The following is a 576,716-nucleotide window of genomic DNA, read 5'->3' on the forward strand; positions in this document are numbered from 1 at the left end:
CAACCAAAGGAAAGTGAGACTGAAATTAAGATGCATGACACAAAAAGAGGTGTTTAGGGCAGCTACTTGGGTGGTGGAAGTTCCACCATTATTACAGACAAATAAAGACAAACTGCTAGTTCTTCATGATGAGCTCCACTTTTCCACGATTTAGTGCCGATTTATCATCTTTAAAATAATGCAGCACAAACAGAGAACAACACGATTACAAGGTCTAAAGAACTTATTTCAGCTTCTTTTGTTCAAATATATTTTTTTACATTTAGAGTCTTTATTTTTTTCTTCTTTTTTTATTACAACCTGTATATTCTAATTCCAGTTTAAGTGCACCAGCTGCTGAGTCAGAGCCTTTGATTTTATTTCTCATAACTTGAAACCACTGACTTTAGTAACAATAGCAGCTCAAAAACATTGTAAAAGATTTTAAGCAAACTTTATTGGGCTCTGGACTGTGAGAAAATTCATGTGTGTAAAGTCCCGACTCAATTTCGGGGCTGGGAAACTTTCATATTTGGCAAATACCTGTGATTAGAGATGATTCAGACATGTCAAGGGAAATCTGATCCTTATCATGCAATTTAGCCAAAATAGTACTACTTATTTCAAGGCTGCCAGGTAAGTAATCAAATATATCCACAGTCCACAATACCAATTATAGCTGATTGTATGCTATGAGACTATCAGCCGACTCCCTTTTTACCAGCCAGACTGTTTACCATCTCAGAGTGAACCAGGGTGCAAGTACCATTTAGCCAAATTACACAGCAACGCTCTGTAAAAACAATCAGCAGCCCCACACTCCCAGACAGATATTGATTTATGGAAAAGACAAAAGAGGAGAGGAGGACGGGTGGAGGATGAGGAGCGCTCAGAACCCACAGAAGCTCCGTTTATAGTAAGCAGAGAAAAATATAAGCCACACAATGTGCCTTTTATGAGCTATTTCGGGGTCTTCTCACAGATCCTTCAGTGTGTTTAGTCTACTTTTGCTCCTCCAATCGCTACGTTGCAAGCGCACATGAAAGAAAGGGAGTGTAGGGTATTCTGGTGTCAGGGTGTGTGTCAGGCTACGTGTCTTAGGTCAATATGGGCATAGAAGGAGCAACAGGAGGCCGCTGTTCAGACTCCCGGAGCCCCCGTGTGGGTACAGACCGTCTTAACTGGAGGTCAAACAGTTTGCCACTGTGAAGTGAGAAGTCTGGCAGCAGCATCACTGACACAAGAAGTTCTGCTTGCAGCATTATCCATTCATCTTTGATATGACAAGTGCAAGCTCTGGTGCAACGAGGAGCAGATCTACAGCTCCACAGAAGCCAGTCCCACACCTGCAGGCAAAGTAGAAACTCTGACTTGACGGGTTTTTTTGACAGGTTGATGCGTCGGATGAGATCTACTGTTCGGGGCGATGTTATGAGTGGAGCAATTACACTGATTGGTATTAATTCCTCAGGGGATCTGTATAGATAGAGAGATGGGGAGAATTTTTTTTTAGGGACATTAATAATATATATACATATATAATACAAGTGTACACTAGGGAAATATGCTGACAGGCAGAGGAATGTGATGAAATGTCCTGATGTTCCTTTCAGATAGGCAGCGACACCGGCCCAGACGTCAGATGATGTTACTGTCTGCAATGTTTGTTGAGGTCTGTCAACAAACTTCGCTGTGTTTACACGGGGTCGATTTCCTTTCCCTTTGCTACTTTCATCAGAGATAGTTTGTGATTCTTGGCACGGCGGTGAAATGGCCACCCAGCCTCACTATATCCACAACACATCACACAGGAGTCTGGTGTTTGTGGACAGTGGGCTGGTACTGTAAAGACCTAAATATATCACTGTCTGATAGTTTCAATAGTGTTTCCGCAAAAGCAGCTTTGAGAATAAATTAAAGCACCACGTACATCAGGAGGAGATCATGGGGATGCTGCGATTCGATTTTTTGCCGATGATATGATACTGATCGTCTGAGTGTCGGCCAATAAGCGTCATTTTTGGTATCATTTGGGGCATCCCTACAAGATAATGATACAATTTTATTTTTATATGTAAAGTTAAGCATCCAAAACTAAAAATATACTTTCAATTCACCCATCCCAGGGGCTGACATGCCAACATCCCTTGCTCCAACGATAGCATATAGAGACTTTTCTGTACCATTTAACTTAGGCTGTGTATGATGATTTCTGTCTTTCTTACAGTAGCAGAAAAAAACAAGGGAAGTGGTGCAACCTTTGTGTTAGCCAATCTGTGTTGGGTTTTCTAGAAAAAAAAAGATGAGTTCTTAAGGCTGAAAAAAAAAACCTTTGAGGTGGCAACAAAGTTGTTTGCTTTCAGCTGCCCGGATAACTATGGGAAGTCAATAACTGTCAGTACAGTCCTCTGACAGAGTCATATCAGCTGTAACAGAAGAGGAAGGAATCCAAGGAAACATTGCAGTGCTTCCTCAACATCAAACGCGCTCTCCGAATAATGAGAGGATCTCAACAACACATTGACAAACAGCACAGTAACAACAATTTCTCCGAAACCTGTGAATTCTGTGATGACAGACTGCGAGTCAAAGATCTCACTAAACTGAACGTGCCAGAGGGCGAATGCAAAGTTCATCCCATAGCACCGAATGCATCAACCACACTCTTTTCTTTTTCCCCTCTGGTGTCTAAGTCTATTTATGCTGCTTCTTAACTCAATTGTGGATGAGCAGTTGCAGCAGCAGCAGCATCAGCAGCAGCAGCAGCCCATGCTCCATTCACAGAGACAGAGAAAAGAAGCGAGGCTGGAGCAGTGTTCGTGACATGAGAACATTCCCACCATTACTCTTGTCCTTGTGCCACAGAAAGCTTTCTCCCACTGCTGCTCCATCCATTTGGTATGATATAATTGTATGTTCCTGTTGTGTGGCTCTTGTTGGATTTGTAGTTAGCACTTCTTCTTCTTCAAGTAGTATCAGATACCGCAGACGAAGAGAGCCCCGAGTACCGGCGTGTTTGTTTTGAGCCATCCACGTGAACCTGTTGCCCTCGGAGGAACCAGAAGCAACACAGCAGCAGACTGGCAATCTGGTGACCGCAGCACATCAAGACAAAACCAGTGGTGATCCACCCTAATCCTTCTAATTGGCTCTTTGGCTCCCACTTAAAAGACCAACCACAAGTGAGCTTTTTTTTTTTTTTCTTCCCCCCCTTGGATACCTCTGTTGCATGCACAGAGGAACTTTTCCACACTCAACGTTGTGGTGTGTAGCTGTGTTGTGGCATAATGCCTCCATCTGGGCACGTTGCCATAACCCTCTTTTTGTTTTGACTTTCACAAGTTTACATAGAGGGATAATTTACGATTGGGGTCACGCGTAACTAGCCGTGCAATTCTTTAATATTAGATTTTATGAGGGGGATTTTCCTGAGAGGGAACACGGCATACGCGCAGACAATTCAATCAATGCTTCCTCCTTTTTCACCCCAGGATCTAGAGGGAGATGCACATATCTAGTTTTCCCATAAGAGGAGAATCAATATTGATATCTCAATTCAAATACATTGAAATAGCAGGAGAGCATCAAGAACAACAATCCAGTCCAGTTTATCTGGATATTCTGCAAAGAAAACATGGAATCAAACTGGACCACAACTAAAATTTAGGGCTGCAACTAACGATTATTTTCATTATCGATTAATCTGTCGATTATTTAAACGATTAATTGATTAGTTGGTCAATAAAATGTAAAAAAAAATGTTGAAAAATGTCAGTGTTTCCCAAACCACAAGATGACGTCCTCAAATGTCCGAAGAGATACTCAGTTTACTATAAAGGAACAAAGAAACCAGAAATATTCACATTTAAGAAGCTGAAATCAGAGAATTTTGACTTTTTTCTTAAAAAAAACTACTCAAACCGATTATTTCTCAGTATAGTTGACGATTAATTGTTGCAGCTTTACTAGAATTAATCGTTTACCTTGTGCCATGACCTTCTGCAGTAAGGATGTCTGCCCTCTTGAAATGCTTTATCGGAAAGTGAACATTGTTGCGTAGCAGTGAAAAACTTAAGTGGAAATTTTATTAAAAAATATATTCTGTCCCTGGTCAGAAAATGATTTCATTTGTATGTGGTGGCAGAAGAGAAACCACTTTGCTTTTATATCCGTCAGGTGCCGCTCTGTGAAGTATTAAGGTCAGTTTGATGAAATTACAGAGTCCACCTGAACATAGCAGAGGGTCCTCTGGGTAAATTTAGCCTTTGAAGGTCGGGGGTTTGGTCGGGAAACAAGTGCGGTGCACAATGCCAAAGTCAAGTGGTGGTCATTATGGAGCACACAAGGGAGCTCCACCCCCACCCCCACCCCCACCTCCACCCCACTCTCACCCACATCCCTCTCTCCTCTTACCCCAACGCACACATAAACACAGAGAGGTTAGAAACCGAGGGGAGCTGTGAAAGCTTGAAATCACACGGCCCTCTCGAGCAACAACAACCTCCCAGGAATGCAAAACCCCGAGACTGGTTCGCAAGGTCAAATGTTCTCCCTTTCTCAGATCTCTCTCCCTCTGCGTTTCACTTCTTCCCTCTCCACCGCTGTCTCTCCATACCCTGCCTCTTCAGGACCGCTGATTAAAAAGGTTAGAAACAGCATGTTGTTTGATATTTGCAATTCTGTGGCTTGTGAGTAGCCAGTGAGCTCACTCATGTGGCGCACCGTTCCATAATATCTATGATTTATTACAGGAAACACGCGTACAGCAGGCGGACATATGTTTCCACTTTTTGCACATACATCTCTTGTGCTTTAAGCCTTGGACATCCAGTGCCTCCAGCCTCTGGTCATGCATACTGTAGCTTTCCTTTCAATGAGCTTTCCCTGTTACTGAGACTTTGCGAAACAATTGCTCGAATGCACCCTGCAACTTGGCAGCACTTGGCTTCACCTCTTTGTTCTGAGCCTCTTACAGACTGAAAACAGGCACAAGGTCTATGAGGCATAAAAAATTGAGCTCTTGTACAGACTGCATGTAAACCAGCTCGCCCACTTAAGGTTGAAGAAAATACACTATACTGAGCCGACTTTAATGACAGCGGTGCCACAGAGGACAGCACAACCAAATCTGGTACCATGCTTTTATATAATCTTAACTTTCATACATTTCTATCTGCTGCGGCTCTCCTCCCTATTACTGGATGTATCACATACCATTAAACGTATATGGAGTCTGTGGACAGTACAGCATCTCGTGATTCATTGCTTGTCTGGCTCACTTGTGAATACTCAAAACAGCTGGGAAGTCTTCTTCCCAGGCCGGGTCCGAACGGAGAGGTGAAAAACTGGAACATCCATCAACCCCTAAACTTAAAAAAAAAGAAAAAGAAAGAAAGAAAAAAAAGAAGGAGTGTACTGCTCTGTGTTTTTGTTCTGAGCTTTATAATTTTCTCATCTCATTTGTTCTATCTGTCATCACAAAACATCAATTTATGTGACGAAATGAACAAGGGAGAAGGACTTCTTTTTCAAGTGAGCATATAATTTATTTGTCTCATACTTCTTTGCTGTTTCAGTTGTGAACACTTCAACCACAAGGCTGCACAATTGAAAAAAAAGAATCTTAAAATGAAGCCATTTGTGTTCGACTACTGACAGATTTACGGTTTTGTTGCCGGGAATCTACACCTCAAAAAAAACATTCATGTACCGTATGTAGTATGTAACTCTCCAGCAAAACATTAGGTCACATATACAGTATATAAAGAAGAATGTGCTTTAGACAGGCAACAGTGCACATCTCCCACTCCTCTATGCATAACTCTTTCAAAGCACTCTCATTGGACTTCAGTCTGTAGGCTGAAATAACTGGGGTTAATCAGTGGTTGGCCTATGTTTGCCTACGTGCAGATTCACACACAATTTCATGTAATTTTCACTTGCACAGGAAGCCAGTTAAATGTACACATCTGGCCACCTAACCATGTATACTTATGTACTCTGCAGTGGGTGTGTTGATTGCCTCCTGTTCCACCCACAACGTGCAGATCCTGCTACTGACATCTCACAAACTCCCGCACTTTGAGGAATTTCTGTACCGCTATAGCTTCTCCATCTGTATTCCTTTATACATCTGGCCATATGTTCATCAATATACTTTGTATGCAATATGGCTTCACTCTTCATAGCTGTCGACTCACAATGCAAATATCCAGAGACTTTGCTGATAAATCGCATGTGCATTAGCAATAATGATGTGAAATGACTCTCAAGCGAGCCTTGACGTAATAATAAACATTCAGCTTGCAGGACCGCCGCCTGTTCCAAATTCAAAGTCATTAATCCTATACGCATTGCTCTACATTTGTGCCACACTAGCTGCTGCACACAAGGAATGCCTTGCAACAAATAAAAATGTACAGCTTGCTAACAAGGCACTAAAAAGATAATCTCTCATAAGATAAATGAGAAAAGAACTCCTGGACAAGCAAGATGAAAACCTTTACTTGTTTTTCATGGGCAAAAAAAAAAAAAAAGAAAGAAAAAAGGAACATGGAAATGGGTGTAGAGAGAGAAATGTAATAGTCCAGGTGTTTTTCCTCGTCGAGTTACTGTGGCACAGTAGCCAAGGCAGTTTGAAAGTGCCAGGGTTCCAAATGTAGGGCAATTTTAAAGCACAGCCTGAAACTAATGAGTCATGGTAGTCTGGGCAAGGGGTGACATCATTTCCTTTTCGCCTCAGTGGGTCAGGAATGTGACCTCCCCCTCCCTCCTCTCGCCTCCTCACCCACCCTCCGAGCTCTAACTGCTGCAATGTCTGACTCTGGATCGAGACAAAGCTGTGAAAATCATCCGAAACGGAGACAGTCCAGGCTCACCGACCAAAAACCCCCCCCCCCCTCAGAGTGAAAGTTGAATATGACACAAGTGGAGAAGCTCAAGGATAATGAGGCACCATGATGCTAATGCAACTCCACTCAAAGAAGCATTACAAAAAAATAACGAGAGCCCTACAATGACAGCATGATTTGGGTATTTTTTCCCCCTCGTTTGCTATTTACAGAGTTGTACTGTACAGTAATCCAGCCTCGTCAAATTGCAGGGTTGTGCCAAAAAAAATACACATTAAGTGAGTTTTCTTCTCCATTATATCCCAGCAATGGATGAACATAAAGCTAAATACCAAATCGAATGGTGTTATTATTACTGCCTCCTTATGATATGCTATGGAATTTAAATGGGAGTCTCACACGGAAACAGTGAGAGGATTGTGAGAGAGAGATTCCTGAGAATGACGTCTATTCCTGAGAGTTGCTTCCCCCGAACTGATACGGTGACTCAGGGCTGATAAAGATGAAGAAACTCTCTGGTGTTTTTGAGATGATTTGTGCGGCGGCGCAGCGCGATAACACTCATACATTATGGCTGGAAACACTCTATAAGCCTGTCTGCTGCGTGGGACAGACATCTGGTCAATGTAGAGTGGAAGTGGCACGCAGCCAATCACGCAACACTGTAAGACTAAACCTGCCGTCCCGGGAGGTTTGGCGGTCTCGGAGACGGAGGGGAAGATGCACACGGTGATTAAAATTTCACTCATGTTCCGTGTAACAGATACATTTTCATGTTGTATTGACAGTGGAGGATGAGCACCGCCTTTATCCCAGGACAAACTGGGTCTGTTCAGAATTTATGGAGTTATTTCATGGTGCTGATGTTGTTTTTAAAATATGGCAGGGAATCAGAGTGTAGAAACACAGGAGGACTTACTCACACTGACTGCAGCAGCTTGAAGGTATGTTGCAGTCTCTATACACACTACAAAGGTTGACTAGATGGTCCATCAACACCCGGTGTATCCTTGACAACCTCTGACTGAACAATACGACCCTAAATTATCCCAAAGTTTAATTTATCAGGGGTCTGTTCACACTGAGATCAGCCCCCCGACTCCTTTTAGAGCAGGATGTCAACACAGCTGTTCAAGCTGAGGGGGGGAAAGGACAACTGTTGCAGCGTGTGCATTGAAAACACTGTAAACTAACTTGGACACCTGGGAGTGCTGCCCTCTGTGTTTGTGTTTGTGGGGTCAACTGGAGTTCAACCCTGTGTCAAATTACACAGTAAACAAACACCACTCAATGCATAATGAGTCAAAGAGAACACAAAGCTTCATTCACATCTTCATATCAATTAAAATAATGTATTATTATCGTTAATATTATATTCTATTTTGTTTGTGTGTTCTTTGTTTTTTGCATATTTTCTTTAATGATGTATTTAACTTTGAAACTTAAACCTATGGACTTATGACATACATCAAGTAGATTTTAAAATATGTATATAATAAAATCAAGGTTTAAACTGTTGGTTTTGTTTTGACTAATTGCTTTCATTAGTTAATTATTTATCATGTCGTATCACTGGGTAATGCACAGAACCAACATGACAAAAAAGAGAGTTGTTGCTAATGTGTGGCATGATTGTACACAGAATTAATGAAATTAAGTGATGATATACATACAAATCATGCTTTTAGATGATTAAAAGAGAATACTCAATCTTCTGTGATGTGACAATCACATGACACTGAAATTTCATTCTTACTCTGTTTCACCATTCTTCATGAACTGTCTAAAATCAATCCAAAGTAAGGAGAGATCAGCTGATTATCAGTGTTGATGCTCTGCATGTGTCACGCAGCCTCCACAAGGTGTCACTGTGAGGATGACGCTGCTGCAGGTCTGAATTTCTACCATTCTTATGCAAGGTAATAACAAACACATTACAAGGAGAGATTTTTTGAAAAAAGAAAAAAGAAAAGATCAAAAAACTAATTAACATCTGCTCTTTTGCATTTGTCAAATGCTCAGCCGTCAGAATTATCAAACGTCGACTGAAGTTGTTGTCAACATCATTAACAACAAAGCAGAATTTGAAATGAAAAAGAAATATTTGATCACTGAGATGAGAAGCTCTGCGTTTTGCATCTGTTCCACTGTTCTTCCCCCTTGTGGCCGAGGACGGAACACAAAACTCGGTCCTAATGAAGGAGTCACAGTTGGATGTGTGAGCTCACATCTTAACATGTGTTTAGTCCCTTGCCTTTAAACACTGTGGCCAACTCCAGTGTTCTGAGGGAATGAAGAAAAGTAAAAAAAAAAAACAGCCGTTAATTTTTCACACATAACCTGCTGTTCAACTCGAATATCAAATATTTATTTTATAAAAACAATGAAAAAGTAATAAAAACAGTGAGTCACACTTTAATGAAATCCTACTAAGAGATGCTTTTTTCTTTCTTTCTTTTTTTTAAGGAGGTGGAATATGGATGTTTGTCTTGGTGCCACAAGGCAGCGCTAGTGAGCTGCAAATAGAATCTCCCAACTCCAGCCTGCATCCTAAACCCACCGCACCCCACTCACCCCACCCCACCCCCGCCTCAACACCCGCCACCCACCCACCCTCCACCCAGCACAACTCCTCAACTAACTGCTCACAGTGGCTATGAGCTCCTAATTGACGATGTGGGTTTTGAGTTCCTGCACCATTCATTGGGAGCAAACTGGGTCATAATTTACAAACATCATTTAATAATAATGCCAATTCATTAGCGCAAGACCCAAGCAATCTCTTTCATCAGCTGAATAGAAGAATGCCACTGGGGCTTGAAAGCGGGTCGGGGTGTGGGGGTGCATGTGTGTATGTGTGTGTGTGTGTATTTGGGGAGGGGGTGTAAACAGCAGCGTGCATTCGCCGGCTTAATGTGGCTGCCTGGTGGATTTCTGTGCCGTCAGTGAATTTGTGATCAGAAATGAGCTTCATCTGCAAAGTAAAAGTAAATGTTTTTTATGAGGCGCAGCGACAGTTGTGGGAATCGGCTGATGTCTTTGACAAATGCATGAAAAAATGATGCGCTTTTACTGCCTGCTCTCTTTTTCATAAACAAATCGAATGGCCCACATCTTTTGTAATAAACTTAAGTGCGAAACATATCCAACCCTCGCCCCTCCCGACTTGAAGATTGAAAAAAACGCACTGGTGCCAGGATTCTCTCTGAAGTAGATAGAGGGAGTAAGTTGAAAAGTGTTGTCGGAGATAATTGTTATTCAGTCCGTCCCTGCTTCACAGAAGATCAGAGGAGACTGCACAAGCAGAAGAAGAGGTGGACGGTCATGGAGGAGGTTTGGTTTATCCTCTCTGCGTTTGTGTCGGGGAGGGGGGGAGAGAGAGATGTGATGGATGTTTGTAGTAACCGTGACTCTAGGTGTTGGTCTGGACAGTAGAGGCATAATAGAATGTGAGGGATCTCTTCTCCAGGTGGGTCCCGTCTCGCCCCCCGAGGACAGGGACACTTATCTGACGAAATTGCGGTCCGCCGAGAGACAACATCAGGTGGCAGAGGAACAGAATTGGCTCTCGTCCGGCTCTTTGTGTCTGATAAATGACGCCACCACCAGCGCTTTTCGCTCTCGCATTATTGAACCAGCTTGCAAATCCCGAGGAGCGACTCACATCATAAGCACTGGGAATGGTAAAAGCAAACATGAGCCACAGGCATAACAACAGAATCATTATTGGGACTGATATGGTCCATCTATTGGATACTTTTTTTTCAATTTGTTCCCAGTTTGATAAAAAACATTATCTAAGCATTAAAAAAAAGAAAGAAAAAGGTAAATATTTGTCTGCCTCTTGATACTGAACATCGTTCCTAATCGAATATCTTTGAGTTTGGGCTGTTAGCTGGAGAAAACAAGTAATTTTCATAAGTCTATAGCTCCGAGAAACAATTATTTTCTTTCATCGATTAGCCTGCTGAAGAGTTTCTCCACTGATTGATTTACTCTTCTGTGTACAAAAATGTCATAAGTACAGATAACATGCTCAAAACAAGTTTCCAGAGCTGAAGATGACGTCTTTAAAATGTTCCCAAGGTCTTAACAACAAATCCAAACCCAGAGATTTTAGTTTTTAAAATCACGAAGGGCAAAAAAATTAATCATTTTTTCCCTGTTGCAGTTCAAGTTTAAGCTTCACTGACAAATCACTTCAGCTTTGTGGGAAATTGTTACCATCATTTTCCACGATTTTATAAACTAAAGTTTATGAGCTGTAACTGACAGATTAATTGAACATGAAAACAATGTTGATTACCATCGTTCTTGCATTGGAGTGATGCATATAGATATTGAATTCTTGAGTGTGTTGCAGAGTTTGCAGATGACTATGGAGCCGACAGTGAGCGAGGGTCAATTCAATTAAGGCCTTGTCTTTTAAGTCATCTGACAACACACTGTTCAATAGCATGTGAGCACGTTGCGCCAGAACCTCAATGTTGAAGCACATTGGATTCATCCCTGAGTCCCTCTCAAGAACCTTACAAGGGGACAATGCACAAGGAGAATTAATTCAGATGAGAATAAAACCCATTCAAGTCCAAAGACACCTTTCATTGTCCTGCATGGAGTCCCACATGTTGAAAAGATGGATGAATTATTAACAGTAGCTCCTACGTCCATACAGTACCCATTTGATTTCCCATCACCCAGTCAGGAAGATCAGGTCAATGTCACAGGCATGAGAATCCTAAAGGTTTTCATAACCTTATTTAAATTCAGTAGGTCGGGAGGTGCTGAGAGAGTCTCCTAATACCTTATGCGCTCTACTATAATATGTACTTTCTGCACTTAGAAGAATTACGGCTGCAATTACAACTCTTCCCTGGTTCTCTGCAGCAGCCAGGTTACTTGTGTGGGTGACAAAGGGATCAGCTGTGGCACGAGGTCAGCAGGAGGTATCTGCATGATGAATTTCATCTTTTTTTCTCTCTTTTTCTTTTTTTTAAGCAAAACGTAGGAGGTGCATCAAAAATTGAGACATCAGCGCTCCTTCACCCTGCAGGCAAAGGCTTGTAGTGTCCTATCTCCCACCTTCCCATTACAGTTCATGTTCCCTCTGTGCTTCTCCCTCTGGTGCAGAGTGGTAAATAAGCAGGACAGAGGGAGAGTAAAAAAAAAGAGAAAAGTAAGGGAGGCTGAGAACCTGAAATACAGGCATCCCATGTCTGCAGCCCTCCCTCCATAAACGCTGTTGTCAGTGCAGCGTGCAGGAGCAATTAATCTCAGCCAGAGGAGGCAAAAAAGAGAGATGCACAAGTACAAAAGCTATCAAGATGACATGACTTCGCAGCGCAATTTGCCAGGTTTCTACCGCTGTCGAGGAAATAAATGCTGTGATAAACTTGTTATTGTGTGGTGGGAGCGTATTGCTGATGTGAGGCCTGTGTTGATATTGTTGTAATTGATATTTTCAATTATATCCATTTTGCAGCTAATGAAGAGAATACAGTGTAACAGAAACAATGGGACGCATTTGTAAGATTAGTGGGCGTTATTAAAAAATAAACAAGGGGAGCATACAGACGTACTGTAGCTGCCCAAAGAGAGTCTTAAACATGAAAATCAGCCCCTGCCAATGATTCACTGATTCGAAAAGAGAAAAGAAAAAAAAGAATTAGTGCTTTGTGGTTGTTTGTCTCTGCTTACCAGTCAGGTTGCAGGAAATATCGTCACAATTTCCCCTTCAGTTGCTGAGTTAAAGCGATAATGTACGTTCTAGGGCTGTCCCGATTATCATATTTTGATAATCGAGGCTTCGCGGACATAAATTGATCAAAATCGAAGCTTCGATGGCCGAGGGCCGAGGGGTGTGTGTGTGTGTGTGTGGGGGGGGGCAAACAAACACTGCATATCTCCAAAATCAGGCATGTTTCCAATTGCCGATGAGAACCGGTGTCAAAAAGGAAAAAAGGAAAAAAAAGAAAAAGAAAAAATGTGATCACGGACTTCATGAACGATTACGATGGCAACGAACGAAGCTTTGATTTTTTTTTGGGTCAGCCCTAGTACGTTCACACCAAAAGCATCTTTTACGTCTGCAGATGCTCTGGTCGCTGGCATCTCGCGGCCTGCTCTAGCGGCCAAAGGGGCGGGACTTTCAAGCAGCGCTGCAGATGTGTCCACTCAGGTGCTCTCAATTTCTCCCGCTGTGAGAATCCCGGTCTGCAATTGGCTGCTGCTTCGGCGGCGACGACGCTCCTCATAACATAAAGTTGAGCTTCTCTCAGTGGTTTTGCAGAACATTGTGACATCACATCACAGTTACTTTGACCTTTGTGCCACATTTGAAGAACCCCCCCCCCAATTCCTGAGATACGTGCTCACGGGAAAGCTGACGGACAGACAGTCTGAAAACGCCCTGCCTCTGGAAACAGCCGTCGACGGCACAAAGCCATAAAAATGGACGTTAAACTCCTGCAAGTCGTCTTTTTGGCAATCATGAATTACGGAGACATCAATTCTGCAAGGCCATCTGAAGTGACAAGACAAACCGTAAGTTAGATGAGTTTTCAAGTGCTTGGCCTTCACTAGAAACATGCCATTATAATGACCAGAGGAGAAAGAGCTTTGTAGAGTAGCATCTTCATTTTACAACTAAAGCACTGCATTCACTAAAGCGACACCATAGGATGTGAATGCATCTGGAAGTAGTAAACCCTTTATTTTACTGTACAATGGATCGGCATTGACACAAATACTTATGTCACTATTCTAACTGCATAGCACTGTCATATGTCTTGCTATGCAACTGTATTATAAATGATCAATCTAAACAAGCTGGATCCACTGACATTACCTACAGAGCAAACATTTTAGATGCATCCCTTTATCCTGCAGAACTCAACAAAGTCTGAGTAAAATGCAGAATAATAAATCACCTGGACCAGATGGACTTCTGGCTGAATTCTATAGACACTTCTGGGATATTTTATCGCCACTATTACAGAGTAACTGCAAAATTAAAGCTACCTCCAGCATACTCATGCACATGAATATCGCTATCATGACACTTCTATTAAAACCCAATAAAGACCCAACCTACCCTTCCAGCTACCGTCCGCTCTGACTAATCAACACTGACTTCAAAATTATCACCAAAGCCCCAGTGACCAGAACAGACAGACACCCCTACACTAATCCACCCTGACCAGACAGGCTTCATCAAAAGCAGACATGCTTCAGATCACATCTCTGAGTTTAAAAAAAGGACTCAATCAATACATAACAAAAACAAAACCAGAACCGTATCAACGACCCCGGTCTACTTTCCATCATCGCAACAAAAAGGGGAATCACTCGTCTCCATTAACTCTTCAGAAACAACCGATTCATATCATTCAGTACACTGATCTGGGGGTGCAGGGTTGGCAAGGTAAAAAGGTTTCAAGTGGGACTATCTGGCACCAAAACCATTTTACAATGGATTCTGGGTAGTCACTGAGAAGCTCTCCATTATATTGAGCCGCAGAATCCCATTGTGACATCGCTCACAATCAGGCTGCCCTCGTAACTCAACACATAAACCCATTACTCGTTTCTCTGACTATTGCTGAGAACATTCTCTTTTAAAACTGGAAATCTGGAAAATCTTGTTATATCACTTACTGGATTTTACACATTGCAACTGAGAGAATCACAGCTGATAGAAAGAAAAACATATTGAGTCTTTATTGAAACCTAGAATACTGTACAGTAGATTCCTAACTACTTTAGAAAGACTATTTGCCCAAAGACCAAAGATGTGTAAACAACCACAAGTCCCATCTCTGATATACAGTATCACAATACATCCAACCACACATTAAGACATACACAAACACACACAGACAGAGACACACACAAGAGACCAGCACAATGTCTTCTTTCTTCCCCATCGCTGTCGACCACACTTCTTATGTAAGACCCTAATTACCATTATAGCTATTATTACATAACATCATCGTTGCCCTTCTTCCTATCCCTGAGAAGCCCACATTTTGCTTTGCGTTTTTGTTCATTTCATTTTATAAATATATGACGAGGAGGAGTGAGGGGAGGTGTTTCTATTTATTTATTCATCAGTTAGTCACTACAAATGTATTTAAAACAACAAAACAGCTCCCATCTCCCCAGTGTACGCCCCGCCCCGCCCCGTCCCACTAGTGGATGAAGCAGACTGCCACTTTTTATAGTATCGTATGTGATGTCACGTAACGTGCACCATAAATCACTAATTATGTGCTTGTCTTGCTTCCCAATAAAATCAACTTAGATAAGAAATGTAACAATGATAGATCGACACTGTGATTTTCAGGGTAACTTGCCTCTAGCTTGATTGTGTCTGTTTAAAAAGTAGTCCCTGTCAGATATCCGCACAGGACTTGGTGGGATTTTGGGATCTGCAGTGGAATCCATCACAACGCTCGGCGCAGTATTGGATATATAAGGTGGTTCTGTAACAGATGGTGCGAGTCCTGTCCCCGATATTTCAAAGTAAATACAAATCATGGACAGAAAAATCCTCGGCGTCGACGTCAGTTCTCATATTGCCGTGACAGCTGGGGTATGTTTTCTATAAAATCTAAGGAGTCGTTGATGACTTTGACACTGACTGATGAATTTCACAGGGCGTCAAACACTCAGGGCCTTGAGTTTGTTATGTAGAGAAGAAGCATAAACTAGAGCGAGTAAATGTTACTGTACGTGCAGCAAAACAGAGAACAAATTGGTAAATGTCGTTTACAAAGACAAATCCAACTTATAAAAGGACTCCTGCACTCTGCAGGGACGTGTAATTCAAAATGTGAACAGTTCAGATTATATGGTCTCACAGTTAACATTACAAAACTCTGCATTTAGAAGGAATCCACCAAAATATGTAGTAATATTGATTTCTATATTATATAATCACAATATTTTAGCTGGACTGTATCAAGATAATAGATTTTGGACATCTCCTCAGCCTTGGCGCTGCATTCCTCCATTAAAATCACTACACTAACAGTGATTGGTTCTTCTATGGATTAGTCTATCGACAGCAGCACAAAGTAATCACTAACATTTATGAAGTATCTAAACACCAGTCTGTAGCTTTCAACATCAGGGGAAAAAATGAGCTGGAGAGTTCAGTATTCATCTCACCTCTGTTCTTCCACAGATGTCTCGATCATTAAAAAATTCAATAGTGTTCAAAACAATGAAAAAAATCTCAGGGCAAAAAAGCCTCTCGCCATGATGAACGGCTACAACGTACAGGCCTACACCAGACTGTAAACAGAGGGGGGTGATGTATGTCGGAAAGCGTTAAATGCATTAAAGAATGGAGTGGCATAAAAAGGAAGTAGAATAATATCAACAAGATTAAGTAGGGTATATAATGGAAGGTCTTTCTATGTTATTTATTCACGGGGGGAAAAAAGAACAGGATTCTGACGGGCCTGTGAAACCACGAAACCACAAATCACAAACAAAGTGAGTAGACGGGAGGCAAACGAGGACGATGAGGAGAGTGTGGCAGGAAATATTAAGTGTATCAAGCTTACATTATAGGAGGGTAAACCCTCAACATGTAATTATACTGAGACAGGGATGTTACAGTTTGTAGATTTATAGTGTATAAGAATCAAAGATGTTCTGTCCATGGGCATATTGTAACTGACCAAAAATAAATAAAGAAAAAGAAACACATGAAAATACAGTTTATCCAGTGGAGTATCCTGAGCAGCACCACTGAATCAATCAAAACAAACCCAAAAATAGATACAAAATCAATGGAAAACAAATAAGTGCATGTGTGTGAGCATGTGGACGTGAATACAGAGCAAACTGTGTCATATTTAAAATATTGCTCTTCTGATAACAATATTTCACCTCTCATAGGGCACAGAGGGGGCGTCTGCATTTTAGATGAGCGCAGATACTCAAAGATGGAGACTGTGCACTTGTATTTAAAAGTTAATACTGTTTTGGGTGTGCAGATCCATATAAATATACATATATTTCATACTGAAGAGAAACTAATGTAATGTAATAGTTCAATAGTTCATGGTCAATATTTTTAAATAGCAAAAAGATTCGACTCGTGATTAGGAGTGTGAACACTGATAAGTGAACATACTGTGTCAGACATATAACACACATACAATACATACATACTGGTCTTCAATAATTAAAGTGCTGTTTAATGATACATGGAAACACTAACTGCATATATAACATTACAAATTGATGCACACATTTATTAGTCGACTTTTTTAATTATGAATCACGAAGGAAAATCAACAGTTTCTTACTGAATTATGAATCAGGGTTAAGGCTCGAGTCGACTGTCACTTCCACTTATGTACGGTTCACTTACATGTTTATAATGTTCTTCACCAGCTTCACGTCACATGCATATGATACTTGATTTCATCACTTTCTCATTAAGCTTTGTCAAGTCTCAGTGTTATTTATGCAGCAATTATCCACAGTGCCTAATCTGCCTCAGACTTGCTGCAGCAGTCGACAGCATTTGTTTCTATGAGGGAGAAGATTCATAGGTTATTCAACGAGGACACTATCAGCTGATCGAACTTTTCCCATAATTGGGTTTATTGAAGATGCAGTTTGTTTTTTATGCCGTCGAGATACTGAATGTCCCAGGGATGTGAGTAATAAGAGGAAAAGATGTTTACAGAAGCAGCGCGGTACCCTTCTCTCAGAGGTGCTCCAGCACTTTACATTACAAAAGACAGAAACGGCGACAGGGAAAGCTAATTATTCACCTGATATTTACCATTCAGGCAGACAATCTAACCTAGTGGCTCGTTTCCGTAATTTTTGTCTCTGTATTTGATAAGATACGGAACACAGAGCTGACTTTTAATAAGGCGCAGGCACCACCCCGCCTCTCTGCTCCCCAAGAATCAAAATTCCACCAGTGAGACGCAGAAAAAATGCATACCAAATAGGAAATCATTATTTCTTCCTTTCACAATGCGGAAAATGAGGGGCAGAGGGTTTTCTTCTTTGGTAGCTGAATAGATGGAAAACATTTAATTTAAAATTTTTCTTTCTTTCTTTTCAAACTTGGGAGCTCAGCTCTCACTTCAAGTCTCCGTGTGCTTTGGGCAGATGTATTAGACTGAGTGTTCACTGTGCTTTTTCACTTGTGCAGTGAATTTCAGAGGCAGACACTCACTATAAAGCAGAACTCTCATAAGGCCAATAACCTCAGGCACACACTTATTGATCTGTAAATAATAAACACTGATTTGTGTCTCCGCTACAGTTCCGTAAAGATAAAGAAAAGGGAAATAAATCCTAATTAATGGACTGAACCTAAAAGGTTTGGTCAGTTGTTGCATGAAAATGTGAATTTGTCCTGGTTTATCACCCTCAAGACAAATCAAGTGCTTTGAAACCGAGCTACCGAGCTGGTGCTTTAGAGCCCAACAGACAAACTACAGTGTCGATGCCAGTCGTTACATGATTCGTCCAAATGTAAAACTGGGGTCCAATTGAAAAAAACGGATGTCTTTTTAAATGTTTTGGCTCGGCCATTTTTTTTTTTCAGATGCTTTAATCCTGCCTTCTGAGACGGGTTTTTCTGTGCAGGCAGCTCGGCGGTCAGACGTGGTTAAGTTGTGGTTTCCACGGCGCTGGCACCACGCTGCCGTCCTGAAGACGTGGACAATCAGCGACTGTAATGAAATAGCTAATTAGCCTGATTGTGTTCAGCTGCAGCTCCTCGTCTGTAATCAATATCGGTGCAGCAGCTGACCCGACTTTGGTCTTTGGCTTCATTATTGTTCTTCATGTTCCAGCTTTTTTATGATTGCATCTAACTGCGGTACCGTAACTCCTCACATATACATTTACTCTCAACCATTAGCCAATTAACTCCGTGTGTCTCGTGTTCCTCGTGTGTTTACGTTTCTTTAATTTCTGCAGCGTACATTCAAACTATGTGACTACCAGTGCAAACGTAGCGTGTTGAACTATTCATGTCTCCGCTTCTTTCCCCAACTAAATTATTTTGCAAGCAGACTCGCTGATCACACCGCAACTCTGGGCTACAGTAAGGTCAAGGCTTTAATACCATCTGTTCCTATTCAGAGTCTTCAGATTCGTCTCTTCAATCTGCCAGATCTCATATCAGGTGTATTCTGCACATCTAAGTGCATTTTATATTTAAATGCTAAAGCACTGTGGTTCATTATGGATAGACTTCAAGGCCGGCTCCCGGTTTTTTCATGAAAAACACATCATCCTGCTATTTGTGAAAAATATTCTGCATGCACTTTTCATCATAGGACTTTCTCCACTAGTGGTGGTGGTGGCAGTAATGATAATAATGAATTATTAATTGTTGTTGGCCCCTGTTATTGTTCTCTGCCAGAGCCTAGAGAGGTCAACTATATAACATGGTTTTATTTATTTTTCTTCAGTGAGATTAAACACAATAATAATGTAAACAATCTACAGAAAGCTTTGGTGCCCTGAATTTAACTTTCATTACACATTACTTTCCGCATCTGGTTTAATTCGGATTCTGTTGAGAACCTCTTTGATTCATGAATGAACATATACATATTTCTTACTGGGGATTACGTGTGTAAACATAAAATAAAATAAAGATCTGTGTACAATACATACTAGCATGGTTGTTACTGCATAAATAGAACAACAAAAAAAGGAAGGCAGCCTATTTTTAGAAGGTTGGAGGCAGAGGGATTTACTGTTGGAGGTCTCGTCCACCAGCGACTCTGTGGCTTGCTAACAGATGGCCACTCTGTCAGACCTGCACCACAGGTCAACAGTATTTGCATATCAAATCACTCTCTGGGCAGGAGTCGCTCAGCTTGTACTCACCTGTTTCACTCATCCTCGAAAACAAGTTGTTGTGTCCATACTTGTAGGTATAAACTTGTTGTGTATGTGGAAATTATGTGTTTTTTCACAAATATTAATTGAAAAAAGAAAAAAAAAAAGGTTTCCCCTGTGTGAAATTGTGATTGCGTGGATGAAAACAGCTATTATAGCTCCCAGTAAGAAGGATATTGATCACACCCCAGTCTTTTGTATTGCTGACATGCTGACACCGGTTTCCAGTGGCATCAACAACACACTGCGAGCAGGTCACCTCGATCGTTGCCGAACCTCTAAACGTCCTCATTCTGCTCGGCTCAAAATCACATCAAAACACGCCGCTCTCCTCAGGCTCTGCAGGATTGATTTTGTCGCATACTGTATTTATTTTTTTAAACTTCACTGTGAAATGAGAAATGTAACTGACATGATAAATTTGCCGCAAATAAGTAAGAGGTCCAAAGAACGATCATCTGTTCTGACAAAATTGTTAAAGTCATAAATGTTTCCCTGGGAACTAGCATGAAAAGTTATGATGCTTCTGTCAGCGTTTCTGCAAAAAAATGCTTTCATTTCTATAAAGAAAAAAAAGAGAAAGGCCTTCAATTTTTCATAACTGTGGATAACAATGATGAAAGACATGCTCTTTCTAAGGTTTCAAGAGCAATACATCCTTTGATTTCGGACTAACTTTTCTTTCCTGTCACGGTTACGGACAATGAGCTTTGTAATGAACTTGCTCACTTTTTCCTGCTCGCAGGTTATTGAGAAAGATGCTGTGCCCCGATTTGGACTTTGCTTTCAGGTTTCCCTCGGCTGCTCCGCACCACTGGTGTGTTTGCTGGGATAGAATTTGCTCATATAACACCCGCTCACCTCCATAAATTAAAGCAGGGAAATGTGATTTATCTGCTCCCTCTTGTGGTTCCTTTCAGCTGACTCTCTGAAATAACAGCAAACATAAATAGGGGGTATAAAAAGGGGCTCTGAACGCTTGAGAGAGTGGATTACGCCATGAATCAGTTTATTAACGGTGGGCCGCGGAGCAGTGTCGGCGCGGGGGGAATTTATTCATTCATAAAGGAGTGTTTACAGCATTTATCTTCACCCGAGAGCAGGCCCCTAAAATGTAACAAAGCACCCTAAGACAAAGATATGGCATGATGGATCTAAGGGGTTGCTGTGTCAAGGCCGCCGGCAGACTCTGAGGTATTCCTCTGCTGCCGCGGGCTCGGCTAGCAATAATTTTCGGCACAATGGAGTGCGGTAGACAGTGTTGCTATTGTTTCCCGCGTGCTGATTGGGTCTAGTTTGCACAACATCATCCTCAGTCAGAAAAGATGATAATGAATGTCACTGCAACGTATACAGCATGGTGCCGAGGGGGCAAAATAAAGACAATGCTTCCTTGAGTGTAGGGACACACACACACACACACACAACAATGAAAAATATTCTAATCTTTAACTACGATTGAATGTTTTTTTCATGAGCTACATCTTAATCAGCTGGAGCCCTGGAGAGTATTCTACGGACAGAAGAAAACTAATAATAACTTTGAATCTGGATTCAAACTTCCATCCCCGTCCTCGTTGTCCCTCCCTTTACCTGAGGTCAACACATTTATTGGATGTAGTCTTTGAAGTTTGCTCGAGCTTGATAAGAGACTCTGGTTTGAGCTCCTTAGCAATGGGACACTCAAAAGACGAGATGCTGGATGATGTTAATGGCCGAGTCACAAAAGAATCAATCAGGCTCGCGGCTAAGGAAATATAAAGGCCATATTTGGGAGTGCACTTCTAATAAAAGAAGCAGAGCTTAGTACAAAGACTCTCCTCTTCAGCCTCGTTTTGTCAATGTGCATCCAAACCTCTCCAAGCAAACAGGTGACACAAAGAGGCACGGCTCAGCTCCAGTGCAGATTCTCATTCACTCAGCTTAAAGGCCTGATTATATTTTATTATATTGTCAACAAATCCAATTCAAAGACCAAAAACAGCAATTTATTGATGCTAAAAGTAACAACTGCCTGCATCTGCACAACCGTATACCTCTACATGTATGCCTCACACCTCTACTGCTGCTTGAAGGATAAAAAATAAAAACCCTATTAAAAGCACGCACTAACAAATTCCTCCTTTGGCATCAACAATAACTAGTCACAGAGCAACACAGTTTTTAAAGCAAATTACTAAAGCTGTTTTAAAATGAAGCACTTCTGACCTGTTTTCAAGGATTTACATCATCAGTAGGAGAAATTGGGTTCTGAGTATGAAGACCACGCACACCGATACACAGTTGGTTTAGTTGTTATGTAGGATGTGTAGATAATGGCACAATGTGACGCTCACTCCTTCAGTGAATAGGGTGAACATCTTCAGGTCAAAGCAAATGTCACAGAAATGCACCAACACGCCAAAGCCATCAAACTTTACAATCTAAACCACGGCGCCGACTCCTCAGAAAATTCTCCAAAGTGTGCACCAAGCATGCATAGATAGATGGTAAAGGCACTTTGAGATGAAATGTAGAGCAGATGGCAGCCGGTGGGTGGTACCGGCCATCTCTGATACGGGCAGTCACGCTGTGCGAGATGGAGACCATGGCTGATTGGTGTCTATCTGAACCACTGGTTGGTTGATTGCTAGCATCACACACCGCAGGATACAGTGTTTGGGGGCCCGGTGTTTGTGCGATGACAGCGCAGTGGATGACTCATTATTACAGTGGAGTGACTTCGGCCGCCATAGAGACGCATCGTTCTGTGGGATAGAATGACAAAGCTGCAATCTGCCTCACGTGACCGGCATCCAGGGAAAAAAGCCTGAAAGTGTTGCTCTGTGTGTCCACGTTTGTATATAGGTGAGGGGAGAATTATAAAAATCCTAAGCATGAAATTAGCTCAAAGGCTGTTTCAGGAACACATTTCACTACTTTTACAAACCACTTTGAAGGTGTGACGATTTTTATTACCATCAAAAGGTCCCTTCTCTTTGTTGCATCAGTAAATTCTATGTATTAAAGCATGCAAGCGATGTTTTTCTGTGTGATAGAGAGTAATGGAAGGCAAACATTATGCCTAACATGTCAAGAGTACAGTGACTGTGGGCAATTTGCTGGCGCTAACCTGTACAAGCACTGAAGTCAGCTTCTATTCTGGCCAAATTACTGTCTGCAAAATTGTTGCACAACACAAAATTGCCTTTTTTTCTTCCGAGCTCCTGTTTTCTGCTGCCAGCCACGGGTCAGCGGCTCTGGCTCGCTGCGAGTATAAATTTTAACACTGCAGATTAATCAATTACAACGGATTCAACTCCAAATGTTGACAATGGGCTTTCTTTGCAGTTTGGACAAGGACAGCTTTTATAGAGGGAGGATGCAGCAATTTCCGACTGATCAGAGGCTAAAGAAGGCAACGCAGTATCACAGTGTGTGTCTCTCATTTAAAATTCCTCTGCAGTTTCATATAATTAGTTGTGGCCTTCACACAAATTCACTATATGCTCTTTCAGTATGCATCTGACTGATGTGCTTATGTATGAAGGAGTTCTCACTAACTTGTTTTAGAGTTGAGTTTTATTCATCCCTGTGAGATGAGCTATGCTGCATTTGTCTGGCTGACAGTCTCCTACATTAGAAAATATGAGGTTCAACATTCACACTTGAAATAAGCAATAAAAATAATTAGTCAAGACACAACTGTGTTAAGTCTCTAGCTTGAAAATATATTGAATTATTGATGCAAGTGGTGGCATAGATGTAGCTATGCTGCTGACCCCCCAGTGTTTCCACGGACCCCTCTTGCCTGCAAGTCCTCAGCATGTCATAATTAGCTGCTAATGATTGATTTGTTTGTCCGGAATTGAATTAGTCACGACTAAAAGACGCAGTCAAGTTGATGACATTTTGATATGACCCTCATCCAACTGGGCAACGATCAACAACAGGCTAAATTATGGTTTTATATAAGCAGTGCATCAACCGGGGCGCCACGGCTCGATGCTCATTAAATGCAGCTCCACGCCGTCACTTCCAAGTTGCACATGTCTTTCAGATTGCTCAGTCACATCATGGCAGGTATTGAAAACCAAGTGTGCTTTCACTATTGACTCATTCTACACCAGTAATCAGCCAAATGAGCTTTTCAGTAATTGAAGCAAAAATAATTTTGCTCCTTTTTTTCTTCTTGGTTGTTTGTCGACAAAGACAAACAGCAGAGTTGTTGTCAGATTACTCAAGATTTGCACTTTATCTGATGAAACTGTCCTCCATCTTCTTTTTTCTGCAATAGAGAAAAAATATCATGGCTGGCCACATTACTTATCCTGGTCAAATGCTGCTCTGGCTGCTGTATGAAATGTCAATGTCAAACTACTTCTGCGAGGGGAACGCATGAAACATTGAACAGACAGAGGCTTCACCGCATCTGAATTTATCTTTTAATATTTCAACTAGAGAAATATATTTATGTTAAACAGATGATATATGCCTTAAAAACTTCTTTGGGATGTAGCAGTTTGTTGTTTTTTTAGCGCTCCTGTTGTTCCTGCTGTTTCTATAACACTAAGCAGCAAAGCACCACCCCCGCCCTCAGCTCCCTGGCAGCTCATTTTTCCTCCTTTGGTGCTGGCGCGTAGAATATTGATGCATGTCAGAATCTACTGCATTTTGTCAATATGAAACAGCAGAATGAGGAGGAAAAATAAATAAATAAATAAAAAATAAAATGAAATGCGAGCACACGGGGAAATACATCCTGATACCCTGGGAATAGCTGCTGTGGTGGACAAATCTGTCAATTATCAACACCATAAATAGCATGGCCTTCGTATCCCGGCCCACCACCGCCACACAAACACACGGGGCAGGCTCACTGACCGTGTGGGGGAGTTGAGTGAATGAAGGTTTTGGGTATGGATAGTTTAATAAGGACTGGCTTTTTTTTTTTTTGATCAATGTGAGGTTTGCTGCTGTCCATGTCCAGCAAACGCTTAAATGTGGCCAAAAGACGAGACCATCTTTTCTGTATGACGGCCAAGGGGGGAGTCGTGGGTTCTACAAGTGAAGACCACTTCCACGTTCAAAAAGCTGCAGTTCACGTCCGGCCTCTGGGGGCTGGTTCCAAAAGTGAGCAACTCTCCATTGACCGCCATGTTAAAATAGTCGACTTTACAGCTAAAAAAAACATATTTACAGCCTGGTACCGTTTATTTTTTTCGTCTCTACCGATAGTTTCCACCTCCGTGAACACTGTGGGGGGGGGGTGAATTTTTTTGTACCACAACCGTTTTAGTGTTGTTTACGCTTCATAAATGGGGGTTTGGTTTGAGTGACAGGTTCGCAGACAGTTACCAGCCGTTAATTGGTTGCTTCGAGTTCAGTGGGCGGGTTCTCGGCCGGCAAACCGCTGCACCTCTCCAAATATGGAAAGTACACTCCCAGTAACATCCAAGATGGTGCAGTTCAAACGCCCGTAGTAGGAGCACAAAACAGACTCCCCCAAACCAATGGGTGACGTCACGGGTGCTACGTCCATTCTTTTTACAGTCTATGATGACGGCTAATAAATGTTAAAGGGATAGTTCAGGGTTTTTTTTAAGTGGGGTTGAGGTACAAATGGCAGAGCCTGCCTGTGTGGAGGAATACTTAGTTGCAGATAAACTAACCTTTTCTGACCAGCTGATGCATTGTTAATTTTTACTTTATATCACTCTCAAACTCAAGAAGGGACTTCTCGTAAGCGGCGAAAATACGCTGATTAATTGTCCCTCAACAGTGTACTGCCTGTGTCTCAGTGCAGCACGATGCACCAGTGTTTCTCAATGGGGGGTAGCAGAGACCTTTCTACTGCAGATATTATACTTAGTGGCCATTTGTACCTCATAAAACCCGGAAGTATCCCTTTAACCTCCATCAGACATATGCAATATAGAAAATGATTGGCAGGGAGACTAGATTCCATGTGTGCATGTGCACTATTTATCTGTACTATACATGTATGTATCTGTATGTGACAGTGTCAGACACATGTCGGTGTATGCCAGTGATGTGTCTGTGATCCTGTTTTGCTTCTGTCTGGGTTTTTTTTTTCCTATAAAGCAGCTGGGGCCCCGGACAAGCTGTTGCTAGGAGGCGCGCGAGACAGCTGCATATGGCAGGGAAAGGCAAAAGCCAGCGGGCGGGCAGTGGACAGCCAGCAGACAGACACGGGGCCATTCTGACTCAGTCTGCCTACTGCATGTCACAGAGTTCAGTGGAGAACTGGGCATAGCCAAGACGTGTGCATGAAAAAAAACACACTGGATATAAATATATACTCATATAAAGCCACTGAGGAACTAGAGACTTGCGACATGCTTACTTAAGCATCAGAGCAATGCTGATCTTACGCTCCCTCGGAGCTTAAGTCAGTATTTACTTAGACTGATAAGCATTACAATCACATAGGCTTAATCTTTCAAGAATATATTGTTATATACTGTATCCTATAATGTGGTAGCCAGCACACAATGGCACTGTCCTGTTGTCCTAACTTGATTGTTATTTGCTCCTTAAGTGTTGACATTAGCCCGTCTTGGATGGTAAAGTGTATTGTAAATATTACAAATATGAAATTGACCAGTTTGCTTAGATGAGTGGATTTGTGTTTAAACCATGTGATAATAACTTCAAGATACAATTCAACAACAATCCTGATTAAAAAGTCTAATGTAAATTTAATTAATTTTGTTAGTTGAAGGTATAATCCTTAACAACGCCGTCTGGATTGATGTGAAATTTACAGATGTAATAATGCAAGTTACAGGGTTCTGTTTAAGTGAGTAGTTACAGGATGGAAACCTTGAATGGCTTTTTTGCTGTATAATAAATGCCAGCCATCAACGTTAATAAAACAGCCAATTAATACAATGAAAATTATACCTTTTCGTACGCACGGCTCGCTGTTCTATAACTCCTTTGTTCAAAGTACACAAAGAATACAATATACTGTAGCATCGGAAACTGTGAACCTCCAGGTTGTGTACGTTTTCTCAAAGCCTGGGCAGCTGTGAAGTACTTCACTAAAACAAATCGGCCCTGCAGTCGGAGATTGGCATTGTAAAAGATGGTGCGGGGCAGAGAAGGTGGACAAAGAAGCAGGGCAGGCTGCTTAAGTGTTGCCTCCTGTAGCGATGCTCTTGATTTGTCCGTGGCCTTAAGCACCGATGCAGAATAACACACTGTCCATGGTGCTGAATCCTGTCATTCCCGTGCAGACACACACTCGACAACCATCAGCTTCAGTATAGCGTCTAAGCTTGTCTGGAATATGGGCACGTTCTCGCCATTTGGTGAGCGTTGCAATTTAGTGTGATATTTTCTGTGATTTAGCCTCGGAGGGCACCGAGTCAAATTAACTGGAGGTTGTTTATATGTATTTGATCTGCTGCAGCTGAAAAAAGAGCATGATTTATTTCACTTGAAGGCTTTCCAGTGAGGAGGATACCAATCTGCATAAGGGACGAGTTTCTTTGTACCTAGCATTAAAGAAAGATGCCGCCATTATGCCCTTCTGCATCACCTTGTGCTAAGGGGAGGGTAAAGAGAAGGAGAAATTTATGGAGACATACATTAATTCGGAGTGCTTACCTAGAAATATAGCGTTAATTGTGTTTTGTTGTTTTATAGGCTACCGTTTGCATTAACTTGGGACTTCACATCAGGTTAATGTCTTACAGTCATTCAGTTTATGGTGATTATATTTATGCTTCTGCCAGAAACATAAAATGCATCACTTCCTGTGCACCAGAGGATTTACAACATCAAAGACTTTGCTTAAGGGTCTTGGCAAGCTAGGTGAACAATGTTCAACTGGATTTGAACGCAACCACCTCAAGGCGAGTACGTACCGGGCCCGAGATCCTGTAGAGTGTCCGCAGTCCGCACATTCTTCAGTCACTTCACAGACACTGACATTCTCTCAAAACTAATGTCCACATGTATCATATTGTGTTGGTTGTTCTCACTTGTACTCCAATATGTGAAGGTGAACCAGTAAACCAGTGAGTGTCTCACAGCTATTGTCTGGGGCCTTTGCCGCAGCCTCGAGTACACATTTCTAATGTAATGGTCTTTTTCAAGCTCAGGCTGAGCTCAGCTAAGGCTTCAGCAACAAGAAAGCGTCAGCACTGCTGAATGCACTTGCATACATTACTTGCTTAGTATTCATACATAAATCCCTAATCCTTTCTGAAAAGACATACAGTGTTCACAACCCCTTCTCCCCACAGTTATATTGTTGGCATGCTATAGTGCTACAACCTGATTTCAACCGAGGACCCTATTAGCTACTTGAGAAGGGTCTTATGCTGGAGGTCTTGCCTCTAGAGAGCTGATTAGGCTAATAAAGCATATCCACAGGCATGTACAGCCCGCTGATTTGGCCAGTTAGGAAGGTGACAAACCCTGGATGTATTTTCTATGCAGAATCTCATGTTACGATAATGACGCAGGGGAGGAATTTTTGAAACTGGACTTTGAAAAGGATGAGAAAAAACAGATTTTTTTCTTTTTACTACCCAGCACAAGTTCTCTTGACAGATGGGGGGGTGGGGGATCTGACACTTGTTTCAAACGCCGTCTGAGGTCATTCGACAGCAACAGATTGCAAAGGCTTTATTATGATTTAATCAAATGAGATTATAGCTGCGTGTTTGTACAGTTGCCTTATCTGAGATGAAGCCTGTCAGACCTAGAGCTCTTTAGTGGCATAAAGTTTGTATTTTGGGTGGATCAGCACCAACCAGACTCCTGCACAGGCTCCAGACATGGAGATAAAATGCCAATAGCCCCCGTTGCTATTTGACTGCAGGCACTGTTGCAAGTAAACTCTCCTAATGTGAACTACGAAATTAATGAATACCACAGGGCATAGCATGACTTAAAAAGGCCTCGGTGGCTTTAAGCAGCTGGGTAATCGGGGTCATTTTCTCTTACCAGAACAGAAAACATCATGCAAATGAACCTTGAATGGCTGATTCTGACTTGTTATTTCTCAATACAATACGCTATTTTTTAAAGATGCGGTATTACTAATGCATGTTATGAGATTCTACTGACTCTATTAGTTGTTTGGTGTGTTCTCTGCCCTCTAGTACAGAGCTGTTTTCCTACGACAGGGTCCCTGATTTGTTTATATCATGTAAAAGAACAATGACACACAGAAATTGGGCCAAATGAGGCAGAACAGCAGAAGCTGGTAAACTTAACAAATCAGCTTATAAGCAAACTCAACAGGTGGGGTTTAATCAGGTAAAATCTGACCTGATGAAGAATTGATTGGTCTAAAGACTTGAAATGCTCAAAGTGATCAACAGTGTGAGCTTCTCTGGTTTCTTCAAAACTCATTATACCCAAGAAAACAGCAACAGCTTTTATAATTAGGACCGGTAAATTGCAACTTAACTGTGGGTTTGATTATTATAGCAGAAATAATTGTTGCCCACTGTGTCCTACAGCCACAACTTCTCTTTTTTCTTTGTTGTTGTGACTTTAAAGCTGTAATTTCTTCTGGCTTTGCTGACTATGATAGAAAACAAAGTAAGTGACAACTGATCCCATAAACTAGCGTATGTGTTCCAAGCACGTAATATCGACCTGATTTGAAAGAAAGCCAGGATCATAAAGCTATAGAGGAGCACGCACAACACCACAACTGACACGATGTTTGCTCTTAAAGATAGAAGTAAAAGCTACATTATAATGAATTTTTGATCTAGCTCCGTCACTAGCCTTGGATACTGTGCTTTAAAGCAGATAAAAGATAACGTAGTGTTAGAAAAATAAATAAATAAAAAGTTCGGCACTATCACACAACTGTAACTTTCAGAGATGAAGCAGCACAACAACTTGGTGGGAAGTGTGTATGTGCATACAAGTATGTGTGTGTGTCTGTGTAAAATTTTTATTCATTGTGCCAGCTTTTTTTTTTTAACCTCGGTTGAAGGTGACATAAATCACTTTCTTAGTGAGAACTCACATTCCACCTTGAGAGCACCTAGTCCCATTTTTATCAGTATTAATGGTTGTCCCCTTACTTAGCCAAAGCTATTTCACACTTGGTTAAGTAAGGTATGAGAACGTCTCCTTGGCTGTATATTTAGCCGGGCCTTCCTAAATATTTTCGAGATCCCTAATCACTGAGCAAAACCTGCCATGTGCACTAACGCACTATGAAAGCTCACAAAATTAATTTATTTGCGCTTCCCCATATTGAGTATTTCTCAGCTGCCGCACCACGGGGCCTGTAGTGAGGTTTTCAGTGAATCCTAATTGGTAAATGTTCAATAATGTCGAGCTGCTCTGCTTCTCTCTTTCTCACACACATACACACACACACACACACACACCACCCCAGTGAAAACCAAACTCTGAAACATTCACAAACTATAAAGTGTAATATGGATATCAACTGAATTAGCTGTAAAAAATTTCATTACGCACTCACTCATCAACAATTCCCAGTTCCCCTACAACCAAAGCCAGTTCAGCCTTTACAAGTTAGCGCTCTTTAAAAACCATCGTCTTCCAGTGAAGATTAAAATGACGGAGTAACTTTAACAAAAAAAAAAAAAAAAAACGGGGGCACGGGACTCGCGGATCGCACTGCGAATACCCCTCCCCCCCCTCATTTCAGAGAGAGCTGGTTCACAGAGAAAGATGAACCAGATTTCACAGCGAGGCCTTAAAATGATACTTTCCAGGGCAGAAGCTTTGCTGCCTCGCTATTGTTAAACTTCCACAAAGCAAGTCTTCATCCCTCACCCCATGTGGCCTCAACACAAGCACTATCTCTGCCTGGCCCCCCCTCCTCCCCCCCTTTGTACTTCCATGCACTAGGGGAATGTGGGTCAATATCCACATTACTTTCCGTCTTCCTCTTTTAGCCCCCACAAACTCTTATCCTCTTCACACACCTAGCATACAGACAGAAACCAGTGAATATGTACATCCACACACACACACACACACACACACACACACACACACACACAAAGGCAGGCTCTGTGCCAGGTGGAAAGCATTTGCTATTCAATTCCCATTACTAAATGGAACATTCATTTTGCCGGCTGGGTCATATCCTTGGTTGAGTAAAACTAGCAGGGGCAGTATGTGCATATAGTGCTCTTATTATCTACAATAAGGCCGGGAACTCGCCCTGCTTCTGAGTTTCAGAGGTGAAAAGTACAGAAAGGGGTTTTATATTTTACATCAGGCAAGGTTATAATACATGCACTGTATGTAGGAACTTTTTTGATTGTATTAAATTCGGCATGGAGCAATAAAACCCCAGTTAAATGGAAAATAATAAATATAGAAGCTCTATAGAAAAACAGATCTGTTTTTATAGACTTTTTAATAGATCATCTTTAGTGACTTTCTTTAACTGTTATTGAACCAGTGTGTTGTCATGAGCCGACTCCGCCAGTTAACCACCATTATAAAACCCTACAGTATGTTTTGTGTTACACAGGCAAACCTAATACCCTTAAGACATATCTTCCTGGATGGCTTATAATACTCTTTAAATCTAACAGCGCATGAAATAGAGTTTGTTGGTCTTTTCATTGCTGTGAGATTTGCCCCAAAATTCTATTTGACTTTGACAAATTCGGGCTGTGTGTGTTCAGGATGGCTACGGCATGCGGCATTATTCCGGGGGAAAAAAGGGGAGATGGAGAACGGAGTGGCTGCAGATAATTACAAAAGCAAACACACTTGGTGGCCATTTAGGCCTAAAGTATTTCTAATTTCACAGATGTGATCAACCTTGCCGGGAGTCTTTCTCTCTCTCTCTCCTCTCTGTATGTGGTGAATTGCCTCACTCTTTCTGGATGTCTATGACAGTGATGATGAAGTGTTAAACAGGTTTCTGCTCCACACTTTGTCACTCTGCTGTCTAGATGATTGGGAGACTCTCCTGGGCGGCGGCGCAGAGCTTAAAGCACACCACTGGACCATGACAGTGCTGAGCCTGCCCTCGAAGCCGCCGCTGCTGTACCCTTGAGAGAAAACACTCTGGCTTAAGTAATTTTTAGGACATAAAATTTAACTTTATAAGGACAGAGGTGGACTTAATACAATGATAGCCGTGCATTACTTTGTCAGAAATAATGACGTACAGCTTTATAACAGGAATATTGAATGTTGTGGCTTCCGTGACCATTAAGCAGCACTACACTGACTATGTGGAACCCAACTGTTCATTTGCCGTGAAGGTCAATTGAAAACATTTAATGGAATTGTAAGGCCCTCCTCCTTCTCAGCTGAGGGCCTGCTAACATTACCTTTAAGTGTGACTGCAGGTGTAATCTGTCAAATGGGCCCTCCACACTAAGTCATTGGCTGAGCGCTCTGATTCAGCCCAGACCCCAGAAAAAGCCTGTGATTAAATGGGAAGTGTGACATAACTCTTGTTTAATGGTAGAAAAACAGCAGCCAGTGTGTTGGCATAAAGCCTGGACCCACGGAACATAAATTCTGTTTCCCCACAGATGCTGCTTGTAAAAGGTCAGCATGACTTTGAATCATTTTACTGTTAAAAATTAAAAGGCAGAGGAGGCTAATCCATTGTTTTCGCTTGTTTGCATAGCCCCCACGTGGAGCATTTATCAAGACAAGCCTGAGGTTGTCATCAGAGCTTAGGCAAAAAAAAAAAAAAAAAGTGGGGGGTGAGGGGGGGATTACAAATCAATAGAGATGATCTTAAGGGAAGCGTTATTCTTTATCTATGAGCAGCATTGCACAGCGGCTGTTCACATGCAAATCAGCTGGATGGAATGATCAATAGTTTGCATTAGGGAGCTGGCCTCTCATAAACTTGACCCAGGGGCAAAATAAATGTTTTTAACAGAAACATGAATTCTAAAATATTACAGCCAAGAGGGCGTAGTAAGTAATCATACGGAAGCAAGCCTGCACAGTGCACACACACACACACACACACACACACACCCAGAGTGTCTGGCTATCGATAAATCCCACGCTTCATTGTTACAGGATAATACAGAAAGGAATGGAAGGATGACTCGGAGGAAGGAGAGCTGCACTTACAGCGGGGCCGATGCTGATTTCAGGCCATGCCAGCACTTCCAACATGACAGTCTGCCTGTCTCACCTTGATAAATATGGCGAAGTGTCAGTGGTGTATATAATACCACCGAGTCAAAGTCACTTCACTGTCGGCCTGACAACCATGCCTTTAAGAAAAAGCAAAGCAAAGCATATGACATAAAATCGACATTGCCTAGGGTCCTACTCAGCACAACCGAGAAGGGACAACAACTCTGTGACTTATTGGGAATGATCGACTTTTCCCTTAGAGGATGCAATGAATAATTCTCTTTTACCAGGAGAGAAAAAAACCTCCCCCAGGGTATTGAACCAAATCGTCTTTTCTCTCTTCATTAGAAAAAAAAAAAGTCTACAAAGTCTTATCAGCATTCTGCATTCTCTGCCATTGGAGCTCAGATAATTGATTATGTTTAGGAGGTTCACTATTGGATATGCTGCGCCTCAGTAGTGGAAAGAGATATAGCAGTAAATTAAGTTTACCTTCCCAGGGCACAGTCAGACAGAGATTCACTGACCTCAAAGGACACAGTGAAACTGAAATTAGATTATAGAGGGGGGAAAAAAAGTTACATTCAAAAGTATTATCCCAGTTGGCGAGTCAGCATACTCATATGTCTTTATTTAAATGGCAGAATTGTAAAGTTTGCGTGTCATCTATGACGACAAGATACATTTTATTGGCTAAAAATGATTCTGCTTCACCGATGCTACCGTTGCTATCGTCCAAATAAAAGCTGGTGCACTTGCTCCCCTCCTCTGTGACACTTCCTGGATTTTTACTCAAGTGTTAAATTGTCCTTCCTTCCATCCAGTGCACATTCACAACAAGGAGCAATTTAACTTGTAAACCAGGCAGCAGAGGAAGTGCTCTCACAGTTCCAGCCATGTCAGATTGTGCAGCCATATGAATTAGCAGGTGGGTTTCATTCGGCTCCAATTGGTCTGCCAAATGTGCTGCTAGATTTATCTTGTGTGGTGTGTTTGCACTGAGCCTTCTATCGCCTTGTTCCCTCTCATTCCCCAGTTCCAAGTAAAGAATAGAAAAGTGTTGCTCTTGTGCAGGCGGTGCCCTTAAAAGAAGCTGAATTTTGGCTTTATGGCTGAAAAAATCATTAACTGACCTTCCTGTTGCCTCCTTGTGCTGGAGTACTTTGCTGCTCTCTGAAGAGTGTCAAGCGTTGTGTGCAGCATGAGAGATATGTTGACAGAGAATTTCCTCCAATTTTGACTTGAGCACCAACAGCGACACAAAAAAAGCTCTGTACTTCAAGCAAAGCTCCAGGTGGCAGGATGTTATTTCACTTTGGACCAAAACATAACTACATAGTGCAGCCAAACCATATTAACTCTCACACCGCTACTGTACGATTCTGTACAGCACAAACAAAAAGTGGTTGCATGGTTTTCGAGATTGCAGCTGTTGTTAAGTCAGATCATGGATTTGCACACAAAAATGGTGGGATGGAATTGTTCGTTAAAAAAATCCATACCATTCAGTTCTCTCGAGTGGATACAGGAATGTGTGTGCATTGTTTGGCTCAGGGCTACACAAAAAAGCCTTGCACCAGTAACTCTAAAAAGTTATCTTTTTTTGCAGGTGTGTGTAAATAAAAATAAATGAATATCAAAACACTACAGCTTTATATATTTTATATCTGATAGATATATCTATTAGGGCTGTGTATCAAAATACGATACATTGATTCAATGTTATTACAAAGTGTGTCATCATGATATGATTTACATTCAATTTGATTCAGGGATTAGTGATCACAATGAGCTCAGCTCTCATCTAAGGTAACCGTCATTCATCACGTTAAAACATGAAGAAACAAAATATTTCTGATGTCCAGCAGCATAAAGGACAACATTAAAAAGACCCTGTGATGATAATGATACAAATACAACAACACCAGATGACATTGAGTTCCTCTGCCAAAAAAATGTGTTAATAGCGTACAGTATGGAGTTTCTTGCTGATTCTGAAAAGCTTTTACCAGTCCTGTTTGTTTACTTCCCAGTGTCTATTTATTTCTGTGTCAGAACATCATGAAGCAACCAGTCAATGCAGCCGGTGAAATGCACTCGAGGGGAATCCTACATCATTACCTCAAACTGGAGAACCCCCTAATCTAGAGTAGCTCCGATGGCCCTCAAGTGCGAATCATCGGTTTTGGCTGTGGCTGTATTGCAAGGAGGAAGCCACATTTCACTTTCTCTGGTTTCTGCTCCTGCTTTCCATTCATGAGTTGATTATAAAACCTGAGCTTGCTCCTCATCCTTCATATCCACCTTGCCTTTTGCAGGAACCACATCCTATGTTCCTCCAGAGTACTGGAGGATTGGCACGTGCAAGGCTGGCTCTACCACAGTCCGGCAGTTGGCTGCCATACTGTTTGAAATGGTTGACGGCTGCACACAGTTCAACATGTTGAAGCTCTGCAGCGCCGGACTTAAGATCGGCAGCAAGCTGTCCAAAGCTAGGACAACACAGGAGTCAACAGGATAGTTACAGTGCAGCATGCATTAGTCGTCACAGGCGACCCCTGCAGCTTTTAGTCTGGTCTTCTCGTTGTTTTGCCAGGACTTCCTAAAGATGTGCCCGTTTATAAACCCAGACGCGCCACCCTAGGACAGCTGCAGCAACACCGCTGCATGGTTCAGATCACATTGAGTTCCTAATGTATTATTAGCTCAAGACCTTTTTGAGTCTTCCTGAGCTGAACAATACACACATGCCTGAACCAAGACAAATAAACCGAAACAACTGATTTTTTTGACAAACCCTATGGATATTCTTGATGATTTTGAAAAGGTTTCACCAGCGCTGTCTATTTACTTCACAGTGGGAATGAGTACTGGTTTGTAGGACTGCTTTACTTTTTTAAAGCTTTTATTTAATCAGGGAATCTAAGTGAGATCAAGAGTTCAGCGGAGGAACAGAAAACAAAAAGAAAATCAGGTGCAACACAGGGACAAAGACACACACAACAAACATGACCAGATAAGTACATAAAGAGCAGTACAAACAGCAAACAACAGATTTAAAAATCTCTCCTGAAACCACCTTTTCACACAATGAGACCATTTTGTTCAGTTTTATTTCCCAGAGCCGGTATCCTGTAGTACGGTGGCTGACAAGGACAAACAAGTTGCAACAGCCCAAACTACCTCCAATAGCTCAAATGTGCTGCAAATTGAGAAATTGCTCAGACTCAAAAAAGAAAATTATTCATCAAAAGTGACCTTTACACATTTCACTGAATTATGAAGTTCAATAGTAAGAAGATATTAAAAGTGCATGTAGCTATTTGTATGTTTTAAAAATGCTGCACAATCAGCATTAGCGTTAATAGCTGTTCTTTTTACCCCTATCCATATGTAGCAATACAAAAACAAATGCATATCTCCTTTTTACATTTTTTTTAATGAAATAAAGCATTGTTCCAATCTTTTTTTTTTCCAGAAATAGCCTAAAATATAAAATCTAGGGCAGAAAAAGTGATTTCAAATTGTAAGTGGAGGGGTCCGACCGTCCGCCATTCCCACACCGGATTCAAATTACCTTATCACACACAAGGGACAACTCATAAACAATGTGAGCACACGGTGGATGTTCGCCGTGTTATCTTATTGGCATCAGGCTCAATTTACTGTTCACTCTCCCAGAGCTGTATCAGACCTGTTATTGCTAATGCCAAATGAACACTTCCTGCTGCTGCCGCTTCCCAATAACAGCATCAAAACACCGGGTGGCTTTTATTGTGAAGCAGTTGCACAAAACAGCGCATTTGTCACCGAGGTTAGCTCCGACCGCGACCACTTATCAAACATGTGTCGACAAAAACGAGACGTGTCAATTTTTTGTTGTTGTTGTTGTTGTTTTATTTTGCAAGAGAATGGAACAAGAGGGAGCAGCCACAGCGAGCTGTTCTATGAGAAGCTGCAGGCAACAGGCTGCACACGTCCAACTTCTCAGCACGGTAACAAGCTATTACCAGTGTTGCGCTGCTCACCTTGTGTGCCATTATTATTGACTTACAAAAGCATGCACTCTCTTTGATTACGGCTCAGGATGGGCAAATATCTCAGGGCACCAAACTTACTATCTCCTGCGTCAGTGCTAGAAAATCTGTGTCCTTTTTTTACAGCCTCGCCACCAAAACTGAAACTTCTCCCAAAACAAAATTCACAGCACAAACATTCCCACAGCGGCTACTTTTCTTTACAGTTGGATGCATCCTCGGTTCATGAATGTTTCTTTTATCACAGTCCGCAGAGGAACTCGGGGAGATAAAGGGGCTATTAAGAAAATAAATAAGAGCCTGTACAGACACTTAGCTTGATCAAGACCAAGCATTAAATAATTACTGTAATTCACTTAGGTTTCTTTTAAGCTGTATAACGATTTTCCCTGTTTCCCTCCTGCATAAAATTGATCTGATGAGGAGGACTAAACAAACGACCTCTAAATTAATTGGAATTCTCTCTGGCCCAAAGTAGCGCATCTATCTGTGTAGGAATTGTAGAAAAGCTTTTTAAGAGGAACAGATAGGACAGAGCCAGTGAAAAAAAAAGAGGGGACTGTGAAAACGCTTCTACCAGCTTTGCATCAGGATCATTGAATCGAAGGTGACTGGTACATTGAGAGAGCCAGAGCCAACAAGTGAATTGGAATATAACCTTGTCCTTCTCGCTTTGAGGAGGACAGAAAGAGAAAAGGGAACTGATGTTCATGCGCACACATTTGTCTCCCGAGTATGTGTGTGTCTGCGCCAATGCTGGGGCCACTGAGCTGTAAAATAGACCACATGTGGAGGAGGGTGGAGGGGATGAAAGAAATAAAGAAAAGCTAGATACTAGAAGTTACAAAACCCAAGATGGACATCACAGGACATGACACAAAGTTAATCTCGACAGTAAGTTCAGGGGCCAAATCCTCTCGGAATCAGATCACATTATCTTTCTAACGTGGCTGACGATCACCATCCATCTTCCAGAGCTGGTGTCCAGAGGCACAGGCGAAGCCATGAAGTGCACAGTAATCACAGTGGTACTCTGTAGTGTTCTACCCGTCTCCTACTCCTGGTCGTGGATCAAAGAACCTGTGCTCCCTTTGAAGTGGAAGGGCCGTCCGCTCAGGGAGGAAGGTACAGTTCTTTCCATAGGCTAATGAATCAAATTCGTCTCCTAATTATCTCTCTGTATGAAGGGAAATTGCATAACATCATTGGTCCTCTGGCTTTCTTTTACCATTAGTGACGGCAAATGTGAGTGTAAAGATACGGCAGGTGTTTGACTTCTGTCCATAAAGAAGCCACAACACAATCTGCTGTGTTAATGTGCAGAGGAGGGAGGAAACCCACAGACGACATTAACCCTAAACCAGGAGCCAGGTTCGTGATTAACGCCGAGACAACACTGACATGTAATCATCATTAAAAACGGAAATGATACATTTGCATATAACTTTGAATAATAAAATAATTAAAAGCGAATTTCCGACGCAGTGCAGAGTCTTTCATTTCCAAGATAACTTCACATAATGATAGAAGTGGCTTTTGTGGGGGCTGATGCTACACATACTAATAGAGCAATTAGAGGGATAATTTCCAGGTGAGCTTGACTAATATAGTAAATATACAGTTATTAAACATGATTACAGCTTGGAAAGAGCAGGACTGCTGATCATCCTTCTCCCACGGGGTGAGACGGGTTCTTTTCATGAGTCGACTTATTATGCGTTCATGCTAGCAACAGAGCTATTGATTATTAACCAGGCGCACAACAGCAGGTTGCCAAACAGATGACAAGGTGCTAAAGTCAAACAAACTTCTGGCTTTCTTAATTCAACTTCCTATGAATCAATGAATAGCGTAAAGTAAGTGTTCTCGTCACTGGAGTCATGAATTTTTTTTTTATTATTGATTTTCAATGACTCATCTTAACAACCTTAACTCATCACCATACTGTAATGTAATAACATTAACAGCAGCATCAATACATGACAGTAGCCACCTCATTTTTCACCTCAAAACAACTCTGTCTGGTAACGTTCTGTTATTATCTCATAACGTGGTGAATGTGCAGGTCACAACTTGTCCACCAGAGCGTTTTGGAGTTGTTGGATTGTGTATTTGATGAGTTTGATGAGGGAAACCAAGAAATCCCATTAGCCTCCATAGCGTAGCTCTGAGCAGCTCGCGGCTCTGCTCCGCCGTTCTAAAAAAAAGCTTGCACCGACAATTAAAGGTAACGAACCCACTCCTAAAACTATAGGGATTATGGCAATGGGACAATTTGCCAAAATGTTGAACTATCCCTTTAAGCAGAACACAGTGGATTCGACATCAGCTCCTCTCCTGACTGCTTACATTTCCTGTGCTTTTTTCACAGCCTTTACATTATATCCCAATCATCATTATCCTCTTCAGTACTTCCGTTTATAATGCATATTTAAATGTTATGGAAATTTGATGGAAATTACCACTGACATTGCACCGACCTCTTAAAATACATGGCAGCCTTTCCCACTATGTACACTTAACTGAAGCTGATGTCCTTGCAAAGTCGGTGGTGAAAATGTGTTTCTGTCTTTGTACAATGCAAATTATCGCAACTTCACACATCTCATGTTTCACCTGAGGCTTTTGCTCATTAGATTTTTTAAAAAATTATTATTAATAATGGGTTTATCTACCATGTATCATATGTGTCAGGAGTTGCTCCAAGTAACAAACTAACACATATTGAAGAGTTCATTTGCAAAAGCAGATAAGTGCCATTTTGAAAAAAAATGAGCTGAGGCTTTGTAATTATTCTTTGCTAATTATTCTTTTCAATAAAACTTTTTTTTTTTTTTTAGATATGTCTGTTTTGTTACATCTCAAAGTCACTCAACTTTGGTTTGACTGATAGCACCTTATGTAAATTAAAAATTAAAAATGAAGATTCTGGAATTTTTTAAAAACGGAGTTATCTGCTTTTGCAAATGAACTCTTCAAATGTATTTCAGTTCAGTTCCCTTGTCGTCAGTCACCTCACTGTTTTGGTTTTATCACCTGAACTGTTGTGGTTCAGCCTCCCATCATAATTTCCAGGAGCAGCAGCAGCAGCAGCAAGCAGCTGTTCACAGAAAATATTTGATAAATATTTCAGTAATATTGTCAGATTTCACCTGCACAGCCCAAACAGAAAGACAAACTTGGCAAATACTGGATTTATATTGAGAGGTGGACAAATACAGCACTCCACATGAGTGCTAATGTAGCTCCATGTTTGCCATATGTGTACATAGACTCGTGTTTGCAAACGGGTTAGTTCTATTGACTTCAATAGGAAATAATGTGCCAGTGTTGTGTTTACAGTCTGTTCTGTTGCTTTCAAATGGACTAAAATCCAATAGCTCCAGCTTTAAGTCAGCTAATTTTATTTTTTCTTCCCATTTTCATTAAGTGTGCCAACCATGCACCAAAACTAATTCCTCTGTCTATTTAATTGGTGGATACATTTCTGATTCTGACACAAAGTCAGCATCCCGCAGAAACCTTGGAAGGTTCAGGAATGAACACATGGTTATCCCTAAATTGAATTAATTGTCACTTTGTGCCAAATATACAACATCAAAAAGCAATCTATAATTTTCAATATAAAAAAAACACATCTTTTCTATTCCATTGTGAAAGTGTTGTCCTAGACTTAGCCCATCATCAATCTAGAGTTTGCACATGTTGGCCTACATCCACTTAATGTCCTGTGGCCTCTAGAGGGTTGCCAGTCTGCCCTATCATTGTCAGTATAAATCAAATTTGTGCTTGTGAGGATAAAATTTGACCTCTACTATGTGTGATAGCTTGGCTGACTTACTTGATTCATGACCCAACTGCACAGGCCACAGGTGAGGGGAAACTGCTGCCAGATGCCCCCTTGACAGCCTGGCATTCATAAAATATGGCATCCTCTTTTCTCTTCTTCATACTTTGCTGCTCTTTTCGCCTTTCCATCCCAGATTCGGTGTCAAAAAATTCAGATCTATGTTTCCTGAGAGATGACCCTGTGCTGTGGGGGTCTGGAGGTGGCGTCTGTGGTTTGGAATCGGGGGATGACAAACAATAAGAGGAAAGTTATGGACAGAGACCTGCTCATTTACGACCGCAGTCCTCGACAGCAAATATATAGCATTCCCATGGAGACGACAGACCGGCTTGGCAGCTTTACAGAGGCCACAGCTATACAGGCTTCAGCTGTGATGTGTTTGGACAATAATGCAGTATTTGTGGCTTTAGATACGGCCTTACGAGAGGATATAGCAGACAGATTTAAAAAACTTTCCACTGTCTGGCGGGGGGAAATGTAACTGTAATTCATACAACTCTGCTGAGACTAGACAGCCTAGTGCAAAAACAGAACGCTGTGTAAACGCACAACAAGCTGTCATATTTCCTTGTCTGGTTCTAGCTCGGTCAAATTGCTCTTGCTTAACAGGTAACAAGATCAAGTAGATGTGTAATCATTTGAAAACTTGGCTCTTTTTATAGCATATTTTCGGAAATATTCACTATCTCGAAAAGTAGATCATGACGCCAACAAACTGAAGCACATTAAAAACAACACAGATACTGAGTGTACTGTGGGTTCTGTCTGTGCCACCGAAAACATTTATCCTTGTGGTTCAATCAGCTGTGTTGATGTGAGGGAATCTGTATCAGCTGTCTGTGTGGTTTGTGTTAGACCTGGGATTGTGTTGTACTTATCCTCATTTGATAGGATTAGCTTAAGCAGCAGAAGTTCCACAGCAAATTTTGTTACATCACACATGGCCCAGAACAGCATTTCATCCAGCTGGATTTCTACTGGTGATTTGTAATTAGGCTCTGTAATTTTAAGAAAAACTAAGATAAGGGGTCAAAGATGGAGTGTAAGAGGATTAGAAAGGTGCAGAAAATGGCTCCCATTTACTGATGCTCGGCAGAATCGCGGCAGAGCAAATAATGCCATCACACACAAAATGTGGCACACACTTTTTAAGCTAAGTAGATTTAGAAGAAAGCTAACTATCCCCCCCTCAGTTGTGCTTTCCAAAATAAACAGAGACTGAGCCTGCACAAATGGACAGAGTGTCATTCTGCATTAGCCTTTGGACTGCTGACTGGCAGCACGGTTCGCCGTGCACCTGCATCAACTCAATTGGCGCTCAGTGGCGGGTGGACAGAGAGGTGGTTAAGAAGACAGTTTCAATCTCATCCAGTGCAATGAAGTCAGACGTTTTCTATGGGGATTGGTCTTTTTTTTATTTGCCACCTATTCCAATCTTCTGCTTCCATCGTACAGTAACAAAACCATCATCTGCAGTAACAAGAAATGGGGGAATGGTTATGGTCATTTGTAAGATTTATGGCTGCTGAGTAATATTGTCAAAATCACATCCACAGTGTGTGGAAAGAAAAAGGAAAAAAAATGAGGCAACTGGATATTGATTGTTGTTCCAGTCATGTTGGAAGGATTCACCCTTGATATGTCTGCAGATTTTGCTGGTAGCGAAAGAATTTCTTTACGATTTCCTCCCATTTGCGGCTGGAACCGGGGACATATTTTCCTGAGACCCAGATTGCTTAACATCTGTGTTCTTGGCCTTGTGTTGTCTGTAAGTTGTTACTTTTGTCTGGGGGATAGAGCGGGTGATGAGGCGAAAAGAGGCACAGTCTGCAACTCTCCCTTTGGGCTCCCATTTCTCCAAGGTTGCTTCCTTGCAAATAAGGGCAGTGGTTGCCAAGGCTGAGAAAAAAAAAATCTACTGAGAAAAAAACAGAAAAGAGAAAAAAAAAGAATGACGATGGATTGACAGACTTTTTGGCATCACTTAAACGCAGTCTGTCTTCTCATCTTGATGGACCGGTGTCGCTTGAGGACTGAGCTGAAATGGAGAAATTCCCTTGTTGCCGACACTGTATCATTCATTGATTGAATTATTAAGATTGCACCATTTTCAAGTAGTAATGTATCTTATCTGAAGCAATGAATGTGAATATGCACTCTATTTCTTGCCTTTAGGTGAAAGTGCAACTATTTAAATTTAATGTTTGCACTGTATATTCTGTCCAGAACTGCCCAGTAAATATTTCAACATACTCTCAGTTGGCAGTTTACAAGGTAGCTTCACCTAGCTGAAACTAATGCAGAAATACAACATCCTGCTATAAACCGCATTATATACTGTAGAGATGCATTTCTGTTATTGAGCCTCCACTCATTAACGTAAAGGGGTGGAGAAATAATAGAATAACAGAGACATCTGCCTGTATAAACATCATGAAGGTGGGATTTATTGTAGCAAGGCTCTATAAGACTGCACTAGTGTAGGATAGGTGTTCCTGTTAAACTGCCAGCTGAGTGAATAAAATCACATTAATCGACTTTCTTCCTTATGTAATAAAAAGTAAACATGTTCCTGAGGTGCAATGATATCTCAATAAACGCTCAAAGCGCACATTGATTTGATTTGCTCGGGTGGAAATTATAATGTCAGAGGTGTCGCGTCAGAAATCAACATCTGCTGAGCATTTCCGCTTCATAAACAAAATAGATGGCTGGGCATAAAAACAAAAGTGCTGCCTCTTTTTAACGGAGGACCAGAGAGGGACACTGCAGTCTCACTGTGGGACATCAGATGTCTTTTGGCATTTGACTGCTGAGCAATAAGGCTCGACGCCAACAGGCATCATTAAGGCAGAACCTAGCCTGAGATTTCAGCTTTGGGCACATATACCATTGTAGCAGATTGCAATGATTCACCCCCTCGAATCCCTATCTCACCCCCTCCAGTCTTGTTTTTCACAACAACACGGCTGCCAAGGCATCAACCCACCCGAGCTGCTGCACCTTTCTTCTCCTCTGACATAAATTGGCTAAAAAAAAACCAAACTACTTCATGGATGTTTCTTCTGTGCCCTCACATACGCACAAAAACAGCCTCCGCCCCAAATTCGAACTCTAATCCTATTTGGCTGTGTCATTTTGGGGACCTGTGGCAGGGTAAGAGAAGCAGTAAGCTGCTCTTGTCTTAAGGGCAGCATGTGGAGAGTAAAACACATTAATCACAAGGGCACAAGGAAGGAGCAGGAGATAAAGGATTGGAGAGTGAGGTGGGTGTTTGAAAGGTTGGACTGCCAGAAATTACCATCAGTTTGCCACTGCTGTTGTCTCACACACTGGAGGCACCTGCAGACCGAGCTGGCCCCGCATTATCATTTGTCACCCGACATCTTCTTCAGGGTTAACTAATCACATCACGGAAGCTCTGTTAAATAAATACATGTAAATGACGAGCTGGTATATGCAAATATTCCCGCAAGATATATCCAATGTAGATGCAAAGCAAATGTTTTCTGCCTTTTCATTGTCTGGTGGATTGAGAGTCATGACTTCAGATGCCTGGAAATATGAATGTTGTATTGTATTTGTAATGCTGAGAAGCTCCTGGGAGACCGAGGCAATATTACAGTACATCAAGCATGTTAGGAGTACTCCCTGCTGACCCAGTAACAATGAGGATTATGACAAACAAGAATGTGTTTGGAAAACCATGAGGAGACAAACCACCAAGGGTTTAAATGTATATATAGACACATTGACGGACAAAGAGAGACATGTACTGCACCGTCCAGCACCATCAAGGGAAAACACATTTTCTTACCCACAAGGAAGGCCAGTCACATAATAACAAATCCACCATTTAATGCTTAAAATCAGAGATAATTGGCTGATCTGATATTTGCACAACGACCAGTTTTGGCCAGACCGAAGGAGCCGTGGAAATAATTCCACAGGCACTCGAAATATAATCCCTCTAACTCCTTTGATCCCTGCGGGGCGAGTGTCTTTGAGTAAAATGACCCTTCGCCCCCTCGCTATGTACAAGCCGGGCTGAAACAGGGAAAAGGGAAATAGAACTTGGATCCACTGAGATATGAAACCTCCTTGCGATAACCTGGAGGCTCCCTATTTTTAGATGACTCTCTTTGCTTTGTCTCCACAGCTCTGGGCAAGATGTTTAAGTAGGTCCAATTTAGTGAAGTTCTGCAGGAGCTTTGTGATGGGGTTACTGACAATGACAAATGCCAGAGGCCAACACCCTGTCCTTTTTAAATGTTTTCTCCCTCCCCTTCAAAAAAGAAAAATCTACAAACACAAAATGCATTCTGAGGGAAAACACTGAGTTCAAAACAGGTCACATTTACTTTTCTTGGCTTTAACTGAAACCACATATTCCCTTTAAAAGAGCACGCCCCCAATTTAACATTACACTGCTGCATAATGAGTCCCAGAATGTCAGACTGTTTACAAATACCATCTTTTTTTTTTTACTCTACAAAATCTTATTTTCTTCCCCCTAATCTGCCATCTTCATTACCCACAATGCCACCCAGCTGCCCACGTTTCAGTTGGTAATGCACCTATGTGATGCTAGGATTGACAATTGTATCCTTGAGCTGCTTGCCTTGTGCAGAGCGGGGGGGTTACAGAGGTCTGACTTCCTCAAACTCACTGGAGGCAATTCGTCCAACTTTAAAAAGCTCCCATGCGAGCCATAACAGACTTAAGATGTATTTCACATAAGCCAAAGACCTGAGATCATAAATACAGTATTTTTTTTATTTTTAAAAAGGTCATTTTGATTCTACTTGCCTTTTTTTTTCAGGTGACCTTCAAAGTGTCTTTAATGTGCTGCTGTCAGATGAAAACTACTTTAAACCTTTTTATTTTGTTTATGAAAAGAGGCTTTTAACATCCTGTCCAAAACGTCATGCACCTTCATTTTTGCCAAAATTCTGTCAAATACTATTCAAAATGCTGTGAGGAATCAGTTCAGATAAAACTGTGATTCCAGTTATTTTTTTTAGAGCTATTTAGCTGTCAAACACGGTAAATCTAAATGGACGTCCTACTTTTAAAAAGTTGTGGGAGAAAAATGGAGAATAGCAACGATTAGGCAAAAATTGAAGAAGAAAAAAAGAGAAAAAATCTGATGGGGACATTTTCCAGTGTCGATTCTCTGATTATCTATATGTGTTATAGCTTACAGCATGAAGAGACAACCCTAGCACACACACTCTCGTAGTTTGGTTGTAGCTGGAAGGTTTATAATAAAACCAAACGTTGAAGATGAAATTTCCTGTGCACTTTATTTTTCTTACCAAAAATTTGATGGCTGATTTTCCAGCATTTCATAACAGACTGGCAGAAATCATTGAATCTGGGGCTATTAAGTTTTCTATCTGGTAGTAATTACAATGTCTTCCAAGAGCGTAATATTTCATTAAGTTCTGCAAATTCCCCCTAAAAGGAAAGAAAACAAAAATAGAAAAAAGGCCCAGCGCTTCCACAGAGATCACAGCGACCTGTTGTGTGACCAGTACAGACGGTTCACTAATAGGCTCTCAATCACGCTCACCATGGCAACCTGGTTTCTCCTGCTGTGTGTGATGATGGTTGTGTGGTGGTGGTGCAGTTCTGGTTTGATGGACTTCCTGCATGGCTTTCAACTCTTCAAACATCAAAAAAAGAAAGCTCACCATGCTCTGTGGCCTGTTTCCATGACCAGAGGCAACGTTTCTGTCGAAAAAACCTTCACAGACGATGTAAATGGGTGAATCTAAACTGCTTTAAACAAGAATAACTCAGGATTACATATTATTGTGTCTGCTATAGAGCGGTAAAACAGGAGAATTGTCTATGAGAACTGGAAATGGAGCAAAGGGTTGAGATCACAGCCATTGCAGAAGTGGAGAGACACAAGCCTTAATGGAGGAGGAGGGGAACCTGCAAGATGGTCAAAAGGCTCGAGGCTCCATGAAACATTTAGTTTCCAACATTTCGTCTCCCCTCCACCTAAAACTACCCTCCCCAAACCCGTCTACTCCCTTTCAATCGCAGCCTCCCTGACATCCCCTGCCACGCGGTTGCCATGCAAAACTAGGCCCATCTGTGGCTCCAGTAATGATGATGGCAGGAAAGACCTAGCAGAGCTTTGAAAGCCATCTCTTTGACTTTGGTGGGCCAAGATTAGCATTCAGCATCCAGCTGCTGCTCCTGGAGAAAACGCACCGGCTTTGAAATTTCAAATGAGGAGCAAGCAGGAGGGTTGCCTGTAATCCTCTTATCTGTAATGCATCTGGTTTTCTGCAACTCTATCTCTCTGTCCGAATGATGACTTACAGCGGCCAGAAATCTGCAATCATAATATACAAGGGCATCCATGACCACTGACACCCCCACCCCCCAGATAGTATTCTGCGACAGGGCGAAACGGCCGCCCACATTGCTGCCACTTCTGTGTGGGTCTCCAGAGAAAATAAAAGGGGACAAGTGCTCTGACCCATGTCATTAAGCATCAGTGGATTTGGGACATGCAGATATCTTGATTTGTTTTAAATTAAATTTGGTTTGCTTTGATGTTTGTGGTAGCTCATGCTGACCAGCTGTTGGAGGAGGAAGTATCACGCTGCCTGTTTTGTGAAAGAAATATCGACCAATCAAACATTTGCTCAGCTCATGGAAATGTATTAATAATGAAAAGCTTTTATTTGTTATATTTCTGAGAAATGAGAACAGGAAATCATCCAGAACAACGCTTCGGGTTTTTGCTTTCTGATCACTGTGACTCACCTGGAGGCCTTGGACAGAGCAACAATCAACTGAAATAAAGCTGAATGGAAAATACTAATATTATAGTGATACAGTTTAGCTGTGTATGGTTTCTGCTTGATTTAAATCCTGACAGCCTACAGTACATGTGTACATGTGAATGCAGTTTTAAAGAGGAATGATAGCAGTTGTTCAAGTGTATTTAAATGACTTAAAATCATTTTAGATTTTTCAAAACAGCTGTCATGAAATATTTTTCTTCTTTTTTTTGCAAATTATAACGACAAATAAACCCATGATGTTTTTTTTTACATTTCAAAAGCAAAGAAACTGAATAATTCACCAAGGATCTGAATTTTGGACACAACAAATCTTTCATGTTCTAAAAAAAAAAAAAAAAGGTAAAATATTGATGACTTCCTTGGATCTACTCACAGTCACAGAAACACAGCAGAAAGAAGACATGAATCACCAGCAGTGCTTTTCTCTCCCTTTTATTCTCAGTTTTATTTTCCAGTGTAAGCAACTTAAAGAGACGCCGTTTTGTCAGTTCATCTGAATATGAATGTTTGAAAACGAAAGCTACAGGATGATCTATTGTGCAACTCCAAACTGCTTCTCTCTCATTGAGATTCATGCCACTTCTGGCGTCTTAGTTAAAACTTATATTTACGCCGCATCACAAAGCATCGCCAATAATGAATGGAGAAATGAGCAGCACACATTCAACGCCTTCTTTTATTCATGTAGACCTGCGACGCTTCCGCCGCTTTCTCAAAAGAGAAGTCTTGAAGTTTGTGCGCTGCGATGACAGCAAATAAACAGAGTGAGTGGGACGTGAGGTGGCTCCATGGAACAGAAAGGAGACGTGAAGATGCGAAAGGTTTAGTTCGGGTCACAGCACCTGCAAAGCCACGGCTGTGATCTGTGCATTATTAAAAAACACAAATGATCAACATCAGTGCCAGAGAGTGCTTACGAGAGATTACTGCATCAAAGGCCTTGCAGTGCCTGCAGAGAACACCAAAAACACACAAAAACATCTGCCACCCGACAATGTGACTTGCTCAAGGCCAAACAGAGGCTGCTGAACATCAGTAGTGTCCAAAACAGACTAAACTAAGGCATGGATTTATTGTAATGCAGCAGTGTGCGGTGGTGCTCTGCCAAATCATTGTGGTAAGTCTTTGATTTGAAAGGTGCGCGTGAAAAGTCGTTTGTAGATTTGCATTTTGTGCAGAATGCAAATTAAACTGACGGGTTTTTGTGGCAAAAAGAAAAACAATAGACGTCTTGCGCCCTGATCTGCTTCTCGGCTGAACATCTATGGCTTAGTATGTTCCAAATAATGATATTTTCTCTTAAATATGCTTAAATGGTGCTTCCGTCTCAATCCTCAATGCATTCTCACCTCTGCCTTTGACCGACCATGTAATAAGATCTGCCTTTTGTCCTTTATTGTTGTATTTACTGCACAGCTGAAGCCCACAGTGGGTGTTCATGGCAGTGCACAACAGATAGGATCTTTATGTTGCTTGTGTCAGGTTTTTTTCTTGTTAATAAAAAAGCAGCATTTCCAGTATATTTTTTTATGACACCTTCCCAACAGGAGACATGGAATTGGAGGAACTAATAGAAAACCGTGTTTAATGCTGCTGCGTTCCCTGGAGAACCGAAGGGACCAAAAAAACCCCCCACAGCACTAAATCATGTGCAACAATTTTCCTTCGGAGCGATGCACTGGATCAGAACAATTCGCTGACAAATCTGTCAGCGTCTGAAACGCAAAAATGAGATAAAATTTTGTCAAGAGGCTTTACTTTTTTCCCCCCTCCATAGTCTGATCTCCCAAAAACTGTGTCATTATAACAAGACCGAGTGCTGCTCCCTTCTCAAACACCTCTGAAGTAGCAACTCGCAGGTAGTCTAAGAAACCCCTTTAAGGAGCGATCTAGATATTTACTTTTAACTCCGGTACTGCAACTTACTAAAACCCTGTCAGCTGCTCTACCTCTGTGATGCATGTTAAACACACAGTGTAATAGACCATGGGTTGTTAGTTATGACGTCTAATTATGAGCGGAGTAGAATATGGATTACTGCTAACTGTGGCTCATGCGGCCCGTGAAAAAGAAAAAGCAATGATAACACATTCTCTGCCGGTTACAGCTAAAATCCTTTTCTATATCTAACAGGTTTTTCTCAGCGATGCGGCACATTATAACATCGTCAGCCCGTTCACAAATGGTACAATTTCTCCGCACATATGTTTCTACAAATAGAACTCGGGGTGTGCAATGTTCCATACAATGTGTAACTTTGTAAATCTGCTTTTTGTGCATGTATAGAATGTCAGAAAAAGAGACTGCAGGCAGGGAGAAAGACAAAAGAGCGAGGGAGAAAGAGCGATTATGCTCACGCAGACGGGTATGATTAATCTGACTCAGTGTATGTGGCACAGGTGCTGTGCCTCACAGAATGAAGATAAACCTGGGGTTTTTGCCCAATGGCCATTATAATTACTGATTCCCTAATCCAATTTGTCATACCTATAATCCCCACAAGAAAATGTGATTGAAAATTTTAGCTGCCTCCATTTGTTACATTTATACATGGTTCTATTTTTCCCTTCCACTTTGTTGAAAATATTTTTTTTCCTAAGTTCTTTCTCACCAGACAGTTTCCGTGTGATGGGAAAATAAGATATCTTAAAGCAGAGATGCATCTCAGGGGATTACGCCGTTACCGCACTTAATTAGCACATCTTGCCAGTACACAGGTATATGAGACGTTCCCTCTGGAGTGACGCATTAGAGCAATCACTCAAGAAGACGGCCAGTCAAGCCAAGGCAGGGAAGAAGAGCTTTCGACAACTTCACATAAATAAAGGCACATTTAGCAAGTTCTAATTCACACACACTGTATGGTGTACGTTGAGCCCTTGATGCATTAGAGCTATCGATGTTCTGTGCAGAATGATTAGGGTTTGCTTTCAGTCCCGGATGAAGGAGATCAAAGTATAATGGGGAAGTGACTCTTTAATTGACTGTTCTCACCACGATCCAAACACTGCAGGTTTGTGCAAACAAACACCAACAGAGAGAGAGAGTTTAAACGTATGTTGTTTTCACCTGCTTTAATTCCAAGTGTTATGTTAAAGACATTAAATACGTCATGCTTTTTTCTTCTTTTTTTTTTGAGGTCGGAAAAAGCTCCTCACTTAGGGGTTAGATCAGGATGAATGAAGCAAAATTGTGGTTTTGCATGAGATGAAATTTATGGATAGGAATTAATAATACTGTATTGATACCAATGCCTTTGTCAACTCTGCATAATGGTTCCATTCTTTATCAATTCCCTTAACGACTGCTGAAGATTTTCTGTGTGAAGGGAAAATAGACCAACACAGATTCACTACAGTCACACCTGACTCAGCTTTGGCCGTACAATGTGAACATTTGATTTGACTACAGAATATGTAAAGCTGCAGCTGCATCATTAATTCTATCAGCAGCATCAGGCCAGTTCACATTCAACCTCCCAGATTTCCTGTTACTAATGATCAAATATTATCTACGATTTTTATGGCTGACTACAGGATGGTTATTATGGACATCCATATTTCCCAGTATGGCAAGAAAATCAACATTTTAAATCAAATATTTAATCAATGGTCAGTGTCAATCTACCTGCATTACTTTGACTTTCATTCGGTGCACATGCAAACGGTACAGTATTTATAAAACATAATAAATAGGTGGATTTTTCCCTTGAACTGTCTTCAGGGACAAAGTCACAGAACGGCCCTGAAAGTGGCTGGTAAGCAAGACTCAGACAGACCAAGAGGTACACTGCCAGAGCAGCACATTAAAGTTAGCCAACTCTTATTTGCTGACATCAGACTTGGAGCAGAAATAATAAGTTTACTTGATCACTGCTCCTGCAATTCACTCTCATGGTGTTTTTTCTTTTATTTTTTCTTCACAATACTACCAATAGTTCAGACAATTTGGATGCTGCTCTTGATTCCCATCCCTAATCAAGACGAATTCTATCATATTTTTAAAGGACCACACAATTTGCTGATATCTCACACTGATTAAACAGCCACTATACATCAACTCCCACACCCAATTACTATTCTGTGGTTTCTAAGCTGTGTAGCAATACAGGTCATGATAGTCGAAAAATATTGTAATCTTGAGAGTATGTGTTGAAAGGATAAAAAGATCTGGTGAGATTCTATTTTTATCTGAAGGTCAAAAAATCTATTTATTCTTTTGTACTGAAATGTGGTGATGTATCCGAACAGATAACGGCAACAAATTTTTATCTTCCAAACGAAGTTATCTACATGAGATATTTCAAAATGCTGCTTCCTTTTATTAGAAATTTAAACAGTTATTTTCTTATCTGAGAAAAACTGTTGCTGCTTATCCAAATCGAGCTCCTACTCCCCCTAGTGTGCCGGAGCATTTCCAGTGGATCAAGTCTCCTTGTATCTGTTGGATGATGCAGTTGTTTGTTTTTTGTTGTTGTAGTTGTTGTTTTGTTTGGAGAAAGGAGGAACTTTTTCCTGTTTGTCGTTTCATTACAAAAAAAAACTGACTGTAATAGCTCGCAATGACAGTACAGCAATATGCCAAGAGTTGCTAATAGTTACGTAATACAACGCTGAGGCTGATGGGAATGTTATTAGCTTTGCAGGTGTTTAATGATGACAAATAAAAGTATATGTGCTACAAGTATAGGGTTGTTCGGTATACCGGTACTAGAGTGGTACCGGGGTACTGACGCATTTAAAACGGTACCATACTGCGCTTAGATGGGACCGGTACTTTCATTTTGTGCCGCCGGCAGCGTTGACGTCGCCGCGTGAAGTCGCCGCATTGTAATTTGAGCCGAGACGAACGAGTGAGCGAGCCACAAACGAAGCAAGGTGCTTTTTTTTTTTTTAATTACCGTTACAGCGCCACCTGTCCATGTGCCTGTGTTTATGTGTGTGTCTGTGTGTGTGCGCCAGCGTGCGCGAGAGAGACGGGCCACCACAGACAGACTTGTTAATTAATGCAAACACTGCTGGTTGATAAGTTTCGTTTTTACCGTGCACCACCACTGGCATGCTCTCTCTCTCTCTCTCTCTCTCTCTCTGTGAGTGAGTGAGCACAGCGAAGCAGCGCCACGCGGGGATGAATTAACGGAACGATATTGCGTTGATGATGGGGGGGGGGGGGGGGGGGGGGCAGAATCTATTTGGTCTACGTATGGGAAACAATAGGTGTGTGTTTGAGTAACATGAACGTTTGTATTTCATTTTATAAACTACTGATAACAATTTCTCCCAAAAATTACAACTGGTCAAAATAACAAAAAAAGATGCAGTGTTTTCAGACCTCAAATAATGCAAAGAAAACAAGTTGATATTCAGACCACTAATGTTTTAATTTAGGAAGAGTTCAGATTAATATAGATGGAAATTTAATCCTGCAGCAGCAGTAACTGTTTACTGATTTACTGATGCATAGGTTATAGTTCTAAGATTTTCTATTAAAATAAAGCCAATAATGACATTTTTTGTGCTCTCTTTTTATTTGGAAAAGTACCGAAAAGTATCGAAAAACATGTTGGTACCGATACCGGTACCAAAATGTTGGTATCGTGACAACACTATACAGGTATCTAGACCACAAGTGTGAATGTTACTAGAAGAAAAACAGTGAAGTCACAGAAGACACATACTGTAGATACACATTCTGCATCCTGACCATGTCTGTTCAAAGCCACTTCAGAAGCCGAGATATTTCAGCCTGGACTGATGTGGCTATCCACACGGCCGTGCCCCGAGCATAGCTGAAAGCTACAGGGTACGTTTTACAAGTCTCCTGCTTTTAAGTCAGAATTCAATCTCCTTTAATCAAGATGCATTGTCCGGTGTGTTTCCTGCCAGAGCCTCCAACTCTTGTGCATTTTCTTTTCTTGTAAACAAAGCTGTTACACAGTTGCCAGTTGTGCCACTGATGGATGCTGTTTTCTCAGTGTGGTTAGCACTCTTCAAATTGTTATGCAGGAGCAGCAATTAGTCACATACAGGTCTCAAGGTCAAAAGTAATGGGCTTCCTTTCTAAACAAGACGTCAACAGGCTATGCATTGAAATACAATGGTTTTAATAATTATTAAAGCAATGGCATAAGAGAGATATGATTTTTATTTTTTCATTTTGGCTTACTGTTGCAGGGATTTAATGGCACTGAGTTGAATACTAAAAACAGATACTTTTAGTACTGCATGCTGTGTTCAGTTTGGCGCTACATCTGACTCATACTCGAGTCCACAGAGTAATGAATGGTGCAGCATCATATTTTTAAACTTTTTTTTCATCCAATATGCCAATAACGACAGCATGATCTAATCTTAAAAGGCAAACAGCATCGCAGCTCCTTTTTAGATGATTCACTGGGAGCAGGCTTATTGTTTTTCTCTGCTTTTATCCACTCCTTGCCCTAACCGTGTGTCACTTCTGACCACATCTCACATTAATTCACAAGGATAAACATGAATAGACAAGCCTAGTCAGTCCGAAACTGAAAAAAAAAATATATATCTATGGTCAACCTCTTGAGTTTTTTTTTTCTCCTCTTGATTGAAAATTCATCAGCAAACGCAGCAGGAATGGGACCTGTCAGAATATCCATCACTGTTGTCAGAAAAATCACATCTGTATTCATCAATAGGCGCAGGGCAAAATGTGAACCTGCTTATCATCCCTCATGGGCTGCTTATAAGGGTCACTCTTGAAAAGTCAAAGACAGATTCTGAATGCTGAGATAGAACCACTATTGTGCCAAATTCATACGTTCAACACTTAGTAAATTCTGTCTTCCACCGTTATGATTTTTCTAAAGAAATAATGTTCTCTGGTGGAAGTAATCCGCTCCGACGATCTCGACATAAAGCCAGTGGAAATGGCAATTATTCCAGATCAAAATTATCTAATCAGCTGTGGTTATATGATTAGGGTCAGGCATTTTGAAGTTCATACATCTGAACTTTGTTTATTTCAGATGTCTCCCATTCGTTTTGATCTGGCGGGTCATTTTAGAAGATCGTCTCAAAGCCCAGAGGGTTATCTTTGTACTTCACAGCCATTTGTGTCCAAAGCACGACACAGACCGAGATCACCAGTCTGATTAAAGCTCGACTGAACCACCACATTGCCACTGCAGGAGCAAATCAGTAATTTTCTTCTTTACAAAAAAAGGGAGGGGGGAAATAAGACAAAGAAATGTTGAGCAAGATTTTTTAATCACTTCCCTTGCTCTGAAAGCACCCAGCGGGAAAAGGGGGACAAAAATGAATTAGAAGTAACCTCACAGGGAGGGGTCAGGTATCTCCTTTAATCTCCCCCCTATCAGTTTGCAAAAAGGGGCCACTTTGCATTCTGGGGCGCACGTCCCCTCCTGAGAAGAACATAAAGTCAAATAGCCACAAAATGATTTCCCTACCCTGACCTCTACTAAAATATCTACTTACCTCATGCAATTACAGTCTTATTGACTTGCAAAACAATGTTCAGGCAGCATCTATCCAGGGCTGAGCAAGTGAGAATCAGTATGATATATAAGACTGGATGTAGAGGGCACAGAGTTGCACTTGTGTTGTTGTTGTTGTTGTGCGCCGGGATTGTTTGACTTTGCAGGTAAAATGAGGCACTTAACGTCTCCCTTGTATAAAATCCCACCAAAGTTATACAACTCTTAACTCCTCTTGAATAAGAAATAGGATAAATGAATTAGCTGTTGCAAAATAGCAATGATTGTTTTTCAAGGTAATCGTGTCACAACAAATGAGAATCAACAAAAAGGAAAATGAGGAAAATCCAAGTATCCAATAGTAGGTTTTTTTGTTTGTTTTTGTTTTAATCTAACACCACTGCCTGTACTACTGTATGGGCATCAGGACTAATGAAGCATGAGAAGAAATAAATATGAAGTGTAAGTGCATAGTATCTCATCCATTGCCCAATCTGCTCTGCGTGTTCACCTTCGTCATCGTAAGATGCCTTTCTGATGTTTTTGCATACTTTATCCTATTTAGTTGAAAGAATCCGCTGCTGCATATCGCAAAGTGTGCATGCTCCAAAAACAGCTGTTGTTTTGTGGCATGGTCCAGGCACAGTGGAAACATCCAGCTTGATGTGACAGTCGCAACCAAGAGAGAATGTCAATATAGTTGAATGTTTTACGACTTTTTTTAAACTTCTTTTTTTCTACAGTATATGAAAATGGCACATAAGCTAAAAATAGGAAAGCACTGTGAGAGGAAGTGAGGAGAAATCAGATCTGCCCTGACCTTTGATGCTTGAAAAGAATTTAGTCTCTGTGATCACACACAGCCTCACAGCTGGGTGTGGCCAGGTGCGGTCTGTCTTTGAAACGTGTTACATCACTGCAGCAGAGGATGTAAAGCATGATGTGGCCACTAGCTGTCAGAGCAAGCTATATCAATAGACTTTAGTGAACTTTAGTGTTACTATTAGGATCAAGTCCTGGTTCAGGTAAGGTAACTGCAACACCCGGTTAAGGTTCAACACAGACTGTGGTGATGGTTTACTAAAAGGTGAACGTTACTTTAATAAGTCAAAAACAGGTTGCAAACTCTATTCTCCTGCATGAAACTGACCTCAGTACCAACACATAAACCTCTTTATGTATAGCACACACTTCTTCCTAATACTTATTCACAGACAAATTTTCCTCTTGGAAAAACAAACATTAATATAACTAAATCTTGGCTTCCTGTGTACAGTTTCTATCTCAATGGATCCACTAAGAAGAAAGGGACCCTTGGTTTATCCTCATTCCGTGTGCTGCCACATCCACAAAGATGCTAAGTGTAGATTAGAGTGGGCAGTTTGATTAGGTAAGGATTTTTCTGTCAGGAGGAAGGAAAGGTAAGGGTCTGTGTCGACGCTGGCACATCCCTCCTTTCGCTTATCCCTACCCTGATTAATGGCAGAGTCCCACAGTCCTCTGACAGATCGCTGAAGCCCAGGGAAACCTCCAGAGATGAGGCTCCCTGCCAATTACCTTCCTCAATAATGTCGGCTCAATGCCTGAATGACAGGGATCCGCCCCCGAGGATCTGAGTGGGCTGCTATTGAAGCTGAAAGTGGCAGTGCTGTACGAGCGGGGTGGCTCTGTATGGAAACATCTGTAGGTGGGGGAGAAATAAAACTAATGTTTCTGCCCATCCAGTTCAAGTTCTGTTCTGAAACAATGTAAAACTGTGAGAGTGTGGAGAGCAGCGTTTAGTCGCATCAGGATTTCAACAGCAACTTAATTTAAAGCAGTTTTTTTGACTGTGATTCTTTGAGACTTGGGCTTAAAACATCTGACAGGAATGACATGACAGCATGACAACAATCTATAAACCAACCAAGGTTAGGATCCAAATGACAAACCCTTAAAAAAAACATCATTAGTCAAAATATAATGAGCAAGGGCAATGAAGCTGTAAGAGATTCTAGTCGATATTTAAAGATGGGGGTACCTGAGGTTACTGATACTTGAGGTTTTTAGAATTGACTGAAATATCCCTGTTAGCACAAAACATAATATTACTGTAGGTCTATTCTTTTCTTACCTTTGCACTCCTAAACTTTCTGCACTGACATCAGTTCTCCATGCCCAACCCCTGTGAAGAGGCCACTGTTCAGTGGTCCAACCCTGAAAGAGAGGGTTTTATAAATTATAAATACAATCTCAACCTAAATTAAATTTAGACAGAACAAGATGAGTAAACTTGTTGCCTGATTGCGTGACAACACAAGTCCCTTTTAAAGAATCACTCCTTAACAGTTTGTAGTGTGATTAACACCACAAAGGGAGGGTGTATGTGTCTGTTTATTTATATTTGCAGCCTATTTATGACACTAGCTTAGCCCAGTCTCAGTGAAATGCCATTTGTTCTGATAATGGCACGTGGCCCACCATGTTACTAAAATAGCAGAGGGATGGCATGAGCGGAAGTGGAGCAAACTTTCTGATTACTCGTCTGGGGGAAAGAAGGTGTGAGCCGTCAAGGGCAGGGCATAAGGACTTCAAACTGCGTTACCTTTGGAGAACTTCCTTCTGAGATAGTGCAGATAAGTGGGGCTGAAAGGAGAGATTAGCAGCTTGCAGCAGAATCTGCTTCTCCCTGCTGATTTGGACATCCATTTTAATGGGACACTTAACACTTATTCGGAAGCTAGACCTGGAAATTCACAGGGTTCCTCGGAGCACAGTCACACTACTCCCTGAGCAAGGAAATGGTAAGCCATTGTGGGCATCAAAAATGCATTACCTATGCTTCTCTGTCTGCTCAGCATTCTCACCAGTGGCACAGCTTATTGTCAGCACAGTGCCTTACTGACAGCAGAGCAGTTTGTAGGCTAAAGAGAAACAGGGCAGTAAAAAAAAACAGAGCTACACCCGGGAGCAAATTGAAGAGAAAGTACATGCTTAAAAAGTGAAACGCTTTATGACAGCAGGGCTCTAATTTCGGAGAGTTCAGAGTTGTGAATGTGAGCAGCCCCATGCTAAAACTCAAAGGACTCCTATGAGGAAGTCAAAGTCGTGGATTGGTCCTCATTCTTGTGAAATACTGTATACGGGCAGAAAAACTGGACAAGGATTTCAGGGGTTCACAGAGTGAATCTACAAATTCAGTATCAGAGCAGCAAGGTTTTTTTTTAATGTCTAAGGACTTGATGTTTAGCTCCATTCTTCTTTTTCCAGCATACAGATCAATTCTGAGCCAAAATCTCATTAATTGCTTCACTATAGAGCTACTTGCCTCACTGAGCCTGGGACCATCAAATCCTACAGGGCTGAGGAGACACTCTGAAAATCGATCCTAGAGACACTGAAGGCATAACGTCCACCACACTGTGATAAGACACATCAGCAAAAAGGTGTAATTGAAAATTATAAAGACTTGCCTTCCTCAGTCCAAAGTTTCAGCTCTACCTCTAAACTGCTTTACCACTTTTCCTGGGCTGGCTGTGGCTGTCTGTCTGGATGCACTGATAGCAATACAAATACAAATAGCTACAGATGATAACAGGTGAATGAATCCACCATGAGTCACAAAGAAAAAAAAAAACATGGTTCACACAAGAGGCAAATACTGCTCTAGAAAAATATTTGATAACAGTATACTGCTTTTACCATCAGTGATGTTACATTTGAGAAATGTTAGTCCTAATGGTGGTCACATCATAGTTATTTTTTCCCGAACATCGCTCGGCTACAAATGACTTTAGTTTGTCTTTCTGTGACGGGATTTAAACGGGCAATACATCTCGAACTGTAAGGAGGGAAATCATTTCAGGCAATTACGCGCACAGAAATACACAGCCAATTATAATGAGTGAAGTGGGCTACTGGAACAACGGGCCCCTGTCAAATTATTTTTCTCATTTTCCCCTATTCTCCGCGACAAACAGCCTCTTCAAACTGTTACACGCTTGTAACACTGACGAATGCTGGTAACACCCATGTCATGTATCCTCTCCAATAATACAGAGCCATGCACGGGCAAGAGGAGTTACAGATCAACCAATTATCAACCTGGCTGATACGGCTGCAATATTCAACATTGTTGATTAATGATATCTTTATTATTGGTAAAAGAAATAGAACCATCCCATAGATTAGTTCAGTGTTTTTCAACCTTGGGGTCGGGACCCCACGTGGGGTCGCCTGGAATTCAAATGGGGTCGCCTGAAATGTCTAGTAATTGATAATAAAAAAAATGACTGATAAAAATATTTTTATTTTTATATTATTCTTTTAAAATTATGATTAAAAACACCACACACAATCTTAAACAACTGTATTCTATACTTTCACTTTCTCAAATATAAATCGAGGTCAAATAAAATGCAGGATATAAAAATATCTGAGCTGGTGCATCTTGATTGACGGCTGTGATGATCACGTGATCGTGGGGGTCGCCAGAAATTTGTGATGTCAAAATGGGGACACAAGCCAAAAAAGGTTGGAAACCACTGGATTAGTTTTTTCTGCCCATTCCAATTCCAATCATAGTTACAAACGGTCATGGCTTCATAAGGTTTCGACACTAAAATACTAGATCCTTTTTTCCCGTTTACACGTTCATGTTACAGATCCGATCTGCACCACTTGAGAGGAAAAAAATCGGAATTGGGCCACTTAAAGGGATAGTTCACCCTAGAATGATATTTCGCTCATTATCTACTCACCCTCATGTTGACTAAGGGCTGGAAGAATTATCAGAGTCCACCGTCCCTTCTCTTAGTTACAGGGGGTCTCGGCGTAGCAGTGAATTTCAATGCAACGGTTGCAAAGGGACACCGGAGCTCTTCGTAAAAAAACACACACAAAAAAACATCCAAATACCTCCATGATGCTCGTATGTAATGTCCGTCTTGTGCTGAAGCCCCAAATTGCGTAATTGTCCCGAAAAAAATTAAATAAGTCTATATTTTAAGCTTGTTTGTAGCGGAAGCTTCTCGTCTTCTTCTTCTTCTCCTCTTCCTGGTCCGTCCAAATATCGCGTGATTTGCGCCGGCGTCAGTGCGGTTACTGCGAATCACGCGATATTTGGACGGACCAGGAAGAGGAGAAGAAGAAGAAGACGAGAAGCTTCCGCTACAAACAAGCTTAAAATATAGACTTATTTAATTTTTTTCGGGACAATTACGCAATTTGGGGCTTCAGCACAAGACGGACATTACATACGAGCATCATGGAGGTATTTGGATGTTTTTTTGTGTGTGTTTTTTTACGAAGAGCTCCGGTGTCCCTTTGCAACCGTTGCATTGAAATTCACTGCTACGCCGAGACCCCCTGTAACTCAGAGAAGGGACGGTGGACTCTGATAATTCTTCCAGCCCTTAGTCAACATGAGGGTGAGTAGATAATGAGCGAAATATCATTCTAGGGTGAACTATCCCTTTAAGCCATGTAGCATTAAAAAAAAAAGCCTAAGAGAGAGAAGCTATCGCTAACCGCTATGATAAAGTTACTAGATGATCTCAACAGCATGTAAACAACTGCTTAATTAGTGAAAGCCACTAAAAGGTGTAGAGAGCTCTGAGTGCTGGAGCCGAGCTAGTGTAAGTTTAAACGTACAGCGAGTAGTTTGACACTGTGATGAATAAAGCAGCCACATTAACTGTATTCAGATAGAGCTACCAGAAACTCCAGAGACTGGGGATGAGACACAAAACTGGCTGCAGCGGGTCTATGGCCTCACTATTGCTCTGAAGACATTCTCTAGAAGTAAAATCACAGTGGAAAAATGTTCTGAGATAAAAGTACTAAGTGGGTCAGTTAAAATGTCGCTGAGTAAACGTGTTACTGCACTATTTTTAAAAAGGGGAAAGGGGGAACTAAAACATCTTATGGGATAATAATTATAATATATAAGCTATAAAATTAAAGAGCATCTTTAGGCTGCCAGGTGTTAATTCCAGACATTAACCAATTTATTCCAGTCTTGCACTTTACTGTCTGTATATATAACTGAAAATGACTAATGTGCACTCAGTTTATTAGGAACACGTAGCCCTCCTTAATGAAGGTTATAATGTTTTCAGAGGTGTTCCAGTTATGCTGCCTATATTAATTTAGATAAATGGGCTGGACAACATAATAGAACCACCAGGAAGTCACACAGATGGAGCAGTTATGTTGTTTTGACACATATCGGTTATCAGCCTCCTTACCAATCAGTATCAGCCCTGAAAATGTCACATCAGTCGATCCCTGGGAGAAATGATTGTCCTCTCCAGTTTACACCAGCCAAATACAGCTAGAAAAAAAAAAACGACAAGGTGGTAGTGACTCCTGTACCGTGAATACATACATAAGAGGCATTTCATTCCAAGCAACTGTTGCCTGTCTTTCCCGGGTAAAAACAGACTATGCAGGGGGAGTGTAGTACATTTTCATTAGCATACAGTAGAAAAAACACTTTGTGGGCAGAATATTAATGTGTTTTTCAGAGTAATATGACAAGCGTACATCTTGGCCTATGGGCCCAACTGAGCAGAAAAAGAAGAATGGCAAGGGAGAAAGTATTTAATAGTGTTTTGCTTCCAACGGCTGGAAGGTGAAAAGAAAATTAGTATTATCTATAATGTGGTAACAAGAAAAAGTGGATAGCTGAAATGCTGCACTGGCAGACTCAAAGTGGAGGAACTGAGGACTACTACAAATGATGCGAGCTAAACATGAAAAGCATCTTTTGTGCTTGACAGGTGCCGTTCCTTACATAACTGCTATTGTCTCACGTCCATTTGAGTAAAATTAAAGTGACATATTTCTGTTAATTACATCAGTGAAATGTAAAACCACTTGAAATGTCGAATATCAATTCCGTACATGTCAGCCTTTAAACGGTTCAAGCCTTACAGAAGTGGCAATTAGTTAGTGCATATTACTGCTTGCATTGAATCCCGGATCATGTATAAATCATTGCTTACTGACAGTATCTCTCCTGTATTTAACATCTCATCACAAATCCACAAAGGGAGCACCAACAGTGCCACAAGCAAGATGCGCGCTACGCAGGGTGTCAATTGATAGCTCTTTTCATCTTCCTGCAAGTCCAAACCTCTGCTATTTCCTCCCACTTTTTCAGTATAATTTTATTTCTTTTTTTTCCCTTTCCAATTCCCCATTGGCTCAAAGAGAACTATGATTATAATAAAGCGGAAAAGAGGATCAGCTTCTTTGGTTCACTCGCCAGTCAATTGAATTGTCTGCTTCATCTCAACTCAATCCATTGATCTTCTGTCTCCTGTCTGTGGGAGAACAGCGAAGGTGGCGTCTGAACTCACCCACCTCTGCAGCCGGCCGATCAAGCCGAGGAAGTCATCGACACCTTTATGTTCACACTCAATCACGCTGGCGAATAACAGATAAGTGTAACAACACTGCAAAAATACTCCGGAATAACACAACGAATACAGGTCACACTCCATCTGTCTTGAACTTAAAAAACTAAACTGTAGAAGACCAGTAACAAGCAAGTGTTCCTCCAAAAGATGTTGATGGATATATTCTTCCATGTGTTTCAAGGTCTCAGAATTGTTTTGCACGCTGATGAAAAAGGAGGAGTGGTACGCCACATTACATAGTTGCACCATCTCTGCCTTCACCTCTACTCTCTCTGGGCAGTCATCTCACTAAGGACATGGAGCTATTCTCAGCAGCCATTCCTTCAGTCAGTGCAAGGCCATGGTGTGGCGGTCAGGGTTCAGAAAATCATGGTTTAATAAACGAGGTTTATTAATACTCAGAGTTAATCAATACTTTCATATTACCACAGGGTCAAATGACAGAGTTGCATGAAAGGGGGTTGCTTAAAGTCTCCCTCAGCCTGGAATGAGTCTTTTAGCCTGTTTCGAATCCTGTTTTGGTTTTTACAGACAGTTGGTTAAGATGAGAAAGATGCCAGACGAACTGAGGTTGGTAAGTAAATAACGATTCCAGTGACATGCTGCATATCTAAGTGGAAAGGTGAGTGACAGAGAAAAATGCAGGGAGTAAAAGGACATTCAATTTTTTAATATAGATTTCTAGATTTCAAATTAAGATGCAAAAGACAGACATGAATAATCCTATAATGACTCTAAGGTTTAATTTGTTCAGTTAATTTGAAGCTATTCTGACTCATGAATATGGACGTTGCATTCTCATAGACACCAATATCCTTCTCCCCATCCTCATGAAAGCCAATAATGGAACACACTGCAGACAATTAATACTAAATTAAACATTCAACCTGGTGAAACAACGGAGGATTAGGCCGTTGGAGAGTTCGTTAAGTGCGAGCAGTTGCCCACCGCCGACCCCTAAAGTCACAGATACACATCTGTGATGGGCTTAATAGAAAATGGTACAAATCGCATTAAAGTGACAAACATCATTGACTGGTCTGAGTAATAGGGGCCAGTTGGTGTTAAATAGTTCAAGGAAGCTAATAGGCTCTGAGTTTTTTATTGATTGGCAATTGGGGAATAGTAAACAAAACATTTCCCAACAGGCTGTTGCTTCAACAGTTAACCCTTCTAAAGTTTATATGTGTGTATACTGTGTTTTCAAAATGACGCATACATTTGTTTAAACCATCTATAATCTACCTGCGCTGTACACCAGAGTTTACTGAAATTCAACCAAGCCCAACAAATATATTACAAGGAAGTCACGACATCACAATTTTTCTCATCTCTTCATCTGCACTGATATTCTGTTTTACTGCAGTGTCCACCAGGAAAAGCCAGCCAGACGAATGGTAATGAAATGCCTTATTTCACTTTGATATTGATACAATCCTCGCGCCCCTCCCCTGCAGTCTTTCCAGAGGTTAAAATTACCCTGAATGTTTGTGTTCAGTCCCTCTTCAGACCAAGATAAATATTGCCAATCTGGCTTCCGCTGGCTCCTGCTCAGCTCTTACTCTGTGGCCGAAAAGAAAAATGGTCTGCTTTCCCAAAGGGGCAGAGGCAATAGAGCTATGTGCGAGGCTATCAGCGCTGTGCAACTTACGGATGCTGTAGATATTAGATTGCACTTTCTCTCCAAAAGAATGCCATTTATCTCTTCAACCCGAGCCACCTGATTGGTGGAGATGGCTTTCTTTGTACAGATGTCAGGGGTGACATTTCGAGACATCCAGCTAAAATGGAATGTCTGGAGTCAGTCAGTGCTATATCTCAAATGTTGACAGCAGAGGATATGCTAAGCCCTAAGAGAGAACATCCCTCAAGTGAAACATTTTTGGAGATTGGATCCACCTTATGCCAGATGGAACAAGATTATGATGCACTGTCTACTCTGACAGCATCTGGCCTGGAGCTGGTTATCACAGAATGCCAAATTTGTTCACACGCTGATATTTACCTGTCTGTGAAACTGTCTGTTTATTCATATCAACATAAGGAGTTCATTATCCCCCTCTTTGGCAGCTAAGAAAATATATAATTCAGCACTAACATTCATAAAATCAAGCTTCAGAATGAATCTGGTTCGATGTGATAAAATATCCAGAGTAGAGGTTGACAGATCTGATGTGAATATTCAGTCATTCCTAACAAAAGAAAATTGTTTTTATTAGATCTCAGCTATCCAGTATTTGAGTGTGGACTCCTTCCTTCAGAGAGAAGTCAAGACTCGAGTATAGCAGTGAGATCCTACTTTCAATTGACAGCCTCACACTTCCACTATTGTAATTAGCCCCTTGGAGACATAAACAACATGCTGTGGAAGAAGATATCATTACTTTCTCATACTCCTGTCAGGAGTCACACAGTTAGTCCCAGCTGGTAAGGTAAAAAAAAAAAAAAAAACACACACACACACACACACACCACAACATACATCTACTTTCAAATGTAAAACACATCATTAAAAACATCTAAATGTCGCTTTGTTTTTTTGTCAGAGGTTTTTTTATCTGTGTTTTCTGAATCTAGAAAGACATTCTGAACATGAATAAGCAACTCCACTGTAGTATTGTGTTTTCAAAAGGGAATATAGATTCAACATAAAACCTATAAATACTCCATTGCTTTTTTGCTTCCTTTCTGATGGCTCGTGGCATGTAATTCCCCAGATTAGTTTTCTTTCTGGTGCCTAGGACCCACCTTGATTCAATAACATGAAACAAAGCCAGAAATAGATATAGAAGGAGAAAAAAAAACTGCAAATTAACACACTGAGAAATCATCAGATCTAGAGAATACAAATAGCACCATTAGAGCAGGCTTTTGTCGATTCTAAGACCATGAATATATTGCCTTGGCAAGGAATAAAATAGTCACTGTGTTCACAAACTCAGAAAAAGACAATGAATCCACTGTGGTGCATCTTAATTTATTCAAACAAAAATTAGCTAAAAGCATCTGGCAATAAGAAGATGTGTGATATGACAGGATCTGGAGGAAGGTGGAAAAGAAGCAGCTGTGTTAAAACAGGTTAAGCCTATCCGTTTGGAAAAACATCTGTCTGTCACGCAGCAAATCAAGATGTTTTGTGCACTGATTGTCTTCTTTGAATTTTAAGGAAATTCATGCTCAGGGATAGCAAATGTGTTCGCACCATGGTTGTTTTTGATTATAATTACAGGTGGAACAACAAGAAGAAAGTTTTTCATGTCTTTGTGTTAAGTGTTCGAAACCGGACTATGCAACAAGCTCGGCCTTCAACTGACTGAAAGCGAGACACACGGCTCTATGAGAACAGGAAATCTCAAGTATCATATTTCTGAGTTAATCTTTTAAATGGAACATTATACATAAAACCTATCCATGTATGAATATCTGCTCATGTTAACGGTGAGACCAGGTTATAAATACTCCAAATGCTACAAACAACATGGCAATTCATCTATTGCACATTGTGGGAGTCATATTTAGAAAATTCCAGTCTATTCTCTCCTATACTGACACAAGTTATTTGTTTTCTCTATATCAGATTGATTTCCTGTTGGGTACCACTCCAGATGCATGGCTGCTGTCTGCTGTGTCAGCTGTTACAGTAAAGCCTGACTTGTGCATTTGAGCTTGGCTGGCCAAACACACACACACACACACACACAAAAAAGGATCTGAAATACAGCAAACTTTAAGGGAATAAACAAATCGATAGCAAATGCTCGGTTCCCAGTGTGTCCCATTGTTGGAGCTACTGAATATATAATGCATCGATTTTCCTGATTGACACCTCGCTCTGCCTTTGCTGTTATGCTAAAGTATGCACTACACGAGCAGTGATTGCAATTAGGTGGTTTTTACGGTTCAGTCACAATATCAGACTGAAGCGCTGAAATCCTGAATCATTGGTTGAATTTATATGGGGAGCTCTAGGGAGTTAAAGGGCCTGTCTAGTCTTGCGCTGCAACCTCAAATAACCTCTGAACGGTTCAACCACAAATTAGACACAGCCCTTTTGCTTTGTTGTTAATGTCTCTTGTTTGCCTAGAACAAAACTCTGCTATTTTAGAAGCCATGATTAACATAATGCACCATTATGGACCCAAAAAAGCTAACTTAATGTCTGCTTTGGTAAAATGAACAAATACTACAGAAAAGCCATTTCTATATAAAGTCTATCTATCTCTAGGAACGCTCCTGTGTGAATGACAGCTGGTAGTTGAATCATCAAAAAGTACATGCTGATTAAAATGAGCAATAACAATGCCTTTGAGTGTTATATAAAGTAATGCAAAGACTAAATCCATTTAGCTGAGCCAGATGATAAAAACAAATGACCTGCCCTGTGTTGAGTCACAAACCATACATTAATATACTCCCTGAGGAGTCCGCATTTTGTTTCTTTCAACTAAACTGCAAATTGCAATTATCACAGCTGAAGGAACCAATAAATTCTGGACCCTCTGGAACTTCGGTGCAGACAATGAATTCAACACATTGCTTATGGGTGGTTAAGGATTTATGAGAAGACAGGAAGTGACTGCTCATAATGACATGTGCACACTTACAGTGGGGGAACTTTCCATGCGGGATCTTAAAGGCAGTGAAACTCTCATATTTAGAAATGATGTATTTCAATGTGAGCAGATTACAACCTGCACAGTCATGTTCATATTCGAGGATGGTATTGGTTTCCTCAAGGAGAAGTGTGTCCAACTTTATCTGGATGCATAAGAATCACATCTGTAACAGAAAGGCAGTCAAAAGACGGATAAAGTGCACGAGCTAACCAGGGGGAATTCCGCTAATGTAAACCATTTTCTCTGAGATGCTTGGTATGACAAGCAACTGAGCTGCACTCTCTGTTGGTTTCAGCACAGATTAAATGTCACCAGCTCAGCTCCAACACAGATACATCATAATAGAATGTATCTATTTTATGCACACAAACCATTAAATTCATGCTGAAGAAAAGCCAATTCATATAATTGCCACTATACATGTAGAATTGCTCGATAACGCTGCGGTAATATGAACAAGACATTTATAGTAATTGTCTTAAAAGTTCTTTTGTGTGTAATTACCATTGAACCAACGTGTTATCGTTTTATATATATTCTTATCTACCTTTGTGTTGATGTATTAACTAAAGTGACAATAATCAGCATCTGATTCATTTCTCTTCAACAAGTCTACTTCAGTGTCGACAAAATGAGATGCATTTTTTCATAAATGAACAAAAGATGCATTTCTCATTTATTCAAAGCACCTGAAATCTCACCTAGATAATATTATTCAGTGACAAACTTTGGGCCTAGTCTGCATCAGATATTCACAGCTCTGGGTTCTCTTATCTTTATTATTCCTGCTGTTTTGTGCTTCAGATTCCCTTTTTTCCCCCAATTTTACACCTAAGGCAACTGTTAAGTTAGATAAAAATCAAAGGTAAAAAGAAAAATCAATATGCAACGTAACCTCACTGGAATGAAAAGAGGTGTATCCAGTAAAACGCTGGACTTGTAAATGGGAAGCATGGGTAAAAGCTTTTGTGTCAAATCAAAACAATATTAGGTGTTCATCATTGCAAGATGCTTAGTGGCACTCATTCATCATAATGCGCGTCACCAAACACAACTCCCCCTTTGTCAGTGATCCCTGAATCCAATCTGACGACTATATGCAGCTGCTTAAAACAGAGGCTCCCTTTTGTTAATGTAGTGCACTTATCTAGGATATCCTGGGGCAATGTTGTCAATGCAGACAATAAATCATCCTGTAAAATCATGTGTGCCGGCCTAGAAACAAGTGCAAGCCTGTGAATGTTTCCATCAGAGAGCCCGCCTCAGCCTGCAGGTTATATTTTTCTTGGGGTTGTAGTGAATTTACGGGTAAAGGCTGGCTGCACAATAAGGTACATGAAAAAGAGGGAGACAAAGGGCCAATATCAAAGCAATCCAGCGCACGGCAAAAAAAAACAGGTGGGAGATTTTCTATCAATATGTTATGTCAGTTTGATTTACTAGTTGTCAAAGCACAGTATGTTCTCTCAGATGCACTCATTGTATTCTCATACCCAGCTTTTGTATTTCAATGCTGTCTCGGTTCATTCCATTAGTATTTTCACTCTCCTATACATGTGTTGGGATGTAATCCTGCACCTGTGCGAAACTTGACTGTTTATTTTCTGCACTGCTTTTTATTATGGAGCAAATCAACCGAAAGACCCAGACACAAACAGGCCAGTCTATTTTACCCTATCATATCCTAGTCCATGTCTTTGGATGATGAAATATTTAAAGGCCCTGGTGTGAAGACAGAATGAAGAAGGTTCACACAGTGTGTATTTATTAGCAACTCATTGCTCAAACCAGATGTTCAGAGGTTGTTGATGCATCTATCTCATTAATTTGGTTTCCACTCAAATTTAGCATATTTTGAGAAAATTGGCAAAAGTAGTCAGGAGTTGAACCAGAGAACATGATGAAGACATGACAATTATGTTTGCTTCTTGTATTAATGGGAGGAACATGACAGCCTCCCCATTGATCCGAACAGATGTGATACTTCCGTCTGCTGCTATCTCATGTCTCTTCAGTTGAGTGGAAGCTTCAACAGACATTTGGATTTTTGTTGTTGATGCTATTTCTGTTTGTTTGGCACCTTTTTTTCCCATCCTGCTTTTCTTCCTCCTACTTGTATTTGTCTACTTTGGCACGCTTTTTTTTTTTTTTTTTGGCAGCCAGCATTTGGTGCATTACATCCACCCTCTGGATAGGATTAGACCCTGTCTAGATTTGTACCCAGCACAGTTTGCAAAACCAGTAAATTAAGAGTAAATATAACCGCATGAATTCCACATATCTTGGTTTGACTATGCTATTTACTTCTCAGATTTACCTTACAGGTTGCGTCACTAATACTTGCTATATTTAGATATTTATCAAAAGTTCAGTCAATCATCCAGTGCCAGATGTACCAGTTCTTCACCTGAGCAGAACAAAAACCAGGCAAAGGCAAAGACAGTGCAGTCTGTCCGGTAGATATGAGAAGTGACTCCTGGCAGGGAAACATGAAGTACAACAAAGGAGGGCTGGAGATGGAGGAGCAGAATACTGCATTGTGGTCAAACCTTCTGAAAAACACATCTTCAGGTCAGGACTTTCAGAATAAAATACCTGTGTAAATTCAAGTGACAGGTTTAATGTCCAGACAACTATTTGCACAAGTCATGTGATCACTCAGCACTCTTCAATTAAATCTGCGAGGAGACCAACGTTTCGGATCATGGATCCTGACTCTCACCTAAAAAGATGTTGTATGATCTTTCGGCCAGATTGCTCAGACCATCTTTAACCTGCAGCTCCAGTCCATCACAGATATAGATCATGTTGCCTTCAACTTCAAAGTGAAATGTAAAGCAACAGAGGTCAGTTTTTTCTATTTAACTGACAACTGTAATTTGAAGCATTTGGCTGTGATCGCCTGAAGACTGTCCACAATCTCCTTGTGCTACAGTGAGCTCCCTCCCACTCTTTATGACAAAACGAAGTGCTGCTCCTAGTTCACACTTCATTACCCACAGTAATGCCTCAGCACAATGATGTATGGAACTCCTCTCACTCCCAGACTCGCTTCTGGCAGGAATGGCTCAACAAACTTGTAAAAGGGCTACAACAAAAGTGTTTCAAACAGCACACAACTACTTTCATTTCTTCTTCAGAGTTGGAAAAGGACAAGGTTGAGTTTGTGACAAAGCCTTCTTGAGTTAACACAAGACATGTCTATTCTCAGATTGAAAAGTCTGTCCATTTCATATGGTATGTCTCACTGTGAAGAGAGAAAAACACACCATAAATTAAAGCCCAGGTTCAAATAGACAAAGACACACCTTATTCAAGTTAAAAGTAGTAAACATGGATTCTTTGTGTTGACCAAAAACAAGATTTTCTTTAAAGCTGTGTGAATAGCTTCAGGTATGTGTAATGAATTACTTTGGATTTCCTGAACATTCAGGCCTATAAAGAAAGACACCTTGAAAAATAATTAAAATATAGTTCTGTCAACTTTTCTCTGTAATTTTGTTGCATTACAACTGCACATAAAAACCTCTGAGCATCTGGTATGTAGATGGGGTCCAAGACTAAGAATGTGTTGTCAACTATGGTGAACATATGCATGAAGCCTATAAGTATTCAATTGTAAATGATCCTACAACTATGACAAGTGGGATCCACTGTCCATTTTACAATATGCATTACACTGTACATTAAACTTCTAATAAAATATTATTTTTATTGATAATACTAAAATACTTTGATGAGAACATGACATTGTAGTTGCGCAGAAGGGTAACCTTTGTTGTTAATAAACAGTACATGCAGTGCTGCATGCTGACACCTGGGCTTTGCAGTGAATATGTGATTGTAAAGAAAAGGGGAAGGATTAGACGACTAAAGTGTGCTTTGGTCTAAACAACCCTAAAAATAACACCTAGTTTACAATCACCTACTTTCTGTCACCTTTCTTGTTCCCACATGGGCTTTCACTTACTTGCTCAGTCTCTGTCTCTCATTACTCATCAAATCCTTTCACACAGTCACCCAAAAGCGACAGCTCCTGGCGAAGGTAATTGGAAGTGTGAGGTAGGTCAAATAAAATGTAGATTGACAACACAATAATAAAGAGATGAGCTGGGTAAAAATACACTGCTGAAGAAGAACAACACACACTGTGCTAAGGAAGGAAGAATCCCATTTTATTCCCTATGAATACCTAAAAGAAGAGTAGGTACATAACAGTCCCAACCCTGATATCTTGTGTTAGAGGGCATGGCACAGCCTATTCATCTCCTAAAGCACCATCATTGTGCTAAAAGTGTGAACGTTGTTTAAGATAATGATATAAATATTCAAGCTAGATTTATATAACCATATCCCCCCTCTATGTTTTGCTCCCTATGAGGTCTTTTTTCATATATTTACAAATTCATACCCAAGCAACGCTGTAACCTCATTTTAATATCTAAGATGTTAAACTGATTGAATACAGGAAAACTCATAATAATTATTCCTGTTAAAACTTCGAGACACAGCAGACCTGAAAATGATTGCACGCGGGAGGAATACAGATGATTTTCAATGGTAAAATGCTGTATTTTTTCCTACCCCAGTTGCTAATTGTAATCACATCACCCACAGCCCTGCTATATTTCATTTTATTCATCTAATAGGGACTGATCCAGATCTAGCTGCTGCATGAATACAAACAACCTGATAGGAGAGAAAAAGCAGGAGAACTCTGAGTTTGGGGATACAGAGATTGCAGATAGGGACTACTTTTTAGGTAGCAGGTGACAAAATCAAACTATTGGACATTAGGCTATTATTTTAGCCTATGTTGCTTGGATATTCTGAGAGCAACTATGACACTACTTTCTGAGTAAGAGACAGGCTTCAATGCAAAAAAAAGTAGTGGAATTCTCCTTTAATAGTATTATTAATCATAGGCATCTGACCGTATTCCTGATTAAATTGGATAATTAAAACAGAATAAATTGGAATGTGGGGGAAAAAAACTTTAACAACTTAATTTGTAGAAAGAAGAGGAAGAAGAACCCTGTTTGACCAAAAAAGATTCTCACAAACATTTTCACATGAATATTTAACTTCCTCTGCAAAATAATGGGAGGCGCATGAGAATACATGTGGTGAAAACCTCATTAAAATGTTTTGCTGTGTTTGTCAATGGGTACATGGAAGATCATGATGGGTTCTTGCGAGATGGTGTACCGCACCAGGACTAAATGAAGTAGCAAGACTACACTCGGTGCAAGCTGCATAAATTTCCCTTTGTGAAGACAATGGAGAGCAATTACAGTACGTTGGATGTTCTTCAACCAGGAACTATGATGCTGAATTTCCATCTTTAACTCTTAGTGGTGCAAACCGTCATAATTGTTTTTCCTTTGCTTATAGAGTCTGGAATTTTTGACACCAAACATCATGAAGATAAAAAAAAAAGGTCTGCTCTAAAAAATAGAAAGTATTTGACAGAATAGTGAGAGACAGAAGTGACGACATAAAAAAGCACACCACAGAAGAATGTCAGGGTGAGCGATTCCTCTCTTCTGCAGTGCAGATGGAGGCTGCGTCGGATAACAGCCACTACACCTTCACCCTGTCCACTCTGCTTCTGTCTGCGCGTTAGCATGAATGGTTTGGTAGGAATGTAAAAGTTGAAGAGGGCTAAATTCTATGCCTGTAGAATTAGTGTAACTGTATTAGTCCCATGGGCACACATTGGAAAATGGTAGGAAAACTGCATGTATGAATTTGAGGTCGTTACTGCTGCATCATCAAATATTAATTTAATCATGAAAAAAACTCTCTTTTGATGGTGGGAATAATAGAATGTGTAATGAGAGTTTTTTTTTTTTAAAAGGGAAGACAAAAACACAACATGTTTGTCTCTTTATTAGTACTGTATGAATTGTCTTGTACTCAAAAACAGCAGCAAAGTCTTTGTTTCATGTTTCTCGCAACTCAAGTGCCAGATAGCGTGTTTTCTCAAACAAGCACCAAGTGTTTTACAAGACCATGTCACAGAATCACAGGCAGATTATCGAGGGTGTGACAGGGGTAGGTGGGCTATTTACGTCTGTCTTGCTTTTGTCAGATTAGAAACACACACACACACAACAGACGAGTTATTTCCTTGCAACGCAGACACAAAGCACATGTACATGTCAGCAGGCGGCTGGTTCACTTTGGTGTGTGTTAACATGCAACTTTTAAAGCAGCAGGCAAGGTGAGGCAAGGCAGAGTGTTTGATCAAGCAGCTTTTGTTGGTATAGGTCTTTGAAGCTGGTTTGGTATGACTCAGCCCTCAGAGAGAAATAAAAAATAAAGAAAATCTCACAGAAAAAAATAATAATTTCATTTAAGGCCATTAATTTTATACCCCAGACTGTTACATACAACGTTTGGTGAATCATTGTTATCCATCTGACCTTGTAATTTCTGAATACAAACTTGAATAATAGTCAGAAGGCTACAAATCCGACCTAAAAACACACCAGACAGCAGCAGAGGAAAGACTGGTCCGTCACTGGCTAATACCAGAGCTGCAATTCTGCTGAGATCAAATACTACCGATTATCCTTCCATTAACCTACAAAGGCCTCCAAACAACTGTCACATGACAGCATCAAAGTAAGTCTTATAATAGCTCTTTGTTGGCTGAAAGCTGGAGCGGGCAGAGAATAACAATTATTCTTAACAGTGGATGGAGCCAGTCGACAACCTAATTAGAGGGTCAGAATGTGAGTGGGCACTTAATTGCACAATGACACTAATCTAGTTTGAGTTATTAAAATTTTTGTTAAGATATTTTTTGCGCTTTTGAGAAATAATTAGTTAGTTTCATGCCACTGGGGATTTGCGTATCCCTAAAATCAGGAGGGGAAAATCCTGATGGAAGGCTTGGAATGGATAGCTGGCAGTGATTATTGAGGGTAAACCAAGTGATTATTAGGACATGCCCCCACTGTAATATCTGCAAATAAATATCAGTGCACGTCATGAACAAATCCTGCAATGTGAGGATTTCTCTCAATGGCAAACACAAGAGTACCATGAGTGAACTAAACCTTTGTAGAGAGGGGGTAGAGCCAAGAAAAGGGTGCTGCGCTAGAATATCCAAAGGACTGAAATCTGAGACAATAGACAGAGTCAGGATGACATGCTAGGTGCACCGCCTGCCCCTGAGGTGGGTGGCTTTGTTAAAATACCGGTGCAGTTGTCAGGATGACTGGAATGGTTTGATCCATTAAACAGCAAACCAGAAAGTAGAGAGGAAGGCAGTTGTTTGGTTTAGCTCCCAGTCTGGGCTGGAGATCCTTCCTGAAGGCTGGTGGAGATCTCACAATAACCAGAGATTACTACTGCAGCCTCTGTAGCGAGGGTGGTACCAAGCCAAGGGGGGGGATCAGATGATGTCACCCTCAGAAACTCAGGAGAGTACTGCTGCCAGTGGGCTGAAGAAGAACTAAGCTTAAGCTTCTTGTGTAATGTAAATAGCTGGCTTTCCAGTGGAGACTGGTCAAAACAAAGGGATGCTACAGTAACACTAACCTCAAGCTGCATCAGGAGTAGAAAAGCAGAATTCTCAGTTTACTTTGCTGTACGTAATTTATGTTGAAAAAAGGTTTGTCTACAACAACCAGCAAAACAGGTGATCTGCACCACTAACAAACAGCACTAAATGTTGAAGAAGAAAAAAACCAAGGATAGATGATGCAGAACTAATGCAACAATGGGACATTTCAAGTGCTCACTTCCAAGTCAAATCCAAAAGTAGGAGAACAGTACATCGACAATACTGAATACTGAAATGATTCCCTCCCTTACAGTATGTGTTTCTTCAAAAGCTTCCCCACCAAAGTTCAGGGATACTGTTCACCAAGGAACCACCACAATCCACTGTCTATATCAGGGCCCTATTAAATCCATTTTATTTTTTCCCAAATTCCATTTTTGTTTCTGTATAAATTTTTGGGAATTCTGTCTTTGTTTAGTTGTATACCTTTTACTCTTATTTTACTACCAAAAAGAGTGTGTTTTTAATGTTAATGACTCAAATGTTGGGCGGGGGGGCATACCGTAGGGCCTGGGTTTCAACCGGATCAACAATCTTTTTTTCTGCAACATAGGGTTCACGTCATGATAACCTCTGTATTTTGACTATTCAAACTTCCATAGTCCATCTTTGTTTGATATGTCAACAGACTTTTGGACTTTTGTAACCATGGACAGCTCCTACCCAGGATCGCTCTTCTGTGTCGTCATCGCCGCCGCCATCGCCGTGTTAACTGGCCGATTCCGCGATTCTGTCCACGATTCTGTGATCGTGGAAATCATAGAGTCCTACTATATGCCATGGAAGTGCATACCCCACTTTATAGCTTAGGTAAAACAAAACTTATAAAAAAAATGTCAAACACACACAGAATCCAAACACATCTGAGGTTGGCCGTTTCGATTGTTTTTATAAAACTACACAGACAACAGGTTTATAGAGAAGCCAGCAAAAAATGTGGCTTTATCTGGTACAGTATTTTGCAATAGAAATCCACTGTGCTTGCAAACCTGTGTGTTTAGGTCTTCATGACTATTAAACCCTTTGCACACAAACAAGAAGGCGGCAAACTGTGCTAACATGCAAAGCTAATATGCAGAATGAAGGAGAGTGTTTTCCTCAGCAAACACACTCTCAACTGCTCTGCTGTTACAGCTAACATGACAACAGCAATGTATCCTCGCAAACCAGAAAGGTGCCAGATTGACTGTCTCTCGCTCCCACTGCCCCCTCAACTTCATCTCCCCTCCTCTCTTCTTCTTCTGTCCCATATCCCGTTGCTGATTGGCTGGAATTGTGTTGTGTGTTTCAGTCTGAGCCACTTTGTTTATTTCCCCATTTACACAGCCAGGGCTGTGGAAGAACACCAGGTTTATTTTGAGCCCACACACAATCACACACACACAACACACAGAGCAGAGAGCTAGTGGACCATGAGGAGATATTCAACGAATTTGACAAAACGTGTCTTGAATTAAAATCGCTTACACCACCTTTAAGTAGTGAAATGAGGAAGCATGTGTTTTGGCATATGTGTCATTTACAATGTGCCACAGAATTAGACAGACACTCTTTTAATTATAGAACTCTCTCTGCTGGTGCATTTTACAGTCAAAATTAGTGAAGTGTCACACACTGCTGACTGAAGGATCAAAGGACCTGCTGTGTGTACCTAAATATAAAGAAAGCACTGGTCAATCAAAACTGAGCTGGCTTTTGAAAAGAAGGGGATGATGCTTAATCATGTTGCAGCTGATATTTGTGCATTTCTGTCAGGCTGTCTGACTGCCTTACCCACTGGATTAGGCACTTGACTGAAAACCAGCACTGGCCCATTTACCCTTGTACCCTAGCAGCCAATTGCATTTCATCTCATTGTAAATGGGTACAAGAGTATCTTGCTCTGCTGTATTATGCATTATACTTTAAGGCTTTAAGTCTGAGCACTGAAATGTGCACCTTGTAAACTTAACAAGCAGCCCCCTTTTCAAATGAGCTGGCTCTCTTTGTGGCTTTACATTACACTGGCAAATGATGTGTTGTTGTTTTGCTGTGCTCAGAGTGGAGAAAAGATGATGGGGGCTGACAACAGCGTCTTTTGATATTTGCATGTCGCCACATTTTTTGTCTTTGGTTCATTAGCGGTGTCGTTCATGTATGTCAAGATTCAGCCCTGGGTCTGCAATGAATTTGTGTATTTACCCAGACGAGCAAGCACATTTCATTTCCCACCGTTGGTTTGTCGCTGGCTTCATGAATCCGCCCCCCTGCCCCCACAGCAGACTCCAGATCAGCATTATCACTCAAGGACTCCCGAGCTGTCACGGTACTTTGACGGCCTCCTCTACCGTGTCTCTCAGAACTGACTGGATGTTCCCGCAACAAGTTTGTGCGACCGTATCAGCATTCAGTCCCTACCCAGAGCAGTTAGTCTCTATTGTTAGCACGTCACACATTAGCATCCGACTTATTATCATACCCAAAGGTGGTACCACAGATCAAAGGCAAGGATGTACTGTTTAATATTTCTGCCTCATTACAGTATAAGGGCTTTTGATTACTGGCCTTTGTGTGCCTCTGTCAATTTGAGGCAGTGATGTCCTTTGCTGTTCAGCAGGAAGTGCATTATTAATAGCAGCAGATTTTCGCTCCTGTATTAGGGAAGCACTCTGAGGTGCAACACACCCAGTTTCAGTCGGTACAGGCCCTGTAATTGGTCTTCATACATCACCTGCTTGGCTCTATGTCACATATTCTCCCTTTGGGAAAACTATTGTACCTATTAAACCTATTTCGCTGTCTATATTAATCTCAACTTCCCAGTGTTATGATCCGCTGTTTCACGTTTGACAAGTCTGAGTCACTGTAATGGCCATGTTGTCGATTCATCCCTTTGTTATTAATGGACCAATTGTCACCACATGTCATCGGCTTTCCTCGGCTTCAAATACTGTCTGACTCGTAGTTTTCACTTCAATTTTCACCTCTTTAAAAATAGTTGGCACTCGCACTTCTCAGTCACGCTGTATCTAAACTAAACAACAATTTTGGTAATTTCACACGGACTAGTAAAAGTGTTGCGTTAATAAAGCACAAAAAGCTGTGCTTAATATATTCAGACTGCCCTCCCCTTTGTGCCCTTTAAACAAGAAGCACCGACTAATTTCAAGTGAATCCAGGCCTCTACTTAACGGATCACAACATACCGTCAACGAGCAGGAGGGTACAATCTAACCGCCTTGTCAGTATTATGCATATGAGCCCATTATCAGCTCATTCACAGCTCTGTGAGGATGCATGTACTGTACCTGCTCAGGAGCATCCCTCCGCTCATCGGAGAGTGCCGGTGCCAGCACTCCAGGGGTGCCTGTATCTTGGTCCTATACGCATGAGTAATTAGAGGAAAGGGCCCGGGCTAGCATGAAGGTTGTTATTGTTTACCGCGGTTGAATAAATAGTGAGATGAGATGGGCTTGGCTGACTGATGGTGCAGGAACACCGGTGTCAATGCATCGATTCACTCACAAGCTCCAGCCGATGAAGCAGACAGCTCTGAGATCATTCTCCTCCTCCCATCCCCCGCGATACCTTGCTAATCAGGTACAAGATAGATGTAAATAATGCCTTTCTTCCCTTACTTACATCATGTGGTAAAATGATAAGACGTTGATGTGTTAATGTGATGTGCAGGAAAAAGAAAGAAAAAAAACAAAAACATCCACCTGTTCTATCATCCAGCAGTTATTACTGTATCGACTTTCAGGATTTCTCTTGAAGCCCAGAGTAATTATCTAATAGACTGCACTCAAGACACTGTGGCTTTAGAAGGAAAAAGGTCAAGGATGTATGGAAGACTGTCAACCAGCGAGATACAAAAGAGACCCCGCCACCCACTTCCTCACACATCTACAGTAGGCTTCAGTGGTCGGAAAATCCGGCAAATGAAATTGTTTTCACACTAGAGAAATCAATCTGACAGTTTTCAGCTAAATATCTACTGGCAGTGATTAATATGTCCACTTCCATCCAGTCCTTTTCTTCGGCTCTGCACTTTCAATTGTGTATTATGAATTATTGTTTCAATCAGATAAACAAATCAGTTTAAAAACAGTAATTGCCTTTTCTTTCTTTTTTTATTCGATAATTTTAAGATCAGCTATCAAAAGCACATATTGTTTCACCTGGTGAACTGAAACCTGAGGCTTGTTCTTTTCAAACAGCAAAAGAAAATACAGAGAATGGAATAACCTTGAGTAAAGCACAGTAGCAAGAGCTACATATAACTACAGCACAAATGACATGCCATACAGGCGAGCTCCACAAGCTATTATTAGCAGCAAATAATGAAATTGCAAGTACTGACGGACCTACCATAATTAGGGACATGACAAGAAGTAAAGTAGTGAGATGCCAATTAAGGTGCCAATTAAAATTTTGTGAGGTAATGGGTAATTAAATTTATATCTGATTCCAAAAGACACATTCATAGAGATGAAGCCTTAATGCAGCTAGAGCTGGTATTTGAGAACAACTTCAGGAACCTGTTAATCAGCCAAATTCAGGTCAATCAGGCCATCAGTCTTAAATTATGCTCTCACTTTATATTAAAAGCAAGACTGTGGAACTTTTGCTGCACCACTGAAAACTGAAAACAGTGGCCCCCGACAACCACAAGTGGTAACTAATTACAGAATGCCTGCTGATAGAATTCCATAGGGACCCTCGTATGAGCAGTTAAAGGTAGTGGAGGCATTGTGGTCCTAGAAGCTAACAGGTCAAGTACACGATACAGAGCTTAGGACTCACAGGCAGCAAACATGAAAACTTCATCTCAGTACAAACCAGTAAACATGCTGTCCACTCAAGCCAACTCAAGAAAATCCATACTTGGCATTGTGTTGTGTAGTGGCATACAGCGGGAGATCGTACCTGCTCAAACCAAGTTATATTATGTGCGAACAGATGTTTGTGTGTGTGTGTGTGTGTGTGTGTGTGTGTGTGTGTGTGTGTGTGTGTGTGTGTGTGTGTGTGTGTGTGTGTGTGTGTGTGTGTGTGTGTTCGCTCGCGTGCGTGCGTGCGTGCGGGGGGCAGCGTGGGAATGAAAGCGGCGGCGTTCTTCCTATTACAAGTCAGTGTACCATCAAAGTGATTCTGAAGCTGTTATTTTAAAGCAAACTAGTTGCATAATGCGCAATTTAACTGTCACTGGCTCGCCCAGAGTTAGGCATGTCTGTGTAACCTTGGTGTTTAATTTATGTGCAACTTTAAAAAGACAGATATTTTAGGCTAAAATGCACTGAGTAAAACACTTCTTTGCATATGAAATCTAGAATTTTTAACGCCTACCCACTGCTGTCTCACACCAGGTATTGAGTGATGCATGTGTTCATATTTGAGTTCCCAAGCAGGGCTATTAATCTACAGTGGTAAAACGTAACTCGATTGAGTCATCGACCAGAAGTTCACATTGTGAAGTCTGAGTAACTTTTGCCACATTTCCACTATGTGGTACCAGCTCAACTCAACTTGCCCTTTTTGCATTTCCCTTAGGTAAAAGTACCTGTAATCTGGTACCTGGTACTACTTTTCTGGTACCACCTCGGCTGAGGTTGCAAAACTGGTAAAGAGGTCCTAAAAGGTAACGCGCAAACAGTGCAGACCACTGATTGGTCGAGAATCGTCACTGCATCATCAATGCATGGCATGCACAAATATCCTGCAAGGCTAAACGCTGTTTTAATTACCGCTGTAGCACTGTTAATATGTCATTTTAGTAAGTTTTCATATTTATTCATGCATGAAAGTAACCATTTACCCATGTGGTCACTTTATCCACATGAGCGGAATAGGCTAGTTTAAACACAGGTGGGATGATTGGGGAAATGGGACCGGTGGGCGGGGGGAGGTTGGGTGAGTGGGAGAGGATGAAAAGTCAGAGGTCATCTTCTGGCCAGCTGAAGAATGACCAGTGAAGAAGAGCTCTGTGTCGGCACAAGGGCCCGACAGAGACCGGGGGACAGAGGGACCAACTGAGCAACATCAGAAGGGCTGGTGAGTTAATTTAAAATACTTGAGTGGTACAGTATATTATTAAAATTGGCTTATTGAACATTATCATTATTCCTTTCATTTTTATTCACTGGTGTATGTCATTTAAATCACGATTCAAATAATGCCTAATACCACTGGAAATACTTAAAAAGATGTAAATTATGGCCTGTCTTGGCCTATTACTTCATCATGTAAAATACAGTCCTTGAGCCCTCTCTGCCTTTTAATTCAAGCTACAGCAAATCACTAAAAGTATGTTAAGATTTTTTTTTTACCAGAGCATCTGTTAACAGAAGCTTTTAATGGCACCGCCAGCTTTGCATTAGGAGCCATTATTGTGTGCCGAAAAACTATTCAACACATGCCCTATTACTCTAATGGTGGAACGCAGGCATCAAATTGCACAAAATTAAAAACGGGATCAAACTAAGAGAAACGCACACACATGCTGTAATTCTCTTTCACACACATAACAAACAAAGCGCTGCACACCTCTTGTTTATACAGATGAGAAGCCCAACTTTCAGCAGTGTGTAGCATAAAATGAGGCGGATTCCCTCTGATGTTCTTATCACCTCATCCCGCTCCTCTCCAGGGTCCACTAATGCCTCCCCGTCCTCGCTGATGTTTGACAGAGCCAATGTAGTCTGGAATGAGATGAGCGCTTGGCCCAGATATGACAGAGAAACAGACAACACTGAGGTCCTCTGCCCAGTAGGGATGAGAATAATTACTGACAATATTATCTCCAGCTGTGAGCTGCCGTACTTTTTTTTTCTACTCTTTGCCTCCGAGCCTTAAGGTCTGCTGGGATTTCCCTCTGTTGTTCCTCCGTTAGCTTTTCAATTTATTGCACAGTTGCTCTCCTACAAATACTATGCATATTCCGCATGATACATTATACATACTTAGACTTAAAGGTGGAATGTGCAGAGTCATACTCTTTTTTACCCTGCTGGTAAAAATTCCCCTCGCCAGTCTGCTGTAATAAATGCATGTTGTCATGCTGAAAATAATTTTGACGACTCCAAATTGAATGCACGGGAATTCTGTTAATCATTGTCTGTTGCATTTTTAACCTCTGGGAAATTATTTCTCACCCACGTGAAAATGACTTGAGTTTTGTTTTCATTGTTAAAGAAATGTGAAGAGGCTCATCAATTATAAGCACTCGAGGTATTAAATGTTCCTCACCTTGTTAAAACAAAAAAACACCTGGCATAGAAAAGAGCGTCACATAATGAAAAACAATCCCAGTGCCACACTTCTTTTTTTATATATTTGAGGGCAGGTTTGAGAGAGCTAATGGTCCAGAAAGATGATGAATGTATTTTTATCCGAGCTCCTATCCGATTCCACTTTCACTGAGCTGTTTATGATGATGAGGCGCTCCCTGCAGAGCTAATGTCAGTCACACAGGTAAACAACAAAGTGTGATCAGCTCATTACGGTGACACAGTAGGCACTGTGGATAGCGACGCTGATAGCAGAGGCGCAGCTTCTTGCCTTCACCTATGCCTGTGCCATATCGTATTGCTGGCATATGCAACCCAAAAACGACACAGTGTGCCCATGGAGAAGTGCTTTGCATTTGCTGAATTCACAAGATCCTCTTTAATGTATGAGTGCAGTTGGGCTTTGAGGTCAAAACACAGGGAGCCGTGTACAAATTAGCTGTTGCAAAGTGTAAAATGAAGCAAATGCTTTATTGATTTTGCCCCTCGCTCAGACAGACATAACAGCATAAGAGACGATGTTAATAAAGACTGAAGCTTTAATGAGATGACACCTACACCGTTAAGCACTTGCTGGGTGATGCATTCAACTGTAGTTTCTACAGACTGTGTCCACTGTCACTTCAAATTAATGGTTATTTTAGTATAGAGAGATATGAAGTTGCTACAATTATGTAATGTGATATAAGTTATTGTGTTTTTTTTAACCTTTTCTAAGACTTCAACATGGACTAAAGCAGGTTAGAAAATACTGAGCTGCATCCCAAAGCCCAAACTGATCAGGGACTTAGAGAAGATTATCAAATGTATTTGAGTGAGAAAGAGGGAGACAGCATTGATTCTTGGGGCTGGTTACTTAGCTTTTTGCACTGAAATCTCATTAAGGATGAAGAGCTCTGCAACAGTTGGCTTTGAGCAGTGTTTACCATCTTCCACATGGACGTCTTTTTTAATTACGGGAGCCGCCTAGCTGCCAGAATCGATAGTTACCAATCTTAACACCAATGGGTGGGGAGAGGAAACCTACTTCAGTTTGGAAGTGGAAAAATGAAACAGATGGGCTTGAGCTGTTTGCACCGTAGCCCAAGTTCACAGCAGCGTCCTTCAAAGCTTCACTTTCGCCTCTCATGGCCTGGGAAAAAAAAAAATCAAAACATACTGACTGACTGAAAAAACAGACAGAAATGGCGATGAATGGCTATGATTTAGAAGGCTGGTCAGTTTTGCTTGTTATTTTTTCCCCCTCTCGGATAAAAGCATCATTAGCTCAAGGTCGGTCGACTTGCACGTCTTGTGTTTTCATTTTCTTCACACTGACTTGTCTATACGTGTGACCTGCCATGGACGTTGCAAACATGGTTAGATTATGACTTTACTCTGTCAAAACTCCATCAGCAATGTTAATGCAGACACAATGTCACATAACAGTGCACGATATCAGCAAGATAATGTTCATTGTGCAGTGACACTGTTCAATATTGTGATTATAAGCTATGACTCAATATAAATAAGCAAATATTTAGGTGTGCATTTTTTACAGTTGTCCTTCTGAAAACGACTCAATGTGTTTGTACATATGCCAGGCTTGTAGTGGCGCAACATTGTCACACAAATACACCAAAAACAGAGAAGAAGAGTGGACAGCTTGTGCGCTGTAGACAAACTCCAAACAATAAATGTCGACCAGACAAGTCGTACCAGTACAAATATGCCAATCGATGCCACATGGACACTTTTGGGCGCAGTATCTGAGGGACCCACCGCAATTGTTGTTATGTTACATTACATATAGTGGTGTAGCTCAGGTTACAGGTTTGATGTGTATGAGTGTGAAGTGAGTGTGAAGGCATGGCGCCTGTAAATAAAATGTATTCATCACATTTCAGGTAGTCTTTTGCAGTGTGTTTATCGTCCATGTTGATATCACGATGACGATGAAAATAAGATTAATCTGTAAGCCCTAGACCCAACCGACCACACTGTGTGTTCTTATAAAAAGTTTCTATACACCAATAAAATCAGCAACTCACTGTCGTTTGTAATAAAAAATGTACCTTTCTTAATCTCTTCTATTTTTAAGGTGGATATATCATTTTAAGGTGGAAATATCATTTTGGAACAGGAACACTCCATGTGTCTTCTGCTAAGTCCAATTTAATCAAAATGTAAAACAACATTAATGATTAATTAAAGATAGAATTCATCTCTCATAATTAACATCTCCCTTATGTTTGAGGACTGCAACCACACAGCGAACAGGAGCTGGCTGAGGAAAATCAGGATTTAATGAGAGCGATGCTGCTGCTGAAGAAAAGAGAGAGAGAGAGAGAGAGAGAGAGAGAGAGAGAGAGAGAGAGAGAGAGAGAGAGAGACCTGGTGAGAAAATATTAATATTTCATTGAATAGACTGTAGAGTTTATACAGCCTCTGAATTCTACTATGGGCAACAGGGCAGTAAAACAGTTCTGAGACCTATCAAAATATTTGACAGTGCTTGAAACATATTAAAACGATGAAATCAAAAAGGCATTAATGTTGGAGATGAGGTAACTGTATGCTCGAGTGTGTTTGTGATGCAGCCTCCGGTCTCCACAGGCTCATCGGAGCACTGCTGAGAAAATGTCAACATTGATCAGCGCGATTTTACAGGCAGGGCATTAGCGGCTCATTACATATATATTGATAAGGGTTATAAGAGCTAAATTCAATTAGCCAATTCCTTAAAATAACAAAGTTCCCTGTACCTTAACAGCACTTGCATCCATCACTCAAGTTGATGCCAATAAATAATGCATTTTAATTAGCATGACTAACACTGGTTATTGCTTTACGTGTCAACTTCAATGAGGATGAAAACTAAATTAAAGTCGGGCCCGACGCATGGTCTCTCTTTGCTGATATAGAAAATATTTTCAGATTCTGCGGGAGCGCAGATAGCAGCAAATGTTATTATTATCTCTGTAATGTTTTATAATGAGTTGCTTTTACTTAAATCATTTAGCCACAGAAAAGGTGAAGCCTCCCGCTCTAACCGCAACATGTCATTCATCCATCAACTCATCCATTGTCCGTTTAGTTCATTTTATAGGTAGTGAAACCCATCCAATATTGCTGAGCACTGCGTGAGAGTGTAAGGGAGAGGAACATAAACAGTATCGACACGCAGCGTACATGCTTTCTTGATGTCCTTGTCAAACTGTCCGCCTTAAAAGTCTGCCCTAATTATCTATGGATTCCCCTCTATATTGGCTTTTCCTCATTATGCAATGATGTCATTTGTCCAGCCACCAGCACTGAGTGTTTGAGCAGCTGCTCTGCACTCTGAAGTGAACCTCTACAGCATGGTTCGCAGAGGCATCAGTAAACATAGCTGGAATGGCTGTCACAGTTTATGTAGTTAAGGATTTTCCCCAGTGTCCACTTTAGGTTAATACCTTCAGTGACAGATTATTGCCAGAGGGACCACCAGTTTATCAAACTGGAATGAAATTACCTAACTGGGAGATTGGAAAAAAACTGGAATTTCTCACTACCTGCACTTAGACACTCCAGTCCTCATACAACAGTATACTCGTTCTTGATCTATGGAATTGAAACAAAACTGTTTCCTAAATGTCTGTTACTAAGTAAATTTAAAAAAAAATGGAGTTTACAGTAAGTGTTCAAATGAAACACACAGGGTAATGATGAGATGATCCTGCACAGTTAAAAGCACCTCTCCAGGGACGGACTGTTGTGTTGTTTCTGGCTCAATTTCATCATATTTGGCATTTTGTGTTGGCTTTCTCCAGCCAGCTTTGGTCATCTGCAGGAGCAGTTCATCCAGCCTCAGCTGCTTGCGCTCTCTGACTTTGAGGCATGTACTGGCAGGCTTTAGTGCATTGATGGAGCTGCTGCTGTTTAGACCATGTCTGCTTTGAAGTATCCCAGATTTATTCCCTTTGTCCCCATTTCAGTCATGTATGGTGTTATTGCTTTGTGCTGCAGTTACTTCTCCTTTGGTACAAATGAAACATGAACCCCTACATATTTTTTTATTTTTTTTTTTTGATTTCCATTACACCAACAAAAATAACCAGTCAGCATTGTTTATATTAGGCTGTTGCCACCTCAGAGTTTATAGTTTCATGTCAGAGAGTCCCATGGCTCGATGTAAGAATGCACTAGTCCGGTAGATTCAAAAAGCACCTGCGCAGACACCTGCAAAAGATCCCTTGTGTTGAGAAACGCATTTCACAGAAACCTAAATCAGCACACTTTGTGCTTGTTTCAGTAAACAAGATCTTCAGGGTATGCGTTTCCTCCTCTAACCTAGTGGCCTATGTCACCTACTGTTTCACACTAAGACTCCAAGCCTCAGATGCGCTCGGCTCTTCTCCCTCTGAAGAATCCTAATCAATCAGGAAGCCCCCCCGGCCACCTCCACATGAGCTCTCTCATTCCCAGCCAGGACAAAAAAAAAAAAAAAGACTTCAGTCAGTTGGGAATATAGATAGAGGAAATAGTGAAGCCTGTGGATAAAATGAGTCCCTGAAGTCAAATTTCAGTAGATGAAAGCCTGGGAACATTGGGGCAGCATCCAACCCTTTCCCAAAGAACCTATTCGCAGTCAGGACTGAAATCAAGCACTGAGAAATTAGACCCAAGTTTCACACCATTTTCACCCGACTGGAAGGGGAAAAAAAATAATAATGTAGATTTGATTAGCCAAATACACCAGGGATTCAACAAGCAGTATATGTGCTGCTTCGGTTTAATCTTTAAATGTTTCGTAGCAGAGAAATAAATCAGACAATTTAAATGCATTTTAAATAACAAAATTATGAGCGTCTCCCTGGTGATCATAGAATAGTTAATTATTACAAAAAACAAAAACAAACCAATTTTGCATTTGCTCTGAGCATGATGATGAATGAGAAGCTCTAAACTATGTACTTATGTACTACTATGTTCTTCACTGTCATTCATGTTCACCTTTCTGGCATTTCACACAGCGCAGCAGAAAAATGTGAACATCAACAACTCCTCCTCCTTCCAAAGGCCCGCCCACCTCTTCCTCCTGCCTTACCTCCACACGCTCCTCCTGCATGCGTTGGCAAGGAAACAGTAAACAGAAGAGGAAAGAGAGTGAAACAAGAAAGAGATTATTCTGATTCTGAGTCAACCAAGTAACTAACACAGTCAAACGCAACCCCAGAGTTTTAAAACGTAAACAGGGTCAGTTATGAGTGATGAGGTTATGTTTGATACTGATAATACAATTGAATACAATCTCATCTAACAATGGTCCAACCTACAGTAAAATTTAGGTGAGAGTAAAATGTACATTTAAAAAGGAAAACTTGGAAAAAATGGGAGAATTTTGCATGACTGGGACTCATAAATAAATTACACTGGTAGGAAAAGCAAGAGGCGTGCAAATCTGATTGGCCAGTGAGCCATGGATAACTTTTTTTAAGTTGTTAAAATGTGCTCCACACTGGCTGCATTTCCCTGGTTCTTCAGCTTTATAAGAAATTAAAGAACCCATGCTGGCATTAGCCAACTCACTCTGAGATAGCGACGAGGAGAGACACAGTAGAGCAAACTCAGGTGGACTTCAGCCTCAGGCCAGAGGGGGAATCTAATCACTCATGAGCTCTATATCTGTGGGCACAAATTCAGGACATTTCTGGGCTAATTTACCTTAATGTTACGGCTTTTAAACTGACCTCTTTAGAGAAGGACATGAGAATCAATCTGTAGAAGGGTTAGGGTCACTCTTTAAGAGTTGAAAAGTACATCTTGAGTTCCTGTAAACCTTTCAGAAGACATTTCACTTCACTATCCATTCAAATCAATTCATAATTGTTGATTCTAGATTATGATATTCAGACTGATTGTACCATGACATCATACAGTCTCCAATGAATGTCAAGATGAAGCAAATTGAATTTGTGTCACTTGTATTCTCAGAAGAGGTTTGACAACATTTGGCAGAAGCCAAGTGCTGCTCTGATATCTAATTCTTTGTTTACTGCCTCAGGCACGATCCTAATTTTCCCTATTAATTCTATAGAGCAAGGCAAAGGATAACAAATGTATGGGAATCATATGATATCTCTGCAAGCAGATGCGCTACTGTCTGTTGTTCAATTACATAGACACAGCAAGTCGGATTACTGCTACCTTTTAACTTGTCGGATTTAAATGTAGATTTCATTTTCTGCACATGAAGTAAATGGTCCGTGACACTGCTTATCATGGCCCTAAGTGCATATAGGGTTCCGCTGAGCGTGGTAACTGCATTCTTAGTCAAGCTAACTTACTCAGTCATTGACATTACATACCAATAGCAACACATGGCAGCGCATGAACGCAGACACACACACGAACACACACCATTTCCCCTGTGACTGCTTGCAATCTCTATCTCTGTCTGTTTCCACATATTCAAGCATAACCAATAAGCAGTATCTACAACTGTTTATTGGGGAGCATAAATGCGGTTTGGGTCTTATTTTTGTGGTTTGAGCCAGCTTTCTTATCAGTAATGACAATGTTTTACTGGCAAAGTAAATTATTGAAATTTGAAAATGTGTTTTTTAAGAAAATAAAGTCACATGGGGCAAGAGACACAGGCAGTCAGACAATATGAGTTCAATCAAACAGACCCCTGGGTGAGCCAGGTTCATCTGGAGGAAGATGAGGTGCAGCAAAAACTGTTGTTGTTTCTGCTCCTTGTATAGTTTTAACTCCAAATAAAGAAGTTTTAATAATCTGTGGGATTTAGCTAGGTCGCCACAATGTGAGGGTTTGTTTTGGAAAAGCCGGTGTTTACAGATAATAGCCCCCTCCAGTACTGCACAATATTTATATATTCTTCTTTCTTTTCTTTTTTTAAATAGTTTCTCATTTCATGACAATCATTTTGATATTCCATCCTATTGATTAAGTTTACGGTCAGTATGACTGAATAAACTTGACCTTATTATACCAAGTTTAATTAGAAATTGTGCAACAGAGCTTGGTTTAATTTTATACGCAATGAATTAATTTTAAATCTAGTTTTAGCGCACTGTGATCAGCTAATCTAAATTTGCATTTAACTTCACAAATGAGATGTTTGCTTTTGTGCCTACACAGGCATGAGTATTTCAGTTCTACCTAAAATACACACATTACAACCGCTACTTAAAGTAATGAACGCTTCACAGTCATACATGTCATAAGCACGCTGAGCACACCACTAAGTCAGTGCTGCAAAGTGCGGTCTGAGTGTGCTTGAGTGCACTATGCTCAGTTTCATTGTGTTCCTCTCTATAATAAATGTGATCATTACTGGAGGTGTTATTTTTCTGTTAGTGGCAGATGTGTCACGAGTTCCTCTCTATATGAATGTTTTCGGGCATTCTTTCTGTGGGAGAATATCATTGTTAGATGTAAGTTTGTATTAAATTGAGAACTGTAGACAGGAGAATGGTTAGAAGAGGTTCGCAGGAACATATATAGGCATGGGGGAGAGGACTGCCGACTATTGATTCTCCATGAAATCAGCAAAAAATAGCAAGCTTTTTACATTACAGGGAGTCATTTGATGTATTGTTAACATCAACAATTTCGCTTAATGTAGTTTTATGTAACAGAAAACCTGCCAGCGCCTCTATGGCTGCAAAGAGAAGGAGGCATAGATTCAAGTGGATGAATATGAAAGAGAAGGAGTGGAGAGCAGTTTAGGGCGTCAGCAGCCAGTTGTGGTGTAATTAAGTCGGCTTGGCATCTCTTTCTCGGTCCTAGAAAAAGTGGCGCTGAGTGCCAGGCCTCCACTGAGCCTGCTGAGCGGATGCTAATAGAGATGCCAGCGGGCTCTGTGATATTGGATATCAGTTTTTCATCGTCACATGTTGGTTTTGGGAACTAAGTTTGTAGTAACTTATTTTACATAATAATCACACCATGCTGAATTGATATAATACCGGCTGTGAAATTCTGTTTAGAATTGATATAACATTATCACAAATAACCCCCACCATTATAATTTCCATAATTGTTGTGTTTATCATCATTAGCTAAATCTGTCAATTACCCTGATGAAATATGTAAATGCTTTGTGGTTGAGAAACGTCAAAGGATCAAATCCGAATCGTGGCGGTTCACTCATTGATATTCATCTTGAACCCCCTGGTTTCAGAACAGTTTAACCCAGACCAGCCCTGTAAATGATTGATGTATCTTAAAGTCCAAACATTAATCTTTCACTGCAATATACCCCAACAGGACGGCTCCATGAGAAATCTTAATTTTCAATTCATAAATTTCCATAGGCATTAATTTGCTGCCATTGCAGAATAATGCTGCTGCCAAGATGCTTAGGATTATTAGTTGGATGACGTCAAAGAGTTGCAGAGTAAGATTAGTGTGTTTTTAAGATGTATGGAGGTAAACACCCTAATAAAACTATGAAATAGCATTTCACAGTATTGACCTGAATAAAAGACTTGCAGTGCTAAACAATGTTCAGGCACATTTTAGCCGGCGGTAATCAATTATTTTCAAAGCAGGAGCAGCGCATGTGAAACATCAATATCAAAAAAGTCTGAGAGAAAAATTGGTTATAGCCGTTTCGCCATTCGAAGCAAAGCCCCGCAAATCAAAGCCTGTTTACAATCACGAGCACCACCACTGAGGTCCATCCATGTAGCCACGGCTGCTGAAATGCTGAAGTCGGTATCACACATCAATAAATTCCCTACGCTACATCATTTGTCATCCCTGGTCCCCGGCCTGCATGTGCGCTCAGCGGCACCCTGGACACACTCGTCATATAAATGGCCCCATGGCATTATTCACCACGGAGAAAGAGAATTAGTTTAAGTACTGGGTGTGCATCAGAGATTCATGACAAGGCTATTTGTTAAAGAAAGACTTCATGGTTTTAATGGTACATAAAAGACTCGACATCATCACTGTGCGCTACATAAGCACAGTCTCCATTTAAACCTGTGTTTAAGTGAATGAAAGTCTTTGTCATGCCTTATGTTCTGTGTTGAGAAAATGTTTTATCTGGCTCAGAATCTTCCTCTGTGGTTGTGAAGCTGCCTGCAGTGTGGTCCGGCTGCTGTCATGTTTGAATATTAGCGAGTTCAGATGGCCAGAGTGACACACAACAGCAGTTGTGTCCACAAAGGATGAGAACAGTGACAGGAATTCACTTTAATTTCCCCCGTCCATCGTGACTGTCCGTTCTGTCAGCTCCTCCTGTCATCTTTGCTCTGTGGTTTTCCTTTGATCACAGTGTCAATATCTATTCTGAGCCAATTCCCTGAGTGACTTGCTGCCATTTACACTACAGAAATTCATTCAGAAAGTTATTAATGCTCGATCATAAGGGACTCGTGCCGCTAATGTCTATGTACATTTCCTGAATATTCCTCACATAGTCTCCAAATTTTAATTCTATTGGCTTATTGTCAGCGAGCGCGAGTGCCTGGACCGGGACACAATGCAAATTAAAATTCTCAGTCTCTGCTCCGGGTGAGAAACGGAACAGACTCGTGGATATTCGACACTGTGATTGAAATGACAGATGCTGAGAGGGAGCCATCCACCATGTAATTACTTGCATATTGTTATTCCCCATTTATTCTCCCAGAATATATGTTAAAGGCATATTAAACACTGACACGTATGCAATAAAATTACACACTCCGAGAGTCTGCTCGGCGGAGCTCAACCCTGCCGTAAAACAATGCAAATACAATATGCAGATGTACACAAAGCCACACAAGACATGTTGTGTCTTATTCAACCTCTATTCACCGGTGACACCACACAGTCTGCTCAGGTTACTTATTTATGATCAATCTGGCGCAGGCTCAAGATTCATACACATGGCACTGTCTCACACAAGCTAATTCCTCTTCTCTCTAAAAGTATAATCCATAAACAAGACCTGATCTAAACTTTGTGGAGTGTGAATTTGAAATGAAGTGGACTGACCACGAAACACACACTCTAATTGCTATTATTCTTAGTGTTGTCAGGAATTGTAATGCATTCTGGAGAATAAAACACTGAACAGTGCCTGTAATCATAAAAGATTAAGCTAAAGAGGGCTTCAACATCCAGGTTCCATGAGACAGGTAGACATGAATTGTTATTCTAGTGTTTGTAGAGGCACATGTGAAAAAAAAGAAAACAAACAAGAGAGAAAAACAAGTACCTCTCAAAAGCATTAAAGTGTTTTCACACCAGTGAAATAATGGCTGATCTCCTGGATATGATGGCAATTTTCAGATTTAATTATTCATGTAGACAGAGACATGAGTTGTGGCCTTTTTTTTCACAGCTAATAGCTAGGTTTACCCAATCATTAGTGACTTCAGAGAGAAACTATTTTCAGTCCTTTCTTCTTGTTTCAAGTGATGACCATCCATCCACTTTTTTTGCTCATCTGTCATACAGCTGGAGAATGAGAGAGAGAGGGATTGCGTGCGCCGGGGAAACGGCCAATATTTCTCCTCCTGACACTCTCCTTTTAAAGCGATTCCACTGAATCTCTTAATCAAAGCCCTCGGTGCAAGAGAGGATATTTAGGATGGATGTTTTGCACTTAAACTAAATGAATCGCATCTTTTGTCATTAGTGAGACCTCCTTTGTTCTCCTCCCCCTATCGACAGTGTTGATAGAGGAGCCTGTAGGAACGTGAGAGAAATGTCCTCTGTCATGTAAACCCATTCGAGTGGGAAGGACGTCGCGCCGGCCTTTAGTGAATGACATATTCCAGTGTCTCTAAGACAATGTCAGCTAATGATGAACAATCCTGTAACTGTCACACTGCGCTTGTATCCCGCGCTCTTTCCCCCGATTGCATTCGGGTTGGAGTGTTATTGTTGGCAATGAAAACAGCCTGGCATAATGGTAGCTAATGGGCCTTTAATGGAGAGTGTCATAGAATAATCAATCTGAGAGGGGGGAGCAGATGAACAGAAAAAAGCCATCTCTAATGAATTTCTGCAACAATAAGATAAAATATTGTTCTTACAGTAACTTGGGAGATTCATTGGCAATTTAAGTCAACACAGACAATAATGGAGGGCCATGGGGGTTTGGATTTAATCTGTAAAAAGCTGTTGCCGTTGTAATAAAAATAATGATTAAATAAATTGGAGTTGTGTTTGTTTTCTCCGCAGCAGCCTCAGATCTGGGTACAGTATGAAGCTAATAGACTTAGAGCAGAGAGCCGACATTACAGTACGCGTCCTCGCTCTGCTTCAGACTTAGTCACAGAACATTCATGCCTAATATTCTGATTCACTGAGCGAGCACAGACAGGCAGAGGAGAGGACGACGCTCACGGAGGCTGTGTGATGTTGTTGCGTTTGTGCCCGCACGTTCAGAGTGTTTTTCACCTCCTACTGCGACGGTCCATGTGTTCCTGCGATACAGGTCTGAGTCACTCGTAGATGTCATCCTATCTTGCTTCCTCACCAGCGGGCCCAGGAGGAGTGAAGGGATGGAGCGAGGAGGAAGTGGGAGGGGGGGAAGTGGGGGGGGGGATTTGGAGTCAGAGCCATACTTGATACGAAAAGACATTTCTGTTTATTTCCAAATACATTTTGTACCGTGCTGACAAACTCAAAGCGACATTGCTGCCACACCGCGGCTAACTCCAAATGCTACTACTCCCTCTGTCCAAATACTGTGATTCACACAGGAAGGGTTCCACATTGCGGCGTGGCGCCAACAGCTTGCAGACTTCAAGGTCCAACTTCCGTCTGATTTGATCGGACATTATTTTTTTTTACATCACATGCTGTGTTTTCTTTAACACACATCTTCCCCTCCCTATATATTAAATTATCTTGTTGTATCCGACTGTACCAAGAATAACTCTTGGACTATCTATTGGCAGATAATAAACAGGACCTCCACAGTGTGCGATGATGATTGATTCTGGTCTACCCGAAGGACCCTTCCATAAGCAGCCGTGATGAACACAGCAAAATTATTTAGAGTAGCCCAGATGAGCCCCTCGAAGATTTTCTATTTGTCGCAGTTTGGGCTCCCATGAGCACAGCGATCAATAGTGCTGTGTTGCAGATGTAGAGATGAAAGGACTGTGAGGCCACATTTGTGCTCAGGCTGCGCCGCCAGCTCTGACATCAACCGCAGGCTACAGAGATCCCTAGCTCTTTTTTTTCTCCCAGCGACGACTACGAACAATATTTTGGCTAAATGTTGAGGGAGGGTTTCGTTTGCTTCCTTCCACTCTTGTAAAGATAATGCTTCAAACGCATAAAAGCTGAAAAGGAATTGCATTGTGCATGAGAGACTTTACTGCCAGGATATGCAATTTTATAGAGAGCCTTTCAGGATTTGTATTCATCTGTGCTTTTGTTGAGCAAGATGTATTACCCTGGTGGGTTGAGGGATGGAGGAGATGTTTTGGGATCAGCTCATTTCACATTTGATGAGAAGGATATAAATAGGTCACAGTGTTGTATGATGCACGGTGGTTAAATAGGAAGAGACGTGGAAATATCCGTGGCCATATTCGGTTAGGTGGATCATCTGATTTCAGGCCGTATCTGTCGCCTCATCTAATTTACCTCCGACTCATGTCTGATCGGTGCTGTAACTGTAGAATTTACTCACTGAGACAGAGGTGACCGGGTGTTGTTTTTCACTGACAGGGCCCTGAACACACCAACACTAACAGCTACCAAAACAGGGAAACCTGATTCATGACCAGCTTTTAAATTACTAATGAGTCCTGAGGGTTTAAATGAGAAAGAGGGAGCATCGTGGCTTTTATTAGCTGTTACATGGTTATTTAAAAACATTTACCAATTACATTCTTTCTTCTAATTGGAAGCTTTTTTAATGTTTAATAATAACTTTTTAACAATAAAATAAAATCATCGCTCTCACTGATAATTGTCTCCCGGGTTATGATGTTCATTCTGATACTGTATGGGAGTGACATTTGAAATTCGAGAAGCTGAGAGATTAATGCTGAATGGAAATCATTTTGATATTTTGTTCATTTCTGTCTGCTGCAGTATAGCACCAGTTCAAGTTCCTTCTTCCATTTCCTCCAAATCACTGAATTGAGTATTTCTATCAGAGGGATGCTTTGGATGAGCAGTTACAAGCAGGTGCCAAGATAGAGGGGGGAAAAAGACTTTCCACCTCATATAATTTGCTAAATGTAAGTCACAGGGAATATTTTTTAATCAATATTCACTTGTATAACCCTCTTCTGCCTGCCCTCTCGGTTTTCAGACTATGGATCCGCCTCACTGTTATACACTATGTATTACATTCTGCATCGAATTCTTCCTCCACAACCACACCCTTCATCACCACCGAGCACTTCTGCAGAGCACAGATCAATTACAGGCCGGCCTGCCAAGCGATCAAGTCTATAATAACACAGTCTCTCCATCTTGTTCCGCTGCAGTAAATTACCTGGGCTGCAGGACAAGACTCATCTTTCCCTCCCTGAACCCTTGAGGGATCTTTATTAATGCCCGGGCTTTACATCAAATACAGTCAGGTGGCCTGGTAATGAGATCACAAGCCAAGCCTGTCCTGATTTAAATGCTAAATACAGGTCAAAGCCAACCAACGACCTAAACATACTCCACCGGCTGGGTCTAATGATAATTCAGGACCTGATGTAGCAGGGAGAGAAAAAAAAAAACTGTGGAGAGAGGAGCTGAGGCCTCTGTGTGTGTGGGAGTGTAGCTTTTGGCATGAGTGGGAAAGGGACAGGGGTGAGGGGACAACAGAGCAGAGACACAGAGATAGAGAAATTAAAAACCTCAACATAAATATATCTCCAGCTGTGTTTTTCTGAGGAGATGTCTGGTGGAAAACACTGCAGTCATAAAACGATTTGCTGCCCCCAAACCACCTCTACCCATCGTCTGTCTGGCAGACAGAAGCTGGGCTGATTCTCCCCCACCCCCCCACCCAAACACACCAATTACTCTGGCCCTGGGCTAAATGTGAGCTGTCTCAAAGTTGAAAAAGGGGAGGAAAAAAAAGTAACAGATGAATAAGAAAACAACAAACTTGTGGTAATTAAACATCAAGGCTGTGGAAAAAGGAAGTGCTAATCCTCCCAACTCAGCTGATTCCACCATTCCAAAAGCATTTACACTTTCATTAAAGTGTGTAGCCAAGCAGAACAAAATCATTTAGAAGGCCCTGCATAAACACCACAAGTGAACCTGTGGCTGTCTATGCGGCGTAGTTCAGAATACAATAATTAGGACTAGCTGAGGCCACGACAAGTTGTTCAGAGAGAGAAACTTCAGAGGGGGGGAAAAAAAAAAGCATTTGTACTTGGATAAAATGTTGTGGCATACGAGCAACTGTTTGCCCCCGTCTCCTCAATGAGGTGCCGGACGGTGAAAGAAATGCAGTCGCTCTGCTTGAGTTCTTCGCGATGCATAAAATGGAAGTATGATAAACACTGTGATGTGACAAAAGGGATTATTATTTTTCAGTGCAATTTCAGCCCACCAGATATGAAAGTCACTGGAGCCGAGAGTTACACGGGGGTTAACACTGAGCTGATTCCTGACTAGATTTGTTTTGTAAAGCAAATCTCCAAATGGGATGTTTATCTGGGCTCCCAGCAGCAAGCCGACTATTTCTCTATTAATGAAACTAAATTACTTAGTTAAACAAGTGACCTGTCGTCATTTTTCATATCAACCGAGTGCCTCAGGTGCGTGATAATCATGTTTACTTGTTACTTCCCACACCACTCCATCAAATAGGCACACAGTTAAAAAGGCTGATTCATATGTTAAGTGTTAACCTCTCGTGCTTTCAACTACTACTTTAATTTTAATACAGAATACAACAGCATGCCTACACCACCAAATTATATTGTTTTTTTTCACCCTTCAATTACATTTGGCAGCTGTTCGGTAACTTTGAGCCATATCACATGATCTTCATCATCACTTTTCTGCACTTGAAGGACCTCTCATCCACATTAGCTTAGGATCAGGTAATCTTCATCGAGATAAAGAAGGTTCTTTATCTCGATGAAGAGCATGTGGCTTGATGGAAAGCTCCAGGACAGCTACAGACAGCCAGACCTTGAAGGGAGATCATTTTGTCACCTGATGTTACGGAGCACGGGTATGAATTTTTAGAGCTCAACTTTTAAAGGCAAGACATATGACAAGCTGTTAAAGTGCTAAAAAAAATAATGGAAATTTCCACACCTCATTTTATATAACAACTGGCAAACTATCTGCTGGTGACGATCATGCAGTATGATCAAAAGCTCCAGAACAGCTACTAATCGAGCCTAGGGGTGAGATTGTCTTGACAAGACTCTTTTTTTCTATTCAGGTTGTACAGTGTTTTATGAAATAGTCTTGAGCCAAAACTGTGCAGTAAAGAGAAAAAGAACTATTTCACAAAGTAATACATGAATAATACATGCTGGCATTTCAGAGAGCACACTGTACTAACATTTCCAAATGTAAAAATGTAATGTAAAGCATTATAATAAGAGGGTTCAGAGGTTCTAGAGAGTAGTTGTAGTATAGTTAGTATAGTTTTAGTAATTATTGGTGTCAGAGCTTTTACTGTATCTCTATCATGACTGCAGTATTCTGTGAAGCCACCTTACCCATTAATGAAATCATAAAGCCTTCAATGAGGCATGGCAAACGAACGTATTAATGTCAGCCACAAAGGAAAAGCAGTCTACTAGATGAGGAGAATTTTTTTCTTTACAGTTCATTAGGTTTTAAAATAAGAAAATCGATGTGTGGAATCCATGAAGTCGGCAGTGGTTTGGAGTAAATGTTCAGTCAGTGGGCAGAAACATGAGTCAGTCTGAAGGCTCACACGGCTACCACTCCCACCTGCTTCAATGACATCAGCATTATGTATTTATTTTTTAATGATTGTGTTTTGAGGAGCTGAGTGGAGGAGCGCATAGGGAGTATATTGACAGAGGAGGTAAAGGAGAGAGAGAGAGAGAGAGAGAGACAACTGAATGCACCGACTCAGACTTCACAGGATTGAGTTCATAGCACGTGTTTCTGTTCTGCTGTGATTGGTGCCATCAAAGCCAACAGTATGTTGGTTGACTGGCATGATCTGTTTCTGTAAATTGCTGAGGCAAATTGACTTTCCTTTCAGTGCATATAGCGCTATCATTTTCAGCATTCCTGCCAATGCCGGGAAATAGCGGCAGTGTGTCATCCTGAGTGCAGCTACAGTATGTGGATTGATCGCTGTGAATTTACTTCTGACAGCAAACCTTTTGCACAAAGACACAGGTCATTGTGTATGTACTGTAGAGATCAGACCCCCCTCCGCGTCTGATCAGCCATCAAAAATGACCTAAGGCTTCAATATCCCTGCCTCTAACCAGTCAGTCAGTGAGAAACTCAGGGGTGATGGTGACAGGCTCAAGCAAAGATGTTGGACTTCAACACTGCAGGATAAAAATGGAGACACTGTATGTTAAATCTCCACAGTTTCCTTCTCAGGGTTCAGTTTACCTCTGAAACTGTCAGAGACAACACTGTCTCGCATGGTGCAGCAAACAGTAATGGTGAACTGACAGGCCTGCTGTCGGTCAAACCCTGATCCTGGAGATAACACCCTACATAAAACCAAAGCATGTGTCCAGCTGCAGTCAAATCTGCAGTCTATTGTTTTAACGCCAATTCGCTGAAGATGGATTACATTAAAACTGTTATAATCGGTGACAGACAGCCCATTATTCGAACTTCACTACTGCAGCCAGCCATTTGACTGACTTGTATTATGGCTGAATTTTATACATCACTGTCTTTCCGATCAAATGTTCTACAGGAGCTCTTAAAGGTTGTCTTTTCTTTCCTTGACAATAGAAACATTGAACTTCTTTTCTTCCAAAAGGTCTCTCAGTGGGTTACCAAGAGTGGAGGCAGCTTTAATGTGACGATAAGTAAATGTGAAGGTTTTAAACTGCAAGGCTGGGCGATGAATTGTATTTTTAAACATGTTTTCCTTGAATTCAAAATGTCCAAAGGCTTTTGAGGACAGTAAACACTATGAGCCTGAGGAGAGTGGAAATATATGAACGTTTGTCCAGACTGTCAGCGAGTAAAAAGGTATTGACGTTTGTCGTATATTTTTTACTGTTTACACAAAGTTTACCGAGATCAGTCTCCTTGGAATTTGAAGGCTCTGTCTCACTTTGTTGTTCAAGCAGAGTCATTCACATCAACCCAGTCTATGAATACCAATTAATGTCACTGTGGTGTTATTTTATGACAGAATGATTTTTGAGTGTGTAATCGCCATTTAACTTCCATGGACGTTGGAAACCTTTAAGCTCAATAACTCACAACTATCCTGAAGGCAGATAGAATCATATAATTCTAAGCTCATGAATAAACCCAGCATGACACCTCCATTAGTCCTCATACGGCTGACAGCTGCTGCAAATTGATCCAGTAAACATGAAAATTGGAAATGGCTTAACTTGACCATTTTTAGAGGTAATAAAAGAGTTTGGGTTCAGCTGATGTGTATTGATGTGTGCGCTCAGTGCACCTCCTCCTCTGTTCGATCATTATTTATAGCCAATATCAGCAGACGTGCAGGAGTCCACCTCATCCGGCGACGCAAGTGCTGCAGAAGAAGTGACAATATATGCCAATTCATTTTCTCCATGTTCAAATGTGGCCTTTGCTTCCAGCCACTAATTAATACAGAGTATCCTTGCAGTTGAATGGTCTCATCCTTATCCTCAGTGTGCAGGTACACAAACAATCAATGCTTGCCAAGTGCCTGTTCGCTTTTTAATTAGGCTTGCTTTCAAACGTATTACATCTGAAATACACTGTGTTCCTCTCCGTGTCCGACAACCAGCATGTGGCTAGATTACACCCAACACTTACAGTGCTGCACATCCATCCACAGCACAAAGCAGGGACTCGCAAGCCGATATCATCAGCGGGTGCGCGCTGCCTCCAACTGCACAGTGTCCACTCCTGTCCAGGAGGAGACAAATGACAGGTAAATACACCGAACGGGCTGTCACCGCGCTGATCCGCTGCCCATTTTTCATTTCATAATAACAATGCAGGGGGACAGTCCTTTTTGTTGGGCCTACTGGTGCGTGAATGACTTGGGGAGGAAATAGGCCCAGTAATTATTCTTTCCTCCACTTGTCCGTCCTGTCGCGTCCCACCATCGCTCACGCACGGGAGATTCAGGCTATTGAATCCTGATGAAATCCCACCAAAAACAATGGCTAGCATACCGGTCGTGCAGTCGTCTCCGTGCTCGGGGGATTGGGCTTCTGTTTGAACGCTGCGACTGACATTGAGGGATTGACAATTATTGGAATTTCAATCACACAGTCAATACAATATGTGGCAAGCCTTATGAATAGGCAGATATGTAAAAAAAAAAAAAAAAAAAAAAAAAACAAGTGGATTAAGCGCTGCTTTCATATGCGTTTTTGGCTGATGGAGGTGATAGGAGTCAATCAGGTATGCAAGGTATTGTGCCGTGAATCTTTCCCTATGCTGCCAGTGACACTTTATCAGACAGAGTAAGCATGTGGAAATCCAGAGCACTAAATTCAATGTCAAAACTCAACAAAGACAGGTCTGACCTTGGACTGAAAGCAAATGCCCTATAGCATATATGCGTGTCCAGATCTACTTAACACAAGTGAGTCACAGCACAGAGATGAGGGAATTATGAAAAGCAGCACTGACCTTTACTATGCTAATAGAAATGTGCAGCAATGTCCTACGAGAGACAGGGCTGGTTGTGTTTTATTTACAACGAGCTGTGTTTTCTTGGTCCAGCCGAAACTAAAATAAATGTCCGTTGACCTGTGAAAGGCCGCTGTCCTCACAGCCAACTATATAAATGAATCCACCGTCTGGTAGTTTCTTTGAGCACATGAAAAGAATATCAAACAGAATAAATATCCATTATTAATATGTACTGTCCTGTGCACTGACTTTATACTATCACATGTGGGGCTTTCATCTCTAGACAAAAACAAATGAGCCTGCCTTCCGGTTGTTTGAGTGTGCATCAGTGAAAACCTGCTGTCCGCTGTGGCTCGCAATGAGTGTTCACTGCACTGTGTGCACTCTAGTGCTCATACTTGTGTGTTAGAGCAAAAGAAAAAGAAACAAAAAGACAGTATCTGTGTGAACACACAAGAGAAAAAACAAAAAAGACAGTGGGAGGGAGAATGCTCCAGATGGCAATGCTGCTGTGCACGGGGATGTTGACAGTAGGCCATCGAAAGGCGAGCCAGCTGGGGGGAGGTCAGGATTTCTCTCCTCTGGGACTCCAGAGGCTCATGGGAAGCCAAGAGAAGACAGAAGAGAGACAGGCAGAGTACCGGTGCATGATAGGTACAAGGGCCAAGGGTACAGCTGCTTCATATCCATTTCTCTGGTTCACAATGCACCGGAGCATCTATGACAATCTGATGATTTTCATGAGGCATCTCAACATTTTAACATTGCTATTCTCGTTTCTCTCCGAGCTTTAACTCTAAATGGATAGATTTTCTCATCTCCACGACCTCCAACTGCAATCTACAATCAAGAATTGCCACCAGCGCCTGACACCCTCGTCCTTGCCACGTGCCCTCAGTTCCACATTGTGGTATGAGAGGGTATTAGGGTCAACCCCGGGCAGCAGAAAGAGCCGAGGGAAAGCCTGTCATGACCAGTGACTTGGAAGGACTTCCAGAGCTGAGCTGCGTCGGTGGAGGCATGCAGGCAGTATGGAAGCAACAAAACGAACGAGCAACGGCACATCACGTAAAGGCCAGAAGCATGCATTTGCAGGTGACCTGCCCTCCTTTGCAGGTCATCTGAGAGCTATGTTAGCAGCTGGCCTTTTTAATTCATGATACACAGGCTGATGAGAGTAGGATTAAGAGAACAGGACGGGAATGACAAAGAAGGGGAAGCAGTTGTTGGCAAGAGAATGCAGCATGTGTACCCACCCTTCAAACACCTTTACTGGTCAAGTTGTGCCCCGGGTCAGGTATGTAATCGGATGTCACAGCGTATTAGTACTCGGTGTGTCTTCCACCTTTGTTTGTAGTTTGCAGGTTCTGCCCACACATTCACTGGACATAAATTCACATCACAGCAGCAGCAGCCTTGGCCACACTCCGCAGCTCTGTTTTCCCCCCTTTCTGCTGCAACTTCACGCTTGTTTCAGTCAAGGTCCATTGACTTTGTATGCCCTTAGTCCTTGTCCAGACAACGTGTAACCTTGCATGTATTACATGGTCTGACACAGTCTGGCTGAAAGTGACAAAAAAAGAAGGCAGAGGGAGAAAGAAAGAGCTGTCAAAAGTCAGTAAGGTGCTAAAACATAGACTACTCTTAAATCATAATGTCACCATCTCGATTCCTTTTTCTTTTTTTCATGCAGGATAGAAGAAGAGGGCAAGAGATAAGGAAGGTGGTTTGAAGAAATCAGTATGCCACGTTCTCTCAATTTGTAAAAAAAAAAAAAAAAAAAAGGGGGGGGGGGCCTCTACAGCCACAATCTAAATTAAAAAGGTCACGCTTTTCCTTCAAAAGGAAACTAACTGACAAGATCCTTATTCATTATTTTTAGTCAACTGATTTTTTTTTTTTTTTTTTTTTTACAATCAGCTCTGGATTGTGAGTTGAAAAGCAATGAGGTAGTATTGCGGCTGCATTATTCATGGCTCCAATCAATGCAAAAAAAAACTGTCTAGAAATGCTATAAAGACAGAGTCATAATCATTGGCAGCCACCAAGGGTCTTTTCAGGTTGTTCTTGGTGCCATAAATCTGCAGTGATAAACATCTTTCCGATGAGAAGTGCTTGAAATCAGAGTGTGAAATTGAAGTTATTCCTGAACGTTTATAATGCATTTGTATGTGGTTTTCATTCTAGTGCATGCACAAATTGATTAGTTTTGGCAGTAATATAAAACATTGGCACCGTGCTTGTCTTTGTTTGCTGTACTAAACACTAATTTCGAACCGTTCAAGTGGCCACAAAGGAGGAAATTGGGGAAACATTTTCATCAGTAACAGTAGCAGTCAATCTGTCAGAAATCCTCACAATCATGAGTATTTTTTCTTCAGTGTTTTGATTATTTTGTTAACAAGTGTCATCTGCGTCATACAAGAACTGAATTCTGACTGAAAAGGTGAATATAGCCCAAGATCCAACTGAAATAGGCCTGCTACCACCAGGCTAAGCTTAAGCTCCAGTAGCAGCCAGCTTCCTCCAGGCCAAGCTCTAGCTGCACCCAGCTCAGCAGCAGCCAGCTTCCACCAGGCCAGGCTTAGGCCCAGGCTCCAGCAGCAGCAGCTTCCACCAGGCCAGGCTTAGGCCCAGGCTCCAGCAGCAGCAGCTTCCACCAGGCCAGGCTTAGGCCCAGGCTCCAGCGGCAGCAGCTTCCACCAGGCCAGGCTTAGGCCCAGGCTCCAGCGGCAGCAGCTTCCACCAGGCCAGGCTTAGGCCCAGGCTCCAGCGGCAGCAGCTTCCACCAGGCCAGGCTTAGGCCCAGGCTCCAGCGGCAGCAGCTTCCACCAGGCCAGGCTTAGGCCCAGGCTCCAGCGGCAGCAGCTTCCACCAGGCCAGGCTTAGGCCCAGGCTCCAGCGGCAGCAGCTTCCACCAGGCCAGGCTTAGGCCCAGGCTCCAGCAGCAGCAGCTTCCACCAGGCCAGGCTTAGGCCCAGGCTCCAGCAGCAGCAGCTTCCACCAGGCCAGGCTTAGGCCCAGGCTCCAGCGGCAGCAGCTTCCACCAGGCCAGGCTTAGGCCCAGGCTCCAGCAGCAGCAGCTTCCATCAGGCCAGGCCAGGCCCAGGCTCCAGCAGCAGAAGCTTCCACCAGGCCAGGCTTAGGCCCAGGCTCCAGCAGCAGAAGCTTCCACCAGGCCAGGCCCAGGCTCCAGCAGCAGCAGCTTCCACCAGGCCAGGCTTAGGCCCAGGCTCCAGCAGCAGCAGCTCCACCAGGCCAGGCTTAGGCCCAGGCTCCAGCAGCAGCAGCTCCACCAGGCCAGGCTTAGGCCCAGGCTCCAGCAGCAGCAGCTTCCACCAGGCCAGGCTTAGGCCCAGGCTCCAGCAGCAGCAGCTCCACCAGGCCAGGCTTAGGCCCAGGCTCCAGCAGCAGCAGCTTCCACCAGGCCAGGCTTAGGCCCAGGCTCCAGCAGCAGCAGCTTCCACCAGGCCAGGCTTAGGCCCAGGCTCCAGCAGCAGCAGCTTCCACCAGGCCAGGCTTAGGCCCAGGCTCCAGCAGCAGCAGCTTCCACCAGGCCAGGCTTAGGCCCAGGCTCCAGCAGCAGCAGCTTCCACCAGGCCAGGCTTAGGCCCAGGCTCCAGCAGCAGCAGCTTCCACCAAGGCCAGGCCAGGCCCAGGCTCCAGCAACAGCAGCTTCCACCAGGCCAGGCTTAGGCCCAGGCTCCAGCAGCAGCAGCTTCCACCAAGGCCAGGCCAGGCCCAGGCTCCAGCAACAGCCAGACCCCACCACACCAGGGTTAGTGCAGATTCCATCAGAAAATGGGACCAAAGCAGCAAAAAAACACTGTGGAGGAGGAGTATGTATCGCTCACGCAGGTAAATGACTTGCTGAATCAGCAGAAAGACATGTTCACTGCTCTATTAAATCAACAACAAGATATATTCAAAAGTTTTGTCAAAGTCATTATGGACTCAACAAACTCCAGAGTGGATGCAATAACTAAAGAAGTGCAGGATCTGAAATCTAGCATACAATACACACAAAAAGATGTTGATGAACTGAAAATCACTCAAGCTAAACAGTCTGATCACTGCAACACAATTCAAATGGACATCATGAGGTTATGTGAGAGTTTGCAGGTCATCCTGGACAAGCATGAGTACCTCGAGGGTCAATCAAGGCGGAATAACATCGTGATTGATGGAATACCTGAAACCCCAGGGGAATCCTGGGCGGACTCAGAGGAAAAAGTAAAGGACATGCTGAAGAAGAAGTTGCAGCTACAGAGGGAGATTGAGGTGGAGCGTGCACACCGCACAGGTAAACCTGAAGCGACCAGAGAAAGACCAAGATCTATAGTTGTTAAATTCCTGCGTTTTAAGGATAAGGCTGCAGTCTTGCAAAGGGCCAAGAACCTCAAGGGCACGAAGATATTCATCAATGAGGACTACACGGACGCTGTAAGACAAAAAAGGAAAGAACTGATGCCAAAGATGAAAGCAGCACGTGAAAGAGGAGAGATAGCCTATCTCAGACATGACAGGCTGATCATCCATCCTCGCACCAGCACCCCATGTTAAGTGGGGTATGAATGAAGGTATGCCTACATAAAATACACTTTTAACACTTTTAGGACTAACACAATCATGTCACAACACAAACAACCAAAGAGAGGCCTAAGTATTGCACATATTAACATAAACAGTCTTAGGAACAAAATAAATGAAGTCACTGAAATGTTATTTGAACATAAATTGCACATTCTTGCCATCTCGGAAACTCACCTGGACTCTTCCTTTGAAGATACGGAGCTAGAGATTAAAGGTTACAACATTTACAGAAATGATAGAAATAAATATGGTGGGGGAGTAGCTTTCTATGTTCGGGATCACGTGCCTGTGAAAATATGTACTGATATGATGCAATACAACATTGAAATATTATGGTTACAAGCATATTCACCTCATCGAAAGCCTATACTGTTAGGATGCTGCTACAGACCACCCAGTGCTAAGAGTGAATATCTTGATACAATCTGTGATATGTTAGATAATAATGCTGTTGTGGGTCAGGATATTTACTTCATGGGAGATTTTAACATTGACTGGTTTGCTAATGACTGCCCTTTGAAGAACAAGATGCAAACTGCCACAAATACATGTGGACTTACTCAAGTTATAAATAAACCTACGAGAATATGTGTAAAGCTGGATGGCACTAAAACATCAACGTGCATAGACCATATTTTTACAAATTGTCCAGACCTGTGTAATAATATATTGTCTGTTCCCATCGGCAGCAGTGATCACAACCTGGTCATAGTTGGAAGAAACATTAAAGTAAGTAATCCTGGACCCAAAATTATTTTTAAAAGGTCATATAAACGGTTCAATCAAGATGTATTTGTTAATGATGTGAAAGAAATCTGTTGGTCTGAAGTCTTAGCAGCCAATAATCCTGAAATTGCTCTATTGAAGTTTAACAATTTATTTTTGCCTCTAGTGGAGAAACATGCACCACTACAGAAGTCTACTGTCAGGAATGCCAAAACACCCTGGTTAGATAAAGAAATTAAAGATGCTATGAGAATGAGAGATCAAATGAAAAAAACTGCAAGTATAACGGGAAATATATGTGACTGGGACCTCTATAAGAAAATGAGAAACTCTGTTACTAAACTTAACAGAAAAAAAAAGAAAATTTACTTTGAAAAACGAGTTAACGAGGTAGGAAATGATAGTAAAAAACTATGGAACATTTTAAATGATCTGACAGGGAGAAAAAACAAAACGAATCCATCCTTTATGGAGGCAAATGGCAAGTTCATTACCAAGCCCAATGAAATTGCAAACTATTTAAATGATTATTTTATTAGCAAACTAGAAAAAATAAGAGGAAACATGTCTAATCTAAGTAATGATATATCTCACCTATTAATAAGAAATAAAATCATGAATGGAAAAAACTCCAAGTTTAAACTGGAGAATATAAGCACTAACAAGGTAAAGGATTTCCTAAAAAATTGCAAAGACAAACCATCGGGTGTTGATGGCCTTGACAGCAGGCTTCTCAAAATAGCTGTTGATCAGATAGCTCCTGCATTAACCCATATAATTAATTTAAGTTTTATGTGTGGTACATGTCCACAAGCATGGAAGCAGGCGAAAATAATCTCACTGCCAAAAAACAAGAGAATGCCCTTTTCCAGCTCAAATAGCCGTCCTATAAGTTTATTACCAGTATTAGGAAAAATAATGGAAACGATTGTATTTGAACAAATTAATAACTATTTATCTGCGAATAACATTATCTGTAACTCTCAACATGCTTACAGAAGGGCTCACTCCACGGCAACGGCGCTGACTAGCATGTCTGATGATTGGCTTAGAGCAATTGATAACAAAAATATGGTTGGTGTTGTATTTCTGGATTTCTCAGCTGCTTTTGATGTAATTGATCATCACTTACTACTAACAAAACTGTCCTGCTATGGCTTTGAGCAATCTGCACTTAATTGGTTTTATAGCTATCTATCAAACAGGACACAAACAGTATTTTTTAATGGCAGCTACTCAGAAACCAAAACCACGACATGTGGAGTACCTCAAGGGAGCTGCCTTGGTCCTTTATTATTCAGTATTTTCACAAATGATTTACCGTATGTATTAGAGAAAGCTAACACAGTTATGTATGCGGATGACGCAACCATATATACATCAGCATCTACTAATAATGTATTAGAAACTATTATGAATAAGGAACTAGAAAGTGTGGCTGAATGGGTTAAAGAAAACAAGCTTGTCCTGAACATATCTAAAACCAAGTGCATGATTGTAGGCTCAAATCATAATATTGATAGAAATCCTGTATTAAATGTTAAAATCAAAGATATCACTATAGACCAGGTACATGAGACCAAATTGCTGGGAGTGACAGTTGACAACAAATTATCATGGAAAAAACACATTAATAATATGATTGCTAAGATGGGTAGAGGTATATCAATTCTAAGAAGACATGCAACTTTTATAGATATAAACATCTTGAAAACAGCAATCCAATCGATAATATTATCACATCTCGACTATTGCCCAGCAGTTTGGTCAAATGCCACTGGAGACATGTTAAATAAACTACAATGTATACAGAATAGAGCTGCACGCACAATACTGAAGTGTGACTACAGGACAAGTATAATTTCTATGCACAAGAAACTTAACTGGTTACTGGTCAAAGACAGACTATTGTACTCACTGTTTGTTGTTATTAGAAATATATCTGTCCTAAAAACACCTGTTATCTTGTTTAAAAACCTCGCTTTTAGTGCAGAGAGTCATAAATATATCACCAGACATGCAGCTGTAGGAAACTTTACATTACCTAAAGCAAGATCTAACGCCATCAAGCGTACAGTTTTGTATAGAGGTATGAAAGAATGGAATTCACTGCCGAAAAATATCAAACTCACCACGAACACAAAGAAATTCAAAATATTAATAAAACAGCATTTATCAAAGTAAGACAACATGGTATATTTATATATGGAGTATATTTCGATGGATATATGTGTTATTATAATTTATAAAACGGACTGTAGAATGAATGTATATACAAGTATGATGTGTGATGTGTAATGATGTATACATATATGATATGTAGAAATGTGGGTAATAGGATTAGTATGTGAACAATTAATATAACGAAGAATGAATGAAGCACAGTTAAGAAATGTAAACACTTATTCTGTTTTTGTTTTGTTAGGTTAAGCTTATCGCTCACTTGTTTTTTTTGTTTTAAATTTTTATAATGTTTATGTTTTGTGTTTTCAACTGTATATTTGATACTGTTGGACCCCAGGAAGAATAGCTGTGGCTTTGCTGCAGCTAATGGGGATCTTAATAAACAAATAAACAAAAAGCAGTTTCCAATTATGCTTCATTACAGCCACCCATCCCTGAAAATGATCGGTGTGGATCATAAACCTCTATGAATGTGGGTTTAAGTCTTGCCCAGAGAAGAACCTAACAAATATGACCTTTGTGAGTATGCAAATCCTTAAATCAGTCCAGGCAGCCATTAAATTGTTAACAAGCACAGTCCTTCCATTTGCTCCCTATGCTGCCCAAGTCTGGTAGTAAACAGGCTATTAAAGGGTATGCCTCTGCCTCAAGCGGCCTCTGGCCTTGGGCTCACAGCACCGGCACTGCAGCTCTTAATGAAGCAGAAAATTAAAAGGTTCGGTTGGACATTGAAAGCTTGTTTCCTATGAAGGGTTTGTTTTTTTATTCATCTCGCTTTACTCGCCTCTCACCACCGCAGACCCTCCACCCTCATTTCACAATCACACTCAAATAATCAAAGGTCACAATCAAATTAATTCACAAAGTGGTTCACGTGTAACAGAAATATGGTCAAGTGGCTCAGCTCAGCGTTACCACACAGGAAAACAGGCTTCAAATAATTATAAAAATAAACCAAATTGAAATTACAAAAACATTATGAAGTAGAATGAAAGTAATATTGGCTTTGGAAATGCAGCGCCTTGATAATAATTATTTGCATACTTAAGTAGATTTTCAATAAAGTATTGTAGTAATGACATGCTCTACGTGTTTCTCCAGTTCCTTCGGGTCTGTCCCAGTGTTCAAACCAGCCAGAGCACTTATCAGGATATTATATCTAGGGGCTTCATAATACTTATTTGCATATTTTAAGCAGATGTTTATTAAAGTGTTCTCGTACAGTAGAAGTGGCAAGACACCCTGTTTGTGTTTCTAAAATTCCTTTGAGTGTGTTCAACCGCTCACAACAACCGGCACATGGAGATCTCATCAGATTTTAATGTGGCAGCTACTGCATGTATGTCATAAGTGAGTACATGTACCACATTACTCTGTCAATAGGTAACCTTACAGGGGAGAGGGCACCACTAAAGAAAGAACACAATAACATCCTCTTGACCTATTGCCGTGAAATATTTAAAACAAGTTCTTTCCTGTTCCCATGTTATAACCCAGGCTCCCATAGTGCGCTGTCAGACAGGAGAGTGCATCTCATGCTCAAATAACTAGCCCGATGCTGAAGGCCGTACCTGTGGCAAGACCCTTCGTCTTCTCCAAATGCCACTCTCCTGCTTTTTAATAACTGCAACCACAGATATATCATCAACATCCCACATGGCCGCTTGAAATCTAAGGGTCTGAAAACATGTTTGGTCTTTATGTCTTGCCATTTTCAAGAGGGGGTCTCGAGAATCTCAGTCCCTAAGGTTTCAGACGGACGTATAAAGCACAGGAAGTGGACTGACGTGTCAACATCTCAAGCTCGCTAGCTCTAATTAAATTCTATGGGCTCAACAGTGAATGAGTCTCAAATACCTCTGAGGGACGCAAAGGGGCTCTCGGGCTACTTTGACTGGTAGCCAAGGGAAGAAATGGTTTGCCAAAGGTAACAGGGACTTTGCTCTGTAAAATGGCTTGCTGACCTCTTGCATTGACCTCAATCACTCGGCTCGGCTGCGTCCCACAATCCCCTTCAACTTTTGGCAGTTTCCCCCCGTTACCACGGTGATGGCCTAATTTGGAAGAGGTTGTGGGAGTAGAAAGTGTAGTTGCTTATTGTAGGAAAGGACCTGGGACTTCAAACCAGGGATTTGGCCCTGTGACCTTCGCTTCCTGCTCTGTTTGTGTCGTCGCACTGGCTGAACATCTAAATTGGCTTGGCTTTTGTTTTGGCTTTGTATTCCCGGAAGTACTCAGGAAGAAGACTTTGTGTAGCTAAATGATGCTATCCATAGTCTTTGTTTGAAGCTTTTCTTTTTTAAGGATCAAGCTAAATTGCAAAAAATATCACATGTCTTCCACCTAAGTATGTAGCCGGAGAGGTTTTCCTCTCTGGCTGAAATTTAGAAATATACACTTTTGAGATTTAAGCTGCTAACCCAGCACAATGGGGGTGAAATAGAATTTTGTTTGTGGCATTCAAAGCATTAAAAATGACATTTGAAAGGCTCAACGGCGACATTGCTGAAGAATGAGGTCCTGGTTGCTCTAGATAATCCGCAGACTTTGCTGTGAATAGTTTTTATTGGAAAATGTTTTCTGAGGGCAGATATAGAAGAGGGGCTTGCCCAGGGTGCTTTGTTCCTGGAAGTACAGTTTGCTGTTGATTTTAAATGAACAGATCATTTTCTGCAGCACCAACAATAGTCCATCACTTTAATTGTATTTAGGTGGCAAGCAGATTTCTTCGGCACATAAGACCTCAACACGTATAACCAAAACCACAGGTGCAGCTACATGTCACTGGAGGAGATGAGATTTTTATTATCATCATTATAACAATTATCATCATATTTTTTCTGGTGTAGGTGAAGGAAACTACAGCTCGCTGAAAATATAGCAACAAGTTATTAAACAAGTAGAATATTCGTTTCATTTAGTCATTTATAATGTGGTATATTTTATTATTTGTCGCACACAAGCAAACTCTGAGGTATAAAGACAATATGAAATGCATGGTTTACACCTAACACTGCCTTGGGGGTCTCTGGAGGAGGTAATTTGACAAGGATATTTAACAGAGAACACTCCTTGCATATTCAGTAAAACAATTTTCACAAACCGCTGCTTTGTCCAACCACGGGGTACAATGATTTACCAAACAAAACAATGCAAGTGTAAAAACTAATTTACAACATTGCTGTCTCAAAGGCACACAAAGTACTTTAAATCTTCCTTTAATAGCAAAATTATGATGATTAAAGACCTTCATGCTTATTCTAATACTTTCCCTTATTGACTTGATACATCCATTGAGATTGTGGATCATTTCTAAGGCGAGCACACTGAATATGTTTATGACCCGTGTTATCTGTTGCCGTGTTTACAGCATACTTGGAATCTATTCCCCGGACACAGGAAGATGGGTCCAGCCTCCTCATTCTCGTTGCAATTTTGGTCCACCGGGGCCTGATGTCATTGGCGTTCCTGCTTGCATTGCACAAGATGTTCCTTTCCATAAGAGATTTCCCTGCTGATGTCGGCCTGTCATTTCCTTTCTCGCCCATGATATAATGTGACGACATTGTGTCCCACACAACGTGCTCCATCTGAGAAGCCTGACAATGTCCCATGTCTGCACCCGCCCACACAGCCAAACTGTAATGTTCTTCAACACGGAAAGCTGTTTTTACTGGTGACGAGAAGTATAAAGGGAGAAAAAAAGCCCTCTGTGCTCCTGAACAGGTGTTATTTGAATATTTTAGTCGCAAAGAGATTCTGTATCGAAACACATTTACTTGACTACAAAGACAAACCACAGAGCAGCATGAAAAACTAAACAAGGGCCAAGCAAAAACAGCTGGTTGGAAAGGTCACTGCTAACCATTTCAGAATAAAATTCCACTGCTATTTAAAGAAGATTAACTTGGCTCGACACTGAGTTGACAGTGTGGGCTTGTTAAACCAATCAACTTTCGTCGGAGCACTTGATCTGAAGAACAGACTTGTTACTTTAGTTACACTATGTGTTGAAAAGAGCAAAGGAGCCAACAACTAATTAAAACTGAAAACCAATTACCACCTTTGTGCCGGTAACAGAGTCACATTACATTAACCACACTTTTAACTGCTCTTTCAGTTACTTGATAATAACTACTCTTAAGATTACAAGCAACTATAACATTGAAGATCTAGAACTATGAATTGATCATAAAAAAAGATACATGATAATGTTGAGAAGCAGAAAGAGATCGACTACAAATGATTGAAATGTTTCTGGATCAATGCATCAGACAAGAACTTTGTGCAGAAAACTGTTTTCTCCCTCACAATGTTCATGTTGCCCTGATTGACAAAGTACACCGGTCCAAGTTTCAAAGTCGATGATCCAACAGCAAATTGTAGGATTTGCATTGTTTGCAAGAATCACAACAATTGAAGAAGAAATATTCAATTTAAATCCACTAACATCTATATGATAAAATAAGTATTATTTTGAAGCCACTGAATGTGACTTGGACCAATGCAACAAGTTCATTTGGACTGCATTGTTTTTACTTTGGCGTCAACAGTGACACAGCCCACCAGTGAGGAGCCAACACAGGTTTGAAAGTTTACTAACATAGTTCCTAGTGTCACAAACCCCCGATGTAATGTTAACACGATTTTAAGAAGTTAGAATAAAAGTTAAATCACTTGTTCCAAAGAAAATGTTCAAGTGCCTTTCTTTTCTTGTGGTTTTGTTTATTCCCCATCTAACATGCTGCTTAAAAAGACTTGACAAGGCTTTTGAAAACATTTGAATTCAATAAGCACATTCAGACCTGGATTGGATAAAATGCTTTCCAAACATCATCCTTTGAATACCTTAGTGAAATAGACCAGCACAGCAAACCTGACAATTGCAAAAGAAGCCCAGAGGCAAAAAAAAAAAAGAAGGTATTATGAGAGTTTCTTGTGGCATTTTAATTTGAAATCTGATATGCAGTCATGGCAGATAAATGTTGTCTAAATGTGTGACAGGACATTTGTTGAATTGTCATGTTTCCAGAGTGTTATCAAACATGTCAGCCACCTTTTGAGAAGACGTAGCCATGTGCCTCTGACTGAGTGACAGAAGTTATTGCACATGAGCTGCTCCGGCTGATGTGCCTCTGAAACTGTAAATACATCTACTGTGGTTGGCAGAGACTACTGTTCCAAACATCACTCGCTTTCTTTTCCACTCTTGATATTTGTGATGAAGCAGTGGGTGTGATAGAAAATCTCTCTCATCCTTTTCCCTCCAGTTAAAATGGAAACCAGACGGGGAGGAAAAAGAGTGGCGGGCCACAGCAGCTTCCATCACTTATCCACTACTCATGCATGATTGAAAGGCCTCTGCAAGCTTGGAGGACTGCATCATTTATACCAGACTCCTTCAAAAATCAAGAGCCAAGCAGCGGCTATAGTTAATATTGACAAAGCATCGACTTAAAGAAAAAAATAAATAAAGGCAGAGGCAGAGGGAAAAAAGTCTAAATAAAGAACAAGTTGATTCCCTCTTGGGTAAAGCTCAGACTTTTGTCTTTTCTTTCTCCTCTGCTCCTGTGCTAATCTTTTAGATGGATTCAGCTAAATTGTTATAGTCTCCCACCGAACATAAATGGAGAGCATCCAGGGATTTGGAGCTGCTATTAGGGAGACAAAATGATCCATCAAAGCAGCTGCTAGGGAAGGAACTGTGAAATAAGGATGATGTGAGAGAAAGAGCTATTTTTGTAGCGATGCCATGTGGTGGTGTGTTTTTTTTTCACTCTCTTTCCTTTCCTATTCCCTGGCTTCTTGGCTCGCCTGCACTGGCAACACCACTGTGCTGAGCTAATCTGTGTTATCTTGCTCCATGTGCGGTCCTCCATACACTTGGTTTTTCCCTCAAACTTGCGTCAGGTAGGAAAGTGTTAAGCTGAGCCCATCAGATCAGCGACACCGGCGCCACCTCAGCAGCGGCAGCAGCAGTGTCAGCCTCATCAGGCCTGCACTCTGAGCTCGCAGATGGATGATCACAGTCAGAAACTGTCTCTCTGTCTCTTCCTCTCCTCCTTCTTGTCCACAATATCAGCTTTAGGTTAAAGCAGAGGATTTCTGCTCATCAGTTAGAGCCCGAGGGTGTGTGATGTGTTGAATCTGCATTGGATTCTGGGCCGGTGCAGAGAGAACGAGTTGAGGGAGTGGTGGGAGGTGGAGGATGAGCGGGTCACCACACTGATTAATGACTGAAAGCAGCAGAGCACCACATTCTCCATTTCCTCCGCCTACATCGCCACTGGAAAAAGGAGAGATTTTTCCAACATATCACTGCTGCAGAATCCCAGGTTTCATCCAGCTGTGTTGCCGATATCGAATCCCAGCCTCCCCCCCCCCGCAAGCAGTGGGATTCAAATCACTCAACTCAGCTTTTGTTTTAGCAGCTTTTTCTTCCTCCTCCCTGGTCCCGGAGATGGAAAGCTTGCACCTGTCAGTCACAGCTGCGACTGGGTTTTGATGCCTTTAAAAAGTGTGACACCGTGCTGTGATAAGAGACAGGAGCCCAGGCTCAGGCTGTGGTTGTTCACCTGCTGGGTTTCCAATGGGAAACGGAAACTTACTGTTTAGTTTTTGCAGCATCACACTCAACAAATCTCCCACAGCTGAAAACAACCATAGCAAAAAAAGAAAGAAAGAAAAAGGAGGACGGGGCATCTGCACAATCTCCAGAGAACAAAAATCATGAATCAATTCCGATTTTTTTTTTCCTGTTTCAAGTCGAACACAATTTTGTGGAATCTGGCACAAGAAAGGCCACAAAAAGAAATGCAAGTGCCAAATTCAGATTGAGGTTCACAAGCTGAGAAAAAAGATTTGGAATAAAAGGGCAACAAGATAAAACTGTCATTTAATGACTTAAAAAATGGTATCCGTCCACAAAGCTGCATGCAAGTCATTGCACTGATCGACATCTTTTAGCAAAAGGACAGATAATGAAAAAGGAAACATGTCGTACGTACACAAGTAGTGTCACACATACACTAACACACACATCTCCTCTAAGATAAAATGTGGTTGGTGCTAAAACAATCCGAGACAAACTGTTCTCGCCCTCCCACATATGTTTAGCATGAGGCAGGCCCCAGCCTCCCTCAGGGTCCTGTCCTTCAGCGCTGTGCAATTCTGTGATAAGACTGGTGATAACATCTGGCCGCAAGATCAAGAATCAAAGCGAAGAATCCTGCCAGGTGGAGAGAAAGGAAACTGATAAAAATCAGACAGAATATTTAAGAAAAAACTACATCTGGGCTCCCCACAATTCTCTTATCAAATATGACTGCAATCCTGTGAGTTTAATTAATAACCGCCCTGGCTGGAAATATCTGACTTTATGAAATTTATTTAAGCTAAAGTATCTATTTCTATGATTAAATGTAATATTGAGTGTTTAAGGATGTCAATCAATGCTCATCTTTACAGAGTCTCCTGGACACAGGGGGAGGTTTTAGATCATAACTGTGGGGCTTTATTATAGGCTGGAAGCGAGGGGAAAAAATGGCATACATTATACATAAAACAAGCTAAGTGAGATGTGTCACTGTATAATTTACATCTCATTGTCATACATATAGCCAGACGACTTAATTACACTGTCAAACAATGGAAAAAGCCTCATAGGGAGTTGAAACAGCTCCGACAGCCTCTGTGCCTTGACCTGAGGTCGCTGCTCTAAGACACTCCATGGGTAGCAATTCAGAGGCAGGAGATCAGAGCTCAAAATAAATCTGTCTCAGAACTCGGTTGCAAAGTATTTTTTTCTTCATTTATATTTCTTCCACACAACCAAAAGTGGCTTATCATCTGAGCCTCACGCGGGAATTATCTGTGATTGATTGCTGCAGCCTAGATTTTCAAGGACTCGCCAGAAGGATGTGTGAGGGGGACAGGTACGCTCAGCTGACCTCCCCGGCCGTTGATTAATGCTGTGTGTACAGCTGATTTGTACCACTCTGCCAGAGACTGCTGAGAGAGGCTGTGGAACACATGGTCCTCGGTGCTTTTGATAAAAATAAAGAAGAAAGAGCAGCAGGAAACACACTCTTCCTCCTTCCTCTCAGAAGCAATGGAGGTGTGATTTAGACGGCAGAAACACTGCGAGCAATCCACCTCGGTGCTCTGACAATCTATACTGTTGCTACCACCGCTGCTTCCAATAAGTGGCCAGGACGCTGCCTGGAGGCTAGCTGGTGTAGAAACAGTGGATGAAACGGGGCTTGCTGACCGACATGAACCATAAAATAAGAAAAGCTGGGGAAACTTTTGTGTAAACACAACTGCATGTTTTTCATAGGCACCTCCAGGGCGGATTAGCTTCACATCTCTCTTAGGTTCCAGTGGATAAAGAGGCCCACGCTTAAAATCATATCCAGGCTCCCTAAGTAATATGCTACTGAATGAAAACAGCCTGGGAACATGTGGAGAGGACGAGGAAAGCAATCCATTTCATGTGTTTATACTCAAGGCCGGGGAGCAAGACAGGTCTGTGCTGTCTTTCCCCAGGCAAAGGGGTTTTGTTTGACACAGATCAGCTCAACTTTGTTTACCGTTTCCTTGATTTTCTATTTACTTTCCCTTCTGCAGAGCTGTGGGGCTAAACACGTGTTTGTATTGTGATGCTGGAGGTCCCTTGGTTCAGAGTTGAGGCTTCTCACTGATGGACAGGTTTCCCTCCGGCCATGGTATCCTGCCTCTCTGCCGACGAACATTCACTTGTGCAGCATCAGAAGAAAGCCTGGAAAAGCTCCACAGGAAAAGGCAAAAAATACTGAGGGATTTGCTTCTTTAGGAAGTCTTCCGGTCTTAATAGCCCAAACAGTCCATTCTGATAAATAACTACACAATTGTCTATCTGATAATAAAGCTCCTCTTGCTGTTATGTCTACCATAGTATGTCACTGTTTGCATGAAAGTGACACTTTACTCAGCAGTATTTTTTCCCTCATATGATGCAGCACCATTGAATGATCCAGCTTAAGTGTTACTGTAAGTGTACACTTTTTCCTCACTGTGGCAGAAAAAGCTGTTTTCACCTTTATGTTTAATTTTCACCTTTTTATGCACCTTTTAATTTCCGTGGGCAAAAACACATAGCTGAGAGCAAAATGAGCTTCAAAAGTGGCACTCTGTTATGAGGCGTTTTAAATGGCTAAAGCGGAGACAAATCGCTACAGGGGAGAGTGTGTCCCCTGGGCGCATGTAACGGGTGGGAGCCCAACTGGAGCCGCTAGCAGGGGTCAGAGAAGCACTTGTGTGGGCATATGCAAAGCCCCGCGCGGGCGTGTGTGTCTAAGGCGCATGCCGGCGGCAGCAGCGGAGTAACAAATGGCCTATGAGCATGACAGATTAGCAGAGCAGATAGGATGAAATGGCATAGAAGGTGCAGGAGGGGGATGAGGCGCCATCCATCCCGGCGCGCAGGCGATCCATCAGGATGTGCCGGGGTCCGGTAAAGGGCAACCCGGGAGATGTAGCAGGAGACAAAATCCTGTCTGCCAGATGTTGAACACTATTCCTGGGATGGATCATCTGGCAAGCAAAGTGTGCGTCCCTGTGTGGGCGCACCTGAAAGATATGGGAATATTAGAATGGTCGTGCATGTGAATTAGGCTGTGGGCGAGATGTGAGAGATCCAGCTGCGTGTTTGTCTGTGTGAGTGTATTTAAGCGAGAGGCACAGCATTACAATGGGAATTCAAGCATACTAAAAGGTTGAGTGAGAGCTTTGTGTGTGTGTGTGTGTGTGTGTGTGTGTGTGTGTGCGCCTACTGTATATCCTCTAGAGAGTGCCGGGGCTGGGTGAATGCATGAGCATAAGACTAAGGTGTCAGGATGCAAGAACAGAGGCTGTGTGTGTGTGTCCGAGAACATGCCAGTAATACAGAGGGAATAGTTGAATGTGTGTGTAAGACTTCAGCCGTGTGAATGCATCTGAGTGCGAGCCGCACATTCACTATTCAAACATGCTCAAGGTTACCGGCCTGCATTCAGAGCTCCGGTACAGTTACATCAACCGGCTCGGCACAAAGCCTCCGTGTCCTCGCACAGCGCCACACAAAGGGTTAAAACAATATCCTGTCTGATAACTCGGGGCTGAATGGGAGTGAGATTTGCTCCGGTGATTATGCAGTCAGACACAGCAGCCACTTTGATGCGTGATCATACTGTTGATGGCTTGAGAGTGCACGGATAAAATGACAGTTTTGTATTCACATATACGCCGCCCACCCACCGTCACTTCTAACGACACACACACACACACACCGATATACACACTAATCCCCAGACTGTTTGCCCTACATGCCGGAGTAAAAAAAGTGTGCTGAAAATTCCGATGTGGGTTTCAGCTTTGAAATAGACCTCCGTTGCTCCAGGTGCCCGAGGTCATGAAATCAGAATGAGATGCCTCCCGAGAAGAATGTTTGTCAAACATCATTTTACATCTCCGTCTTCTCCAGCTTTGGTGCGTTTGAATGAGAAAAGGATGAGGAGGAGGTAGAGAAGGGCGGGGAGGAGTTGAGGGGACCAGAGGTGCTGGAACAGACAGGCAGTCACATACAAAAACACACACTGATTTGAGGATGGTGCATTTCGGTTGCTGCTGAAGAACACTGAAGAAACACAACATCAAAATGCACGCTCACATCCAGCCTCTGGGCCTAAGCTTCGGGCTGGTCATGCAATATTTCTGAGTGCTTGGCTTCCACTTGCATTAAATGTGTCATCACAGAGCAGCAAAGGCACTGATTAGCCACTACAATAGCAGCAGTAAAGCTCTGCTTCTATGTTGTCCACAAACTGAAACTTTAAATGCAGCAAAAAGAAAAGTCATTCACTTTTAGTGGGCGACGGCGATGCAGCAAACTTATAGCTTTTTGACAGCATTAGAGGGCTACGCACTGGTTAATGGTGCCTCCAGATTGCGAAGGGCTGATTAATTGATTAGGCCCATTAGCAGAGGAGCATTAGAAGTGCTATTAATTTTGCAGCAGCAGCGCCCCTACGCGTGCTGCCGGGGAGCAGATGGCAATGAATGATGTATTTTGTTAGAACAGTAAATATTGACAGGTGCGTCTGGGTGCCTCCTCTCGCTCTCCACGGATGATGCAAAGGGAGAGCATTTTAATTGGCTGTCTCCAGTGGGGGGACCTCTGGAAAGCAGATGCCCTGACCCAGCCGGCCCCGAAAAAAGCAGATGAGGAACTGAGCAGCATCAAGCCGTGTTGAGCTTTACCCTGTATTGTTAATGTGCAAGGAGGGAGGAAGGGAGGGAGGGGGGTGGTGAGGGAGGGAGGGGAGTGAGAGAGGTAGGAGAGGAAGTTGATTCCGAATCTGCGCGGCTCTGGTTTGGATTGGGGAGCGCTCGATAATAGGTCCTCGCCTGGTTTCACTTTGCCTCCAGTCACAATGGCTGCACGTCATTTCAATCAGAAAGCCAAGAAAACTCATTTCTGAGCAGCCTTGACATCAATTGCACTCTCCCGCTCAGTGGCAATTTTAAATCGACTGCTTCACACGGATCCCCCTCCCACACTCTGTGAAAGTTCGCCCATTCCAGACACAACACAGACGCCGTAACGCGACGTGGAGGGAGCGTTGAAAAAGGGACAAAGTTCTATTAGTGGCGATGCGTTGATCTCTCACTCTGAGCGTCACATGGCTGATCGTCAGTGCATGTCTTGTGAGGAGGCACAATAAGAAACACTTTCTCAGTTCCTTCAGATGTGTTCAAGGACTCCGATCCACCTGACACGCGTTACCTTGCGCCGTGAGAAGAAACCGTAGTACAAACACACATGCAAACACAGCAGATGTCATCGAGGTATCGATCGTGGCTCCTTGTCACTGCGAGACAGAAGTGCTGCCATGTGAGAGAAGCAGCTGTTAAGAGGCGGGAAGGTGGCTCGTCTCCTGCCGAGGTTTTGATGTTTAGGTTGAACCGGGTCAGCGGCCCCGAGGTGGCAGGGTGCCCCCATTGCTGAAAGTGTCCCCAGCAGGGATGAAAAGTCAAAGACGGCGGCTGTGGAGACCATCAATGTTACAGGGCCCACTGTGGATACTTGATGGTGACAGATCAATGGATTAGATAGACAGACAGATGAACACTAAATTTGCTACTACTTCTAACGATTTATTCTATTTTAGATTAATTAGATTTTTTTTTCTCAATTATGTGGGTAACAGCTACAATATTTAGTCAGTTAACATCAATATAATGCCTGAAACACGTGGCTATTACAATTTCCTAGAGCCTGAGGCGACACCATCAACTTCAAACTACTTGTCAATTACTCACCTAATTGTTTCAGCGCTAAACAGACAGACAGATCGACACTTCAAGAGGAACTACCGTATGCAAGTCCGCTGTTTTGCTAACCTTCGTTCTGGCCATGTGCATGACACCGGGGTGGCGGCCCAGATCTTGCAAAGTTGTTTTTCAGCCAAGAGACGCAATAAGTGACACAATATCCACGCACCTGGAAGGCAGAGTCTCCATTGTCCCTCATAACAAGCCATTTATTAAACCATCACAATTACTCCAAAACTGTTTAATTAAGGTAAAAATGTAGCAAAGTTAAGATACAAATCCTGCATAGTTCCTCTTTAAGTATTTATGTAAGACAGTATCTTTGTAACTCAATTTACAACATGCTGGCATTGCTCCCCCAACACCAAAGAGATCCAGTACTTTCCCCTGTGTGACACGATACACTGCGCCTTTTAGTTACATGACAAAGATGCCTGGTGTGTGATAAGACTGTGGTTTTTCCAGGCAGCGGTTTTCCCTTCCAGAGAGATGTGTTGTTATTGTTGTTAGCCAACCAGTTAAAGGCCCCAGGGGAAAAAACCACAGATGATGCTCAGATGAAGTGTCTTTCCGGGAACTGTGGGAATAACAGCTCCCCTCGTTCTATCTCCACTCCTATGCCTCCTCTATCTCTCTCTGTATTTTTCGGTCTCCGAGAGCCAGCGGGCCACTGTACCTCCGATTCTACTCCTTCATCCATGAAGACACAGGAAATTGGATTATGCTCAGTCTGTGTGCATGTGTGGGTGTGTCTTTCTGTATGGTGGTGCTGGTTTTGGGAGGAGGTGGGGGTTATTTTTAGGCCAAAAAAAAAAAAAAAAAGAACAGAGAAAAAAAATCCAAAGAATAGACACATCATTTTCTCCTAAGCTGGAAGAAAAACCTCTGAGGCACCACATGATCAGACACTTTATCCTTTTTTTCATGTCAATAACATGTTCTTTTCTTACCTTATATACACTTTTAATCCCTTATAGTTTATTGGGTCTTGGTTGACCTCTCTGTCCTTTCTCTTCTCTCGATATAGCTTAAACATTACATGCTGTGTTATTGAACCCTAAAGTGCCTTTTACTGCTGCATGGTGCTGTGTGATTCTGTTGTACAGTCCCTGATAAAGCTGTTTTGAAAGTCGCTATACAAATAAAGTTATACTGCTACAGGTGAGCAAGAGAGAGACAGATAAAGGAGGAATGTATTGAAACCATGTGGCCCGCCCCACATACTCAATAATCTGGGCCACAATGGAGCTTTAAAAAAAAATCTGATGAAATATTGTGCCACTGCTTCACCCAAACTAGAAAAAGACTGATGGAGACGCTTCCTTGACTGTTTGACTGAACAGGGTACTCAGGATTGTGCCGAGAGTGTCCTGCGTTATTGTTCCTGCCTTGCTTCATGCAGAGCGGAGAGGAAGGAGAGAAAGAAGTAAAAGTTGAAACCTTCAACTGTCAACTTGCGTCATTCTACCATATAGGCAAATAGAACAACTTTTATATTTCCTCATTGAGTCATCAGTGTGTTTGTCAGTTTATCATAGCTTTTTGTATGTAACATATATAATTATGATACATTAGGTTTTAGAGGTCAACTGATGCCGATAGCCAAGATGCCACACATTTCATTCACAATATTCATAGCCTTGCCCTCTCCCATTGAAAAGACCATGACAATGCAGGCTCAGGTGTAGAAAGCACCTCTTCCCTTTTTTTTTAAATTTAGTTTAGCAGTGAAGCGTTAATGTTGAGCCCTGATTAAATATAAATCATCTCAGGTACAAATTAATGTGACCTTTCTATGTGGCATTGGGTGCATTAACATGATGTAACCTGACTGTGCGGCTTACAGCCATCAGCCACGATCAGAGCCCATACATCTGCTGAGGAAGATAGTTTATGAAATTCCTCTTTGGACGGGGTGGCAGCTTATGCTGCTAAGAATTTGCTTGAGCATTTCTCTTTGTCAGACCTCTGAACCAATACTGGTGTATGAGCGTGTCATCTAACCAGATGTTTAATTCTACTTCTTACTGAGAAACTTCCACCACACAACCAATCCCAGAAGAAGAGATACTCAGGCAGTCTCTATTTATTTCCTTACCCTGAAGACAATTACATTCTGGGCTTTTAGAAAAGATACCCTGTGGAGTTTTCGTGGAAACTATAACTGAGCTGTGTTCATATTTTGGGCTTCAGATCAGAACACAAACATTTGCAAAAATCCATTTTTTGATCATTGTGAATCTCCTATCATTAACATCCATGTTTGTAAAAGTAGCAGTCTTCTTTTTTGCCTTTCGCTGTTGTGTCACCTTAACTCTTAGCAGTTTGCTGCCACCAACTGTACCACTGAACAGTTTGAAAAGGACAACCACAGCAGGAGATGCACAGAAAATATGGGCCTGCTCATTGTAACCTTGCTCCACAGTGCTGCTAGTGGTCAACAACTCTGTGTGGTTCCTTTAAGCAGCCATGTGGTCCATTACATGACTGACAGGATTATGTCTGGGCTTCTGTGTATATGTAACCAAACATATCATGATGCCTTGGTTGCACTCCGGCCCACCTGCCTAAATGCAATCTGGGCTCTCCGCTGATGTACTACACCACACACTTTCATTATTTAGCTGCATAAATGCAAATCAAAGCGCCGGCGCTGTGAGGCAGAGTTTGTGGAGGACAAGGTAAATTGAGGTGAAGAGGAAGAGGTGAGCCATTCTTCCACTGTCCTCCTCTAAGCCTTATTACCCAGGAGGAAAATGAACACAACTGATACATTAAAGACAGGCTAAGAAAAAAAAATGCCTATCTCTAATACAGTCTTTTGCCTAACAAAGAGAATGAAATAAGGTCTTTGTCAGCAGTTAGGGCATCTGTCTTCTTTTCCCTCCTGCTCGCCTTGAGATAAAAGAATCAGCAAAGTCACATAATGATTGTTAATGGGATCTTTATTAACCGAATTATTGTCTCGCTGATAATTGCTTTCTCAATGTCATGTTACTGTGTTTTACACAGCTATTGAATTAATGTTGGGCATTAATGGAGCAGATTAGCCAACAACAGCGTTGCTCTCTATCGCCTCTTTGATTGTGATAATCGTATAGATTTTTGCTAGACTGAGTTATGCTTTTAACATCCCACGCAGACCTGAGACTGAGGGTAATTCTCCTGCATTGGGAGGTTTTGCACAGCAGCTCAACAGCAGTCTATCCACAGAGTGATCTAATGAGAATTCAATTTTGTATATGCATGTCTGTGTGCCTGCGAGTGTTTACTTGTGTGAGCCTCTGCATGTAAGAGAGAGTGTGTGTGTGTGTGTGTGTGTGTGTGTGTGTGTGTGTGTGTGTGTGTGTGTGTGTGTGTGTGTGTGTGTGTGTGTGTGTGTGTGTGTGTGTGTGTGTGTGTGTGTGTGTGTGTGTGCATGCGTGTGCGGGCATTAGCAAGCACAAGCATCAATCTAAAATACCATTGTGCTGCAAAGACAGAGATGAGCTTTGCTTCTTTTTAATTAGTGGCCCAGCAGACTTAACCCCACCTCGCCATTCTGCCTGAACTAAGGCCCTACGATTAATTGACTCCTCTGAGTTGTCATGGAACTTCATTTCCTCAGGACACTGTGAGTGTGCCTCTGAGTTCACAACACATTTTGCGTACACAAATATTGAGTCTTTAGTAATGACATATGGTAAAGTCCTACAGGGCTTTGATGTTCCATTTTTCCATCTTCCTCACCGCCGTGACACGCATTCATCTGTCTTCAGCTGAGCATGAGCTTAACAACTTATCATAAAAACGTGCTAGTCCCCCCTTATTTTATGCTTATTTCTTTTTCCCAACTCGTTACAGGTTTAATTGTTCTTTCAAACTGCCAGTGAGTTGCATGTTGCCCTCCGTTGGCAACTCTATTACTGTTTCCATATAACTGTCAAAAAAATCTGCATTGCACTTTTGAAATGTCAAAAAAAAAAAATGTAAATTAGATGCATTTTCATTAGCTGGGCTAGCTTGAAGGCTTGCAGAATAGAAAACTTTCTAAGACTGAAAATAGACCCAGAGGAAAAATGTAACCACTCTTAATGCTGCGTCGTTATATGAAAAATGTTGCTCTTAATCAATTACTTCTCTCCTGAAAGCAAACGCAAATGCACTCTGTGTCAAAACCCTCATCTCAGTCGGCCATTTGCATAAACCTGTTGGAATAATCGATCACAATGAATTTCAATATGTATAAAACTGAAAAACACAATCACGCTGGTGCTGATAATCTGAGTGTTTTTTTTTTATATATTTGCATCACAGGTGACATACATCATATCAGTCTCACACACTCAGCCAACATATTGTTTTGCTTTGCTGGCCTGTGACCTGCCTTCTGCTGGCACATTAAACAAGGTGGGAGGTGGGAGTACACGACAAAGCACACACTGCTGCTCTCAGTCCCAGAATGGAGCTTTAATCACCGATGATCAGTTTTAAGATGATCCGTGACTAGAAGCATTAATTCAAATCTCCTAATCACCTATTTTTCCTGAAAATCAGCAGATCCTGATCCACGGCCAGATAATACAAGCTTCCCAATGAAAAAGGGGGGAAAAAATGAACTTCTGCACTTATTTTGATCAGAAATGAAATCGACCTCACCAGAATACACAAAATAGTTTTGCATGCTATGATTAGAAATGCCAGAGATGATGTATGAGGGGCATCTGAGATGGTACCATGGGATGCAGAAAGCAAGCCGTGGCAAATAGGTATGCTCCTGCCTTGGGCTACAGTCACATACATAAATATATATATAACTTGAGTACTTACAATTCCCTAGCAAAGAGTAATGGTTCTCAGTCTGCCAAGGAATGTCGACCTCAAAACTCGTGAGGATTCTGAATGAAAGAAAGGAGCTGAAGAACAGAATAAGATTTCTTCCATGTGGGTATTGGTGGATGAACATTTTCATCTTGCGGCTATGGCAGATGAATACAAACTTCAGTGGAGCTTTCTGAAGTAAACTTTGCCCAATTAGCTCATCTCTTTTTGCTTTTTCTCTCTAAAAGCTTCTGGGCTCCCAGCTTTACTGTGACCTGGAGCAATGATCCAGATAACAGATTGTCAATACAAATGCATTTAAGAGTAAAAAAAAATGCAAAGCTGTTTGAATTTTGAAAACTTGAGAAAAGGTCATAAAACACAACCTAAAACTACTTGACAACCTTAAGGAATTAAGTTAATACTAATAAAGTTTTTCTCGCTGTGGACGAATTCCATTGGGAGAAAAAAAGTAGCTTATAAATGTATACTGTCACATTTAAAAAAAAAATGGATAGCCGCTTTTTTCAGCTGTGAATTTGGTTTGTTTTTCCAGGAGCAGAATGGCTGAATGGGAGCAGCCTAAAAATATATGTTACCAATGCAGGAGTGTGGCTTACTGATATGTTCCTAATACTTTCTGGACAAAAAAACTGAGGTCCATGTCTGTAGGAGGAGTAAGATTTATCAAGCTCTGGCTACATAGGCACCACTTGTTAGCAGGACCACTTCACTGTTGGTTATGGTGTTTTCATGGATTTCTTGACAATAATAAAAGTGTAGATTATCCCCAGACTTATTTCTTCCTATTGTTGTTTCCACCCATCAGTCTGCACACCAAAGCAGTCTGATGATTTACACTGTAGACCAATAATTGCCCAGGGCTTTAATTCCTGCTAAATGGTGACCAGAATACCTGCGATACATTTGTCTTTTAAGATATTGGCAGCTGCACCCTGTTATAAACGTCTCAGCAGAGTTGTAGGCCGAATGTAACAGTGGAATTACTTACCTCTATTTAAGGTCTGCCGGCTATGCTCCCCCATTAAGCTTACACCCACAGATTTATAGGGGAAAAGGATGTATGTATGGCTGTTGTGGCACAATCTCCATGCTGTAACGCTGAAACTGGAGCAGTGCCCTGTGAACTCAGCAGGAGTGCAGCATTTATACTGAACCTCATCAGTTACACCTGGCTGCACACACAACTGCTGCTCACCTACTGAGCGTCATCTCCCTGGGATGATAATCTTTCCCTATAAACTGACTGAAATGAGGATCTCTTTGTAGAACATTACCAGCAGACAGCCAGTACATCTGCAGCACCTGGGGTCTGATCTCACGACGCAGCGAAAAGACGATGCCGTCACCTTATTGACCTACGCGTTTATATAACAGGCATAATTTCGCAACGATCCGGGGGTAGGGCTTTTGCAGAGTAAGCTCTTGTTGTAATAGAAAAAGATATTAGTCATTTTAGTCTCTCCGCACTTCACTTAATAAGATTTCACACTTAGAAACATTACCGGTCAAGATCAGCACAAGTTGTTCCATAAACTCTGCCCCAATACTGACTCAATGTTGCCGTTACCCTCGAGGTCCTTTATTTATAAAGTGGACAGTTTCTGGTCTTGTACTGGGCCTTTTGACCACGCCGCCGGCGATTCATCAAAAGTATTTCGGGGAAGCTAAATGTCAAACTGTGCGACTGTTTATGTTTTTGGATTGTGGTGACAACTATTAAAGAATTTCCCCTTGATAAATCTTTCAGCGGTGGAACAGTGCTGTATACTCCAGAGAGATCGTTTTAAACAACTCAGCACAGTCAGGAATACGTTGTCATTGATTGATACTTGAGCCTCATCGCCAGTTGTGTTGTTCATACCAGATGCTAATATGACAAGACATCCCAGCTCCAAACCGCATGGAAAAACAGAGTAGTGTTTAGACTTCATTCTCTTGTATTGTTCCCCATATGGTGCGAGTTCCCCCTGGAGACATGAAAAGAAAGCCAATTCTGCTTCTCCTGGACGTCACCTCGAGCTGCACTTTTAAAGGGCTTTTAGTCTAATTCGTTTTCCCACCTCCACAACTACTACTTCTCAAATTAATGGGCCCCTAAACGTCTATCAGCTGAACACATTTAGAAGTGCTTTACTGTGCCTCAATCACTGCCAATGCTTTCAAGCATTATAATTTTGCTACTTTGCATCAGTTAGAAACATTCGCTCTGTGCATTAACTACATTACAGTTTTACCCAGGGCCCACAAGACTTGCAAAAGGAAAAAAAAGAGGCACTTACACAAACTTTATGATTATGTCCTATCCCATTTCACACTCTTGCATAGGAAGCTTAGAGTGGTGATGAGGAACTGATGTTAATCATCGCTGTTCGATACAGCCGGGTAATGTTTCAACTCATCACCAGATACAACCAAAGAAACGGAGAGATCATCAAGACTCCCCACCAGTGTCAAAAGTCTAGGTTCCCTGCAACTAAATAATCCTGTTTTTGAAAGCGCTGCCGCAGGTCCTTTGGATTCGCGACGCAAGAGAATCGGCTCGAGGCACAGTCTTGTTAACAACAACTGAAATAGGGCGACACAGCAGGCTAAGCTTCGTAGCTTTTAAAACAGGGTTTCAACGGATCGGCTGGTGCCGAAAGTCTAACTCCTTTTAGTCCATTTCATTCTTGCTCATTGGTCTCAAATGTGCAGTCGTCGCCGTCGTGCCACTTTCAAACCACAGCAATTTAGGAAGGTAAACAGCTGGGGGAGAACAAAGACTGAGAAAGTACAAAAGCTGTTTGAGTCCAGCTGGCTTTTCAAACGTTATCTTAAGGAGCCAGTGCTGTCACCCTCTAGATAAACGTGGACTCAACTTAGGTCGCACCAAACACGTTTTGAAAATAATTAAAGCAGTCGTGGAACTATAGGCGGTCTGGCTGCCTTGTGAGTAAATTGGATTCAGCCAGCACACTGGGTGAGGGTGTGACTGGTTGTCGTCGAGGCCGACGTGCGCTTTGTGTATCCTTTTGTTGAGCTGTCATGCGAGGATGTCGCACATCAGCCCCTGCTTGTTTATGGCAGCGTCAAGCTACGAGAGCCCTGACGGACGGTGCGGCGATACAGCTGGTCTGGGATCGCTGACACACATGCATACACAAATACAGCTGCTTCCCGAGCTTCTTCCTCTCAAACAAACATGCCTATTTACCATACGGGGAGAACACACCTGCAGTATTGCAAACTTAGCTCACAACAGGGATAGCAGATAACCATCTTTACAAACACAACCCATTTGACAGGCCAGAGAAGAGCTCAGCGGTCTCAGTGTCCCCAGATCAAGCTAGGCCAGGACCGTCCTCTCTGTGTCTCTGCCCTCGCTCTGTCCAGCTCTGGCTGGTGAGGTGGCTTTTGACTTAACAGGACAGAGAGCAAAGAGCCAGTGCCAGGCTGGGAAAGGATACAAAGCGGCAGCCTTGACAACCACAAAGCCCTTCATCCCCTTTCAAACCAGCTCCTATTCAGCCACAAGCTTGCCAAGATCCAGGACAGGAGCAGAGGGGGGGGGAGTAATTGACCTCCAATTAGATTGATTAAACCATATTGAATATGATTAACTGAAAACACTAGAATAAGACACACGAGAGAATAATTTATTCATGATGTCCACCTCTTCGTTGCTCCCTGGGTGAAGTTAGAAATGTGTCAAAGAGATGAAGAAGTCGGTGTTCATTTAGAGGAGGACCAATAAAACAGTCCTCATGGCTGCACTCATACTCAGCATTCAGCACATTTGACTTCTCACCGGCAGCTGCTCTGATATCTGCTCAAGGCTGCATCAAGAGCCGAGGCCAAACCTGAACTCAGTCTACACCGCATTTGCTACCAGACTGAACAGGTTCATATTTAAGTGCAAAAATAAATAAAAAATGAAGAAAAAAAATTACAAAATGTATTCATTCAGTCTTCTGCATTGAGAATCCTCAATAGATAAGACAGCAAAGTCCTCTTCAAAATCAAACTTTAAGCATCCATGTTACAGTCTGTGGAGCTCAACTCAAGCTGCAGCCAAGTGTAATTGTCTGGCTGCTTTTGTTTTGCGTTGTTAGCCATTTTATATGTAATTAGCTGTCAGGGATAGTGAAAAGGGGCTAATTCCCTTTCTATTTTTGCCTCCCTGAGTGGAGGCCATGCTCAAGTCTGACACTGACAATAATTAAAACTCTGCCTCAATGACTCTCATGTGCAGTGTTACATTTGTTTTCACCCGTGTAATGTGTAATACGGCCGGGCGTCACCCTCCACATTTCTGAGTAATTTGTTCCCCCTGAAGGGGTCTGAGCGCTTGACAATGCAGGGCCATGATACTTAACAATACTATCACTCACAAGTCTAGTTAAGGAGGATGTGAACTGGAGGGCTTTCGAAGTCAGCAGGACGCGAGCTCAGATGGTACAGTTAGTATCAGAGGAACTTCATTATTCATAGTGGCACAATTTTTTACTTTGGCAGCTCATGTTGTTAAGGGATTCAACGGTCCTCCAAAACATCTCATGTTTTTTATATCTTGTTTTTCCTCTAATTGCCAAATACCTGATTATTTTATGTGCTGGATTTTAACATTAAAAAGGTTTGCTTAATTTTGAAATTCACAGCAAGAGGCAGACAACAACTATCCATTAAAACTGAAACCCATCGTCACACAGTCTTTGGCCCTCTTCAGAACTGTTTGTGTAGTTTCCTTATACTCAGCCAGTCCATATTGCATGTCACCATACATACCATACACATGCTGAACAACTTGTGAAATTGCTTTTACACAGTACAATGTTTACTCCTAAGAACTAAATATTCAGTATTACAATTAGCATTCAAAAATATTGGCTGAGATCCCCTCTGAACCAATTAAAGTTATTTTTTCCTTAAAGTCATGGTTTAAAAATTATTCTAAAAAAAAAAAAAAAGTTCTCCCAACTTTAAATGCATAATATTAATATTATATACTGGACAGTTGACCTCAGCATCTTTCTCTTTGATGCACATTCATACAGCTGCATTTCTTTTTTTTCTTTTTTTTGGGGATTTTTAACACAAGTTCAACAAAACAGTAAACTAAACTCCCTCCCACCCCACACCTTAACCTTCCCTCAAATACCAGACATACAGTACAATTTACAGAGTTCACACTAGCCAGACATCCAAAAAAAAAAAGATAAACAACACTGGCATGAAAAGAAATGACAGAGGGCAGCAGCGGAGGTTAACATCACTATATTATCGGCCTACATACTGTATCTTCAACAAACATTAAGAAAGGCTGCCGCTGCCAGATATTATAAAATTTTCTAATAGACCCCCTGATTGTGTATCTGATCTTCTCCAACTTGATATGGTACATGACCTCCCTGATCCAGTGTCTGTATGTTGGATGCTGGGTCTTTCCATTTCAATAATATCAGTCTCCTAGAGAGTAGAAAGCCAACACAGTTCTTTCCCACATCTCAAGAGGGGAGCCCATCTGGGCTGCACCAAAAAGAGCAATGAATGGAGACAGCGCCACAACTTTTCCAAAAAAAAATCTTAAAGAAGGTCTCAAACATAGACTGCCAGAAAGTGCAAAGCTTTGGACATGCCCAAAACATGTGTAACAGTGTGGTTGGCTCCCGTCCACATCAATCACAAGTTGGGTCTCTGTTAGCTTTGGTTTGAGAAAGTCAAACTTCAGACCAGTACAGTGTATAATTTTGAACTAAATAACAGCATGTCTAAGACAAATGGAAGAAGAGATTCCCTGTTTAATTTGAGGAGGTGTAGAGGCATCAAGTTATGTTTAGAGTAGTATTTCATTTGTTGTGCTTATAGTCCTTTTTTTAAACTAGTTAACAATCAAAAATTGAGTCTAAAAGACATGTTGTTTGTTTCTGTGTTTGTTTCTACTGTGGATGAACACACAGCATTTAGCCTAACTGATCCCAGCTAATATAATGACTTAGTTAACAACACTCAGGCTATTGGTAGATTGATGTCAAGAACAGATCTAGATCTATAGATATACGTAGATGCCAAACACTTGTTGGTTTGGTTTTAATTTTGCATTTTGAGTTGTTTTTGTTCCATCAAAGATGACCTACTGACAGGAAACCACACTGCACATCCAACCTTGAATTACCATGGAACTTCAGCAGTGACACACTGACATGCTCAGACCTGTCATTAGCCCTTAAATGTAGGCCTCGATAATAAAAAGGAACAAACATGACTATCAGGTCTGAAATTAATTTCCTCTCCAGCCATGGCATGTATCTAATTTTAGCACTCAGAATTATGCATCTGGGAAACGACAGCTGTTATTGTAATCATTATCTTTTACCACCGTCATCAACACTTCATCATCATCATAATCATCATCACCATCATCACCATCATCATCATTGTGTGTACAGCAAGAAAAGGATTCAATGACCACATACTTCCACCTAAAGAAAGAGACTCTTTTAGAAAACCAGACCATCGCAACACCCAGTGTGATTCAATGATAGTCGCATAGCGAACTGCAATCACTTAATCCTATTAGAACCATACCGTAGTCATGGTAACTGTTAAAATAAAGTACACATTTGATCAAGATGTCCTGCATTTGCAAGGGAGGTGCACAGATGTTTGCACTCATAAAAGCGCTGTGACTAAAATTCAGCACTCGTATTGCTTTTCCCTCCATCTCGAAGCCTCAGCACATTATGTAAATTTCACCGTCACTGTTTGCATATGTGAGTGCATTTGTAATGCACATCATCAGAACATCACTTTGCGGTTAACAGTCGGGTAAAGAGTCAAACTAAATGCAAAACACAACAGAACTACTGCATATAGGTATCGGTCCGGTCTTTAAAGTGAAATGTGCTACTTTGGTCCATACCTTTCACTAAAGTTTTACTTCTTGATCCCTATGATAAGGCACATAGGCTAAATCCTGCTCAAGAAGACGGAGACACGTCGGCTGCATTTAGAGAAAATTAAGGTCCGATTCTGACAATTGAGCATGTCATAGTATTTCTTTTTTTTTTTTTAACTGCATTGTTTGGCAGCAATTCTCCCTGCAGGTGCAGCAGGCATCTCTTTTTAATTTGCTACATGCTCAGTATTCAGCTGCATGGATCAAAGGGACACTTAATTTTACTCCCCTCTCCCCATTATGTGCAGTGAAGAATGAGGCAGACCCTCATGGGAGCAGATTTGATTACGGTTTTTCATTACTGTCACTCTCCATGGTGACAGAGGGGCTGATCCCAGGCCGCCAAGACGCACCAAACAGATTAGTAAGAGGACCCTTATTTTCTGCTGTAATCTTATGCATCACTTGTACGCTCAAGTCTTGTTAGGTTTTAATTGTTAAGTGAATATAAGGCCTATTTCCCAGAAGCCACAGCTACATCTGACTCGACTTTTGTGTTTCATGAGAGGAAGAAAAAGACACTTTCAAAACATTTGCTTGAAATCTTAAAAAGCAAACAAAACATAAAAATGTATAACCAGCTGTAAAAACCAGCCTGTATGCCCGCTAACCAACAGCATTGTGGTCATATCCGATGTTGATGTATGCAGAATCAGATGGCGCCGCTGTTCAATGCATGGGCAAGCTGTGGGCCTAATTATCTCTGGAACAAGTTTGCTGTTGTGTCTCCCATCCCTCTCCCTCCCTCCAGTGCATCCTCACGTTTCACTCCTCTACAACTCCTGCACAATTGTGAATATTTCCTCACTACACCCTACAACAGTGTTTATTTCCAATTAGAGGCACCATACTTTCATCCCTCACGTGAAGCTGGTAATTTTTAGGTTTTTTTTAATCTGATTTGCTACCTTCTCCCAACTTTTTTTTCTTCCTCCCTTTCTCTCCTTGTGTGATATTTTCCTGTGTCTACATTAGCATAAGTGCAGCAGTGATCTGCTCCAGGTTGACGGTTTTTAATGGGGCGGCATTTCCATTTCACAGAGGACACATGTGGCGGTGGGATGTCGAGGGGGGCCGGGGGGAGGTTGTGTAGGGGTGGGGGTGGGGGGGGTTGGCGACGGGTAAGGGGAAGCAGTACAAAGAGAATGGTAGAGACACTCTGCAACGAGTCCTGTCACCTTTAATAATGCAGCAAGGATGGGGAAGGAGCAGTCATCTTCATTCCTAAACGGCAGGCGTAAGTTGTATGCCCCTGGATGCCGCAGAGCCTAATTATAAGAGAAAGCCACCTCTCCTGTCCACAGGCATGTGAGCACCGAATGCGAAGCCACGGGAGAGTCGACAAGGTTCCCGAGGTTCTCTCAGAGGCCTCTGGGGAGCACAGGTGACACATAGCGTAGGTATGTCACCGAGCCCGGGGGGACAATGGCGCAGCCCTCATGGCAGGAGCTTGTCATGGATGTCAGAAGGACTTGACCCACTTTCTGGATTGAGTGCTGGCAGCTGTCTCGTCAGCGGAGCATCTGTCAGTATTGGCTCGCTAACTCGCTAGGCAACCGAATGCATAGGAAAAAGGTGTAAAATTCCGGGGCAAAAGTTTCACTTTAACCTCAATTTCTCAGTTAACGTGCAAGCGTGTGCTGTGTGTGCTTGCACTTATTATGTGTGAAATTTAAAAAGGTTAGAGGCAGCGAGTGGATATAAGAGAAACGAATAACACTCAAAATGGCCTTAAAATACAGAGCAGTATCACATAACTCACCAGTGGGCTGTGTTTTTAAACCTCTGCCTTCAGTGAAATGCATCTGTGAAGAAACAATCTCACATAACATCAGACGCAACACTCTGCTTTTTCTTTTTTTACTAAAATCTTCTTACGCTCAAAAAGGCTTTTCACACTTTGAAAACACTTCCGCAACAAATCGATTTGGACCATCTTCAAGAGTTAAACAAAGGTCAACTTGTCAAGAGTAGACACTTCAGACGGCGGATGCTGAGCGGCACACTCCGATTAACTAATCAGGTCTGTTGTTCTATATAAGATTATGCAATTAATAAAGAATAAAAAAAGGAAAGGTCATATTATCGTGGAAAATGTATTTGAACTTATAAGTCTTCACATCTTAGCATATCTTATCTGCAGTTTTCCCATTAATACCATAATCCCCGGGGCACTCCTTGAAGAACGACAAAATGAGACTGCATCAACATGCTACACAGCACACGATACACAATATATATTAATGTAGTTTTATGAGCACCGAGGAACTCCTCTGTAAATCCTCATTTTGTCTATGAATAAACTCTGACTCTAAGTACAATATACAGCTGGTATTTTTACCCCTGTTATTTTCCACTGATTTCAGCTAGTAAGCAAATATGCAGTACAGTGTGAAGCTGATATTGTGTTTGGCAACACAACACATCTTCTGTTTGTTATAATGAAGCACACCACAAGTCCAAACATGAACAACATGAAAAACAACCCTGTGACTTCTCTCGGCTGTAAATATAAGAAACACACCAACAGCTGATCCATTAATGAGCTGTCACACCAAATAATCCGCAGGGAAACACCTTGATAACAATATTGTCCCTGACACAACAATACTGTCACGTTACCCGAACGTGTAGCTGCAACAGTCTTATTTGTTGTGTTAAAGCATGCACGCTGTTGTTAAAGTGTTTTGAACTGTGAAAATGTTTTTTTTTCCAGCACCCAGTCAGTTCAAGTTATTCACTGAAGTTTGGTAAAGCATCGTGTTTTGTGTTTTTGTTTTTTTTTTGGTCGAGAAACAGGGGAAAACCTAAGTTTGACTGATCAAACAGGACTGCAGTTAAAGATCCTTGTTGGCTGAGTCAAAGTCAAAAACAGATACAAAATACTAAATAAAACCACAGTTGACAGCCTAAGAGCCCCAGCTTCAAAGTGCATGCCCAAATATGATCTACATTTTTAGACTTGATGGTTTATGGTTTGAGATTTAGCTCCTCTTGATGCTAAATGTTTTCATCTTGTGCATCTCCTGTTCACAATGTGATGTTTATTTTACATCACCTTCAGATATTGTTTTTTTCTAAAATGCTAATGTATGACATAATGCAGGCTATTTGTAATTTTCCAGTGCCACCTTCACGGATGTTCAATAAACCATGTTCTTTAACAAAAGGGCTGTGGTTAATGTACCTACTATACCTCCAGCTAATGTCCTAATTAATCTACATGAATCCAAGGCCAGGCAGACTCAGACACTGCTTATACTATTCAGTGCTAAGGAGCATTTGAATACGAGCTGGGCTCTATGTATTTGCTTTATTTGTAGAGGGCATGCTTATTATATATCCAACACTAACTATTTAGAACTCAACATGAAGTGAAAAAACAAGTTATTCACAGCATGAGATCATATTTACAGCATGTCCTGAATCTTTTTCACATCTTTACCAAAGCCACATGACGCTTACATTGAGTGACGTTTCCACCCAAGTTGTGTTTTTTTTAACATTACTGTAAACCCATTTCCCTCTGATTCAACCTGACATATCTGGCGTCTTTGGAAATGTTTGTGTCATGACTAATATAAAATACACTTCTGTGGGTTTGTGCGATGGTCGTCCTCATCCATCCGCACCATGCATTTTAATGACAACCCCGCCGACAGGTCCTGCAGGGTTAAATCTAAAGGAAACCCTGTGTTAAAAAAAGAAGAAAGAATAAGAAACGAAATAAAGTCCAGTGGCAGCAAGATTCACATGCCAACGTACAACTTCTATTCATTTGGGCAAGAACATGTGAACGTGAATACTGAACATTTGCAATCTAGGCTGTGAGAGGGACATGTTAGAAGAGGAGCTATGTTGTCTATGCAAATGTAAGCAGTCTGAAAGAGCTGCTGACTAATGAACTGCAAGGTCTGTTTTTGATTGGCGTCTGCTCATAAAACATCACTGTCAGACTTCCACCTGCTTCACCTCTGGTCCAGGGTTTCACCATGGAGAGAGAATTTCTTTTTCTTTTCTTTTTTTGCTACATTCAGTTTTTTTATATAATCATAATGTACATCACTGCTTTTGAGGCACTGAGACAAATTAAGGCTGGTGAAGGACAGGAAGGATGATTCAACCCAAATCTAATTACAGAGAGTTGCTATCACTGAATGTGTGCTCTGTTACAATCTACATGCCCCAACAATATCTCACATTGAGTTTATTTTTGTTTATTTATCTATGTTGCACAAACATATCATTTAAAATATAAATAATTATTATAATTGGGATGTGCGAGGGAAAGGTATGAAACCCGAAAGGACCTAGCCTATATGAAAACTTCAAAAGTGAAATAACTAGTGACCATTATATGTAGGCCTGTCACAAATATTCCATTACCCCCTATTCCATTTATTTTGTATCTTCGTTAAGCGTTTCTATTCATCTGTATAAAAAACAGCTGGATGAAACTAACAGAAAGGTCTTATTTCGATCACTATTTCCTCATCATTTTCCACCGTTTAAGTTCTGACTGGTCCTGACTGGTTTAATGACACATGTGGAGAGGGAGAACTTATTATTTCGTGGCGCTTAATTTCTAATATTCAACAACCGCATCTCATCTACTGACATTAGCATCAAAGATTTAGTTGTAAAGCCAATGAATAGCTCTTCTTCATAAGGCGTATGGGTATTATTAAACTATGTTTAGGTTTATAATAATGGCAAAAAAGGTTTAGAAAAAGACTATTTAATTTGTTAATCACAATTATTTGTTTAGCAATTAATCCTCAAATAAAATTTCATGATTGTGACAGCCCTAATCATATGCCCATATAGACATTGCCTTTGTACACTACATACAGTATTATGTGCCTGAAACACCAATAATAGTGCTATCTGCTTTTTGCACCTCTCCAACAAGACAAAATAACGATCCCTTTGGACTCAGTGAATGCTTCCAGTGTCTCTTTTGTTCGGCCAAGCCTGGACACTTTGGCACCATCCACATTGTTTCAAAATATCAGGTGGCACTCAGCCTTGTGCCAGATTCCAGTTCTCCTCGTCATATTTAGCACAAGTGTGTAAATATGGGAGCCGTGCAAAAACCGAGAGTTTGCAGCACTGGTAAACTGAAAGGTGTTGTACTGTAATGCAGCATTTGCAAAAGCAGCTTTACATCACGGCGCGATACAGAGACAGCTCTTCTGGCGGAGACGAGCCACCCTCTGTATCTTCCCCTCGTTTCATCTTAGACACAGAAAATGCGAACATTAAAGGTGAACGAGTGCAGAGACCACACAGCTGCAGTGAGGTGAGGTCAAGGCACAGCCATTTACTAATAATAATTATGGTAATACAATCATTTTGGAAAATAATTAGTCACATCCTGTCTAACAAAATGTTTTGTCCTTACCAGTAACCCAAATTACTAATAAACATGTGTAGTATGTTCAACAAACATACTCTTAATCTGTCACAAAAGATGATACAATGTCTATGTGCCATACAGCGAGTGTAATAACAAGACCTGCTGTTCACAGCTCCACAGAGATACGAGTGGTTTCAATATAGGCCCAGTGATGGCACTGTGCAGTCAATACAAAACAAACAGAGCTACATCGCAGAAGCATGATGCAAAGAATGACTAGCATAGAGTGGAAGTCTATGCCAACTGATGTGATGTAACTATAGAAAAAAATATGAAACACACAGTTTCCTGCAGCAACCCCCAATCACATATACCTTCCATTGAGACCCATTCAAAAGCATTTAAATCTCACCGTCATACACATGCAAATGACAAACAAGAATCTGTACCAGGTTTACTGTAGCCCAGAGAATCCCATTCATGCCACCGCGCTCATTAACACACAATGCAACAGTATGAGAATGACACGGTGTATAGTGGGACAGATAATAGCAGGTTTTTGCAGGTTTGAGCTCCGACGCCACAAGCAAGGTCACAGCATCGGCGCTGTGATGGCACGGCGGCCAGTTCAACACAAACAGTACAACATTATTACAGGAGCAAAGCGAACAATGATTTGCAATGAATGCAACATAAAGCAAAGCAAATGACTCACAGTCACACTTGCAATGTGAATGTTAACTTGGGAGCAATGCAGAACACGCACCAGGCTCTTTCCTGCAGAAACGTCCATCACAGTGTTATTCAGGTGATCCATGATGTAGATATTTTCATCTGTTTACCAGCCAAAAACATCCTCACATTGGAGAAATGTTCCCCTGCCCTTTACTTTGATACGGCTCTACTTTGGTCCTCACTGTGCGCAAAATATCCTTATTCCTTTGAACTCTGAAAAACTTCAAGAGTTCTTTCCTTATGAAGCGACTACTTATGTTAGAAATAGGTGCTTCAGAGAAGGGCACCCACCAGTTCTTGCAATCTGCGCTAATAGAGATGCTTTTCCACCACAACACACTGGAAACACAAACCCATGAAAGGACAAATGAACTCCTCGGCCCCGCCTGAGGAAAGTTCACACCGAATGTCACATCCCAATTGACTGCACTGGAGTGCAGGTTAATTCCATTAAAGTCAATACAGCCAGTGTCACATCCAAGAGGGCGCATCCCTAAAATGACCCTTTAACACCACATGCAAACAAGCCGGCTGGAGTGAAATTACTAAAATACAATAAATCACATGTGATTCCGAGATCACCATCAGGCAAGTATATAAGCAGGGTTTAATTCAGAAATACACATGATCAACAGCAAAACCTAATGCATGTATGAATCTAGCTTATGCAAAGCTTCCTATAAAGACATCATCTCATTCATCCAACAGTTTACAGCTTCACAGGCAGAGTTGGGGCCAAGGCTGTGAACAGAGTGATGGCTCAAGTAAAAAAAAAAAAAAAAAAAACACACACACACAATTTCACAACATCACAATAGCAGCATTGGGAGAACAGTTCATCCGCTTACAGCGCCACATACAGTACACAAGTAAACGCACATAATGCATACAGTAGCATGGCACGGCGGCCCAAACAACACAAACCACATCAGCAAAATCCAAACAGCACACTTACTATGAGGTCATCTTCTTCTTGGAGGTCTACACGAAGCCTGTGGCGTTGCAGTTGTCTTCCTGTCTGGAGGATGGACGGTGTTCTCCTCTGCAGGACTCTCGGCAGACTTTTCTTCGTCCCTCTTGGCGTTAGCTTCGGGTGTGTCTTCAGCTAATTAGCAACAGGTGGAGGTTTCAATTGAAGCCAATGATGCAGCAGTTTTTTAGGCGTCACCTGCTTGTTCAGTTGTAGACAGTCAAGTGTTGAAAACAGGAAACGTTGACATGACAGGTGTGTGTCTCAGCTGCTGTTTGGCAGAGTTCATACAGCCTGGTGGCGCAGACTTTTCATGTCGGAGTTAGCTCAGGTGTGTTTATGCTAATTAGCATGGCGGAGGATTGTTGTTGTTGCAGCTCCTGAGTCGCTACCTGCTCGTAAAGCTGTTCAGAACAGGAAGTTATAGCATGACGGATATACATGTCTCAGCGACAACTCTGCACGATTATATTGTCCATTAGAAGGACAAACCATACATTTCAAGTGTTCAAATAGCGCGCCAATAAACCGTTGACGCACACACACAACACGCGTCACGAGCGCTGACGCAGATGACGCACGCACTTCTTCGGTCGTTTGTAGTGGAGCAGCTAAACTGTGCTGCGTGCTGCCCCCGCTGACTGGAAGCTGTATAGCATCTAAAATTATTATAAGCCTACAGTTTTTCACAGTTGTTAAAACACATTTTTTGAATCCTCCTGTCCTTTTCTCAGAATTGTAAACACAAAACTCTTTTCTCACACTACATTCACAAAACCTCTGGTTCTTTTTGCAAAACCATACCATCGCCTCAAAATATTTTCACCTGTGCTAAACACCAAACAGTGTTGTCAGATCTTGCACTAAGTGGTCAAAATAGAAACACTGCTGAGCAGTCATTATACACTACACCAAAAAATGGAAAACACAGTGTTCAGGGCATGAAGCCCATGGAGAAATGTTTGCTGATCACATTACATTAATAGCACATGCATTTTCTGTCTCCAAAACTAAAGGGGAAAAAAAGATTTCACAACTCTGTGGATTTAGCATTTACCTACTCTGCATTCATCAAACATAAACTATAGTAATAGGTACTGTGAAAAAAAAAAAATTTCATCATCATCCTGAAATTGATCAATACAGAAAGTCTACAGCCTATAATGCAATGGTGTATAAAAATCAAAAGACTGTACAATTGATCATGCAGTCATTGAGCAGTCTGGCAATTCTACAAAGTGAATGTGCAAAATATCTGTAATATAATGTAGGCTACAGTACAGTAAGTACAGACTGTAGCCTACCTGTTATCTTGTCTAAAATCTCCAGATTATGGACACAGAATCTGAAGTTTGGTTGGACCCTCTGGCCTCCCTCATTGTCATGCATGCACAAGGACATGGTCTATGACAGTAGACTGAATGTCATCAGAAACGATACTGGTTGTCACATCATGAGAAACAAGTGTGATAAATTTTGAGTCGTTGTGTTTGACGGATGATATGTGTGTTTTAATTGTGTTTATGTTTTTCCACTTGTTGTTACCATTATGCATCACAAGTGCATCACAGTGACAACCGTGTTTTTTGCATGAGGATTGTGTCTGCCGTTTTACTAGGTGAAGATAGTTTATGGTTTTCTCAAAAGGATGTTCAATTCAGTGAATGAGTTTAGACAACTGAGCAACTGATTCACACAACAGAAATTAGTGTTGTAGGAATTCAGAAAAACTGTAATAACGCCTGTTATTTCAAATTCTTAGTTTGTAATGATAATTAAAAATCGAAATTGTTTAACAAAAAAGTTTAAATGATACCAGATATTAATATTGAACATTACCACACACACACATTGTCACCCAGGAGGTAAATAAGATTCAGCACACTACATTATCTGTATGAAGCAACTGTGGCTCAGTGTGCTACTCTTTTCCTGTTTCCTATTTTCCCAACACATAATACTTAAAACCAGCCTTGCTGTGCCTTCGCAGTCTAATTTATTATTTATGAGAGGAATGATTATTAAGCACAAAGAGAGCCCCACTGTGTATGTGTGCACGTTCAATAAACAGGTTAACATTGTGGGGCACAGCTATTGTTAAAGTCTTAATGCAGAAAGTATCCACAAGGAGAAAACACACATTTATTTCTTCAGTCTGGATGCTGTTATTCCCAAGGTTGAGTTGACATAAATCTCTGCATTTTGCAACAGCCTATAAATTCACAAGATGATAACTCAGATCTAAGTAGACTGTTGGCAAAATTTTTGCCCCATCTCAGCTGCCACTAGTAGCCTGGCAGTGTCACGCAGATGGCGCTTTATGTATTCATAATTGTCCAAACATTGTAAGAACCTCTCAGTATTTGGATCCGGTGCACTCTAATTAGCTTTATGCACATAAATAAAGTACTCAACATTTACCACCCTGCAAAACCTGTGTGTCAGTGTGTGTACGTGTGTGTCAGTGCTCCTTTGACATAATGTATGGGCCCTGCTTGTAGGCGGCTGCTCGCATCAGTGTGGGTGAGCCACTGTCCATTACCCTACCAGTATTCAGCATTGTGTCATGAGGGTGCTCTCAGCTGTGCCAGAAAATCATCAAAATATTTACGACCTTTCCCAGCAGAGTTGTAAAACCTGCAAAACTTAATATGCTTGATGAAATAAAACTGTTCAAGATAGGATACATTTGTTATTCCTTGAAATGATTTGCAGGCAGCACAAGTGATACATCTGCAGAGGTGAATGTGATTTACTTTGTTTGTTTCAATGGTGTTTACTAGGAGCACTACCATACGAAAACAGACCATTCTGAGTAACCTCACAGACTGTAATATATACATTTTACATTTATTGTCAGTTTGTGGCATCTTATGAGACATACAATCTTTTGTTTCACGTCCAGCATGTAACAGTATGCTGTGGCTAATTAGCCTTTCCAAAATGCATAAAAATTCAATCAGTTAAAAAAAGGATAAGAACAAAAACAGAAAACAATACAGAGATTGTTTCATATATAACTGCAGCTAATGACGCATGCCAGCATTTTTTGGATTCCTCCTTGTATACAAGTAATTATACAAAAAATCTGTCACGCTTTCCTGCATAGCTTATACACTGTCTGATTTTCATAATGATGGCGAGAGAGAGAGACACCTATCAGGTCCCTTGGCAAGCACTGAGGATTGGCATTGAATAAATTAATAATTTTTGAATGACAATGACACCGGGTACCAGCTGCCTCGAGGTGCGTCTGAGAGAAAACAGATCAATCCCTCCAGCCTGACGCCTCAGAAGTGGACGATCCACCAGTGGGAAAAATAAACAAATACAGGATAATACTGATCGAATGAAATATCATGCAGTGAATGAATATCTAGAGACATTTCCAATCTGAATATTATTACACCTTGGTGGCTATTACTTTAATAGGAAGTGCTAGACTCTGACTAAGTGCTGGAATCGCTGTGTTAGATCTCACAGACGCAGAGCATCACTCTACAAACGCTCCACGTTGTGACGTTGGCAGTGTGCCGCAACAAACTCCTTACGTTTGGATGAAAGGCTCAGACAGATGTTTCAGTTCTGAATTGTATAGAAACTGTTCCCCCATCACACAACGGATGACATATTCTGCTACTATACACAACAATAGACTGTCTTGTGACGAGATAAGATAGTGAATAAGAGAATATTTTCAAAATAAGGTCCATTCACAAGTGTCTTCTCTGGTTTCCAGGCAACGTGGGGGTGTCAGTGAGGTCACTGTGCACAGCTGCTGTGCTAAAAAGAAATGGTTAAAGTACATAACATTTGTTTTTACAGTAACATCTTGACTGTGTTTTTTTCTGTATCCATGGACAGAGACAAATTCACTACCTCCTGTTTTCCATTCTGGGTTAGTAAAACTAACTGATCTCTGGCTCTAGCTTAATACACTCAAAAAAGTTTGACCATTGTCTACTTAAAAAAATTAAGGCAACAAAGTGACAATTAATATAATTGAATAGAATTTAATTACTTCAACTTTGATTAAAAACTATTGATTTAATTAAGTAAATTTAAACAAAACTATTGAATAAATATTTACTAGGTATCTGAAGAAAATTAAGTTAGATTTACCAAATATCTGTGATAAAGTGATTTAGATTTACTAATTAATTAGGTGGAATTGATTTAGATTTACTAAATATGTGGATGATAATGCTTTATATTCACTAATTTTATGTGTGAAATTGAGGCTATCTTTCTAAATATTTGGTTAAGAATGATTTGGATTAAATAAATGAAATAAGTTATATCAACTTATAATTGGTACCACATGACTTAAAATCTATTTAATGTTATTAATTGTCACTTTGTTGCCATAATTTATTTATGTTGAATCTACTCAATACCATGTCTTCTTGTTGCAAGAATTTACTGAAAGTCAGTTAACAAATTACCATGTAGGAAAACAGCAGGTAAACATTTATTTATGCAGCTTTGTTTACATACACATTTTAACATTTTTCAAAAAGATTTCTTTTTGGTAAAATGCAAAAATACAAAGACATAGAGAGGAAGGCAGTATAAAAAAACAGACATAATGTATACAATAAGGATATGTATGCTGACAATCTGTTTATTATGTATTTTGATCAAAGCTAATTCTCAAGTGGTCTCATGTTCACAAGGAAAGATCAGAGAGATCTATAAATGTAAATATAAAGTGCAGAATGACCTTTGACCTCTGCCCATAACTTGTTGCTGTTGCATGCACAGAAGGACTTTTGGGTGTGATTCACGGTAGGTTTTTTTAAACTGCAAAAGCCTTTAAAATGTTTGCTGAAATTATAAAAAAGGCAAATATGTTTTTTAACAATTAAAAGAAATCAAAACATCCCTGTGCTGACTGGCTCAAGTCTGGGATAAAGGTCAGGTACTTTTGCTTGGTTCTTCATTAACTAAAGTGGCACCCAAATCATTATGTCCAAACCAAATTCCTCCATTAAAACATGCAACATCCCATGCAACACAGCAGCAAGTTATGCCAATATTGAGTCCTTAAAATTATATCCCTCCCCTCAAATGACTATGACAAACTAGAACTGCAGCACTGAAACTCAGGCAAAGCATTGAAGTAAACCATTTGACAGTGACTTAACAATTCCGCAATCTTTGAAACATCAACAACTACATCAGATAAAACAGATGTATATGTATATTTCCAAATTTTCTGGAGCTATGAGGCCTGCAAGCAGAGTGATAAAATATTTCTGGAGAACAACAACCACTTGTGTGTCTGCCTATGTGAAAGTGGACTGTGTTTCTGAAAGGCTTCAGAAGTGTACCTGAGCTCCTTGGGATAGGCAAGATTCACTATGCGTCAAGCCAATGAGCATGGCACAAGCCTTTGGAAAGTTACCCAGAGCTGTTAGGACCTTTGTTCCGATGTCCTCAGGTCTTCTGACAGATTAGTTTGGATGCTGTTGATTTTCATCGCTTGCCACACTGTCTTCATCCTACGTATAATAACAAGAACATTTTGTATTTTAGACTGTACAGCAGAGAGACAGAGACAGACTTCTTTACATATTAAAATGTATTTTCAACTTACATCATACTCTTTAAGGAGCTGAATCCCCAGGGTACAACATCGGACAATAACAATGTCTCTGGTTATGTTGATGGTAGGAGCCTGAAATAACATACAAATGTCTGAAATTAAAAAGTTATGCATACAGTCACAGGCTAACATGTCCTCCTGTAGATTTAATATAAATATAAATTAAAAAAACATATGGTCAAAGTTACAATACCTTCAGTAGGATAGTCTGCCACCTCAGTCCCATGGTCCCGCCCTTTGAATGGTGGAGGTTCAGAAGAGAGTATTCATCCAGCTTGGACATGTGATTCTGTGAAACTCATCCTGAATATGAACGACAAATGATGTAGCCTGTAAACCACATTTGATCTTGAAAATACCCAAAAACATGATATATGAGATGACGATAACTTATTTTATATCAAATTGTTGACAAATCACAATTGCAATACATAGCCTACAGTGGTCTTGAATTGCTGATTATGCGTGCATCTAAGAAATGCATAGCTTTAAGTCATTTGGATAAATTGATATTTTAAGCACAAACTCAGAGGGGGTGATATGAAAATAAACTAAACGAGTAATAAAAGTTTAGACTTACTTTTCTATGTACAGTAAGGTCCATAATTATTTGGATGGCAATCATAACATATGTTTTCTGTTCCTCAGGCCCTGGAGGGGGATAAAAAACAACAACATGTTTGTTTTTATGTCTGCTTGTGATAGACTGCCACACGGTCATCACCTATTCACATGATAACAGGATAATAATATAATTTTGTGACCAGAATTTTTCGTGCCAATAAATTTTTTTATAAAATACATTTAAAAGGCGAGTCTTGGCGTGGCCATAGTAGGAAAAAACATTTTGTGACCAGGTAATTTGGTGCGGATGTAACACACAAGCCTCTATCAAAAAATACCAGAGCATGACGCCCTGTAAACATAATGCCAGACAATGATTAAATAGAAAGAAAGACTGAAAAAATGCTGCAGTGTTTACATGTGTCGCAGCTACCGATACCCTACCCCCCCACCCCAGTACAGTACAGTACAACCGACACAGGGTGCAATAAATAAACTCTTATTTACTCACTCCTCAAAAAAACGTGTGCCTTCTCGCTCGACCGTTAGCGTCTTTAGAGGGTAAAAGCGGTGAAGGGGTGAAGCTCTGATTTTGAATCGCGATATTAAACTTAATACAATGCTGTTAAACTTGTTAGATAACTTGCAGTAATGCAAAACAGTGTTCAACTGCTGGAGCAATGTTGTAATAAAGTGTCTTTATTGAAGCTTCTTACCTTGAGCAGATGACAGACAAGACGGTGTTGGCTGTGGCAGACATGTTGGTGTGGTGCCTCAGGCGGAAGTGTAGCTACGGCGATTAACACCAAAGAGTTCCCATTGAGTAGAATTTATTAATTTTTCGACTTTGTTGACTTTACTGATAAAATATAATTAAATCTTACTCAGTGATTTTGAGCTGATATTATTCAAACAAAAATGAGTAAAATGCAATTGATAAATAGTTCAAATTTGATTAAATCAACATAATAATATACCAAACTGCACAAAGTCATTTTTTTCATGTATAGGTTACTAGTTTTTATTTTGTAAATATTAATTTAGCCCAGTCACACTTTTTAGAGTGTAGGTCTACTATACTAACTCTCAGCAAGCACACAAATAAGCTTGTATCCCAAAATGTCAGACTGTTCATTAACATTAGGTAACCTGGGTTATTGTTATGGGGTCGGGCATCACAAATTGATGCTGTTCTAGGGAAATGTGAAATATGAAAAATTTGAATAAAAAATGTTTTTTTCAATGTCAGACTGACTGACTTATTGTACTCACCCCCTTCTAGTCTATTTGCATGTTAAACCTGTAATAACAGATATTCTGAAAACCTGGCCACAGTTAAATTAAGTTATATAACAAACTTGTTAGAAAGCAGTTGCTATCTATACTGTATATCCATTAGATTTGGACCACTCTTTACATTAACTATGAGTTTTCAAAGTTTTGTCTCCCTGATGAACATTAATTTAATTCCAATATTTACTCTCTTCTTGCTAAATTTTGGTTTCCACCAGCTCCTTAGGGAAATACCTGTTACTTAAGCAGTTAAATGCTCCACTATGTTAATCAGCTAACAGCTTACATTGTCTGTTTCAGTGGAGTTCAAAGAGCTGACGTGCTCCTTAGAGCTGAGAGAAGCTGCAGTCTGGGTTTCATTGCTACAAGCACCCGTTTCACACACAAGTTGTCATGTGATCCACTGTAAATATTAAAAAGATAATCATAACCACTGCAGTGCTCGATGTAAATTTAATAAGTACATGGCATCTACGGCCATGGGAGAGACTCATAATAACAGGCTTCAAAATCCACCATAATGTCAAACTTTTTATGCATTCTCTCAAGTAGCAGAGCATCCTAACTCATCAGCATCATCCACTTGTTTATGTAACACGGGGGCCACAGTAATTATGCGAGTACACCATTGTAATTTATGGGAAACGCGTCCTATTTTGATGTAGAAGGATTAAGAAGCCTCCAAGGCTTTTTGACACCAATTCACACAGGAAAGAATGCAAAACATTCTCCGCATGTCACCGACAGCCAGATCTGCATCAACAACATTGTGCTGGGGAAAAGATTACACTGATGATGAGCGCGTTCAATGAGTGTAGTCATCCAAACAGTTTGTTACTTTTTTTCTTGATGTAAAGCAGCGAGTTGTCTGGCCTCATTTCTACAAAACTGTTCCCATTCCATCTGCTGGATTTATTGAACAACACTATAAAAGTATTAATAAGTAATAATAATAACAAAAAAAACCTTGTTCCACCTGTAAATTCATACTATGTAATTCATAATTATTGGAGTAAAATCATATACAATCCAAGACAAGGGTTTTAACTGTACTGCACCTTGTAGCTACACTGTACCAAGATGAAATAGCTATTTCACAAGAAAGTCCTCATATCAAATAATTGCATAATAAAACGTAATGTCCAACATAAGAGTGACATAAAATATTCAGGGGTACAATTTGAACATTCTCTCTGTACAGCTTCTTTTAAAATAAAAAAAATAAAATAAAAACCCACCACTTCAAATTAATATAAAATGATGCCGGAGGGTGGGCAAGATTTATCTGAACTAAACAGACATTGCTCTTTGGGCAATGAGTCTTCACTGTCATCTTTTCACAGGAACAAAAAAAAAATCCCTCTGCTCCCACTTAAAACATCAGCAACTCTAACCATGTGGGCAGAGTAAATAAAACGCTTTGACAGAATGATACCGCTTCTCTAGCCTGACCCTCAACCCCAGTGTGCTTGTTTTCCTTCTCTGCAAACTTTTGCGTAGGTTTGGCTTGTCAGTTTCCTCTGTATGTGTGTGTGTCTGTCTGTCAGTGTGTGTGTGTGTGTGTGTGTGTGTGTGTGTGTGTGTGTGTGTGTGTGTGTGTGTGTGTGTGTGTGTGTGTGTGTGTGTGTGTGTGTGTGTGTGTGTGTGTGTGTGTGTGTGTGTGTTTGTGCGTGTTTTTTTTAATTAACATCAAACCAAAGCAAACAAATTTGTTTTTGTGATATCCCACTCAGCAGTGCACTGGGTCTCCTTTGGGAAACACAAAAAAACTCCTGATAGTTGGATTGACACAATAATTATATCAGAACTGTGGTTCTATTCACATTAGTTTTTCAATCCACTGGTGCAAATTATGACAGAAAAAATTGCATAAATGCGCAAGCACTCAAGTCACTGTTGAGTTCTTAAGTTACAAAACTGTAATATTACCACTTTGCAAAAAGTTGAGGAAAAAAAAGGAGTAAGAATCAGAGCACGATGCCGGTTGAGCTTTTGACCTGTTCTGCTCAGTTGGCCTGTGGATCAATAAATTGTGGGACATCAGTGTTGTTCAGGAGGCGGAGGAGCTGTGCATATAGATAAAGCTCAGACCATGTCACTGTGAAAAGATAGATATTTTTTCATCACATCATTCTTTCATTTATATGTGCGTTTTCATTGCCTTTTGTTGGCTTTCCTTTCCGAGGAGAAATTCTATAAATAAAAACTTGTGACCTGAAGTTAAAGCAACAACATAATTTATCTTGTAAGCATAACAGCCCTGGAGCGTGGTATTGAATTAAAAAATTAGTTCAGCATTTTGGTAAGTACGCCAATTCGCTCTCTTCGCCTACAGCTAGGAGAGAAGATGGATGCCGCTCTCGCGTCTTATGCTAAATATGAAGCTACGGCTAAGCTACGCTAACCGGCTTTTTGATGTTTCTTCATATTTACCTTAGAGACATGAGTATGAGGACAATCAACTCATCTAATTTATAGAAAGAGAGTGAATAAGTTCCCAAAATGTTGAACTAGTCCCTTAAAGAAGTGCATTATAACTGCATAGACCCTGTATACTGTCACATTCTTTACTCATATTGATGAGGCCTTTTTGGTTTATTATTCTGAAATTCAAAATGTACTTTTTGACACATTTTTTTTTCTTTTACTTTTATTAGTTGCTATAAAGGAAAAATATGGATATTGATTTCTTGTCACATGAGCACTGCAAAGAGATTTTTATATTTGCAACTGACAATCTGTGGTGTGGACCCATAATTGAAAGGCTTATTTAAAATGGATTTGGGCTGTAATGGAAAAACATAACACATTCTTTTAAGGTTCATAGCGCGGAGATAGACTCAATGAAAGTGTGTCACACAGCATAATCCCAGTGATTGTGTGCTCTGCCCAGGATGGTGCCATTGTTTCATGGATCTGTTGATGGCTGGTTTCCAGCACAATCTCCTTTGTCACATCTCCAGCTCATCATCCCATCTCTCTCTTTCTTTCCTGGAAGCAGCCCTCTTATCTGGCTTTGCCTCTTCTCTTTCTTCCATTGCTTTAATGCATCTTGTCAGATTGAGTGTCTCTGAGTCACAACTCTCTCATTTTTGGATTATAGACCCCTCGAGGGTTTTTTTTCTCCCCTGCATCGCCGCCTCTGCTCTTTTTCCTCTTCAGCTCCCTTTTTTTTTATCCCATCCTCCCCCTGTTTTTTCTTCTTCTCCTTAGATAGTAGGCCAGTATTCCCAATAAGCCTCTTATCCCAAACCCTCACCTCCATCTCTCTCTCTCTGTGGGCTTGATGATTGGAGCAAGACATTCATGATATTCAAGAAAAGTTCATATGTTACTCAACCTTTTTCTGTCTTTCTGCACAGGTTGGAAAGGGTGGGCAGGGGTCTTCATCTCCTCAGGGATTCATACGACTGCCGTGCACAGGGTTACCAGCCCTGCTTTGAGGGCAGTGGCCCTGTGGATAACCCTGTGTGTACGTGATGTAGTCACAGAGTGGTTATGGGATGTCTGTGTCTCCTGTGTGTTTCAGAATGAGAAGACACTGCATACACTTGCTGCTGCAGTAAAACTATAGGTAAACAGTACAGTGGCTCTGAAATCTGAATGCACTGCGACTTAAGGAAACATGCAAAGACACAAATGCACTGCAAAAACTTACAATAGGGGAAAATATACAATGCACTGCAAAAACTCAACACAACAGAAGTGTTTCTGGTGATACAAAAAAGTGATAAACCAGTGCACAACTTTGTTGGCTCCCTGAAACCACTGTCTGACTAATGAGACGGTTTTCAGAAATTTTCCTTGCATGTGTTTTTTTTTTTAGTTGCAGTACATTTAGCTCTCCGGGCCACCGTAAGTCAGTGCAACTTGTGGAGGTGACCTGAAGTTTGCAGGACTGAGAGCTAGTTAGCAGCTGACTCGTGGATCAGGCTAACTACAGGCTAAGTCAACTGCAATAAAAGATAACAACACCTACCAGTGCTTATACTCGGCCTTCAGCATTCAACTGTGCAATGTGAAAGAAAATCTGTATCATGGTACAGTTGATTAATTAAGAGACACAATAAAGTGACAAACCCGGCTAAAAACTAAGGCTAAGCTAACAATACATATTTGCAATAACATCTGAATCATCTAATATTGATGTTATAATAAACCAAACAAACTCACCACTAACAGGTAGCCTACCTGCCATCAGAAACTCTGAAGTCAAGAAGCATTGAACAAAAACACACCTGACAGTCCGTCACTTTTTTGTGTCCCCAGAAACACTGACGTTATGTTGTGAGTTTTTGCGGCGCCTTTGTCTCTTTGCATGTGTTTTGTGGGTTGAGCTATCAGGGCCACAGTGCGTCCCACTGAGACGAGCTGACGGCATTTGCAGTGGGACTGAAAACTAGTTAGCGGCTAACTTATAAACCAGGCCGACTGAACTCCCAGCTGTGATTTGGAGTCAACGGCATGAAAAGATAACAACACTTATCAGTGCTCACACTTGGCCTTCAGTGTTCAACTGTGCCAAGTGAAAGCAAATGCGTATCATCATCTCTCCCTCTGCTAAACCAACAGCTTCACCAGTACGTGTGAGTCCCGGGCACCAAAATAAAGCAACAACTCAGCAGGAGCGGCCTACTTTAGCCGGCAGTGCGATGTGCTTCCATTTGACTGATTTCACAACTCTGAAGTTCCAGGAAGACTTAGCTGAACGGTCTTGAGGGTCCAGACCTCAGAGAAAAAAGATCAACTCCACTTCTTTTTATCCTTAATGTCTTTGGTTTCACTTGTAACAATGCATTTAAAATATTCATAAAGGGACTGAGAGCTACAGAGGGCATTTGTGTTTCTGCATCACCAGACCCAAGGAATTTCCCCACTTTTGTTTTTCATCTAGAATAATGGGATTTATGTCATTAACGTAACTGGTTCAAACTACAATCACCATCAGCTTTTACTTGTAACGATGCTTCAAACGAAATCACACACATAAGTCACGGTGAGATGATTCTTTGTGGTTTCTTAGCGAGGTTCATTGAACCGCCGGCTTTTATTAGGATTTTTGTACTTCAACCGTTTTTTTTTTTCTTTCTTTTCGTCTCTGCAGGAGGTTGTGTTTGTTAATTTCTCACATCTCTGCACAGGATGGGGAATGCTGCCAGGACGTTCCTGTCTTGACCCTCCTTCCCCCCCGCCTGCCACACACTTGTCCCCCCCCTCCCTCACTCAAGCTCACTACCCTATGGTGCAGCGATGCTAAGCAGACGGCTGTCCAGACTCCCCAGATCATAACATGGGACTCACACTGGGAGAGGCGTGTGGGGAAGTGGCTGTGAGTCAGTGGGTGCCCCCTGTGTTTGCTGACATTCATCTCCATATGTCACGACCCCGGGCCAATCAGAAGCCGTGCATGTCGATTTGACTTTGGGGAGACAAACAAAATGCAGTTGCCCCGTGGCGGCTTGCATGTTGCACATTTATTATCTCACCAGATAAGATTGTATCACCCACAGACACACTTCATTTCCATTACCTATCAGATGAGTTTACATTTTTTTTGCCCATTTTGCACTATGCACACTGATCTAATACAGGCAGGGTAAAACACTGTTTAGACGACACAATTCACAGTGAAGGAATTTCAAACTGCAAACGAACCCCCTCAAATCTTAAATGAAAACGACCGGCTCTTGTACCGACTCCAATTACATTTTGGCATATCTGTATGAGAATACATACTCCAGAGCAAATTAAACCCCTTGCTTAACCAACCTCCCCCCTAGCAATTCAATTCTATGCAGTGCTGAAATCACTTCCCTGACTGCTCTGCCAATCTCTCCATATGAGGAGAGAGATTCACTCCAGTCTATTTCTGAAAGTCTAATAAGATGAACCCCTCACACTTGCCATGCTTAGATAAGGAGTCGCTTGAGTGTGTTGAAGTGTTTACCATGGCTCAGGCTTGCCTTCCATATACACAATACCTCCTCCAAATGTCTTAACCCTTTCCTGAATCTTGAGCAAATTCACCACTGAGCTGAATTTGAAATCCATAGCTTCTGTGCTCTTTCCTAGGGTAACAGCTCTCATTCTTTACATAACACGTCATATTTCATTCCAGTCACAGCCAGTGTTTAGGCTGTTCATTGACAGAAATGCTGGGTAACTATAGTAACACTTCAGGGATGACCTAAGGGGAGACTGGCCTGACATAAAGTGGGAGAACATAAAGATTTTGTTCAATTGGTGCTCTTCGGCCTTCCATATTATTATTAACCCTGTTATCAGCCTGGAGGCATACAGTTTCACTCTGTTTATCCAACCCTTCTATTACTCAGTGCCCATAGGCCATGCTGCCATTTTACTCATTTGGATGCCTCAACTTCTCGCGCTCTGCGACTCCCTCATGAGCGTGAAATTCCCCGCGCAATAGCTGGCATTTAAGCTGTTTTGAGGAGGCTGTGTTAAAAAGTGCACGAGCAAATTGGAGCATGTTAGTTGTTCATTAATGAAATTAGTTTTTTTCAACTGCGTAGGGAGAGGTTTGCAAACATGGCTCTGCCTGCGTGATCATTTCAAGCTCCAAAGTCTTTCTAAAATGTCTTCTATCCCTGATAAAGACTTCATCCTGTCTTCCTGGAGTTACTTCTCCTCACGATTTTTGAAGCTCAACGTCAACTCCCATCTTTTGATGATATGTGTGCATATTTTGAGAAATATTCCAGCAATTACTAGTGTCTATTTATAGCCATTGATTGCACAGGAGGCACAATCAGGCTGTTGCCGATGTAGCAGAACTGCATGGGTTGATTGTTCTCTTTGAGCTACTAGTTCTCTTTTATTATTGCTGGTGATTGCTACAGAGTGGGTTCAGTCATGGGCGCACCTTCACGCGCACACACACATGGCTCAACCTCGACGACTCCTTCAGTATGACCTCAAGTAATCAACGTAACCCCTTTTTGGAATGACTGTGTGTTTTGATTTGAGTCAAGCAGAGTAGAGTCGGCCACTATTTAATCTACTTGGCTTCTAGGTTGTAATCCTCTTTCTTCGACTCTGACCTCCAAGGCTTACGACACAAGACTGAACACACCGATCTTATTCAGATGAGATACAACAATAATAATAATCATCATCTCTCCTCCTTCTGTCCTGTGCCCCCTGTCTGCACCACACGCCACCATGGATCTTTGTAATTATCCCTGTGCTGCAGATGGCAACATTTGATTAAAATCCCCTCCAAAAAAAAGAGAAAGAAATCACGCTTTGTGCTCATTTCTGCGGACAACAGAATGTAATACTCCACCTGATCATTCAGAGTTACGGTAGCTGCGAGCGGGCCATTGTCAACGTGGTAAATCAAAGTAATTGGTGCTTCCCTTTTACTTTTTTTCCCCTCTTTTTTTTTGAGTTTTTACTTTGGCCCAGGGTGTAGAATGGAAAGTAACAGATGTCTGTCTGAAGGAGATGTAGGTCACTGAGATTCCTGCGCTCCCACTGATCCCATCAGATAAAGAGGAGGTTGTTTCCAAGGCTGCTTCCCGTTGTGACATCCTATCAGATCTTCAGCTCCATTTTACTTCCTGTGTTTGAGGAAAACCCTATGTCGATGTCTTCTGAGGCTGCTGGAGAGGCCATGTCAAAGTAATTACTGCACCATGATATCATCTACCCCCACTTATCCTCTGATGGCAATAAGAAGCCAAATCCCAGTACTGTTGGCTCCTTTGTATGTGTCCTCATTCTCATATTATCTCTGCATGTGACAGGCTTTTATTTTGAAAATTAGCATGATTTATTTTAAAATAAACAAGGTAATGAGAAACAAAACTGATGCAGGGTAGATTAAGCTGCCTTAAAATATGCTTATTATCATTTTCTAGCTAGCACTGGGCAATCCTTAACATGCATCCCTCTAAGCATCTCTTGTGATACTTAGGTCTGTTTCGTGCCACAGGGTTAACAAGGAGCTTAATGGTGTAATCCTCATCGTCTGCTGGTCTGTCAGACTGTCCTCTTAGTGACTTATTCCCTAAGCCGAGGGTCAAAGTGCGGGGCCCGGCCCGAGGACCTGCGCAACCCACCAGACAACTGCATGAAAAAAAACCTGAGTCACTCACGGTGTGCGATTTCTTTAGAAAAAAGAAAAGAAGTGCGACTTATAAGGGTGGTAAAACCCAACGCTTGATTGGTTTCCACAGATGTTTCCCTTTAAATGGCACACAACCTTGACCAACCTCTCTAGTGTGACCCCCCCCCCTCCCCCCATTGCCCCACCTCCCCTTTAACCCTCCCTACCCCCACTACCCGCTCCTGCCGGCACACGTCTGGCACAACCCTCACCATCCGTGGTGGATTATGGGAAGACCTCCGGGCGAGGCAGGCTGACTGGCTGGTTTCACTATCTGTTGTGTGTGTGACCCACATCCCTCTCTCTGGCTAATCCTTTGGTTCCTGTGATCTCTGAGTACCTAACCACATCTAATCCTTTGTGCTGCTTTATTTCAGCATTAGATTTCATCTCATCCGAGCGTCTTCCTGATGATACCCTTCACTCCCCTCATCAATTGGTTTTGGATGTGCACTGAATCTCTATTTACCATAGGTAGAATAAAAGGAACAGTGTATCTGTTATGCTTGAAATGTTCTGAGCTCATCGTATCGTTTCACCTATAGCAGACCACATTAGTGGCCAAGCAGTCATTACATTACATGTAACCCTGGTTTAACTCACAGTATATAATATATGGTGTTTATACCCTTCAACTTCACACAGTGAATTGATCTTCCTCTTCAAAGTCCTTGCTACATTCAATACATCATTAGTTCACATCTTCATGACTGTGGGTCTGCAGCAGCCATAACAACTTGTCTTTTCACATTTGAATTCCACAAAACTCCAGACAGTGTGTCAGAACAAATATGCCACGCTACAACCACCAGCATCAGCTGATCGATCAGTTCAATACGACAGTTAATACAGTGTGACACGTTGGTGTTGACATTTTTATTTCTCCTCATGAAAGGGCAAATCCTGGGATGGAATATGGATGTGTTTTTGGTTTTCTTGTTTAGCGTAACCTGACACTCATATTTCTAATGTGGCTTCAGGTTTAATGGGTTTTTTCCCCCCCCAATGATACTAAAAAGAGGATAGCCCACAGTCATTCCCCTCTTTTGTTCATGCAGATGTGCACACATACACGCTCATAAACACACGGAAACACTGACATGGAGAAGAATTAAATTGGTCACAGCCCCCTGAGCCATTTAGAAACCCTTAACAACTAACCCAGTATCTGCCTTAATAAATAAATAAAGCCTTCTACATTTATTATACATGAACATATAGTATATGGACATATGGAAGAAACAAAACCGCATATTAAACCAATGCTATACTGAAATTGCAAGGAACATTTATAGTGGTAAAGAAGCTGGTGTACAACCCATAGACTGAAACACTGATGCAGCAGCAAAACCAGAAGCAGATGTCATAAGAATAGCAATTAGACAATGTGCAGTATCATCTTGCTTATACAACTCTTTTGACTTGAACATTAAATATGTGGCAATAAAAGAAACCAATATGTGTCAAATTTAAATTGCAGTACACCCCATACAAGCCAAACCCTTCTAACCCTCTATTCAATCTATACAGTACTTTTCTCCTCTATCTTATCTCTTATCTGTGAGTAAAAATAGCCGCTCTCTTCCTCTTTCTCAACTCTTATTCTGCCTTTTATGACCTCTTAGGACCAGCTGAACAAAAGCTGCTTCCACAGACTGTAGCTCTCTTGATTGAACCTATATTAAATATACTGTATGAAGCACCTTTCTCACATGCCCCTTCACCTGTTAATGGTCGAGCAATTTCTTGTGTCAGGCGTCATGGCGTGTGGAAACAGAAAAGCTGGAGTCCATTTTCCACATGAGGCACAATTACCAACCCAGAGAGAATTCGGTAAACTAGGGTTGTGGTTTATATATAGGCTTCCTCAATCTAGTTCATCACAGCCAGGCAATGCCATCAACACTGGAGCACTGCAATGAAGGCAACAGAGAATCAACAGCTATGTATATTGCATATTCAGTCAAGAGTAACACCACTACAAGCCAGAATGGTAGTAATTTAACATTTTAATGTAGTCTCCTAATTTCTACCCTGTAACTATATAGCCTAGTTATGAAACAGCAACTCTCTTTTATTAGGTGTTATTAATTTTAGCTAGCAAGCTAATGCAGGTGACATTAGCTCTGTGTTGGTCCGTCTCATTTTAAAGAGGAAATATGCAAGATTTTTTACCTTGACTATGCATTTTTACCTGAATTTAACAGCTTCAGAGTAACTGTGATGGTTAAATAAATGACTTGTAACTTGTTACAGGGAGAATGGAGGCTCTCTGCCTTCCACATAGCACCTCTTGGCCGAAAACCAACCTTGCAAGATCAGCGCCTCCAACCCGGTGTCTCAGCTCTTGTCTCAGCAGCACCACGACACAAATGCACTCTAATCTAACCTGTAATCTCTTGTTTACGACAGATAAGGTTACACAAATATACACATCGTGACATGTATATGACAAATAATGTTATTCACCTTTGTTGAAAACAAATGCACAGGAGGAGGGTTGGCAAAACAGCGACTGGACTTGCATAGTTCCCCTTTAAAATGGGACTCATTACTCATTTTGTGACTCACTACAAATAATTTTTTACAAAAAAAAAAAAAAAAAAGTTTGCAAAGAAATAATTTTTTGAGTAAAGACTAACTTGAGCATACATTTTCCGTTTATCCACATAGTCGCACCACGATTGTGCTGGCCACTTGGTTTCAGCTAGTTGTTCTATCACAGATCTCTGCCAGTGCCAGCCAATCACAGACTTGGAGGAAGTAGTCCTGATTAGCTTTGGCATCACCAATCATAGAATCATTGCCCATATGCTACAACATCAGTAGCTAGGCGTGCTAATGTGTATAGCTACCTCAAAGTAATGCAGGTACCCTATTTATTTTAAAAATGTGTCAATCTTCACAGTTGCTATGCTACGATTGGACGATTGGAGTCGGTGGGGTTTTAAAATCCATCAGACTTCTCTGGTTTCCATATTTTCCAACTCTCAAATTGGATCTTCAGGTGAGCAGAAGGTCATTCAATCTGTCATGTCATATGAGGGAGATTCAACACACATTTCACCTGCATAATTACAGCCAGCACTGCCCTGGGGGTGCATGTTTAAAAGAACTCTAACATTTAGCATAAAGTGTAAAATGCAATTACAGAACACAATTATTAAGCATAAAAAGCCAGTGTGTGACTATCATTTATAATATCATCCTGGTACTAATTACCCAACTCAACAAAGTCTGCAGTTACTTTCATCACCTTTTTCTGCTGCTTTTCGTTGCTGCAGAGCCTCTGATTGGCCGGTCATGATCCAATTTATGCAGCCTATCGCTCTCAAGGTCACACTTTTTTCACCTATCTTTGCTCTCCTGTGCTACAAATCCAATTTTCCCTTAACTCACCGCCCTGCTGGTTTTCAACATCAACCCGCCAAACTTGAGAGAGCGATACGACGAGTTGATCACGTTGCACTCACAACTGACCACAGATAATCAGGTAACAACTATATTGAGCGGTAGCGCAGATCAATGATAAGGATGCACCGCCACTATTAAAACATCAGCACCTGCAGTAGAGTTGTAGATGAAAAGAGTTTTTCAAGTTTGCAGGAATGTTTCCAAAGCCTAAGGGGATCCATAAAAAAGGAAAATGTGAGGGGGCTTTGGCAGGTTAAGACAGAGGTCATGTTTTGTCCCGACATGTGGAGGCTTCCATTCACTCATTCTCTCCCTTTCACTCTCTCTCACACACACATATGCAAAGGACAAAACTTGGCAGTCAGACACCATAACTACTCAACAAATTGCTGTCCATTTTGCTGTAGGCCTGCGTGCATCATGTCTCAGCATTCAGACGACAGCTTTGAATTGCTTATTATGCAGTTTCTCTGGAGTGCTCCGCTTGCACATGCAAGCCACAATCTCTGTGCAGCAGCAGCTGACTAGGGAAACTGTGGAAATAATTGTCTGTCGTTCCTTGTTGGCTGCTTTGACGGCTGGTGAATCCCTTTGTGATGCTCTAACAGAGTTGTTTGAAGTCTCTGTCAGCGTGTTTGGAAGTGGCATGGCGCGGGCGTGCACTACATGCTAGTTCACATCTGTGGAGCCTTCCATGATGCGCCGAGTTGTCAGACTGGCTGGTGGGCAGATGAGAGGCCGGACGGAAGGGCAGGCCGGGCAGATGGACAACGCCAGCTTTTTGAATTCAGAATTTCGTTTTTCCTTCCAAATATTGTCTTGCACTTTCTTGCCCAGGCAGGCCAAACACTCAGACAATGGCAAAGCTGCGGAGCCAACCCAAGAGTTTCTTACAGTTCACAGAGCGAGAGCTTTTGTTGTTGTTGCTCGCAGAAAACATCAAGGTGAAAAGGCTCTGATATTCTAGACGACTGTGTTCTCTTCCTGCTCCGCCATTAGCTGTTTTCCACATTGGATTATTTGATTTAAAAAAAAATACCTGAGGCATTAATTAAGAAGTACAGGAATAAAAAAATCTTTTCAGAGCTCACTATAAACACTAACAATAGATTGGAGTGTCTGGTGTGTAGTCAAGTATTGTTTACTGCTGTTGTATTTCAGATCAATTGTGTCGAGAGCTGGGAATCTTTGAATAGCTGTAATCTACTTTTCATCAATTCTGCACTTGTCAGAAGGGAACTGTTGTTCATGAAACAAATGGACTTTGATAGGAAAACAAGGAAGGATGCATGTTCTCCCCTCGTCCCCGACCTGGCTTGCTCTATTGAAAACCCAGAACTTTGACTGACGGTAACTTTATGGCTCCGTCTGCTCCATTCTGCCTGTGCGCTGTTCATTCGTCTACGAGTGAGAGAATTCAGCGAGGAGGGGGGCGCGCGCCCAAATCCAGGGTGACACCCTCCATCATGCTATCGGCTTTATTCCAACGTCTTCCATCGTGAGGTGGACTGTCATCAGAGAAAATGTCCCATTTTGTCCACTCAAGTGTCACTTTAGTGATGGATGCCTTCAGAGCGAGGACCCGGGGCCGCGGCTCTCTTGCGGCTGCCTGCGGGGCAAATGTGAAAAGCGCCATGGATTTTAGCGCTGCTTTTCAGAAGCATTGGTGGAGATGCTATGTGAGGTCACAGAGGAGTAAATATAGCCCCAAGAGGGTGTTAAGGACATCAGTCTGGGTCCAGGCTCATGTCAGATGCATCGTCCTGTCCCTGAACCGGGGTAGCAGGGAAACTAAGCATATGATTAGGGTGCACCTACTAGGAGAGGGCAGGTGAAGGGCAAGCAGCTGCCCTCGTGTTATAGTAGAGTTATAGGATTTTCCATTGTTGCAATATAGAGATGTATGGTGTGTCTTATCTGGTGTGCTTCCATTTGCCAACATTCTGCAGCCTGTCTTTGAAGTGGAAGCACAAACAGTTACCACAATCAGTGCAAATGTCACCTACTATCATCTCCAAGTTGCTAAACGCTTATTACATCTTGTCTGAGTCACAGTGTGCCATATGGCAGGTGATAAGATTTAAAAAAAAAAAAAAAAAAAAAAGAAAGAAAAAGATGAAAATCTTATCTGAACTGAAAAAACACGTTGAAATAAAGCCTCAATTTTGAACAGATGTGCACATCAGAATTTGATTCATTGGGCGAAGACGTGCGATTGCCATCCTCTGCTATCTACGGTGGCGGCGGCGGCGGCGGAGGCGGAGGAGCTCGCACTGATGCGCGTGCACGACTGGGTGGATGATATTTTGTCTTTAGCTGGGATGAATACAAGCCTGGATAAGTGAGTCTGCTGAATAAATGATGTTTATAATCACAGCCCTGGGTGTCAGCTAATGTGCCTGGGGAGACGCAGGGGAGGGAAGTGTGTGTGTGTGGGGATGGGGATGGGGGTGGTGGGGAGATGAGGAGGGTCCAATCATCTGTCCAAGCAAGTCCCTCCAAGGCAGATAATAATGTGGGTCTAAACTGCTGCACGGGTGGGTAATGGGATTGTGAGCACGCTGGCCTCCTGGTGGATAAGCTCCCCTGATAGCGCCGCTGACCTCCCCCACACTGGCTGGGACGGGGAGTCGCAGCACCACTCTATTCAGTGTGTGTGTGTGTTTGTGTTTTCGTGTGAGGTGTCATGTACTAGACAAAAGGGCAAACAGTAGGTGTGATGGCGGTGGAGGTGAACAGGTAGGTGCACATTTTCCACACCCAGAAAGTATAGGTGGGGAGGAGGAACAAATAAAAACTGAAGGAAATACGGTGGGAATGCTGAAAGCTGGAAGCTGAATGAGCTGAATAAATTGTTGAAACAATGTGAAGAAATTGCTGAACCAATCTTGAAGAGATGAAACAATATGAAGAGTATGAAATGGTTGGAAATTATTTGAATTGTTGAAGATCAGTATGAAGAAATTGAAAGGCTAAAGTCTACTCAGATTTATTTAAAACTGACAGGTTGAACCATTACTAATATAGATGAAACAATATCTGAAGAGTTAAAGTAGAGTAATATAGAAGTTGTTACAATCCGTTAAAGGGAAGAATAAGTAAGAATAACTACACATCAAATCTGAAGGGTAAAAGTAGAAATGTTTTTTAAAAAAAATGTTTGAGGAAATAGAAATCCTGCATATTTATAGTTTGGGATTGTGAGCACGCTGGCTTCCTGGTGGATAAGCTCCCATGATACTGGCTGGGACAGGGAGTCACAGCACCACTCTATTCAGTGTGTGTGTGTGTGTGTGCGTTTGTGTTTTCGTGTGAGGTGTCATGTACTAGACAAAAGGGCAAACAGTAGGTGTGATGGCGGTGGAGGTGAACAGGTAGGTGTGCACATTTTCCACAGCCAGAAAGTATAGTGGGGGCAGGAGGAACAAATAAAAACAAGGGAGGACAGCTGAAGGAGTGAAGGCTCAGGAGGGGGTCACATTGGCTGTGATGAAAAGTGTGAGATTTCAGAACACTCACCGAGTCAGTCGGTAATCAAAGTGTATAAAAGGAGTTTTATTCTGGCACATACAGGACTTTTTTTTTTTTTTTTTTTTGAAGCAGCGAGATCATAGATTAAACACTGTTTTGACGGTGACTCATATTAGGTTGCATGCAAATCAGTTCCAGTCACTCTCCTGTATCCGTCTGTCATCTCTCTGTTGGTTGGTTTTCAACTTGCGACTCTTGTTCCTCTTTGTGAACGCAGCTCGCCTCAGTTGGCCTGTGTTATAACGATTTTCCAGACACTGCCTCCTCACATTTTGAGTAATATTGCTGTTTTTTTTTCCTTTCTAATCTGGACACAGATGATTTCTCCTTTTTTTTTTTTTTTTTTGGACCTTGGCTGGTTGCCTCATGCTTCTTTTGAAAGCATATCAGACTCCTTTGATTGCCGAGCCTCTTCAATAGCTGACATATGCCGTTAATTAGCATTCAACCGAATGTGACAAACCTGTGCAATTCAAAGTTAAAGTCGTTTTTTTTTTGCCTGAACTTGAAAGGTCATAAAGTGAACTGAAGGTTTCTTCGCACGACTGTCATCAAAATCCTGCCCAGAGCTTTGATGATAACTGGCTGACTCGCTTCAGTGGAGAAAGGTTGTCACCCCCATAATATAGATGTTCCTGAACTGCACTTTTAAAGGGAACTGTTTCAGAGCTGTGGCCCATCCTCAACGCCCTTGGCCTTTAGTGACAAGATTGTTTTTCAGTAAATTTCTTTCTTGGATGTGCTTTATGTTTTTGTCCACGAGCACCTTCAGGTGCCAGAGGGCGAAGAAACAGAAGATCAAACGAAAACCAGATTAAATTCCTAAAAATCTAAAAAACAGCCCCTGCTCCCTCCCCAACCCATGATGCCTTCTTTTGGTCCTTGTCACATAAGCTCTTACTGTATTTTCAAACAACAAATAACCTCAGCGATGGATTTATGTGTCGGGCTGACGTGTGCGATGGCTTCGAGGGGGAAAAACTCAGAGCACTATCTAAATGAGGCATAATAGATGTGAGGGTGACATAACCATGTTGAAGGGATGTAAGCAGCCTGACAGGAACATTGCTTCTAGCAACTCCTGTGTTGCATTAGTGATGATTTTCCAAGAGGCGCTTACAAAGAGTCTTCTTAGCTCTCTCTGCTGAGCCCTGGCCAAACCCGGAAAAGCCCCCACCAACCCCCCCAACCCCTTCTGCCCCTGCCTCATCCAAAACAAGAGGCCATGTGCACACAGGGGAACGCTCCCTGTCACAGCTTCATACATTGTTATTCACAGCCCACCCTTACACAGTGTCCAAATCTATTTCGACCCCCCCACTTCTAAAAAAAATAAAATATATATATATATATATATATATATATAGGTCATTCCGGTTCTAAAAATGGCCACCTCTCCCTGGGGCTTGCCAGAGCATGAAATAGACTTTACATCACGTTAGCCGAGCAACAGCAACCAAGAAACTTTCCTTTTTTTTTTTTTTTTTCATTGTTGTTGTTGCTCATTTTTCATCCTCTTTTGTTGCTGTAAGCTAACATATGGCACTTCTCTCTCTCTCAGTTTATGACCTGAATAAGATATCAGCAGTTTGCCAGGTTTTGGCATATGACAGGCGAGGCTGAAGTCGTGTAGAGATTTAGATAATGTGGTTTGCGGAACACTTTATACAATGCCTTTCCACCTCTGCCTTTCAAACCCCCCCACCCCCACCCATGCTGATAAGCAGGAACTCAGGAGGGGAAGAGGGAAGTGGTGGTGGTGGGGGGGGGGGGGGGGGGGGGGCTGCATTTGAAAATGCTTTGGATTTGTGCAAAGTGTTTGCTGATATGGCAAAGGGAGTCACATGACAGACAGCACAATTACTTCCTACCTGTTTGTAATGCTCCCCATCGTCTCAACCACTGGCAGATGAATTACAACAATATCTAGCCTTCCTTTGGGTGGTTGCTGCGAAAAGCTGAGAAACCCAATATGCAGAAATAAGCCGCTCTCGCCCACCATTGTGGCTCTGACAACTTCCACTGCAATTTACAGAGGCAAACTCTCTTCCAGCAAATTGGATAACGCGTCGAGGTTGTATTTGCTGTAGTTTAGAGTTTACACATTTCCAGATGCTCTCCCTCCTCCACTACATCGTCTCATTGTATTTATTTTTTTTTCACCATGTCCGCCTCCTTCCTGTTCAATGTACAGTAGTCCCTGGTGGCTGTGCCTTGAAATGGCCTCATGTTTATTTAAACTTCGAGGGTGGCTGCAGAGCGCCCGGTGCCTCATTCGTTTTTTTTTCTCCTGTGGTGTTTTCCTATAGCCAGCCAACCCCGGAGCCATTCATCAGCTGGGGCTAAGTGTAGCTACAGCGCACAGGGCTAAACAGCACTTCACCACAATGAGTGTGACATCAACTCTCCACACAAACCAGCGGGTGTGTCAAAGGGAAGCACAATTACAGAGGGAGCAAGAGAGGGGAAGAGGTGGGGAAACGACCACGGAGGGAGACAGAGAGGGGGGGGGGGGGGGGGGGGGGGGTGGAGGGGAAGGGGGGAGAAGGAAAGAGAGAAAGAAAGAAAGAGAGGCAGTGAGTGTCAGTCATGTAGCTTCTAATTTTGGTTCTGGCTGGAGCACTACTTTGTTCCACCACAGGCTTTTATGCTACAAGGATGAGCTGACTCAAGACAGAGAGAGAGAGAGAGGGAAAAAAGAGGGAGAAAGCAATTGAATTTAGAAAAGACTTCTCCACACACATTCACATACAGACACACACATACACAATAATGACAAGGAAGAGTTAAAGAATAAAACCCAACTGGCAATGACTATGTACATACCTATGCCAGAATGTAATATAGTTTGATTTATGTTTCAAGAATAAAAGCTCCTCTGAATGTTGATGTTTAAAAATAAAAGTACACGCAGCCACTGTAAACTATATCAAAAATGATCTCCAACAAATATGAATAAAAGAGAGAGGGACTGGCATCCCAGCTGAGTGGAGAGCACAACAAAGGAAACTCGCACTAGGATCCAAATTAGAGGAAAGATGAAGATATGAAAGATCAAAATCGAGGAGGAGGAAAGCAGAAAAAAGGAGAGGGAACTGGCAAACACTGATACCCAGCTGCGTCACACTAAATTAGGATTTAAAAAGGTAGTATGTAACTTAGATGGTCAATTATGAAAACAAGATGGAGACAGAATCAAGAAAGAGTCCACGCAGAGTGTAATTGTATATATCTATATATATATATATATATATCTTCATTTATTTTAATATTTAAACCCACTAAAAGTTGTCAATACAACTTTTGAATGAAAGGCACAGGAAAAATCAGACAATGCTGATATAATACTCAAAGAAAAAAGTACAGTACAAAAGTGAACAGTTAGTTATGCACGTACAAATCCCTCCAGGTTCCTCCAGACCGGGGAGAACAACAGAAGTAAATCTGACACAAACAGAAGGAGTGGGGGTGGGAGGGGCTCCAAAACCAAACTTGCCAAACTCGTCTTTATTGCTTTTCCACACCGACAGCGTTCACATCAGCTCTCCTCTTGTCTTGCAGGAGCCCAAAAGCAACGGCTCTGCCTTCTAGTTTCACCGAAGATGTGCCAGTGACTCATATTTACTAGATTATTGGACTGTCCGTTGACCGTGCTACACGACGCTCCAGCCGGACTTTAAAGGTCTGAGTCACGACTTCAAGACGGATGACATACTGGGGGCAAGAGAGGGGATGTTTTTATTTATTTATTTATTCATTTTACCATTAAGGAGGATCTCTGATAGCCTGTATTTGTGATTATGCTTTAATTAGCTGGTCCACTGAGTGTAAAATCAACCTAACCTCTAAGTGGTGCCGAGTCTTTAAATATTCAACTGAAATTTTCGGGGGCCTGCAAAATTTAAAGGTACAGGTCAGAATCCAGCTCTGGGGCGAGGGGGAAAAACTAACTTGGGATCTCTTCATTCCCTTTATTATGCCATTTGGCTTGATAGAGCCGATGGCTCCCGACGCCTGCGGGAGAATCATCGACAAACAGGATTCGTTTGTCGATAACGGACATTTAAGAGGAGGATCTGGCTCTGGAGGCCATTACTGTGCAGTTTCTGTGGTGTTGTTCCAGTCCTTGTTAAGAATCACTTCATTTTTCCTATGTTTTTCCTAGTCGCGCCTTTTCAACCCTGTTGCAGAGAAATGTGTCTCGGCTCAACTCGTCATCATTTATCAATCCTACAGGGACATTAACAAAGCGGAGCGGCTCGTGTGGCAGGAAGTGCTGCCAACCCTCTGCCTTGGTACCGAGGGAGAAACTCAGTATGCAGGCCCGACGGCTCATACCAGATTGTGTGCACGTTCAAGTTCCTTTGGACAGCTCTAGTGGGGGACAACTGGAGGGAAAGGTGCTGTCACTGTACTGCTCTGTGGGGTTTTAATATTACATACAGCCTCTTTGGTATAGGCACATCTGCATCGAGGGCCACCGCCGTATAATTACCCCTTTCCTTTTCCTATGTACTTCTGTCTCACTCTCTCTGGTTCCTATTAAAAAAGGGGGAAAAATAAAACACTCAGAAAAAAAAAAGATGATTGCCACAATCCTGGAACCTGGAAATCGAGTGATTGATTGAAGTAGCAGGAAATTGGACTTACATCGCCGTCGAGGGTTTTCTGTTTCTTCGGCGTGAAAACCCTACACCTTACCAACCCCCCCTCCCCTCCCCTCCCTCGCTGCTTCTCTCTGCTCTCGTCGCAGCAGCTCGGCCTTCCCTGCTGCCTGACAGTGGGAGATTCATGCTACCTCCACCTTCCCTGCAGCCATGCTACAGAGAAAAAGAAAAAGCCATGGCACAGCAAAAAAATGTAAACGCACCAATCTACTTAAAAAAAATCAGCCCTGGAAAAATAAAATAAGATAAAAAAACAACAACAACATCAACATCAACAACAAGAGATCCTGGGGGGGCGAAATGAAACAGGCGTTAGGGTTCAATGTTTTCAAACACAACAGTTCTGATGGATTGAGGGGTGAACGGCAGGATGGATGTGGTCAGGGCTGACTGATGGTGTTGCTGCTGTAGTTGCCTGGACGCTCTGGTTTTTTTTCTTCTTTTTTTTTTTGCGTAAGCCCGGGTCCAAGCGAACGGTGCGTTTACCAGAGCCCTTTCTTCTCCCCTCCCTCTCCGCCTTCTCCCCCCCGAGAGAGAGAGAGACGGCAGGACCACCGTGGTAGAGGGAGAAGTTACCTCTATCCCTTTCTCTATCCTGATTCTCTGCAGATTCTCTTAGCGCCACACTCGTCTCTCGCACAAGAGCAAAAGTCAGGTAAAAGCTCGAGCTTTAACAAATCTGCTTTGAAGTTCTGATTCCTACACTTCCTGATGCAAGACCTCTAACACCTTCCTGCTCCGGTGCACAAAAGGGAGCGAATGACATCATGTACAAGAACCAGGATCTTAAGAGTCCGGAGATAAAGAGTACAGGATCCAGTCTCTCAGTGCTTAAGGCTAACGCCGGCTCCATTCATTACCTGGCCGTGGCGGAGGAGGAGGCGGCGGCTAGCTGTGTGAGGTATTCACGCAGTTCCTTGGCCGCCTGGAAGCGGCCGTAGCGCTTTTTGGGTCTGGTGCACTCGTCCAGCAGGGCCTCCAGCTGTCCGTCTTTGGCTATGTGGGCGGGGGGGTCGTGGAGGAGGCCTCCGGTGGTGCCCCGCCACGTAGCGTACCGCGACAGCAGGTTCTGGCAGACGGCGTAGTAGTTGTGGTCCACGGTGACCCGGGAGCAGAGGGAGTCCTTGGAGAAGGACAGGCAGGCCTCCCTGTCGCACTCCTCGAAGCGGCTCTCGTACCACACGTCGTAGCTCTCCGGCTTGTCTGCGGGGAGACGGAGGGGAGGGGGGGGGTTAACACGCAGCCATAAAAATATACTGATCGTAAAAAATAGTCAATGATGTTGATGGAGTCGTGGATGCATCACATTCATTTCAAATATATAAAAGCATTTACTGGATCATAAGCCTGTTTCTTAGAGCTTTCACCAGATGAAGACAGACAGATCTGCATTTATACTTTTTTTTTTTTGTGTATATCTAGATGACTTTTTTTTTTTGCGTCATGAGAATTTTTCCTTTTCACCAACATCACTGACAACAACCGTTCGACTGCATCCGACTTCTCGGAATAATAGTTTTTCCTCTGTTCTGTGCAAATTATCAAAGAAATACACAAATAAATTTAACCCAACCAAGAGCTGATGGACCAAGGTGCCACTTCTGACAATCCCGAGGGCGCTAACAGGAAATTTGTTTTTCAAAGCACACGGCCAAACAACTCATCTACTGTTTTCATTCGACAGAAACGAACCACTTTCCAGATTTATTGAGCAAATAAAAGTCTTTCTCCAGCTCATTTCACGTTGCTTTTTCTCTTTAGAGGATTGTGGAAGTGAAGGGTGGAGGAGGAGGAAGGTGTGCGTGTGTGGGGGAGGGGTGGGGGGGAGAAAATAACCTGGAATGATGAGAGAGAGCTATTGGTTTGTGCATTAAAAAGCAGATCAATAACATTGTAGAGAGGAGGGGGAGGAGGGAGCAGACCCAGAGGATGCAAACACATAATCAGTGTATCAGCGCTGTAATGCACTTCTCCTCTGGCTCATCAGAACAACTCAATCAAACATCCAGCGCTGCCCTGTTAGCGAGGGGGCCCATGTGGCCCCCCGAGGAGGAGGGGCACATCAACCTCAATCAGGGAAGGTGATGAAGATGGATCTGCCTGCGTAAGCATGCCACGAGCGTGCACGCACACGCACACACACACCTACGGAGGGATACGCGCATAAGCAGCAAGGTGAGGTGAAAGCAATTAATGTTTCAGAGCTGGCCATGCATCACACCTCTGTGCTGATTGACAGATGGCATCAGGAGACTGTCCTATTCTTGTTCAAACACACACACACACACACACACACACACACACACACACACACACACACACACACACACACACACACACACACACACACACACACACACACACACACACACACACACACACACACACACACACACACACACACACACACACACACACACACACACACTAACTCTTACAGCACGCAAACAGAGTGCCTACAAAGGAACAGAAGGAGCAGAAGGTTCACGCTCAAGGATGAAGATGAGCACAGCAAAAAAAAAGAGAAAAGAAAAGAAAAAAAAAACAGTTTGAGTCTCAACTAAAAGCAAAAAACAAGTATGCGGTGTATTTACTTGCACCTCAATCCCCCTCAGTTCCAGTCTTGCTGCAGGACGGAGCGTAACAAAGCTACAACATTTCCAAAGCAAAACAAAAATCATTTCCAATTCAAATGAAGGAGGAGAGGAGGAGAGGAGGGAGGAGGACAGGGCAGACACGTCCAGCCTCTCGCGTCTCCTGTGTTATCTGGAATCTTCCATGTTAAAGAGCTCGGGTCGGACTTGTATACATTCACCTCACTCCTCTGCCTCCTCGGGGCTGAGGTGAGAGGGGACGGCGGGCCTGCGCTGCTTGTTAGTGTGGCCTTACTGGTGACATTCAAGAGTACGAGCCGGTTTTCACAATGCGTGCCCCCGCGTTAGAGTGCATTATTGAATGTGAAGAGAAAAGGGAGGGAGAGAGTCCATGTGTGTTTGTGGAAGTCAGACCTCGATGGTGTAGGAGAAGAGAGAGAGAGAGTGTGAAGTGTTACATTATACAGCGTGTGTTTCCAGAAACCATCCTCAAACGCCATAAACTTAATGATGGGGAATGGGCTCCTTTCGCACCACTGGACTGTGGCAAACACACCAGCGCACCATGACGCGACTTCAACACGCCGTGCATTTCATCTCGCCGCAAAAAAACCCAGTCGCATCAATATGGATTCCCCCCTAACGAGAGGGTCGGAACGGCGAGTAGCTTTTCTGCGCGTTTGATTTGCAAATCAATTGGCCTCGGTTTAGACTGATGAGATTCGCGCTGCGCACTTGAACTGGCTTTCAAACTTGGGCTCTAATTGTAGGGATTCAATCTCTCTGCTTGTGGAGCCGGTGGTGGGAGGAGGAGGAGGAGGAGGAGGAGGTTACTGCGCCTATTTCCTCCCGCTGTCCGACACATGGCCTTGACCCCGTAATGCTCATTACGGCCGTCAACCCCTTCTTCGTCCCTGCTTCGCGCCGGCGGCTTGGCACACACACAAACAACACAGGGCCCACAAAACACGCAAAGGAGCACATAAACATTCTTGAGGCTTAAACTCTGAATGGTCAGGGGTAAGCAGCTTGAGTTGTCAAGCTCTAAATGTGTTGGCCAGACAAAAGGGAGTCTCAACCTGGATTGTGCCTTGGGACTCGCGGAGGGCGAGTGGCCAGTGTGACGGGCTGGAAAATTGCGGCTGTCGCTAAAAAAACCCAACAAAGCAACATAATCGCACAGGAAATCAAGAACAAACTGAAGAGGGGAGGGGAGGAGGGGGGCTACAGGGCATGTTGGTGGACACGACATGTTGTATGTCTATTTGTGGTTTGCTGGTTTCAGATCTTATAATTTGGCAAAAACAATTTATCTTAGGATCAATTCATCACAAAACATCCCCTCCAACTTGAAAAAAAAGTACACACACATACAAACATAGGATCTGTTGCACACACACACACACACCCCCAGACAATAGTTCATATCTGTCACAGGGCACAATGGCGGAACCTCAACACCTAGCGACACAACAGTTTATCACTTTAATAGGATTTCCGCAGGAAGGGACAAATCTGGGAGCCTGACTGGGTGGTCGTACCTCTCTCTCTGAAGTAACACCAGCAAGGAGAGGTGGGGGAGGGGGAGGAGGAGGGAGGGGTTGGATGAGGTGGAGGATACTGCCACACTGAGTTTGTGATGTATGGCTCTCTCTGTCCTTGTTATGAGGTTTATTCTGAGAGGAAAAAAAAAAGAAACTAGGGCAGCGGAGATGGCTTGTTATCCGAACTATCTCTGCTTTGAAGGGGACGAGCGAGTGGAAGGCAGAAGGGGGCTGCTGGAGGCATGTATTCTTAGAAGAGAGGAGGCTTGAAGCATGTGCAGATTTGCCCACAGCCGTCTGTCCCTGGAGGCCTCTCCGCGAACCTTCGTCACTGCCTCATAAGCTACAGTTGGCAGCGACAGTCCTCCGCATTAAGTGCAGACTTTTCTCCAGAATCAGCGTTTGAATCACACTCCGGCTTTTGGAAAGTGCAATGTGCGATTAGACAGCGGAAAGGAGGAATAACTGCTGCATGATTAGTCTTATTATGTATAAAATGAATGGTTAATTATCACTTTTTTTCTCATTTAAGAAAAGCTCTAAACTAACACAAGTATTAAAGCACTGATGACAGCTCTATAATTTGTATGTGAAGCAGTCTTACGTCTTAAATGTAAATAATAGGCTGTATAAATGAGCAGTATTTATCTTATGCCGCTCCAGAGCTTTTAATGTTAATGTAAAGACCTGAGACACAAGACGAACTGTCACAAACATATGAACGCACACCCACACACACAGCACACGTTTGCTCAGGTAATGATGGACGCCGCCACTCACTCTGCTTGATCAGCCTTTTGTCCGCCACCAGAACGTTCTCGGCGTCGACGACGATGACCTTCCCGTCGCGTGGGCCGACGGCGAAGTTGTCGAAGCTGACGTCGAGCAGGTAGAGGGCGAACTCAAAGTCGTTGTTGGTGAGCTGCTCGGCGATGTCCATCAGCTGCCGCGCCAGGTCCACCCTCTTCTCCCAGGGCGCGTTGTAGAAGCTCCACAGCTCCTCGCCCACGTAGTTGACAGCTACCACACGCCCACACGCTCCCAGGTACTTGGCGAACGGCCACCCCTCGTCTGAAGGAAAGCTCTGGGAAAGGGGCAAGACAAATGAGGAGAGAAAATTGTTGATTTAAAAAAAAAACACAGATAAAAGAAGTCAAGCTGCGTAGCGCTGAGTTGGCTGAGAGAAATACCCCATTGGCTTTGAAACACAGAGGCTAAAACATGAATGAGGAAACCTTCAGATTGTCAGAAAATATTTGTTTATCTTGCACAGAAATCAGTTTCGCAGCACAGAGGCAAAAAAATAAAATAAATAAATCCCAGACACACAGTTGCCATGTGCAGCCTTGGGTTGTTGTTGATGCACAATTTTCTAAGCACAATAGTTGAAACTTTGCCAAAGCTCACGTGAAACAAAGCCAACGCTGGGTATAACAGATTAAATGTAATAAAGGAAAAGGGCCGGTTTGTGTTAAAGCCCTACAGCTATGAGCTGATGTACGCCGCTGTACTCAGTGCTTCCCGAGAAGTGATAGGAGGTGATTTGTGGTAAGCAGCCGTTAGCAGGGAAGCCTGATGTGTTGTGATGCGGCAGCGGGGCGATTTAAACTGCTGCATGATGTTGGCTAACCGAGTTAATGTAGTTTGGGCATGCTGACAAGAAATGGCCGTGTATTACGGGTTTAAAATTGATTGATAATAACAAGGTAACGCCGCTAGCAGGAAGTGGCATCGCTGCCGCCGTAGCAGTACCCCAATCTGTCTCAGATTTACTCGCCTTTATTGAGGTCAAACGAAAAACAGGCACGCACGCACCCATCATCTGCAATCGCTCAAGGTCAAGTGGTGGCGTCTGCGCGGGCAAACACACACACACTCGCGCAGACGAGCACAAACACAAACACCCAGACGACTTAAATGAGTTGGGCATGAAAAGCAGCTGCGTTTGGCAAAACTTTCCCCGGCTGCTCAGGGACCGGGTTTTTGTAGGTCTCGTTATTGCTTCCATCTCTCTCCATGAGCTCTGGTGTCTCACACTTTCCCTACATTTCTGTGGCTCCACCTCATCCGCTTCATTGCCCACAGGCTTTTTGTAATAGGTGGACAAATTAATGGAAAATAATACAATGAAATCCTCCCTTCGTTTTTTTTTTTTGGGCGTTTTTGCTACAAGTGATAAGCTCCCATCTTTTACAATAAACCCTCCTGCCATAGGCCTCTATCTTTTACAATAAACACCCAGTCATATGCTAGCTTAATGATAGCCCACAATTCCTATGTAACAAATCTCTCTTAGGCTGCTGTTTCTGGCAGGCAGCCACCGCGCAGACACAGACAGAGAACCGGGAGCGCTCATGTTTCACGGCAGCCTCGGCAGCCCTCCCTCTCTGAAACCCAATCGCATCAGAGATATGGCGGGGAACACACCGTGTTGCTGCAGGTGAGGTGTGAACTACTATGACTGTTGCGTCCTACTTTACACATGCGGTAATTCAACACCAGGCCGGCTTTCAATTTCTGGTCATGGGAGGGGAGGGGGTTAAATATGCATGGCTGCCCTAACTCTCTTGCAACTTTAATGAAATACAAATTATTTAAAAACATACATTTTTTAAGTCGGCTGCATCTCAAAGACAACAGCTGGACCTCTGCCACATGGAGGCTGTGGCACAGAAAGTTCATGTGACAAAGAAACCATGGTGACGATGCCGCAATTGGCAGGTTCATTAGTACACCGCTGGCTGGTGCTCAGACATTGTTATCTCTGACACGCCTCAAACTGTACTGCTCTTAAGCGCCTTTATTACACCCCTTGACAAGGCTGTAATTTGCCAAGCGTACTGAAGGACAAGGTATATGTATACTACCTGTGCTATAGAGGGTGATACAATAGGACACGCAAGAACGCTTGCTAGGGGTCCTTGACTGGACAAACGACCTTGGAATAATCTTAAGGATGAAAAATTGAGATCTTGATGCAAGAGAGGGAAAAACAGAGGAGGCACAATCTCGCAGTCTCACACGCTCCGTTTTAGTGGTGTAAATCTATACCTGAGGCCAATCTCGTGTTCCCATCAGTTTTAAGGGAGATCCACCACCAAAAAGGGGGAGGACAGTGATAAGTTGCATGCAGTGCAGTCTTGGTCGAGCCCATTTCCCCGAGGTGACCCAATCAATTGCGAGGCAGACGAAAGTCTGTCCAGGAAGCAGCACTGGCCTCCAGCAGCCTGTCTGTCTGTCTGTGCCCGTCGCCCCGTACACTTGGCAATGACTTACGAAACTTCCCCCCCAAAAAACTCTTCCTCTTTCTGGTGTTACAAACTCCTTGACAGGAAGAAGAATCAGGAAGTAGGCTTGTCTCCAAAAAACAAAAACAAAAAAAAGGAGTGAGAGGACACTGGCAGATACCGAGAAACAAAGAATAATGGTGGATCGACTCCCCTCCGAGCTCTGGCTGGAAAGGAGACAATCCCAGACTACTGAGATTCTGCGAGCTAACAAGCATTGCTAGAGAAGAGATTTCAGGATTAGAGGCTAAACAGGCTAAATATCTAAAATGGCTTTCTAATTTTTTGAGGTTGGTATAGAAAGATTAGATTGAAAGGGGATCAACTGATGGTACATCCCTATTAGGCCCCCGCTCCCCTCTGACCCAGATTCTCACCTCAGATCGCTTTATGTCGCAGCAAATCTAAGCGGCTCTTGGTCTTGTTGACAAAACCTGGCCTGTCCGATGTTGCGGCTACGACATGCCATGTAAAAACACTATCCTCCCTCTCTCAGGGGGGGGATGGATGGATGGATGTGGGGAAAGGGTGGCAGGGAGGGAGAGGACGAGAGGGGGGGGGGGGGGGGGGGGGGGCTGGCGGGTGGGAAAAGCAAGAAAAGGAGACGAGAGAATACGATGGAGACGGCAAACAGAAGACACAAACAGAGTGTCTTTCACTTCTCCGCTCCAGTGGACAGGAGGAATAAACCGGCAAAGACCTGCCTGCTAAACACATCTCTCTCTTTGTTGTCAGGTTGCAGCCTGAATGGGAGCAAAAGTAGAGCGGCGGCAGATGGGGGGGGAGGGAGGTGGGGGTGGCGGGTGCTGATGGGAGAGGGGAGAGAGGAGGAGGAGGAGGAGGATGAATGCCCTCCGGCTACTTTCAGACACTGTCAATGGCTGTTATGAGAACGGCTTCATGTCTGTGCGGCCGTCGTCCATGGTTCCTAAACATAGCTGTCGCTCAATCGCCCGCGCTGACAGGCTGGCTGCGTTGCGTCACTTACCGGGGGTCCTGACAACTCATGCCTCGGTGCCATTTTTATGAGCTTCCATCATTTAAAGTTTTATATGCAGGGGTCCAAAGGTGAGAACACTGCTGAAAAAACGGTGCGGGGCAGGCATGTGGAAGTGAAGTGGGTGCCTGAGCTCCTGGATTCAAACTCGCCCCAATGCAGGGGTTGATAAATACTCCACACGCTCCACCAATCATTCTCCCTTAGCAGCCTTTAAACGGTTACTCTGCAGAAGTCATTAACATCCGCAATGAGGCGTTGAGGAGGGGCGAGAAATAAATTGGAAAGCCCGGCCTAATATTACATCCACCGTGCTATCTCTGAGCCGGCTGGGGGAAGGTACTGATGTGTGTATGTGTGGGGACTGCGCAGGTAGTGAATTTTACCAGGTGTCTCCCAGTGATGTTATGCTGACGGAAATTGCTGAGGTTGCAAAAGTGCCAATGACACATCCCAGCAACTTTTACTGCTTTACAAAGGTCTCATCAGCTCTTGTCCCCTTCATTGGACAAAAACCTTTTATCTTCTGCTTAGTAAAACCTTTAACTTTTAGACCTGGTGCCAAATGCTCTTATTCCTTTTTTGTAACATTATGGAAAGAATGAGCCGGGCTCAGGAGACAATGAAAGCAAGAGTGGAACAGACCCAAACAGATTTGGTAACCCTTTATAATAAGTAGACACTATTAAGCATTAGTTAACCATTAATAAATACTGAATTCTTCATGTATAGCGTATGAATACTCATCAGTATGTAGTTTATAAACACAGTTAAAAATGTTTTACTCATCATTGATAAGCATTAACTGTATCTATAAACTACATACTAATGAGTATTCATGTGTTATAAATGAAGAATTCTGTATTTATTAATGCTTAACTAATGCTTTATAGTGTGTATTTATTATAAAGTGTTACCACAGATTCTTCTCATTTAGGACGACCCCACAGTGATTTCTACAGTAGGCCCAAGTCTGACTAATCAAATCTTAAAAGGTTGTGCTGTTGCACTAGAGTAGCCTAGCATTGACTGGGGGTGTTTGTGCTTTCCACTCCCCCTCTCCCTGTAATACAACAGACACAGCATCCTCTTGGGGGGGGGGAGTAGGGGGGGTGGGGGGTTGGATTGGAGTGGGCTGAAATGAAACAGGGCCACAGACAAATGGGCAGCCTCTGGAGAAGAGGATGAAACGAATGGAGCGAGAGGCACAGGAACACACACCTGCGTCCTGACATCTGCTGACAAAGGCGTGCCCTTCCACTGGGCCACTCGGGGGAGGGCGTGGGCGTGGGTTTGTGTGCGTTGGTGTGCATGCGTGCGCGAGTGTGAGTCCGTGAGAGAGAGTGAGTTCGAAAGAGGCTCTTTGTGCGTGTGTGTCTATGTGAAACTGGATCCGAGTGCATGTGAATGAGAACATGCAACGTGACCAGGGCTGATAACAACCTCTATTCAGGGGCCGAGTAAACATGAGCAGCTCCCAAGATATTGCCTTGGCCGGCCTACAAAGGACACTGGTTCTATCAAACAAGCATATACATACACAGATGCACACATACACACATACACACATACACACATACACACATACACACACACTCGTGCAAATATGGTGGACTGGACACACACACAGCTCCGGTTATAAATGCAAGATTTAAAAAGGAACAAGTCGCCTTCATCCTGCAACCACAACTACTCAGAGCAAGAAGGAAATTAGTAGCTTGCCACAGAGGTGTTTCATGTGTACGGCTCGTGAAAGCTGTGGGCAGGGTGTGGTGTAAATTCTCCACATTTTCTGTCCTCAACAAAAAAAAAAAGCCCCACCGTCTCCCAGCAAACAAGTTGGGACAGGTCTCGTTGAGAGTGTGGGGATCAAACGCTAGAGGTTTGGGAAGCGTGGCGGACAGGCACGTTCAGTCAGACAAAACAACAGCAACGACGGCAACAAGAAAACCCCTTTTCAGCCCCCGATGTTGCAAAATGAACATAATTCAACCCTGTTCATCAAAAAGAAGGGCTTAGCTTTGAGAAGGAGACACATCTGCTCTGCGAGGCTGGATCTGCCAAGATGGACTAGAAAAAAAAACATGTTGCTTTTTTCTGTAAAGCGCTCATGTTGACCTTGTGTGTCTGGGAGATCTGTGGCGAGCGAGCCCCGTCTGGCACTTTGCTGGCCATTTAAGTTTAAAAATCCAGTTGGTTAGTCCGCGGCGAGAGCTCGGGCCCCACGGGGGGGAGAGCCGGCGCTAACTCCTCATCCTGGCACACATGGCGCTGCCTCTTTCTTCTCCTTTTCTCCTGTCTCCTGCTGCTGCGGCTGCTTCTCCCGCTAACACTGGCCCCCCCTCGTGTCACTTTGTTCCATCCCCCCCTAAAAACCCTGCAACACAGGGGCAGTGATGCTGTCTCTTCCAGACAGGGAGGCCAGGAAACGCCAAGTCAGAGCGCCAAGCTGAGGAGAATATATGTGTGTCTGTGTGTGAGAGAATGAAGAGCAGCGAGACACAGAGACTGTAAAGTGTATGTATCTGAATTTAGAATAGGGCCCCGCTTTTTTCCCTCTACCAGACATGCAGTTCAAAGAGTGCAAAGTCACAGTGTGTAGAGCTGGCAGCAGTCTTGGGAAAGAGGAAAATCGTTGAATGAAGAAGACTGAAACTATAAAGAGCTGCTTGGTGCATGTGCGTCTGTGTGTGTCGGTGTGTGTGGAGAAGTCAGAGCCAATGAGAAAGTAAGAGGTCAAAAAACACTGAGCTCAGATGAGAAAGCAAAAAAAAAAACAACACAAAGTCAGGTGGAGAGTCTGAGTAAGACCACATACAGTTGGCTTGAACCGGCGGAAAGGAAGGGGGAAAGAGTGCGTATGTGATTAGGTGAGCTCCGCCAAACAAGTGATAGAAATGGGTTAGCTGGGTCTTTGGAGTTCTGCGGGCCTCTGCTCCGCAGAGAGCGAATGAGAGCAGGATGAGGAATGAGAGCACAGGACAGCGCGGCTCTGGGTTGCTCTGTACACACTCTAGCTGCTAGCTGATAGATGAAACCCTTTGCCGACCTGAACCTGAGCCACTGCGCACAGAGCCACCTCATAAATCCCCCTCCGCTGGAAGACGAGGAATGTATTAAGTCATAGGCAGGCGGTGTTGACTCAGTCTAGGTGGTATTGCTGCCCACATGGCTGGAGAGAGAGGAACCCAAGTGAAATTTGGCCTCAGACCTGAGGGCTGCGGGTTTGAGGCCTACATCAAGGGGTTGTGTGTTTCAGAGCAGGCGCCAATTATCTCGGGGGCAGTCGGATGTTGTAGCGAGTAGGGAGACTGCTGTCGCTGACCCTGCACTCTGACCCCTCTACTGACACAGACACAGTTTACCCACAAGGAGCAATTAAGTATCACAAGCGAAAAGAAAAGACATCAAATCTAAGAGGTGTCAGCCTCTGGCCAGGTCTTTTGACATCGACACTAGCGGTGAGGAAAGCGATTAAATGAAGTTATTCTACCAATTGTAAAAGATCCAAACGCTAAAGACGGTGATGCGACAGTATCTCCTTGACCTCTCGTATTTTTCCGGCGAGAACTAGGTGCCTGACGCTTTAATGCACTGGGCGATTTTATTACTGCAGGAAAAGCTGATGTACTGAAAAGCATATTTTGCTCTAACATTGAGCTCTCCAGGGCGCGCGGCACGGTAAAGAGCCACTCGTTACGGATCCATATTGGCCATCTTAAGGGGCCCATGGAGAGTTGTGAATGGGGGTTAGATTCTTTTGCACTGCAGAGCTGCATCTCCAGGAGCTGGGTGTAAGGTAGGCTGGGGTGGGGTGTGTGTGTCTGAGTGTGTGTGTGTGTGTGCAGGCTGTAACAGTAGGAAGCTGTGGGATTGGGGGGGGTGGGATCTAAAAAAGGAGCTGGTGGGTGGGATTGGGGAAGAGAGAGAGAGGGGTAGGGGGGTAGGGGGTGCAGCCACAGGCATTTACCTAACCAAACACAGCTGCCATGCGTGTGTGTATGTGTGTGTGTGTGTGTGCGTGTTTGGAGAGAGGCAGAATGAGAGAAAGGATTATGGTAACACAAGCAGTCTGGCTCATTCAAATGGGGGGAAAACACCACAAGGCTCTGGCTTGTACAACACACACTCACTCACACAAACCCCTCCGCTCCTCTCCTCCTCCTCCTCCTCCTCCTCCTTCTCCTTTGCTTCTCCCTTTTCCACCAGGGCCTCCATCCAGCGAGGGCAGCCAAAAGAGGGGAGTCGGGCCCAGATAACTCCCTGTCTTATCCTAACAGGATTCAGTCTGTACACAAAGGCCTATAAGAATAATGAAAGGGGGTTTGGGAGCACTTGAAGCAGGGTTAAGCGGCGTACACATCCTCCTCTCTTATGTCCTAAGAGCGTCACAATCCCCCAGACCCAAAAACAAAAGGTGCTAATCACAGACTAGCAACTTAAATACTATTTACCGGTGGACCTCAGCCACTGAGCCGGCCTTAGAGACAGAAGGCTCTTACTTAAGCCGGGATGGCATGCAGTGTGTGTGATTAAATGAAAAGAAATAAATAAAACTAACAAAAAACAAAACAGCTTTGATCCTCTTTGTTAAAAGAGGCATGACCCAGAAAGCCTGACCGTAAGATTGCACAGTCTTTTTGTTTTTGTTTTTTACCCTGCACAGACAAAATACAAAAAAATAAAAAATAATAAAAAGGCACAAATTCTGGCCATCATTTCGCCAGAGCAATAAAGAGAGGTTGTTTTTCTGTCTGTGACCACATCTAGCTTAGTGCAAAAAGTATCGTGTCCCACTTCTTTTTCTAATGTCTGACTGCTGCAGACACAATAACTCTTGGTAGAAAAAACAAATGCAATCTATCACTATCACAAACTACCTGTGTGGCCTCGGAGACAGTCCCAGGGAAGAAGAGGAAACTAACTATTAACAATTAACCTTTGCAAACAAAAGCAGTGCTGCTTAATGGATTGAATTAGAATGTAAAGGTGTCCCTGTCTGATGCTTTTGAGTTACAGCCGGTAATTTGATATGTAAAAAAAGGAGTGTGTCTATTCTAACCTCTTCATTGTATAATCTAAAACACGTTTTAATGCCTAATCAATAAGTCGTCTTTTTTCTGTTTCTGTAGATAAAAAGCTTCTCTGACTCACAGCGGTTGTGCATCTACTTTTGACCTGATGCATTTGAATTTATCTTCCTACTAAAAAAATACATCAAAGTTCAGTAGGTCACACTTGAGGCCCCACCTTTGCTTCACTTTGTGCCAAACCCCCCCACTGAATTTATCACCTTTATTTTGGCCTAGCTTCCCAGAGTGAACGAGCATCGTAATAGATTATGCAGAGGCCTCATTAAATCAGCAGCATACCAGAGAGGCATCCACCCTCATTTAAAAAAAAAAGAAGAAGATTCAAACAAGCTGCTCATGTGTTCCCTGAAAGCGTTGTGAATGTTTACTTTAGCATTTGCGTTAAAATGTTGCTGTCGAAAATCTTAGGAGATAAGGTCATCTTTCTAATCTCCGTCTTCCGTCTCTCTTCTCTGATTTCGTATCAGTGTCAGACGTGTTCTGGGAAAAAGAAAAAAAAAAACAAAAAAAAAAACAGACGGCGCTGGGAGAGAGGATCCTGCCGTCTGTGGAGTACGTCTCAGTGTCAGGTGAGGCCGGGGTGTTGAATGAGGGGGTGGATCAGTGTAAGGTGGGGAGAGATGGTAATAAAAAAAGAGGGCGAGGGGTGTCTGGGAGAGCAGAGATTTTAGTCTGGAGGAGATGAGAGCACCGCTGACTGAGTTAACCCCACAGGCCTGTCACATCCTATTCTCAGCTCCAGTGAGCAAGACAGGGCTGAGGACCAAAAAGGGTGCGAGTGCAGTCACATGCTCCTGGCTAACTCACCAAGCTTAATGATTTGGAAGGGAAGACTAGGCTAAATCGAACTAATTTAAGGCCGGGCCAGATGTACTCCATCAAACACAACCATCACCTGATGAATCAGTGAGTCATCTAGCCGCAGGAGAGAAGCCAAGGATGGCAAATAAGATCCAAAGCCGGGGAAATGAGCGGAATGAATTACTCACTTTTCATGCAAACCAACTTATTGTCGAATAAGAGGTCAAATGAAAGTCTATCATGTAATTTCTCCAGCTGGCAAAGACCCTTCGCACGGGTTGAGTGATGGCAGTAACAGAGACCCGTCTGGGGCCGACTCATCTCAGCAACCTTAAGACAAACAGCGATGCTTAAGAGGTAACAAGAGAGAAAACAGATGAAGTTGCATAAGGTGCTTCGCGTTGCACAAGGATTTTCTTGTTTGGCTGTCGTCGTTTTGTCTTCCAAAAATATTTATTCCCCAAAGCCAAATTGTCTTCCACGTGACAAGAGGAGTGGGGGTGTTGTGTGTGTGCGGATGCCTGTGTACCGCAAAAGCACACAGAAAACGCATTGTTGGCCAGACCCGAAACAACACAGCAGATTGTTTCCCACTGACAAAGAAGGTCTGGTTTCTCATAGTGAAACAGGACCGATTTACTGCCTGTGGCTTCAAAAGACTGGAAACAGAAGCCATTCGAAGAGAGAGGGAGAGAGGGAGAGAGTGTGCAGCTTACTGAGCAGACAGCAGAAATGTTATTCACATTATACAACTGTACAAAACCAGAGGAGACGGGCAGGAAAAAAAAACATAAACATGGCACTGGTGACTAATGACAGCAGGAAAGCACTTACACTTAAAATGTAGCAGTATTTAATTATACACTGAGTGATACTGGCCTCTCCAACTTAGTGAAGAGGTGTTTAACCACAAGCAGGCAAAGTAAAGCATGGCCCGAGGCCTGACAAGGAGGTTAGAGGATGACTAGCTGAAATACGGATCGGGTTACATTAAATAAATGGACACAAAAATCCTGCCCACGTTCTTCCATCTTTAGTTAAAACCTGTCCCTGCACAGGAGCACTAACCTCTGGCAAAAAAAAGGAGACCAAGGTGTTGTAGTACAGCATGTATCCTGTTCTATCTCTATAGACACCATTAATTCTTTATGGTCTAGTGCTGCCCAACCTTGTGCATAGGGTCTCTCAGCCTCTCAGCAAATTTTCTCCTCGTCTTTTTGAGTTCACTGATGCTGCCCAACAGTCAAGGCCCTCCAGATCTGTGATTTCTCTGAGATGTCTGGCACATTTCTTGTGTGTGCATTATCCATCTGCACAAAACTATGTTCACCATCTGTTACCCCTGGCCCTCTGCACACACACACACACACACGCCCAGACCCCACGGTTCTTCTTTTTCGCAGGCCCACAGGTCACAAGTTCAGGATGCAATCAACAATTCATGAGTCCCGACCGTAAACATGGAAGGGATACATGGAGGAAGGAGCGAAGAGTGCTGTGTGGACAATGTGTGTGCATGATGATGCGTTTGGTGTGTGATGTGTGCCGAGATAAGAACGGAGGGTGATTCACCGAGCCTCTCAACTGGGGCATAATGGCATTAAAAACACTGATGGAATTATCTGGCTGGAGTTTGTGGAGCGTACACAAAGACAAAAAAAAAAAAGAGGGGTGGTGGTGTGGGGGGCATGGTCAGGAGAAAGCTGTAATGAGAAAGAAAAGAGGAGAGAGGGAGGAAAAGGGAGGCCACACAAGTCTAATCAGATTTTATAGATCAACTGACCTAAAAGGCTGATTTTGCCTTTTGTCCTCCAAAACGCCTGGAGGTGGAAGCCCTGTATGTAAGTCACGGGGGGTGGGGGGTGGGTGCTAGAGGTCAGAGTAAGTTATTGAATGTCTACACGGGCCATGACCACTGTTGTTCCGTCCCCTCACGAGACCCAGTCAATGCCAGACTGAAATTGAAATTGATTGGCTCCTTGTAAATCAGTGTGGGAGAAGGACCTGGATAGCGCTTATATGACATATAGTATGGTTGTGTTGACATGCTGGATGACAGAATGGAGATGGGTTGAGGTATAAATGTTCCATCAGTCAAACTCCCGTCAAAACTTAACGCTTAATCCTCAAAGGGCACAGCTTTTTACAACTTGCGTTTTAGGTCTTTCAAGATGTAATTTTCAGCCGAATCCTTTTTTATATTGCAGTTCTGAAATAAAAAGGCAGTTATGCAGGTCACCAACTTTGAATAAAAAAAGTATTATTTGGCAAGATCAAGCGAAGGATCAAGAATATTGATGCTGACATCACTTAGTAGCCCTGTAGGGAGATCCGTGCACTTACTTGACTCCCACAAATGACGAGAATCCAGTGGACATAGACGTATATTAAAATTAAAAACAACTTGGACCATTTACAGATGCATCTTTGAATAATTCAAAACTGCCCTACATATAGTGTTAAATATGCAGTATTGCTGCCAGCCAAAATCTCTCATCTTTTGGGAGGCCACAGCTCTAAAACCCCTCTCTATTCTAAGCAGAGGAATATTCGTGCTCCAGATAGCGGGCACATGTAGTCTGGATGTAGCCTGGAGTTTAGGGAGGGTGTAATGGCTCGCCTCAGATCTATAGAAGAGGAAGGAAAAGGAGGGTTCCCACCCTGTAATTTACTGGGGGCTTTGTGGGCCAGCACCCTGGCTTGCTTTGAGAAGATGCTCTCCTCTGCTTTGTAGCAAAGTCCAGGAGCCTTATCAACTCCGCTGAAAACACCTGGTGCCACAGATCAGCTGACAGACGCCTCTTTATCGAGATGCAATATTCCCTTCAAAGACTGCGATAGTCAAACATCACTCGACAGAAAATGAAAAAAAGCGACCTTAAAAAGCCACACACATAAAGATTTATACTGAAAACATGCAACACTGACAGACGGTTCAAATGAGACACGGTACCTGTAGTACAAGTGGTTCTGGGTTGAATGCCAAGGTCATGAGCAGCTGCATTCTCTCAGTGTCCTTGAGGTTCTTGAGCAGGAAGCTGCCTGAGTCTTTGGTCTCGGCGTACCTGCGGACCACGCGGTCCAGCAGCCTCTGAGAGGGGCAGTGCACCAGGTCCGACCACCCTTCTACCACCTCGGGGGTGAGCAGGCGGACGTCGCCGTTGATCCGGGCGAATTCAGTCTTGTACATGGCCTGGATGAGGTCGCAGCGCGGCCTGCCCGTGGCCCTCTTGCAGATTTTCTGGTCTATCTCGGCCAGCTCCTGGTTGGAGCCCAGCCGCTTGAGCACCACGCGGCGGGTGCCCTCCCTGGGCTCGCCGTACTGGGCGAAGTAAACGTTCTTGACGTTGAACACGTCCAGGAATCGCAGGCGGCCCCACGTCTCGAAGGAAACCTGGCCGTTCATGAACTTGCGACACCAGCTGGTGCCAAAGCAGGCGGGACACTTGTTGAGGTTGATGAAGCGTCTGTCAGTGAGCTCATTCTTCTGGAAGGAGGCGAACAGGTTGTGGGTGTTCATCAATAAGATGACAAACAATCCCACCACCAAGAGGAGCTTCAGACAGCGGTACAGGCGGCCAAGTTTGAGAGGCAGGAAGCGCAGCATGATGGGGACGGGAGCAGGGGTGGGGGGTTGGGGGGTGGGGGGGAAGGGGTCTTGAGGGATAGGGAGGAGGAGAGGTGTCGAGACGATCGCCGGGGAGGTAACCTCAACGCCTCTCTGTCATGGTTAACCAGGGTATCTTCTAAAGTGGCACGCAGGGGCAAGGTTGGCACAACTGCCCCGTGCCAGTCTCTGGCAGGGGCAAGCGAGTCATGTTCTCCCTTCTTGGTGTTTGTGTGCAACCTGGAGCCAGCGGGCCTGGAATCAAGCAGAGAAAGAGAGACGGGGACTCATTACATCAGGGCAAATGAAAGGAGCTACATTTTATAAACAGCAAAATTGGCCTTTTGGTTATGGATAACAAGTGAAAAAGGGGTTTATTTAATTTTTCTTCTGCTGGGCCTGCAACTTGAAAATCCAGAGTCATAACATGGAATACTGCCTATAAAACAAAGAAGCACTTTCTCTGGCATATGAAATTGTCTCACAAATTTGAATTGCTTGGGTCATTTGAGAGATTTCATTACTTTTTGAGCAGAAATGAGATGGCCCACAGCCAATGCAATAAACCTGCCGGTGCCTGTTTGAGCTCCTTCTCTTTGGGAAATAATTTCTTGTATACTCCCCCCAACATAAGAAAGATAAATAAAAGTATGGGAAAAAAGGGAAAATAAAGTGTCAGTGATCAAATTAAGAGGAAATGTACAACATCCTCTCCTCGTATAAATAAAATGTGCTGCACTGCGAGGATGATTCCTCAGAGGACCTCCCTGTGCAGCTACAGAAGTATCCATCACTTTTCCTCCCATGCACAGCAGAATTACACACCGTCTGCATACCTCAACAGTTACACTCAGCTCAGAAGTCTTGCCTCTCTCCTTTTTTTTTTTTTTTGCTTCAAATGAAGAATCTTATTTTGCATTGTGAAGAGAGTCACGCTGTGTGTAGTTTAACCTTTGATCAGAGTTGCCCTGCTTCGTTTTAATCATGCTTTGAAGTTGTTTCTTTGAAAAATGGTTGGTGTCACTAAAATAACGTTTGTGGCCCGGGGAGGAAAAGAAATCTGTGAATGCCTCCGAGAAGCGTTTTTGACGTCAGCAAAGAAGGGAACGGTAAGTTACTAAAGCAGGGAAGAAAGACACAACAATTTGGCATCATAGGACTTTTAACAATGCCCCCGAAAAGTCTCCCCACCCACGGTCGGTCTAGCCTTGATGAAGCCATGTTGGACCCCCCAATCAGCTTTTTTGCAGTGAATCTTATAAGTCTTGTAAGTCGCTTTAAGAAAGACAATGAGTCAGGCCATGCAAATTAGCCATCCTCAATTAGAGCTCATTAGGACATGCCTATTAGGACAGCTGACTTGAGAGGGCATGGCTAACGAGCAGGCACACTAGTGTGATTAGTGCGCGTGTCGATGGGTTCCTTGCATTATGCTTTCAGATCGAAGTGGCCGAGATCTGGAAGGACACGGGGGGCTGGAGGCAGACGAGAGAGCAGCGGCTGAGAGAGACGTGCGGCTGCCGAGTGTCAGATAAGACGCTGAACGCGCTGGTTCTTACCTCAGACCTCCGTCTGAAAATACCTCAAGCAGATCAGGCCAACATCAGTAATGTAAAAATAGACCATATCCAAATAGGGGAGCTACAGAAAGCTGCACTCCGTATTTTTGTAAGAAAAGAAAAACATGATTCATGCATTTTTCTGTTCTCTGCCACAAGTCTGTAGCTCGAGTCATGTGACCCAACTCATAAGTGAGCATATGATTTTCTTCTAAGTTCTTACCATAATACAATAAGGAGAGTTCCTTTCACATCTTTTTAAATATCATTTAAAACTCACTATTTAACCGTCTACTGTAAATCTTCACAGTGATATGTCACTTATTTCCAAGATATGGGACAATATTTATTTATATATTTTGATGCTGGAATGAAGCACTGATAGTAATTTTAGGCTAGAGTAATGAGTCATGTGAGGACATGTTTTGAATATATTACTTGGTGCCCACGTTGACCCGAGAGATCTAAAGTACAAAAAGATAATTTGTCATGCATTTAGTGGAGCGAGGCAAATAAAGAAACTGTAGGTCTACGTCAGGCTGACTTTGACAGAATGCCTGCAGTGTGATAAATGAACCCCAGCTTCATTCAGAATGAGCTAAAAAGAAGGCCAACAGAGTAATTTAACAGTGCCGAGGAAAAAAAAAAACTCATTCGAGTTCTACAAGATATTCATATTAAATTGGAAAAGGAAGATATAATGGGAGATGGGAAATGAGGGAATGGAGCCCACCCCCCACCTCCCCAAAAAAACAGCAACCTCAGTGGGAATCAAAATGATGTGTGCTGCCTTGTGCCTCCTGCTACATGGAGCAAGAGGAAGCTGGCTGCTTGAAGTGGTGGAGAAAGAAAAAAACCCTGAATATCCTGCTGCTGTACGATTTCAATTCAAGTCCCATTTAGCATCTGACACAGGCGGTCAGGGCGCAGACATGGCTGCGAGATCTTTGGAAGCAGATAAGAGATTTACTTAAGGTTGACAGAGGGCTTATAGAGGGGGCGACACGTAACCTCAGCCCAGAGCCAGAACAAGACGTTCACATCTTCATACAGGAGCAACAGAGAGCTGGAGCGAGTCCCTGACCACGACCTGGAGGAGGGGAGGAGGGGGGGTAATGAGATGCACAAGCTGGCGGCTAACACAGGGGAGGGAGGACACATGGATCCCCGCGATGGGCCTCGATTACCTATGAAGCGTTACCTGGATTATGTCAATGACCGTACTAATTGCTTAAGTGAAAGGATAAACTACACCTGGCACTTCCATGTTGTTAATGAAAGACAAGTCAGGTGTTAAAATGCTTGGGATGCTAACAGCGAAAGGCACGACTCTTAACAATGACGCCTTCTCTTCAAATCTACACTTTTATCTAGCGAGGAGCAGTGAGAGGAGAAGAATCGCAATGCTGCTGCTGCTGCTGGATTCGTGTTTATAGCCTGCCTCTCTGCTGCTACACACTATTGGAAGGATGGCATGGTAATTTAGGACGGGGATATTTTTCCCTGGTAATTACCCCACTAGACCGCTTCTTGTGAATTGTGCACCTGCAAAGCCATTTATTTATCTGTCTCACTCTCTATTGCTGGATGCTATACCCGACGGCTGCAGGGAGGAAGACGGAGTGTGTGGGTCTCTGTGGCGAGGTTGCCTACTCAGGTTTTTTGACAAGGGTAAAGTTCACTTGAAGCTCCAAAATTAAAGCCAGATGCTTTGTATTCCAACGCAGATGTTACCCACCGGAATAGAGGGGCAGTGAAATTTAAAGCAGTGTTTTCTTTTGGATGCCCACAGAAAAACTTGTGTTTTAAATTAGCCCCGACCCCCCCCTCCACCTCCTTCACCTCCTCCATCCCTCCCCCTTCTGCTTCCTCCGCACTCTGTGAGAAGGAGGGACGCACAATAGCGAGAGGAGAACCCTATTTAGAATAAGCACCAAATTACCTCTCATCACATATACAGCCGCTGCCAAAAAAGTGGGGTAAGAAAGTTTTTCAGCGCTCTCAGTCTACAAAGTACGGTGGTGAGAGGCAAAGAAAAGAGGGCAAATCAAAGGATGCCTGACTCTTCATGCATGGGAGATGAGTCTTGCATTCAAAATGTTCCAAGTTTGGCAGATGTTAAGAGCCGCAAAATGGCTCATTACTGGGACAGAAAAGGCGCAAGATGAAGCAATGGGCCCCATGTTGGCTTAAAACAGAATGACAAAGGTCGCAGCGGATGAAGATAACATCGTAATATCCTAATATTTCAACTTTTATTAAACTTAGATTTTCGACAGAATGCCGCAGATAAAAAAACATGAGATGGGGTTGAAAAAGAAATTTCCCTTCCTTGAATAATCTTTCGCAGAGCTCATTGTGTAAAAGCCGGCTTCAAGATAATGGTGTTGGAGGGTGAGGATACTCTCAGGGTAATGCATTCTCTTCGCTGCACCTGAGGCTAAACTTCATCGTGATATAATGAAGTCGAGCCACACATGAACATGCTTGAATAATTCCACTGGAAATGCAAAAAGAAGAGTCCAAAGACGAAGTGGTGTTGAAAGCGACTGGAACACAGTGTAGGTGTAAGTACAATAGACGGGAGCAAGCAAAAGAGATACAAGCAATGTATAGCTAATGGACAGCAAGGTGAGAGAAACTGAGTTATTGCTCTTGTGATGGAAATGAATGGAAAGAGATCACTTGAATACAGAGTAGCAGTTCTACCATCTCTGAATGGACACACACACACACACAAATCTACAGATGAACGTGTCTACCCCCGGAGACCGCTGGCATTACCACGAAGCCCTACTCAAAGCTCGGAAAAAGCCTCCTCTCACCCCTCACCCCCCCTCCCTCCCTCCTCCTCCTCTTCCATTGCGATGTGCGGCTGCTGGAGCTGGAGAGAGGAACTACTGTTGCCAAGGTTATCGACTGAGGGAGTCAATAATGTTTGATCACAAAAACATTCAGCCACAGCCGGATTGCCTCGGTACAGCAAAAGACGCGGACAGTGATGGATTGATACGAATGACAGCAACACTCGCACGCCTAATGGAACATTGAGTCCTCAAAATATAATCACCAATTAGCAGCATCCCCACACGAACATTAGTCCATTCATCTCCGGCCCAAACCAAACGCTGGTGGTTTTTAATGAGAATATCAATGGTATCTGTTTTGCACCAAACTGACGCAGCTGTTTCGGGAGGACTCGCTCGAACTGAGAAGACTGGCTCTCTGGATTCTTCAACGGCGTGCTGCAGATTTGTTTTGTTTAATTTAAGCAGGTGCACTTCATCCAAGAGCCAGACTCACTATTGCCAGAGTTTGGAAAAGTTGTCATACATTTACAGCTCATGTTAAAAACAAAATGTGTCATCTCAGTGAAGTTACGACTTGGAGTGATTAAAAGGGGCTGCCAAAAACAAGCTTCACTATAAACAAATGTGAAATGTGTTTGGAGTGGTTGTGGTAGTGATGATGGCAGGGGGAGAAGAAAATTCATTACCAGGGAGACATGTTTTATTTCATTAAAGGTCTCCCCTAATGTGGCTCCATCTGTTGTAAAACTTGCCTTATTCATTTGATTTGGTAAGTTTGGTGTCAATAACGAAAAAACACAGCTCCCGTAGGAGCTTTTAGGGGTACAGTTACAAAACGTTCCCCTGCTGAGTGCCCAGAAACATTCAAATCAAGCACCAGCAGTACGTCTTAAGTGCATCTGACTGTTTTCATAGTTCCCTTGTCGACTAACCTTGCAGAAAGGCTGCACAATTAGTCTCCTGTTATGGAAAATTTTATTCTAAGCAGCCCATTGTTTTCATTAGACTATAAAGAGAAATTCCTTAGGACTTATTATAAGCTTTATCTGGACTAAATACTAGGACTGTTGTGGCAATCTGTTTTTCCCTTGAAGAAATCAAGGGCAGGGAGTTTGCAAAGAGCGTACAGTAATTACTATTCCACAGAAATCTCATGGTCAAGTCAATTTTGTTATTATTTTGAATTATGCTTTCAATTTTAGTGCCCCAGCCTTTCTGTCTGATGGGCGAATGGCTCAACCTCCTGCTCACTCATGCCAACAAGCAAGGCAAATACAAAGCAAATCAATCCAAATCAAGTTGGCCAAGTGGAAACCTGTTGAGGTACAGAGAATTTGAGTAGGCAAAAAAAAAAAAAAAAACCCTACAGCGCCAAATAATCGGGCAGACATTCAAGAACATGTTTTGTTGAGGAAATACTTCCAATGAGGAAGTCTAAGTGAACGACCCCTCCAGCAATTAAACAGTCTCCCAACACCAGTGTCGTTGCTATAATTTATCATCTTCAGCATTCAAGTAACCACAGGAATTCAGAGGGGTAAATGACAGCACATTTCTGTCCATCACATGATCCACATCTGGTTGTACAGTAGATTGTTTTACGATGACATTTCATTGCATTTTGCTGCTTTGAATAATTTTAATTGCCGACGTTGTGCTTAGGTACGTGGCATGAACATGACTAATGTTTCCTTGGGCAGTTAACATGGAGCTACAAGATAATAGAATAATTACATCGCAGGTAACCTGCCAATGGCAATTTAAACATGCCGAGGTTAGATATGCTGCAACTTAAAACACCACCAGCAGCTATAATAGAAATTATAAACTTCCTGTTATCGTTCAGGGGATGTGGGCATCTGATAAGATTTTGTTTATAGAAACAACACAGTCGTGCTGCTGCCGCTGCCGCTCAAAGTGTCAAACGCACTGAAAGCCTGAGCGAGAGTTTTGCTTTGTCTTTTCTTTACATGGTCGGCTTGAGGCTGCAGAAAATGAAGGGATAAGCGATTCCTGAAACCCGCCGTGCGCCTGGTCACGGTGTTTTAAAACGCTGAGTTGGGTTACAACGCGGGGTGCAAAGAGAAGAAACAACTATGAAACAAACCTGTATGACTTTTTTTCTTCTCCGGGTCCGTAGTAGTAAATTGCTTTAACGCTCACTTGATATCATTCTTCAAAGTTGAGGCTACTCGCGAGGCGAGCGACGGATACTTCACACCGCCGCGGCCAACGTCCAAAAACAACAGCTTCTTCAAAGGTCGACGGAGATCTTTATCAGGCAAACTCACACGGTCTTCCCATTTCTAGCTCCTAGGTATCTAGCCAGCTAGCCTGCTAGCTGCTGGAATAAACAGTTGGGATGTCGAGTCTTAACTCTTCATATACCGGATCTTTCCGACTGGACGACGCGGTCCTCCTCACAAAGGACAGCAGCGTCGGTGTTGTGCCGTAACGTCCATTGCAGTCCGTGCACCATGAGTCCCTTTGTGGTCACGGAATTGCCTCTTTTCTTCTTCTCTCGGGCAGCGGTTCACTCCTCTCCAACACCACAATGGGTTCTGTTTCGACTCTTTTCAACACCAGCCTCTTTACCCTTTACGACGTCCGCCGTCTGTTTACGGCCGCGGTTGCTAAGCGAATATTCTAATATTGTCTTGTCTAGAACACCGCCCCCAATGCAAAGTTTGCTCAAATGTCTATTTTTTCTCAGTCCCTCGTCAGCCCCAAAGCAGCATTAGCCAAGAAAATTGTGACGTGATAAGAACTAAACAAGAAATTGAAAATAAATAAATAAATACAAGCAGGAAGTGTTAATTAAAATAAACACATTAGATTAAAAAAAAAGACACTTCATCAATTGTTGTGAAGACAGTCTAGTTATGTTATGTTGCTCTAAGCACTGTTTTGGAAATATTGCCATATCTGGGCCAAAAACAAACAGCCTCTTGTTTACTGTATCGGACACTATTATCATTTCAAAATTACAACCAATTCACTTTACTATTTAGGCTACTATTTACATTTTTACCCTGGAAAGTCATGCTGATTGACATCGAGCCTTTATCTTCGCATTTAAAAAAGATTTTACATCTTCATTTCATTATTATAATGTTAATTGCATTTACCATACTTTATACAACAATATAACTCAGAGAACGATCAAGAGAAGTAATTCTAACCAAACCTAAACGACTAATTAATTAATTAACCACTAATTGAGGGCCATGACTGATTGACTTAGAGCTAAGGGACAGGGAGAATGGAAATTCAATGTCCCGGCCTCTGACAGTATGCTCATAAAAGCTTTGCGTGTATTCATTTGTAGTTACCGCCATCTGCTGGAAAATAAAGGAACGACACCCCATCTTCGGTGCGTTTAATTGCTTTCGTAAATGCCAAATGTTTAAAATCAAAGCGAGGCAAAGGCATAGGCTAGGCCTACGTCATAAGCTGTGTCATTCAATATGAAGTGTCATAACTGTCTTGTACTTATTTGTACTTAGTTCCATAACAAATGGACCGGAGACCAAGACGTGCAGTTGATTCTTTACTGAGGCAAATTCCCACAATTCCACACTTGCGCATGCGCGCTCATTACATATCAAAACCTGCTCATTACAATAACCTATGTATTGTTTTTTTCCCCCACCTACCTTACAAACTATAGTTTGTGCTTAGGTCTAGCGCCTCTTGGTATGTTTTTGTTAGGCAACTGCTCGTGCACTTTACAAGTAATTTTCACTTCCTCTTCACACTGTTTAGGTACAGGACGAAAAAAAAGTCTTTGAATCACAAAACAAAACCATGTTCTTGGAAACATCTGCATTTATTAATTAAAAAAAGAGAGATAAAAAAATCCCACCACAACGGGAGCAACTTTAGATTTCCAAGCAGCAGTGAAGGCAGCACAGCAGGGGCTGCTGATGCGGATGTTGCTGCTGCTGAATTGAATCACAACTTGTTTCCGAAAAGTTTGACCTGAGCCTTGAAGATGTCGGGCACTATGAGCCACAGGCAGGACAATGTGACAGTGCTGGTCCTGGCTGCGGTTAGCTTGGGACTTATAACCATTCTCAGTGTGTGGAAGCTAAAACAGTTCAAATATTGGCTCATTCATGAAACTGGAGGTGCTATGTTTTATGGTAAGCAGCCTTAGCTTGAAGCCTATTTAGAATATAACGTTAGACTACGGAAGCAGTCATTCAACCAAACTTCCGGAGTTCTCAGAGTTTTAAGTTATATATGAAAATATTTTTAAAAAAACAGACAAATAATTCATCTTGTTTGGGGTTTTAGTAGGGATTTAGTGAGAGGGGGGGCTTTATCTATTTTTTATTTTTATTTTTATTTTTTTTTGCTTATCCTCCATTTTACCTGCAGTGCATAATTTATCTCTATCTAGACTTCTCATTTATCTTCATATGGGACATTTATAATTAACACAAGGGCCACTTCCAAGTTAGCTCAGATAATTTATGCTCAAAGGCAAAAGCTACTTCAGGGTGTTATTTTAAAGGTGTGGTTGTAGGTTACAAACAAGTGTGTCTATGTGGGTGTATTTTTAGTTTCCTGGTGATAATTCAAGCTTTTGATTTAGGTTAGCATAACACAAGGGCTCACTAACCAGCAGTGCTTCATTCATGCAAAACTCAAAAGTTTCTCGTCTTTCCAATAATTTGTCACTGTAACACAATATATAAATAGTGATACGTTTATGCAAATATTGTGGGCCATTTGTTAGATAAGGTATATTTTTGTATTTCTTGTATCTAAAGTATATATTTTTCTCCTTTTTCCATTTTGAAATCCTCTGCAGGTATGCTGCTCGGGCTCACAGTGAGATGGTTGTCATCTGACCAAGGAGTGCACGAGGAGAGTGTGTGCAATTGTGGTGCTTTGAACAGCACTCCTCACTTCTTGATGGTCAACATCTCATCACATGGGCACTATTACAAGCACATTGGAGAACTAAACCAAAGAAACTCACCAATTCTAAACCCTCATAAGGTAACTAATGGCACTTAGATCTGACCTTCATTTCATATACATAACAAAACAACAAAAATGAGAGTCTTTGTGCTGTACATTTTTATACAACAAAGCTACTATTGAAAAATGAAGCAGCCAGCCCTGATAAAACATTTGCTTTAAAACAAACTGCACCACAAAGGATGCTTGATTTTCCTCTGATGTATTTGGATTGCTTTTTCTTTTCTCCATTATTTCCCATTGATCACACCTGTATTTCATCCCTTGTCTATCTTGGGTATTTACATCAACACAACAGTTTCTTTTAATGGTTCCCGTTATTGCTTTTCCTCTAAATCACCCACATGGTCTGTTGTTATTAGGGAAACAAGAAAGTGGTGGAGCGGAGAGAAAGAAGGCAAGAGAGCACTTTAACCGATATTAGGTTTTATAAAGGAACAGATAGGAGAGATTACATTTTCAGGTGTGCTCTGTTGACTAGGGGAAATTAGAAGACAACTAAACACAGAGACCAATAAACAGACTGGGTACATAGAGTCTTGTAGTACGATCAATGAACAAAAAAAAAGGATTTACACCAACATTTTGTACACACACCCCTGCCAACAACCGCAAACATAAACTATGTGAATACAATTAGAAAACCCAATTTCGTTTTTCTTGTAGTTTGTGTTCCTCTCAAGACGTTATCCTAGTTCTATGTTTACATGCAGGATTTCCATAATGAGATACTCTCGTAAGTGATATTGGTGGCGGATTTTCTCTGCACTGCAGGAAAGATGTGAGATAGTTAGTTAATCTCAACAGGCACTGCAGCATTTTACCCCCAGACAGAGATGGCCATCTCAACCTGTGACACAGAGCTTAGACACAGATGTGCGCATACCCACCATCTGTTATATGCTGGAGGCGATTATATATTGTAAGCAATATTCCAAACCAGAAGATGCTGTCTACATATCAATGATGTTTTTATTTTGTGTAGTAGGCAGCAGCCTTGCTCTTGATGCAGCAGAGAGTTAAATAACCACTAACCCATTATTTTTTTTACAAGGACTGCTGACTCAGAGAGGTTTTAATAGTTATTCAGTAAGTTTATACTTGAGATCATTATGTTTCTACACAAATAATCAAACTTTTTACTCTTATACATATTGTTTTGGGCTTTTTGCCTTGAGTATAGTCAAGAGAGACAGGAAATGCTGCAGCGAGGACTATAGCCTCTGCATATGGGGCACCTGCTCAACCCACTGAGCTAAATGGCACCCCAAACATTAAATTTTTCCTTATATATTTCTAAAAAGATAAGCATCAGGTATATAAGCTTTTGGTGAAGGAGTTTTGTAACGTTTTGTCCTTTCATTGGGAGCATTTCGAAATGTTCCATATTGCATTTGAACTTTACATGCAAGGATTCTTCAAAGTACAGTATATTTGTATTATTTTTTTGTCACTGATATTCAAAAGGAATAATGCTATATCTACAGCTGGAAGCTTAAACCAGAGTGCTGCAAACTACTTGTAGCAATTATTTGTTAAAAAGGAATTAGTCACTGCCTCTAATATTGCTGCTTAGTAGAAGAGCTTAAGCCTTTAGATGGGCCTCTTCTTGTCATTACTATTATTACTGTTTGCTGGCTTGCTTTCATATTTTCATGGTGGTATCACAGTGGTGTGTCATATTAAAAAAAACTAACCATTGAGCTGGGGATTCAGCTGATACGAGAGCCAACAAGCATGACAGGATGTGGAATGAGTGTCTTTGAAAATGTATTTATTAATCTCAGAGAGATATTTCAACCCAAGAGAATAGGAGTAAGTGAACCATGAACCTTGCAAATCATCCAGGCCAAGTGTAACTCTTCACTAATGGCTTAGACTCTTTGGCCCCGTGGAATGCTGGGGTCTCATTAGCACACCAGCAGAGGCTACCACATAGGCCATTACATCGGTCAGACCATTCTGTGTAGCCTTCATGCCATTAAGCCTGATATATATGGGGACCTAGCTGGGAGAGATAAGGATTTTGTTGCATTACCGAGTCCATTATGTGCCACTGGGGAGTAGAGGCATTAAAGTTTGTGGTCTGATTAAATTTAGTGTTGCTCAGCTGAGGAGGCAATTAGTGTATACAACACACCTCCATCCTAGGCTCTTTGGTGCAGGTGGCACTTAGAATAAAACCACAAGCATATGCATAATTTATTGATTACAGTGTCTGCATGTCAGTGTCTCTCTTATGCTCTTTTCCATTTGTCATGTACAGGCTGTGCAGTATAAAACACACATATATACACACGTACATAGATGTGTGTGTGTGTATATATATACACATTGAGGTAGGTTATAGCAGCAGAAATATAGGAGCATAAAATAAATGCAATCTCCCACATTACATACACATGGATAATGTTCTCCAAATTCAATGTGTCCTGGAAATAGGATATTCTACAGAGACAGACTTGGGTTCATTCATCTAGATATTCATGCTATTCAGGCTGCTTTTAAAAAAAGGCAAATCTAGGCCATTCTCAAAGGTCTATGACCACAGCCCTATTTTTCAGCAAGCATCATCATCATCATATCTCGCCTTTAAGGCTGAAATTTAATTGAATCGGAATTAAATTCTTTGGCATTCACTGTATTCTTTGCTCGGCTCAGGTAAAAGTAGCATTATTTTGATCTGAATTGAATATCACTGCAGTTCGATCCTCAGAATGTATCCACAAAAGACATAAAAAGGATTCAAGGATGAAGGACATGAAAGGCTACCTTTCTTGGTACGTTGCGTTGCATCATAGTGGCAAGGATGAGAAACAGACGGAGATCGTGCACAGTATGTACAAAAATACACCGTGCTTTGGTTAGTGGTCTGTGTTCAGAGTAATCTAGCTTGTAGTGATTAGCAGCTTGGATTTTGTTTGATTTTATTCCGTCTGTTATCTGAACACATGCAGCTATACTAATGGTACTTGCTTATTCCCATTCTAATGAATGTTGGGAGTCTCTACGGTGCAGACTGACACAGCCAGTTAGACTTCTCACTCTGTATTATGCTTTGCTTTAATCAGCTGTGTAAGTCTGAGTCAGGGCACTTGGACTGAATGCTAATACAGTACACAGTAATCATATTTTGGAAACTCGGGGCTCCAAAATAAAGTAATGCACCATTAAGTGACAATGCTATAGTGTGTTATTTGTTATGTACTTGATTTTGTGTGGGTACATAGAATCTTAATTTTTGTCAGCTAACTAAATCTGAACTCTGGTACATGTTTGAATTGTCACATTTTCTCATTTTCTATGGTATTTTTTTTTTTTTTTTCCATAAAGAGGGGATAGATAAGGTTGTCGTAGTGCCTGGAGTCTATTGTGACATTGGGACTCAAAGAGAAAAGGAACTAGCGCCTGTCTGCCATACCACAGCTGCTGAAGTGAATGATGTGTGTGTAATATCTGACTGTCAGTCAGTCACATTCAGTAAAAGGAGTCCTCTTGCTCCCCACGGAGCCCTGTCAGTCACCAACACAACAGCTCTGTCTTTTACAGGAGATCTTTGATCTTAAGGTCCTTTTCAATCTGTTCCTGCCACCTATCATCTTCCATGGAGCGTACACACTTAATCAGGTAAGACTGCTGTTCTGACATGTCTCCTAAAATGGGGAAAAATACATGATCAAATAACTGTTCTTAGTTGGGCATCAATTTGAAGACACATTTATATTATTACATTCAATTTAAGTGAATATCCATAGTGATATATACAGTATTAAGATAAATTAAGTAAATGATCACTTACTTACTTTAACTGATGTTCCTTTCCATTATTATTCTAGAGACGATTCATCAAGAATATGGGATCTGTTCTGACCTTGGCCTTTTTGGGTACTGTAATCAGCTGTATGATCATAGGGTAAGTCTTTGTTTATTCACACAAATTAGCACAAGAAAAGCACAGTAAATCACTCAAAGGTCAAGCTGTAGAAGTAGAGAATAGCTGAGATACTGGATGACTGGAAATTAGATGATGTACTGAAAAAAAGAGACTTTTTACACAGCTCTAAAGGTCATTATCTGAGACAATTTACTGACAATAGTAAAAGCATTTTTGGTAGGACAGCATTCTTCTTCTTTAAAAAAAGAAAAGAAGGGGCGGTGTGTGGCGCAGTGGTTAAGGCGGCCACCCCATCGCAGGCGTCCCCGGTTCGAATCCTGCGTCGGGCAGACATTTCCTGCATGTCATTCCCCCTCTCTCTGCCTCCCCCTTTCCTGTCTATCTCACTGTGCTATCAAATAAAGGCAAAAACGCCAAAAAATATACTTAAAACTTTGTTCTTTCTTGTCACATGTTCATATTTTGGTGAAGTGAAGTAGAAGCCATCATTCTCAGTTTATATGTACCTAAATTTAATGTGTTTTTTTTTTCTACAGTTTTTTAATTTTACATTTTCTAAATCAATTCTATGAATTTTGTTCTCAGGGCATGATGTTTCTGCACATAGTGCACAAACTTCTAAATCAAATGGTACCCTTTGTTATTAACTATTTTGATCCCGCAAGAAAGGATGTAAAATCTTCGCCACTAGAAAGATGCAACACTTCTGTTTTGTTTATAAGGATCTTTCTTGAGCTGTTTCATCATGTCTGCAATTAACTCCAATTATTTGCAGCTGTGTGTAGCCTCTCCTGTTGATTGGTGCAGAGCAGCAGAACAATGGGCTTTTTGTAGTAGCAGGAAAAGCACAGGTGTGGCTAATAACATTAATTACTACTCTGTTTTTAAGTGTCCTAGTACGCGGTTCCAGTGCAACAGTATGCACAACAGAAAGACCCTGGAACTGAGTGAAATGAACTTGAGCCAACACTAGTGTTATTAATAACAAAAAAGCAGATTTTTTGGGGGTGCCCATGTGGCTCACCTGCGTAATATAAAGACTTGGTCCTTGGCTATAATAAAAGCAAAAACTCTGAAAAAAATTGAAGTAAAAGAGAAAAAGACTTAATTCTGGTTTAATTTTGCATGACAATTAGGACACAACCATCACCACAGCCACAGTCCTCATGTGTGTAAGTGCTAGTCTGGGTTCCTACAGCTAGATGGTGCTATCTGACTATGGAGGAAATTCAGGTCTGTGGAAGCCACTTCTTACTGATGCACTAATTTTACTGCACATAGAGGCACATAGTGTAAAAACCTCATAACTCCAGCTTTGTTGTTTTGCCTGTTATCAAAGGACCTGTGTGATCAGAGCTAATAGAACAGTCCTTTATGATTTTATGAAAACATTTCACAGAGCTTCTTTTTCCCCCAGAGTAATATGCACATTTTCACTTAATATGAAATATAATATCGATATGTATTTGATATTCTGAGACTTTTTTTTAATATCTGCTAGATTATATTTGTCATGTTGTCTGGGATTTTATCGATGGCCAAAATTCATAACCTTTAGAAAATATAATTGGAATGAATATCCCTGTCCAACCTGTTAAAACCCAGAGTTACAGTAAGGATGTTTCCTTTCCTCGTCTCCCTTCCTTTTTTTTTTTTTTTCTTCGTCCTGCCCCAGGATTGCTTCCCCAATGCTCCTGGGAGGCAGGGCAGGGTTTGACATGTTGGGTCACGTGTGCATTCTTTGATGCTAGGCACCAGACCTGACCAGTCCTGTTGCTTGTTAGTGAGTCTGCTATATCCTACAGGGGAAAGGGGATGTCATGGGGGTAAGGAATCCTCCCTGACTCCGCTGATGAAGTACATTCACTCTCTGTCTGTGTCTGTTTGTCTCTGTCTCCCTCACACAAACACACACACAAGCACACACACACCCTGCATGTCATTACCATAACTTCAAATCTCCCTTTAAGATACATGAATAACACAGCTTAGCAGCTCGACCTGAGGGCAATACTCTAAATCCGTGCCCTGGGGATAGGTCGTGTGCTGTCACCATAGTAACAGACTCCTGCCAACGGACAGAGAGGTTCCCTGGAGGACAAACTGCAATACTGCTTATTATGGGATGCTTCACAGTAACAGGATTAACACTTAACACACATCAGTTACCAGTCAGGAGCTGGACTGCAGTGTTAAAAGCTGAATAGACATTGTAAAGTTTTTGCTCATCGGGTACAATGTTTTCATAACAGGGAGCAGTGCATTCTGGGACAGATATATTCCTAGATTTGCTTTTCTGCCAGGCCCCAGAGCTGATAAAACATGCTGCCTCTATTTTATTTCTGTCACAATGCCCTTCACAGTCTCTCTTCATAGTTGTTTGGGTGATTCTGTGCACGCACAAACACACAGCCATATTAATATGCCAAAGTACCTATAATACTGTCAAAAAAGAACGCTGTCTAGGAAGAGTGCACACACACATGTTGAACTTGTGGAATTTAATGCCAGTCAGCGGTTTTTGTGTAATACACCTGTGCTAAGCGGGCCGCTGTCTGGAAACGGGTCAACTCACCTGCTGCTAGTTCCTGGCCCCATTACCCAGACTACGCTGGGGGAAGCCCTGCTGTGGTTAGAGGGATGACTGATAGGGCTAACTCTGGCTGGCACTCCCCTGATGACCTCACTGTGTGTCCCTCTGTCTGTTTGTCCTCAATCCCAGGGCCTGCGTCTACGGCTTCACCAGGCTGATGGTGCTGTTGGGCCGAGCGGCAGATGGAGACTTTTCCCTCGCTGACTGCCTGCTGTTTGGTGCCATTATGTCAGCCACTGACCCAGGTATTTGGCCTTGTGACAGAACTCTTACAGTAACTCTCATCCTATCTAGTTGCGGCACTGATCAGTTTATACACATATAAAGTTATGGTTCCTACATCGGATTTCTACTCTTTTGCAAAACTCACACTTTTTTTTTTGCTTTATAACACCAGAAAAAAAAGCCAAAAACATTCTCTGTCCAAAAAAATCACAAAGCCAGACACTCTTAAAGTGACTGCATATTTCTTCTTTCTGCTGTTTTAGGTTTTTCATTTTGCACTTTGCACTTTGCAGTTTCTGTGTATTATCAGATTACACGGTCAGTTTACATATCAGATAACATGTTGAGAAAGGTCGCACCAGCTTCTTCACACCCCTCTCTATCTCCTGTTGCTGTTACACACAAGTAAACATCCTAGTCTTCCTTTGTATTCTATATCCCCTGTCCTTCCCTTTGTGTTTGGACAGCAGTGATGGATAAAAGAGATTGATAGCCAAGCCTATATACGGGGACAAAGTCACGATGGCCTCGTAACTGCTTTGAATTCGCTGCACCTTTTTCCTAAGTGGAGGCGCAATATAATCTGTGTTCTTCAAGAGCAGTCAAGTGGGAAGTCGTAAGGCATCCTGCGACACGGCGACAGTGGCAATGTTAATGTCCTCATTTGGTAATGAATTATTTATACCAATGAGTGGTTGATCTGGGCGAGTGTCAAAGAGGAGCTGTAGATTATGGTGCCGCCGTCACTCTGACTGACGTTATTTTCCCATGCCATGCTGCGCTCATCCCTGGTGACCCGAGCGCCCTCGTCACTTTGATTAGAATCACACTGCAATGCATCGATGGCCCAAACCCCATGACCCCTAGGCTGTCTCCAACTTGTGCGGTCCAAATATAGCAGCAGCTCTTGATTTTCTGAAAGGGAGCCATTAAAATTTCACTCTCTGTTTCTCTTCCTTGTACATTTACATTTGTGGGGGTCAAAGCACCCAAACAGCACACACACACATACACACTTCTAGGACACTTAAGTGCTGAGGAATAAGGTTCTTTATCCTTGTCATGAGCCGTGTGTGACGGCTCTGTGGTTGTGTTGCTGACTCACTGTGTTAAGTGCAACTATGTCATGTACTGAAATGACAGAGATCTTGAGAACCCAGTCAAAGTCATAACAGGCTGCTAGCCAGGCTTTGAGTGAAATGGAAGACCAATTTATTTGCCATTTTGCTTGTACTGGTCTCTGTAATGTAACAGATATTTGATCGCCCAAGGTCTCGTTGCAGCTTTTAATGACTTGTGCAAGGTTCCTCTGAGAGCAGCAGATAGTAACAACAGCATAGGGATATTCCTCTTGCTGCTGTAGTAATGTGTATTTTTTTTTATTAATTTGGATGCTGATGCAGGGCTGCAGCTATACCACTGAAGATGCTAATTTAATCTTTGTATTTTTCATGTGAACAAAGATTTTAATGGCCTGAGGAGAAGTTCAGGATCTGCAATTACAAATAAATTACAGTGTGGATAAATCTGATATTCCTTAGAGCCTTACTTTTTACATGTGACTGTTTAAGCAAATCTTTAAAAGTTAACCTTAATTTTTTCCCCCTGAAATGGTATCCCTGAAAGTTTGGAGGGTTTCTTTTAAATCAGTATTTGCAGAATATTTGAATAAACATATATAAATGAGATACAATACAGTCAAATGGATGAACATATTAGTGTATTCACAAAGATTTCTTTGACAGGTGGCTTTGAGCTTGGATTTTGGTTCATTAATTTAGGATTTTGGGAATCCTGGCTACAGTCCTGCGCTGATTAGCACAGTTACTTCACAGAGAGAAGGTCTTTGGGTTTTGTCTCTTGACATTTCTCTGTGGATTTTGTAAGTTCACCCTTTGTCTGTTTTTCTTTAAGTCTGGTTTCCCCTCATATCCCAGAGACATGATGCGGGTCTGCTGGTATGTAGAAATAAATGTCAGTGCCAGTATGTTGCCCCAATATGGGCAGAAGCCTCTGTTGGCGATTAATCGGATTAAGCAGGTGTGAATAGTGCAGAAAACTGTGCTTGAAGATCCGCTGATAGTTAAACATCTTTATGTTTAGACTTAGAATATTTTACACTGGTCAGAATGTTTTTTTAAATTATAAAGTAAATAATAATGTATTAATAATTAATAATCTGTTTATAGTAGAGACAGCCAATGTACGAGTAACAGTCTGACAGCCTTAAAAATCCTCTTTTCATATTCATGTAAAAAAAAAGTGCTTTGGTCAAGTTGGTTTTTATTTGTATAGTGCCAATTCACAACAGAAGTTATTTGAAGGCACTTTTAAAATCGATTTTCAAATTGTGACTTTCATGTTTGGCCCTAAAACTCTGTAGCCATGATACCTGTTCTTTTCAGAACAAGGTATAAAGTTCAGGTCACAAAGTGGAGCGCCTGCTGTGCTGCATCCTCCAGCCTCAGGGATGGTAACAAAGGTCGGTGAAACCCTCACTTAACTTCTGAAGGACTTTTGTTTGTTTGTTTTTCTGCAGTTTTTCCTTTCACCTTTTGCTTTTGTATTCTTTTTTTTTTTTCTGCGACTCTCCTGACTGCGAATAGCCTACATATTTCTTGTAGTATGTCAGAGCAGGGGAATGATGCCAGAGACATATTTATGTCCGTAGTCCAGATACCAGCATTAACTACAGAGACTTAAAGTGAACATTGAAAATACAGTTAAGTAGTCATAGAGCAGTGGATTGATTTTGCAGCAGAGCATCAACAGCATTTTGGCACAGATGACAACAAACAGACCACAGTTCGTATTCACATAACCCATGCCCCTTAATTAGCTATAATAATTAATTGATGATTGTAAGTAAAGTAGCTTGATATGATGTTATGAAGTTGGTAACATTTTAAAAGAGAAAGGAAGTGCAATCTACTGTTGGGATGCTTATTTTACAATCTGTCTGTTTCTGTGACTTGACTGTATTTTACTTATGCAGCTACTGCAGTTGTTTTTACCATGGCTTCACTCTGTTTATTTAATAGGTTCAACTCAGAAAGTAGCTCCGTTTCCAGAAATGTACAGGTCTGTGTGTTTTGCACCTCAGATGTCAGTATTTGATCAACTTCTGAGGATATTTTACATAATTAATTCTTCAGTGTGATGGGTCGTAGATGTCAGTGCGATACTGGCATCATTAAATAATGAAATAACAGCATGCAGAGTAGAAAGTTCTTTCATATCCTTGACTCCCATAAACCTTTAATTAAGAAATGTGGATCAAGTTTTGTTTTCTTTTTCTGTAGTTGCTTTTAGAAGGTAATTAGAATCAACGGAAATTTTTGATAAGAACTTGTCCTGACATGTCAGCAAGCTACTGAGAGTAAATAAAAACAACCTGGAAATCTACTAGTCATAAAGCATTGGTTTACTTCACACTGCTGCAGGCTCTCCCTGCTGCGGTCCTGTTACAGCTGTTTGTGCACACGTCAATACCTAAAAAATTGAGCTCTTTTTACGCAGAGCTGGGGAGATTACAGTAATTCCCTGTTGGCTGTTATCTCTTTCCTAATGCATCACTTTCAGGATTATATCTGCCTAATTTGGTCAAATCAGTGAGCAAATCCCATGCTCTCTGGCTCAGATGGCCATGAGCTTTGCCTCTGCTAAACCCCTGCAGTTGGGTAATTTGACCTAATAAGGCTTCCATTCGACCCTTTCAACTGTATTATGTCTGAAATAATTGTCTCTCAACCTTATGGTGTTGCTGTGGAAACTGATGAACACTTGACAGCTGTAGGATGGGGTTGCCATGACAACACAGCCAACCCGCACCCTAGTGTATGTGTGTGTATGTGTGTGTGCGGTGGACGTTTTTTTTTCTCCCCCTTCTTCTTCCTGTTATGCAGTGTGAGTGGTGCACGACATACTGTCATCAGCCAGGCATTATGGGAGCAGGGAGATGGAACGATCCTGACTCCGGGGGCCTACCTCAACCTCTCCAGATAAAGGATTTTCCCCCCCAACCAGGAAGAGCTTTAAACCTGTCAAAGACCAAAGAGCCAGATCTGTCAAAACAAGTCCCGAGGCTGCTCTCTCACCACTGCTCTTATTACCAGTCTGGTCGTATCCTGACTGTGATGCCCTCACTGCCCTGGTATTCACTGAAGGGCCAAATAGTGCAATCAGACCTGACTCATTATTCATATCACAAATTTTCCTGAAACTAATTTATAGGATTCTGTTTGCATCTTGGTCTCGACTGGTGGAGTATTATTCTACTGGGAGCTCTTGTTGTTTTGAATATGATATTGGTTTGCCGTCAGAATGGCATCAGTCTGAGTTTCTGTTTTCCTGCCCATGCCTATAACATTGGTGTGTGTGTGTGTGTTTGTGTGTGTAACTGTGTTGTTTTTGTTATATGATAATTTGGTTGTGCTTGTTAGGAAACCCAGCCTGGTCTCTCTTGTGGCAGTTATGGATGTTTACCTGTATTTTTTTTTTTGTCTATCCAAGCACATCTATCTATATTAATCTGTCTACCAATGTTTGCCTCCATTTATTTACCTCATGTCATCTAACCTGATCTACAGTATCAACAAACATTGCACTAACAATGCTACAACCGGAAGGGGATACTTGAGGTGCCACAAAGTGCAGAGCTGACAGGCGCTTCACCGTCTCGTCACCGTCAATATTCTTACTGTCACTCAGTGTCAACACTGGTGGTGTCCTGCAGTGCCAAACATCGCACATGTGCACACACACGCTCATTCATATTCTTGGCATCTTCCACTTGATGTTTGTCATTGGTGAGGTCCCCGTGGAGTTTTGCTTGTATTCTTCTCAGCAGTCACAGAGCGTTGAGAGATTCAGCTGTATAAATAAGTGAGTAATAAACCTGTTTGTATTTGCCACCGCAGATCTGAATCTTATCATAATCTCTGTATCTCTCTAGATAGATGATTCACACTTACATCAATAAGAGCAGAGTCCTTTCCTGTACAGAGTTTACAGTAAACGCCGGGGACTGAAACAATCACGACAAGTCAAATTTGGACAATCTCTGAAAGCTTTGAAAACTTTAGGGAACTTTCCCAAGCCAAGTTGATCCTGTGATATAAAATTGCCCAGCTTGAATTCAGGCTGTACCTTTGTTTTGTTTTTTGCATTTGTAACTATATGTCTACACCCTATTGTAGTTTGGCATTCATGCAGAAAATGCCAGTGTTATGCTCACTTTAGACTTTTTTTTTCATTGAGTGTTATTATTTGTGAAACAGCTTTCCAGCAGGACAAGGGAGTCCCTTTAGATTGAGGACTCCACTTTGACTCTTGAGCTTTAACCCTTGTGCTCTCTTCGTTGGTCTTGGTGGGTCACATTGACCCAATTTTGTTTGACTGATATAAAGCATGTAACGTTAAGTTATCACCAAATTCTGTGTTTCACCGTGTGTGTCAACTTCACTTCAACGTATTATTATTACACTTATTTTTGAATCATAATGACGTCACAGACCTCAATTGCATGGGTCGGTTGATTGTGCTGTAAAGCCCAATATTGTTGTCTCTATTTAGTCTCTATGGAGTTTTTCCTCAGTCGATGTGAGGGTCAAAGGGCAGAGGATGTTGTTATGATGCCATGTAAAGCCCTTTGAGACAAACTGTTAAAAACGGGCTATACGAATAAAATTGCCTTGCCTTGCCATTTATCCTACAGTGCCAGCTATAGTGCTCATGTTGGGTACACGTGGCCAGGGTGAAGGGGGGCATGGGGGGTTGGGTTGGTCAGTTGGTGGGTCGAGGAGTAAGAGCATGGGCTTGGATACTGGTGAAACATGGAAGTGTAGCTGTCGTTACAGGTGGCAGGCCAATGTGTGTGAGGATCATGAATGAAAAGGCAATGTGAATATTTGCCTTGTAAGTCGTGTGCACCCCTACATTTTCTGGTTGTGCTCCTAAAATTTTCTCAATAAATTGAAGAAAACCATATTTTTGTGGTGTTCCCTAGAGGCCTGAATACCAGGACTTTTCAGTATTTGTGTCTTTGTTTTGACAAAACAGTGAGAGATAGACAAGGAAACATCTTGTATGCGCTCTACTAGACCCCACCTTCTCCTTAAGGTGGACAGGTGATAACCATGGTTATTATTAACTATGTTTACAGTGCTTCAGACTAATTTTTGTGTCTTAAAATTGTAGCAGGAAGCAGGAAATGATCCGTTTTTTCGGGTAATAATTCAACGTTTTTGACTGTGCCTTTGCTCTCTTATACATCCTCCAAACAGAGAACAGTATGTAGTTTCACTGTGCACTGCACTCCACATGTCCAAATACACACACACCATCACAACTCCCTTGTCTGTGTAAACTTCTGTGTCCACTCCAAGTCATTATGCAAGAGGCACCTGAGTGAGAAGCTGAAATATGTATGGGGGAATTGTTTGCCTTGCTGAGCAGCAGTGAGTAAATGTTACATTATTTAAAGCATGGAGCTGTCTGCCTGTTGTATCCCCCCTCTTCTCCAATAGACTGTAATTGGCTCTGTTTTAATCAGCTGCAGTATCTTAGCTCTAATCTCCTCCTGTTTTTCCACCGTCGTTCTCTCGACATTCCCCAAATCCTGGTTGCTGTTTCTCTCCGTAGTAGGAAAGCCCCGAGCTAATAAACACTCCCACATACATTCATGCTTGGTGAACATGAACATGATATGAAGCAGGAACACCTGCGGCACTAACAATAAGGAAAATTGCAACAGCCGGAAACTATCAGCATCCAGATGTGTACAAATCACATCAAACAATCCATTCATTTACTTCTTTGCTCAGATGGTTTTCAGTATCTGCCCTTGTTGCCGCTGCCAGCAAATCACAGATTGACATGTAATTACAACAGTAGGTGTGAGCGTGATTTTCAGACACAGGAAATGTACTGTGTAAAATACACACTCCCACACTTAGACCACTATTTAATGTCAAATATTACAAGTCTTTGTCAGTATATTAAATAAGCATATCCCTCTGTGAGTGTATACGATGACTGTACAGTTCAGTCATGCAATCAATACCGAACACGGTGCAGCAAAGCAATCTGTTCTGTTTCCTGTTTAAAGATAAATATTGTCTTTTCCCAAGCAACATGTATTGTCTTTAGCTGGGGCCCAAACAAGTCTTTGCTTGGTTTAGTAACTCTGGCGGTTCCACATGTCACAATCCCCGTTCCACCCCTGTCAGTGTGCTGACATTTTCTGTCAGCTCTCATTGTTACAGTGTAACATTAAATCCCCTGCTTTCTCCTGTTAGTAGCAGCAGAGGTTCTTTTTTTTTCCCACACCAGCTTTCAGTGTGATTAGCACAGAGGTTGTTGTTCTGTCGGAAACCTCAAACAGTAGTAGGCTAACTTGTGTGTTTTTTTGTGTATAGTTTCAGTGCTCGGCCTGCTGTCCAATCTGCATGTGGCCCCAGATCTCCACACCCTGCTGTTTGGCGAGAGCGTCCTGAACGACGCCGTGGCCATCGTCCTGACACAGTGAGTATTTCCCCCTTCAGGATTTCGCCTCTGCCGCCCCCCCTCTGAATGTAATACACTTCTAGGTGCAATTTGTGTGGGAGCTCACTCTTTTTCCAGTTGACATTATGGAGGTGGATGTGTGGGGGAGGGAAGGCTGGATGGAAGCTGCCAGCTTTAAGGAAAGGGTGTGAATGGCAAAACAGCATGAGTGCCTCAGATGCTATGCAGTGGACTGCGTAAGAGAGTTGCCCCTGGCGCTGTCAGCATCTCATTAAGGTACTCAGTTGCCAGAGTGGAGGCACACACACTCCCAGCAAACACAGCTACTCTCAAATTTGGACAAAATGCGGCATAAAATCATTGAAAGCTCAATGATGCGTGCCCTGTCCGTGTATTTCACTCGCTTCTTTCTTTTCTCTTCACTTTTTCCACTTTCTCTAGCTAGCGTTTGTCCTGCTCACACACACACACACTGCAGTCACTGTCTGCTCTATTTACACAATGCTAGCGAACAAAGCCAGTGAAGTAGACATTGCCAACAGATGGCAAGATGGGGAGCAGAGAGAGGGATGGAGATGGAGAGAGTAGAAGACTCACGTAGGTTTGCATCCGTGTGCAGGGAGGCTGACGGATGCATGAATGAATGAATGAATGAATGAATGAATGAATGAATGAATGAATGAATGAATGAATGAAGGAAGGTGGAAAGGAGATGACAGGGATCAGGTTTGTGTCCATATTTGTGCTTTCGATTCACACTGACTGACACATCACATGTACAGTACCTGCACACTCTGACATCTCCTTCTCCAATTGCACAAATGGGCCCAGACAGGCAGGCAGATGGAGAGAAGAGGGGAAGGGCGGGTGCGTGGAGAAGGCTGTGTGTTCACACCGTGGCTGCTATCTCTGTGTACATTGAAGCACAGAGGGAGGGGAGGGAAGGAGGGGAAGGAGCAGGAGCGTCTTCCCAGACAAACAGTCAGATAGTGCTGTGTTTGTTCCTGGAGTGGCGTGACCGGCCTTCGTGCCATCGCCCGTCACTTGACTGGCTCACTGGCCCTGCCGGTCGCCCTGGCCCCGCACACAAAGCCGGCCCTTATTAGCGAGCCACGCGGGGTCCTGGCACTGGAATTTTAACAAGCTCTCGGAGCAGCTCAACCTTACGCTGATGTGCCCTCTCACAGGCTCTAACCTTCCTGCTCCAGCAGCCCCGAAACCCAGCCACCATTCAACCAGGTCCCTGCGTTGACATCTTGAGAATTCAGACTGGGGGGGGATCAGCACCAGCAAGACGACGTGGACGTGAAGATACAGTTTCCATCCAGAGTGTCACACAGAACAAAGTGACTAGTGGCCAAATGTAATGTGCTAACACAACTGGAGTCTTTATTTTCGTGGAGGGGATAATAGATTTTCCCTTTTTTTTTTCAGCACGCTGAGCTCATTAGCAACAGCGTGATTGATTCTTCCCCTTTTGCTGTGGAGATTAAAGCATGTTGCGGCGCGTTGCTAGCTCATTTCAACCTGACAGCATGAAAAGCGGAGATGCATTATGGGTTCATTTGTCAACGGTTTGGTGGACTTGTTTTATGACACTGTGGGGATCTCCTGCACGTTAGCTGGATTATAACGACCTTCTGCGTTAAACCGGCTACAGGAAGCTGTGCCGGTTCACACGGTGGAAGCGTAAAAAACGGCACCAGACGCCCTCCGTCACATTTTTACTGACTTGAGGGTCTGACTTTAATTTAAAGCAGCCAAAGTCCCAAAGCGAGTACATGGGAGGGTCTGTGGTGGGGTTGAGAAATACTGTCATTCCACAAAGGCAGCCAGCTCCATCAGCCACTCGCATGGCTGCCTGCCTCTGCTTGCTTCACCTCGGGCCCTCTTTCTCTCTCTCTCTCCTTCCCAATTTCTCTCTCCCTCTCCTCATTGCGAGGCCTCTTTTTGCACTCATTGACTGCCATGTGGAAGTCCCCCTTCCCCCCACAAAGTAAATATTTATAGCACTGTGAAAAGCACAATGCTGCTGTCTTTGTGAACATCAGTATCATTTCCCCTGTTTCCCTCTTAACTACCCGGAGACGTCTCAGAGGCGAATAACTCAGGATGGATTGTTTTTCAGGAAAGGATTTAACTTCTGAAGAAGGCCATGTATTCTTAGGAATGACTCCAATAAATTGCACTTAAAGGCTTTGCTCAGCATAATAAGCATGTGAATTTATGCTCACCGCTTCAGACTGGTTTACACCAAGGAGCTAGTGGGCCGTATTTCTGATGACAGCATTTCTCTCAGAGCCATAAACAATGTTGTGTCTTTAATGTTTCAGTGTCAGTAACACTCATATTCACTGCTGTTGTAATTGTCCTATTGGCTGCTGCTGCTTCTTCTTTTTTCTTTTTTTTAACATTGAAATTTGTCCCTCTTTCACTTCAGTGTGTGGTGTTATATTTTTTTTTTCCTCTAGTGCCATCAACACCTACGTTCAGACCGGGGCGGGACACGCCTTCAACCCCCCTGCCTTTCTCCATTCTGTTGGTTATTTTCTGGGAGTGCTTGCCGGCTCCCTCCTCTTGGGTTTCATATTCACAGTCATAACAGCCCTCATATCCTTTCATCCCCTCCCATCTCTGCCGCTGCACCCCAAAGTCAATTATCACCTCACCATCCGCTGCAATCTATCCACTTCCTCAACTTGGTAATTGCCTCTCTAACAAATCCCCACTGTACCACCTTTATCAACAAAAGCAATGCGGCTGAGTCTCAAATGCTCCTGCGACATTAATGGTCGCAGAGAGCTCGTCAATCAAGCCAATGGGCTCTGATGAAGTTTCGACTCGCGCTGTTGTCCAGCATTTCTCTCTGATCTTGCAGTAATTAGACTTTAGGATGAAAAATGAGGATGTGTCATGAGAGGTTTGGGGCAGAGCTCAGCTCTTATTTACAGTGACTAATCTCCGGGCGCGGGCAAAACACAAAGTGAGCATTTATTAGATTTAACTGATGCCAACTATAGCAACATCCAGATCTTGGGTGCTGTCTTCCTCAAACAGCAGTTTTGTGAAGAGATTCAGTTTGACACGCAGTTGCTCAGTTATCTTTTAATTACTTACCATACCTGTCCTCGCTGATTACAGAGGGAAAGGATCGGATTTAGAAATGCGTCTTCATTCTTGCGAGCAGAGTGTTTAGGTGGGTTGGGAATACAGAGCAGAAGACATCATATTTACAATATCTATAGCTGATCATCTTCACTATCACAAATGAAGGGCACCTAGTCCTGTGTTGTTTTTATTATATAGATAGGAGGAGAAGAGAACTTACAGAGAGGATGTCATTAAGACCCAGTGGGTTACTCTGCCTACTCTGCAGTTGCTTTCGGTTCGCCGTACTGCAGTGCATCTCTGTCTGCAGGCGAGCACACGTTAGACTGATGCAAAGTGTTTAAAAAAAGACTGTATGATTATCTTCTTGTGTATCTTTAACTCTCTTCCCACCTCACCAAATTCACTCGGCTGCACGAGAGCCCGCTGATAGAAACATCTGTCGTCTTCCTGCTGTCCTGGAGCAGTTTTCTCTCAGCTGAGGCCAGCGGACTTTCAGGTGAGTGCTATTGCTTATATGTAATTCGTGTGTGTGTGTGTGTGGGTCTGTGTGTGTTTGTGGGTGGCCATGCTGGTGCTCTAGCTGGCTGGGAGGTCAGACAGAATACAAATCCTGTTAGTTGAACCGCTGCCCTTTCCCCCCCTCAGGCGTTCCTTCTGAACTGCGTGAACTGACTCGCTTGCTGCTCCTCAACATCAGCGACACAAGCAGCTGTTTGATTGGCAAGCTCTCTGCTGCTTTCAAGGCATCTGTGACCACTTGCATTCTCAGTTATCCAGACATGACCGGCTCTTAAAGAAGAGAAAATATTCTCACACTACATACCTTACCCTCTGAGAGTCCTTCCTTGCCAATATAGCAAGTCAATAATGTATAGATAAGAAAATATTAGGCCAATCTCTTCAATACTGGAAACTGCAGGTACCAATTCCATTCTGGCCCCAACCACCATAACTCATTTTAAAATGGTGTCTGCCCTCCCGTGTCTGAGCATGTTTGCACCTTTAGTTTGGAGATGGCACCACAGATAGCAGCAACCTATAATAGTATTTTTTTGCCCCTAGATGTTTGCTCAGCTCTCCTGGAAAGTCAAGAAGTGCTCAGGTCTCATGTGAAAATGGATACAGCCTGATCTGCTTCACCATCCCTGCCATTGATTTCTTTATCTATCGCCAAGGGCGGGTTTTATTTCTTATAAATACTTATTGTCTTTTTTTCCCCCACTAAATTGATTTGCAATGTTTGAATAACAAGCGGTTCGTGTTGGGAAGAAAACCACGCTCACTTCTCGGAGTAATCCATTCGTTCATCAATCAGACGTAACCTCTGAAATATGCATGTAGTCTACATATGCACAGTTAAGTGTTGTTGTTCCTCCTGCCCCGATTGTGTCAGAGGGATTCCACTCATTCAGCTGATGTTGTCGAGCTTGCTCTTACTTGGCAGCGCTCCCTGTGGCCTGTGGAGGAGGAGAAGACGGTTTTAATGAAATAACTTGACCTTTGTCTATTGGACCCAGATGCCCCGTCTATAAAGTACACCACAGCTGAATGCTGCCCAGTGTGGGAGGCAAACAGCAGCAAAACCTCGGGCAGCGACTCTCGACACAATCTGAAGCAGAGCATCGGGTATTTTTAGCAGAGGTGCAACTTTTCTGTGCCCGTGTTACCGCGGCGGCTTATAGTGGAATACTTCATTTTGACTTAAAACCGCCACTGTTATAAAACCCAATTTTGATGCTGATGTTTGGTCACAGTAATCCAAAGAAAAAAAAAGATTCCTATTGCAATTTTCTACATTCTTAGTCCAAAATTGAACCTGACAAAACTAATCTGTGAAATGCTTTTCTTTTCAAAGACCTATTATGGTCCATGTGGGCTGCAGCAGAGACCCAGAGAGGCCTCCCTGGTATCCTTTGGTAATCGAGGCTCTCTCTGTCTCAGCTAATTGCTGGAGTTTAGTGAGGGCGTGTCTAATGACCCTAAACCTCACAGGGAGCCCTGTTGTCATTAATCTTATGCCCCTCACAACTCCTCATTACGGGATGTATCTCAGCTGTGTTGCCAAATGCCCTGTGTGGAAGAGCCTTTGTGTGGATGGTGGATGATGTGTTACCTCTGTCTGTGTTATGTAAACCAAGGAGGAGGATGTTGCCCTAAACCAAATGGAACCAAAATGAGATCTGCCATACTGGCATGCTCCATTAGACTTTGCTGAACAGTGCTGGAAAGGACATTGTGAGCAGGGATTACTGGAGCTAGCATAATGCAGGTACAGGTCAGCATCCAGGCGGATGGTGAATAGAGAGTAATGGACTGGTTTCACTTAGCAGGCAGAATCACAGGTGCTATATTTTCCTCCGCTGCCATATTTATCACTGCCAGCTCCGTCCCCATCAGTAGTTTCACTTTTTGCCATCATCTGTGATTCTCTCTCAAAGCGAAGAGAAAAAAGAAGTGAAATTGAATTTCTGCAACAAAGCAAGCATGTCCTGTGAGGCTGCGACCCACCTTTCATGCTGTGTGTTTTAGATTCCAGCACTCTGGTCCAGCCAACCTCCTCTGTACAAGCAGGGCCCCTAATCAATCCCTCCACCCTGTTTCCTGTCTCCGTGGAGCTGCCTTTCTTTGCATTTCTTCCCCTGCTGTATTTTGCTTGTCATTTGTTTTTCCTTCGGTTAATTTCTGCTCCTCCGCATCTGGCACAATCTATCACGATGATGTCATTGTTTAGCATTTATTATTTCCAGAAATCCATGTCCCTGGAGTCGAAATGGAAGTTAAGATTTTTGGCCAGAAACACGAAGATGCTTAAGTTGGGTTGGACAGCTCATTTTCATTACGTTGTTTATACAGATGGAATTCACTGGATCCGGGACAATGGGTGGATACGGGGCCGGACTGGTGCGATCATCACACACTTTACGGTCACATACTTTATGGTCAAATGCAGACATAGCTGCGCACAGGAGGATTCAATCGGACCCCTGTGCTTTTTGGAAAATGTTCACATGCATAGTTCTGTGAGACTTCATCTCATATCATTTTCAAACTTTATCTAAAACACGTTTTGTTTGCAGTTGCTCTGATTTTGAAATTCTCCTGCAGCAGTCTGGCATATTCCCTTTTCACAAATAATTTTCCAATGATGGAAAAACCTCCTACAGCTCATTCCCATCATTACAGACCCCCAAGGCTCTGTGTGTTAAGCAGCACACAAATATACATACTCGCATCCTGATTACATAATATGTGCATGTATAAGCGATTTTGCATATTTTGTTCTAATCAGATACAGCACATTGTTTTACTCCCTGCTGTCTATGAAAGTCTCAGCTTTGAATGAGTCTTATCCACAACATACCGATGCTCACATTTACAACTAACATATGTTGTGAATGCTCAACACTTTATTTGCCTTTTGGCTCGTTTCCCTACTGATTTATGTAAATTGAGGTGCATGTTTTTCTTGTCCTTTTTCAGGTATTGTGGCTGTGCTGTTTTGCGGCTTGAGCCAGGCAAGATACACGATTCACAATTTATCCTCAGAGGGCAGGACCAGGACCAAGCAGGTGGGTTTACGGAGGATGATTGCGCCCTATTTCACTGATGTATGTTGTCTGTTTTGAGCAGCATTTTCCAGTCGGCTCACTTTGTGCACATTGCCTTTTGATGCCAATGTTTGTGTCCTGCGTGCTTGTGCAAGCAATCATTAATTGCCATTAGTGGTCTGGTTGTCCAGTGGGTGTCTGTGTGGGAGGTTTGGTCTCCAGCTATCTGCTTAAAAGGCTGAGCACAGATGGAGGCCACTAGGCCAGCCCACTGTCATACTGTACCGGCGAGCTTCACAGAGGAGCAAATAAATCAGAAGTACACACATATACTCATCTACACATTTATTATTCATTATCTGTGCCACAGTGCAGCTAACTGTTTATCACAGAAAAGCCTTTTAAAGGGCGATGCATGCAGCACAGTCGAAGCCTTTCCCTACAAAGTGAATTGGCTATGTAGTAGCCATCGAATGTGTATGGCGCAGTATGTTTACTTGGCAGAATGCCTTTATCTACATTTTTATGATTTATACATGCAGCTGCAGCTCAAAGGGAAAGACAAAGTGATTTAGCGTATGCAGACACTAGTTGAATAGCTAGCAGGAGGAATATTTCTGTCTGTGGCATCTCTTGTCCTTGTGATGTGTGGCTCTTGAGGGAAAAGGTACACTTATTCAATTAGACCAAGGCAAAGCCGGTCCAAGTGATAGAAACAGAAACTAATAAATTATTAACTGAATCATAACATCTTCTCTAATGCTTCCAGATATGACATAAGGGCCTTAATTAATACTTGATACCTTATGTAGAAATACATCCGTTAAGTGTTTCAGATTCTATTTGTATCTGCAGGAAATGACACTCAAGGTCTATAATATGTTCTGTATCATTAGAGGAAGTGTAAGCAGATGAGTTGTATCATTCCTCTACAAAGAAATAGTGTGAGAAAGGAGCAAGCTTTGAGATGACTCCAGTCATTCTTTACAAGCGTATCCAGCAGCATGTTTGAACCAAACATTTTTAGAAATATGATGACAGAGACGTGTCTGCTGCTAAATGCAGCCACATTACGTCCTCCAGCTGTAGACGTTTGCAGTTGCTTGCTACCTCAAAGGATCAGGGAATAACATCAAAACTGGATATGTCGTGTTTGTACAAATCTAAGCCTGTTTACCCATTTCCGATAGGATCTGAGTCCCTCATTTTCACCCCCCCTGCATGCTGACTGACACACACACACACCCCTACACCCTGAACTCCTCCTAATCTTGGATGACCTTCTCTCTCATGATCCTCTCAATCCCTTTTTATAATTTGCAGCTCTTTGAAGTCTTCAACTTCCTCGGGGAGATTTTCATCTTCAGCTACATGGGATATGTATTGTTGATGTTTCCTCACCATGTCTTCAAAGCCCTCTTCATTTCTGGGGCATTTGTATCCTTTTTTGTTACATGATGGAGCATCTTCACTCCCTGCTGTGCAGCCTCAACAACACACTCTGACCACACAAATGGTGCCCTGTTCTGATTTGCTCCGTCTCCTCTACCTTCGGTCATAATTCTTATCTGCCCGGTCATCAGCACTTATTTGACCAGAGTGTTTTCTGCCTCAGCGTTGCTGCAGTGCAGTGATTTCCTCCGTCCCTCTCTTAAATTGTAAAGGTTTGATCTGGAGAGCTCTGCAAATGCCACTCAGCCAGTCTCCAATGATCACCATCTCTGCAGATTAAGATGCTGCAGTGCAGCGTTTGTTCTAAGGAATGCCTATGAAACAGAAATTTAAATAGGCCTTTAATTATTGTTACAGCTGCTTGTTTTCAGTTCTCCAGCAAAGCTCTGTGGAGTAAAGATGTTTGCCTGTTTGAAGTAAGCTTACAGTACTTTAATTTGTAGTGGATTAAGCACTGTATCCCTGTTGAGGTTGAAGATTAAATCTTATTAGCTCTAGAAACTCAATTGAAAGAGGCCCATGTTATTGGTTAGATGGTATTCCCACATTGTTAAAGGGAATTTCTGCTCTAAAATGCTTTTAACATAGGTTAAATGGTTGTCGGTGATGCATTTACTTAGAAAATGTAGTGATTTTTTTTTTCATTTTCCCAGTAACTGACCAGAGAATAGGTATACGAGTTGCTTAATCAATTAGCCAATCGAAAAATTTCTGACAGTGATATTGAAAATCAATTAACAATTTAAGCCTTTATCAATAACAAAGGCAGAGTCATTCTTTTTTTTCCAGCTTCTCAAATGTGATGACTTGCTGCTTTTCTCTGTTTTTATGTGATTTTTAATTCTAAATATTTGAGTTTTGGCTTGTTGGTCAAAGCAAGCAATATGAAAACGTCAGCTCAGGCTCTGAGAGATTGTGCTGAGCATTTTTCCTGTAATTCCTAAAGACAGGTCAATCAATAATACAAAAAACAATTAGTTGAAGCCCTACTTCCAGGGCATCTACAGAGGAGTCTGACATGAGAAATATGCACAGCTATCTAAAGCATCAAAAGTAACTGTCAAGTTTTTTCAAGAGCAAAAGCTTTTCTACAATTTGGACCTATAAAAATCACTGAGGATTCACTGGTTTCTCTTCAGACAGCAGCCTCTCTAGACCAGAATGCAATGCAGTTACAGTACAGTACATGATATGAAAGAGCTTAATGATGCTACTAATAATACTCATTATATGTTCAAGTTACATTATCATAACAGCTGTGTGAGATTCGCAGCTGCTGCTGTGTCTGTCAGCTTTTGCTTTCCGAGGGGAGCGGAGGGCCAGTAATGGACTGCTGCCTACCCACGCTACAATCGTCCTTGCCTGAGAGCTGACATGACCACGGCGTACGCCTGAGGAGAGGCTGTAGTGGCCGCACTCCAAGGAGATGTTCCTTCACAGTCCAGTGCCCAGATGGCCGGCAATTATTATTACAATCCATCTTCCATCATCGGGTCAAAAGAGCCAGGGAAAAAGACTCGGCTGAGCAGATTTGCTCTCCGATGTTCCTTCAGTGGGAAGGTCTGCCAGTGAGACATTTCTGACTTGAGCACTTAGCCTGTTTAGCTTTGTCCTTAATTGTATTTCAATAACAAAAACTAAGACTGGAAAAAAAGAAAGGTTAAGCACATCTACTGGAAGCTGACCCAGATGTACAAACAGGAATAAATGGAGGTCAGAGTCCTCTTGTACAGTGCTAAAAGTGTCTATAAAAATGAAATAACCACAGTAATTCGACCCTGTTAATCGCTCTTTGGTTACGCAGTAGATTTTAATCACTGTAGCTTGCAGCCTTTGCCAGTGACAATGGAGACGGGGCTTTATTGGAAATGAGGCTAAGATGAAAGTGCTTAATTACCTCCATTCAAATAGCCCAGAGGCCTCTGATAAAGAGAAATGACTGCTTTTGGGAGCAGGATATTGCTTTTGAAAATCCATAGGGTGCATGAGATCTAATATTGACTGCAGGGTGTGAGAGAGCTCTGTTTTAGTAATAGCCCTGTCAGAGTAAGGTCCCATGCCTAAGATATTGGTCCCTTTATTATTCCAGGCATCATATTTAGACTTATTGTTTAATAGCTAAAATCCTCTCTCTCCATGAAGCTAAAGCAGGGGTACTTGTCTGAATAGATTATTTTTGTGCACTAAAATTGAAAGAGAGTTTACAAAATGTGTGTGTGTTTTCTTTAAAGGGATAGTTCAACATTTTGGCAAATTGGCCCATTGCCATACTCCCTATAGCAGTAGGTTCGTTACCTTTATTTGTTGGTGTAAGCTACAGTATTTTTAGAACGGCGGAGCAGAGCGGCGAGCTGCTCAGAGCTACGCTAGGCTAGTGGAATTTCTTGGTTTCCCTCATCAAACTCATCAAATACACAATTGAACAACTCCAAAACGCTCTGGTGAACAAGTTGTGACCTGCACATTCACCACGCTATGAGATAATAACAGAACGTTACCAGACAGAGTTGTTTTAGAGGTAAATTCATGCAAAACCTCTGATGTGCGTTGCCTTCAGGGACAGTTTTTCAGCAAGCAGACTCTGTATTTACCTCTAAAACAACTCTGTCTGGTAACGTTCTGTTATTATCTCATAGCGTGGTGAATGTGCAGGTCACAACTTGTCCACCAGAGCGTTTTGGAGTTGTTGGATTGTGTATTTGATGAGTTTGATGAGGGAAACCAAGAAATTCCATGAACCTCCGTAGCATAGCTCTGAGCAGCTCACGGCTCTGCTCCCCCATTCTAAAAATAGTTTACACCGACAAGTAAAGGTAACGAACCTCCTGCTATGACTATAGGGATTATGGCAATGGGCCAATTTGCCAAAATGTTGAACTATCCCTTTAAAGAATAAAAAGCTAGCCTGATCCCCTCCAGCCCTGCTTCATCTGGTCTACGGCCTTCAATTAGGCACCAATAACCAAAACCTACCTCCAGTCTGAGGCTGCTGTCCAGCTCATGTGAGGTTTGCAGAGTTCATACAGAACTACAGTAACTTCTTCTAAAAGTACGACAAAAGGTGCTAAGTGTATCCAGAAGGGCAACTATGTCCCTGATAATTGTACAGATATCCTCTCCCTAACTGCTGCCCAGGACACTTAGCATTCAGTCCCATCCTATGTGAAACATCAAAGTGTGTGTGGAGGGCAGAGACAGCTGGCACAGACTGATTGGCTCTGTGCCTCGGCATGGTGCCACACTGTGTTTGCATCCTAAACAGAAAATATTCCCAGATTTTTTTCCCCCTTCTCCACGTGTGTTCGTGCGTGTGCATTTAAGCGAGTGTATAGTAATATTCATGGCTGCGCTTTTGCTGCCTGATCTCACAAAGAATTTAGACTTTTTTATTTACCCTGGGATTGACCGCCATGTATGAAAAGGATTGAGCTCTCTGGAGTCAGCCAGGGGGGTCTTTTTTTAGAATAAATAAGAACAAAGATCTTACTTTATTAGAACATATTAATCATTTACTTCAACCTTGACCAGTATAGCTAAAGACTTAATCCCAAACTGTTGAAACCAAAACCAAGAATTGGTGGTTTTCATTAAAAAAGGTCTAATTTCCAACAGAACATGCTGACAGATGAATGTACTTGAACCTGTGAATGTCTCTCAGTCAAAAGTATTCTCCTTAATCTGTATTCAATTCTTATAGCTCTCCATCTTTATTTCAAGAGCATGCAACATCTACCCTTTATGTTTCCTGCTCAACCTGGTCCGCAGAAACAAGATCCCCACAGCCTTCCAGCACTTCATGATGTTCGCAGGTACTGTTTTTTTCACACTCATTACACCTTTTTTCTTTTAAAACATTCATTCATTATGATGTATTTTTCACTTGTAGTGCCATTTTGCACGTCTGAGCACATCTCTGGCTGCCACCGTGATAAATGAAGGCATGGTGATGATGTTATTTCTGCAAGACCCTCAAAAAAATGCAAACTTTTACCCTGATTTATCCTGTGAAAGCTCTTTAATTATTCCATTTTCCTCACTGCCTGCAGCTAATGGCATTAGTGAGGATGCTGAGAGAATATGTCCCCTGTGGACAAGCACGAGTCGTGTATGTGTGTGTGTGCGTATTGTCAGTCAGGCAGACACAAAGACCAGCGTCGTCCCCGGGCTTTGTAATAATTCACTTCTCTCATTAGAAGAAGACACTAATCTATATCATCCCAGTGTAAAAAAATTTAAACACTCCACTCTCTGCCTTTTTTTTCTTCTTCTGTATCTGTCTTGGGAGAGGATGATCAGCATCTTCAGCCCATGAGACTAAAGGTTGAGGCTGTGGATGGTTTGATGATGCGGTAGAGAGGAACGCTTGATGTGGAGTGATGTGGGGTTGTGCAGCAGCAGCATGTTTTGCTGCCTGCCTGACCCACTTTACCTCTTATGTAAGGTTTCTTTGTAAAAAGCCCTTGTCTTGCTATTTTTCCAAACTCCCCTACCACCGCCATCATCGCCACCACCACCTCCTCCTCCTCCTCCTCCATCTGTTTCTCATGGCAGCGAAGGATTTGCTATGGGAATTGTTTTGGCTTTAAGTATTATGTCACCACTGTACAGCAACGTACAAGTATGTTCTGTGGCTCTTGCAACTGCTCAATGACAGTGATGGTCGTAATCTGTTACCCACGGACAGGCTTATTAACCGGATTGCTCTCCACTGCTTCTTTCAAATAACTGGTTGCAAGATGGTGGTCCTGTGGTTTTGATGGATGGCGGCGATCCAGCTGTTTGCTCAGAGATGTCTTCCTATGCCCTCAGGTCTGAGGGGAGCCGTGGCGCTGAGCTTGGCCGTGAAAGACACGTCCACGGAAGTGGGGCGCACCATCCTGACCACCACCCTGCTGCTGGTCTGCTTCACCATCTGGGTGCTGGGGACGGCCGCCGATCCCATGCTGCGCTGTCTGGACATCAGGTTTGTGCTGCTGACAGCTCGCTGGGATACACGGTCGGGAGCGCCGGCGAGTCAGAGCTGTCACTCTGTCTCTCCATCTGTCAATCTCCGTCTTCCATCGTCTGTCTGTCTGTCATAACCGCAACGACAGACATGACTTAATTACCCTCTGACATTAAGCATTCAGCTCACTTTATATGCAACAGCTTTGTGTAAAGCTTCCTTCTGCCTGTTTGAATCCTGCCTCTCCCTCCTCGCTGTGCTGCTCAGCTCCACACAGGCTCTTAGCTGTGTGTGTGTGTGTGTGTGTGTGTGTGTGTGTGTGTGCTCCAGCTCTGCCCTCCATTAGTGACTTGCACATCTGGTAACCAGGGCAAAGCAGGTCTACGATAAATGTAAGCTTGCCTCAGTGTACACATAAACGCATGTATAGGGGATTAAAAGAAAAAAAAAACAGAGCAGTAACTTCCTAATGAGAACACATAGTGAGAACTATTTTCTTCATTTAAAATGCTGCGTGCTATCTGTGATTCAAGGCCAGTGGGCGATAATGATTAAGGAGTGCAGAAGAGGCGTGAAGGATGCAAGGCAGTAATTAGATACTAATATTATTATAAGTGTAATCTATGGCCCAGATCACTGTGGTATAATTGACTCCCACAGTCTTTCGAGGCAGTGCTTACGAATCTCCAGTGGTTGTCAGTGATGTGTGTGTGTGTTTGTGTGTGTACATTCCTGTCAATGAAGCATGATGGAATTGAGGGGAAAACATCTTGAGAGTGTAGCAACATCTCTCAATGTTTAAAGTAACATAATAAAAAGTAAAAATAAAGTTTAACAAAAATGTAAAAAAAAAAAAAGAAAGAAAGAAAATGAAATTATGAAATCTATAAACTGCATAAAATCTGAAAAAAAAGGATAGAATTTGTCCCAAATTGCCTTTGGTGGTCCTTTTTTATTTTTTATAAACATTACAACGCCCTCTCCCAAAGCAACACAACACCGGCAGTGAAGCAATTTGTGATGTGAAACAAAACCTGGCGCTACTCTGTTGTTAATGAATTGCAGATTGGCTTTGGTAATTCAATCCGCCAAGTTGTTTGTTTGAGCTTTTATAGCCAAATAAGCTTCATTTCACTGTAATGCTAACGTTTATGAACCAGACACGAAACCAGTATCTCTGAAAGACATTGACAGCCCCTTCCCCCAGCACTGGAGCTGTGTCCACAAACTTCCGTGTCGGTCGAGCGGCTTTAAGGAGTTTGTGCTGTGTTGTTTTTTAGATGCTATCCTCACTGAGACGGAACTGTGTTAGAGGTCAGAGACTGAGATTAAACCCAGCGACTTCCAAGTGCCGGAGAAAATGTGTTTTTGTTAGATAAATCTCCAAAGGCAACCCAGTATCCACTGACAGTAAAACAATTGAAAAGAATAGGAAAATGTTTGATAGACTTAGTTTACTTCTCAATCTCTTTGACCACATTATCAGTTTATCTGAGTTCACGACCCTTTGTTACTTGAGTGTCTTTCTCATGAACATTTTAAATCTTTTCATTGTGTTTTTATATAAACAAAATACTAGAACGATCTAGATGAGGACAACAAAAAAACAGTACATGAACCAAACCAGTCCCGTTGCTTTACAATGAGGCGGGAAGTATCTTTAATCCATGTAAACTACAGTGTTTATAGATGTTTAGCCCAATACTTCCTTGATATACACAAAACAGTGCACAGATGGCAAAGAAATGTGTCAGTGTCAGAGCCGTAGAACAATAACTGAGACCATCACAGGTTTCTCAATCACACTAAATATGTGCAACTAATAACATACAGACATGTACATGTGCAGTGCTTGAAAAATAACGTGTACCTTAAAAGGTCTTTGCCACAAAGAAAAACATCCTTCCCCCGAACATTTTTCTGTGTTTCGACATCACGTGTATCCAAAAACTACACTGTATCTACTCGGCTCAAACTGAAATTCAAGGTGAACGCAGCGGTACGTCCCCCCTTTAGGAAATCGATGTGAAAACAGCCTTCTGCACGTACATCATTCTCTGCAGTGAAGGTTAGACATCCAGGTATAAGCGCAAACAATAGGCAAAAAAACGTGTCTGTTAAATCCAGAACGGTGGGTTGAAATTTGTGAGATCAGTTTTTCTGCAGCAGAGATCAACCCATATACAATCGATTAGAAAGGCATGAGGAAAAAACAAATACAAACATTTCTCAAGTGAAAAAGCAGCTTTGTGACATTCGTGAGCTTCCAGGGCCTTCAACACAGTGCAGTTTTTTTTTTACTCGTAATAAATATATTGGTTTGCCTGCCCTCAGTTTGCAGTGTGAGACAAAATCTTCACTTTGGGAGGCTTCACCTTTTGGTACAATAGTATTAGTTGAGTTATATTTCCATCCCACCTCCAACCCACCCTGCTTGCTTACTGTATGTGTCTCCTTAAATATATATATATATATATACACACACACGTGCACTTGTCCTCAATAATGCACCTATCTATTTCTATCCCCAAGACACTGCTGTCTTTGTAAGTAGTCATTCCCTCTCTGGAGCACCTCACAGAACAGTGCGTGGAGCCTTCAGGGCTGTCATGTTTCAGAGAATAGCTCTGTTTTCCTCGCTTGCCATCCCAAACTCCCACCTCTACTTCCCTTCTCATCTCCCTCCGCTCATCCAATTGTATGAAGTGAAGGGACAACTTTGAAAGACTTCATTTTGGTGAATTATACATTACATCTCTTCACCTGGAGCAAATTTAACTTCTATTCCATCTCTGAAATGGTTTTGCGGAGGAGTCTTTGAAAGTTGTACTCTGTGTGAAATTACTCCAGTAGTTTTATATTACTTTTTCTTTTTTTCTTTTTTTTTACCCCTATAGCTACCTTAAAAGACCGACTACTGCAGGCGTCAAATAAAAGAAAAGGAGAAAGTAAAAATGTCTCTTGTTTCCACTTTGTTAAATTTGTTCAAGGAAGCTGGTATCACAGGTAATTCAATGCTGGGTCCATGTGTGTGGGCCCTGTGAATCCAGCTTTTTTCACTCTGTAGAAAACCATAAGGATGATCTGTTTTTCAGTCTGACGCATCCATTTTGCCAGTGATTTTCCAATGTATGAACTGTTAAAGGGATGTTGTTGCTCCCATTCATCAGGTGTTTACAGACCAGCCTTGCAGACAGATGTATTGAAAACCGCCTGACCTATTGAAATTCTCCATTTATTGGAGCTGCTTGTATCCCTGCCCAGAGTTAGAGAAAGAAAGTTGGCAACCACAGAGCGGACACGTGAGGAAAAACAGAGCGCAGAGAGACAAATTCATACAAACCTACACTCAGAAATGCACATCGTAACGAGGCTGAGCCGAGCTGAGCGCGGTGAGCTGTCTGTCAGAATGTAAAATGTGAAATTGATGTGCCGAGAATCATATAGCGAAAAAAAAGCTACCTCACTTGACAGTCGGTGGGATTTCACAACACCGGACAGAATGTGCTTTTTAAGTCTAGACGCTCTGCCTCTGCTCCTCCTCCTCCTCCTCCTCTCACCACTTCTTCCCTTCTCCTCCATTTCAGTCTCAATTTCAAGGCACATTATTCCCCACACATCATGCTCCCACAAAATAAAGCAATTATTTACACTAAACTGCTTACAGTAATGGATAATACTACTTCCCGTATTGTGCAATTGATATTAATTATTGATATATCTGGACACAAGTTACCATGAAACTGCCTTACGGTCATTTTTTTATTTTTCCTCTGTTGCTTGTTGTCTCCTCTGCATTGTCATGCTCGTTGCTCAAGACCAAGCTCACCCTCCAGAGATGTTTTCATTCCAACCCACAACTACACACACACACACAAACACACACACACACGTCAGTTAATGGTAGTGTTGCTCGGCAGGAGGGCAAAAACAGGCTCGGTAGTAGATTATAACCATCCAAGAGAAATGTCCATGATAGAAAGAAGAAAAAAAAGATCACCAAACTACCAATTTAAAAACAAACACAAACGGGTCAATTACTAGTCAAGTGGAAATGCAAGCTTGACCAAACTTTGTAGAAATGTTGGGATTCATAGATGAAAGCTCAACCTTGGTGCAGTGCAGCATGGTGTGGTGAAGCGCAGGGTGAATATATTGTTAGTACGAGCAGTATTTTATCAGCAGGGGAGATTTGAGCGGATTTCAGTCATAGCCAACTGGTTTTATCGCTTTCTTTGATCCGTTGAAGATGAAGTGCAAATCTGAAATGTTGGAAAGTTGTTATGGCACTAAGTCAGGTGGACTTAATTGCTGTACAGAAGTGTTATATGCATAAACAAGCTGTTGAAGTTTATTGTAGGGATTTGTTGCTTTTTGCTTTCTGTGATTAATGTTTTTTGCCAAACACTCCTACTCTGGGAAAAAGGTGTTGGGTGCACTGTCATATCACTATCTTACAATGTGGAAGAGACTTGTTGAATTATCCAGGTTGGCTGGTTGATATGATCTCTCCAATCTCTTCCTTCCTTCCTTCCTTCCTTCCTTCCTTCCTTCCTTCCTTCCTTCCTTCCTTCCTTCCTTCCTTCCTTCCTTCCTTCCTTCCTTCCTTCCTTCCTTTAAACAGAACTGTAGCCTATTCTTCATTTAAAACCATCTCGTCTAGCTCTTAATCCAACAAACCATTAATCAGTCAGGTGACTAAAATGTAAATTTGCTAATCCATATCCCAAAGTGTCACATCTTTCAGACCGTGGCTTTTATCAGACAGAACCATTCTTCTTGTTAAATAATTACACCGTGTCACAGTGTTTAAAATCCATTCTTCTGCGTCCTGTTTGTTTGTTGTTGTCTTTTCTTTTGCTTGTGTAGCTTTGTGCCCGAGCAGTATAGCGAAGCACTCTGGCGCACACACAATGTCACACTGCCGTTCCTCACTTTGGGTCTGTCTCTTTGCTTTGATGAGGGCTGGAGGTGGCAGGGCACCTCTGGGGAGATCTGAGACCCAGTCACACTGAGCAGTCTGCGGCCCCAAGGCTTTGAACGTTGGCCAGTCATGTCCTCTTCAAGCCCTTTCAGTTTGAATATCATTATTCTCCCACAGCCCTGCTCAGACTATTAGTTCTACTTTGCTTTTAGCATTTGTACTTGTCTATTATTAGTTGGAGCTGTGGCTGCTCCGTACATGTACAGTAGCGATAACAATGTTTATGGATGTCCAGTCTTTTCAGACTCACTTACTGTCATGAAAATGGCAAATAGTATTCTCTGTTGAGATCTTTAGCCGCACTAGTGATGTGATGTGACTCTGGCGGTTGGTCAGTCCAGCACTTTGATCCAGACTGAAATTTACATTTGACAGATTGCCGGGATATTTTTATGGATATTCATGGTCCCCAGAGGATGAATTCTATTTCACACTGAAACAGCTTACAATTATTGGATGAACTATAGTGCAAGACATGTCCCTAGAGATGTGTAGGCCTAATATGAGTCTGAGGTAGATTTTTCAGACCAGTTCAATTAGCCCAATTATTGCCTTTCTTATGACATTATCATCCACCAAAGCCCCGCACTCAGTGCTAATTAGAAAGTGTTAAAATCAGGCTAAATTAAGATGGTGGATATAGTCGACATTACAGTAGGCTGCCCACTAAACATCAGGATTTTAGCAGTGAGGACATTAGCATACTGATGGTGCAGTTTAGCTCAAAGCATGACTATGCTGAAATGCAGCTTTGCAGAGCTGCTAGCATGGGTGCTAGGCGAGCCATGGGTAATATAACCAATCATAATAGCCCATATTGTGTTCAAAAACATAATGAAAAGAGTGAATGACTTTGCATTCTACCTCACACTACTGCCTTTCCCCCCCAAAGAATCCTTATATGGGCAGAGATCTTAACCCCCAATGTTTAACCCAGGGCGATAGATATAACAATCGCTCTGGTTTAATCCAAAGTTATGCCCTTGGTGCTAGCATCTCTCTTAGCTCTCATAGTTCTACCCCTTTCTTACATTCACCTTAGGGGCAGGGCTACTCAGGACCACACTGCAAATGAAGCTGTATGACAAATTTCCCAGAATTCACTGGCTGAACAAACAACCAAGGAGAGAGATTTTAATAATTGTATTTTCGCCATTAATTAGAATTCTAAAATGATGTCAGCCATTTTATGTGAAATTTTGTGTCCATGCCACCCCATCCTTCATAGAAAGGTTTCCAAAAAATTGCTTGTAGGTATGTTCGCTAACGTAACATTGTTATTGGTGATTTTCACATATTTTCATGTCTAATACAGTGTAGCCTATGATATCCAGAACTGATCTAAAATCCAGCAGGAGTGAAAACTTTTTGGTGCTGGCCTAATATCATGGTTCATTAGTGGTTTCAATTTCGTATGGGAATATCTCCCTACCCCCTTGTCACTCTGTTGCAAGAAGGGTAGGGGCACGTGAAGGGGTGTGAATGAAATGGGACTGGGCCTTTGTCCTACTAATATCCATAATCCACTGAGTGACATCAATGAGATGAGAGAGTGATGTCATTTTGAATTATGTCACGTGAGGGTGTGAGTGTGTGTCTTTGCTGATCACTGCAGTGTGTTTTGATAGGTATAAATGAGCAGTATTTACAATTTGGAGACTAAGACATAACAGCTGGAGCCTGGCTAATGACTGGCCTGTTTGTTTTGAGTGGACAGATGGATGGGTGGAAAACTATGTCTCTGATGTCACTCACTCTCCTTCATGCCCCACTGACCTCTTATCAGTCTCTCTCTCTCTCTCTCTCTCTGTTCCTCTGTGTAATTGACATTCATGTGAAGGCAGTATAATACTAGAATAAGACAAGAAAAAGGTCAGACACACACACGCACACGCACACATGCTCCTAATATATAGGCCTAAGGGATTGAAGGAGAGACTAAAGTCACCTAGATATCCCGATGTTCACAGACAAATACACATTCCCCATGATAAAAAGATGTCAACCTGACTGGATGCAAGATGCTTCAAAGGCTTCTAAGATAAATGGCTCCTGTTATAGGTGCAACTCTTCTGATAAGGAATGGAGACAATGAGGAGGCGAGGTAGAGAAGCTTAAATCATGGCGTCTCTTTCACTGGTATATTCTTTATTCTGTCCAGTCAACGCGATTGCTTTGCAACAAAAGACAAATGAGAAAGTATAGGAGAAGTGTGAATTAGAAAACCAATCTGCAACAAGGGGATGACTTTGGAACAAATGACAGGGAACAAATTCTTCTCTTTCTTGCTTTTGAAAAAAAATTAACATAACATAATGTAATGGGATTTCCGAAGTGATCTTTGATGCACAATAGCTTTTTTTAATGTGGAAACTTGAATCTTTTCTTTTGTCCTTTAAGGAGTGGATCGAGGAGTGGGGTGGGGCGCGCGGAGGAGGCGTACGGAGGTCAAGTGACTGTCTCTGTGTTGGTGTGATTTGTCTAGCAAAAAAGCCTCTATCTGATTTGTACTCTGGACTTTTTGTGTCTACCTATTTATTTATTTACCATTTATTATTAATGTAGACTGATGATCCGGTGATGGATTTGAGCTATAATGCTGTTCCCAGAACACTTTGTGGACGTTATTTATCAAAACAATCTGTAGTTCTTTCTCTCTCTCTCTCTCTCTCTCTCTCTCTCTCTCTCTCTCTCTCTCTCTCTCTCTCTCTCTCTCTCTCTTTTTTTTTTCTCTCCCTTGTTCCTCCTTTGGTGATTTTCCATCCCTCACCGTACTGAAAGTTAAATCTCATTTCTCATTACGTTGAGCTCAGCTCCAGTTAGCGGCAGGGTTTAGATGCGCACAGTGGAGCCCTGCGAGTTCAGCCAGCCGCACTGACCATTGATTATGTCTCTCCGAGTGTTGCAGAGAGCGGGCTTCATTTTAACATTTCAGACTGCTCTTTTCCCACTCAGGGGAAAAAAAAAAAAAACACTCTTGCCATCAAAATTCTGCCGGTCCTCAACCAGAACCAGCTCTTGGCTGCAAATCGACACGACCCGAGCCGTCATTTTCCATTTCTGTCCACACCAGGCAGCACAGCATTGTCAACACTCGAGTCTGGCTTACTCTGTTTTACCAAGGCTGAAGTTGCCTTTGTACTTCACACTCATTCTATATTCATGAGGGGAAGAAGAGTCGTTCAGGGCAACATGTTGGGTTGTAAGGTGTTGTTAACACTTTAGTGCTGCTATATTCGGTGCATGGCTATAGATAGGGAATATAGCACTCGCAGGATAACTAGGGCCCTGATTAAGGTCGTTGCTGTTGGGAAGATAATGAGAGAGATTGAGGCTGGAAGAGGCCAGTGAATTATGATTCTGACGCTGATCAGACATGAAACGTTATCTCTTCACATTAGCCCGCCAGGGTTATTCTCTGTGGCACCAGATACAGGCAGCCCTTCCTCAGCTCAACTATCAACACACATAGGGGTGTGTTGATAGTTGAGCTGTATGTGTGTGTGTGTGCGCACGTGGGCTTAGGCAATAACCAGGTGCGAGCTTGAGCGAATGCGTCTGCTAATGTTAACAACCCGTTCTCCCCTATGACACACAGTTCAGCGGGTTCCCTCTCACGGCGGATTGATAGTCGCGGCGGCGCACGGAGAGACCGAACAGATTGCCGTGGTTACCGCGTCTGTCAGATCAGTCAATATGGCGAGTTTATCAAGTGGAGATTGACTCTGGATGGGGGTCTTGTACATTGGAGCCCTGCGCTCCAGCCTCCACTAAAAAGGCCCAGAGGCACGGCCTAATGGATGTGACGTCAGCATGGAGAGGCAGGAGAAGGGCCATTAAAAAGAGCATCAGGGCAATAAAAGAGCCCACTTGTGTGTGTGTGTGTGTGTGTGCTTGCTTATGTGGGTGTGTGAAAGCAGATAGATAGCTAGGAAATTTAGCACAAATGTATGCAAATGCGGCACACGCATGTACAAAATGGTGTCTTCAAGAGTTCATTGGTTAAAGAAAGAAGGAAAGAAGGAAAGGAGACAGGTGAGACAGAAAATACAGTGAAAACATCGGTATGTGCTGGGTGTATCTCTGGCAGGTGTCTGTGGGCTGAAAGAGGATCCACACATGAGTATGAATTATAAAACAGACACAGGGTGCCTCTACCGTGCGCTCACTCGCACATGCACAAATGCAAACGCGCACACATTTTTCCACTCGGCCGGTGGATGAACAATGCTTTAAGAAGGTGGTCAGCATGGAGTCCAGCGGTAATGAGGGTTGATGGATGGTACCAAATTTGCAACGCTGCAAAGAGCCGTGGAGGTAGAAGTATGAAGTGTGTTCAAAACACTTTGGATCCCAGTGCTGAATCAGAGTGTGTGTGTGTGTTTTAGGAAACAGTGTCGTGTGTTTGTGTGGTAGGGTTATGAGGGCTACTATTTGAAAGCACAGAGCACTAATGAATCCAACTTACCCAGCATCCCCAGCTGCCTAGCGACCTCAACTCTCAATCACTCTCAATGGGCACCTCTTATTTTTAGAGCCATTATTTTTAGCCCTCTATAATTTCAGTCCTGTGCCTCTTGAAGAATTAACGGAAAGAACATTGAAGGGAGAGATGGAGACTCAGAACTGCAGAGAGTGATGGCCTGAAAAGATGAAGAGATGCAGGATGGGTGTTATTTTTTGTCTTTTTTGTCAAGAAACTATTTCCAAGTCTTGCTATTGCTGTATAACCAACAATAGCATGAACAGCTGTTTAAGTTGTGCATTTACAACAGCTGGAAAGCAACACCACAAAAATGTGTGATAATTAAACCCCGCTGGGCTTTGTTCCCAACGTAGGAAAGAAAAGACATTAAAAAAAAAACTCAGTTTGGAAGGAAGCAGTTGTCTCTTTAGACATTGATCTATTGTTTCCTGAGTGGGGACTCCCTGTTCCTGTAAGGGGTCATGCAAGCTGAAGTTCCCATAAAGGTAACAGTGTGTTATCCTTGCAATCTTCTTAGCTTCCCCACAGCAGCCCTACGAACAGAATGTTACGGACTGGCCATTGAAGTTCATTTATCGCCATTTAACAGCCAAATGTAGCATGACTGGGTGTTGGTGTTGGAGTTCCCCAATTGGTGATTGATGGTGAGCCATTTCTAACTCAGCGCTTTCGTTTCAACATTAGCCAACTCTTTAGACTCCTTTGGTATTTATAGATTTTTGGACAAACTTTAGCTACTTCCTTAAGGAGAAAGTTGACAGTATTATATTGGATTACTTTCCCACACTTTCCAAGTTTCTGTCAGAGTGGTCATTTTACATGTAGATTTACTTGAAATCACAGCACAGACTCTATCTTTACCTTGTGTGTGTGGTGTTTTTGTTAGTTGATGTCAGGATTATAAGATAAGGATTTTAACAGTGCATACAGAGATGCTTGAAAATGTCTGACTGCTACTTAACAAGTACTCTTAATGTGACATATTTCAGTGACTCATTCACACTTGATCTGTTGTCTGACTGTAAATGAGATCTGTTTTATTGGGAGTTGGGGTATATTTAAATAAAAACTATACATGGGAGCACAGAGAGGAGGAGGAGAGAGGCAAACAGAGAGAGGGCTGAAAGCAGCTGACACAAGGCAGAATGCAAATAGCCGACGACGCGGTCCAGCCATGTCAAGGTTTTGACCTGGTGTTGTTGTGATTTGTCCGTCTCGTAAATGACGATGCACTCTGCCCAGAATCTCTCAGGTTCAACACAAGGTTGAAATCTGTCCATTTTGTTTTTTGATCGCTGCTGTGAAATCCAAGCTCCCTCCTGAGATGCTTCTTGTTTGGTACCTACCACTTGTTTAGATATCACCGGCCAGAGAGAGAGAGAGAGAAACAACACTGTTTGCCAAACATGGACTCCCAATACGCAGATGAGGGAAGAGAAGCAGCAGACTTAATGGCTCAGCAAGAATGTGTAGAGAGGAGGGAGGTGGGAGAGGTGCGGGGGGAGGGAAGGGGGGGAGGAGGGGGTGCAGAGAGAAAAATGGATGGAGACTAACTCACGATGAGACAATCAAGTGAAACGGGAGAGTGAGTGCTGGAAGATGGTCATTTATTTGGTCTTGAAAGCCTCCGAGCATTGGCACTGCACAAATCAAGTCCATGAAATCAAATCTTTATCGAAGGCAACTGTGCGAAACTGTTATGTAACTGGTGCATAGCTATGGGTGAGACTTCGCCCACAGAAATGTAGTATTCTCTGTGTGTGTATGTGTGTGCTCGACATCTGTGCGTAAGGCCTACTGTCTGTTTTCTAACCCCTCTGACTGAGACTGTAGACCCCTGCCTCCAGGCAGAACCAGGGGAAAAGAAGAATAGACTTGGCAGTGCACTGAGTTGGCCATCTGCTCCTGTGGAAGTGGTCAGTCTGAATTAGGCCCTTCTGTCTGTCTCTGACGCACACACACACACAGATAGACACACACAAACCCGTGCTCTTTCTGCTGGCTTTCTCGTGTACTGTATTTCATCGAGCCTCTTACGCGCACAGGCACGGTGCATCTGGCTGTCCAGTTTGCCGTGTCCCGTGGCCATGTGTCTGGACTTCTGTTCAGAGGGGCTGCGGTTTCAGGGAAGGAAGAAAAAAAAAAAAAAAAAGACGAGGGGGAAGGTGGGGGTTGTGGGGAGAGCTCATATCGATTCATACCCGCTAGCAACGTGCCAAGAAGCTGCTTTCATAATCCTCCCTCTTAAATAATTCACCACTCGCCCTCAGAATTTCATCAGCACCTACATATAGAGAACAATCTCCCCCTCAGCAGCAGCAGCAGCAGCAGCAGCAGCAGCATTGTGAAGAAGGTGTGTGTACAAAAAGTGGAGGGGATGATGAGGCAGCAGATGAGTGAGCAGGTGGAGGAGAGTGAGGGTGATGATGATACCCTTGTCCGAACCCAAAAAATCGACTATTACAAACCACTTACGCACCTGCAGCACACGCATCTGTGCCTCTAGTGCAGCAGCTCCAGTCAGTGCCTGCAGGGGCAGGGGGGGCAGTGGTGCTGGTGCTGGTGGTGCTGGTGGTGGTGGTGGTGGGGTGAAACAGAGGTTTGACACTTCATCTGATTTGTCAGACAGATTAGACTAATGGCCGTCTAGAGCAGCCGGCTGCTATGGCGGCAGACGAACAGTAATACAGTTTTCCCCCTCTCATTTCTTGGCAACCTTACTTTGTGTCTTGTGTTTCATAGTGGTCACAGTGTCCTTCATCAGGTCTCCTTCCAGTAACCGTGGGGTGGTGGTTTAATTTAGTAGCCAGGGCACTTCCCGTGAAAAGGAGAAGGAAATCCCTCCAGTCAGCGAGAAGCATTGAGCAAATTAGCCTGATATATCACACACAATTGGCTGCTGTTGTTGGTGGGTGTCATGTTAATCCACACTCTTGATACCGGTAAGTTCCGTCTTTGAGGTTCCCTAGCCAGTGCCAGACAGACATCACCTTTTGATCCTGCACAATAAAGAGATGGCACTGTCCAGATATGACAACCAAACAGAGCATCAGGACATCCCATACAACAAAGGAGCCAGACACAAAAGAGTTTTCACCAGCACTAGCAGGAGGAGGCATTTGATCTCATATCCTTGAGGCAGTTTTATGGCAAGAGTGAGAGAAAGGAAGAAGGAAGGAAGAAGATATAAAGCCATGTAACCGGCTCTGTTCTGTCCCACAACTGTGAATGTTCTGGCACTGGCAGCAAAAATAAACTTACAGGCTAAACTGTATTCCACTTACTGAAAGCTTCATCAACAACGTTGTGATTGAAATTGGTTGCATTTCACTGACCACAACTCTTTTCATTATGAATTCCCAGTGCAACAGACTACTGTGGTATTTTTAGTTGAACGCTTTGCTGGTCATTAACAATCAGCTTGAGGTTTCAGCAAAGACCAGAGAGGGACCGGTGGACTTAGCATGTTCATATAATCATTAGTAGTTCTTGCCGGCGGCAAAGTCGAGATGACTGAAGACAAACACAACATGGATTTGCTTCAATTTTCCTACTGTTGTCCGTTGTTGTTGTAGATTACGAGCTAACCACAATGTATGCAGAGGACATTTGGATGTTCTCTGATACATTTACATTGCATATTGTTTCATTAAGACAGCAAATGAGCATGACCTCAAACAAAACTGTTGCTTCTAGATGTTGAATTTTATTATTTTGGCCAATGACTGTTATCCAGACGATTCTCGCTATGCGCCATATCCCGCAAATTCCACTAGACTAAATTTAGGCCGTTTCCCTTTGTCACGCTGAGACGTCCAGGTGAACCTTGTGAGAGGGGAAATGAATTCTATGTGATAATAATATCTTTGGCTCCCACAGCCTTCTCTGCTCCCAACTGTCCGCCGCTATCCACAGGGGATCCAGCTGGCTCAAACGCTAAAAGATCTCCTCACCGCTAAACTGACACCGTTTGAAACCCCGATGCCTGTCAGCTTCCGCGGCAGAGGGATGTCTTTCTCTTCAACAGTTGACACAGTGAGAAAGTAAGAAAAGAAACTGAGACAGGGGATAAAGTATTATTGTATGTTTTTTTTCTCCTTCTACACTGCAGTAAGGGCGATTCTGATACAATGGTGGCCCTCAATGTCGTGCAACTTAAGAAAACATATGCAAATGCACACGAACATGCTGCAAATTTAAACGTCTTAAGCAACAACAGGCGCAGATAATCAAATGCGTTTGCAAAAACCAGTCCTGGACACAAATTTGGGTTGGGAGATGGTTGCACCACACAAGTGTAAACCAAGTCCATCTTTAAAATCCTCCCCTGTCTCTCTCTCACTCACGTAATCGTAAAAGAATATTCATTATGATATGCTAATGACTAAAATGATAATGATGTGAGTGTCGACAAAGATTAATTCATAAAAACGGTTGTGTAGTCGAACGGCAGAGATTCCCCGGGTGATTGCAGCCCAGATGTCCTCTATCTTGTTATCATCTTTGTAAATTAGGTTTGTTTTATCAAGTACAGGTTGCTATTTTGAACCTGACTCATGGTTTCCCCTAATTTCATCTACCAGATCTTCCAGATTAAACATATCTGTCAGCTCCGTGGCTGTTCTGAAGCTATCAGATCAGATGGTGGTGTTTGGAACATTAACCCACTAACGTGATGAAAGTGGTTCCAAAAATATAATTTGCTACTATTGTTGTGATGATGTGTACTCTACCATCCACTGGATTAGAGTGATTTTCAAAACAATATTTAGTTCTCTCTCTCTCGCTCTCTCTCACTTTAGCTTTTCAAGTTTAACTTTGAATTCAGGATCATTACTTTTAATGAAATGCCTTTGTGCTGCCGTATTATCATTCTTATGTAACAGAAGGAGTTATCATATTTCATGACATAATAGGCTAATAATAAGTTGTATATTGTAGTTAACAGTGAAAATGGGATAACTTTTACTGAGTTTGTGAGTAGCTGGCCTCAAGTCAAGTCTGGCTGCAACATCCAAGTTGGCATTTTATATGCATAGTTATTTCTAGCCATTATTATCCTGTGACTCAGTTGAAAAAACAGAAACGATAGCATGGTATTTGGACATCTGTTGAGTGGGTGATTGTTCATCAGTGTGCAATAGAGCAGAACATTTAAAAAGTTTTTTTTTTTCTGGTTAGATGAGATATGTACCAAAGAACTTGCTCCCCTGGACAATGAACCGTGTAGTTATGTAAACAATGTGCACAGCCGCCCGCTGCGAACACGCACAGATGAACGCATGGCTAATAGGTACGCATGCATCTAACAGACACCCGTGCGCCAATACACACACAGATAACGCACGGTGCTCTGCCAATTTTATTTTTAACACCAGCTCAAGTGATGTGAAATTTGGGTTAAAGCTGCAGAGAAAAGTGGGATTCTCACTCTAGGTTTCAGTAGACTGACCTAAATACTGCCGTCACAGACTTGGCCATATATGGATTGTTCTTTCATAACACTGCAGTAATGGGAATGGAAGCTGATGCTGTATTGTTCTTTGTTTTATCTCCTCATCCACTGCAGACTCATAACACTGAGAGATGTAGGGCTCAGAGCACCTCATGCATGACAATCCATATGCAGTAATGTGTTATGACCTCAAATTTACATCCAGTGTAAATATGGAGACTGGAGTCGTAACAATATATAGCAGTATTTAATTTCCCCTCCTTTAATTTGAAAGGATAGTGATTTAGATGCACGATACTAGGACTGTAATTAGTATTTGCCTGTTGTTAAAGATATTAACAGTTACTTATGTGCAAGTGGTCAAGGATGTTACTGTTTTGTGTGTGTATGTGTGCGCGCACGTGTGAGTGTGTGAGTGTTGTTTGTGCTGCTTTCTCATGACATTTGCAGGGCAACTTTTGTTTGGAGTGTGTTACTACTGTACACAACACGAGCTGGATGTTATCTTTGGTCTGGAACCTGCTGCGACTCCCACGTTGATCGACGGGCGGCTCTTTTAATCCACAGTCTAAGTCTGCACAGTAGTTTTGAATCTTTCCTGGTGCTGTCAGGCTTTTTTCTCATCAGTCATTGTCATAACAAAAACAGTCGAAGCAGGCGAATAGTTTCATTTTTGATGGAATACTTATTTTCCTCATTAAGACAGTTCAGTTAAATATTGAATTATGTTTTTATTAATTGGAAAATAACATGATGTTCATTTCGGGTCATCTGTCTGGACATTGAATAGCAGCTTGTGTCACTGCAACAGTCACTGCAGAATTGCAGTCATTGTTCTGGCCAGACAGTCTCTCACACATTCTGAGTTTAACCGACCACATCCTCATTTGCCAGACTACACACTTGCTCTTAAAATGACATGACAGTTTAGGATCACCGCATGGCAGAAAATGTCATAGTGTCCACCTCTCTATGCCTGCCGTACCATTTATACTTTGTCCCCCATTTGTTATATGCGTCTGTGTGTGATGTGTTTACATCAATGCCCCAGTGTGAGATCTCTGTTGTGCGGAGTGTGCGCTGTTGTCTATGGAACCCATGGGTCCCTGGTGAGACGGAACAACCAAATGGGATTTGCAAACAGGAAACTGGAAAGATGACTTACAGCTTTCTTCTTGTCCAAACTCAGAGTACAGAGCAAACACAGTCCCTGTGAGACACTGACTCTCTTTGTCTCCGTGTCTCTGTGCTCCTCCTTACATTTCGCTCTCATCCCCTCTCTCCTCTCTATGTCAGAACATCAAGAGAAGGAAATAGCACAGAGTGAGCCCAGCAGAGGGGAGGGAGGGAGGGAGGGAGGGGTGGTGTAACTTAATTTACCCTCCCTGTTGAGTATATGCTACTTGAGTGCTTGAACTCAAGAAGAAACTCATCCTCGTGTTTATTAACCGGCGCTGTTAATCACTTCCAGTGGATATTCTCTCCTCCCAGGGAAATGATTGCAAGGGAAATGTTTTGCCTGAATGTAAACGTAATTAACTACTCGGAGACGTCCTCCGAGGAAAGAATATATATTGTGTATGCGCAAAGTAGTTGACGTTCTGTGATGTTGCGACGTCTTCCATCCCGAGGACCCATGTTCGGTGCGAGCCTGCAGCTCAGCAAGCACGGCTTTATCAGCCCGCTGCTGTCAGCCCTACTGATAACAAAACTACACAGACACAGGCACACACACATATATATGTACGCACACACACGCTGCATCACTGCTCAAGGCCGAAAGATTGTGCTCTCCATATTTTCTGAGGCACAGTGGAGCTACTAGCTTGTAAGGAGGTGTGCTCAGGATCGGTTCAGTGTTTTATGTGGGCGTGTGTTGTGGTTGTACTTAAAAAAAAAAAAACGACATAACCTTACAATGTGTTTGTATTAATAACAACGTTTTCCAAAAGGCCGGGGATGAGTCGTCGGCGAAGGCCCCCTGTGCGAAGCGCTATGTCATCCTGGAATGCGTCCAGGGATATTTTAGTCACAGCAGAGCTCAGCAGCACAAGACAGTGGAGATTGTATCAGCGCACAAAGAGCCCACTAACAGAAGGGGGAAGCTTGGTTTTAGTGGCTGCGGATGACTGGTAGCACAGCAGCCACAACTCAGACCCACAATCGTGCCAGATTGCAGATTGAGTTACTCCCATTGTGTATTCTGTTTTTTTTTCTATTGCATGGGATGTGATTTCCTTGTAGAATATAGGGAACTCCAGCTCATTCCGAGAGGTAACTGGGCCATGGGAGGATCACATCTTCCTGTGGAGACTCATTACAGAAGTATCCGTGACTCAGCTATATTGTCTCGCCCCTGTGTTTTCTTTCAGTACGTACAAACACGCGCAGAGATTAGCCCCGTCCTCGCTCCGCTGCTCTCTCCTATCCTCCTGTGTGTCGTGCACCCTCCTAACCGTCCACTTTCACTCTCATTTGCAGATTCTCTCATGTGAACTCGCCGGTCACGCAGCAGTTCATTTAGTTTGGACCTGATTTGTGTTTGTCGAGCATCATCGTGTGGAATGCTGCCTTGGCATGGGGGGGTTGTATCAATTTAAGAATGTAAGATTCTGAGAACAGGGCTGGCTGACGGCGAAATATTTTTTTCCCCTAAGAAATGAAGCAGGCCCACTCATAAATACCCCCCCTCCCTGCCTCGTTATCTCTTTGTTCCTCTCATCACATCAGCACTGAGAGAGACTGCCACTCTCTCTTCTATTCTCTTTAATGTCTTTTCCTCTGTCTGTCTCTGGCTGTCTTGTCTTGTCTCCTAGTCAATCTCTCACTCATACGCTCGCAAACTCGCCATCTCTCCCTCGCACACACTTTCACCAACTCATTCTGTCACTCTCGTGTCACCACAGACTTCCCTCCATCACGCGCAGGTAACTGGAACTCACTTTTTTTTTTTTGCTCTCCTGGTTCTATTCTTTTTGCTCTCCCCTCAGCTTGTGCTCCCTTTTCTTGCTCGTTCCTTCACACCTTATCTGCCCTTTCCTCCTCCTATCAGCTTAGCTCAGTGACAGAACCCGTCACCCTGGAATGTATCCCGCCAGCTGAAGGATGATGTGTCATGTGCAGTGCAGGCCGTTTGTGCCTGTCACAGCCTGCCCCATCCAAGAGGTTTTTTTATTTTCCCATAACACTTTGTGCTACACCAAAAACCAACTTGCTCCAGAAAAAAAAACAATCTCTCCTATTAAACACAGATCTCAAGCATCCCTGTGCGATTTCCAAACCTCAGTGCCTCTTTCTACTGTTCTGGCAAGAAGAATAGATCCATGTGGTGGGCAGCAAATAAAGAGAGAATCTGCTGAGATGGTGGTAGGAGGAAACAAAGGACTCGAATTAAGAGGAGGTGGGAGGTGATGAAGACAGGAAGATCTGTGAGGGTAACAATGATGTTCAGAAGATAAAAAAAAAAAAAAACAGAATGAAAGAGATGAAAATAAAGAGAGTTGGATTAAGTGGAAGGATAAAGGACCAGGGCCCTGAAAAACAGGAACAAGGAAATATATAAATAGAAAAAGAAAGAGACAAAGATGGATGGGGTTAAGATGGATGTGGCTGTGTGGGCAGCTCGAAGGGGGAGAAAACAGGATATAACAGAGTAAATAGAGGAAAGAGATAGGGCCAGATAGTGAAAGCAAACTCGGAGAAATGGCTCAGAAGGACGGGTTTGGGTTTAAATCAAATTGTACAATCATACACAAGATATTTTCTTCTGGTCTGTTTCACAGGACAGGGCCTGCTTTTAGCCAATTTTCATACTGTGTAAAAAAAAATAGAAAAGCTTAACAAACAGAGCTGAACAGAAGTGTGAGAGGCAGTAACAACAGCAGCGGTGATGATCAGAGGCTGTAAAGATAAACACCAGTGTTGAGAGTGTGAGAGCCATTGTGGAGGGAAGGCGGCCAAGACAAAACTCTGCACAGCCCTGAGTAGTCGCAGCGGCGCTCTAATGCTCCGATGAGAATCTCCACTCTGTTGTGTGTTATTGCAGAGGCCTCTCACATGAAAGGGGCTTTGGCATCAGTACATACAAAAAGCCAAGTGAACACACAGACAGACACGGTGGTTGTGCAGCAGTAATGCAAGGCTATTAGAGTTACCAGCTGACCTGCAGCAGCCAGCATCAACAGACATCTCACTTTAATCTCTGTGTGACATCTTGTACCCAACAGTGTCCTGAATGGAGGCTCTGTGGCTCTAAGTTATAGATTTATGGTGATGTGATTGGCTGATATACGGGAAATGACCAGAGGAAATCCTCTTTTTGTTAAATTTCAGATTCAGGGTTAGAAATGATGGATCGGTGCTGCAGCTTTAGAGTTGTGCACCACGTGTATGTGTGTGTAAAGATGCAGGGGATACACGCACGCACGCTCAGATAACGCCCTCGTTTCTCGATGAGCAGCTCACTGGGCTGTCACCGGCCAACGCTGAGTCACTCCGTTTCAATCCAGAGCGAGCCGGTCGGCCTCTGCTGCTCCTCTCTGGCTCCCTGACTGCTGCCGGAGCACGCCTTGTTGCAGTAAAAAAAGAAAAGAAACGGGGTCCGCACCTCGACAGGGTAATAATTGCCCCCACGCAGAACATCAAGCATAATTGCGGCGCTGTTTTGTCATTCATCAGAAATGTTTCCCACAGCTGACATTTTCTCGGCGTGATGTGAAAGACGAGGCTGATTTTGATGAAACTGTTTGGAAAGGTCACGTCCAGGCTGAGTCGAGTTTCACGCTCCCTATCACTGCTAAGTCACATGCGGCACCAGACTGCCTGTGTGTGTGTACACAGATCCAGTTTCACATGTAGTGGGGAATCATACTCTTGAGATTTGTCTTTGTCTCTTTGTCGTTTCTTTGTATTGAATCAGGGTTTTTTTCTTCTTCTCCCATTCTCTACAGAGTGGAGGTGGATACAGATGAATATCCTGAGGAGGACCTTTCTTTTGAGGTAAAACACTTATTGCGTCTACCCAGTAATCCATATTTCATCTGTTCTATTTATTCCTACAGTCTTTGTCCCTTTTGGCACTGAAATGTATTTTAATCTTAACTGTGTGTTGCCACGGTGTCGACGCCATCAGCTGCCACCTGCAGGGATGCATACAAAATATCTTCTCCGTCTGACAATGCGAAAGAAAAAAAGTGAAATCAAAAAAATATATATTTTATGCAACATTTTGTGTACATAGGCAGCTTAACGCCCAAATATATAACATGATTTACTTTGCTGCTTCTGTTTACTGTGTTGCCATAGTTCCTATGCAGGTATTTCTCATCAGTCCCATTTATATATATGAAGCATTAGTCTTACTGTATTGATGTATGATGTATTGAGTGAGTAGTTGTTTTTAATACAATCAAGTAGTCATAATGATCTATTTGGAGATGTACATGATTTGGCTCAGGTATACAGGGGATCAATCTTCCTGAAAGTCCATTGCCAGTAAACATTAAACTTTAACAATGTGGAGTTCATTTAAAAACGATGTGTAGAGAGAAATGACATGTGCTAATAGAAAATATTTCACTTAAGGTAGAACTTATGTCACAATTACTAAGGCATTTTTCACATTACACATTTTGTTTTTTACAGTTTTATAGGCGGTGGTGGAGATGGTGGAATCCCATCCTCTTTACTGACTCACAATAAGCTCGACAAGCTGCACATTCAGACTCTCATTCTGACTCATATTTAGTTTTTGCTCACACTGTACATTACAGGATTTACAGTATATCCTGCCAACCTGGCCCATTGGCACATAATACGCTTCCCCCCTTTAATCTGGGCTCTGTTGTTTATTTAAACACCATGTGACATCAAAGTGAAGAAGATGCTCAAGAGGAAGAGATGGACATTTTTGCTTCCTGCTAAATGACAGTCCGTAGCAGCACAGCGGCCTTCTCAGAGTGCCTTTTTGTTGTGCAGGCACGTCCACCCACACCTCCCACCCCAGCAGCACTATTCTCCAGCAGAGCTCCATCTCCTCTCTTTCATCTTCTTATATGGCCTTATTCTTATCTGCACACTGTGAATGGGACAAGGTCTGGCCAGCTCCCTGGCGTTATGGGGCCAGAGGGGCAGACAGAATAGACGGCACTGCCAGAAAGGCTGAAGGAAGATCCCAGCGGAGAGGCGAGGCCGAGCTCCAGGGCTCTTTCCTATGGAAATGGATAAATGTAACCTTGCCCAGTGTGTGAGTCCCCGCAGGGAGAGCCGGGGGCGTGTTCTTACTGTAGTGGAGCGGATCAGGGCACTCTGTCGTTTTTTAGAACAGGATTCTCCTATATGATCACAGCGCCCGAGGTCTCACATGTTAAAGCGGAGGTCATTGGATACGACCCCACTGACCATCTAGGGGTGCAGGTTTTCAGCATTACCATCAGGCAGTGTGTACGGCCACCTCAGAGGGTCTTTGTGTGTCAGTGTGTAACAGTGGTTCTCTCATGGTCTCCAGGTTGCTGCAGGAGGGCCAGACACAACACCGGGTCTGTGGCACCATCTGGACTACAAGTATCCTTTCACTGCTTTCTTCTCCAAAGCGCTCTCACGTCTTGTCTGCACTCACAATGGTTAATGCACCGGCCTGTGAAGTAGCATTATACATAAGAGTACGAGAAGAAACAGCTGAGTGCTTCATTTCAGGGAGCGTGAAGAAAAGATCTTTATGTACTGAGATGGTAGAATAAACAGGACTTTTATGAAGCGCTTTTGGTGGGTGGTCGACCAGCTCCCACACACTATATACACCTATGTGTGTGTGCAATTATATCCAAACAATATGTATAGTTTTAAGTTTACACATGTTCTTATATGAATTATTAGAGCATGAAATGTACATTAAGGTACTGTACACTTAATCTGCACGTCAAAGGTACAGTGAGACCTTTTTGGCAAATATGTACATATCTGCTTTCTCGTCGAGAGTCTGATGAGATTGATACAGTGTGATTAAAGGGATAGTTCACCCAAAATTCAAATTTCACTCATTATCTACTCACCCTCATGTCGACTAAGGGCTGGGAGAAGTTTCAGAGTCCTCCGTGCCTTCTCTGAGTTACAGGGGGGCAATACAAGAGGGACATTACAGACGAGCACTATGGAGGTATTTGGATGTTTTTTTGGTGTGTCTTTTTGGACGAAGAAAAGTGAGCTCCATTCGCAACCATCATATGGTAGTGCAATGCTGCGCCGAGCCCCCCTGTAACTCCGAGAAGGCACGGAGGACTCTGAAACTTCTCCCAGCCCTCAGTCGACATGAGGGTGAGTAGATAATGAGTGAAATTTGAATTTTGGGTGAACTATCCCTTTAATGATTCATGTCCTTGCTGTTGACTGCGGAGTGAACAGGATTCCCGTTAGCAGAGAACGCAGTTATGTCATTTGGCAGTAAGTAAACAGTCGTGTCCTCCGCGGTGGAATTTCATGAGGACTGCATTAGATTTAAGCTAATCTGATTTTATCACTTAATGGCCTCATGACCTGGCCCGGTGCTTTTGAAGGAGCACATACTTCTACTTTATGGACTCAAATCTCCACTGCAAAACAATGAGATGCCGGCCTCATAGCGCATTCATGTAGAGGGTTCATTAAATGCATGAGTGTGTTAATGTTGATATTAGGTTCTTTTCTCTCTTTTTTTCCAAAAGAGTGCATTTAAAGTGAATTATAGGTAGGGGAAATTGGAGTGTTGGTAAATCAGTAACCAGTCACTGTGGATGGGAAAAGACAAAAAAAAAAAAAAAAAAAGTAGGTTTAATATCAGATCAGGCAAAACTGAACTCTGTTAATTCCTTGAGTAACAATTTTTAGAATTTTTTTAAAAGTAATTTTTAGCTATAGCTACAACTCCCCAATGTTTCAAAACCTTTTAGATAGTTAATCTTTTAGACTTGTAGATTTTTTCAACAGGCCGTCTACTAGTATGAGAAACATGCCCCATATATACACTGGTCTGTCAAATCACGTTGTGGCTCAGTTCTCTCTGACATAACAGCAGCATCACGCTCTATTCTGACGAAGCAGGAAGGATGAGTTTATGAGGTCATGGCATTTGCATCTACAGTGTCACAACAAAAATAGTCAACAACCTTGATTCTGTTGCACTTTGTGTTCTTGCAGTGTGACTAAAAATAATGAATGCGCGCACAAAATATAATAAAATGACCCTCTGTAAATCTTCCAAGGATGAAAACTAAGCTGTCAACTTAAGTAATTATTTTCTTGGGACACCCTTGGCAGTGTTTCAGACTTGGCTTTTATCTGGATGTGTCTGTGTATGCACGGCCCCTTTAGATTTGGGGATTATCTTTCACATTGTTCTTTGTGTTATTGCATTATGCCATCTTAAACTTAATTAAGTTGAATAGGGAATAGCTGAACAACATCACGTATATTTAAGACATTCAAGGGGATATTTTTCATATACTGTAATCATGTGACATTGAATTTTACAAACCCTCTGGTGATACGGATTGGGCAGCAATCCAGACAATTTTAAAAACAAAACAAAAAAAAGCCAGACAGCGATGGAGTTAATAAATGACACGCATACATAGTACAAACATTAAAGATAAGACATTTGTTCTCATTGAGCCATTTCAATGAAATCTGTGTAACCATAGTAACTGTACAGAATATACTAAAGCCTGTGGCTACAAGTTAAAGTAGCCTACATAGTGGGTCAATTTGGATATTTGACAGACTATGTGTGTGTGTGATGTTTTTTCTCTATGTGTATATGTAGGTAAGAGAGAGAGAGAGAGAGAGAGAGGGTGAGAGAAGCTGTGTGCAGGATGAAAGGCACAGTCATGGCCATGTGTTTTTTTTTTCCCTCACTGATGGAAGAAAGAAAAAACTATTATGGAGATGCTTTGATGTGGACCAGGTGAGAGGAGTCTAAGCCTGGGTCCCGCTGCCAGATAATTGAGCCTCAGCTTGTCTTGCTGCTGTCTCATCCTGAAGGCACACTGCTGCTTCCTTAACTGCTTCCCTGTTTTCTTAAGCGCAAATTTTGACAGATGACAAAATGACAGGCATCTCAATCCGTTTGATCTTTTACTGCCGAAGTGCTTTGCAGATTGTGGTTTTGGAGGGCTGGCAAGCAGTGTTTTTGTTTTGACTCTGGAATCCCAGAGGCCACCCATGTTCAAGAGACCCGGGGTGGCTGCATTATGCGGTTGACTGGGTCTTGGGAGTCCATGGCACGACTTTAGTTAACTCAAATTGTTGCCTAGATTCAGGGTATTATGTAATATGGCACAATAGCAAGGCACGAACCGTAGTAAACAAAAAGTAACAGTGAGAAGGAGGTGACACTAATTAAAATTATGTGCTGACATTCTCAAGTATCCACCACTCACTCAGTACTGCTTCTGTCTCTGTGTTCTGCATGATGTTGCTGAACATTTTAGGGTTTAGGGTTTCACTTGTCAGTGAAGCCCATGTTCCTGCTGGGTAGTTTAATTATATCACCTTTATCATAAGTTTTGCTTGTAAAATCTGAATTAAAAAGTAGCAAAGAGTGGAAATATTGTTTTGTCTGTTTTGCCAAGAGTAAGGTGAGAATATGAAGTTATCGTTGCTCAAAAGTGGAAGCATGGGGGAGGAAAGCTAGTGTGGCTCTGTTCAAAGGTAAAAATATTGTTGTACCTGGACCTTCAAAGCTTATTGACTGTCTGTGTGACCGATGTTGTTCTGGTCTTGCCCTGAGTGGGCGTCGAACCTAACCGTTTCGCCAAGAGGTTGACAACAGCTTGGCAGTTGGGTTAGCACCATAGACTGTAAAAAGAATGGACGTAGCGTCCGTGACGTCACCCATTGGTTTTGGGGAGTCGTTTTTGTGACTCAAATATGGCGGCCTGGACAGCGCCATGTTGGATTGGCCGGCCGAGAACCCGCCCACTGGCCTCGAAGCAGCCTGTCTCCGGAGCTGCTCGGACCTGTCACTCAGCGTTTCCGCGCCCTAATTGGCCAGAGTTTTAACCTAATAACAGTAAAACGTCAGAGTTAAAAAAAAATTCACCCCCCTCAGAGTGTGTGCGGGGGTAGAAACTATCGATTGAGAAAAAAAAACGTTCTGACACCAGGCTTTTAACATGTTTATTGAGGATGTAAAATCGGCGATTTTAACATGGGGGTCTATGGGGAATGCTCCCTTCTGACACCAGCCCCCAGAGGAATCCGGGGGGATTGCAGTTTTTTGAACGCGGAAGTGAGCTTCACTTCTCAGACCCACAACTGCCCCCTTGGTTAGCACGTGTTTTAGAGCCACACCCTGCCACTTCTCCTTACTGGTACCTCGTGACTGTGCCACACCCACGGACCTCCGTTACATCTGTTTCAATCCATACAAAAAAAGGAAGTGTGAAAACATCACGTAGTGGTTTTATGCCAGATTATTTCCTGCAGTCTGTGTTGGTTTTCTGGCAAACCCACAGTGATGACAAGACTTCAGGATATCACTGTGTACTGCCAAGAAATGGAGACAGTCTGTGATCCTTTTTGTTCTTGATTTTAATCTTCAGTCAAGTATATAGTACATGGTTAATTCCTACTTCCCACATTTCTTACTTCCACTTCATGCCCTCCCCTCAGTGGCGTGTTCAGGGAGTGGCCTTGGGTGGCACAGGCCACCCCTGAAATCTGATTGGCCACCCCAGGTGCCACCCCAAAATATGATGGGGTATATGCCTGACTGGCTTTTGTCAAGTTAGTATTTTTTTCAAGAATAACATTGAGGTTTTCTATCACAATTACATTGCCACTCCTGCATTTTGACTAGTCGGTCTAGTTTTTCTTGCGGTTTTAGTAAGAGATGGGTTTTGCAGACAAAAGTGTGCATGGCCAAAACCTGTGTGGGTGTGTGTTTGCGTGTGCACGTGCATACATGAGTACGTAATGTGTGAGCGCAGGCACTCATGCTCAGGCTTCACGCCACCCCACCATAAGTCAGTGCCCCACTTGGGCCACCCCTATCAAATGTCTGGACACGCCCCTGCCTCCCCTCTTTCTCTCTCTCCCTCTCTCACCCTATATATATATATATATATATATATATATATATATATATATATATATATATATACAGTATATGTGTGTGTGTGTATGTATATATATATATATATATATATATATATATATACAGTATATGTGTGTGTGTGTATGTATATATATATATATCCATGAGGATGTGCCCAAGTACAAATACCACAGGACTCTGCTGAAGTGCAGCAGTTAAGTAAATGTACTGATGAGAGGTCAGGAGAAGGTGATGTATCGGACATGAAGGGAGGATATTATGCTTGCTGCAATGGTGGCTGAAGCAGCAGTTGGGCCTCTACCCCCACACTACTACTCAGCACCTTTTCCAACACAGAGGCAAGTCAACACACACACACACAGGCGCACACGCACACACACTCTGCACCATTGTGACCAGAAAGCAGCTCTTGCAGTTAATAAGCACCATCCTTGTTCAGTGTTATTTCCGCATGGGACTAGAGGACGCTGTGCAAATACACCTGTAGGTCCCAAGGCAGTCATTATTCCCCCGTTTTCTACCTCCTCACCCCCTGCTTTCTTTTTCTATTTCTTCCACGCTCCATCCCTCATTTGAAAGATTTATAAATAAATCCTGTTAGTTGGCAGAATGGTGGCCATAATTTCTACCTCTTGCATACTGCTGATAACAGCACCAAAAATTTAAGAATTGCTGCCAAATAGCACTTTAGATCATTTTCTTCTTTCCTTGTGTTGTACTTGCAGCTCGGAGGATTGTGTACTTGCATGCTACCTCCGAGTCCCACATTATTCATTAAAGGCTCTGAGGTACAAAGGTTGCTTTTGTCTTGAAATGATAGTGTTGATGAAGTATTGTTTAGTCTTTCTCCAAGGCAAAAGCAAAGTATGGAGTTTTTTTTTGCAAGGGGAATTATTAATCAGAATATATTTTTTACAGTCAGTTTTTATGGGTCTGTAATAGAGAGGATACAGAATCGAGTGTATTACAAAAGCAGCTGTCAGAAAGCCGTTGTATGTTGAAATCTGGCCCAGAACAAGGTGGTTGTGGGTGTATAATATGTCATTGTTATTATCAAGTGAGTACATTGCATCATGGGTGTTTGTTGATTTGAGCCCACAACACCTCCAGAGGATTTGAACTGAAACGTCTGGCATCCAAAGACACCCCCTTCTACTCCTCCTCTCAACACTGAGCAAAAATATCCCTGCCTGTACCATTTTACTTCATCATTTAAACACATTTATAAACCATTTCTGACCTTGCCTCTGGTTTCAATCAAGTGGAAGACTGACCCAGCTTGCCTGAAACAAGATAACACCCCATTTGATACCTTTTTTCCCTTTTGAGTACATTATTTTTATCTCTATCTGGTCCTCCGCCAGTCTGCTCGTGTGCCGCGCTCCCTGAAAAGTCTTTTTTCTGCCTCATGGGACCTTTTATGACGCCAAGAACCGGTAGATGTATATTAAAAATACTAACAGCTTCGTAATCTGGAACAAAAATAGCACATGCACCTAAAGCTTGAATGACTAATATCCAGCCCTCTGCAGTCTGTTGAAAATGGAAAGGCATTGCCATTCAGTGGCAGCGAGATGGCTATGGCCTGAGAAGGAGAATAGTGTCCTTAATATAACTGCATAGATGGTTATGCATGTGGATTCATTGCAGTGATGTCGGTGATATCAGCGAATGAAAGGCTGCGTCATTGTTCTCTTATTCTGCCTTTTGGAAGCGAGTTCATCTTCACTGTGTTTTTATCTTTTGCCTGCACTTTAAAGAAACTGGAAGTCTACTTGAGTGACATGTTGAATAATACGTATTAGCATGGTATGGGATAATGACTGGGATTTTAAGACAGTCAGCTCGAACAGCCATTAAAAGTACACCCAAGGAAATGGCTAATGTGTGGTTCTCATGTCTAATATATCAGTTCTGTATTAAATATTATGCAATTATGGATCGGTATTACCTACTGCTCCTAAAAGAGTAAATCACTTTAACCACTTCTTTTTGACATAATCAATGGTCTCCCACCTCTCACGATGAATATTAAATCTTTCCAAATCCAACTCAAAATTAACATACTCAGCTAAAGAAATACAGTTAGGATGCTACGTCTTCATTTAAACCTGTGTGAGATGAGCTTTGCTGCTGCTAAAAACCCATTTTCCACTCTTGTGTATAATGTCACTGACAATTGATACCTGCACAGCTTTTCCCTTAGCAAGGTCAAAAGATACCTAAAACCGCTGCTGACACATTGTGGCCCCCCACTGACCGACTCACTGCCACAGTGGTGTGGACTATTTGCCAGACTCTTTGGAAGCCCTCGTTCCCAAGAGGTAAGATCTCTGTTCTGCTTGAACGTGTCTCCGAAGGATTTGAAAGAAATTCAAGTAATCAGTTCTGATCTTGTTCTCGCCGTTCAGGTTGAGGAGCAGCTCTGTGAGATTGAACCAGATGACTCCACCGTCCATTTGGAGAAAATGGAGAAGCAGTTTGTCACAATAGGAGGGGAATCTGGATCTGAGCACCAGGAAGACCTAGTGGAGGGAGACCTGGGCCTTGGCACCGCTCCAGCTCTCACCAGGGAGGCCTCAAGCTCCTAGAAACCACCTCTAACCCCTGCTTATCAGCTCCTGCTGCCCCGAGGCTAAGGCCCTGCTTCCCGTAGTGAACGGTGTCACTGGGCCGGGCATCTAAGAGGAGGATGTGGTTACAATGGCTCCTGAAAGGTCATGCGACAACCTTCTCGTGCTGACGTGCATGCAAACGCCCACCCACGGGGTGAAAACAATTACATACAACGTTGCCTTAGCTCTGGCCAATCAAAGCTCAGACATTTGTGCCAGATTCAATCCCCAGTGGAAAGAAAGACATTGAACATTGTAGCTGCTTGCTGGCATTTAATACCAAATCTACTGCATAAAAACTGAGTTTCACTGACAATTTCAACCTTGTGATATTTAGAAAGGGTCAGCAGAATTTGGTGATAAAGATAATTCTTTTCTACACAGTAATGCTACTGCAAAGTCATTCCCGAGCCCCCTCCCTTCCCCTCCCCTCCCCTCCGTACTCACCTTTTAGAGACCTGAAACAAACCAAGGATGCAGATTAAAGGGATTGATGAGATGTTGCAATATGGCACCAAAACATCCTGCTTATCCAAACAAAGCAAGTACAGTGTCTCCCTGCAGTCAGCACTGCAGCCCTGTAATGCTGACTGCAGCGAGACACTGTCCTCAGCTCACCATCGGTTCCTCTATCCAAACTGAACGGTTTCTTTTTTCATAAGCCTAAACTAAACCTAACCACAGGCTCCATTTCTCTAAACCAAACCATTTCCTCTCTATATAGGTCTCTCACTGAATACCCACAATTTCTTAAGCATATTCTGTCTGTTTGTATTCCTTTATGTGTTTTTCATCTCTCTATCAGTTTATCAAATTCTTTTAGTTTGTTTTTATCAATTAGGGACAAGAACATTGAATATTGAAGCTGTCAACCCCAAAACACAAGAATTAAACATCTTAATGACAATTTAATCAGTTGCTAATGCTTTAATATCATTGAATGTAAGTTACTTACCCCCCTTAAACCTTTAAGTGCACAAAACTTAACATATCAGATATCTGGCTGATAAGTCACTAGAAAATAGTTATTTTATTATCAGAAGAAACCTTGATGTTATGGTTTCAACTGGAACTGAAATGAGTGAAGCCACTTTATTCAATACCACCAATAACATAACAATTCTGATGACTTAATTTGCTAAACTATTATCTGCTCAGTTTAATGAATCCAACACTTCAGTCAGTGATTTCAATATTCATATCAATAATCCCAGCAGTGCTGCAGAGCTTTTGTACATCCAGTCTGATTTAGGATTTTCCCAGCGTGGAACAGATTTATTTTGTAACATTACGAGCTTGTGATGACTGATGGTGCCCTTTCTGATCATTATTTTGTTTTCATCATTGGAAATATCAATGTACATTATTCAACCAGGACTTTCACACACCAGCTCTACCCTAAGACCTTGTGAATGAGTTTGTGAACAGTTAATGTAATAGCTGTTACTGATGCCATTGTTCATGTGAGGATCAAGGTTAGGAGAAAGCACAATAGGGGAATACCCAGACCAAAAAAGTTGAGAAACGAAACTCGGCTTCCATATCATGGAGCTACAAAAGACAACGCAGTCCTTGTTCTGAGAGATTAATAATGAAAATAACAATAACAGATACGATTCTGAGGCTATTTCGACCAATTCTGTAACTCCATCTTGGGCAGAATGGGAAAGTGTCACCTGTGCCTCTGCATTAGACCACGACAGGCACTTCGGCACATTGTCATCCTCTATATTAAGCACCTTTGACAGACATTGTTCAGCAGATTAGGCCTGGTACCTGCTGCCTTGACACTCTACTCTGGATGTTTTTTTTAACTGCAGAGCTCCAGTTGGATTACAGATAGTCAATAATTCTCTTCACTCAGGCCTTTTTCCAAGGGCCCTGAAGACCACATTTACTGTATTAAACCTCTAAAAAGGTCCAATCTGGATTCCTCAATATCAACCCTTCCCCCCCCCCCTTCTTTAGGATAGATTATTGACAGGATTCTCTTTAGCTTTCTTGGTGCAAAGCTATTTCTTTACTGCTTTTCAGTCTGGATTTCGACCACATCGCAACACAGAGACTGCACTTCATGTTCTAAATGCCATTCATCTGACTAGGTTTTTGTGTTGCTGGATCTCAGTGCTGCATTTGTCATGGTTAACCAAAGCGCTGCTCAACAAACAAGTGGGTGGATCTTTGTAGCACTGTGGTGAATTTGTTTCTATCATATTTACAAGATAGGGACTACTTTGTGTCATTTTATGAATCTGAGCCAACCAAAGTCACATTGAGTTCCCCAAGGGAGTCTCCAGAGACCAAACCAATGACCGGATGTGCCAAAAATTTCCTACAACTAAAGACAGAAATAGTTTTTGGTCTCACAAACAAAAATCTACAAATAAGTCAGAAATCTTGAACCTTAGTTTCAACAGCCACATAAAAATGAAAACACAGCAAGAATCTAAGGATCTAAGGATCTCTGTCAAAACGAGAGACAAGGAACTTGTTCATGCTTTTATTTTCAGCAAACTACACTGTTGTGATGGTGTCTTCACAAGTTATAGTAAAAAAAAAAAAAAAACACCAAACAGCTGCAGCTCATCCAGAACTCTGCTGCCAGACTCCTCATTAACACCAAGAAAGTGAAGAACATCACACCTGTCCTTAAATCACTGCAATAACGGCTTCTTGTGTATCAGAGGATAGATTTTTAAACCCTACCACTCGCCTATGGTCTCTGGTTTAAATACATCACTGATTTACAAGCGCGCTATGAAGTATCTTTACCCCTCAGGTCTTCTGGAACAGCTTCACTCATTGTTTCCAGACTCAAAACCAACCAAGCAAGCTGAAGCAGATTTTATTGTCTTTGCTCATCCCCACCTGAGGAGCAGGCTACCACACAGTACCTGAGGTCTGCTCAGACTTGTCGGCTCATTTAAATCAGGGCTTGAAACGTTATTGTTTTTTGAGGTTTACCAATGAATTGTTACCCCTTTTAATCTTTTCAATCATTTTTATTGCCTGTTAAGTACAGTTTTAAAGTTTTATTGATGTCTTGTTTTGATTTTTGGGGGGTAATTATACAAATTGCTTTGCCCTTTACTTTTTCAAATGCAATTTTTTATATCTTGTTTTTAATGTATTTCCATATATTTGTAAAGACCTTTCGGTTGACTTGTGTGTGAATGCTACTATGTGAATAAACTTGCCCTGCCTTATTATTCTACTACTGATTTGATTTGCTTGTTTTGCTCTAGTTTGGGGGAATTAATAGCAGAAATAGAAATGTTAAGCTTGTATAATTTACGAGCCCTGTTTCCAAACGCAACCAGCGGGGAGCACAATTTGGCCTATGTGTGCGCGCCGTGCACTTTCCACACAGCACGCACAATTATAATGCAAGAGTTCTGGTGAAACTGCAACATGTGAAGTCACACATTAATTATGGGCAGAGCGGCTTCATGCCAATCGGTTACATAACGTCTTTGTGTGAAGCTTCGGGGGGAAATTGCTCATGAACATCCACTATCATTGAACACTTCTATATTTCCCTTAATCAGCTGAAATGGTATTTCTGTGCCAGTTTTTCTTTGCTCTTCCCGAACTCCTTATTAAACTTTTATTGCACTGTTTTCTGCTACAATCCTTTTAACTGATTCAAATGTATTCCACTGAATTTATTACCCCTCCCTCTTTCATCTCCCTCCACGTCTTGCTTATCATCCTGCGCCGCACTAGAATACTTCCATATGCTTAGGTATATTAACAGCATTTGGGAAAGAGAGTATTAGCATGTAAGGTTTTCTCTGACTTCTTTAATTATAGATTGCACTTTGCTGCTCTCTTGGCGCATCATTATAAATCTCATGGCCCCTTTTCCCTTGAGAGAAGGGGGTGTTGTGTACTTCAGTAATCCAATCTGTGAAGGTCAGGCTTTGTGACTGTGTCCCTCTTGTTGATAAAGCCATTGTCCTTGAAATGAGGGCTTCCCATTTTATATTGTGAACTCATGTGTGCATCTTTGGAATGCTGCTCTGTTTTAACACTGCTGCTGCACAAAAAAACACACACACAATGTGACGTCCTCTGCCTCTGCCGATGAATGTCTGAATACAGTTTTGTTCTGAGCTAAAGAGAGTGATTGATAGCGACACCCTTTCATTACGAGTCCTCGGTTAGAGATGCGACGTGTTTTCCTCTAATTCACGACGCAGTTGTGCCAGTTTTTGACGTGATTTGCCGAGACGTGGAGCTGTAATATAGATCAACCCACACATTGTGACACCCGTTAGAGTATTCGTCTATCTGTGATGCTCAACATTTAAAATTTTTGACATTTGAAAACTAAACCCCAATGTCTCTTTTCACTCATGACAGTTACTTCTGATAAAACACAACCCTTCTTTCCAGTGTTTTCTTTGAGATCTCACTCATTCATGTACACCCACCTGCTACAGGAGCTACGGCTGTTCAGGAGGGAGAAACTACTCACTATGACATCTCACAACTTGTCTGAGTAACCTTACTGAGGAAAGACTTACTGTCTGTTAAGCTTTTTTTGAGCATAAACTAGGTGTTATTTGCCTCTATTTTTCTAAAGTGAGATAAACTCTGCAAAGTATCTGAACTGTTGTGATGGTTTCCATAGTGTTTCTTTACATTTTATTATTTCTTACCATATTTCCCTTTCAGCCCTTTCTCCAAGAGATGACTATGTACCCTGTGGAGTTTTTTTGACTTGCCACTTTCGTTGTCTCGCATGCAAACGGTGAGACATACATGTCTAACAATGGATTCTACTATTTCACAGGCCGTGGTAAACAGCCAGGCAGCACATCAGTGTATCATCAAAAGCTGTGGTGAAGGGGACTACTGGGAGATAATCATGCCTGCTGTGCCTTTGCAGTTAGTTGTTTGACCTCAAAGACACACACAGTGTATTTGGGTGAGTACCACTGAATGTAAACATAATGTTTGTTTGCCAGAAAACTCCACGGGGCACCTTGAAGTTCGAAAACCAAATAGCAAATTTATGAGATAATTCCAGCACAATGGTTCTCAAATGATACAGTGGTGCATAGACTTTGTAATTAAAACAGAAATCAGTGGCATAAAGCTCTGTGTTATTGCAATATCGATCAAATCCAGTGACTCACCTCATTTTAATTTCTTTTTTTTTTAAGGCCTTGTGCACCAGACTTTGAGAACCACTGCTGTTGCTGTTATGTATATTTTGTTCATGATTTTCACATGTATAGCGGGTGCAGGTTGTTCAACACAGATGCAGCGACTGTCTTGTTAAGTGTGAACTTTACTCAATGCAATATTCCCAGTCAGATCATGTATTTCTTTTTTCTTTTTATAAGAGCAAGCAATTGTAAACATTTGAAATGGTAGAACAGACTGCTTACACTGACACTGTGAGAGACAGCTCCAGAGCCATACCACCATCCACAGTGCATGATAGTATCCTACAAGGATTTGGTGACAAAAAATCAAAACATACCTGTTTTTTTTTTCTATTTAGAAATAGCACTAACGCTGTTCTGATGTAGCCTATTCATCACACCTCTACCTATGGCACGTCAACAAACCAATTTATTGATTGTCTCTGACTTCAAACCAGATCTTACAAATAAACATTAGCATTGATTTTTTTTTTAAACCAGTTGTTCTTTGTTATTTTTTTGTGTTTTTTGTTGTTTTTCTTTCATCCACTATTTTCACTTTTACAGACAGTATGGAGACTGGAAAAACATATTTTTTGTAAGATTTTGAACATTCAAAAATAACCCCAAAACATCCACTTTGAAGTGTCATCATAACAAGATACATGAATTATACAGTTGTTTTTTGTTTTTTTTCATGGTTGCAGCTTCACTATTCACTGTTTGTAGGCCTTGCATTGTCAAACACACCCAGTATTCCAGTATAAAAGAAGTGGTCCCTTCAAATACCACTTGAATCAACTGAGAGAAACATGATACATTCCAAATGTGGCCAGTGGAGCTCCTCGAACACTGATTCAAAGTAAAGCTTTAATTCCACAACAAGAGGAAACGGCACTCGATGCAAAATTAACATTAAATTAAAAGGTCTTTGGTGGTGCGGACGCGTTCACAGTTTGGAGTGTGTCAGTAGTGATTTGCTCAAGTCCTTAGCCTCCCCGGCTGTTCTGACTCGTTCATACCCTAGAACAGACATGGCATGGTGACAGTAGTCCTCTACTTGTTTGATCTGTTGGATGCTCAGCACTGTTCTCCATGCACTAGCAGCTTGTGTGGCATTCCTGGATGAGACTATGAATGGCTTAGAGGAGGAGCTGGAGCCACTGGTCATGTTCAGCGCAAACGACTCAATGTCCTGGTTGGTGGTCAGGTTGGCGAAGCGGTAGATGTTCCGCAAGGTCTTCACCGGGTTCTCCACCAAGTCCTCGTACCGCACGGCCATGTACTTCCCCTTCAGCCAGCTGGGCGGGTTTAAGGCAGTCCTCAACGTCCTGGAGGTGCGGTCACAGATCACCTCCATGGCTCCTATCGAGTGGTAGTCTGAGCCGTCCTTCTTGTTGGCCTTGTGACCGGGATCAACAAAAGGTATCCGGCGGAGTTTAGGGTCCCTGCTGCGCACCACCTGTAAATTCTCCCTTATCAGGCCGTGTCTGGATTTGATCCTGGAGTTGGCCACTGCCCGTGGGTCTCTTACCAGGTGTATCACCTTTAAGTCCAAGGACGGATCCTCCATGAGTGGGGCCAACACGTTAACGTCCAATATGCGTACCCCTTTAATGACTATGGTGCTATATTTGAGGCACTCCTCCTCCAACAGTCTAAGGCTTTGAGGGGGGCACTTTTTACACACCTTGTCATCTACCATCCCCACCACCTCTTTCCTGTAGGCTGAGCAGAGGGGATAGGAACACACTACTTTATTGAGGGTGGCCCCAAATAGTCCAAGGGAGGTGAAATTCTTGCCCCCGGGGCTGTTGTAAAGTTGGAAAACGGACAGATCGCAGCGGTACAAGGAGCTGAGCATGTCCCTGGCAGCCCCTTGTAAAGACACCGCATCACCCGGGTACAGTTTCTGCCAGATGTGCCACATCGGCTCATACAAGAAGAACACTTCAGGATTTTGGTTAAAAAGCTCCCCAAAGAAGGACGAGCCCGACCTCCAGGTGGTCAGAACATAGATAAGCTGTCTCTTTTTGGCCAGAGAGGGCCTGTAGAGGAAGCGAATGTCAGATCTGCTCTGGTAAGTGGTGCTCCTCATCTGATGATTACACTGCTGTGGCTCTTTAGTCCATTTATAATTAGCCAAGTTAAGCATAGTGAGGACCAGCAGTAAGAAATAGGCCATAAACAAGACAATCCTCTTCCTGCGGAGGACTTTCATCACGATACCAGGCTGTGCTATTATCTTGGTATGATTCCTGTAGGTTTTAAGCTTCCTCCCAAAGCCAGCATCCTTCTCCCAAGGCGCTGTCAACTTCAGGGGCTGATGATATTGTTTGCCTCTCATCTGTACCCACGGAGACTGGCTCTCACCACAGCACAAAGTTCCTTACATTGACAGTGTACCAACACAGTCTGCAGGATGTATACAGCATATATACCAAGGAGAAGAAGGGGAGAGGTTGATGTTGATCGCGATTGGACTGACAGCTGATTAGGTAATATATTCACCACCGATTCGACATCCACAACACGATATCCCCGTTTTCACTGCACTGCGCAGTGGTTTTCATAGGAACGACGGATGAGAGGTGCGTTTAAGTTGTCCACAGCGGCGCAGTGATTCTTGAGGGGTGGCCCGCGTTCAAAACAAAAACGAAGAAGCTTTCATCGTTGCAACAGACGCCCTGTTTGCCCATGCTCAGCGGAGGCATCCCTGCGCAGTTATCATCTGATGCATCCTTAGAGGGGGGAAAATGCAGCCCCCGGTGAGGCTCCGCGCTCCGCAGACAATGAAACCGTCACGACTCGGCGCGGCGGAGCTGGAGCTCTAAATCACTCCGCGTCTGCCATAAACGCAGCAGCAGCAGCAGCAGCAGCAGCAGCGAGCGGCACAGCTACCGTTTGGTTGATAGAGGATCTCGACCCCCCTCCTTCCTCTGTTCTTCCTGCTCCTCTGCTCGCTCAAGTAATACAAACGGGGACCGATTCAATCCGAATACAGAAAGAAAACACCCGCCCACCGAGGGGGTCCTCATTGGCCCGAGCTGGCGCGTCATCCGTCATTGCGCTGCGCCCATTGGACCCGCGGCGCGTCCGTCTCCGTGCAGCCTCGACTCTGGCTCCCACGGATCGCGGCGATGGTAGGCGATAGGAAATGATGCTGTTGTTGTTATGTTTCGGAGAGGTCTACCTCACTATCTGCAGCCCTGCAACCACGCTCCACCCTTATGTTTTTAGACACACAGCCTGACATCTAACCAGATGCAGGTGCATCAAGGGATTTTGTGATGGCTGTTTCTTAAAAACACCCCCTCACCCATCCCCGTTGTCTTTAACAATGCTCTTTGTTCCAACTCAGCTGTTTTCAACTTGTTTACTAAAAATAGTTACATCTTCACTTTCCTGTAATGCAACCTATAGGCTATGTTTTGCTGATAGTACATGGCTGCAGCAGAGAATCAATATTTCAAATTAAAAGAAGTTGTTCTTTCCCCCCCACCGCCTCAAGAGGGTAGCCCAGATCTATAGGTAAAACCAGCCCCATGTAGCCTAAAGGAAAACCCTGTTATTAATTAAAAGGCTAGCTAGGCTATAATAGTAGCTACATGCATTTTAGCTACAAAAAAAAAAGTCCTGTGAGCACCATGGGAACATTTATTGTGAAAAAGGATTCAAATGAATCATTAAAGAGAAGGTGTCACTTCAGATCTGTTGGAAAGGGCCTGATGCAGTGATGCCTTTTTGTATGGGATGTGCTGGAAACAGTCAGCAACAATGACTGGCACTCCCCTCAAGTGGAATCAGCGGAAATCTGACGTTTGACAGCTGTTCCCCAGGAACTGACAAGTCCTGGGAAGCTGTGGGGGCCATGTGTTTGAACAGAGGAAAGCACATGCTCTGCAGATTGAAGATCATCTTTCTCCTGAGTCTTGCCAGTTTGGGATTACAGCTCCACACAGCTGAACCGCAGTGGAAAGGAGGCTCTGCCCTTTGACCTCTGATGAGAAGATGAGAAAATCCCAGTCTTGTAACATCCACATTGAGATTTAGTGATTTCATGCTCATTTTAATGTCACTTTATTGTATTTTTTATTCTGTGTATCATGAACCATACATGTATTTCTATAATATCAATATAGCCATTTCAGTATAGCCAATTTAAAACAGTAAAGCCTTGTTGTTTTTCATCTGCACACCAAAAGCTGTGCGTGTCAGTGCTTTTGAAAAGACCTCACACTATATAGCCTATGTTGGATTATTGGACTGTACAGTGAATAATTACTCTTCACGCTCTGTAAGCTGTGTTGTGGTTGCTGGTCTTTCTATCCCATAGAAGTCTATTTTGTAGTAGTCATCCAATGCAGATATTTGCAGTACAAAAGCTTTGTGCATGCTGCCCCCTGCTGGATGCAACAGTCCCAGTCAAGACAAAGACACTGGCTCTTCCACCCTTTTTGTTTTATGTAAACTCGTGACAATAACACAAAGCATTTATATACACAGGTTATATGTGGCTTGTCTATTTATCATTAATAAAGTGAATTTAGTCCTAAATGAAAGGAAATAAAACGGTAATTTCTTGGTAGTGGGATGTAATAAAAAACAAAGCATTTATATTGAATAGACACTTCTTGTCTTTTCCCAAGCTTATGGAAATTACTGGCAATATTTCAAGTCAAGGGATCTGTTTTAATCTTCCATCTGTTAAAGATGTTCATTATTAAAGAGCGAGATTTGAGGGCCGCATTTTAGACAGAGCTGGTGTAGAATTGTTTACATCTCCTTTCCAAAACTTTTTTTTTTTTTTTTTTTTTTTTGCAGTTTGGTATCATTTACAGAATCTGTCAACCTACAACTATGGCATTTCTACAGGCTATCAACCACAAAAAAGAAAGAAAAAATAAAAATTCAGCCTGTATGTATTCTCCATTCATAGCGTTTTTTTTAAATTGTATTTCCTCATAATCTGTTTCATTAACTGACGGCTGTTCTGGGATGCTGCATTGTTAGATAATGAAGTGCAGCTACAGGCTGCTTTTCTTCAGGTATAATTGTGTGGAATTGGAGTGAGTGGCTTGGGAAAAGCTTCTTCTTCTTTAAAAAAAAAAAAAATGCCCATAAAAGTTAACAGCTCATCTAGGAGCCACTATTTTGAGCTTTCCTCTGAATTATGAGAGCAAACCTCTAAAGTCTTGTGTGGGAGCTTTTTCAGAAAAGTCGTGAATCGTACGAGGACACATCATTACCAGTGAGAACAGGGTGAGTAATTAATTCAAATATTAACCTATACAGAGCATGGTAATTAATTACTTTATCACAGTACAGAAAAGTACTTGTCCTTTAGTAGAAGACTTGTAATTCTCTGCGTCTTGGATGTTTATAGATTTTAAGGATTTATCTGTTCTTTATGCTATTTTAAAACATTTTAGACTACCGTATTTTGTCACATTGACCACTTCTGTAAGCATATCTATTTTAAATTTGTCAGTTGCATGAACCACATTGATTCCACTAAAAAGGTTTGACACATGACAGGAAAAACACAGATCTGAATAACATAAGTCAAAAAGCCTGCTGTAGTAAAGGTCTAATACATACAGCTGATCATCTTACTTTTTGCCTTTCAATTATGATTATATTGCTTTTCTCTTATTTGTGCATTATGCAGTGTTAAGGCTTGACACCCTTTACCATATTAACATTTTATTTTTGTTCATTTTTAACAGTCACACACAGCTGGCGCTTGCTTTCCTTCCTTCCTCATTTTCTCTATCTTTCTCTTTCATGGTTTACATGAACTGGCCTGTGAGAAGTGTTACATACTGACTGAGGATGACTGATATGCCCTCATTTGAATATCATAGCCAGGGGGACAGCTTGGTGTAGCTGCCATATGTGTTCCCTTGCAGCCTGCCACATTCAGACTCAGCCATCTCTCTCCCCTCTCATATGAGATGAATTTCACCCATCAGGAAAATAGCCTGTCCAGTGATATGGACACACAAATCCTCCTTTTCTCTTTTTTCCCTCCTGTGATATGGTCTTACACATGCAGACCATATACAGTCTGTAAATCGCACTTTTTCAGTAGGAGGATTGCTAGACTGTAAATATATATAGCTATATATACACACAGAGACTGTCTGCTATAGCCTACAGAGCTGCTCTTGACTGAATAACCCTGTTATATAATCATGAAGCAGCGCGGTTTTGCGCCTTTTGCGCCTGCGAAATGAACGAGCAGGTGGAGGAGGATGGGCGCATGCGCAGTAGAAGCCCCGTCGGCAGCATCAGGACCAGAAAAGCTCCTCAGGATCCTGCGATGCGAGAAGATGGTGCATGTAAACACACAGGGGGGAAATGACCGCGTCGCCTGGTCATCCCGCAATCACTGTGTATTTCTGCTGAATCCGAGTCTCTGAATTCTCCCTAGAGCCGCAGGAGGAGGCTGGAGGAGGTGTTTTGTTCTCCACGGAGGAAGCAGAGGCAGCGGCGGAGATGCGACGGCAATAACAACATTTTTGATGACATTGGTTTTGGTCTCATGACGACGCTTTAAGCCCCTCTGCTGCGCTGCGACGGACTCGCTGGAAAAGATTCCTCTCATGTCATCCCATCTGACGGGGCTTTCTACTGTAATGGTCGCCGGTTTCTAGTGGGATGCACATCAGTGTTTGGCCGTACTCGCTCTCCGTCGTAATGGCAGCTCTGTACCAGGGCACCGACGCTTCCTCTCCGGATAAATTTCTGGCCTTGAAAGACGTGAGAGAGGTGAAGGAGGAAACGACGCTGGATGAGAAGCTTTTCCTGCTGGCATGCGAGAAAGGTTTGTCATTGATATCTTTTATTGAACCCATTCCAATGTTTATACGCTCAGTGTGATGCCTTTAAGAGCACTGAAAAGGATCCTGTCATTTTCTTCTTTAGAATTTAAAAAAAAAACTGCATTGTTATATCTGATATCAGCAGGCCTATATATGCACTTTTGATAGCCTTCACTATGACTAACAGCTTGGCAGAGCTCCAGTGGGGTCACTGCAGCGAGCAAACTATCAAGATCTCTCCAGTGAATACCTTTCACAGCTGCCTACATGTTGGCTGCTGTAGAAATTTGCCCATGGACATTAAGATATAGGCTATATTTAGATGAATGTCTGCTCTTGTTGAAGTTTTTCCTCCCAGGGTCTGCTGACTTTTCACAAAGTTTCTAACTCAAACAGACTGAAGTGAAACTACACAAGAAGGAGACGGTACAAGAGTAAAACAGCAAGGAGGCATGGGCATTCTCAACTCATCAGATGGGAGGGGGAATGTTTCATTGATAAGTTAAGAACATTGCACAGGCCGGTGCTGTTGTAAGGTGTGCAGGCCAGTAACTGCCAGTGTGACCATATAAAGTCTTTCTAAACATGGCTCTGCAACAGAAATTGTCCTTTGAGGGAGATGTTATTGTTATACCCCACCGAGGTTAAGAGGACTGCTGGAGCTGAGCCTGCTCTGCGAGTGTTTGCCTCGCGGCCGAAGCTGTGTGTGTGTGTGTCTTCTTGGCGTCCCCCACAGATGATACCGCACCAGCTTTTATACATCTGACATAGTGAGGATTTGGTAAAGTGGATTCCATGGCATGACGAACCGCTTTGTTCTTTGGCGTGCTCCTCAGGCGACTACTACATGGTGAAGAAGCTCCTCGAGGAGAACCGACACGGCGAGCTCAACATCAACTGCGTGGACGTGCTGGGCCGAGACGCCGTGACCATCACCATCGAGAACGAGAACCTGGACATCCTGCAGCTTCTTCTGGAGCATGGTTGCCAGGTAGTAAAAAAAACCACACACACGCACAACATAATATGTGCACAACAAGTGTCTTTTTCAGTGTTTTTATGGTGCAAGTTTCCTGCTTACATCTGATAGCTTGTCAAATGATTGTTTCTATAGGCAACAGATGCCTTACTGGTTGCCATAGATTCAGAGGTGGTGGGAGCTGTGGACATCCTCCTCAACCACAGGCCCAGACGATCTTCAAAGCCCTCCATCGCTGTTAGTCTCCTCACATTAGAACAATCTAGTAAAAATATATGTTTTTTAAAACTTCTGCACAGTGTTTTACATTTTTATCTTTTTTTTTTTAAGAAACTGATGCAGCGAATCCAGAACCCAGAGTACTCCACCACCATGGACGTGGCTCCGGTCATCCTGGCAGCCCACAGGAACAACTATGAGATCCTGACTATGCTGCTGAAACAGGACATCTCACTTCCCCGGCCCCACGCCGTGGGCTGCGAGTGCACGCTCTGCAACGCTAAAAACAAGAAGGATAGCTTACGCCACTCCAGGTACAGGCCTCCTCTGTCATCTAGAATTGAGAAAGCGTTACAGCAGGAATGGCGTTGACTTTTCCCAGATGGCTGCATTAAGCTCCCATTGATCTAAACCAGAGGACCAGAGTTGCTGTGAATTATTGTTCCTTGGAGCGGTCAACATCACTTTTGTCCTGCAGATGATGCCTGCGTTATTTTTATGTGACGCCTCTTTGGGTCCGTGTTCTGGTATGTTGCAGTTAAAAAACAGCCATGAATCACTTTGGTCTGTCAAGTGAAGTGTTCACGCAAGCTTCTTGTGAAACATTGCGGCACCTTGTTTTGATGATAGCATCAGCTTGAAAATGTCATTTTTTTAAGCATCTGGAAAGAAACAAGTTAGTAAGTGAGTTATGTCTTGACTCTTGGGAAATGCTGTTACCCTGTTTTTGTGTTTATACTGTAGCACTCTTGACAGGATTCCTCCAGGATTCCAAAGCTCAACATTTAGAGAGCCAGTTGTGATGTATTCGCTTTTATACATAAGTGACCGTTTTAAACTGAAACATGAAATCACTTAAGATACTTATTTGAGGAAAAGCAGCAAAAAAGGGTTTGGACTTGCAGATGAGATTTTGCTCATCTCCTCTGTTAGACATGTTTATTCTTTCAGCAGGGCAGTGTATCCTCCCACACAGTACACCAAATGAATCAGTCTGCAGTTTGGCTGGCAAACAGCAGAGGGGTCAAAGCAGGTACAAATGAAACAGCAAGAGAACTGAATGTTTCTTCATCTTCCCTTTTCTTTATCTCTACACCTCTATCTCGTCCATCCTTTCATCTTTTCCTTGCTGTGCTGATCTTCGTGGCTCAGATTCCGCCTGGACATCTACCGCTGCCTGGCCAGCCCCTCTCTGATCATGCTGACCGAGGAAGATCCCATACTCAGGGCCTTCGAGCTGAGCGCGGACCTCAGGGAGCTCAGTCTGGTGGAGGTGGAGTTCAGGTACGATCGCTATCAGCTGCTGCACGTCCGCCCGTTCATGTCACAGCAAGTTTATCTAACATCCTCCTCAGCCTCAGACATACATAAAGGAACCGGCTCAAATACATACTGTATATACATCCACATTCATAGCCACATTGTACCTCTTGCTTTGAAGTCTGGAACAGATAAGAATCACAATCTCTCATGTTGTCTACTGGTATCTGATTTCTGTTACTCCAGGAATGACTATGAAGAACTGGCGAAGCAGTGTAAGATGTTCGCCAAGGACCTGCTGGCTCAGGCTCGAAACTCTCGAGAGCTCGAAGTAATTCTCAATCACACGTCCAGCGAAGACCATGTGGACAAGAGAGGCTTACTGGAGGAGCGCATGAACCTCAGCCGACTGAAACTGGCCATCAAGTACAACCAAAAAGAGGTTGGACAGGCAAAGTCTGCAGCTGTCACATTACACAGTATCAAGCCAGCCTGCAACAATCTGCCCCATACTTTGATGATGTTATAGCTATTTGTTGTTAATGTTCTCATATTTAGTGTCTTTACATTGGACTAAATATCTGCTCCAGTACAGTGGTGCCTGTCTTTGGGAAATATGACTTTGGCAGGATTAAGTACTTCCCCCAGGCAATGGCATTTAAAGACAAACTAAAGCTTGAAGTTTGAGGCTGTGGGGCAATTTACAGCTGGGTTGGCTCAGAGTAAATGGTTTGACTCATGCATCACAGTGCAGATTATAACATACTCTTGGTAAAATAACACAGATTGAGTTCTTCTTAATGTTGCACATTAGAGAACCACTCACTTATTTCTTGGACAGTAGCATGCATGGTTGGATTCATATTGCAGAGAGAAGAAAGTTGAGTTGAGTCATTTAAAGCCAACAATCAATAGTAAATCTTAGTAATATTAATCAAACTAATAGACTTGTTTTTTACCCTAACAGATGTGAGTATATTGAACTTTTCAACTCTGAAGTGTATTTTCCAAAACATCTGACTATCCCTGCAACTGATTTGACTTGAAAATGAACAGAACTCTAAAATTTAACCTCTAATTTGTATCGCTATCGCCTTCCCCTGTTGATATATTCATTTCATTGTACCTTTTGGCCCCTCTGCAGTTCGTGGCGCAGTCCAACTGTCAGCAGTTCCTCAACACGGTCTGGTTCGGAGAGACGGCCAGCTACCGGCGCAAGCACACCTGTCTAAAGATCGCCACAGTGCTGAGCGTAGCCATGCTCTGGCCGCTGCTTTCTGTCTGCTACCTTCTGGTGCCGCGCTCCCGCGTGGGCCAGATCATCCACACGCCCTTCGTCAAGTTCATCATCCACAGCGCCTCCTACTTCACGTTCCTGCTGCTGCTGAACCTCTACTCTCTGGTCTATAACGAGGGCAAGAAAAACTACATGGGTCCTCCGCTGGAGATGATCGATTACCTGCTCATCGTCTGGATCATAGGTCAGTAAACCACACAGTCCTGTGTGTGTTTACCAATGTGCAGTGTGTCAAATCTTGTATGCAGTCATAATATTGTATTTTTCAGATCGGGTTTCTTATTGAGTAATTATTTGTCTCCTAATAGACACAGTGGAATTGACAACGGAATGAGAATTCAACCACAAAAATGAGAATTTAATTCAATTCGGTTAGATAGTGGAGTGAAAATGAGAGATTCCTGGTATGGTCTGGCTAAAATCCAGTATCCTGTATCCATAATCCCATCAGGCAGAACATGACAAACAGCTGTTTCTATAGTAGAGGACAGACAGCCTGGCCTGACTGGATTAAATCTGTCAGTTCTGCTACTAATTGAGCTCTATAGAAAGGAGCTGTGGCTTCTTCTTTCTCCCCTGTGGCCCAGATGAATGCTGCTACCTCCGGACTCAAAACACGCATACGTGCGAACATGCATTTGCACAAAGAACAAACATGGGCACCGGCTATCTTGTCAGATGAGGCTGGATAGTGACAGTCAGAAATTGACTGTGTTTCTCTGGGGGAAAGACCTCTCTACCTTCCCCCTCTGCCAAGAAACCATTAGCATGATCATTCAATCGCTTTAATGGCTCGGCCTCGGCAGGGATATTTGTCTCATGGCTGCAGCATCCTGCCCCTCTCTAGCAGACACAAAGCAACCTAACAGCAGTAACACTGGACTAGATTTCAGCGCTTCCATTGTCAGTTTGATAAATCACCCCCAACAACCCCACCTCACGGATTATAAAAGGATGCAGCAGCAACTGATTTCTATTTTTCAGTGTTATTGAGGCGGTTGTGGTGCAAATTATTCTGTTTATTGCAGGAGGAAGATCAGTAGTTGAGTCATTAGAGAGAAGTGTAATGGATTTTTTCCATGGGCTGTGATAACCCACCAAAGGCCTAAAGATTCCTAAGTACGGCAAAAGAGCAACATCAAAGATAAATTCTTACAAGTTCAGCAGTTTTTTCTTTTCTCCGAGGTTGTCTCATTGCAGCTTCACTGCACTGCAAGATGCGATGTTACTGTAGTGATGCAGGCAGGTTGTAGACTCGACTGCTCCCTGCAGCATCAACACAACATCCGACATGAGTGAAATAACAGGGTTGAGATTCCTAATGACTACCAGTGCTTGTGCAAATGTTATCAGGATGTGAACTGGAGCTATTACAATCCCTGCATGTGCTGGGTGTCTACTGACAGCACTCACAAGTCAAACAGCAGCTTTTTATTCAATCTACTTTGCATTGTTCTCTCTTTCTCCCACAATACCCCCCCTGCTCTCATCTTTCTCCTTTTCCCTCCATCCTACTATTCCCGTGAGCCAGATGTCTCGTATTAATGTGGCAATCAGATGCTTTGAGAAACTACGAGTGTGTCTATGTGCTGGTACATACAGTACATGTGTGTGTATGTGAGTGTCATAATGTGCCTCAGTGCATCCTTCTCCCTGTCTGTGAGTGAACACACTTTGATTGTTGCATTAGATCTCAAATTCAGTCTTTCCGTAGTAGATCCAACTAACCAGACAAAATGAATGGAAATTATTCACAGGCAGCAACAATTCATGTGTGAAACAATACCTAAAGGGATTTTTGAACCTAAGCTTGTTTGTCACTCCTCTGCTTACTTTCTGTTGTAACCATAGACACCAATAACACATCAGTCAGGTTCAAACCTGGACTGAAATCTTTTATGAAGTCAAAGATAGCGAATATGTCACTAATGTCTTAATTTTATTATCCCCGCATTTAGAAGTGATGAAATTCCATTAGGATACAAACACATACAGACACCCAACTTTATTAAATTCCACAAATTTCCCTAAATCCCACAGATGACACGTTTTCAGCACATTTACCTCCTATGGCTGCGTCTCATACATTCCTGTTTCCTCAGGGGTGCCTCTGTGAGATGAATTATGGCCGAATCTGGAGGCAGTTGTCTGTTAGATAGCCTTTAGTGGTGTCTGTGTGTGTGTGTGTATATGTGTGTTTATGGTGACGGCAAATTCCTGCTATCCCGTAGGGATGGTGTGGTCGGACGTGAAGCGTCTGTGGTACGAGGGACTGGAAGACTTTCTGGAGGAGTCACGGAACCAGCTGAGCTTTGTGATGAATTCCCTTTACCTCGCCACCTTTGCCCTGAAGATAGTCGCTCATAGCAAGGTACACACACACACACACACACACACACACACACACACACACACACACACACACACACACACACACACACGTTCCACACTTTTAGATGTAGGAGCTAGATACTGCAGGTCATCATTTTCCCCCCGTGCCTGCTTGAGAAGTTGAGTCCTGACACAAACATGCAGTAATACCATTAAAAGTGTTTAATTAATGTTATAACCAACAGAATCAACACTGTTGAAAATGTGCAGACCTATTAAATATGGAGCTGCAATCTGTTGCCGATTAGCCGTCTGGCAAAATAAAATCCATTTTCCAGCACCTAAAGCTCATTACTCAACACATTAGATCTCCTTTGTTTAATCCAAACAAAAACCTCAGTGTGAAAACAAGACAAGCTCTTCCTGTGACCGCTGTCAAGTGCACATGTTTCTGACCCTGTTTTCTCATTGTGCAGTTCAAGAATGTGGAGACGGAGAGGAAGAACTGGGATGCCTTCCATCCCATCCTAGTGGCTGAGGGCCTGTTCGCCTTTGCCAACGTTCTCAGTTACCTGCGACTCTTCTTTATGTACACCACCAGCTCCATACTGGGACCTCTGCAGGTAGGACAGCAGCAGGGATACACTCAACAACTCAAGTAGCTTTTTGCAATTTTGCAGCTCACTGTTAAAAGCACAACAGGTTTGATTCCTTGTGAAGCCAGACATGCAGAGAAATATATTTCATTGCAATCCCTGTAGGGGTTTAAATCATGTATCTGTAAAATGCTTTGGATGAGAAAAAAAAGAGCAAATCCTTATGTAATGATTATAAAACTGCTTCCCTTTCGATCCATCTCTCTCAACTTCGCCATGCACACACATACACCACCCACTGTCTTTCTCCGTCTCTGAAGTGTGAACATTAGATGAGATGAAGATGAGCCCACACTAAACATCACACCCAGCAATATCATAACCAGCGACATAAGTATGAAGCATAAGTATAGCAGTCTGAGGCAGTAGATTAATGATCTGCTATATATAACAGCAAATCTGATCTGTTGCCAACTCCATATCAAATGTGGCTGTGTGGCAATAAAGACAGGAAGAGGAAGCACCATCACGCGCTGTGCGGTCAGTTAAAGATGAAAACATTTAAATTCAGTCGCTGAAGGGTATTGCTTTTTTCAGTTCCTTTGCAAGTTGGGAAATACAGGTTTTCGGGCTGATCATTTATGAGTTTTGACATTTTAAATAAAAAACAGATAAACTATAATCATATCATTATTTTTTCATAAACAGATCTGTACCCTGGAAAATCTGTTTTGGATTGTCTTGATTCTTCACTTATTTGTTTGCAAAATGTTAAGGAAAAACAGGAGATTTTTTGTAATTCACTTTCTGATCTGCTTAAATGCCTCTTACATGGTACAAAATAATTTCAATTTCCAAAAACAAACACTTAATCATGCAAAAATGGGCATTTCTTTGACTTTGTGATTCTTAGTGACCTTGTGCCCACACTGTTTTTCACATCCTCATTCATAAACCAACATGTGTCTGCTGCCAACTTTTTTAATGTTTTCATAAGCAACTGTAAGACTCTGGCATTTCTTCAGCCTGGCTGTTATCACTTAATTAAGTCGCATTTTCTTTTTAATGAAAGACCAATATTTACCACCTACCTGTGCAAATAGTGTGGAAACGTGCCAGAGAAAGCTTAATGCTTCACATGTTTCAAAAAGTGATTCACTTCGCAAAGTTTGTGTTTATAGTTTCTTGTTATGTCACTGTTTTTCCAGCTTGCCAGTAAAGCCAAAAATCTGGTTTGCATATTTTCTTCTCAGGCTCCTCAATAATTTCAGTGCCATAGGTGTCCCTTTTTATCACATCACGATATTATACATCACCCGGCCAGCTGGCAGAGACAGTTTGTAAAGTCAGCCAATGTCTGACTTTGTACTGGCAGCCTTCAGGATTTCATTTTTCCCTCCTGTGTGACTTTATTACATAGAGCAGCATTCAGGTATGCAGCGAGTTTGTCTATTTGCAGCGTAACCTTCCTGCGATTAAGTCCAGGACGTGTTTGTGGTTGACTTATAAAACACTATGGGTGCCCTGTAGATTGTTAATGAGGACCTTTCAGCTATAATCTCCTCCATCTTTCTGCATCTCTCCCACCTCTTTCACTCACTCACTCACTTACTCTGTGACATCACTGTCTGGCTTGGCAACATGGAAAAATTATTAGCTTTTGGAAATAGATGTGGCTCTGTGTTTGTGGCTGTGCTGACACTCACATGGCAGACACACCTCTATCCTAATGTGCACGTGCCCACACATGCACAAACACACACACGCACACGGTAACACACACAGACAGTGAGTCAGTACTATGTGGGTTTCACTAATGCATATTTCTCTGATTCCATCCTTCCTGAAGAGGCCAGCTCACATTTCTGCTGGTTAGTGCCCCCTGCTGAGGTTGGAAAGAGTGACTGAGAGTGTGAGTGTGTGTATCTGTTATCACCGGTGTGCATGGACACAGTGAGCTCACTCATGGCCCAGACTTAACCTCACAGTATTAGGCAGCGATTATTTACCATAAGCAGCATGTATGAGCATGAGAAAAAAAGGGCCTAGTTCCCAGCTACATACTGACTCAGAGTAGTGTATTCACACTGTGAATCCGACTAAAATAAGTATTCTGAATTTAAAATATTGTCTCAGTGGATACGCGAAAAGTGAATGTCAGAGACTCTCACAGCTGGAAGAAATTTTAAACAAATGGGGAACAGTGTTGAGACGAGTCCAGGAACAAAAAATATAAAAAGAAAGTCTTTGGATAAACAATTTGCTTTTCACTTTGCTAAACTGAATTACGAGTCAAGTCATTGGATTTAGAATGTGCCTTTAAAAACAACAGATTCGGTATTTTACAGGGAAACTGCAGCAAAATGCATTTCAATAATGAAAATGAAAATAAATAGGAACGTTGAAAGAGTTCCTTGACATCCATCAGCACATTCTTTCTATTTCCATTAGAATAAAACGCTGAGGTAAATTATTTCTCTTATGAACAGAAAAAACAGTATTATTCCGGCAAATGAATATGTAGTGAGCTTTATGGACTTATTTAGTAGTGTTTGTTTGTGCGTAGGTAGATACAGTACATCTGCAGTACAGCTTGTGTTTCTCCAGTCAAGGTTAAGAGCTACTGACCTGCTACATTCCTGCTGTGTTTGTACAGTTACTAAGTTAGCCTACCTGTCAGGCCGGGCAAGCAGGGAACACCCTCAGCTCCTAAATCAGATGTACACAAAGTGGCAGTGGAATACACAGTGGGGTTTTAGACATGACAAGAGAATGAATCATCCTAATAGACCAGCAAATACTCCAGTCGCCATTCACCTTGAGGTGCAGCAAGGTGGTCATCCCTCACACAGGACACCATGTGTGTTTGTGTTTTGCAATGGGCAGCATATTCTGACCTTGTTTGAGCATCTCTAGCTCCTAGTAAACAGATAAGCCACTCAGGTCTATAAATAGTGGCTTGCCAATGGTCTGAGAAGACCCTCTCTGTCCCCGAGCTCTCCCTCTGGCTTCCTCCGTGTTTGTCTGTCGTCCCTCAGGTGGGGTGAGAGTGCTGCAGCTGCCAGAATCTGTTGCTTTTTCCTCCTCCTCGGGGAATCACTGTTAAACAAGAACATGGGGGAAAAAATAGCTACAAGTGGTGGTCATGAAGTTTGCTTACGCAAGATATGTGTTGAAGGAGTACCAAAATAATCACACTAAAACAGAAATATACTGTTCCTGTAAGGGGAAAAAACAATGGTGTGGCAGAAACCTTTGTTGTAATTAATTCTGTTGAAATTAACTAAAACTATATTAAAATTGAAATATGGTTTATTCTAAATATCCTAGAGATAAGAAAGAAAAAACCCTGTAAGATAATCTGATACACTATTAGCATTGAAACATGAAGGTTATTCTCGGTGCAATATCAAAAGGAGAAAAGACAATTATATGACCAACTATTTATGTTGTCCAAAACTGTCTTTTAAAATTAAGTCTGAGACAAACCTGAGCTGAAATAAAAATATCTACCCTGTTATTTAATCACAGCTAAACTACGCTGTCGTTTCCTTGGTCCTAGCTGTCTGAAAGGTTGACCTAGCTCGCAGAAACTGTGCTAACAGCTTAGAACTGCTGTTGGAGTTTGTTTTATTCTACTGAACAAGACATTATATAAATAATCAAATGTCTAATGTCAGTTAGTTTCCTCTTCAAGGTTACCTTAAAGCAGATGATAACTGGCTGCGAAGTGAACAGACCTTTTTCACCATGGATATTTTGATTCACCGTGGCAGAAAAAGTGCAGATGTAACTAATAACATTAATCACATTGGCTGCATTCCATTAAGGTGTTTCCTGCTGTTACACAAAAGTGACAGCTGGGATAGAATATTTCCACCACTTAATGCTATTAGTTTTTATCGAGTCTTTCCTGCTAAATGTCAAAATGCCAGCTGGGATACATGTTTCTTTGCCTAAGGCTAATTCTCAAAAGTTTGCAAAAGTTCTACGCAAAAGCGACTCGATGAGAGTAACAAGGAAATCTAGTTCATATAATCCAGTTTCATCAACCCTGCAGACCACATTACCCAGACATCCAAATGCATAACTCAAAGGAGAATTTGATTTGAATCCTAAAATTACAGAGGCAAACATACAGCTCTGTCTTCGCTATATTAACTTCAGAAATCAATTAAACCTTTGCGCAGATAGGAAACCCTTCCAGCTCTGACCTGTCCTCAGCTACCCCCTGTGATGGTTAATGAGGACTGCTGGAAAAGCTGGCAGAAAACCGACTGTGAAAAACAGAAAAAAAAAAAGAAACTCGTGTCTGCCTTATTAGATCAGATCGGATCAAGCAGCACATGTTTAACAGACAAATATTAATCTCCCACCAGATCTCCATGGGTCAGATGCTTCAGGAGTTTGGAAAGTTTTTGGGCTTCTTCCTGCTGGTGTTATTCTCCTTCACTATTGGACTCACCCAGCTTTATGGAAAAGACCGTAAAGACCCAGACAAGAATCCACCCAAGGACTGCGAGGGCATCTTCTGCCAGCAACAGAGCAATGATGCATTCCACACGTATGGGCCAACCAAAGTCTGTCATTTTAGACAGCGATGACGACCGTGATGAATGTTCATTATACTTGTTGAGAGGTGTTAGAGGTTATATATATGTGGCTTTGTAAACACAGCTGCTGCCGTAATGACTGGTTCTCTATTGCACGATTTAGATGTCATCAGAATATAATGCTATTTTAGGGTTAAACTATGCAATGCATCTGGCAGACATGTTTCCCAAATGCCCACTAAAATGCTAAAATGAACTGCTTCTTCCATTTCACAGGTTTATGGGGACGTGCTACGCTCTGTTTTGGTACATATTCTCCCTGGCACATGTTGCACTCTTCGTCACCCGCATCACCTACACAGAGGAGCTGCGCTCTTTCGTGGGTGCCATGATCATAGGCACCTACAACATCGTCGTGGTTATTGTCCTGACCAAGCTGCTGGTGGCGATGCTCCATAAAAGCTTCAGACAAATTGCTGTAAGTGTAAACAACCTTTGGCTGAGAAGTTTCCTCAACACTTTTTATGGATCCTGGGGTGATTCAGTTTTTACTCTCACTCATCCTGAAATGTGGAAATGTGTGTTCAATTGGTTTTTCTTCAGAACCCAGCTGCACTTTTTATGTTTCCCCTCAACCTGATTTTCATTGTACTTTATAAAACAACTCATTGTGGAAGAAAAAGTCTGTCCCCTCAAATATTTCCACAAAAACAATCAGTATCTTCAGGGGTTCCTTGAAGAACAGTGTGTGAAAGTTAATTGTCACATTGTGTGTTCTTCTTCCTCTTGATGTTCTTCTTGGCTTTTGGATCTCTGTAGAATCACGAGGATAAGGAGTGGAAGTTTGCCCGGGCCAAACTGTGGCTTAGCTACTTTGACGACAAGTGTACCCTACCGCCACCTTTCAACATCCTGCCCTCTCCAAAGACTGTGTGCTACTTGCTGACCGGCATGAGCAAGTGGATCTGTTCGCACACCTCGAAGGGGAAGGTGAAGAGACAGAACAGCCTGAAGGTAAGAGAAATAGTTCTTTAAAAGCTAAACTGGGGAAAGAAAGTGGCCACCAGAGAGTTTAAATCTGATTCTTTACCCCAGTGGTTTGTCCTACATCGTAAGTTTGAATCCTCTCTTTTCCATCCAGGAGTGGAAGAACCTGAAGCAGAAGCGTGATGAGAACTACCAGAAGATCATGTGCTGTCTGGTCCACCGTTACTTGACCTCTACGCGACAAAAGATGCAAAGCACAGACCAGGCCACGGTGGAAAATCTCAACGACCTACGCCAAGACCTCTCCAAGTTTCGCAACGAGATGAGGGACCTGCTCGGCTTCCGGACGTCCAAATACGCCATGTTTTACCCAAGGAGCTAAACAAAGACCAGATATATCTATCTCTCCCCCCTTGTTCCTCCCTCTCCTATTGACAAAACCTCTGCTTCTCGTCTATCTGGGATGCTGTGTGACCCGAGCATGTGCAACAAAAACTTTGCTCTTTGAAACAGAGGCAACTTTTAAACCTGGAACTTAACTAGAAAACTATATATTCTCCACCAAAGCCCCCAGACTCAGGCCCCCTCTGTGTATTATTCAGCTATTCAAGCTTTTTTTGTAAATAAGGAAAGCCATTGTTTTAAACAGACAGACAAATAAAGACTTATGGAAAAATTGGACCTGCTGGGGCTTTAATGGCTGAAACATTTTGCTGAATGTAAATGCTGCTTTTGAGATTTGTACTAGCTGCTGTTTTGTCTGAAAATTGTTCCCTAGCCACTCAGGTGTGAATGCCAGAATACAGTCTGGCTGCTCAGCCAACTGCCCAGCAGGTCAGTCCATGTGAGAGTCACATTACATACACCTGATCCATTCTCATGCTTAGCAGAGCATACTTGCCTTGACTGATCTCAGCTGACCAAGTCAAATATTATTTGTCATTCTTGAGTTTCCACCTGAAGGTTCTTGTACACAGACGGCAAATGAAAAGGAAAATGTTACAGGCGTTTTATTTGGGCAGATGACAACAATAAAATATAAATAATATTCACAGACTTTTTTTCATATGAAAATACTTTTTCATTTCATACCTCTTCCTTTTTCAAACAACGACAGTAAGTATATGCTGATCGCGGTGCTTTGCATCTGTAAACAAACTAAACAAAAGAGCTTTAGCTAGGAAGGTTCTCGTTTGTTTCACATAAAACCAGCATAAAAATATCTTTAAAAGAATCATGTATATATTAAATATTGCACTTAAATCACCACATTTAAAACTTACAAACCCTGCCAGGTAAAATTAAACACAAAAATGTATCGGCAGGTTGTTAACACCATCATTAAACCTCCAACAGCTGTAACAAATCCCCTTTGAATACCAGTGAGGCTTGAGATACTATAATGATTAGGTGATATTGTTGTTTAATGAAGACTAAATAATATGAAATCCAAGTCTTAACTTATATTGCACTCTACAGCCTCAAAGGAAAGTAAAAATTGACAGGCAAAATACGGAAATCTACTTTTATATTAGCGGTGCAATCATGGGATTTCAGAAAAAGATGTACAGACTGAAGATTTTAAAGAATCTGATTATTGTTTGTCTTATGAAACATCGGTCTGTGAAATGCTATACAACATATTCTGGGCTCCTGCTGCTGGCTACAGTATGATTCGCTGCTTGGGGCATGATAGGAATGTGATTACGGTACTAAGAGGACAGTGGACTGAGAATAGGGAAGGAAATTTCAACTAATTCTGTTGATGATTGTCTGAGGTTGCAAAAGAAACTAGGTAGTTTAATAGAGGACAGACTGGAAGGTCTTCACTTATTCTTGTTTGTTCTAAAACCATGCAAGCCTCAGCTAAAATTATAAATACACAAATCTTAATTCCCCCTAATGAAGATTTTGAGTTTTGTGCTGGCAGCCCTGCGTCCAGATTCAGTTTTTTTTTTTTTTTTTGAATGTCCTCTGTTTATGTTGTTGTTGAGTTTTGTCTAATTGTTTCCATCCACAGCTGAGCCTCAGGCGCACCAGTCCGCAGAGCTACTGGAACTCAGCATCGCTTGTTTTTCAGAACACTCAGTCCCTTCTGGTTCTTCGTCTTAAACGCCATGACGAAGTGTTGAGGGGCGATCTTCCCCCGGCCCTCCTCGTCCACCTGGCCCATGAAGATGTAGTTCAAGCCTGGTGAGGTCACACAAAAAAAACCTGAATGCAGTGGCGGAAACGGCAGAGACATTCAGGGAAGCCACAACATCAGAATCTCCACGCGGCACTCGTGTAGCATATGTTTATATGCAGAAAACATACATATAAACATATTGAATGCTTGACTGTTTGGACAGTGAGTTCTTCTGCTCACCTCACACTTTTTGGGCCGAGCGCTGTCAACTGAGTGTGACGGCACAGCAGAGGAAGCAACCTCAGAGCCATATGTTATTCAAAACAGTCAACCAGGAAACTGCACAGTGATTATTATCATTTAGATAATGACCAGTTTTCTGCAACAGTGATTTCATACATCAGAGAGTACATTCTGAAGAACAATGAACCAATTTAATTCCACTAGTGTGATGTACACTCACCTCTTCTGACAAATGGGCACTTCTTGCACAAGATAATGATCTTGGTGCTCATGGTCTTTCCTGCCTGTTGGATGGCCAGACTGCCTTCTTTATACACATTGATGATGGAGATGGTGGCGTACATACTTCCTCCTCTCATCGCCGCCGTAATGACAGTCCCTGTTATTACTGTTGCACACATACAAAAAAAAGGTGATGTAAAATTTAATTAAACATAACATATGTGCAGAAATACACCTGTAAATGTACAGGTTTGAATACATGTGTTTCAGTTTCACACACTTTCCCATAAACAAGAATCAAACTTGGAAGGACCAGGAGAAGTCAGTAATGCCTGCTAATACAACTGGAAGTCTAGGTTTCCTGTCAGGATGGGATTTGTAAAAGCCGGACTTACATGTGTAATCTTGAAAATTTAAAGCAAATGTTTCAGGATCAGAGAAAAGCCTGAAATTTACAGCGGGGACTTTTAGATAGAAACAAGCATTGTACAGTGAATCTGCTTTTTTATTTATAATCTGAGGCAAATGTGAACAATGTGTGCTTTTGATGTTTTTAATTATTGTGCTGTAAAAGATGTCATGATGAATTAACAACACAGGCACTCGACATTTCCTGTCAGGACTTTAACACTGGCCTTTTTATGGCTCCTCCATCCGCCTGTGAGTGAATAAAACCCAGAAAAACAACATCAAGGATACAGTGACTGTACATTTACACGATGAGCACTGCCAGCATATGGTTTATTAGAAAACCAAGTTAAATTTGACCCAAAGGCAGCTAAAATACTTCGCATGAGCAAACGTGACTCAAACTTATATGTTCTAAAATGAAATAAAAATATATATCCACAATTTTAGCTTTGTTTAAGTTAAAAAAAAAAACAGGAGATTACAAATCTGACACTATGAGAAATCATTTCACATGTCAATCGACCATCATTTATTAGCATACAGTTACGAAGTTGCTACCTACTCCATTTCCTGAGTCTTTTCTTTCTGCTGGTGCTAAAAATGTGACAAATGTACACAGTGAAGTTTGAGTTATTTCCTGTTTAGTCTAAGCAGGTCTCCAAAAGCCCAAGAAATACAGTTCTGTTGTTTGGACTGGACCTGATGTTTAGCGATGGCAGCAGAGTGATAGTGATGGAGCCAGTGGGGCAAGAGGTGAATCATGTCTCATACAGCATGGACAGGATTCTTTACACTGATGGCACCAATATGTCTGGACTCCAAATACTGTCTGTTTCATTTCCTGTCAGGGATGAGTCTATCCAGAGAGCTGCCTGTTCCACCGATGTTATTTTATCTGTTGCTACTGTAACACAGAGCAGAGAGCTCCTTTTGACAATTCAAAGTGCATCAAATGATGACTTTGAGTGTTTGTTAGCCAAACTAAGCTCAGTCGACTGTCTCTCTCATTCATTAAAATGTGAGGTAACATGTCTGATTCTGCACCCACATCACACAGGCAGCTTTTTCCACGTGCACCACCGCAACGCTCGCCTTTGCTCGGTTTCCCGACGCGAATCCAAGCGAGCTGCTTTGAAATGTCAGTCTAACGCATGTGGTAAACATCTCTGAGGGGAAAACATCACAGAGCGGGAGAGCAGCGAACGGTGGCCGAGCCCAAATCAACACGTTCATTTATCAACCACTTCCCCACAGTCAGAGGCTGAGCGTGTGTGTGTGTGTGTGTGTGTTTACACTGGAGGTAACTGTGTCCTACTGTATGCACTCCTTCACTTCCTGACAGCCTATCAAGGAAGTCTTTGAGAAAAAAAATCAGAGGAGCAGAGACAGTGACATGATCAGGACTAAAAAACTGCGTGTTAGAGGAGCTTTGGCTGCCGATGCTAGTGTGTGTTCTCCTGACGCAGATCTGAGGAGTCTCTGTACTGCTCAGATTCAGACTACGCAGGGAATATTATGTGTGTAACAGTAGATATGTTCAATAAGAGCTAGTTCTTACCAAAATTGCTGGAGCAGTAATTGCTCTCCAGTGTTCCTCGTCTTTTGCATTTCTGCTGGCACAGGGCGACAGAGTACTTCAGAGCTGAAAAGGCAGAGACACACACACACACACACACACACACATAAGAGAAAATTCAATCTCTGTAATTTTTGCCTGTCAATGATGCAAACGCATGTAAGTTATGGCTGCATCTGTTTCTACTGTGGTTTATTTCCAGACTATACTCTCAGCAGCACAAGAGCCTCTGCAAATGAATGGCTGTCGGCCTCAGAGACGATGTCCAGTGCGAAAACCGGCAAGATAATGTGACATGTGAACATCTGTTTTTTTGGAGTTAAGACATTGTTACTCGTCCATAAAGAAAAGAACCGCGACTTAAAGAAAATACAAGGTGGTTGTGTAAATATTCTTCCTACTGGAGAGGAGGAAAGTCAGGAACGATAAGCCAACCAGAGCATTGTCACAGTGTGACATCATGGCAGGGAAGCGCCAAAATATCCTGGCCTGACTAAGGGAAAAAACAACAGCGTGTGGGAATGAGAGTTTGAGTATGAAAATGAGCTGTGATTGCGGCTGCACACACACGCCCACGCCGTATAAGGACTTGTTTTGTGTACAGTTGACACAAGAGGAACGTGGGGAAAACATGTGCTGTCTTTGGCTGTGGAAACTGACGCATCACAACCGCACATTCATTAGTCGAGATCCACTCATTTGTTTGACTTTTTTCCTGTTGTTTGACCATTTTTATGTCAACAGAAGATTTGTATTTATGTTTCCTACGTCTTTATATGCAGTATAAATCAGCTCTGCTTCGCCGTCCACAACAACAAGCAGTCTGAAAAGAGCTCTGAAGAAATTAATTGTCTCCATATTTTATTATGTCTTCAGGATCACACTTGACTTCCTCCGTCTTTTGCCCAGATCTGCTATCTGAGGCAGATTCCAGATCTCCCCGTTGTGTTCAATACGAAAGATAAACCCCACATGTTAGCAAGAGAATCCAGTAGTACAAAGCCAATTTAGTCTCATAGCTACGTCAACAAATACAGATGTTAGAGGTCTTCCAGAGGTTTTTACTGGATAAAAGTTGCTACCTACGTATGGGCCTGGTGGTGACTGGCTGTGTGGTAGTGGTGGGTGGTATCGTGGTGGTGGGGAATTTCTTTGGTCTGAACTTGTAATGTCCAATGAAGCCGTCTGCGGTTAGACTGAGATCTGAGAGGAACTGGATTAGGAGCTGGTTCCCCTCGGAGAACACAGGCCTGCGGAGAGAGGCAGACAACCAGATGGAGGGTAAACCGAGATGAAGTCACATTTGCGGACGTTTTTTTGGGGGGGTAAATGAAAATCTTTCGGATGACAGAATCACCTACGCTGGGGGGCTGTCTCCACAGTATTTGCCGATCCTCTTGGCGTCATTGATTTCCGCGCCGTTGAAAATGGAGACGTGGTCGTAGCGGCAGTAGTTGTCTCTTTCCACGTCAAATTTCTCAAACTTGATCTCAATGATCTGCAGAGAAAAGGAAGCAAAGACATTTCTCAACTGTCACAAGCTTGTGATATCAGACTAGAGACTTCTCTGTCAGTTGTGGTTTGATGATGTCCACACCCATCACACTGAGTTGTGTGCATAGGCACTAGGTGACGTATTCCCTGTTAATGGCCAATACCCATTGACAGTACACCTCCATTTACTAATGAAAGCCTATTTCAGATATTCAGACCTGGTTCTTTGGTGCCACTATGTGCCAGGAGCAGGTGACTCCAGCTGGGTAGTCCTTCTCGGGCCAGTTGGGGGTTTTGAAACTCCCAGAGGGTTTGTCCAGTCTGCCTCCACAGTACTGATCCCCTGTGAAGAAAGGACTGACGTTAATCTTGGATCATCATCACAACTCTGATTGCACAATTCTCATTTGCACAGATCTGCAGAATGAAGGAAATTACTCATATTAGCCATCCTGTTGAAGGCGGGGATGGTGTGTAAATGATATGATCATGGAATTAACCATGTGTCCTCTTCAAAAGGCGCTCTCATTGCCTTCTTTGTTATTATGAGCAGCCTAAAAAGCAAGTCACTCATTAGTCCCGTGCAGCGTGCGGTTTTAAAGAGACGACGTACATCTGAAAGACATCAGTGTAATAACCTCAAAAGCTCTTCAGACTGTCAAAGGACCGAATCTCTTAAAGACATGTTTTCTTTTGTAACATACACTTAGATTGATGTGTTCTTTCCAACAAGTCTTTAAGAAGTACAATTTAGTACTGACACAAAAATAGATACTCAACAAACGGAGAACATGTCGTGCCTTACAGCTTTGACAACACAGAGACAGTATAGCAACAGTCTATCTGCTGCCATCCACTGTGTAAGAGCCAAGCTGGTTAATAGACATTGTCTATTACAGCTGACAGCTCCTTGGGCACAGAGAACCAGCCATTAAAATTCCACAAAAACAATAGAGGAGGCTTTTTTTTTGCAACCGTGCAGAGAGGAAACAGCTCATTCAACTCTAAGTGATACTTCTGACCTGTGCTTTCTGCTGAAGTGCTCTCAAAAAAAGAAAGAGGTTTCAGTGAGAAATTCCACATCGGGACGTGAGAGGTGTTGAGATGTTGCTCTCTTTTTGTCCACAAGCTGGAATCTTAAACAAACCGCCTTGTCTCTGACAAGTCCAAATCCACAAAGGTCACTGACTTTTACTGAGAAAGAAAGAAAAAACTACACTCGCTTTTGTTTTACAGTTACTGCTGAGCTCTGCTAAAGGAGGTAAATGTCTTCTTTCTCTGTCTGGGCAGCGTGGTACCCTGTGATGACCTCACTTGGGCAACTGGTCGTTAAACAGCCTTGTTAATTTGCTCCATAAAGATTGACCTTCTGCCCAAACAGACACACTCCCAAGCCAGTATCAGATTCCTTCATGGAAGCAGTGAAGTCATGACTGAGACAAAATCCCACGTGGCTCCGTAGGCTATTACATGCTTGGGTAGCGGCAAGATATTTTCTACACAGATGCTGCACAGGCAGACTTGGCACCTATATGAGTAAGTAAGACAGCAACTCTAGAGGACCATTCTCTCAGCTTCTTCTTCCATCCATGTTGGCTTTGACTTACCTCTCTCGTGGGGGTGGGCAGCAGAGAAAACAGCCAGGAAACCACTCCCAGCGGTGTTCGCATCGGATACCATCTGCAGGAGCATCTTGTTGCCCGTGGAAACCAGAGCTCCTGGCTTGAATGTCCCACAGAAGCGACCAAGTCTCTGCCCATTGGCGTGGCCGCTGTAAACATCCACATAGTCGTAGCGGCACAGGTTGTCACTCTCCAGGTCGATAAAGCGGAATGACAGGACCACCACCTTACCCTCAGGGACCTGGGTGGGAATTTACAGAGAGCATTAAACCTCACTTTCAAGTTACCGATAGTTTTACAACAATAATTTCCACATGATTTTTTACATTTTACCAAACCTGAGACATGTGTGTGTGTGTGTGTGATCAGGGTACAGTTGCAGCTGTTTCAGCTTCACTATTTCAAAGTACAGTCATATAGAGCAGCCTGTCAGCAGAAAAAAGCTGCTTTAAGCTGCTGTGGTTGAGTATTTTTAGAAGGAAATTAGGAGTTTGGGGTTAGTGAAAGAGCAGGCTATCAGATTCTGCAGCTGTTTGGTGTGTTTTTAACAGGTTCACAATCAGTTTGATCACTGCCATTTCCTGGGCAATGAAAGCAAAGCAAAACATGTGAATATGAATGTTGGGACTCACTGTGATTCTCCACACACATTTGGTGTTTGGAGGGTAAACTCCTGGGTACCCCTGGCTCCCGATTACTCCGGACTCCCCTGTGATGTTTCCTCCGCATGTGAAGATTTGTCTGGGGAAGGAGGGGTGGATGAGAATGGTTTGTAAATTTCAAACAGCAAAAGACAGTGATGTGTTGAAATTAATATGAGCATTATAACGACAGCCTGCGGTTGATTTAATACAGATTTAATTCTTCGCCAATGCGCCACATGTCCCGACTGGAGGCAGCGCAGACTGCAGAATATTCCTCTATAGGTAAACTCCAGCTCCTCCACAGACTGCATGGGATCCTTGACACCTTGCGCACAGATCAAGCTTCCAAATTCATAGGGAAAAAAATAAAATAAAAATGTAAATAAATAAAGATGTACCTCTGCTGAGTCTGCGCACAGACCTCTGCCAAAAACAGTAGACTCCATGCGCAAAAAATACTGCATGTTCTCCACATTGTTGGGTTAACAGAGCAGCAGCTACGCCTGTTTTCGCCCCGTGGCAGCATGAATGGCATTGTGTTCAGCAGCGCAAACGGTGGGGGGAAAAAGTACCCAGGAGTTCCTGCGGGGAGTTTCAGTAACTGCAAGCTGGAGCAGATGAATATAGCGTTTGTTCTGCGTGGTTGGAGGGAGGGAGCACAGGCGGCTGCTTTTTCCCAAAAAAAAAAAAAAAAAAAAAAAAAAACCATTAGGGTATGGACGCGTTGGGAGGGTGTGGGGTCCTGCATTAGTTTCATGCGCCACCTGGTCTGAAAAAACCTGGGAGGAGATGGCATGAAGAAACTTGACTCAAGTAGTCATAGATAAACTTTGTTATTACAGTGAATATGAACTGACAGAGACTTTATTAACAGCCTGCACATGTAGTGTCGATGCAGTACATTAACCAAATGTGAACTGATCGGATTTGAAGTGAGAGAAAACAACCAAGGCTTTGTCTTCTAGGAATGTGAAGTTTACACTTGCTGACACATCATTAAATATGATTACTGAAATCACCGTAGGCTGTACAGAATAATGCGCACAGGTATAATGTTGAGTTGAGTGATAGAGAGCGAGAGCGCCACCTGCTGGAGTTATGCTTTAATAACCATTGGCTGCTGCTACACATTTTTATTACAGCTCGAAATTACTGTGCAGAGTTTGTAGCCTACTGTGTGTAGACCATATTTATTTTGTAACCAACCACGACAGCGAAATGACAGGATGTCATGCAGTCTGTGCAGTTTTGTAGAGCCTGTCTGTTGTTAATGCGAAGCCGCGACTCTGAAGCTATTAAAAATTAAAGGAAGTGAGAAAATATGTTTTTATTTACTACTCAACCCATATTTTTTTTACAAGTCTCTTGATTTTTTTTCATGTTTATTTGAATATAAACGTGGGCAGGAAAGAGACTGGAGAAAATAAGTTGAACCACCGTTGATTCGGTGCTCGACTGTGCCTCCTGGGGCTTCACATTTGTCACTATCTTGTACTCGACGATCGATTTTATTTTAGTTCCACAAAAGATGGCGGACCGAACGCCTGGTGGCTCTCAAAAAGCTAGCGCTAAGGTGAATTTACCTTTTTTACTCGCATTAGCTAGGTCTCGTCTGTCGTAATGAAAATGTCAAAGACAGCATGCTTGTACAACTTTGGGGTATTTACTTGTTTGTAGCACGCAGGAGACGAGAGTTGCGAGTGGAGCGCAGCGTTGTGAGCTAACTACCAACACGCTAAAGCTAACCTTTGGCTATCCGGCACCGCGGCCACACTGGCTAATTCAGCTAAGCTAACGATTTGAGCAGGACTAGCCAGGGCAGTGGGCCCAGAAAGGAATGCTGTCGCACTACTAGCTGATAATATTTACATTGCTAGGACTCAAAACAGAGAAGCGTCTACACATAGTTCAATTACGACATAGAAAACGTCATATTTGGGAACACGGGCCTTCATCCTTTAGCTCGTTGTAGTAGCTAGTCACTGGCCGCTTCACGCATTCTGTCGGTGGCGGTGCAGCAGATACCAGCTTGTTAGGCCTCTGGCTAATTTTTACTTACTTGTTGTTACTTCCTGATGCCCGGCTGCAACTACATGGATAGTATGCAGGGGACGCTACATGCAGATTGACAATCAAATGTCTTGGAGCAAACTACGAACTCCTTTTCTGTGTAATTCGAGTGACGTGGTGTCAACGTAAAAAACCCGCTAAACTTCCCTGTCAACATGGGCACTGCCAGTTTTAAGGATCCACCTGTCAACAAAAACAATAACTACTGTAACTAGAGCAGTAGCCATGTATTTGATTGCGGCCCTAATGTGTAATGTGCATCAACCGAGATTTACATTAACATGATGATGTGAAATACCTGTTGAAAGTAATTTAATGTGCTTTGTTTACATGGGCAGGCGCTGCTTGAGAGCAAACTAAAGTCTTTTAGCATTGGCAAGATGGCAGTGGCAAAGAGGACACTAAGTAAAAAGGAACAAGATGAAATCAAGAAAAAAGTAAGTATGGAGTGCCTCGGGAGTCTGTAATGCTTCTCAGCAATTCAGTCAATGTGTTTATTGAATGATTTTTCTGTGTTCAGGAGGATGAGCGGGCAGCAGCGGAGATTTATGAGGAGTTCCTTGCTGCTTTTGAAGGTGGAGGGGAGGGCAAAGTCAAAGCCTTTGTTCGCGGTGGTGTTGCAAATGCTACCAAAGGTACAGGATTTACATAATCTTTTTCCTGCACAGATTGCTTGATATGTAAATGCACAAGAACAGTTGCTGAGTCCACATGTTCTGACATGGGCTAATGAATTGATAATACAGTAAGGCTGAAATTTAGAGCATGCCTTCTTTTTTTCTTCTTCTTTTTTTTTTTTTTTACAGAAGAAGCAGCTGCTGATGAAAAGAAAGGAAAGTTGTACAAACCCAAGTCACGATTTGAGTCCCAAACAACAAAAAGCTTCTTGCCTTTGGAAACCCCGCCTCAGTTTTTGGCATTAGACAAAAGACATGTGAGTACTTTCACAGTAGCCTCTCGGTATTGCTAGTAGAAGTAATGCTTTGTTTATGGAGCTAATAAGGTTTCCACATCTGTGTTTTAGCCTGTGAAGAAAAGCAATGAAAAGGAGAAAAAGAAGAGCAACCTGGAGCTCTTCAAAGAAGAACTTAAACAGTAAGCTTTTTTCAACTGAATTTAAAATTTCAATGGTGGAATAGTTATGTAAAAAGAACAGACGTTGAGACACGTTTAGCAAAATTTGTACCTAAGTTCACATTATGTTTTTTACCAACAGAATACAGGAGGAAAGGGATGAGAGACACAAGATGAAGGGACGTGTCAGTCGCTTCGAACCTCTCTCAGGATTGGACGGAAGACGCTCATGTAAGTGTCATGCTCCATGTTGGTCTTCCATGTCCTAACTTGGCCTGAAACGGCCCTGTTCTGCACACTTTGCTCCGCCCCCCACCCCTCCACCCCCACCCCCTTGTCCACTTTTGCCCTGAAACAAAATTTATACTGCTTTTCTGCTTCTTTTAGCGGATGGTTCTTCAAGAAGAAACCGTCCGTCCAGTGGTAATTGCGACTTAATCTAGTGGCTGTGAATACCTTCATCTTGCAAAAGAAACTATGTTGTCCTGTCAGACAGCCGTAGGAAATTCTTCTCTTTTTCTATGTCTCTGCAGTTTTGGATGATTGTGCACCAGGTTCCCATGATGTAGGAGACCCATCCACTACCAACTTGTATCTGGGAAACATCAATCCACAGGTGAATTTGTATAGAATAACACAATACTTCTATGCCTTATGTAGGTTATGTCCTTTTCTGAGGTAGTAATCGTCCCTGTGTGTATTTTATTAATTTTGTAGATGAATGAGGAGATGCTGTGTCAAGAGTTTGGCCGATATGGCCCGCTGGCCAGCGTGAAGATCATGTGGCCAAGGACGGACGAGGAGAGGGCTCGGGAGAGGAACTGTGGCTTTGTGGCTTTCATGAACAGGAGGGATGCAGAGCGAGCACTCAAGAACCTAAACGGTACAAAGCTGTGCTTCTTTATGAAATAAAGTCACGACAAACTTGTGTTCATTCCAGCCCTTGTAATATTTGTATATATGTAATGTATATATTTGCCCCTACAGGAAAGATGATAATGAACTTTGAGATGAAATTAGGATGGGGCAAAGGTGTGCCCATCCCACCCCACCCCATCTACATCCCTCCTTCCATGATGGAGCACACACTCCCACCACCTCCCTCTGGCCTTCCCTTCAACGCACAGCCGCGGGAGAGGCTAAAGAACCCCAATGCTCCCCTGCTTCCTCCACCCAAAAACAAGGAGGAGTTTGAGAAGGTAACTCAGCATGCCAGCCTAGGGTTTTCTCATGGGTTATGGCAGTGTTTTGTTTATTTTGCTGGTAAGATGTTAGCCTTTGTAGCCTCAGTCAGTGCAGGTAATGATCCTAGTTTCTGTAAGTGATAGATTTTGTCCAGTTCACTGAATTAGATTAGTTGCACTATATGCAGTATCAAAGTGAAATGTTAGTGTGTGTGGAAACTGCTCAGTGTTACAGACAAGTGTTTATGGTTAAGGAAGTGTCAGAGGTGTTTGGCCTTTTGTAAAACTGACAGCAGTAAAGGAAAGTTGTTGTCTTTTTTTGCACCTTTTAAATGCATTTTACATATTTTTCACCTGTTGCCTTTTTAACAATACTCACGTTCTATGTTTATTATCTGATGTGACTTCATATACAGACTCTGTCGCAAGCCATAGTCAAAGTGGTTATCCCAACAGAAAGGTACATGTTTTTCTTTTTTTAAATTGGTGTTCAAACTTAGAACAAAAAAAAAACATCCCATAATGAAGCTAAAAAAAAGTTTGATCGGTTGATCACTGCATGCTACAGGGGGCTGGTCAGTGTGGGTGAGCAATGGTTGAGGCAACTGTACGATGTCTTCATATTAGTACATAGAAAAATACTGACTTCTGAAGTTTGTCGTGTACCTCTCTCTTTCACATCCCACCATCATTCATATTTCTTCTTCAATATGTAGCAACACGTCATTATAGAGCTTATTTAATGTGCTGATCATGACTCTAGTCCATCACAGTTCCACTCCATACATCAACATTTTTTATTGTGTTGCTCAGCCCCTAGTGACATGATATTCTGCCACATACATACATAGCCTGCCGATTCTAGATCCGTAGTTGTGGAAACCTGCTCTCTGACCATTGCTCACACAGACCGTCTTCCCCCTTGGCCTCTGTCACCCTATCGGGAGCTCAGTAAATCTGGCCCCTGCCAACAAATCCAAACTTGCCAGCATTAGTCTCTCTATGACCTTTGACATTGGCCTTGGTGAGCAGCACAAGTTGAACTGTCTGCAGCAGCGAGGGACCTGAAAAGCATCATGGGATGGATTGGGAAAGTATACAGAATTTTACCCCGCCATTGGTACGATCGGCTCCAATACAAGTAAATGTGATCTGTGTTGTCAAATGAAAGACATCCTTTGTCTTGTTGGCCACTTTAGGCTTATTGTATGCAGCCTTCACCATGTATCGCCCCCCAAATTTGGCACAAAAGAACTCTTAGTGATCCCATTTGCACTGTCTTCAGTCATTCCCAACAGCACCAATAGATAACCTGTTTAGCTTATTTAGGCCAACAATCCTATACTGCTTTGGTTCTTCTTCACTTCACTTTAGTCAGGAGATGAGTGGGTATTGAAAGGCACTGTATTGACACAACGTTTCAGCTAATACAGTGCCTTGTCAATGTCTCGCTCCTACTTTCCCAACTTCGTCAGCTTCATTTGTTCCCCATTTTGCGAAATTTGGAAGAAGAAGAAGGGGTCAAGGCAGTGCAATGTAATCACAACCTGTTGCACTGTCGCCTCAAAGAACATGACGACAAACTTGAAACAGTATATAAACAATTAAAAAGAAATCAGCTGTTCCTTGATTTGTTAGTTAATTCTTTTGATTAGCGTCAATGTTTCACTGATATCAGTTGTGTTTTAATTAGACTTGGCAGCATTTATTCATTGATGTTCTAAATAGGCCCAGAGGCATAGTCACAGTTGCACTTAATTTATGCCTGGTCTCTGACACTGACAATTTTATCTGTATTAAGATATGCATCACCCTGTCCTTTTATTTGACTCTTATCAGTGGTAACTTATGAATACATGGATGTTGTTAATCTCCGGCTGAGCTGTTGAGGCGAAGCTCTCTGCCAGGTATTTAGCAAGTGTTACCACAGCTGTCCACCACATGCACTGTACCATCTGTATATGGTAGCAGTTACGCCCTGATGAAATTTCTCGTGTTACCCATGTGTCTTTGGTAAGGTTGTTTTAAGTGTCAGACCGCCAAGCATAAATTAACGTTTAAAAGGCAGGCTTTTTATAGTGCTCAAAAATCAGGCCAGTCTGAATCTGTTTGCTTTAACTGTGTTTTTCTTGTAGGAATTTGCTCTCTCTCATCCACCGAATGATCGAGTTTGTGGTGCGTGAAGGCCCAATGTTTGAAGCCATGATCATGAACAGAGAAATCAACAATCCCATGTACAGGTAGGGCCAACTGCACGTCACGGTCATGCTTCATGCATTAATTGCGATGAGTCCTGTTTTTTCCTGAGTTGTGATGGTTTTTACTTTTCCTCCCAGGTTTCTATTTGAGAACCAGAGCCCAGCACACGTGTACTACCGGTGGAAGCTCTACTCCATACTACAGGTTTGATTTCTGTGTTTAGAGACCGCGTGAGTTCAGCACAAAATGTCAACCCGTGCAGCCCACATGTAAGAAACACATTAGGATCATTGTCTAGATGCTCTACTCACTGTAAATTATTTCCTTCTCAGGGTGAGGCACCGGGCAAATGGCGAACAGACGACTTTAGGATGTTTAAAAATGGCTCCTTGTGGCGCCCGCCGCCTCTTAATCCATACCTCCATGGTCCTTACGATGATGGTGACGAAGAGGAGGAAGAGGAAGAATCCAGCAAGAAAGGCTGCTTGAAAGAAGAGTAATTCTCATACTAACTTAACTAGTAATAAATTGCAGCATAATCTATTAAATCGGCCTGCAGTTAAAGTGACCGCTGTTTGAGTTCTGCGTAACTGTCCTCCATCTCTGCAGAGAGCGGGACAAGCTGGAGGAGATGTTGCGCGGTCTGACTCCCAGGAGGGGAGACATTGCAGAAGCCATGCTGTTTTGTCTCAGCCACGCTGAAGCTGCTGAAGAAATTGTGGAGTGTGTAACGGAGTCACTCTCCATCCTCAAGACCCCTCTTCCCAAGAAGGCAAGTTAGAGCGCTGAGCCTCTGCTCCAAAAAGGAGCCAATAACCTGATGTCAGATTTAATGGTAAACAGTTACCAAAATGTTTTCTTGTTTACACTCATTCACATTTTTCTCTTTGACGGTCCAGATTGCCAGGTTGTATCTCGTTTCTGACGTGCTGTATAACTCTTCTGCCAAAGTAACCAACGCGTCTTACTATAGAAAATAGTAAGTTCTTTGATTTATTTACAGCACTATGACTATTACACAGTGCTGTCAATTTAACATTAACATACCAATGATTAACTGCCCTTTTTCATATGCAAATAATAACTCTTATTTTTCTCAACAGTTTTGAGACAAAGCTTTGCCAGATTTTCGCTGACCTCAATTCAACATACAAGTCGATACAGGGTCACCTGCAGAGTGAAAACTTTAAGGTACCAAATGTCAATCACTTCCTGTTTAGTGAACTGAACACATTATATAGTTGACATAGTTAGCGATCCTGGTCATTTAACCATCCTCCTTGTTTTCTTCTGTGTTGCAGCAACGTGTAATGTCATGTTTCCGGGCGTGGGAGGACTGGGCTGTATATCCTGACCCCTTCCTCATTAAGCTGCAGAACATCTTCCTGGGTCTGGTTAATCTCGCTGCAGAGAAGGAGCCTGTAATCGTCGTCCCCGAGGTAAATGATTAAACAAAACTTGTCCAGTGTAATGTTTTCTTAACCTATCCCATCGGTTAGTTAACTCCCAGCTTGATTGTTTTTGTACTTTGTCCCAGCCTGAGCCAGCAGAGGACATTGACGGGGCTCCAATAGGGGAGTATGTGGACGGTTGTCCACTGGAGGATGTAGATGGGGTGCCAATTGACGCTGGAACCATTGATGGCGCTCCTATTGATGGCGCGCCTCTCGATGACCTAGATGGTGTTCCCATCAAACCCATGGAAGAGGACATAGATGGAATACCTTGTGAGCATTACAGATACTTATGTTGGGTATGTGGTGGTAGTTAGTGATGTATGCAGCAGTAACCAAGTGTCTCATTTTCCTTGTTCCATAGTGGATCAGTCCAAGGAAGCAACCTTCAAGGTAGCACCCTCGAAATGGGAAGCAGTGGACGAGGCAGAGTTAGAATCTCAAGGTGAGTCCATCACTCTGAGTAGAATGATAATTGTGTGTGTAAAGTTGCTTTTATATTTACCATGGTGCCATTTCTTACTTTGCTCCTCAGCTGTCACAACATCAAAGTGGGAGATATTTGAGCAGCCAGAAGAAACAAAAGGGTGAGTTGTTTAGTGTTTCCCATCTTTTCACTCCATGCTCTGTTTTGTGACATTGCAAATACTTTGGTGCACTATAAACTTGATGAACTGTTTCCATCTCTGCAGAGATGATGACGACACTGACGATGATGACAGGAGCCCTCGCTCAGACGATAACCAGAGCTACTCCAACCCCATCAGAGACGACTCGGATGTTAAAGCCAAGATGTCTGAGATGAATGAGGAGAAGCGCTCAAAGCTTAGAGAGATCGAGGTAATTTATAAATACAACAAACCCCCTTTCAACATGGCCCGACATAATGTATGCAGTGTTTTGCTAACCATTTTGCTTTTCTTGCGTTGTTAACCAAGGTTAAGGTCATGAAGTTCCAGGATGAGTTGGAGTCAGGGAAAAGGCCAAAGAAGCCAGGCCAGAGTATCCAGGAGCAGGTGGAGCATTACAGGGACAGACTACTACAAAAGGTACTGAATGTGAAACCCTGCAAATTTCACCAAGACTGATATCAAATACAGAAATGAACATTGGGGTCATTTATTGTGTTAATTCATTGTAGGAAAAAGAAAAGGAGAAACTTGAACGGGAGAAAGAGAGGGAGAAGAAAGAGAAGGAGAAAGCTGAGGCACGGCTGAAAGACTTGAAGAAGGAAAAGGAGAAGGAGGACACGCCAACCAGGAAAGAGAGGTGAGATAACTGTTGGGCAGGTTACAATGCAGTGTCGGCACTGCCACTAAAGGTGGAGTGTTTCAGAATGAACTTCATACAACATCAGATTTGTTTAATTTCCCATCTGACAGATATTTGTCCCCTCGGGTTGACAGGAAGCGGCGCCACAGTGGGTCACCGAGCCCGACACGGAGTAGCACCAGACGAGGCCGGTCGTCTTCTCCCCGTTCAGAGCGGTCGGAAAGATCAGAACGCTCCGACCGATCGTACTCAAAAGACACATCCTCCCGCACCACCCATAAAGATTCCCCTCGATCCAGCAACAAAAAATCCTCAAAAAGGTAAGACAGTCTGTCAGCTGCAACTTCTACTGTATGCCTACATTTTACCACAGTCCTCACTTATGATTACTTGCAGTACAGTTGTCGATATTAAGAATCGTTCTTTTGTCCCTCTAGATCTCCCTCATCACCTCGCACACCCAAACGATCTCGGAGGTCGCGCTCCAGGACGCCCAAGAAGTCAGCTAAAAAGTCCCGTTCCAAATCAAGGTCTCCTCACAGGTCTCACAAAAAATCAAAGAAGAGCAAACACTGACACGTCATTTCCGTTAACCCCCACCCCTCCCTCATTCTCCCCTTCTCTACGCCGTGTTGTATAAAAGATTGACTGAGTGATTTCGGCAGCTGAAGATCTCTGCCCAAATGTTAATGTATAGACAATGAAGAGTGGCGGGTATTGCATGGGTTGCCATCTGGTGTATCAAATGGATGGGGCCATTGCTGTTTTATATTGTACAAAAAAAATGTGCTTGTGTGTCCTGATTCCCATCCACCTCCCAGTGGAAATTCATCCATGTGGTAGACCACACCCATACAGAGTGTGATGACAATAGTCTTATATTCATGCTGTCATTTTCTGTTTTTGTAGTTCACATTAAAAAGAATTCCTAATAAGCAAGTGTCATTTTTAATCAAGTATTGTATATGACATTTAAAAATTCTTCAATGTAATTTACAATTAGTGTATTTTGGTAGTGATTGAGTTATAACTTACGAAAGCAACACTATGTAGGATTCGTGGTACTGGTACTCGGGTTGAGAAGAGCAACTGTCTGCTACCATCGTTCCCAGAGAAGCACAGTATCGTATGTGAATTTGTTGCCGGGGCCGTGCAACACTCCAGAGAGCTCCGGAGGGGAGACTGGGCTTGAGCTCGGTCTCTGGAGCTCAACAGAGCTGCGGTATACTAGGACCATGGTGGCGCTGTGTTCCAACCCACACAGGAAAGTGAAATAGTGCAGTTGCAGCCGGCACGACCTTGCTCAGGCTGCAGCGGAGCACCATTCATCCTGTTAACCATTTTTTTTACCACTTTTACGAGTTTAGAAACATTATTTTAAGGTCGAAAAACTACATAGTGTTGCTTTAAAGAGACATCGTAGGAAGTAAAAAATAATTTTCTTCAGGCAACAATCTGACAGGAGTCTGAACAAGGCAGTGAAAATGTTTTTACAATTTCATGAAGCTTATGTGATTATTACTTTACAGTTTGGCCTGTTTCTTTAGCTGATCCCTGAGTTCTAGATGAGCAATGGAGGAGAGGTGCACCTCGTCTGGTCCATCAGCAATGCGCAGAGTGCGCACATATGCATACCTGAGGAAGAATGGATGTACTGTTATCAGAGAGGAGATCTATCTTCTGCTTAGTATTTGTCTGACAGAAAGAATACAGTACTTTATACTCACATCTGTGCCAGTGGGAAGTCTCCAGACACACCTGCACCTCCATAAACCTGTATGGCACAGTCCACCACCTTACAGGCCATCCTGGCTGCTGCCACCTTGATCATAGCAATCTAAGAAAACAGACAAGTAACAATAAGTGAGTGCAGATGGTGGTGGTGGTGGGAATGTTGAACTCTGGAAAAAGATTTTGAAGTTTTTATGTCTCATCGTTAACTTTAATTGGCAATGTCTCTGAAATGACTAACATCTGACAGAACCAGAACTGTTTTTGTGCAGACATAATTCATTTTTGTAAGACTTCTTGTCTCAAATGCAGTTCACTGTGAATATTTGCAAAACAGATGATCAGACTAAAAGTGTTACCTGTTTGCGAGCAGCTCGACTGCCCACCGTATCTAGTGCGTGAGCGGCATGTAGAGTGAGCAGACGGGTCTGTTCAATCAGGAGTCGGCACTCTGCAATCCAGTGAGCAACAACTTCCTGTTGGCACACAGATAATGCACACATTTCTTCAAGTTGCATCTAAAACTCTGTCCACTAGGTGTCGACAGCACAAAAGAACTCAACTCATGCTGCCACGGCCCTGAGATCAGAGTTGCTGTTAACTTACATGTTGGTACAGTTTTTTTCCAAATGTGCGCCTGGTAGCCGCCCGGTGGCAGAGCAGCTCCAGGGCCATCTCTGACAGGCCGACAGCTCTCATACAGTGGTGCAGCCTTCCCGGGCCCAGGCGACCTTGGGCAATCTCAAATCCCCTACCCTCTCCTAATGGGAAAGAATCCAGAGACATAACAGAAAGTAAGACCATGAACAATAACAGGACTGAAATTAGAAATAGACATTACAATGCTGTCCTAGTGACCTCAAAAACAATTCTTAAGCCAAGATCACTTTATTGTCCAAACACAACAGATAAGCCATCACAGCGTGTATTTTTATGGCTTTATAGGTATTATTATGAACTTCTTAGGAAGGAAACAAACACAGCAATAGACTCTTACCCAGAATAATGTTGGAAGCAGGAACACGTACATTCTCAAAGTGCACTTCAAGGTGGCCACCATGGATGGCATCTAAGCACGGAAGAAGGAAAAAAAAATGTTAAATTTGGCGGGGAAAGCACATGAATGAGTCATATTTGTGTGCAAGGAGTTAATTGATATACTGGAAAAACAGGAAAACATCAAGCACTTCCATGGAGTTGCGATGACAGGTGTTAATCATACCATCCTGTCCAAACACGGTGAGTGGTCTGACCAGCTTCACACCTGCCGTGTCCATGGGTACCAGGATCATGCTGTGTCTGCCGTGCCTGAGGAACAAAGTCAAAGCAGAGCTAATTTTCACTCTTTCTATGCAAACAGTCGGGTGTTTGTTTTGTTACAACGTTGTGGTTACAAAAGAATGAGAAAATGCATTACATATCTTGGGTGTGGCTGTCTCTTCGGTTGTGCATCGATAGACATTTGCCAACGATGATTTTTGGATTAAGATTAGTGCCAATTAAATGTCAGCCCCAAGATTTAACTGCCGACAAGCATCATTGAGATTCGTTTGATTAATTTTTCTGTGTTAAGCTTTAGGCAGAAACACTGGGCATTTATTAAAATGCAAGTGCATGCTGGGAAGTACACCCTGTTCCTACACAAAGTCCATTTCCATAATAATAGCAGCTCGGAGGAAGTTCAGTGGGAGAATGAGCTAAGCACAGAATCAATTAAATATAAAACACTGTGTATAAAATCTGAAGAGTACCATTCAATTAATTCAGCTGGAATACTGCCAACATAAATCCTGGGCAGCACTTTATTCAACCATCTACTTACAGAACTTTAAACACTACTTGAAGTATTTCAACATTTATTTATTGAGCTCATCCTAAGAATTACATGGAGGAGCAATTGTTTGTTTTGGTAAAGATGAGTCAAATGTTTGAAAAACTACGTAAAAGGGACTCTCCAGAAATTGTGACCCAATCCTAAAAAAAAATAAAAAATCCTTGTACATTTCCAACACCAGAGGAAGGAAACAAAGGTGCAAGTATTTTCCACCACCTGACTGCTCCACTGACCTGCTGCTAACATCCTGGGAACTGCTCCTGCACATCACAATGGCCACTTTGCATTGAGGATTGCCAGCACCTGTTGAGAACATTCAGAAAGGCCATGATTCATTTGTATTCGTGTCTGGCTGGGCGGAGGGGGCTCACTCTGTCCTTAACCTTTCCGTGACCAGAGTGTGGTTCGGAAACTGACTGGGAATCACCAAACAAGGAACAACTCATGACAGATTTATGGCAGAACGGCCAGCTCAAATATAATAGTCACAGGTTGATTTATAGTTTGGATTTAGGAGCTGGATTCTTTCACATACAATAAATTTCAAGGAGATGCTTTTTGTTGCAGGGAAGTGGAAAATTTACTTAAGTTATTTCTGGAAGAAAATTATTCTTTCAATGACATCCCACTAGAGGGCAACACCACCTATATAGATATCCTACAAAGCAGATACAGTGGACATTGACATTTCATATCATCAGTTTGATAACCAGATAACTACAGTGCACGTTGTAGTGCAATACTGAGCAAATGCAGAATACATTGGAATTTCCCTGGGAGGCAAGGCAGCCACACAAAGTCGTCCTTGTTGCCCTGAATCCCAGAGGCAGAGTCAGGGTGACCAATGGTCTGCCTTCCTGTTTATATTTCCGTCAAATCCACGAAATTGTCCCCTAAGGACAGGGCATGTGGACACCAGACATCTACAGACGAGACATTGAATAATGACTTTGTGAGAATCACAGCACGAGTGCAAACACGATCTGACAGATGTTTGGTCTCTGTTTGTTTGACTTCCTGTGATCGGAGACAGTCCAAATGATTACACTCGCACTGTAACAACGGAATCAAAACTTTGAACCCAACTCCACCCAAAAGCCACATATAGGAAAGCCTGTTTGGCTCAAGGGCAGGTTAGGTTTTCCTCTGAACCCTTACATAAGATGCTACAGGCTGAGTCCTGCTGTCAGACGCCAGTCATGCCCATACATGTCTTATCATCGCTGGAATGAAAATAAACCATCCCAGCCCAGTAATCCATCCCAAGTACATAACAACAAAATATTTCATGTTAAATTTTTGAAAATCTTTCACGTCAGTTTGATATACTTAAAAAAATCTGGTATTTTTTTCTTTGCCAAAAGTAAAAGAATTTTATGGAAGCGGGTTTCTATTTTTTTTTTTTGGTTCCATACCATCTTGCATGAAGAGGGAGGAATTTTATCATTTTATAATAGTTTACCATCTCTGAGGAAGTTGAAATAAGGAAACACATGAAAAAAAAGAATCCATGAAACCAAACTACTATCATTCAAGTGAATTTGAAATGGAAACTTTAGTCCACATGATTTTTGCTAAACTGCAATTAAGGTTGGTAAACAATGCACACACAGCATTCCAGCAAACCACACTCACGGCAGAGTGAGCTTTGCAAGTGGGACAAACGTGATCCTTATGGGATTTTTTTTCACTCCTTTTCTTGCGCAGGCATAAACAAAGGGCAGTTTCCAGGGCACTGCCGGCGTGACAAGGAGTAAGAGATTAAGTTCACCACTGATCTGAGATTAGAAAACAGCCTCTCATTGTACAGGTCTTTGCCCAGTACAGTCTATTAGGACAAGGACAAGTTGAAGATTTATCTCTCATCTTTTTATACATCCATGCTGCAAAACACATGCACATGCACAAGTGCACGCACGCACACACACAGTTGAATGGAGAGCTAGGAGAGCTACGTGGTTAAATGTCAGCAGTGAAGGGAGTGGGGCGGGCCAAGGCAACCAGATCAGTCACTTCGGTTGTGGAGTGCATACAACTTTTCAACTCAGGATACATCACAACTGCTTTTGTGTGATTTAAAAAAAAAAGGATTACAACTATTAACCAATCTCACCAAGGGAACAGACACAAGGTAAGAGGCTGAAGTTTTCAACTATAAAATAGGTCAAACTGTGAGAAGACTGTTAAAAAAACAAAACAAGTGTGGTGATAGACTTTTATATGATTTGCTGTTTGGACCTTACGTTTTTGCTATGCTATTTTATATGTTTGTATGGTTCATTTTACGTAAATAAACTAGTCATGTTCATTTCATATTTAAACTCATCAGGCGATATATAGAAAAGTGTTGTATCTTGTTGACTGTCTGAGGTCCACTAACTGACTTACAATCAAAGTCCAATTATTTTATGACATCATAACTGTAGAGGTATAAGCTTAACTTGCTGCAATACCATGACCAAAATAAACAACTGCCGCATGTAAGCATTGTGATTTTAAATCAGCTCTTAGAAGATGTGGCACTTTGTTTTACTTATCTTTCTATCCTCTTTTCATTAAATAAAATATAAAATCCTTCATCCAAATGTAAACAAAAAAGTAACTCGAATGACTGACAGGCCTTTCAATACATACAAACAGCTGAATCCATTACATTTTTCGATGCTTATTAAAATGTGTTAACATCTGGAAAAGGAATGGAACAAGGCTGTATTTCTAATTAACAGAAACAATCAACAAAAAATCATTTAAAAATCGCTATATTCAACTACTAAAATTATGTATGCAAATATGGTAATTAAAATAATTAGGACTTCTTTTCTATATTTATCACGTGGAGACTAAATAAACCCAACAATCAGTACTATATAAAACCATAAAAACATAAATGAACCTATTATACAGACGTTGGACATGAGGTGCAGCTGTTGACAGCAGTGGAATACTTTGCATACTTCAGTGTTGAGATGAACATCTGTTTCAGAAGTCCTGTTTCTCCCATTGGAGCAGTAATAACTCATCATTATATAACAGATCTGGAAATGTTTCCTAAAACAACAGTGTATTTGTTAGTAGCAAGTGTGGTTTGTCAAAACATTCCTAATATGCAAAATATGCCTTGCTTAATATCTTGGTCTCTTGGCCAGGAATCACACCCTGCCTTGTCATGCGTTTTTGCTAATAGATTTCAGTTTCCTAAATTCCACTTGTTAGTGAACCGAGAAGAACACAGAATCTGATACTCATATCTGCGTCAGCAAAGTGTAATTATTAATATCACCTGTGTTTTATCATAGTTCTCCATGGACTGTTAAGAGAGTCAACATGTAGAGGGACTCACACAGAGTTGTGTTTTTCCTAGTCCTCTATCTGGTGTGAGCAGCATAGGGAGGGGATGTTGACAACACAGGGAGTCAGGATGACATTCTCACTCCAGGGGAGCTCAACGGTAAAAACAACATCCCCGATTTGAATCACGAGACCTCGATTACACATGCTTTTATCATCCTCATCTCTTCCCTTGCTCAATTCCTCAGATTCTTGTCTTTTCACTCTCCTGTAGGCAAATATCATCAACTGTCACATAGACAGATAACAAACTTGGGAGGTGCAAATGGATCACACATGGTGTTCACAGTTTAAAAGCTGCCATTTCTAATGATTTAGTATCCAACAGAAAGCAAACAGACTTAATTCAAAGGGGTAATTAGCAGTTCTGTGACTCTCTTGTCTGAGTTTGGCCCCTGGAGTTGGGTTCAGTGCCATTCACACAGACAGGGCTTAAACCATTAGGGAAACCATGCAGGGCAGATTCCTCAGAAGCACAACACAGGAATAACTCTCTCTCCTGTGTCTAATGAAAAGAAGCTCAGGGTTTACATTGTTGTTGTTTTGTCAAACAAAAGTAGTAATAATCTTATGTAATGGATCGCCTATTTAGCCCATGGGATGGATAAAGATCAGAATAAACAGCAAAGTGTTTTTTCCCCATTTGAAGATGATGTCACCCTAAACTGTACTCTCTTTCCTGTTCCAGAAAAAAAATGGATGATTACTATTATCACGAGGACAGCTTTAATGACAGTTATGAATACCATTATGAACACAGCGTCTGTGACAAAGAGACAGTGCGCTCTTTTGCTGGTGTCTTCCTCCCCATCATCTATGCCCTGGCTCTGGTGGTTGGTCTGGCTGGGAATGCCCTGGTAGTGGTGGTTTACACATCAAGGTTGCGGCTACGAACCTTGACAGACGTGTGCATCCTTAACCTCGCCATTTCGGACCTGCTGCTTCTCTTCACCCTGCCCTTCTGGGCGGCCGATGCTGTCCACGGCTGGATGTTGGGCACGGCGGCCTGCAAGTTCACCTCCTTCCTCTACAGTACCAACTTCAGCTGCGGCATGCTGTTGCTGGCGTGTATCAGTGTGGATCGGTACCGCGCTGTTGCCCAAAACCCAACAGGCAGGACTGGCACAGGTGCCCGGGTTAGGAGACAATGGCTCCTGGTGTGCGTGGTGTTGTGGGCTGTGGCCAGCTTTCTGGGCCTTCCTGAACTTATCTTCTCCACCGTCAAACACTCGCATTCCAGGATGGCCTGCACTGCCGTCTACCCACACAGCATGGCACGACCTGCGAAGGCCGCCCTGGAGCTGCTGGAAGTCACCCTCAGGTTCTTGCTCCCTTTCCTGGTCATGGTCGTGTGCTACTCCCTGGTAGGGCGGGCGCTGAGCCGGGCAGTTGGGGTGCGGAGAGAACGGAAGTGGCGCACCCTGCGAGTCCTGCTGGCCGTGGTGGCCGTGTTCCTGCTCACCCAGCTGCCCTACAACGTGGTCAAGCTGTGCCGAGCCATGGACATCATCTACATCCTTGTGACCGACTGCGGCGTCAGCAAGAGCCTGGATCACGCTATTCAAGTGACAGAGAGCCTGGCGCTGACGCATGCCTGCATAAACCCACTCCTCTACGCCTTCATGGGATCCTCCTTCAGGGGACATGTCCTCAAGGCTGCCAAACGCCTCGGACAGCGACTACAGAGACACCCGAGACACGTCCCCGAGGAGCCGGCAGTGGAGATTTCACTCAACACATGCACACAAACGCAATCCCAGTCTGGTTCAGAGGACCAAGACACAAGCACCTTTACTATTTAAGCTTCCTAAATCTATGTCTTCTTTACTATTTAAGCTTTGTAAATCTATGTCTTCTAAGCACTTGGGACAAAATAGTATGTCCATGTATATATATTTACATCTTTATTATTACGCAAATTATAACCGTTATTAAGTCTTAGTTTAGCTAAAAAGGTAAAATGAGATTATATGCACTAACTAAGTAAAGTATTTTGTATAAATGATGTATTTTGTTAAATAAAACAAAGATTTTCAGTGATACATAACGACAAGCATCTGTTGCAATTAAAAGCAGCTGAAACTCAAGATGCTCGTCGTCCTGCTCTGTTTCCTCACGACAAGTCAAGTCTAATTAAGCATTACAGCCTGCGCTGCCTTCCATGAGATCATCTGCATCTAATTTTATTACACCCTGTGGCTTGGGTTAGGAAGAGGGGTGGCTTGATTGCACAGTGGGTGACCCATTCAGAAGAACAACATTTGGCAGACAAAGACGGAAGAGCAAACAGCAGGAAGGACGTCTTCTTTCAGCATGACATGACAGTGATTCTGGGAGGAGATATACACTGTATGTAGGAACTGTGTTTTTCAATCAGATCAAGCTTTTAGTTTTTAATTCAATATGAGCTTCAAAGAGCAAATGTTTAGCACTGAAGGGTAATCCATAGAGCTTTGTAATCACATAACCTTTAAACGGTATATAAGCGCTCTCTCTTTAGGGTGCTAAAACTGCTGACTTATCCCCTTTAAAATTACACAATGCCATCATATAACATCATGCTCAAGCTAACCCTGATATAAAATACAGGCTCTGAAAGAGTTGGCGGTGCAATATTCAGACTTATTTACGCTACAACAGCTGTTACAGAGAAGGTCCAGCTTAATATGGTCACTTCCTGACCATTTTACATAGACCTCTAGACAAAACACCGTTGTTTAGAGGAAAATGTCTCCAATTTGCAGTACCTGTTCATCGCCTATAATGTCTTACAGCTTGGACATGTGGGAGCTGCACTCTGTACACATTGGGTGTGTCTAACTGGAGACACAAAAGTTTAGGTTACACTTTCAACAGTCTCCAAGCAAAGGAATGACTGGTAACCTTGGCAATACAAGTATTAAGTTACAAGTAAACGAGGAAACTCTAAATCTTTTATGAACCCACTTAGTTTTCAAACAAGTATTTCATGTGGCTCACATATCTTTGACATCATATCATCATACCGCCCTGAACTTAACATCAAATTATGATTCTTTTATATGATGATCTTAAGTTGTCCTGAACGCCAAAAATATTAAGACTTATTAGAGGATTTCATTTCACAACAACTACTGATAATGTTATACATCTGTGCATGTGTGACTGAGTATGGAAATACAAATTCCCATGGCTTAAAAATAAAAGATTGTAGGTCTGGGAGTAATTTAGTACATTATAATGTCTTGACAGTCTTATATGTTCCATACCACAGGAAAACTAACAACATCTGTAAAGCCTCCCACTGCCCTGCACGGAGCTTGCTGCAAATAACTAGAAAAAATGGAAAGCTGGGAATAACTGCATAATTCGAATTACAGACAACATTTTTCGTCTAAATGGATTGACCAACATTTCCAGTAAGTTTAACTAACCGAGGGATATTCAATGACAAAGAGGCTGTCATTCCAAGGCAAGCTACCAAAATGTAACATGGAGCCCGTTGCATAATTACAATGAAATTCAGGACAAAAACCAAAGAATGAGTGTGTCTTCACTTTCTGTTTCTCTTTGGGGAAGCTTTATACACAGATTCTCCTTTTATGTGTGGGCTGCCAAACGTCAAACAGCCTGCAGGGAAACACCCGTACCATGTAAATGGAGATCTGGCTGTGGATGTAATATTTGATACTTGGAAAGAATGAGTTACCACGGCAAAACATTTCCTTTGACGTAATTTCAATTAAAACAACACATTGGCTTGTTTTCCTTTCTCTTTTGTTGTTGGTAAATCTGGATTCTCTGGATGTCACGGTGACTCTCAAAAGCAGCAACAGGTCACACTAAGCCTGAAACAGCCATCAAAACACCAGCATTCTTTCCTAACAGAAAGATATATTCATGCTGGCAGAGGCCATTCACATAACCCCAGAATTTTTCCACTGATCCAATTTCGCATAAAAAATAGAGAGAATTGTTCTGAAAAAATACTTGCAGAGTCACAGACACAAACCCTGTACTTCTTGAGGACAACCATTTGAAAGTTTAGTAAATAATAATGACAAAAAGAAGAAGAGAAACATGGAAAACAAGAGGCCACTTTTTTCCATTAAAGTGGGAGTTAGATGTAAAACCTCAGACCACATCCGTGTCACAGGAAACATCTGGAATATCTTTAGTAATGGGAGAGGTGCACAATAAACATGTAACACACAAAAAGGAGCTTTGGATATTTAAGCAACTGTTAATACCTAAATTTACTTTTAGAATGGTGGCTTAACTTGTTAGTGCTCCACATGGTTCTTTATAGAGCCAGTAAGTGGTCAAAGAGTAAACTGCACTATAAATCAGATGAATTCTGACTCATACATGACTCATAGTTAGTCTTGAGTCCAGGAAATAAACATATTAAATGGGCCTGTACAGTAAATTCAGGGAAGTATCAACAGCTAGATGATCTTAGGGGGATTTAGATTTACAGTTACATTAACATTTATTTTAAAGCCATTCAGCAGTCATATTGAATCTATTACAATGACGGATGAGATAAAATGTCAACTATATACAACCTTTAAGTGATTCATCCTGCTGACGAACCAAAGCTACTCTGTGTAATATTTTCCTAAATGAAATGAGGAACATTAAAAAGATATTTATGTTTTATAATGTTTTCTTCGTGAGTCATCGTTACTTTCCTGTTGGTCATATGTTAGCAGCCTGTAAGTATTTATCTCTATGGTGCTTTGTCACAGCAACATCATGTTTACATACAAAGACATCTCTTTCTGGGAAACCTCTGAAACATAATGGACATCAACCTTTTGAAGTTTACCACCTTATAAATATTCTAATGTTATAATTGTCCCTAAATGGGACATAAAAGTATGTTATGTATGCTTTTTCCTCATATACTTAATGAAAATAGACATACCACTACTCCACCATTTTTTGCCGTTTATGACGTAGTTGTCTCCATCCCTATGAAGAGTGCACTCCATGTTGGTCGCATCACTTGAGGCTACATCAGGCTCTGTGGAAGAGATCACAGAGCATTAAGTATAACAAGCAATGAGACTCAGATGAACAATATTCAGTCCCCTGCCTTTGTTTTATGTCCCATCTTTCCTAAAATCAAAACTCAGGCTTTTAGCTCAAACCACATGAAGTATGGAAATGGTGTGAGAGCTCTATTTATATTTCTCCCTCTGCAACTGTAAAGCAGATGACTCTTAAAGTCACACAGAAATGGTTTGTCAGTTCAAGATGGAGGTTTCTGCCCCTTGCCGTGCAGCATAATACAGCTACAGAAACACTACTAATCACCATCTGTGTTAGTGAAAACCATGGGGAGGTTCACACCCACTGTAATCACCTTTGGCATGCTGCTGTTTCCAGGCAGCGTGAAACCAAATGGGAGAAAAACAGGGAGAAATTACTCATAGTTAGCGGGTGTTTGCCATTTGACATTTCAAACAAGTCTTTTACAGAGTCGCAGCAGACGTGCTGTGTGTAACCTGGCTCATTTAAGAGCGCTACCATCACAGGAATATTTGAAAAAAGAGAGAAAACCACAACTGAACTTCAAAGGTTTCCAGTAATTAGATACACAACACTGATTCCAAAAGGTACAAAAAGTGTTGCTGAACTCAACCGCTGATTTATTATATAATTTAAACTACTCTTGACTTTAAGATTAGCTCATATCTCCACTGAATCCAGAAATAAGGGGGTTTTCTTTTGTATCCACAATAAACCTCTATCGGTAAAACAACTCCCCGGCCAACTGTACATCTCATAGTACATCTTGAAAGCATTCCAAGCACTAAATTTATTTTCTTCAGGATGAATTTAAATTCTGTCCTCCCCAACTGGGTCAGGAAACACTTGATCACTGCAATGTTTTACTTTTATTGGATGATCATCTGGAATTTGATCAGTATTCCTCAAACAATCTACTGAGGGACCTGAAATTGTCAAAGCTGATCACACTGTGGGGAATTTGAGCTGCTTTTAAAAGAGTGAAGATTGAGAAGAAAATTGTTTTACTTTGACATATCGACTGGATTTGTGTATAATGTTCAACAGTTGTCATCTATTTATTTTGACTGTTTAATCATATCCTAAAATGTTTTGGAGACTCACTTTGGTGAACTCCTGTGTTCTTCCATCTATTCTACAAAAATGTATTCTACATGACTTGTAAAGCCCAGGGACAGGGAGTATCTTTGAATGATGCAGGTGGACACTGTCAAGGAAATACCTGTCATACAGAAACAGGAGCGGATCTCTCCTTTGAGTAGAGGCTCCAACCATTTGCTTTTCTGTTCTTCATTGCCAAACATGTGCAGCACCTCCATATTTCCTGTGTCTGTAGAGAAATCACACAATAAACACATTCTGTCAGTAATTTATGAGTCTAAATTTGGAAAGTAATACATTATGCATGATTTTAACTGTGCTGTTTTAAGTCATCTGACAAATACCTTAAGACGGCAAATCATCAGTTATGTAGATCTTTATATTTTATCTCAGATAAGTAGAAACATGCATGGTTGTTGTGATAAAAACAAGGCTAAAAGAAAGACAGTTTACCTCACTACAGATGATGTTATCCAAAGTATGAGAGAATATAATATCTTGTATACACTGAGAGGTCATGGTGTAAGTAAAACTGTGGCCTCTAAATGACCTCAAAAATAAAATGTTTACCAGGAGCCTGGCAGTTGAAAACTTCAGGGGCAAAGAGGCAGCGTCCGGTTTCCTCTGCAATATAGGCATAGTCCAACTGACTGAGACCACTGACAGCAGGAAGGAAAAGGTTCCACAGCCCTGCCTCCCTGGCTTTCACCTGCACACACAGATACACATTTCTGTACATTAGCGTATCTGCATGCAAGCCCTTCATTCGAGGCAGATATCAGTAATGACGAGCAGATCTTAAGCAGTTGGAAGAGATCAAAACATTAAACTGTTGATGCTGATGATGATGGATCGTAGTGTGTGGTTGACTCAGATGGGAGGTGAAGTGTTTAGACAGGATTTAACCTGCTAGAATGATATTTGTTTTGCATTGCTCTCAAAACATTAAGTCATTCTGATAATATTTATATTAGGTCTCTGTGGATAACAGCTGATGTTTCCAAGTTAAAGATCAATAAATATATAACAATATCCTCACATACCTTTAGATCCTCTATTACTTGGGGGGTGTGCCACCTCTGTGGGGACTGAGTGTGTTTGGAGTAGTACTCTGCAACTTCCTGTAGAAAACAAATATTGCTCAGCGGACTGGTAAGACAGATCGTAAAAGATAGCAATATCAACCAATTTCATGTCAGCTCTGCTCACACAACTGAATGGCTTACATCAGTTGGAACCCTCAACAATAAAATAAGGAATCCTCATATGTGCTAATAAGATACTTCTTAAAATATATCTACGAGGGAACGTGTAGTTGAATTTGATAAATGATACATTCCCACTGTGCCATCTCTGCACTGCATTAACACTCTGATCCCCAGCCAAAGTTGATGATTCTGTGTGCAAGATAATTTTTATAATCAACAGAGTCATTGTTTTCTCGCTTAATTTGATTAGGTCTGATTGCATGACTGAACCTCTGTGCTCTGTCAAATCCTTTTTGTGTCCAAAGTTAAGTCTAACTGGGCAAATAAATCTCTTTTGTTCTTGGTTAGCACTTGGCACTGACCTCCTGAGCAGGAAGCACATATTGTCTCATGAAGTCTTTGACCTGTTGGAGAACCGCCTGCCCTTTAGCTGTCTGAAGGAACAGTCTGTCTTCTGTTGCACCTGTGTGAGACCTGGCAGGAAACACATGTCACATGATAAAGAGTAAACTGAGAGGAATCAGAGGCAGCAGTTGGATGCCAAATTCCAGCTGCCTGTTGCTGGCTTAGGTTTAATCAGCAGCTGAAAGCAATCCATTTTCTGGCAATAATACACAATAACACACAGAATTTACACAATATTTTGTTATTCCAAGGTGATTAGACCATCTCAATGCTCTACTTCAAAAATAATATCAATTCTGACATCAGTGCATACACATCAAGAAAATAGGAACTGCAACCAACCTCTGTGCAAGGTGCAAAGCAATCTCAGCCAAGGGCTCCACACACTGGCCAAACTGAGCGGCATTGGGTGCACTGGCATTACCCAGTAGATATCGAGCATAGATTCCCTGTTATATAAAAATGGTGAATTAAAAAAATGGTGTGAGCAATCCAACTAAGTTTCTACAGTATGTAGTTTTTAAGTATCCATACAATATGATATTACAATTACAACTTCAGAACTATATTTTCATATGCTTATCTATTGCTTCCATTGCAAACATGGGTAGAGTTGCAAGCTGTTCTTAGCACATTAAAAAAGAGGCAAACCTGAGCAATTCCTGCCATTTTAAAGACAGACAGAGCCAGGTAGAAATTCAACTGTGGCAAAGCAGATGGGATCCCTCGGCACCTGCAGTAAACGGAGATCAGATCACCCACGGTTGGAATACCTGCTCGTTGGTTGGAGAGACAAAAGATCGGAGAGACACAATGCCATTTTCGGTTAAGTCAAAGTCATTTTCGGTTCCTATACTGCTCAGGGTTGTTTTTTGCTAGTTGTTGTTACCTTCTATTCCTTTTAAGCTGCCCATTGTGCTGATAATGTTGAGGCCTCTGGGCCAGTAGTTAGGCATTAAGAAGTATGCCAAGTCTGCCAGAGGCTGCCCAGTGGTAGACAACTCCCAGTCCAACACCGCTATCACACGGGCCTAAAGACATCAAACATACTTATGACATTTTCAAATGTCAAATGCACAAAAGTGGCAAAAGCAACTGTCTGAGACATTCTACCTCTGTTGGATGGAATATCAGGTTATCCAATCGGAAGTCTCCATGGACAAGCGTAACTTCATTGTCATTGGCCGGCAAATTCTTCATTAACCAATCAGACAGTTCGTTCATGGCTGGAATCTCTCTGTGGGCTGCTGCAGTGTACTGCTTTGTCCAGGTGGACACCTTCAGAGAGAGAAAAAAGACATTTTAGAAAATTTTTAAAATGTAAGTAGTGCTCCAGATTAGATATCTTTGATTTACTGATTACAAGGTGTTTTCTCACCTGCCTCTTGCAGTAGCCTGGTCCTCTGCCATACCCTTCAAGGTTCAGTGATGCAAACTCCAGTGAGTGCAGCTTTGCCAACACTTCAACTGCAGCCACATATAGAGCTGTTCTCTCTGCTGGACAAATTCCAGGGAGACGAAGATCCCTGAATATACGCCCCTGGGCAACATAAATGATAAACAAATGCATTTTTAAACATGATATTTGTAGGCATGTGGAACAGTTGGGTATGTCAAGCTAGAATATGACAGAAAGCCAGCCCATGTGACTCCAAATTGCATCTTTTATCATTTAAGTGGTGGCTTCACAGTCTTGTGTTGTTTTGGCTCTTGGCAGTGGCGTAAATATCGACGGTGCAGCCGTCAGGGGCCCATGAAGGAAGAGAAAAAAAGAAAAAGAAAAAAACAGCTGTCCAGAATTGCCACAGGCCTCTGTTTTTGTGAATGGCATAGCTCGGGGTCGGTAAGGTAACGCTGAGTGGCTGGTATGGGAGGAGGAAATGATCATTTATCCAATCACCTTGATACCTGTCAGTCATGATGAGTCGCGGTTTGAGCCCAGGTCAGGGCAGGCTGTTAGATAAGTTGATATGGAGCCACTGTCCGTGGTGCTTAAACACTGGTTTGCAGTGTGAGTTTGTGGCCAGTCACCTGTAACTCGGGTTGCCAGGAGAACTGATACCTCGGCCTCTTGGTGTCACAAATTTACCTTCACATGCTCCATCACGTAGAACTCTGTTCCTATGACTTCAACATCAGTGCAGTGCAAAAGAGGATGAGGCACAGGGAAACCAGCTGAAAACAGGGCCTTCTGTACCCGATACTCTCTGTCCACCTGGAAACAAAGTCACAAACATCAACCATACCATGCTTTAACATCACCCATTTTGGAAGATATTATCATAATAATTTATTTTAAGATTTTCTCATGTAATTTCCTGTACAGGATATGCAATTGATGATTGCATACAGGTTTCTTAGAAAATAGTCATTTTATACTACAAAAACTGCATAAGCAATGCAGATAATATATTTAATGCAGTAATTCCATTTCATTTTTTTGTTCCACAATACACATATCTTCAGTCCATTTAACTAAAGTTTCTCCCCCTGCTGGGGAGACGAGACACAGTGCTGCAATCAAATGTATTTATTTCTTAATTCTTTTTCATTTAAGCACCGTAAATTAATGTGTCAAACCTTACCTTGTGAGCCCCTGGCAGCAGCTCACCTGGGGGCTTCTTTCTGAGTACATAGCTTTTTGAGGGGCTCTGGATGAGGAAAGTTGGGTTGGACTGGCCAGCACTGAAAAGACAATCAGCTGTTAGCGTGTAGGTTAGCTAATCGTGATTTGCACGATACGAGCTTTCTGTTGCTTTGTCCTTTAACTAAGCTAAAACACCGTGAAACAAACCATCGCTGTCTGACTGGCTTACCTGTATTGTTTGACAGACAATGTGTTGGTATCGAGTGAGTTGACGGACAAATATCTCTGAAGTCTGTCAACATTGAATTTGTGTTGCTCTCGGACAGGTGTTGTCAGCTCCTCCATGTCGCAGTCAGACTGGGTCAATCATTTCCAGGTGCGTCGTTAAGCCAATTTTGACATGTTGACAGTGGTCGGACCAAACCAAACCAAGCGACCAGGGTCGAGACGGACCATTTACGGGTGCACACCGACGTAACTTCCTAAAACATCGTTTTATAGATGTTTTCCAGTAATAGTTAAAAAAAATAAAATAAAATAGTTTATAAATAACAATTCTACATTAAGACCCTATAATTGAAAGGTTGTTAAAATAATCTAAAAAATGATGTAGGACCACTTGGACGTATATGTACTGGTTTCGGCACGGACCTTTTTAAGGTGACACACATCCTGACAGCTGATTTGAGTTGTGAAGACGTGTACTTTCCGTTCCGATTTAAACGTCTCCGTTGCTCGTTTTCGTTTACATTTTTGTCAACATACTGCTTTGACATTGCTGAGCGGTTTTTTTTTTTTTTTTAGCTTTCCTAATGGCGACAGTGGAGGAGCTGAAGCTGCGGGTCAGAGAGCTGGAGAATGAACTGATAAAGTGTAAGCAGAAGCAATGTGCCATGGAGGATGCACTTCATAGACCAAAAATTGACAAAATGAGCGCTGAGGTTGTGGACTCCAACCCATACAGGTGAGATTTTACATTTTTATTCCAGCCTTAGGGCATATTTTGTCTAGACTGGCCATAGCGCCGGGAGGGCTACGCCTCATGACTCACACATCCCATATGGTGGTTTTCATTGACAACAAGCTAATCTCAGCTGTGTTTTCATTACAGTCGTCTGATGGCTCTAAAGAGAATGGGCATCGTGGATGATTATGAGGTATGATATTTGAAGATGGCTCGTTTGTTGTGCCTTTTGATACAGGAATGATAATAGAAAATATTCTAATGCGGAAGTACAGTAACGGTAACTGGGGACTGATATTGTTTTTAAGCATAATGCTAACTCCCACTATGTTCCCAACAATCACTGCTCTTGTACATAATCAGGTAACTTAGGATAAATACTAATCTTCAAATTTTAATTTTTATAGAAAATCCGAACATACACAGTAGCCGTGGTTGGTGTTGGAGGAGTTGGCAGTGTGACAGCTGAAATGCTCACTAGATGTGGCATTGGTAAGGTAATACAAACGTTTTATTACCTAATCCATGTTACTTTTTGTTTCCACTAACTCTTATCTAATGTTCATCAGCTTGTGAACTTACAATTACATCCTCTGCCATCACAGCTGCTCCTCTTTGACTATGATAAAGTAGAGCTGGCCAATATGAACCGACTGTTCTTCCAGCCTCACCAGGCGGGCCTCAGTAAAGTGGAAGCTGCAGAACACACACTCAGGTATATTGCTGTAGGTGCAGTAAACCCAGTTTCCCCCAAAGCAGAGACATGTCATTTCTTATAGCTTACATGATGTCACTCAATTTTCCCAACAGAAATATCAATCCAGATGTGTCGTTTGAGACCCACAACTACAATATTACCACCATGGACAATTTTACACACTTGATGGAACGCATCAGGTGGGCATTACCTCGCTCCAAGTTCTAGTTTTCCTCCTCTGTCTCCACAGCAGAGCAGGACTAACATGGATAACATGCTATTCTGTGTCTTCTCAGTCATGGAGGGCTGGAAGAAGGGACGCCAGTGGATTTAGTCCTGAGCTGTGTGGACAACTTTGAGGCCAGAATGGCAATTAATACAGTAAGTGCATTATGGTCATTAAAAGAGTTACAGTACATTCAATGATTATGCTTTGTTTGTTTCTCTTGCACATTGAAAAAAAGTGTTATCCGTTTACCTCAGGCGTGTAATGAACTGGGTCAGATCTGGATGGAGTCTGGTGTCAGTGAGAACGCTGTATCAGGACACATCCAGCTCATCATTCCTGGAGAGACGGCCTGCTTTGCTGTATGTCCACATGACGCACAACACCTTCTTCTTTTTTCAATTCTTAACAATACATTATTGTCATACACATTGATAATACTTGCGCAATGAAGCTGCAACAAAGTTGTAATACAATTTTAAATGATGAAATCCTCTGTTAGTGTGCTCCTCCCCTGGTGGTGGCAGCTAACATCGATGAGAAGACCCTAAAGAGGGAGGGTGTGTGTGCTGCCAGCTTACCAACAACCATGGGTGTGGTCGCAGGCATCCTGGTCCAAAATGTCCTCAAGTAAGAAAATGTCACTTATAACCAACTGAGAAATTTAACAGCAATGAATTGAAAGTGTAAAGTTAATATGTTTGTTCTTATAGGTATCTGTTAAAGTTTGGTACGGTCAGTTATTATCTCGGCTACAACGCCATGCAGGACTTCTTTCCCACCATGACCATGAGAGCCAACCCCCAGTGTAATGACCGCTACTGCAGGAGACAACAGGAGGAGTACAAGGTGTGTGTGTGCGTATGTGTGCTTGAGGTTTCCTCTTTCAAGTTATATCAGATTGAGACTTAACTAAAGCCCAATTTGTTGTAATACATATTAAGAGGTGATGAAAGCAGGACTAAATGGTGACCACCTGTGTGACTTTTTCTCTTTAGAAGAAGGAAGCAGAGCGACCCAAGGTGGAAGTTGTAGTTGTAGAGGAGGAGGTTGTTCATGAAGACAATGATTGGGGTGAGTGAAAAAACAATGAATCCAGCTAATACTATTAGCTCTGGAACATACAGTATGTTTGCTGAGATTTTCAGTGTCAAACATGTTTTATCGAATCAACTGTGTATTAAAGCTAATTTTGCTGTGCAGGTATTGAACTAGTATCAGAGGTGACTGATGCTGAGTTACAGGCTGCATCCGGCACTGTGCCTGACCTCCCAGAAGGCATCACTGTGGCTTACACCATTCCAGCCAAGGTCAGTAATGCTAAAGACAACAGGGCATTACAAGATTACTGGTTGTAAATGTTTAACATGATAAAATTAAAATATGCAACTTATTTCTAACCTTTTTTCTCTTAAGTAACATCCACTGTTTCAGACTGCCAGATATACCTCTAGTGTCCAGTTTTATTTTATATTATACTGATGATTTTTTATTGATTTGTGATTGTTAAAATATGTCTGTTTTCTTTCTTCTTTTTTTTTAAACTTAGGAACCAGCAAGTGGAGATACAGTGGAGGAGACTGAGCAGAGCCTAGAAGACTTAATGGCTCAGATGAAAAAGTTATAGGCATCGATTTAACGACATTTCTGCTTCAGACAAACATGCCTTTTCTCACATGTATTTTCCATTGCTTTCTTTGATCATAAACAACCCAATGATGGCTGCGTGAGGACAAAAAAAGTCAAAGCCAAATAGTGAGAACCAAGAATTAATTTCTTCTAACAGCTGAAAAAAGGGGATTGCATGAAAAGCGCTGCTGCTGCTGCTGGCATTACTGTAGAGAACACACACAGAAAAAGCAAAACCGGTCCAGTGTCATTTGGTGATGCACTTTGAATGAGTGTGTAGCCTGGAGGAGTCTTATAGATAAAATGTCTCTAAACCCAGAATAATATCACTGTAAGTTAATTAACACGTCACTGTTTATTTTCTTACAGTTTTGATTAGTGAATGTCTGTGCTCTGTCATTCACTCATCCTCAAGAAAACATCAGCTACAACTGTACTAATGAATAATGTCATCAACAACTTTGTCTCAATAAAGTATTTATTAGATGGAATATAATCTATCAAATGATTGGATGGAATTTTGTTGTTCTGTGCAGCTTTTACAGATTTAAATTACATTACATGAATGCATAATGATAATACAAAACGTAAGACGTACTTTATGTGTTACACATAAGAATGAGATTGTTAGTTTTGGCACATGGTGTTGTTTTTGGCTTTATGCACATTCACTCAGACGATAAATGGTTAATTTTACCATACCTTCACATGGACAGTTATATGGCACCATCATGTTTTTGTTCAATTCCCTTCAAATACTTTTTGTACATGAATAAATATATGTACATTTCCTTTTTTTTTGCATAATCAAACCAGGAAATCAGACCTGGTCTAGGCTTATTCTGATCTTAGGATCTGTATTTTCCCTTTTTAGAATACATGTTGAATACTGGTAGGAAAATATTATATGTTACGTAAACATAAAAAATGAGTACCTTCATTTGATTTCAGAGGCAGTAGGCCTCAGATATTAAGAATGTCTGGAATGCAGACTTGGAAACAAAAGTGCATGAGGTTCGAGAGTGCTTCTCATTAGTATTTTCTGAATAATAAAAGTTAGTGTTAATTTCTCTGAAACCATGAATATTTTGTAAAAAATGAAAAAAATAAAAACTTTAAAGAGTGCATAGAGAAGTATCCACTGTAGAGTGGAAAACACCTAAAGTGTCTCATCACATCAATGATGTTACAGATTACAGGATGCTAAACCTGGCTGGAGTGATTGTAAAGCAAACGAGCAGAATAGAAAAGAAAATCCTCTGTGGGGCATGTAAACTGATGTAAATCTTCGTAAAAATTAGTGTAAACCTGAGCTCCCGGTCCTTAAAAGGACTGATTTAACACAAGTTCAATGCTTCTTACACATGATTATGTTAGAAATGTTAATAAATACTTTTGGTAAATTACACAGGTTTCACAGACTAATATGGCAGACTTTGTAATCCTGCTGGCAGGTACAGTATAAAGGAACAAACTCCAAATGACAGTGTGATGACCAGGACAGTTCCCTTTATGATGAAACCCTGGGTTTTCGTTTTGATGCTAGTTATAGCTGTTTGTTGTGGGATTAGCGGCTGAACACAGTCACCTTGGAGCATGTGGGAGGGGAGCAGGTCCCCTCAGACTAAATGTGTCCCCACTGGAGGAATGACGGGACGGGGCATTTCCGCACACCAGTGAAGGCTCTGCCTCTTTAATCTCCATTGCACGCTTATAAAGCTCCGCTGCCTTCTCAAAGTCACCTTCTTCGTAGCTGTTTATCAATCAGAAGAACACAAGAGAAAAAGATTAAAGGTACTTAATGTAAGAAAAATTATTTCTTTCACCTCATGGAAAGCAAATATCTACATAATTTAAACCACCGTACCTAAGCACAGCCAGGTTCTTCAGGGTCTCTCCGACTCGTGGATGCGAGCGCCCCAAACTGTCTTCATACACTTTCAGTGCTCGTTCATACAGAGGCAAGGCATCACTATGCTTCTTCTGCAACAGACAAATTAATTGACTTAGCTTTGCTCTATACAGCCTAAAAAACAGCTACATGTGGACATTAAACTTATGATGAACAGTCTCACCAGTTGGCAGTATATTACAGCCAGGTTGACCAGAGCTGTGGCCACACTGGGATGTTTGGGCCCAAAACTTTTTTCCCTGATTTCCAGAGACAGCTCATAGAGCGGTACGGCCTTCTCCAGCTTCCCCTGTGCAGAACACATATCTTTGCAAAATCATTCAACAAACAACTGAAGTTTTAGTTTTAACAGGCACACATGTCTCACCCTGCGTTTGTACAGCATGGCCAGATGTTTGAGTGTATAGGCCAGCGAGGGGTGGTCTGGGGACAAGGCTTTCTTGCGGATGTCCAGCGCCCTCTCGTACATGTCCTCGGCTGTCTCATACTCCCTCCTCTCAGTGTGCAGCGCGGCCAGGTTGTTGAGGGACTGAGCACAGTCTGGGTGATCTGGACCGAGGGCACGCTGACGCATTTCCAGAGAGCGGGTCAAGAAAATCTTTGCTGCGCTGGTGAGAGCAAAGAACCAGATATTAAAAGTTAAAACATGTTTGTTTATCAGCAAACAGGTGGAATGTGAATTGGCACGGGAACTGCATAGTTCATATCAATGATTAACTGTGTTAAATGTCTCTGTATGTATGTGTGTGCCAGCTGCAAGATGTGTGTCTTACTCCAGGTTGTTTTGGAGGTAGTACAGGACACCTAGTTCATTAAGTGTCTTGGCAGAGTCTGCGGAGTCTTTACCCAGGGTCAGCTCCTCCAGCTGTAAGGCTCTACGCCTCAACAAAGTGAAGCCATACTGAAAGGAAGGGAGGACAAAAGGAACATATGATTTATTAAGTGATAACGACTTAACATGTGTGTATCTGAAAAAACATGCTCACCATATGACCTTTCTGGCGAGCAGTTTTCTGACGTATCTTCACCGACCTCTTCCTCAGTTTCTCTGCTTGTTCATACCTGATTGTAAAAGAACCAGGTGTGAGCCAATAAACGTGTCAAACATGATGCTTGACTTGTCTTTCAGTGTTGAAGTTATTGCTCGACTTTTATTGAGGCCTTAAGATAATCCACATTTGTGGCTTGCTTCTTTGTAAACACATTTTTTTAACTGGAAAAACACAAAACTTTAAACACATGTGTGACAACATCAAGTGTATCACCAACAAGAAAGCCTTATTTACTTGTTCTGTTTCTGATAGAGCATGGCGAGTGACTCTAATTCTCGTGCCACGCTGGCGTGCTCTGCACCGTAGGCGTTCTCGCTTATCTCCAGGGCCTGCTTATACAGCTGCTCAGCATTGCCGTACTTCTTCCACTGCACGTAAACCCCGGCCAGCTGGTGCAGGGAGCGAGCTACACTGGGATGGTCAGGGTCCAGAGCTGTCTCCCTGATCTCAAGGGACCTTTGTAAAGGGGCTACGGCCTGGAGAAACAGACAGAACCAGATACATATGGAATCTTGAGCATGTGCACTCTCAAAGAAGGGAGTAACAACACACCACATATGTGAACAAATTAAAACAAAGAACATGTTGCAATACAGGACATTGCAGAAATCTGTGCTGTAAATGTTAAAGGGATAGTTCAACATTTTGGCAAATTGGCCAATTGCCATAATCCCTATAGTCATAGCAGTAGGTTTGTTACCTTTATTTGTTGGTGCAAGCTATTTTTAGAACGGCGGAGCAGAGCCGTGAGCTGCTCAGAGCTACGCTACGGAGGCTCATGGGATTTCTTGGTTTCCCTCATCAAACTCATCAAATACACAATCCAACAACTCCAAAACGCTCTCATGGATAAGTTGTGACCTGCACATTCACCACGCTATGAGATAATAACGTTACGGTAAAATAAAAAAAATAAAATCATATACTCTACCTGACTTGGAAGGCCCAGGTCCTTGAGGAAACGTCCCAAAGTCTCATAGAGGTTTGCCAGCTTGGTCATGCTGTCTTCACTCTCACAATTCTTCTCATAGTGTTTCAGGGAGTCGAAGTACTCACTGGCCATTGAGCTTTTGTCTTTGCCCACATACTGCCAGTAGGCCAAAAGCTCAGAGAAATGGCCCCTGGAGTGGAAATCGAAAAAACAACATGCACCAGTAAGACAAAAACCAAAAAGATAAGGCAGGCTATGTAGTAAGTTTGTCTAAATGTTTCGTACCTCTTGTAAAGGTTTTGTGAGACAAACAGGTTCAAGAGGCTGAGCTGCAGTTTAGTCCTGTCCTCTTGCTGTTGGAGCAGCCAGGGAAGCTCATCTGCAACACGCCATGTCACACAGTCCTGGCTACACACACACAAAGACACACACCCACCCACACATAATGACATGAGTTGTTCCGTGCTGTCATAAGAATGTGAGATTTGTTGTGTGAGGGGTGAACAGCCACTCTGAAGCACCTGAGTTGTTGGCTGAAGTAGTGGATGAGTTTCTCTCTATAAGTAGCAGAGCTGCTTCCACCGCTGAGGAACTCCAACCTCACAGCTTCCCAGGCCTGAGAGATAGTCACAAAGAGACAATTATATCTCATAAATATCACAATAATTGTATTCATTTTCTCTACATATTACTCTAAAGTTTTAGTGGTCGGAATGAATAATTACCTGCAGGTGTTGGAACCTGATGAGCCCACAACGGAGGGTTACAATGCAGAGTCTGTTCAGGCGGTACAGCATAGAGGACAGGACAGGTAACTCTAACTCTGGGAAAAGGTCTAGTACCTCTGATTCACTCACTCCATTATGGCTGGCACAAACAAGGCACAGTAACTGTAGAGAGACAAAAAAGACAAGCACATATTACTAAGATACGATTAATAAAAAAAATAAATAAATAAAATAAAAAGGAAAAACTAATGTGAGGTCAGTTAAAACCAGACCTGATATTTCTAAGTAGAATAAGAAATAAAAGAAATGGTTAAACATTTTAAAGGTAGTGTTGCAGCCTATGCTCATCATTTTACTGTTATTGTTATTTTGTCCAGAGATAGCTCACCTCTCTCATAATGTTTTGTTCTCTGTCAGTGTTGAGGGAGTTCAACATCATCTTGAGCGCCAGGCGATACAGTGACATGGTGTCCTGACACTGCAGACTCTGCTCCATGTTCTTCTCCCAGCATGATTTACTGCAACAAAACATGTAAAGTTAAAGTTAAATCAATATTTCCACATAAAAAAATAATACTCACGATACACAAAAAGAAAAGATTATAAACATTGCTGCCCTAAAAAGGGAAATAGAAGCAGCAGGCTGATGTATAAACAAGCAGGTCATTAAAAAAAATTGAGCAATCTTAAGATATCCAGAAAGAGAAGGTTTTATGTCTGGTAGTTCAGTTTGTGATATGACCACATTGCAAGGGAGGAGAAGAGAAATTGTCCGTGATGATTAATACATTAGAAAACCAATGTTGGCTAACCTGGTGATCATCCTGGCCAGTAGTGTGACGTACAATGCATTGCAGGTCGATGCAGAGCGACAGTGCCTTTCCAGCTTCTTCTCCTGGTAAAAAGACACAATCAAGTGTTGCTTGAATTCTCAAGACAGAAAACATCTGTCACTGTGTCCACAACCTCAAAGCCGGCAAAAACCTGAAATCTCTTCAGTGTTTAAAAAGGAAATGTGTAGGGTGATTACTGACCTGGTCCTTAGTAAGTTTGAGATCCATGCTCTGGCACTCTGCATTGACAGCACTCCTGACCTCTCTAGGACTCAGTGGGTCCAAGTGGAGTGTGGGCCACAACCTGAAATCACAGTGTGTGTTATAAATGGCAATACTCAAGATGTACAATCTATCATTGAACAGAAAATAATTAAACAGGAGCCAGTGTTAAAAATATAAACAACCTCCAAGCTTGAGGACACGTCTCAACATTGACAGACACCACCACTCGAACATTGACAGGTAGAGGGTCGATGAGCCACTTCATGTGTCTTTCTGCTTGCTAGAAAAGAAGAGAAACAACAGAGTTAGATGCCACATTGTGGAAAATTGATTTGACTGTCGAATCTTGGTAAAAGACGTGGGCCCGTACCTGTATTTGGTCAATGGAGTCAATGATGATGATGATGTTTCCTTGATGGCGTGCTGAGAGCCTTTCCAGCCAGCGGGGAAACTCCTCCAAGATCTTACTGGGCTCCATGGACAAGCCAGAAATAGACCAAAAGTGCTGCAGCAGCTATGTAACAACATAGAAACAGAGAACAGAAGATAGTCAACAGATTTTTTAGAAGACCTCAAACCGTGGCAAAGATGAACTCAAATCAGACAAGCACATGTTGGAGGGGATGTGGTGAGGACAGATATTTTGGCAATGTTGGAAATCAATTTATTTTTACCACTGTGAACAAAGTATTAGAAGTTGAACTGGTGAGTGACTCTCTGATAGCTATTCTTGGGATGAAAGCAGATGAAATTCTTAGCAGGAAAAGGATGTATATCTTATAAATACTATTAATAGCAGCAAAAAAACAATTACACTAAGATGGCTTAAACAGGATCCCGCCACCCATGCTAAATGGGTAACAATTCTAAGAAATATTTACACAATGTTGAAATTACACAGATAATTGTTTATGGAAAGATTGTTCCCATTAATGGAGGTTGTGGGGGGACAATTAGATTGATAACGGACAGACATTTCTTTTAAGATAGGAGCTGGATCACAAGTGATACTTGTGGTGCTTGATACAGATATGTATGTGCTGATATGTTGAATTGATTAAGTGTATTTACGCAAGGGAAACTACTAATCCATGATTAGTTTTATTTGATTGTATTTTGTTTGTTTGTTTAGTGTTTCTTCATTTTCTTTCTTTCTTTGTTTTCTCAAGTATTTTCATTATTTTAAATTGTTTTGATTTAGACACACACATATATAAACATACAGGATATATATATAATATGCTGCTGACTTCTGATTGGTTACTAAGATCACTTGTAAAATGAATTGTCCTTGTGGGTATTGAAATACTACTGATGTAAAAAAGGATCTGAGGATAAATAGTATAGAATAAGTTTTTTTTTTTTAAACAGACAATGGATCCCACATTTATTGATAAGACAGGATGAAATTCTGGAGGAGAGAGATTCCTTACTTTGACTGTGAGGCGTTTGATTATGAGAACGGGCTCTGAGCTCGTGGAAAGTGGGCGACCAACAAAATGATAAAGGAACAAGGTGTTTGGGGACTGCTTCTGCTGCAACTCAATCCTGCAGAAAAAATAAAAAATAAAAATAGCCAAGCTGTATCATTAAAGCACAATGCAAATTTTAAAAGACATCCAGGTGTTTGAATGAAAAATAATTCTCCATATTAGTCAAAACTGAATCAATCTGTCCTCACCATTTGGAGAGAAGCAGAGACTTTCCTGAACCTGGACCACCGGAAACCAGCAGAGGAGGGGTGGGAGGAGGAGCAGCTATCATGTCATTCAAACGATCTATATACTGAGTGAGGAAGGAAAAGAGATACAACGTAAACTCAGAGAAGTTAATTAAGAAATGATGAGACTGAAAGACGTGACTGAGGATGTGGAAAGATGATATCTGCCCTACCTTCTGGAAGCCTAACTGCGAGGTGGTGCTGCTGCAGGCCTGCTGATACGACTCAATCTGTTCTTGTTCATCATGCAAGTCCCACAACACATCGCCAGAGTCTTCCTCACGACCCTCATCTATCCCAGAGTCTTTAGAGTCAACATCTGCTGCTTCAAGACCAAGCAACTCCTGAAGGCACACAGTAGAAATGTATAAGGTTGTGAGAATAAGAAAAAAAAGATAGAAGATGAAGAGGTTGAGTAATGGATCATTTTCTGTACCTGTTTGATGACCTTCTCTAGCTGAGCAAATATTAGGTCAGCTCCATTTTCTGCAGAACCACTATGATCCACCACCTGTTCAAAATACATCAGCACAAGGCATCTAGCAACCAGTACAATACAGACTGTCAGCTTTGAAGGCACCAAGCCCACAGCCTTGGACCACAGTTTATTGAGTGGTTGTGCTGTGAAAATGCTGTGTTGCAGAAAACAATTTAAGAAATTATTCTGGATACGTATAGGCTATTTATATATATATATAAAAAAACATACATATACTTATCACTTTAGACATCATACTCTTTGCAGAATGCACATTTACATCATTTAGCAAGGCAGTTGTTATGATGAACACATGAAGTGTAAGCTTTTATCTAACTTTGGATACTTTGTGAAATATTGCCATAATATCACCACTGTAATCTTGTTAAGTAATTAATTAATATATATAACACTCATTTACCCTGATTTTGGCAGCCTTGTCTGCCGCATTGACCCTTTCCAACAGTTGCCTGGTGGATCCAGTCAAATTGTGACCTTCTTCTGTCCTGAGGTAGAGCACCAGGGGATGGCCATCTGGATTCTTCACAAAAGCTTCCTCAGAATCCTCCACCACAGAGCTGCATGTGTGCATTTTACATTAATAACAAAACAAAAATGTACATTTATGCATCAATAAACAACTGAATCAATGTACAGTTCCAATTAGACAAGGATATCTTGGTTAGGGTAACAGTGAGACTTCCTTATACCTAGTGACAGTAGATTTGAGAAGAAGCACACACACAGAGCTCCTTTCTATCTCCTGCTTGCGCTCCACAACATATGAGGCAGCACTTTCCTCTGGGAAGCAGATGTTCAGGTAGAAATGGCCCAGACCCTCACACATCTTCCGCAACACAGGAGAGTGTTTCTGAAATCAAAATATTGAGATCAAATTTCTCCAGATTTAACAGTAGGTCCTGACATGAGTCGCATTTCAAATCAGATTAATTTACTTTTTATATTCCAGTCTGTCATTTAGACTAGTCTAAAATTAACCAAAGGTTGATTAAAGGTAATCTAAGACTAAATAGAGGTGATTATATAAACTTATTTGCCATAATGCTACTGTACTGTATGAGCACAGAATATTTGCACCCCGTTGTACTGCAGTTTCAGTCAGACTAACCTTAATAAAGACATCCAGCTCAGCTTTAGTCTCCTGGGTAAAGATTAGGTAGCAGCGCACAGTGTTACTCCATAAGGCTTGGGGCACATGAGGGGACACCTGAAGCAGACTGGCTACTGCAGCATCCCAGTCATCTGACAAAAACAGACACGTATGTGAATGTGCACCAGTAAAACACATGAACAGACAAGTGCACATCTGCCTACAAGATTACTTACCTCTGCTCACATTTGCGAAGGGTCCCTCCACATCTATCAAACTGTGGGCAAACTCTGGTCCCCGGAAGGTCTGTTGCAACTGCATCATGCTGCCCATAGAGGGCTCACTTCCCAGCACACCACCAGTCCAATACTCGCACTGTGTCCCTGCAGCTACAATGGAGTAAATTAAACAAAGTCTTTAATATTTTGCCTATGCAAAGTGGCTGCAACTAACGATTATTGTCATTAGCGATTAATCTGTGATTATTTAAACGATTAATTGATTAGTTGTTTGGTCAATAAAAAATGTTGAAAAATGTCAATCAGTGTTTCTCAAACCACAAGATAACATCCTCAAATGTCTTGTTTTGTCGACAAACCAAATAGATATTCAGTTTATTGTCATAAAAGAATAAAGAAACCAGAAATATTCACATTTAAGAAGCTGAAATCAGAGAATTTAGACTCTCTTAAAAACTCAAACTGATTATCCAATTATCAAAATAGGTGACGATTAATTTAATAATTGATTATTGTTTGATTGATTGATTAATTGTTGCAGCTCTAATGCTAAGACCCTCAATATGTGGTATGGTTATAGATAATTAGTAATACTAATGAGATAAAAGACAACAAAACATGCAGACATAGGCACTCATCTCATCTGTGCTTGAAAAATAATGGATATACTAAACAGACTGATTAATATAAACGACCCAACACTGTCAATTTCTGGATCTTACCAGTGACCGTAGTCTGGTTGTCATCCGAGTCAGAATCATTTGGATCATAGACTTGGATGCCCTGAGCTTGCAACTGTTGAAGTTTGGCCTCCAAGTCTCTTTTAGCCCTCAGGAGATCCTGAATCTCCTTCTCCTTTGTCTCACGAAAAATCTGATGATAATTTTGACACTTGAGGTCAGGGTTGCAATCATGATTACTGGAAACAATGCTGTACAGTCGTATGTTGTGTGATTTTACCTTAAACTGCCGTTTTACTTTGTCCCTGTCATGTTCAAAAGTGGCAGCCCTCTCCATGGCTTGGTACTTTGCCTCAAGAGCACTTTCTTTTTCTCTAAGGATCTTCTGGTAGGTCTTCTGCAGAGCCTGTTGCAACATCAAGAATAAGTAACACCACAAAACAAACAAGAGACCTAATTCATATGAAGATGGTTTTACCTGTAGCTCAGCTCTCAGCCTCTTGTTCTCTTCATCCAGTTTGGCTTCCTTCTTTTGCATGGATGATATCTCGTTATTCTTGCTGACGCGGAAGATTTCATACTCTTTACGGAGTCTTTCATATTCGGCAGCATACTCTAAATCCACAGAGCCTGTGGATTTGAAACTGGCCCCAATCACCCGGGGTCCTCTGCGAAAGGAACTGCGCAGGAGTCGGGCTTTGGGTTTGACCTCCACCGGGATCTCGCAGGCTTCCCCGCCGTCACCCCCATATCCATCCTCGATCACCTCTCCTGGGCTGACCAGGGAGGATGCGGTGCCCATGGTGGCAGCTTAAACTTTTCAGATGTCCATTATATCCGATCCTGTGTGTGAGGACAGGCTGGTGAGGGATGCGCATAGACTAACTGTTGTCAAGCTTTCACCAACCTAGTCTGTAAAACTGATAGTTGCAGCTCAAAAACTAACTTGACTCCTACAAAAGCAACACCACACACCAGCGTTGGGAGCGTTTGCAGTTGCTGGGCAATTATCTCTAGTTGACCAACAACGACATTATGTACACAGCTGTAAGTTATCTGGCTAGCTAATGTTAGCGTAACGGTACAGAAATAACTGTTCAACCCGCTCGAACAAACATTTGCCGCTGTAAAGACTAAAGGAATAAAAGGAGTGAAAACAGCGTTAACTTCTGTGCATGTGGTATTTTCGACACTATGTTGACTAAAACCCCAAGTCGTGATAAAAACACATGAAGCTATATTGAAAAAAACAGACTACACTCACCGTCCGCTCCCTTCTCAGCTTCTTCCTGGCTGCCTTGGTAACAAGTCGAAAATACGGGTGCTTGCTCAGGTCAAACAGGACAAAAGTCAATACTGGGTAAAGGCCAGTGGATCCTCGATTTTTTTCTGCATATTTGATTGCACGATTTACACAGAATAATTGACATTTAGTGTTAAGCTTTTAAATGCAAACAAAACTGGTCTTTTTTTATCTTAATATTTTGGCTATATCATACTAGTCCTATTTTATTATTTTACAATAGGCTACCTCCATGTTCCAACATGCTGCATTTACATTTACAAAAGTGTCAAAACATTTGAGTGCTTTTGAGAGGTTACGTTTTGAAGAAGTATTGCTACAGTTATGCAATATGTTGTTGTGTTGTGGATTATTTTTGGTTTAGTTCTGTTTTGTTTTTGTTTTTTGACCAGGTGTGAGTTATAGCCTATATTTACTTTGGTCAGATAGAAAAGGAAAACAGAACATGTAAGAGGAAGTTTGCCCTAATTCAAGACTGTATATTCAAAAAATAGCTTGCTCAATGAGAACTAGTATGTTAGAGTTACTGAGGAGGGGTCTATAATTAGGCGACAGGGGCTTTCACATCCTCATTGGTTTAATGATGTAAAAGCATGAAAGACAGAAAACGATAACTGTTTCTCTGAGAACATCTGAAATACAAGGAAGCAGAGGTTCTGATGTAACAGCCATGAAAAGTCATAGACTCAAAAAAAAAGGCTGTTTGGCCCTTATTGGTGGTAGGTTCAAAGGTGTGCTGTAGACAACCAGGGGAGTGTCTTTGACCTACAAAGTTTCTCCAAGCAAGCACCAACCACAATCAGAATATAAAATGTAAGACACTGCCTGGCAGAAAGATGGAATAATTCAAATTTTACAAGTGTAGTATCTTTCATCACTTTGTAACCCTAATCTGCATTACAGAAACCATATCACTGTGTGAACCCACTGTTTGATACTTTCATGTTTGAACACCTCACTAAAAAATGATACAAAAAGAGGACAGCTTTTTAGGACAATCTTTATTGTGTAGCCTACATGATGATACATTGTTACATTTGTTTCTCATAGGTCATCTCCCCTTTCTTTGCAGAACAGCTGGAGCAATTTGTTCCTGTAGGCTTGGTTCAGGAAGAAATACATGACAGGGTCCAGTACACCACTGACACAGGTTAGTGCAGATGTGATCCGGTTTGCTCTTCCCAGCAACTCACGGCTTGTTGCAGTCATATTGCCATGACTGTGAAAAGTTATATAGATCACCCGGCACACATGGTACGGAACAAATGCGACGAGGAAGTTCAGCACAATAAGGATTATCATCTTTATGGCCTTGTCTTTCACCGGTCGTTCTACATGTTGCTTTACTGTCCTCAGTTTCAGTAAAATCAGTATGTAGCAGACCATTATGGTGGTGAGGGGAATAGCAAATGCAACAATAGTGGAAACTAAAGCAGTGGGTGATGTCTTTTCTAAATACAGCTTGTTGCAAATGCCAGTTGAGTTGTTGGTCGCATTCTTTCGAGAAAAAAGAGTAGGACTCATAGACAGAATCACTGTTCCCCAAAGAATGCCAACAGCAACATTTGCGTATTTGGCCTTCCTAACTGACTGTGATTTTAAAGGCATAACCACAGCCAGAAATCTGTCCAGGCTGATCAAACCCATCAAATAAAGGCTACAGTACATGTTCAGATAAAAGAGGAAGCCTGATAGTTGACAGATGACATGTCCAAGGGGCCAGTGGCAGTCAGAGAGGTGGTAAACTATACGCATTGGTAGAATGAGGATGTAAGAAATGTCTGCAATGGAAAGGTGCCTCAGGAAGACCTTTGATGGAGACGTGCTGTCCTTTTGAAAGAAGGCCCACAGCGCCAAACCATTCCCGGGAATAGCGACGATGAATATCAGGATGTAAAATACAGAAAAGGCTATGTTCTCATGGTGGGAGCCGGTGCCATAGAAGCCCCATCTCTCCTCCTCAGAGATATTCATGGTTGATGTGTTGCAGATCAGCCTGGTGCAGCACATGACAAACACAAACAACCTGTTATGACAACAGACAGGGATGACAGCCTGCAGTCAAATGATATTTGGGTGATCCACCTAGTCATACACTTATCTCCCTTATCTTATCATAAGGAAACCAAGAGTGCCAAGTATGCGTGACAAACAGATGTTGTGAGAATAAATTAGCCCACAATCAACACCATGTGCAGATGAGTTAAGCAGAAAAAGGAAGTGTCCTTCCAGGATGTCGCCAGACTCACTGTTCAATAAACTATAGAAATATCTCTCATTAAAAAAATTCTATCAGTTTCAGCAGTTATTCAGGAAGGAAAAAAATCTCATATGACATCACATTACCTATTAAATACATGTAAAATACTATAACACGTTTTTGATTTATGGGGATACCTTAGTGTTTGAATGGGATGTTTACAAAAAGATTTGTCACAACAAACAATAAGTAGCTGTAGCAAAACCCACCATCATGTCATGTATTGACACTATACCCAAACAGCACATCATTTCAATCTTTAAAATCTTCAAAGAGAGTTGACTTTCAAAAAATGGCTTGCCCTGTACAATACATTAGCGTTTTACGTAACAATAATGTATACATTCCTAAACATGATTTGTAGTTCAAGAACCATTAATTTTGTACTTTAACTCATGTAATCCAATACAAGATTGAAAGAGCAGATTGTGAGTGCAAAGTTTTGCTCTTAACACTACAGTACGTCAAATATAATTACTTGTATCCTTACCTGTAATCGTAGAGGAACAGAATGCAGAATTGCTCTTTATCAGTATCAGTGTGGTGGGGACAGGATTTAAGTGGAAGTGAGAACTGCACTTTGTAGGCTAGTAGTAGGAGTGGCGTCTATCAACTTTTGTACGCACATGCACACACACACAAACACAAAAAAACAAAAAATAGACTGATAATGTGACACAGGAAACCAGAGATAGGAAATTAAAACATTGAAGCTCAATGCCTTACAAGCATGCAAGTCTTTATTTTTGCTACTCCAACACAGTTTTATTTTTACCACATTGCTCCTCTATAGTATGATTTAAAGCTTTACAAAAAGGAGGAGAAAACCAAATATTTACAAAATCTATCTGTGCAAACACAATTCTTCTTGTACACCACTCTCCTAAAGTTTTTGAAAGGCATGCATACAAATAAACTTTGGTATGTTAACAAAACTACTCATTTTCTTAGTAGAAGCGTCTACTTTATGTACACATGGTAGAACTGATTCATTACTTTGTTTTTAGTACAGTTTACATTTAGACAACAATATATGTTAACTTAAAAAAAAAAACACAACCTGCAGTGAAGACACTGTGGTCAAAACCTCAGCCATTACACCAAGAGAGTGCATGTAAATTCCCACACTCCATGTAACTGGCTCAGGCTTGAAGTGAGTCATTGTAAAACACCTTTGGCAAAGAGGCACACTAAAATGAAAACTTGTATTATTCATGATACTAGTTTTACATCTCTGTAAAAGAAATTGGCAGTTCATGTGGGAGAGAAATGAGAAAATACTCTTGGAAAACAGAAGTTCAGAATGATTTCAACTTTAAAATGTCTGTATACATTATGTATACATTCATAAAAGGCATTTACAAGACTGCTGAATGTCTGGCAACACAAGAAATATAGAAGATTAAATATACTATGGTTATTCAATCTCTGGTTTGAAAAATAAAACACAATTTTTACATGGTACTTTGTGATTGTACATCAACTCTATATTCCCTATTCATAGCTACAGCAAGAAAAATAGATTTTCAACACCACGAAAGCCTTCCACTTCAACTACAAAGTGGTAACACTAAATAGTTTTTAGTTCCATTGTAAAATCTTTTAAGAGAGCATCTGTTACACCTTCAAGACAGAATCAAAATCCAAGTAAGCATGATCCAAATTTTTAAAATGCAACTCAATAAGAGATAAAAGCATTGATGTGAGAATGCCAGTGTCAAATAAAACATGAATTGGGCGAGTGCATCACATAATACTTTTACAAAAACTCTCAAATAGAGAGAAAGAAAAAAAAAAACAACAAACCAAAACTATATAAAAGAAAACATGACCAAGTCTACCTGCTGGGTAGTAAAGCCAGAGGGGCGACTGTGGGGCTAAGTAGAGTCCTTAGCTGCTGTGGCTGTTGGGATGCAGGATTTGCCGCTGCTGCCGTTGTGGGACCTGTAGCTGGTGAAGCTGGGGGTGTGTATGGTGCGGATGCTCTTTCCACCTGGGCCCAAAGGTGTGGGCGACAGAGGGGAGGGGGAGGAGGAGGAGGATGAGGAGGAGGAGGAGAATGAAGAGGAGGAGTGCACTCGACCATTCTGAGTCTGCGAGGAGAACGAGAGAGCTTTACCTGTGTGCTGTGAGGGTGTGGGGAGTTTGAGGGATCCGTTAGACAAAGAGGGGATGTGGGAGGAGGAGGGTAGGGAACCGGAACGAGGAGAATGAGAGGACAGCATGGAGGACTTTGTCAAAGAGGAAGAGGAGGAGGAGGAGGAGGAGGAGGAGGAGGAAGGGTTAATGGGATTAGTAGCATCTGAGTTTTGTGCAGACTGGGAGCTGCCTTTAGTAGAGCTAGGATAAAAAGCAGGGATTTTAGAGATGGGAATAGTAGGGGAAGTAGTTTTATGATCCCCTCCCACTCTTTTAGCACTTCCGTTAGCCTGCAAACAGAGATGCCAAAACAGATACTGGTTGTCAAAATAGAAATTTGGTCAAATAATACATATAAAAGCAAGACGGTGTTAAATAAAAACTACAAGTTATACACAGAGAAACACACTATGACTACACAAACATTAATATTACTATGACACAACTAAAAGACTCCAAAAAACAACATTTACAGAAGCTGTTTCCTCTATGTTACATGGAAAGGTGAGAGACACTGAACTGAGAGACATGTTACCAAGAGACAGAGCACTGCAAAGGTGAGAAACTGTGCATTAGCAGACAGGAAATGCATCTCTACAGACTGCGTGTGTGTTAGAGAGGAGTTGTTATGTTGTATGAAGGGGCTCTGTGGGAGAGTTCAGATGGCAAGGCTGCGTAGGAGGGCTGGAGAGAATCAGATAATAGGGTTAGGAGTTTGAAGGGTGAGAGTGGACAGGGGAAAACGGAAAACGCGGGGCAGTGTTCCAGTGAAACTGACGCTGCAAGATGGTGAGTTGTGCCGATGTCTTGAGGGTAAGGAAATATATCACCGTGAGGTTAAGAAGCTATGCAGTAATGTTGGGTTTGAGCAGAGGTGCATTGTGAGAAAGGAGGAGCATAGCCAATAAAGTCAGTTAGGGTTTGTATTTTAACATAGCCACAAGCATCCTGGGGGATTCACAACACTGTTAAGGAACTCAGCTGTGATGGCAATTGGAGATGTGATGACAACTCAGATGATGAGAGGATAGGATTCCACTTTTCTTTGCCACTTTTCCTTTTTTTTTTTTTTTTTGTCAAGTCACCAACACAGTGAAGACCATGAGCAGTGTGGACATGCAGAAGCATACAGTACAGTGATGTTATGGGGTAACAGTCAAAAGTCAAACATGCCATCTTGTCAGAGCAGACTCGAGAGAAACATTAACAGATCCATAGTTGCAACCAAGGCGACTTTTTTTTTTCTTAATTTTTTCTTTCAGAACACTTGAAATCTCACAGCTTTGGTAGTCTTTTTTCCCCCCTTATGATACATGCCTCATGTTTTCGATCCCTATATACTTGTTTCCTCTAGTCTCTGGTAAGGCCCTACAGTAAAACTACCTGTCGGAACTGCCTCTGAGCGTCCTGCAGTTTTTGCTGTTTTCCTGCTTTGTCAGTAGTACCCGGCGACTGCCTGGACTTCGCAGACAAAGGGACGGGCATCCGACTAGTGGGGGAAGCGACACTGGTGTTCTGCAAGGGGATCCAAACGAAAAACAAAACAAGAAATAAAACAAAAGAAAGGAAAAAAAACACACACACCATATAGGAAGTATGAAAAATCAAGGCACTAACAGGTGAAAACAACCTGTTCAATCAACACCTCAACGATCAACACCAGTGAAAGATCATGCACCCCGTGAGACCATAAACCTTCAAGTCAATACACATAGTACATGCAGTCAAGAATAAGAAAGATATCAGGGTTTAATCATCATGTGAGTGTCTTTGATGATGAGATTGCCACTTGCTGAAAACCTCAGAGTTTTAGCAATGAACTGAAGGAGAAAGATGGTAGCCAGGAACCCAACAAAATGCCACCCCCAATCATGTCACCATGATTTCACAGAGGGAGAAAGCTATGGGGGACATTTCCGACATTTCCCAGCACCTGTGGAGCGGATTAATGATTTTTGTAATTTCAGTGGTTAGGGTTGGAGTGAAGGTAGGTTGGAAAAAAGAAGGACCCAAAGCCTCCCGGAGCAACAAAAGCTAAAGAGAGACCTGTTGTACGGTGTTGGGGGCACTGGGGACAGTGGTTGTGGAGGTGGTGGTAGTAGGGACGACTACGGGACGAGGAAGGAGCTGTGGTTTAGTCTTCTTCTGAAGGGAGCTTTTGGTGGGTACCTTAGTGCCTGACCCTCTGGAGGTAGGGAGAGAGGAAGACCTCTTCAGCCCCACTCCTTCTGGGCTTTTCCCATTCCCTGCTTTTGCTTTTGCCTCCTCCGCTGGGACTGGCTCCTCGGGGGAGCACGGTCCCATCTCACTAATAGTGGTCTCCAGCTGCTTGATGGTCTGCTCTAGGCTGTCCAGCGTCTTGTACGTGTTCTTCCGGATCTCATCTGTCCTGCAGAGGGAATCCGAGTTCTGCCTCTTTAGCGAGCTTGTCGCCTTGGGGCTGTCCGCTGAGGATTTTGTACGCGTGATCTCGAATCTCTTCGCTTCTTTGTGCTGCCTGATGGTACCGTCAGATTCCTCCTCGTCTTCGTACACGACGACCTGTAGAGTCTTCTTGCCTGACTTGGATCCCGTGCGAATCGCCTGGGTCAGTGCCGCTAGCTGTTTCTTAGGGAACTTAAACTTGAACTTCTTCTTACTGTCCTGCTTGGAATCGCCATTGGACTCCAAGTTCGTTCCACTGTCCGTTAGCTCAGATGCTGAGGATGAAGACGAGGATGATAAACTGGCATGGTCAGCATTGGCCTGGGGAGATTTGACCTTTTTGCCATCAACTGTCACTTCCGCTTTTATCTGTCCACCGCTCCTCTCTGTATCGGACTCCTCGCTCTCCTCATCAATGCGCTCTTCCGCAAGCATCCGCTCCAGTTCCTCCTCACATTCAAATATGGTGGACAGGCGTTTGTAAGCTGAACGGATGTCCATGGGCTCATCAAAAATGATGATGACCGGCTTCTTGTTGCCATTATCCTGTCGCTGAGTGGGATTCCCTGTGGTGTTCCCTCGGTTTGCGGCACCACCAACAGTAACTGTCTGCACGCTTCCCTTCTTGGCATTGACCAATTCCTGGTACTCACCACACGACAGGGGTTGAACCTTGGTGTTTGTGATCATAAAGGCTATGTTGTCTGGGGGTGGAGGTGCCTCTTCCCCTGGTAGATCAGGACTAAGACCGGACCCCCCATCCTCGTCTTCACGGTTAGATTTTGGTGGATTACTGTCCTCAATAGGAGCGTTTTTAATTGGAGCAACAGAACTTTTAGGCACCTCGTTTACTGTGCTGATTGTTGTAGTTTCCGGAGACTCTGGTATTATATTCTTATTGGAAGGAACTTGCTCCCGGGTGGTTTTGCTTTTCTTTTCCGTGTTAATTTTGTTAAGCATTTTTCCCTTCTCCATTTCTGTCCTGGTCTTCAAGGATTCGGCGCGTTTAACTTGCTTCTTTGGCAGTTTAAATCCATTCAGTCCCACAGGCTTAGGTGATATAGGTGGGGGAGATTTGGGAGGTGGAGACTGTGGCGGCTGCTGTTCCTGTTCCTGTTCCTGGCTTGGAGAATTGTCGTTAACATTGACATTTGACACCTGTGTTGGAGGCTGTGCGGGCTCTTGGTGTTCGGGGGTTTCCTCCGTTCCTGACGGGGATGGATGGTCTTTGGGAATCTGTCCAGTCACATAGTATATTACCTGTAATTGTGAAATGAAATAAGATTATTAGAGTCATTGTGAAAAAAAAAAACACAACAAACTTTCAGACTCTTGAATATAAACTAAATATACATGAGCATAGTGTCAGTAATTAAAGGGCATACATACCCCTTGGCTCTGTCGCACAGTTGTATTCCCATTTTCATCTGTGTCTGGATCTTTATCCACTCGACTGGGCTCTGAGCTCTGCTAGGACAGTGCGTGAGGGAATAATATTACTGTGCAACAGGTGTTTCAGGTTGCGTTGGATTAACTGTGAATTCACATGTACATGTTTGCGGTAGCATCTATGATTGGGCAATTACCTTGTGCACGACAATATTAAAATATTTAAATTATCTCACAGCTTGTGAGATCACTTTTAGATGATGTTCTGATATAAATACTATATATCAATGTACATGCAGAGCACTGATTTAACTTTTGAAAAGCTAATACTATAAGCTTTTTTTTTTTAGGTCATCCATAGCTAAACCCTGCCTGTTCAGTCTTTAGTTTTTGCACATGCCAAAGCTGATTTTGTTTTTTCCTAGAAACTGTCTCTCTGATCTCTAGAGTGTTTCCTTTTTAACTTGAATATACCCAAATTTCTGTCTTGCCTGGCCTGTTTACACCACTAATATGCAAATCATTTCTCTGCACCACTTTCATCTCAGTGAAACAACGTGGGCTACAATCAGAACAAAAATACTGAGAGTGCCATCTTGAATGTTTTATCATTCACAGCAGCTACTGGCCTATCACCACACTGATTTGTTCTCTGAGAGAGCTGATACAAATACATGTTTTTTTTATTTTTTTTAAAGCTTGGCTGTGGAATTAGTTGCACTTGAACATAACTCTTTGTCACATAAAAAAAAAAAATCAGATTCCGTAATGTTAATAAATTAAAGGGTTGTGTTGGTTACATAGGTGTAAAGCTGGGAAAGCAAATTGAGGTAAAGATGTGCAAAGACAAAGAGAAACAGAGAAGTGATTCCCCAGAAAAGTATAAGTCAGGGAGAGGAGCATGCAAAGTGGCCAGACTGACCTCTAGTGAACCAAGTCTGCAAAAACAGGTTGTGTCCACAAAGTGAATTTTTAACTATGTTGTTTCTCTCAATTGTCAATCTTTTAGGAAATATCCGTTCTGTCGATTTTGTATGAAAACATGTCATTAAAGAAAGACACAAGACGATTTAATTGCCTGTAGAATACAGTGCCGAGATCTTTATTGATTCGGAGAAAAGGACAAATGATAATTAAATCAGTCGCAAAACACATCATTGTCTGGACCAGACACACAAAAGACACAGCTTCTTTTTAAGAGGCTTCATTTTATGCAGACTTAATCCTGGAAATTCAAGCTGTGATATCCGGCAGAATCAAAAGAGGGAAGGAAAGTGAAGCAGCGAGGAAAGGAGCTTTTTTCGGAGACAGCTGTTACAGGTTTCTCTCGAGCCAAAGCAAGGGTGCAAGAGTTGTAGAGGGGTTAAGATACAGCCATCGATTGTATCAGACAGTTGGCAGAGGCAGGCAGTTAGGTGGGCAGCTGCGCGGCGACGTATATTTTACCTTTTTCTCTTTGAGGGGCAACAAGGCCCCTGGTCTTAGTTCTCTGATTTGAGGTTCAATTCGAGTGGTGGGCTCTACCAAATTTTTCACCTCTACATCCTTAACTGTGCACTTCTGGAAAACCTGAAGAGTGGAAAAAAGTGAGGAAGGGGAGTGGGGGCGAGGATTTTGGGGGGAAGGGAGGAGTTTGAGAGTCTTCACCACGGCCACAACCATAATCCCCCCACCCAAAACCTGACAGGACAGGATTAGATTCAAATGGTAGCTGACCATCTTTTGCCACCACTGAGGAAGTCAGCAACCATGGAATGAAATGACAGGCAACCCACTCCCACAATGCAGAAAAATCAAGGACATCCGAACAGACCCATTGATTGTTTGTGCGTGTTTTGAGGGAGTGTTTGTGGAAGTGCTCGAGTGTAGAGGTGTGTCTAACCTGAAGCTCTGCCATGATCTTGTCCCCTTCATCCTCCTCTTCTCTGGTAGCAGGAGGGGAAACGGGGGGAGGGGTAGCAGGCTTTGGCTTGGTCTCTGGTGGAACCTTGGTGGACTTCGGCTGCAGAGCCGGAGGAGGAACCTCCTCTTCACCCTCCTGTAAGAAGTGATGCGACGGAAATTATTTAGTCAGTTCGATCAGAAGACTTTCTCACATCTGCATCACGACCACATTTCACACACATGACCTGACCGACCTGAGTGGAGACGGACTCCTTCCTGGTGTAGACCACCTCACCGGAGCGCGTGGTTGTCATGCCTGAGCTCGAGGTGGGGAAGGTCTTCCTCGGCGGAGGTGGTGGTGGGGACTTGCTGGACTTTTCCGACCCTTGCCTGGTAAGACCGTCGGTGTGTGCTGACTTGGTGGCAGTCTTGGAGTGTCTCTCCAGAGCAGGCTTGGCTGGTTTCTCCGGCAAAGGCTTTGGAAGCTTCTCAGGCCCCTTTTTGGCCAGTTTGTCAGAGCCAGGCTCAGACTGCGGCTCTTCTGTCACACAGATCAGTTACGTTTTATAAGAACAATAAACTTAAGTGCATTTATATGGAAAAAAGGTTTAATGTATATGTATTTGTACCTGAGAAGACCTCCACTTCATTGTGGATTTCTGCTTGTTCTCCACTGGCAGCAGGTGGCAGTGCCGAGTTCTCCTCTACCTCTAGACAGGGAATACCCTTCATCATGTTGGCCTGGGCTTCTTGGAGGATCTTCTCAAACTCTTTTCCGTCATAGTGACCCATGTTCTGCCTTTTCTCCTCCCACTCCTTCTCTGCTGCCTACAGGTTCCAGAGAAGAACAAAGTAAGATAGAAACACCCACATATGTGTTCTGCTTCTAAAGAAGAAGAGTGAGCAGCAAACAACAGCAACAAAAAAAGTATAAAACAAAACAATTTAGGATAAGTGAGTTGAGTAGTTTGACATATCACAACAGCTTTACAATGTCAGAAGAAATAAATCAAGACCCATGACCCTGGCCAGGTGTCTCCACATACCTCTATGGACATTGCTCTGCTTTTGCTCTTGTCCTGACTGCTCTGCAGCTCCTCTATGACAAGATCTTGTTTGCCATTATTCACAGGGTTCCCATGTGCCTTCTTGTGACGGGCGGGACTTGGTGGATCCGAGGAGGAACCCTTGGGAGATTCTCGGCCTTGACCCTTGCTCGCGTTGGGACAGGGGACCTGAGCGGGGTTGGGGGTGAGCGGCGGACTGGGCTGAGCAGTCAAGGCTGCAGACTGCTGGGACTGCTGCATGTGGACCGGGGAGCTCTGGACATGATGAATGACCACTGGGGAGGAAGGCATCACCCCTGATTTGACGGTGGAGTTCTGGAGCTCCGGAGGGGCTGCGGTGGAGGTAGGCTGAACTGATATTGGGGGAGCTTCAGTCTCTAATGCAGCTGCTGCAGGGCTGTTATCCACTGGGATATTAGCAGAGGGATCAGCCCCCCTCTGGGAACCCTCAGTGGCATGTCTGCAGAGAGGAGGCAAACACTACGGGTTACAAACAGCACAGAAAACACTGGTTTTTAGACATGGTTTCCCAAATGTGGTGGAGCCAGAGAGTGAGGGAGAAAAGTGGAGCGAGTGTGGTATCTGTGACATATTAAAATGGAAATGAGGTACTGCAGTGTCCACCAAATTAATTCACTTATCGGTTCAGTGAAGGCGATGGAAGTAAATCAAACTGGATGCCGCACTCCTCTGTCCACATGCACTGACCTCTTGATGGGTTTAGGGCTGGCTTGCCAGTATAATCAAACAGTACAATCTCCCACATCTCAGACCGTGGTGAGAGCGGCTCTGCAGACTGCTTTTTGTTTTCATCTCACTCTCAGCCACCACCATACCCTCTCTCCTCTCCCGATCCCTAATTTAACTCCTTTGACATTTTTTCCCCCCCTACCTTCTCAGACTGCTGAGTGTGTCAGTCAGGCTTTTGACCCTTTTCAGCATGCTGTCCAGTTTATGAGGCTCCTCCTTCAAAAACTTGACGGCTTCCACCTCCACCCTGAGTACGGCCCGCATCCTGGTTTGTAAGGCTGGGAACTCCCCTGGTGAGATACACAGAGATGTGCATAGATAAAAATCTCAGAACAAAATTTACATTGTCATGACACTACAGTTCATATTCATAAGAGTTACCGGCTCATTATGACGTGCAAAATCACATGCGGGTACATGCGATCACGTGTGATTTGCTGGCACATGGGAGACATGGTTTTGAAATATTTCCCTGGTGTAGTGCGGGAAGCCTACTGTATGTGTATTCCTATGTGAAACCTATAGGATTACATGTAAAACCTTTGGGATTATCACATGAAACCCATGTACATAGTCTGCTGTTGTTTGTTTGCTTTTACATTGCTACACTTGTTATGGTGAAACTGCAGCAGTTATATATGGTAACGTGCACCTTACATGTTATGAACAATGGTAACATTTTCCACATGTGCTCGACATGGTACCACATGTTGCAGCATGTGGCACATGATGAAATGTGGGAAACACATGGAAAAGATTGAAATTCATGTGGTTTTTCTACAAGTGATGAAAAACCTTTCCAATACTTCCCTAAAAATCTTATCATGGCGTTATGATCTTGCCACAACATTCTTCTACAAATCACCGTGTCCGAGTTAATAATTCGGAGCAAACAGAAACCGGTCAGAGTCATTTATGTCTCAACTATTAGATCTTGACTTTCCTAGTAGTGACTGTATACTTTGTGCTCTTACCTTTGAGCCCTGCCAGTGATTCTCCCACCTTCCTCAGAGTCACTGCTCCCTCTTCCACATCCTTCAGGGTCACCACTCTGTGTGTCGCTGCTGAGTCCTTCTGCAGAGAGCCGACATACTGTTCCAGCTCACTGCAGAAACATCAAAACACAGTGGGAAGGACAAAGATTTTAGAGGTTGAGTGAACCAAGTTTTTCTACAGCCGTTGCTTAATACAAATTGACTCTAGGCAATGGACTGAATATATCTGACTGACTTCTATTTCTATTAAATCAATTGGTACTAATTATATGAATATAATGAAACATTTGTATAACATTTAAGGTTCTGTTTTTGCCTGATTTGCTGACTGGGGGGAAAAGACAGGTAAAGAGACACTCTCTTTATTAGTCTATCTTATTTACTCTATACAAACACCAGGGGGCAGAACAAAATCATGTATCTTAAAGATCACACAGTGCCACTGCTTGGGCAAAGGTGAAAACAGACATTGGAATATTAACTGTAAAAATACAATGACAAAATTATAAATGGTAAAGTATGTACAAGAATTAAGACTATGATTACTTTCCCAAGGTGCCCTGCATTTCGCTGGCCCTAAACCAAAATCCTTACACTGGACTGGCCTGGATCTGTTCCCTAAACCACGAATGTTTACACACTGACTGAAAGCTTATTTGTGGCAGAGACACTTCTCAACAGAGAAAAGGTATCACACAGCTCCGCAGCCGTCCTCGTGCTGGAGAAACCTGGCCACTCCGAGGGGAAATGTGCCGCATGATAACATTGTGTGCACTGTGGGATTGCATGAGAGGGGCTAAAATGGTGTTTCATTGTGGCCAGGTACCCTTGAGAAACACTCTTTTGTAGAGGTCCCCTAAAGGGAGTGGGAAAGGCAAGATGGAGGCTGGGTGTTAAATGCCCTGCTGTGTTAAGGCCTGCTGGTTACAGGAATGATGATGATGGGAAATTCCAGCTGATGAAAAAAGAAACAGAAACTAATTTTTAATCAAACCTCCCACAGACGATAAAAGATACACTATTTCTCTATAATCTACATCTATGTGTGCCAGAGTCTAAAAGGGAGCGTTCAGAGATGCTCCAATGAAGTACTTACTGTAAGAAAACTGCTTGATGAATCATCATTCTCTTTTATATGAACTAAATGACCCATCCCAATGATGTGACTTAAAACGAGAACAACTTGAACTATTGTGGCTACTGGAATGAAAACTGACTTGAGACTAAGTTTGTGGCACATAACTTGAATAATTGCTCTGTATTTGTATTATGTGGAAGCTTTGTCACCATCATCAGTGTCCTCCACTGACAATGACAAACCACCCTATTTAATACACTGGAGACTCCTATTCTGTGTTCCTGTCCTTGGATTCCTAGCGAACTATTCCACACTGTACCAGCTGCACAATCTAAAGACGTGAGCCCCGCTGCTACAGAGTTACAAAATGTTTAAAAGTGCCATTATAGGTCATTTCTCTTGAGGGTGCAGTGCTTTTCACACCACATTCTCCTTAAAGCCAAGCAGCACTAATAACCTAAGACTTATTCAAAGTGCCAGCAGCCGTGTTTTGCCAACTTACAACTGCCTACGCCAGATACCAAGGGTAACTGAGAGTTTAATCCACCTACTTCCGCCTGTTCATTTCCCAGCCTCTATGATCTGCTATCATTGTGTTCATTGGAGCGTATGTTCACCACTGTCTCACAAGACAACACTGTTTGACCTTGCCTGTAAACATCCAAATAAAATGACTGCTCCCTGTTGGCAAAAAGCTGCAAGTGAATTAAAATAAGAGCAAGGCAGTGAGTAATTACTCCACAGTTGACTTCATTGTTCTGGGCTGCTGTCTCTGAGAGGCAGGCACTGCTTGCCTGTATAAACCTGTGGGCTGTAATTTGGAGGGTTGGGGCGTTGGCTTGTCAAAGAGTTTTAGGATTGAACGGCTCAGGTGAGCTGATAAAAAATGAAGCCTTTTGGGGATTTCCTATAAATGGAGGCACCTTGACTAGAACCACATGGGTGTGTATTGAATCGGCTTCAATTCTTGTCCAAGACTCTCATTAAGAGGAATTAAAACTACGAACAGTAAACATTCAGAAATACAATGCCTGTTAAGTCTTACCCGAGTTGTGTAAGGACACGCTCCTCCAGTCCCAAGTACTTGTGTCTGTCCTCTTCCACTAAAGTCCTCTGTCTCTGGACAGGGTCCTCGAGACGCCGCATGGCCTCTGCGAGTTTAACACTGATTTCCTGCTCTGCCCGCTTCAGCTGAACCCGTAATGCCTCCTGGTTCTGGAGCTGGGTGGAAAAACACACACATAGAAAAATGATATATTGCACCAGCAAAACAACACAGAGAGCTTTTGGAAATAACATTCGGGTGCACAATCCTTCATGCGCATGCACGCAGGTGGATATCTGAACAGACCACCGGATTTTTGAATCAATTTAAAGGACAGAGAGGTCTTGCCTGCAGCTGTCTCATCTGATGGAGTTGCATCCTGAGGTCAGAAACATTCTTCCTGAACTGCAGGAGGTTGACTTTGAGAGGAACTGAGCCCTTGTCTGACGGGGCTGCACTGCTTTTGGGAGCCAAGACTGGGGAACCACCTGGGCCAGGAAAAAAAACAACATAGATTAAGTTGGTTTCCTGGAGAGAGAAAAAATGACCCGTGTAAAACATAAAACACTAATATATCCATTTATATGCACCTGCTGAAACATTAAGAACACCTTGGAGACATCACAGTTCATAAGAGCTCAAACTGTTACAGTAAAGCAGGAATTATACCTGCAATTATTGCACAGGCATGTCAAAAAAGTAAAAAGATAATTCTCCCCTTAGAGGCAGTAGAGTGAGTCGTTCTTTTCCAAACCAAACTCCGTCATCCTGTCTGACTTTTCTGTACAAATGATTGGTTAGACCGCACACGTCTGCATGCATATTTTCCCTGGTAACACACCGGTCTTAGTTAATGTTCCTAGTTTAGTGAACTGAACTCCGTGTGGGGTCCTTTGCCCTGCACAGTAAAGTACAGACAGACTGACGCTCATATTGGCTGCACCCCTGATAATGTCTGTCAACTGATTCTAACATTTCAGTCATCACCAGAGACGGAGAAGAAAGGTTGAAACCATGGAAACCGAGGGATCTAATATTTGTGGTATGGATGTGAGTCCCCAAATGGCCAGTAACAATACATTTAATTCAGTCCACTTTCAGAAACGCCAGCTTGAGTTTTGACTAACATGACAAAACAGTCACCTACATTCATCCAATCCATTTTTCCTTCAATATTAAAGGGTTAGTTCAATCAAATTATATAAGAATATTCTGCCACATAGACCTAAATGACACTTTCACAGTTTTCTTGGGGATTGTTTTATTGGTTTAAAGGTCTGAAAAGAAGATGATAGTTTGAATTTTTTAAATGTCATTTTTTAAAGATATGAGTGCTATAAATGAAATTTCAATATCACCGTCACTGTGGTGGATTTGAGGCATAAATCTTCAAGATGGATTTCTCAAAACGTGGACGAATGAAACCAAAACTATCTGCATGGATGGATATCACGTGACGCAACTGAGAAACATTTGTTCTGTGGTGTGAGGGGAGCAGTTTTTAACCCTCAGAGACAAGAGGGTCATTAAAGAAGGTAGGGTCAGGAAATATTCGGAGTGTCATCAGAGCTGCTGGGTCAGTAAAAGAACAAACCTTTGTCTTCATAATCCCCAAACTCTATTTACTGTGTGTGTCTGACAGCTGCCTAGACCTGAAGTACTGGTTACAATGTACACTGCTGCTTGTGTTTTCGGCCTTAGGGACACAATGTCTGTCAAAAGAAGTGCACCATGTGTGGTAACAATGAGGAAGCATTTGAGTGATGGTTAAAAAAGATAAGAAAAGAAAAAAGAAAAATAAATAGTGCTACTAATTTCTCACGTTTGATCTGGAGGCAGTCAAACGAGATCAAAGAAGACACACTACTTTCTTCGACGTTTTGGGGATTCGCTCAAGCACAACATGACACGTAAATCCCTCTGAATGCTACACATGAGGTTGGTCATGAGACACGAGATTAACTCCTTAGACACAAAAATAGCGTTTTGTTTTCTCGCCGCCACGGGTCAGGTTGCAGATCTTTTTTATCAAACCCAGATCTAGGCGAGAGACCGCTGCAGAGCAGAGATTGAATCGTTGAATCATCTTGGCAGGCTCGAGAAGTAATAGCGTCTTGTTTTAAAGGAGTGCTTTGAGGGGTTTGTGTTAGCTCTGCTGGCTCTTGTCTCTGAACTCCTATTAAATGGAATGCGCAGGTGGGGGAAGTGGGGTTGTGAGGAAATATGAACCGATGACAAGCAAAGAAGCCTGATTTCGCCCCCCGCCCATTTTAACACCACTCATTGTGGACTGTTGATAGACACTGATGTGCAGACTTGTCAGCACAAGACATTATGCTGCTATGCTTAAATCATTATCCTAAAAAATCAGTGAAAAGTAATGAAATTGCAAAGAATAATAAACGCAGATACAAACCTGAGCTGTATGCGCTGTGGGCTGGAGATGATGTCTTTGGTGGTCTCTCACTGCAGTCAGAGAAAAATTCATAAGAGCAGGATTTTGATAGTTAAAAAAATTATATTTTGGGGCAATTTGTATTTACAGTTTAGTATTAGTAGGAACAAACACATTACAACAAAGTATGATGGGAAAGAGTGACAAACCAGAGAGGTTAAAATGATGTTAATGATGTTAACAGGCTTCATCACAGGAACGTACAAATTCACTGCAGCCACAGACCCTTTAACTGTCGAGCAAACATTAGCACAAGGTCTCCAGAGTGACGATCAAAATGCAAAGAGTTGAAATGCAGCCAGATAAACCGTACACATTGGCCTTTTATCTAAAGAGCAAATTATTTCAATATCAGATTCACAGCCAGACTTATTTCCTCTTCACCAGATGCCATTTAACCTGTTTGATATCGCCATTATAGAAGGGATACTTTATCTCTCCTACTCCGGCTGGACAGCCAGGGCATTTCATTTGAAATTTCCCCTGATGCCTCACTCTGTCCTATACTGTGATTGCTTACCTTTGAGGCTCCTTGGTGCCACTAGTGTTTGGCCCCTTTAAAAGTGCATGCTGAACAAGACCAGTCAAGCTGGCAATCTGTTGCTCCATAGCCTTCATTCGCTCTCTGCAGAAACATCAGAAAATTCTACTTTCAACACTGAGACCTAGTGGGAGTCACAGCTGCCACTCGAGCAAACATTCGCTCAAAATGGGAGGCGTGTGACAGAATAATCAATTGTTTTCGATTATCTGACCATCAATCTTTTTGTTATTCTAAGGGTGGATTACATAGCGGATATTTGTTTTGTATCTGATTAGCAATTAATGACTATTGCCTTTGGTTGAGCAAATGGTTTCTGAGTTCCAGCAGTGCAACAGCACTTGACTGAGTTCAACCCCTGAGGTTGACACTGTGGATGTTTGGATGGATAGTCTGGAGTTTTTGAAGTGGAGAAGTGAAGTAGTCGTGCATAGTCAGTATACGACTTGCAGTAGATTCTAATCACTGTGCTCCCCGTTAGGAGAGCTGGCAGGGAGCACAGGCAGACCAGAAGAAATATGTTACTGTGCACCAGGCCACCGGAAAAATGTGTTTAAGAAACTTTTAAAAATGACCACTGAAACAATCTAAACTCTGTTTCATGCAGATTATTTTCAGTGGTTTATCTTCAGTGGAAACAGCACTTTCATTTGGCACTACACTTTGTCACCTGCTGATCATCCATATTCCCTCACACAACTGATTCCACTGAGTTATACAGGTAACTCAATACAGTCTGCTTCACAATTTTTAAAGTGTCTTAAAGGGATAGTTCAACATTTTGACAAATTGGGATTTCTTGGTTTCCCTCATCAAACTCATCAAATACTAGGGCTGGGACGATACGCTTTTCTCCCGATTCGATTCTTCTACAATTTTTTGGATGGCGATTCGATTTAAATTGCGATTCTACGATATTGCCGATTCTCTCGATTTTTAGTCTTCAGCATTTTTAACATTTATCTGCACACAAATACTGTAAAAGTCTATAAATTAACATACTCCATTATGAAGTGAACTTAAACCCTTTTCAAAGCCTGTACTCCCTGTATGTAAAAGAGGCTAACAAATACACATTGCACAATATTTAAAAAAATTCAAAAAAAAAAAAAAAAAATTCAAAATTTTTTTTTTTTTTCAAAAAAAAAAAAAAATAGATTTTTGGAAAAAAAAAATCGATTTAAAAATCGTCAAAAATGATATCGCGATATCTATGTGAATCGATTTTTTCTCCCACCCCTATCAAATACACAATCCAACAACTCCTAAATGCTCTTGTGGACAAGTTGTGACCTGCACATTCACCACGCTATGAGATAATAACGGAACGTTACAAGATGGAGTTGTTTTCGAGGCAAATGCAGAGACTGCTTGCCAGAGAACTGCCCCCGACGGGAACGGGCATCAGCGGTTTTGCATGAATTTACCTTGAGAACAACTCCGTCTCATAACGTTCCGTTATTATCTCATAGCGTGGTGAATGTGCAGGTCACAACTTGTCCACGAAAAGTGGAAATCCCATTAGCCTCCGTAGCATAGTTCTGAGCAGCTCGTGGCTCTGCTCCACCGTTCTAAAAATAGCTTGCACCGACAATTAAAGGCAACGAACCTACTCCTAAAACTATATGGATTATGGCAATGGGCCAATTTGCCAAAATGTTGAACTATCCCTTTAAACGTGTTTTATCTGGTGGTCTCATACACAGCAACATGTAGCTCTGCTGGTCTTTCCTAACAGGGAGCGTGATCCTCACAATCTAATGAAGCCCCCCCCCCTCTCTTTAAAAAACCGCACCTATCCCTTTAAGTCATAATATTTTTCAGCGCATCATAACTGGGTTCTGCCAAGAAAAGTGTGAAAGGACAATTAAAAAGTAACACTGCTTTGAGAAAGCCAAACATCTGAGAGAGAAGGGGGTCTTACTGAGATTGCTTGGTAAGCCTAGAGGCTGGAAAAGAGAACAACTTTTGTTTTCAGATGTTTATCTTGAGAACACGGGTGGTGGTGGTGCAGGGGGGCTATGCTTTTAGCTGACAATAGGCAGACACAGGTCCTATGTGAACACAACAATGCCTAACCTTTGTGTCATACTGCATATCTCACATGAATACATTTCGACAGCGAGAGAGAGCACTGTATTTTTTATTTCGTAAGCACTTCTTTCTTTGGTAGACTCCCAGGGTCTCTCAGCATTTCTAATGGGGGGTTGGGGGGTAGGCTGCCCAGGTGGTCCAGCCTGATCTGTTTGACTGATTGGGCCATTTCAAATACTTATTCAGCCTGGTCAATATTTTCTTTGGTTTTCCTAGGTATGCCAATAACCCCTGTAACGTCCCTGTTGCTGAAACCACGTTTGCCTGGCTAAGTGGCAAGCACCCCTTCTTTCCCTCCTGTCTGTGTTTATGTGAGACAAACCTAAACCCTGCTACCAACATGAATGCTGGATTATCCACAGTGAATAGACTCTGCAGAGGGATTCTTGTCAGTAGAATAGTGACAGAGTAACAAAAACATTTACAATGGGCTAATGGGGTTTTCAGATGCTATCCTGTTTCAGTGTCTGGGCCTATGCACTCTATAATAATTAACACTGTGAGCTTCCAGAGGTTAAATAGAGACTGTGAAAACAATGGTCAGATATCAGAGTTGGTTGTTTAAACAAACCAAACTGATGCACAATCACGTGCATTAGACTGCTGTGCTTAATGTGCAGATCCTGACTCTTAAAACAGTGGGAGGGCGGGTTATATTCTTGTCTTCAGTCATGGATGATGAAACAGAGTCAGAACCAGGGACTGAAAATCAGCCGCTGGTGGTTAGGGTGAAACCGGGATGCAGAGTTAGTCCATGCTCCCATGCAAGGTCTTAATCCTAGTTTAAACAGTCCGACAAGCCTGTGTGATATCGTGTCCGGACCCCCGAGGCTTACCGTGTCTGATGTTCATTGGCAGGTGGAATGGGCCCCTGGAGATGACCCCCCGGGAGGTCTGCAACAACAGGTGACGCCATGTTGTTCCGGGGCTTGGTCCCTGTTGCTTCCTCCTTCCTAAAGGACTGGCGCACCGGTGAGCTTCTCTCCATGGGAACTCCATGAGGAGGAACTCCATGAGGTGGAACGCCATGAGGAGGAACGCCGTGAGGTGGACCGCCGTGAGGAGGACCGCCATGTGGAGGACCGCCATGAGGAGGACCGCCATGAGGAGGACCGCCATGTGGAGGACCGCCGTGAGGAGGACCACCGTGAGGAGGACCGCCGTGAGGAGGACCACCGTGAGGAGGACCACCGTGAGGAGGACCACCGTGAGGAGGACCGCCGTGAGGAGGACCACCGTGAGGAGGACCGCCGTGAGGAGGACCGCCGTGAGGAGGACCGCCGTGGATGTCAATCATCCGTACCTCAGCCATCCGGTGAGGGGATGGGGGAGGAGTCTTGGAGCCCAAAGTAGGCAGCTGGCTGTTTCTGGACTTCTGCCTGTATAGAGAGGGGTGATCCATAGTGTCTGTGGGGCTCGGCCCGCCGTAAGAGCCTGTGGAGCGGATGGAGGCGCGGTGAAATCCCCCCATGCTAAGTTCTGGGCCATCAAGCCCAGGGCTGGGGTGCGGTCCGTGGGCGGCAGCCATGTTCATCCGTCCCTCCTGCAGCAGGTACGGATCTGCATACAAGCCCTCGCTCCCTCTGGCTAGACTGTGGCTCTTCCCCCCCATGTCCTCGTCTGGCTTGACGTCCCGTCTCTCCAGGATGGCGCTGGGACAGGGCGAGATGGAGCGCGCCGGGGGGGTGGCATTAGACAGTCGGTCCCGGGGGATGGTGGCGCTGCCAGGTACGGAGGCCTGCCGCGGACCAAAGGGGATTCTGGAGGGGGACGGGGGCATGGAGTGGGGAGATGGAGGAGGGAGGGCCGCCTGCATTGGATGGTGCGCTGGGGGACCCATGGGGGGTTGTCGCAGAGGGTGCTGTCCATCACTGTGCATCTAGACAAGAACACACACACACACACATTGTTATACCTTTACAGACAGAACAGGACTTGTTACTCGCTACAAAAAACTGCAGACCAAACAAATAAAGAGAAAGTCCCTTAACTTAAGGATCAGTCAATAAACCAGACTGCATACTTCTGCCTGCTTCAGAGCTCTGGCAACTGTTTATTTTGTATATATCCTGTATTTCTGGACTGCAGTTGCCCTTGAAACAAAAACATCCATCTAACTCAGTTTACACTGTTGCTTCTCAAAGAAAATACACTGTCAGCAAATTTTCCAGAAGCAGAAAATAGTTACTCGCACAGCTACTATCCCTGGGTACACGCAGCATTTCACTCAAAGTCCTGGTTATTATACCCACAGGCTTCTCTAAAACAATATTACAATGTATCAACACAAGGTTCTTGTCTGTAGTTGTTTTTGTCAAGGCCTCTGTGAGATGAATCACTCTTTTTCTCTCTTTCTAAAAGTTTTTTTTTTTTTTTTTTTTTTTTTTTTTTCCTCTGGGGGCCAAAAGGTAGCTGGTTAATTTGCAACAAGATCTGTCTGCCATTGTCTAATTAAAAAGTCAGCTAATCCGCACCACTGTTCTTTTGCCCCACCTTGAACGAGTGCTCTGGCTGCGCATGATGAAACTACAATAAGGAGGTCAAAGCTTTAAGAAGTACACTGTAGAAGTCATGTAGCAGGAAATGAGGTTAAAGCAGCGTCTTTTATCTGTCTACAGCGAAATATGCTTCTGTTTTGTCACTTAACATGACTTCACATTTACTACCGTCACCTGTTATTTAGAAAAAAAAAGTTACACTGCCTTTCAGTTAGGAAGATTAAAAAAAAAAACTTGACTGCAACATAGTGAGTTCAGCTTGAGGTTATTCTCCACGGAAGTAAACATGTAGCTGAAACGTCGTGTGTAAACAACCTGTGGGTATTTGTAGTGATACCACTGCGCTGGAGGAGTGTCACATGCAGGGACAAATCCAATCCGCCTTGCTTCCTGTCTAACTCTCTATTCCTGTCAAACAAACAAACTATTGTTCCTCGGAGGTATGACTCATGAGTTACACCTACATGAGAAGACAAGTCAAAACATAATGCAAAGTTCTTTTTTAGAAACTTCTTGTGCAGCCTTTGACACCGTGCTTTTTTCTGCGTTGTCTTATTAATGCATTTTTTTCTCCTCTGGTGCTGACACAGATTAACACAATGTGGAGAACAATAAAGTGGGTGTGACACTTGCGTGTAAAAGTGAGGCGGTGTGTGTATGTGTACTGTATGTGCATGTGGGGGAAAAACAACAACTGCTCACACAGTGTACGGTAACAAAGGGCTCAGGCTTGGCTGTGATAACAAAGGGGGGGTGGTGATGGGGGTGGGGTGGATGCCTTGCTGGCAGTGAAAGCGCACACAGCCCATAATAAATACAGCAGCAACAAGTCTGACCAAGCAAGCAGCAACACATGTACTGGGAAATCTGAGAAGCACGCAGCCATCATCATCATCATCATCATCAGCAGACCATCAGCAAACCCTAACGACTTTCACTTTCCAAGGTGCTCACACACATAAAAGGAAAAAAGTCGCCCTATTGTGCGGCAATTTCTGCAGACAGAGCACTAAATAACATCTCTGAGTGCTTTGCCGATTCCTGCACAGCCTTATAAGAACACCTAAGGCCAAAAGGCATCGCTTGTCAATCCCAAACAGATGTTACACCTTCGGAGCGCCAGCTATTCTTAAAATATCCCTTAAACACACAGATTTTTGTCTGTACAACACTGATAAATCACTGCTTTGAGACAAAACAGAGGAGAAAAAGCTTCAAAATTAAACACACGAGCAACCATGTCAGGCAAATGAGAGGCTGTCTTGAGAACATTTGGTTTGAGTTTGAGTTTTTCTATTTTTTTTATACAAAAAGACTCTCTCTCTCTCTCTCTCTCTGTCTCTACTTCGAGTAATAAAGGCAGCATGTCTGGTAGGAGCGTAGAAAAGTTGCTTCGATCTCTCACCGTGTCAGAGATGGAGAGGGTTCCTAAACTGATTCTCAAACCCGAGAGCCTTGGAGGTAGCCAAGCTAAACAGATAAAGAGGATGTTCACGCCGAAGTGTGTCAGCGTCTTAAAGAGCTGGCTGCTGCTGTTTGCCTGCTTATACAGTCAATGAAAAGATTATCTTGCCTCTAATTATTATAATCTGAGTAAAACCAAGACTATTATTCAACTTTTCACCTTTGAAAAGTAAAAGAATTAAATCGATTGCCCATAGGAGACATGATCAGAGAGGTTACCCAATAACTGCACCTCTGTTTACAAAACATCTCCTCCAGCGTTGTGTACATAACATCACTTTGACAGCCGCTATTGACTATTCTATGAATACAAAGCACTGCTTTCGCCTCCATCTCTTACATAAGTACGGATTAATATTTCAAAATCCTTTTTTCATCACATGAAACGTGACAAAAGCGACGCTTCAAATGCAGGCAAACGCCGCTTTACTCTGACAGCCTGAAGCCTGTTCTTCTTATCAAGTTACTTATCAGTTATTGTGTGTACCTGTCCACATTTATATCCATTACTAACAGACAAGACAGTTGTTTTCATAAGCGGAGACAGTTCTATTTGGCCAGAAAGCTGCGATCAATACCAGAGCTAACAGTGGACTCTGCTTTAAATCTGATCTGGAGCCTGGTCTTCCTGCAGGACAAGAGGACACTCAATAGCTCAAGCAGATCTGAAATGTTCTCAGATAACCTCCCAGAGCCCCACCCCCACCTCCGACTCCACCTGAGGTTGTTTAAACAGGTGCACAGAACATTAGGTTGTAGTTTTTGCCCACGCTTTGAGTGCCAGGATTTCTATTCTATTATGAAAAGAGGTTGTCAAGAAAAAAACATAAACACTTGAAATATGGATGAACAAAACCAACAAAAAAATCTGTGGTCTTAAAACTCCACTAGTTGCCAAGTACAGGAGTCTTCAATGTATATGTGTATGTAGTATATGTGTAACAGCTTGTACGTAGATATGCCACGAGAACACAACATCTTTGGATTAATGCAACAAAACATCATAACCGCTTTGTTTCTGTCCCATCCTGTCCACATCAGCCATGTCCAGACTTTGTATCTGTGTCAACTTGCTTCCTGGTTAAACAGTGACAGAACTATTCATGACAACAATCTTCTCCAGCCGTTCTCCACTTCACGCTTAGATTTCACAATGTTTGCACAACAGCCTTTAAAAGGGTTGTCTAGTTTCTCTTTGCCAAATGCCCGTCAGTTCATCCAGTTAAAAGTTATATATTTTCAAAACTGCTGTTTCAGCAAATTCCAGAGTTATAAAAATAAAAATAAAAAGCTGAGCAACAAAGGTTAAAAAATCTCCTCTACACAATCCAAAGTATTCTGCTGATGCCAGTCTGGAACCTTTGCTGCTTTCAGACTGTTTGCACTTCATCAAATGCATCTTTTTCACTGTTTTTTTTTTTTTTCTTTTTTAAACTTTTTTTCTCAATTCTTCCCATCCCCTTGAAGGCCCTCATAAGAGAAGCAGCTCTCCTACCTGCACCAAAAACACATTTCTGCAGCAACTCAAAGGCATCATGCCATCTGAGCCAAGACCACCAGGTCACGTATGCCTCATCATCCCTTCAAACTTTATCACTTTCACTTCACACTTATATGACAAATACAGTATGTGGCAGTGGGAGATTATAGCTAAGGTTAATGTAATTTTTGCTGTATCACAATGGAGCTGCGGCGGCGCCTGGAAATCAGCAGCAGGCAGAGAGGAGCAGCGGGTTAGATAAAGGGTCAGGCGGATTAGAGCGGCGGATTTGAGGAGGAACATTCGAGGAAAGGGCTCTTTGGGGCTTTAGTTTTGTTACATCAGCAGGAAACAAACATGCTGGAATCAGAACAAGAGAAAGAGATTAGAGCTGATATTGGGGGAAGAATGAACGAGAGAAACTGTCCTGAGAATTGAGTTCAATTGTCCCTTAAGCAAGCTGCACCAGAGCGTACAAGCGAGGCCGAAACACGGGGCTCTGGGAGGACAATATGAGACCCCCCCGCCCCCCCCCTAAACAGATTAACAAGAGGCATGGAGACATTCCTTCCCTTAACTGCAAACAGGATGAGAGATCAAGAAGAACTGGAGGCTGGGCTTACTATCCTATCAGCAACATGTCTGGCCATCTCCCTGCAGCTGCGGTTGTTAAGGAGATAATAATATTCACCGCTGTGTTAGCGACTGTTTTCGGTTAAGTACTCACCCTGGCATCGCCGTTGGCAGGTCTGGGCCCATGACTGAATGCCTGTGCTGGGTCTTTGTGGTAGACCTTCAGGCAGGAGTGGTCTGTGATGTTCCTGTAGGAAGAAGAGGTGCGCGGTGGTAAGAAGACAGACCAGATATCACCGTCAGACAGCGGCCGATCCTGCCTCAGCCTGGATCTCTTTAGTTGCTCTGCCAAGGGCACATATCCCGACAAAGGCTCTGGCAGTTCTCTGTTCTGTGACATTTCCCTAAAAATCTCCAAAGACTATGAAAACATCCACTAATACCGTGTCTTCAAACGTGGCTCAACTGCAAAAACTGCTACTTTCTTGTCTCACTCAGCCACGCTCACTGTGGTGTTGCACCCTTGGACACCTGTACCAACCTTTAGGAATCATGAGACAATTTTTTACAGCCCTGATAAAGAATTAGTCACAAAGTACACAAACGCCGGCACTCTGGGAAGAAAAGGGGCAAAGTTGCTTGAGTCTTCAGGTTTTTTTTCCCCCTGAAAAACAACTAGAACAAATGGTTGCAGACTGTGTCTGTGCGTAGAATCTGCTGTATTATTGATACGACACGCAGGCGAATACCAAACCAGGAAGGTAGAAAGTACAGGGAAGAAGAAAAGGAGCAAGCTAGTACTGTATGTGCGCTTGTAAATGATACACACAAAATAGTACACAAGTCTTTGGAAACTATGCTGTGAAAAGCATAAAAGGGCCTCAAAAAAAAAGAAAAAAAAAAGTTTGCATTGCTCAAACTTTCCAGAGTCAAACTTTCACCATAGGGGGAGAAAGGACAACAGGCAGGGAAGTCATCAAAGCCCTCAAGAGGGCTCTTCAGTTTGCCTGGGTGCTGTGCTGCGGAGACATTTTCACTGTAGGGCTCCGTCTCCACACATAACTTTTTTTTTCCTATTAAGTTTCAACATGGAGGGAAAAGGAAGTGAAAAGATTTCCTGGCCAGTGACACTTCCTGTGTTGGGGATAGTTTAGAAAGGAAGTGCTCAGGGAGAGGAAGAGAGGAGAGGGCGTTTAAGGGGAAGAGTAAAACTGTGGAGAATTGTAAACCTTGGATGAACTTCAACTGGCAAAAACACAATAAATGCAGCCCACTACATATATCCATAATCTCTCATTGTTTATCACACAGAAACGTATTTCTTTACCTGACATCAGTGAGCTCGTAGTACATGTTCCTCATGTCGTCTTTGACGTAGACGGCGACGCTGGGCGACTCCAGCATCTTCATGGTGAGCTGCTGCGGGAAGGCACTAACAAACAGGGCTCGGACCGTGTCGATGCTAGTGATCTCATTAGGCATGCGGAACTGCTTGGTCTCGTCACCGTACTGCAGGTACAGCACACCTGCAAACAGGAAGCAAGACAGCTGTGTGATTTCCTTGCAACTTGAAGTAGTAGTGATGCACTGTTTTTGTTTCTCTACAGGTTGTAGACTCGCTGTTTTCTCATTTAATAAGCAAGTTTAATTGTCCTTGTAGCGCTAATCTGGCAATGCAAACACATCACTTCATACAGCTACTTAACAGTAACCCCCCCCCCCCCCCAAAAAAAAAAAGAAATATTCTAAGCTTCTGCACAAAGTATTGACTTAGGAACCACAGTTGGCGACTGATTCTGCTCAATAGAAGCTGGGCCAAAAGCTGGAAAGCTGGAGCTGGACCTTTTTCAATAATCTTTTGATCTTTGAAGATCAATGTAACTGCAGAAAACAGCAACAGCAAAACAGAGCAGGTCAAAGAAAAAGGTGTGGGTATTGCACTAATGCAGAGGTGATGAGCCTCAAACAATCTCCAATACATGAAGTGGACCAGTGTACCGGTGTACCATCAAACCCAATGTCAATGGCTGTCAACATTTGGGTCTTTGGAAATTGTTCTTATGACTTCTGAGTTGGGCTTCAGAGAGGATGCTTACCCTCACTTGCAGCACAAAGCAAAAAATCTTTTTTGAAATGATGGAAATATTTCTCTGAAATAGGATTTCCAGGTTGATTGCTGTTCTGAGTCACGTGCAATGCGAACACGACTGAGGTGGTTAGTTACTACCTGATGTTTTAAAATGTGAATAGCGGAGCAGGAGCACGGCTGTGTGCAAAGGGTGGAACAGCACAAAGTTGTGCATCAAAAAAGACCAAAGTCTGAACCTCTGAACCCTGGGTGTGGCTTCGGCGCTGTGCTTTAGAAAAACAGATGTCTCTCCCACAAACTTCATGGACACGCCCACACTGGACTTACATAAACAGTGCCAGTGAATAGGAAAAAAAGAAATCACATTTCTATTTCTAGTCTCTGATTCATTGTTTCAAAGAGCATGGCACTGATTTTTAATAAGGGTTATCTGTAGCAATCGTAGAAAAGAACAAAAGAGTTCTAACATTTCATTTAGTCTGAGCCTCTAATTATGTTGTATCATATTCAGTTAGAATTTTCTTGAATGTCTCATTTCATCAATGTCTGAGACAAAAAAAGTTGTTGTGATACATATAAATCAGTCATTTCAGACACATTTTTCACTGAAAATGCTGGTTTTAAAGAAAGGAGATATGGTTTTACTTGGTGTAACCCCATAAAAGGACCGAGGCAGTAAAAGCTACCAGATGTTGGTGTAATATTATACAAGATCCTACATGCTCCACGAGACAGAGCGAGGCAGAGAGAGGGCAAATGCAGGAAATAAAATTGCTGAGTCTATCCATTGCTCTGGTCTGTCTGGGTTTCTGGGTAGTAATAACTTAACAAAGTGCCCCATTTGCAGCCCAACCTCATCTTCCCCCCCTGAAGAAGATCCCCTGAGAGCTGTTATGTTAACAGTCGGCTCATTTTCATCCAGATGTTAGCAACTAGAGTGAATAAGTTTGATGACAAAGCGCCATTGATCGAGCATGTATTATGAAGATCTGAACCCTCTAACATCGGTTTTATTTGCTGCGACAAAACTCGGTTCGAACAAAGAGTCGTGTTACATTCCTCAGCGCCTGGTTTCGCTCAGGGTTGGAAGCAAATGGCCAGTGGGTTTCCTGACCAAATGGGCACAGCACAGCAGACTGTCTGAGTTTTTAAAACTGTTTTCCACATCTCTCCACTGAGGCACAAAAAGTTTAACGTCAGCACAAATATCAATCTGTGTCCATTAATATTAGAGCAAAGTTTGAAATGCAACAAAAAATACAGAAAACAGTAGGTAAGAACCACAGGGGAAGAAATGGGTGAAATACAATACACTTGATGCCACATTAGAGAATGAATCTGATACTCACATTAGGTTTTTTTTTTTTTTAAGATTTCCTGTTTTCTGCTGAGTTTTTTATGATGCTCTGGAAAAAGACCACGCGATACTAGACAAGATACTAAGCCCCAAGAACAAGCCCAAAATGTCCGTTGGGACCCAGCGAAGTGTGTGTCGGTATGTTTGTGTGTGTGTGCATGCATGTGTGTGTGTGAGACTGTGGGAGGGACACTTCGGTAAAGAGGTGCCCCTTTTTTCTCCTCCCCCTTCATCACACCATAACCCCCCACTGTCCCTAACGCTGTCCCGATGTTTTTGAGAGAGAGAGAGAGAGAGAGAGAGAGAAAGAGAGAGAGAGCAATGTGTGTGAGTGTTTACATGTGTGTGTGGTAAAGCAAACTTTTTGTGTCTTTTTCTTTCTGGGTTTTGTGTTTCTGCTTCTCAAGCAGAGGACGAGGTGCACACTAGTGGCACAAACGACACCCTATAGTTTCATTCATTTTCACTTTGGTTGAAAGGCGTGCCACTCCGACGCTTTGCTATTATCCAGCAGCAGATGTCTTGCTGAGCTGTGCGCTACCTTTGAAGACTATCCTCCTGAAATAATACAGCCCTCTACACTTTGTTTGGGGAGCTCTCAAACTCTTCCCTCGCCACGCTCACCCTAATGCAGCAACCTAATTCCGCACAACTTTTTAGACTTTCCGCATATGGATGCAAATGAAGCGCCACGTGCGTTGATAAGACGACCCATTTCTAATCCTGTCAATAACACGATGGCATATTGTGGATGGATTCCCTAATCTTTCACTACAGAGGAAATGAATTCTAATTAAAACAGAGCTGTGAGCTGAGGTGGAGAGAGGAGGCAAGGAGGAGAGGAAAAGATAGATGGGGTGTGAGGAAAAGGACTTGGACTGTCAAGGTGAAACAGTGAGATCATGGTGTGGTTAGGATTTATTTCGGGGGAGTTCTTAAGTTATGCCAAGATTATGCTAAAAGAGCTGGAAAATGTAAGGCTGTCGAACAGGATTCATGTCAAATCACTATCCTCAAAGTCAAGTTAAGATTTACGATACAACGTCTTAGGAGATGCATATAAGAATTTCCCTGAGGCAAAATATTACCAGCTTGGGGATTTTGAGAGAGGAATATATTGACAAGACACTCAATTGAAACATTTTGTGGTAAATAAGAAATAAGCAAGAAGAAAGCAAGAAATGTGTGTGGTACAGTAAAGCCTAAATCATTGCGTACCTAGTGAGCGGTCCTTTGTCTGGTTGGTTGATCGCACCACAGGCAGGCTGGCACGAACCCGGCTGCCGCGGGTGAAGGCTGAAGGTGCGTCGGCCTCTGACATGGCATCCAGTGACTCCAGTGAAGCCAGGGAGAGGTGGTCAACGTGGTCGCCGAGGCTGGGCTGGGGACTGGGGCCGTGCTTCGGGCTTCTGCTCTGAAGGGGGAGGCACATGGAAACATAATACGGTAAGGGTGAGACCATGGACATGGTGCGCACATGATGATGATACAGTACGAGCATGAGTTTTATATTCTGCAAATGACATCACAAAGGTTTCTAAAATTTCCAGAGTGTCAAACATACTTGTTTAGATACGATACGCTGGGTGAAGTTAGAAAAACAACAAAGTGTCTGCCACTACTGACAATGCCAAGTGTGTTATGAGTCACACACATTCTCTGGCAAGCTGAACGAAAGTGGCTTTGATGTTTGACTTTGAGCCTTGACTCCAGCACAACCACCGAATAAACCGAATGACTTCAGTCATGCAAATGTGCAACGGAGTGTTAATATAGCACACCACTGATGCACGCTCAAACTGCTAATATAGCACAATACTGTCCCACAAGGACCCCATAGCAAGTGAGTGCACGAGGGGGGGGGGGGGGGGGGGGGGGGGGGGGGGGAACAACACAGAAAGAAAGAAAGAAAGAAAGAAACAACACCAGTCCTATAGAGATAGAAAACCATTTAGACCCCTTATTAAGGATCAGGAATCGTGCCATCGTAATATGAAGATCAGTTGGCTACTCTGCAATCAGATCTGCGTGACGTGGCACCCCCAGGCCACAGATACAATAAGATGATGTGTGATATGACTACAGAGCCCATTCAGCTATTATGCTGTGCTGTAAGGTGATCTGCACCATGGGGACAAGGTGGGACTCCAGCTGAGGGGGTCAGTGAACACAGGGCTCTTTATAAAATGCTCCTCTTCCCTGGCAGAAGTGTGGTGGTGTGGAGCTAATGCAGCCGGAAACACAAGCCAGGCGGGCCCACCAGGTTACTGTACCTTAAACACACCTGCATGCACAGCACACTCTTCTCTGCTCTCACACTCACACACAAATTGACAAACCAGGAATTGAAGCATTTTAAATTAAGCGCAGTTGACATTTGTTTGGGATTTCATGGCCAGAGCTGGTTTAGCCTGCCTGGTGGCCAAGTGTGCTTGGCAGGCCCAGACAGGGCAGACGTTTAGAGACATCGGGGCGCAGGGGCTGGGAACAAAGTAACACGGCAGATGTTAGCGAGGATGCAAACATAACCACACACACACACACAATGGCATGATGCAGATAAGATAAAAGGCCGACTAACTCTGTGGGGCAATTGGATTCTCATCAAGTACCTCTGAATGTCAAGCTCAGTGTGAAGGGAGGAGAGCATACCCTGTAAAGACTGATGGGGGGGAAAAAGGAGCAGGAGAAGGAGAAAACAGAAAGCAAATGGCTGAGAAATGCCAGCGGGAGGGTGAGATGGAAAAAGAAATGGTCATCAAACAAAACACAGGAACCATGGAAACAAATCAATGTCAACAGCAGACCAAAGACAGGAAAAAGGCGGCTGAAAAGAGAACCAAGACACACAGGTACCTTCAAACCAATCTAACAGAGTATTTAAGTGACAGAGACATTTCAGACACTACTTACCATCTTTTATAAGCAAATTTGGCATTAATGAATTCTGACATGAAATCCTTGAAACCCAACCACTTAATAATTCATCATCAATGTAATGAGATATCTCTTTAAAAAACAGCATTTCTAATCATTATTCCTATGATATATTTGCTGAGTCATAGTTTTCTGTGATGCACCTTTACAGCAACCTGACACAGCAGGTAAAAAACTGTTGAGCCATCACTTGACTCCTGTAATTCCATTAAAATACGCCCGGGCTGCAGCCCCCTTGAATTTAAAATGTGCCCTTATTCTGTTAATACATGATGATAGTCACCTGTTAAAACAGAGGGGTCACATGCAGTTGACGTGTCACCTGAAACCAGACATGTGTTGGGAAATTCAATCTGAATACTGAATGATTTATGAGCATATTCGCCGGTGGTGTCTCTAAACAGCTCTCCCACACCGCTGCTCTATCTTCTCATATGCTACTGTGTCCCTCTTGGGAATGTTGAATCATACTGGATTCCTCCATCACCTGTAGGTAGTAATTATGTCAGAGTGGTCTGGCAGTGTAATCCAATAGCTCATGAAATACCAGAAGGAAGAAGGACTCACATTCAAACCTGCATATAAACATTTACTGAACTATCACATTTTATGAGTTTATTAACTTATTTGTGTGAAAACTGATACAAGTGAAGTAATTATACCATTGCTTTCAGATTGAGCTGGGGTGATATGGATGAAATCAATAAACTGATTAATACTGGCTGCAAGATCACTTTCTTTGCCCTACCACAGGTCAATGGAATTAGTATGTAAACGCTCAATATTAAAAATTAAACAAAAAAAAAAGTGGAAGCTATGAGGGACAAAAAAGGTGTATACAAAGAAGCCCAGGGATGCTGGGAGACAGGCTAGCTAGTTGCCGCTAGGTCAGGTTTTCATTGATAACTTCTTGTTTTACTTTTGTGATAAAACAATTGAAATGTGACACACTTAAAGAAAATAGTGTAACACCAAAACAATAGCAGAATTAGCAATAAGGTTAGCTTACTGGCTCAGTGATAAAGTTTGCTAATATTAGCTGACATAGCTGGTCATACTTGACCAAAATAAGACGGTAGAGGCACTGAGTGTATAAACTTAAAAAACGTTGAATTTTATTCTGTTATTTTAACTTTGAATTGAAAGAGGAAAATTGTGCTATTTCAGATTTTTCAGAGACAGTTTGGTACTTTTTACTTTCACAACAAACCAGTAGCCACAAAGCGACACCTGATGAAGAAGAGTTGCACAGGAGAGAAAGATAGTTACAGCGGAAGGAGTCACATATTTAAGAGGAGGAAATTGCAAATGAGACCTTCTGCCTCCCTACAGAGAGAGGTAATTAAGTTAAACCACTCCACACCGGTCCACATCTGACAAATGAGGCGTCCCCTCCAAAGGTCAACAGTTTAGTTCAGATTAAGTCCTCTGTCTCCCTCCCCTGCCTCTTTTGTCTCACATGCGGAGACCGTCACCCTGACAGCAGCTATGTATGAAAGTGCCGCAATGCCTTCCATCAGAAGCCACTTCCTGTCCCCGCTAACCACTTCCCGCTTTAAGGTCCAGATGTGAAAACCGCAGGCCAAACCGATGATTAGCACCATAAAACCTGCTTCAGCCTGCTCACACCTACAGTGCATTCCACACCAGCGATTTCCCCCTGCCTCGGTCAAAACCATACGGCCTGTGATTCTGCTTTTTCAGCAGCGGCTCCCTCTGTACACCACATCTGCTCTGACAGCTATGATGAATGTGAAACTGAGACACTGACATTAGCTTTTATACACAGGACTACGACAAGGTTTAGAGTCATCTAAAGAGCCCCATGGGAAGGAACGTGTCTTGAAAATATATTCAGAGTGTACGAAATTATCTCTTACAGCTTGTTGTTATAAGACGTGTCAAATACTCGCATGATTCCAGTATGTCAGAGCAGGTCTAGAAAAAACTGAAGGGATTTTGCCTCATCTAAATGCAAACTGCTCTGTTGCAGGCAAACTTTTCCTCAGGCCATCAGGCATTTACTCACAAACGCACTTCAGTATTACTGTATGTACCTTAGAATTTCTAACTGTCCTGCACGTAGCTTGCAGGAATGTTATATGAAATTTATGTCAAATTCAATATAATGTGGACGCGCGACGATTAGGCAAACAACTATGCTTGCAGGGAAAATATATACAAGATGAAAGAGGTTCACATGTGTGCTGTCTGTGTGTGGTGTGGTGTGTGTGTTTTAGAGGGGGAGAAAGAGGGATACAAAGAGAGACAGAGCGCCTGCATGAGTGAGTCAGGCCATTGTTCCAGAAAATCTGACCTGAACCCAGGACATCCTGAAAACATTTATGCAACAGTGGTCTGACAAACAGTATGCTGTCATCAGAAAGAAAAACTCAGGACTGTGTGTGTGTGTGTGTGTGTGTGTGTGTGTCTGCCTTCCTACAATGTAACATTAAAACTTTATAGGTCATTGCAAGTACATGTGATAATCACTATTCTTCACTGCCAGCTCATCGCCCCTTCGCTTTACCTGCACCTCACGAGCATGCACGGACAGCAAAGGTGCTTGTCTTTGTTACCTGTCCCCTGTCAGAGCCATATTCACACTGAGGTGGACTATGCTGCATAATTTCTCAAGGCAGAGCAGATTATTTTTTATTATATAGCCCCTCTCTTTGCTCTTGACAGACAGGTTGATATGTGGAGCCCAGCGATTAAAGTAAAGTACATGGCAGCTCCCATCAGGAGCCTGCTGTGTCACTCATGGAGATTTAAGTATAGACATACCCTCAAAAGCTGCCGGAGCGTCATGTACTACACTTGCTGCCTTCACAAAGCCCACTGATTGGTGCCTTATTTCTTACATAATCGACATAGCTAGAGTTATAATAGCTTTCTCATAACAGTGTCTGGCTTTCACCTTAAAAAAACTGCGTGAATCCACCTAATATCGCTGCAATCATGTTAATCTTTTTCACCTTTTGGCTGCACAATTTTGCAGATCAGATACGCTGCATGTATGCCACAAAACGCCTTTTACATAGATGTATTCATCGACAACAGCCGCCACTGGAGTCTGACTGCAATTGCACACATTTATGCATCATCTCTCATGTTCACACACACACACAGGTAACAGCTTGTGTGGTTTAAAACACAAACTTAAGCGTTGCAAGCACGACTTTCCACTTAAGATGCTAATGTAGCCCGGGCACTGGGGAGAGGAAATAGAGCTAACTGTAATTACCTGGTCTGATCTGTATGGCAAACACATAAACAGAAGACGCTGGCTCTGCACACTGTTAACCTCGGGCTTAACTTGTCTCATTCTGGCACATTATTCCACTTCGGGCTTTTGAGTCTGGCAGAGTTAATGTTGTGAGAGTGAGATGCTGTTACTGTAGTGTCCTTGTGCTGAACACTGAATCAGGACTGTCCTCGCTCCTTCACTGCAGATCTACATAGACGACAAGCGCCTAAAAGGTTCAAATGTGTCATTAAAGTGATAGCTACAAAGTAAGTCCACACATGAGTTCATTACGAAAAAAAAAAACACCTGTGTGAGTCTAAAACTCAGTGCCGCTGCAGTTCCACACAACTATAAAGCATTAAAGCCCCTGTCAATCAACGAGGCAGCGCTCTGTCCGTATGTTGTCTGTGGACAGACCATCATCCTTTGTCTCCCCTAGCCTTAATGACATTATACTAAAATCCCCTAGTCATCCATTCCCATTCATTGCTACCACATCCCTCTCCCGCTCCCTCCTCTGATGCATTCCTCCTCTAATCCCTTCATCCAAATCCCCAGATGACCTTTCAGAGATGGCCTCGCCTGTTAATTGACATGTTAAAAGGAGATGACTTTATAGTATCCACAGTCAACGCTGACGTTTGAGGTGAAGCTGTGCGCAGGAGTCGCGGGCACCTCCAGGTGGGTAAAGCAGTAAGCACCAGAACTGTTACCTGCTGCTCATTAATAAAATATCACATTGGCAAGTAAAATATAATCAAGCAGATCTCTCATTCAGAGTGCAAATGAAGTGCATAATCATGACAAGAGACAATACTGCGCCTGTTGACCCGCTGCACAATGGAAGTAAAATGACTATCTCTTCCGCCACTTGTGACATTTTGAATAACTGAACCACGCCGTCCAATTGATTTCACCCACTCACGCATACATGAGTTAGTCACAGTTATCACCAGCAGACATCACCCCGGCCCCACTCCAGTGAGCGAGCGAGGTTACAGACAGCCATCAGATACATATATCAGTTTATGAAGTAGAGAGGATTGTCTTGAGTAATTTTCTGCCACGCCAGGTTTAGAAGCTATTTAGGTTGCACAAAAGTACATTCATGTCACGTAAAATCAAAATTAAACACGTGTTTAGCAATAATCGAGTTCTAAATGATCTTGAAAAGCTTATTTACCATATTAGATCCGTGACAACCTCCTTCCAGCAGTGACTTCCATGTGAGACTGGAAACTCCCTGGTCTAAGGACAACACTGGCTCTTCCTCCTCTATTATTTCAGCCTTTGTAGCACTTGCTGTGTGCAGCTGCCCTGTCCTGCTCCCTTCCCTTCCCTTCCCTTCCTTTTTTTTTTTTTTTGCTCGATCTTACAGCGGATGTCCCCTCATCCACTGCACACACCGCCCCACATCCCTAACGATCCCACTGCACAATACACCGCAACGCACACAATCCACACCCGGCCGACCGCAGGGGAAAGTCATTGTGTGTACGTCTGGTCTGACTGTGTTTTGCACCATTGTGTGAAACAGAGATTGTGTTAGAGAGCGAGGGGCATCTGCACAAATCATGACGTTCAGATATTTCTTACTTGCAGCTTATTCTAGCGGCTTATGAGTCGAAAATCTGATCCCTGCAACAGCTGTAAAACTCCATGAAGTTTCCATTCAGCGCTGAAATAATACATTTTATCTTGAAATAGCAGCTTCAGCAACACTTCTTGTGTCCAATCTCAACTCCCATCTCTCTGCCTTGAGGCTGTGGCTGAAGACTGAGAGATGACACTTGTGTCCCAAGGAGATAAGAAACTGCTCTTCCCTCAGGGATCCTTAGACCTTATATAAGATATACTCAGCAGGCCCTCATCTTATAGAAAACACACACCCTGACACACCCAGCGAGAGGACACTTACATACACCTAATACCAATGCAAACAAATGCAGTACAGGGAGTTTCCAGATTATAACAGGCCTAAATTGGCTTATTTACAATAATGAATGTTGGAATCATTACAGGAAGCTTGGTTCATGTTGCTAAGTATATAGTTTTATTGACAAGGTGCTGTGTTGTGGGTCCAGCGATGCAGTGAGCTGAAGGTGTTACATAATACAACAGGTCCAGGCTCACACCAAGACTGGCAGATCATTGACTAGTCCTGCGTGCTATTATTTGGACACACCTATGAGTGCACACAAATAGAGGCTCTCTATCTCCCTCCCTCACTCGCTCACTGTCTCTCTTACCAAATAAATACACACAAGTATTTGCTGACGGGGCTGCAGAGCCACGATCTGTCCAGACTTGCTTTTTAATATCACTTCATCAACAGCAGCAAGACACTTTTTACAGCTCTGAACGCTTACAGCATCGTACAATCATGTCATTAATGTTTGATTACCTACACACACGCACAAGATCCTTCCATAGGGAAACGCAAAGAGCACACCCATCCATATTCACACAATGCACAGAGCCAGGCTCACATGTTGGATACTAGTCCATTTATTTGACATTCCCTTACATGAACCTGGTCTGTCTCTGGAGAGCGTCTCCCGGTGGTGAAATAAAAGACCATCCAGGTCTAATTTGAGCCTCCCTGGGTGTGTATCTGAGAATGTGTGTGTGTGGCTCTGTGCCTGTGGCCACGGAAACAAAAAGGTCTTTCTTCTCTCCAGAGGAATCAGAGTCCTCCATCCTCTACACATGATGTCACATACATATACTCACATAATCTAATGCGATTAAAAGGAGTGTAATTCTAGTAGTGCCAACATTGAACTGAATTTTTGCACCTTTTTTTCCCCTCCTCTCTTTGACAATGACCAGGAAATATTCACTGGCTTTAAATCACACTATTTTGTCAAGTGTCAAGTTTCTTTTTCATCCCATGAAACCAGGCCTGATAATGGCTTTGCTATTCATGCCTAATTAACAAGTCACAGAGGACCACATATGCTCTTCCTCTGAGCCTAAGATTGATTATAGCCACTCTCCCAGAGGAGAGTTTCTCTGTGTTGTGTGTGTGTGTAGAAAAACACTTAGAAAATCAGTGATGAACTGCTTTTTATTAAGCTTGACAAAACTGTATGATCCACTAGGTGCTACTGTCATGTAAACCTAGGGATGGGTGATCTAGTAAAAAGATAATAGGACAGTTGTTGTAATCTCATCTGTATTTTGTTTCTGTTCTGATTTTATTGTGAAAATCTTCACTGGAAAATGTGATTTGTATCTTTCTCCCACGTGAACACTGTTCTTGTTCTGCTTCACTGGAGAACATGTGTACATACATGGTCCGCCACGGGAAGCTAACCGAGGCTGCAGAGCAGAACTGACAGCCATGGCTAGCTGCAGTTAGCAGGCTAGCTCCTACTTGTTTACACATGCTTGTGTCTGGTTAGCAGCGATTTCAATTTTCCCAATTAAATATCTCAATACTGCAGCTTTTTATGACGCGATCTGTACGATTAATCTGAAAAGTAAAATGATATGCCTAAGTAAGATCGCCGACCCCTTGCTGAACCTGACACTTAATGATGTCTTATTTTGTGCCCTTGTGTTTCAAGATCTAATTTTATTCCTGTCCATTGTGTTTTTCCTCTCATTGACTGGTAGTAACATGAATTTCTGACCAAGGTGGCCTGTGTTTGACCTCTGACAAACACAATGAGAAACACTGCTCTCTCTCTCACACACATCCCGACCTTCTATGACTCTGCCGTAAGTGATAAGTCGTGAAACTCCAACTCTCACTGTCAATAAACAACGGCACTCGTTGATGGCGAAGGTGCTAAATCATCACGTTCTCACTGCACCGAGCTTCAGGCTCACGGCTCACTGACTTGTTTTTGTTAGATACTGCGTTAACACCAAGTGGAAAGCGTTGAAATTGAAAAACTAAACATCACAGAGCAAGAGCCGAGTTGCATGGATGTCACGTGGATACTTGTATATGTAAAAACACGAGCCGTAGTTGGGGTAGATTAAGCTGTCAAACTGAAGAGGAGGTGCTATGAAAAACGGCAGCACACGCTCCGCTGCTGTCAAATGGTGTAATTTATTGCCGATTCCATTAGTAGCTGATGCCTTAAATATATACTTTCCCACTGTACACTCACTCACATTTCCAGGTGTTCGCTATCATCTGTGTCGTCTTGTTTATGAAAAGAACAACTCGGGCTCTGCTGCTTGAAGATGTATTTCAAACATTTACAAAAGACATGGTGCTCACTTTTGTGCCATGCTCCCACGGTACCACACCCACACTCCAACCCTGTATCTCAACTTTAAACGACCAACTGGAAATAGAGCACGGAAGATCAAAATAAAGTTGGAACCAGATGCTTGGAGCTGGCCCTGTCAGTGGTGAAATCATCCCGGTGTGCCTCTGTCTCTGATTTGCCTTTTGAAGTTAGGGTTCATACCTTTATCCCAAGGTGGAGTCCAGATGTCTGGATGCATGCAAAGTTTCTCAAAGCACAGGTACACACAGGGCTGTCAACAGACTTGCTGGGGCCCAGGGACAAGACACCATCATAGGCCCCCCCCCCTATATATGTGAATGTAAAGTAAAATAAATTGGGGCCCCTATGGTCCTGAGGCCCGGGGACAGCATACCCGGTTGCCCCCCCCTGTCAACGGGCCTGGGTACACACAAAGAAAACAAGAGGAAACACCCCTTTTGCTTGCTCCCCATTTGGTTCTGGTGATAATAAACTTTAAATCTCTTGCTAGTATATATCAAAATAAATGCTAACAGCGGTGCCAGTAATGGTAATCCATCAAAATGAAAGATTTTAGAACTTGCGTCTGGCTGCCATGAGTCCAGCCTGAAGAGATCACCAACAACACAGACACATGGTGAAGATGCCAACATGTTGAATCCATTATACAAGCTATCAAACATGTAATTAAGTCTCTCAAACTAATTGAACAATGAGAAAAACATAATGTAGACAAACATAGATCACAAGTGCCAACAAGCCTTTTGATAACAATATGCCTGTAGGCTATAATAGTACATCCATCAACCAGACAAACTGAACTAACTGTCAACATGTTATTAGTTGACAGTCAATATAAATACACACTCTTGGCTGGAATATTAATGAATGAAAACATCATATGCACTTTTTTCACCACATTTGTGAAGAGCACCACCTACAACAACAACTAAATACTATTGCCACAACAGTGTCTGTCATGATTTCATGCCAAAACAAATCACATATTGTATGTAGAGTACAGCCTTAGCCTCTAATCTTTGAGCTGTTGTAACTAGAAAAGACAAAGCTGCCAGGGCATGACAAGACAACAATTGCAAATAGGGAATTAATTATCACAGTGCACCTTATATGATAGTTGACGACATAATTCTCCATTTAATTTCCCCCTGTTGGAAGCTTTGTTTACCTGTCCTCTTCTGTCTTTTCTGTATTGGTTAAGTTGATCGGTTGTTTCAAGAGACGGCAAACTGAAGTCAAGGAATGACGAAGCTCCTCAGGGTGCGACTGTTGTATTGACAAATGGTCTTAATTGTACCCAGAGGAATGTAAGGGCATGAGGTTAAAAAGGTCCCAGACATTTCACCTCCGTTCTCTGCAAATCTGTCAAGCAGATCTGAACTTTTTAAGATCCTCATAACGACTACCTGCCTGTTAAGCCAGAGGAGCAATAATAAAATGAGGTGCGTGCGACTCCTGTTGTTTACTTAAGACGCCTGCTTTGCTGCAAAACAGTGCACTGAAAAAAGAGCTCAGACCTGATTAGCTGGTCTGATTAACACACTGGCACTGTGTTTGAGACAGTGTGTAAAATTCTGTCTGGCTCAACTCATTATCAGCGGTGATCAGAGGCGGGTCCGTCAGGGCCTTCTGTTAGAGAGGCTTAACCCCACCCCCACCCACCCCATGACACTCTGGATTAGATGCAGCCCTGGCGCCACTCCATAGACCACTTGTCCTCTCAGTTGGGGTGCTGCACCCCTAAAAAAAAACAAAAAAAAAACCAAACCGCCACATAACCCCTGTTAACCAATAGGTCAGCGCATGCCCGCCATTAACCTTGTGGTTTTTGTTTGTGCTCCTGAACGCACTCTCAAAGTGTCGCTTCATGCAGAGGTGGCAGATGTGATTAAAAACACGCCCAGCTAGTGGCTACTGCTCCTGATGGTCAGCGGAGGGGGGTGGATGATTAAAAACAGATGTTTTGCTGCAGACCTGCTGCACACAGAACCTGATTGTGTGATTTCAGGCACAAGGTGCAATAGCAGGTACAACAAAGAGGGGCTCTGTGCAAATACGCTCTTGGGTTATGAATGTTTTAGTATGCAATATCTACATGCATGCCTGGTGGTTCATCTCTGCTCTTGTGATACCATAATCGCTGCAGGGATACTGTGCCAGCAGCGGAGGACAATGAATGATCCTTTTCTCTGTGCAGTTTAGGTAATAACAGGAACAGCACTCCCCCAGAACTCCCTCCCGATTCTTCTTTTCTCTGATCGCGGTCAGATTTCTTGCAGGGAGTTGATGCATGCTTGGAGCCAGTGTTATCTAGCTGACCTTGGTTCTGAGGAGCAAGAGTGTAGCAGAGCCAGGAGCCCACAGAGAGAAGGATGTGGGGGACAGGCCAAATGTTGAAATACCTCAAAAAGACTCAGAGGGAGAGTTTACAGTACATTTACTGTCCATAATGACAAATGTGTGCTATTTATGCTGCTTTGTTCAGCATGAATTGGCGGGAGGGTGCAAATAGCCCACTCCCTGGCATTTTATTGACGTTGATGTTGTTACTAAATGCAGAATTTTTCCACGCTTAATTTACATCACTGATCTTCTTCTGACATGCTGGCACAGCACAAGTCCTGAAAAGGGCTTTCTACTTGTGTGATCCTCTTCCAGGGCCAATTTGTGTTCCCATTAAAGGTTTTTCTCTTGCCCTCCTCTCGGGGGATATACTTACTAAGGCAGTCATATCTTTTTTTTTTTTTTTTAATAAAGCAGCTAATTAAATCTATTTCAGAAAAACATTAGAATATAAAAATGTTTATATGCACATTTCCCCTGTAGCTTTTTAAACTTCGTAATAAGCTCCGACTTGGCAAGAAAAAAAAACATGGCGGCAAAGTCGGGCTTTGTTGAATGAGGCAGAAAAGGTCATCACCACACATCTAGTAACATTTGGAGTTTTTTGATAACATCAGCTATAAACAGTCTTTTGCCTTTGCTTGCTATTAAATGTTGCTCCTGCACAACACAACACAACACAACACACTTGGATCTGTTTAACTCTGTGTCCGCAACCAAATTGGAAATGACTGGAAATGAGGAGTTACTGACTAAAAGAGGTGGAAATTATGGCTTAACTCTTTTTATAATGTGATCATGGCACATTCTCACCAATAAGTTGTAAGGGTGGTAATTATCTAGGATAAAATACCACATCTCCATCTGCAAATATATAACGCAAATATGCACCAGGATCATTTTAGTGAGCTTTCATCAGTTCTGATTGATACTGACATCTTCCTGGCAGCAGAAGCCAACAAACTGTCACCAGATTCTGATGTCTATATTGTTCAACTCTGATTGGTTCAGACAGAGATCTGACATAACCTTTTATACAACACACACTAAACCAAACACTGTGGGGGAATTACACTATGAGCACCCAAAATGGCACTTGCGACACAATTTAACCACCTTGACACACACACTATTTCCATAATCTGCTCTCTCATCAGCCGATGGATTATCACAGCTTGGAGGTGACAGGTCTGTCTGTCTCCTGTGTCTGGTGCCCACAGCTGCAGACAGCTGTCCTAACATGGTCGCTCAAGCCTGTAGAGAAACCCCTGGCCCGACCCGAGTCACAGCTCATCACGCACAGACACACTGACACACAGGGGCGGAAAGGGAAGGGAATTCGGCGAGTGTGTACGTGTGTTTGTGATCGGTCAAGCGGTTCAGTTTGTGCTTGTCTAAGCCCCTGGGCAGAGAGAGAGAGGGGGAGAGAGAGAGGGAGAGATAGAGGGGTGAGAGGATGGGTGGTGGTCAGGCCAATGGGATGTTATCTCATCTCCTTTGGGTGGGATCCAGGTCTTTGCAGGCCTGATGAGGAGAGGAGGAAATTAAACCACTCGCTTTTGTTGTGGGTTTAGGGATCACAGGGAGTGAGGGAGGGAATCAAGGGGCACCTTATATAAGAAGAAGTCAGCGAGTCTGTGCCTTGTGTGTGTGTGTGCGTTTGTGTGTGTGTGTATGAGTGTCTGTGTGGCTGTGCATGAGAGGAGAGGGGGGTCATCCACTTTTCAGACTAAAGCGATATCATCTTCCCAACCTCCGCTTGACCTTGACAAATCTCCGCCTTTGTAACTCAAACCTCCAAAGACGTGTTTTGTCTCACCTCTAAAGCATGCACTGTTGCCACTGATGTTGTATTTCCTGTATGGTCGGCAGTTTTGCGTCCATGTGAGAACGGTGGCAAGTTTTCCCTCTCACTCTCTCTCTCTCTCTCTCTCTATCTCTCACACACTATCTGCTGCTGAATTCACAGTGAGACGAGCAAAGGTTTCTGTCTGTTTTCTTCAAGGCAGAATATTTAAACCTCCCCAAGACACCAAAAATGACAAACGCTTCAATGAACTTGTTATTTTTTGTTTTGTTTCTGTTTTAATTTTCCTACTGTTTATATTGGCGGGGCGTGATTGCATCCCTCTTGACACTCTGAATTAGATTATGCCAAATGCAGTCTTCAATCATCTTTTCAGCGCCGCATTAATTTGCCACAAAGTCGTGCTCAGCCCGGTCTGCTTTGTGACAGTGTCTTGTATCTTCTTCCTTGACATGATAAATTCACGAGCCATCACAGCTCAAATCTCATCCCACGCATCTGTATAACATGTGAGGAGGTTTCACTCCAAAATCAATTTGACTGTCACATCTTATAAACTGACAATCGACATCGACGGATCACTGTATCTCCCTTGTCACATTCCAGTGTTTCAGCACTTGAGGGAAGAACTTCAAAGTGCTATTTGTAATGCCACAAACTTCATATTCTCTTTTTACAGTAGCTCCACCAATAAGAAAGCACTGCCAACAATGACGGTAACTTCCAAACTAAATCTGTGTGACACTACACACAAACAAAAAGACAATAACCCTCCTCCTGTAGCTTTTTGCAACACTTTAACAATATGTGTATAACCAGCAAGGAGATAGGTCTTGTCACTACACACAGAATATGATCAGCTTAGACACATTGTAGTCAATCAGACCCCAGAAAAAAGCCCACTTCTTAAGGCTACTGCAATGAATCCATAAAAATGTACACATTTGACCACATGCCAGGGAATCAAGGGTGCAAGTGCAACATAAAAATGACAAATCAATGCGAGGAGTGCCACTAAAGTTTCAGTTATAGCTATAGTAGTACAGTAAAAGTCATTCTAGCTCTATAATCAGTTAATTAGTCAGTTAACTCTGCTACTATGTCATTGTAAAACTTGCTATGACTACCTAACACTCAGTAATTATTACTGGCTCCGTCTCCTTTTTATCATCACCACCATCAAGATCCTGCAAGATACAACATGTTGTAATGATATAACACCGACCTCCTTTCAAAACAGATCAGTTGCTCTGCAATCATGGAGACATAATTGCCATCTCGTTAAGGTAAACGACAGGGAAACGTGCAGCAGGTGACTGTGGCGCACGGATGGTTCACAACTTGGCAACCTCGCAGCGTCCGACGCGCTTTCTGACGTCGTGGTCCGTTTTTCCCCCCTTTTCTTCTATCGGTGAGCAAAACTCCGGACGCCAAGTTCTGCATTCGCCTCGTGGAAGTTTTGCAGCACCTTGCGGGCTGGTGTGTAGCACCGAGTCGGCTATTTCACGTTGCTCAAGAGCACAGTAAGCCACGGCAATAAAAGTAGGTAGTCGCGCACTCCCCTTTCTGTTTTGAATGTGTGGGAGTGCGCTGACAGCACAACCGGACAATACATTTCCCGACAGATCTTACCTCTTATTGCCTCTGACCGGGCTTGAAACTGCCGATGAGGGGTTTTTATTCCTGTCCTTAAAGAAAAAAAAAACTTTATCTGTGTTCCCTCACGCACACAGAGCCGTGCATCCACACACTCTTCAGCTCCATTGCTTCTTCTTCTGCACAGCCGCGCTCCTGCACTCACTCAGCTCTCGAGTCAGTTCGCCTCAACAGGCACCTACACGAAAACTGAGCCCCTCCAGCGGTGACATCATGAGTCACTATGGCAACTCTGACTCCACCCCAGTCCGGAGCCGACCTTACCTGTCTGACTACCTAAATTCATAACAAACTCTTTTCCATCTTTGCTCTGTGTGTGCGCTGCACCATAAGAGCAGATGAATGTGGACTTTGCATGTGTATGAACTGCTGTTGTGGACCGTAATGCACGGACACACACGGGAGCGCATGTTGGCAAAAAGCACACATTCCAGCTGCAGCAACATAATATTATCACCCCTGATGACTGATATTACCTATGCAAATCCACAGCCTTCATGATCAGTGCAGTGAACTGAAAAAGCGCCTCATGGAAAGAGTTTGCTTTGCATGTGGGCAAGTCTGAAAAAACAGCACACAAAATCCCTCTTGCACAATGCTTCATACTATTGCCTGGAGCTCCCCTGTGGCTTGGTGCCAGTCTCACCATTACCTCAATTGTTTTGGCTACAAAGGCAGCTTGCCCCTCCTTTTTGTCTTCTCTGACCTGGAGCAAACAGGCACACAATGACCAGGTAAGTCAAATGTCCACCTCATGTTAATGACCTCTCTCTGTGCAGCCCTCCCCCCCACCATCAAGTCACCATGCTATGAAAAGCTGAGGCATGAGGAAACTTTACAAATCTCCCACAAACAACGCTGAGAAATGTATACTCTGTATGTCATGCTATAGCCTTGAATTCACAAACGTGTCAGAAAGCTAGAAGCAAGACCAGTTGTGGTGATCAAAACAGGTTTTATAGTGTATGGACACTTAAAACTGTTTGTGGTTCACATGGTTTCTTCTGCTTCACAAAAACACCACCCCACTGTTTCACAGTAGTTGTGGGAGGGAAATGTGACAGGCAAATTTATAGAACAAACTTCACTTTTAACCTGCAGCAAAAAGAATAGAGGGAGTAGTTCTGCAGTTCCACTGCTGCCTCAGTCTTCAGACAACAATAAAAATACCTGTAACTCCATGTAGACAAGAGCACTAAGAAATTCACCTGATACTGGCAACACAGAGTGATTATTTACCCGGTATGTCTTAACATGGTTGTTGGGTGGTATATATGTAAAATATAGTAGCAGAACTAAAAAAAAAGGAAAAGAATGATGATAAATTAAGTGGTTGAAACCAATATTAAAACTGCACGAATCAAGCTGAATACAAAATACAACAACCTTTTACCAGATTATACAGTTGTTAGGGTTAGCATCCATTTGGAGTTATTTCTGATCAACTATTAAATCAATTATTCACTCTACTCTTCTGTCTGTTTTGGTCTCAACTACTCTGTCAGCCATTTGTTTATAAAAACCAAAGCAAATCAATTTGTTGAAAGAAAGATGCTAAAACACTACATTGAACCAATGCAGATCGAGTCTATGTGGGTTTGTAACATATTGATAGGTGTAGCTTTACCAGTGGTGTGTACAGGAGGGGTCAATTCAACAATTGGGCCACGGGGGGCCCAATTGTTGAAAAACATGTGCTAAAGTGCCCTCTTAGGAGCCAAAACACATGTTAAAGTGCCTTCTTAGGAGCCAAAATGCGTTCTAAAGTGTCCTCTTAGGAGCCAAAATGCGTGCTAAAGTGCCCTCTTCAGAGGACGTGCTGTATGTGCCCTTTTTTTTCTTTTTGCCCCTGCCCTTCAAAAAGTCTGTGCACGCCACTGAGCTTTACATTTGTGTTTTATTTGAAATAAACAACCTAATACAGTAATAGATATATAACTAATATCATCTGAACAATGTGAGAGCTACCGGACAACAACATTCCATATAAGGGCCTCTTTAAACCCACTGACCTGCTCCCGCAGCCGCTCCTGGTGGCCCATGATCGCTGAGGCATGATGGGGGTACTTCTGCTTCAGATGCTCCAGGAAGGCCTCCCTCTTCTTGTCCATGTCTGGCGGCTGCATAGCCAGGATCTCTCGGGAGCTGCGGGCGCCCCCTAACGTGTGCCTCCGAGGGACAGTCCGACTGCCTTTGGGGTCCCCTCTTGAATGGGGCGTCCCATTTGGGGAGGCCTGTCTGCGGCTCACGTGCTCCGCGTCCTCCGGGGAGGTTACCTTCAGGTTGCTTTTGTTTTGTTCTGAGGGGACAGAGGTGACACAGAGGCAAGGGGTCAGAACACAGGCTGTGCTGATGTTTTGACATCAACAACAAGTGCGTGCACATATGTTCTGCTCCCATAGGTCATTAAAAGGGCATGTCAGAACAAATTCAAGCATATGAGACCTACAACTTCTTTAAAATGAACACTGACTCCACACTCACAAAAAGATAATAATATTTTCTACTCAAGCAACACTGAAATAAACATCTGATGTGCAGTTTGCCCAGTTCATTACATATACATGCTGTTTTACTTTTCAGCATAAATCCTCAATCTAATGTGACAGGCACAACAGTACTGATGAAAACGCTGAATTGAAACAGCTGTTCAGGCGTCTTTCCTTTTTAAAAAGCTATTGATATCCATTAATGTCGGGACACGCAAATGAGGGATAGACAGACTGACGATATCCAGAGCATCTGTGTAATGTGTATACATCCATAGCTGCACGAAATTTTGAGATTGCATAGAAACAACCAATTGCAACTGATAGAAATTAAAGAGAGATTAAAAGTATTTTTCTATTTTTGATAGTTATTGGCTCCCACTGATTCTGATGGACTTTTTGTTTTCTCATTGTTGCAAGGAGGTTCAAAGCTTTACAATAACAGTAGCACGTCTCACAAGGACACTGTGTTGTACCATCCTCACTCCTCAATCTGCAAATCTCCCCCTATTATCCCATGTGAGAACAACCGAAAAGTATTTAAGATAGATATTTGATTACAGAGCAGAATAGAGATAAAGCAAACACAGTCTCCGAGGGCATATGAGCATCTTTGCACTTTGTTATCTTGCCTTGAATCAATTAGGGCCTGGAGAATGCAATTACAATCCATCAATCTGAGAGATATCCTAAGAGAAGAGAAGAGAAGAGAAGAGAAGAGAAGAGAAGAGAAGAGAAGAGAAGAGAAGAGAAGAGAAGAGAAGAGAAGAGAAGAGAAGAGAAGAGAAGAGAAGGTGTGGACAGCAGCAAAGGAGCTGAGCTGCTCAAGTGTGAAAACAGAGGGGAAAGAGGCAATAAAGCATGCTGATCTGCTGCCTTGTTTTCAGGACAGCCAGGTAGAGCTCTAATGTGTACCTTTCAGAGGGTAATGGTGGAAACTAAAGGACCCCGTACGGAGTTCAGGTCCTCAACAGTAGAGGGAGGAAATGTCTAGTGATGTGCCACTATTTTGTGGGTGGTTTAATATGGCTTCTCTTCTTCCACTCTGAAAGCTTGAGTGCATGCTGTAAGCCACGGATGAAAAGGGAATTTCTTGTTAACCTTACAAAGACATGTTGGGACTCACAGAAGAGCTAACTTTGTAGGTTTTAACGAGGGCTAAGTTGCTGCACTGACGGGAACTCTATTCGTTCTCCTGTGTCATGAAATTTCCTCAGATTAAATTCCTCTTATGATTCACTTTTCATTGTCACCTCCAGATCCTTTGAGGGGAAACACAAAACTGCATTGATCCGTAAACAGCCGTAATTCTTGAGAAACGTCATGATCAAGCCCCGTCACCAGCACCCTCAGCCCATACCCCCACCCAACACAAGTTCAGAGCTGCAGCACGTCTCATGTACTTCCAATCCTATTTTTAACCTCCAAACACAGTTTCCCCACTGCCAGCCAAATTACACTCAGCAGACAGAACAGACTCAAACCTCCCAAGGATCTGAATTCATTTGCGGGTGGCATGTCAGAAAGCTCATTACCTTCCCCAAGTGAACAATCTTTGTCTTCATCTGCAATTTCTTCTTCCATTGCACTCTGGGATCAAAACACACACACACACACGCGCACAAACTGTGACGACGTAAGAGTCGGGCTGAGAGAACCAGCTAACTGCTTGCTTAGAGATTCCAGACGTAGCTCACGTGGAAAAGGGGGCTTGAGATAGACCCTGCCCCGCAGCCCCAGGATAGACTGGTGGGGATTTAGAAAGTCAACTGCATTCCAGGGCACAGAGCGAATAGCCCCTCACCCTTAGGCTAAAAGCTCCACTGCTGCTGTGGAGTGGTCGCAGACTGAATGTAAATGTGTGTCTTTGAGAGTATACAGAGCATTGTGAAAGAAGAGAGAGATGAGAAACACACTCTCTCCTCTTAAAATTGGACCTCAAGACTAACAGGTGTCAGTCAGACTGTTTGACGCACACACACCCACACAGGAACACACTAACACACACACACATATGAATATATGCACAGTCTGTTCTTCATCAGGATGATGTCTGCAAGCTGTCTCTTGTTTAACTCTGTCCCTGCTGTGGGGCCCACCAGACTCTAGCGTGCATCCAAATGTGTCATAACCTACTTCTGCAGCCACATCTAAACTGCTCTCAGCGTACGACAGCCAGCTAATATGTGATCGAGTTATCTGATCAACACGACAGAATAAGACAAGCAGTCAGTCCTGCGGGCAATGTTGTTTCCAATTAGGAAACCTCACGGGAGACACCACAGTCTTTCTGTTTGCTCCTGTTCCGGAGGGTTTATGAAAAGCAACACTGTCCTGTTTTGCCTGACAGTCAGCAAACACGCTCGTCGGCTTCATATATTGTGCAAACATGTCAGTGTATGCGTGTCTGTGGCCAATACGTGCATGCCTTCTTTTCAAAAGGCGGTTGGCGGGGGGAGGGAGGGAAGGGCTGCATATGTGCATGAGTTCATTTCTTTTCTTTTGCAGCTGCTGATGTAATGTGTCCCGATCTAAATGTGCAGGACGGCAGAAATTGACATACCTTAACAGGGAAATGCGAGGAGATCAATGGCCCAGTTTGTGGGCCATGTAATTGAAAGTGGTGGGGTGAGCGCATGAACAAACATAATGCAGCAGCTGACAGATAATGTCTAACATATGGAGACAAGTCAGACTTCCACCCACTCCCTGTCTGCCTTCATGCGCTCACATGTTCGGGGCACTTAGCCACGACAGGCAGACAGTTAACAGGCCGAAACACGGGGGTCAACTCATGCACTCATACTGTGGAACTGAGTTAGCTTCATGCTACGCTGGTAGCAGTTAACTATAATGTTCAATCAACCCCAGGCGTTAGATTGTAAAGAAAAGTCCCTCTCTTGTTCACAAACTTTATAAAGCTGCTTCATCTACTCCAGCATAAGTTAGTAATTTCCTGTGTTTCCCAGAAAATCCCCAGAGAACAGGCTTGAACATGTTGCATTCAGTAATAGCTATAAGAGCAGATGGTGATGGCAACAGCTATAGAATAGCAAATGTGGCATTTCGTCCTCCTCTGATAAGACTTTCTCCGGCATGATTAGTTAAAGCCGGCAGAATAGAGTCCAGAAACAGGAGCAGAGAACATTTATCTGTGTTTTCTATGCTATAAACAAGACTAAAGATTTTCTGAAAAACCTATAACATGTCATACTGATGGATACACAACAAGAAAATGTCAGATTTTTGTGTCGATTCATTTACCCTTAAATATTTCATACCATTGCGGTGGAAATAACATTTGACACGCGGCAAAGATGTGATTTGTTATCAGGGTTGCTTTTTTTTTCTTCAGCATGAAATACTTCACAGTATACAACCAACAGTTCAATCATTGCAAACTCTAATATGGTGTGAAATCTGAAACGCTGCTCGTTTCCACAGAAATGTCACGTCAATTCTTTTCCAGCCATAACAGTTAATGTCAGTGTTTCAGTGTCAAAAGTTTTCTGTCCTGACAATAACACATCATCCAGACCGACCGACCAACCAGCCCTTGTCCCTGCCAAGCCAAATTCATAATTAAAGCAGCGCCTCCAAAACCACCAATTACATCCTGTGGTCCCAACAACCTGCCTGGCTGCACTTTTACTGTCAGCGATCCAAGGCCAAAAAAATGACCTCCTTCTTTCACAGTCATAGGGATATCTATGAGTGAATTATGTCTCGCTCCGATAGCTCAAGAATGTCGCTCTCTCTTTCACAACTGCCGGTGTTGAGTAAATGATGGTCGTCTCGTTTGAAAGGCAACGTGAAACACTTGCCCGTGAACACCCAGGTCTTACGAGGAGCAGGGCCTCCTGCCGTTCACAGTTACTCTCTGGCTGTCACTTATTTATGGAGGAATGTATCCCTGTTCGGACTCCCACTCTCCCCTACTATTACTGTCCCGTAACTATGCAGTTAGATACAAAGCCCTGTTGTGTGCAGTAAAAGCAGGGCTCACAGAGCGATGCCCTGAGGACATGAATACTGATACCCAGCACTGGTCCACTGTTATCTGACATTATTTTTATCATGTAACAATTATCACAGTGGGGATATCAGATCATCTGTTCACATGGAACCAAGTTGATGTACAGACTATATTTAAATATGATTAGAATAAATTTGACTTCTAATTTGCAGCAATAATAGCGACTTTAACAAAGTATTTGGGTGAAATGATTGTGTTAGGAATGACTATTTTGGTCCATCTGTTGGTCCGCCACTTTGGTCCAGGCTGGAGTATCTCACTGACTCTTATGGATTTGCACAATATCTTCTCCAGGAAGTCATGTGTGCCATGTGACCTCGGTGATCCCCAACATTTTTCATAATATAGCACCACCAGCAGGTCAGAGTTTTCACTTCTTTGGTAAAATATCTCAACATCTACTCGGTCAATTGGCACAAAATATTTCTACACACTTTCCAAGACAGTGAATCCTGTGATCTCTTTGAATTTTCATCTAGCACCACCATGAAGCTGGCATTTCAGTTTAGAAAGGTCTTGATGGATGGACTGGTGAGTGTTGAAACAGTATGACTGTTGCTTACTGGTATCGCAATGTCATTTTCTGAGAAAAGCTATTTAAAGATTTTGGTGTACAGCGAGGTGAAATAATCGAGCCTTGTTTATTGTTAATAATCTCAGACATAAACTACAATGATGGCTTGTAAAGACAACTGTGGGCATGTTTTCTCACTCCCCTGCATCTCGCATTTAAAGAACCTTTGTTTCCCTGTCAGTTGTGCCTCCCACGTCAGACCGAGACCACCTGACTCCGTGCCCTTCACTAACTTTCTTCTGCCCACAGTCAGCACTGCACACTGGCCAAGCCTCAGTGGAGGACTAATGCTTGCATGTCTGCGGAGGTGAGCAGCTTAAAGCCCGCAGAAACGTATTTCTGCACCGACTTCTCACTGATTGCTGATCTGACAGCAGATAAACCTCTTTCTGTGGAGGTAAGTGACACCACAGTTTAAAAAAAAAAGGCCCAACAATGCAGCCTGGTCACATTTTTCACACCTTACAACACGTATGCACACAAACACAGACATCCTTGCTTCTGCAATCATATGCAGGAAATATCTGACTTCCTATCCGGGTGTCTGTTTCTCTCTGCGACTGTCATAAAAAGTGCAATTTTCAAGTCATGTCAACACTTTTAAGCTTTGCACACAATGTGAAAAACATGCTTTGTGTGAAAGTGAGAGAGGGATGTGTGGGGGTGTGAGGGCAATAGAAACCTCTCTTAAATGGAGGAATTTTACTTCTGGTTTACCCCAAGGCTGTCTGCCAAAGAAAATGGTCCACTTATGTGTCCACTAATCAGAGAGGCCTTTGTGAATAAGATGAACTTTACCCTCAGGTCCTTCCTCCAACAGGCTGTGGATGAGGGCAGCTTTGTTTTTATATGAGGTTTATTATGTGAGTTTCAGGTCAGGATGTCAGACTGTTATGATCTAGTTTTTTTTTGTTTTTTTTGTTTTTTACATTATGCTGTCTCGGAAAAAGAACCAGATTTAATGAATTCAATATGAGATGATTCAGAGATTGTTAGAGTTTCAGTATGCACCGTTGTTGTTTTCTGCTTTTCTAGCCCTACACTGCAATATCCCTCACCCTCCTTCTTCTGATCCAACCTCTCTCTTCTCCTCCGTCTATGTTTATGTGACCTACTAATTCAAGAGTGAAGTCCACGGTGACTGTGTGTGCGGTGAGAGCATTCACCCATAGCTGTGCTGTCCATCCGGCACATTGGCCCTGTCATAATGTACAACGCTACATGTTTCCTCTAATGTCTCCTCTCTGCTGCTGTCCTCACTGAATCACACAACTGTCCGTTACTACAGCGATAAAACAAACACAGCATATGAATTATACATATGAAGCTGACACATAATGTCTTGTTAGTGGCTTTGCTCCTGAGGTTTCCTTCTTCTACTTGTATTTTCTTTTCTTCTACACACACACCGACTGCAGTGTATCTTTCAATTAAGATGTGTGTGTGTGTGTATCCAGAAATCTGCACTAATATATACTGTATATGTGTGTGTGTGTGTGTGTGTGTAGTCAGAGACACAGGACCGACCAGACTCCCAGCTCTGGTGAAGCCTTATAAACACACAGAGCTGCCAACCTGACAGGCAGCTGGCCAAAAGATATGAGTTACAGACATGTGTGTGTGTGTGTGTGTGTCATCACTGGGAATAGTAGCAGTGTTGGATATAGTTGCTGTGATATCAGAACAGCAGTGGAACAGAGATTTGACAGCTTAACATTGCAAAAATAAAGGTTAAACAAAGGTTAAACACATATCCATCAAACGGGAGACTCCCAGCATAGTCAAAGCAAAGCTCCTTCCTGTAGCAGGACTCGATGAAGCATGGCAAAGTGATTTTACTGCTGCTTTACCTCCAAGTGGAATTGCTTATCCTGAGTGGGTGAGATTTGTAGATCTTTAACTCAAGTGCAGAGTTAATACCTTTCCTAATGAATGGATTACAACTTCAATTAAGTTTAACTCAGTCTCTGGAACAAGCAGTCTCTGGACAGCTACTGCCCACTTAAAAGTAGGCTAAATAATGCTGAAATCCTGGACAAAAGAAAAATCTATCTTCGTGTGTCATTTTGTTCTCTGACTTCTCAGTCTATATTATCGCTCCTTTTATGTCTTCGTCTTCCACGACTAACAATGCAAACAAGCGGAGCGGAGTCGAACAAGCGGTGCTGGCAGCCCGGGCCTGTTAGTTCTGATGCATCCCTCCCTCCAAGACAGCCAGAGGACAACTCAAACAAACAGCTTTGTTTATTGGCGAGCTCCACTCATCAGCACAACCGCCGCGCGTGTCTGCTGCCCACTCTCTGACACACATCAGCACCAGATCAATCCAAAGATAGGCTACTAACCAACTACTGCCTTCTCTTTACTCAAACATGTCGCTGCTACTTCTAAAGGTGCACTGCATTTTCCCCACACCAGGGGGTGCTGTTGAACATGCTCCAAGGATGTTGTGCAATGATCAAAAGGAAATTATACAGCTTGTGAATGTGCAACAGACAAAATAAAGAGAGTTTGTTTGTGTGTCTTCTCCATTTTTCACCATGAAACAGGCCCTAGAATATCGTCTTTGTCATTTATTAACTGAGACACTAAGTGCTGCTTAATGAACTGATGTGTTTGTTAGTGTGTCTGTGTTTGCAATTATGCATGTGTGTGTGTGTGTGTGTGTTTTCGCACACATATGCACATGTTTGCCGGCAAACCCCAGCAGTGTGCACACTTCATTAACTCGTGGCCAGAGTAGGTGTAAGTAACCTAGCCACCGGCTCAGATGTCTGCTGGTCTCCCGTGACAACCGTCTCTGGGCCAACAGTGAGGCCGGTGGCGTCCTGAGGGGGAGGGACGCAGAGATGCTGAGAACAGCTGCAGCTGGGAGCAAAGACATGCACCCAGGAGCCGGAGAGGAAGGAATCTTCTCCTCTGGCCCAGAGGACGTTTCTCTTTATAAAACTGACTCACGCTGCGTTGACCACTGCAACCTCCCGACAACCAGAATCACCCTGAAGAGATCCAATCTGAAATCTCTGGCTGGATGAAAGATAACAGCGCACTCACTGAGAAAGAAAAATATTTCATCTCAGTTAATTTAATCACACCAAATCCCCAATGTGAGTGACTCATTTGTTTAACGGCCTACCAAGTGTCGCTGGGGCTGGGTATGATCTGGAAATTTATAACACTGGTGCTGATTCAATATCTGAGCTTCAGAATTCAGAATTACACTTTGTGCCAGACAGTTATTACATCAGATTTAGTCCACCCTCGATGATAAAAGGGCTGGGAATTTATGTAAAGAAAAAAATGCTTCTCTATAACTCAGCACGACAAAAATCTATGCATGCTGTTGTGTTTGTGTAGCAGCTGACGCATGGGGTGCTCCATCACAATCCTACATTGTGAGTTTTATGTTGACAAGAGGATGCGTCATCTCTCTGCTCATGAGATGATTATTTCACTGTGGACATCAGATCTGCCTACAGCGGTTTCACTGCAGATCGTCCGTCAGCCTGTGTTGCCCGAGTATTGCAACAGGAGCTCGACAAAGTGAGAGCAAACTCTCAGGCCTCTCCCTAACTGCTTGTTTATAAGATATCTCTTATCTGTTCTGGCGAGTTTTCCCTCGTCAACAGATTCATAAACAGTTACACGGAGCAGATATGCTTTTGCGATATCAACATAAAAAAAAAACACAAACACACAAGCACGACTGAAGTAAATAAATGATATGGCTCGCTACGCACAGACAGGCCTAGACATTGAAGGAAGCACCTGCGCTCCTTATCTGCTTGTAATCAGATTGAGTAGGAGACATTTAAAGACAGCTGTGGATGAAGACACACTAAGGGGCGAGGCAAATTAAATCCACATCAGTCCCCTTTACTGCAGCAAGTTCACTGTGCAAGGCTGTACATGGCTTCTATTTAAATATGACTTGCAATATGCCTGCTCTCTCACAAGTTTATTAAAAAATGATTGCGCTGCAATTGACTCTCTTCATAGTGATAAGCTGCTTAGGGCCTAGACTTTTAGAGCCAGTCAATCATGTGTTCCTTCACTTTCCCTCTCTGCACTGCGTATCTCTTCTGCTCCCTCTTTTTCTCCGCATGCTAGCACGGCCTAACCAGCGTAGACCTAAAGCTCATTACAACCCAGCAGCTCCACTGAATGAGTGAAAAGTTTAAAATGAAATGCACCGCTAAATCAAATAATACCAAATCAGCATTTGTCATGCGGCAAATTAACTAGGTGATATGAGCCTTGAGGATAAAGATGCATTGTTTTAAAATGTACCACTCACACCGCTTGAAAGCTTAGATCACTTTATGTTCTTGTGTCTACATCTGTGTGTCTCTGCATCAGAGCTGATGAGGCTGACTGGGTCCATGAGGTCCTGCTTTGGATATGCGAGAGCTGCTGGAGCTGATAAGTGATGCAGGTGGTGGAAGGATGTGAAAAAAGGCTGCGGACAGGGAGCCACTCTGAGAATCCTGGGAAGACTTGGTGCTTCTGTCCCCGTCTTTATCTGTGAAACCTGCTGTGTGGTGGCGTCCATGTGTCTATGGCTGTGTGTCCTGTCCGGGTGAGTCAGTGGGTGGATTGCATCCAAGCTTAAGGCTCTGTGGAGCAGAAGTGGCTGAGACTGGAACGTTTGTGACTATGGACCAGCTTGGCCAGACACAGGAGAAAGTGCCATAATGCATAAAGAGTGCATAAACTAAAATGGTTTAGGCATAAATGCATTCCTTTCCCCCCCAAGGCTTTCTGTAAAAAAAATAGCAATCTTACAGCTCAGTCCACTTAGAATAGGCCAGGGTATGTAAATAAGTTGCAAGAGGAGATTTCTTAAAGGAATCACAAGAATGCAGGTGACCAACTTTGAGGGGAAGTAAGTGCAAAAACAACACGAGCTTTATTACAGTGTGGTTGCAGCAATGGAAATGTTGCAGCTTTCCCATGGGACAGGAGGAGAAAAAGTGAGCGCCTGCAAAGTTTAATAGCTGCACAACGGTGAGGTTATAATGTGCAGACAGACAGGGATCAGGTCACGGGGTGTATGGATGGGAGAGGAGCTTCCTTGTCTGCACATTGTGACTGATTTTACCACATGAAATACGATCCTCCTATGCTTTAATCAGTTTTTCTGCAACAGTTGTGATTTCTTTTCCTTTTTTTTTTATATTTTAAACCTAATTTAATATTATACTGAATGACTCAACTGTTCCCGTCTGTAGCACACCAAGGTAATTTAACAGTCTGTTAGAATAAAAATCTGTTTTGGGAAGGAACATGCAAGGTAGGGCATCGAGACTGGTAATTATTGCGGAGACAGCTAATGTCACAATGGCTCTGACTTCTATTTTAATACAAGAGATCCAATGACTATGTGTCGTGTGTTGCTTGTGCTGAAGAGCAAATAGAAAATTCTTACTTAGCCCAACAGTTCAGTGTGATTTTGCACTTTGTGTTTGGTTTTTATGACCACCAACTTTACTGTTTTGGAATCTCTTCACTCTCATTGCTTCTAGTTCCCAGACACAGCAAGGAGCTGTTTTCACTGGGAAAAAAAGGCTCTGATAAACCAACTGTAAGCTCCCAACTCTCAGCAGCAAACACAGGAAGCAAAGTTAACAGCTAGCTAGCGGACACAGTGGAGCATTTAGCAGCTAAAGAGACTTATATTCCCTTTAGCAGTTGGCGGAGACCGTTAAAAGTTAAGCCAAGTGTCCAAACTCATGACTCTAAATGCTAATTTGCCCTGCATTTGCTGAATGAGTAATTCAGCTACTTTTTATGGTTCGTAATACCAACTATATAATGAGATAATGTCAATATTATGCTTAAAACTGGTTGTGCAGGGACCTGCAAATAAAAAAAAAATTGTTAATGTAGGTTTAAATGTGAGTTGTATAGAAATGTAATGTATGTGATGACAATATTATGATGTTTTTATTTTTAGCACCAGACAAAATACAACAATTTAATAATAATGATAATGACCAATGAGATACACAATTACTGAACTCAAATGAATGTATTACTTATTCAGTGCTAATGTATTATTCACTTGAACACAGAAAAAAGTAAATATTATTTCCATTTGCTATCAGCACTCTTATTATGTATTTTTGAATGTCTCCAAAAAACTGAACTAAAAAAAAAAGAGAGAAATTTTGTCTCGAGTGTATTACCCATTATCATTAAGGTTAAACACTGTGCTTGTGATTTTATTCTGATAGATTGGCACAAAAAATATCTCATGAAGTGGTAATCCAAATGATCTCAAGAATGAAAACTAACACATGTACTGTCTGTATTAGTCCTTGTCCATCAATATACAGTACAGTATGTGTCTAACTGAAGTCCATTTACCTGCTCACTGTAAGGCTATCTATCTGTCTGTGTATAATTTCTTGGCTTAGCATGCAGGCAAGTATATTTTAAACAGTGTGTTATATGCATGTAAAACACTGATACTGAAATTGATGAGGAAACCGTTTCCATCCTTAAAGACAACAAAAATAAAAGTCCCACTGGTATGGCCTCCCTGGTTTGAAATGGATGCTGGACACTGCATGTCCTGTAACAAACATGGTAAACAGAAACTGGCCTATTCATGTGGACAGGCACAAAGCAGTTCCTTCATGTGCTATTAGGTTAGTTAAATGCTAATTCTCTTTGGGCTATATTTACATGGGCTCTGTCCTCCCAGGGAGAGTCAGCTCTGCTTACCCTTTGCTCTGCGGCCGCAGCATGAGCAGGTCGGAAATATACTTGCCATCAGTCTAAAAATAACCTCAGGAAAAAGCGCACATGACACAAGGCTTTGTGACTTCAGAGGAGGAAAAGACATTTTCAGGGATCCTACTATTTCAGCCTCAGGAGCTGGCCAGACCCTACCAGCCCCGAGCCCTCTGATTGGTTATTAATGACATCATCCCCAGGGCCAGCCCCCACCCTCCTCTCCTTCCCATCCCGACGATGTCATCAGTGCTGAAGCATCTCAGTGATGTAATGCAGGGAGGGCCATGACAAGCACTCAAGAAGCACCCCGTCTTTCTTCCCCTGCTTTTCTCCTCAAGTTTCTTTTTTCCCCATTCCTCTCTCCATCTCCAGCTTTTCATTACGCCCTTTGCTGCTCATCAGCTGTATCCAGATAAAAATCCCTTCCCACCTGTTTATTAGTGCTTAAACATAGGGCATAGAGATTTGCAGTTAAGCCCAGAGCTATTAAGAGCTCTTAAATGGCTTCTAAAAAGACTCAGAGAAATGACAGAAGGAGAGCATTTACATTTCCTAATCCTGTCTGTGTCCTGCAGCTGTAATTAAAATATGGATCAGAGATCATGCCCATTTTTTCCCACAGGGTATAAGCTAAGACATGAAAATACAGGTAGGCATTACGTCATTAAATTCTAGTTTTTTACTGCTCTGGATTAAGAGTCCAGCACTGTTCTGTACATACACAAACACAGACTGAGGGTTATGAGATAACTTTCACTACCAACAAGTCATCAAAAGAGGCACACAAGAACACGCAAATGTGTAGTCAAACATCTGTGCATTAAATCAGTTTGTTCACATTTGATTTATTCAGACCATTTCATCTTTTTTTGGCTAGGCCCTCACATCTGTTTTTTAATCACAGTTTGTAAGTGTGTGTGTGTACGTACACGTCCTGGGCAAACATCCAGAGCTCAAGCGGATTAGTGAGGGGACTCTACCCTGATCAAAGCAGAACAGAATCCAGCTTACTGGGACATACTGTGTAACACATAACCCCCCCCTTGGAAATGATACTGTACATGCTGCAAACCCTTAGACCACCAACTGCAATGCAGTATAGACTCTTAAAAGGCAAATGTTTGGATTTGTATGTCCTATCTGTCAAAAGGGGAAAAAAAGCTCCCTTAAAGCTGGAAATCAGGGAACAAACCATCAAACTACGTGTTGTTCTCCAGGGTGAAGTACACAGCTGCTCCACAGAAACCATTGTGTTTATTAGCCCAAGGAGAATTAGCTTGTTTCTGGATAAACATGTAGAGAACAAGTACTGATCTCCCCCTGATGATATGGGTAGATATTTTTTGGTTCAGAGTTTACAACAACAGAATAACAAAATTATTTCAAGGGCCAGTCAAATAGAAAATATAATGTATTGACCCCTTGCACGTGACGTCACGTTCCACTCGCGATAGCTCCGGACGCCATGATGGACGGCAAAAGAACAGTGAACGTCAATGTAATTGAATGGGCGCGTTATAGTTTTGTGACATACCGTGGTTGTAGGGTTTCCCCTCCTTTTCCACTGAGCTGGTTCCAGTGCTGGTTCGGAGCTCGAGCCTGACTAGCACCGGTTCTTTGCTTTTCCACCGCTTAAAAACCGGATATTGGTTCTTAAAACTGGTCTGAAGCACCAACTCCTTGCTGGGCTAGAGCTAAGAACCAGGGCTGGCCACTGGCAGCGGGGTTACATGAACAACAGGACCAGTGCGAAGATATACAGACACGTTATCGATGCCATTATAAGTTAGTTTATCTACAGTGTATAGTCGATGTAAACACAGTTGAAGCTAACTAGCTGAGCTACATGCTGTGGCTAACAACAGCTAACGCTCGTAGTAAACATAGCACCGTCACAACGTAGTTGCCGCCGTCGGATCGCGCCGATTACAACGAAGACGGCTTCCCGTTTTCTTTTATTTTTCAGCCGGCTTTAATCAGAGAATGATCACTAATTATACAGACGTCGGGTCAGGTCTTCAACACCCACGGGTCGGACCAGGTTTTACTTTCCAGGTCTGTTAACTGTAGTTAGCAGCAGCAAAGACAGCAGCAGCTGCTGTATGGGGAGTGTGGCACTGACTGACGTTAACTCCTTAGCAGTGGAAAAAGCACAGAAAACTGAGATATTCTACGGTGAATAACAAAAAAACAAACGGATTATTGCAACGGGTGTGTAGATATTCTATTTAAAATAAGTGATAATGCTGTAAGGTTGTAGTGTGAAGTGATCGAGCCACATTGTTGGACGGCACCCATACAGTCAGTCCATAGACAGTACATTATCACTGAGCACTTTCTGCCGTCCGTCATGGCGTCGCCTCTCGCGTAACGTTCTAATTGTGACGTAGCTGCAAGGGGTCAATATAACACAGTGGAATAGGCAGAATAAACACAACACAACTTTCCTTTCTATCCTGTCTGAAAAACAACCAGATTGGATGTCTGTGCTTCCCATCATTAAGTTTTGTTTTTAGGTGACCTCTGGTGTCTGTGGTAACTCTGCTGGGAGTAAGAGAGGAAGTCAGGAGTTGAATAGCCGAGAGAGTGACATGTAGTTTGCTTTAAGGTGGACTTTCCATGACTGTTCCACGATCTAAAACTTGTGTTCAGGAATATCCTGTACACTTCCCAATGGTGTACTCCGATTAGCTGTATTATGGTAACCATAATGCTGAAGGTCCGGTACGCCTGCTACTGGTACCTTTTTGTGGGTTGGATCTGAAGGTATTGTTAGGGGTAGGGGTTGTTCTATGAATGTTGGCTTTAAACAGGATGGAGACTCATTTTGAGATTAAACTTGATCTAATTAATATTCTCTGTGAACACTGGATAAAGTTACAATGAATAATGTGGAAGGAATTCCCTTAAATTCCATAGTAAAGAGTCGTTCAGCCAACTGTTTTGGTTTTACGACAAATACATTGACTTTTTATTTTAGTTTCACTGCTTTAATCCATCTAGTTTAACCAATGGTGAACCCACCATCCATCACCTGCCCAGGCCTCACTGGTTAGAAATCATCTGGTGAACATGGTGTGGATATTTCCCTCACGAGTTGGTGGACACCACACCAGCTAAATCGGAGTGAATATCGGCTTTGTATTTGATAAATGGCACAAAGATCTGATAGAAAATCAATGCTTATGTTGCTCTGTGTCTTCCCGATGTGTAAGTAAACAACTGTGAGCTAAAACAGTCACTATATCAACTTGTAGAAGTGACCTCAGTGTTGTGTTTACAGCTTGTTGTGCTGCCCCCAAGTGGCCTAACTAAACTTTGATTGGCATCATGTTTGGCATTATGATCCATACAAGTGAAAACAATGCGTAGATTATACACATACATGACTCACATGCGCATAAAGCCTTGGTGCACAACTGCAGAGAAGCTAAGCCTCAGAGTTCTGTCACAGTTATTGGTTGACCCTAATTGGGGCCCGTTGATACCAAGTAAGACATGCATTATGGATGCACTCCCAGTAAATTCAGATCGAGATAGTGACTGTAATTAAGTCATTCTCCAGCTCCACAGAGAATCCTCCATCAAACTGTCTGAGCTTGACTGAGAGAGCAAATGGGATGTGTCTGAGTCTAATAATAAAAAGCCTCCTCAGCCATGTCTGGGATCTGCCAGACTGAGAAGATACTGAACAGAGTTTGGCTAAATTAACAGCAAGCTTTAACCCAGGGTATGAATTAGTATCTTAATGTGTGAAAAAGGCTCATGTGTGGCTGATTCCTCTTTCGAATGGCTCATTCTGTGTGAACGGCAGCCCACAGGTTAGACAGACAGCACACCATACTTCAGTGCAGCTGCACTTGCACACACATGCAGATAGTTGACATGGTATTCGACTCCTTCCCTCAGCTTCATTACGTACGTAGTGAGATGGTTATATTGAAATGCCTCTGTGGCTGACCACTGTCATCCACTACCTAATGGCTTTAGCATGTGCCTAGCAGCCCATTGGCTCCAGCGGTCTCCGATCTTGGAAAGCTGAAATGAAGCGGGGCATTGTTGTGCCGCTGCCGGATGAGGATACGCACTCTTGTGAAAGGAGAACCTGAAGGGAAGGAAACTTCGAAACAAAGTGCTAAGAAAAGCTGATAAAGGGCACAAGGGACGGAAACGTGTGTGTTGGTATGTAGGTGAATGTGTGTGTTAAGGGGCAGTTTCCCCTCTTCCTGCCATTATGAAAACGAATGGAAATGCTCAGAAGTTCGTGGAATGTTCTGTGGCCTTGAATTTTAGGTAGGCGCAGAGTGGGATCTTGGGGGAATGGAAAATCCAAGCAAACCAATTACTAGCCGTAGTTTCCCCCTATTTTATGGGGAATGTAATGATAGACTGGTAAACCATATGACTGCTCCATAATGTCGATATTATCTGTAAAGATAAGCTTTAAAATATAGAGTTTCTCATCTCGTCTTATGAAGGGGCTTTTAAGCTAAAAACTCAAACCAGAACCGTGTCACTACTGGGCAAGCTAAAATGGAAAATACCTAAGACCTATTATATTTTCAGCCTTAAAGACTGTTTAAATATTACTAAACTATTTTCACACCAGGGACATTTTTAGCCTTTATTAACACTGGCAGTACCACAGAAACTCATTCAGGAGACTGAGGTGGAGTAGAAAAGTAAAAGACCTGCTCCAACATTGAAAATGTCAGGTTTTACAAGATGACTTTCATTACACTGGTTGGAGCAGAGGGCAGAATAGCTCAATGGAACTGGAGTGCAGTCAGGGCCAGAAGATCTAGAGATAAAAAGGCTAATATATATTTTAAAAAAAAAGCGAAATGGAAAAAATGCGTCAATCATTTATTTAGACCTGTAACTGAAAAGATTTGTATTTCAAGAGGCACATTTAAGGCATGTATTGCACCTTGTATTCTATATTATCAACAAATGTCATCGACATTTAAGACTTAAAACAAGAATACATTGATTGAAAACCAAAACAAAAGTTGCCTTTATAGCCAAAGTCGTGTTTAGTTGTTGGTATCATCAACAACTGTTGTCCAAAATCTACACACTGCTGCACTGCATGACATGTTACTCCATTCTGATGAACATCGGCTCTGTGGTTTATTTCAAGTCACTCCTTCATACACTGACCTGAGGCTGTAAATACTAGCAAGGACACAAAATCTATGACTGAACTTAGTCCCCAACAAATATACTCTTTACCCCTGTTACCCCTGAGTAATGTTTGCTCCAAAACTCCAGTGACACGTTCAGGGGGAATGAAGGAGCTTTGTGGCTGAGAGCTGAGAGGCATGCTGGGTAAGCAAGAAAGTATCAAGAAAATGTCTTTGGTTTCGGTCTTTTCCTGGGTCTCGTTAAGAAAAATATTCAACATTGCCAACAGTATCCTTTAATAACTAAGAGTCTGTTTGTGGAGCTGTAATGTGCATTACGAATCAAATCAAACTGGTAGATGAATCCACGTAATGAACAAATTGAAAGTTTGGTTTTGCAAGTTCATAAAGCTGTAAGCATCTGTGCCAGAGAGCATTATAATCCATCCAACAGTTATATTTATATTTCATTCCAATCCACAAATGTCAGCCTGATGGTGCCACTGCAGAAAATGTCATTAGGCTTCATCATTCGGGTGCTATGGGTATATGCACCGTATTTCAAGGCAATACTCTAAAGGTATTGGGCTCAAAACTAAACAACCTCACAGCGTCAAAAGAGGAACAAGATAGGGAATTATCAAAACCTGGACTCATAATATCTGGCACAAGATTTCCTGTGCAAAATTTCATGGCAATCCATTACAGAGCCGCTGAGATATTTCAGTCTCGATCAAAGTGACGCACCAATCGACTTTAGCCCCGAAACTTCACCGCCACCCAATGCTGAGTCGATCACATGTGACAAAATCTGTCCTCGACTGCAACGTGGATTTGAAGTTAAGAAGCGTCACACTCGTATAATCCTGCTACTACTTAAATAAAGTCCTCAGAGTGTACAGACATGATTCCGTGACTTCACCTATCCATATACAAATATAGTGCAAATATAGCAACTCTCTCTCTCTCCGTGTATCTGTCACTGCATTTAGCCTGAAATGGTTTTATTTGATACTCATTAAACTGCTCTGCTGGGCCTCTTTCCAGTGTTTACATGGTGCCGTCTATTTATCAGTCAGAGCAGGAAGGAGTTCTCCAAACAGACCATGCAGAGATAGAAGACAGGTTTCCTCAAAAACTTCCAACTCCGGGAGCTCAGGTAGCTGCTGCTGCTGCTCCTAGAATAGCCCCAGCTTAACCAAAACATCCTGTGTGTCACAGGATTTGCAGGAATATTTTCAGAGACGGGAATTGTGGCTAAACGAGAGTGTATTGAGTTTGTCAGGCAGAAGGGGACGGGTGGGTGGGGGAGGGTGGATTATTATGAAATCATGCCAAGATAATGAGTCATTAGCAGAGCGGTCAATTTGGTCGATAGAAAACATAAAAAAAGGCAACATCTGAGGAAAAAGGGCAGGACACAGCAGGATGTTAGGGACTCGGGACAGAAGTCTCATCCATATTTATTGGGATTAAGGCAGCTTTAATACTCAACTTTTTCTTAATTAACAGCATTTTATGAGGACAGAAAACCTTGAGTGCTTTATTAAGAAGAATGAATGACGTCAGCAGATAGAGTTTTACAGGCCTGACACATAAGGGCATTTTCTAGGGTGCTAATTGGAACCAAATTATAATTATCAGCGCTTTTTTTTCTTTCTTTCTTTTTTTTTTTTTACATCTAATCTTCCCTGTGACATAAATCTTGCTTAATTTTTCTGTCCTGATTAATTTACTTAGAGGGCAGGCTGACAAAAACAGTCATAGAAAACCACACAAGTCCCTTTTTATGTGGACACAAAGCTTGTCAGTCCCTGGACAAAAACAGCCCTGGTATGTTCTTGTGTGTTACGGGAGGAAGCACGTCAAACCAAAACGCCAGATGACAGGGAGAGGGAGGAGGGATGTTTACACTGGGGGGAAAAACAGAGCTCGGGGGGTTAATAGCGACTGAAGAGTGTCAGTGTCTGCTTGAGCCTCTCCCGCCTCCGTCTGAGTCTGTGGGTGGAGAACATTTGTCTTACCCCCACATTCTCATCATTGCCAAAGAAAGAGGAGATGGTCAAACAAATGACTTCACTGAAAAGGTGGAGTCACTAAAGAGGGAGGAGAACACAAACGTCAAGAGTGGAAGGATGGGACATTGGTTTTTAAACCTTTGTGTCAGCTGAATAAGGAAGTTTAACAAGACTGGGAAAACTTCTATTAAGATTTTATTCTGTATATAATTATGCCCAGTTACCAGATGTTTTATAGTTGTATAGTTGACTCTTAGACCACTGATTTCTTTTGATCTCTGCAGAGGGACCTACATAAAAATCTAATTTGGCGAATTTTACATCAACTGCACCAGCATCCGACATCACGACGGGAGGCAAGATTTCCCTCAGTGGATAATCCTTGTCACGGCAAAGCCTTCAGCAATGACTGCAATGAAACTCAAAGGTCTAACATAAGCCTCTGCCAACACAATACAACACAACAACATCAGGGAAACATCTGCAATATCGCTTTTTGTGCGACTCTGCAGGACAAATAGAAAACTCCTTTGTATCTGGCTGAATCCGTTCCTCTCTCTGCTTTCGATTTCTTCCAGCGGTGAGAAAGAAATCATTTCCTCTTGGTACAATTATGACTATCAAATAAAAAGGGCATGGAGAAAAAAAAACGGAGAAGTCTGACGCTAATGAATCGTTATTGGCTGAACTACAAATCTCTGCCCTATTAAATCATTTTCTGCTGGTCTGTCACATTTGTCTGTACGAGTCATTAAAACGTAGCTGTGATAGAAAGTCACTGCACTTACACTCAGTAGAGACTCTGAGAGTCTATTTGTAATAGAAATGCCTTATCCATTGGGCTTATATAAGGTGTTTAAATACTGTACACTTCTTACCTATATTAAAGAAATAAAAGCTTTTTAAAGAGCGTCTTTCTGCTCCTCTGAATATTCTTTGGCTCAAAATGAGGTTAACTTACATCGGGTAGAAGTCAATTAATGTGGTCGAGATTTGGGCAGATTATACCTTGCTATCATCCCGACCTCTATTAGACCCAAGTTGTTTTGGCCATATGGACAGCTTCTGGACTAAGCCACTGAAGCGATAGAAAATCTTCCTGGAGGACGAGATCAGCTGTTTGCAGCTAATTGAGAATATAATTTGCCACAAGCAGAATCTGGAAACGTATTATGTTAACATGATACCAGCAGTGGGCACTTCACTGTCCCTGACTCTGTGAAGGAAATCAAGATTCATTTAAACCTTAAAACAAAGATGCAGCCAGTGATGAACTAAGTATAAAGAAATGGTTTCATTCTAAAGGGTTAGTTCACTTAAACTGAAAATAACAAGGGTGAAAGTTAATTACTAAACAAAACAAAAAAAATCACTATTCCGGGGCTTTCAGTCATATTTCATGGCTTTCATGAACGTTAAAAGAAACAAATCAACAGCTTTAGCAACCATGAAAATTAGGCCTGTATCAGCTAATCTCTGCTATTTGAGTAAATCTTTGATAATGATACGTCAAAGGATAAATAAGCATCATTTGTGTCTATACAAACACACTGAGAAGCTTCATGAGGTGGGAATGTTTTATCATCTCAACCAGGAGCTGAAATGAAAGCCCTGTAATGAGGTTTGATCAAACCTTGAAGCTCAATGAGACGTGGCGCGGTTTTGGCGCGGGCCCAACGAGGAATGACAGTGCAGACGGCTCGCTGGAGGAACACCTGGCCAGACCTCCTCCCTCCCCCCCTCTGGCCTTGGCGCCGCTCGGCCACATGCCACCGGCCCAGGTGTGTTTCCACCGTGCTCAATGTCCCGTGGCAGCCATCAAACTCCACCGCTTCAGATTTGCATCGGCTAATACATATGGCACAGGTTAGCGCTTGATCTCCTGCGCGGATCCTGATACGATCTGTTATGTCTGGACACTGATGCAACAGAGTATTCCAGCCAGGTAATCTAGTGGTCAAGACGTAACCTTAGCGTCCTATAATGCTATCAGACAAATGGAGGCATATGGTCAGGAGCTACTGTGTGCCTTTGCTTGTAAAACAAAACTGCCAAAATCACTGCTCCTCATATGCTAGCACTTAGACAAATAGCTTGGCTGAATTAAACTGGCAGTCAAAACACTGCCTTTAATAACAGTTTCCTCTGGTCTTGTGAGAAACAGACAACTTGCAACATCAGCACAGCACAGAGAAAACTTGTGAGAGACAAGCCCTAACGCTGTCAAAAGACCGGAACGAGTGATGAAGGATGAGGTTCGGGGGCTCTGGAAGGGGCGCAAGGGTGCAGGCTCATTTGTCTTTCTGACGAGACGCTCCCTTCCGACCAGTTTACCTTCCCTCCCAGCAGGGGAAGTGAAGTTGATATACTCATCTCCGAAAAGACACAACAAATCACATCTATCACTGAACAACTCAGTAGTAAAAAAGAAATAGGGTTTTTATAAATTTATAGGATGAGAAATACTCCAGAATTAAATACGGAGCTCCAAAAGTGGCTTTAGTGTGTTGCCTGAGAATGCTACTTAGTTTATATCCAATGCAAAAAGACAATTTACAAGAAAAAACAGATTTTGTGTTGCTTTTAATTAATATTTGTTGGATTTATCTGGATTTCTAGCTTTTTGATGGTGATAAAAACACATTTAAACCAGGTTTTACACCAAGTGTGGCGCATATTATGCACTTACGTGTGAATAGCTGTGAAATTAACTTTAATTTTTTTCCATTTGCCTGCTGTGGCAGAGCAGCTTTCTCCAGATGCAAATCTACTCAACAGTGGAAAAAGTCAAAGCAATTCCGCCAGGTCTGGAAAGCTCCAGACAGGAAAATATACTTAAAGACAGTAAAATACTATTTTATTAGCAGTTTAGTGACAAGCAAGAGACATAGGAGGCACCAACAGGCAAAATGCTCGGATAAAAAGAGATCAAACTTTAGTCCAGTTTGCTGCTCAGGCTAGTTAAAGGATCTAAGTGAGGATCTACATCTTTGAAGTTCCACAGTGACACTGATGTTGACTTTCAGAGGGGTGCAGCATCTCCCCGGTGGGAAAATTTTGCAATGCATTTGATCCAGAGAGCAGACAGAACCTTACATGGCTAAAGCTAGAGTAAATCTGATCCACAATCAGCTATATTTCCATCCACAGATGTCATTCCTCTGTGTTCTCATCTGATTAAGAAGCAAGCAGCAAAAAGACTGACAAGAGTTTCTGTGCAGGGACTGAATCTGAGACAGTTACTCTAATGTAAGTTTGTCCAAGGACTCTGTGTTGTGAAAGTGACCGTGCTGTTTTCAAGTTCAGCCTCTCACGGTTTGACCCCTCACCACTCTCCTTCTTCTCCCCCATCAGCTTAATTAGACACAGCCACACACACATTAGATGGTCCCCTTTTTGCTTCACTTTCTGAATGGCTGGCTGCAGTTCAAGGCACCACAAAAAAGAAAAAAAAAAGAAAAAAACTGCTATGCAAAACAAGCAGCTTTCAGATCCGGGGGGAACCATCAGAAAACAGCACACACATTAAAAGCAGTATAGCGGATACCATTCAAATACCCTCTGGAATTCAATATGATGTTGCGTGCAGTAATAAAAACAAGCTTCCACCCAAGTCATACAAGGATATTTGTGTTAAAGCGATTCAATCTGAATCCTCAGAGGGAAGAGACTGAAGAAACTGGGTGTTGTTTGTGCTCACATGAGCATCTGCGCATTCTGAAGTCAACATCTGTATGAGAGAGAGAGAGAGAGACAGAGAGAGAGACAGAGAGGGTGTGTGTCCTTGCATGAGATGCAGCCACTCACCTTTATTTGCTGGCTCTCTGCGATACAGTACGTCCTGATGGGGCGGAGGGGGGGTGGGAAGAAGCCAAAGCAAAGTAAAGTCTTGGACGCAACCAGAGTGGCACAAACTAACTAACACACCGTCGCAGTCCCCAAACTTTTCGCTCTCTCCCAGCAAGATCTGCACACTTCCCCTGTTCCCCCTCCCTCCTTTCTCTCTCTGCCTCTCCCTCTCTCCCTCTCTCTTACTTCAGCACTTCCTGGGCTGCTGTTCATGCTCCAATCAGGCCATCCAAGAAACTACCGCTACCCCTCCGCCCCCACCTCTCTCTCAGCCAACAGCCATTGTTTGGCAGAGGCATGTCACATGTAGATGTCCCTGTGTGTGTGTGTGTGTGTGTGTTCCCTCTTGACTAAGGTTTTTTAACCTCTCGCCACCACTCGGAGAGTCTGGCTCGCCTCAATCTTCAGAAGAAGAACAAGGGAGAAGCAGACCACAAGCTGAAGGAGTGATGGTGGAGGGAGGATGGGTGCGAGGCTGGTATTGGGCTGAAGGAAAACACATGGAGGGGGCTTCCTGCTTGAATGTCCCTGAGACAGATACACTTTTTTTCAGGCATGGGGGGAAAAGAGGGGGTAGAAGCGTTGAGTAAAAAAGGGTCGGGGGTGTGTCTGGAACTTTCTCTCCAAATCCAACAGCTTGTTGTTACAAACCGCAATGAGGCTCAGCCCATCGTAGCCCCCAGAGAGCCTCAGAGCGCTCTCTCTCTCCAAAACAAGGCGCCTTTCCCATAGTCTGCCAAACGTTTTCACCATGATACCTCAGCCCCTTCTTCCCAAAGCCCCAACCTCTAATTCTATGAGTTTCGCTATAAGCTGGCCAAATGCAGCCGTGCCAGCTCTTTCCAGGCTTTTAGGGTGAAAAAAAAGAGGGGGAGGGGGCAGGGGTGGAGGTGTGATGTGTGTGTGTGAGGTTGGGGTTGCAGGATAGTGTGAGGTGAAAGGTGACATGTGGGAGGAGGCAGGTTTGACAGGAGAACACTGAGGCTTTTGTTGGTGTTGTTAACAGTTCCATCATCGCGTGATGGTAACACCTTGTGGGCTGTGGAAGAGTTTAGGCCAACTCCAGCACAGTGCTGCTAATACTTAAAACATGTGTCACTCCTTCAAAAGTTAAAGCTATCAGAACAAAAAAAAAATCCTGAATTCAGAATTTGAGCGGTGAATGGGTGTCCTCTGGATAAATTAAGATGAAGGGGAGTGTGGTAGGTCAGAGTTGAACCAGTGGATGCTTAAAAAATGACAGTAGCATTTGTTTTCTGCTCCAAATAAGTTCTGGGAATTTACCAACTCCTGTATATGAAGCACCTCTCCTCCGCCACGGAAGATATAAACACTTCACAGCCTGTGTCATGTCTTCATGATGACTAAACTGAAGTCGATGAGTAAAATCCTCTATAACTGTCTGACTGCTTCCATTTCTTGTCTGCATCTGACTTAGCGTCACTCCAAGAGCTCAGCTATGAAAATGAGACTCAATTTGTAATGAACTGGAATTATCCTTTTTGCTACTGTGTTGGAGTCCAGGCTTGAAATGAACAGACTGAGCCTCTCTCTCTCTCTCTCTCTTCTCGCCTTTTTCTTCCAGACGCTGTGCTCGGCTCTCCTCTCCTCTCCTCTAACCTCTCCTTTCTCCTCAGCTGAATGCGAGTCTTTCAGCCGGTCAGCCGAGCCACACGGGCAAGGCCGGGGGATGCCTGCGTGCCAGGTTGAACTCAGGAAACATTCATCTTGTTGTTTAGTCTGGGCACCATGTGTTAGAAGCGAGGAGGCCGCAGCCCCCCCTCTTCCATCCTCCCACTCTTCTTGTGCATGCAACCACAGAAAGCCCCCCCCACACACACATATACACACATACACACCGACAGACATGATCTGGACATTCATGACTGCGGTTCATTGTTTAAGGGCTCGGATGCACAAAACGAGTAAACTTCAAAGCAGCAGTTGGTACAAAGACGAAGAACGAAAAAAAAAAGCGTCCATGTGAAAAGAAAAAATGTGCTCCGTCACTCCCTTTGCAGCTCAGGTGTGCTGCCGGCAATAAAGCCTTTGTGCATCAGCATCTATTTCTTATGCTGCTTTAATCACATAATAAAGAATTCGAGAGATGTTGACTCAGAGTGTGGAGTCATTTATGGAGCTGATAACAGGATGCAGGTGCAGTGAGGTGTATAGAGTGCAGGATTTATGGATAACCGTATGTGAATGTGCTCACAAAATGTGTTCGGGACCTATGTTGCCATGTGAAGGTGGAAAAGCCGTGACACCACTTTCTTCCTGTGTGAACACTATAAACAGGGCCCACTTTGACTAATCCCTCACTGCTAAATCCCTCTGCAGCTGAAAAGAGAGCCAAACAAATGGAGAGGGGAGACAAAATAAATCAAAACATTTGGGATTTAACAGTGAGGGAGCAGGTGAGGATTACACCTGGAGCTATTCAGTTTGGTGCTTCAGCCTGTGCCAGCCTGCTATTGAGGAACCAATCCTGCACTCAACCCGGTGAATGAGCAACCTGTGCGCCTTGGAGGAGACGGAACTTGACAGAGCTTGAATAATATGACTTGAGTAAAGAGAGCGAAATGACAGGCAGGTTTGCTTTCAGTAGCGCAAATGCCAGCAGATTCAGGGGGGAAAAAAACTCAGTGGCTTCATGATCTCAGCTGTTTTTTCCTTTTTTTTTTACCCTCCCCTCAAATCCTTAACATTTTAAAAGACAGAGGGAATGATAATGCCAGACACAATGGCAGGATGTTCAGTAAAGATGAATCATATCACAGAAAACAAAAATCGGATGAGTCGTGACGACCCGTTATCCAACATGACAGTTTGTGACTTGACCTTTTGACTCTTTAATCTAGCTGTTGCATTGTTGCAGAATTTGCGGTGATACTGAAAATCCTGCTCTGAAATTCTTTTGCAAAAAAGAAAGTAGAAAGTCAAAACATAGTTATCAGTATAACGGGGGAATATCGCACTGTAAAACAATGTTACACAGTGCCCTCGTTTTTGTGGCAACACTCAATTGTAAACCACTTTTAATACCATTTTATGAGCAGCATAAACAATAAATATTTTAATAACGCACCATAATATAGCTGTTTTCACTTCAATACCCAGAACCTTACAGTCGTGCTGGCTCGCATTAGGTTTTGGTTTCCAGGGCATCTTTCTACCAAACTGATTCAGAGTGCAAAAAAAATTAAAAAAGAGACACCAAAGGCCTTGGCTGCCATCCACCCAGATCCCACTCTAGCCTGTGGACCAAGCTGCCTTTTACATATATTTAGCCTCAAATCATCCAAAGCCCTGGTGAGCTGCTGCTCTCTATTTTAAAGCCAGTTTCATAATCTTTCACAGGGAGGCTAGAGAGTTTAGCCGATGGCAACAATGGAGCCACTGGACTGGTATGAGCTCTGAGTCAGCGTCAAACACTCCCGAAAAGTGCATGAAGAGAAATCTCACCGAAGCCCTGAGTAAATGACTTGACTGGGTTGAGAACTGTCTGAAGATGATGACTGTGCTTACAGTATGCAAATAAAAGCTCAGCGTATTACAACCTGCATTTAACCCGTTGAGGAGAACATCTGATTTGGCAGAGGCGCCGTACAGCTCCCGCTCATAACCCGATGTAGCAGCTTGGTGAATCTGCCTGCCGTTATGGATTTCTGAGGAGGACGACTCATACAGATATTGATTAAATAAATTAATAACATCCTGAAGTAATGAGAATGTGAAGTGAGAGGTGTGACATCAGACCCGGGTTGGAGAAGTGAATGTGGCACTATGAGGCCAGTCCGATTGTCCTGTGGCCCGTTGCAAGAGTGACAGAAAGGAACAATGAGACATAACTCACCCAGAGAACACAGCACAGAGGGTCAGAGGGGTCCCATGACTGCGTCTCTGCCTGTCTGTTGGTCTCTCTGTCTCTGACTGATTCATACATGCATGAATAGAAGTGGCAGCGTCCGTGAAGATGGGGATAGGCAGATTATGTCCTCGTGAAAACGTGAGTGTGTCATTATTGTGGTGAGCGGTGGTCAGTGTTCATTAGTCTCCCGGTAAGATGAGAGAGTCAGAAATGGAAAGCAAACAACGTGACGACTGGGTCAGTGAAGGCATCGCAGGCTAACGAAGCAGCCTCCACGGGTAGGCTAGGCTGCAGGCATCTACAGGCTTGTAATCCAACGATTACAGGTCTCTGTCTGTGAGTGAGGAGAATTCATTAATGTAGTAAACAGATTCACAAAACTAAAAAAAAAAGAGCAAAGCATTTCCCTCTCTACTGTCAGGATGCCCTTGAGAAAAGCTGTAAATTGCTACGAGTTAAATTACAGGGGGAACAAAAGGAGACAAAACAAACAGATGTCTTCAGATTGCACCGCATTGCACAACTAACAGCGTTTTATTTTCTGCTTTAAACCAAATTTTGGGCAACATTCATAATACGGCATGAGAGGCTGAGTTTCGTGGTGGGATTTTATTTTTTCTGGCCGTATACTCTCTGTTTACTTCTACTGTTTAATCTTTAATAACGTGTTGTGGTGGTGAGTAATTTTGTGGAAATGTTTTTAACTCGTTTTCTCTCTACACGGACACTGAGTTATGTACATATTCGGGCAGAGTTATCAGTGAGACAGCCTGGGATATAATAAGAGCTTCTTAATCTTTGACACAAGCAAATATAATGTGAAAAAGTAGCCAGTATACTATCGATCCCACTGTGAATCAACAGACTTCCACTGCTATGTCTAAATTACTCAACCAGGGAAAAAGGTGAACAGCCAAGGTGAGCAGGAGTCGAACATCTACCAATCCCAAGATCCTGTTCTTCTTACTGCATGATTTTAATGTTCTCGATTCATGTCACATAATAACTGACAGTGCAGTGTTTGAGCAACTCTGCTGTCTTATGTATTTTTTATAACTTGCCTCCCAGAAAGAAGGTTCTGGGTTTGAGTCCTGGGCCTGAGGTTATCTCCAAGTTCTCCCACTTTCTCCCACAGTGCAAACACATGCTTGGCGAAGTGGCTATAGATGTGAATGTGAGTGTGTGTGTGCCTTCTTCATCGTTATATGGCAGCCTTGTGACCAGACCCGGGTGTATCCTGCCCTTGCCCTACAGTATGTCAGCTGGGACTGGGACGAATGGTTATTGGATCTAAAGTAAAACTAGTTATGTCAAAGTATTAATAGATGGATGCAAAACAATAACACAAACATTGCTTGTGAGCAAAATCACAAGAACACCGGTGCCTAAAATCTCAGCTGGGTTCAGATTTTGCTGTGAACCCAGTCATGTCCTCCGTGAACTCTGTTGTTCAAGTTTATTAATGCTTCAAACAACAACTCTGTTTGTGGACCAGAGTGTTTTGTAAGACAATTTCAACGGCCAATAACCCCTAACAGGAAAAAATAAAAAAAACAACAACAAAAAAACACTGGAATTTTGAAGCAGATCTAGGTTTATTTTCCATGTACGTATCCTAAACAGTGGGATGTTTCCGTAACTGCTATTGTTTCTGAATCCCAGGCAGTGCGTGACCTCGCGTGCAAAGTCTGAGTGTCAGCCAGCACAGATAGATGTTTTGGCTTCAACTGCAACATTTTGACTGTGTATTGCTTTCTGTTTCCGCATGAAGCAATGGTGGAGGGCGCTGCACTGTGAGTCAAGTCTTCTCAGATAGATACAGCTTTAATAAACAAAAGGCCAGAGTCATTGCCCTCTTGTTTTGCCTCGACATCCGCTTCTGATCAGACAGCATCACGAGAGAAGAGAAAAACAAGCTCGGAGATGATAAGAGCTGGGGAAGGGTAAACAAGAAAAGAGCAGGCAGGGAGAGTGTGTGAAATGATTGACAATAACGCCGAAGCCACCAGCTGGTTGAGGCGGTGAACCTGTCAGGTCAGGCGCTTTCCCTCTCCCCCCACCTAGTTCTACATCTGTCCATCACTTTATCACTATCTTTGCCTTTGCCTCGATTATGTAACACTTTCAAATTACTGCGAGTGCAGCCCGGCAAAACAATAACTGTAAATAGATGTTTTTGCTGTCACAGAAATGTGATTCCTAATCAGGTTTATAGAGTAATAAAAAAGCATTTAGCTTGATTGTGTTTGGCCCATAAGTGCACTTGAGTGTCTTCTGATGGAGCACAAGAATTATCGGTCTTAATAAAATGCATTTAGATCGGCCAAGACTGAGACTAAAATATTTATCCGACGTTTTATGTGATGTAAACAGAAAAATGAATGAATATGCATTCGCCATAAGCAAAGGCTTTATACAGCCAGTCGCAATTTTGCAACCGCTTTTCAAACTATGTATTATGCAAAACATGTCTGGAGAGAATTTGGCGATAAAGTGGCCGTACTGATACAAGCCATTTGCTTATCGATAAAAGCACTTTTTATTGCTACTCTGGAAAATGTTTCAACAATGAATAATTGATGATTACTGGTTGCATATCACATTAACTGCCAGCTGTCGCACAGTGAACCAGTGGGCCTCAATCACAAACTTAGCATACCCTTCTTGACTTCCTATTGATATGAAAGACGCTCCCCGGCTGCCTGTCAAAGGATTTCAGGGGATCACACAACAACAAACAAATGTGTTATGAAATATGCAGCGCTGAGAAACATTTGGTCCCGATCACAATTAATATTCTGTCTGCGAGAGCATAAAGAGAGCCAGAGAGGAGAGAGGGGAAAAGAAAATTAGTTTGGACTGCTTTCTTATCACATCTACCACATATCTGTGGCTCCATATGGTCACAGTGTGAAACCATCTATACATCCACAACACATCTGTGAATTCATTCAAACTCACAAAATAGGACTCACACTGCTTTTGGTATGATAATATTATTATATGATTTCACTTCCATCTGCGTAATTTAATTATCAGAATGCTTCATGACCAAATTACACTTGTTCTTCTGTCGCCATTTGTTTTTATATCTCTGCCAACAGTTAGATAAATCCACTTGCCTGATTCTGAAGTGCATTTGGAAATAAACAGGGAAGTGTCAATTAACGCCGCAATCACAGCGAGAAGAAAAGGAAAACAGTTTGTCAAGTGTCGCAAGCAAATGTAGACTCCATCATCTATCTTTTTAATTAACCATAATAAAAAATGATGATGTTTTTATTAGATGTTTCCTGTCCGCATTCTAGTAAGAGGCATGCAGAAGGACGTAGTTTGGACAGCAGAGTGCAAAAAGAAAAAGTTTCAGGGCTTGCACAGGTCAGTGCCGTCACCACAGCCCAGCAGCGCCACATCTGTGAATTCTCTGAGAACAACAAGCCTGCAGGGACAGACGCACATCCACACAGTGTAACCATCACCACCCGGAGACTCAACATGACTCATCCGTCCTGATACTAGGCACCTGTGCATGTGTTAATATAGTTTTTTTGAACCTGTGATGCTGCCAAGAGGAGAGACACCACTCTGGGGTACTACAATATTTTTTGCTCCCATGCAAAAAAAATACACTCTACCCTACTTCCAAAATGATCATGTTTGATCCTTGTTGTATAACACAGAGCTGGTCCGGCCTGTTCTGCCATACATTGTCTTTTTCTCCGGTCTCTCTGGTCATAAGAAATAAAATAAAATATTACGTAACAAGGGATGTTAGATAAGAGTTTCTGATGCCTATCACAACCCATCTACATTCTTCTTGGGGCGTCTTGCAAAAACTACGAGGCGGGACGGATCATGACAAATGGATATTTGGCTCAGTATAATTCAAGAAGACAATAGCAGCTGAGAAAGAGCTTCTACAAATAAGGGATGCAAACAATTGACTTTTGTACAGCAAAACTAATCTGATTTAAATGTATTTCCACTGTTTCTCCCAGAGCGGTATCAAAAGTATTGTAATAAAGGGATTAAATCTTTTTATCCTGTCACTCGGTTGAATGGTCTATTAAATTTGCTCCTATCCGGCTTCTACTGCTTCGAGACTGATAACGTATTCACCCTTTTTGATTTAATTCTCAAGATGAATTGGAATAAGTGTGGCAGGGTGGGAGATAAAAGAAAGAAACAAAAAAAGTAACAAAAAAAGATATAATAAAAAAAATTGGGTGAAATCGACTGTCACAAAATTCCTGCACACATACCAGTTTTCTGTAAAGTATTAAACCTCCAGCTGTTAACATCAGTTCAGCAGAAATCCCCCCATTCTGTCCCTGCAGCTCAGGATAAAGTGCTGTGTCAGTCTCATGATAGCTTTAGCTTGCCTAGCTGAAAAGCATGCATGTCTTACCAAAGGCTTCATCACATAGCCAAACCGTATTATTCCCCCTTTGAAAAATCCCCAGATTTAAGAGAAGGTGGGGAGGAGAACATTTGATCCCTGATTCAGTGTTTCAAGTGTTTAATACTGAAAGAATGTACCCAAGATGCTCAGAGGCACGACTGTCAAAACTATCTCACTGTTTCGTATTTAGGGAGGAAAAAAAAAACTTGGCAAAAAAGTAACATTTTTAGTCATAGTCTAATTGAACAAGCAGTGCTAGCAGCGGTGAAATGAATAAACGACAAGTCAAACACTTTTACAAAACCGCATGAGAGGCATAAACCTATAAGATGAGTGAAACTCCAGAGCGAGCACAATGACTCAAGTTCAACCTGGAATCCTATTAGCTGTACAGCTGGGGGCGCTACATGCCAGCAGCTATTGAACACTGAACTCTCAGGAAGAAGCTCTCTCTCACACACACACTTCCACGGATGTCAGAGACTGAAGTGTTTTTGAGGTGTAATTATGTGAAGTGGTAGGAAATCTGCTCACTATCAAAAGCTAAAGATGAGAGATTCCATATGTGGCTGTGAAGTCTGTTTTATTTCTAGTTGCAAGAAGCACAAAGAGCATAAAGTGCAGCAGGAATAAATCTTCCTCTGATTTTTTTTTTTGGGTAGTAAACAGCGCACATGCTCCATGTCTTATAGCTCTGCTATTCCACATATCACACAGGCATGTCCCCATTAACAACAGGGCGCAAAATATAGTTTAAATCTCAGGTGCTTATACAGTACATACATCATCAACGCCATGTAAAAATGTTGAAGAAAGTATCATTTAACAAACTGGGAGGTCCTAATACAGTTAATTGTTGAGTTACAAGGCAAAAATGAGGTTAAATGAGGATAAAATAATAGTGCCTGTGTTCTGAATTTACCTTTTTTATCTTCTTCCATTGACAGAACACATGGAACCAGGAATTTATAATTCAGCGCACAGGGGTCACGGTGATCTTAATGGACTCAGAGCAGGGAGAAGGTGTTCTCTGGCTCTGACAGTCATTGCGTTAACTACAACAGGCTGAGACCCTGCTGAGCACACTACGTTGACTGCACAACCTGCGCGTGTGCCTGCGAACAAGGTACACTTAAAATTGACTCAATTATTATTACACACACACATACACACACACGGTTAGCAACGGTTTGTTATCTGATATATCATTTCAGGTAATATTTCTTATTTCAGCAGCGTAGCCTTTAAGAACACGCACTCCGTGAACTTTGCTGCTTTGCTGTTGATTTAGATCGTCATGATGTACACCCCACCAACTCTCTCTAATTAACTTATAATGAATGTGATTACTTTGGCTTTTAGCCCGTGTTGTGGCTGAGATAAGCAAAGATCAGGCCTCACTGTAAACAAATGGTTCATCAAATCCAGCAGTTCTGGTGCCTTCCACATTACACGCTGGCAATCACAAGTGTTTTTGCAAGTTATGAACAATCTCCTCATTACACTCGCTATTGAGAGCCTGAGGCAGAACAGCTCATAAACATGAAGGGACTCCACCAAAAAGAAAAAAAAAACCCTCTGTCAACTCCTGGTATCCATTTCTAAAAGCAAAAAAACCCACATGCAGGCAGCTGAGTCTGTGGAGAAATGGGAACAGTTTTGCCTTTGCAAATAAACACGGTCTAGATTTTTTGGTGAGCAAACACTGACGGAGCTGACATAGTTCTCTACAAGAGGGGAATGCCTGAGTTATCAGATTTATATTTAGACAGACACTAAAGGAGGAGGGGAGCCTTCTCTCCCTCACAGCAACTGTTGCTCTCAGAGATGCAATTTATGCGTCTCATCTTTGCAAACCTGAAGCAGCGCCTCTTTTCCAGACGAGATGCGCACTGGTGCTATACTTGAGTCATTATTTATTATCCATGCATTGCAACAAATATAGTAACAACAATGTAGGGCAGATTCTTCCCGTGAAAAGGATCGAGTGAGAAACATTGATAAAATCTTCACAACCACCACACAGGTAACTACAACAGCAGGGAAACACACTTTTTTCTTCTCCATATCGCATTCCACATCTACTTTTATTAAATACTCGTTGATACATGCACCTGTCTGAAGTGGAGATCGCAAATCAACACGCACTAAACGAACCATGAGACCACTGTTGAAACCAGTAACAGAGAAAGAATAGTACAATAGAATAAGAAGTTATCTGGAAAAAGGGCAAAACTTTGAATCAGTTGTAACGTTTTTTTTTTTCCTTTGCTACTTTTTAAATTTCTCTTCATCCGTCTCCCCCCCTGTCTCTCACAGGATGGAGAGAGAAAAAGAGGCCTATACATCAGTGAGATTTAATGCTGCCTCATCCTGCTCAGCACTCGTATCACATGGTGTACATCATCAATAATCTTTACGAGCCAGAGCCTTGGCTAAAACACAAGGGGGAATGTGTTGCTCCTATTGGTAGCACACATTTCCAACCCAGGCATCTCGGGACTTCATTTTTAGTCGTTATTTTCTGCGTATAACTGCATCATAATGTTCAGAGAAAGAAAAAGAAGGAAAAAAAGCCAGTGAGAATATGATACAGCTCTCTGGCTGAAAAGTGATATTCAAACACAGGATGTTGGCTCACAGACAGAGATTAATCTACACGCAGTACTGGAAGAAATTAAAGTTTCCTTTAATCCTGGTGGTTTGCGGATGCTGTGTGACTGTCACACCAGATACTGTAGGTTCACAGCGTGTTGTCACTTCAGCTGCTGCAAACTGGGACAGACAAGGGCACTTTTCAGGCACTCGAAAGCTGCTGTTGTCATAAAGCAGCACAGAAGACGACAGGGTAGAAAGTCAAGAGGAAAATCCAAAAATGACCACAGTGCTCCAGATATGCATAATGTTTCCATTTTTGAATTCATAACCAGCATTTACTGAGCTGAGAGCAAAGATGTTCTGTTCCAGTTTGGATGTGACATTCGGTTATCTTGACTTGTCCATTTGCCTTCGCAGAGTTCAGGGGTCAAACGAGCAGTAAACACACTGAGCGCCCTCTCTGTCCTCAGCAATAATAGAGTACATGACTGTTGTCGCTTTGCCACCAGTTCCCTTTTTTCCTGACCAACTATACTTTCACTAAGTGTCCTTAAAAGCTCAATTTTATGCCCTGCTGGGGAATTCAAACTGTGCTTCTGCTGAGCATCTCCAAAGTTCTGATTTTGGGAAGAAGTGACCTTCAAAAAAAAAAAAAAAGGTGCATCTCATGGAGGTAAAAGTATGCTCTTTTCTTTCAACAGACTATACACAACGTACACAGGAAGAACCACAAAAAACATGCTGAACAACTGGATCAATGTGGTATGACTCAAATGTCTGGACTCTGTTTTTCTTTTTTTCTTCGGGGGAGGTATTGGTGATTCATTTCTCTTCTCAGTGTTATCTCAGATATGATTTATATGAGGACATTTAGCTTTAAAGTGTCAGCTAAAGGTCAGAAAGTCCTCAACCTTTATAACCCTGGATTTCACAGCTTCTCTGTCATGCCTGCCATGGCTTGAGGTAATGAAAACACTCCCCTGGGCTCTGAGAGTAGTGACAATACAAGGAAGGAAAATCTGTCAGATGGTTTGAGTATGACAAACGGTTTGGTTCTGGTTTAGAGCCAGAAACACAAACAAATCCAACAGTTCTTGGAAAGAAGTGATATGTGGTAATTTCAGTCATATGCCATGTATATAGTAATGACATGGAATTGAGAAAACGCTGAGAGTAATATTGGAGTATAACCCGCACTCTGTGTTTGTCTACATTGCATTCATGTCTTCAGGCACATCACATGTCCCAGTCATCTGACTGTACAGTAGGAGATTCCCCATGTGCTCCAAAATACTGGCACCATTACTCAGATACTGTGACCTCTGTTTGATATTTGGGGAAGTATTCTGTACACTTCTTTACTTTTTTACTGCCAAGTTTTATATGAAAAGATCAATATCATGGTTAGGTTTGTGCAGTAAGTATGAAGCTGGATCCAGAAGGCAATGGGCTCTATGCATAGCTCCACTACTTCCTGAATTTAGTGCTGCTCCTTTGTTTCCTGTCTTACATTATTGGACAAACTGATTAATCCAGGTGTGTCTGACTGTTGTGACTACTCAGACACACCTGGATTAATCAGTTTGTCCAATAATGTAAGACAGGAAACAAAGGAGCAGCATTAAGTTCAGGAAGTAGTGGAGCTGTGCATAGAGCCCATTAGTTTAGCTTAACATTAGCAGCCTGGAAGCAAGGGGAGCACAGCTAGCAAATTTCAAAACATAGGCTACTACAAAGACTTATAAATATCACATTGTTTTTTTGTAAGTTAAATACACATATATAGGCCTATGATACAATGAGTTACTGAGTTTTACAGTTCTGACAAGTGTGTCTGACTTAAATCATTGGTGAAAACCAGGCTAGCTGTTTCTCTCTGCTTCCAGTGTTTGTGCTAACCTAAACTAGGCTTATCATTTCCTGGTTGTCAGTTGTAAAGCCAACATAAAGAACGGCTGCATCACAAAGTACCAGAAAAAAACATGTTTTTTTGTTTTTGTTTTGTTGATTATCTTTATTTACTGTATTCTGCTAATTTATGTGTGCATTAAACAAATAAGATACAAGAGGTGTTAGTAGACAAATATTCCCCTTTGCTTCCAGTCTCAAGTTAATTGACTCAGCTCCAGCTAAATAATCAGCAATGACATGAGATTGGTATCGATCTTCTTGTCTAACTCCAGGCAAATAAGCAAATTGGCATATTTCAAAAAATGTTGACTAGGCTATATATTCAATTTCAACCTAACCGTGAACTCATTTCTGGTAGAACATCTCTCCTAATCCAAGTTCTACACGAACACAAAATTATTTTAATGACCAAATACTCTCAGCCACACACATGCATTCATATACCACATCATATTTGCCTGAAGGGCAAAAGCGTGTAGGAGAGAGGGGAGGAGATGTATTGATTTATCTGTCGACTCTTGGAGAGGAAACCCTGAGGGAGGCCTTGCATCCGCTTAGACGCCTCAGTTGGGTGAATTATCCACATTTATGCTTTAGGCTAGAACACGCACACAACACACGCATTACATTAAATTGAAAAAACAACGTGGTAGTGAGATGTCTGGTTTGAAGGAATTTCATGCCACATTTGCAGTATTAGCTTTGAAGACTTGCTGTGCAACCAAGCCGAACTAACAGAGCACAGGGGTAAATAAATATGGAATAGATATTAGTTTGAATGACTTTGATTAAGTGACTTTTCAATCTTATTGTAGAGCTTTTCTCAAATTTTATTTCACTTTTTAATAGTTTTTTGGTTTTATTGTCTTTTTTATTTTTTACCGATCACCTTTTATTGTCGACACTGCCTTTGGTGTATTTGCACTTAGAGACTTTCATTTTAATTCTGTTCATGATTGCTTATTCTAATTATGACCTGCATGTTTTATTTTGCTGACTTGAGTAAAGTACTTTGTAATAAAGATAATCAAAATGATCATTATTCAACAAGTGAAAACCTGTTGAACTAACAGAGACTATATTTTTAATTTTGTCTTTAATTTAAATTTCAGACTTCTCTTTGAGAGCAACAGGAACCAGGAGGAAACAACACTGCCCCAAGCTACACCCCAAAAGAAAAACACACACCAGACCTCAAAGAGGGATTTACAATACACACTCATGAGTAGTCACATAACCAAAGCTTATTCTTCTTGCTCAGTGGCCCGATTATTGTCTGTTTCTGTTTGAGGGATGAGTCACATCCACTCATTTTGTGAACACAGACCCCAGGTCCATGAACACACCATTAGCTCACCTACTCTCATCCCTCTAATGACTCATTGGACTTCTCTCCAGTCAGTAGGTACTTATTGACAAGCCAAGGACAAAGGTGAGTTGTCTCCCACAGCTGAGAAAACATCAAGGCATTGTCACTTCCTCCCAGGTTGCATTTAGAAGAAAAGTTCTTTCAAGACTTTTTTTTAAAAGTCTCCTAATTGACTTCGGTCAATAGAGGAACAAATCATTGCCAAGACCTTAACAGAAACAAATATTTTAGTGGGTTAGAGAAAATGAAATAAACAGATAATACACACTGTCGCCTTTGACTCACATTCAGAGACAGGTCTCTTTTTTCTGCAGCTGTTTTGTGTGTGTGTGGTCCTTTTTCCAGATACTATTTCATATACTCTGGAACAGGACTGAATACATTTTCAAAATCACATGCAAAGGAAGAAGGAAAGTATGAGAAAATGCGAAGGAAACCATATAAATCCATAAAGCGTAATTGTGTGATTGCTTGATTCAAGGCAAAAGTAGGGGTGTTTGCTTAAAATCAACCCCCTACTTACAGACTTCAAGTTGTGAGCTCAGTTATAAAAAAAAAAAGGGGGGGGGGGGGGGGGGGGGGGTCTGGATTGTGCAAAGGTAACAAGATCTCACTCTCTCAAATTCCTTTTTGGCAGAATAAAAAACGCTTTCATGACGCTACACAGCGTGTCAGAAACTTGTAAACGATCCAATTCAGAAACAGATATGTGCATAAAAAGGTCATTAAAACGGATTTCTGATGAATTTGAACAACGTATCCATTTTAGCGGGCCAGTTGATGTGGAGGCAGAGCGTTTTGTAATCTTAATAACACTTGCAGCCTGCCTGATAGTTGTCAAAGGAAAAAAAAAACAGAGAGACAACTGGGGGTTTAAAGAGTCACGAGAGGCTGCAATTAATGTAATCCCCGGTCTTGGCTTCGATGTCAAAAGAAAGTGGTGATCACATCCCAATCCTCAAACTCATTCCCATCACACTAAGCTATTTTTTCAACTCGTTTTTTCCATAAGGAAGCGAACTATCGTCTGTCATGGTTACAAACCATCCCTCGATTATTAACAGTCCTGAACGGTGAGCATGTAGAAGCACGAAACATGTTTTTTCACCCTTGATTCACGTCCATTATGCTGTTAACACTGTTGTACTGTCAGAGGTACACATGTACACTCAGATATTCGTGTGAAAAACTGCAATGTCCTCATAGCCCTTGAAAACAAGCTGAGGCAATGCTGCTCATAGCCTACTGTTGCACTAACAAATCTTACAAAACCATATCAGACATGAAACAACAAAAGTGGATGAGTAAAGAAAAGGCAGACAAAATCATGACCTCCACCCCCCCATCGCCCCTCCTAACACACCTCCCTCTCTGTTCCTTGTACTGACTCACCTTTTCAATCAACAGAAAGTGAGGTCATCAAAAAAAAAAAAACTCTGAGCCATGACTTTATCTCAAGAGCATCTCGAGAACAAATCCCTGCCTCATGGAGCAGGGGATCAAAGGACCCATATGGTCATACGAGGGGCGAAGTACTTTCAAGTTGATCTAGACACAGAAGACACGAACGGGGAGTCTGGGAGGTTTTGGAGATAGCAAAGATTGATATGAGAACGGCAGAAAGAGGTGAAGTCATTATCAGCTAAAGTCTTTCCAGACCTTCACCTCTCCAGATGTCGTCTTCGCCTGGTCAGCTTTGTCCAGTTAGTGTTGTACCGAGGAACCTCTCAGAGAAAGAATGAATGAAATACACAAACTCTGCTAGCTACCCACAGTCCACATGAAAAACCCAATCTAAAGAACAAACTTTTTATTCAGATTTCAGCGTGCGGTCTGCACAAAGCCCTGACCTCGTTTCTATACGACAACTTCAGCAAGAACTTTGCAAGACAGGTTTTATCACCCAGCATCAGCGCCTGACATCACTAATGCTGCTGTGTTTGAATGGAAGCAAATGCCTGCAGTGACATTCCACAGAGGAATACAATGTTTGGCCGTGTAAAGGCCATAACAAGGACCAAACCAGACAAAAAGATGTCCATCCAGGTTGAGAGATGCCCAGAGGAATGAGCCAAAGCGGAGGTGAATAGTGGTTTGATGTAACGTCATGCAGTATCAGAAGAAAGCTGAACTTGAACCTGCACTCGAGACTCTTTTCCTTACCCTCTGTGGACAGAAAATGTCAGACGGATTTCGCTTTCGGTGGAAGCTGCCACTTTAAGACTGAAATTGGGCCCTTTGGCGAGCAGCAGTCAGCTCGGAAGCTTTCACACAGTGGAAATGTCACCTGTCATGCACACTTATTGTCTGCCAGCGCTGTGTGCATCAGCTCTGCCTGACCCTTTGGGCCTGTGCTTTAGCTGCCGTCATGCCCTGTAACTGGCATTAGCTTGGGAGATGGAGACCTGGCATGGGCCTGAACGCCCCCCTTCCCTATATTAACCAGCCTTGTTTAAATACAAGTGGATGAGGAATATGATGAGTTGCCCATTAGCCCGCAGTGAAACGGTATTTAATTGTGCTGGCCTACTTAAAATCCAAATACTTAAAGGGATAGTTCACCCTAGAATGATATTTCGCTCATTATCTACTCACCCTCATGTTGACTAAGGGCTGGAAGAAGTTTCGGAGCCCACCGTCCCTTCTCTGAGTTACAGGGGGTCTTAGCGTAGCAGTGCATTTCAATGCCATGGTAGCAAAGGGACACCAGAGCTCTTCGTAAAAAAAACACACACAAAAAAACATCCAAATACCTCCATGATGCTCGTATGTAATGTCCGTCTTGTGCTGAAGCCCCAAATTGCGGAATTGTCCCGAAAAAAATTAAATAAGTCCACATTCCAAGCATGTTTGTAGCATTAGCTCCCAGTGTTGTTGTCCGGTCTTCCGCTGCCAGCGCGCATGCGCAAGAGCACATGAGAGCACTGAGACCGACTCGAGTCTCAGTGCGAACGTTGCGCATGCGCGCTGGCAGCGGAAGACCGGACAACAACACTGGGAGCTAATGCTACAAACATGCTTGGAATGTGGACTTATTTAATTTTTTTCGGGACAATTCCGCAATTTGGGGCTTCAGCACAAGACGGACATTACATACGAGCATCATGGAGGTATTTGGATGTTTTTTTGTGTGTGTTTTTTTTACGAAGAGCTCTGGTGTCCCTTTGCTACCATGGCATTGAAATGCACTGCTACGCTAAGACCCCCTGTAACTCAGAGAAGGGACGGTGGGCTCCGAAACTTCTTCCAGCCCTTAGTCAACATGAGGGTGAGTAGATAATGAGCGAAATATCATTCTAGGGTGAACTATCCCTTTAAGCAGCACATGGCATCATAGAGCAGACAAGCAGTTCCCCAAAGAGGAGACCTTGCATGGCATGTAAATATAAAGTGCTGCATATCAAAGGGTTGTGGTATCAGCCTACTGTATAGCTGGTTTCTGAAGAGACTGGACTATGAAAACCCTGCCTGTTCAGTGGAGAACTTCAAAGTTAGTGTCCATAACAAGAAATGCACAGTTCTTGCTGTCTACAAAGACAGACTTACACTTGAAAAAGCGCACGAGGACAGAAGCAAAACGCAGGGAATATACACACTCAGTTCATTTATTCTTTTTGATGGTCTTTTGTGGGTTTGTGCGTATGGGGTGTGTGGGGGAGGCAGTGGCATCTTTCAATAACTGAATCGGCTGCTGTCAAAACACAACAAGAGGAGAAAAGGCTGCGGAGAGAAACAAAAGTTGAGAGGGTGTCGGAGATGAGAAAGACAAAGAAACACAAGAAGGTGAGCAAAAAGGAGACGAAGCGAGGGAGGACACAAAGCATTGCTAGAAAAGAGATTTAAATATAGACCGCAAAAAGACAAGTTGGTCACACAAACGAAGACGTGTGTTTTATTAAGTTGTTTTCAAGAGAGTGTAGTAAAACTCTATCAGCGTTGTTTCAACCAGTATCCAGGACCAAATGACCTGAAGGCAAACTGACCCCAACCCTTGAGAAGTGAATCATCTCTGCAAAAAGACAATTTATTTGTGTAAAGAAGAGACTGGAAGCTGCACAGACAAGAACATCTGGTTTCCAGTACAAACCTGCCCCCTTCTAACCCATAACCTGTGTTTACTGCAGGGAGGGATTCAGGCGCAGACAAAGCTCCAGAACCTGTTGATTTCCCAGCATGCCTCGCTCACATTCCTGACCTCCTTCTGTCACTCTCTCACTTGACTTGCCCTGTTGTCTGTATCTATGTCACCTCCACATCTTAACCCCACACTTACAGTGATGTCTTTGTGAGCGAGCTGAGTGGTCAAGAGCGATTCCAGACTGACTGACAGGAAACATTTCAACGGAAGGGAGAAAAATCGCCGCCCTGTCAATCAGAGTCTCGACAGCTACTATTAGTACATGCGAAGAGAACACAAAGTCTGCCTCTTGCACAATTTTTGTCAACTTGCCTTTGAGAGTGTGTGACCCGACAAAACCATGAAAGCTTGCCCCCACCCCCCTGCTGAGCTGGGAATCTAGTGAGAAGGCCAAAAGGGAATGATAAGACCACTTTCCTCAACCTCCTCCCCCCCCCATTTCTTAATCTGCACCCCACAGGGACCGAGGCTGTGGGATAGTGACAGAGATCCCATGAGCAGCTATTCAGCTCTCCTTTACTGAGGCCATGTTCAGACAGACAATAGTGCAGCGTCAGGGAAAGACCAAGTGTCCTCATTCATTTCAGTGAGACCAGTGCACTGGTGCAGCAGGTTAACAGGAGCACAAGATAGATGTAGGATGACCCGGCAAAGAGCAGCTAAAAGATTTGATTTTTATACAGCATCATAAGGAACAATAGGACATTCCTGACAGAAAAAAAATGTAAATTGAACTGTCAATAACACAATTGTCGAGATTAAAGAAAAAAAAAAGCTGCAATAAAATTCCTTGACTTCCCGTTGACTTCCTCTCGGTATTTTGCACACAACACTTTAGGATGTGTTCTTCTAAGTGGACTTCCTGGGTTATATTTCATGTCCTCCCCATCACCTGTAGAGACATGTCCCCTTCAAATGAAGACCCTTGCGTTTTTTTTTTTCAAGCACACTGCTATTTTTGACGCCAACTAATGGTAAATGCTTGACGAGAACCTCCCATTCTTTTAGCCACAGGGGGGGAAGGAGATCTAATCAAGGAGCTGCTTTCAGTACACAACACAACACAGTGTCTCAGCGTAACAGGAGAACCACAAGCAGAAGAACCCCTAATCCCAACGCTTATCAACCAACAACTCTAAACAAAATTACATTCTGCATGAAGATGAATATCACCTGGAAAAAAAGAAAAAAAAAGAGAAAAAAATCCAGTACTCATCCCTAAAAAACAGTTCCTATAATAAAGTGCTTGGAACAGGAGCTCTGACATTATTGACAGCATCAGCATTTGCAAATGCACCCTTAGTATGATACAACACAGGGAAATTGGAGTATTTTGTGTGCACAGATAAGTAGAGCAAAATATCCTTACAGGCAAGCTGATGTTCAGATTTTGAGGTTTGTCTCATTACTTACTGTGTGTCTGGGTTGAGGCTTTAGGTGGGCTGATCCTGCTCTTGGGTGGGACCACGTCCATATTTTGGCCCTTCTCACCTGGCCCTTGGCCGGGGGCCGGCGGCCCAGTCTGGGCCTCGCTCTGTGCTTTGTCCAGTGGCACGGCGGCCGTTAAAGACTTCTGTCTGTTCAGGATGCCGTCGCTACCTGCCCTCATCAGCTTCTCCCCCACGCTCACTACCCGGGCTCTACCGGCCGCGGCCGCCGTGCCAGGGCATTCCTTCCTGGGGGAGGGCAGCTTGGAACCGGCCCCTGCCGACGGGGGCCGGGCCAGCCTGGAGGCTTTGGACATCCTGCAGGTCAGTGGGATGAGTAATGCTCCCTCAGTCTTCCTCAGCCAGCGTGACTTTCTGCTGCGTCCTGTGGGTAATCCAGGGTTTCTCAACTCACTGTGAGTGTGACTCGGTGACTCTCCGGCTCCAGCGTGTTGTGACTGGTACAGGTAGGCTGAGAGGGCCAGGGGGAGGGAGGGAGGGCACTTTTGGGAAGCCGGGTGGGAGGTGAGCAAAGGGTGTGGGGGGCTGGGTGAGGGAGGGGAGGGAAAGGGGGCGGGGGGTCAATAGCTCCTTGGAAGATGTTCTCTTCTTCTGGCGTGGCCTCCTGGGCTCATTCTCCAAAGCAAACAGTAGATGTGTGTAAGTGAGTGAATGTGTGTGTATGTGTGGATAAACCTGTGGAGTGGCAGGACGTGCTGTGCCAAATGCAAACAGAAACTCAGGTCTCCAGTGTCAGCGCATTCCGGCTTTTTAATCCCCTCTCTGCCTCTCTTTCTCTGTCTTTAACACTCTCTCCCTCTCCGTCCTCCTCTTTCTCCCTTAATTTCTCGTGCTCCCTCTCTTCTTCAACTTCTCCTCCTACCTCATGCCCAATAATTCTTCCCCATGTTCCTGTCCTCTCGCGCTTTCTCTCTCCTCTTCTCTCTCTTCTGCTCCGGTTCACTCGCTCTTCTTTGCTGATGCTCAGCGGGTAACCATTCCAGCGCTCCGCCAGGGAGAGAGACCAGTGAGGGAAAGATTTAGAGACTGCATCAGAAAAAAGAAAAAAAAGAAAGAACAGAAAAGAAAAGAAAAGAAAAGAAAAAGAGCACCGGGGAGAAAGAGAAAGTGCCGGCAGAGGCTTTGCGGAGGAGCCCTTCTCTTCAGGTGCAGCTGCTCAAGCTGTTCCAGATGTGTGTGCAGCGCTTTACGTCATCGCCGGCTGCTCCGAGCCACACTGGTACAATCACTGGTTTCACCTCTTCCTGCCTTCACTCTTTCCTCATCTTTTTCTCCGTCCGTTTCCAGTCCCTGCTGTAGTTCAGGCAGCCGGGACTGCTCACGTGTGCCGAGATGTTCAGGCTACCAGAGGCAGGAATGCGCACACAGACACACACACACATAAAATACAACACACTCACTGGTGGAATTTACAGAGAATTAAAGAGCTCAAAGGAGGGCAGAATTACAGCGTGTGTGTGTGTGTGTGTGTGTGTGTGTTTGTGTGTATGCAAAAGACACACAGTGGAGCTGTCCTGATCTGCTGCGCCGAACACATCAGCTGTGACAAGAAAAAAGAAAAAAAGGGAGCAGAAGTTGGCTGCGGGAGAAACGGCACAGAGGAAAAGATCAGAGCTTTCATACAGTTCTCTCCCTCTAACCCTCTATCCTGGAAAAAACAAAAAAAAGACCAAAAAAAAAAACACTTCTCATCCTCAGAAACAGTTCTTTTTGATAAAGTGCTTGGAACATTTGTCGGACCCACAGAAATTTCCTCCACAGTCTACAGTGATCATTTCCAGACTAGACAATAATCATAATAAAATCGGTGTTAGTAGGGCAGACACAGAAACAACAACTGTGAACCAGAAAATAAAGATTTTACGGCTGTTGAACGTGAAAAGACGGTCTCTGTGACTCTGCAAAGTAAAACCACAACTTGTCCAATTCATTAGCACAGAAGACAGGTCAGCCTATTTTGAGCTCTGAGCCTGTGACACTTGTGTAATATGCCGCAGCATGCAAAATGGACATGTGATATAACGCATGGGGACGCCATTGCGTGCTTACTGACTACAGCAGAAAATGGATTACAGTGAGCGAAAGGATCAAGCGTGTCCAGGCAACACGTTATAAAAGAGCAACAATCCTCATGGACTGGACCACTGGCTTAGTTTTTTACACAGGGACGATTTCTCTCTGTCTCTGAACTGGTGCTGTGCCACTTAGATAGCCCCCCCTACCCCACCCCTCTAGATTTGGTGTTTTACATGTGTCGCCATTTTTAATCTACTACTCTGTTTGGAAAAGTATGACTGATGATTGAACACTGACACGCATGTAACAAGTTTACATAGAGATTTAGAGGTATAGGAGATTCGATCAGTTCCCCCACACCAAGCCTCCCTCCCCTCCCTCCCCCCCTAAGATTGCCTTTTGGGCTGCTAAGCCTTCTGAACATGATGACAGCCATCACCGATTGTATAGATATGAAATATTAATCATATTGCCACATATCTGTATGGCTTTAGATAAAGAGCAAAGCAGATTGACCTACATACTTTCCCAATGAATAGTTCGCTGACAAAATCTGAGGGCTAAGAACCTCATGGGAACCGCTGCATGTCTGATGGATTTTAGAAAGAGAGGAAAAGAGAAGAAGATAGAGACATTACCATAAGATTAAATATTAGAATTGTGTCAGATTATACTTGTGCGTCACCAGTTTGGGTAACTGTGTTCATGTTTACAGTATCGTCGTACTAAGGATTACGTCGAAAAACCTAAAACTGGGTGACGTTGGAAAAAACACAGACTCCACATACGTAGGTTCCAGTGAGTGATTAAAATGGTAACTTTCTCATACTATGGTTGCATGGCTATTTGTGTGTGTACATGCTGGGAGTAAATGAAAGCCCTCTGTGTGGATCGCATGCCTCCCAGGCTCTCAGCCAGTTCAGACTCTACAGTAGACAAACGGCGGGAAGTTGGTTCAAAGGCTTTAAATAACATAGCATTTAGAGATATAGGGATATAATTTGAGCTTCCTAATTAAGCCTGTGATTTTGTGCGATGTGATGTATCATAAAGGACGTCTTTGTGTCATTTAACAATCTCTGATGTTGACAGACTATTCAGGCATGGCATCAATTTGCATTTCAAACTACAAGTGAAAAGCAGCCTACCGCAAGTATTTGAACATCAAAAGCAAAAACTTGTGAAAGATGATTATCTGATGAGTTGAAATTGGCTCTGACAATAAAGACCTGAATGACAAAACTGCCACACAGACGTTCAAGCTCACGCTAGAGAGCCAACAACTGTTTCGCTTTCAAGCAGGGAGGGTGCAGAGGGGGATTGAAAAGTTTGGGTTGTGGAAGGTTGGGATGGGCGGTTATGGAAAAAAAAGAAAAAAGGATGGTGTAGAAAATCCCGCAAGTTCTGGTATAGCTGCTTCTGACCCATACTGTATGTGTGTAGAGACGAAAAGTTGTTGAACATATTTAAGCAGGGCGGTGGACTCAGCAAGGGTTGTCTGAGTGCCTCTGTGGTATTTCTCTAATTAACTGGCTTTTCTTTCTGAGGGTTATTATTAAACTGGGGCCATAGGTTACAAACGACTCACCCCCCCGTGAGCTGAGCTGGGGCCAGGGTAGGCTAAGCTTCCACTTTCTGTGCCATCTGCCAACATTTTGCCAAGCAAATTAGACTTTTTGGAGATAATGAGTGAGAATTAAATTTGTTATGGTTAAGGTTGAAGCCGCTCCAACACAGGCACATTCAAGAGAAATGATGTGTGTGTTACAGTTTAAAGCTGCAATGGTCAATATTTTTCATATTATCACTATAGTGATAAACCCGCAGAGAATTATCACCAGACCCTGTAGTTTCCCTTTGGCCTTATAGCCTACAAAGTTTTAGTGCTTTTTAGCACATTCTTTTGGTTTATTCACAATGTGTCCACACTAGTACATAACAAAAATGATCTCTGTCTCATCACACCTGCAAATGCACACATGTATGAGCAATCACATACACTGGCCATGTGTGAGTCTGTAAACAGGAAGCAGATTGTCTTCTCTGCAATGGATTAGTTCCAAAAAACACTTCAATCAAAGAGAAGGAAAGGCAGCTGCAGCATTAAAATGCAGAATTTAACTACACAACTGACCACAAGGTCAGTAACACTTGTTTTTCATTATTCATTTTCACAACTTGAAATCCAGGCAGATGAAACAGGGAACAGCCATCAATGTCTACACCATTGTTTTTAAAGGTCTCTGTCTCTGCCTGTCAAAACTGCAACACAACCCTGGAGTTTTCAAACTAGAAAAACTGCAAAGTTTTCGAAAGTATCAGTTTGAGGTGCCCAAAAGTAAATGTAGAAAAAGTGATAACCAAAAAGAAAAGTGATAGTAATGTGGGTTTAGCCTTTTTTTTTATCCAGTACTCCCATTAAGATGGCCTGCCCTCCCTGCCTTTCTTCCCACCAGAAGCTGCCTTCATCTAGCCTGACAAGCCAGACTATATCATTAAAATGTATAGTCTGGCAACGACCGGCCGGTAGACCTCGGCTCAATCCAGGGGCGGGATGAAGGCTGTCTTTCAAACTGCCTCTGCACGCAATAGGGTAGCGCTACGACTAATCAGAACAAAGAGCAGGATGACGTTAGCCTGACAAGCCAATTAAAATGTATGTCGTCATCACGTTAAGCCCGCCCAACGACTCTATAAACAGATAGAGCGCTGTGATTGGTGAACACAAACGGTGTTTGAGACTCAAAAAGTTCCTATGGCTCGTTTCTAGACCCACCTACGGAGCAAATATATTTTCTGCCGCTAGGGTGCGTCTAGATTTCTAGGCTAGCCTTCATCAGCTTTTGTTAACATTTCTATGTTTTCCATATTCTGTGTTATAAACTGTTTTCTTGTCTGTAAACAACATCTATTGCACGTCTGCCCGTCCTGGGTGACGGATCCCTCCTCTGTTGCTCACCCTGAGGTTTCTCCAATTTTTCCCTGTTAAGGGTTTCCTGGGAGTTTTTCCTCAGTCGATGTGAGGGTCTAAGGACAGAGGATGTTGTTATGATGCGATGTAAAGCCCTTTATGACAAACTGGTTGTAGAAATGGGCTATACAAATAAAATTGCCTTGCCTTTAAAAAAAAAGAAGCAGCACCTATTTTTCCAAAAAGGCTTTAACAACCAACCATATGTTGCCTGCTCAGAACCAAAGAGCAGAGACACAAACTTGGCAACTAGCTTGTGAACACAAGCATGCATTCGATTAAAAAAAGAAAAATTAGTCAGGAGTTGGTGGGAACCAAAAACAAGGAAAAAGGAGAGAAACTACTTGGCCTGTCTTTTCCAGTGGACTCAGACACACACGTTCAAGTTGGAGTGTATCTGTGTTTGCTAACAAGTTCACCAGATAATTTTTTTCTGGTTTGTTTTTTAAATCAGTTGTGGCTGGATAGAGATTGAAGTTTGCCAGAAAAGGCAGCACACTGAGGCTGAAAACAACAGAGTTCTGACAGGAAACCAAAATGAAATCTGTGCATTCATCACCTCAAGCCTGATCCCTTTCACATTATACAATTGATCTATTGTTGATATAAAAAATATTGATTACTGGAGCCTTAACTTCCAAATGACTGCCTCTCTGTATCAAAAGCACAAAGGCCAAGTTTATACAGGGCTTGAGGTGGATTGTTGGGTGGTGTTGGTGGGGGTGGCGGGGGGGTTTGGGAGGCAATTGTGGGGGAGTGGTGTACCTCTCTGCTGAGGATTAAGGTTGAGTGTGTTTTCCAAGCCCTCGGGGTTCGGTTGTTTCTTTCCTACATTCCATCTCAGAGCTCCCTCCCAACCATATCATGAGTCATTACTGACTGTAACATTCACTCAATATCAGCTGCTGAATCAGTTACTGAGAGCAGGCTACAGAAGTGCACAGACACACAACAGTAACCTTGGGCATGAGGAAACCAGTACTGCAGCAGGTCAGGGTGCCTGTGCATGCACAACAGAGGTCTGAGACCACGGTTGCAACTGTTCCTTTCCTGGCTTTCATCTCATCCACCATGATGCATTACACATCGGGATAGAAATACCATAAAAAAAATCTTTTAATTCACAACTTACTGGAAATTGCTGCATCATCTAAAAAAAAGATTGAGTTGATCTTAGTGGGAAAAGCATATTACAGAGTGGCAAACTCCGTCAAAGCGGGCCTACAGTAAAACTGGAATGTTCTTCGGAATAACAATTTCTTACCCGAGCAAACAATCAATATTTCATCACAGACTTTTTAGTAGTTCGCGGACTCATGAAATGAACATCTGAATCTGAATCTCTATCTGGAACACACACTGTAGCTTAAATTGGCCGACAACATCAACAATGACAAACCATGCCTTTTCTTTCTAATGTGAATTCCTTTAGTTGTAGCTGGTGCCTTCTCTCGACTCGTGGGTGAAGGAAAGTGACTCAAAGGCAGAGGAGAAGTCCATGAGACGATGAGACTTGCTGACAGTCGGGGCCAATTAGTCTTAGCGCTCAGCTGCTCCCAGGGGAAAGCCGCCCAACATGTCACATTATCTGCTGCATTAAGTCACAGTAAATGCAGCACTGATCATGGCGGAGGGCGCCGAGCCACTCATTCAACAGGTTAGAGGAGATGGTGGCCCGGTCAGGAGAAGGTCTGTCTCTGTTTGTTTAAGAGACAGTTGATGATAATGGCAAAGATTGATGGAGGTGAGCTCAGGATATTGACAAACTGCCTGCGCTTTAATAAAACAGGACATATCCAGACTGATGCTGAACATTCACAACAACACTATGAATCTTTCTCGTAAAAGCATACCACAAGTGCAAAAGTTTGATTTCCTCCACGCATTCATTTTGTTTTACTGCGGAAAAGCTGCATGTTAAAACTTGAAGGATGGTGCATAGTCGAAGAATTGATAATCAGCTGCCAGAAAGCATTACACTGACAAACTATGTTGTTAAAATTCCCAATCCAGAAGCACTCAGTGAGTACATGTCCCTGCCAAAGCTGTAGGACTTTGCAAATTTGTTTTTGCAACAAAAGAAAATGTTTAGAAATGTTAAGTCTGAATCTGGATCTCCATTTCTGTGAGTTTGTCCATGATGATGGATAATAATAGGAGCAATTTTCATAGCTTTAGAGAGAAGGGTAAAACAAAGCTGATCTCACAATGTTAACAAATACTAGATATCCGGTGCCAAAATTAAACACGTTCCAAATTCTCCTCCAGATTTTACTGGACTGCATTTAGAAATTTTAAAGGTTATTACACCAGCAGGGAGATGTACAAAGACAAAGCTCCTTGACAGAGGCAACATGCTGAGATGGGTGTTTTTTTTGCTTTTCACTTCAAGTGACTCTTAGATCTTTCCAAGCTGTTCAAAAAGTGCAGATAAATAAATGGTGAATGGTGATGTTCATCTGTCTCACTCAGTGATGAATGGTTTAGGAACAAATGGCTGGAATCAACCTAAGCATGTACGTGTATAGATTTGGAAATAATTCACATAGACAGAACAGACTCAGTTTGTAGTTAACAGGCTATAAGCTGTTTACAAAATGATTTATGGACTCGGTTGTCTCTTCTTTTAAGTGGCTGTGATAGCAGAAAAGGAAAAGCTTTGGGGAACAAAGTCTTGTCATCTCATTCTGGTGAGTCCCTGTCCCTGGAAATAGTAGAACCCCCTTTATAACATGGGCCCATAAGAGGATTATTGAAACAGATGCTGAAAAAGGAAATGTTTACCTCAAATGTTCTCAGTGGGCTCGTATGATGAGAGGCAACAAAACAACGCAACAAACAGTGAGTCGATATTGAGTTGCGTTACAGCTTTCAGTGACAGGGGATTCTGTATGAAGTCCCTCAGTCTGTGTCATCATGAATTCTTCCTCCTTATGTCCTGTCTCTGGGGCCCCCCTGTGGCCTTATGAATCACTTCTGCTCTTTACTCTCAACATGCGAGTTATTCACATACTCAGAGAAAAAATAAAGATCCCAGCTCACAGTTTGGACATGTCTACCTCTAAACTCTTATTTTCAATCAGTTTCCCCCCAGAGGCAGCGGATACACATCAAGCTCACAATCTCGTCCCGTCCTTTACGCCTCAGCATTTTAGGAGAGTTTAGCTTCTTATCTGGACAGCCTGTCAAGTGTGTTATTGGAGACAAACTGAATGCCCCTGCCTTAAGTGTATAAAGAGGATATGGGAAGAGACAAACCACCTCTCCATTCAGACTGATGTAAATAAGAGGCTTCTTCATTCTCTTTATGGCTTATTGATTTTTAGTTCGATGGCTGGCTGCAAGACAGAGGAAGAAAAGAAAAAGAGGGAGGGAGAGATAGCCAGAGAGAGAGAGACGGAGAGGAGGAGTAGCAACTGAATTCTGATACAGCAGCATCTGTCTGGGAACAAAAGCAGTGCCACCTTAATGACACGTCTCACACCACAAAACAGCAGAAAAAATGTGTAAATAATTGTGAAAAAAACACACCTAAACAAATCTGGAAGACTGGAACAGAAGCTTTTTGAAACTGAGATAGTGTACGATAATCTTATTGTCAAGATTCTTATAATGATTAATGTTTTTTTTTGTCTTTTTTGGCATGACATCATATATGGTTTTTGTCTCAGCTCAAATATCAAAAACAGTGAAAGTAAGTATGAAAAAAAAGTGTTGAAGCCTCTCTTTCAGATGTGGTGGGAAACCACTCATACTCATGTCATGAGGAGAGTATTCTAATGTTACAGTGAAGGAATTAAGTAGATGAGGTTTCCAGAGTCAAAATCTGAGGTGTTTTTTGATTCTGCAGTCAAATGAGAAGGCCACTTTTGGCACTAATACGCAGCCAAAAACATAGGCAGCCAAAACCTTTCACATCAGCTCAGGAAACAGAAAAAGGTTAATATATTGAAATGAATGCTGATTTCTATGCATGGGAAGGAAATGGAGTATTTCTCCAAGAGGAGATGTATCTAAAACTTTCTGTAACTATCTGTTTCCTCCACCTGCTCTTCTTCACCAGAGCTAAATTTGACATGAATACACAAACACAAGCATGTGAGAACACGCTATTCATGCACACATGTAAGCAGATAGGCACATCCACACCATAAGGACCTGTTAGATCACGCTGTCAGCATCTTGTAAACAGCTTGAGGAGCTAAAGCAGCTTTGTGACTCATATATTTTCTGTGCTAGTTTTCTTCTGCCTTTGGATCTTTAAAAAAAAAAAGAAGGAAAAAGGGGGACATAAAAGCACCATAAAAGCCTTAAAATACTCAACAAGTCTTCAAGTCTAGATGCTTGTTAATCTGACAAAACATGACAGATATATAAGATGTCATTATGTTTGGAAATGAGCAAAAGTGGACTGTGATTTGAGCCTCTAGGGGGCAGCACTGTGCACACTGGAAATTTAAAACTTTGGGGAAAACTGAAAAAATACAAACACGCAGTCCAATATATGATGTATGAGACATGTCTTTACACATAACTCATGTCTAAAGTTATTTCAAGTCAAGAGGAAATTCCACCACATCTGATCAAACTATTGCCACATTCAATTTCTTTTCCTTGTCCATACTTGTTTCATTTCCAGTGGCTCAGCTTCAATGGAGGATAACAGTGCAAAAAGCAAATTAAGATGATTCAGTCTTCAATGGAGAATTCTTGTTAAATGTAAGGTTAGAAATAGTGGAAATTACCAACATCTATGAGCATACAAATACATGAATAATGGCCTACATGAGAGTAGACAGAAAAATGCTGATATGTCAATACAGAGCACAGGAGACCACTGTAAGGCAGCTCATTATCTGCCATTATTTTGTCAGTTATTCAGTTTTTCTTTTCCTTTCTTTATAAAATGTTTGAAACAAGGGGGGGATCCAATTATAATTTTAAACTCAAAGCTCAAACACACTTAATTTACTGTTGTTTATGAAAAGGAAAAGCATCAAATTATCATAATTAGCTAATTGTAACCACACAATTTGGGGTTTAGCTGTTTTGCTTGAAAACCAGTAAGGACAATTAGCTAGTGGTTTCCGAAAGTTGGATATTCAATAACTTTGCAAACATTTTTAAAAAAAAGTTTTCACTTTGTCATTATGCATACTTTCTGACGCCACTGTCATTATTGACATTTGTTAATCCACTAACAGTTTATTTACCTAACTGTTGCACCTCAAGGCAACTGAAATGTTTAATGTGTATGATCCATCCTGTTTTAAATATGCTGCACAAGAATCTGCTTCTTGAACGACACAAACCATAACCTGGTGAAGTAAAAATTCCTCTGCAGTTTCCCTGGAGGGTTTTCAACTTGAAGTAAGTCATGTTTTATGCTGATGACTCCCTCTCTACCACTGAAGCAGCAGTGCACCCAAATTTATGCTCACCGGGTCCATTTTATTTTTGACCTTTAACATGTGAAAATGCCATTTGTCTTAGTACTCTAGAAGGGGATTTTGAATAATCTGTGTGTCTGTGTCTATATCTGCATGTGTGCATGTCTGTGTGTGTACACATGCTTGCCAAGAAAGTAGCTTTTCATTGGAGGTTTTCATGGCTTGAGTCTCTAAATCAAGCTGACAGCTTTCAAATGACCGATTATCATCCCCATAAATTTGCATACTTTCACCAGTGAAAATCATTCCACTCAACATCACAAATACATCGGTCATTAAAATTATATAATATGTTGTAAATCACACTGAGCCAAACTGTGCGGGAATTTTACAGTCTACAATTCACAGGGTGGATGATCGTATAAAACCTTGTATAGGTTCTCTTAAAGCGTAACCTCGGCCCGAAGGCATTCAGTGTTGCCACTTAACAGCGTGTATTAAAACCAGAAATTAATTTCAAAGCTTAGTTTATCTCTATATCTTTATAACCTATGTCTGCACTGGCAAGATAGATTAGGCTAGCCAACCATGCAAACATCTCTACAGAACTTCATTAATGTGCATCTCTGCCCTCCCCTCACAGCGAGGCAGGAGACTTGGCCAAGTGCTTGGATGTGAGATGATGAATATAAATGCTTTTCCAAACTTTAAGTCATGATAACAGTTTAAAACGAGCTACAGTAACAAGCACTCTTGCATGGCTGAAAATGGCTTGAAGTGGGAGCGGTGCGATGGGGAGGGGGGGCGTCATCGTATGATCACAGACCGTCACAGAAGCAGAGAGAGGGAGGACTGGGAGGATCACAGTGGTTTGTTTATAAGTCTCATGCTGGTGCTAGCATGACTTTCACAACTTACATAATTCTATTTTAAAGAAGCTGTTACATTTCTCTTTTAAAAATGTAACGTGTCACTCAATAATCTGGCAATTCTGTAAAGTAGGGGGCAACAGTTAATTAAGCATATTCAAAATTGGTGAGGTGAAAGTTTTTTTGATAACCTGTATCACAAAATTCTGCAAAAACAATCACAATATGATTTTTTGATCAACAATTTCTTCTTTTCTTTTCTTATGGCGTAAAAGCAGTCCAAATCTATACAAAACACACATATAAGTGGAGGAAACAGAAAAGTGTTGAGAGATGCCTCGGGGTGAAAAGATGAGATAATTAATGTTTACGGTGCTGTGTGTGCAACATGTTAACTGCGGTGACACTAAACACTAGCATCCATATGAGAACGCAACAGGAAGCCCTCCAACTGTACTCATAAATACACACCAACAAGCACACACACACACACACACTAGCACAGCCACACAAATACACAAGGCTTCAGTCAGCAGCAGAGATCTGCTGAGCAAACAACATGGGCCAGGGCCTGGACAAACACAGGACAGATAAGTATCTGATGCAGAGGGACACAAAGTGATGAAGAAGACACAAAGAAGGGCGCATGAGGGCACTAAATGTGAAGCTTGAAATAGAGTTGGTGTAAGAAATGAATCAGGACTAAAAGATAAATGAATGATGGAGGGAAAGATGCAGGATTGAACGGATGAAGGACAGGTGAGGGAGTGCTTTATGAGTCTGGTCTGATGACCAAAAAAAAAGAGAGAGATTCTTAAGCTTCACTTCTCTTCATTATGCTTCCACAGGAATAATGAGGCCCAGTCTTTATGGGTTTCCTCTATGGCTGTAATCCGAATTAACAGTCCAGTTCCTCAGCTAGAAATAGCATTGACTTGAGGCTAATTGTAATAAATTGCACAAAGAATAGCTGTAGATGATTGTTGACAGCCCAGCCTATGGGAAACAGTAAAAGTGCGTCTAATTCTACTGTAGGACAAGCGTATTCTCATGCCACAGCATCTGGAATTTATCTACTCAAATCTCAGGCACACTTCGGGGGAAAAGATAGGAGGGTCCCTAAGTGTCATTTAGAGGTGAAATGTTTCACATCCACTGAGTGACAAGAGTACAAGGACTTGCTTGACAAAACTCAATCACATCCTCCAAGAGTCTACCGGGGATAGTAATGGCCCCACAGTGGCTCTTTGTTTCCCAGAGTTAATTCATCAAATGGTGTCTTTTCAAGAGGAAAGGCAACCTGACTGGAGCGCTGGCTCACACGTGTTTTTGATCGGCCTTCAATTTCAGAACGTGGGTCAGGGGTTAGTCAGGCCCACCCCTTCGTCTGACCTCTGCCCTGACCCTTTGCCTTGTCTCGGATTTGTGTACACACATGTTTCAGTGTTCGCGTTCGCTCGGGACTGAGTCGGACCCCCGTCGGTGTGTTTCCTGTGCCTGCGTCGCGCTATTGGTCTCCCGACCCGCACCTTCAGCTTCCCTAAGGTGGTGATGAAAAGACTTCAGAGGCCTGATTCATCTGGGCCAAGGCCTCCTTAATGAAGTGATGAACTCACTCCGAGATGCAGACATGCTCTGGGTGCCGGAGACGCTGATTAGAGAAAGAGCAGGAGGGAGGAGGAAGTAGAGGGGGAAGAGGAGGGAGAACAATCTTCCTCTCTTGAGGTAGAACTGGTCCTTCAATCTCTGCTGCCCCTCTGCTCCAAGTGGAAGAGGATGGAGGATGGGGGGTGGAGGCGGCTTTGGCCAAAAACCCAGGAGTCTGATCCTCATTAAGAAGCACAAAGAACATCAAAGACCAACCTCAAACCTCTATCAGTCAGGAGCACCCAATCCCCATGATATTAAAACTCCCAGGCGCCTTTCAGTGTCAAGTTCTGAGGCAGGCAGAGGGGCTCGGGTGACTCAGGGGTTGGAGGACTTTAAGGTCCTGAAGGTCAATGGAAAAGTTGAGCTAAGTTCTCCTCACATCAGTGATTGGCCACTGCTGAATAAGCTTTCTACTGAGAGGGGAAATAGCAGGAGATGATAACTAGCAGCTGTGGGTAAATGTTAACTAGCAGCTGTGAGTAAAAGGTAAAGTATTCAAACAAAAACAAAAACAACACAAATCTCCATGCTGTCTTAAAACCGAATAGTTTCCTCAGACCTCAGACACGGATCAAAGGTCTGCGTTGCTCTCCAGGTACATTTATTCTCTCACTCTGAAGTTGTATCAAGGTCAGTTCTTCTGCTGCCATATAATCCTTATGGCTCTTCCAATAAAGTTAAGAGCCTGTTCTGTACACTGCTGCTGCTAATATAAGGGTAGAGGGCCTCTCAGTGACTATTAAAATAAAAAGCACATACCTGTACATCATTTTTCAAGCGCATACTAATCAACACATTTCTATCACATAAAAAACCCTAACTCATTCTCAAGAAAGAAGGGAACAATTAGAAAATAGAAAAATGTTTCCCAATAAAAAAAACATGATTTGGGGGAGTTTAATTAAGACTTAAGTTAAAATGCAGGAGAATAAGCTGTAAACACAACACTGACATAATATTACACTATGAAGTTGCCATTAGGAGGATGGTGACCAGTAAAGTAGTGAACAGTAAAACCAAAACAATAAGCTGAAAGACAAACGCCCTGTAGAGCTGAAGGGAACTGCAAGGTCTGAAGATAACTGCCTGTGAGTTTGTTAATATGCAAATATTGACTGGTACAACTTTAAATAAAACTATTTTTCAGTAGTGGAGAGACACCTGGCAATGATATTACTATTCAAAATTATGTGGAAAAGTGTGACAAAGCCATTCTTTATGTGAAACCCACAGAGGGAGCAATAAGAAGAAAAAATAAACCCAAAGAAGAAAAAGAAAAATAAGTGAAGTAAATCACCTCACTTTTCTGCACTTCCACTATAGAAGTCGCCGCCCTGGAGCTGATTAGCTGAGCCTGTCAGCTCTTTATACAAATGGACCTGTAACCTTTTCTCTAGAGAGGTATGTAACAAACTATGAGAAAGGTGCACTGCTTGGTTACATTTCAAGGCGAAGATAAATATTGAGCACACATTCCACCCTGGTGGTCCGAAATGTACAGCTGGGCAGACTCAGGTCACAACAACACAGAACTGCTGAAGGGGCTGCTTCTAACACAGACACAACAGCCATCAAACACACACTGATAACTCCTGTTTCAGTGCTGGGACATGAACCCAAATGAAAAGGCATTAAGAGTTTGCACAGTGGGAAAACACACAATGGAGCACCGCAGCTCCTCCAACACACAAATAGGCTCAAACACAAACGCACCCACAGACACAGAATGCATCTGTGTATCATTATCTGAGTTAACACGCAGTTATGCCGTGGTTAGGAGTCACAAAGGTCTTAATAAAACACAATCTCCCACTGGTTTGTGAAAAGCAAATACAGTTGGTGATAGTTCAGACGGAGGACAGCAGACAAAACCCATGCTTTAATTCATCCCGCATGACAAACACAAACATCTAAAGTATCATCAAGCTGTTGTTTTATTCATTGTTCTTGGAAATATTTTCAGCAACATAAGCACTATGAATCAAGAGAGGAGATTATTAAAAGGCTTTTTGACAGCAACACTCTAAAAGTACAGCATCCGTAGGTTGGAGAGTTTTTTCTTTTCTTTTTTTGATTGACCGTGAGGAGCTGAGACTGAAGGACCTTGCTGACCTCGCCAAAAGGTCTGATGACTGCTGCCCCCTCTTTGGACCCAACCATTAAATCTCTTACACAACTGCTGGCCTTTGCAGTGGTCCCTGACAGCCAAGTCCGCATCCCTGTAACACGTAGCTCAACATACATAACAGAGCGGCAGCAGAACATATTTGATTGTTAAATATCACTGAGGTTCCCGTGACCACAGCAGCTGTGAGAGCTCAGATAAGCTAAAGCGAAAGGTACGTTATGCTGGGGAGGGCCCGGGAGTGGACACTGTGACAATATCACCACAGTAATCAATCATAACAAAGACTGGGAAGTCTATAGGGAACTACATTAAAATGATAATGTAACCTTGGAAGAGAAAATGTAACTCGACAATGGATAGACAGAATTTTCCATATGTGTGGCTAAATTGAGTGAAAATGAAAGTGCAATGATCAGATTTGCATTTTCCGTTGTGTGACCACACTACAATGAAAACGGACAGGGTTACGAAGTCAACGGGGGGGTGGGGGGGCTCTGTTTTTGTTTACTGCATTTGAATAGTGTTCACTGCACTGCAAGACTATGAAATGCCAAATGCCGTTTTCATTTACAAATTGTTATAAAAAGGCATTTTAATGTTCATTGTGACTTAAATATTGCTTAAATGGACAAATGGGTCACATTGTGTTTATTGTATTTTAATAGTGTCTACTTTCCAGTGAGGTAGGACTTTCAAAATGTGAAACATGATTTCTATTTATTTTCTCTTTAAATAGTAAAACTAACATAAAAATACTAATTGGATTATTTAATTGTCTTTTTTTCTACCATACATATATGTAGAAATTATGACATGAAAAGACAAAGAGGAATTACATTTTAACTTTTAAGTTTTCATTATCACTTAAACATAGTCCCCTATAGGCAGCCATACTGTATTGTGGGTTAAACATTTTAACTGGTTGCAATCCTGCAACAGAAACAGGACAAAAAACATTGTTTTTCACGAGTCGCCAAATTATTCCTCAAATCAAGAAACTTGACCGTAACTGGATTTATATGTGGTAGGTAGGTGAATAAATAGAAAAGGTTCTTAATTAAAAAAATAATCCTTTGTCTTCAGATTACAGTTTGGATCAAAGGATCAACAGCCATTTGCTGATGCCAGCGCTCCACACTTATTGGCAAGCTGGTATTTCATAGACTTTCCAGGGAGTAAAGTGGATTAGCCCAACTTGACCTGAAAATTCTCAGGAAGTGCCAAAGAATCTACTGCAGTGCACAAAGCAATGCGTATATTCATTTCCTCATTCCCACATAGGAAATGTTGCTGATAAAGTTTTTTCTATAAGAAGTTTGCTGATAATGCAATAGGTCGCTGCTTATTCTGCCACTCAATTTTCCCTCTAATCATCAAAACTGGAACTTGCGACCAGTTGGAGTGGATAATTGCAGTGTGACTGTGCTGAAGGTGTTTCTCATCAGCTGCGGAGGAAGAAGCAGCAGCTGAAATGTGTTGTAGGATCATCACTGAACTTCTCAGCACTTTCTGGATATATGCTTTCCTCCCACAGGCTCTCGCTGTGACCGCGCCCAATCAGTGGCGTCCTATCCACTTATAAACACCCAGTTGTATCGTTGCACTAAACCTCCCATTTATCACATTGACAGGAGTGGCTTGTGGGTTATTGACTGGGAGGGGATTTTTTTCCCATCCGCAAGCTCAGTTATCAAATTAGATACTAAAGCAAAATGTTTGGAATGTGAAATGAGTGGTGTCAGATGCCGTGTTTTTAGCCAAGTGAGCATGAATTGCTTCTAATCAGGAGGAGCTTATCAAATACACAGTATGTTGCCGAGAAAATAAGTCCAGACATGTGTCTCTTATAGGCTATCAGTTGTGTTGTAATCTGTTTTAGTATATTGCATATCAAAGCGATGCATAACTTCCCGCAAAGTAGTACTAGATTGCGTAACAACATATCAATCATAGCAAGACTCATACGTGAATGTTAAAGCACTATATTAGACAATATCCTCATTTGCTTTCTTGCTCAAAGTCTGGTGGTAACTGAGGTCACCAGGAACCCAGCGGAAACTTCAGGAAGTCTCTGCTCCCTGTCAAGAAGTTATCCAACACATACTGTAACCTCAAAGACAGTAAAGACCACAAATGGTTAGGTTTTTGTACGGACAAAAGACATACATTACCTGTTTACAGGTGGGTATACCTCCTTTTATGGTCTTTTACATTGGTAACAATTAGGATTGCAGACACAGGAGTTCTTTTGTGAAAGTGTGTGCGTGTGTGTGTGTGCGCGTGTTGTGTGCCTGTGTGTGTGTGTTTGTCTAGGCCGACCTCTGTGGCAGTGATCCAGATCTTTTGATTGATTTGCAAAGTCATTAAAATCACAGTTGGTGAATAAGAGACTTGATATCGTCAGCATGGAGTTTGAAGATAAGCCCAAGATAAACCTAATTACCAGGTACCCACACACACATACACACACACACACACACACTTAATATTAAGCGTCAGTGCACAACCTTACGTGCATAAACACTGCCTTCATTTTCTCCCACACGTACCTATTTGATATTTTCCTTTGAACATGACCTCGCCGCAACATCAAAGGAGAGGCTATTTGACTTCTCAGTCATCTGTGTCCAAATCAATTTTTTGTTCCTGTTGCTTCTTTTAAAAAAAGCAAGAAAAAAAAGCACAGTGTCATCGGAGCTGGCATCATGCATCATTAGTGCTTGGGGAGTGCATGCAGAGAAAGTTATTACACCCTGTATCACAGCAGCACAGGAATACAGCCACATCGCCTCTAATCATCAATAAAGAAGCGCCGAAATTTCAAGACCCGTTGCTCAGGACGGATGAATGACAACTGCGCCTGAGAGCTGTGGCACCCTCTGGGAGTCATCATTTTAACTGTGTATATTCCCTTCTGTGTATCCGATCCTCCCAGACTTAAGATGACAATAAACAAGACAGAAGTGTCTGTTTACTCCCCAGCCGATTCCACAGGCGACATAAGAGCAATGGTGGGGGGGTGACAACGCTGTGGTGTCTACAGGCGCCGAGCAGCGAGCGCCGACTCAGCTGCAGCAGCAACAAAGTGGCTTTAAGTGCCTGGTGCTGAGATGTGAATGTGTCACCTGTTGCTGCTAAACAGGTGAGCTTCATTATCTCCCTATTCTTCATATCTGAAGGTGGTGAAATTTTGCATCAACATCATGTGCTGTGCTGTGCTTTTTTTTTTGAGCGAGAACTATGGGATACTTCATCACGTCCTCTTCAGGAAGGAACTCGTGATGGAGATTCAATGAGGAAATAAGAAAGCTGGGGAAAAAATAAAAAAAATAAAAAAATAAAAACAGGAAAACATCTGGTTCCTCTCCACATAACACCGGCATCCCGCTGCTGGAGAGACAGAGAAGTCAGGAGAGGATGGATAATTCATTAGGCACGCAAACTTTTGTGATGCAAAGCCATTCAGCGAGACAGAGAATTACTCAAACAGGAGTAATTCTAGCCGTAGGACACCAATCTACCATCTACTGTACAAAACATATTGCAACCCTATTGTAAATCTCTGTGCTATATCATCTTTTTTCTTTTCTTTTTTGGTCTCAAAATACAGTCTCTCTTTGACCTAATTTCTCAGAGTGACCTTTATGTTAACTCGCCTTTCTCACAGACGCTTTAATGAGGGAACAAAATGTCACAAGTCAGAAGATATTCTGCAATGTTTTTTCAAGAATAGGCCAAAGAGAAGCAAAGTACTTTTACTTTCTGGGGTCTGTAACATTAGTGGCCAGAATGATGTTAAAGGTTCAGTGTGTAATAATTGGCAAGGTTTATTGGCAAAATCTGATATACTACCCATGAATATATGTGTATAAGTGTATAACTGCTATAAAATAAAATCAGTTTGGTTTTCGTAGCTTTATAATTCTTCTTTCATAGCAAGGGTATTGCTTTAGAGAGTGTCACCATCTTGCGCTGCCATGTTTGTATGGCAGCCCGAACGGAAAATTCGGCCAGAACAGAGAGCACGTTTCGTGTGCATAAATAAACCAACAAAGAAGCAGGTGGAAGGAAAGAAGAAGGAGTAGGAAACAGCAGACATATCGTAAAATGGTTAGGACCTTCACCTCATCGCTCCATGCTCCTGAAATACTCCCACTCGTCCCAGTCGTGGTAAACAAGTTTTTTTGTCCTCGGAGTGCTGCAAACTAGAATCTGAACGCTGAATATCACAGTTTTAGCCCCATATTACACACTGGACCTTTAAAAGGTCAAGCAAAAATGGAGCTTAAATACACTTAAATATTTTCAAAATATGGTCCCGCTGTATGTTAGGCTTCTACGAAATTCCTTTAAGTATTCTGATTTCTATTTTCACAAACATAAACAACCCTTTCAGCTGAATGATGTAAAAGAAAATGTAAAATAAATACGAATCTACACCAGTGAAATACAGGCATTATAAATTGCATTGAAAATATATTTTCAGCAAAACCTCATGCATGCAGACTGTGACTCAAAAGTACACTCAGTATGTGAGCAACAGAAAAACAAAGTGGTTATCAACTCAAGGTTGCCACCTTATATCACAGAGCAACATCCCCAGTTAAAGCTAGAAAAACAAGAGGACATTACTCCCGGGCAGAGAAAACCACAGCGTACCCTTAAATCTTTGTGTTTTACACTCTGAGAGGAACTTAAGAGCCCTTAGGGGACAGGCTTTTAATCCGCTGTGAAAACAGCTGTTTGGCATCGCAAGGGCCTGGCTATTTCCAGAATGATCATCTCAAGTGCCTATCCACTGTGATCAGCATCTTCAGCAGGACAGAAAGCCTACTAGACGTGGCATTTGACACCTTCTTTGAGAGGACAGCAGATCAGTAAAAGGTGACATTAATAGTAGTGAGTGAACTATCTATAGAAAATATGTCTAATGAAATTAAGGCCATGTTTTATCCTTACCTTCACGTCTATTTGATTTGCTTTCTCAGAGAATTAGACGCTGTGACGACAGGATGTGCCCCTGGTTTCTAAAGCTTGACACTGGGTGCAGACGCCATCTGCATTCCTGAGCTGGTACAGAAGCACATTCTGTGATTATCATTCCAGCACAGCATTTCACATTTCCCATCGGCAATCGCATAAGGACAAAGAGTGATAACATGGTGCTATGTTTATTATTTGTCCTGGACATCCTGACAAAGAAACATTGATAAGTGACTACAACGGTGTATTTTTACCTCCGGCAAAGTGGAAACTCATCCAAAGTGAGTGTTAATAAGCTAATGGAGTCAGCAGCACTGCATGGGCTCCTGTTAATGATGACAAATTGTTTTTACTGCTAAGCACTGGTGTAGTGTAAAACAAATTCTTAGACTAAGAAAAAAATGTATACCTTTTGTTAGAGAATCTCATTAAAGTAATGTCAGGCGAGGTATTACATTAGCATATGCAAATATCTTTCACTTTTTAAAACACCCAAGACACAGATACCACCCTGCTGTCTTCATTTGAATGTACAATCTGCAACTTTTCACACATTTGCAGTAAAAGTTTTTCACAAACAAGCTGTTTAATTATTGGTGTTATTGCTTCCTATTGTTGGTCCACGAGGACAATTTCACCGTCTGCAATATGCACACAAATATCTTATTAACTTTAACTGATGAATGGACAGCTGTGACAGACCACATTCAGTCAACAGCACTTCTCCACACTGCACAGTATGTTTGCAATGTCATACATACCTCAGAAAGGTGCAGGCTTTAGTCTTCAGACATAAGATATGCAAACATAAACTGTTTATAACAGCTTTTTAATATCATATTGCACGATAGCATCTCTACTTTTTTTTGTTTGGCTGCTGCTGTGTAGCCACCATTCTGGTTAAAAGTCACACTTCAAAGCTGGATTATAGTTTGTTTCATCCCCAATTCAATTCCATTATTACAATCATTTAATTTAAGGCTACAAGTATTTCAGTAACTGGGACATTCAGCCTAATGGTTGAGAGACATAATATAACCACAATGTCCATGGTTCAATTCCAGGTGATTATTTTTGCTGCATGTTATATCCGTCTATCGCTCTCCATTGGTCAACAAAACAAAACAGCAGTAGCACAAAAAGTGTGCTAAATAAGATTATCAACAAATTAATAGAGTAATTGTTTAACTGGAAAACAGTGACATGTGCATATGGCTACTTCATTAAATTGCTTGTTATGTCTGACCCAAAGTTCAAACCAGAGTGTATACAGTTAAGCATCTCATTAGGCAGAAGAAAGAGGAAAAATGTTACAAATAAGAACCTGGACTGTGGTAATATCTGGCATTATTGCTCAATAGATAATGATGAACAATTAATAGAATCAAAGTAGTTACCTGTTTGTTTTCTGTTTGACTGATTGACTAATAAATTCATCGCCTATTTGTATATGGCTATAGCTAAACTGGAATAATATCTAGGGCTGGTTGGTTTAATAAATAATATCATCTAAAATAAGTAATAGCAGTCTCATTATATATAGGAAATGTATGTACATTAAGGGCAAAGGGCATTTAATCGCACTGTGGACAGAGTAGAAGCAGATGGTTGTTGAAAGAAGGAGGAGGATTGCTGCAGATCAACAGAAAATTTGGACTCACAACAAGTCTATTTAATTATCTTGGCTTTGAGGACAAAGAGACATGACAGAGTGAAGTTTATGGAGAAAGACCATGGAATGAGCCACAGTAACAATCATCAGTTAAGAGCGTTTCTTGGCAGAGAGTGAACCAAGGAGCAATTTAAGCTGTTCCTTACGAAGATCAAGTTAGCTGATGTAGCTGGATGCTAAAGTGCTCCGCTCTCTCTCTCTTCATGAGAATCGCTGCCAGACTGATGGAAATAGAGAAGCCCATATCTCCATTCAGCCATCCAATCAAGACTTCATATCTGTCTCCAGACACTGTTGACATAATCTTCTAATGTTGTTGGAAACTTGAGATGAACGAACACTGAGGCTGAGAGAGCAGCTGCCATCGTCGCCGCTTTAGCCAGTGAATGTTCAGCTATCAGATGACAAAGTCAAAGCAAAGTACATATGTAGAAGGATGGTGATATGAGTGAGGACCAATATTATAGCTCCTGTCTAAGTCTAAAGTCTAAACGTCATGCCAAGTGATGACGGCAGTGCTTGTTAGTATTAAAGCAGAAGTAAGTGATATATTTGTGTTAATATAAGTCTTAAATAGTTATATCTTCCGACAGCAATCACTTACATAGAGTGTTTGGACCGAAACACGGGTCTGTCAGTCCCTCTGCTCTGCTCTGAGCCGAGGAGAAAACATTTATCGTATCCTACAGTTTTTATCCAATGAGGAGAGAGAACGTCATGCAGGGCTGTGTGTGCAGCCAAGGGACGCCGTGAATGCGGTGACATAGGGACGAGGACTGTTATGGTGCGTTCAAGGCAACTCGTAACTCGTGTTTTTCCGACCTGTGAAGTCATACCAGTTCGATCTGGTACGAGTTCACGGGTCAGAAGTTACGAGTGGCCGTTATAGTGACTTTCACCGGTAAAACAGGTCGGAAAAACACGAGTGGGTTGCCTGGAACGCTACAAAGTCGTAAGTTGTGACTTGAAGCTGTAATCTACGGTTTCAAAAGCCTGCCTGGAACGCAGCATTAGCCAAAACGACCGGATCGCTTACTTCTGCTTTAAACAAACTTGAAGATGTCTGGTATCAGAGGTGAGAACCAGGAAAGAGCTATTCTGGCTCTTTGCAATGAAAACATGTCACAAACTCCCAAGAAGTACTCACTGAAGTCAAAATGAAACAGTGGAAACATGCTTCAACATAATCATAAACAAGGGAGAAACATGCCTTCAGATGGATCTCCAAGATTGAACTGGTACATGTGGTATATAGTTTAATATCGTCCATGATGCAACCAAAATAAATATTTGTTAAACAACTTGACCTCGCCTTCAAAACCACATCCACACTAAACATGTTTTTTAATATTTCAGCCTTCAAGCCACATTAACCCAGAGTTTCTTGCTACCAAAAACAAATTACCCAAGGCAATCTCAGAAATGGATACGTCTGGCCTTTTTGAAAAGTATTCACACACAATTTTCAACCTCTCACAACCTTCATTTAGCAAATAACAGCCTTTTCCCACTGCATTATGAATGCTCAACTTGAGTAGACTTTCTTAAGTAAAGGTTTTGTATAGTGCAAGTACTTTTTTGGATGACCTTCACCAAGGTACCAAACAAGCCAGTAAGACAGCAAAGGCTGATGTGAAAACACTGGAGACTGCTGATTGATCAGAAAGAATCATCACTCCTATGTCATCACTGGCTGAGACATAGAACAAAGACAGCATTTTTAAAAAGCCAAGCCAATACCCACTGGTCACTCTAGCCCCTCACATTTCTGTTTCTGGCCGCCGAGGAGGTGCAGATGTTCCTCTGTGCAGAATCCCTTCCATATCCTTCATTGTACATGTTTGTCTAATGTTTAAGATGATGTCATGGTGGCTTTATGTGTGTTGTCGCCATAGTAATAATGCTGCATTGAGGGACTTTGGAAAAGTACCTAGAGGAGCCAAAAGGAGACCGAAGTGGAAAGGTTAAAGTAATAATCTGTCAACCTTTCATGTAATTCTCATCCATTTGCTGCTACGCAACTGGCACACACAGCACGGCAATGATTCGACATTATAGCCTGTTTATAAAGCCTTTGAATTTGCTTTACTGAGGCTGTCCTGGAAAACTTCTCTGGCACACAGAAATGAGTGTTTTTCATGCCGGGTGCAGCAGCAACAGTAAGGAAAAGATGATAGTTAATAGGCTTCCCTCTTTAATAAACTTCTCATATCTGCTGTGGTATTTCATCTGAGTGACGCCAAGATCATTAGCTGCTATAGGAGTAAGAAAATGATTGGAGTGATGGATGAGCTACTTTTCTTCTGCAATCTAGTTATTTGCATTTCACATGTCTAATATGAAGAGCGAATGAGTATTCAATCTTGGCTATCTATCTCTGAGAGATAAATGTTGAATGGGAAAGTGGTCCCAGACTTTTGGACCCCATTGTAAAGGCCAGTTCAATAAGTCCAGCAGCAAGGTCTTGAATGGGGAATGGTTGTGAGGTTGTGCATGTGGATGTAATATATGAGAGTCTGTCTGGGAGTGTATACATCAGAGAGAGAGAGAGAGAAGGAGAAGGGACTGAAACTTGACCCCACTGTCACTTGCCCCTGGACAGCAGAGAGAAACGGATGGGCTGAGTCAGAATGTGTGGTTTGCTGCTGAAGCTGCCGTTCTGTCTTTCCACGCACCGACCCAGCATGCCCTGCATCCGACCTGAGCTCAACCTCGCACACGATGTCAGCACTTCTGACCACATGCATGCCATTGATGGACTGTGACAAAACACGCAAAAACACAAACATCAAACTGCCAGAACAGCTGCCATCGTGGATAGAAATACATGGCAAAACACGCATATTGCGGCGTCATAAAAACCAGAGTGTACTGTGGATGCACCCCTCCGGAGGGCTTTGCAGCAAACTGGCAATTTTCCATTGCATCCTTACTCACGTGTCCCGTCACTCAACCTGTCACCATGGAGATGAGCTCAGCTTGTGTGCGTCTCATGCTGTAGTGCATACACTGCAGCACATAGCAGCAGAGGCAGGCACAGCTGACACAGTCACACCTCATAAGCTATCTGAAGCACATCTTTAAACTATCCACTCCAGCAATAAATGAAAAAAAAAAGAAAAAAGAAATACACTGCTTCCACTTAATAGCCTGGCTATTAGGTGCAGTGAAAAGGCATCCCAAGGTGAGCATCACCTTACTACGACAGAGCATGAGAAGTGTTACACTCACTGAGGAGACCTGAGGACAAAAAGTTAGCAGCGACACGTAAAGGGCAACTGCCACTTCAGGTAAGTGTATTAAGCGGGGACTGAATGGGATCACACCAGTGATGCCCATGCAAAGTGGATCTCAGGTTAAGGGTCAACGCAGCCTCTGCAAACCAGTCATGCAAGGGGAACGCTAGCACTGGGAGTATAACGAGCAACATACAGCCCATGAGAAGCAAAAAATATAAGGTCTGAAACTGTCATCACAGAGACAAGATGGCAAATATATTGTTTGATAAAGTGAAGGCACAATGGGAATATCTATTAAAAATCTATACTTTAGCAGCTGGGATTTTTCCTTGATTGTATGGTTAAGGAGAAATGATTTTTGGCATGTAATCATGCATTGTTAGGGTAATGGTGCACAGCTGTTTCCCATCACTAAAGACAGCTGATGTTTTAACTGTAATCACTTACAACATCTTGGCTATTACAACACCATACATGAGAGATCAGGGAAGAATTTTTCCAATGGGGATTCTTATGTGAAAGTAGATTGAACTCTTTCTTTCTCTTGTATGAACTATACTGAATATTATTAATATTAATCTTGACAATGACAAGCCTCATAAATCCTGCCCTGAAATCCCTTTTTCCCATGTATTTTTTTTTTCTTAAAGAGTTTCTAGTTAAACAGAGAAAATCAAGGTCAGAAACAGAAACAGAGATGAAAGATTCAAATTTCTTACTGTGAAATTTGGGACTTCCTTTGTGATCACTGGGAGGGAGGTCCGCGAACTGAACCCGGTGTCCCGACATGTCCGATACCACTTCTCGGGTCAAGCCACGCGACCGCCGACTTGGGTTCCTCGGTTCCTTTCGGGTTGTTTCAAAGTATCCGGTAACTTCCGAGCACCAGGGGCGGAACTGCGTCGAGCGGACCGCGACCCCCCTCTGTCTGTGTTGGCGCGTGGGAATCCTTCACAGCCAAAGCTTCACTTAACACTACGAGCACCGGTGGGGATCCGTCTGTCATTGACTTTCCCTTTGCCTCCACTGTGTGTATGTGTGTGTATGTGTGTGTGTGTGTGTGTGTGTGTGTGTGTGTGTGCTGACTGTGCGCCAGTACTGCGGTGAAGCAGCCCCGCTCAGTCCACTCTCACCTGCCCCCCTGCCTCATAGTTTGATCCGAGACACACTGGAGCAGGAAGCGGCACTTTCACCTCCTCCAGCATTAAAAAAAAAAAAACTTTCCCTTTTTCCTCCTAATGTCCACACGACTGCAGGGTTACGTCACCACTGTAAAGCTTTCACGGGAAATGATGCAAAAATTGCCCCATAATAAAGTTTAAGTAGGAAGCTGCACAAACATACAGATGTTACATGGATTTCGCCCATTGTAAAAAAAAAAAAAAAAAAAAACATGGGACAGAAATCATCCAGTCAAATCAGTCAGGAAACTGAATCAGTCAAACTGTCAACATTTAATCTGGGTCATAAAATCGAAGTTAAGGAAATGGACTGACCAATTATTCAAACTTAATAAAACACATTATTTGCAGCATCATCTGTTTGGCCTGAAGACATGTCACAGTTAATGTTTGTAGACGTCAGAGATCAATGCAACAAATTACCCCAGTGCTGTAGATCCAATACTCCACACGTTGTAGTCAGTTAAATAAAAAAATAAAAAATAGATTCCTAGATACAGTAACTTTGTGAAAGACTTTATGGGGGGTTACACTGCCACCTAATGGAGGAGAGTTGCAACTATATCTGTGTGCTGACATGGTGTCAGAAAAGGTGTGTTGACCCTGAATGGCCCACCTCAATAAAATGCAAATTAAAAAAAGAAAAAAACATTGATTGCTTATACATTTATTTTGAGTTATATATATAATTATAAGGAGGTTGAAATGTTTTACAACTGAGCAGTTCACAACTCACAAACTGTTATAAAGCATCTTTTTACAAATGGATCACATGAAAATGAGGTCACACCAGAGTTTAATCACATATACTAGTCTAAACCTCACCCTAGTACAGAGTACTCTGTGTCTACACAATGTTCGCACAATGTTCGCCCCTTAAAACTAACTTTAACGGCTGCCTAAATTCATCTCACTCTTTGCTGGCTGTTAAAAGAACATTAATTTGCTCCCTTGCCAAGTCCTCCATCATAATATTGATTAACTTTTGACCTACAATATTTTAACCACTATTATGCATATGATATTAGATACTGAAAAGATTAGCTCATATATTATCTAATCTAAGCTCAAGGCAGATGTCAAATATGACAAATTTAAATTGTGTCTCCTTTTTTCAATTTAAATGGCACAAAGGAGAACACTATAGTTAATGCAAGAAGAACTGTGTGAAACTGTAACCAATGAGCCAGATCTGGGAACCACAATTCACTCTTGATGCAGCTGTCTCACATTTAAGTATGAGTAAGCTCCCATTAACTTAATTAAGAGGCAGAAACAACAGAATGAATCTACAAACTCCAGTGACATTGTACTTTGGTGCACCGGCTTCAGCTTTCAGCTTCCACATAGCGCGGCTCCCTTGTGACCCGTGTCCTGAGACCACAGTCACTTAATACAGCCAGTTCTGCAGTCTGACCTGAATGGGAAGCTGCAGGCTCCAGGGTCGCTGCATGTAATAAATTCCAAACATCACTCTTCACTTTAGGTCGTCAGGGGGCGGGGGGATGAGTGCCACACACATTACCTCATCTGGCCTGCTTTGATGCAATTTAATAGATGGATCCCATTACAGTTATGTCCAAACTTGAGCCCCCGAGTAAGCATTGTGATTATCATTGTGATCCTCAATAACAATTGTGGGCAAGGGATGAAAAATCAAGCAATGAGCATGTCATCTAAATATGAAAACATGACAAATTCAGGTTTCTTCCAAACTTTATTTTGTCAAATTCCTTAAAAGAAACTGTAACAATAGAAAAACAAATCCTTTCAATTGGACACAGATCAAACTCTCAGAACTAGTCGGATAGGACTTTTGTGCAAAAGAGAGTAGCTATAGACAGATACTGAACAACGTAGCTGAGACAAAATGCAGACCAAGTCTGTTGGCGTTTGAAAAGATTTGGAGATTGCATAAAAAGCACAGGCATGATAGAAAAATAACTGGTCTGCCAATAAAAGGCAAATAAATACTATAGACTCAAAAGCACTTACATGTACAGTATCAAGATTAAAGTGTTTCACTCATGATAACATGACCCACATGATCAAGGAGAACAGGCTCGCACACTTTCAGACTCAACCATCACTCATTTTCCAACGTTGATATATATATACAAAATCCTAAGCACGTGCACTGCACTTCCTTTCTCTCACAATATAAATCTTATAAAAATCACTTAAAGTATGTAGAAACTAAGCAGAATCAAAAAGAAAGAACAGATCCGCACTCCAGGGCAACAGTGTGTGTCCTTTAACTTCCAACTTATTTCTTTCAGGCAGATCCATTTTGCTCAATGTACATTTTGGATAGTGAGGCTGCCATGGACTTTGCCAGTTCCTCGTCTCTTTTCCTCTGCATCTGCGAGTGCCTGCACCAGTCTTCGTACTCTGGGTTGGGGAGACATCTGTCCAACAGGACGTCGTAGTGACCGTTGCTGAGCCAACTCAGCCAGACAGCAGGTTTGGAAGCGTCCTCCTCCCCGAGATAGTGCACCATGGTGGACACGGTGGGGCTCTCCAGACTCCCCCCTGTTGTCAGGTGGATGTTGACATTCAGCATCTGGCTCATGGCGAGAAGCTCGGGGTAGCCGGCCCAGGCCCCGTCCTGCGCCGCGTTGATCAGGAACTCTCCTACATCCCCTTCGATGATGGGGTTGAATTCATCCAAATGGTCGGCGATGTGGTGCATGGTCTGCTCCCTGAGCTCCCCATGTCTCGCCTGGTCCCCATACGTGGCTTTGCACACAGCTCTGTACAGGCAGTTGCCATCTGGAATAATGTGGTACCTGAATTTATTCCTCTCCTGGAGGTACTTGTTTTGTTTCTCCACTTCAGCCAGGTACCGGGCGACTTTATCATTAATATCCCCTCTTTCTTGGCATCTCTGGGGAGGGCATTCCTGCAGGACGCTGAGCTCAAAGTCCTTTCTCTCATCTTTGCCACTGCTCATATCTCTAAAATCTTCCATCATGAGCTCTCCAGGCTGAGCTGCCCTGGAGCTGACTTGCTCCTGCTCGTGCACCGAGGCCCATCCGTTGCTTCTCGGGGTGGCATTAGTCACTGAAACCGCATCATCCTCACTTGAGTTTTCCACCATCCTCTTGTACCCTTCTATTCTGGGTCCACAAACATTGTTACGGGCGAAGAGCTGATCTCCAACCAGCTCTGGACAGTCAGGGAAAAGCTCATCTGTCCCATTCCTCAGCTGATCTATGAAGTCAACTATCAGATCAGAGTCACAGTCATTAGAGAGGATGCTTCCTCCATTATGGGAGTTAGGAGAGGCTGGTTTGGATTTGGACTCTCTCACGATATGGACCGGCACGGCCCTCTCCACTCCATCCGGTCGGCGGATTAATATCTCAGCGGTGGATGTGAAGTAAATTGGCCTCATAGATGAAGCTTCGTAACAAGAAAAGGCAGGCATGTTTGCGGAAGGAGGTGGCTCTCTCACCGGATCCCCGTTGGTCGTTGAAGTTGGGTCTGGTGGAGTGAATCTCGGTTTGTCGGGCTCTGGGGAACTTGAGGCTGTCCCGTTCAGTCGCTGGGATCCGGTCGATAAAGTTATTGTAACTTTGCGCGACGACCTCGGGTAGTGTGTCAGCACACTGTTGTACAGCTGCATTTTGAAAGAGTCCTTTATACTGAACGCCGCAGCCGGGCTGCTACGGGAAGATGACAACAACAGCTAAAAATACTCTGGATGTCATCAACAACAGCAAAGTTGTGGGGAAGGTCTCCATGGTCCTGAGTCCTGTTACCATTGACACAGAGACGAGTAGACTGTCCAGTTTAGCCTTCGTGCGTCATTTGCTGTTGGGGTGCCTCCCTAATTTTAGACTTGAAAGTGTAACAGGACTCTGCCTGTTTGAACAGGGTCAAGTAACATTGGATGAAGCCTAGTTTCCCTTAAAGAGCTTTCAAAATAAAATTCTGTTGAAGAACATTTACTAAAATTTCTGTTTTTTATCAATTCCATTTATATTAGTGAAAATAACAGTGGGATTTGGATTCATTCATCATATGTTTACCACATGTAAGTATATGCTGTTAAGCCCCACAGAACGTTGGTTAGTGTATTAGCCTACAACAAATAAGTAATATATGGCTTTGTTTCATTGATCAATAACAATACTTTCAATAAAAGTGTAAACCCAAAGCAGTTAAAAATATTATTTGAGATTTAAATTGGAGACTTTGAGGTTTCTTCTTTTTTTCAAAACCAGTTACAAAGCTGTTCTTAAAGATGTTGTTGTGTTTTCTTTTATGAATATATATATTATAACAAAAATCATCAAAGTAAGCAAATCAAGATTGGTAACTTACATGAAAAAATGCCAAGTTGTCACATTTTGTTTCTCTTCTATTCCAGTATGCTGTCCCAAGAGCAATAGCTATGGGGAATTAGGGGGCATTTTAAAAAAAAAAGAAAAAAAAATTCAAATATTTTTTTTTTTTTGCAATTGGACTTGAATAGCAGAACAAAATCAGAGCCATCAAGATATTTTGATTATATGTTCAGGTTTACAGAAATCTCTTGGATGAGAAAACAAAGGTGACAAATGGTGGGAGTGGCACGCACCTGTTCATTTTATTTTGAAAGCTAAATCTCCAGTTTCCCGGTAATGTTCTAACTATCTGTAGATGACTTGACGTATCTCTCCTTTTTTCACCTCCTGACTTTTGCGCAGTTTGCCCGCAAGTCATCAAAATATAAGGATATGATTTGTCATAGCCAAATCATATAAGTCATAACGTACCAAACGGTAAAACCTGAAAGAATATGTTTTAGGATTTTTTTTTTTTAACATTATAGATAAGCACGACCAAAGTTATTTCAATATGGAGATGAAAATTGAATTAAATAATCAAATGAAACCTCAAAGCAATTACAAAAGCGGACTTTATAACTTAACTTTATGAATGTGTGAATTTTAGGGTATTTCAAGATGCCTTCAATTACAAAATACACCTTTACAATTAGAACTAGAAATGGGCTTACTGATATTAAAATAAGCTACTTGTTATTGTTATAATAATAATAATAATAATAATAATAATAATAATAATAATAATAATAATAATAATAATAATAATAATAATAATAATGTTATTATTATTATTATGTAACACATAGTAAGCTACATAAAAATGGAAGTGACTGATATTAATTTAGCCGGCTGCTACTGTTGCATTCCTAACTTGTTACCATCTCTATTTTTAACACATTGTGTTACTGTTCCAGCTTGTCCCGTGTGAAACAGTCACAGCACTACTTGTCTTTGCTAAGAATTTGAGCGCTCAATATAGACATTACCACAGAGGAGCTGCAACTTAGGATGAGCTGCAACTTAGGATGAAAAGTCATGACATATGCTACTCAACACTGACTTTGTATGGTGGGCTGCCCATTTGAATTTATGATGGTTTTGTCACTCTTCTTAAGGACAATAATACAATAGTATAGCCTATGAGATGGATCACGTTTGTAAACAGTCTCTTCCTCTTCCTGGGATGATGTATCAATGCAATATGGATGTTAATATTATAGAGAAATAATTTTGTCGCTGTTTGTATTCTTTTCCTGTCCTGTCTTGTGTTTTTAACTGGACCCAGAGTCTGTACTAATAAATTATCTATCTATCTATCTATCTATCTATCTATCTATCTATCTATCTATCTATCTATCTATCTATCTATCTATCTATCTATCTATCTATCTATCTATCTATCTATCTATCTATCTATCTATCTATCTATCTATCTATCTATCTATCTATCTATCTATTTTATATCCTGAAAGGAGGTCAATGTTAGATCAGCATCAGATGAAAGGTTAAAACATTGAATGGTTACAAATTGTCGTTCCCTGGTCTGTCACATTGCAACATATCAACCACCAGGGGGAAACCCTCGCCCTCATGTTTATCCTCCACGTACAGTACCAAATGTGCACACACGGAGGCGACATTTAGCTACAGAGAGAGAAATAAACGCCTGTCTGGAACAAATGCATTCAAGAAAGAAAAAAAAGACGTTGCTACAGCAGCTGTCGCAAGGTTGTGCACGGCATACAAATGAAGGCATTGATCGCTTCCTTCATCCTACTGTTGTCTTCTTCAGTAACCTGAACTGGTGCACTAACCTCCAGCTGGTGCAAGATAGGCTCATAGTAATATTACCCTGTTGCACCAATGTGCATGCTGTATTTTTTTTTTAAACACATTTCCTCGTTCGAAAAAAAAGAGCATTAGTCCTTTAGATAGTGATGACACCGAAAAGGAAATGACACAAATAGCACAACAAAAACATGATTCAGACGAAGACAAGGCTACGACAGAATGAGCCGCCGATTTGACAACGTGGGAGGGGAAATGGTGCACTAATATAAACAGCTTTGCAGGTATCACCATAATATGGGTCCCTAATGTAAGACAATGCTGTGGTGATGCGATACGATTTTTTTTTTTAAAGAAAACACAATAGGATCAGGAAGAGGTTACCGTAAAAAAAAAAAAAATCATAACAAAGCACACATGTTGTTGGGGCATTATAAAATAGGGCAATTAAATGTCACACAATCAAACACGAAAGCCAAATAAAACCTTAAAAATCAATGAGCCAACTTATTTTTAAGTCCAAATCAACAATTACGTATAGTAGGCTGTGTAGTATTATGGTGATTTCTCATTGTGGTTATTTGTGGAGAATGTGTTACCACGAGGTCCGCAGTGCTCGCCACCAGCCTGTTGTTGTTGTTGTCATCCTGACTTGCCCGCCTAAAGCTACGCCTCTCTGCGGATCATTATTCAATATCGCTACAAAATATTAGCGTTTGTTTGGTTTTGTTATAAATGAAGGTGGAAAGGCGGCGGAGGAGAGGGGGGGGGGGGGGTCTGCAGCAGATAAAGCTTAGCGAGACTGGATCCATGTCAGTGGAACAAGCCATGCTGATGTCAGAGATTTTTCCTCTGCCCTCTGTGGTGGGAGGATCTCTGTGCGTTGAGTCACGCAGCTGTCAAAGATAGCTGTCACCCAGTTTCAGGATCAAACACACAGTCAATGAGAAAAGGGCTTTGAGTCGAAGGGACGCAGAGATCTCAGGTAAACCCCCCCCTCCCTCCCCAAGACTCTAAACAAGGACGAGGAAGGACGAGAAGGAAAGAAAAGGGAGAAAAGAAACGACTTTTGATGAATAAGGATTTTTTTTTTTTTTTTTTTTTTCGAATATTCGGATACACATTGGGGATATCTCTGGAGGAAAGAAGAAAAACACTGCACTTACACACCAGGCGATTTTCTTCTGCGCTTGACGAGGGAAAAGTGGGGCATTTTCGGACCGAGATGAAAATGAAAAAGGGTAGGTTGGATGCTTTTGACTTAAAATTGTGTCAAAATGAATTTGTCTAAGCAGAGACAACGTAGACAGCGATTATCGGAGCGATTTCCCTCATATGCAAACCATGCAGTCTATTGTTTCCTTTCCAGACATGACAGGGGGCTTTTTCTGCCATGTGCTGGCGCGTTGTCAAAAATCCATATAGCTAGTTTTGACTATCATTTGTTATTTTACTTCAATGGCGGGTTTTTTATTCAAGTTTTGCCACAGTAAACACAACCGTGTGGCCATGTGTGTTGTTTTTCTTGTCACGGTGTAATTAGGCTAACTTTAAACCTCACGTAAAACCTTTTAAAATCGATTCAAACGACATTTTCCTCTGGTGTTTGAAAATAAGCTACTGTAAGTGACGAATGCGACATTTGTGTCGAAGTTTGAGAAGGCTGTGAGACAAGTAAAAGTTGGCCGACTATTGTGAGTTGGGGAGTTTGAAGTGTTACATTTGTTACAACGTGCAGGGTTTAAAAAAAAATATCGACATGTTGCATCTTTTTTCGCCGTCTACCTCGAACAGAGACACCTTAAGCACCTTTAAAGAACATCTAAATCCGAATGTAGGCTAATGATCATCCTGACCTCATTGTGGGAAGTTGCTGTTGCCTTGTTACATTCAGGGACCTCGTGGTGCAGCGCGCACACACACAATAGAAAAGCCTTACAAGTTGTATAAACTTACAAAAAAACAGCGTCTTCGCGGGGCTTAAAACACTTTTTCTGGCCACTATGTTGAAGAGTGATATTTCGGAGGGACTGGAGTTAACGGCGAAGTCGCAGTTTGCTTGTAGAAACTTTTGAATTGCATACAAAGAACCACGCAGCCCTGGATTCTTTTGTTTAGTCTGGAGACGCTGATTTGCAACAGGTCTCCCCTCCCCCTTCTCCTCTACCCAGCCTACGTAATTACCTCATCCTGTTGGCCGCTCAGACTTGGGAACTTTCTTATTCCTTTCCCACTAGTTTGCCCCAGGGCAGACTTACATAGAGTTTGCATTGAATATACCCAGTCATTTTTTTTGTTGTTGTTGCTGCTGCTGCTGCTGCATTTTCTCAATGGCGCTTTACCCTGCTGGTATTCATGTGTGATGAAAATAAAAAAGTAACCTAACATCACATGAGCAACTTAAAAAAAAGAAAAGAAAAAAAAAAAGTCAGTTTCTCTATTCTCCAGAGGAAGATCAAATATCCATGTGTGGTGTCAGTTAAACCATACTGTCTATGACATTTAATATCATAATGAACTGAAAGCAGGACTGATGGCAGACAGAAATCTGATCAAAGTACAGTTTGTAAGCAAGGTTTATTTTTCCCAGAGCAACACTCTTGACACAAAGAGAAATTCAAAGGCCCAAATCCTGTTTGATCATGCTCAACATTGATTAGACTTGTTTTGAAGGCTAAATTTAAAAAAAAAAAAAAAGGAAAAGGAAAAAAAAGATAGCAACTCTGTAATCCTTGTAAACACTCTGCTTCTGTTCTTCAAAATAAAACCTCCCTTTATCCAGTGATTGTTCCTGTGGTCAGCCTAGTGTACTCTACTTATCCAAGCATGTAAGGTGTGCTCTCGGTCTGTGCAGCAGACCTGGCTTGTATTTGTCTAGGCAGGTTTTATAACTGACACAGCATCAGACCAGCCTTTGTGACGTCGCCCCCTCCATCCCTCCCTCTCTCCCTCCTCCTCCTCCTCCTTTTCTCCCCCTCCTTCCTCCTCACTCCTTATATGAATCACATGGCTGAACTTGACAGCTTGCTTCTGACACATCAGCTGCCTCCCAGACAGCTTGCATTTGGTAAACGGCTGCGGCAGAGTGCCTGAGTGACTGACAACAGGGTGGCTGACATAAGACGATAACATACTCCTCTTTGTCCTGTTCTCATACGCTTTTCTTTTTTTTTCTCCCCCTCTCTCGCTTGCGCTTGCTTGCACAGGTTTGATGATGCTGTCGGGGAGTGAGACAGATGATGAGGACAGCGTGGACGCCCCCCTGGATCTGTCATCCAGCACGGGGAGCAACGGGAAGAGGAAACGGCGGGGGAATCTGCCCAAGGAGTCAGTTCAGATCCTCAGGGACTGGTTGTACGAGCACCGCTACAACGCTTACCCCTCTGAACAGGAGAAAGCCCTCCTGTCCAAGCAGACTCAGCTCTCCACACTGCAGGTACGAACCCAGACGTGACAGAGATGATAAGATTACTTGAGCCTTCACGACCAGTAACTCCTTCGAGTGTAAATAGACCACTGTACAAAGTCAAGAGGAAGCAAGTGTCAGCCTGACTGAGTCATTTCCTGTCTAGATGGCAAACAAAACATGACACACAAACAGTGAATTGAAGGTCATCCAAACCAGCTTGATGTTGCAACATTAAAGTCTATGAGACAACGTGAGTAAACTCACTCCCTGTGCGCTGTGGGCTTGGCTGAGGCACTCGAACAGGAATTTCCCTCCCTCCAGCCCCTTTCCATCCCAGCTGTCTGGGAACAATGCAGAGTCATTTACATAGTTGAAGCTACAAGCCTTGCAGAGCCAGTTACGACTAGCCTGGAGGACTAAGGAAAAAAGAAGAAAGATGACCATGATTACTGCTATGACAAAAGAGATTAGTTTTTATTGAAAACTATTTTAAATACAGGATTAACTAGTCCCACCTAGGGTTTTGGATAGAAGTTAATGTTTAGCTTCTCATAGTTTGAGCTGAATGATTAGTACAAATAATGGCTCTGGGCTTTTTGTTCCTGCACTGCTGAAGTGATAAACAGGAAATGTTAATGGTGTGAAATACTGTATATGGTCTGTGGTGTGAAATCTCAGTGTGCCATGGGTGGTGTTTACCCTTTCATTGTGATTCCTCTATTGAAAACACAGGTGCAAACTGCACCTGGGGACAAGTGTACCAGCAGATTTTCCTTTAAATTGCAAGGCAGAACATAAGTGAGCCATGTGGTGCAGCTTTCTCACGACAAGGATTTTTCTTGTTGTCCTCTTTTTCCAGGTGTGCAACTGGTTCATTAATGCACGGCGGCGACTTCTTCCGGAGATGCTGAGGAAAGATGGCAAAGATCCCAACCAGTTTACCATATCCAGGAAAGGCAGCAAGGCCGGCGACAGCTTCTCCGACAGCTCCCAGTCCCCGAAACACAGCAGCCCCGCAGCCGGTACGGAAGAGAGCTACGACAAACGCGTCCTCCACCCCTCCAGCTTCGAACCTGCCATGCCCAGCGTCCTGAGGAAGGCGGCGTCCCCCTCCTTACCCTCTCCGACCTCCACGTCCCCCTCTCCGGGGCTCCTTCCCACCCGCCCCTCCGTCATCTGTCACACCACTGTCACCGCAGCAATGCAGGCCAGCCCGACAGCCTCCCACCCCTCGGTGCCAGGAATGAACTGCGACAGGGCAGCTGAGCTGTTGCAGTCTGCACAGGCGCTGCTCAGGTGCCAGGAAGAAGGGCCAGGCAGCCAGCCGCTCCCCACCACTACCACCATCCTCAGCAGCACCAGCATGGAGGGCAACCTGAGCCCCCGCAGCGGGCTGTTCAACACCCCTCCCCCCACCCCTCCGGACCTCACACAAGACTTCAGCGGCTTCCAGCTCCTGGTGGATGTGGCCCTCAAACGGGCCGCAGAGATGGAGCTGCAAGCCAAACAGCTGGTCTCCTAAAGGGAGTAAGTGACAGAAGACGAGGAGGCAATGGAGACTGACTTTGTGTCTCAACTATGGAGCTCCTCTGACTTCAGTGACTTGTCTGCACGCAACAGAGAACAAATCCACATGAAAGCCTGATCATTTCTATTTTTGGTATACCAATCAAATTGATGAGGATGTTTTTTTTATTGAAAAAAAAAACTGTATTGAGGTGCCTTGGCTGTAAGTTTATTCATTTCATATACATGCTTATGTATCTACATGTGTATCTTATTTGCACACAGGGACCAAAAATGTTATCAGAGAAATGCTGCCTGTCTTATGTCTTTCCATTATACTGTATATCATATTAGAGAGCGGAGCAAGAGCTAGAATCAGCCCTCCTTCACACAGACCAATCAGTCAGATGGGTCGCATTCACACACGTTTACTGTTTTACATTTCAGAGATCAGTTCAGTTTATTGGTCTGCCTCGTTTGTTTGCACACTAAAGGCAGAGGAAGGTCATCTCAGTGTCTTAAACATACTTTGCTCTTGGCATCTATGACAAACTTATTCACTACTGTAGTAAATGTTATGTGTTTTCATGAGTATGAGTATAGTTTTGATTTTGTAATTTACTTTTACTTTTAGGTATTTTAAAAAGAAAAAAACTTCTTTTTTTTTTACTCTTTCTCCCACCAAGGGATATTTCAGATGACCAATGTAGCAGGTTCTTAGTCTGAGCCTTCATCCCATCACTCAGCGAAAATGACGGCCAGTGGACTGGAAAATTAAACACTACAGATGTCTTTTTCTGCATATGCTGTTTTATGACCTGACAAAGACAGCATTTTTTGAAATCACCAAAAAACATTTTCATGTATAATAGGACCATGTGTATAGTTAATGTGACATGATGCCCAATGATGTGATTTCTTTTCATACTGTGCAATGTTTGTGGCAAATAGGGGTCACATGGGATTCAAATAAAGTTTTGTTTTTCTACATCTCGGAATCAATAGTGATCATTTTCCCTCGTGTGGAGCGCTCTGATGACTCACATCTCACGGGCATTATACAGTTTTTCTCACAAATCCTATCAAACTTTGTGGAGACGTGCTGATTTATCCCGTAAGGATCAGAAAAGTGTATTGAGTCAGAATGTTCAGTAAATAAAAGGAGCGAGGACAGAAATAGGCTGCCGTTCATGTCTTTCCACAGGCTACCGTTAGGCATTCAGAGACATTCCTGTGTGTGTGTGAGAGGTTTACAACAGCTCCTGCCAATTAGCATAATCCTGCATAAATTAACACGGGCAAACAGCAGACGTCAACAGTTTCTTGCCAACAGGGTTTTATGTGTGTCTGCGTCTCAATAGAGTCAATGTAAGGCAGCTTGCAAGTGAGTATGCTGCCTCGTTCAAGGCTAGGAGGACAGCTGTTCCCTTCTGGTCCTGCTACAATCCTAAAGCGTCTCTGCTCTTCTCAATGGGATTTGTTGGTTGTATTTGCTGAGGCAGTCACCTTTTCATTTATACCATGTTCTCTGTAGCTCAAAACAAACTATTTTTCTAACCTGTTTATTTGAATTTTAGAAATCACTTTAACAATATAAGTAGCCTACAATTGTGAGCCGAGGGGGAATGTTACTTGAGTAATTTTACTGAAGTATTTTCATTTCATGCCACTTGTAGGCCTACTCCTGCATGGATTTTTATTTTTTATGTATTTATTTATTTATTTTTTATTTTTTTGGGGGGGGGGGGGGTTACACTCATCCCTTTTTTCTTTTCTTTCTTTTTCTTTTTTTTTTTTTTTACTAATACCTTTAATTTTTCATTGAATGATATTTTAAAAGCAACTTTTTCTACTACTGAAGTATATTTACATTGTGGTATTGCTATAAAAGAGGTTAGGACAGTGGCTTACCTACAAGGTAATGTACAATGTCCCCAAAGGTTTGCCGCTGCTGGCCGTCAACAAATGGTTAGCATGCATTTTGAGTTTTCCACCTTTTGTTAGACGTTGCCCCATCAAAAGTGACAGCTCTTGTGGTGGAGGTTGGGTCCAATCAGGAGGATCATGTGATCACTAATAAGAGTTTAAACAGACCCACAGGCGCACAGTGGGCAGTTGTAGCCCACCAAGGTAGGTCGTGTGAAGGGTACATTGACCCAGGGCCAGGATTTACACAAAGCTGAAACCAACTTCTGCAACCCCCTCGTTCACCCCCACCCACCCCTGAACTCTGGCCAGTGAGGTCAGCATGCCTCCCCTCAGCACGACTGATGTGTGAATGACAAATCACCAGAAGCTGCACGTACAGGAGCGTCGAGGCCAAGCCAAGGCCAGAAATGCTGTCTAATTATGGGGACCCGCCCCTGCGGAAGGGAAATGCCCTAAAAACACACCATGCTGGCCTTGTAATCTGTTTAATTACATTCCAATTGAAAACACATGTGGAAACGAGAAAGAAATGAACACAACAAAATTATGGCAATGATCTTTTTTTTTTTTTTTTTAATGCTGATAGGAGCTCATACACGTGCCATAACATCAACAGTGTAATAACATTAATTACAAAATGTATATCTGCTTAATATGTTATTTGATCAGTTTTTTTAGCTTACATTTACATAGGGAAACATTCATTTATGTACAAATGTTTATTTGAATGTTTTCTCTTAATATAACTACATCACAAGCTTCAGAATTGCCAGGATTGCTGAAGTGTCTTTTAAGTTTAGCAGTTTACCACAATCCAACATTCTGGTTTCTAACTCCCTGCTATACCAGGAGTATTATATTGATATGTTAATATAATAAACATAAATAAGAAGTCAATCATTTGACAGACAATTTATTTCAAATACAAGTTTAAAAGTAAAAAAAACAACCAACAAAAAAAACTAAAATTTGCTTTTTCTACATAAAATGGCATTAAGTTTCAACTATTGTTACTTTTATGCACGCTCTCTAAAATTTATACCGACCAACAAAAGGAAATACAAATCATACTGTACGGTTTACTTCATCACTTGAGTTCCTTCACAAACAAATGCCTCTCAATAAAATCTCCAGGTAGCGTTCAATAGGGACAAATAGAAGGTATATAGCTTTATCTATTGTTGTCCAATGGCACAAAAGTGTCAGATCAATAGAAGAGAATTGGACTAACACACCCTTTTCTGTAATCAAAACAATAATGTGATGGTAAACCGGCTCAGGATTGTCTCCGTAGTCAAGCAGCTGACAGAAAAGTCTTGTTAAACTGAAGTAAGTAGGGTCATGATGTCTATCAGAAACATCATTCAAACTATGGCATGGACACTAGTTCCTTTATTTAAGAACATGGCCTATCTTGGTGACTTGGGTTATATACAGTAAGAGACAAAGCCATGGGTTACATACAGTCACATGAAGTCAGTCACACTCTCTAAGTTCCTCAGACACACACACACTCACACATGCGCACACTCACAAACACACACATGCGCACACACTTCTTCCCCTGAGACTGCTGTTGTGCTCAACTATCATATTAGAAATTAAGGCTGATCACTGAAACAGAAAAGACAAAAAAAAGGTGCCTGTCATGCTAAAGAACCAACATACGTAAAACATAAACACAGTATAAGGGCCTTGTTGTCAGTGCATAATAATAATCACAATGTCAATAAACAGTCATTGTTCTTCTAATCAATAAATTAAACATGAATACAAAATATTAGAAATTGGATTTTTTTTGTATGACCTTCAAATAATTGCTTCATTTGGAGGCAGAGATAGTGCACACACAGTGAAGAGAAAATAGTCCCTTTTCAGTCCATTAGTCTTAATACTGTCAATAAACCTCTCTTGTCTAAAAATGACATAATAAAATAGAGTACAACTACCAGTATTGTACCAAATATCAGTATTTAGCTTAGTCTGGAACAGAAGAGCTTCAATGCAACATGAGAACGAATTAAACCTGTTTTAAAAAAAAAGACAAAAAATATCGGTTACCTTGTGTCAGCATGCATGTCATGTTATTATATGTCCTTTATACAAATATGTTTTGCTGCTCAGTTTCAAATGAGAAAAGATGGGTGGCATGTTTACAGGTTGTTGATACTGCTACCTTAATAATCACTTATAACTAGGACTGTTCAGCCCCAGAAAAATAGGAAGCACTTTTTGAAATTAACATCTAAATCCAAACGCACACACACAAATGCACGCAGGCACGCACACACCCACACACACCCATTCTCTCTCTCACTCACACACACACACAGATTAGGTTTGTGGCATTTTAAAACAGCGATTCTTTTAGGGAAAGGTAGTCTCATAGTTTGCTCCTGGCTCAAAAGCCACTTTGCCTCACATGGAGGAGCAAAATCTGGCTTGATTCTTGACCTTTTCTACAGGTCGTGTCTCCTGCCACTGAAAAGACCCATTTTCAGACATATGGCAAAATGTGTCATGAACTGACACTACAATTTCCTTGACTTGATTTCCATTCTGCTCTAATATTCAACCTTATCTAGAATAAGATTGTGGGATTTTGGTAAAAAAAAAAGAAAGAAAAAAAAAGTAAAATCAACTTAATATATCAATTATGATTTAATACTTCTGATCCTCATTTGATTTGACACATCTGATCACTAATGGGTTTGTGTGTATTTGCATATTCATACAAACACACACCCCACATGCCCAAGCATGCTCCCTCCCAGTTATCCTGTAACACGTTAACATGACGCACTACTGCTGTGCTACACCTGGCTTACTTCTGTAAAATCAGGTCACTTAAAAAAAAAAGGGATTTATAAGATAAGATAACGTCTTTGGGAGTGAAGGGGCTGGTGGAGGCATGTAGGGAAAAAAGGGGGGGGGGTGCTACATCAAAGCTGGGAGAAGGAAATGAGGAAAAGGGGCAGATAAATAAATAAATAAATACTGTAAATGTACATTTCTTGTTCAAACAACCTCCATCGGGACTGACCCCACAGTGATCTGGGAAGTCTGCAAAACATAATGATTATGTAACGTTAGCACCCTGGCCTCTCCATTCAGTGCTATAGTGTGGGGGGTGGGGGGTGGGGGGACTGTGTAGTGGGCATGTGTGTAGGTACATGTGTCTGTGTGTCTCATAGTCTGGTCTGAGCCTCGGGGATATAGATCTCGATACTGTCTGCGCTCTCAGTAGCAGAGCTCTGCCGAACCGAAGCGGCACGTTTGGCAGCTAGCAGGCGTTTGCGAGCCTCCAGACGCTGGCGCTCAGAGCTCTCCAGCGAGCGGTCCCTAGCCAGGGGAGGGTGGCCCTTCAGGGGCTTCTTTGGCACAGGAGGAGGCATCCTTCTCTCCTGGACAGGAATGACAAATAGTCTTAATGACAGACCACCGAGTCCCCATGGCGAGCTGCAGCTAAACGCTAATAAGGAGCAACACAATTTGCAGCCATTTGCATTGGGGTTAGAAAGAGCACTGTAGCTGTGGCCGGCGTAATGTCAGAGCATGCAATTGTGAGTGAGGTTATGGTTCACAGTGGCAGCCATTTGTGTGGGGTAAGAGAGCACGGTGGTGGCCATTGCGTGAGGTAAAAGTGACCATTGGAGATGGACAGGCCCCAACGGTGCATGGCAGGTAGAGAAGCTTCTCAAAAGCAGCTCACTGTCGGCAACAAGACAGAACAAAACACACAAACACAAAGTGGTGATGTCAGGCAGGCAACATGACAGTACACAACACATATCTGCATGCTACAACAAAGCTTCACTGCGAATTCAAAGTAAACAGTAATGACAGCCGATAGCATGCAGGTTAGTGAGGCATTCCAAAACAAAAACTGAGGTTAGGCGAATTTCATTATTTAAAACAGCAGCTGATTCAATGTGATATTTGCCATGCGTGTGTCTGCACCTGAATTTCTGGGGGGGTCAGAGGTTTCCAGTTGTTGGCTTTGAGTTGGTGGAGTTCATCAAACTTCAGGCTAATGTTCTCTATTGACAGCTGGAGCATGTCCCAGAAACCTGCCAGGTCCTGGGAGATGGGCCGTGGGTGCGCATTTGGGTTCTGATGCATAAAAAATTGCACACACACGCAGGCACAGAGAGAGAGAGAAGGAGAGAAGGAGGGAGGGAGAGGGAGGGAGACATACAAAACATTGTTTATACTCATCACACATTTTTGGAAAGATGCTGTTGCTGTCTGATGACTCACAGCGTTGACTTTCAACAAAGTCAAATGCATATTGAGGCACCAATTATTTGGAATTCAAATGAGAGCTTTTCTTCTAATAAAGCAGGCACCATACTCTGCTTGTCTCTAGAATACAGCTTTGATTTCAGTCAATATGTCAGGTCCTGTTGTTATATAAGAGGTAAATTATGCAACATACTTGTAATATTGTGACATGCAAATAATAAAAAAAAATAAAGTTAAATATCTGCATGTGAAAACAGAGAAGATTTAGGCTGCCTCATCACCAAAAAATAATAAAATCCCTGTCTGCTCTAGCTCAAGCTTTCACACTGCAACATCAGGTTTTTGTATGTGAAAGACAGTAGGGGTGTGCAAAAGCACACTCCACACTAGATGCATAGTAAATGAGTGCTGGCCTGTCCTGTCAAGATGATTTGTGCAGGATGATGTCAGTGCTGGGGGGGGAGGGGTGCAGAGGATGAGGTGACACATACCAGATTCTCCTCACACAGCTCCCGGAACTGCTGGAACTTCTGGGACATCAGCAGCTGGGCACTCCCCACTGCACTGCGGATCTTCCCCATGACTGCAGAAAGACACAGACACATGTGCGTGCACACACACAGACGCACGCACACACACGCGCGCACACAGACACACAGAATTCACAATGCAATTACTCACAGAACCGCATACTGCAGGCATGTTGCACCGCTAACAGAGAGGGTGCATTAGTGATGCAACACATAAGGATGTGCTAGAGGCCTCGTGTACCTGCCTCTCAGGAACAGGAATCATGTAGGGAAGGGAAATAATTACTGAAGAGCACTGAAATTCTAGATCAAAAGATATACTTCCCTAAAACTAAAAAGTGAACACAATTTAAAAATCTACCTCTGCAATACAATTGTTGTCAAATCAAATATACATTCCTAAAACCTATTTAAAGAATGTAATATTCTTCCTCTCTCACAATGCCTGTTTGGCAGATTGAAGTGTTAGATAAACAAGGCTGTGCTGCATAACCCGACTCCACTGGCCAGTCTTATTGACTCAGACTCACATATCCCTATGGAGCGGAACTGTCACTGCATACATTACTTGACATGAAGAGAATGGGATTAGAAATTGAGAGGGGGGTAATGAATCTGCACTACAGACACAGCCCCTTCAGGATGCGTGTGTGTGCATGTGTGCGTGCGTGCGTGTGCACATGGTGGCGTGGGATCTGGGAAAACATAACCTTGAGACAGCCTCCCTGTTCTGCACATTCTGTGAGAGAATCTCTTGCCTGAAACCAAAACAACACACTCGCTGCATAAGCAATGACATTTTCTGTAAGACATGAAATCAGCTGCGCAGTAAGGACAGGTATAAATACAGTACCTTCAGCCCAAGGCTTGTTTGCTCCATGTGGTATGTGCATGTGAATAAAACATATGTACGTGCACATGCAGACATGTGCTGCTGCTGCTGTGTGTGTGTGTGTGTTACGACAAGATCAAATAGCTGCCTGGAAGGAGCACAGAAACTCCTTCACTGTGTTTGTGTGAAAGATCATTATACAGTGTATCTAGAGGACAGATGTGTGGCTGGGGCCAGCAGCAGCCTATTGATAAGTATGCACGGTATGTCTGTGGAGGCCAGAGGGCCTGAGACAGGAACAAGCAGCTATTGTGGTCCAATACCATGAATACCAGCACTCTACCAAATCAGAGGAGAGGAGAGGAGAGGAGAGGAGAGGAGAGGAGAGGAGAGGAGAGGAGAGGAGAGGAGAGGAGAGGAGAGGAGAGAAACAATATCTAATAATATTCTAGTATCGGTGTGCAACAGATTTCCTCATCCTCATGTCTTGGCATTTAAAACCTATGATTCAACTCACTCTCTTCAGGCAGCTCATTCTCCATCTCATCCTGCTCCATCTGTTTACACCATCCCTCCATACGCTCCGTCTCGGCCTGCAGCAACTTGAGGAACCAGCGGCCGTCGCGGGGGCACACGGACCGGCCGACGGCCCCCGGGCCCTCCCCCTCCGGCTCGGCCACGCTGTCCATCCACGGGTCCGGAGGGGGCAGGATGGACGGGTCGAAGCCCACCTCTCCGTAATCGTCCGCGGCGCACGCGTGGTAGTGGTTCCCCGAGCCCTGGATGCTGACGGTCGAGGTGGCGGCGTCCCTGGAGTGCTGGCGCGGCATGGTGGCACAGTGACGCGGTGGCAGCTCCGGTACGTCTGTGGGGTCGTCGAGGTCGGCCTGCACAGCCGTGGTTACGCTGTTGGAGCGGGTCATCCTGCGGTAACTGAGAGGACAAAGCAAAAAGTAGAGTTAGATGGTGAACAAACATGTATTGTTAACTTTTTTCCAGCAGGTAAAAGGCTGATTTTATGCAGTGATTGATTTCACATACTCATATTGTGTAGTAATAGCACACAGTGCCTTCCTTTTAGCAGCAATTATGATAATAATGTTTACACACAATTCTTGGAGGTGCTCCCAGTATGAAAAATTGAAATGATCACAGTGATATTGTCACTGATAATGATGAATAGCTTTTGTAGTGTGGAACATCTTTTGTGTGCGTCTCTCTGTGTTTTGTCACCTGCTTTATTCAGACGCAACAGAGTGTGCAATGGTCTGTGAAACCACTAGCTCTGCTTTGGAGCTGATGAACATACATAAACAGTGATAGCGCGCGCACACATACACACACACACCTGGGACCCTTTCCTACAGCTGGGTGTGCCATGTCGTTTTTGGCTCTGAGGCTTTGTGCCACTGTTGGGGCAGCTTTTGCCAAGTCCCTCCACACTGTGTGCTGCAGCAGCAGCACACACACACACACACATGTGCAAAGATTAAATCAACAAACAGACACACACACGCACACACAAAAACACACACTTGGCTACGTTCTATAGAGCAGCTCACCATCTTAGTAATGAATGGGACGCCAGAGGGATGCGGGTGTTTGGGGAGGGTGGGGGGGGACACGCCAGCCAGTTGCACAGCGATTGGACAAACCTGCAGTCTAATCACTGCCAGATTACAACTCAAAGCGGTACAACAATCCAAGCACATCATTTATTAACAACTACAAAAATGCACCGGGGCGCAGCTCACTGAGCCACTTGAAAAAAAAAACAATCTGATACACTTTGCTGTGTGCACAAGAGCTTGAACAAGCAGGAGCTCCAAAGATAAAGAGAAAATAAAAACAGGATATTAGCCATCCTGGTATACATTGCATCCTATCATCAGCCACTTCTGGATTGACAGATTTGTCAAAAGGCCACAAATTAATAAGAACAAACTAACTTTTCCAAACCAGAAGAGACACTGAATTGTTAGTCTACAAGCTGCACTCCTGTTCACAGATGCCGACAATCCTCTCGCACATGAACCTCAGCTTGACCTGCCTGTAGAATGACACACACAAATGATCACAGCTCCATCACCTCCGCTTCATCTCCGGACGCACACTCCTTCTCCTCTGTGCTTCCCATTCACCTCTACCTCCCCTTTTTTCTCATTCATCTCTCTTCTTCCGTGAACACGAAAAAAAAAGAGAGGGAGCAAGAACAAGGGAGTGGCTTGAGGGGAGATCAAACAGAGTGTGTATATGATTTACGTGTACGTACCGGCAGTCGAGTGTGTGTGTGTGTGTGCGAGTGTGTGTGAGGAGCAGTTAAAGAGTAACTCCTCCGAGCAGGTGTTCAGTCCTAATGACCTCAGCCTGCTTTCTATCAGCCCGCTAACAACTTCCTGCAGGGGCAGAGACGGGCAAGGCCAAACACAGCCCAGACAGAGAGACAGACATATCAATAGGCAGGAGGCAAAAGAACAAGGGAGGGCATTTCAAGAGGGAAGTCGATGTGAGGGAAGAAAAACTATGAAATATGAGGAAGGTATCCGGGAGGGGAAAAAGGAGCAAGTAAAAATGCAGGAAGTCTATGTTCTCATCACATTTGTGCGGTGAACATGACGGAAAGTTGTAAAAAAAAAAAAAAGAAGGAGAGTCTTTCATTTCATAAGCTACAGATTTTAGAAGGCCTCTTCACGTCGTCCAGGTTTTTTTTTATGACTTTTCCTCTCATCTGCAGAAAGCACGGCTCAAACCACAGCCATGAGGAAATATTGAGGCATCTATAAACAAAAGCAGCCTGATGTCTCATTTGGAGGTAGATGAAAGCTCAAAACAAGGTGAGGTATGTCGAATGACAGAACATGGCACTTGAGACACCGCAAACTGACATTTAAAAGCTACGCGTGCACATGAGCCTTCCTGTGTGTTTGCCAGCGATGACAAACCTTCAGTCGTTTGGCACAAAGACAAAAAAGACAGGGAGGTCTCGCTGTCCTTTAAGTTGATTTTTCAAGATGGTTGTGCATATGGTTTAGTCACTACAGGGCAATGAACAATGCCCCACTTCTGTGACTGCAAAGCCATCTGGTGACCACCAACCCCACCCCTAAACAGAATCTGTCAATCCAACCAAGTCACATTTTAAAATGTTTTTACTGTTCATTATTTGTTTTTATGCCTTTTGCAAGTTCATTATAACACGAAAAATACACAAAATCAATATGATTTCATAGAAATGTTTTCACAACCAACTATATATAGCTCTAGACATGGATCTGCACAGTCTTGCACAGAGAGAAGTCTGTGTACAGACAGGCATGTTTTTGTTGTGTTCTTCTCTTTCATTCCTTTTCACTTAATCCCAGTTCAAACAGCGAGGTGAGGTTATGACCCGGGACTGCTGCACTTAAACACACAGATTCTCTCACACACACACACACTCACACACTCACACAGACACAAATAAGGCAGTTTGAGCACTGAAGCAAGTCCGTAGGAGTTTGGCATTCTCACTTGTCTGGAAATCTAATGTAGGGCCAGCATGCCCAGACCTCCCAGGTACGCACACACACACACACACACGCATGGATCAACACACTCACACACACACATAAGTGCATGCCAACAGGTAAAGTAAAAGAAAAAAAATCAAACATGCACCAACAAAAATACCGTCCCACCTATTCCAAACATTAACCAGAGAAATGCAGAGGCTGCAGTGCTGCATAACATCCAAGCCTCAGCAGACTAGAGGGTGTCTGGATGAGTTAATATTTGGCTTGGCACCTACAGGGACTCGGGGCTTAGTCAGTCAGCTGAGACCTCCCCTTTCAGAGAGTCCATCACGTATCCTGACACTGCGTGAGTGTGTGTTTTTAAAGTGCTGGACTCAGCCCTCTCTGTGACCTTTTGATTAAAGGTGATGTCTCTTTGAATTCCTGAAGCATGCCTTGGCTACGGCGTGAAAACCAGAGCTGTGTCTAAATTTGTCAACTTCCTTCACCAAACAGAAGGTCATTGTTTTGACAGGGTGAACCAAAGCAGACAAAAGAAGCCATAAATGCCTGCGTGTCCCCGGCAGAGGCCTTGATAAGTCTGCTGCGATGTGAGCTAATGAAACGGCGCGCGCACACTGGGCGGCTTCTTCTCAGACCGGGCACATGTTGCAGAGTGAGAGGCTATAGCTGACAGCACAGCAGACTCTCAGTGCTCAGAGCTAAACAAACCCTGTAAAACTCCCTCCCCTCTTTCTCTCTCTCTCTCTATCCCGGTCTCTTGCTCTCTCTCTATGTCTCTCTCCCTCTCCCACCCACACATACGCAAACACCCAACCTCAAAGTAGCCTGAATCACAATGACTGGAGCAACAGATGGCTGTCAACTCACCCCCTCCACCTTCCCAGTTCCCCGTACCACATCCTCTGGCCCAGCTGTCACTTGGGGCCCCTGGCTGAGGGGGCTCTGACGCCAACCTCCCCTCAACTGGGGACAGCTGCTGCGGGAAGCCGGCGCAGGGGGGGCGAAAGCTTGCGCTGCACACTACAAACCTCTCTCTGTCTCCATAAGTCCTCTTCCTGTTCACACTATCTGTGTCTCATCCCTCCCATCAGACTTATCCAGTTTCACTTTTTTTTTTACAACCTCCCACTCGTTCCGTCTCTTTTCTCCCACTACTCACCATCGCTCATCCTCCACTTGAATTCCTATTGACTGGAATTTGGACTGCTCCTCTGTGGGCCCTCCTTCCTCTGGGTCTACCTAAGAGGGAGGGAAGAAACTGTCAAAAAGCATGTCAGGTTTTTTTTGTTTGTTTCAGGGGCTTTGACAGCGATGACGCGCACATCCACGAACCTGGATCCCTATGGAGAGGCACTTGCGGAGCGCTTCCCTCTGCGCCTTGGCGTCTGCGGAGACGTGTGCGACGGCGGAGGTGGTGGCGGTGGCAGTGATGGTGATGGTGCTGTTTGTGACGTGCTGGCTGGCCGGGCCGTGCACCTGAGCGTTAGCCGCCTCGATGGCCGCCGTCAGGGCCTTCATGCTGTCGATGCTCTCCGTGGAGTTGGACAGGCCCGGCTGGGAGCTGATGCCCGTCCGCTGGCCGGAGCCGCCGTCCATATAAGCATCCTGGGCAGACTCTGTGCTGCTCTGGGCTGTGATGGATATGAAGGGTTTGGATGGGGTGGTGCGTGGTGGGACTGGGGGAGGTGTCTTCTTGTAGGTGGTGATGCATGATGACACTGCAGAAGGAGAGGGAGAAAAAAACTTATTATTAGACCATAAGCCTGTGAATATTCTCATTTGTCCAGGTCATAGTTATCTCAAGGAAATTTAAATCGAATGCAACTGGACTTGGTTATTTGTCTAGGAAGACGTTTCACCTCTCATCCAAGAGGCTTCATCAGTTCATGTTCGCATCTGACCTAAGAGCAGTCTCAGCCAGTCCAGTTGCATTCGATTTAAATTTCCTTGAGATATTAGACCATATTGAAATTTTAAGGAAACATTTCAGCAATTTCACATCGGAATATACAAATAAGAAATATAAATATATAAGAATACGAGTTTTAATTCACACTTGTCAGAATTTCAGTTAGTATAATTTAGTAAAGTCAAATATATACACAACAGAGAAATTATAAAGTGAAATCATATTTGCTCACTGGGGTGAAATAAGTTCAAGAACATGAGAACCTGAGGGACAGGTTGTTAAGGTAACGGCAACAGGCAGGAATAACTTCCTGCTCAGAGGTGCATCGTGTGGGAACTTTGTCTTTGACTGAAAGTGCTCCTGTGCTTGACCAGCACTCTTTAATAATATCAGTGGAATGGGCATTGAAAGCAAGTCGGCAAAACGAAAGGTGCAACTGAGACGGGAAATGGAGGATGCAGTGTTTTAGCATAACTTAGGCCGAGTGTCAAGATACCTCGGCCTTGCACTGCTTTGATGGACCATTTAAATAAAAATCCATTTTTCCTGAGCTCCCCAGCTTCATGGAAGTGCAAACACTAGCTCTAAAACCTGTGTGTGATCCTTTCTAGCAATTTTGGTTGATGCATGCAGCTATAAATCATCATCACAATAAGATAAAGTAAGAGAAAGTAACATAAATAGGATGATAAGTAATGTAAAATAGCAATATCACAATCTGAACAGCAGATATGTTGTCCTTGCTATTTGTGAATGGACATAGAGAAAAACAGAATCTATTTCTATTCTCCAAAGCAACAATGACAAATATGCTGTCACTACGACGACTCTGGTGACAGTTAACACCCTGACAGTTTACACAGAGGTCTTAGGTCCCAGTGTTGGAGTCAAAATGGACAGTAGATTAGGGCCAACTTTAACAAATCAGAGCCTGGTCCAGTAATAGGATTAGTATGTCAGCCACTTGACCCACTGATCTACATGGTTAAGCCCTCTGCGTACTTACTGTACACATCGAGGGGAATTTGATGGTGCCAAATATAGCCCTCGCTGTTGTTTGCATGCATGGCTGCATCGTTGTTCAGTTGCATGGTTGCACAGTTGCAATTTAAGTGATATTTACAGTAAAGTGCAGTTGTTAAATGATATGGGAGGAGGCAGCTGGAACTCTCAGGACAGTCTCGAGTCTTTGTGTAAAATCCAAGCAAATAGATGATACTTTAAAAGCATCACAGTGCTGCTCAGTAACACTCTCCCTGTGTCTGTCTGTTCTCAGGTTACAGCTACAGGTTCTGCACAGACAATGGAGCCTCTCACACAAACTGAGTCTGCAAGTCTGTAACATACCAACATAGAAAAAAAAAAAAAAAAAAAAAAACACACACCAGAGCCCGTCTTAAAGAAAGACAACATCAGCCACCTCCTAACTACGTTATGCCTTGGAATCTCCTTCCTGGCCTGGCGCTATCATCAAAACTAGGTCGCCCTCACTGTGCTGTGCAGCAAAACTAGGACAGCGGGTTTCCTGGATCCCTTTAATCCCTTCAAAAGACAAACATCCTACCGTGGCGAGATCGCTGCTCAGTGTGCAGCAGACAACTGTTGCCAGCCACACCCAGCATGAGGAGCCATGGCTAAAACTATTAGAGCGGGATGTTGTTTGCTTTGTGTCTTGCCATCTCGCTGACAGCTACAGAGAGGCCCTAACATATTGGAGGTGAACAAGAGGGGCTGACTTCACCCTCTTGGTTTGTCAGAGTCATCATCATCATCGCCGCCTCTCTCTCTCTCTGCCCGTCCTCCCGCCTCGCACCGCAGTGATTGGATGATCCCCGTCGAGATTTCAGTCAGGTTTTGACAAGCTGGAAAGTGCTCAGACGGGATGAGTGCCGCAGTGAGATGAGATCACAGCTGCTAATATGAGCGTCTTTGATGGTGGCGTAACAAACCACAAGAAAGACAAAGAGAAGTGGCTTACTGTATTTCCCTCTGCAGCTAAATGTCACGACTTTTGAGAGATAGTGTGTGTGTGTGTGTGTGTGTGTGTGTGTGTGTGTGTGTGTGTGTGTGTGTGTGTGTGTGTGTGTGTTGGAATTACTGCCAGAGCCACATTATGGGGAATTATCGGCGCATGCCAAGATGTGCACTACTGTCTCGACTTTTACACAGATGTCTAGTGAATATGAGAGGCATCCAGGGCTAATCTTCACAAAAGGTCACTCAGTACAGACCCACAGGAGAACAAAAAAAAACCCAGTAAACACACACATGCACTCACACAGAGGGAGAGGGCGAGGTCTTGCCCCTATCATCCGTGGAGGTTCAAAGGATAGAATGTCAGCCCTGTTCAGAGCTTCTATCCCCTGAAGTCATCTAAAAGTCACACTTGTGTGTACGCCTATGTGTGTGTGTGTGTGTGTGTGTGTGTGTGTGTGTGTGTGTGTGGGCTTGTGGAATCCATATGTGTGTGCGCTCCTCTTCATCCATTCAATAAAAGTGCTGTATGAAATAGGACACACCGCGCCGTGTCCCACCTAGCTGTCACAGCCAGAGCCAGACGGGCCAGAGAATGACAGGGGTCTTGAATGCCGAGACGGGTTAAGTAAACACACTCAGGAGTCAGAACATGCCCACGCACACACATGCTTGTAGAGGCATAAAAATAACACTGACACAACCCCAGCTTAAGGTTTCAACCACTCCACATCAAGGGAGGCCAGACTTCCTGCCACTGATATAACTCTCCATCCGTGGGGAGCTGTTGTCAAAAATGACCTGACCCATACCCAGTAACTTCTATGCAAGGGTGCAAAGTGGCCTGTGTTAGAAATACTCCGAGAGAATCCTCTAATCCTCGCCTGTCTGACAACAGTGAAGCGAAGGCATCTGCCCGAAACAACTGTCCTGATAAGAAGAGGGCCGAGTTTCCAGTTTTCACACAAATGATAAGAAAATAGTTTTATCCTCCTGCAGCCATGAAAGTGTTAGACAATGCTGCTGCTGCTGCCCTGTACCACACACACACACACACATACACACAGTCAAGGACAGACTAAAGCAGGAATGTGATGCAGGATTCCTTCAGACCCAATGAAGGAATGTGGAAAACTCTCATCACCAGCCACAGATAAACACTGTACACCACAAAAAACAAAAGAAGAAAAAAGTTTGTCTGCTACTTTATAATATCAAGTTAATGCAACTTTGATCACAGAGTGGGAAACAACACACATATTCCCCTGTTTGGGAGTGGAGCTGTGGAATTTCATCTCCTTCCTTCACAGAGGTAGGTGTAGCCTGCTGAGAGTATTGTCATCCCAGAGAAGAGAGGAGTTTGTGAATGACAAAACTCCAGTGGGTCTCTGCCAAATCCCTCTTTTGACAAATGCTTCAAAAGTCCCTTGCCGACAAGTTGGTGTGAATAGCAGTTCTTCTTGGCAGAGCACTCCCCCTTGATAATATCAAAAAGCCCTCTTCCCTCCTCTGAGGCAAAGCAAAGTCTCATTCATTTCTTCAGCACTCAGAACAAAAACAGATTTGCTTAGCCATCTTTTTTCTTTCAAGGCTCTGCTGATCACTGTGTCTCATTTGTATGTCTGCATAGGTGTGTGCGCTTCCCTTTATTTGATCACTGTGTTCATGTTACTAGACAAATCGAAGGCAGGCGGCTGCCTTGTAATCTCCAATCTGTGTATCTGTGTGATAGGCCACTTCAAAGAGCAGACGGTTTGGTTTAAGAGGCTAGCTAACAGGAACGGGCTCCCCCGCGCGGGGGCCAAGGGCAAATCCACCGCCATCCAAACAAATACAAAGGGCAGGAAAGGGGGCGGTCGGTATGGGGGAACATTGACAGCTGAGCCCAGCTGCGCTGTGTTTGGGATGAGGGTCTGCCAGAGGGGAGAGGGCAGAGAATAGTGAACAGAGAAGAGGAGCAGAACGAGACCGAGGAGGAGGGTAAATCAGAGTTACTGCCTGGCCCCGTCTGCTCTCGCTCTGTCCATTTGTCCGTCCCTCTCCCTCTCTCTCTGTATCATACACACACACACACACACACACACAAGCACAGGGAACCAGCTGGAGTCCTTTGTGATTGCATCACCATGGCGACACATAGCAACATGAAGTTTGCTGGGAGGCTTGGCATTTTACCAGCGGCGGGCAGGGGGGGAGCTTCTGTTGGCCATTTGTTTACCTTGACAGGGTACACTGCAGCTGCACTGACACTCACCTAAACACCAGCCAACAAGAAAACACAGCAGGAATAATGGGTCACAGCTAGTATGAGGGGAGAAAAAAACAAAAAAACAAAACAAGTGAGTGGTGCTGTGTTGCAAATGAATATCTAATAATGTCTCTAGCCCTGGAGCAGCAGCTTTGTGTGGGTGAATGCAGAACTCTACCAACCAGTTTGTCTTGGATCCCTGTCAAAAGGCTTGTCACTGGGTTTCTAGGACAGAGTCATAAGATGACAATAACTTCAACGCTTCACACCGTGTGACACATGGTGTGCGCTGCTCTTGGGAACAATGCAACAATACAAGACACATCCGACAACAACTTAGCATGGCCTCCTGTAAGGGTCATTAAAGTTACTGTAGAAACAATATGAGGACGGATTACAAAGGACCTTGAGTTTCTAAATGTTTTTAAGTGTTAAACTGACCTAAGATAGCAGATTTGTTGCTTCTCACTTATCTCTGTTGATCAGCTAATGAGGCAGACACAACAAGCCTTGTGTACACCATGTACAAAAAGTCCTCTGACGGCCCCCTGAGTCACCTGAAAATCCCACAGAAACCCTCATGTCACTCTACGACTCTCAACCACCAGAGGTCAGAGGTCGCCAGAGAGGGTTTCTGCTCTCCAGATGCCTGAACTCTCTCAGACACAATAGCTCACTGTGTGCGCCTGCGTGTGTAAATGTGCAAAAGAGGGGAAGGTCTTTCAGAAGAGGTATATTTAGCATGTGTGAGTGCTTTTTTGGTGCGGGACTTTTCAGTGCAAATGGTGCCAGAGTTGTAAACATCCTGCACTAATTGTCGCATTTAAATTGATTTCTTGTCTTGAGTTAAACATACGCATGCATATCAGTACAAAACATTTGTTAAATATGTCCCCAGGCCAACAGTGCTATCAACAAAGCTGTGTGTTCAGCGTGGCCCTTTTGACAGAAACCCGTGTCAACAGTGGGTAACTGCTCTGGCAGGCCAGCGTCTCCTGAACCACTAGATAAGAGTGTGTTTACAACTGTCAGCCACCGCTAAATCTGGCAGGCAGCTGCTCCCTGTTAGGCAATAGATTCACTTCACTTAACCCACTTTCCTGTGTTCCAAGTTCAAATAGAGAGCCTGGTTACCTGCATTCCTGTTTTATGGCCCGACACTCTCGCAGACCTGTCAGTCAGTGACAGACAGGGAGAGACATGCTGAGAGCAATGAATGGGGTGGAGAAATGAAAAAAAATCGAAAGTTCATATTCAAAACAATCTTTCTGGTGCTCACATTAGGTTCAGTACTCTCTCTACCTTGGGCATCAAGCGTCCTGAGCTTTAACTACAGGGTTGAGGAGTGACATCACTTTTAAAATATGCAACTGATTGTTTTATATTTCACTGAAATATTAAAAATAACTACATTTATTTTAACAACTGTGTAATTACTATCATCAACAGTACAAATACCACTTAGATGAGACGTATTGCAGGTGTAATTATCCAGGATTTGGTATAACTATATAATCCCAAAGTTCCTCTGAGTACAGTACTGTAGCATGTGGGCTAATCTCCTGAAGACTTTTCTTACATGAAGGGGGTTTTCTCATTAGACCTGCCCTGTGACGGCTCCAGGCCGTTTCCATTGTTCTCCACTGCTCCTTGGCAAGGGCTTTACCCTGACTAGTCCGCAACCACATGAAGAGACAAATCAGTCTTTTGTTTCTGTCCAAAAGACCTGCCTGCAGGGGGTTGAAAGAGAGCATAGTCACTCAACATAAGAGGAGAGGGGATAGAGATAAAGTAAGCATAATGGAAAGAAAAGAGAGTAAAGGAGGAGAGAAAAGAGGAGATGGAGCAGGGGGATAAGTTTTCTGTGCCGTTTCCTTCAGTTTCTGTACATTCCATCTGCTTCGTGGGGCATAAACCTGAGTATTAGCCCTAACGCTAAAGCTAACACACCCACACATGTCACGCATGCTTTCACTGGACTCATTTCCCACAGTATTGCTCACCGACAGACTGAGACTTTAAGAGTAGACTGGCTCGCTGTGCAGAGTGACACATCGCATGTGCCGGCAATGACAGCACAGTGGACTGTAACAAGTCGTGGCATACCTAAAAACAGAATCATGTAGCTGGAGGAGATCAGTCAGTCATTAAATGAAACTGGATTTGTGATTGAAATCTCTGAACTATAAAACTTAAAGCCAAGAGTGAGAGTGTGAAAGGAGAAGAAAGGACAGGCTCTTCATGGTGGCATTTTGCGTTGCTAAGTGGATAATACAGGCCACTTAGTCCAGTGTCTGGTAAACTAAAAATACCCACAACAACACAGCAATGTTGCCAACACACTGTATCCAAGTGTTTAAACATGGCCCCCTGATAAAACATGACAGACTGTCCACAAGAACTGAAGGTCTGTGGAGTTACAGCCGGTACAGGAAAACATAACCACAAGCCTGGGGAGTAATGGACGCTGGGACAAAATAGCAAACACACAGTCAGACGGATGAAAAGACAAAAGACACACACACACGAGGACCATGCAGCCTTAACCGAGAGGGTTGAAACACAATGCCGATGTCATGTCATCGCGTGAAGGATCACTGCTTGCTGCAGCTGCTATTTACATATAAATGCAGCAGAATGTGGTCAAAAGTTCACTTCTTCTTTTCATTGCTACAAGCTCTCTGGGGATTAACTCCAAAAGTCATAACTTGATTCGCGAAATGAGTGGGCACAAAAAGTACCAGAGAAGCTGGATGGCAGATTTTTTTTTCTTTCTTTTTTTTTTAACAAGCGTTCTGAGTTTACTCTTCCAGGAATGCCGTGAAACATCAGCGGCGGGTGTTGTTACACAGCGCTGCATTCCTTCCCTCTTTCCCCCCTGTTTGACGTTCTTTGTCCTGACCACTTGCACATGGAGGGGGAAAGGAGACACTGGTGGTTTAATCCACCGCCAGAAGCATGCTAAAGCCATCTGGGCCCAAAACCAAACGTCAGGCCTTCTGCGTCTCCTATATAAGAGGAGGGACGGGGCAAGGCGGGGGAGGATGGATGGAGAGAGGGAGATGGAAAAGTTAAGAGAGAGGGAGAGAGAGAAAGAGGGGAAAAAGAGAGAAAAGAGGGGGGTGGGTGGACAGAAAGGTAGGAGGTACAACAGGGGGCTAAAGGGGGATTTGGAACAAGAACCAGGCTACACTGACGCCTACTGTCTTTTGTGGTTTCCAGTCCTGACCCTCTGACCCTATACATCCTGTTGAAGGAGAGGAGGGAGGGGTGGAGGGAAAGAAAGACGAGATGGCAGCTATAGGCACTGGCACTGTGTGTGTCCAAAGTTGTGGGCAGAGTGGATTAGGATAAATGTAAATATCTGGGAAGAGGTCCAGATCCTCTATCTGTCTCTCAGGTGTGATTTTTCACACCCCTCTTCCCTCTCTTCCTGTGTGTTTACATCCACTCCCTGCAGAATCTTGTGGGGGAGAAACAATGGTCTCTCCAACATTCCCACTCTCCTGCCGAGAGCACTCGTCTGTCTCCTGCATTCCTTTCCCCATTCATCTCTTTCTCTCTCTCCCCTTCTGGACACAAGAAAAAAAAAACTCCTGCTACTCTTAACACGGGGGAGGGGTCTGAGTGTGCCTCTTAAAAACCTCTGAGTGGAATCAGTCCCCTTGAACACTACCTCCCCCCTCCTCCCCTTTTCCTCCCCGTTTTACTTGGTTAGTGAAGCAGCAAAGCTCAAAGAAAGGGAGGAGAAAGAGGAGATGCATTCTTTCTCTCCCTCTCGCTGTCTCTCGGTGTGTACGGGGGGTGAGTTGTGGCTTATTTTTAATGACTAGTTAAAGAAAAAGAAAAAAAAAGCAAAGGAGGGCTGGGTCTTTTCCCCACTGGCCACTGGCACACAGGCTCAGTCACTCAGACACACACATACACACACATTACTGTAGCTGAGTCTGGGACTTTCACAGAGAAGTCTTTAATTTGCACTGGGGCCTGGCCTCCCACACTGCACAGCCCAAACCACCCACTTACAGCCATGCACCATTCCTCAGAGTTACTCCAATGTACTCCCTCCCCTCCAGATCAGTGAAAGCAAAATGAACTCTCAACCACACAATTTAGCTGTCAAGAAAGGTCTCAAAAGTTTCAATATTTTTGCAAAGAGAACACAGCAAAACACATGTTTTTCTTCCTGTGAAAAAAAAGAAGAAGAAACACTCCTCCAGGAGATTTAACTCTATATCCCAACCCCTCTTAGGTTTTCATTCCCCCAGGGCTTTTGAGTTTTCTGTCCCTGCCCAGCTTCAGCATGCAGGAGCCATGAGGATCATCCACAGTCAGCGCTGAGGAAATCCTTTCGGGGCTTTGCTTTTCCTTTGCTCTTTCTGATGCCAAAACACAGACAGGAAGAGCATGAAAAAAAGAAAAAGAAAAAAAAGGGGTGGTGGTGGGGAGAGGGGGCAGGCCCTACCTGACAGAGTAGACCCTGTCCACCTGATCTGACACACCAGATGAGCTCTGCTACATCTTGACATTTGGGAAGGTAATCCTCAAAGTAAACCACAGATTTCTTGATTTTCACAGGGAACTGTTGTATGTGCTCTCTGCAGAGTGAGGTGGGTGGGGTGTGTGTGTGTGTGTGGGGGGGGAGACGGCAGGAGTGCGCTGCCGCAGCCATTCTTTGTGTTTGCCGTAGCCCTGTCAGCTCCTCCCTGAGCCCCTCTCTCATTTTTTCCCCTCTCTCTCCTCCTTTTCTCAAACTGAGAACAAGAGGAGAAGAATGAATGACATTCTCTTGCTTGTGCTTCCTGTGTCAAAAGATATCCAAACGCCACTCTTCCTCCCTAAATGGCTATAATCAAAGCATTCCAGGCCATAACAAGCTGGGACCAATTAAGTCGTAAGTAAACATAAACACCTAGCAGCCGCTAACCAACGCTCTAAGTCTTGTAGATTTATCCTATTGACTTTAATTCCGCTTTAGAGAGCATGTACAGGCAGGAAATCGCTGTCTTTTCAGGTCATGGAAGTACACAGTAATTACACATGATTGATACTGTGATGCTAACAATATCAGATGCTAGCAATTTCTGCACAAATATTCAGCAAGTGCCTACAGGTGCAAGTCATCCTCATAGGTTGCTTGTGATCCGGTTGAATCGGAGCGTCATGTTACGCATTATTTGGGCCGTATTCAACACTCACAGGCCAGATCAGATCACACTAATGTTTTCTGGCAACAAAGCAGCTGAGGCTATGATGACATCTAGTGAAAGATTTGATATTGCAAGTCTCAGGATTTGCACTTTTCCTTGCTTTGACTCAGCTCAACAGAACCTGATTTGCTTTAAATTCAATTTTCAATCTAACACCAGACAGAGCAGAATAACAGCATTAAGCTTGGCATTGTGAAAGAAGCCCAAACACATCAAAACAAAATTGTGAAAGCTGTGAAAAAGAGGCAGTAAATCTACAGATGCATCATTTTTTAACTGAATTCAATTCCTCTGGATCTGCTTATCTGATGACTAACACTCTTAAGCTGACACTGAGCCGTATAAAAAGAGATGTTGAGGGTTTTTCCCCTTGTGTCAATGAAAGAGCGACAGTGCAAGTTCCCACTGGCTTGCATTCTCAGACAGTCGTGACAGGATGAAGTAATTACTGAGTGGCTGACACACCAGCATGGCTAGGATTTATCTCCTCCAGGAAGAGAGATAGCCAAATCACAGTTTACCCACATCCAGCTCCAGCTCCCAGTTCGGGCTTGATCCCGCAGCTGGAAAACAGTGAAGCCACACACAGACACTTTGACACCGTGCAGTCACATGCGTGCGCTCACACCCACATGCTCGGAAGCTCCATCGAGGTATACGGCTGCCAACCACAACTGAGAACAGCGTCTTTTCTCCTGCTTATTCCATATGTATGCCGTGCGTGTGCAAGTGTGTTGCCACATGCCTCGACCCAGCCCCTGTTTCCTGTCAAACACACCTTCTATAGCACCATCAAAGCAAGTGGGATGGCTGTATTATGCAGGTGTGTGTATGTGTGAAAGAAGGAGAGAGAAAGAGAGAGAGCAAGGGAGAGAATAGGAGAGACAGATGACACCAGAGTACTGTTTAATTTACATCCCCTCTTTGAATAATAATTCCACCTTAGAGGATGGAAGCTTTGATCCACTGACACACAGGTGTATTTCACATGCAGAGACATACGTTGCTAAGGCAGGGCTTTATCTGTCCCTGTAATTAACACCAGAGCAGGAAATAGAGAACTCTATGTGTGTGTTTGTGTGTGTGTGGAGGGGTGAGACTGAGGAGCAGAGATGGCAGGAGGGATTGATGCAGCTCAAAGAAGCATTCCAGTGCAACGCCGTCAGTGAACATTGTTTGATCTCTGTGTCTCAGCTACATGCACACATGAAGGATAGCAGGATGTCAGTCATGACTCAGGGCTACAGTGTCACTCATGTCTTCTCTCTCACTCACTGTTTTTATCCATCACGCACACTCACTCACACACAGAACAAAACAGAAAATGCACCTAACAGTTAACACTGATCTAGAACTTGTGAGTTACACTGGGGCTGACTTCTTTGGTGAAATATCTGGAGACAAGATTCATTCTAAAAGTAGTGAAGCGACTCCACCTTGTGGTGAAACATGAGTACTGGAAAAAAAACTGTTTAATTAAACTGATGGGTTCAACAATTCTCTGTATGGTCCATTGTTTTTTGTTGTTCCTATTAAATGCAGCAGTGACATATAGTAGCATTACATTCACTGAATTTCCCATGATTAAAGTCCAAATTTGTACAATTCTGAAGAAGAATATTTTTCATTTTTGTGTAATTTTTCTTTTGTGAAACTTCAGTTACTGCAACATGACTTTAACTTGGATTTATTCTGTTCCTCTTGGGAGGCAGAGTTATTATTCTAAAGGTAAAAACAAAACAGATTTTTTAAACAATGGACTGTGACAGCTTGAGTTTGCCTTCTTATTTGGAGAGATCCTTTTATCAGAGTGAACTTGAAACTCTTTTCCCCCCCTTCATTCTCTGATGGTACACAATTTAATTTCACATTTCCAGATAAATATATTAAAGGTATCTAGCAGTCTGTATAATGTTACAGTGAGATCTCTTGTTCCATTTTGATCTGTCTTTTTCAGCGCAGGATGAGGCACACTGACAGAAACTTAACATATACAGAGCTGTATGTGTAGCTTGACATGAAAGCTGACACATCCTGTACTGTATTGTCAGTTACAGCCTTCGTTTTACACAAATACTTCAGTATAATAATAAAGAAAGTCTAGTCTCTATATTAGCTTAGTTTAGAGCTTAATGGTTTTAATTAACCAGCATATTTTCACCTGACCTCTACATCTTTGTTCTTCTGCTCTGCTTTTTATATGGATTACTACAAATCGGGATTTAATTTTGCCCACAGCACAAAGGAATTAGGAGGCGGATGAAAGAGGGAAGTTGAAAGAGTAGAAAGTAGTTAAGAGAAAGTCAGAGAAAGAGAGAACATGCAAGGGAATTTAGTGGAAGATCTAAATACACTTTGGTCTTTTTTTTAAATTTAGCTATATTTTATTCCATTATTAATTTGTTTCCCTTCAGTATGAATTGTTGTGGCTTTTTAAGCCGCCTCATCTTTCACACCGTTCTGTTTTCAATGCCTCACAGCCACGGAGACCGTGTTTATGAGTTTCCTGTCATCACATCTCTACCCAGAGTTACTGTAAACGTGGACACTTCATACCTACACAAGAGGCCCGGGAAAGTGTGTAGGGTTTCCCTTGTCAGATTTTTCACCAGCCTAACTTTAACACGATAATTGCTTCTTAAAAGATGCCATGAGAGACAGAAAGGGGGCAGCTGAAGACTGAGCACCTGTGTGTGTTGCTGAGAGAGTATGACTGGATCATTTGACAGTACATGACCAAGAGACAGGGAGGAGGAGAGGCACTTAGGAAATGTGTAGGGCACTGTCTTCCCTCAACAGAGCCTCAACGGGCTGATCTCAGAGGACAGAAATAATAAGAGAAAGAGGGAGGGAGGGAGGTTGCAAGCTGTGGCTGACAGTGTTAGTCCCCAGAGTCAAAACAAACCTGAAACATCAGGATATACTTTACAATCAAAGATGGCTCCATACACATAAGAAACATCATCTCAGTTTATAACTTACTGCTTAAAGCGTTCATGGAAGTCCTGTGACTGTTTCAAAGACTACCCCACAGCCTTCTCTCATATTCAGTGAGCATTTACAAAGAGAATTAGCACTTATTATACTCAAGACTAGGTTATTTTCATTTCACTTGACTCGGTAGTACTGTCATTTATTTGTGCTGTGGATTTATAAACTGAATCCTTTGTAATGGGCTCATCTAGACAAAACCTAATGTGATGAAGCCCCTGCTGTTTCCCTGCAGGTATAACAATATATATCACAACATGTGATTTGATCACAGGTTTTCTTTTTTTTCTATCAGTGTAATAAAACAGACTGAATCTAGCAAATAACATTTCTACTCTTTAGAATGGTCTTACCTGTTGGGAACTGTCATCCCTGTAACAATTTACTGCACACTAAGTTTAAATTCTGATTTTTACAGCTGGCTCTATCAGTATACGAGTAAGAAACTGTGCCCCTGAGAAGAACACATTTTTCTGGATGGGTTTTGAGCCACTACTCATGAATAAAAACGATTTGTGAATGAAACTGAGGGAAACTAATGATCCCTCAGGGCAAAGTAGGTACAGCAGAAATTAATGGGACTCCACTGGAGGAAGAAATGACTTCACCGCACGAGCACAAAGACATATTAAGTAAGCAATTAAACATAAAATGCAAAATGATGAAATCAAGTGTAAACAGAGTGTTAACACATTTTAAGTAAGTTTTTGATTGAAAGTTTAAGCAGTTATAGATGTCCTTAAATATCATTCACTTATGGAAAAAAAAATGTATATATTATATTTATGTATTATGCACTAACACCCTCATAAACTTGCAGTTGCTTGATAATTACGTGTCCCTGTGACTAAGGCTTTCCTGGATGAATGTGTCAACAGCTGAGACTCCCTAACCCATACTCAGGATGCCTCTGTCATTTACATGACAGCCTATGAAAATAAACCCACTTGACCTAGATCACCACATGCATGTGTACTGTACATATGTTTGAGTCCATGGCATGTTGACCTCAGCAGTGACTTGTCTGAAAATAGAAAGCAGAAAGCCGGTAGGTGAGCAGGCACAAAACATAGCTGCTATCAGTGACGTGCATGAGCTGAAGTGTGTGCATGACTCACTCAAACACAGATGGTTGGTTATGGTCTGCAACACGGTAAGTGGCACAGATTAACTTTTTTCCCATAAGGCCTGGGGTGAGGGCTTAACAAGTTGTTCCTGTACCCTCTGGTTGCCCACTTTAACAAGCACAGACATGAACCCCCATGAACTCCAATTCCAGAGAGACTCTGAGTCTGACCTGAATAACTGGACCCTGCAGAGTTAGTGTGTTGCGATGCAGGCCACACCTGTCACCCCCCGCCCTCCATATCAGAGATATTATACTAAAATAGACCAAGAGCTGTAAGTTGTTCAACATTTCAAGGCTCACATGAGTGGAGAGTGAAAGAAAATAGCATGTGGGTTAATCTCAGCGCTCATGTTGTCCAGTTTGAGGGAAAGAGGGCAGAGCAGATGGCTCAAAGTTTTATTGAATAGCAGTGTCCACAGTTTGTAGTCCTTTGTAATTAAATAGAGAGGAATATTAAAAAAATTAATAAAATATAACTTAAAATATTTCAGCTTTATTCCAGAACCACATAGTTAGAATTGTATTTAAATATCCTGTTTGCTATTCTTATTTATTATTATTAATAATAATAAAAATATTTCTTATTTAACTGGCTCTGTCAGTGGAGCTGTACTTCGCAGTAAACATACAACTTGAGGAGGATTCCTCCATTTTCATGTGAACCATGAATAAGCAGAAAGCATGGGATGGGCACGGTAGACTTCACTGTAAAGCTCGTCGCATTTACAACACAACTTCCGTTCTGCACTTTCACAGTAAAGGTCCATGACGCACTGATAGCTCACTGGTGTAGCTTATTATTCTTGCTGGCTTAAAAGCACTGCGGTGGGCTTTTGAATATCTTTACCCGAATATAACAGAAGTCGCTCCGACGTCAACATTTTCCACAATGAGTCAGATACAATTTTATTTTGACGGCTCGCTAGTTGTTGCCCCTCCTCCCCGAGTAGCTACTTTCACTGTTTATTTTGAAGGCCATATTGCCTGACTTCCGGCCTCCGCCTGCCTTGACGCAGCCTCACCGTCGGTCATGACAAACAACAGAGGAACACAACAGCAGCTTCTACTCACAAAGGCGAATCCAGAAGTCACACATGCCGAGCAGCGCGCTGTACAAGCACTGGGGCAGCGTCATGGGAGCCGCGGATCTGCAACACTGAGCTGGGCTGAGATGACAGGACTCCTCTCTGCCTCTATTCCTCTTTCACTCTGACGATATTGGATCTTATGTCAGGATGTGGACGCGCCTTGATCGCACCCCCCGCCCCACAGAAACACTTAATAACTCATTCAGCACTGGGTGGGACAGTCCCGGTCAGTCATGAAGAAAACTTCACTGCTGTAATGCTTCATAACTTTTTGTTATGAGTTGTTAAGCTACAGGTTTGAACATAGGCTACTTTGAATTTATATTTAAATAGAGACAACGGTTTTTATTTGATATAATAAAATAAAAAGTAACAAAATTGTATCTTCTTAATTTAATCCTTCTGCCTAATTTAAGTAAAAGTCAAGCTATTTAACATTAAAACTGAATTTGCCTTTGAAATTCCTACTTCTACAATTGTTTGAAATAATATAGTGAGGACAGGAACACTAGCAATATAAATGGCTTAGATATGGAAAATGAAGTTAATCTAATAATTGTTTTTAAGAACTTTAATCATTATACTTTGTGCAGTTTTGCACTTGGGGTGAAGGTGCACTATAAAATAATTTCAAGTTTATATAAAACAATATTCAAAACTACTCTATAATATACTAATAAAATCTGTGTTTTTCACCCCACAGTGCATTAAATGCAGCTGAATTTTCCTTTACTTTAAAACCCACCCATATACAGATGTGCAGTCAAACAGACATAGGCTATATGATTCATTAACTCAGATCAGCTAATGACTGCCACCCTGTGGTTTAGTGGAGAGTGATGTACTGTCGCATGTTGCACTGAGCATTTTCACATCAAGAGGGGACAGAATTTAGTTTATCATCCCTTGTTATTGCATACAATGCTTATATATTTTAAAATATCTTAGATATTTGCTTTACAATGGGCACTGATAGGGTCATGATCACCTGTGTACTCACATTACATACAATTATATAATAAAACCAGCTTACATCTGTATCTCCTCTTATTTTGTGATGTAGAAATGAACCAATGACTTATTCACATACATTGTATGTTTACCATAAGTTCTGACGATGCCCTGAACACATCGCTCTCTGCCAACACAACAAGCAAGCAGATGGTCGAATCCGCAGAAACTGAGAGCAGCAGCATGGAACAAAGAAACACAGCTCAGCGTCGCCAAGACCAATAGTTCTGTCAGGCCTAATACTGCCAGAGGGGCCTTTCACCTGTAGTCCTCCTCAAATCCACCTTGAGAGGGGACCTTCTCAAAACAAATAAGCAAACACACCCTGTGCCCGGGAGCTGCGTTTTTCTTTGCTTTTACAACATATGAGTCAACCTGACATATGACAAACATATCTGAGCCTTGCTCCTGGAAATTTGCGTGGGCTGGTGGAGGTGTGAGGAGAGATCTGGTTGAATGCTCGCCTTGATCTTGATTCGACCAGACTTTAGTGGTCTGTATCCCTGCCACTTTAATTCAGCACTCTGGGAAATCCAAAGATATCTCTTAGAGGAGAACTCCTGGAAAAGTGCCAGTGATGGCAGTGATTGTTGTTAATTGGGTCAAGCTGTCTGGTAGTTTTTGTCCACCCACTCGCACGGTTACTGTAAAAAGAAGAGGGCAGAGGTACAGTGCTGTGTTACACTGAGCCCCTGGGGGCAGTGTTGTACAGGCTTTATTTCAGCATGTAGAACTATACCGTGAAGTGCTGGGAATACACAGGAGCCCCTTTTGATTTCACACCAGTAAGCCTGCAGACATTACAGTGCATGTGAAGGTTAGTTTTCCGGACTGAGAAGAGCATGCTGTGTTATATCTATCATATCTATCAGTACTGGATACAATATCTGCTAATGTTACATCAAAGTTTGACATTTTCCTGCCGAGGGTTGGATGAAAAATGTGATACCACACTCATGTCTGCTTGGAGAAGCTCTCACTAGAAGGCAGCTAACTCAGCTAGCTGCCAGTGTTTAGTCTTTGTGTTAAGCCTATAAACATGAGAATAGTGTAACATTTGGTTGTCTTCAAGAAAAACCTTAATTCTAAATAAAGTTTAATAATACTGTAAGTTACATGTTTGACTCAAATATTCATATAAAGGGATGCATACCAACTTCATCTGGGAATAAAACAATGCTCAGTTTTCCCGTATCTAAGTGGTTATGGAGTCCTCCTGCAGTGACAATATGAACCTGACCTCCTCACTGATTCCTGACACCTACATCTGCTTGTGCTTGCGACAATACCTGTGTCTGATTTTGAAGACATGTTACTATTTTATGTTTTAAATATTGATGGTTCCCTTGTTTTCTTTATTCTTTTTTTGTAAGGAAAACCCTGGTTTACCTCAGAAAATAAAAATTCCACAAATCAGAAATTACAGATGCTTTTTGAATCATTTCTCACTGAATCTCAGCTATAGAACTTGCAACAAGCAATTTGGACAAACCTTTCAATTGCAACCTTTGAAATCACATAAAAAATATCTTTAAGAGTGGACACAGTCTATTATTCTGTATTTTACATTCAAATTTTGTATAGTAAGATATAGAAAATTGTGTCCAGGGCTGCATCAGGAAATTAAATGAAGAGATGGTGAGCCACGGAGTGTTTGACAAGAGCCACAAGCATAATGCCTTGAAAACTTACTTATGGAGTGCTTTACTGAGCGCACTGTCTCTGTTCAGGGCCATAGGAAATTCACAGCCATTAAATTAAACATTGTCCTGTCTATTATGGAGATCTAGTGGAGGAGAGTCACTCTTTTCAGTCAATCCCACAGCACCTTTTAAAAAATAGATGCTGGTAAAATGAGGTTGGATGATTGACAGCAGGTCAGTGAGCCAGTGAAACTGAGGTTTAGAGGAAGACAAACACAAATTATGGCACATTTCCGAGACTTAAGATCTGAGTGAATACTCCCTCTAAGTGAAGGTTAATTCTTCTTCTTAGTGATACAACAGGTTGATTAACTCACACACCTACAGTAACTGCTGTTGTGCAAAGGCAGAGTATGTGGCTGTTGTGTAAGAGGCCAAGGAAGGAAAAGACAAAGCAGAGCGAAGAGGTGATGAATATGTTAACAAGAGACGACGCGGGGTGGAGGAGCCAGAGCTTAGAGGCAGGAAAATCCTCACATTAACCGATTGCTATGGATTTTCCCAGGCTTTAGAAAGAGGATCTGCTCCAGATTTTGTTAAACCGATCCAAAGAAGCCGGTGTCGAGGCCAACATGTCTGTCCGAGGCAACAGTGATACGTGTGTGTGAGTGACTGGCTGCGCTGGATACCGTGTGTGTGCATACATGCGAGTTTGAGTGGGCAGAGAGGCAGGCAATAGCAACCACAGCCACTTGATGTTCAAAGAGAAGAGATCAAAGGACAGCCCCTTACTTCGGTCTCCTTCCTCAGGATTAAAAAGATCATCAATAATAATGGGCTGGAGCAGCACAGTGTGCAAACTGGAGAGAAGCCTGAGCGGAAGCTGATAGGTCCCTCCTGTGTGTATGTGTGCGCGTGCGTGTGTGTGTGATATTTTGGCGGTTTGCCGCGGAGACGAGTGGGAACAGAAACCATAAGTGCGGGCTGTTTTTTCTCAAGCTTGTGCCTGAACCATCCTTCAGACACATCATGCAATATTCACCATAACAACGTCTTCACTTCTCACTTTTGGCTCCCAGTTGATTTCTGGTGAAATTTATGAATGTGTTTGTGTGCGGGGGGTGTGCGTTTGTGTGTCGAGCATCGAGCACAGCGAAGCGAGCATTACACAATGCCGATGTACAGTGATGTTACACAACATCTCCATTATGTGTACATGGTGCAGTACATCATGTTGGATGGGAGGTAATGACGGGAATCACTCCATGTTTATGACGTGATAAGGTTTCACATCATTTTGCAGCTAAAGACGGAGGCTGCCACCGACATCATCCTTTTGACTTGTACTGCACATCCTAGCTGTCTGTCTTACAATTCTTAAATGTGTATCAAAAGTAATGTTACAGGTAATGAATTACAACAAATCACCACTAATGGCTCTTAATAGTGAGTCTATTGAAGTGGTGTCAGTTAATATTGATGTTTCTCGACTGCTGCAGAGTTGCGACAGTTAAAACAGACTGTGCATGGTTAATATGGCCCAATATCAATTTCATTTAGTAAAAGCTTTAACTTACTATTCATTATTCATTAATCTGTAGAGTCCAAGGTCCCAGTGTCTTATTTTGTCAGACCAACAGTCCAAAACTAAAGGATATTCAATTGGCAAGGATGAAAGAGAGAACCAACTGTGAAAATCCTCATATCAGAGGAGTAGGAACAAGAACATTTAGGGAACTTTCTTAATTACCTTGAAGAACAACTGGCTGATGGACAGGATCAGCAATTCTTTTCCACTTTTTAGAAACCTGAATATGAATACCTGAATATTTAGCACCAGCATCAGCAGAAAACATCACAGGGAGTTGGCTTAGTGAAATAAGCACCGTCCGTATAGTCAAATAAAAACAGTTAATCTGCATAGTATATAGCTGTATGTATGAGGCTTTCAAGATGTGTTTACGGTTATTATGGATGCATTCATGTGGAAATAGCATGTTGCTGTTAGTCAAGCTTGAGACGATTTTTATTACTTATATTACACTTCTAGGTACTTTGATCTGTAATAATGTGTCATGTTATTAACTGGTCATGTTTCTTATGTGAAATCCCAATCAGTAAATGACTAACTTCTGTTTTTACCATAAAGCGATACAAACTGTAACTGTCAAGGATTTTTCATACTGATATAGTGGGAATTGAGTATTGAGTTAATAGCTAGTAACACAAAATGGGGATACTTCAAAAATCTACTTGACTAAATGTACTTAGTTAAACTCCAGCACTGTGAGCATGACGTACATTAGGTGCCTGTCTGTCATATTCCCTGTGCTGCTCTTTTTTTTAATCATTTCAAAATGCAAATAAACTTTGCACACACAGACATTCAACATTAGCTTTCTAATTAAACTGTAGTGGTGTTAATTAAAGAGTCCATAAAAAAACACACACCTGCAAACCCGGGATTTCACACTGAGTGAACAGTGTGTAAAAGTCAGAAAATGGCAATTACGGTAAGTCCCACATGACGTGACCGTGGCGGCATTGCACATGTTAAAACGGCAGAGAACGAGACGGGCAAAATGTAGTCAGACTTTTCCTGTTCCCAATCTCCCTCTCTTCCTCTCCTCTTCAATCACGGTCTTCCCCCAGGAGGAGAAAAAGGAGAGGGAACTAATTAATTACAGTGACTGACGACTCAGTGGTGAAGATCTAAGGAGGTGATGAATAGGGCTGTAGCGCATCTATGACAGTAATCTGAAGCAATCCCCTACCTTCACTACCAGCCACGGTGAACTGCTCTGCACACTGCCTCATAATGCATCACTACATCCCACTCTCCCTGTGCTGTTCGTTACAGCCGGGATACAATAAGGTTGGCTTCGAATGAAGGTCAAAGGTCAGAAGAAGCCGACGGCCAATCATATTGATTTATGTAAACCAGTGAGAAGACTGCCTTCAACAGGCAGCGGCAGCATAATGTTGGATCATCAGCAAACACAAAGTGGACTAATATCTCTTCTCTGGACTTCCACAACGTCCATTCATCATGTGACACACTCAGGTGTCATAAATGGATGTTCATTAAACTGCCAACAGCTGTGAAGCTCGTGCTGAAGACACGTATACTCCATAACACACACACACACACACACACACTCACACACACACACACACCTCTGGCAGGTGTTTTCTTTACATTATCAGCAAATGATTACACATTGAGAAAGCTGCAAAGAGTGTGACAGATGTGAGAAAGACTGAGTACCTGCATCGTGCACAGCAAAAGCACTAGAGAGCAGCTGTCGAGCTCGAAAACCAGAGTTTAGTCCCTACAACACTTCATCTGATAGATGGTTTTCATTATCTCTTCCTTCCTCAGGGGAAGGAGCTCCGAATGCCCCTCTCCTGATCGTATCAGTCTCCTTTTATAGATCAGTAACTACCACCACACAATAGAACAATCAGCCGAATTCTCCATTGCCTTTAATTGTATTGTTAGCTTGAACTGTCAATAAGATAGTAAAACAGTCGGGTGCAACTTCATATTTTGACTCATTTCATTAAGTAGAGAGAGAAATTATAGTCAGTTGGAAGCAAGTTTTAAACAGCATTAAATAAATGTTTGTTCAGAGTCAGTGGTCAGCCCTCTGAATTGACTCAATTCGTTTTGCCATTCTTCCAATTTGCAGTAAATGTGTTTAATTAGCTGACTGTAACCTTGTCGGCTGGGTATGTGGAAATTCTGTCTCTTAATTGCCATAATTAAAACGGAATGGAGGAGAAATCCATTGTGTGTCAGGCGACGATGACTCAACGTGCACGTTGGAAGGGAATGACGTCTGGATTTGCAGTGGGAAACACAGGAGCACCCAGTGCTGGATGCCAGCCCCACTCAGCATCAATACTGCATGCAGTAATGCTGGAAAGCCAAGCGCTCCAGACCATGAGGCACACAAGAGGGCTAAAATAAGACCCAGCAGCCACTAAGCTTTACAGCTCGAATAAGCTCTTATGTAGGAAAAAACTGCTCTGCATTCATCATATTGTATCTAAGAGGAAAACTGGGTCAGATGGATAATAACGCAGAGGGGTTTGTAAAGGGGAAACTACTTTGCGGTCAGCTAAACAAAGTAACTCTTTTTTAATAATTCAAAACAAAATATTTCAAAGCAAGACGTTTACAACATGGATTAGAAATGTGAGAATTTGATTTGATGGCACTACTGACAATCTCAATGCAAGGATAGATCTCCCTTTGCAGTAACTGCAGTTCTAATTTATTTATTTTTTGTCCTTTGTGACTATACACATGCTGCATAACTTAGACAGCACATCTATAATACATAGTTTCTGTGCACACGTATAAATTCATAATGGGCAATGGATTATGTATGTTCACACATGTTTATGAGCCTATGCATGAGTTAAGTGCATGTTCCCACCAACCTGTGCTGCTCTGGATGGTTCTGACAGTGGTGGTGGTGCGCGGGGGTGAGTTGCTCCTTCTGTTTCCCACGGTGACGCCCGCCTCCTCCTCCTCCTGCGAGCAGCCTTTCTCTATGGCACGCACGTAGCTGTGGCTCCGCATGCGGAAGCAGCCGGGCATGGGCAGGTCCAGGGCATCCACCGCCTGCGACTCCATCTCACTGAACACTGACTCACACACCGCCTCGATCTGCCCGTTCACCTCCACCTCGCTCACCTGCAGAGGGATGGAAGTGGGTGGGGGGGTGGTGGGGCAGACACACACGTACACATACAGAACACACCCAGAAAAACAAACAAACACACACATACGGAGCATACACATCCCGTCCATGCATGGGGGGAAAATAGAAATGAAAAATAAGAATGCACAGGTGCACACCAGCACAGTGCCACACAGGAGAATTGAACATATTAGAGAAGCCAGGGAAGCATCTCTCGGTGCTTCTCACCGCTACAGAGCTATTCCACTGATTAAAGCTTCACGCGGCAGGAGTTCTCTATACTAACACACTTAAATCACAAATTGGGCCCTGCAACAGAAGTCAGCTTTCCACTCTTTCCATAATTTGAGGCAGAAGGTTCAACATATTTGCCCAAAAAATATATTTTGTTGTTTGATATAAGCACTGCTCTGCACACGGAGGGGGAAAACTGAGCGTGAGAAACCTCTTACTCAAGTTCTTTTGACTTAAATCCAATAAGAAAAAGCAATGAAAATATGAATTTGCAGTAAAGCATCACAGAGTGGTTCAGCTGTTAAACATCACCACCCTGTGCTCAGTTTAAAACACATTTTCAGTGTGTGTTAGTTCAGATTGGTCAGCCGTTTACCTCCACAGTGTCTCGTGAAGCTTTAAGCCATATACAGGAATTTGCATGTATGGTACTTTTGAAAAGGAAATATACTTAAGAAGAATAAAGGAAACATCCAAGGAGTGCAGAGGGGGAGGAATCACTGTAGGATAAAACTTCAAAGGGCCGTACAACAGAGTGGAATACTACAAGTGTTGTTATTAAAGGTGAGTATTAGGAGGTGTCAAAGCTGGGACTACTGGGATTTGAGACGAGACTTGAGGAAATCTATCTACGCCAACACCAGCAGCTAGTGCGGATTGGGTCTCAAAACAGTGTCGAAAGTGGGAAAAAAAACTGTTTCTACACACTTGTGAGATGGGTGTGTGTTACAGATCGGAGTTTGTTAGGGCAGGGAAGTCTGAGCTCCATTCCATTCCTTCAAGTTGCCTCTGTTCGGCTTGTTCAATTTGAGAGGGGTTTGCTAAATGTCTGCACAGGGGGGGCAAAACAAAGGAATGGGATGTAGCAGAGGACTACAGCTGTTTGTCAGTGAAGATAAATGTAGGGTCAGACAGGTGTGAGTGTGTTACTGTAGAGCTTGGAGTCAGAAAGGTTTGTGGACCTCCATTCAACTTGTCGATGTTGAGCTTCTTTTTTCGTTGTGCGTCAGCTCACCCTCCATTCACAGACGTGTCAAATGTGAGAGTGAGAGACCGAGATAGAGACCTTGGTAGCACCTTTTTTATTCTGTGGCATTTTTGTGGATGCCAGGTCCAGTGTGTCATTCTCCTCTGGGCTCGCTCCATGCCAGGATTTCAAGGGATGTCTCGAGGGTCCATCATTCAGCTGGCGAGACAAAGTGTTGCCCCTGGGCTTTGGAGGGGAGCACATTATCTCTGTTACACCAGGCAAAACAGGTAAGCTGAGCTCCCGTGTCACTCCAAATAATGCAGAGTATGAAGCTGTGCCCAAAATCCAAAATGACTAACATCTTATTCTGTGGCAGCGATAACAATTACCAAACCTCCTATGGGTGAGGGTTTGTTTCCTGGCCAATTCCTCAATATGTTCAATAACCATCAAATCACAGCAAATGTCCATCATCATTTGGAACCGATTCCCATTTCAATTATTCATGAAATTCACATGGCTGCGTGTTAATTCTTGTTTTTCATCTCTTATGTGGCGGATACTGAATTTAGGAGAACATTTTTAGCTTGTCACTTTGCATCACAAAGTGTGCAGAGGCAGAAGGAGCATATTAGGGTGAAGGATGAGGGGGAGGGACGAGGGGGGGTTTCTGCATGCCCTCCTGTTTAATTAGCAAATCTGAATACGCCTGTAATCATATGAACTGCGGAAAACAGCACACAGACGTATACGCTAATTGGGAGATCGGGGTTTTTTTTTTTTGCACTGTTCATTCTTTGCCGGATGGTGACCTGATTGTTAACTCAGGCCTCGGGATGGCTACGGATGGGATTTCCTCCCCCCTGCACGACCTCATTGGACATAACAGTGGAGGTACAGGGGGTGTAAGGGCAAAAGGCAGAGAGTTGCGGGCCCCTGGGTGCCACTAACCTGGCTGATAGTGCTCATGGCTCTCATGTAGCTTTCGTTTCGCGAGCGGAATTTAGGCGAGGCCAGGAGCCCTGCTGGGTCCAAGCTGTCCAGACTCCTATTGATGGAAACCTCACTCACCGCCCGCAGATAGCTGTGACTCCGGATCTGCAGCTTGGGTGAGTGCTCTGTCGAAATCCTGTCGCAGGAGAAGGAGAGAGAGAGAAAAAAGGAGGGACAAAAAAGGAGAAAAAACAGAGGCAGAAGAGGAGCAGGGGAAAGAGAGGGAGAGATAAGGTGATGAAAAAAATAGAGCAAAAGAAGGTATTTGCAAAGTACTCAGCAGTGTGTATGAACCCAAAGATAGGGATCAATCCACAATTGCTTCAGGAGACACCCTTATCTAATCAACAAGCGCAGTACTATTGAGAAACACTCGCAGTGGCTTAGGTATCTGTCCTTGAAGCACCTTGTAAGCACTTTCTAAAACACTAAAACACTCGCTGAATTTCTTCCACATGGAAACGACCTACAGATTGACACAAAAAACACACACACATACACACACAGAACACATCCCGTCTCCCAGGAAGATGAATAGGTGTCTCATTAGCTCTCACCTGCCTCAAATGCGATCACTCAGCATGCTTCACGCCTTATGTGCATGTGTGCGTTTGTGCGATGTGTGCGTTTGTGCGATGTGTGTGTGTGCGCGCGTTTAGGTTACGCAGCAGTTGCAAGCTAAACAATTCATTAATCAGGGGGGATAAAAACCTAAAAAGCGGACTCGCTCTTCCCTTAATGAACATCGTGGCCTAGTAAACCAGCTTACAAAGAGAGGAGTGAATACAGATTAGAAAGTCGACAGCGAGAAGTAAAGGTCCAACAGTCCCAGTAGTTCACACTCTGACTCTCTCAAAAAAACAAATTTTACAAACAAAACACACACAGATAGACACCTACTGTACATATACACAACTCTTACTCTCTGCCTGCAGGTCAGGTCGGCTTTAATTATGCATTTCATCCTAAAAATAGAGTGTGGTTACCACAGCCAAGCAAACTAGATTACTCATTCTTGGATGGAGGAATGGAGAGGAGAAAGGAGCGGAGAGGAGACTGAGGGACTGAGGAGCTGCTGTGGTGAGACACAAGGGGGATGATTCTTGAAAAACAGTTAGTTTAGAGTTTACAGCTCAATGTTAAGTCCTCCATGTAAGATGAAAAGATGCAACTCTGGTCCATACACTCCGCAGAGACACAACACCATTATCAGTGCAAGGTTACAGTCACTCCAAATAATGCAGAGTATGAAGCTGTGCCCAAAATCCAAAATGACTATTATCAGTATGATGTTGTCATTTCAAAAAATTTCAAAAATTGTTCAGGTTTGGTATGAAAAATAATTGGTTGTCGTCAGAGAAAGATCGTGGTTTGGGATAAAATAACGTGTCTCGTTGTTGTCATGGTTACAGTAATAACCACTTCGTTATGGTTAGGGGGAAATTTTTGTTACCATTAAAAGAAGCCAACGCTGACTACAAACCCCCTGTGTTAAAGTCTCATGTACTGGATGTTGTTCCTGATGAACTGTCAAAAATCTTTGTTGCTTAAATATAAACCCGGCTTTGCTGAAATGACTGATGCTGTTGCCTTTAATGGAAGAACTGAAAAACATGATCAATTGTCAGTTACTTTCTCAAAGTAAATAGTAGTTGGGCAGCAATTTAAAAGTGCAGTGGAAAATGTGTTTTTCCATGAACATCCAATCTCCATCCATTCTCCTCTGCTGATACAGTATAACAGCTCATTTTTGAAATTCTAAGTTTTGTGCATGTTTATTCATTTTCCCATTTTCTATTTTCCCAAAATCATCTTTTGGGGCACCATGCTCAATTGATGATAAAGATGAAAAGGTACATCTTTAAAGCTAAGAAAAAAAATCATAAAGTACAGTATATCTCAGGCTTCAGAGAGTTGCATGAATCATCTATATCAACCAACTGGAGTCTGTGACTGCAGAATCTACCTACACCATTATCTCTATCCACATCTCCTCTTGATTTCCCTGTGGGGCTGATTATAAGCAGGACCAATGATGTCTATTGTGGCCACTTGAATGGCAGACCAAGCCTGTAATCAGGACCACCTAAAAGAGGGAGGTCAGCCTGTCCCAGGGTGACCCTCTATGGAACAAGTGACATTAATGAACACATGTTCCTCTGCAAGTAAGGAATAAAGTCTCCTGATTGCTACTGCATTTCTTATTGTAAAGTTTCTTCTCTATCATCTCCCTTTTCCTCCTGTTTGCGTCATCTCATATTTCCCCAACAGCCCTCTCCTCCTTCATCCCCTTGAGAAGTTTTCTCCATCTAACTGCCCTATCCTCTTTTACCTTCTCCTGTTTCTGATTCCTGTCACTGTCTTGTCATCTTAGTCACTCTCCAAATAAAAGTCCTTAGAGTGATGACAGTGGTTGAAGGGGGTGGAAGGACGGAAACACAGAGATGTGATTACGATGCAACCTATTATTCAGGACGTCTGTTCTCGGAGAGACGTACAGAAATAAACAATAAAATCTAGGGCAGGAATAAATGAATTTGCAGCAATTCGCTGTTGGTGAGCGAGGGAAGCGAGAGCGAATGTCATTTTCTTCCGAGCTTGTTTGCCTGTCAGGAATAATCCCCACTGCTTAAATGCATGTGCTATCTGTGCGCTATGTGTTTTAATAAGGAGGAAGGTTAGCTTCGGGTTCGAGTAAACAACTTCCACCAATTCTCAGAGGCAATTCCTCACTAGTCAAGGACACAAAGGTCAGAGAATGGGCTCCGAAACATAGGAAATAACAAAGCTGATTATTTAATCATTGTGGAGTGTAACACAGACTTGTGCCGTCTCCCAACTGCTCAGTGTGAAAACAAGATGCCAGCTCCTGACCGCCTCACTCTCTATCTCCAACGTGCAGCACTGCAGTTTGGTTCGTTCCACTGGGCTCCATCAGACGATCGTGGCGTTCCCAGCGCCGAATTTAAGTCTTTAGCGAGCCCCCGAGTTGCACCACTCGCGCTTACGTAAGGGTGTGCACGTGAGTGAGTGTGTGTGAGAGTGCGCCTGTGTTTGTGTAACCTGTAACAATGACTGAGCACCCACTGGTGTTCTTCTCATCACCGCGTATTACACAGCTAATCAGTCACAGCTAAGTACTGCAACACAAGACTGGAGCAACTCTTTCACTGTTTCATGGCTGAATGGTGGATAATATTCTCAGTGGGTACAAGTTCAATCAGTTAAAACAGTTAGGTCCTGAGCTGACATAGCCGGTAATGAAAAAAGTGGGGTGGCTATGTGTCATGATTATAAATTAAAGCAAATTTCAGCTTGTGTGTTTTCATAGTTTTACCGCTCCTTTCCATCAGCCCTACACTGTGTGTTCACTGCAACACAACAACATCATTACTATAAAGTCTGTGGAGCAAGAAAGACGAGCAGCTAAACAATGAGACAGGCTGTAAACAAGCTGATAGTTGCTGACAGCAGATGGAAGATATAAATAATAAACCACTTTATTTTGAAGCACACCTGAAATTTAATTACTAATCCCTCATTGAACAGAAAGAGAAAAATATGATGAATGTTTTCAAGAATGTTAGAATACTTGTACTGTTTGTCCTCGTCTCATTCATCATCCAACTGCTCATCCTTCTCGTCTTATTAATTATACTTCATAGAAATTGTGCCGCATTCCCAGATCAATGAAGCTCTGTGTGCAAAATGCTATTATTATTTCTAATAGTAATGACGACCAAAACCACAGAGATGTATGAAACCAAAATTTCCGATTTTAGTCTTCCCCCTCTTTTTGTTTGGAAATATAAGTCCTGTTTGTCACACAAGATGTTGAGTGGTAACAATTTCTTTGTGTCTTTTTAATGGAAAACACGGAATTACAAATTACGACAATGTTGTCAGCTAGATGTTTCTGTTTTTTAAGTGAACGATCCTCTTGATGGACTCTGGTACTCCTTAATACTTTATGAGCTCATGCTGTGACAGAGTATGCAGCTGAGCAGTGAATGACTAATGTAATAAGAAATAACCTCATGAAAATCTTGAAACAATAAACCTCAGCTTTTAAGATCTGTAACATAGAGAAAGAGAAAGAAAAAGAAATGTGAAAGGAAATATTTGATGATGCTCTCTTCCCATAATTCATTTCTGAAGAATCTAACATTCATTTTTGAACAGACTCCAGCGCATGAACAGGCATCATGTATTTTCAATTAAGGCTCAGTCCGTTCGATGAGTTCGTGCCATTGTAGAAATACAGACACCAGCTATGAAGACAGAGGTGTGTGTATGTGTGTGTGTGTGAGAGAGAGCTGTAAACACTGAACAGGTAATTAAGATGTGGCCACCGAGAGTCAGGGACTCACATAAGCTGCACTGCTGCTGGGAAGACGCATGAATAATGCTGACTGCCTCCATCTCCCTCCGTTTGTCGACTTTTCTCTTTTCCACCCGCTCCCTTCATCTCTCCCGTCTGTTTCATTCAAACTGCTCAGTTTAAACACAGGCTTTCAGCACAGTTGAACGCTATGTTCAGAAGCATGTGGCATATACAGTACATGCACAAAAATAATGTACTGCACAGGCTAGGCTGCACATGAATAATATAAATACTGAAATGCTGCTGTCAAGCAGGTAATTTGGTGGATGTCAGAAACATTTAAATAATTAAATCTGAGTAATCTGAAGACGTCACCTCAGCTCAGGGAGAATGTGATGCCAACTTTTCAATATATCCAACATTTCTTATTAATTGATTAATAACTGAAAAGACTCACTTGAGCGTGGTCATCTCTGTGAGGGACGGCTGGGTGGCCTTCAGGTAGCTGGCCCGTCGTGCCTGAACCTTGGGTGAGGGTTTGGGGCTGCAGTCCGAGTCGCCGCTGTCTTCTTCTGCCATGGCCTTGATGTAGCTGCCGCTGCGCATCCGCCGGCACGGGATCTCATCGTCCTTCCCCAGCGGTGAGAAACCACTCCAGTCATCTTGAGGCACCTGTCGACATGGAGTGGGTGGGTGAGAACACAGGTCGCCCTTCAGAGTTCAGAGCTCAGACGGATGCACTCACACTGCAACGTTTGCTACAACGGCCTGATATAAACACCTGCACCGCACAGTACATTTAATGCCTTAAAAGAAGTGACAATATCAATGCAGGATCTCCCCTGATCATACCATAAGCTTGTGAGTGCCGGAGGCCTTCTTTTGTCTGTCCTGTGATGCGTGCGGCATATCAAATGCAGGGAATTAAATGTTTTGACAAAATGTTGCAGTAGCCTGGCCTCTATCTGCTGCCCCTGACTTTTCACACAAACTAATGAAGGTAAAAATAAAAGGAGGCAAAGCTATCTCCCAGCCCTAATATAAAAAGAGAGAGAGAGAGTCAAAGACAGCAGACATGGAGAGAGGGGGGGGGGAAACAAAGGGGGTTTTGTTCAGCAGAACCACTGCAGTCCCAACGTGAGTGGCTGTTAGGGCACCGGCTCTGAAGTGAAAGAAATGAGATACAGAGCGAGAAAAAAGTGCACGGGAATCATTCAACAGACTGGGGTGTAGCTAGGAAACGGAGCTGACCTTGATGTCAGGGGTAACCACAGCCTGTGTTAACATCTTGGGAAAGACTGGCTCTGTGATTACGTCAGAGGAATTGAATTACCGTTACAGAGAAAAAGCGATAAAAAAAAATGAAGTCATGCTTTTTTTAATCCTATTACCTTTCAGGTAGCGTATGGTATATTTAAGATGTTCTGACGTGTGAAAGGGTCTGGCATTAGATTAAGTGCGTGCTTGTGATTACATATGTGTGAACAAATACTGGATTACAGGATCTCATCCCAATAAGTGAAGCACGTATCATGTTGATTCCACGTTATAAGGTTTCTGGAAATATCTGCAGATGAACTTATCAGGCTGCTCCCCTTTGAAAAGCCTATTTTTTCCCCCTTCCGGCTCTCTTTCTAGAAAAAAAAAAGGCGATGGATCTTTTGGGCGGGGAGAAATGTTGCCGTACTGCGGTGACAACATCCTTCCTTGATCTGCTCACTCCGTTTTCCAGGCTGTTAAAATGCGCGGCCACACAGAACTTTCTCTCTGTCTTTTATGCTCCCTCACTCCTGCCTTCTGACTTTTACCCCCCCCCCCTCTTTTGCCTTTCTTTACTTTCCTTTAGTCCTTTCCCTACAGCACACACAAACACACACACTAGCACACGCACACCCTTCCTTGTATTCTCTCTGCCCCGACTCCCTTCAGGCTTTTATTTGCAGCTCAACCCGATTAGAGGAAATATATGCAATCTGAAACACTTTTATCTTTTCCTAAACAAAAAAGAGAAGCAGGATTAGGTGGACTGATGTGTCTTCGTGCATGTGTGTGTCCCTGTGTGCTTGTATTAGTTTGTGTAATGCCTGGGCTTGGGGACTAGAGCACTTTGTCTCTCCTGTCTTTGTCTGCTCACCTCTGTCTCTCTCTGATCACATAGCACTTCCAATCTATGACTGTGAGTGAGATGTACACACATTCATGCACAACAACACCACTGCTATGAACATGACCAGACACCTGGCCATTTAGGATAGATTAAACAGGTATTACTTCTAGTCTGCTTGGTTTGTACACTGTAAAAAAAATGCATGCTGCAATTGGACAATGCACATAAAATCAGCTTACTGCAAGTGTAAATATGAAAGCATTAATGAATAAACATTCACATGCTCATGTATGACTATTTCCATGCATGTCGACACAAACACTTAGAAGCAAATGACATGTGTTGGTCTAGTTAACATGAGGCCAATGATCCTTTAAGACACAGGGAATGACAGGATGGGGTCTGAGCCAGTGCCTAGCTGTAGCTGATCAATCTCTTTAACTCACACAGACACACACACACACACACACACAAACAAACGTACGTAACCAAACAGATGCATGCAGAGAAACAGGAGCATGGAGGAGCAGCTGGTGCCAGGTGATGCATGAAGCATGACATGCAGGAGGTCGTGGTACCAGTCCTACCTGTAGGAAGTGGCAGGTGCGTCCCTGCTCGGCTTTCACTAGCGCTTTATCTAGGTTGACTGAGGCCTTCTGGTAGACCTCTCGTGCTCTGCTCACCGTCAGCGTCGAAGACCACGAGCTCTTCTTCAGCTGCACTTGGCCGTCCAGCGGGCCCACCAGCGGCAACCCTCCGCTGCTTCCCCCGGAGCACGTCGAGCACTTCACGTCGTTGTTGCTGCGCGACGTCTTGAGGGAATGGGCGCTGATGGTGTTGTAGGACTCCATGAAGTATTGCGACTGAGATTTGTCCGGGTGGCGACCCATGGTCATGACCCCGGAGGGCATGCCTCCGCCGCTGCCTCCGTGGTGATGGTGGTAGAGGCACATCTCCCGGTCCAGCGTGTCGTCTGAGCTCCAGTAGCCCGAGATGGCGGTGCGCATCTTGGGCTCCGACTTTGAGCGGTCTTTGCTCTTACTCCGTTTACTGTGCTTCAGGGTGCCGGAGGTCGAGGGAGGGTCGTCGGGACTGGATTTGCCGCCGTTCATCCTCCCGCTCCCTCCTCCTCCTCCGCCGGCCCCCGAGGGCCCCTCCAAGGAGTGGGACTTGGTGAAAAGCTTCTGGACAGAATGCACCAGGTGGCGGATGCGACCGGGGCTGTCGCTGCGTTGGTGCTCTACCGCGGTTCGCTTGTACTGCAGCGTGTGGTAGCCTTCGCGCCGCACCGGTGCCTGGCGCTCAAACTGCTCCAGCAGGTTGGAGGGGATGCGGTTGTTGTTTCCCCCACCTCCTCCACTTCCCTTACTGTTCCCTGTTGGCCCCGTGTAAGGCACCAAAGGGCCGCACTCATCCTTCAGCTCATGGTGGGAGCTGTAGTGTCTGCGAGGGAAGGTGCAGCTGGCCAGGTCGGGGTAGGCGTTGCACTCAGTCTGGAAGGAGTTGCGTTGGGTGTAGCAGGAGTGGTCAGCAGGATGAGATTCCCCAGGGTTGAGGAAGTAGGACCGACGATCCGAGTGCCCCAGGGTCATGGAGTCGTAAGAGGGGTCGCAGGTCACCGTGTGGTGGTGACTGCGGCTGCTGGACAGGCCTTTCATCGTCATCGTGGCCGGGTCGACGTGCACATCCAACTGCTGCCGCGGGAAGTCTGCACAGGCCCCAGAACTAGTGCTACAGAGAAACACACAGCCATGAGGAAGAACAGACAAACAAACAGAAAGAAAGAAAGCGACAGAGAGGAGAATTATAAATATCTCACATTTGCATATACCCAAAGAACAGTGTAATGTCTTCATCTGCTTTAATTTGAAGAAGATGCTTTCTGGCACTGCTTCACAGATGAGAGAACGTTGACAGGACTTGTGCCTATTCTTCTCTTTCAACCTTTTATTTTTGTCCTTCAAAACTTCAAAAAGGAGCATCTCTAAATATAGAAGCCACTTGGCATGTGATCCTTGACATCCAGATCTGTCCTCAAGCTTCCTCCTCCACTTCTCTGTTCGCTCGGCTAGATTTCAGTGAAAAATAGTGACAGGGGATTGAGGAAAGAGAGAGAAACAAAAGGAAGAGAAGGTATCAAGAAGAGTTCAAATGTATTTCCAGCTCCAGTGTGTGCTAAAATTGTTCAAGGGTACTGTTAGAAATGAAGCATCAGTGTAGCCGAACAAAAAAATAATGAGCAATTGGTGGTGGGAATGCAGAGGCATCCTCTGCAGAGTCTTAATCCCTCAGATGATTCCACTAAAACTGCCCACTGCTAAATTCAGTGCACTGCTTTCACAGAACAGCGGATGTAACAGATCTACTAATAGTCAAAAAGTGCATGTATTTTATCAGTGTGCTAGAATGCACACCCCTGACTCGCAGAGACAGCAAATGATCACAGCCTGATCCCGGACTTTCCCCTCTATACCTCCCGTTCTCCTCTAAGGGCAAACTAATTGGCCAGTAAAACCCAGCTGACAACATCTGGGCTGGCCGTGGCAACCGGCAATAAACGACCTTTCCCTTACATGGTGACATGAAAACAATGGCATCCATCAGCGCCCTTAAACTGCCTTCCTCACCCATCTGGGGCTGTGGCCGGCTCGCCGCTGAATGCACTGTTTCCGATGGACTGGAGGTGAAGCTAACAAGACAATAATAAGAGCCCACGCACCCTGGTGTAGCACAGTGACAGCAGTGTGGCCAAGGCTGCGCAGGGAATTCATTACTGCGATTTATAATGCACTTCCAAAGGCCACAGTGGTAAATATATATTTAAAGAAAAAAGATGGAGGAAGAGGGGGGGAGATGAAATGACGGGAGAAAAAATAAGAGAAAATCAGGGAGACAGAGCAGCAGAATGAAATATCATGTCAGTTCTTTACATAACTAGAGGACATTGTGTAGGACATACATGGATGTATTTATGTGCATGAATAGAGAGGGAATCCCATTTATTATTTCCATCGGTGTGGCTGTAAACTGGATGCTGCTTTAATTGAAAAATTGGGGAAATTATTGATGAAATTTGCTTGTCTGCACTAAACCAGGGGATGAAGTCACTGGGGGAGTGAATCAAGCCAGTATATTACTCCTCTATTGTTGGAGGGAAAATGAAGAAATACAGTGGTCCATCCTCCCTCCCCCATCTGCACTCTACTTCCAAGAGCAAACCCCTCACGAAGCATACACTTACATACAACACAAACACGCACAGTGTCCGCTTCTTGCAGGGCTCTTAAAAAGTGGGCTGTGTCCCACTAAAGGTATTCATTGCAGTTGACAGAGATCCCTTCTGTTGGCCGCTGAAGCACAGAATATGACCTAAATAAAAAGGCCCTCGCGGTGATCCACAGCAGCGTGTTTGTGGCACAGCTGTCTGCAGCGCTGCACTAAAGCTGAAAAGCTGAAGTTGGGTCATGCTGGCTTTCTGCCTGCTAGTCACACACACACACTAACACACACACATGCATACACACACTGACACAGAAATACGTAGTGTATCTGACAGGCTGCATGTCCATGCTGAATTTCGATGCTGATAGCTTGTAAAGTGCAGTTTATCAAGAAGAAGCAGGAGAAGAGGAGGATCTGCTGGTTCTGCCGTGTCCGTCAGGTGCAGCCAACAGTGACATGAGGAAAGCTCATAGACAGCTGTGGTTATGTATTATGCTGTATGTCCATTGTAGCTGACTGACCCAGTTGTGTCTCTACCTGTCTGATCACACCAACCTCAATATAGCATACCATCAACTGGACAGACCTTACAACTCAGAAACACTAGTCAAACATTTCAGTCATGGTACTGAAATGATTGTTTTGGGGTTTCAATTAGCCTTTCCTTCCTTGTTGCTAACCATTTCCGAAACCATGCTACCTATAGTTACTATTTTGATGTACGTATGTGCAGCTTTCTATTTTTACACAGCATATCCAGCTTACAAATACTTGATATATTTAAAATAAAATCCTTGGTCCTTGTTTTGATGCTGAAAAACAAATTGTTGTAGCTAGCTAGTTAACTAATCTAACATTAAGCACATTTGAAATCCCTTCTACAAGGAAGCAAAAGCTAAATGACATGGACATATCTCCAGAAACAGCACTGTTTCTGTTTCTGTTTCTGTATTTGCAGGTTAATACTACCAAGTCCTTGTACAAAAAGTTTTAAGATTTTTCTTTTAATTTTCTAGAAGCAGCTTAAAAAAAACAACCTACAACCTCATAAATGTTTGTTAAGTAGAAGTTTCTCTTCTGTTGCAACTCCAAATAGTCCTCCAATCCTCAAAGGTTTGGACTCAGTTGGACAAGTGCTCATGAACTTTTCAAGGGAGTGAAATGTCTGGCACGCCTTTCAAATTCTAGTATTGCTGGTACCACAGCCCCAGAAACAACACTTCCAACATGTACAGCAAACCAACGTTTGACAGGCCTGCCGAGCTATGACTGGACAACTGCTGTTTGTCAGATGGGTTTAGCTTACGGTCAATTGTTACCATGGGAATTCTTTGTCTGCGTAATATCTGAATAAGCCACACCAGCAGTAAGAACTATACTCCTTCAATTTAACAACAAACCATCAAGAAAACAAATTAAAAGGAAAAAAAAAAAAACTCGCTCCTTCTACTTTGTGTAAAGAGATTCTGGATAGGCTACCACAGACACTTGATTACATTTAGAGTGATAGTGTGCTGAACAGTAAAGTGTGTAAACAAAACACAGTAGATAAAACAAGTCAAGCTATGAATGTTAATGCCCATTGCACTGCATCAGCACAGCAGGTTAACCTCTATTTAGATGCTATGTTTCTTTGGGCTGAAATAGATTAAAAATAAAATAAAATAATAATAATAATGTATTTTTTCATTGTCTAACCCATTAGCTGATCCTGAGTGTGGCCTCCCAGTGATGAAATCAACTCTTAATTTGTCTTATCCCATCCTTAGCTTTGAGACCCACCAAAGGGAAAAAAAAAGGCAGTGGTAAGAAAATGCAAACTTATATTGACTCACTCACTGCATACCATCTTCGTAGGAAGTGGTGAAATCAATATGCCTGAGTGTGAGAAGACTGCTACAGCTTCTCTTGCTGGCAAAATAAAAGGCTGCTGTACAGATTGCAGTTGGTCTTTCTTCTTCAATCGACATCAAACGCTGGGTGCAAGACGGAGCTCAGGCAGGGCTTACTGAGCTTCTTTGAGGCCTTCACAGGCCACGAGGCAGCAAAAGGTCTCTTCTTCTTTCTCAAACCTGCCAATGATTTCTACAAAAGGTTGAACACATAACCAATCTCCTCTCCACGGGGGGATCAAATCACCTCAGTGGATGCGGCTCATCTCATGTGTGTGTTTGTGTTGTGTGGAACAGAAGAAAGAAAACAGCACTTTACCTCCGGTTTTCAGGTCAAATGAAGTTTTGACTTTGATCGTGCAAACATTTACAGTCCCGGGCTACTGCACGATATTACTACCCAGACTGGATAGCAGGTTGAAGATACGGTACACAGGAGGAATGTGTATGTATCTAAAAGAGTTTCTGCATGGTGTGAGATGGAAAGAGGGTGACTGGGATTGTCTCGCTGTGAAAATAAAATAATAAAAATGCTAATTTCTAGACCTGCTCTTTCAAACTTGACAGATTGGACAGCATTTCTTGCATACTTGATTGATGTGGCCTACTTTCCACATTTTCAGACATGCTGGACACAAACAGGTTATACTTTGCACTGTGGTCTAGAATGTTTTTCTTGTGATGTGTGCCCATACTTTTATTTTCTGTTTGAAATGTATGAATTTATGCACTTTTTCTCTTTACATGGGACAATATCTGTGCTCACATGACCTTGTATGTGGGTTCATTCCTGGTAGTATCTTGAAATGCAGACATAGTTTGAGCTTGGTTTTCACAGGTTTTTAGGTATCTGCCTTCGGAGCTGTATCCACACCAATACGTTTTAGTGTGAAAATGCCTCAATTCTGATACATTTTATGCCCTTAGAATCTAGAGTCTGCTCCATGATCTTCTCAGTCATAACTGCTAACAGTGAGTACAATCTGGGTAAAGATTTACAGGCATTACTGATTTAGTTGTCTTTGCTACCAGCTGTTGTGCAGTTAAATTATGTGTTTAAATGCTGCAGCTGCCTTTGCTGTTCCTTGTTTGTATTTTCCACAATTACGTAACAGCCAAGAAGAAGTCTCCTTTCCGTTAACAATACCACGTGCATGAATGCAAGTAGTATTGTGATATGCATTTTCAGGTGTGTTGGTATGGAGATACTTTATTTCTAATAGTTCAAGAGCTAGACTGGGCTGGAATTAATTACACAAATTACAATTCCATTTATTCCCAATATAATGGAAAAAGTTGATATTTGAATATCTTGTAAAAATACACTGAAAATAAGACCATGTTTTATTTGTGTTTTGTAATTTGCTTGAGTTGGCCCTTTAAAAAATAATTGAGCAGCATGTTCCTAAGTAAACGAAATAACAAGCATTAGCATGTTCCCTGTAAAACACTGAGTGACATAAAAAGCAGAAAATACTCCTCCCTGCTGCAGACCGACAAACACACGAGTTATAATCAGATATTCTGTGAAGCCACTTTAACAGACAAACTTACAGCTGCCTTAACAAAACTCACCCACAACTCTAAATATTTAATTACATGAATATTTGAAGCTTTAATATCTCAAGATGAAACACACACAGACACAGGAGAGCTGCAGCAGTTAACAGTGACATTGAGGGTTTTCTCATTGTGAATGTGTGAACAGTGCATTAGAAAAAGAAATCCCAAGAGAATGATGTCGTAGAACATTTTAAAGACAGCCAGGGGCCAGAAAGCCATTGAGGGAACTGGTAATTTCTTTGTGTTTCCGGATTATGTAGAAGTGGCTTTTAGGGATGTCAGGAGACACCGAGTACCACTAACTTTAATGTTTCGCTGTTAAAATGACTCTTAAATGATAGATGACACAGTCTCCACTGACTGTCCTGTCTGGCTGCAGCACGGCAACATTTTGAAAAAGATTGCTTTTGTTTTATATGATGTGCATCATAAAATATATGAATGTCTACAAATGTAATATCTTGACATGATAAAAGTCGTATAAAAATTGGAAATTGATACAAATAAAATGCTCTCATCTCATTCCACTCTAAGTGGTTTACACAATAATGGTTCAAAATTTACGGAAAGATAAGCGGCCAGGCAGTATATCTCTATCAATAAATGAGATGTCACTGCTGATGTCAGTGTAAAGCTTTCTTTGTAATTTGTATGCAGGCTTTACTCAAGCACTGACATGAAATATCTACTTGGCATCTTATCTGTACATGTTAAATAAACTGACAAATACATATTTACAGCACATCTTTAAAGCATTTCTTTTTTAACCAAACGGATCATTAGACTTTGTCATATAGCTGCAGTCTCACCCACTGCCTATTAGCCAAGTTGCTGCTTACGGTATTGGATGCATTATGAAAACATATGCTTTCATAGATGGATTGATGTTCCCGTTTTCCACAAGACAGCTCCTTTGTCACAACCAAACTAATTAGACTGACTGTCAGGGTCTCTGACAAATGGAGTGGCTGTGTTGAGTTATAGCTCAGGACCCGCCAAGCACATTGGAGAGACAAATTCCTGCAGTGATGAGGTCTATTTGATCAAGGTAAACAAATTAACGAAGGCATTAAGTCCGGAGAAAGCCTGGTGTTGTTTGTCTCTGGCAGAGCTGTCACTGAGGCTCATGCTGTTTGTTCAAAGAACTTGAACAACACAGAAGAAGTGTAGTGACTTTGTGAAAATGCAGCAATGGAGTCAACCAAACATGGGAACTGAAGGTCATTTTAAAATTACATCAGTGACTTTGGGTTTTGAGAGTGCATTTCTGTGTACAGCTCAGCAAAACCTTTCAAAATTTCAATTCTTTGATGTGTAATCTCTGGTATGCTTATTTATCTTTTATTTGATCTTGTTCTTTCTTTTCAATGACAGACCATGGATGGTCATATTTTAGCCACAGGAATTTTATTTATGTAGATTTCAAAGCAAAGTGACATGTCACATGATGGATTCATGCAGTAAAATAATAAATTAATAATAAAAAATAAATGTTCTGACTGTGAAATTGCTATGTTTAAAAGCCTTCTTTCCCTTTCTTCATATAAATGAATGTGCTCATTCGGGAATCCCTTGATCTTTTGAGGAAAAGACTGAACTGAGTGAATCTGACACTTGGCTCTGACTCCATAACAAAAGGCCATGACTCCACTGAGATTGCTATTGTATGGCTTAAGGTTGAATTCATGATGGGCCAAGAGTGTGAATCATGGATAAAAAAACAGCTCTTATGATCACATAGAGGAACTGGATCAATTTTGCGATACAAAAAGCAATATATCACTTTTCTTTAATATGTTTATTATTACTTTGATTATCTCATTTTATTATCAACATTCATATTTACAGCACATTAGATCAGATCAGTAAATATGATCTCCTTCAGAAATGTAAATCTCTAATTACATATTACATATTCTGTCGCTGGATAATAAAATAAGATAGGCTATTGTTTTCCTCTTCACTGAAGCAAAATGGAGAAAACTTGCAACACTAAACATATGAAACTAAAGGTATGTTGTCTTTTTGGCTTCAACACAACAGACCGAAAAGTAATGGATAAACTCAGGCTGTTAGATGTAGCATACGGCCGTATACTGAGATATAGGGGAGTCACGACAGTGTGACGTCAGAGAGACTTTTGCATATCAAGTTAAAAGTTATTTGTAGTTGCTTTAAACAAATTAGATGTTGGTTTAATGTTGGTCAAATCTCCAATAGCTGCAGTATATGTGGTGGACTGAGACTTAAAATTCAGTGATAGTCTTTGACTAGTCTCTGTCTGAATTATGGGCTACTTTTTTCAGCAGTTTATTTTCGCTTGCCATTAAGACAAACTAGATAACAACAAGGGCAAAAATACACATAATGGATTAGTGAATGTAGATTAGTTTATAACCCTGGAGCTAAACAAAAGTAAGTGTTTTAGAGGGTAATAATGCTTTGAGTGAAATATCATGTTGAGCCTTTCCAAATGATCTACCTCCGTACATCTAGATATTACAGAGCGTGAGAAATTACTAACTCTTCTCTCTCTACTCCTTTTTAATAAAGTTCAATAAAGCTATCCGTAAAAAGCAGCCAAGGAAATTGGACAAGGGAGGACAGCATCACCATGGAAACAAATGGATTTTCTGGTGGAAAACAATGTGTTTTCACCCCAGCTAATGAGAACTTGTATGTACCAATCACTCTGGGATCATATGTGTGGACAGCAACAGAAGTCACAGTTTCTAATGCTTTATATTTTCATATATCAGCAGGACACTCTTTAGTGCTTCTGCAAATGTAATGTAAGGGAAACAAAAAGAAGGGTAAATGAAAACAAAAGTCATATACAGCATTTATTAAAATGAGTGACAATTTAAAAACCTGAATAAATGAGTGTAAAAAAAATAATGATACATTAAATGTGATTGCTCTGTTTTGTTACGATAGGCAGTGGTTTTGGGGTTATTCTGAGTAATTACCTTTATCTTATGAGGACAAATTTCTGGCCTAATGGAAACTGTCTCTTCAGACTGACAATTCTCTGACCCATTAACGACAAAAGATCAAATAGTTTGATGAATAAGAAAATTATGAAAATCATATTCTATGGCATTTTACAGATCACTAGGTCTCTACCCAAATTAAAAAATAAGGGAGATATGCATTCTCCAACAAAAGAGTCAGGATTAAGGAAAGTAAGTCTTAGCTTAGTCTCTGCTAAGTTTTGTAACTTGAGAAACTTAGAATCTAGCATGCATGCTCATCAAAAACAAATGGATATCTTTTAGAAAAATGGTGTTGACTGCTTCAGAGGAATTTCAGAGACTTGAGGAATTGATGCCTCGTAGCACTAAAGGTGTTCTGGCAGCTACCTGCAGCCCACTGCCTTACTAACACACTTTGTAGGTTGTGCTTTTAAACTCTAAGCCAACTGTGCATGACTGGCGAGCACAGAGAGTGGACTCAGTATGTGAGGGATTTGTTTATTGCCTATGATTTTTGCTCTACAGTGGTAAAAAAAAAAATACACACACACACACACACACATATATATCTTAATCTGGAGTTTATATGGTATGAAAATGAAGTGCTTCAGTTCCTTTGCTTAGAATGTGTTTTTATCACAAATCCTTTCGTACTGGGACACAGTAACATTCAAAAAGCCACTCTGAGGCTGCCAACACACAAACTAATAAAACATAACGTAAACAAGCAACCACCTATGTTTGGATGCGCACGTTTCCATCACACAGAATAATAACCTTCATGTTTATATTCGCGTTTAAGAGCTGTGAAGTCTGGGAATGCATGGGAGCGGTGTAGGGCTGTGACGGTGATAGCTAAATCGAACCCGAGAGAGACAAGCTCTGTGTGTATGTGCGTCTCTGTGCATGTTCCACATTACACGATGCAGCCTCATCCATCAACTGCAGCCATGACCCACACATGAAAACGTTGCTAATGCTGCTGATGTCAGTGTAAAGCTGGCAGCTCTTTCCTCCTCGTGGCTGTTGTTGTTGTTTTCATATAGCTGATAAAAAGAGGTGCTGCTGCTGCTTCTTCACTACATCTGCTGAGTGCAGTCATGCACTTGCTTGGGAGCAGCACAAAAAACATTAAGCGTTACAAATCAAACAGTGTGTGCATTCACTACACACCACACCCTGTGTGTTTTACATGATGACCGTTTTTCTTAATGCCCGCCTTGCTCCCATGTTGTTTACCATTGTCTGTGCCCAGGGACAGCAGATGAAAAATAGTTTACAGCTAAATCTGGCACAATATATGTATTGAGCATTGTCCCATTGACCCACACTGCTGAAACAAGTAGTATGGCTCTGTACATGCATTTCAAAGTACAGTGTGTACATTATAGTCACTTGCCACCGTCAGGCAGCGTTAGTATCAAACTACAGCCAGTGGCATCCAGAGTGTCAGGTGATTTCAAGCAACTGATTCTGCACTTAATTACATGTCAGGAAACAGAGCTGACCACACAGCTAATGTGTTAATATGCTTTCAGCTAATGTGGTCTAAATACATACTTAATGTACTTCAAACAACTAATGAAACTTTTATTAAACAATATGTGCTAAATAAAGATGAAATAATACATTAAAGCACCAGTGAGACTGAATAGCCAAGAATTATTTTTGATTTGCATATAATGCTGTAATAAAATAACTCCTCATAGCTGAGAAAATAAACAAGCATGAAGGGAAAAGTGCAAAAGAAAACAGATTCTGCCCGTTTCTTTTGAGGAAATACTTAACATAATGGGGCGAAGACCAACTGAAGCCTTTTGATGAGATTAGCTTGACTCCATCTCTAAGACTAATGCGAGGCTATCTGCTTAACTTCCGAGGGCAGGGGTCACAGGGCTGGTTATGGAAGGTACAGTGGGTGAAACGCTGAGGAAAAAGCTGGATGATTTGTGCCTCTCCTTCACTGTGGGTGGCACGTCATGTCGAGGACACGTCAACAGACGCCTGACAGATCTGGGAGTGAGATCCAACTGAGCAAGAGGGGTGGGGTGGGGGGGTGGGGAGTCTCACCCGCTGTCTTCTCGCATGAGCGCTGGTGGACGCATATCCAGTGCGACGCACACATACACAAGGCAAGCAATCACAAACACATGGATACACACACACACTACACACACCACACACACACACACACACACACACACACACACACACACACACACACACACACACACACACACACACACACACACACACACACACACACACACACACACACACACACACACACACACACACACACACACACACACACACACACACACACAGGCTAGGAGGCATAATTCCAGCTCTCCCTGCACACTGTGGAGATTTGAGCCGCAACCAAACACGCTGCCTGTGCAGAGAGCAGGTGTCAGACCAGGTGAGTGCTGCGTGCTGACGGTTAGCAGCCAGCTCCCAGCTGACCTCGCATCAAAACTTAGTGACACGGAAAGGGCAGGAAAATTCTCAACTAAGTGGAATGATCGAGGCTTATGTCATCAAAAAGCACTCAATTATGTCTCCTGTCAAGCCGGGCTTAGCCGACGTCTATCAAAGACTCAAGACTGAGGTACTGTTGCTAAACTCAGATTACTGAGACCATTTCCCCTGGCAGAATTCAGCAGCTGTTCTCTGCTCCCAGGGCTACTCGCTGTGGTCAACATGTTATGTCGTTCAGGGCAGATATTCAGCTGCATCTATAATACATAACGGTGTATTAAAATGGAAGCGGAGATGACAGAGAGGGAGAGAGAGAGAGAGAGAGAGAGAGAGAGAGAGAGAGAGAGAAACAAAAAGGAAAAAAGGAAGACATCAAGTTGAGAGAGAGACATGATAGAGAAATTGACTTAGAACAGCATAGTGATATTTTTCAGATTGATTGATGTTCATGCCTTCCCCTAATTAACTCTTCTTTGTTATGATTCACTCGAGCTGGCCAGTATTATATATATATATATATGAGTCAATATCCTAAAAAAAAAAAAACCTCTCAGTTTAAGACTCACGTTATTTGTTATTTGTTATTTGTGCACGCAAGGCCAATTAAATCAGTATTTCTGTTTATAAAACTCACTCTCCTCGAGCTGGAAGCCAGAATTTACATTCACAAATCAGTGTTTTTCTTCATCTACTGTCTATTTTAACAGTAGCTCATTGAACAATGTTCAGTGTGTTCTGTTCTGTTCTTTTTAGATCAGACAGTGAGGGTGCATGTAAACAGAAAATTAAAAGCAACACTTTACAAGCCATTACGAGTGGTCCAATCACAGGCAGGTTTGGGTTTTCCATGCAGACTAAAGAGCACACAGGTCAAGTAAAAGTCCATATACTAGTAAGTAATTTACAAATCCTATTTTCTAATCTGAGGGGGAGGAAACAAAATTAATTAGTCAGGGATATTACACATTTTAATGGATACTACAACTGCAAAGTCACATTTTACAAGATCTTACTCATGTTAATATAAATTATGATGATTGAGTCTCAGGTTTTTTACAGAGTGCTAGAAGTGCTTCCTCTGCTGCTCTGGCACAGTTAGAAACAAGGTGTTAAAGGTGATTTGCTGTGAGTGTTTTATTAACTGTGAAATGTGCCGTTTATTGACAAAGTTAAATTAGCTTCCTATTTTGTAATTTGCTCAGGTTCATACAGATAACAACCTCCACTTCACTGTTACGCTGAGGTGACATGCACTACATAAAATATCATGAACTTTTTGGATATAAAATGTCAACATGGGCAATGCTCAGGATATGTCAGAGGCTCGTTTCTGCAGAAAAGAGACATTATCTTAAATTACTCTTTGAAAAGCAGAAAGAGGGATTGAATCAAAGTTTGCAAATGTGTCATTATGAATTTATGAAAAGGTTGTGCTGGAAGGTAAGAGAGTTCTAGCTGAATGTTTCACAGTGCTCTATATTAAAACATATTAAGACCTCATCAATATTTCAAAACCTTCTGAAATACCGAGCCATTTATGGAGTTGCAAAACGCCTGGATGTGTTCATAAATCTTAAATAACAATTCTTATCTTCACATACAATCATTTGCCCTCAACCTGAGCATGAAGATGTTTCTGACGGTGCCGTACGATCACATCAAACTGTTACACAACGCCGTGTTTTCTCGACAAACCTCTTTGTTCGCCTGCAGTGTAAGAAATGAGGAAATCAATCACAACACCTCCCTGCAAAGCTCCCTATGTGTTGCTTCAATAGATTAGCTCAATCAAGGCTGTTTGTTGTTAATCTGTGGACACTTTTCCACTCAGTATGTATATAATGTTCAGCTGGGAGTCGAGTCATTTACCATGGTTTGGTTGTTACCTCCATTTCACTCCTTCTTTCTCTCCTCCTTCTCCACCTTCACCTATGACCCCTCTCTATTCATTGATCATTCTTCTTCTCTATCTTTTCCCTCATCCCCTGGTGTCAGAACGATAATGTGGTGCAGTGATTAGCGCTGTTGCCTCACAGCAAGAAGGTTGTGGACTTGAAAATTAGATTAACTGGTGATTCTAAAGTGCCCATATGAATGTAACGTGGTTGTTTGTCTCGATACTTGAGCCATGGGTGTTGCTGCCTTCACCTAATGCCGGGATTGGCTCCAGCCCCCCCACTCCCCCCACAGCCATGTGACGATAAGCAGCATAGCTAATGGATGGATGGATCCCCGGGTGTCCATTCTGTTCTGTTGCGATTGCCAGTATCAGCAACCTTGGCTCTCCGACCACTGGCCAAGTCTGACCTCATATGATCGCCCCTAATTACGCTCTCATTCACTACCTAATCTCCATAAACACACACCGCACAAAACCACTTGATGTCGGAAGCCTGAAATGTTGTTTCCACCAGATAACATCTAGATTTCAGTATTCAAAAAGAGAGAAAAGTTAATAGTATGGCTGCGCAGCGGGAACTTTGTGATTCAGCCTCAGCTCTCAACCCGTTTATCCCACTGACTGCTGAATCTCTCCCTCCCTCTCTGAGCCTCTCTGGGATTCACAGCACACTGGCTTAGTGTGTTTGTAAACCACATAACTTCTTTTCAAGTAGCCTTCGATGACGAGCCGAGCCAGTGCAATGATACATTTTCAAGTGGTAAGCTGCGCTCGCTGTAAATCCAGCTTTTTGGCAGTGGCCCCCGGCCCTTAGGGTTCAGGGTTGGCTCGCCTGCCAGAGCTGAGCCCGAGATGGGATCCCATGCATGATTATATATCAACCACTCGTGGAAATGACGATGCACTATTTCTATTCTAATTCAACTGCAGCTGCTACAGTTATTACTATTGAAATAATTATTATGAACACACTGTTTTGTTCTGGGAAAAAGTAGAAATTTGTTGATATATTAATATCCATCACTAGTGTATTATACTGCATCCATTAGTAAAAGACAGATGATGACTATGATGTCAGATTCTAATGGCAGTGTAAGTGGTTGTATTTGTGTCCTATCTCAAAATCCCTTGACCTGCCTCCTGTTTGCCGTCTGCACAACATTGAGTGCTTTGACTTTTCCCTGACAGTCAACATGTTCAGCACTTTTACTTGCTCTTAAGCACTTTTACACACTTTTTAAACCGTTTCTCTCACCACCGCCATCTGCTCTGTCACCAGATATCATTACACAAGCGTGGAAAAAAACATTTTCATCCGAACAGGCTGTGCGAAACCTCCTTTTCATTTTGTCTGTTCGCCCCCCACCTCCCCCCATTTTCCCCTGCCATTCAACCCCACTGTCACTCTCTGCTCAGCCTTTGTGTCTCTTTCCATCTCATTTCTGCTGCCGTCGATGGTAGGCTGTCAACCCTGACTGATGTGTTTCCGCTAACGGTGTACTAAAAGGTTGCAGATGGTGCGTGGAAGGATGAGTTCAAGGTCAAAGGTGAATTGCAAGTGTGCAGGTGTGAAAACTGAGGCAGCATTTACAGAGTTGATATTATAGTATGTGTCAAGGTTTTCCTTTATGTAGTGCTTTATGTCAGTGAGACCCACTTTATAGTTAATCACTGACCTGTGCATCGATAAAAGTTGCATCCAAAGCTACTTATAACATCACTGTTGGCAGCATAATGAATAAGTGGAGGACAAGCACACAGAGAAGTGTAACTCACCTTGTTTATTGTCTCATCTTCGGCATCTTTTCTCTCCTGTGCTTAATTCCAGACTCCTCGCCCTCCGTCCATTTCTCCACCTTCAAGAGAATAAAGACAGAGGCCGAGGTTGAGAATTCATCACAACAAACCAAAAGGCTCCTGTGGTGTCCTGGTGGCTAATGTGCTGGTCCATGTGCCATGTGCTCCTGCTGCGCTGTTGCTCCCTGCTCTTTTTCCACACTCACTTCAGTGTCGTAATTACTGGTGAAATGCTGGGGGATGGTGGTGGTGAAAATTATTATTATTTTTTTTTTTTACAAAAAAAACCCCTTTGACCCCTGAAGAAAATGAAAAACTTTGATCTTTATTGACTAGAGTGTTGTATTAAAAGACATTAAAATGTCAGTCAAGCCCAGTTTTGTTTGGCTGTAAAAATCACAGCACTAATATGTTGCTTTTAATCCAGTACCCGGTCTTTTAGAAAGCAACTTGTCATGGAAACAGCATGGAAGGAGGGAAGGGACATATACGCAGAATCCATTGCTGGCAAGGAGAAATAATAAGTGGGGAAATTCATCTTAAGCCTATTTGCACTTCTTTAAATCTAGTGTATTATGTCCTTGAGACGTTTTGAGGGAGGGGGAAACCACTCTTTGTCTCAGGGCAAAGACTCACTCTGCTACACAATAAAGCACATCACAAACACTGTGCTCTGATTTCTTCAAGCATACAGGGGGGTCACCTAGTGTTGCTAAAGACATTTTCCTCATGAACATGTGTATTTAAGAAACACTCAACAACAGGACACATCATACAAATGTATGCCTTGTAATGTCCTGTCAAACTACATTCATTGATGTGCTTTGAGAAGAAACGCTGCCAATGAGTCAGTTCCCCGATATCACATGAAGGTGAGGAAGAGGAGGTGGCTGGTGGTTCAGTGTGGGGGCACAGAACAGATGGTGGTCTGTCCGACTCTCGCCAGGTGGGGCTTGGTTGAGACAGGCTGCACGCACACACACTCACAATAACACATGTGCAGACTCACACACAGGTCAGAGGAGGGGCACTAACACTCCAGTGGGGGCTTTTTCATATGACAAAGATGTAAGGATATCAATGAAGTACATGCATTAGCACATTATTGACCTCAGAGTTGTCTGGTTCATGTCTATTTTGATATTTGGTGTCTGATGCTAATGCTATGTTTTGACATGTTTTTTTTTGTTTGTTTGTTTGTGCGTACACATGGTACACAATGGTCCTGGTGTGGGGGATTTGAACATATGGACACCCCTTTCTATGTGGACCCATATCAATAAAAAAGTGTTTAGCATGAAAAAAAATTAATTACACTAATCACATTTCATATCATTATATAATGCCTCCAAGGCTGGGGTCAAATGAGGTGAACAGGAATTAGTGTACAGTCTTTAGTTTTGTTCCATACAATTAATGACAACAACAAAATTGTAAATGACAGTGTCAAGTTAAAGCAGATATCAGTGGAATGTTTTTGTTAATATAAGTCCTAAATAGTCCTATTTTCCGTCAGCAATCACTTACATGAAGTATTTCAGCCTAAACATGAGTCTCTCCGTCACTCTGCTCTGCTGTAACCCGAGGAGAAAATTTTCCTTGTGGGATACAAGTGTTATCCAATGAGGAGAGAGAACGGCATGAAGGGCTGTGTGTGCAGCCAAGGGATGCGCGTGAATGTGGTGACGTAGCACGAGGACCAATTGATGCCTGACAAGGGCGGGGGCTGCTAACTCATGGTGCGTTCAAAGAAACTCGTACTTTGTGTTTTTCCTTCCTGTGAAGTCATACCAGTTCGATCTGGTACGAGTTCACGGGTCGGAAGTTACGAGTGGCCGTTATAGGGAACTTTCACAGACAACAGGATGGTAAAAACACGAGCTACGGGTTACCTGGAACGCTACCAAGTCGTAGTTGTGACTTGAAGCTGTAACTTACGGTTTCAAAAGCCTGCCTTGAACGCAGCATTAGCCGAAACGGCCGTGAAGCTGATATCTGCTTTAATTTTAAATCCTATATTGCCTTGTTTGGGAAGTGTATTTTTTATCATTAACTATAATGTGTGAGAATATGAGTTAGATTAAAAATGTGAATTGTGCAGCTCTATTAGAATAAATCTTATCAGTAAAAACTCACAGATACTGTAAGCCTGTGCATATTCTCATTTGTCCAGGTCGTAGTAAAAGGTCAGATGTGAGCTTGAACTGATGAAGCCTCTTGGATGAGAGTCGAAATGTCTTCCTAGACAAACAACCAAGTCCAGTTGCTTTCGATTTAAAATTCCTTTATTCACAGATACTGTATTTGATTTGAAATTTTAGCTTATTTGCGTGTGGTATAACTTCAGGTTTCCAGCTGAGAGGTGTTATAAGTATGTTTACATAAGTTGTTGTAAGTATTATATTTGGACACTAACTCTGAGAGCTGATGTTTCATGAAGTCTTGGTAGCCTATTAGAGGGTTCTAATTGCAACTCACCACATCTAGAAAATCCAAATCTAGTCTACTTGAAGCCTTATTCGTTGTAGATTGCAGATAATTCCAAGGTCATGCACCGTCTGAAGGGAGTAGTTTGAAGGAAATGATCCTTGGATATCGCATAGCAGCTTTCACTCTTATGAATATTGTCACATTCGAAGCATGCGATATTGAGACAATATCAATAATCGCATCTTCAGGAGAACCACTTTATAGCTGCAAGTGAAAAATGACAACAACCTGAGTCAAAGATGAGATTTCACATGTTTTGTGTCCTCTCTTCTGTCAATCACATCACCTCTGCAGGGGAGAATTTCTATTTCACACTCGGCTGGGATGTGTAACGCACACGTCACTTAAACTCAGGTACAGGAACAGAGAGATTGGTTTGGAGGCCGAACAGCCGAAAAATGGATCTGCATGTGTATTCATGAATAAGTAAACGACCAAAAGATGAACACAAATGAATACATCAGACATGGCGGTGACTTGCTAATACAGTGTTTATGGGAACAATGTCACTGCTCATAGTGAAATGACACAGCTCAAGACAAGGACACCAGATGCTCATTTCCAAGATATGTGTACTTCCAGATTCACAAGTGAAATGATATGAGATTAAACCTTTATTGTAATCTTTAATTTCCTGAGTCTATCCAATCAGATTCAGCGATTAGGAAGGGTCAACATTATGCTATAGCAGCCAGCACTGACAAGTAGCCCTGTGTCGACATTTGCTTAAAAAAAAGTTGCTCCACAACTCTATTCCCTGTACAGTAAGCTTCCTCCAAGTCAACTGCACCTCTCAAATTCACTGTACTCACTATCTGCACTATCTGCAATATGAATAATTCATGAGTGCACAACAAAATACAGAAAAAAAGAAAGAAAGTGGTCGTTGAAGAGGAAATGACTGTGACCTTCTATGCAAAATAGGTGGAAGCTGAGAGTGCGATGTACAGTGAGAGATACGGGAATGAGGAAAAAAGCAGAAACACCGAAAAGAAAGAGAGGGAAATAAAATGAGAGCCGTCCAAACGAGAGAAAAATTTCCTCCCTTGTAAGAAATTTAAAAAAACATATGCCGGAGTGTGATACGGAAATAGGCCCCTCTGTATTCATGAATCTCTTAGAGCACAATCAATGGGGTAAGCGATACATAAAAGATGAGGCCGAGTTTGACCTGTGCACCGGGGGGGAGGGGATGTGTTCTGCAGAGCCTGGACCGGAGGAGATGGCGATTCAGACTCCGTCAGGGTATCCTTTGAAGTTTTGGCAGATGAGGATGGGCTATGGATCAGCCTGTGGCCCTGCTGCATTAACCCCCCCAAGCCCCAGCTATGCTTGCACTGAGTCAGCAGCAGCAGCAGCAGCAGCAGCAGCAGCAGCAGCAGCAGCAGCAGCAGCAGCAGCAGCAGCACTGAGCTGCCTGCCTGGCCAGCATGATGCATAATCTCTACACTGGTTTAGCACAGATCTATTATACAGAGCCACTATTTAAACTTCAGCAGTGATTATCTCTGTGCTTTACTACGTTTTCACTGCAGAATGACTTCACACCAGTCGACTGCAGATCTGATGTTGATGCCTATATTGGACAAAGATGGAATTTGTGGCGCACAGGCTCATAACTTCAACTCTGGAGTTATTGTGCAATTCCTTATCTGCCAGCAGACAGCATAAAGAAACAGGCACACGCAGCCAGGCAGGGACCTTTATCGAGTTGAAGATCAAGATCGGTACGGGTCGAAAGACCAACTCATGCACGTGCATGTACATACACACACACAAACGGACTCTTAGCACACTTCTGCTTGATTGTTTGAGGCATGCGGGCACTCTGGTGATAAATAGAGGTGAGTCACATCAGAAAGAGGATTACAGGGGCTGTGAAAAAGCAGAGAATTATTGACAGAAAAGAGGGGGATTTAGAGTTAGCTCTGCTGGCCCAGAGGAGCATCGAACCCCTCCCCTCCCCACCCCTCACACACACTTACACATCAACTAGTGATGACTCAGTTCACTTTGGACTGACATTTCTCTGGAAACTTTAAATCCAATCTGTTGCCTGCTCCGACCTGACTTTTTCTACCGGGGCCTTGTCGCCTCATTTTGAACCAACTCAGCTACACACATAAAGCAGCATCTCTGGAAAACCTGAGGACCAGAACAATGCTATACATAATGCATGAAGGAATGCATGGGCACAGAGACAGACGTGAAGTTGTGGAGTTTCATCTATCTACAGAAAAATGTAATCCCACTGAAAAACACACTCAAATCTCTGTGTGATTAAAAATAATTCCTGATTTGGAATAAATCATGGGTGATTAAACCAAACATCCACTTATCTGAGGCTATAAACACAGATTCTTTCTTTTTTTTGTTGAGGAGACTGGTCAAGAGGACAAGGGTGAGAGAGCAGCCCAGAGAGCACTTCAAGAAGGAGTCGGGGAGTGCAAAATCATCTCCAGGCCTGAGGGTTAGACAGGAAAACATGTTTTAAACAGTACTGTCCAATTAGGCCGAGGTAGGTTCAACTTTTTGCCCTGCTCAAAAAAACATTAGGTTGCGGCGATGTGTGGGTTTTTACAAGGGCACTGAGATGTGTACAGTATTTGCAATTGAAATGCAGGGCGTGATTCAGAGGCAGAGAGGTTTGACGGCACCCCACCTGGCTGCTAAGACCTCCAAAGGGCACACTTAATGAATTCACAGTGCTACAATGTGAGAAGTGAGAACCACACATTGATGACAGGAAGTTATTGATTATAAAGCAGGTGTTATATGTACAGTATGTGTATACTGTAAGAACTCATGGCACAAGAACATTTTTAGATCTTTCCTTTCAGACCTTTCATCTGAAACATGCTCTATCCCTATAAGAAATCTGTATTTTTTGTCTTTGTGTTTGCTTTCTGTGTTTGTTTCTCAATTTTAAGTTATCCACAAAAAGGCATCTGAAAGTTTGGATTGACAAAGTTTATGAGAAACTGCATTCGCTGGAAGGTAAACACACTGAAAAAATGACTTCTGTCATCCAAAGTCGGGACAGGAAAACAATGCTGTTTGTGCAGGTTCCTTTTTCCAGACATATTCCTCATCCCACTCGAGGGTTTAAGGGACAGAAGGTGCTCTATGTTACAGATGGCAAAGCTCGATAAGTGTACTCTATAAACCGAGTGGCTGATGTTTGAGATTTCCCACCAACCTATGAAAACCTCTCTCACACTCCTCTCAAAGTTGATCACCACCAATAAATTATCAACCTGTGCGGGAAACACTGAAAGAAATAATATACACCATCTAGTTGCTATGTTGCTATGGCCTTCAGTGACAGTAAGATGGTTAACCTATGTACAAGGGAAGAGAAGCATACTAAAAGGCACAGAAACAGACGTGATACCTTTTGTCATTGTCTCTCTATGTGCATTTGCCTGTCTGACATCATTGTCAGTTTATGTTAGTGAGGAATATGGGTTATATCCTAGAATACATATGAACAGCAGCCAAAACAATCAGATATGAGCAACAAATTTGGCACAGAGCACGGAGGCCTGTGGAGCAAATGTAGTGGAAGAGTAAAGGAGACATATGGCACACTGCGCCGCTCTGTGTGAATGTCACCGAGTCTGAAAGTGAAATGAATATAATATAATATATAGTATAATATATATACGCTATCTGTAGAATCATATTAAGAAGAACAACAATGATCAGCTCTGATTCAGTAGATGTTGATGGCTGAGCTCAGACCCACAGCTGTCTGACTATTACTTTCTGCTTGATCTCACTTTCCCTTCAGGTATCTGTTGCTATTTTCAACATTAACCAACAATGACATATAGTTGACCTAGCTAACAAATTATATTCCTATGACAACATTCCTCCCCATCAGCTCCTGTCAGCTTTCGCCTCCCTTTTAGAAGTCAGAAAGAATGACAAAATAAAAAAAACATTTTCTATATTCTAAATTATCACTGTGTTCAGTTTATTTCTGCTGTGTGAGACAGTTAGGACAATGTGAGATTACCCACGTAGAAATGCCCGTCTTTAGGGTGTCAGAGAGCCTATAATCAAATCCAATCATGTCAGTGACTGGAGGGCACATCCTGAATGCATGTACACACTTCCACACATATCATATCAACGCCTACCCATGCATTATGAGAGATGATGGGCTATGATTTAATCATAAAGTTCAATTCAGGCCATAGATTATTTGAAATATGGAGGCACCAAAGCGTTGCCACATATCAATTCCAAGGAAAAATATAATATAATATAATAAATAATATGCTATATATAAATCTAATTCAAAGGGGAAGCAGGCTTTCAAGGTCTGAGCTTTGAGAGGCAGAAACAGAGAGTGCACTCTTAATAGACAGTCTTGTCACAGCTCCAGTCCATCTTCACTCCAATGTCTCCCCCTCCATTCATAACTCCCTTATCTTCTCTCTGCTCTCTCTCCCTTTCCAAGCATATTGCTCCCACAACCTTATTTGTGATATTTTCCGCTCTCTTCCACTCTTTTTGTTCCCTTTCATGCATAATCTGTGTTCTTTCCTGTCCTCACTTTATTTCCCCAGGACACAATCTCTCTCCATCTCTCCCTGGCTCCTTCTCTCACTCCATCGCTCTCCACTGTTCAGTCAGAATAACAGCAGTGCTCTATCAGAACATTTTCTGTAACCAGAGGGCAATTTTCTGGACCTGCCAGAGCATCGGCCTTTTGCTATACTGTACCAAGACACTGCTGTAATAATAACACCAAGAAATCTGATTAACGCAGCAGAGTACGTGCGCTACAGTGGCGCGAGCGGCGATAGTAAAGCTTGCAACAGCCCGGGCCAGTGATTTCATGCAAATTCGCGAGGGTTGCCACGGGCTGTCAATGACTGACATAGGCTGAGGGGAAGGGTGCATGCAAATAGTGGTCAGTTCAAGAGAAGGGTGTGCTCAGTGATTAAGTGGAAACACAAACCAGGGACTCCAATCAGGCCAAATCAATGTGAACTAATCCTGTGCCAATTAAGAAACCGTGGTTCAACGCCCAGGACTTAATTCAATTTCTTTTCCGAGTTCTGGCTGTGAAAGGATTGATTGAAAGCCCTGGACGAATGCCAGACGAATGAAGGAATGCAGTTATGAGAGATTTTTTTTTCTTTTAATAGACACAGCTCTTGGCATTCAGGACTACATTGATTGTCGGTCAGACGTAAAGTGTCTCAACGTATCGGCCCCATAACTCAATGCTGTACAGTACTTTGAAGAGATGATGAATGGCATCCAGCTGGGAAGAGGAAATGGGAGAGCTGATGATGAGTGAGATGGCTGATGATACTTTTTCTTCACCCTGATTAGCCTCTCTTTGTCACCTTTTCCATATCTCTCCACCATAGCCTCCCTTTTAAGCCCGTTCTCATTTTCAGCGTTCAACTAGATACTGCATATTCAGAAATGTCTCCTGCTCTCCTCTGCTTCACACACACACAGACCGGCACATAAACAGTGGACATTACATTTCTGATGCAGCTCAGGGTGGATGTTTTGCCCAGAGGGAGAGACAGACAGCGGAGGGGAGCGACGAGGTGGGAAAGAGATGACAAGTGTGTGATAGTACAATTTTCCAAAATATGAACCCTTTCTTTTAGAATATATCTCTAACAATGGTGGGTGTTTGAAAGTGGCTCCTGGCAATGTGAGAACAGGCGCTGGATATCACAATAAGTGTTGGAGGAAATACTAGAGAGGTTGAACAGTTTGTTGCCAGCAGAAAATTTATGTTTTTACAGACTTTCACAGACTGCTAACATTTATGGCTGACAAGAATACGACTGCTGTTTTTCTATAGTATTGTGTATGTATCTCATGCAAAGACCATTATCAACCCTAACGCGTCGCTCTGCTCTAATAAAAAGATCCTCATCGTAACCCAATCCTGTGGAGGTTATGTTACCAATGTGGTTCTTTTCACAAGTTTACCATTATCAACATGTTAGTCTATATCTCAATAGTTTTCTCATTTCTGTATTTTTATTCGCTTTTGGACAACTCAAATCAATTTAATATACTGTAGATCCAACATATTCACCTCAGAAATACAATACAATACAATACTAAGTAATAAAAGCCAACCACAGAGGGTAATGCAACGTTCAGCCTTTCTAATGTGAAGATCTGTATAAGTTAGAGAGAACAGAGCATGATATATGGCCTCCCTCTGTTTTCGTTTCCAGATAATCAAAACACAAGATTTTGATGGATACATTTCTATGTAATCCCAGCTTTGAAAATAATCAGCATAACGGACCAGTGAGTGACGCATCCATCACTCAGATGTAGGAATCATTCATGCCGATGTCCAAGAGAAGGAGAAAACTGTCAATCACGCATCGTGCGGCCTCCTTGAAAAATGATTTGTGTCTGGAGCTAATGCAGCCGTGGCTCGAACAAAAGTGAAAATGAATTGCGCCGCTGCGTCTCTGCCAGGTCTGTCCATCCACAGGAGTAGCAGCAGCACACCGTCACATGACAAATTGTGCCTCATTGCCAAAGGCTGTTTATTTAAACGTGTCAAAGTGTTCTATTGTGTTTTTTTTCCTCTTTAAAGTCAAAGTCAAATTGAGACAGAGCAGTTTATTTGGCAAACATTAAATCCTTTGAATTCATAAAACTGCTTGCGTAACAGCAGCATCCTCTTGGGGAGCATAAGTCACTGATATTTTCTTGACTAGAAATGTTTTGAAGGTTATGTAACTCAAGGTTTCAGTGCTTTTGAATAAATTAAAAGAAAAGTGTGTAATAAAAGACATGTGAGTGACAGAGGGAGAAACAGAAAGACAGACAGATCTCATCTGAAGGACGCAGATATCCTGTTACTGAGAGTGCTGAGCTCTATCCAACCCTCACATGAAGTGGAGAGGGGGGAGACAACAACCCACATGTCATCCACAGGAAGTAAAGTGGGACTGAATGAGTGTCTCCAACACCACTTGGATGAGTTACAGCTGAGAGACAGATGCATCGTACAGCTCAGAGGACCAACAAAGGAACAAACAGATTAGGAATTCAAATAAAAGGGAAAGAGAGAGAGAGGATGTTGGAAGGAAAATGAGGATTGTGAGGAATCCACAGGAGAGATGTAGTCCAGATTTTTAGAGAGCCAGGCTGTCTGTAATCTTTAACAAAATTGAAAGACGACGAGACAAATGAGAGAGGATAAAAATGAGTGCTTTTCAAAATGCAAGGAAACACCGCTTCATATATGAAAGTCACGATACAAAGAGGTGGAAGTGGAGGAAGACCTGAAGCTTGTAAAGTATACCTACAATTTGATTGGCTCAAATAAGCTCAGTAGCACATAATCACATTTCTCTGAGACAGCTTTCCTGTCACTGGCTGGCTGAATTCAGCCTAATAAAGCAGAAAACGCTCCGGCGGTACACTCTTATTGTTTCTTGTGGCTTCCGGAGGCTGTGGAGTCTGTCTCCGGCTCATCGCACTGAATTAACCTTTACAACCCAAACATATTTGAATCCTCTTCCATAAGAACAAAATAACAGAGCCATACAGCTGACACAAGCGTTTACTTCACGCTCCTATCATATAAAGACATCAGCATTGCAAAACACACAGGCCTTAAGAGCTCACTCCAACAAGCATGTAGGCTTCTATTTGGCCAGTGGAGATAAAGTCTACAGTTACATTATTGACAACTTTTTACACCAACAACCAGCAAAAACAAATGACGGTTAATCCATCATTATTGATTTGCTACACATTGTAAATAACCTCTCTCACCTCTGACCTCTGCACTGCTTGCTGTGATAATATAGATGTGATCTATGGAGTAGATAGTATGTTTCTATCGTTTTCAATTAGCCATTTGGATAAGGTTAAGTGCCTGCTGTCATGGTTTAAATGTGAGCAATGCTGCAGTTGGGTATTAGCCCGGATTTTGTGCACCAATAATCAATGTTAGTAGCAATGTGTCCATCGATACGAATGTAATTTAAAACAGATACCAAATTAAAGGTAAATACAGAATTTAAATCTTAATCATAGAGGGAAAAAGGACTTTATGAATTCCTTTGTCATAAAAAAGTGTCTCCCACACTGATTTGTAAAGTGATTCAATTTCCTCTTAATAACAATTTGAATTTGAAGAGTAAGAACAGGACAGAACATTTTGCAGTCTCTGCAGCGCTACAACAAAGTGAAATCAGATTTTAAATGTGGTTTGTGGCCGTGTTGAAGCATCTCTGCTAAGCTGTTTGACAATATGAGAAGAATGTAGCAACGATGTGATGAAGCTATAGGAGGAGAGCTGGAGAGGTGCAGTGTGTTGTTGGTGACTGCCTGGATTAGAGGATACTGTATGTGAACATGACCAATGTTTGTGCCTGAGGGGGGAAAGAAAAAAGGTTTAAAAGTGCACAGTGCGCTCCTGTCAAGTAAGCAGATTAATAAAACATAAGTATCTGTTTTCTCACTGTGATAAACAGTCATTATTATGCAACATTGTTTGCATAATTTTGCAAACTCCTCTGAGCGCGTCCTCGTACAGTAGCTCATTTTGGCCTCAGGCACCGTGCTCATGCTCCTGCTCCACAAAACTCATTTAACTCACCTCTTGCATTCAACTCACTTGAACCTTAATGTTATTCTGCCCCAATGCACCACTGAATAATTGTCATCCCGGCTGCAACTGTACCGTGTACTGTACCCTACTTGCTTGAATACACACACACACACACACACAGTCAACACAAGGTGCACTTTCTTTTCTACTGCTTGTTATGTGGCAGTGACAAAGCATGCTGACATTCTGTTTATCAGAATGATCTTTGTTGTTTGCAGGTTCATTTAGTTACAGTTTAACATTGAGGAAAATATCGTTATTACTTCCTTTGCTGAGAGATGGATGAGGTGGTTAATACCTCTCACAAGTCTGCGGAATGACAGCCAGGAGGTGATTAGCTTAGCAGACTGGAGGCAAGCCAGAATAACTAGCCCGGGTCCCTCCACAAGGTAAATAATAATAATATTAAACGACTCCAAGCACCTGTAGAGCTCAGTAATAAACACATTATATCATATTTGTAGAATAGTAAGTTGTAAGTTCAGTTCAGCAGTTACACACAGACATGAAAGTGGCAGCCATCTTTTCAAATAAGCACTTCTTCAATTTCTTGGCATAAAAACCGAAAGAGTTAAGAAGCATGTTTCCAGAAAACTAATAATTTTGTTGCAGAATTTTCTTGATATGGTTGAACTGAATATTTGTTCATCTGAAACAGCGCAGTCCTCATAGAAACATTTCAGCTTTCACAAGAACAGACTGACTGTCTGTAACAGTTTCCTTTCATTTGGTTCTTCAGCTGCATGTCAACTTGCAGTGCCGCAGTGTTTGTGTTTGAACATGCCTCTGAACCAAATCCACTTAATGGTACATTTAATTCACACACTGCAAGGTTGTGATAATTCTACAGAGACTTCAGAAGACATGGGAAGTGCTTGTGTAATTCTGATGCTCGACTCTGGCAGAGCCTCATTAGCACCCCCTCCCTTCTTTGAAATTCACAGACGGCATCATGGTGTTGACAGATCCTGATCATTTGTTGCGTCCAACAATCCAGCCAGAGAAATAAAAGATGTCATCCTCACAAACATGGGCAGAGCAACTATATAAACATCCATTTGCGTGCAGAGACTGAAACACTCACCCCTCCATCTGGCTGACACTATGAGCTCTCTAAGGCGATCCCATAAGGAGCATATAAAGTCATTAAATCAGTGTGTACACAGGATATGCCATCTCCCATTAACTTGTTACCTAGTGTGTAATTGTTCACAACAGTCTGTGGGCTATACGATTAATGCAGCGTGGGATCGCACTTACATAAGAAGAGGTCCTAGTGAAAAAAAAACAAACATAACTCATGAGGAAGAATGAAGACTGAAGCTTGGACGTCATAAAGAGACAGGTTCCTGTTTATGAGGCCTATCTGACATTCATGCACTTCTATGAAGATTATATCTCTATGAGACAATAAATCTGTCCATTATATAATGTAGGTAATGGTATTATATGGAAGTGCTTGGATGCATGCATGAATGCTAAACAGATGCCTATGTCGAGAATCACAAGCACCAGTGTGGCAGCGAATACAAATGTGTATAGGATATAACTACAAAGAAGGATTATATATACACATCAAATTATACACCATATGCATTTTATTTTCTGCACAGATTCTGCATTGAGCTTATGAATTGTCCAAATCCATGTTATATTTCATGAAACTGCTTATTTATTTATTATTTTATATATATATACAGTATATATATATATATATATATATATATATATATATATATATATATATATATATATATATATATATATATATATATATATATATATATATATATATATATATATATATATATATATATATATATATCAAAAGCTGTGCGTCTCCCATGTGTTGTCATACATGCTGGTGAGGAGAGCACTCCTTGATCTCTACCTCAGCTAATCTGATGTGAAGGTAGTCGGGCTATCAGTGGGGAATTTAAGGGGATTACACATGCTGAACAAAATAAGGCTTAGACGGAAAACTACACAGCTCAGCGTGTGCACACATAAACTTGCTGGGTGTGCAGAAACGCACACACTTACATAGTGTATGACTGTAATAGTGTCCAAGGATGGTGGGGTTAATGTCTCCGTCACTCACAGGTGTCAATCATGTGAGTGACTGTCAAAATGACAACATTTTGAGAGATAATAGGGTAAGATGTTGCACCTTTAAAAAAAAAAAAAAAATCACTACAAAACAAACTGACAAAAAAACGTTCTCTTATAATTGATAATCATTTTTAAGTTAATAATCCAAACATTCAATGTTTTAAAGCTTCTCAGGGGTGAAATGTGCTGTTTCTTTTTTAACAGAAATTGGGTTGTTAGTGGCACAAAGCCAGGAAATCATTAATTAAATTAATTAAAAAGAAGTATTATTTTGTAATGTCCAAACACATAGCTACTGTAAGTATTTGGCCAGAAAAATTGGTCAGTCAGTGTCCAGGTCCTCTCTATACTGCCACTCTTCACATCCCCAGCTGTGTTACAAGAGAGTTTGGAGATACATACTGTGTTGATTAGAGGGAGTTGGCTGATTGCGGTTACATCATCAGCCAGGATCCACAATAAGTGGCATCACCTGAGGAGAATCTGATGCCAGCAGCGCCACACTGGCAGCCATGAGTTTTTCCTCCCCCCACCCTCCATGCCTGACCTGCATAATTGCATGTCAGTCTAAATCAGACACAAAACATGTTTCTGTTATGCCCACTCACGTGCTTCCAGCATCATAAAGACGAACCAACACAAAGCCACGTGAGCATCAGCATATGTGTACAGGATTACTATAAACACTGGCTTAATACAAATTCATGCAGAAACACAGAGCCACGCAAACATTCATGTGAATGATTAAACATGCACATTAACGTTGATGGAATGTACGTAGTCACTAAGCGAAACACGACCTTCAGCGATTCATACGTTTAAGTAAAGACAGGAGAGAAGACAAATACTGCACTGAACTGTTTGTTCAGTGAGTGGCTGCAGCCCACGCCAATGTAATCCTGTGAATAACTGTGAAGGGCACGCCGCTCCGGAAGATGCAGTGTAAATGGAAGACCTCCATTTCTGCAAATCAAACACGGGGATCAGCAGTTACAGCATTCAAGGCAATCTAGCAATGTACTGTGTCAAAATAAAAGTCACAGGACTGATCCATTATTATGAAGAAAATCAGATTAAACGTATTAATCTACACCGCAGCTTGATGACGTCACAGAGTGTGAGTGTTACCCTGAGAGGAAACTAGATGTAGAAACGACAAATCTTTTGTGGCCCAAACTGTAACACACCTTCTCACTTTTCTGAACTCATACACAGCAGTCAGTTAATCATTCTTATTGATGTTTGCTTTGGGGCAATCAGAGGATGTTGACGCATCACTACGGTGTGGTCTAGTTTGTATTGGGCCTGCGTATAAAATCAATAGACACACATTGATTTCCAGCTATCCTATTACTCTAGCTGTATTGCTGCAGGCAGAGTTTTCACAGGTCACTGTAAAAAACATTAGATATGGTTAATTTTCTGTTGAGTACAGTGAAGCAATTAGACAGACAGAAAAGTGTGTTAAATCATTTACAGGCATCAGTGTCATCATTTGCTGCACAAACATTTGACTACTTTATTAAATCTTTCCCTATCATGAGTATAACACTCATAATTAATGTTTGGCAGTGATCAAAAGCTTAATTACAAGTCTAAAGGCCTGGTGTAATTTTGTTCCAAGAATTTATTGTGTGGCTTGGGACCAAATGCAACATTTTTACATCAAGCTGTGCAGCGTTGATGCCTTAAAATTGCCTGGCATTTGAAAACACAAGAGATTCCAGGAGTGATGCTAATGTTTAAAGGACAAGTACAGTCAAAACTGTTGAATGAATGTATTTTCAGCCTGAAGAAAACCTGCCATTTATCATGGTCGGGTGTAAGTGACAAGTTAACTACTGCGTTTATCAAACTCAACTGCACGTGAACTTCAAAACTGTTGGAATAATAATGATTCCTTCCTTTTTCCTGTCTGTTCTCTCCTCACTTTACCTGTTCAGATGTGCAAAACATAAATGACTAATGGCTTAATGGTGCACACGGAGCAGAACCACTTTATTTTAATTTAAGTGACCGCATAAATTACAACAATACAGGGTATAATGACTCATGCATCAGTACATTTTGTTTGTTGCAGCCTGCACATAATGCAGAAAAAATGACACGGAATGAGCAACAGAGTTGCGTCTGTTAGGTGACACCACTCCCCGATACAAAAGCACACGCAAATGCACACGCTCCTCTTTTCCCCATACCTCCCCGCCTACACACCAAATCATTATGACAGTGACTGCTCATCCCGCCGGCTGCTGCCTCGTCAACGCTGGCCCAGATTTCATCAGATTATACAAATGACATCATCAAGTGTGTGTGTTTTTGTGCGTGTGCATGCATGGCTATATTTTCTCAGCACAGTATCTATTGCTTTGTGTGCCGTATGTGTGTATGCGCACATTTTAGAGCTTACAAAAACATATTATAAATCATTATCATACAACAAACAAAAAGTCTGCTGGACATGAACCTCCACTGTGGTTGAACGCCTGGTCGACTGGGTCTGACTCACACTAAACAAATGCGCAGTGGCACACGAGGCACGTCTCGCGTGTCAGTCAACACGGGAAGTACATCTGTTGTTCTGCAGGCCAATGAGCTTCAACAACAGATCTATTTTCTTCTATGCTTCTCCAGAAGAGGCACTTGAACATGCAAAGAATAATTCCATATTTTGCATTGAAATCACATTTCCTAACATTTAGCATCTTATTTATAACACATAGCCACATAGCTTATTAGCTTTCTAGCCTTCAAACTTACTTTGACAGCTCTTGAGGAAATTAAGTATGCTAAATTTTTGTCTCTACGGAGCTGCCCTTACAGTTCCGGAGTGCATATTTTCACGTAATAAATCACAGCTATCCCCCCCCGGCCATGTGCATTTGTTTTCAACAAAGCTAACAAGAAGGCAATTAGTGGATGTCTACCGAGGTGGGTAACGCTAACAAGAGATTGTGGATTACTGGACGTTTTTGTGTCGTAGCGCCGTAAAGCAGGCCATGTTTCTCGAGAGATGAGAACTGGACACCGGGTCGGAGGCGCTGATTTGCAAGGTTGGATTTCAGCCAAGAGAAGCTAGGTGGAAGAGCCTCCATTCTCCCTATAACAAGTCATTTAACCATCACAATTACTCTGAGGCTGTTTAATCAAGGTAAAAATCGAAGGTGCAGCACAACATTTGTATTTAGGCGTTAATGTGTGAAGAAAACACCTGCTAAAAAGCTGGCATGGACTGCAGTTCAGAGTCTGTCTCATTTTGTCTTATGTCACCAATTTATGCAGAAGAGGGCGCTGTGACGAAACCAAAAAAATATTTTTTAAAAAAGGGCATGAATTTCATCATTTTGTTTCCCGAATTGTTCTCAAAAGACAAAGTAGGTCCGTAAGCTTCAGCTAAAAAACACAAATCAACGTAATTTCACTTGGACTTGGCATTTCCTGCTGCGCCACTGCGAGCGTCTGTAGGCGTCATATACGACACTACAATATGCGCCACTCCATAAAATGTATGATAATTATGGCTGTTAAAGACCGTGAGAAAAGCGTCTGTTGGCAACATGACGTCAAGAAGATCCTTTCTCACTTAGCTTATTGGAGCCTGAGAAAATGCCCTGGCTTGTCACAGCTATCCAAAGCTATTGGCTAGTGATGACCCTGACTAAGCCATTTTCTGCTGCCTCTCCACCCGTCTCTCTCTGCCAGAACCGCCAAGGAGATTTGGGTGTCCTCGCAGATGCCAGTATTTCATGCTTTCGACACGCAAGCTTTCACTGTCTGTCTGCCTGGCAGCGTGGAAAGCAGAGGAGAGGAATAAAAACCCAGCATCCTCTTCTCGACAACTTGCTAATTACGCTACAAACGCTTGCTTGCCGTCCATAATGCATTGGATACAACTCGTTCCAAAAAGGGACAATGCCATTAATTGATTTACTTTCAGATCTCAAATTAGTGAGTAAATAGGTGCCTGTTTGTATTTTCCACTCGTTCTTTTTTTTGTGATGCGGCAAATACGCAAACAAGACAAGAATTTTGGAGATAGAGACCAGGACTTTTCAAAGTATAAAATCAGGCCAGAATAGTCTCATCCAGACAACAGAGCTCAATGAAATGCCTGTCTGATCAATAGAGTGACAGTGAACTGAAGTGAGATGGATATGAATATTCACATCGGAAGATGAGCTGCTAGATCCTCTCAACACTGTCAGGTGTGTGAGTGGCTTGATCATTTACATCTCATCAGTGTCAGGCAGCACCTACATAGGAGGTGTTGATGGTGAACATCACACAAACTTAACCAGGGATCATTATGAAACAAACATGCTGCAGTAACATTGCCAGCCAAGAAAAAATGCAGGTAAACAAGACAAACATCCTTTCATATTGGCTGAGGATGAACATTTCAAACATCAGATAATATATATATATATATATATATATATATATATATATATATATATATATATATATATATATATATACATACGTATATTCTATGTGCGAGTAATTAAAAACACCAAAAACAGTCTCTATTCTGGGATTTTGTTTTCTGCACAAATGCAACAACAAGAATCAAACAAAACTATTATTCAGAGTGTATGTGTCAGTGCTTTCTGCAAATGCCTTTCTGTAAATTAGTAAGGTGTCAAAGCTAGCTATGGAAATAAGCAGATGAAATAAAAAGTGATGCTAAATTAAGCTCAGTTCCTCTTCCATGCTGCAAACTTGTGTTTGGTGATCTTGTCACAGAAACTGGCTCCTCATATCTTTGCTGCACTGCCACGTTCATTAATCTATAAATGTACGTTCGCTTTTGAATCTGTGTGTATGTGTGAGCACACGTGTGTGTGTGAGAGAAAACAGATGGAGCAAAGCTATACAGATAAAAGAGCATTGTGATATGCATGAAGCCTGAGACGCTGTCCGTGGTGCTGAAGTCATTCTCCAAACTGCACTAGCTTGCTCTCAGTCAGGGACATTCATTCATCCTTCCCTCTTCCTCTCTGATGCGCAAAAACACACACACACACACACGCACGCGCGCGCGTGCGCACACACATGCACACACACTCATTTACAAACACCATCGCTTAGTTTCAGCCAAAAACATATTTTGATCTCCCTGCAAATCTGCTGTCCTGAATTCAATCCAAAACCACTTTTATTATGTATATCTAGATTATCTATACTAAAAATGGCATGTCCCTGAAAAGGCTCAGCGTGAATGCAGGCGTAACTGATGACCTGAAAAGTGTCGACCAATAAGAGGATGAGAAGCCGGCTAATTCCACGGCCAAACCCATCACTCAGCCCACGGGGCCAGACTGATGCCTGACCTCCAGCTGTCCGTCCATTTTGTGCTCAATTAGTAAAGAACTCTCTGCACTGCACATGTGCAAAGATCTGAGTGCTTATGACCTTTTTCTTCCCCGCTAATTAAATTACTAATAAATCTAGGCACTAAATTTTTCTGTCACAAAAGAGTGGGTGTGGAGGTCAAGACACAAGAAGAGGAAGAACGAAGGCGACATCAGTGGAGGGGTCTGCTGATTCACTTCCCTCCTGGACCCTCTGCAGGTGGAAGATTGAGAGCAGAGCAATATTCAGTCTCACTCAGCTGCCAGGACAATTTGAGCTTAAAAAGAGTCACAAGAGGAATAAAAAAAAAAAATCCTACTCTAGCTAAAGTGCAGGTTTCATTCTTTGACATTACAATTATTATGCCAGTAACTACAATCACATCTGTTACTCAGACAACATCTCTGTTATGTCATATACAATTTTAACTTAGTGTCACAGTGACATTGACCTTCGACCACCAAAATCTAATCAGTTCATCCTTGAGTCTATTTTTGAACAAATTCCCTCCCTTGCTGAGATACTGTGGTTGGACAGATTTGTAGCAATTTTCTAATTGGTTATTTGGTTTGTAGGCATCATCTGATTGGTTGTTTTGGAGCAGCGTAGTTGATTTCTAGGTGCCTTCTGTTGGTCCATTTGTAGTCGTGTTTTGGTTATGACCACAAATCAACCAATCAGGGTATCGCTACAAATGAATTGATCAAAAGGCCACCAGTCAACCACAATGAGGTTACAAACCAAACAATAAGAACGCAGCTACAACGAAACCAATTGCCATAAACCTATACTAACCAACCAATCAGAGCATGGATACATACATCCGCCAATAGAGCAGCAAACCATGGCTATGATCTCTACCTTCGACCCACGAAATCTAATCAATTTGGTCAGGTGAACATCTGTATCAAATTTGCTGAAATGTCCTCAGGGCATGGGATATCACATTCACCAGAAAGGGACAGATGGATGGACAACCCAAAATCATAATGCCTCTGGTCCTGGCTGTTGCCGGTGTGGAGCCACAAAAAAAAAGAAGAAAGCGCACAATGGAATCAAATTAACAATATTCAATCTATTTCTGTCTGGTTAACATCTCCCCTGATCATTTCCCCTTCACTGACTTTGAAGGTGCCCCAAAAAACAACGAAACAAAAAAAAATCTATGCAGCCAATTTTTTCTTCTCTCTGTAGGTGTCAGATAACACAATAACAATGAGCCAGTGTGCACAATGCATGTACACAGAAATTACCCTTACTTACTTACTTATTGGGATCTGTTATGTAGTTCCAGCTTTTACCCAACCTCCATGAAAGTTGTTTATCGTGATGTGCGAGAGTAATGGAGGAAAATTGCCTCTTGTGAAGGTAGAAAAAGAAGCCTTAATACATCAGACTGTGTATAAAAAGATACATAAAATAGAGGGGCAATCTGGCCACAAATAGGGCTCTGTCCATCCATGCTGCTTATTAGATTGAGAAGGTTTTTCCCTCATCATCATCATCATCATCATCATCTCTCTCTTCCACCTCCTCCATGCCTGCCACCTTGGCACTGCTCGTGTTTTGGCTAAGTACCACAGTTTTCGGCCCCTCCCTCCTCTGCCTCCACTCTGCCTCCCCCCCTTTTTTTTCTCTCCCTTGCAGCCAACACACAACATGATGATTTATGGCCGAACTTAAGCCACCACACATGGAGCTCCGTATATTTTACACCACTTCATTGACATGTTTTGCAGGGCTATTGGTTCTGGTCTTGTGTGAAATCATTGGATGCTCAGGCAATGCTGATAACAGTCAATTTGTTTCCTGGCCTCTGTAATCCGTATAGACTTAATCTGACAAATGATTGTCTCTGTAAACCACAAGATAATCCAGGAATTAATCAAAACGTGACATTTGGTTTTGTTCCATTTGAATTATTATTGATGAATTACTGACTGAGAATAAAAAGGTAAACAATATAAACATAACAGATTGTGGAACATAATGAATCCAAAATGTAAAGAATATTGAAACAAACCCTCCCCACAGTTGAAACTAGAAAGAAACAAAAAAAACAATATTTTCAAGGCCCCCTGCAACCTTCCATTAATGTCACCAAGTTGGACACCATGTTTGGTCTTTCCTTCACTTGTTTCTGTGCAAAAACAACCCTGAGAACTAGCACCAAGCATTCACTCATTCACACACTGACACAAACACACACACACACACACACACACACACACAGTCACCATCTGTCATGCTGTATCCTCCCTGAGCTCGCTTTCCCTCTCTGTCCTGCCAGGACACATGCTCACTTAATGATTCCATAACTTTGTTACCACCTCATTATAACGGTTAGTAAGCGCCATAGCTAGATTTACCACTTTGTAATGGACAAGCGGTGCGGACTCATCTGCTTGACAGCCGTATTGATTCACTGCACCGTGACGAACGGACCAGTTGAGGCTGTGTGGTAGCAGCGCTGACCTCCACCTGCTCTCGAGCCACTGCCATCATGTCCATCTGCCTTTCGCCCTTCTACGTCTGATAGCATTGCAGCAGCAGCAGCGATGGCTCAACTGTTTACTGAAATATGGTATAACTTAAATAAAAACAACCCTGTGAACAATGAAAGGCTGTTGTGTACAATTCCACAGCTTTCTGGGTTGAACAGGCGCCAGTCTCCCACCACACACTGACTGATGTGTTTACACACACGGCTCTATAGCTAGTTTCACGCCACCTGGGAAAAAAATATCATAGCAAAGTGACTTTTCCAGGGAACAAACATAAAAGCAAAAGCCAGGATTTGAAGACCAGAAGCAGGGAAGAATATGCGCCAAACTGGCTCCACAGTTAAATATACTCAGAGGATAGGAGAGGAGATGATGCCCAAGTTGCTCAGTGCAGTTATTATATAAAGGCAAATGTGTATTGTCTTCATACAATTTCCGGAGCTTACTGGAAGACCCGTGAAAGCTGTCTGTAATGATTTTAGTGGAAGAAACCTTCTCTTTTTGCCAAAGGGCTTCCTTTGAATGCATCCAGAAACATTTCAGCGTATGCAGCTGCTCTGCATGTTTATTTCAACCTACTGGGAAACCTCTTGGGGGGAACGCCATCAAAAAGGAGAGGGCCCATACGGTGCTCAAAGAGGACTGAACTACTCATGCTGGCTGGGGTGAAGCAGTAAGCTACTGGAGGTGGAGACCCAATCAGATTAGTGAGGGATAGAATGACGAATCTGAACTCAGGCATGGGGGGTTAACTAGCACTCAAACTAGCCCGATGACCTTTTAGTTAGGAGATGACCAGTTGGTCTTTGGAGCAGATAATCCCTGAAAGCTGGTCTTACAGCCTGAACAATGGTCCCCTCCCCCACAAACAGTCAACACTGCTGCTGCACATATTTGTTTATATTATGGTGGTTCTCTAAATGAATTGCTTTGATGGGTTTGTGGGGGTTCGTGGCTTTGCATATGTGCTACACAAAGCGGCGACAATCATTTACAAAGGTCTTTGGCTCTCGAGCTACTCCACTGCAGAAGCTGAATATCATGTGAGGTCGTGGTGGTAATACAAACACAACCATGATAAATTAGCACTGCCTTATTCATATTTCTTCATTTCTCCCAAGAGGTGCCTTTACACCAAAGGTGGCCTTGATGTAATACAGTATTTTCAAGGAAAAACTCATGTGCTCTGCGTTTCTTCTGCACAGCACATTAGCCATCTCCTCCTTGTTCTCCCGCTCACATTGCCTCCTCATTCATTGGCCCTTGTGCCTGATTTAGCCAGCGCCTTGGGCCTGCAGCAACTGGCGGTGGTATAGAGGGCCATGTAAATGTCACCGTCTCAGAGGCTGTGCTCTGCAGAGCGTGAAATGAAATCTGGCAGAGTTTTAGGGTCCTGCCTCTCCTCACATGGACATTCCACAGTACATGGGTCCTATATAAAACTCCACTGCATGTTATGATTACATCTTGCCCCCCCACCTCCTCCTTTTATCAATTATTCAAGTGTCGGGTCAAAAGTGTTGCAGTTTGTTCCATGTGGGAATATGTATTTTCCCTACATGATTACTGTCATTAGTTAGAAAACAGATTATCATTGCTGTCATATGAAATTGGTCATTTTTGCTAATCCAACGTAATCCCATGGATCATGCAACCGTATCAAGATTACAGCATGTTGTATGCATGTACAGGAGAGGAAGTACACTGCACATCTGAGCAACGAGGGATGTATATGTATCCAACGTATCCAACCACTCAAATGTCAATCACATGACATATGGTTTTAAAAGGATAAAGCCTTGTATGCTGTCACAGCAGGAGGAGACAGAAGAGCTGCGAGCACTGTACGCTGGCACAGAAGGACGATGAGCAGTTCAACATTTCACTGCAGGAAAAGTTCTCTGTAGGGTTTACTCTGCTGGGAAGATTGGCAGTACGCTTCAGTGGCTCTCTATCAATTAAAGTCAGAGATTTTAAGGAGGTGGATGGGGGGGCTGCAGAGACGCCATGTTGGAACCGAAACAACTGTGTCAGACCTACCTGCATGCTCTGCCAGTTCTCCCTAAGATTATTTCTTGGCTTTTCTAAGACCACTATAGGATCACAGTAGGCCCATGTACTGTGCATGTGAAGCTGAGAGGGGAGATGTACTGTAGCCAGTGATGCATCAGATTTACTACTCCGACTTTCTGCCCACACAAGCTTCACTATTCTAACTATTATTTTCTATGAACTGACAGTGTGGATGAGTTCAGTAAAAACCAACATTATGCTCCATTTAAAGTGATGAGATCAATTAAAGACTGTCATCAGGAGATATCTACACTTTAATATACCAATTGTTGAAATTACCCTCCCTTGCTTATCACCTCTATTCATCTCTGAGCCAGGCACTTAAAGCCAGGCACTTGTGGACATTTTACAAATAGGCTCTTCTATTCCATTTAGAGCTGTGCCTTTTGCAGCTTATCTTGTGTAACGGGCTCTTAAATAAATCTCCTTGCTTTAAATAAACAGGAGCAACGCTCACTGAGGCTTTCCTCGACGTCGGGTCACATGATAGTCTGGACCTCCCGTGGAGACACTGATGTGTGTGACATGCTTATGCCAAGAAATAGTATATTCTGTCAAGAAAGTAACTCAATTAAGAAGCAGCAATAAACAGGGAGCTACTTGAATTTTCATGAACATAACAGATATATGAAACAGGGCACAGTGGATCAGTAATGTGTGCCAGCTCTTTGGAACCACACTTGCCTATGAGCTTTAAAGTGGTTGAATGTAACTACGATAACACGCTCTCGCCCTGCGTGACAGTGCCTGGCGACTCAGAGAGGAGTCAGTGCTGGGGAGATCTTCGTCATGCCCCCTGATTCATCGTCATCTTCCCCCTCCTGTCATAGCTACTGAGAGGTGGCCAGGCCAGCTGCTACGAGGCACTGCAGAAAGCTGTGACATGGAGGGATGCTGGCAGGTCAAGAGAAGCCCCCTCACTGCTCCACCATGCCAGTCCTCACCAAACTGACTCTGTGAGTAACAACACTGTGTGGTGCATGGGGGGAAATATGATATGAGGAAAACCTTGAAGGGAGACTCCGGTAAACAAACACAATGGGATGTCGTATTAAAGTTATAGTCTTTGCTAATCTCTAGAAATTAAACTCTATGTCTTCGATAAATCATATCATATACAGTCAGCATTATTTCAATCATATCCAATTTACATTCTCTTATTTTCGCACATTATTCATTGTTAGTGACGTCTGCCATTCCCTTGTTAGATTCAAGCATTAAACTACACTCAGTCAGAACAAGTTAAACTAAGGAAAACAATGGAATGAAAGAAATGAAAGAAACAGCCTACAAATGATGATGATAGCTAAAATTACAAACAATCACAAAAAAAATCTTGAAAAGGCACCATTTCCCATATGTTTTCCTGTCGCTTCATAGCAATTAACATTTCCCGTATGTTTTGCTGTCGCTTCATAGCAATTAACAGTTGCTGACTTGCGAGTCATGCTGAGAGCATCAGCTTTTGATTTTCAATTCCATAACGTTTGGGAACTTGTAAAAGACAGATTATAGCAAAAGAAAGAAAACAGCATCATTCATTGCTCATTATATAATTTAGGAGTCTTTCATTAAATGCTCTGAACCTCTAAAATAAAACTACATACTTCCGGTACTCAGGGACGCTTTTCCTACTCCTCTTTCCCATAATTCCTGACAAAAACACTAGATGTCTCTTTTGCCTATTCCACGTACTTATTCACCTTCACCACTAAATCCCTCATTAGTGTCAGGGGATGGTAAAAAATGTCACATTAATTTGTTATTATGGGATGTGACACTCGTGCTATGTGGAGGTTAAATAGGTTGACATGACACTGATTGTGGTCCTTTCCTGACCCGCGACCATCTCATCTTGGCGGCTAAGGTTTGATGATTACCGCGAAAATATTATTATTGCCGGTGAAATAATTCATCTAGAGTGCCTAAGGAATAGCACACACACCTTTTTTAAAGTGTGGTGATGATAACAAGAGCTATTAGGCTGTCTAGACAGCCAGACTATAAAAGTCACGAGTCTATCTGTTCAATGAAAAGCTACTGATGTTAAATGTTTTTGTCTGACATTCTAAAGATGGAAGACTTGCATAATATGGAAAAAGAAAGAAATATATATCTACACGTTATTCTTACACATTATTACCTTGCATTGCTCTATTGATATTAGAATTTGTAATGTCTTCTAACAAAACTAAACTCTTTTGTCAAATTTTTATCTCCTCTCACTCGCTCACTGTCATTCCAGTGGACAAATCATGTAGACTTTTATAGAAACCTCAGTCTGCATGTTAATCTGGCTTTACTGTGTACACATGCTAACAGGCTGTGGTACAAGGAGAGATCTTAGATTTGGATAAAAAAAAATTATGTTAGGAATTACAGGGAAACCCCTGTTTAGAAGTACTCATGTTTGTACAAACATTTGCATATAGTTCCATTTCTGAGTCATAATTGTTTTCTATTGGATTTGATGTGCCTTTCATATATGCTAGCATAAAGCTCTGTCATAAATTAGATATTTCAACAAGAAATATGCTCTCACATGCAGAGCCCTCATAACTGGAGCAATGAGGTGCTTCACTTAGCTTCAAGGAGCTGTTCACACATAGAATATCAAATTGTAAGGAAAGTGAGCATGTGAAGCCTTTATGGAAAATCATTTAAACAGCATGACTGCAATTTGACTTTTGATGATATTTGATGGTGAGAATTTTTGAGAAATAAGTGGAAAAGCTTCCTTACTATTCATATTCTGGTCATGGTTTGTGATTGTGAAAGTCTGGGTTGAAGGTTTGGTTTAGCAGTACTCTACAGATACACAAGTCAAACAATATTTTTCATTTGCTCCATTATTTCTTTGTCTCTTAAGGGTTTAAAAAAAAGGATTGCAATAAAACTGAAATGAAGCAAACTGGGGCTGCCACTAATGATTATTTTGATTTTTGATTATCTTTTAAAATGTTATAAAATGGTGAAAAATGCCAACAAGTTTCTAACGAAGACTTATGAAGCCAGTGAACATACACAATCAAGAAGCAAACATACAGTAAATTTATGCAACAATTATAACTGCCTAATCAGATAGCCAGATGCAGGTAAATGGAGTGCATATCAGCTATATGCATTTGTGCTTTTCTTGCATGTGTGTGCAGCCTGAACACACATACCTATGTGCATGTACTGTATTCAGCCTCCAAGATGGAAAATAATATCTATATTTATTTATAAGACAGCAAGCAATCTGACACTGAAGCATGAGTCCATGTATAATCCTTTATGAGCCAACGATTCCACTATTAAGCCACAAATCTGCTGCTCACAGACACATATTGTCAGTATCATTGCTGCAGGTGACCGTACCCACCACAATACTTCATTAATGCCATCCAGAGAGAGTTATCAGAGGGGAGACTTTTCCCCAGAGGTGGTGTTTGTGTATTTATGTTTCTCCATCCGGGCCCTCGCCCCGCCATCAGTGGAGAATATCACAATAACGCTATCAATAAGACTGTTTAAACAAGCCAGTCAGCTAGCAGAGAGTTTGTGTTTAGAATGGCAATGGTGGGATGTGTGCGCTATCACCCCACACACAACTTCCGTAACACTTGAAAATTGCTTAGCATTCAGCGGCTGCTTCCAGCGCAGAAAGGGATATGCATCAGTACTGAGAGGGAGAGGGAGAGTGTGTATAGGCAGTCCTCCCCAGTGTCTGGCTGAAGGCCTCCCTAGTGGATTATGTTACCCAACAATGGACGTGGCCTTTCACAGTCAGAGCATGCTCCAATAGCTGGAAGGCATACAAACATGCCTCTATTCCCCTTTCCTTTGCTCTCCCACCAGAATTGACATTGTCCCCTCTCAAATGCAGGTCTACAGTATGTCTTTATATCAACAAATGAGTGGCCTAGTTTCTGGTGAAAGGCAAATAAAAAAAACAGGCTATCACACCAAAGCATTTCAGCAGAGCACACTGTGGCATGAATGGCATCACTGGTGAAACAGGACCCAGTGTCCCTGTGTGTTTGTGAAGACAAAAAAAGGTGAGACCACTGTGGCTTTTAGCATCTCCACAGTAATTAAAGCTGGACGAGGCAGAAGGCCTGACAGCACTGTGGAGGGATAGCGATGTGGTAGGACGTACTGTACGGCATCATGTGTTTATGATGTGCGCCGAGAAACACACACTATCAACACAGTGATGGAGAGACAGCCGGAGGCATAGACTGCAGTGAGTCCTGCAGGCATGAGGAGGCATGAAGGGAAGCACCGCTCTTCAGCAGACATTCAGTGGTTGTGACTTCAACACTGTAGCATACAACACAAATATCCCTCAGCAGAATACTGTATATACAGCAAAGTGACTGCATCAGAACTTCGCCCCATGCTTCAGCTGTAGCTCCAAATTAATTATATTTGACAATTGTGCGACTGCCTGAGCTAAATGAACATGTTCTGGAGATTGCCGACATCCAAGAGCAAAGGAGAAAAATAACTTCAAATATCAGACGTGTTTTTCAGAATAAATCCTGGGGAGCAGAAAGTGATTTTTTTTTTCATCCTAAAAACTCCTCAAAAGGCAGATTATCTCAGAGGAGCGGGATTAGTACATTTATTCAAGGACTGAGTCTATGTTCATTCAGTGTGAGTAACAATCTGCGCGGGTACAGTGGGGCCTGTTTCATAAGAAGTGGCACACACACTCCTCATGAGACCCTCCGTCTTTGGTGAATACGGGATTTATGGAGAAGATCAGCTCTCTCTAAACCTCACAGTTTGCAGCACAAAAACACTAGGTTCTCCATTGGTTTCCCTGAGGTAGCACACAGCTTGTTCTACGCGCTTTTGAAAGAAAAAAAAATCCACCTGAGAAAAGCTGAAGAAATTAAATTGGCATGCTGACAGCTCCCATACGACCAATCGGAGTGGCTAAGTGCACTGGAAAGTGCGCAGGCTGAGATTATAGGACTCGGAGCAGGAGTGCTTCAAGGGTCCCCTCAAGCCAAACTAATAAGTCCAATTGGTTCGAGGGAGAAGCTTTGGACGCAGCAGATATCCTGCTCTCATAAGTGAACCGCTGAAAAGCAACAAGGCGTAGTGGGACCTGACGGGGCTCTGCTCGGGAGAACGGTGCAGCGTAATTAAAATTCAGCAAAGTAAAGTACACAGCCTGGAACTATAGCACATCAGAGAATACCGCTAAAGCTGACTCATCATCGCTGTCATCCACAACCATCATTACAACACAACTGTAACTTTTGACCCTCCCAAATAAAACCTGTGGGGGACAAGTTATGAGTAACAGCTATGTCATCGCTGTGCATCACAAAAACCTTCTCTGCCGTCATCATCCCTTATTTTTATTGTAAACCCTTTGGGTGTTAGAAAGCAATATTTGTGCCACTACTGGTCTTGGCCTCCTTTCTGCCCCCTCGAATGCTCAAATCTGATGGGCCTTTCATAATTTAATTTTAATGTCATGGTTCCGCAGCTTCAAAGACAAGCTCACAACACAACAGCAAATGCACAAACGAGGCCTTTTTGCTCCGTCTGCGATGACACATTTACATCCGGACAGAAGCATCTGCATAATTGCACGGTTAAAGCATGACTTTGCTGTGTACGGAAGGAAGTGTGGAAAAACATACTGGGATTTTAAAATATTCAACTCTCTCTTATCTGCCCTCGAAAGCATCTTTAATATTCCACTGGCAGTATGTGGAGAGCGGTGGCTGAGGCGCTGATTACAGGTATTTTGTATGGCAGAGCTGAACTCATTGTGTTTTAACACAACACAGAGCGGAGCAGGGCAGTCGTTCTGCTAATTAACAGAGGAATAAAGAGAGGAAGTCACAAAAGATCCTGAAGTCGGTGGATTCTTGTGTCATCGCTGAGGTGGCTGAGCTGTATGGAAATGATACAGAAGGAGGGTACCACCGCTGATGGGAGCATCAATACAAAAAAGGAAGCTAATGAAGTAGAGGCACAGGGTTGAGAGTTCAGCACTGAGTTCATCATTATCCGACTCTGTGAGAGGAAAGGCAGCTAATGATCACTCCGACACTCCATCCACACAAACATATGAAGCCACCGCAGTCAGTCACACAAGCAAGATGCAGGCGGTCTCTGATGGGGGAGGGGATGGGGATGGAAGCAGATGCTGGGGGGGGGGGGGGGGGGGGGGACTTGTGTTTAACAAGGAAAGCATGCACGATTATGGTTCAAGGAAGTGACACAGGCACCAGCACCATAGATTGCAAGACTGTTCCCTGCTTCTTTGAGATAAGAGAAAGTGCCCGCAAAAATGTCTGCCTTGCAATGCTTTTCACTAAGAGCAAGCTAGAAAAAGAAGATAAAGAGGTGGATGATGGTGGTGGTGGTGGTGGTGGTGAGGGACTCTTATTCTCAAGCACATTACATGAAATCTGGAGGATCTGTGTGAGCTGCAGCTTTCAGTCAATATCCCGTTTCCCACGTTATCTGCTAATTCATTTTCGTATGCAACTAAGAGCTTCTTCATACTTGGTTGACCTCTTAGCCTTGATCCCTTCCTTTTTCTCTCTCGTCCTTGAATCTCGCTCTACCTCTACTGGAGAAAAACAACTGCATTTTCTTTTTCCCCGAGTTGGCTCAGTGCTACCATCACATGCACAACAATAATTACAGTCTATTCTAATAGGGTGTAATTTTCATCTTCACCAGGAGCTATTAACACAGCTTTTTATTCTTGTGGACAAACTGATTGTGCATTTACATCAGGCAAGTGATCCATTCATACCGCAGCTGGAGTTAGTCAGGAGAGTAATTTACAGATGTAATGTTGTACATTTATGCCGGGTGAATTTCACTGGGTAGTAGCTGCTGCTTGTGGCAATGTTTTAATGCCTGGAATAACTCGACCAGTGTGTGGATCAGAGCAGACCACATGCAACATCAAGCCAGTTTCCAAGGAGGCTGACAAAACCAAACAGCCCGAACAAATCCTAAAGAGCGGACAGACTGCTATGGGAATAAAGCATGATGTCCCAGCTCTCATCAGTGGAGATTCCCACAGCCTGCAGTGCTTCAGAGTCTATGATAGAGGGAAGATGTGGCCAGATTAACACCTCAAAGCCTTGGCCACAGAGAGTGATAGGATGGCACATGTTATGCTGGCCATTACTGCATCCTCGTCCCACAAGTGGCAGCAGCCTGTTCGGGATTCTCGTGTTCAAAAGACATGTTCCTCTATGCATCATCGTGGGAAGAAAAAAAAAAGGTGCTAAATTGATCATCTTATGTTAATAAATGCCAAAGACGCAATTGCAGACGCGGTTGCTCCGTCAAGGCGCACGGATAGGGTGATTGGATATTTTACTCTTTCCTCATTATCACTTACGGCAAGTGGCAGGGAAGGCTATCAACGTGTCACAGGGAGGAGGAACGGCAGTCTAAACAACTTTATCAAAAGAAATGACCTTAATTCAGCACAAACACAGGTTGATTGGAAAGTTATAGGACATTTGAAATATTGGATAGTCTGTCATGCGAATTGTGCCAACAAGAGAAAAACAGCATGACGAGAACTGCATTACAAAAAAGAAAAAAGATAGAGAAGGGGGGGTAGCAGCAAGGAGGATATGATCAAGGAGATCATTTTAAACTGATGACAAGTGCAAACGAATTCTCACCCGCAGAATGAATGAAACCGGCAAACAATTTGCGCATTTGCTGCCCTTACCTTGTCAACACAGCAGACTGTCCTTGCGGGAATCGCCTCGAGAGTAAATCCCTTGAATTTCTCCGAAACCGCTTCTTCTAGCAGTCGCGATTATCACAAGTCGGGGTTCGAACACACAGGACGTCACTTATATGGTAAGGTCCCGCACACTGTAGTATCTTCCTGTATCGCTCCGTCTGTGGGCTGCAGAGGCATCACTGGACGTATGAAGCAGCGCTTGCACATGAACGGAGGGAGGGAAGCTCCGGCATGGAGTCCGCTGTTTGGATTCGTCCACGGACTCTTTACATCATTCTGCGTCACATAGAGACACAAAACTCATGTGGGAAAAAAAGGGATGGCCTTAGTATTTCCGTCGATGATGTGCGGATGAATACAACAACAAAATAGAGCAGAGATGCTTCCTGTTGTGGACCACAGGTGCCTTTCATTTACCACTAATTAACTCGTTTAGTGGTTGAGGCTCAATGGCTAATTTTGCCTCTTAAACTACGTCTTGTCTTTGATGTAGAAATGGCCCATTATGTGATTTGATTTTGATTTTTGATTTGATTTTTTATTAAGCACATAGTCAAGGTAATACAATTACCATAAAATAAAACAAACAACAACAAAAGAAAAACAGCCTATGCACAGCAGCAGACATGCTAGAAAGTCTGAAAAAAGAGCCGCGTAGCCTAGGCCTATATAATGCGAGTCTATCGGGCACCGGAATGCAGCCTCTAAATAACACATCTGCTGCGAAACTCGTTCATTTCACCAATATTTTGTTATGATATGCTAGTTTTTTGTTTTGTTTTGTTTTGTTATGATATGCTAGTGCTATTCTCCTCTGAGTCCGGGTTACCTGTTGTCAACATCCGGGGTCTGCAGATTGACCTCTGACCTGGATACTATGGTTAGTTTCTGTGTGTTTCCGAGTTGTCTGAACAAAATGACCAGCTGGATAGACTCGCATACGCGGTTCTCGGCTGGATCTAATTTCGTAGGAACGACTTGTAATGACACCAAAGTTATCTGGGTGAGTAAATGATCGTATTTTATGTTAGAAATATTGTAAAAAACGGCAATTCCCTTTTAAGTTGCACAGTGTATTGAGCTTTCAGGACCACTGAACCCCTTAAATAACAGTGTGATGTTTGAGTTTTGGAAAGTGAACATCTTTCATGCAGCATCTTGTCAGAGCAGAGGCATTTCCGTCCATCAGTCCCATGCTCATGGACATAACATTTTAGTAACATCTGGATGGAAGTTCTTCAAATTAGGCACAAACATTTACTCGGACTCAGTGATGAAATTATTAGATTTTGATGGTCAAAGGTCAATATTGTCGTGAAAGCCTTGTAATGTAATATATTAGGAAATTTCTTCAAATTTGGTAAAAAAAAAAAAAAAGAAAAAAAAAAGTTCACCTGGACTCAAGGACAATCTGGTAAGATTTTGATGTGGCGTTGGCCTTGTGAATGCAACATCAATATTACACTGCATGGCAATTTGATGTGGAAAGTGGAGAAAACTGCAGCCTATTCTGCTGGTGAAAGCGTTCAGCATAACTACAGATTTCACACAAATGATTACATTTTAAATGACTGGGTAAACATGAATATAACCTGAAACTATGTATGAGGGACGCTTACAACCCTGAAATGGTGATTCTAGTTATTATCTAAAACAACACACCAAACAGACACACATGAAATAGAGTTGTTTAACATAGTGCACACGGTCGCATCACACAGGCTTCTCCCATCACTCTCTGTCTTTCTCTAGCAGTGATACTGATGAATGACTGGAGGCAACTCTGCTGGGAGAACCAGCAAACCAGGCCAGCCTCTGCTCTGAGCCTGCCAGGCAGCCCTAGATCTAATAGCAAGGTTGCATACTTCAGTGGCATAACCCCGGCAACAACAGCAGCAAAGACTGAACTTGCTGTAGGCCATGGCTGTGTATTAATAAGGACTTTGCATGATCTGGAGTTTAACCAAATCAGTTATGGGTTTAGAATACAGTATAATATGTGGCTGTGGTATGGATGTGACACCGCATGAGTAAATGTCTACATTGAGACATTATCTGGGGATTTACTGTAGCCTGAGGCCTTTACATCAACCAGCAATCAACAATTTATTGGTGGCAGTCAGTCAATAAAGGCGTTCCCTGAAAGTGTTGGTGAAATCAATATTCCCCCATGGCTCAACACACCCAGAGAGGCAGAGAGAGCTGGAGGGAGAGAAAAAAATAATATAAGCAGAGCTATAATGAGTGGCCACTCTTGCACTGTATGCAAATAAGATTGATTATCTGTGTTTCCAGTAAAGCAATTTGAATGAACTGGGGAGAAATAGATTTGTACATTTCAGTAGTCATATCGAAACATGCTAGTTTTCTGCCTCCCACGCTCTCCCTTTGATTTTAATTGTGAGTTTAATGGTTTAATCCTGACTGATCACAATAGGATGACTGACTGATTTTTCTTGGGGGGAAACAGTGTCACCCAAAGCTGACCGGAGTAAATCTGTGTTTAAAGACCAACACACACTGCAATCTGTAGGCGCCAACTGTGTGTGTGTGTGTGTGTGTGTGTGTGTGTGTGTGTGTGTGTGTGTGTGTGTGTGTGTGTGTGTGTGTGTACAGCATCTTTAGGGTTACTTTAATTCCAATTCAAGATGTGTGGTGGCTTTAAGAGGACTTGTGGTGGTGCAGCGAGTCCCCCAGGAGCCATGTGTGATCTTATTTGCGTCACAGCGTCCTGTGAGTATAGTACATCCATGACACTAGTCTGCACATCAAAGTGTATTACATGGCTTGCCTTTTTCAAATTCCATCTTCAGGCTGGAAAACAGAAGAAAAAAATCTTGGTGAGAACGAATAACCCAAACATCCCTGAGGCCTGTAAACAAAGCACTTCACAAAGTCTTAATTATATTCATATTGGTTTTAAAAAAAAAAGTGTAAGTGGGGAAAAAAGGGTTACAGTGTTTGGAATCCACGAAAGCTGTGTTTGAACACATTTGAGGTTAACAGTGAGAGACTGATATTGTGTTTTTGTTAAGACATTTATGGATCCTGACTGTAGCTGATCCAGTCCACATTTTTCACCCTTCTTTGGCTCAGCATGCAACAGCCAGCTATTTATCAATAATTCATACCAAAGGAGGTAGTTGCAAACATATGAAAGATGACACAGACAGTGCAAAGTAACTATTAGATTACTTTTTTGTCACAATCACCAGTAAATCACATTTTGACAGTTTGTCAGACGCTCGAACTCTTCAGGTCTCATGCAAACATCTCTAAGGAGGAGCCATTAGTTTGTATTACTTCCTCGTAATATATGCATTTCTTTAACTCAGTGGCAGCACAAATGTATTTTTTAGTGTGTTTAACATGTATTCACTCTGTCCTCTGAATATTCTGGTGGTTTATAATTACAGAGCTTTTTTGTTTTTTGATCAATGATATTTATGATGCTGGCAGATGAAGCACAAGCCATATTAATGTAAATTATTAATGACTTCACATCATTAAAGATTCTGCTGATGCCGCCACAGCAATGACAGTCTATTTTTAAAAGAAATTAGGCCAAAACATCAAATAGTGCTAGAGAGATGCTTTAGGTTGTGGAGAATAAATGCAAGGAATCTGAATCGCAAAACATGTGAGGCAAAAAACAGAGTCATATATTTATTTGTGGCAGCATATTGATTGCAGCAGTTGTACGCAGCAGCAGTAGCATGCAGCAGATGTCAACCCATTTACAGTGCTACCTTCCCATCCCTTCCCTAAACTCCCATCTTCTGCTGCTTCCCTCTCAACTATTTCAGACTTAAGAGATTAGCAGATCCCGGTTATATGAGACGTAGCTGGATGAAATCAGTTTCACTGGATGGGAGACCACGAGCATGTTCCCACCCAGCACTTTCGATCGATGCTCATGAAACAGCCCAGAGGGATGTCTGCAAACCTTTGATGTTCCCTTGAAGACTCTATCACTTCACGACTTGATTTAATTCCAGGCTCTTTGTCTTGAAGCACATTAATTCCAGCTTGAAAAAAGTGACGTGTAAACATTAGTGTCTAATTTCAAGCTTGTATCACTTACATGCAACGTTTTTGCATCTGTAATTGCCACATCTTGTTGTATAACTCATATCTGAACCGTCTAAACCACTATATTCACATGAAAGTAAATGAAGTAAATGAAGATTATCTTATACTCTATATTTACTGTGGATCATACAAGTCCTGTATGTCACTGTGTTATAATGGTTCTTCCTCCAAACATCAGTAAAAGCACTAAGAATAGAAATGGCATTGAAGCTGAATAATTCACACACAGGGGGCGGACTACACAGCGATTTCACGAAACCTCAGATAGATAGATAGATAGATAGATAGATAGATAGATAGATAGATAGATAGATAGATAGATAGATAGATAGATAGATAGATAGATAGATAGATAGATAGAGATGGAAGAAAATCTGTTTATGTGTCTTATGCATGTCAGTATATAGACATTCATTTGTTGAGAGTCTGTGTACCACCATTGCCTAGTCATAAAAGGGCCAAGAGACACTTTACGCAAGAATGGGCTAATCACATCAATGTCTTCTGTGCTTGAGTTCATTTAGATGCACTTTGTGGATTTATAGATGAATAACTGATGAGTAACAACGTCTCAAGAATTACTTAGAAATAGCCATCACACATCAGTAAATTATCTACAGTTGATAAAAAAGCTGTTTCAGCCCATCCGTGATAGTCTTCAAGGACCTCTCTCCATTAGCTTTACATAAAGTCACGGTGTTAAGGTCTGTGATGTGGACCTTGTGGACTGGAATGGGTAGAAAAAGCTTTGTTCACCACACTTTCCTGCTTCCCTCTCTGTGGGACTCGTGCTTTTAACACGTACCTTCTGTAAACTGCACAAAAAATGCATATAGCAGCATTAAGTATTGAACAGCATGAGTGAGAATGTTACAGCTTTCATAACAGTCGATGAGTTAGATGGAATAATATTTATGTACAAGGCAGAGGGCAGACCCCTAAACCAGAGAGATGGTGTTCAGGTGCTTAACATACACTGTTTTACACAGGGACACATCTTCCTTGGCTTGTAAGTAAACATTATTTTTCATAATCAGTTGATATGTCAGATGTTATTTTGATTAATTGGTTGATTGTTTAACATATGAAATCACTGAATCTTGGTGACAAAGATTAAAAAAAAAAAAAAACAGAAAATATTTATCTTTTTTTATTGCATTTTTGCTTGATTAATTAATAAAATGATAATCAGTAATCAAATCTGTTGTTGAGAGCAGAATTAAGAAAAGCGATCTTAGGTTTAATTTTTTTTTCTTTTGCTCAGAAACATTCAGCCGGAACACACAGCTGCAGATGAACACCTAGCTGCTTCACAAATTGAAGCGCTGACCCCCTCAGTTTTCGGGGAGACTCGGGACAGTCTCTCTAATAACCAATGTGCAACCTCGACACAGCGTGTTTTACAAATACCAGCAGGCTTTCATTACAGCACAGCCCCGAATTTCTGTGAGAGAACTCCTGCCCCTGAGAAAGAGCTGTTTATATTGGCACTATTGGTATTGTGTTGTTACCTTCTGTCACTTTGTTGTCATTCTGTAGCTGCCATGTCCTCCTGGTAGAGACAGACAAGAGCAATTCCTGCTTGAACTGTTCACTGACAGGTAGAAGGTGCTGAGAGAACCAACCAGTGACTACATTATCTTTGCTTCACTGCACTGCTTTCACTTCGCTTTTCTTGCTCTTTGCCCTCCCCCTCTCTCTTTTTCTCTGACTTTCTCAGTCTGTGAAGCCCCTTAATTCACTGTGTCCCACCTGAAGTGACAGGTGTCACAAGGGCTCCTCTCATATTGACCAAAGACTGTGACCTTGGAAAAGACTTGTCACATTCATCAGGACATCGTCCCACTCCACAAACCAGTCAAGAGAAAAATAATAAGAAGCAGAGATGAAAGTCATTACACGGGGTTGTTAAAATATATGGATTTAAAATTGAAGTTGAAATAGAATATATATTTTATGTATATAACCCATAATGAAATAATTTAGTTGAAAAGGCTGTCCCACTGTTCTGTCAGCCAGTGTCAATTAAATTTCAAGAAAGCTAAAAAAAAAAAATGAAAGGAAAAAAAGGAATTGGAAGAAAGAAAAAATCTATTTCTTTACCTTCAATAGACCATGATGCACTGCAGCCACAGGATGGATAGGTGAAGGGTAACTACACAGTGTTTTTCTACCTACCGGGAAAACGTCTTCCTCTAAACACTGTCATTATCGCAATTGCGGCAAGTGCATCCACATCTCTGGTGGAAGTCACAGAGGATGCTGGGAATTGTGGCAAATCAGCTGTGGTAGAATAAGACATGGTATGGTTAACATGTTACATTTCATAACATAAATTGATGATACAGTGTGAAAAGAATGAGGTGAATGGAGATTTTCCTAGAGGTAGTTTCACTGTAAAAAAAAAAAAAAAAAAATGTGTGAGAAACAAAACCACGCTTCCCTGGAATTCAGCAATTCCACGTTTGAGACACTCTAACAATGCCACTAAATCACCATGTATTCTGCTGCTGGGAGTTTACAGCACTGACAGTATTGGATTCAGAGATGAAAGAGCGGGGGTGGGGGGGGGGTGGAGGGGTATGAAAGTAAATCACGGAGGATGGAAATACAGGAGGCAAAAGCTTGAGAATGAGAGACATGCTGCTGCGGGCAGATATGTTAGTTTGGAGATGGAAAGCTTTGGCGGCGAGTTATCAGGGAGGGATCATTACTTTATATCCACCATTAACAGTAAGCACAGTTACAGGATGTGTACCTTAATGAGATACATCCTCTTATAATAGAATAATTAATCATGCACAGACCAGAGGGGCCAAGTAACTCCAAGGTACACCTCATTTCTCTTGACACGAGTTTCTCTGCAGCGGCTGCTTGTCATATGCTTGTCACTGTTTTTTTTTGAGGGATGCCATTTTGTCCCTTGCATATCAAACAGTCACCTCCATTAAAGTTTTCTATTTGGTTGTGTTTTGCATTAGACCAGGCTGGGTGATTGAAAGAGATACAGTTTGCACCCTCAATACCAAGTGCAACTTGACGGATGACTGAATGTGGAACTGCATGAAAGGAGACTAGTTTTTATTTTATTTTATTTTTTATCATTTGGAATATCACTGTGTTTGAGATCAAAGGGGGTAAGGCTCCCTGCATGCATACAAAATGTTGACAAATTAAAGGGAAAAAAGGAAACGGAAAGTGTTTTGGTGAGGTCTGGTGCGCCACAAGAAGCTGCCAGAACAGCTTCTCTGCAACTCTCTGAATATCTATTCCAGGGATGAACCGTATTATTCTCATAAAATATTCCCTGAGTGAATGTTTTGGCAAGTCACTCATCAAAATAAACCAGAGTATTGTGGCCCTTCATTAAAGGTTATCTGTCTCTTGGTTGTGACCTGTCGTGCTCAGCTAGAGTGATGTATTCCTTGTTTGGTTTGAATAATTCTTAGAATTAGTACTTTATAAGAAAACAAAACTTTTGTGGGAGGAATATATTTTCAATTTATTTTCCTCTTTTTCTTTACTCCCCAGTTTATCATCTCACAGCCACTCAGATTTATTGTTATGTGTGCTGGTCCTCATGTTGGGAAGTAAAAGTCTAACAGTGGTCCAAAATCTCTCATGGTTCGATTGTGTCCTAGTCAGTACAGAGGATTCACATCAGTTTCTGTTTCATGTTTGAAAAATGTTTCTTATTTTTCACCATTTCTTTTTACCAACCTGTGGACCAGCTACTAACTGTAAATAATCAAATACCACTAAACAATAACCAGTCTTCACTTAGTGCTAGACTTAAACAGCCCCAGGAATAAAATAGATGCCTCCATGAACCTCCAAAGGCTTTTCATTAAAATAAGGAAATATTCCATAGCGCCACATTGTCACTGATGTGTCAAAACAGCAATAAAAGGCTTTTCATTTTTTTACTCATAGCAGCACATTTGTCTGACGGAGACATGTGTCCTTTTTTTTTCTCCTCACAGCAGTGAATTTGAGCAGGAGTGCTGATAGCAATCCTTGGTATAGTTGACAAGATGTGATTCAGGCCTCTAAATCCGCCAAATCAGGTTTAGTCCAACCTCACCTGGCTCATCTGAGGGCTCCTGTGATTTCCCACCTCCAGTCTTCACACTCCACTAGCAGCACCCATGGGCACAGACTGACAGGAAAGTAGTGGCACTGAGAGAAGTGGTGAAGTTCATACTGTAGAAACCAGAAATAAAAACCTATGTATTGTGTCCAAACTTGATGTTGAGCGATAATATGGCACAGCAGTAGACAGCCGTGGTTACCGGGGTCCTTTGGAGGAGAGAAAATATTATTTTGACAGCCTCTTACAGACCAAAGTGGTTTCATATGTGGAGATTTATCTCTTGTGATGGCTTGTCTTTTCTGAAGGGGTGGGAATAGGCGGGAGTAGGATTGGATGTGATCCTCGTGAAACTTCCATCAAAGCTGGAAACATGGTATCTAGTGCTCGCGAAAAGAGGTGAAACCTTGTTAGTTTCCTCACATTGCTCATTTCGTTTCAGTTCACTACATTTGTTGAGCAAAAACATATTTTGTTGCTCCAAATACCTTCCTTTACCTTGAGGGATGGATACGGGGTATGTTAGGTTTTGCAAGGCAGCACAGTTTCACCTGTTCTCTAATAACATCTAAATTATTGTTCTGGGACTCTTGATTGCATTTAGAAGCTAATTTCCTCCACTCTCACCTTTCCTGTCCTTTGCCATCCTCATTTGTAATCTAGTTGGCACAGCCGCCACCATTGGTCATGGCAGTGTAATTGTGACATTAGCAGGCGACTTGCTTCCAAAGGGATCCACAAATGTCGTCCACAAATACAGCGTGAAAGTCACATAGCATGGGCTGTGAGGAAACAAATAGTGCAAATACACAGAGCTTGTTAGTCATGGTCCTTAATTACGAAATGGCTCCTGTAGGACTGTCCCAATTGTCCAATCTCTTCTGCACAGGAATGATGCCAGGGAAGCTTCCTGCATGCATGATGATTTGAATTTAAGATCTTCTCAAATATTTTCTCTCTTCTGTGATTGATCAGGATCACAAACTGTTTATCTGGGTCTTTATCAGTTTTGGGTAATTGCTTTCCTTGCTGGTATAAAATAAAACAAAACAAAACTACAATCACCATATCTTGGCTGTCTGCCTCATTGTGTAGATTTTTATCCTTTGTGTGAAATTTCCCTAATTGCTATGCGAATACTAGAGCCTTTGGTGGCTTTGACCTTTGACCTTTGACCAATCTAATCAATTCATCGTAGAGCCCAAATGTGTGCTAAATTTGAAGAGATTTCCTTAAGGAGTTCCTGAGATATTTCTTTTGCAAGGCCTAAATAATCTTTCACCATGCCCCTTGACCTTTGACACTAGACCACCAAAATCAACAAGTTCATCATGGAGTCCAAATGAAGAAGAACTTCCCTCACAGTCTTTCTGAGTTATCAGATCACCTGAGAACATTATCCTCTTCCTCTGGAGGCGTAAATATGTTGACAATACTCTAATATTCACCAGTGTTTGGATGTAATCGCTGTGTGATGCAGAGAGCCTATGAGATATCATTGTTGCCAAGACCTGCATGAGTCATAAAGTGAATCATAATGTGTTACCAGTGTGACAGTGATCTTTTATAATACCCACCATGCACATAGTATCTCTCTTAATGCCAGTGATCAAAGATGGCGGCCATGTAATTTCATTCATTAGGTGATGAGCAGCCGACAAATTAAGCCTTGTCCTCTGCCAGTAGCACGGGTCACAGCAATCAGTCAGTCAACTTGAAAGAGTCACCCGGGCACAATGTGGGATTACGGCATCAGAGATAAAGCTAAACACTCTTCTGTGTGTCGTTGTAAAGTCAGCAGCGATGTCAAGTGTTCTTGTGGTAAATTTAGCCTCACACACACCGAGAAGAGCCTGTTGACTTGATTGTCGTCAAGAACCACTGGTGTTCACAAGCAGCAATACACACCTCTTATTCTCTCCCACGTGTATCAGGTGTGGTGACTCACCTGCGTGTGCTCTCTGAGAGCGAGCGCGTACCTGTGTGTGTGTATATATGCTGCATGTTTATGTGTGAGAGTTCTTGAAGCCTTTAATCCAAGCTCTCCTGGAGAGGCTCTGCATTAATTATTGCTGAGCGTTTTAAGTACAATAGACCACAAGGCAGCATCTGGTGCCAGGTGAGGGAATTGGCAGGGGGACGTTTCCTGGGTCGAGTGCTGCTTTTACAAAGGTCGAACCTCAGCTGGGCTGTCGTGCCACAGTCCGCCTGCACATAGACAAGTAGAATAATTGGATCATATGGATGGTGACACACATAGCGACACAGAATGCTTGTTTTCATGAACCTTCACTTGTTGTTGTGGTGTCATTATGTTGTCTCAGAGTTAATAACAGCCCATGTAATATTGGGACTTCATGATATTTGCTTTGGATTATAACTCATATTACATCTGTGAAAAAACCTTTGCAAGACTGTTGCTCATCGTGTGGCACTAAAACTCTCCATTACAGCTGTAATTTAAGCGTATCATGTAATTAAAAACAGATTTGATGCTATTTTTTATGCACTATCATCTAGAACTCAGCCACAGCTCAGTTTACACTCTATATCAATGAAGAAATAGTAAACATGGAATGTACTAGTTGCACTATATCAGCACTGCAAGACTTTAAATAGTAATCCATTGTCCAATATAAAACAATAAATGACTGTAGGACTGTCCCTATTAATTATTTTCCTTCTTCTGTAATTCATCAGCATTTCCAAACACACCAGCTATTAATCTAGGTATCTGTCAGTTTAAGGTCATTGCTTTTCATGCAAGCAACAGAGTGGAGTTGAGGTATGGTTAAATCGTTTTTGCAGTCATGGTGAACTTCGTCTTGAACTTTCAATCCCTGAGATATTGGGTTCACAAGGTCTTAAATGTGTTTTGTGAAAGCATTACGCCCTTGCCCTTTGACCTCGACCAAAAATGGAATAAATTCATCCTGGAGTCCAAATAAATATTTGTGCCAAAATTGAAGAAATCCCTTCAGTGCTATTGTTTTCATTGTCTGATATATTCAGCAGTATCTGACAATAAATGAAGATCAGTCACATTTTCTATTTTCATTTTTAATATCTGTACTTTCCTTCAAAGTCAACCTGCCTTTTCATGTGAATTTATAATACTGTAAGAGAGCAGATAAACTGTAACACTGCCACAATAATGCAATAGTGCCACTGTGTGGAAGGAAGCTGCACACACAAGACATGCAGACACTTTATTATTACAAGACATTTTAGCAACTGCACCTTCACTTAAAGCAGAAGTAAGCGATCCGGTCGTTTTGGCTAACTTCTTGTCAGCCGATGGAGTTAGCAGCCCCCGCCCTCGTCCCTACATCACCACATTCACGTGCATCCCTTGGCTGCACACACAGAGAGAACCGCCGTTCTCTCTCCTCATTGGATAAAGGTTGTAGGATACAAGGAAAGTTTTCTCCTCGGCTTACAGCAGAGCAGAGTGACTGACAGACCCGTGTTTCGGACCAAACACTCTACATAAGTGATTGCTGTCGGAAAATATAACTATTTAAGACTTATATTAACACAAATATTCCGCTTACTTCTGCTTTAAAGGGACAACAAGGAGTTTCTATTTGGTTATAAAAAAGTCTCACGTTAATGTGGATGAATCTACGCTACCCACACTTGTTAATGGGCCCATTTTCGATAAATATATCGTTTTGTCTCTATCGTTATTATTAGTGGTGGTGGAAATCCTTACTTTCGGTTTCGTGGCGAGTCATGAGAATAACGCAGCCGAATCGCCGTTTATGGTCGGAACTACGACGGTATGTGATCATCTTCGGACCTCTGACTTTAATTCTTGATGAATGAAAACATGAGTCTGTCTTGCGCCGGTCAAAGAATTCTACGGTGCGCGCGGAGGCTCATAAATGTAGTGTGAAAACGCTTTGCTTTTCCAAAACTCCTCGTTGTCCCTTTAAGCTCCGCAATGCAAACAGTGTTAAACAACATGTATAGTTCCCATTAACAATGCCTACACAATTCTTCAATTAAATTGGTGTGGGGAATGAATAGTTATTCTTATTCCTGAGGATAAATCCCTAAATATAAATCCATGGAGTTGCATAGCTGTGTAAATGGAAGTACTGATTTCTGTGTCAGTCCAGACTCAAATTACAATTTTTTATACACTGGTATTTTTTCAAGTATATATTAAAGCAGAAGTAAGTGGTCCGGTCGTTTTCGCTAATGCTGCGTTCCAGGCAGGCTTTTGAAATCGTAAATTACAGCTTCAAGTCACAACTTACGACTTTGTAGCGTTTCAGGCAACCCACTCGTGTTTTTCCAACCTGTTTTACCGGTGAAAGTCACTATAACGGCCACTCGTAACTTCCGACCGGTGAACTCGTACCAGATCGAACTGGTACCACTTCACGGTCGGAAAAATACGAGTTTCCTTGAACGCACCATAACAGTCCTCGTCGCTACGTCACCACATTCACGGCGTTCCTTGGCTGCACACACAGCCCTGCATGCCGTTCTCTCTCCTCATTGGATAAAAACTGTAGGATACGATAAATGTTTTCTCTTCGGCTCAGAGCAGAGCAGAGGGACTGACAGACCCGTGTTTCAGTCCAAACACTCTATGTAAGTGATTGCTGTCGGAAGATATAACTATTTAAGACTTATATTAACACAAATATATCACTTACTTCTGCTTTAAGCAGATTTTCCGCTGGCACACACTGGCTCCACTCTCAAGGTTGACATTGGCAAAAGCTTGTTACCGATTAACCAACCAAGCAAGTGCGATTAACCAACCAAGCAAGTGCAAGAAGAAATGAAAGAATTATAAGGTTGAATAGTGTTACAAACTCAATTTTTTAAAATTTATTTTGCAATTGAAGCGATGGCTTTCCTCTCTGTAACTGTGTGCACTTGCTGCTGAGCTCATTCTGTAGTACAACAACAACAACAGAAACCCACATAGTTGACTCAGGTTGACTCAGGTTGACTCAGTTTAGCGGTTGCTGATGCCAGCTGTCGTACATACTTGCTGCTCTCTGCACTTCCTTCAGCCTGAAGACACCGGGAGCGTCAGCGCTTGCCAGATTCTTTCATGTAACAGAGTCAGCTTTGCTTATTTACTGAAAAAAATACACGTATAACAATAATAATAATAATAATAATAATAATAATAATAATAATAATAATAAGTTAACAAAACGTCTTGATTTAATTTTCTTTCTTAAATCACATTTATTTTTCCTACCTAAGAGGCTCGAAAAGTAGATAACATCCAACACTCAAAAAACTGTAATCAAGGTTTGATTGGGAAGGTATTAGACCTTCCCAATCCCCTGCTGAGTAAAAGTCACACTCTTCTAATTATGTCCTGATTTTCTTCTTTCACACCCTGGTCGTTACTCTTTACCCTGTATTTAACAACCAAATTGTCATTGTTTATGACAGAGGAAGATAACATGCTTAGAGCAGGGTCATAAAAAGGGATGACACAATATATTATATATCCTGTCAGGAAAGGTTATGATAGGGATTGGCATTACTTACACTGGACTACCTTTGATGTGGATGAGCCAGAGACTGAGAACACAGGCACATACAGTAGATATGTATTTTTAAGCTTAGATTTAGCTTTTTTCTGAGTGGAGAAAATATACAGTAGTAAGAGTTTTATTGCCATAGTTTCTTTTTTGTCAGTCATATCCACTTGTGGACTTTCACCCTCAGATCATCACCATGGTGAACCACGACCAAGCCCGTGTTGTGCTCATGTTTTTTGGATTGTTAACCTTTTCAGCTGCGATCACACTGAATTCTCTGTCAGGATTTGGTGAAAAATCAGGTGAATATTCAGTTATTAGATTAGATTATATTCAGAACAGTATGTACGGGACAAATAACCAAATGCGCTTACTTTGGTTTAGGTATTTTCCATCAGAAGACAGAGGATGTGACACTCAAGTATACCACACCTTTAACTCCCGCAGAATGGGCTCTGTTTGTCTGGGATTTCACGTATTTCTGGGTTTTTGCCATGTTTATATACTTTACAGTGGGACTCTGTAGAAGGTAGGCCTCTGCACCAGCTTCACACATTTTTTTTTTTTTTTTACAAAATATGATAATGCTTGATAGCTGCATCGCACTGCCTTGTATTACTGAATGTGACAAATCCCTCCACCCGTCCAGCCTTCCTCTGTGCAGTCATTTTCTCTTAACATGTTGCAGATTGCTCCAACATTGTGAGTGTGATTATTTCCCCAAAGGCAAAGCTTGTTTTTCTGTGTTGTATTTTCCCTCCATCTAACAACATTATCCTTGCTCCCTGTAGGACTGCTTATGATTGGATGTACACCACGCCTGCAGTGCTACCCTATGGATTTCATGTCTCTATTATCATCAAAACAGGCTTGAACATCACATGGCTGTTTTTGTTTGACAGAGAGTAAGTGTGTAAGTTCAGGTCGTCCACCCACACATGTTCCTTTATTTCTAAAAAAGCTTTCTTTTTTTGGCTCTCATTCACAATTGTCTAAATATTTGTTTTTCCATGTATGTACACTACAGGTTGTTGTTGCCAATGCTGATAACCTCCGCACTCCTGACGCTCACCAATTACATTATCCTCTTTTTCTCCTGTCATGGACTGAAGATCTATGGAGCCTGGTTGAACAAATATCACAACATAGACCTCTGGCTTTTCAGAGTATTGGTAAAACTATATCACAGTTATTTGTTTTCTATAATTTCTCTATTACATCTATCTTTGTTATGTAGGTCATAGCGTGAAAACAGGGAGGGAAAATGGCTGAATGTGAGTCAGACACTTTGATTTACAGAAACAGCCATAAATTCCCTTAATTAGCAAACATCTCTTGGAGTAAAGGGCAACTCATAGGGAAAGAGGAGGAAATCCAAGATACTTTAAGATTGAGTACTGTAAAAATGAGTCCTGTAAAAAATGTAATTGCCATTTTATGTGATCAGTAGGGTGCGTTTTAACCTTTATTGTGCTTGAACATTAACTTTGTCAAATGTATTTCATTTCCTACTTGCTGCATTTGGAAACAGTGTGTTACTCTCACTGTATTTGAAAGCATAATCCAGATTTGCAGGCATAACACGATCTGTGTGATGTATAGTTAATAAGCCACTTTCTTAGGAAGCTTAGTAGCTGATTTGTAGCAAACTATCATCACTGCCCATTCAGTGAAAACCAGATTTTGGTGCTTTTGCAACTTTATGGGTTGAAAACATTGCCCTACTTCAGCTAAACAACCCAATTAAATAATCGTCAGAAAAGTGCACCAACACAGCTGAAAACAGCTGTTCTCTTTTTCTACCTCATTAAAGCTGACATTTTGGAAATACGTTGTTTTTGTAGGTCAGGTTGTGATGCATATAATAATCCAATTATTCCATTATGCCCAAAATGGCATCACAATTTAAAGTCAATCTTTCCTCCATTTTTTTTCAAATAGTTCATTCAGAGAAGGTGGTGAGGGATGGAGTCCAATTATTTAAATGGATGATCAGGCCAAATATGAGAAAACTAAAAACCGTCAATATGGAGACAAAACTCAACACTGCCACTGTGCAGTCACACTGTGTTTTATGAGTCTGCAGGTCCGAGTTTCGGCTTTGTTTAATGCTAGCAACATGGCTGATTGAAACATTATGGAGACTTCTTCATATGCTTCACCTATATTGCTGCTCACATTTGGCCCCAAACATTACTTCTAAACACACTAACTGTGACATGCTCCCAATGGGTCCCTGCATGATTTGCTGCACATGTCTCATGTCTTAAAGGGATAGTTCAACATTTTGGCAAATTGGCCCATTGCCATAATCCCTATAGTCATAGCAGTAGGTTCGTTACCTTTAATTGTCGGTGCAAGCTATTTCTAGAACGGCGGAGCAGAGCCGCGAGCTGCTCAGAACTACGCTACGGAGGCTCATGGGATGGAGTTGTTGGATTGTGTATTTGATGAGTTTGATGAGGGAAACCAAGAAATCCCATGAGCCTCCGTAGCGTAGCTCTGAGCAGCTCACGGCTCTGCTCCGCCGTTCTAAAAATAGCTTGCACGACAATTAAAGGTAACGAACCTACTGCTATGACTACAGGGATTATGGCAATGTGCCAGTTTGCCAAAATGTTGAACTATCCCTTTAAAACAGACCATAACAATAGAGAGAAAATAGAAGCTCTGGGTCTCGACCTGCTGCTTCTGGATCAGTGTTCCTCCTGTTGTCATGGTGAACCAAACCAACCATCTCCTGGCTGCAGCTTCATGTATTTAATACACATGCAAGTAGTAATGATCTTCTCATCCAACACTATGGAAAAAAAAATGCTAATGTGTTTTCTGAAAATGTCAAACTACTCCTTTAAAGTCACATTTTATTACAGCATCCCATTTGTTAAGTCCCACTGCAGACTGCTGATAAACTATAAGGTTGTAAAGCCAGCCGCTGGTTCCAAAGCTGCTGGCTGCTCCATCACCCATATCTAAAGAGTGAATCCTCACCAAAAGCAACTGTGGTCTGAGATTAGGAGGCTAGAAGCGCCCGAGCTGGGCCATAGCAAACCCTGAGATTGGTTTCCAGTCCCTCGTTGCCTCACACTTCACTTGAAGAGGTGGTGATATGGTCATGGGACAGGTCGGCATCCTGTGCAGTAAACTGTATTTGAGGTTTACAGAGAATCTTACTAAAGCTTCAGGATTAGGATTTTGCCAAACGCAACAGAAGCTGCTCACAGATTTCAAAGGGGCTTTTTGTTATCATCAAAAATGATTTTGAAAGACAAAAGGAAATATTTATTGAAAACGATTGTTAATTTCAGACCTAGCTGCTTTCACTTTAATCATTCAAGCTTTGATGTCTTCTTCTATTGTCTCCCTCTATTGTGTCCAATCAGGTACAAAATGGAGTGGCAGTGTATGCAACATGGGGGACCCTCACCACTCTGCTGAACCTGACGATATACTTACAGTATCGGACAGAAACATCAACATGTGATTGTGCAGTGCTTTCACTGCTGCTGCTTCTGATGGCGCTGTTAGTCTGGTGAGCCTGACTCCCTGCTGTGTTGTGTTGTGTTGAGCTGCCGGGTGTTCCTGTCTTCCCCTGAGCAAAGGAAGGAACCAAATCTTTTGTCTTTATCTCCCAGGTTTCTACTGGAGAACTTCTACATTGACGAGCACATGCGTTATATCGTAACCACCTACCCCGTGGTGATCCTGTTTTTGGCAGGCACCCTTAGCAACTTCAGCTCTTCTGAACGTTACATTTACACCTTTGAAGGTACACTATCTGACACTTTTATCTGACAGAAGAAAAGCACCTTTCTCTGATTTGATTTTTCTCTGTTCATATGAATATTTGATATCTTCTTCCCTCCTCAGCTGTAATCCTTGCTATTTCCTGCACCATATTTGTGGCTCGCATTGCTCTGATCACATGGAGACACCACAAACATCCGCTGTACAAAGACAGTGAACCCAGTATGTCACCAGTTGAAATTGCCCTCACACAAAGGAAACTCTTTCAATGAACTTAACATAACAAAGATTTTGTATTTGTGTATATAACAATTAATTTGAAATTTATAATGGTTGTAATACTGCCATGAATACTACAAATAAATGTAAAGATGTATATAAAGAAAAATTGAGTCATATTTCTCAAGGAGTCTCAAAGTCTGAATGCACTCTTTTTTTCTCAGCAAAACAAAATTATAATATAAAGATATTAAATTAAACTAACTGAATAAATCTTGGTTTTAGAATGCTAAAGATTTAATCAGCAGCAGATAAAATAAAGGTATGATTTTGGATATTAGAATTGTACTTCATGTAATAATACATTTTAAAGCCAAATAAGAGCAAACATCTGAACACATTTAAGATATATTACATATTATTGTAAGGGTATGGTGAACTATCAGTATGACAGATAGTATTATTTAGGTAATTGGATTTAGCAACAGAAATCCAATAATATCAACTGCCTTTACTCCCAATTAACTTCGACAAAACTGCCAAAGGTGAAAGGTACAAAATTGCTAGACTTGCTTCATAATTAGATTATAATAATATATAACTAGATATTTAAATATAATGAAAGAATGAACAAAAATAGCAGCAGAAGATGATATTGCACTGTTAGTGTGTTGATTATTATTACATATTGAGTTGATACTTGTTGGTACAGCCCTAACTCAGACTCATCTGTATACTGTAGTGTTGTCCACACATCACATGGTCAGATGTTTGATCCCCAGCTCCTCCTGTCCACGTGTCTTTGGACTTGAAAGAACATCAAGTCTTGGTTTGCCCAGTAGCTACGTGGGAGTGTCTTTGAATGGCCGAATGACATGCAACCTGTAAAGCACTACATTCAATAGGCAGTCAATGACAGGGATTAGAGGCCAATACCTGTGTAATCAAAGAGATAAAGCTGAGCAGCTCAGAAATCCAAAGTCCAAAATATTAGATTGCGGTGACAAATAATGTATCTCAGTGTCTTCTGAGCTGTAGACACCATGGAGAGGACTACGATGTTTCTCCTCTCTGTGAGAAACACTGACCATGTAGTGATACATGCTTTGAGCATTGTCCTGGCTATCATTAGCCAGGTGATGACTGAGATCTTCTTCATTCTGGCAAAGGACAGAAACGTTCCCAATGGTGAGTGACCGAATTTCTATGGAGGTATTCAAAAAGTGTTGTCATACAAAAAAGGTGTCTTCAGAGCAGGAGAGATGTAAATTTGATGGGGGGTTTTTTAGGTGGTTTTGTCCTCTTGGTTATATGTTTAGGTGTGTTCTGTCAAAAGAAAAGTGTTCAACTCATGATAAATGCTATATAAATATATTTTAAGATTTGATTGATGCATTTGTTTGTGAATAGTTTGTCTTACAGAGAAACACTTTGGCAGAAAGAATATATTAAATGCATTAGATTATTTATAAATAAGGACAGTTTACTCTGCATGTCTCAATGATGACCTTTGCCCTGCCAGCCGTTTGATATCCTGGATGGAGGCCAATTAAACTAGCAAGACCATAAAACAAGCATCTACATTGCAGCTTTGATTGGTAGACTTAAGGGGTCAATTACATTCTTGATATGAACAAATCAAAACACTGATTATACACATGTTAACCTATTAAAATCACTCTTGAATGTGTACAAATGTCCAAATCAAACAGGGATCTGTTTCCCTCTTCAGCTCTGTTTCAGACCTCATTTAGGAATGTGTCTGAGACCTTCTCCCTGGAGGTGACCATGGACTGGTGGTCAGAAAATTACTGGATCATGATTGACTTTTGGTCGAAGGCTTGGCTCGCAGAGGCAGTGGTCAGTCTTTCTAAAAGGTAGTAAAATCAACAGTTATTCGCAATATCAAATTAATCTGTCTGGTGTGCAGTCAAACAAACTGATGCTGTATGTATGCAGAGGAGGCCAGTTTGGATCTAAGGCAGGAATGACAAACCCAACACTTATATAGATACTGTACAATGATTACATTTAAGACTTCTCTTGCTCTATCTATAGAAATGTCCTTGGTCCTCAGTCTTGCAATCCAGAAATCCACCCTCCAGTATTTTATCTGATGTGGACTGTCATCAACATTGCCAGAATATACAGCATGTTTCTATGGGACTGGCAGTAAGTCATATACAATGCTCTTATCCTGAAGCCCACACAACTGTGTCAACGTCAACTCACAAAGACATCCGTCCATAAGCATGTAAAGCTGCTGTTGTTTTCCACAGCGATATATTTGGAGCTGTCTTACTCAGCTGCATTCTACCAGTTCTCAGCTTCTACATGCTCTGCATGTCCTACTCTAACCTCAACAAGCACAAAGCCTGGCTGGCCATCAACAGCCCCGCTGTGATTTCATGGACACGTTACCTGGTGAGATCAAATTTGCCATTTCTCCATCAGCAGTTGACTGAATTTAGAGATATCTCTACTTGAAAGGATTTGATTTCTTTTTTTATTCTTTTCTGACAGACCCAGAATGGGTTGGCAGCGTTTGCCTGGTGGTCTCTGTTGAATGCTGTGATCAACCTTGGTGTTATGCTCAAGTACAAAGCTGGCATAGCAGACCCACTGGTCAGCACCATCGTGCTGACCATACTCTCCTTGTTCATCATAACCTGGTGAGAACAGAAATACTGGATGATGTCTAATAGTTGTTTTTGTTGCATAAGGAATTGACTGAAGTGAAATTTGCTCTCCACAGGTTCATCCTGCAGACCCTCCTGTTAAATAAATACTTGCACCATACATTCAGCGTTTATGCCATTCTCATTCTGGGCTTGGGTGCAATGTTCACCAGAGGCTATCGTGTCCATGACTTCACTGCAAACACAATCTACTGTGGTAAGATCCTAAAAAAGAGTGGTGAATGGATATTTAACAGCCAGACTTGTCTATTTACCCTGACCTTTCTGATCTTTAGGGTTTCTTATGCTTGTGATGACCATCATGAGTCTGATCCATTTTATTGCCTCATGTTTACACACGGAGAAGTCAAACAAGCCTCTTGCAATGGATTCCTACCTGGACTTCGAGGGCTGTGCCACAGTGTGCCAACCAGAGGGGAAGAACAAGCTAAAACTCCACAACTGACATCAACTCGAGAGTTTTCTGCAACATCACTTTTCATCTGGTGAAAGAGACAATAAAAAATCAACTTGAGTATCAAAGTATGGAAATCTATTTCACATACACAAAACAGTGATCATTTGCAAGTGTACACTTTATATTAATCACCAAAAGGGGGCAGCAGATAGTCATTTCACACTGAGAATGTGACATGAGAAAGAGAGAGCTGCTGGACCAGAAGGTGGCGCAGTGGTTCAAGGAAAATACAACATAAAAATCTGTTTATATGGAAAATCTTTTTAATGAAATTATTGAGCAGATGCTTCCCAAGTGAATTTCATTAATGGGAAAAATCAAAAACAAACAGACAAAAAATGAAAAATAATATCATCCAGTGTGATTCATACTATTTGTGTGTTTTTGAAGCCAATTTTGATCTGTCTTTTTTCAAAAACAGGAAATCCTAACACCCGCACTTTAAACTCTTAACATAAGCCATACCGGGATATGCTTAGAGAAAACTGTAAACATCACAGCTGGGTTCAAAAAATAATGACAAATTGTAAATTGGGGCAAAAAAAAGTTCACAGTGACAGACCCTCCCTCTCTGGCTCTCTGCTCTGATGCTCCAGTTTTTAAGTGCCCTCTTTCTTGATGCGGCTTAAAGAACAGAATATCAAACATGCCCATTGGTTGTGGGGAAGAGCTGCACGACCTTTGATGAGGACACTGAGCTGAATGGAACCAAACATCAGATGAAAAGCGGTGGAGAAAAAAAAAAAAAGACAATGGGGGTACAATGAATGTGTCCATGGATGGATGTGCTGACCACACAGCTGAGCAAACTGGTGTCCATTTGTGGCACAGTTTAGAGTAGAAGGGCAACTAAGAAATTCAATGCTAAATGCCTACTGGCTATATCTCCACATATTCAGAAACATTACATCCCTCAGACTTTTCCTGCATTAGTTGGATTGAGAATCACTGATAAGTTTGAATAAAACTGCTTAAAACCCATCATTTTCTTTTCCCCTGCTAGTGGTGAAGTTGTAACTTTGGTGTTTAGCAGACAGACATTAAATTGCAAAAGTGCCTTCTGTGGTGGGTGGATGCCTATGACCCTGACCGTAAACTCAACATTGGAAATTCATTTGACTGCCTCATTTGGAGAAAATCCTGCAAAATCTCCTGCCCCTTAACGCACAACTGATTTGCCTTCAGGGTCGTCGCTGAAAGAGGCCAAGTCAGGGCACATAGGAGTGGAATATCTCTAATTACAAATTCAATCACTCTAATTTAATGGTGTGTATGTTAAGTTTGCTTGTGGAAGTAATTCAGCTTCCATAAACATCAAATTTTGATGGAATATTATACTCTATTTCACTGTATATGACAGAGCTGCTTGCAGTGTTGATAGTGTGACTCAATCTGGGAGATTTTCCATTATCTTTAATTTAAACCTTTTTCCCCAAACCGAAGGAAATCAGTCAGAAAGTGATTAGTTAGTTAATCAGCTAGTTGTTTATAATTAGCTATACATATCTGATGATCAAACAATAATTGGAGTAATCTGAAACTATTTTTCCAGTGTTTGAAATTAGAATATTTCTTCTAGGATAGTAAACTGAAAATCTTTGGGCTTTTGACTAGAGGAAGATGTCACCATGGGTCTGCTATTGTTATTATATGGCAATTTCCAAACAGAATGAAAAGCCCCGAATGCAAGAATATATCATAACCACTTTGAAGAGTAGGACTGTTTCAACAGAGTGGATAGCGATGAACTGGAAGAGCATGGCCATGACATTAAAAAAAAAGTCTTAGCTGGATGGTCTTGTGGTCTTTTCACCTCTGACAACATAATGCAGCAGCTTAGTTGGTTAAAAATAGCACTGGCTTTATACCAAAATTAGTTTTCTTACAACACAGCAGTGAAAACCTCTTAAGCAAGAGCAGAAAATGAGATTCCTTCATACCATTTACTAGCCAGTATCAGATTACACGGATCCAATCAAAATTTTCTTTTGAACTTAATTTCTATTATTCCCTCCCTGCCAAAAACAAATTGCTCAATTCCCCCCCCCTAAACACCTACAAGTGTTCAAAGTAATTTAAAGCTATCAGGTGATGCTGCACACTGTTACAAGTGGCTGCAAAGTCCATTAAATTGCTTCATGGATGTAACTCCTGCACATATTGCACTCTGGTGTTATCACATCATTCCTCTAGAGTGCTAAGGCCAAATCCTCTCTGGAATAAAGCACTTGGGGGAAATGGCAGACGTGAAGGAGGAAATGGAGGTGTTTTAACTGTCTGGCAGCCTTGTAATTGTTTCTATACTCTCCAAAGACTTTTTCCCCTCCATAAGAGAAATAACCTAGATATGCAAATGTGCATTCCCCCCAATTAATTTAATTCATATAATTATACAGAGAAAAGAGATTGGGTTGGAAAAGAAGTCTTACCTTGTGCCAATTTGTCCTCCCACTCAAGCCCCCTCACTCTGCAGGGTACAGCTAAATTAGCTTGGAATTTTGAAGCATGCTCCGCTACACAGATGAGCATCAATTATCTCTCACATTTTAATGAGTGGTCTTCAGCCTATTGGACTCGACAAACTGGGAATTGATGGTCGCAATCAATATCAAGCAACTTAAGCATTGCCCTGAAGACCATTGGTGGTTTTTATGTTTTAATTTGAAACACGGCCTTACATTGGGCTTTGTATATTCTATAATTCAAGATCAATGGTCCCTTATTTTATGTTTTACTCTGTTTGGGGTTCTTTCAGATTTAAAAGAGAATTTCAAACAAGGCTGAAGGATGAAAATAAATGGATTTGCAACAGCTAAAATCAGAATGACCTCCAAGAGTCCCAGTTTACAGGATTTGCTTATATTTTTTGTTGTTAATGAAATGAAGGAAAGGGAATTATTTAAGGACACTATTTCTGAAATCAGAACTACCACCGGAAAATGAGAAAACTTTACAAACTACTGGTTTTTAGTGACTTATATATGACTTATACGACTCATTTCCTATAATTCTCTCAAGAAGAAAGTGAGAAAGAGAGTGGTTCAACTCCTAAATTAAATAATAATAATAATAATAAAAAAACTCAGGTTTTATTTTTTAATTACCCAACAGCTTATTGTATGTATTGTCATGAACAATTTTGATAATAGATTTACTTAGTTTTAGATTAACTCAGAAAATGTGAGGGGTCTGACCACGACCAATACCACTGAAGTAATAATATAGTTAAGGCAGTACTTTCATTGCAGTAAGTAGGCTACTATATACATTGGACCTGTACTAAGGCTGAGTTTTGAATAAATACATTTCTGTTCTACTGGTTGCTTATAGAGCAACAACAACAACACCTACAGCAGCATCAACATGCTGAAGTCTGACATAGTGGCTTTCGCTGCAAGCAAACAAACTTGGAAAACCCTCAAATAACACAAAAGTGGCACAGTGATGCCAATTAGCTTGGTAAGACAATCAGGATATATGTAAATGCTTTGAATTAATTAATCCCATGACACAGTTACACTAATTAGCTAGTAATCCCCAACTACTATTGCTCCATATTTAAGACAAACCCACTCAGTCCAGATATGGGGACAGCAAGCGCCAAAGACTGAGTAATTATTACTTTAAATGGATGATTTTTTAAAAACTAGATCTGACTAATTAGTGTTACTTTTGTCAGTATGGATGAGCAGTGACAAAGGTAGCTTTCTAGGACACAGGGAAACCAACAAGGAACTTGTTGATGTTAATCAAAAGATAAAGACTTCAATTTAAAGTTGTAATTAAGAGTTCATAATTATATGTAGTTTTCTAGTGTCTTTTAAAGGATAGGAATAATTGAGTGCAACATGGAAGCAGTCTCGAGGGCAGAATAGCTCACAACTGTTGTCATGAGTCTACAGATGTTTTCACATGTGTTTTCACTGGTTGTACAAGGTAAGCAAAGTAATTCTGTTTCCGAAATGAAAGGAGCAGAAGAAGAGCATGCACAGCCAGGGGTTTATATGTTGATTTAATGTTGAATGTTGATGCATAAACCAAAGAGCCTGTGGGAGACAAATCTGAAGAAAGCTCGAAACACAGCAAAATGAAAAAACAAAATGATTATTTTCAGGGAGCAGGCTAGTCTCATATTCGATTCAGAAATATTGAAATGCTGTCAGACATTCTGTAAACAGTTTGTGTGTGATTGTTCAGTCAGCATTGCCTTGACTTGATTTTATCAAGAAAGCAGCAAACATGTTTGAAAATTGCATATAGAGCATGAATGCTGTCTTCCCTGTTTTCAGTCTAAAGTTAACTAAGATGACCATCTTACGGTGACAGCATCATATTTTGTGGACAGGTTTGAGAGTGGTTTCTATCCTCTCATCAGCAAGTAAACTAATTAGAGAATTACTTCAAATGTCAAATTAGTGCTTTAACTACTCATGCATGATCAAAATACCTAGGCTACACATAATAAGCACACTTTATGAATATTAAATTCACAGTCCTTCATGGCTTGGAACAGACAGTGACATCTGATAAGCAGAGTGTATCAGCATAAGAAACCACAGAACAAGCAGGTGTCCTAATTATCATGTGAAGAATACTACAGCAATCTGTCACATAGGCCCACTAGTAAAATATCCCATTGTCTGTTGCTGAGTTTTCTTTAAGGATTCATGTTATAGGGCAATAATTACCAAAATAGAAAAAGGTAATACAATCAGTTTTACACCTCTTTAGCCAATATGTAATATACATAAGCACTTAGCACTGACCTTACTTACCTAGCTCCAACTAACAGGCTCAACATTTTGGAGCTAATTAAGGCTCTTACTCAAAAAGCTCTGTAGCTAGTATCAAACAGACTACAAACAAAAATTAGCTGAAAAAAAGAAGAAGAAAAAAGCTAATTATTGCTGAATTTGGTGGAGACCAAAACAAAGCTCAAATAAGACTGAACGACAACTAATGTTGCTCCATGTGTAAATGAGCAAGTAGGCTACCACATGTGCAATATCTACTTTACCTGATACAAATAAACGTATTAAACTAAACTAAACAAGATAATTAGATAATTATATGCCAGAGTTGTTTATGTTGTTGTCTGCAGCACATGAATGGCCCAAAGAACAAGTTAATTATCTTTCTGCAGTGTGTGGGAGCTAGCTGATAGAGAAGTGATGTTCCTCACTTAAATGTTCATATAGTACCTACTACCTTCTCCATGTTATTCTCATCAATATAAATATGCCTAGGCTACACTCACTCTTTGTTGTTTGTATTAGTGTGGGATTATTTCTGGTTTCTGATTGGTTAGCAAAGCTGAAACTAAGGTTAAAGCAGAAGTAAGCGGAATGTTTGTGTTAATATAAGTCTTAAATAGTTATATCTTCCGACAGCAATCACTTATATAGAGTGTTTGGTCCGAAACACGGGTCTGTCAGTCACTCTGCTCTGCTGTAAGCCGAGGAGAAAACTTTCCTTGTATCCTACAACCTTTATCCAATGAGGAGAGAGAACGGCATAAAGGGGCGGTCCTCTCTGTGTGTGTAGCCAAGGGATGCGCGTGAATGTGGTGACGTAGGGACGAGGGCGGGGACTGCTAACTCCATCTGCTGACAGGAAGTTAGCCAAAACGACCGGATCGCTTACTTCTGCTTTAATGCACTTATGACAACGTGATGGTAATTTGTCAAATTGGATTGCATATGTTAATGCATTTCCATAGTATCTGCCATATGTTTTAATAAATTCATTTAAATGTTTATAGCCTACTGTAAGCAGAACAATGTGTGTTATCTTGAAATAATGCCGCAAGCTGTGTCAGTGTGGCACACTCTAATTTAAAATTCTACATTATGTTACTTCAAATGAGCATAACAATAAAGAAGGGCTGTGTGATGCAACAGCAGACCTCCAGTCATTTCTTGGATCAAAAACTCAGCTGGAAGCCACAACTTAAACAGAGACGAAGACATGCGCACCTTCCTAAATTGGATGTGTCACCTGTGACTTCACATTACGCCAACCAACGGGGAAAATCAACCTCAGACACAGAAAATAGGACAGTATACCGTTATTGTGTGATACTACTGTCTAGCAAGGGATCAATTTCAAGTATCTGACTCATTGTGCCCCAAAGGTCCGGGGTCTCTGATTGCAGCAAATTACAGATTAAAGGGCCCTTCATACTGTTGCAGAAGTGTTCCTGACGCACTGGCTGGTGTCTGAGAAGAAATGTGAGGCATGGGGTTGGGATGGGGTGTGTGTCAGAATGTGTGTGCGTCTGTGTGTGTTGGGGACTATTTATTTTTTCACTGTGTGAGGTGAGAGGAGGATTGCAGGAAATAGACCTAAGTGCCAGACACCTGAAGAAAAAAAAAGAAAAAGAAAATCAAAATGCCCTGACTGTAAAAAGCATTTGTTGGCCGCTGAAAACACAGATGTTAACAAATGAACTCGTGGTTTATATTTCAAGACATTCTTGGCTGCAGCAGAGCAATATTAGATAAGATAGACTATTGTAATTCTAGTCCACACTTCTTTCTTGTTACACATGAAAATGCTAATGTCATTTTAAAGAAATATGAAGCTTCAGCCTGTTTTACCTTGGCCTGTCCCTAGGAGCAGCAGACAGATGGCTCCTCTGAGTTTCCTGGCATATGACCTTGAGTGCTTTATTAATTTCCGTATTTTTTTAGGGCAATACCTCAGGCTATTCACCTAAAAGATGAGCCAGGGGATCACTTGAGGCATAAGATCTGAAATTAGACAATTTCCAGTTAAAAAGACTTCCAACAATTCATTAACTATTTCAATTATAAATTCTTGTTCAAGAATAATTAAATTAAAACGATCAAATTGGCCTTTGTTTTGTGTGTAAGTTCTTTTCAATTATTAAAAGAACAGTAATTATTTAAGGTATTTAGTCCCAGAAATTGTTTTAACACGAGAAATGGAAATAATGCACCCAGTCCACTCTTCTATCTTATATTCTTTATGATCATATTAAAGCGAGTTAATTGTGCAGAATAATCCTATAGAAGTTGAGATGCTTTGAAAAGTGACTTACACAAACTGGTATTTAAGCTCTTGAATTAAAAAAACTAAACAAAAAAACCTTTGATCAAGAGAATGACAAACCCATCTGGAACAATCAGACGCTCCCTCGAGAGAATGAGCTGGAAATTCATTTAGGACAAAAGACTAGTGGACTCATGTTTTGACAGACATCTGTAATGGCTGTCACGCAGGAAGTGAAGTGACCAAAGATTCATAATGCATGCACTGACTCACTGTGTTTTAAAATGCTTTGCAGTCAATGTGACATCTTTGGAAATGTGTGAATAAGACATCTGTATTGCAAGAAGAAAAGAGACAAGGAGATTCTTCCCTGTCTGATCACTCAACAGACAAATTGAAAGATATCAGTACGCACCATAAGGGGCAATTACAAATAGCACTAAAACTATTTACTCCCTTGAAAACAACACCCAGTCTGCCAGCTTGTGCATGAGGTGTCATTAAGAAAATAAGTGCTGGAAGAGAAAGTCACAGTCGACAGCTACGCATCCTATAGTTTTACTGCAACAATTTGGCCATTTCTTTTTATATTACCCACTAACAGCCCCATTCTGTCATTTTCTGCAGCTTGAAATGGCAGTAAAGTAACACTGTTTCAAGTTCAGAGCACCACAGGGTCAGAGCAATTTATCAGGGTGATTTCTGTACAATAAGGACACTGCTCGGCTGTTCCCTTTAACAACCAGCTGAATATTTAGATGGTGGATTATGTGAATCAACCCCAACTTCAAGAATAGAGAATAATGCCGATATTTGATTGAGAGGGACGTCATGGCTCACCAACAAAAGAAAAATATTGCTCGAGTGTTTCCTTGAATGCCTTTCAACAGCTATTCATCATTGGGTTTCTCAAAACAAAATCACAGTAACAATACAAATCACCATGGCTTACACAAAAGTATCCATTGCATAATGATATCTATTAAATTCACCTTCTTCACAAGCTGAAACTAAACTGCATTGTGGCTTTGGATTTGTGTGGAGAAGCAGATGAAGCGGTGTGAAGGGAGAAAAAAGGGGGAAAGGGAAGAGTGCAAACTGTAGTGAGAGAAGTGTAAAAAAAATGTGAATGTGAGTGAAACTCAGCTGTGATGCCTGGTGTATAACCTACACTTTAAATCCCAGTTCACTCACTCATTTTGAAAGAAGTTCACACGTTCAGCGCCAGTTCTTTGGCTCCCATAATTCACTGTGACACAAGCTGGAGGCACGAGAACCCTGCAACACCAAGCTGATAATGTGCCACCCAAAGGTGAGCAAAGTACACAGGTCCATTACTTGAGTCAAAGTACAGACACACCTGGTCAGATATTACAGCCATACAAGTGAAAGTCTTGCTTTATTTTTTGACTTTCCTACTGGCGATGAGATTTGTCCCCGGGAAAGGCAACTCACAGGACAAGAGAGCTGCTGAGGAAGAAAGTTATCCCCAGAGTTATCCTGCTGAGAGGGAAACATAAATGTGTTTCCATGGCAATCCATCCACTTGTTGTCAAAGCATATTAGTTCAAAACCTCAAATGCGAACCGCAAAGTGACATGAGAGGAAATTTCAGAGGATCACAAAAATAGTCAAGGTTCAAAACTGCTATGACCAAGAGCAAATAATGAAAGACAATAATGTGTTTTGATATCAACCAATGGAAGATGCTGATGTTTGGCAGCAACTATGATCATATGGTCTTATTTCGCACAACTTGCAATATCCACTGATTATTTGTCAAAGAAGAATCAAATCAAATTTCAGCCTATTTCCCATTTTATAGTTTAAAAAGTTACAGATAGAAAAGGATGCTGTAAAGGTTTCTAGTTGTGTGTTAAAATCAATGTAAGAAAACTGAAATACGACAGAACAACACAACAGCATCGGTATTCACCACAGACTTCTACAAACAATCTCTCTGAATCACAACAATAATATATTTCTAATCATTAGACTGCATGGTTTTGTCAGGTGGCGAGGTAAGAAAACACACTGTTGATGCACATGGTGTGGCACAGGGTTTGGAATACATGCAGTTCCCTGACGTTAATGTCACATTGAACCAAGCCTAAAAAAAAAAAAAAACATCTTTTTTACGTGCACAGTTTGGAAAGTTGGGAACATCAATCACAGGGCAGGGATTTGCGCTCCATGTGTACTCTCATCGAACAGGACTTCCACTCCTCTGTCTCCCCGTTGAATCACTTCCCCTTTCATCCACTGGAACCACTGCTGCTTGCCTCAGCACATCACATCCTAACACCTTGTCAGTCTCAAACTACCCCCCGCCCCCTGCCAGCTACTGACATCTACTGATACGGTAATTAGGTGTGGGTGGCACATAGGGCGGGCGGATATCATTAACTTTCAGGGGCCAGTGACAGTGGAGCTTGACAGCATCAACCTTCAGAATTTGCGGCCCAAGCTCAAACGTTTCGCCATTTATCTTCCACTGCACTTTTAACCTGCCATGTTATTTATTGTCACCTCAGGACATCTTACACACAGGCTTTGTCTGCTGCATGTGAAATTAATAACATGAAAGTGTGTAAAATATAAATACTGTCATGCCAATACAACAATTACCAAAGTGGTGTGTACTATACAGTAGGTGCACTGCTAAACAAATGCACCAATGAAAGCTTCAATAAATCATGACACCAGAGCAGTCCAGGTTTTAAAGCACATATGACTCACATATGCAACCTTGAGGGATCATAAAGAGCAAACAGAAAGCGACCTCATGTGAAATCATATGTTTCTCTTCCTCTGTTTAACATTCACTTACTCATTGTGCAATTACTGCAGGCCAGGCCCAGGGGCACGCCGCTGAATTTATGTGGCAGATTTAGCAGCAAAGTCCCTGATCTGAGACCACATCCCATTTTTCTCTCTGGTCTTTTACCGGGACCTACAACATAAAAGTTGTATTTGCTGACAGTGTTAAATTCTGGTTGTAATAGGAATAATTGATGACCAGCTATTTATGGGGCTGAGACTAGTCTGGAGGGACAAGGTCAGGGATGTGATTTACAGTAATGTGCAGAGAGAGAGAAAAAAGACCTCAGAGAGCAGAAGGAGTGAGATGCACGTCTAAGTGTGAGCAAGGTGAGCATCTATGCTCGGGACAGCTCACTGTGTGAATTTTCTGGTGACAGACTTAAATGCTAAGCTTGATTAGTGCATGATATGAGCCCTCCTGCTATTTCCATCTGAGCCCTTGCTGCACAGCCATTTCATCAACCCTCGAGACAAAAACGGCTGAACATCTGAAAGTGCAAGTATGTCATCGGTTTTAATAAGGACTGCTTTGCACTGACACTTTAAACTGGTTGCATTAGTGCCTTCATAGCCCCATAATTAACGAGATACAATATTTCAAGGCAGGTTATATAGCAGTGACTGCAGAAGCAACTGCTAAGCTGATTTGAATTTGTGCATCAGCATCACCTGTGTGGGGGTGTTGAAGGGGGGAGGAGAAGTAGTAATTGGAGGGGTTGTGAAGGAGAGAGGGAGAGGGCACTACAGCTACTCAAACATTTTTTTTTCTTTCCTCGCACGGGGGTGATGTGATAAACTCCGAGTGTGCCTTAACATGCGTGCAGCTGCATATTTCACAGTTATTGACTGAGCCAAGCTCAGCCACTTTAAACAGGTGTTTCAAACAAGTTGTGAGGATTAGATAGAAGTGTTCGCACAAGCTGCAATAAACACACTGTAACCTCTAAAGGTTGCTGAGGTAAGGAGGCTGGCCGCTCTCTATTGTGACCAATTACTATAAAACCATTGATTGTGGCTTTTACTCTGCAGCAGCAGCAGCAGCAGCAGCAGCAGCAGCGTAAAGTCAAGTGCATGCAGTGTTTTAACATGGGATTTATGCAGGTTGTGCTGCATCACACACAGGCTTTATTGCAGTGAACCAGCCTTTCATGGTGCTGAGGGAACAACGTATACAGTATATGTTTCCATTTATTACGAGTTGCTGTATATCTGTGACACTAAACAGACAGTTTGTAGTCAGGTCATTGCTCTTTGCTGGTGATGTGTGGTAATATAGGACATGGCTGAATGTCAGGTACCTTCTAGTCTGACATTATCAAGTTTGATAGGAACCATAAATCTTCTCAGCCTCACTATGGGCTTTACACAGGGAAGGTATTCTCATTTTTAACATTAATTAGCAAGATAATTCTGTTTCCAAAATGAAAACATCTTCTAATCAGAGTTTTAGTGGACAGATGGTTTGTTAAACAGTGGAGTCTTGTAAGAGGAGGCGACTGTGACGGTTTAATTAAATGTTTTATCCAGGGAGATTTTCTTTGGACAGCCACGGGACAAAAGGAAGTGGCTCACTGGATATTTTCAAAGTGGAAATCCAATTGGAACTCGATTTCAAGTTGTCAACAAATGAGAATTTAAATTACTTTGCGGGAAATATGGATTCATTTCATTTGGGTGTGAGAAATACCACGGGGAGTTTCATAGGATCATCCATCATAACGCAGCAGGATACCTGTCTCGTGGAGCCCTCTGATCACTGCAGACTGAGACTAATGGGAAAGGAGGGAATGTTTCCTGAGCAACACTGAGAGTCTGCGGGGACCAAGCCTCCGTCCGCTCCCACACTTGACCGCCTCTGTGAAGAAAACACACTTGCGCACACACACACACGCGCGCTACGCTACAGTCTCTCACATGCCCAAGAAAACGCAGTGTTTAGCAGTTCCCCCTTCCCGACCAAGAGCGTGGTTCATTCCAGCGAGATGTCTCTCCGCTGTCATCAGCGCTGGAGCCGGGCGCTTCTTCAGTCAGTCCGCTGACAGGAGCGGCTGAGCGCGCGGGTGTCGATGGAGAGGTCGAGACCGAGCGGAGAACACCTCGTGCAGGACTCCCGCGAGCCCTAGCTACTACTGATGGGGGTGAGTTAAGACTGACAACCTGATGAGTTTTGTTTTTACAACAAGAAAATGTGATTTCCAAAGTGAGGATGTATCTGAGATTATGTGTAACAAGTGTTCTCCTGGCTGATGATCGTTTTGGTGCAGACAGGAAACCTCATGGGACAAAAGGGCACCCTGGGAGACTGTAGCCTAAATATTGAAATGGTAAAGTTATTACTCGAGGGGGAAAAAACGCTCATCTCTCAAAAAGTGTGACATTCTATCAATAAAACACATGTGAATGGTTATTAGCTGAATAGTGTCAATAATATCCTTCTTCACGATGACATGAAAACAGGTTCCTGCAGGTGCAAGAGCTGCTAAGGCTTATCTGTTACTCCTTCAAAGGTTTGTTGTGCTGCCTTATTATCAGGACACATTCACATACGTCCCCCTCCTTAGCAGCCTGTGTCAGCTCCAGGAAAACTCTCCTCAAAGAAAGTAGTGTGAGTGTTAACAGGGAAAGCTGTGCACAAAGAGAATGCCAGTGTTGCTCTTTTAATCACTGGGGGTTGTGACAGCCTGTTTGGACACAAAGATGAAATGGAACTGAGATGTGAAAGTACTTTTTACCTGATAGCGCATCTGACAGCGTTCAGAGCGTTTGCTGGAAATGGTTTTAATCTGTCTGCCGGGAGGAAGGTTTAAAAGAAAAAACAACATGCAAATGTATAGAACACAGCATTTACAAATTCATTTACAAATCACTTTTTTTTTGTCTTTCAGAAGATTACATGGTGTGGCTGGAAATAATTACAGCAAAGAAAACAACACATTAATCTAAGTTCGTGGCCACCCATAAAACAATGAAACAGCATCTGGTGCAGTGTGGTTTCACTAGCTTGTGAAGATCAGAAAAGAGTAGTTATTTTAGTCATTTTCACTTCATAATGAAATATACATGGCATGGGAAATATCTCCTTGCTTCAGCTCTTTTCTGTTAGAAATTACCATTACTTCTGTCCTGCTACTTGCACTAAAAAGTGAAAGTCCTCGCGATGTGTAATGAGATGTTATTCTCCTTCCGTCCACGTTTAAATTCTCACATGCAGTTTACTGAAAATCCCCACAAGGGCCTGGAGCAAATGTGCCCAGTGAAGCAGCTGGCACCTGCAAGTCTCAAGACACTGATTGACCTGAAGTGATACTTAACCCATACGTCAGTCTTAAAACCCCTCCGGAATATTGATGTAAATGTATTCAGTTATTTTCCGTCGACAGCAGTGAACATGATTCCCCGTCTTCCTGTCTATCAGTATCTCTATTCTCACTCCTCTGCACTTAAATGCATTTGCATGTGTCTTCCTGCATTGTGTGTCTGTCTTTCACAAAGTGAATGACAGACGCTGTCTGAGACACCTGGGCCTGTGATGTCAGCAAGAGAAATTGTGGGATGGCTTTGCTGAATGCCGCATGTTTGATTGCCTATATTTCCCCCTTCATAACGGTTGTCCAATTTCATGGCTATTAGGCTTGTTAATAGGAGCGGGGAGAAGAGAGAGCACTGGGCCTATTGGTGTGCTTGGTTGGACCCTTTGATTAGAGGGCATGGTTTGTGATGCTAAGAGACAGCGTCACATGTCACATAAATACTGCAGCTGACAGGAACATGGTTTGTATTCTCGCTAGCCATTGGGCCTTATTGATGAAACCCAGTGATTGAAAGGAGGGCAGATCTATCTGACATGACCCATTGGGTGTAAAAACAGTACGCACATGAATAAAACTTTTCCCTTCTTCTGAAGATTCTTTTTCCAAGGCTATAAATCATTCGGGGAAAAACAAACAAAAAAAAAAACCTGTCATCTATTCATCTGATGGAATAATGTATCAGTGATACAGCTAAAAGTGATGTTACAGCTACAAGGGTATTATCCTGGTGAGTAGATATTGCAATTTAAATCAATCTCAATTAGGGCCAATTATTCAAACTGAATTATATGCATTAGCTGCACTCATTATGGACACTTGCACTGTACCCAGAGGCTTGAGGAAAAACCTGAGCGAGCCTCATCCAGATACCCTCATGATAATGTCACAGGAGAAAACATGAAAAATGAATGATGATATTTAGTATTCAAGATGAAAGGTAAAACTCTGCGTTTAAGGTAGATAGACTAAGTCAAGGTAAGAAGCTGGGATCTGTATTTTTAAAAAGCCTGGAGGGATTGTTCGGTGCATGAGTAGGAATAGGTTGAAGCAGAAACTGGGTTTTCATAAATATTACATTATGATTAACGATTGAAATTAACATCCTTAGTCAAATCAGGCGCATCTGAATATGCTTTTCCAAAACATGATGCATGAAATCATTAATGCCCCCAGTGATTCTGCTGAAAATGAAGCTTCTGAGAGTCAAATGTGGCATAGTTATCATAACAATGTACTCTGGAGAAAATGATGGATTTCTGATGTTAGCTAAATGCTTTTGGCTGTTTAACGCATATCATTTGATTTAAAGTGTTTAATTAATGTGGTCACCATAACAGAAGTTTGATGTAATTATGCCTCTTGCATGGTTGTACAGCAGCTGTAGTTTGTGAAGATCAAACTTGACAACATCTGGTGGTCAGTGATTTAAATGCATTAAATCTGGACTGCTGAA

General features: G+C 42.2%; 16 protein-coding genes and 1 long non-coding RNA gene across 33 annotated transcripts; 7 read left to right on the top strand and 10 right to left on the bottom strand.

Moving 5' to 3' along the window:
• Positions 1 to 144,499: 144,499 nt before the first annotated feature.
• LOC311003289 lies at positions 144,500 to 145,601 on the bottom strand. The gene is made up of 4 exons (XR_014596262.1): positions 145,470 to 145,601; positions 145,083 to 145,192; positions 144,881 to 144,961; positions 144,500 to 144,785 (listed from the first exon to the last, which is right to left on the bottom strand). It is a non-coding gene; the product is annotated as an uncharacterized lncRNA (long non-coding RNA).
• Positions 145,602 to 165,188: 19,587 nt separating this feature from the next.
• Positions 165,189 to 191,314, bottom strand: dipk2ab (divergent protein kinase domain 2Ab). The gene is made up of 4 exons (XM_083995937.1): positions 190,889 to 191,314; positions 183,759 to 184,667; positions 171,408 to 171,711; positions 165,189 to 167,692 (listed from the first exon to the last, which is right to left on the bottom strand). The coding sequence occupies exons 2-4, from the start codon at positions 184,410 to 184,412 to the stop codon at positions 167,346 to 167,348; spliced, it is 1,305 nt and encodes a 434-aa protein (XP_083852063.1). The 5' UTR covers positions 184,413 to 184,667; positions 190,889 to 191,314; the 3' UTR covers positions 165,189 to 167,345.
• Positions 191,315 to 192,775: 1,461 nt separating this feature from the next.
• Positions 192,776 to 249,653, top strand: LOC311003510 (sodium/hydrogen exchanger 9-like; the record flags this gene model as incomplete). Its single annotated transcript, XM_083995278.1, has 15 exons — positions 192,776 to 192,832; positions 197,323 to 197,400; positions 197,610 to 197,686; positions 200,391 to 200,506; positions 207,905 to 208,010; positions 210,464 to 210,602; positions 211,494 to 211,599; positions 214,584 to 214,672; positions 215,975 to 216,088; positions 219,801 to 219,912; positions 220,913 to 221,066; positions 240,923 to 240,971; positions 242,479 to 242,534; positions 249,281 to 249,386; positions 249,474 to 249,653. 15 exons carry the CDS (start codon positions 192,776 to 192,778, stop codon positions 249,651 to 249,653), a joined length of 1,539 nt encoding a protein of 512 aa, XP_083851404.1.
• A 6,129-nt stretch (positions 249,654 to 255,782) lies between these two features.
• On the bottom strand, positions 255,783 to 257,180 carry chst2b (carbohydrate (N-acetylglucosamine-6-O) sulfotransferase 2b; the record flags this gene model as incomplete). The annotated part of the gene is made up of 1 exon (XM_083995209.1): positions 255,783 to 257,180. One exon carries the CDS (start codon positions 257,178 to 257,180, stop codon positions 255,783 to 255,785), a length of 1,398 nt encoding a protein of 465 aa, XP_083851335.1.
• A 4,449-nt stretch (positions 257,181 to 261,629) lies between these two features.
• Positions 261,630 to 274,264, top strand: trpc1 (transient receptor potential cation channel, subfamily C, member 1; the record flags this gene model as incomplete). The annotated part of the gene is made up of 11 exons (XM_083995407.1): positions 261,630 to 261,662; positions 262,970 to 263,172; positions 264,011 to 264,142; positions 264,365 to 264,560; positions 265,263 to 265,599; positions 267,647 to 267,786; positions 268,223 to 268,369; positions 272,722 to 272,906; positions 273,172 to 273,373; positions 273,715 to 273,909; positions 274,037 to 274,264. The coding sequence occupies 11 exons, from the start codon at positions 261,630 to 261,632 to the stop codon at positions 274,262 to 274,264; spliced, it is 1,998 nt and encodes a 665-aa protein (XP_083851533.1).
• Positions 274,265 to 275,155: 891 nt separating this feature from the next.
• pcolce2b (procollagen C-endopeptidase enhancer 2b) lies at positions 275,156 to 282,817 on the bottom strand. Its single transcript, XM_083995581.1, has 9 exons — positions 282,621 to 282,817; positions 282,211 to 282,319; positions 281,564 to 281,819; positions 280,175 to 280,299; positions 279,824 to 279,960; positions 279,549 to 279,712; positions 278,445 to 278,528; positions 276,474 to 276,641; positions 275,156 to 276,072 (listed from the first exon to the last, which is right to left on the bottom strand). The coding sequence occupies exons 1-9, from the start codon at positions 282,755 to 282,757 to the stop codon at positions 275,942 to 275,944; spliced, it is 1,311 nt and encodes a 436-aa protein (XP_083851707.1). The 5' UTR covers positions 282,758 to 282,817; the 3' UTR covers positions 275,156 to 275,941.
• Positions 282,818 to 283,750: 933 nt separating this feature from the next.
• On the top strand, positions 283,751 to 292,338 carry u2surp (U2 snRNP-associated SURP domain containing; the record flags this gene model as incomplete). Of its 4 annotated transcripts, none has more annotated exons than XM_083995576.1 (26): positions 283,751 to 283,795; positions 284,631 to 284,729; positions 284,813 to 284,927; positions 285,099 to 285,226; positions 285,317 to 285,387; positions 285,509 to 285,597; positions 285,754 to 285,789; positions 285,900 to 285,982; positions 286,084 to 286,249; positions 286,354 to 286,565; positions 286,967 to 287,010; positions 288,686 to 288,790; positions 288,887 to 288,953; positions 289,082 to 289,245; positions 289,359 to 289,521; positions 289,649 to 289,728; positions 289,853 to 289,940; positions 290,051 to 290,188; positions 290,287 to 290,476; positions 290,568 to 290,648; positions 290,739 to 290,790; positions 290,896 to 291,043; positions 291,142 to 291,252; positions 291,345 to 291,472; positions 291,586 to 291,795; positions 291,913 to 292,336. In XM_083995576.1, 26 exons carry the CDS (start codon positions 283,751 to 283,753, stop codon positions 292,049 to 292,051), a joined length of 2,952 nt encoding a protein of 983 aa, XP_083851702.1. In that variant the 3' UTR covers positions 292,052 to 292,336. The 4 variants fall into 4 exon arrangements, with proteins under 4 accessions (XP_083851702.1, XP_083851703.1, XP_083851704.1 ...); XM_083995577.1 differs by having other exon boundaries at positions 291,610 to 291,795; XM_083995578.1 differs by lacking the exon at positions 285,754 to 285,789 and having other exon boundaries at positions 291,913 to 292,338.
• Positions 292,339 to 292,486: 148 nt separating this feature from the next.
• On the bottom strand, positions 292,487 to 309,150 carry acad11 (acyl-CoA dehydrogenase family, member 11). The gene is made up of 20 exons (XM_083995580.1): positions 308,935 to 309,150; positions 308,704 to 308,803; positions 308,208 to 308,333; positions 307,497 to 307,658; positions 307,232 to 307,396; positions 307,008 to 307,149; positions 306,770 to 306,891; positions 306,461 to 306,567; positions 306,076 to 306,187; positions 305,549 to 305,626; positions 305,076 to 305,214; positions 304,627 to 304,734; positions 303,298 to 303,396; positions 295,274 to 295,343; positions 294,429 to 294,514; positions 294,204 to 294,275; positions 293,813 to 293,967; positions 293,566 to 293,682; positions 293,203 to 293,312; positions 292,487 to 293,110 (listed from the first exon to the last, which is right to left on the bottom strand). The coding sequence occupies exons 1-20, from the start codon at positions 309,048 to 309,050 to the stop codon at positions 292,999 to 293,001; spliced, it is 2,298 nt and encodes a 765-aa protein (XP_083851706.1). The 5' UTR covers positions 309,051 to 309,150; the 3' UTR covers positions 292,487 to 292,998.
• On the top strand, positions 297,124 to 300,433 carry ackr4b (atypical chemokine receptor 4b). The gene has a single exon (XM_083995582.1). It carries the CDS (start codon positions 299,084 to 299,086, stop codon positions 300,188 to 300,190), a length of 1,107 nt encoding a protein of 368 aa, XP_083851708.1. The 5' UTR covers positions 297,124 to 299,083; the 3' UTR covers positions 300,191 to 300,433.
• Positions 309,151 to 309,387: 237 nt separating the features above from the next.
• Positions 309,388 to 312,665, top strand: uba5 (ubiquitin-like modifier activating enzyme 5). The gene is made up of 12 exons (XM_083995966.1): positions 309,388 to 309,669; positions 309,817 to 309,862; positions 310,077 to 310,166; positions 310,275 to 310,384; positions 310,480 to 310,566; positions 310,663 to 310,747; positions 310,850 to 310,954; positions 311,095 to 311,222; positions 311,306 to 311,441; positions 311,591 to 311,666; positions 311,796 to 311,902; positions 312,142 to 312,665. The coding sequence occupies exons 1-12, from the start codon at positions 309,518 to 309,520 to the stop codon at positions 312,217 to 312,219; spliced, it is 1,200 nt and encodes a 399-aa protein (XP_083852092.1). The 5' UTR covers positions 309,388 to 309,517; the 3' UTR covers positions 312,220 to 312,665.
• Positions 312,666 to 312,744: 79 nt separating this feature from the next.
• Positions 312,745 to 323,404, bottom strand: nphp3 (nephronophthisis 3). Its single transcript, XM_083995967.1, has 28 exons — positions 323,395 to 323,404; positions 322,609 to 322,973; positions 322,411 to 322,536; positions 322,173 to 322,323; positions 321,448 to 321,600; positions 321,230 to 321,363; positions 320,811 to 320,971; positions 320,522 to 320,678; positions 320,059 to 320,133; positions 319,796 to 319,966; positions 319,584 to 319,687; positions 319,336 to 319,450; positions 318,273 to 318,416; positions 318,085 to 318,182; positions 317,879 to 317,981; positions 317,657 to 317,739; positions 317,233 to 317,362; positions 316,842 to 317,006; positions 316,638 to 316,732; positions 316,402 to 316,524; positions 316,117 to 316,306; positions 315,420 to 315,661; positions 315,120 to 315,195; positions 314,907 to 315,034; positions 314,501 to 314,741; positions 314,297 to 314,422; positions 314,089 to 314,204; positions 312,745 to 313,974 (listed from the first exon to the last, which is right to left on the bottom strand). Exons 2-28 carry the CDS (start codon positions 322,930 to 322,932, stop codon positions 313,806 to 313,808), a joined length of 3,900 nt encoding a protein of 1,299 aa, XP_083852093.1. The 5' UTR covers positions 322,933 to 322,973; positions 323,395 to 323,404; the 3' UTR covers positions 312,745 to 313,805.
• A 1,050-nt stretch (positions 323,405 to 324,454) lies between these two features.
• Positions 324,455 to 326,241, bottom strand: LOC311003286 (uracil nucleotide/cysteinyl leukotriene receptor). Its single transcript, XM_083995000.1, has 2 exons — positions 326,184 to 326,241; positions 324,455 to 325,429 (listed from the first exon to the last, which is right to left on the bottom strand). Exon 2 carries the CDS (start codon positions 325,405 to 325,407, stop codon positions 324,478 to 324,480), a length of 930 nt encoding a protein of 309 aa, XP_083851126.1. The 5' UTR covers positions 325,408 to 325,429; positions 326,184 to 326,241; the 3' UTR covers positions 324,455 to 324,477.
• Positions 326,242 to 326,438: 197 nt separating this feature from the next.
• Positions 326,439 to 439,581, bottom strand: kiaa1217 (KIAA1217 ortholog). Of its 10 annotated transcripts, none has more exons than XM_083995486.1 (20): positions 439,466 to 439,581; positions 371,271 to 371,557; positions 354,234 to 354,429; positions 350,897 to 351,095; positions 349,724 to 349,817; positions 344,391 to 345,433; positions 340,881 to 340,930; positions 338,813 to 338,952; positions 338,465 to 338,640; positions 336,321 to 336,451; positions 335,489 to 335,636; positions 334,576 to 335,056; positions 334,159 to 334,357; positions 333,784 to 334,067; positions 333,528 to 333,683; positions 333,092 to 333,214; positions 331,646 to 331,726; positions 329,879 to 331,516; positions 329,216 to 329,347; positions 326,439 to 328,122 (listed from the first exon to the last, which is right to left on the bottom strand). In XM_083995486.1, the coding sequence occupies exons 1-20, from the start codon at positions 439,533 to 439,535 to the stop codon at positions 327,571 to 327,573; spliced, it is 6,180 nt and encodes a 2,059-aa protein (XP_083851612.1). In that variant the 5' UTR covers positions 439,536 to 439,581; the 3' UTR covers positions 326,439 to 327,570. The 10 variants fall into 10 exon arrangements, with proteins under 10 accessions (XP_083851612.1, XP_083851618.1, XP_083851611.1 ...); XM_083995492.1 differs by having other exon boundaries at positions 331,415 to 331,516; positions 331,646 to 331,723; positions 333,784 to 334,070; XM_083995485.1 differs by having other exon boundaries at positions 331,646 to 331,723; positions 333,784 to 334,070.
• Positions 439,582 to 441,636: 2,055 nt separating this feature from the next.
• On the bottom strand, positions 441,637 to 443,686 carry otud1 (OTU deubiquitinase 1). The gene has a single exon (XM_083995030.1). It carries the CDS (start codon positions 443,553 to 443,555, stop codon positions 442,203 to 442,205), a length of 1,353 nt encoding a protein of 450 aa, XP_083851156.1. The 5' UTR covers positions 443,556 to 443,686; the 3' UTR covers positions 441,637 to 442,202.
• Positions 443,687 to 447,121: 3,435 nt separating this feature from the next.
• On the top strand, positions 447,122 to 451,905 carry tgif1 (TGFB-induced factor homeobox 1; the record flags this gene model as incomplete). Of its 2 annotated transcripts, XM_083995938.1 has the most annotated exons (3): positions 447,122 to 447,290; positions 449,256 to 449,485; positions 450,318 to 451,905. In XM_083995938.1, 3 exons carry the CDS (start codon positions 447,122 to 447,124, stop codon positions 450,978 to 450,980), a joined length of 1,062 nt encoding a protein of 353 aa, XP_083852064.1. In that variant the 3' UTR covers positions 450,981 to 451,905. The 2 variants fall into 2 exon arrangements, with proteins under 2 accessions (XP_083852064.1, XP_083852065.1); XM_083995939.1 differs by lacking the exon at positions 447,122 to 447,290 and having other exon boundaries at positions 449,153 to 449,485.
• Positions 451,906 to 453,486: 1,581 nt separating this feature from the next.
• On the bottom strand, positions 453,487 to 496,222 carry dlgap1b (discs, large homolog-associated protein 1b; the record flags this gene model as incomplete). Of its 4 annotated transcripts, none has more annotated exons than XM_083995005.1 (10): positions 453,487 to 456,297; positions 456,854 to 457,006; positions 457,630 to 457,721; positions 459,018 to 459,433; positions 463,175 to 463,250; positions 463,344 to 463,733; positions 485,668 to 485,923; positions 488,086 to 488,263; positions 492,909 to 493,123; positions 495,281 to 496,222. In XM_083995005.1, 10 exons carry the CDS (start codon positions 496,220 to 496,222, stop codon positions 456,082 to 456,084), a joined length of 2,934 nt encoding a protein of 977 aa, XP_083851131.1. In that variant the 3' UTR covers positions 453,487 to 456,081. The 4 variants fall into 4 exon arrangements, with proteins under 4 accessions (XP_083851131.1, XP_083851128.1, XP_083851130.1 ...); XM_083995002.1 differs by having other exon boundaries at positions 463,175 to 463,254; positions 463,348 to 463,733; positions 495,146 to 496,222; XM_083995004.1 differs by having other exon boundaries at positions 495,146 to 496,222.
• Positions 496,223 to 558,108: 61,886 nt separating this feature from the next.
• On the top strand, positions 558,109 to 562,103 carry LOC311003511 (uncharacterized protein; the record flags this gene model as incomplete). The annotated part of the gene is made up of 11 exons (XM_083995279.1): positions 558,109 to 558,117; positions 558,377 to 558,525; positions 558,629 to 558,762; positions 558,864 to 558,962; positions 559,998 to 560,147; positions 560,692 to 560,836; positions 561,018 to 561,131; positions 561,239 to 561,383; positions 561,483 to 561,631; positions 561,715 to 561,854; positions 561,934 to 562,103. The coding sequence occupies 11 exons, from the start codon at positions 558,109 to 558,111 to the stop codon at positions 562,101 to 562,103; spliced, it is 1,404 nt and encodes a 467-aa protein (XP_083851405.1).
• Positions 562,104 to 576,716: the final 14,613 nt, after the last annotated feature.

Source organism: Trachurus trachurus (genome assembly GCF_905171665.1).
Source record: "Trachurus trachurus genome assembly, chromosome: 20".
Classification (NCBI taxonomy): Eukaryota; Metazoa; Chordata; class Actinopteri; order Carangiformes; family Carangidae; genus Trachurus; species Trachurus trachurus.

Bases quoted from the DNA above. Each gene is read 5' to 3' on its own strand.
- dipk2ab (XM_083995937.1), bottom strand. From the start codon at position 184,412: ATGCTGCGCTTCCTGCCTCTCAAACTTGGCCGCCTGTACCGCTGTCTG. The intron at 171,712-183,758 runs GTACCGTGTCTC...CCCCTTTCCCAG, and splicing joins CAGAACCACTTGTACTACAG to AGCTTTCCTTCAGACGAGGG. The intron at 167,693-171,407 runs GTGAGTGGCGGC...GTCTCCCCGCAG, and splicing joins CAAAAGGCTGATCAAGCAGA to ACAAGCCGGAGAGCTACGAC.
- pcolce2b (XM_083995581.1), bottom strand. From the start codon at position 282,757: ATGCCATTCATGCTGCCACGGGGCGAAAACAGGCGTAGCTGCTGCTCT. The intron at 279,713-279,823 runs GTAGGTGATTCT...CTCTCTCCGCAG, and splicing joins TGTGGAGACAGCCCCCCAGC to GCCTGTGTTCTCCGAGGGGA. The intron at 278,529-279,548 runs GTAGGTAGCAAC...CTGCCTTTTCAG, and splicing joins AGTCACCACCAGGCCCATAC to CTCTGAAGTACTCTGTCGCC.
- kiaa1217 (XM_083995483.1), bottom strand. From the start codon at position 439,535: ATGTCGGGACACCGGGTTCAGTTCGCGGACCTCCCTCCCAGTGATCAC. The intron at 349,818-350,896 runs GTAAAGAAATAC...TTCTTCCTACAG, and splicing joins TACGAGCTCACTGATGTCAG to GAACATCACAGACCACTCCT. The intron at 328,123-329,215 runs GTAGTTTTACTG...CTCTGTTTGCAG, and splicing joins CTCAGAGGCAGTTCCGACAG to GCTAACGGAAGTGCTAAAAG.
- acad11 (XM_083995580.1), bottom strand. From the start codon at position 309,050: ATGGAGGAGCTGACAACACCTGTCCGAGAGCAACACAAATTCAATGTT. The intron at 305,627-306,075 runs GTCAGTGCCAAG...TGTTTTCTACAG, and splicing joins ATGTGCTTCCTGCTCAGGAG to GAAGTTGCAGAGTACTACTC. The intron at 293,683-293,812 runs GTAAGTTAACAG...GTGTGCCAACAG, and splicing joins GAAAAAAACTGTACCAACAT to GAAGTTGTTGCTCACTGGAT.
- uba5 (XM_083995966.1), top strand. From the start codon at position 309,518: ATGGCGACAGTGGAGGAGCTGAAGCTGCGGGTCAGAGAGCTGGAGAAT. The intron at 310,567-310,662 runs GTGGGCATTACC...GTGTCTTCTCAG, and splicing joins CACTTGATGGAACGCATCAG to TCATGGAGGGCTGGAAGAAG. The intron at 311,442-311,590 runs GTGTGTGTGTGC...TTTTCTCTTTAG, and splicing joins GACAACAGGAGGAGTACAAG to AAGAAGGAAGCAGAGCGACC.
- LOC311003286 (XM_083995000.1), bottom strand. From the start codon at position 325,407: ATGAATATCTCTGAGGAGGAGAGATGGGGCTTCTATGGCACCGGCTCC.
- otud1 (XM_083995030.1), bottom strand. From the start codon at position 443,555: ATGCAGCTGTACAACAGTGTGCTGACACACTACCCGAGGTCGTCGCGC.
- nphp3 (XM_083995967.1), bottom strand. From the start codon at position 322,932: ATGGGCACCGCATCCTCCCTGGTCAGCCCAGGAGAGGTGATCGAGGAT. The intron at 315,035-315,119 runs GTGAGCATGTTT...CCTTCCTTTCAG, and splicing joins CTCGCCAGAAAGGTCATATG to TATGGCTTCACTTTGTTGAG. The intron at 314,423-314,500 runs GTGAGACATGTG...TGTTCTGCACAG, and splicing joins CCATGCTGTACAAACGCAGG to GGGAAGCTGGAGAAGGCCGT.
- ackr4b (XM_083995582.1), top strand. From the start codon at position 299,084: ATGGATGATTACTATTATCACGAGGACAGCTTTAATGACAGTTATGAA.